Source organism: Xiphophorus hellerii, chromosome 23 (assembly GCF_003331165.1).
Source record: "Xiphophorus hellerii strain 12219 chromosome 23, Xiphophorus_hellerii-4.1, whole genome shotgun sequence".
Lineage (NCBI taxonomy): Eukaryota > Metazoa > Chordata > Actinopteri > Cyprinodontiformes > Poeciliidae > Xiphophorus > Xiphophorus hellerii.
Window position 1 is genome coordinate 16,371,453 of NC_045694.1, and position 576,716 is coordinate 16,948,168.

A 576,716-nucleotide genomic window follows, 5' to 3' on the forward strand; every position below is an offset into this window, starting at 1 on the left:
GTCTCTCGTCTCATTCTGTCATAGTTGATCAGTTGGCTGTGTTTCATTATAGATAACCAATGTCGGTAAGTTTTATTTTACTCTGTAGTTTAATTATAGTTGTCTATGTTTTTTGTCTCCACTTGTTTGGTAATATTTGTTTGTGTTTCACTTGTTCCTCATCTTCCATTTTGTAAAAGGTCGGGCTTCCTGCGCGCGCGCTCTCTCTAATTAGTGTGCGCGGACCTCTGAGTGAAGGTGGAGGTTTTTGCCCCTCGCTGCCGCGCGTCTCAGCGGCAACTTGTTCAATGGAAACTTTGAAAAACACAGGAAATATGTGCCACTTTGCACAAATGCTTTAGAGTAAATGATGCTGCCGAACTCTCCCGATGTCTGACAGGGGGGAGGAAAGCGACGGCGGCGGGAGAGCACATCTGTCGGAGTCTCCCTCGCCGCCTCTCTCTGTCAGTCTTCCCCGAGGATCTCCTTCCACTTCGCGGCCCTTGGACTTCTTCTCCTCAGCCTCTCCACTGCTTGGGGAATCGGACCCGCCTTTTCTCACCTCCTCAGAGTGTCTGAACCCGTCTCCAGGGACCCGGGAACTCGGGGGCTCCCCACATTTCACCCCGCCAAAGTTCCGCCAGCGTGCCGTGGACTCCGGGTGTACCTCTCGCTCGCGGCCGGATGTTCGGATAGATGTCGGACATGAACAGCACGATGACCCGCTTCCCATATGGAGGGGACGCGGCGCGGAGAGCACTGAGCGCCTTCAGCACCGTGGACAGAGGCTGTACAGGGCTCCGGAGCTCTCGGAGTACGGGAACCACTTCTCTGCTGAGCACATAGAGACCGAGTTCAGCTCAGACAGCCGGCAATCGTGAGTCCTGACAGTTTTATTTCTCAGTTTTAATGTAGTATTTTCGAGGCCTTGCGTAGAGCATGCATTTATGAACTTTGCGGATATTGGACAATTGCAATTTCAAGGCAAACTGCATTATGGGAATTTAATCACCGACGTCAAATCCCTCTTGTCAACAGGTACAGGTCAGGTTTGGTGAGTTTAGGATCTCCGCTGACCCAGTTGCATGAAGCATGTGAGAAGAAATGCTTTAAACACACTTCTACCTTTTAATGTGTCTCACATCAAGTGGGAAAAAGGAGGCTTTTTTTCTGTAGAAGCATCAACCTGGTTGACTAGCAATAGTTTGAGATAAATACTGTAATTGTCAGCCTCTTTTTGCGTCTCTTGGCTCTTTTAGACTCAGTTTATTAACTGTGTTTCGCCTATGTTATACCTGAAGAGACTACAATGCAATGCAGTCAGATACTTTTTTTTTTAACCAGTGACTATTATTACTGTCCTGCAATCAAACCAAGAGTTTCTACTTTTGCAACCCATTTTCACTGCTTAACTATGAGATAAAGGCTCAATATTTTCAGCTTCCAGCCACTGCTCCAGTGTGGAAGTGCTCCACAGAGATCTAGGAACATGCACAATGGCACGTAATGAAAATTTAGCAGCTTATATCCATGACTATCAGAAGTTGGCAATGGCAGGCCTCTATATTGGCTCTTTGATCCTCCCTGGTCTGCCTCTTTGATACTCCAGTGTTCAGCTTTAAAGGTCTATCATGTGGAAAGAAGCACGTTGACTTTTACTAATGCCTGTCACCAGAATGTGAGTGTTGTCCAAAATGCAAGCAAGAGAGGGTGGACTGCATGTTTTTGTCAGCATTACAATATAGTGAAAAATGCCTTAGAAAGTCTGTATTTAGGTGCATATTTAAATTAGACAAATTGATAGCTGTGCTTAATCGCTATGCTGATCTGAGCTGAAAAATTAATTTTCACACTTTTTCAGTGGTCTCCTTGCATTTGACTTGAAACCAAATTCATCTCTTCTCTTTTGCATGTCTTGTTAAACTGTAAATGATCTGGTATAAATGATTGCATGCACTGATAATAAATGACCCAGCGCTCACACCTTAGAGAGATCAGCTTTGAAAAGAAGCACATTATGAGTAATTAAGATCAGATTGTAGAGTTTTGTTCGGTAGATATAATTAAACAGGTTAAAAAAGGTGTAGTGGAAGTGATGCCTGAATAAGAATATTAAGGCAAAAGATAGTCAATAGAGATTTTTCCTTTATATTGAGACATAAAACACAATAGGATTCCTTTAACCTCAACAGATTGCTTCAGTTTAATTATACTTTTTTATATAATTTCTGAATCATAAACTTAAGTTCTTTTGAAATGGCCCCTGTTTCCTGAGTGATGGGCATTGGTTTTCTAATGTCTGTCCCTCTTGGCAATGTGTTTAGTCTAGCAATCTGCTGAAGGCCTCTGCTACATTTTGAACTAAATAACTATTATATGACATATTATAGTAATGTCTGATGTCCATTTTATTACTTGTGGTGACAGGGCAAGTAGGCTTAGTTGCTCACTGGTTTTGTGTTTTGGATTAAACTTTGACATGGACTCACATGTCATTGGTTTTCATCTAAAGTTTTAGGGGCCTAATTTATAGAAGTAATGAAGACCAAATGCTGTTTTTAAATTATGCATAAATGTTGCTTTTTAGAGGGAGAATCATCCTCAGAACAATGTTCTGTCGATTTAAGAGTCATCATTTATCTTCAGCAGAGGAGTGAAATGAAAAGAATGGATGTTTTCAGTGCAGGACTCAATAGATTGGAGTTTTTCTTCAATTTGTCAAGTGTTGCATTTATTTTCAATATATATAGAAAATTTCCTCTGCATTTCCATACAGCCTGTCTGTGATTTTGGACAAACTGTCAGAAACAGTCATTTAGCATGATCACCAAATCCTACCTGAAGGAAATGGGATTATATGAGTATCATTAAAATTTGCTTTATTAACAATCAGGCAAATATAGGAAATTTAAATGAACCTGATTGGTAAATGCATTTTCATTACTCAACCTATAAAGTAATTTGCTTAATGATTTGAAAATTCCCTCAGCTAAGTAAGTAATGGCATAGGTAATTCTCTAATATTATGGTTTATAAGTCTCCTGTATCTCGTTTGTCAAAGTTTCACATTATATGTAAGGCTGAACAGTATATTGTGCATTGTTATCACATACAATAACAGTATATGCAATATTCAGACTGCAAAGGTCTGTTTAGAGTGCAGTAATTGTTGAATAATATATCCAAATTATCCAAATCCCCCCAGGATAAATTAAGCCAAATGATTCACTTATATTTGTACATTTTGTACAAAATTGAATAAACCTTTAAAAGTTGCTTTAAGCCAGTAGTCTAGATCAACCTCTGGTTGATCTAGACAGGTTATCTGGTTTGTTTGGTTCAATATGATCCTCTTTCACATAAACTCACTTGTTTTAATCTGGTGTACAAGAATAATCATAGAATGGTGCATGAATGTTATGCATCTTGTCAACAGTTAGGCATAAAATACATTTTAGAATAATTTGATAATGTATGGTATTATGTGCTTTATTATAAAAATCACTTGGGGCTCCTGCTTCTGTGCCAGATAATCTGCCCACTTTTTTTCCAGAATGATAAAAATGATCCAATTTTAGATGCATCCTCGTGCAAAGTGTGCATGTAATCATACCATATCATAAGTAAGTAATGTAAGCAATCTTTTTCCTCTACGGAAATTTGTTTTTTGTCCCCAAAGCACACAGACAGTATCTCTCTATTGTGTGAGCTTCCTCTTGTCCACATTGCTGTAATTCAACTCTGCAATGATGCAAAAACATTCTATTTCTAGACCAAATCACAAGCAATCAAAGATGGATGGAGAAAGAAATTAAAAGAGATGGGAAAAGGCAATTTATTACTTGATTATAAGGTTATCCAAATGGGCTGGAAGGCAGACTGTTCTTCTGTTTATCAGGAATCTTCTAAATGCTTTGAAATGCAGGACGTTTTGGTGATGTTGTTAAGCTGCTAACATAAACTATAGAGTGTAACTCAAAAGCCATACACAAATGCTGATTGCCAAAGGGCTAATAATTTACATTACATGTTGCAGATAATGTATGCTATGTTGACATTATGCATGGATAGTCTGACACCTTAAATGTATGAGGAATGAAGAAGAAAAATGTCCTTCTTACAGTGATTGGCGTCCTGAGATGTTGATGGTATAAATGAAAAATTAAAACATTGCTGACCTTTAATATGGTTTAATCACACACATTTGAGAACACGCCTACACACCCTCTCTAAACTGTGTGCATGGGATTTGGCATAGGGAGCTGTCTTCATTTTCTCAGCTCCACATCCACAAAAACCCCCAGGTGAATACATCTAGCATGAACGGGTTTCCATTTTCGCCTTCTGCTTTCTGCTCACTGCACACACACCCCCACACGCACACACACACACGCAACGAGAGTCAAAAGGGAATTACAACTAACTGAAATTACAAGCCTGTAATTTAGCAGCAACACTTGTTTTCAAACTGGACCTTTAAGAAGTTGTGTAAATATTAATGTCAATAATATTGGAATTATGTCACAAGCTTTTGTGGGAAATAATAAACTTTAAAAGTGTAGCTTTATAATCATTCATGTTCATAAGTTCTGTGGGTTATTTTGCTTTTACTATCTAATTGTTTTGATTTTTTTCTGTTAATGACTGAATGACAAAGCAAGACATTGTAGGAAAGAAGTTTTTTTTCACTCTTTGATGATGGTTAAATCCCAGTTCAGCGAGCAGTGTGTTTGAAATATCACTGGATCACATATTTATTTTGTCATGCCAAAACATATTGAGCAACAAATATTGTTCTTGTTCTTAACTGGGGGCTTCGACCTTTTTAGATTTGGTAACAGATTGTTGCTTTAGTCGGGATTGGGCTTTTCTCTGAGATCTGGATAGAAGTCTGTGTTAAACACGGTCATCATCATAATCCACACAAAAAAAGAAATTACTCAATTTTGTGTTGATGTACCACAGTTCAACGTAACTGATTATACTTCTCTGACTCTTACAGCTAAATCACAAAATTGTCTGATATGTTAAACACATCTTCTCCTCCTTCATTACATGTCCTTCTAAGTATTGCTTTTACTGACTTCTGTTTTCTGTCTTTTTCTTGCTCCCAGAGTGGAAGCCATGCATCGCCGGCACACCACACTTAGGGAAAAGGGGCGTCGCCAGGCTGTGCGGGGTCCTGCCTACATGTTTAATGAGCGTGGCTCTGCTCTCACTGCAGAAGAGGAACGTTTTCTGGATGCTGCAGAGTATGGCAACATTCCTGTGGTGCGCAAAATGCTAGAAGAGTCCAAAACACTGAACTTTAACTCTGTGGACTATATGGGCCAGAATGCTCTACAGCTGGCAGTGGGCAATGAACACCTGGAAGTGACGGAGCTGCTGCTGAAAAAAGATGGCCTGGCTCGGATTGGGGACGGCCTGCTTTTGGCCATCTCCAAAGGCTATGTCAGAATAGTCGAGGCCATTCTCGGTCATCCTGCTTTTGGTGGAGGTCTCCGTCTGGCTTTGAGCCCTCTGGAGCAAGAGATGAGAGATGATGACTTTTATGCATACGACGAGGATGGAACGCGTTTTTCCCATGACATCACACCCATCATTCTGGCAGCTCATTGCCAGGAGTATGAGATTGTTCACATCCTTTTGACGAAGGGGGCCCGCATAGAAAGGCCCCACGACTACTTTTGTAAATGCTCAGAATGTGTGGAGAAGCAGAAGAAGGACTCCTTCAGTCACTCACGCTCAAGGATGAATGCGTACAAGGGCCTGGCCAGTGCAGCCTACCTGTCGCTCAGCAGTGAGGACCCTGTGCTCACAGCCCTTGAGCTCAGCAACGAACTGGCAAGGCTTGCCAACATTGAAACAGAGTTTAAGGTGAGGCGGCTAATGTGTTTATATCCTTCCTTATTTTAACTACTTTGCAAAGATATGAAGCTTCTCTTTAGAACATACAGTACCTAAAACTTTTGCACATTTTTCAAGTTACACCCACATCATGGAATTATTTGAAAAGGATTTTATGTAATCACAGAGCAGATAGTTGTGATGTGAAAAGGAAATAAATTTTCATTTTGTGTTGTATTCAGCTCCCCGATGCACCGTTGTAGATGCACTGTTCTCTCTCTGTTGTCTTTTACACTATAATGCAAAATCCTACCACGTATTTTTGTCTAGTTTTTAATGCAAATTCCTTAGTACATTTGAAATAGGACAAAACTAACTCATAAGTAACCTTTCAAGCATGTATTAGAGCAGGGGTGCCCAAAGTGGTCCTGGAGGGCCGGCATCCTGCACGTTTTAGTTCTCTCCCTGTTAGTACCAACAACCTTTTCAGCATGTCAGTGTTCTTCTTAGGCCTTCTATCGACTCATCATTTGATCCAGGTGCGTTAAACCAGGGAGAGAACTAAAACATGCAGGATGCCGGCCCTCGAGGACCAACTTTGGGCAACCCTGAATTAGAGCTTGTTTTAAGTCAATAATTTCTTAATATGGATAAAACGTGTAAGATCCACAGGCAGATTGTTTCACTTACAAGGCATTGTCCATATTTTAAGTGAAATAATTTGTCAGTGGAACTATTCAATATTAAGGAATTATTTGCCTAAAACAAGCTCCTATATCTTGCTGAAAAATTACTTGTAAGTTAGCTTTGTCTTTTTTCACGTGTACTAAGATATTTGCACTAAACACTACACAAAAATACTCAGTACGATTGCGTTTTCTTGCATTGTAGGGTTTGACTTCCTACTTAGCCAAAATAGCATCTGATTTTTAAAAAATTCTTTCTATCCATTTTTCTTTACAATATCAAAGTAAAATACATTTGAAATAGGACAAAGTTTGTGAACATCACTTTTCAAGTATTTCCACAGATTAACAATTAGATTTAGGTCTAGGCCTTTCTAACACATGAATATTCTTTGATTTTAACCACCCCACTGTAGCTGCATGATTAAGGTTATTGTCCCACTGGCAAGCCTCTATAAAGTTTAATTTTGTTCTCATCTGATCAGAGCATCTTCTTTAACCTGTTTGCTGTGTCCCTTATCTGGCTTATTTCAAACTGCAGATTGACATTTGTACCTCATCCTTGTAGAAATTGACACTGACACATACTCCCTTATCAGACTTGTGGATCTCATGTAGGAGAATGTGCCAGATCTCATTTTGCTGTAAAAATGAGCTGAATGCAAATGCATGGCCCACTTGACAGAATTTTGAGGTCTTTCTAAACAGATTTTAATTTTAAAAGGATATTCAGAGTGCTTTGCTTATTGTAGGTTATGTGCATAAAGCAGCTTTCAAGTCACATTCAACCAGACTGACCAACAGCTTCACTACTTTGGGCCGTCAGAACTGCTTACACTCACAGTCGCATACAAACAGACTTGCATAACACGCCTAAGCAATAGCCAAAAATTGACTTCATCCATCTCCTCATCAGAATTTTTAACCATTTTTATGGAAGTAACACATTTTTAAAAATCTTTCATAACTTTATCTTTTTGCTTTATGTCATTTTTTTTGTTTTTTTTAATGAGTTCTTATTTTGGCGGTGCAGGGTGGCTCAGTGGGAGCTCTCAATTTCACTGCACCTCCGGGTATAATAAAGATTATTCTATTCTTTTATTGCTTTTATAAATTTTGTAATACTCATACTGGCAAACACTCAATAAAATACTTGAATTTCATAATTGCATAAATGAAATAGGGAAAGCACTAGAAATCAGAATGGCATGTTTCTCTGTATTTTTATAGCATTATATACTGTACATAAATTACAGTTTTAGTTGAGGAGCAATATAGTGCTGAAGCAAAGATTTCTACACCACACTCAGTCTGTCATTCAACCTTCTCCTGCAATCATCAGTCTCTCATCTTTAATAGATTTTTAAGGCCTTTCTTTATTTGTAGAACTACTTATTTCCAATTCAGTATCTTTTCTCAGGTGAAACAAAACTTGTAAATTGTACCTTAACTCTTTGTAAAATTTTAAACATTAAAAATTGTCTCGATGTGTGCGTTATATTTTTGCAGTCATTGCTTGTGTGTTAGAGCCAAACTGCTCAAGTTTTTGAAAATGTTTCAATAGCATCTCAAAAATATATAGAATTTTAAAGAAAAGGAAATAAATTCTATAACCCTTTTCTGCTTTCATCTCTCCGGGAGAAAGCTCATCGGTTTGAGCTGGGAGCAGAACATGTAAGCTATAAAGCAGCTGGGCCCATTTTAAGCCAGAGCTTGAGTTACAGAGGTGCCTGAATCCATCCTGAGCCCTGATACTTTGACACATATTTTTACCTGACCCAGATAAGCAAGCATTGACATAAAAGCCACCTGGCAAATGAAATATACTCCTGGATAAAAGCTAGGATATAAACTTTCTAAAAAGATACCTTCTAGATAATTACATGTAACCATTATGATGATTGCAATTGTTTTGTTATTCTACTACGATGACTTTGAGAAAGGCAAAAACAGAAATTCACATCAGTCAAAATGCTATTTTGTGCGTTTTACATAAGCAATGAGTGAAATCATTGCTTATGTAAGCCTCCTTTCTATAAGGTTTACCATTCCTAAAATTGTTATTACAGACATAATTCTTGTCAATAAATGTATTATTTTCCAAGACTATATCACAGTCACAATTTCAAGACACTGATAAGTTGCAAAAAGGTGGACTTGATTGATTGGCCTCAGTCCACAAATTGGTTTTAGTAAACATGAACAGCAATCATCTAAATTACATATAATTAGACCAATATTAAGACTCATGCAATTAAAAGCACTCTTTGTGTTGCACCCATATCTTAGGTAAAATCAATACACAAATATGGGTTATGCTCATTCAATCAGATTGGATTTTAACTGTCTATTATTATGATTTTTTTTCAATCTCTACTTCTGTGAAGTTTAGTTCACCTATTTCTTTTTTTCCCTGAAGTCTATTAATTTATGGCTGTGCCTGCCTGTCAGTTCTCACCACTTTCTGACCACATTTGTGTTTGATATGCTGCCTTTCTGCTTGTCATTCTGTTTCCCATCTCCCAACAAATTAATGAGAGGGGCTCACCTGAGGGACCAGGGTTGTGTTAGGACTTATCTGTCTCATTACCATCTCATTACCATCCCCATGTCTTCCCTCTTTATTTATCTCCCTGTCTCCCTTCACATTATCTCCTCATTGCTTTAAAGCATCAAATAATGTCTACTCGGTTTGCTAATAGCATTAGTCAATCAACTTTACATGGGCAAATTACACATGACAAATAAACATTCATAAATAGTCTAATGAGAAACAGATTAAACTAAATGTGCATCTTTTAATGGGACTGCTGACAGAGAAATGTTTATGTCATCCTAAGTCCCCCTTTAAACCAGATTAATATCAGTCTATAAAAATGCAAATTTTTGCAACCTAAACTATCCACTTCCTGTAAAAGTTGAAACACTCACAATTTAATTATTATGTTTCTGGAATCAAAAGAGGTTGCAGGGCAAAGCTTCTCTCTGACATTGTGACAAATATAAACATATTCAATCCCCTCACAGATTTAAAGTTGAAAGTAATGTTTAAGTCTGATGATCATGTTTCTTTCCTGGAAGTAACACTTACATTTTTGAGTGTCCCACTCCGAGCCAAAGTGATGATTTGAATCCAACTGAGAATCTGAGATGGGAGCTAAAGATTAGAATAATGAAAAGGAGGCCTCCCAACCTGAAAGACATGGAACACACTGCGAAAATATGAATCACCAAATATACCAGTAGAAACATGAAAAAACATGGTCAGCTATTATAAGAAGTATTTCATTGCTTCAATTCCAATAAAACCTTTGTTGAGAAGGGTATACCTCAGCAGGCCCATGTGATTTTCATTAAAACATCAATAAAAACAAAGAAATATACAGAAAGGTTTTTAGATATTTTTGAGAGATCTACATATTTTCCTGAAAAAAAAACAAACAATCTCCTTGGTTAAATGAAAGTTATAAACCAAATCAGCCAGTATTATGAATGATTTTGTGCATTATGCTTAGAATTGCAGCAGGGGGAAGTGACACATTTCTTTGGCCTCTTAATATCCTGAATAAAGCAGTATCTTATTTTTTTACCTGTAACAAAGTATCTCTAAAAATCTGTTCTTATGTTATGTATTAGAATGAAAATAGAGGTAAAGTTTTTGTTTTACCTGTTTCCTTGAAACAAGTATGTTTGTTTGAAGTTTTTTGGCCATTTCTTTTATGGAGCGCCTTATGTTCTTTCAAATAAGTCTCAACTTATCAACCTCTCCATTTTCTGATTGTAAATGTTGTTTTTTGTGTTTGTGTGTTTTTTTTATTGGCCGGTCATTGTAAAATACGTTGAATCTGCTGGACAATGCTTTGTTGAGGTTTAGGGACTAAAGTTTCTTCTTTTTTGAGAATTTAGTATTTCTCTTGGTCATCAAATTGGCTAAGAGTTTTAGGCAAAAATAGGAAATATAACAAAAGCTACTTATAGTAAACTGAACATCCTTCCATTGTCTGTTGCTTTTTCTTAAAGGGTCGCTGTGGGCCTTGTGGCTGTCCCCAGCAGTCTTTGGGCGATAGGCAGATTAAACAAACACATGGGGGGAAATTTAGAATAATGAAATAAAATAACAGTCATGTTTTTGGACTGTGGGAGGAAGCCAGAGTACTCAGAGAGAACATATATGAGGAAAGCATTTGAACTCCATACAGGAAGATGTGAGGCCTGGATTCAAACCCAGGGCATCTGGTTGCATGGCAACAACTGCTACATCATTCAGCTTTAAACTGAACTGGTTCTCTGAAAATAACTAAGAAAAAATATAAATTTTGGTTGTTAGCCTTATGCTAATGTTTAGTTTTATATTAAAAATGTGATCGGAAATTATCTAAATAAATAAAATAAGTCCCTAAAATGACCAGAAAAAGATATACTCTTTCCATGTTGGCAGCTGGTAATTGCACATCTAAAAAAGATCTGGTACCAGGTGCTCCAAATCTCTTTGGGTGCAGCAATCAAGCTATGCCATCAGCTCCCATGTCATCTCAGAGCCACACAGATGCATAATCATAATCACGGCATACACATAACCAGCACAGCTGTCATATCTGAGATTTGAAGGACAGCTTGTGAACAGCAGCCTTTTTTGATTTGAGAATCCTCCAAATTTACATCATCACAACCCAACAATATACATTTCCTTTTGTTTATTTCTTGGGTGGGTGAAACTTTGCTTAAGTTTGAGAAATCAGAGCTTTTCTCTAGTTCATAAGTACAGAAAGCATTTACTGGCTTATTTCTAAGCAGACATGTTGACTTGAAACAAATTTGTAATAATTAGCAAGCTTGTAACTGTTTTAATTCATGTGTGAATGGTTGTTGTCAGTTGAATCTGTTAAAAAATATAAAAGAACTTAATTTTAAATGAAAGTCCGGTACCTATTCTTTGAAGAGGAAATTTCTTTTACGTCAGATGTCTGATTTGCAACACAAAGTAAATGGCCAGTCTTTCACTAATTTGTGAGAGCAGAACTGGACTTTAGCATTGTGGGGTTTGCTGTAATGACTGTCTCCTTACTCTGGTGGTTCAGCCTTTGGGTAGGAGCATGTTATTAGTATCTTGTAGAAAATAAACCTAATTTTAGTTACTGTATCCTCTGAGGTTTGTCTTCAAAAAGTCTAAAACTCAGATATTTTTATAGATTTGATCCATTGTGTGCTTTGCAGATTTCAACATGTCTGAGCTTCAAGAAATAACAAGCCTCTGTATACCTCGCAACAGTCTTCTCTGATCACTGGAAGCTCTGAGTTAATATCCTAAACATTGGGATAATATAGAATAAATGTGTGTAAAAAAATCTCAGTAATGTGTGTATCTAAAAAGAACACAACTGCGAGAGAAATTACCAACTCTATTTCCTCTGGCAAAATATCTGACGTCAAAAAATGCAGAATTTTTTTGTTCTTAAGTTGCACATTAAATGAAGATGTGAGTACAGCTACCGGCACCAGAACCTGCCATAGTGACTTGACATTTATCATCAAACATCTTACTTTTCAAGACAGGCTATCAATTTTGCATGTCAGCCTCCGGACAAAGGCACCCACATTTTTAAGAAAGCGCAGTGTGGAGGAAGTTATTTCATTTACGCAGTTCTGATTTTCTGTTTTAATTAATTTAGCTCATTTTAATGTTAAAAGAGCCAGGATGAAACACAAAGCTAATTATTGAATGAGTTTAATTCTCAGTAAAATTTGATTTTTGTTGTTCATATCCAGTTTTGTCTTGTTTATCTCTCTTGGGTTCCTCCCCATTTTGGCTGATTCACACCACATCATTCAATTTTAATCTCATGAATCTTTTGTAATCTCATATCCTGTTAAAAAAAGACATGCGTCTGACATTGATATTGGATTTTTATACGCGTATCATCTGTTAGACTAGATTTTCCCACCTTGCCGTGTAAATGTTGTTGCTTATCAATATATTGTTAGTACATGTAGCACCCTACTGTATTGTCTTGAGATTAAAATGGATTTATTTCAGCAAGCTGTCTGAAAGAAACACAGACCAAACAGATGTTACTAACAGATAGTGTAAATTATTTTCCTTTAATTGACAGACAGTGATGAGTCATCTAACCAGCGTTATCAAACGCACTTCTCTCTAGTTTTATTAATGAATCCAAGGAAATTGCACACTGCTCCAGGAGCTAACATCACTGTTTTATATTCAGCACAAATGATACAAGTTATGCTTGGAAGAACACAATCATCACAGGGGTCACACACTGAAGGAATGCAAATGAAGTTCATGATCAGTAGGTGAGCACCATACAGTTTAGATTTTTAAAAACCTGGCTGCAGAAAAAATCTAGCGAAATCAAATTTCACACACTTTTTGACCTTTCCATAGAATATGTATTTTTTTTAAACTTTTACTAAAATTTCATGAATCATTTGTTCTTGTAAAGCTTTGCAGGAAGTTCAACAGCATACAAATGTTCAATCTGACCTTTGTACTTTCTTTGTCCTGTCTTTGACCCTGTTGAGGTAATAGATAGATGAAAGGAGGGACAAATGGAAAGACAGAGATAGACGGTCATATCCAATAAATTTGAATATCACTGAAAAGCTCATTTATTTCTGCACTAAGGGAAACACACTATATAGATTAATTACACACAGAATTATGTTTTCAATCCTTAATTTCTGTTAATGATTTATGAAATGTAGCTCTTCATATTACGATGTTGGCTGAGATTTTAAGTCTTTTTTTTATTTTTCTTTCTAATGTGCCATTTATAAACCCAAATATAAAACATCAAACAGTGCTGTTTTTAAGTTATTTGGGAATTTTTCTTTCTAAATCAGACTTTTGCTGAGGAAGACACGGTTAGTCTTTTTTTTCCTTTTCTGACAAAGGTAATCTTGAATGATTCATAAGAAGAGGTCAAGAAATGGCAGGTGAACTCTTCAAATTATTTAACACATGAGTCATATTATAATTGCAAATAGCGGGGTTGTAATTTATCATGTCAAAAGCCAGGGAAGCTTTTTCAAGTATTAGTGGATAAAGGTTCAGGAACTTTAAAACAGTGTGAAGTATGAATTTCAGTTGAGAGAATAAACCAGAAATTTGTCTGAGGTGACATAAACATGCACACACCCACCCCACAGACAGAGTGTGTGTGTGCGTGTCTCACACATTCAGTGATGTGTATAATCACTCATCACGTACCAGTGTGACTTTTAACCCAAAACAATCTAAACATCTCACAGTCATGTGACATTTTTTTTTCTTTATATATACTTGTGACATTGTATGAGTTTGTGTTGACATCATTTGCAAATTGTAGAAGTGCCTGGTCAGCAACTGTGACAGAACAAGCTAATTTTAGAAAGCTTGCTTTTTGTCACTGAAGATTTCACTAATTTAATACGTAAAATAACTATCAATCACACATAAGTTGTTAGGACAAATTCATAATAAACATATTCTGATACATTTATGTTACATCAAAAAATTAAGCTGTGAAATTATCAGTTAAAATCCCATGTGACATATAAGAAATGTACAGAATTTTCACAGTGTTGTAATTAATCCACATTTTAATTTATGACAAAATAATTGAACTAACTAATCTGATTCAGCATAGAGCATGTACATGAAAGGACTGAAGATGCTTAACCCTCCCACAGTAATTTAGACCCCACAAGTTTTTTGCTTTGTGCGCAGTCCGACGCAGTCGCACTGACACTGGGTGCGCTTTTACAGGGTTTTTTTGTGTGTAGTTTCGGAAACTGACAGTCTGACGGAAAAACTCCAGCTTCCTCGCTGTCTGGCCGTGGCATTTGCCACACTCCTCTTAAGCATTGCAAAAAGACCTCAGGAGGGTTAACAGAACTGAAAAATTAACATGACGGTTTATCTTTTATCTATTTAGAAACAGTTGATGCAGGTTTCTATGTCCAACATGCAATGTAAGAAAAAAGTCATGTACAGAGACACTGACTCTAGATGGTGGAACTCAAAATCTGTTTCTCAAAATGAGATCCATAAGGTATATTTAGTTCATGCAATATATTGTACCTTATAATTATACACCTTATAATTGTTTTTTTATCATGGGTAATGAAAAAGAAAGTGGTGGAGGGTTACTAAAAACACTGCTAAATATCTGTTAAACTGCTTGCATTGTGTAAAAGTAGTTTTTGACATTATTTGTAATTCTGATATTATTAATGCTTCTAACCCCCTCTCTTCTGCAGAATGACTACCGTAAGTTGTCCATGCAGTGCAAAGACTTTGTGGTGGGTGTGCTGGACCTTTGTCGAGACACAGAAGAAGTTGAGGCCATTTTGAATGGAGATGTGGACCAATGCCCACCAAGTCCCTACAACCGGCCCTGCCTCAGTCGCGTCAAGCTGGCCATCAAATATGAAGTCAAAAAGGTACGAAGAAAGTAAAAATTTCAGAAACAGGAAATTGCTAAAGCAGATATATAGAGTGAAATATAACCAAGATTAAAACAAAGAACAAATGAAGTTTAGCTCTATTCTTGATAACATGGCACCCAAAAAAGATTAATTCATATGTTTGATATTATACAATTTTATATATTAAATCACTGATTTGAAAAATATCAAAACTCTTCATATTTTATTAGATCAATTTGCATTCTTGAATTTTTCTCTGTACCCTTGTTATGCGAGTTTAAACTTTCGATATGCTGTTTTTGATAAAGGGACAAATGAAAATGTTTTTCCACTTAAAAGGATTTTCACTCATCCTTTTAGGTGGTATCCCATTTTATTTGGAAGTTACATGTTTATAAACTAACCAGCAGAGTTATGAGATCAAGTTGCCTTCACTGCAACATAGTATATTTTAGATTGTAATGGGCCTTTAAAAGCTACAGGAAGAAATCCAATATAAAAAATACTTTCTAAGCTTAGTAAAGCCACCTGGCATAATCCAGTCATAATAGGGTTTGTTGAGGACATGTTACAGTTCAACAAAGTGTTATATAAAGAGCTTAAAATGAATGTGTTATGAATGGGTAAATAAAGCTTGCTGCCTATCACAAACTACACAGAGAGGAAAAGCCAACCAAGCATAAAATTGTTCCAAAAACAAAATTTTATTAGTGAACATCTATGCAGAATACAAAAAAAATCTTTAAAAAAATTAATTTCACCAGTACACATAATTCATCCAAATGTTGTAATCCTATAGACAACCTATTTGTAAAAAAATAAATAAATAAACAAAATAAGAATCCAGCTCATTCTGCAGGACCATATTTTGTGTAACACCATGTTGCTCTACAAATAATGAAAGTAAAAAAATGTAGCATGTTGTTTAAAAAATAAATATATAGTTCAAAGCTTTTCCCCTACCTATGACATGTTGGCTGAGCAATCACTTATATTCCCTTCAACCCACTTCGTTCTAGAAAAGCCAAACCAACAAACCAAAGTTTGAGTTTGAGGGCTACATGGAATACATGTCATGGTTTTAGGATTAAAATAGCTACTTCTGAATATTGGAAAATTTTGTAAAACCATTTGCCTCTTACGTGGTCAACTGCTTGTAACATGAAAATGAATTACTGTACGCAAGTATCAGATATATAACAATTATACCTAGAACAATGATAATGTTCTGAGTAGAAATTCATATCCAGCTATGAACATGATTGTAAAGTAGATGTCAAGCTGTCTTTGGAGATGGAGACCATGAAGATCATTCAGATTTTTTTTCCAAGTTGCATAATACAAACATATAATGAGTGTGTATAGTGAAAAGAACAATTGTTTATCCTCATTCCTAAATTAAAATTATAGAATAAATGTCAGAAAGGATTTATCAAGGGTAACATTGTTTTTTTTATGGGGGGTACTTAATATCAGCTGGATCAAATTACATTTTGGACCAAATTTAAAAATGCATACATTTTATACATATTTCAGCAAAAAATCTTACTAAATGATGTAAACGGAGTTACAGATTCATGTTTCATTTGGTGTATCTGTTAAAAAGCTTCCAACCATTTGTGGTAATGAACTCAGCATTAGCACCTGGGTCATTTAATAGCTATGTGGGTAAGCATGAAGTGTTTGTACAAAAAAAATTAAAAACTTTTGTGTTATTGTGCCTTTAGAAGATCTAAAGTAAGCAACTGACAGGCCCCTGTGGGAGAACTAATCCGCGCTGAGCAGAGGTGGCTTTAAAATGTCAAATCAAATCCCTTTCCCCCATTTCACTTCACTAAAGTCCCGTTGGCACATACTTCCATTTGGCAACAGTGCTGTATGTTTTTCTGAACCATAGCTACCCTCGTGTATGTTTATGTTAGAAGTCGTTTTCCTGCATCTTTGTTATGTGTGTGTGTTGGGCAGCAAGAAAACTGTTTGATGCCCTTTTTGTTTTTAACCAGTAAACAAGAGCATCTCCAGTAGCAAGCTGCTAATTACTGAAGTTGCAGGGATGAGACACAGTGCCGTAGGAACAAGGTGGAGCACGACTGTGTTGAGCTCACATTTCTGGACACAGGCAGAATTAAGGGTATGGGTCAGTGGCTTAAAGGACTAACTGGAAACTGACTGGAAACAATGTTATCTTTGTTTTTTAACTGAACTGCTGCACAAATACACCTTATCCATACGTCTTGCTATTGTCAGATTTGATCAGATGAATTTAACCCTACTGGGATGGAGGTGAAAACGACTGGGATGGAAACTTTTAGCTGTTATAGGTGCTTTCTCTACATCTACAACAAAGATGTAGAGAAAGAATGTATGAACCAACAGAAACTCAGCTCCTTGCAATGTTAAACATGAAGATAATAACACTTCCACATGGAATTTGATTGTTAGGTTTAGCCATTGACTGAGCATTGATTCCTTTCCATCCCACATCCTTCCTCCAGCTAAAAGAGAAGCATGTACTCCATTTGTCCCAATAATACCTTTGCTACCTTTCATTTATCTCCCTGAGTAATGTCATTAATTAATGTGTGCACTCAGTCATTGCTACTTGCTGCCCGCTTTCATTCTTTCCTTTGCAAATCCTTCATTAAAGTGATTTCAAAACCTGCTCATAGACATATTTTCAAAATTAATACAATTCAAAGTCATTTATGCAATATTTACAGCACAAATAACTGAGTTATAGATCTAGATCTTTATGATTAAATATTTATTCAAATAGAACAGATTTTCTACTTAATTTACTCAATGAATAGAGGAAACATGTTCATTCTTTACATCTATCATTTTGGTTATCTTGCACTTTTTGTTTAAGGTCAAAGTACATGTAGACACAGTTTGAAATTTACTTTTTGCTGCTTTTTGTTCAGTGCTTTCTTTTGACTGATGTCAAAGAAGCCAACATTACTCCAAATGTTGCACACACTGAACGGCAGCAAAAGAGCAAAGACCAGAAATCAACTTTCCAGACCAGTCACCCACTCTGCAGTTTAGGCATATTGAAATATAACTAACCTTCCCAAGGCTAAACAATTTAACTTTAAAACTATAGATTGTAGTTTCTTGGTACTGATAGAGTTTTTGAATAAAATAATGATGCAGCTCAATGCCTCATTGCAATCCCCCTGTTTTACAGCGTTACGAATTAACGCAGGAAATTATTAATCAGCTGACGATCGGCTACAATGGTTTGTGTCAAGCTATGACACAAACCATTGTAAACTTTTCTTCTGTTGTAGCAAAGAAAACAGTATGTAAAATTACCAGAAAGACATAAATTGGACAGGCCTGTTGCTGAAGACATTTGCATGAAATAGATACTTGTTTTCATTATTTTTTTAAATGCAATTTATTTTAGTATAGCGTGATCCTTTATTGTCCTTTGTAGCAAAATGTATTAGTATCAACATCAAATTGACAAATGGAAACACACAGCGGCACAATTAAACAAATATAGTACATTAATATAATTGAAATAGTATTCAGTATTTTTCTTGGTATCAGTATCAAGTGTTAAATTTTTGTATCATTCTACCTTAATTACAGCCTTTCATCATATTGAAAAAGTGTTATTTCCAGGAACATATTACCAAAGGCACATTGGTATCTACTTTAATTGCCTTTCATCTTGCTTTTCCACATCCCTTTGTCTATTATTTCCACATTTTTTAAATTTTCTTTTTGTTTTTTGTCTTCAGTTTGTTGCACATCCCAACTGCCAGCAGCAGCTGCTGACTATTTGGTATGAGAACCTACCAGGCCTGAGGCAGCAGTCCATCGGCGTGAAGTGCTGGACAGTCCTGGGGGTAACTGTAGGTCTCCCCTTCCTGGCTATTGCCTACTGGATAGTGCCATGTAGCAAGGTAGGACCTGACAGCAACAGCAACATCAATGTAAAACAGTGTGGAGCACTTTTGGAACTATTGTTGTTTCTATATGCAAAGTAATAGAAACATTTCTCTTGGTGTTTTATCATGTTGGTGCACCTGTAGTAAGGAAATATGCGATTGTGGACTAAAGGTTAACATTAAGGTTATCACAGCTGTCTTTCATTTGGCAGTGGTACTGTTTTTGTCTAGTTCTGACAAAAACAGAAATAGATTGCATGTATCAGTACCAACAATTTTGCATTGTGATATTTTAAAGATCTAGCATTCTTGTTCTGCTTGTATAATCTGCTGCTTTTGGAAACTGTAGTTGGTATGTTAACTGTCCAAACTTTTGACAGGAGAGGTTGGAAAAAAAGTTCAAGCAAGTGTGGCTTTTTGAAAGGATTGCAATGAGAAAGTATATCCTTAATTCAAAGACTTTTGGAGCAATGTCTGTTAGATATATGAGTCTGAAATAAAGAGTCACAGCTGTAATACACTGTATTATATTTAAGAAATCAACATACTTAGGATCTGTGCACCTTGCAGTCACTGATTCAACCATGAACTCCTTTGTATACCAAAGCATTTCAGAGTCAAATGTGAGTGTGTTTGACAGGTGGAGTTTATATGAAACCGGATCATGCAACCAGACTGTGGATTCAAACACAGCAAATTGAAACAGAATAGGTGAAAGTACTGAGACCCAAGGTGTTGCAGTGGCTCATTCAAAGCTCATATCTCAAATTAATTGAAATGCTTTGCAGGGATTTTAACAGAAAAGCTCTGCAGAAACTAATACAATTCGTGAAAACCTTAATTAGCTGGAGCTTTGTTATAAAGAAAAAAAACACCTTTATTCTGAACAGAGTGAGAGACGGAGAAAGTCAAACAGAAAATTACTACTGCAAGTTGTTGCTACTGTAGAAGTTACTACATGGTATATCATCATGGGACATTCTTGCTTTTACCTTTAATTGTAGGTACTGGATGTCACCAGCAACCAATGACAGAAAAAGAAAAGCAATATACATAGAAATGGAAATTAGTGAGGGCTGTCTTGGTGGTAGAGTTGTTTTTATTTTGTTGTTCTACAAAGAGCAAAATAAATGTGTGTGTGCGTTTGTGTTTGTGTGTTTTTAAAGTAATTTAACAGCTGGCACACTTCTACTGGTCTGGTTGGTTGAAGCTAAGCTCAAAGATAGTGATGGACTAATGGTTCTTTCAATCATCTTATTTTTTGAGAAGATTTTTCTCTTGTACACATTTAACTTTTGATATGGTTCATGGATTCACAGTTTATATACTAGAACAAAACTTCATCCAAGATGTACAGTGCTGTGAAGAAGACATGATGGTAGTCACTTTTTCATATAGGACCCGGGTGGTTTGGATAGCATTTTTCTCATTCTAAACAAAAACATAATTTGAAAACTGATATTTATCCATCCATCCATCTTCTTCTTCCACTTATCCAGGGTCAGGCCATGGAAGCAGCAGCCTAAGTAGGGAGGCCCAGACTTTCCTCTCCCCAGCTACTTGTTTCAGCTCCTCCGGGGGAATCCTAAGGCGCTCCCAGTGCAGCTGAGAAACATAGTCCCTCCAGCGTGTCCTGGGTCTTCCCCAGGTCCTCCTCCCGGTGGGAGGTGCCCGGAACACCTCACCTGAGAGGCGTCCAAGAGGCATCCTGACCAGATGTCCGAGCCACCTCAACTGCCTCCTCTCGACAAGAAGGAGCAGCACCTCTACTCTGAGTCCCTCCTGGATGACCAAGCTTCTCACCTAGTTCTCTAAGGGAGAACCCAGAAACCCTACGGAGAAAATTCATTTCGGCTGCTTGTATCCATGACCTCGTTCTTTCGGTCATGACCCAAAGCTCCTGACCATAGATGGAACGTAGATCAACCGGCAAACTGAGAGTTTCGATATTTGACTCGGCTCTCTCTTCACCACGACAGACCGGTAGAGCCCCCGCTTCACTGCAGATGCTGCGCCAATCCGCTCCATTTTTCCCTCATTCGTGAACAAGATTACTTAAACTCCTCCACTTGGGGCAGGACATGCCCCCCGAACCGGAAAAGGCACTCTACCCCTTTCCGGCTCAAGACCGTGGTCTCGGATTTGGAGGCACTGATCCTCATCCCGGCCATTTCAAACTCGGCTGCAAACTGCTCCAGTGAAAGCTGGCTGAAGCCAATAGGACCACATCATCTGCAAAAAGAAGAGATGCAATCCTAAGGCCAGAAAAATGGATCCCCTCAACACCTTGGCTGCGCCTAGAAATTCTGTCCATGACAGTAATGAACAGAATCGGTGACAAAGGGCAGCCCTGGCAGAGACTGCACGCAGTGTTGTTCTCTGATCAGCACACTAATTATTGAAACTTGTGGATGTGTTTGTTGGAGTGGAGCAACTGAGGTGAGAACATGAGTTTCCTTACAAAGTCTGAACCAGCTTTTAACAGATTAAGATGTTTGCCTTGAGGTTTAAAAATGACTGACTTCTCACTTTTTCATTACAGTGCCAAAGGCATTTTATCACACGTTCTTAATTTTCCATCAAGGAAATTATAATTTGTAGAGTGACAATATTGCAAAGGCCATGCAGGAACTCTGCAAGCAGTTATGCAAATCTGCTCATCATGCTGGATAATCCTCTACCACCTCATCATCAAGTGGGGAATGCATGCATGCGTGTGTGCGTGCGTGCCTGTGTGTAAGATTCACAGACAGTGTTGTGGACCACTGGTTCATGCCTGGTCTTTTACTGATGAGTGTGTCATTTTGCGGGGAGTGAGAGCAGTTGATGTCGAGTGTTTGAGTGAGAGGATGGCGAGTGCTATACAGCTGAGAGATTCCTCACCACTGAGACAGGGATTCAATCATGACAGACTGTCTGCATTTGATCTCACTGTGTCACAAAAACATTTGTGTACGTACGTGCGTGCGTGCGCATGTGGGTATGATTACTTTTAATTATGAATCAGCCAACCGATGAGGCTGGATCTGACAGTCTGTAATTTGTGACACTGGAAAGTGCACAAGAAGCACTGCACTAAAATGAAGTGTTGATTTAGGGATGTAGAGGCTGCTGTTTATTAGTATTAATTATATCATTCTGGTAGCTAGATTTATCAGGTTATAAAGACAAAACTACCTTAAGGGCAGAAGGACAACTACTGCAAAACAGCAATCTGGAAAATCTAGATGGCTTCTTGTACGCACTTTGAGCCTCAGGTTTTTACATAGATTTTTTAATTTGAGTTGTTTGAGTTGGCCATTCCCTCAGTTTTATTTTCTTTCTTTGAAATCATTTTCTTGGCTGACTTCAGGATTGTTGTCTTGCTGAAAAATGTACCTTTGTTCATTCTCAGATTCTTATTGTACATTTCAGTACATTTCTCCATTCATCATGTTCTCACTATCAAATTCACTGCTGGTCTTTTATTTTTAGAATGATGTTTAGTGCCTTTTGTCCTCTATTTATTGGGTTTGCAGTGACATCCAAAGTTCAATTTTGGTCCCTTCTGACAAGACCATGTTGTTCAATTATTTCAACTTGTTCAAAAGCTGTAAAGCGAACTTTAAACAAGCTTTAACTTGTTTTCCTTTCAGCAGTGGAGTCTTGTGCTGTAAGTTACTTGTTCTTGAAAATTGTACCTGCTAATTCCAAGTCTTGACAGAGATCTGCTTAATAGTCTTTTGCTCATGGACAATTCTGTTGATTATTCTTTTGAATCCACTTTTATAGATCTTACCCTATAAAATAATAATTTTTGTGATAACAATAACATTGTATTTTCTCTCAGTTTAGGCAAAGTAGTTAAGATTAGCGCACATTCATAGAGAACTGGGTTACTGTGCTGGTTTCTTGATTTCCTGCGCCTGTAGCTGCTCTATTTTTCATATGTTCTGTAATTATTCCTCTGTGTCAATGCACTGGATCACACATTCATAATTTATTGAAGTAATCTTTTTGATTTCTTTGTATGTGTGGATTACTGAAGTTATTATTAACACAGAATACTGTTTTTGTACAGGAAAGCTGATTTGCACTGTATTTTTTTCTGTATGTTAGTTGAATTTTAAAATAAGATAGCTCATTTTAAAGCAGCTTGAAGCAGTTTGAAGCCTGCTTCAATCTGCTGCAGAGAAGCTTTGATGCTTTTATATTACATTTTTGTAATGCCTTATCAAATACAGCTATCAATAATGATTTTATGGAAATTCAGCACAAATATTATTTAACATCTAAGATATAATTTTCCTTTTATTTACATTTCTATTGAATGAAGTAGGAAATTCCACATTGAGAACAGCCAAGTAAAGAGAAAAAGCGTGACTCTTATGTGAACTGGTTGAAGCCTCCAGAGATGAGTCTTAGGTGTTTTGTCAAGGATTAACTCAGTCTCTGTTTGGCTAATTAAGACAGGCTGGGTGTGTGTGAGGAAGATGGACTAAATAAAAATAGGTTCTACTGGAATTATGGGAGATTTGCTGTCCTTATCTTGGAACATAATTGCAACACAGTAATTACAGAAAGGCTCTGTTGATGGTGATTATGAAAGCAAACCAAATCAATGATATGCTAACATTTGCAAACAGTTCAACATTTGTGAACATTCATCCAATTGATTTAAAACACAAATATTTAAGTTTAATTTTGCAAAGTGAATGTTCTTACCCTTTCAATTTTGTCTGGAGAATTTAAATCACATACAATTTTCTATAAAAGTACACCTCTTATTTGGTGCAGGTGCAGGGACAAAAGCAGGACCTTCCAAAGCACAATGTAGGTGGTAGCTGATGGCGCCAGGTTCTGGGATCAAAACTAAATCAAATTTCCAACAGCATGTGTTAACTCCAGATCTGTGCTCCTAGGTAACTTGATTATTTTCAGACAGAAAAGGTAAAATACATTATGAAGTCTCGTTGTTGAAAATTACTGAACAGAAGGAAGGAGCTGAAATGAAAACAAAGGTAATTACCCCATTTAATTGTATTTTCTATCTCATGTTTTATATTCATTTTACTAGCTGGAACATACAAGATAATGAAGATAATATAGATTGCTAGCTTAATTTTTTTATTGACATTGTTATAAAAATCCTTTTCTTATAGTGCAGTTTTAGTCAAGTGCATTTGACTTTAAATACATTGCAAATGTTTTTTTAATTATTGCAGCAAAAGATAATTTTTTCCCCTATTTTTTTCCACCATTTTCCACCATATAAAAGAAACATATGTACATATACAGCATATCTTAAAATGATGCAACAGCAGCACACATTTTGCTAACATACGTTTATGACTCCTCAATGCACATCACAAATTAGAAAATACTTTATATATGTTGATTTTACAAATTCTTAAAGTTATAAAGTGCTGAGCTCTGTGCAGTGTGCATAAACAACTTAAACAACTTAAAGGTTAAGACCTTTATGTTTTAACATTACGATTAAAACATAAAGGTTTTAGCCTTTATGTTTAAAACCTAAACATAGAGGTTTATATCTCTTGATTTGACAAATACTGGAAGTTATAAAGTGCTGGGCTCTGTGCAGTGTGCATAAACAACTTAAAGGTTAAAACCTTTATGTCCCTGAGAGTAAATTTGATTTACACACAGTGCTCACACATGTACATATACCAAAATGTATTTCTGTTACAGTTAATGCCACTTGATAAGTCAGAGAGCACTAAAGCTTCATTATGGGTCTATGATTTCTCTATTCATAAAACCACATACTTTGCGGTTCTCATGCATCAAAAGAACAAAAGCCTGGTCAGAGTTGGCCGTCTTATGAGGCTGATGGTGAAGTTGGACCAGTCTCTTTAATGCATCAGCAAAGTGAAATGAAGGAGGCCAGATCTTTAGATAAAGTTTTACAAGGTTAAAAATTATCAGGCAACCTTTACCTGCTTGTTGTAGCAGTGTGTGTTGCATCCATTCACCTTCATGTGTTACTCTGCATAGAGCGGGTAGAGGTGTCCCGTAGGTAGTTAATATTGAACACAGCAGGTTATGAGACTGGCAAATGTTGAGATCCCAGAGGTCTATATGTGGCTGCGAGTGAGAGCATGTGTGTATTTATAATCGTTGACATACTGCAACCCTTGTGGTATTTTTTAACAGTTTTTGCTCAGTACCTTCCAGCCTTTCCTCCTGTCCATATGGTGCTTTTCTGTTAACTGTTGATTGTTTGGCAGTGAGTTACTCTGGCATTGTTGCTTGGAAAATGGATCATTGAATCAGAACAGCTGCTGTTTTCCTGCTAAGATGGGTTGGTAGTGATGCTTTCCATCTTTTCATCTCTGAGGACCAGAATGTGTATAACTCCTCAGAAAGGCTAAGTTACCTGAGGAAAGAAACAGATGCTGTGTTTGGCTTCAATTTTAATAGTTGAAAAAAATGTTTGAAAGGTTGACTCCTAGGTAACTCAACAATTTTAAAACATTCCTATTGTGTATTTAAGATAGTTTATTCAACAATATCAACAAACCACAGATCTAAACACAACTGAACAAACTAAATCCTGTTATTTTTGCCTCCAGCTTGGTCAGATTCTTCGCAGTCCCTTCATGAAGTTTGTGGCTCACGCCGTCTCCTTCACCCTCTTCCTCGGCCTGCTGGTCGTCAATGCTTCAGACCGCTTTGAGGGTGTGAAGAACCTGCCCAACGAGACCATCACAGACCATCCCCGACAGGTTTTCAGGGTCAAAACCACACAGTTCTCGTGGACAGAAATGTTGATCATGAAGTGGGTGTTGGGTGAGTCGAATAATGCACAAATATACTGATAATTTGACATTTAAATAAAAAATAGACTATTTCTGGGGGTTTTTTAAATACATTTATGGACCACTGTATGTATACAGTAGGTGTATGCAAAGTAAGAGTGTGCAGATACCAAACAAAGGTTTGTTTAAAACATATCCTTTGTAAATGAGTACAGGTTCTCTTCAGGGTCAGAAACGTTTTGCCCGACTTTCAGATATTGCATAATTAAAATTTCTTACAGCAACACAGTAACCAAGTGGATAAAAGACAAGGTTATAGTTGTACAACCAATTATACTCTTTCATCTTCCAAAGATCAAACAGAGGTTACTGCCAGCATGGATTCAGTCCCATTCTGACTTGCTGAAGCAGTATTCATCCTGAGTCTTAATGATGAGCCTGGAGGGAAAGTTTCAGGTTCACCCGAGATGTTGTGCTGAGGAAATATACAGAGAGCTGGAGAGAAGCAGAAATGAGGGAAAAGTTTGAAGTGGCTAAAAGAGAAAGATAAAAAAAAAAAAGAGTGCACAAGAATGAAGCCTGTGGCTCACCAAAAGACAGGCATGAGGAAACAAGAAAATAGAGGCGAATGACAAAGACAAACTCAAAGGATAAATAGCCCATGGCGATATCTGTCAGACCTCAGCTGTTTCCCATCTGCTGATATTCTTCCTCCCGTTCATTCACACATAACAACATTATAAGTGTGGTTTGTCCATGTTGGTTCTCATATGGTCCTGCTTTTATTTGCTTATGTGTAATAGCATCATTCGTCCCTCTTACATGCTCATCTTTGGCATCAGCTGTTTGTACAATTGTGTGTTACCCCAAATGTGTATGCATATGTGCTTTTGCACAGAGGCTCGTGGCTTAGTTGCTGCATAATTTCATTCGCAGCCATGCTTTTGTCATCCAGTAATTGTAAAAGAGATGGTGCCGATCAGGGTTTCCTTTTCACTAGGCAATTTTCCCCTTGTTTGGCTCCGTCTGGAGAGAGACATAATGGGTTCACAGCAAAGAATTTGGCTTTCAGACTTGTATGTCTGTTTGTATACACCTGAGCATCAAATAGCATCTCTTAAGTGGTTTTGTTTGAATGGAAAACCTTTGTTAGCAGTTTATTTAGATTTCTGACTCAGTTTATTTCTAATTTTGTGCTTTTTCATACATGTTCATCCCTAAATTAATAGATTTTCATACAGCTACCATCAAAAGCCTTATCACCCTTTAATGAGATACTGATTATAACACGTTTCTTCTCCTTTAGGTATGATTTGGTCAGAATGTAAGGAGATTTGGAGCGATGGGCCCAGGGAGTACATCATGCACCTTTGGAATGTTCTGGACTTTGGCATGTTGTCCATCTTTGTGGCGTCCTTTACGGCACGTCTCATGGCGTTCCTGAAGGCATCAAAAGCCCAGCAGTATGTAGACATGCATGTGCCAGATGAAGACCTCAGCAATGCCTCACTGCCTGACGAAGTGGCTTACTTCACCTACGGTAAACAGTTGATACACTGTGGGGGAAAAAATGGCAATAGTATAAAACAATGTTTGTTTCAACCATTTGCTAAACTTTGCTTTGGCAAAAGCTGAGTTCCCCGTGTGTGGAAACTCTTCTATTATGATGTTTAGCAATTATTTTCATATAAATGGATTATTTGACATTGTTTTAAAATCGAAAATCTTTTCTGGGTTGGTTATTTACTCTGATGCATGCATTGCTAATAAGAAGCTTCAAGTCAGATATGTAAATGTCACAAATGCAGGAATATCTCAGCTTTTGACCTGAAACATTTGCACCTGGTATTGCCATGCATATCTATGGCTCGGATTGCTTATAAACAGCTTTCTGCAGTAAAAGAGCATCTAGCAAAGTAAATAAACTCCTTTCACAGTGAAAGGCAATGCAAATGTTGCTACAGTTACAGGAAATTATTTTATCATAGAGATTTTGTCATAGCATTGATTGAATGAACATGAAGCATTTTAAAGATAGGGTCAATTCAGCTTATAGCCTCTCATGCACTGCCTGTTCTAAATGATATTGCTGCATCTTCATTATGCCTTGCCATTCTCAATATATACTACAAAGGAACTAAGCATTGAAGTTGCTTCACCCCTGAATTGGCCCTAGAGGTAATCACTTTGCCTTACAATGTTGGAGATGATACGGTGACTCAGATTTTCCTTTCTCTCCACCAGGCTTTAAGCACAGACCAGGACTTCTGGTTGATCACTGTAAATAGGCAGAGTGGAGCAACAGCAGCATAATGAGTACACCTTAGCTGCAACATTTGTTTTTGTGTAAAAATTTGGCACATAATTGATCACGTTTGATTTTTGCATTGTGGTCATACGCAGATCCAAATGATGGTTGAAATTAACAGAGTGACGAGTTACAATCTACTTTTGAGATTCTTCTAGATGTGTATTAGAAGATCTTTATAATCGCACTTCTGCAAAGCAAAATGATATGGATGTTGCTTATTAATTGATATGCAGTGCATGACGTGCCAGCTGTGGCCTGCTTGTGATTCTCTCAACAAAGTGATCGCATTCAAAGCTGTATATTATTCTATAATGTGAACAATGATTAGAAAGTATGATATTTAGTGTTACTTAAATTTACAACAAGCAAATCTGTGTGAACATTTACCAAGTAATTCATTCATTTATGGTCCCTAACATATTTATGTAGCAAAAGGACTGCAGGCTGCAGGTAATGTGCTTATCTGCACACGAAAAGAAACTTCACTAGTGCTTCCCCCTGCTGGCCGGACTTTGTCACGACAAACGACTCAGCAGATGGAGGCGATTGTTCTAAATAGATACTAACAGACACAACAAAACTATAGATTTATTATATTCAGCATTTTTAAGTTGAAGGTTAACATTTCTATTCAACACACTTCCCTTTGACTCTCAGCTTATCTTCATTGCCTTCCCTCTTGCTGCTCTCCTTCTATCCAATTTAAAAGATTTACTTTTACATTTCTGTTTAATCAATTCCTTTTCCCCCTCTCCCTTTGTTTGCTTTTTAACAACGTTTCCAAGCATTCATTTTCATTCACACCCTTTTACTGAATATTTGTCTGCTCTGCAATCAGAAACATTTGTAAAAGCAATCAACATGAGGACAATGGTAAAATGTACAGCATGTTTGATTCAATTTTAACCCTTTATCAATTTAGCTTTTCATTGTGTTTTTAAGAAACATGTATGTCTTGTGATCTTATGAAGTGATTATAATTAACTTTTTTTTTTTGCTTTTTGTAGTAATTTCTAACGCTTCTCTCTTCTTGTCCAGATCATTTTCAGAACACTTCTTTTTCCTCATTTTTTTTATTTGCCCACCTGATTTGATCTACAAAATATTCAAGCTGAAAAAAGTTTAAATAATTTTATATAACATTTTTTATATAAATAATTTTGTTAGTATATTGTTTGCTGTTTTTGATTTGATCTATTTTGTGTGCCTGCCCTTATATACTGTATGTATGAAAGCTTTAGTTGGTCTGAGTTGAAAACTAGTTCAGTATGATGTCTTGACATTACATTTTAATTTTATTTATGTGTCATAGTTTTCTTTTTATCCCTGACAGTTCTTCCTCTATTATTAACTTTTCTACCTTCCTAATTTCTAAGTGCATTACTGAATATAGTTAAGAAGAAGGAGCAAAAGTAAGAATAGAAAGTTCACAAAGCAATAGAAAACTACTCAAAAACATAAATTCAGAAGACAACAAGAAGGTTTTATTCTTGAAGAAATATCTAAAGATACTAAAGGTCAGTTTACAATCCTTAAAGTTTTTTACACAAATACATTTCTGCCTTTCTTCTTCAGCCAGGAACAAGTGGCGCCCCTCTGACCCTCAGATCATCTCAGAGGGTTTGTACGCCATTGCCGTGGTGCTGAGCTTCTCACGCATCGCCTACATCTTGCCAGCCAACGAGAGCTTCGGCCCGCTGCAGATCTCTTTGGGACGGACAGTCAAAGACATCTTCAAGTTCATGGTCATCTTCATCATGGTGTTTGTGGCCTTCATGATTGGGATGTTCAACCTCTACTCATACTACCTTGGGGCCAAATACAATCCAGCTTTCACCACGTGAGTTAAGTCTGGCAGTAAGACTAATTTGACATGTTTGAGGTTTAATTGCCTTTATTGTTACTATACTTTGAAAAAGTATTGCCCCTTACAGACTTCTTCTGGTTTTCTTTAGAGTTTTTCACACTTAAACATGTCAGGTCATTGCATTTTTAAATTGTGACTTCCTGTCACTGATGATCAGAGAATGTCCAACCAAGAAAGATTTGTAATTTTGTAAATACTTTTTGACATTGTTGTGTTCCAGAGGTATTCAATTTGTGCTCAATCTGTGTTATTGCTGCACAAGGTAAAAAATAAACTGAAATCTTAAAGTCATGGTGCTCTTATAGAGGAAACGTCTGTTTTTAATCTTTATGCATTAAAACCAGACTACTTGGTTGCATTATATAAGACCTAAAGTTACGCAATAATCTATCTAATGATATGTCTACAGGCAGCTTGGATCTTGGCTTTGTGTCACTGCTTTAGCTGCACCAGATATAATTGCCATTTAGTCATTACTTTCTGGTCTTCAAGGTTCTGCTTTATCTTAAAGTGAAAAACAAAAATGGCTGATTGGAATTGACCTCTGTGAAATAAATCAGAATAAAAAAAATTCAAAGACATAAGAAATTTCCAAGTGAACTAGAAACTTAAAAAGGTTAATATCACTTTACATCAGCCTATATTTGAACATGTGAAGGCTGTTTGAGGTGTGTTTTGGTTTAAACACCTTGGTCTTCCATCATCAATGTATTTGGTATTTGGTTTGGCATCTTTGAACCGTATTGATTACTACAATCATATCTCACGTTCTGCACAATGTCACTTTCTTCCAGCAGGTCTATGAAGTGTTTTAAACAATTTGTGGGAAAGTTGAAGTGAGGCAGGTTGTTTATTTGAGAATTTTAAATCGCAAAGAAGCTTTCAGCAACACTCATACCGAACCTTAAGAGCTTTAATCTGCTTAAGTGTCTGTTCCTCCTATGATTATTGTCTGCCATTTCAAACTGTTAAAGTGTTTACTCTTTAAAGGCAGCAATGCATAAAGCCATTTATGTTTGCATTTTTCAGACATCATCTGCAGAGGCAACATTTTTGGGGGAGAGAGTTTTCTGATAGAAAAGATGTTCTGCAAAAAATGTTTACTTTTACAAAAATTAGCTGTTCCAACATCTCCTATAACATCAGTTATTCTGCCTCTTACCTCTGCATAGTTTTTCGTGTTTCCCAAATATCCGACATCGACAATGTCGGATATTTGTTTTAAGATATCAGTGTTTGGCTGCTAACATAATGTTACTGATTATTATCACTCATATTTGACAGGAAATACCCTTTATATTTTTCCCTGCTACATATCGTACTTTATTTTCTCCAAGGAAGAAGAGACTCACCCAGACAAATTTTTTAGCACTTCTAATGAAAATGTGCCTAAAGCATTAAAATAAACATTTATCTTATCACAGCTGCAGAACTTTAAACTGTATAAGGAAAAAATAGAAATATTTTCTATCATAATCTTTTTGTGATGCTATATTCACTCCGGATACTTCTAAAAGTATTAACCATAATATAAAAAACTGATTAATAATAAAAAAATAGTACATTGTATAATATTGAAAGAATTGAGATTGAAAAATTTGTTGCATTCCTTCAATAGATTGAATTAGCACCTAAATTTACACTAACAGTAGGTTTATTGTTCAAAATGAGTAACCTCAAATGAGTTTAACAACTGGTTAACAACAAAAACACAAGTTCAGTTGGACATAAATTCAGGCATTAAGGTTTGAGACTTTTCATATATCTGGGCTGCCAACACATTTGTCCTTATTTGTATGTCTACGTTCACTTTGCAAATATGATCTTCATAGTTATGCAAATCCTCCTACTGAATGGCAAAAGCCATGTCATTGTACTACTATAATGTTTCATATCTAATTTCAACTTATCGCCTTTTTACTTTCCCTTTCTCTTTGTCAGCCAGATCAGCAAAAAAGGGTGTATACCTGTGTATTTATTCTCAACCTAGCTTTGCATGTTCACTAATACTCTTTACTTTATGTACTACATCAAGCTACTATAAAGTTCAAGCTACTTTAAAGTAGCTTATAGTAGCTTGAACTATTTTAAACAGTTATTGTTAGATCCTTTGTTTAAATTGTCAACTCAGATGTACATAGGGTCAAAATCCAAAAGTTGATTTCAAATATCATTATCCTCATATCCTTCACCTATCAGTTATGTGTATAATGCAAAAAAATACAAAAACAAGTATATGACCTCACTAATCTTTATAGTCACTTGTTATAACAGGGAGCATAAAATAAATTGTACTTTCTTGTTCTAGCTTACAGCCATAGCTGTGCTGAGTGGGTGCATGTACAGTATCTCGTCTGCAGAGTCTCTGCACCGAGTGGCTTTGTGTTCTGCTTGGCTACCTACATGGAGCCAAATATCCAGACAATGTGGCGAGCAGACAGAAAGAGCAGAGAGTTAACTGACAGCAGCACACACAGACAGGCAGAAACAAGGTCTAATGGAGTTGGAATTGAGTGTCAAAGAGATCGTGGCCACAGACCAACCATCTGACATTAATGAAGACTTCTCACAAAGCAAAGAACAAGCACAGCACAGATGTGCAGCTTTAGACAGAAAGAAGTGTAGAATCCAGTCTCTTCTCTGTTTTAGAGTTTCTTCCTCAAAGAAGGTTGTGAATTTTGCTCAAATAAGACCGTGTTAATGCATTACTGACCTTTGTGAGTGTCTATATTTCTCCTGTGTAATAAGGAGAAATAGTACACAGAAATATTGATGAATATCATCAATGAATTGATGATATTCAATGAATTGCTCAGTCTACCTGTACACACAGTAGATTTTCACTTTCGTAGAAATTGATGTTGTCTGTTTTACCACCAGGGGTCAGTCTGGTATTAAATCTTATCCAGTCGGCATGTCAGAACAAAGTATCTGGAGGCAGGCATGCAGAGAAAGAAATATAATTTTTTATATGTATATCTGTATATGTAAGACAATATATACATTTTTGTGTTGTACATCTAACTGGAAGATTTCAGAGGGGCTTTTTGATTGTTTTTAGCATAATGTTCACTAACTAGAAGAGGTAGAATAGCAGCTGAGTGTTAATAATAGTAGTGTAACAGTGTCAAATCTGTCCCTTTTGTCCTTTATTCTCTTGCAAAGAAACATGTCGCAGTGTCCTGTTTTGTAAGTGGGGGTGCGTGTGTGTGTGTGACGTCAGATATCTGAAAGGGCACGTTTGATGGAGGGATGAAGAACAGCCCAGTCTGATAGCTCTCACTCATAGAAGGGGGCGCCAGGTGTAGGAGGTAATGATACCCCAGGAGGGAAAACTCAGGCTGGATGTTGCAGTGAAGGAGGTGATGTGGAAGAAGGGAAGATTAGCATAAAAAAGTGAGGCCAAAATGCAGATTTCACTCAAATACCCTCACACTAATATAAACTCGTGCATGAACGCACAACTTGATAGAGCTTAATGAAGACTGAACCACCCTTTTACAAAACCTGGGAAAAGCTTGAAGACACTTCCAAAATGTACAGATAAGATGCTGTTATCTGTATCTTATTATGCTCTGTTAAGAGCCCATACACTAGTCGGTGCATATTTGTTCTTACTGTTCTTCAGAGTTTGTTTTGCTGAAATAGCTGCATATGTGCAAAGAATCTTCTGATGTTTACTGACAAACACTAAATCAAGAAATTGATTTAGATGGAGCTTTTACACTCTGGTCAGCTGTGCATGACTACATGACACACAAAGAAAGGTGGACAAAACAGAAGACATGTGACAATAAAAATATGGATAATCCTCTCTTTAAGTTAGACAGAAGAGATATGAGAATAAATACAGAAATACCTCTGGGTGCAAAAAAGTAAGGCGACAACGTTAATTAGGAAAAGGAGGAGAAAGATGGAGGGAAATGGAGGGGATGACAGATGAGAGGAGAACCACAGGGAGCGATGCAGAGGTGGATTTTTTTGGATTGGCTCTTTGTTCAGGCAAAATGCAGGAGACCTGCCAGAATATGTAGACAAAGGAAGAAGAAGAGCGAAGAGAGGATGAGAGAAGGTCATGCAGACTGAGCAACAGCCATACATCCTCACAGGATTAGCACAGATTTAAGCGTAAGCATTTGGAAAGGTGGGAAGACATCAGGACGCGAGCTCTCAGTATGTTTATTGCCAGCTGGCTCTCAGCGTTCATTTTATTCTGTAACATTTTATGTGACAGAAGCTGCTATTTGAATTTTGCCTTAAATATTACATGAGTTTCGTTTTAGTGAAACACGTTTAAAAACACACCGTGGATATTGATTAAAGCAGACAAGATTTAATTTATGGCAAAAAGATTTTTGCTCTCTAACCTTGTAAAGCACTTTAGTCTTACAGTGTTTACCACTTACCTGACAGACTATTGTGATAGATCACTTAAATAAGTTAGGATTTTAGCTTTTCCTTTGTAGATCTGCTATATGTTTTGGGTTATTGTTCTACTTGAAGGTGAACTGCCATCTCAGTCTCAGCTCTTTAGAAGAAAAGCTTCACGACAACAAGGTGCTGTCAGTTTCATGATGGGGAGCGGTGGAGTCAGGACGAAGTGCAATCTTAGTTTTCTGCTTCACATACCGTCTTGCAATTAGGTAAAAAAAAGCTGAGTTTTGGTGTCACTGACTACCAGCCTTATTATGTTGTCTCCTTTACATTTACAACGGTACTTCTTTCAGCTATGGGTTACTTTGTTTTGCTTATCTATGGCAAGATTTGAGGAATCTTCAACTAATAGTTGTACTCTGAGCTTTAGATCACTGCAGCTTCTCTAGATTTAATGACCTGCTTGGTTCCTTTTATGATTCATAATTCAACAGTATTTTCACCTGACCTAGTGGAGAGTAGCTTAGGTTTCATGGTGTTTGTTTACTTCGGTTCTCCTGCAAATGTCAGATAAATTTATGAAAAAGCTGTATTTTTATTGGAATAATTACAACGAGGGGGAGAATACAGCATTTACTAGATATGTGACTTCCAAGAATATGGTCGTACTAAATTTTATTTAGGGTTAACAGAATGAATGGGATTAAACACAACTGCACAACACTCCTTAATGTTTTTATTTGCAAATATCTATGAAAACCTTGAAACCTTGTCCTTCCACTTGACAATTGTTTTCTGCTCTTTGTTTATCTATCACTTTAATTTCCATTAAAATACATGAAAGTTTGAGATCGTTGCATGGCAAGTGCTATTGCAAAGCACCATGTACACAATTCAATTATCTAAATAATAATCCTACCAAACATGGATGGCAATGTGTCTGTTGGAAAAATATTTCTCAGTAAATTCCTATCTTGGAGTTTTCCAAGTAGACAATGTATTCTGCAAGCCTAACATTTTGATTCTTACTTTGACATCAGCTGTTGCCCTTGAAAACATTGGTTCCATCTCAATGAAGCACAGAATGAAAACAGGTGCCACACCGCTCCATACACATGAGGTACATAAACCTCTATGTTTTTTGTTGTGTGACTTTCTTTAGATGCTTTGTCAGTATTTATGAAAGGGAGGACGGAACTGTCAAACTGATGGACCGCTAAAGAAAATAAAATGAAAAAATAGTAGCTAACTGAATTTACTTTGAACAACGCTGACAGACGTAGACAGATTTCTCCTATTTTTTCAAAGAAGGATAAATACAGTTTGACGTTACAAAGCAGTGTCCTCACAACCCAAAGTGTAATTTGGACTTTTTTGGAAAAAAATGTAATTAAAATAAGATTATTCTTAGGAATATAATTTTATTATTTTTGGATGGATGGATGTTTTTGCCATCAACCCACTTCTCTTTCCATGCCTTAAAATCAAAGTTTAGTTTCCTCATGATGGGGAATAAAATACCAACTAACAAAGAAATCCTGACTGACTTACACTCAAAAGCAAACCAATGTTTCAGATTACATATTTGATGTCTGTGATGATTCTAGTTGACAGGAGGGTTTGCCTCTCCTCTTGTCATTTCTCCTCCCTCTTCATTATGTGTCTGTTAGTCTCTTATCTGTCTCTCTGTCTGTGTGTGTGCTCGCCCATGTGGCTTCCTGGTCCCTGATAGCTTACCTGGTGCAGCTGTTGTTCATCTCCTCATTACTGCTCTGTTTATCCTCTGTGGGCTTTTTTCACTTTTCACCATAATGTTAGGCACGCCACTGGGAGCTGAAGTCTGCTTCCAGTACTCTTCCAGTACACCCCACTGCCAATTAGCCACCATCTCTTCAGCTGCTCTTTCAGTCTTTCCGGCAGGAATCAATATTCTCTATTTTATGTTTGAGTCAAATCTTTTTAATATCCTCAAGGTAAAATGATCTCTGAGTGTACCTAGAAGAAGCAGTAGCAAAGCTCTGCCATGAATCAGTGGATCAGATGATTCAAGTCACCCTGCCTTTCTTTTTTCTGCCTTTGTAATATGTTTTACAAAATGTTATTAGTCATTTAAATTATTCTACCACAATTCATCTGAACAAGGAAGCCTCTGAATTTAAAGTCAGTCATCTGAACTTGGTCACTTTTAATCTGCTCCCACTGCTAAATGCTCTTGACTGTCATTGACCCTTTAAAATTTTATTTTATGCAGTCATTTAGCAGATAAATTTGCTTCATTGTTATATGTTACCTTAAATTGCCTCTGATACGGTGTTATTTATTGGTAAAAGCTCATCATCCTTTAAAAACAAGTTGGAGCTTTAGTTTGAGTCCTCGCTGTATGTTGTCTGTCACTGTCAGAGAAAATCCTGTCACTACAGAAAAGCCCAGACATCCAGCTGACCTCTCTGCTAGGTGTATCTTGACCTAGATGACTTTTTCTGCACCTCTCTACACCCACAAGCCATTTTTACTGTATGTATCCAGCAGGCAAACAAGTCATGAAAGAGTACATTATTGGATTTTTAGCAGCAGGCATAGCCTTATAGGCCTCTTGTCCTCTGTGGCACTACTTTCCTCTCTATTTCCTAGTAAAGCAAGACATCTCCATCCCTGTATTGATCCAAACTAAATACTAATTTCCCATCTATAAATGTTTAGTCCAACAGTCAATAGCAGCCTTAACTCATCTCTCCATCTATAAACTGCCTTTCTATGAATCATAAAGTTTAAAAAGACTCTGCTATCAGTAACTGGAAGAGAGAGGTTATAGATAGATTGCATGGTGAGGTTCAAGCTACTTCATGACAGACTGGAAAACTGTTCATAAATGAACGGCTGACATTGAATTGAGCGAATAAACTCCTCATTGTGTTTGAATCAGTCATAAAAAAAAACTCCTGTGTTTATTTAGCTCAAAGACCCTCTTTGCCCTCTGGGCTGCCTGTCAGGCTTCGGTCTCTCATTGAACTTACCAACACGGTTGACAAAGCTTTAGAAACCTTCATTTGTAAACATGGAGCTGCCTCACAGTGTGAAAGTTTATTCTTGCTTTTATGTCTGTCAACTCAGATCAGTTGCTTCTGAGTTTTTACCTTTACTCCTTCCACCCAACTAGGCCATTGATATAAGTTACTGGAGGGAGGGCTACAAGTACTTTGTAGCTTAAATTCAATCCCCTCTGAATACCTTACAACTCTCTAATTTGGGCCTTTCAACGTCATCATCCTGGAAAACAATGTGGTCACCATCCTGTCATGTATAAAGATTTATCTCTTAACTTTGTCACTATTTTTTGTTTACCCAAGTTTCTGGTTGTTATATTATCTGGCACTGTTTCTGTGTGTTCATGCACTGGTGGCTTCCTGGTACCTGACGCAGCTGTTGTTTGTTTCCTCATTACATACATGACATTGTACCTAATAACTGAGACAAAAACTGCATGGCCCAGGGATGCAAATACAAGAACTAAATGTGTTATTAGACAAAATAAATGAGAATTATTGTAATTTTTTTTCCCCAAAAGGTTTAGTGGAATATTTTTAGTTCACATAATGATTTAAGGGGTACACTGAAACAGATTAACGGGTTGATGAGTTAGGCAGGGCCCAAAGCCAGAGTTTTCAGTGTAACAACAGTGGCTTTTGTTAATCTGATTAGATCTGATGGGAATTTTAGCTGCACGCCCATTCAGCACTGAGTAGTCTCAAATCAAATGAAGTGGAAAAATACTGACTGATTTCACAAGAAAATTTCCATGAGTGATTTATGTTCTCAACAAAGAAGTAATATTACCAACCCAAACATCATACAAGTAAAGTCATTGCAGTTTTTAGAAACAGATTTTAGAAAAAAAAGAAAAAGTTCAACTTTGGTTTAAGCTGATTATAACACATTCTCCCAAAGTGTGTTTGGAGATTAAAATAAATTAGCAAAAGGCTACAAAAGAAGTCAATGCAAATTAGTCGGCAAGTAGCTTTGGGTGAAACATTGGAATGGCACATGGAATGATTGCAATGATTTGCAATGTGATAATTAACAAAAATATTTTCTGTTCTTTTTAAAGAATAATTGCTGCCTGAACAGAAAATAAATAAATAAATTTGTGTAGGGAAGCAGACAGCCTGGTCGTCCATTCTTTTCCCTGTTATTTTTTTCTAGATGTGTTTGTTTTGTACATTTCACATTTTAATTCTGTGACTTGCTTCAACATCTTGTCCTAAACCATATCTCATGAGCGTAATTTCAACTACATATGCTCGGAAACACAAAACAGAAAATATCTAAGCTAGCATTAGTCTTTAAAATTGCTCCACATCTTGTGAGGAAACAGAACAGGGCAGCTAGAGCCAAAAACAAGTCAGGCACATAAAAAGGGAACCTTAAGACATGCTTGATTCTGTAATTGCTCCTCTTTTGGCATTAAATCCTATTCTCTGCTAAATATGGTTCCTCTTACATCTTGCCTGAAGACTCACCACAACAGCCTCCCTTTGCTTTTCCTCTCTTTTAGCCTCATTTTGTATTTCCGCTGTCTATCACACATGCACACGCATGCACAAGTGCGTAAAAGAGGCAAACACATCAGCTTATGTTGTTCTTCCCTCTTGGTTGATTGGCTCACTATCAGACATACACACAGATGCACATCTCTTGGGAGCCAAATTTATTTGTTGATTAAATTGAGAAGTGGATATGACCCCACCCGTCTGGTTACCATGGTGACATCTCTCTCTCTTTTTTTCCCCACAACAGGTAGTTATCACTCAATTTAATATTTTGTCTATATTTGCCTGTCTGACTACTTGTTTGCCTTTAGAGGTGTAGAAGAGCGGTGAATTAAATGTCTTGCTAATGACAGAAGTGCAGTAAGATAATGAGCAGCGTTCCAGCTGCAGCCATTCACTGAGGGTATGTTTACATTTGCTCTATGTTATGTTAAACCCATTAGAAAAGATTTGCTGTGGATTACACAAAAATTAGAAAATAAATTAAAAGAAGAGAACATGACAGAAATAGGTAAAAGCTGTTTGGTGAAAACGATGGAGAGAGTGATATGCTAGGAGAGAAATGGGGAGAATCCTGTAAAAGCAGTGGAAATATAATGAGAAATTGGGAGCAGGACATGGCACCAAAGGGAGGCATAGAGGAGCTGGAAACATAAAGCCTGGAGAAAGAAAATAAAGGCTTGTCTCTGAGACGATGAGGTTGATTTGGGCCCATTGGTGATTAAGTTTGGTGTTCTCCCGCAGAGCTGGGGTGAGTCACCAGTCTCCCACTCACAGACGCACGCCGTGCTGCATGTGGCATGATTTTGGTAGAAAGAGAATGAGAAGCAGCATCAGTTTTTTTTTTTACTGTTAGAGTCCTGCAGGGCTGAGTGTAAGGGTTTGTATTATTCACACCCTGGGACAGAAATCTGGGAGGCTGACTTCTTTGGAGGGACAAAAGCCAACTCTCCTAAAGCAAATATGGGGGATGGTCGTTGCTTTGATTTAGGTCAGACCTCAAGGAAAATTATTTAAAATAGTCAGATTTCACATTCATGACTGTGCCTGTGTTTATGTGTGAAGCCTTCATGCTTTATGCAGCCTTTTGTTAGCTGGCAGCTGTGAAAACAAACAACAGACCATCTATTTCGGCTTCAAGATGAGTCCTATAAAATACAGACACATGCAATTTTAAAATGAATGAATCAGAATCTTAGCTTGTCAGAAACATTAATCCTCCATAATCTGAGGGATCAAGTATATCATCCGTCTCTTCTTGTAAAATACGCTCATAAATGGCTGACATTGGGCAAATTTGAATTTATAAGGGCTGTTGATCTCCAGGGATACATTTTAGATTTCCCATAATTGGACTTCCTCCCTGGGAGGCACCTCGCATAGATTTCAGTAAATTAAATAACCTGAAAACAAGATAAGCAAAACAAATGATGATACTCAGCAACGCTCCCTGCTCATGCATCAGTATATGCCAGAACGAAAGCAGAAGCTCTTTCCTCAGTTTATACCTGCATCCATATTCTATCTGCAATGTCTCAGGTTGGTGCAGAAAGAGGTGATGCGTGGAGACTTTCCCAGTTGTACTGAGATTCAGACACATTTTATTTTGTTAGATTTCCCTCCTAGGAGTTACAGGTATGAACTATTAGTACAGATTTTAAATTGGAGAAAAAACAACTATTCAGATCCAATTAATAAATGCTGCATGGTTTACAGCTCTTCAAATTGAAAAAAAAAAAAAATCTGTTTAATCAGTTGCTGGCTTTATTGCCATTATCTTTTGATCACTCAAACAAGACAAATGGTTGCATTTGATTAAAGAACGGGGAACTTCTAAGCTGTTGCTGTGAGCTACTTAGTTTAAGTTGCCTTTAAAGCAGGAGAGGGAGGATATACTCCGCTAAAAAACATAGCCATCTACTGGAAAAGTGAAACACTGCAAAGACACAACAATTCTGAAATTCATTTATTTGGTAATATTAATCTAAGATCAAACAAAACTCTAAATTTAAAAAATATATGAGAAAATTATGAATGGTACAGGGTCAGGGAGAATGTCATGTCATTGTCTGACATCACATCTGAGAATATTAAAGCCATTTATTATTGTCAAAAATAAAGTACAAAGTGTTGAAATATTTTCTTTAACCATAACATTATCTTTACTCTATTTTTAAATATTTTGTGGCATATAATTTTTTGTTAAACAGTTTTAATTCATTACCACCTTGTAGCTTATGGCCCAATCATTCATCCATCCATCCATTTTCTATCGCAGGTTATTCGAAGGTCATGGAGATGCTGGGGTTTCTTTGTCCAGCAGTCCACACAGAATCACACAAACCAATTAAAATATACATTAAAATTTAGTCAGTCACAAAAACCATTAGATGAAAAAGTTGTTCCTCCAAGAGACTGGAACCAGTTATGTCAGGTCATCGACTCATCGACCCTTCAAAGAATCATTTTATGAAGTACTGAACAGCTAACAACCAAGTTTTTTAAAAAGATTTTTTGGGATTTAATCTTACCTGAGGCCTTTCTATGTTTTGTTTGCATGTTACTCCATGTTTGAGTATTCTTCAAGTGCTCCAGTTTTTTACAACACTTCAGAAACACACACATAAGTTGATTAGACATTCTTCACTGATTTTCAAGCATCATGGCTAATGAAGAAACTACATGTGGAAGAATGGTCAAGCTACCTGTTCTCTCTTGACAAACATCACTATTTGTCATTTGCAAATTTTGCATGTGTTGCTGTAAATATGAAGATGTCTGTGATGTATCATGGAAGTCCTGCTGTGGTATTGCCCAGTATACCCCAACCACCTGGTCGGGTGGTTGGGATTTATTTTATCTTTATATTTAAAGATAAAACAAACAAAAACACTTTATAGCTGTAGTAAGACCTGCCTTAACAGCATAAAATAGTATTTTGTTGTTCATTAGCAGTCATTTATTGCAGAAGATCAGATATGAATGCTTATAAAATATGCTTATATGTGCGAAAGAGCAGAAACATCTTAACTGTCACAAAATCTAGATCTATATAAAGTGAAAACTCCAGTTTGTGTCCACATTTATTAAACGATAACACCCTCTGAGCCACTCTGCCAACGCATGAATGTCACATTTTTGCAAGTCTCCTCCTATCAAACTAACAATCTGCCCCAGCAGATGAGCAATGACTATTTATAGACTTGCCTTTTGGTGAGTGTGGAATTTTAATTGTGTTTGTTCCTGCAAATGTCTGCTTAACAACACTTTAACGTTGGCTGAAAGAAAGTTGTCTATAATTATCTCCTCTTACATTTTAGAAAAACTCCTCTATATCGGGCAAGCAGTTTCACAGGTTGGGAAGTACAGTAGGACCTTGAGACTGATTTTAAAAAAATCATTAGATTAGAAAGATAAATGGGCTATAACATAATCAAGAGCAGAAAAGTATCCCCCTTTTTGGAGTTGATTCAAAAGGCACTTTTTTTATCTTGTAAGAGAGTCTCAGTACACTGGTCTTCACAGCATGCCCTCCAAAATCACCTTCTTTATCTCCTCTGATTGCACCAAAGCCTTTTGGATTTCATTATTTAAACAGTGCTGGAGGGGAAGTACTGATGGAAACAGCCTTCCTCCCTAGTCGCTGCCAGTAAGCCACTTAAAACCCAACACGGTGGTTTGTGAAAGTTCTTTGTTTTGGACACCTTCACAGTACATGAGATTTAATTAGATGATTGTACAGCAATCTGATGTGGAGATGGCAACCATTTAATCCCTTGTTAAGTTATGTTTTTATGAATATTGCTGGCACACAAAAAAGGTACAGTGGCGCAGTTGGTAGCACTGTGAAGAAGCAAGAAGGTTCTGGGTTCAATTCCCGGACCTGGGTCTTCCTGCACGGAGTTTGCATGTTCTCCCTGTGCATGCATGGGTTCTCTCCGGGTTCTCCAGCTTCCTCCCACAGTCCAAAAACATGACTGTTAGGTAAATTGCTCTCTTTAAATTCTCCCTAGGTGTGAGTGTGTGTGTGTCTGTCTCTGTGTTGCCCTGACAGACTGGCGACCTGTCCAGGGTGTACTCCGCCTCTCGCCCAGAACATTAGCTGGAGATAGGCACCAGCACCCCTCCCAACCCCGCTAGGGACAAGGGTGTTAGAAAATGTATGGATGAATATTGCATAGAACCAATAAATGTTTGGGTAATCTCTTTGTAGGAGTTCTTCCTTTTTAACTACACTAATGTGGTGCAAACCAAAACCATTATGGCTTTTGTTTTTTTAAAAAGAGTAATCATTGTATGAATTGTATTTGTTCCCTACAAACTAGAATGCCATAACTACATAAATGTCTACATGAGGAAGACTACTGGAGATGTCTTCTCTTTTTGCTTTTGCAACAAGATCCCACTGTGTTTTATGCTGAGGGTGTAGTTCTTGATCAAAGAATCACTACTGGTGGAGCATTGCTACCAGTGGTCAAAGTCTTTAAAGTACCAGTCATTCATTGAGATCTACTTGACTCAGTCTGTACTGAAGTACATTGTAGATGTTCTGTGTCAGCTAAATATGCCAGGAAAGTAACAGGTAATAGTTTAAAGAAGAGACTGACTAGACATGCTTTCTTTAGTTGTAAATAAGGTTGAAAACCATGTTTTACTTTCCTCTGCTTTAAAATTATGTGTTGCATTTTGTTGGTAAAATTGAAACAGAATATTTCTATGTTGTGGATGTAATGCTTTGACATGGAAAAGTTAATTTTATTGTGAAAACGCTCGTGAGGCACATTAAAATCTCCCCCATCATTAGTTGTAATTTTAGTTAAGTGGTCTGCTGATGTCATACATCATTTGTTTGAGCTGAACTGTGCTAGCTAAAACTGACCACTCCACACACTCTCCAATAGCAACAAGATAATATTTCAGATTTGTTCTGCCATTCAGTGAAAATCAGACTCCAGGTAATGATTCAACTTTTATTTAACATTTATTTCTGTTACATTTGTCATTTCTCTTCTGCAATTACTCTTTAACGCTCTCTTGATGTCAACTCACTGCCACACATATAACTCCTACATGTCATCCGTGTTGCAGCCATTACAACTAATGTGCCACTGACATGACAGAGCAGTCATTACAACTAAAGCACAGCCATGGCCTCAATTACAGCAATGGCATCTCGTGGAAATAGCCATAATCACGGTTATTGTCCGTCTCCAACAGCAACAGTAGCAGTCTGCAAAAAACTGGCAATTTGAGGGGAGTGCAATGGCACAAAGAAAATATTCCTCTATAAACCTTCCTTGCATCTAACACAATTTTTTTATTGCTCAGCAGAAGCCTCTATGCACAGAGGTTTGAGTGAAAATGAAGTCGTTTCTTTTGAAGACACGAAGCATGGTTATTATCTCAAAGCTGTCTATGCACATTAATCATTAATTATACTTTTTCAACAAACTCATGAGATTCACAAAGAGCAACGACGGCATGCCAACGTTTAGAGAACATTATAGAAATTAATTTCTGCTGAACAGGCTAATTATAAATTCTTTGCCCAGAATCACAATGTTTTGGAAGATATGTGAGTAACAAAGTAACTCTAGCTGCATAGAAGAATAAAGGATTTTTTCCCCGTCTTCTTCTATGGTATAAAAGGTGAAGCACCCAGAGGATTTTCTGTTTTCAAGAGTGAGAAAGAGAAATGTGGGGGAAGTTGATGATTGTGTATGTTCCTGTCTGACAGACTCCTTTCATGCATGTGAGATGATGGTTTTTCCTCTGTGCCAACATCTAGCCTTTTTTTGTGTGCCAGTGGATGAAGTTTTTTTGGAAGACGCTCGCAGTTCCACAACCTACACATCTTTCCTTTCCTCAGTGCTCTCTTACCTCCAAGCCCTCCAGCAGTTCAACCTGGCCGCTCATTCCTCCCACTGTGCCTCCCCTCTGTCATCTCAAGCCCCGTGTTGCCTCTCATGGAATATTTTAATATACGCAGATGTACATGAAACTGGTGCTCACAGGTCATGCAGCCTTTTGCTGTTGTGCCTTGTTACTGGTTTTTCTCTTTCCAACCTTCAGGCTCAGAAACACAACTGGACACTTAACTGTGGAACTCAGAAACTTTAGATATGTCCTTTTATTTATTAAACTCTTGATTTAGCTTGAATAACAGAGGAAAAGCCAAATAGAGGTTAAGAACTGCCTGTATTTCATCCACAGGGGTAGACAATTCAGTCAAAATTCATTCAACTGATAAAAGTAATTTTGACACAGAAGATTTTTTGAAAATATGACACAAATTGGGTCCGTTTGTGACATATTTGTTAAAATGAGAAGGGTGCCATGAATGTTATGTTTTCAGTTTTTAGTTGTGAATTTGACCTGTTCTTTTTCAGGGAGGGATGATAATATAACATACATCTTCAATGAATTAAAGAAAAACAAGTAGATTCATACATTTGAATTCATGTCTATATACTGACCTGGTTTTTAGCACAGTCCACAAATATTCACTATAGTTGAGGTCAAAGCTTTCCAAATATTTGACGTTAGCCAACTTTATCTATTTCAAAACCAGTTTTGATGCATGACTTGTGTAAAAGTCTTTTTAAAATTCTCAAATATCTAGCTGTTGATTTTATTTAAGGTAAAAAACGTACAGGATGTCCTGCTTCTTTATTAATCTATCCATTTTGTAAAACATACCAGTACCACTGGTAGCAATTCAGCGCCACATGGAGATGCTGCCATCACCAGACTTCACAGTCAAAGTTCTTAAGTTTGCAACCCTCACATTGAATTCTCTTTGATGAAAAATATGTTATTGACCAAGAACCTTTGTGAAATAAAGAGCCAATGATAAAATTGTGCCGACATTGTCACTATGGAGTGCATGCTGTACTCTGCCTCAAATTACGTTTTGCTTACAAAACAGGAACCATCCAGTAGTTAAGTGGCTAAGCTAAGTCTCTCTGTCTCAATCGAACATAAAGCTTTTCTCAGTTGAACTTTAATGTGTCTAATTTGAAGTGGATGCTTCTTTAAATGGAGAGCTCGTTTATCTGCAGACAGAGCCACTGTTGGTGTTCCAGCAGAGCCCTGTTTATGATGGACTTGAGCGTTGGTGATTTCTGGCCTGTTTCTGATCCATCAAACCACTTGCCTTCATTTGAGTAACGATGTGAGTCAGATGGTTGAATGTTGGACTCAATGTGACGTGATTCTGAACCAGAACTTTGTCACAAATGTATTGACAACTACAAATAGCTTGTGGTTCTGAGCCACATGTATTAATTATCTATATATTTGGGTCTGCATGTATAGTTTGGAGTATTTGTGGAGTAGACATAATTATCTACCAGATGTGCATCCAATTCTTTTGGCTAAAATTCAAGAATGTTGTTTGTTGTATAATTATTCCATCCAGAAAAAATAATGGTCTAATTAAAGTATTAAAAGTCCTAAATTAAAAATATATATATTTCCAACCATATTCGTATGTAAGCTTTTTACAAATTTTTGTTCTGGACAAACTTTTAATATGTCTCCATTAACGTAAGGTGTCTGCTTTGCATAAAGTTTGACAAAGGGTTATAACTTGATAAACTTAGTTTGAGAAGTTAATTATCTCCTAAATGCTGCAGCTGAGTCATTGTCTGCTTTTTCATGTGTGCGCAGTTGCAGCACTTTGTGTTCGGCAGAGGCAGAAACGGGGTTGTGTGTTCAAATTGGACATGACTCATCACTCCTGCCTCACAAATCAAACATCATTAGATCATATATTGTCTGTCTTCATGTGTGTGACTCAGCAACTAGCAGCTAACAGTGTTTACCCACACCTGCACCCTCTTATGTACTGATTTCACCCCGTCTCTCTTTTCCCTCAGGGTGGAGGAGAGCTTCAAGACTCTGTTCTGGTCTATCTTTGGGCTGTCTGAAGTGATCTCTGTGGTGCTGAAATACGACCATAAGTTCATAGAGAACATCGGCTACGTGCTTTACGGAGTCTATAACGTCACCATGGTGGTGGTACTCCTCAACATGCTCATTGCCATGATCAACAACTCGTACCAGGAGATAGAGGTATGTAGCAGCTCAATAGAAAAAAGGTCAGGATGTTGTCAACAAGTCAATAAGGATCATCTGGTATCAGTGATGTGTCTACAAGAGGATTAGACTGCGACTTAAAAAATGGCATCAGCTATTGAAAATCAATCAAACAGCATCAGACTCCATCAAACATAGAAAAAATTCTAAGATTTTTTTTTTCCTCAAAGATATAAAACACAGACATGTTGTCAACAGGCAGATGTTGGGCTGTCTGCCGTTGTAGCACTGTCCTCTAGAAGTCAAAGTGCTCAAGCAAGTCATTTGTTATTCCTGTCTCTCCTGTCATCATCCATCAGCAGACTCACCCTGCGTCTGTGTTTGCTTGTCCCCGTAGGAGGATGCAGACGTGGAGTGGAAGTTTGCCCGCGCCAAGCTGTGGCTGTCCTACTTTGACGAGGGTCGGACCCTGCCTGCCCCGTTTAATTTGGTTCCCAGCCCCAAATCCTTCTACTACCTGGTCCTTCGCATCAAGTCATGCCTGATACGCCTCTGCAAGGCCAATGGCCGCCGCCGCAACAATGAGGTGGAGATGGGCATGCTCCACACACAGGCCAAGGTCAAAATTTAGCATTTTCTACTTACAGTGTCTTGCAAAAGCGTACATAGCGTACCAATAGAACTTTTACATATTTTGTCACATTAGACCAGAAACTTCAATGTATTTTGTATCAGGATTTTACAGAATAAACCTTTACAAGGTATGACATAATACCCGAGCAGAAAGAAATTATATATAGTTTTCTTTGTTAAATTTCTACAAATGAATATATGAAAAATGTGGTGTGCGTTTTTGTGTAAGCTGAATCAACACTTAGAAGTAGAAGTGTGTTTTGCAGAAACTCCAGCTGCATGTCTTTTGGGCTTTGTGTGTACCAGCTTTGCACATTTAGACTGAAGTGTGTGCCCGTTGTTTGCAAAGTAGCTCTTGCTCCATCAGATTGGATGCAGAGATTTTTTTCTTTCCTTTCAAGCCGTAATACAGATTCCCAGTAGAAGTTAGCTCTGAACTTTGGCTGCTTGAATGTCCTTTTATTTAAATCATTCCATTGTACGACTGGCTGCATGTTTGAATTTTGCCATTTTGCTGCTGAAGAAAAAGCCTTTTTTCCAGCTTCTGATAGGTTTTGAACTGGCATTGCTCTGCATTTATCATAGTTTATCTTTCCATTTACTTTTAACAGCTTTCTAGATAATACATGCCACATTTTCCAGATCTGTATTTGTTTTATTTATTTAGATGTCCTTTATATTGCTGTATATATCTTGACTATTTTCAGAAGCCTTTTATCAGTTCCCACCCTTGTGTTTCTTGGAGTTGATCTATCTCATATTACAAGTTTTAAAAACAACTCATTTAAATTTATGGTTGTAACTTAAAATATATATGAAAAAGTTCAACGTCTGTAAGTGCTTTTTTAATAGGTTTTTCATATAAAATGAGGTTAATAATCCCTCCATCAATGTTTTCCTCTGCATCTTTCATCTAAAGTCATTTTATTTCTATCTCTTGAATTAATGTTGCAGGAGATTATTAATTTAAAAGCAGCTTATTCTTTTACCTTCTCTTTCAATATAATTTTCAGACAGTTTAATCTCCATTTTATTCTCTAGTTAAACAAAACCTGCTGCAGTGACTCTCTAATTATAGACTAATTTGTGCATTTACTGTACTAAATACTTCCTGTCAAATTAACATTTTCTGATTTCCAACATAGATCTATATAACTGCCATAATTACACTGAGGGAGAATGATAGTTGCACAAACAACAAAAAAAATCATCGTTTTCCTTCTATAATTAGACATCTGTCTGTGGTTGTTTCTGAAAGTATAATCTGTATATTTAGGAAACATGCAGATTTAAGTGGAGCATCTCTCTATATCAGATCTCTATAATAAAAAGAAAGTTTGGATTTTTAATTGGAAACACCAGAGAACATTTAACATGGCATCAAACGTAGGCATTAGCCATCATCCGCAGACATTTCCTCCGCCGGCCTGCTCGGCTGGAATGGCTCACCTCACCGGAGCTATTAGTCAGCCCATTGCTTCTGCCTGCGTTTGCTGAAATGCCCAGGCAGATTTCGGATAGGGACAAGATAGGCTTCACCCTGCTGCCTCTGTGAGTGTCTAAAACCTTCTGCAGACCTGACAGTTTAACTGAGGCAGAGGCAGGAAGGTGCAGGAGGCGATCAATGGATAAGCCCACATTAGCCCACAGGAAAGCGTTGAGGATGTCAAGCGAGATTTAAGAGTGATGGGGTGGTATGTCTGAACCACTGATTCATTTTTTCTCTCTTTCAGTACTTTAATTATGATATAAGGATGCATGTGGGCATTAAACTAAAACAAATGTTTTAGCAAAAGCAGCTGTGCCAGCTGATTGCTTTAAAACTATGTGTGAAACTATAATGAAAGTCAAGGATTTGATGTGATTATATTGTGTTGGTATTTGGCTGGAAACTGCCAGCCTGGACTTTATGTGAATCTTAGTTAAACAGAGTCAGGAGAGCCCAGCAAATCGAGCTTCTAATGTTGACTAAGAACTATAGGAAATATATTTTAACATTGCCAGTTGGCTTTGGGGAGACTTCTGCATAGAAGATGCCTTCTCAGCATTCACATAAAACTGGAAATCTTGCTCTCATCTGGGTGTAGCTGCAGTAATGTGGTGAATAGATAAATAAAATGGATATTTGAGCCACTGGCTTCTGTTCCTCTGCAGAAATGCTTCTCTTAAAAATAATTTTTTTTAAAAGTTCTTGCAGTTAATAAATAATATACTCTTCATAAACACTTCATAAAGTAGCACGAAACCTTTTCTCTCTGTCTGAATTTCAGACACTTTGTTTTTTTAGGCTGATGAAATTATCAAAATGGATTTTAATTATTTATTTAAACTGTACTTTTTCCAACGTGGGATAGTCATAAAACAGTCAACTTCTTTGATTTTTAGCAGCATGTAATCTCATGGGAGTATCACGAATGTGTGGATAAAGTTGCAGAGAAACCAAACGCTTTTACTGTTGGCTACTGTTGGCAGAAATGGTTGAGCTCATTTAACTGGATTGTTTTATTTGGCCCAGTGAACTAAGCCTGTGTCACTGCACCTCTCAGCTCCTGTTTAACATAAACAGAGAGTGAATGGGCACTGGGCCAAGAAAGACACACTTTCTACAAAATCAGCACCTTCTGAAATTTGTTGCTGCCTACATGGGCCAGCCGAATTATAATGTTGATAATAATGTTGGAAAAACATTATTATCAGAGGAGGTAATGAATGAAAGGACCAGAAGTATGTCAGGGTGAGGCTTTAAATCTCATGTTTTGTCCCCGAATTTTGATCCAGACAGAAAATCACAAGAACATACAATTAAAGTTTAACCAGTTTTTTATCAAAATGAATCAACTCTGAAAAAAAAAGAAGAATTTGTAACATTCAAGTGAGACTTTTTATAAATGTATTTATTTATTGATCTTACTTTCTTGCTGATGAAGTCCTTACCGTTGGAGAGTTGACAAGAGATCTCCGGATGGCAGCAGAGACAATAAAACAGAGTAGGTGGTCGGTACAGTTGTCATTGTTTCCTTTGTGGCTTGGAGGTATGGTGAGTGGCGTGGCAGACTGAGGGTGGACAGGTAGCTATGGACTGTTTTCTCTCTCACCTGTTTTTTGACAGTGAGATGGGTGACAGATGCAGATAAGTTAGTCCAGCAGTTCTTCTCATGAAGTTAAGCTCTAGGTAGGTGACATGTAATGGTGATGTCTGGTTTGAGAGCATAGAGTACTGAGATCACACAGGCGGGAACTCAAAGACAGTGCCAGGGCTTTCCAAAGGTGCACAGAAACAGTGCAGGTTAGTGACAGGCAAGGCAAACTTGAAAATACAAGAGAGTTGGATTTCTGCAGCCATAAATAAAAATTAGGTGGCAGGATGAGAGAACGTATGATGGAAGAAGAAAAAAAAAAAACAACATTTGGAAATATGCCAAGACCTTGTTGATGGCTACCGACCTTTGTCTTCTCTGCAACTTGAAAAGTCACATTTAACCCAATGTTAGTTGGGATTAATGTAGAATTTGTAAGCTGTGTGAAACAGAAAAAAATAATCCAAAATAAATTAGATTATGTTATATGATTTGTATTCCCCTTGAAATGGTTGATTAATTAATTTAAGAAGGTCAGAATTAATGATACACAGCTGATGATGAATGCATAGAAATCTGCGACCAGAACCCAAGTGGTTCATTTGTTTCAATGTTTTCAGACATGCAGACATAGTCCTTCAGTTCATATTGTATTTCTCATTGTATTTTATGGACTAAATATTGAAAATATTTATATAAAAACCCATTTAATTCCTTAAGGATTGTATTCTGCTCTCTTATAACGTGGTTTTGGTTGAAAGGGAAAATAAAGTTACAAATAGGTTATAATCACGGCTTCAAAAGTGCTTTTTTTTTCTTGATTGTAAATCTGAAGAATGGGTAAATGTTTTTAATATAAGTTTGTAAATTCATCTTTGTGTTACATTTTCCTTTCTGGCTTTTTGATATTTTCACATTAATCAGATCTTATATTGATAGATTTTTAATGCTCTGTGGATTTAATGTTTTCAGTATATAATAGATTATTTTGTCTGTCCACACTAGAGGTACAAGTCTCACACTGCAATGTGAAACTAGCACACAAGCTACAAACCCAAGTCAAATTATCTAGCAGGTAAAACATGAGTTGATTTCAGATAAAGCACCGTTGCTGATTCTCTCATGAATACTGAACACTGTCATTTGTTTAGTTTTTAGTTTGCAGCCTTCTCCAACATCCTTCACAAGTACTTCAATTATTCTGAAGTGTCTCTACTTCTTGCTGTTGCAGGATGAACGGTTTAGGTCTCACACACGATCAGGAGAGGAGTTCATCCAGAGAAAAGCTCGAAAACACCCGACCAGATATCAGGTGAGAGATTGACAGAACTGAAAGCAGATGACAAAGTTTAGGGTGGAGTGAAGATGAGACGGAAGGGAATTGGAAATTAGATTGAATCTGGAAGAAGAATGAAATGTGAGACAAACAGGCAGAGGAATATGTAGCAGAGAGAAATCAAAGAACTGCAGCTGCACAGATTGAGGTTGGTTGGATGGACGCTGATGGCAGGATCAGAGGAAGGAAGGAAAGAAAAGGTGCGGTAGAGATGAGGAGGTGTAAGTGAGACAAAACCAAACGACAGTAATAAGGGAATGTAACAAGTTTGAAATGAAAGAGAACTTGTACAAAGAGAGAGAGAATAATGAACATGGCTGAAAATTCCTCTAATGAGATCTTTGAGAGTAATTGAGATGAAGACACTCTATGCATCAACTCAAACTACATTATTTCACAAAGTAAAAGTCAAAACTCATTTTTACCCTGCTGTGAGGAAAATCCTTACAGGTCACCTGGCTTTTTTTTTTTTTCTGAAAATATTCTAGTTTTGTACATTTTTAAGGATATCCATTGCACACACCCCAACAGCTAAACACACACAGCAGGGAATTGTCACCTGATTAGACATATGTAAGCGCTCTGTTTGGATGGTGGCAGCTATCGACCCGTATTCAGAGTGCCTACATTCAGAGACTGACTGCCTCAGGCTCAGCAGCAGCAACTGGTTACAAATCAATACTCAATATTCTACACACTGTCTGAGAGGCCGAGTGAAACTCTGTACCACAATTAGCATTGTTTTCTTTTTGTCTCGAGAATGCGATGAGTTTTCTGTCTTCATAAATGCAGAATGCGTTGTCACCTCCCGCTGCTGTGTCCTTTGTCTTTAATCCTCACCTTTTTCTTTCCTCGCTGCAGAAGATCATGAAGCGGCTCATTAAACGTTATGTGCTGAAAGCTCAAGTGGACAAAGAAAGTGATGAAGTGAATGAGGGTAAGAATCGCTTTTTCAATTCAGCACACTTCAGTTGCATCATTATCAGCTCATAATGGTATGAGTGTAGAAGTGTGGGCAGGAATTGATCAATGAGTTTCTATGTACATCTTCACATCCTTGGGTTTAATGTGATTTTTTTTTTCTTTAGCGGGCTGCATGTAATCATAAATAAAAATGTTTATTGGAGTAGTTAGCTAATCCATTTAACACAACAGACTGACTTTTATAACTCATTGATATCCAAGCAGTTTTCTCCTTGTGTTTGACATTTCCTGCCTGGGTTTGAAGAATGATCTGACTACTTGAGGTTTATTTGAACTTATTGGAAAGCCATAAAAAACACGTCATCATACTTTTGTGGTATAAAACATGTAAGCTAATGACAATAACACAGCCTCTTAAACCAGGAATCTGAATCTGCATTGCTGAATCAAAAGACCATGATACGATTGGTTGCCATTTGTGCTCCAACTACAGCATTATTTTAGCACAAAGCTCAGGATTTTATTGTCTACAGCAGATTCTGCTGGGCAACATATTTCTGAGATTAGTTGGAGGAGAAAGGATCATAAAGTGGAGTTGACTTGGACCCATGTACCACTGTCTCTTCACTCTGTATCTTATCACTACATCTCACCTGGTCATTGACCTTGTCTTATCTTTGCATCATCAAAAGAAGATATGCAGGAGAGCTTTCGACCGTTGAGTGACAATATAACCTGAATGGGGTCATCTTTACAGCAGCCATTCGCTCAAAGGAATGCTGTTTATTTTTAGTTTTCAGTTTTAACTATGTTGCTTTTTATTTTGGCACCAAAATAAAATTTATGCTTAAATTTTGTGAAAATATGAACATTCTCATGAATGAGTTTCTTTTAACTGTCAAATTGTCATCACTGCAACAATATGTGCAGTATCACAAATGCAAAAGAAAGTTTTTGAGCAATTTTGTGCGTTATCCATAGCTCCTGGGTACACTGTGATGACAAAACCAGAAGGAAAGAGTGAAGAAAATGTGACTGTACTGCAACTGTTATCATCACTGCAGTATTCAGTAATTGCACAAATTTTCCTTATATTAAAATGCACATCTCCTCCGCCAGATTGGTTTTCCTTCGGGTTTGAACTGGCCAATCTAGGTTTCCTCAGTGAAACCTGGGGATAACAAAAGCATTCTTCTAAAGTTTTAGAAGAATGCTTAAGACAGTGTTGTCAAGACAAAGTTGTAAGAAATATATTCAAAATCTTAGAGAAAAAAAGCTTCTCCAATTACTTCACAATTTCAGAGACTTTAGGGTTCAGTGAAACACCAAGTTGAACTTTATCTGTCCAAGCAATGCAGGACTGGCTTCAGGATTATGTATCAATTTCTCAACGTGCCTCGTGAGGACAGCCTGAAATCTGAGAGTGGTGCTAGACCAGGGGTGGGCAATCCTGGTCCTCGAGGGCCGGTGTCCTGCTACTCTTAGATGTCTCCCTGGTCCAACACACTTGAATCCAATAGCTGAATCACCTCCTAAGTGCAGTCAAGTTCTCCAGAGTCCTGCTAATGACCTCATTATTTGACTCAGGTGTGTTGAAGTAGAGATGCATCTAAAAGTTGCAGGAGACCGGCCCTCGAGGCCTGGAGTTGCCCACCCCTGTGCTAGACTAACATTCAGGTGGATGTAGGATAAAACTAAGCAGTGTCATATTGGCAAAAAGTGGATTTTCCCCGGGGATTTTGAAAAATAAATTAATGGGTTTTTTCCCCTGAGACTAAAGGTATTCAAATTGATCCAATTTTTTTCTAAAATGATGGTACTGCATTAAATAATAAAGTTATTTCATGACTTTTTATACATATTTCTTAATGGGGCCAATGAATGTGTCCACATCCGTAAATAAAATATTTCTTACAAAATTATCCTCCTCCTTCTATACTGTATCATCGCAGAGATTTAAACTAAACATCAAAAATAAAATGCTAAAACCTCAAAGGGTCGTGTTCATTTAGACTTTACACACTGACTCCAGTTCATGCCTGGATTTGTTCCCGTCTTGATTGGTGTTTGTTCACTTCATTCTTTCTTTTATGTGTGTGTGTTGCAGGCGAGCTGAAGGAGATCAAGCAAGACATTTCCAGCCTCCGCTATGAGCTGCTGGAGGAGAAGTCCCAGGCCGCTGGGGAGCTGGCTCTGCTCATCCAGCAACTCGGCGACAAGTTTGGCAAAAACACCATGAGACACTGACAGGCCTTGCACGACGGGGAGGGAGGAAGGAGGAGAAGGTTGGCGTAGAAAGCAGATTCGGGCCAGGTAGTTCATGACCTCAGTGGGAAGACGAGAGACAATGGAGAGGCAGGATGTTTATGTGAATGGACAGGATGAACAAAGAATAGTTAGCAGCTTAAAATATTGAAACTGTGCCGAGTTAAAATGAGCTAGCTTTAGATAAAAACCCAAGTGCTTTGGACGCAAAATGACCAATTAGAGAAGAAAAGTAGAAGACTTTTGTAACTGCAACTGACTGTGAGGTTAGGAAAATAAACTCACTTGGAAGGACTTTGTGTTGACAGCTCAATTCTAATAAGAGGGAAAGATAGAGACGAGTAAGAAGGAGAAGACAAGTGTGAGGAGATATGAAGAGACACCATGGGGATCAACAGCGATGCAGTGCAGCAATGAGGGCCCCACAACCACTGCCAGAAGATATCAGTGTATCAGCTTATCACCAATTTAGAGGAGAGAGGGGAAACCCAGCGAAGGGAAGACACTGGAACAGCAAGAGAATGAGGAGAAACTGCTAGTGCTACTCACAGCAGAGATGCCTGCTACGTACCATATTTGTAATTTGTCAGATGAAGTGCTGATGCTGGTTGAGATGATGCACACACCTTTATACACAAGGCTGTCTAATTAATGCAGTTTTAATTCACAATGCACAACCTATGACACAAGTCGAAGCAGGAACATGTATTCATTGCACTGATGTTCAACTCTTTACAGAAATGGTTTGAAGAGTAAGATGATGTTTTTGTGTCTCTTAGAAATGAATGGAATGTCCTAAACACAACCAGTTAATTAATTGATAAATGCACTAAGTCAGCATGAAAAGATAGTATGGTGATTTCAACTCAGCTGCAGACATTTTGCAAATACTGTATAAACAAGGACAAAAAAGAAACCCTTATACAGGCTGGAAAATAGGAATTGAACAACATCAACATTTTTCAGAGTAGATGTTTTTCTACTATTGGCCTGAAGTTCACCTTGTAAATAGCAACCAAAGTAACCCACACATTAAAATGAAAACAAACTGTCTTTAAAACTAAAAGGTTCTTTAATTTTCTTCCATGCGTTCTGATCTTCAATTGCCCACGTAGATTATCGTATAAACTTTTGGTCAGTTTGTTGATTCCTGCAGCTTTGTGGGGGGTTTTTTCTCTGAAACCAACTAAGAATTTCTTAACTCTTTTTGTGTGTTTGGGATTGTCTTGCTAAAAAAGAAAATCCACCGTTGTTTGATATTCAGATTCTTATCCAAAGTGATTTTGGTCTCTTATGGCCACACTATATTCTTTCACTATTTCTTTGAGTTGGCCAAATGTTCTGCCGCAAACTTTAAATGTCACCATGCTGTTCCTTCAGCAGTGGAGTCTTGTGCAGTGAATGTGCACAGCGACAACGCAGAGCAACGCAGACCTGAGTGGTCCTTGGCTCTTAATTTTTCTTTTCACTCACCTGCCAAAAATTTTTAAAAGAGCCACCAGTTATGGATGATTTATGGTGAAATTATTCTCTTCCTGTTTTTGATTATTCAAAAGTTTAACAATACATTTATAACCGGTTACATAAGCATGTTCGGCAACACCAAAGTTGGAGAAACCTTTGCTTCATGTGATACTTTGATGATAAGATATCTCTTCAGAGCTTTAGAATAGCTAATATCAATTAGCACTGACAGGAGATATGGTTACTTTCTAAACACAAACACTTTCTTTGCTTGTTGATTCAGTTTTGTTTCTTTTCTAAATTGCTTTGATTTCAAACTATGTAGAGATTGCTTGGGTTGTTACCAACATCTGATATTAATTTAATGTAAGTAAACCACTTGAAAATATAGTTACTGAGAAAAATGTTAACGTGTTCAATACTTACTTTTCTCTTCTACGTTTCCTGAAATTTACATGGCCCATTTTCAGAAAATTTTCCGAAATGTCAAAACACGTTGACAGAGTTGTGTTTGCAGCTGTAAAATCCAGGAGTCGATTTTTTTAAGGTGAAGCAGTGCATTTGGGAGATGAGAGAACCTTGCAATGTGGGAATTTATTTCCACATGCATTGATTTGGCTATAAAGGTGAGATTCTTTTACAGGAGCTGCATGGAGTCATTTTCTGGTCTATTTTTTCCTGTCCCCCGAGACTCTGCTGCACAGCGTTGAGACATGAGCAGTAACAGTCTGTAGGCAACAACTGAATTTTAGCTTTTTTGATTCCTAGTTGTTTAGTTTTGCAGAGTAATAACTTAGACTTTACCATAATAAATATTGGCATGTGGTGCCTAAGCAGCTTGAAGAAATGATCATATTTTCTGATTTATGATCTGTTCACAATTTAAAAAAAAAAAGGTAATTGACTATATTATACTAATTGCTAACAGTATACATTTTTGTGTTGACAAACCTTTGTGTAGAGATAACAATTTGACTAGCAGCAACTAAGATGTGCACTGTTATAGCACGAGGCAAAGAAAAACAATATTTGTCATATTTGCGCTCAGATTGTCATTAAATAAAAAACCCTAACAGACTTGCACCACTTTTCCAATAATCTGAGAACGTCATGTCTGAATGAGCACCCTGCTGCATTGGGTAAATCAAAATGAGACATTAATCTCCGTGGGTCAGATGTAATAATATTTATCTAACACTTTCACCATGGCACAAGTTTCAACCGTTTTCCAATAATACTTCTTTACCCTTCTTGCAGCATTTCCTACAGTTTATGACAATGGAAAACATCTTTCTTGATTTCACATACTTTTATTAAATTGTTCATGAGAAGCAAATCAGACATTTTTTCAATAGACTGAGCAAATAAAAGTAGATAATCTCAGCTGCTTACATCTACATGAGTGCACATCCTAATAATTGTGCAATTGTTATTTTTTTATGGCCACATATTTATGTTTAATCATGTAAGAAAGTAACTTAGATTATTCCTGATGAACATCTAATATTACCCTTTGCAATTACCTGAGTACAATTACCTGTTTTACTCATGAAATAAAATATCAAGAATACGTTTTCTAGCTTAGGAAAATGTTTATACTAACTTTAGTTTAGCTGACATGTTTTCTTAGAGAGCAAAGCTTTCTTCCTCGCACATATCCCACCGAAGTTGAGTTTCTTTCTGATTTTAGAGGCATACAATTTCATATAAACAGCAGCAAAGTCTTGCTGAAGGTCCCATGCTGACATTTTAGGGTTTTTGAAGATTTACCGTTTGCTTTCAGGATGAACTTGCTTAGATAACCAGACCATAGTATGTTGGAAATTACTTTGAATCTCCTTCACTTATACCCTTTGCTCTTCAACAGTCAGGAGAAGACAAAAAACTTGGTTCAAGATGGCCGGAAATTAAAATGTTTTAAACATTTCCACATGATTTGTTACAGTGTCTCACTATATTAAGTATCTGTTTGTCCAAATATGTTCGGAAAACACACAGTCTGTTAGGTATCCTGTTTTTTAAATAACTTTATCTAAAAAATGAAGACATTGCGACATTTACTATAAACTGAGTCACTTCTGCAAAGTGAAGAAGCCATTATTGTTTCCTGTGTCAGCTGCTTAAAGAATCTGACTGCATTATGGAAAGAATCTCTACAGAAATAAACTTTTTCTGTTTATGTTTCACTCCTCAGTCCAGTCTCAGTCGTCTCCTCTCTTTCAGTGCCTGCGTTATTTGTGCCGTGACGCAGGTTGTGTGCTGTTTACAAAAAAACAGAAGTCTCCCTGATTTTCATCTTCATCTTCTGCCTGATTTGCATTTTCAGCAGCTCCAAAATCCAACAAAAGTAGTCTAACAGAGCAGTGCAAACTGAGGTTGAGCACCTTCTTGATATAATTTTGAACCTGGGCACCATTATTCCAATCTTTTCAGTGCAGCTCAGTCAGTCGTAGCTCACTTTTTTGTGCACTCTGCTGCAACTCTTTAAAAGTTCGAATGAAACGCTTCCCATGCTGTTTCATGCCATTTTAGTAACAACTTGAGCAGTGAAGATTCTTAAGTTCTAACAACTTACATCTGCAATGAGTTATTTTTAATTGGGAAAATTTAAATGTTTTCTATCCTGATTAACACTGACTGTGTATGAATGAGTTCCAGGGGCTTTTCTTCCTCCTCTACAGAGTTTAAACCTTTAATCCCATGAGCAGAACCAGACTCAGAAGCACCCAGGGTTACGTTTGCCAATATCTGAGTTTTTGGGGGGGGTTTTTATCTGATCTATCTGATAGTTATTGCATCATTTTATTTTCAACCTGTAGTAAATTAATTTGTTTCACATACACAAATGCCCTTTATTTTAGACAAGAAGATAAAACTCAAAAGTCTCTTCATGTAGTAATGTTATGATGAGAGCTGCTGATTGCTCTTATTGTTTGTCTGTTTTTTTGTTGTTTTTTTCTGAATTTATGAAATCAGACAAACTATAAGATTTGGCCAAGAGAAAGTTTAATCGTTCCTATACAAATAAAGTATCTGAAATACTGTATTTTTGACTTGTATGCGAGACACACTGACCAAAATCTTGTACTGTATATTGTCATATTTTTGATCCTTGAAATAAATATGATCTAAACTGGTTGGTTTGGGATTAATGCACTTTGTGTGTCTGTGCTGGTGCAGTCTAATTGTGCTTGTCCCTGCCAGGATGATGGGTACTGGAGCGAAACCAGACAGGTGGCTGCAGAGTTGCTCCACACTTCCACAAATCACACAAACACACTCAGAAGGAACAAAGCCCACAGACGCTCTCGAAATAGAAATTTTAGCAGCATGTGGATCCCACCTTGAACAAACTGTACATACTCAAACATACTGAGATGTAGTATTTATTATACGTAATATTTTTCTTCTGTTCAACTCAATAATTTAGTTGAGCTTTTATGCTATTGAAAAACTGAGCTAAAGGAACATTACAAAACAGTTTCTAATATTTAATCTAATACTGTCATATTCAGGCTAATATAAAATTGTAATTTGATTCAGATAGTAGTAATATTCAGTAGAACCCATTGTTAAGAAAATAATCATTTAAACCAGCAGACATTTACCTTATCTTAACTTTTAGTCTATTCCATTTCAGAGTGACCAAAAGGTAACTTTTAAAGCTACAGTATATAACACTTATAAAAAAACATATGTTTTTTTACACATTGAACAAAACTGCCACTATAGTTGTCACAGTATGAGACACAGTACATGTCACAGTACATTATGAGACAAACACTGTGAAAAAATCAGGCCCCTGCCTCTCCTTTTTGGTCCTACTGCTAAATGCAGAAATGCATCGTTCCTGGTTAGAAATGACCAATCAGAGCCGGCAGGAGGGTCTTAGTGCTGTTCTTTTTTCCTGGTGCAAATGATTCACATCATTAAGAGCCCCCTCTTCCTGGCTCTGATTGGTTGTTTCTGACCAGGAGCTGTGCATCAATTTTTAATGACCTATCTCATGTTATGCTGCCCCATGTCTTGACAGTTTTATGAAATGTGTAAATGCAGCTATTAACACAGAGTAGGAAACATAAATACTGAAGGCAAGGCAATAGTAGGCGAAAAGAAGTAAAGGTATAGTGCTTGGTATTGTTTACCATCCTATGCCTATGGCAGCATAACCTACATCGATAATTGGAGTCAGTTCTAACTATAAGCATTATCAAAAATGCACATTTTCAACAATAAACCTGTAGTTAATGAGTAAGATGCACTATTGTAAAAAATTTAATCATTAGTTCTTTAAGAAAAGATGGAGCATGGTCATTAAGAGCTTTATACATGAAAGAACAAATGATTGCTGTCTTGCATGAAGAGAAGCTGAAACTGTAGAAACATGATCTTTTCATTTAATGCTTATCAGAACGCTCTGCTGTGGTTTGGTTAAACTGAAGGCTTTTTACTGAATTGCTCTGTAGGGAGTTCTTCATTTACATGCTAGGAGGTTCCATTTAATATGCAAATCATCTCCTTCAGCAGCGTTTTCAGATCAGTGCCACACGTCACATGAAATGATTCGCAGACATGTGAGGAGTAAGAGAAAAAAGTAATGACTTAGTAAGGTTTTGGGCCCCAAACCTGCAACCAGCACTGCTTATATGTACCTAGGAAAAAATTAAATCAATCTCTGCAATACAAGAAGAACAAAGCTGATCTTTTTGTCTTTGGTGTTCCACTTATGCCATCTTTAATCTGATGAGGGAGACAACATTAAACCTTGCTAACAAAAACTGACTACCTACATAAGAAAATGTTAAGATTTTCTTACTTATTGATCAGTATGTTTTTATTGTAATTTCATGACTGATGGCCAATGAGTTCACATGGCCATTTTCAGGCCATATTAATATTGTTAATCTCCTCAAAGGATTCTGTTTGTTGCAGAATATATTGCTAAAATCTTCTATATTAACAAACTGTTAAAATTTGGATGAATAGCTCTCTTCATATGAGTTCTTCTAAGAATTAAATAATAATTCACTTCAATGTAATCTGGCAGCATACAGATAAAAACTCCTTTGACTTGACTGATAAAATATTTAAACACAAAACTGATATCTTGAAGGTTCTGTTTTTGTGTCCCTCTGGAGTCTAGAGGGCCACATAAGAAGCTATGGCTGGTCCAGATTTGGCTCCAGAGCCTTAAGTTTGAAACAGTATCATTAGACTTTTGCTCTGTAGTCCAAGAATCCTCTTCTTCAAATACGCAACACTGACAGCAACCCCAGTGAGCGCTGTCCTTTTCTCAGATCCAAACACAGATGTCGCTTTACTCTGTTCCTGTTTAAACACTGAGCGCTTCATGTGCCTGAAGCCGCAGCAACTCAACAGAGAGACATCATAGTTCATTAACATACCAAAATAGCATTTTAAATCCCCATTTGTTAGATATTCTAACAAACCACATGGCATGTCAAATGACATATTGCACTTTTTTAACTTTAATAAGGACAGAAACAGAAAATAATTAGCAATGTAACATATAAAGTCATACTTATAACACCATTTGATCAGCTTTCATTGACTCATTTGGAGTTATGGAGAGGACTGGTGTCCTTGTCCAAGTTTTCCTCTAGATTCTATTCTTATATACAGTGAAAAAAAATATTTAACTGACACACAATTGTACTTAACATAACTCTGTGGGTCTTAAAGCTGCAGCTAATTGTCCTTACTCCCACCTCACTTATTTGATGTAAAGTAACTTTTAGAAGGTTTGAAAGTCAAAGAGCTAATGTGGAGTTTGAAACCTTATTTGCCTGTAAGTGTGAGTGTGTTGGGGGGGGGTGGTCTTGCACCTGAGTTGACCCCACCAAACACACTTGGCGTGAAACAGACACATCCTGAAACAGTCCCCCATAAAGCCACACTGTAAACACTGTGGTCCTACATACATCCAGATGTTTATGAGAAGTCAAACTCATCCATACCTTTCACTCAAAGCGTTCTCTGCAGTGTTTTAAGCTGTCTCTGAACCACTCAGTTTTATTATCCGGGTCTGCTTGTAGCCAAAGTGAAGCTGTCATTAAAAAAAAAAAAGAAACTTCCCTTAAATAGGCATCTTGTAAAATCCTGTCAGGTCTGCTACATCTTCCTTTTTCTTTTTCATATCTTTGACAACCTTATTTATCTTGCAGAAAACCTTCAGGAAAAAAAAATCATTCAAATGTTGGATTCTGGCAACAAGTTATGTAACCCCAGTAGATGCAATGAGAAGCCCCTCATTTCTTAAACAACCATGTCAAAAGATACATTTAGGTGTTGTGGAAAAGTTATTTGTCTAGTTTAGGTGCCACGAAATCATTGGCATGCTGAGAAAATATCTAAAAATACTGCAGAAGTTACTTAAATTGTGTTACGAACTGTCCGAACACTTTATTCAAAACTGGAAGACAATAGGAGGATCATCGTCTTTGATGTGGTCCGAAAAAATCCTGAGTGATAATAATTGGTGATCACTTAAATTAAATCAAATTTAAAAAATAATAATAATAGACAACAGAACTCGATGCTGTGTGTAATGGTGAATGTAAGAGCATTTTCACATTCATAGTGTGAAGGGGAAATGTGTAGCTATAAGACAACCACTGATTAGTGAGGCTACCTGGAAAAAAGGCTTTAATTTGCTAGGGAGCATAAAGATTGGACTCTAGAACGATGTAAGAAGGTCATGTGGTCTGATGCGTCCAGATTTACCCTCTTCCAGAGTGATGGGTGCAGAACAGAGGCAGAACAGGGTGATGCATCCATCTACTGTAGCAGTCTGTGAGGCAGCACTATGATTGCAGTTGGTCAGGTCCAGGTTCAGCAACATTATGAGATCAGCTGAGTACTAAAATGCTGAATGACCAGATTAATCCATCAATTATTTTTTTTTTTCTCTTCTGATGGCATGGGCGTATTCCAAGATGACAAAGATCAGACTCAAATTGTTAAAGAGTGGTTCAGGGAGCATGAGACATCATTTTCACACAGGGATTAGTGTGCATTTTGTGTATGTACTGTGTAGACTATTGGGTAAAATAACGCAAAAGCAGGAAAAAAAATCGGGTTAGTTTAAAAATGCTGCACAGCCTGCAGGCACAAACAACCAAGCCCCTTTGCTGTAATAAATTTAGTCTGAGGAACACGGGGTCCTGGAGGTTCACAGGAGATGTTATTATCTCACTTCCTTCACTGCTCTCCCTTACATTTCTGATATGAGTTTGAGCTTTAGGGGCCTTACTCAACTAGTTCACTCAGTGACTGTTTGTGCATCGGTGAGCATAGTTTTCTGTTTAATAAAAGACAATTATGTAGTTAGTTTAATGTATTGATGCTTTATATGTGTGAAATGCAATCTGACAATAGATTGCAAAAAATAAAAATTAAAAAAAACATCAATTCCAGCAGAGATTAGTTTGTGTCTTGATTGTTACTTTGAGCTGCATGGTATAAAGTGACATTGCTTTTCTGGTGTAATTTGTCCCTGTGGCCCGAGGTGAGGAAGAATTTTCGTCTTCTCTCCTCTTAGTGTCTCCATCTGTCTTTCTCTGTCTTCCTCTCGCTCTCTCCTGAGAGCATGGAGCCTTGTGACCCCCAGCCACTGAGAGACAGGGAATCCATGGATTTGGAGAAGAGTCTCCTCCGCTCTCTCAGGGAGATAAACTTCTGCTGCATTCACAGGTCTAAAATATGGCAATTTTCTTCACAAAAGCTTCTATTGTGGTCTCAGATGCAACCTGCAAGCCATTACATAGTCACTGGAGCGTTAACGCACAGAAACCCATGCAGATCTACACACCATACAACTTTTAGCATAGAAACAACGATCATGCAAAAGTGTGAATTTCTCTTGAACTTTTTGACATTTAAATTTTAGTGTATGCTTATTGGATTATATTTCATTGACCAAACTTAAACATCAAATAACATTGGAGTGTATCGTTTTGACCTTTTATAAATATTCCTAAAAGTGTGGTTTGTAATTATATTAATAATTGAAAAGTGGTAACGAAGACACAAGAAAGCCGTGAAAAGTCACATTTACAGTTTGCCACAGCATGTGTCAGAGGTTGCGCAGACCAGCCAGACAGACACTGGAAGTTTTCAAAATAGTTCTTAATTTAACAGAAATGTCAGCAACAAAAAAAATCTTTCAAAATGATAAGTTGGACCCAAACTTCAGGCCAAAATAATAGACTTCAATTCAGGTAGTAACACAAAGAACACAAGCTCAAACTGACCTGACAAACAAGACATGGAGGGAAACTTAAATAGCTGCTGATCAGACTGCTGCTATAAATGACCGACAAACTAACATTCAGATACTGGCCATAACATTATTAATAAGTAACCTGTAAATAAATCCAATGCTATTGGGTTACAATAAGTTGCCCAAAATATTAGAAAACTAAACAAATAACAAATTTCCCTCCTCCTTGCAATCAAATGGTATGATCCGCTTATGAGGTTGTGCCATTTAAGGAGAACTGAAGCAGATGGGACTCTCTTCTTTGTGGCTCTCCAGCAGCAGCTCCAAGGTAACATTCAGCCTCTTGTCTGATGTATGACAGCAGGAACAGATGTCACACCTTGTAGGGGTCATAGCGAGCGCCCTGGTCAGATGAGACCAAAGCATTTGGCAGGAAACTAAAGCTGTACAGGCCGCTGAAGACACCATGCCCGCAATCAAACAAAGCGGTTGCTGCTTCATACTGTGGGATGCTTTTTTCTACAAAGGACAGGAAAACTAGTCAGGGATTATTAGAAGATACATGGAAGAAAACGAGTGAGTGGCTTCAAAAGACCTGAGACTGGCCTGGGGGTTCACCTTCAATCCGGTCAACAGCCCTAAACGTGCATCCAGAGATACAATGGATTGATTTAAATCACTGCATAGCCATTCTCCAGAATGGCTCAGTCAAAGTCTAGACCTAAATTCAGGGGTTAGGGTTGAGTCTGACTAAGTAGGTAAAGACACAATGCAGTCCTCCAGCTGTAACTGCAAAATAGGATTTAACTAAGTACTGAGGAACAAATACCCCATTTTTCCAGGTTCTTATTTGTAAATATTTTGGAATCCATCTATGTTTTTCCTCTTACATTACTTTGAGATGGTCTATCACATTAAGTTCCAGTAAGATATACTGAGGTTTATGGTCGTAATTTTAAAAAGCTAAACAGTGTGTATATTTTTGCAATCAACATACCTTCTGGTCGACAAACAGAAAGATTGCAAAAATACTCCGAGGGATTTGCCAGGGAGCAGGTTTAAATTCAAATGCATCTCTGGCTCTAAAGTGGCGCATGTGCTGCATGTCATTTTTATACACATATACAGCTTATATCCAGGAGATTAATCACACCCGTAAGCTGTTTCAGCCTGTCATCTCAGTACTTTGTAAGAAGAACGCCTTCTGGAGGTGACTTTATCAACAAATTCCTGCTAAACAAGCTAAAGAACAGCCATGGAGCTGGAAGTTGTCACGAGCCTCCAATCGTATTCAAGTTTTTCCAACAGAAAAAACGTGCCTTTAGAGACGTAAGAATAATTTCTAACTTGTTCTATCTCGGTTTTACTTCTCTGGCATAACGGCTGGCAAAATGAATCCAAAGTTCATGACTGTGTGACTTCTGCTGTGAATTCCGACCAATGGCGTAACGCCAATATCTCATTTCTGGAGCAGTCAGGGAGGTGATGGAGTGGCAGAGGACAGAGCCACAGGGAGGGGCGGGAGCATCAAGATGAAAAGATTTGCTGAGTATTTACCTTCTGCTCAGAGCCGCCCTGCACCAGTTCAGGATGGATGAAGAGCCTGATAGGACAGCTTCTACTGGCTCTCCAGGTGGCTCCGCAGAGCCGCGAGGGCCATGAACCGCTGCACCGAGGGATGAGAGTGGAGGCAGCCTCGACTCGAGATAAATGTGTCACGAGAGCATCTTTGTAATTGGATGCGTTTTCTTTTTGCCCCCTCAGAGAAATATTCATCCTCCATCGTCACAAAATATTCTATTGTAGTTTGAGAATTATGTCCGCTCAGGCCCTCCAAGGTTCAAAACAGAGCTGGAATTTTTTGCAGTTGTGATCTGAAAGTCTTTTGGACGTGTATCTAATTAATCATCACAGGGACAACCTTCTGACTGCTGGCCCTGCAGCGTGCCAGAGACTCCTCAGGCAAGAAACCGCACTTCCCAGTGTCCTCTGCTTGTTGTCTGGGTTCAAGTGAGAATAAAAAGTGCTCCATGTGTAAAGCATAAATGTGTAATAAGAACCCTTATTATGAGCGAATGGATAAATAAAAGACATTTTAAAGCAGTTTGTAGAAACTAAATGAGAGCAAAAAGACGCTAACAGTGAAACTAAATCATTCTCTATGCTTCAGTCTTTGACCTCTTGATTAACCATTCATGAAGAACAATTGAATAAATTTCTGTATGACTATCAATCTGAATTCAGCCAACAAAGTCTACCTCAGTTCCTTTATTGTATTGTTCCATTTAGAGAGCACTCCACAGGTGATATTTGTTTAAGATGGATTTATCTTTTGAATAATCAGTTCTCTCTTCACCGTCTTACTCGTTGTGTGAAGTAACAAAATAAGGTGGGCTCCTTGTTCAGCTTTGATTATCAAAGCTCCAGCTGTTCTAACATTTTTCATTTTTGATCTGACTCTAGATATCTGCTGGTTTAGATGGAAAACTATTTTCTTTTCAGTCATTTCCTGACCTTTGAAGATCACACATCTATCATGTTTTTAACAAATAAAATGATCTTTTTAACATTTTGAAAGGTGGCTAAAAGAAATGAGCTGCTGTGTTTATATTTACAACCCAGAAAAACAGGAAGTAATGAATTATTGATAAAATGTTCGTACATAATCTGATCAGCTAAAGAGTAGTTTGAAAATGCTTGTTACATTTTTTCATATATGGAGGTGACATTTCTTTCTTTACTGCTGTAAAATGCTGTAAGTTATAGGTCGATTTTTTTTTCTACATTTTTCGGCGTAAGAATGTGCTGCTGATTAATTTATTTTAAGTTTATTTACAATCTCTTTGAATGGTGCCAATAAATGTGCAAGCGTTTTCTGCATGTGTTTAGCAGGAGTCCTTCATTTCTTGTTTCCCTCAGTTTTAAGATCAGAATAGTTACATAGCATTTAGGATTTTGCCGTATTTTAATCTTTAATCATTATTCAGATTTGTTGTCTTGATTTTGTTTTGGCTGTGATACGTTCCTGGAGGGAGCATCACCTGAGATAATGCTGCCATCCTGCAATTGTTCCTCTACTGCTATGAACTTTCTGCTCATACTGAGCGACCATGGTTCTGCTGGAGGTTTCTTCCTGTTAAAGACGAGTCTTTCCTCTCTACTGTCGCTACATGCATGTTCGGTATGAGGGACTGCTGCAAAGTCAACAACACAATGCAAGTGATACTAGGAGGAATGAATGCTCCAAGTCAATGACTTGAAACAATCTACTGGGTTTCCGTAAATAGAAACTTTTTAAACTAATGTGAATAATTAACTGAAATTGACTTTATTGCTTGATAACAAGGATTAATTAGAATGCATGCATGATTCAATTGATTTTCTTTTTTTTTTCTTTCTATTTTTGTAAAGTGCCTCTGGATAATTTGTTGTGAATTGGTGCTACGTAGATAAACTGAATTGAATTGAAGTGTATGGTTTCTAAATTGCCCGAATTGTAGATTAAACCTTTCAGTTGACAAATGTATTTTGTTTACTTTTCATACTTTGTTTCAGAAAAAGTCTAAAACAAAGTAGGGACAGAGCTGCTCAGTATCTGGAAATCCACTTTAAATAATATGTGAAAATATAATCTTTTAAAATGAGGATAACTACATTTATCAGATGGGGAATAGTTTTATTTGAACTTCTATTTTTAATAAAAGCTCAGAGTTCAGGAAACTATCTCATTTGGTTTGAAGTTTTATTGTGACAAATTTGCACATTTCTTTTGAGATTATAACATGGAAATTTCAGATTTTTATGTTGGCAAAAAAAAATTATTTTGAATATGAACTAAATTATTTAGTGTAGACATTAATATAATATAATGTCATTTTAACTTTATTATGTACTCTATGTCACAGGCAACCCCACATGTTCTTTGAGTGTTAAAACGAATCCACTGTAATCAGAGCACAGCTAATGAAATCTGAGCTGTTAAAGTCAGCATCAGCCATAATTGACCACCATGTTCCAATAATTCATCCTCTTATGAAATGCATCAGTCATATTGGCAGCTGCGATCGGCAGATAGGAAATGCTGTTCCAGGCCATTTCCTGAACTGCAGATTTTTACTCAGATTTTCCTTCTCTGTAAGAGAAATAACTGAAAGAAACCAGGAGGGAATTACAAAGAAAGTTATGTTCACAGTCGCAGCAACTCGGCTCGTAAATACAGCTAAATTTCCTCTCGGTTCTTTATGTACCTGCGACATAGTTTCCCTTTTATGGGCTTGCTGCAGTTTTTTTGGCCGACATTCATCTTCTGAATCACTTTTCTCCTTTTCACCCCCGTTTGGTTGTTATCAATTTTGTTCTACTTTTTCACACTTATCCTACTTCTTTGTTTTCTTTTTTCACTTTAGTTCCTTTGTGTTTTTTATTTCTCCTTGTATGTGACATTTTTTTCAACTATCTGTCACCTCCTGTTTGTTTCAGTCTGCTTTCATTTTAGTTCGTGTCACGTTTCACGTGTCTCTTCGGCTCAGGCACACATACAGTACATGCATACTTCTGGTGGGATCAGAGGCTATGTTCTATATGGAGTGCTAGTTCCGTCATTTCCCATCTGTTTGTTTCGCTGGTCTGATATCCTCTGTTCCACCCTTTTGCTGCTCAACATTTCCCTCTTTCCCCACTCCTTCTTCTTCAGCCATTTGCTTCTTTTTCCCTCCTTAGATCTCAGGCTTTTGGGATAATGTTTTGCTCCATCATGTGGCAACTGAACCGAGGACCTCCCCACACTCTGCTCACCCGGAGCAGACCCACCTTTCACTTTACAGAACTTCTTCACTGATCCCGAACGCAAACTCCACTGAATCAGTCACATTTGAAATTCAGACCAAGCAAGGCTAAAAAGATCAATGATTCTCAGCAGCTTTGCTTAGATGCTAAGAATAAACAGCATCTAAGCAAAGATTCTGTAGTTCTAAAGATTGATTACACATTACGATCCCTCCTGCTTTTGCAAAGTGAGCTTTATTTCTATAGTTGTCCTGCAATGATAAGATAAGATATTTTAAATTTAGCTGAGGAAATGTGGTGCATCAGAGAAAGAAATTATATGTTAATTAAGTAAGTAATTAAGTAAGTCTTTGCTGAGAGATTCAGATTTCTTTCACTTAATTGTAGAAATATTGAAATCTTTTTTGTATCATTTCTGTCTGAATTGTGTTGATTCTTAATGCTTCTGATTAGGTACACAACAGAAAGATTTCTTTCTTTCTTTCTTTTTGTTTGTTTTTTTAATAGGTTGTATGGGGTGGAGTGCGTGTGTGTGTTTGTGGGGGTGTTCGAAGGGTGTGTGGGATGGCAGATGGATAGGTTTGCCCAGGGCGCCAGTAACACTAGAATCGCTGTTGTTTCCACAAACATCCTTCACAGACTTCTGTCACAAAGTTTATTACTTGTTTCCACAACTTTGAAGGATCCCAAGAGGTTTATGATTGAAAGCGCTTTAATGGCCTTCCAAACCGATGATTTATGGTCATCACTTTGCAGTGCTTTCAATTATAGCATCTTCGAGGGTATCAAACAGCTCTGTTGTCTCACCCGTTGTAAAACGGCAAGCCCATATTTATACATTATGCTGTGGGAAACAATAAGCGCCTCTCCTTTTATCCCTCTCTCACAGAAAAAAATGGTCTAAGCATTTGGCGCTTTGTGAGATAATCAAGTGACTAATTGTGCAGCATCTGAGTTCTGCCATCGGGGGCATTTTAAGCACTGGCAGAAGAAAGTTGTGATTTGCCAGATGAAGAAGATGTGTTGAAGAGATTGAATGCAATTGCAGAAAATGAGAGAGAGGAGACATCTGCTTTGTTTGTTTAAGATTCACTCCCACTGAATCAGTCTTGGTGATAATTGGAGTTTATTGACATAAAAGACAAAAGAGCGCTCGCTGCCCATATAGATATTAGTCATCATGTTGTCTTTCGTGTGGTTGCCTGTTTTCTCTCTCAATCCGTCTCTCTGTCTGTGTTTATGTAAGTGTAAGCAGTGTGTGATTCAAGATTGAGATTTATAAAGGCCAGATGACGCCCATGCATGTGTTTTCATGTGCATACGCATAACCATGTACAGCAGAGTCCTTGCAATCAGTCTCTTGTGTCACTGAAAAGTCTGTCTGTGAAACTGCTATTATCTGAGGCCAATTGTAGTGTCTTGGCATGCAAACCTAGAGGATCTTGTTGTTTCGAAATATCGATCATTAGTGATTTGGGGACTTTGGCAGAACTGTTTTTATGAGCCCATCTGCCACTGAGGCAGCGTAAAGCAGAGATGGATAGACCCTATAGACACTATATTTGGGTGGCTGTTGGCATCCTGCCGGTGCGTCGGCTGACTCCTCTGCTCTGTGGGGTTCATGCTGAGGAAAGCAAGAAAATAATTTAATGGAGCAAAAAATAAACAAAACTCAGCAGACTAAAGCAATTTGCCTCAGAGGAACAAGCCGTAACGGCTGAGTAAAGCACCGCTGCGAGTGGAGATTACCTCCTCTTTTGTTGCTGCTATTAACGGTGCCCTCACTTTACTGATAATTCTAGGTGACTGAAATGTAATGATGCAAAACAGCAGAGCTGCTTGAGGAGATATTTCCTGTATTTTTGTCCTGTCAATCATTGAAAAAACTGACTGATAACAAATTAGAATAGCCAAATTGTCCAGCTAGCTGATAGAGACAGAGCGGTGTCTTTGTAGGGGCTACAAACAAAATCACTGCCGACCATTCAGGTCCGTCACTTGCTTTCTGTGTGCCACATCACTGGGAGCAAGAAGACTATTTTAAACATTTAGCTTCTACAAAATTGAATGATTGAAGCACCCAAACATTCATGTTTTTGTTGTTATTATTATTAAATCTTACTTTGAGTTGTCAGTTCTTAATGAATGAGTTTCTTTCATCCTTTTATGGGATTAAAGGTATTAAGAAACAGTAAATAATGAATAAAAATCAAGAAGGAAAACAAGAGACAAAAGGAGTTTTCCTACAAAGTGATTTTTGTGCTGTTGTTTGAGGTAAGTGTTCACTGAGCCACAGTTGTTTCTACTGCAGCCTTAAACACAAAACCCAGCCCTGATTAACTACACAAATTATAAGTATGGGCATGGATGGGTCCATGTCAGGTTGCCCCTTCACTACCTCCATTATCATTTCATATTAGAGTAATTCTCTTGGCAGTTGAGTATAATGACTCATGAAAAAAACTATTGCTCTCAAAAGCCACAGTTAGTATACTGGTGTGTTTGTGAGTAAAATAACAAGCAGCACCTTAAATCATTTCAAAATGTTTCCACATATAGGGCTATATTCATCCTGCATAACTCAAATGTAAAGCAAATCTGTTAAAAGGGAAAAAATGAAAAAGTGCAGTAATATATTTGCCATACAAAGACCAAAACAGCAAAAGGACAAAATGAAAAACAGTCAATATTGTACTTAAAAGCTCAGGTTTTATTGTCTTTCTCTTGACCTTAAGCAATTCTGTAAGAAAATCTTGGATTCGTTGTCCAGGACTTTTGTTTTCGCTACATATTCAGGAGAAAAAAGCTTTTCGAAGATGATGACTATGCTTTTGCAACATAAAACATACAGGTTATTTCATCTTTTTATTGCTATTACATAGACTCAGTGAAGTACCAATTTGGTAAGTCAAAAGCAAATCAATAAACACACTACAGTTCATCCAAAATGCAGCCACCAGGGTACTTTCAGGTACACCAAAGATAAATCTCTTTGGCTTCTCTTCAGTGGTTGATCTAAGAAATAATCTTAGATTTTTGCCGTTTACTTATAAAACTTTCAGTAGCCTGTAGCCCCTCTTTACAGAAAATGTCTAATTATCCCATAACACTCACTTGAACCCTTTGGTTGCAAAATGTTCATGTGAAAAACAGAGCTTCTTTTCCATGATCCCAGAGTGTTTCTGTCTTTGTTTTTAAATATATAGTAAAAAAAAAAAAAGTACTTGTTGAAATGAGGCTTACATCCATCGTCTGATTAATCCTTGCTTTATGCAGTACTAAATCATATTCAGTTTATTAATATTAATATGCAAATCCTTTTACTTTACTTTACAAACAAACAATATGATAACTGAATTTAATTGCGTGAAATTAAGCTGAGTTTACTTGAATTTTATTGATGCACATATATCTAAAAGGGGCCGTGTAGAAGGCCGAGTCCAACTTCCAACAAGCAGTTCAACCATTCAGAGATGCTCTGCTTTATCTATTGAAACCGACTTGACATTGTGTTTGATAGGATACCAAATGTCTTCAAAAGGGTTATTTCAGTTTAGTGGTATAAGGAAATGTTCTGCCATCATACTGTCAAAGTGTTTAGAGAATAATGCAATGGCAGTCAGTGGTAGAAGCTTGCAACTCACCTTTTTATTATTATTTCAGGACAATGTTCCGTAAAAAAGAAAACACTGAAGAGTTATTTTTTCCACCGAAATTGAAAAATGTATTATAACAATGGTGAACATTCATACAATAGAAATTTTTGCCCAATCTCTTCCTTTGGTTTGGATGAAATCCTTGCACAGGGTGAAGCAGTCTTTGTCAACATCTCCTCTTGTGTCATCGCAAGGCATCTCAGTAGGCACATCTGATGTTTTGCCAATTTATTTTCATATCTATAAGAGAGAGATCGCTCCAGACAGCTTCAGTAATGGTGAGTATGGTGGAAGGAATTCACTATACAGCAAATTTGACCTTGGTTTAGTGGAGGTCAATATTATCCCACCCGATAAATGCTTCTACTAATTAAATCTGGTCTACCTAAGCCTCCTTCTTGTTCTGCCATGAGCTCTCTGAGAAGTAATTTAAAAAAGGCTTGAAGAAAATAGATATAATACGATATAATATGATTAATGCAGTAGAAATTAAAACTCACACTCTCCTTTAGTCTCCTTTAGTCTGGACAACAATTTCCACCAAGAACATTTAGTCTATGTCTGTTTTTCTGAGCCCACTCTTGTCTAAAAAATTTGTTATAGTGTGATTTAATAACTTAGCAGGCATCACAAGCTATTTAACTCAATAACATTTATCGTTTTAGAAAATATTTGTGGCGAATAAGTCTTCTTCTTATGCAAAAAATTCCTCCTTTTGCACTATGTGGCAAAACATGTGCAATTTGCTTGGCTTAATGTGAAATCCTAATCTTCTATGAAAAATTGAGAACTGAGAGCATACTGTTTGAAACAAAAGTAATCCTCTTAAAATAAAGCTAGTCAAAAAAAATGAGAAAAACCGCAATGAAGAATATTAAAGAATAATAAAGAGATGCCGCATTAAACTGTAATCTCCTTTAAATCACAATAACTACTGTTTCAACAACGCTTCGGGCTGTTTTCTGATTTCCCAGGAGACACACTTTCTCCCAGATACTGGATGGTTGTAATCCTCTTTCTGGGTGTGCTGTAAAGCAGGTGCAGGACAGCAGGACCTCACAAAGTAGCATGCATTATTTGCTGATTTTTTTATGGTTTTTTTGTAAATCATTTTGCTTGTGTCAATATGTCATTAATGTTGGTTGCTGGTTGAGACGTGTTGTATGTACGTTTGTTTGTGCGTTTGCCCCTCTGTTCTTGTGTTCTAGGCTTACCGGTTTAATTCAGTTGAAAGAGAGCAGATGCAGATGAATATGAAACAGGGCAGTGCCTTGTATGCACACTCCATCTTTAGCACCTTCACTTAAGCATCAGATGATATCAAATGCATTTCACAGAGAAAGCAAACAAATCAGTGGGCCAAGTACTCACATCAGTTAGGACTTTGGTCAAAACTTAAATTAGCAAAAGTTTGATCATTGAGGTAACTATTGAGTTTCCTAGGAGAACTTTTTCATTGACTAAGCGATTAAAGATTAGAACATTCTTCATTCTCCCTAATCTTTCCAATCACAGCTCTGCAACATTCTCTGCTAAGTCAGTCTGCTTTGATAATATTTCTGTTTTAATGAGGGTACTATGAAATACGTTGGCCCTTGATACTGTTATGACTCCAAGGGTCCTTGTAAAATCCTGCACTGTCTTTGGGCCAAGTCTGCTGGTCATAAACACTGGTGTTGTACCTGGATTACTTAAAATAATTTCAGTTAAATCCATTTATGAGAATCCTCATCTGAACCTACAGTCGCTAATAAATTACTGACCTACGTCTAAGATTCACATTTTATCTAAAATCTGAGGGGTAAAAAGTTAAAGTATCTCTTGAATTAAAATTGAATAAAATAGTCCTTTATTGTCTCAAAAGAACAAAGTAAAATATTCTTTGTGAAAGACAAAGACTATTTATCCTAGGATTATGAATGATATCCCAAAATTAAATCTGTCAGGTTTCTGTTAGGTTATTGAGTTTCTCCATTGTTTGCATTTTTGATCACGTTTCTTGTTTATTGGTGCTTAGCCATAGTTTTTAATTATTTCTGTTTCTATCAATCATGTTTTCATTTCAATCAGTCTTCCTTAACTGCTTATCTACTTATGTTTAGATTTTACTGTGTTAGTTCATTCTTTGTGTTCAGCCTGATTCTGATAATATTCATAAATATCAGTTTGCACAAAGCACTAGATTGGCACCTGGGTAACAATAATGTTGAAATTCCCAGTTTATGCTTTTTTAGAGGGTTTTAGAGGTTTGCTCTCTCCATAGCTTCACCCTGTTTCCAATCAATCGCCTGTTCTGTGTTTGGTAATCAGGACTCCTCATTCTCTATTCAGGAGTCTCAAACTCCAGTCCTCGAGGGCCGCGGTCCTGCAACTGTTAGATGTGCCTCTGCTGCACCACACCTGATTAGAATAATTAGGTCTATTAAGGCTCTGGAGAACGTATCTACACAAGGAGGAGGTAATTAAGCCATTTCATTCCAGCGTTTTGTACCTGTGGCACATCTAAAAACTGCAGGACAGTGGCCCTTGAGGACGGGAGTTTGAGACCCATGTGTTGCATCTCTGTTCTGCCTGTTTCCCTTGTCATATGACCAGGCCTCTTTGTGAGAGCTTTGTTAGTTTATTATTCTTTATTTTTATTCAATTAAATACTCATCTCCCTGAAGATATTTTCAGCATGGGTCCTTTACAAATTGAATTACGATAAGATCATAACATTTCTCATACAGTTCTGTTGATTCCGTGAGGGATCAAATTGAAAGTTTTATGTGACAACTGATGAGTTGGACTCTTACCTGGTATTCTTCCCCCTTGGCATCCTGCAGGTATTGATGCTTGGACCTTTTTTCTTTGTATTTATTTCCCTTGGGTCACCTCCTTCAAAGATTTAGTTCATCCTACAAAGGTCACAACTTAACAGCAATGCTTTTCAGTTATTATTAACAAGATAGCTCTTAATTTCCTCCATTGAAATTACAAACAGATGTTCTAGTTTGTTTAGTCGTTTTTTTTGCACCAAAGAACATTCCCAATAATTTTGTCTGATCCATTAGAGTCAAGTGTATAATATAAAACACATGACAATTTAGATCTGTTATTTATTGTAGCTATTTTCCTCTAAGTGATAAAATAAGTACCGTCCTGCCTTATGGAAACAGTAATTCTTGCATTTATTACATTGCTCCAACATTGCTGCAACTCTGTCTATTCCTGTTTAAATAATGAGTCGGCTTCCTGCTTGCAGATGCTCTAAAACTCATCTGCAGAACTGCTTACCAACACTCCATCCATGCTCACATGATTACAGGTCTCATGTCCCTTCTCTGGCTACCAGTCGCATTCAGAATTCAATACATCCTTCTCCTCTTCCACAAAACAATCCATCACTTGGTTCCGACTTACATCTTCATTCTGGTAACATCATGGCCTCCCATTAGACCTATAAAGTCTTCCGAACTAGATCTTTTGTTTGTTCCTCAATATAGACTGAAAACGTAGTCTGTGCTTTTCAGTGGTGTCTTTGTGCTGTGGAACAATATTCCTCTGAGAAACCAGGAAAACTACCTTTTACACATTTTTGGACACATCTCTTGTGTGTTTTTTGTTTGGCTCACGTTTGATTCTGCTTTGCATCATATTTGCATTAATTTATTGTCTTGCAGTCTATTGTGTTTTTCTTACAATCTTAAGCACTTTGAAGGTTATGCTTTGAAGAAACGCACCACAAACGAAGGTAGGTCTATTCTGTAGGCTAATCATCCATTTTGAGGTAATACATGCAACCTCCAATCTCACACCTTTCCACTGCTCTCTCATCACCCCAGTGTGAGACATTCCCCATGCCGGCCCAGAAATGGACCAGAGCTGGGAATGGACTTCCTATCACCCCTCTGAAAACGAACCTTTATGAATTGAAAAAAGATAGACTGGGAAAACAGATGGAATAGATAGAGACGTGGTGTCCGGGGATGTGCGTGCCTCCTGATCTGCAATTCTCTCTCTGTTTTCCTCTCTCTCCTCCTTCTCTCTCCCCCTCTCTGTGTCACTAACATGCAGCCCAGGGAGAGGATGGAAAGCTGTTCATGACCTGGCGCGCTGGTGTGTTTTGCTATCCATTAATCCTCGCCTTTCACCTCGTTTTAGTGACACCGAATCGATGAACTCGTAAGGGCAGGCCGTCGGAATAGTATCAAATCAACACGCATCGATTCTTTACTGGATAAAAAGGGCAACCAGAAGGGCGGGCGACGGAGATCGCTTGCCGAGTCCTGTGCGCGCATGCAGGCGGTCCGCGACGCACAAGCCTGGCTACACGTGTGCGCACCGGCGCTCGTCGCTCAACTTCAAATTCCCAATTCATCTGGATATTGTTCTAGTAGAAAGTGTGGGCTGTGAAACGGGACGATTGCTAGTGAGACAATGTTTTGGTTTGGTACCGTCTCCACACGTGGATTTGGTTGCTTCCTCTTTTTGTGACGGGAGACGGCGTTACAGCAGCCACCAGGACCCACTCAGCACTCGTGGACGCCGATAAGAAGCTGTAGACGAGCGACGGAGGGGCCGATTCGTCCTTGGCGGCGCTGGATCAGAGTCGGGGACGCTAAGGAATGCGGATCCGAGATTTTGACTTCTTCAGATTACCTGCGGAACTCTTCGCAGCTCACACCAAAGTAAATTAGTTTTTTTTCCCCCTGTGGAATAATCAGTGTCATAAGACCATTATTTCCTGTTAGAACCTACTTGACTACTTTATGGTTTATTTTGCTAATATCATCTTATCTTGCTGAATACAAATGTTTTTGACGGGATATTAAAAAAATAACATTTCTACTGTGAAGCTTCTTCTTTTTTTTCCATCTGCCTTTAGTCAAACACTAGATGCCGTGTTTGAACAATTGAGATGTCAGTCAGTTGTATAATTTGTTTATTTGATTGTTTGTTTGTTTGTTTGTTTGTTTTCCTGCAGCCGACCTTCGGTGAACCCACAGGGCGTCATGTTGAGACAGATCCTCCTGAACTCCACCGACTCCCCGGACTTCGACCTGGTGCTCATGGCCCAGTCCACGACGCACTCCCCTTCCTCCCTAAATGCCTCCAACACCGGCTCGGTGAGCGTGGCCGCCCTTCTAAGACCCACCACGGGGAGGGGCGGCGGCGGAGGGGGCCTCCGGGAGGGCGAGCTGCACAAACCGGACCTGATCACCTACATCGTCATGTGCCTACTGCTTTTCCTGTTGGTCCTGCTGATTGTGTTCTTCATCAACTGTCAGCTGCGGAACTCCTTCTTCGCCTCCATGCCATATGACAGGTCACTGAGAGAGGCCCGGACCTCCTACAAATAACTCCCCACAGGGACAAAGCTCTGGCATTCATGTTGTTTAGTGAACTTCTGGTGCACATTTGCTGGATTTCTTACCTGGAGTGTTATCGGTTCCGATAGATGCTGCCTGCAGGCCTGAAACTGACATATAAAAACACTTCAGTGTTGTGACGGGTGGAAAGATAAAAGGGGGACCTCAGAATTGATTCATTAATCATAGGCCTGTACTTTCTGCTAATCTAAATAATGAAACGTGAAAAAAATCCTCTGCCATGATTCACCGGCAGCTCTCCACAAAACGGAAGCCAATTTTTTCCAGGATCCTCATTCCAGTTAGTCGTTCCAGCATTAACTCATCCAACTGCTTACAAATCTGACATGGCGCCTGCTCTTTGCACCACAGAACTGAGCTCTGGGCCTGTTTTCCTTCATGAAAACATGGCCCAGCAATGTGTCAGCATAGGAACTACTGTTCTAGTCTGTACAAAAGTATTTTGTAATACTGTAACTGGACTGTCTTGTCTTGTAAGACAATTAGGATACAATCTGAAAAGTTTTTTTTTCCAACTGTAAAATGATCAAATGACAGATTATAGTGGCTATATATTGTTGTATAAAGATACTGAAATGTCTTCTGTAGTTTTTTTTGGTTGTGCACCTGTGACCGAATAATACAGGAGAAGATGTTGCAAACTGCTGATATGACAGGCCAACTGTTTACCATTTATTACACCCACAGAGGCATTTACACCGCAGCCGCAGGACTGCAAGCCTTATCACTTTTATAATTAACTTCTCATAGACAATTTTTAGCTTCATAACCATCGTAGGGGAGGGAGACTTGTGGCAGAGTCCTGAGCGATAAAGCAGACCAAAGTGTTGTCTTTTTCAGTGCCACCAGTGATGTGCAAATCCTCTCCAATCTTGTTATTGGGAAACATCACTCACATACCACGACAGATAAAATAAGCTTGTCTTTGTGATCCTGTCTCTCTTACTGTGTGAGTGATGGAGAGAGGGAGATTAGGCGCGCTTACAAGTTTGTGTATGTCTGAGTCAAAGTTATGCAATGAATTACACCTTGTTATATCCACAAAACATACAGCAAAAATAATACCAAACACTCATTCTGTCAAAGTTTCATCTATATATTTTTAACTGATATGAAAGTCGACACATAGAATTTTTGCTTATTTTGTACCTAAGTTGAATTGCAACTTCTTTGAAAATGTATGTTTAAAAAACATACATTTTCATGTAAGCATACAACATAGAGGTTGTATGCTTTCTAAATTCAGAATCGAGATCCAGTCCTCCAATTTAGCATGTTAACACCAGCATGAATCCACTCCCTTCTCGCCTTGAAATAACTGCCGTTTACATTTTGACCACACGGTGGAGCCCCAGGTCCTATTATTTGTATGCACAGCATGGTTGCAGAGCAAAATGCAGAAGGGCTGCAACCACTGCAGGAAGGGAGGACTCACACATTGCTTCATAAAAAAAGAGTTCAGGCATTGAAACGTGTATGCTTACAGAATGGAAAGGATGGGAACTTAAAGGTGGGCCATTTCACAGGGCGATACAATATGCCTTTGATAATTTCAACACATACACACTAAGAGCACGATGGTTGATTATTCCATTTTTAAGACTTAGAAAATAAACTAAGTTGCCTTTGTATTATCAAGGAGGTTGGGACCCTAGGAGAATTAAGAGTTGTGTTTTTTTTTTGGAGCATTTAGCCTGTATTTAGCTTCTTCCATTCTCCTGTGATCAGAGTTCCTCCACATCCTTGCTGTTTCACCAACATGGCTTGTAGCAAACTTTAAACAAGCTAGCTTTAAACAAGCTAATGGCTTTCTTTCAACATTGCACTTTCTTTTTGCTACTCCTCCACAAAGACCAGATTTGTGTGGTGCACAAATATTAGTTCTTCAGTCTATTCTCCCACCACATCTGTGGATCTACCAGGTCCTTCAGATTTACAATGGACCTCTTTTCTTCTTTGTTGGATTGATGCTCTTCTTGCCATGTCTGTCACTTTAAGTGGATGCCTGGTTTCAGGATGCTTGTAGTTCTCCCATACTCTTTACATTTTCCGATTATGGAGTGCCATAGGGATGTTTAAAGTTTGGGATACAGTTGTAGAAACTATGCTTTAAATTTCTCTTTTAAAGGTGTTTGCATATCAACTGTAACCATGGAGGAAAGCACAGACAAATAAACCTGTCTGTTGACTTTCATGATGCAGTTTGTTCAATGTTCTCTCAAAAAACTCTTCACAGAACAGGAGTTATGTCAATTCAATTCAGTTTATATTTCCTATTAACAAATAGTCTCCAGACAAAAAAGAAAATCAATTTAATTCAATCACACATACATTCCAATTAATTCTAGTTATCAAACACTACAGTATGCTCAGTTAATTATTCAAAGTACTGTAGTTTAAAAAGCTTATATCTAAGGAAGTCCAGCAGACGATCCTGGGATTAAACTACAAGCAAATGAGCTCTATTTAGTAATTAGGTCCATTCTCAACTTTATGCAATGGAAGTTATTTCGAGATGTCTGATTAAAAGGGGATGAGTAAAATTTTAATAATTTATTGTTTAATTTTTTAATTTGCATTCCTTTTCTTCCATTTCACAAATGCGAAATTGTTTAAGCTGGTATGTTTCATAAAACCCTAATAATGTAACATTTTTGCTTCCAATGTGATAGAATGAAAGAAAAAACAAAAACAAAACAACAAACAAACTTTTAGCCAGGCGCTGCAGCTGCACACCTTACTCATTTAACGTTTGCGCTGATTCTTTTTTAATTGTTCTAGATACTAATTGATTTCTTTGATATTTTAAAATCTAGATTATGACACAAAGTGAAAGAGAATTCCTCTTGTTGTTCCCCTTGTTGTTTGGTGATGCTGCTTAAGCTTGATAAGATGTGATGATCAGTGTTCTTTTGCCCTGTGCAGTGATCTGTCTGTTAAATCGGCTCAGGTGAAGCTCCAGGGCGCATGCTCCGCCCACTCACCAGGACTGTCAAAGAACAGGAAGAAGTAGTCTACCGTTGAAACTACTCGCTTCTCCGTTGTCACACAGGGGTTAAAGAGTTACCTAAACTTTATTGAGCAGCCATGGAAACCAATATTAGACACGCCACCGACTCTGGTCATCTTTAACGCCGACTCCGCGTTGTTGTTACCGAAACAACGGGAGGAAGTGGACGCGTAGGCTTTTTGTTCCGTTTTAACTACTAATTACTGGAGCCCGCAGGCTAGCCCGGGCTAAAGCTAACGCTAGCTTTTTTTTGTACCACATATTTGCGGGGTTTGATGTTGTTTCTTAACTCTGTGGCTGGTGTAACCTATAGAAAGTAACAGCGTTAGGTGCTCGTTGGTATTCCACAGGCGCAACAAGTTGTTTTCGTTCTTCTTGACTCGAGTACTTCGGCTTGTGCTTTGAATTTCCCTCCTTTGGTCATACACACGGGCGGCTTTGCGAGGGGGTCGCTTGGCTGTGTACCAAATTACTAGCAGACCTGTGCTGATTGTGGCTAACTAGCTGAGATACTGCCACTGAACCTTTGGGAATACACTTTCCCACCCAAGTTAGACAACGTTGCTGGGGAGAACGCCCGCTACATGTGTCAATCTGTACGCCAAATTCAAGGAAACGGAGTAATTTACCAATATGGATCAGAACACGGGAAGTTCAGCTTCATTTGCTGGATCCAAGAAAGAGAAGGATAGGAAATCAAAGAAGAAGGACAAGGACGAGGATGGAGATGGGAAAAAGAAATTTGTGAGTATCTCACTTGACTGAACTTAACGCATTTCTATCTTTCTTAGCCATCTGTAGAGTTGGGCCCAGGTGTTGCACCAAACTCCACACACACTGCTGGTCAGGTTTTCTTCTCAAGTTTCACACCGACACCCTACTTGTAATTACGGTAACCTCTCCAGGCTATTCACCGGCTGTTACGAGCTTCAGATATTACCCTCTGTGTATACATAGCTGAGGTCATAGTTCTGGCTACATATGAGGAAGTTATTGGACGCTTCACTTTTTTAAAAAGTTCAACTCATTTCTGCATCTGAGGCTTATACATTCCTGACTGATTGCAACATGCCAACACAGGACTTAAACATTTGTCTGAGCACAGCACACACCCCTGTATGGTTGTATTCTTTTCTACAGAGACAGTGCATTCCTGTCTCTAAATAAAACAGTCCATGCAGAAGAATGTTTTTAAATGAATAAACTTTCAGTTTATAGGTGTGGCTAAAAATTTCTGCAGATTACTTAGTGTGGATTTTTCCCTGGCTGTGTCAGCTTTTATGACTCAGGGTGCTGACTGGATGGCAACACTGAAGTAAGAGTCAACACAGGTGATAAAGTTTGTCATCAGCCTGGACAAACTCTTGTGCAACTTTATCCTGTGGTCACCTCTAGCAGCAGGTGAAAGCTGATATTGATCACAAACCGTAACCATAGAGTATGTGCAGACCAACTCAACTTTTTCTCTGTCAGGGCTGAATGCACACGTTAAAAAAAAGTAAATTGTCTTTTATCATTAGGGCTTCTACAACAGCCTAAATACCAGGCAGCTGGTCCAGATAAAATTCTTGACTGTTTATCATGATTGGTTTGCGTGTCCAGAGTTGGTATGTTAGCTAAGTTTTTCACAATTTCATAATGCTGCATGAATGGTCAGCTTTTGTATGTGTTGCACTGCTCATATTATGAGATAAATATATTTTATATATAGACAAGTAGAGTTTTAAATCAGCATTCCACATAATTAGACATTTAATGCTTCTAAATGATATTCAAATTAATTACTTATTGTATACCGTCATCATTTAGCTGTAGTATCAATAAATATTTAATATACAAAATAGTTATGTATTTATCTAGCTAAAATAACACCTGCATATGAGGCTGCATCTGGGTGTGGTTTATTTAAAAAGGAGAATTATCTCTACTGGTTGCTCTGTCATTTAGTAATTTTACAAGACATTTCAAATAATGAACTTGTTAGTAGATTGAATACCTAGCAAATGTACTACTGAAACTTAAGAGGCTCAGTATATGCATATATGATTTAGTGATAACCTGCATCCATTTCTTGATATTGTTTTAAAAAAATAAATACAAGGTTAAGCAATTATATTGTGTCTGAACAGGATTGTAGTGTTATAAAATCATTTAAGGGTTGTTTCAGGTTTTCTAATTGATTTGTCACATATACGTCAATTAAAAAAACCCCAACTTATTTTACCACAGTCAATGCAACTTGGTACACAGTAATCTTTAATACAAAGTTAAAAAATTAAGACATAACTTTTTTAATTTTTTTAAATAAATTAGCCTATTAACGTATTCGAGTTCATCGCATCTAAATGGGTTGCGCAGCAGGCAGCATTCTTTGCAGCTAAGGATTTGATCCAAAGGTGTGCTTGCATTTCATGGAAATTGTATTATATTTCCATTAGCTTTTGGATTCTCAGAATTACCATAATAACCAGTCAGCACTTTTTTTAATCTCCCATTCTTTTACTGACAGCTGTGCTATCCAAGTTTCTTTTCACTGTAGAAATCCGCTGTAGTTAAATTTTTAGATAGATAGTCCACACTTAAATTTCCAGGCAGGACTTAGCTTCTGCTGTGTCTCGTTTTTTCTACCTGGCTACAGACTCATGCTCCAAGATTAGCACACTGAAGAATAGCAAAGCAGGCATTGATGCATTTCATCTTCATGTATGACAGGCTGCCTCCAGTAGCCAATCAGCATCACTTTTCCTTTTTGTTGTCTGACCTCCCTTCCCAGCATTTGTGCTTTTATTGTTCGGAAGCTGCCTGATTTTGACGTTTTGTTTCTGGCTTAGCTTGGTCAGGTTCCCTTCCCTTCACTTTCTGATAGCTGCTGTGCTAAGTTTGCAAAGGTTTTACATATTTGTCTTGTTCTTTTTTTTATTAAGGATCTGTAAATATAGAGAATGTTTGGTGTTTTTTTCTTTTTATTAGAAATATTCCCCTCATTCAAAACTGTAGGTCAATTGGCTGCTCTAAATTGCCCTCAAGTCTGTTTTTATACCTTATTTGTTTTTATGTTGTCCTGAAATGTATTTTCTTCCTTTGTGGGGTAAATCCCTCCCCTTGCCCAATGGCTGCTGGAGATTGCAGCTTCAGCATGATTTAAATATAGTTATCAAGAAAAGATAATATATAGATATGTATGTTTTTCTTTACTTTGGTCAACAGTAAACTTTTTTTTTTTCTTCAATTTGTGAAAATTAGATTTCATTATGCTCTAAAACTCTCATATTAGTACATACAGCCGATGCCTGGGTAACAATATACCCACTTGAAAATGTTCAATCTTAATGCTTAGACTTTTTTAAAGATTGTGCTCATACTTATGACTCAGAATCAGTTTTATTCACCAAGTGTGAGCAGAATAAAACAACCTTAAATCTCTGAAGTTGTTTTGATATTTGGACATTCTAGCGTATCAGTTGTATCAAAATGGTGGCTCTGCAACTCCACTGACTGGGCTGCTGCACACATGTGCTTCTGAGTTCCACCTTTTGCATTCCACATAATTAGGTCATGAATTACATCAGGAAAATCAAGTTTTGATGTTTGTTAATCAATAATTTCTCCCACCTGGCTTGTGTAGGGGCCAAAATCAGATTTAAAAACTTCAAAATAAGGGGGGTTAAAATAAAATTATTGAGGAAACTAAATAAAATGTCAGATTTTTTGGTGGTGTGTCTACATCTTTTTTAGCTACAATTTAATAAAAATATTTAAATACCAATTATTGTTGAGATTATTTTTTAAATTTACTAGTAAAATGATCATTTCATGAAAAAAGACAACCCCTCTCAACAAATATAATGTTGAGAGTATTTGGGCAAAAGACCTTTACTGAACCAATTTCTCAATATGGGTGTTGAACGTATGGTGTTGTCCTGTTGTCCTGACCTTTGATAATGTAGGTCACACTAATGAGATGATTCTTTCAAGTCAGCAGTTTCTTGATCAGTAAATAAATTCTCTTCTCCATGCCTTCCCAAGAAAGACAGCAGATCTGTTACTTAGCTTGACTATGCATGTTTATAAATTGGCTCCAAGATGTTAAACCCAATGGAGTTGTCTTTTTATTGCACCTTGTAGTTGTATAGACCTGAGATGAACTTGTTTTACAGTGTGACATCAACACTCAGCTGTTTTTCCTGTTCTACTGACTGCTCTGATTTTATCATAATTCTTCACCTCATTCAGTTGAAACCAGTAAATGGAAGAGCAATGTGTCACACCTATGTGTGTGTTTTGTCTATACAACTTATTACATGGAAACCTAATCAAAAATGATTAGGTTCCATAACCAGATAACTAATATGTTTTGTCACTGAATCAGTCTGTCACTCACTAGTCAATTTTAGCCAAAAATGTCACAAATAATCAGTTACATTATTTTATGACAGCTTGGTCTTTTTTATATGCTCATTAGCTCAGGTACAGCAGAGCTTATCAACCGATATCTGACATTAAAGATAATAACTGAAGCTGACACAGAAAAAAAACAACAAATTCTTCTCTAGAACTTGAAGATGTGCTTGATAGGAGTGATATGCATCTTCCTCCATATCTACATGTGTCAGGTATTTGGTTCGAAACCGAAAGCGAAGCTCCCTAAAGTCCCATCTATATCAGGTCCAGAGAAACAGAAGGTCAGCATACATAAATGCTGTTGATGTAAACATGCCTTCTGGCTCAAGCCAGTAGGCAGACAAAGTGGGGATTAGCCAGGGATCACTGCCTTGGACAGTTGTTTGGGATACAAGGTGAATTCTAGATCCCAGATTTTGGCCTAGAGTCTTTGTTTTTCCAGTGTCCAGCATAGTTTTCCCTGCAGATTTAGTGTCTTGTGCGACATAATGAGGTGTAAGTGTATCTCTTGTTGTTTTACACAAATGTAAAACAACAAAACAGCAGAAGTGTTTACATTTGACAACTATGGCTTTTCTTAGGGGTTGGTAACGTGCAGAATGTATTTAAAGTAGTCAGCATTCTTCAAAGTGTTTGTTAGCTGGGAGAAAGCGCAGTGACAGTGAAAGAAAGACAGCCTGATTATGTCTGAACATTCCTAGGCTGAATTTCTACGTGTTTGCAGATGAAAGAGTTGTTTAACAACTGCATAGTTACTTGAAGTCAGATGACTTTTCTTTTTCCTGTTATAATTAACGCTGCTGCTCCAGTCTCTGTCCATTTTTATTGCAGATTTGTAATAGTTGTGTGCTTGACACACGGCAAGCAACATTGCTTTCTCTCCATTCAGTTTCTATGGAACTTGTGTGATGAGGTGACAATTGCCTTCCCTCCTCCAGCCAAGCGACCAGCGAAATTTGTGCCTGTGAAATTTTGAGCTCATACACGTGCACACGCAGGCAAGCGATGCAACAAAAGAGTATCAAAATGTTCAACCTTTATCACTGCTGTTGCTTTCCGTTTGTTGGGAAGAAGTTTTGAAATGTTCAACTTCTGTTCAACTTTTATCGCTTTTGTTAAGTTTTTGCTACTGTTACGTCCTGTTTCTTGGGTTCACCCAGAATAGCGGAAAACTGTCACTTTTGTTCCGTGTATCAAGTCCATTAGGGATTGAACTCAAAATTCTTTGTACACCAGCAGATTTCAAGTAATTTTAAAAACTTTAACAAGATGTCTGTCTTGATCGGAAGCTAAGATTCCATTTAAGGGTGGCAAAGTTGGTCCCTATTTTTTTTTCATTTCTAAGGTTTTATTGGCTCTAGTGGCCTTTATATGACAGTTGCCAGACAGGAAAGTGGGTTACAAGAGAGAGGGAAGACATGCGACAAAAGTCATTAGGCCAGGACTAAAACCTGTGACGGCCATGTTGAGGAGTAAGGCCTCTATACCTGGGTTGCGATTTACCCCTAAGCCACTGCCGCGCCCATATTTCTTATCAAAAATCTGCAGATAAGAGTGATGGAGGCATTCCAACCTCAGAGATTTGGAGCCCATCACCAAAATGATCAAATAGCAGAGAAAATCTTCAAAAAGCTGTACTGTAATTATAGGAAGGTTTTGGTTTTTGGCATGGCAACAAACATTTACCCATTTCTTTAAATAAATGACACTTAGAAATTGTATGTTTTATTTGTCCATAAATTTAGGGTTCCCTTACACTGTTTAATACAGATTACTCTAATTTTTAATTGACTAATAAACTATTTATTTCTCAAAATACTGTACAAACCATTTGTTTAATGAACACCTGTCATATTGTGTTGGATGTATTTACGCCTAAAAATGTAACCTGTTGTGCTTGTTTCTGCAAGAAAACATGATGTGCTTTAAATAACTCATTCTAAGAACTTGTCACTGAAAATGGTTGTGATATTTTGATGACTGGCTCGTGTGGGCGCTCTGATAGTGTCAGCTACAGTCATTGGGTGTTTTTTTTTTTTGTGTTTGTGTGTGTGTGTGTTGGGCTGTAAATAATTTTGGTCAGTTGTTACCATTCAGCTCCTGTGTGTTATGTCAGGTGGGATTTGCAATATACCTGAACTGTGAGTTACTACTGGTTTTAAAATGTTCATCAGTTTAAAGTACTTTTTACAAATTTAGCCATACTTTTTATCCTGGACTTTTTAAAAGTAACTCCAGTTGTTCAGTTATGTAGAGAATACAGCACAGAAACACTGGTCCAGGTGTAATGTCTGTGAGAAGAACATACAGTTAATAGCAGCAATATCTGCAGATGATAATTTTAAGAGTAATAGAAGTAGTTGTATAATAATTTAGAAAAAGTTCTGAATTATTAAAATGTGCTAAGTAGTTTCCAAGTAAACATGAAGTCGAGATATTCATCTGATGCTAATGAGCAAAAGGAACTGTCCAATGAACGGTTTAAAACAGAGCAGGAAGCTGACTTTTTCCGCAGCAGATGGTAGAACATGAAGGCGATCAATTATGTTGCAGGGATGGAGAAACCATTGTATGGCAGACCACTTGTCAGATTTTATAGATTTAACAGAGACATGTTTCCACTCCGACTAATAAGCAGCAAGTAGCCTAATTAAGAGAAAAGCATGCAGGTATAACTGCGAGGATGTTTTAATATGTTCTAAAGCAGTGTTTCCCAGTTACAGTCCTCAGGGACCACTGCCTTGCATATTTTAAATGTCTACTAATTTAAATGGTTGCATGATATCCTCTACAGCCATCAAGTGCTGCATAAACCCTGCTAATCACCCAGTTATTCAAACCAGGTGTGTCGAAGAAGGGAAACATCTAAATCATGCAGGGCAGTGGTCCGTAAGGACTGAAATTGAAAAACACTGTTTTTAAAGCAATCAAACGCTAAGTTACAGAACCAAATGTTGTGTAATGTAGAAAACCAATTTATAACTGAACAACATGCTGTTGTGATCAAAAGTCATACATGCAATCTGCTGTCTCCACGAATTAATCAGATGTCTTTAACTGATGTTATGAATTTTAACTTACTCTGTGAATGAGGAAGTACTGTACATGTGTACTGTCTGTGGCTACAGATGCATTTTACACACTCACAGGATGTAAATCTAACTAATCAGCTAGTGTTTATGCATCACTGTACCAGTTTGGCTATTTGGAGTTTTACTACAAAATGCATGTAGAAAAGTTAGTATCAGTTACTGTATATGGATACTACAGAGAGTGGTAAACCAGGCAAGGGGTTCTACTGCACCGTACTATATGCTGTAAAAGCATGAAGCATAGACTAAATATTGGAAATGATGGGTCTGTTGTGGCTGTTTTCTGTGTTTATGTCCATTCTGGTGTATAAACATGGCTTTAGATGTTTTATATTCATCTTTCGACATAATAATGGGAGTTTTTCACTAATCTCTGGCTGGAGTTGATAACGTGCAATCTATGAGCATTTTTCCACTCAAGGACTGTTGCTCTCTAAAACCACACATCTTCAAAGTAATGGGATGTTGCACCCTTTTGCAAATGTTTTTAAATGTATTTTTTCTAGAGTACACAAATAGCTGTAGCTTGATATGAGTTTGAAGTGCTTTTAATCAGTAAGCATCAGCGTTATTGCAAAGTGCATCATCTTTCGAGCGTGACATCTTCTCCCTGACTGTGACTTTATGCATCAGTGTGATTACTTCCTGGGGGAACCACCTCAGCAAATGCTTATCCTTCTGTAGTGGCACAAATAAGCAGGCTAGGTCACGACTTCTCAGTCCCTCTTAAATCTGCCTCGAGTGCTCAGAGTCGAGTGGAATAGGTAAATATGTACTTGTTCTCTGATTCTCCTTGGCATCTTTTTTTAAACGTACCGACTCCTTTTGAACAACACAAACCCACATGCTGCAACAGACCTGCAACTGTTTGGTGCATCTTGGTGTAACAGGAGCATGCTCTACAGTGAATAAATGTCTTGCCAATATGAAACTAGAGTGTTGAGTAGACTGTTAATAGGAGGGGCTGCTTGGGTTAGACTGTGGTGGTTCTCTAAAGAGCAAAACTAGACTAAAACAGTTTTAGGAGAGCTGCACTAAAGAGATGATCAGAGCTATTTTTTGAAGTATAATTACTGGGTTGAATGAGAAAAAAAAAAGAATCACCCATGAGCTCATTTTGACAGCAATGTATTTCTGGCCAAGATTGAAGCACATTCATCACAACTTGAGTTGCAGACTATATATAATAGATGCGTTGAGCCATTTATTTTTTATTTTCTCATCTGAATTTTTCTTTCTGCCAAAACAGTTAGTGGTGTTTTGGGTCATGGTGTTAAAAAGGTTATAAGGGTGTGAAAAAGGTCTCACAAGCCACTACATATTGCATCAGCGTTAACGTTGATTTTATAACCTAACAAGCTTTTATACCACGAACAGTCATTCATTATTCATGAGTGGACACTACCCTGTGTGGAAATTAAAAATTAACATGCAGCATATTAAAGTGTTTTTTAAATGAAGACAACATATGACGATTTGGTGAACTGTTCTTGAAAACTTTAGTAATTGGTAGTGTGTTGGCATTACTGCAGAATTGATGTATTTTCTACATTCTAAGCATTTGTACCTCCTGTCAGTGTCTCTCACCAGGTTGCCAATATTTCTAAATCCCATGCTTCATGGGAGAAAGTCGCTGACGGCTTAAAAATTCAAATAAAGCAATGTTCTGTAATCCAGTTGGCTTTCATTTGACAGCTGGAGCTCCTTGTTGCTCCTTTGTAGAGATCCAAGTGCATGGAGTTCCCTCCAGTTGATATTGCTGTAGCAAGTGTACACTATAGCAAATATTTTTTTTCAATTAATCAAGATTAATACATTATTGAAGTAACTGTTAGCTAATTTAGTCACTGAATAAACATTAACTGAAATGTACAGCCTATAAAACATCCCATTTGTTGAAAGAACACAGTCAGAGCAGTAATTAAGCCAAAACTGTACATGAAATGTATACAATTGCATTTGAAAATCCCTCTTTGTCTAAATATATTCTACCTAGAAATCAAGTCGCATAGTTTTGTCTGGTTCAAATTTTGTAAAAAAAAAAACAAACAAAAGAAAATAAAAACTTTTGTTATCCAATTATTAATTGAAAAATTTGTCAACAACTTAGCCCTACAAGCAGAAAGAGCTGAGCTTTTTTTTTTTTTTTTTTTTTTTTACTTGCAAATGCATTGTTTGCTATAAATGATCAAGCTTGTACTAAAGGGAAGCTATGCTATTGCATTTTACGGAACACAATGGGTAACACTTTGATGGGCTGTGAATAAGACTGTCATGACACTGTCATAAACATGGCATAACACCTGTCATGAGCATGAGTAAGTCTTAATGAATATTTATGACTGTTGTTATAAAGTGTCATTTGGTAAATCATGACACTTTTGATACAAAGTTGACATTATTCAAAATGTCTTTATGACAACTTGACATTTACCAAGAAATCATGATCTGACATAAATTTATTATAAAGTATTACTGATTAAACTTTAAAAATTATGTAGCTTTATGTTATTAAAGCTCAAGTTTAATCAGTAATACTTTTATAACAAATTTATGTCAGATAATGATTTCTTGGTTAATGTCAAGTTGTCATAACGATGACATTTTGAATAATGTCAACTTTGTATTAAGTGTCATGATTTACCGAATGACACTTTATGACAACACTCATAAATATTCATGAAGACTTACTCATGTTCATGACAGGTGTTATGTCATGTTTATGACAGTGTCATGACAGTCTAATTCACAACCCAGTCAAATAAAGTGTTGCCACACAATGTTTGATTTACTAGTTAAAAATTGAGGAGTCATATGCATTTATGATATCATATAACATGAACTCGCAAGATTAACTGAAACATCTGAACATGCCAACTCTTTCATCCGGTTAATCGACAATATCAATAGCATAATCGATTCCTAAAATAATCATTAGCTGCTGCCCTAGTCTTGTTAGAAATTATAAAACTTTGCAGAGCTCAAATTAAAATCTCAGTCTTATTTAAACAATGATTTCTAACTTTAATAAAAGATCTAATTTGGAATAAAAACTGACCATCCACTTCTTCACATTAACAGCATCCCTGTAAAGAGGATCAGTGGTAAATTTAGCAAAACTCGTCATCATGGAGAATCTCAATGCTATGCAAAGCTAAAATATCCTGGTTAAACCTGACCTGAAGAAAGGGAGAATTTATTTTTTGTTTTAAAATTAAACTACAGTTTTATGGGTGGATTAGGGATGTGATTTGTGTGTTACATGTCACATAGTTATGCTAATGGCTCGTCTGAACTCCAGTAACTGCATAATAGACACCTTAGCTGAACAATGGATTAATGCAATGATTCTGCTACAGTCAAATATTTGCTGTTTTATCTGCATACCTCAGATGACATGGTATGCCATTCTGTGCGTTTATAACAAAGTTCTTTTTGCAGGCAGGTGGAAGTTGGAATGCGGAGCCACTACACCTTTTAAATACCTTACTAAGAATAGATTAAGTTCACCCCAGTGAATGTTCAAAAGTTTGGGTTAGTCTACACTGTCACTGTGGAGGTCAAACATTACAACGTGTAACTGACCAGCACCCTGTGCTACAGTAAGCTTTTTCACACATTAAGATATTTCACATTGTCAGAAACAAACAATTGTTGACATTCCTGGTCAACAACTCATATTCCTTTCGCCCGCCTTGCCTGCTCGCCTCTGTCAGGTTGCCTCAATGGCGAGTTGGTGACTACAGCGTGCTGAATGTGTGGGTGAAAGACTGAATGTAGTGTGAAGCGCTTTGGGGTCCTCTGGACTAGACAAGGCGCTATAAAAGTACAGACCATTTCAATGTGGCCACGCTTCAGAAAGCCCTAGTAGATGTTGCTGAATGCACAATAAATGATTAACCAGTCAATTAGAGACAGTTCAAGTTCAAATCCAACATTTTTCATTATGCGTTGCCATAAATTAGCCCTAGACGTTTAATGATGGCTTGCCATTTGTCATTAGTAATTCTGTCTGACTAGTGAGATTTAAAAAAAAAATATATATATATAAATATATTACCAGAAACCAGCAATCAAAGCCAAGTATCCAAATTTAAAATAAATATAATTACCAAAGAAAAATAATTGCTGGAAATCTGCAGTTATTTCAAATAGCTAAACTGTCTTCATCCAGCTGGTACTAACAAGAAGTAAATGGCCTGTACTTTTGTGAATCTATCAACATTTGATTTGTTTGTGTGCTTTGTCTAAGCTTTCCTTAGTAACAGGAAGTTTTTGCTTTTCCATTGGGAATACGTGAAATAACAAGTTAATGTGTGGTTTGGTTCTAACCCAGGTAGTGAGCTTCTCCATTATACAGTCTGTTCCTCACTATTGTTGGTGGGCCATTTGATGCCCAATCACTTCTTTCCCTTCCTCTTGTCGCAAAGTGCAGCTGTGTCACCCTTATTTTCACATCTTCCGGTACAAGTCTGCTTCTTGTAGCTCGTTGCTGTGCTTACATGTGCTTTCGCGTGCAGTGAGCCTCTGGAGAAAACAGAAGTTTCTCTTTCTGTCTGACTTTGTTTGTCTTGCAAACGGAGAGTTGTTTGAGCTGACAGTCATGCAGATTTGGTGCCCAGTATTTTTGACTTTTTAAAAAACAAATTGTTTGTTTTTCCTCATCTCGTATTAACATGTACTGATGGGTTCCTGTCGAACACAGTTATATTTCTCAAATTCAGAGGGTTGTGACAGGAAGTTGTGCAAAAATGGCAAACAGGATGCTTCCTTATTTGTACTCATTATTTCTCACTCACTCTTATCTTTCTCATTCTTTTTTCCATCAATTGTGTAAATAGGTACCAGAAGGCCAGTAATTATAATGACCCTTCTATGACTTTCTATTCTGAAGGTCTGGAAGCTTTAAAGGTCTCTGATGGTTGAATCTAGATCAGGGTCTTTGTTACTGTATGATCTCAGTTTGGGGTCTGATGTTAGTTTCACATATATTTGTTGTGCTGCTAGTTGCACATTTTACAATTAAGTGTTCATTTTCTTGTGGTTGAGCTTGCAAAGCTTTTGATTAACTTCCATTCTAAATAATTTATTATTCAGCTTCGTTTACTTGCACTTGTGAAAGTTTTTTTTGTCTAGTTTTATCAACTCAAGAGTTTTCAAAATAATTGGCATATTATGTTGCATCATTAGATAAGAAATTATTAAATTTCTTAATTTTACTTATTCACACACATCTTTTTACCAAATGCTCTGCAGTAACTTTTCCTCTCTGAAGTCACCCAATCACACAAGGTCACTAGGTCGCAGTCTCCAAGCCTAAATTTTCTTTGTAACTATAATCTTGTCATAATGCCGTTTTGCTGATCTTTATTCTGTGTCAGTAACTCGGCTTGGCGATTTAATTGAATGACGAGTCTAATCTGCTACTAAGTGTATGTGGTTATTTTTTTTTAATAGATCATATAGTTTTTTGTATTTCTGAGCTTTATATAGAACAAGTGTGTCTCTCTCATATGCTAGTAGACTAGTATAACACAGAATCTGTGTCACTGTCTTCATGTACATGAATTAATGAATGCTGATGTTTTAAGTACGCTATACTGAAAATTGCTGAATTGATTAGTTTTTGTAAGATGTAGCTTAGGCTTGCTGTGTCCTCAAAAGTGCTTGTTGGACTCTTCAATGGTTTTCTAGTAAGTGGGTAGAAATAATTAGCAAATACTGTAATAGTTTTCAAGGCTTAGGCTTTCATCTGTCATGATTGTGACTTTCTAATAACAGCAAGCCAGGTAACTAGCAGTAAATTGTTATGTAATAAAATTTATTATAATGGCAATTCTAAGTACCTAGAATAAATTAGCTGCAGGATTCTTTTTTTTTCCAACTTTTCTGCGCTACTCAAATAGCTGTTTTCTAATGGAACTTAGTTTGAGGACTGTCCCCAAACATAAGCACTTTTAATCTCCCTATTATTTTGAACAGTCAGCGGAGAGCTGGTTAGACAGAACAGCTCCTGATCCTCACAGATATGACTGGCCTCACTGCTGTGTGTTACTCGTGCCATAAAGGAGGAGCTTAGTTGGGATTACAGTGTCAGACCTTGTCTCTCTCTCTCTGTCTTCCCTTTAGTGATTACAGCTAATCTTTTGTCAGCTTTGTGTACCAACAACACTGTTTCAAGAAAAGGGAAAAAAAAGCATGATTCAGCTGCAACAAAATTGTAATTTAATAGAGTAATACTGTGAACTAGTGCATTGGTTTCCTAAACTTAAATAGGTGTAGCTCCAGGTTGTCAGGATAAGGTCACGATGGAAGTTTGACATTTGGACAAGTACATGAATTTAAGCAAGTAAATTTTATTTAGAAAGCACTGTTTGCTGAAGAAAATGACACAAAGTGCTTTTCAGTGAAACACGGAACACTAAAGGGTACATAAGACATACGTAGTTTAAGAGCATAAAACAATAAAGTAAATTGTAGGCAGTAAAACCCTCAGTAACTAGAAAAGAAATGTCATCTGCTTTTTAAAATGATCAATAGTCTAAATATTAATGAGCATCTTAAACTAATTGTGCACTATTACTTAAAAAGTGACTATCTGCTAATTAGTTCTTGATTAGGACTATCAATAGAAGATTTGAGTGTTTGCTGAATAGACAGACAATATCTGCCCTACTCTTGTTTTGATAACTGTAGAGGTCTGGAAACCCACCAGTATTATCGTAGTTAAATGCTGGAACAAGTTTAGATTAGCCTCAGTTCAGCAATGCAGTCAGGGAACAAGTCAGCCTCAGGGGGTTTGGCTTAATTGTTTTCACAACTTCAGCTAGTCCTGGAATTACCGTAAGCCAGTGAAAAGGCTTCAATGCATACTAGCTAGGTGCTGGAATCTTTAAAAACTTCACAATTCGATTCACTTACAATTGCGATGGGTTTATAAATCGATTATTTATATAACATGAATTTAATTTAATCCTACTTACCTTCTGTTGGGGGGTAAGTGTTGACATCACTAATTTGATAGTTTTCCTGTTTACGGTGGTAGGAATAATCAGCTGTTTCATTTTTATTGCCTCTGGGTTTGGTGGCACTATCTTATAAAATCTTGCACAGACATAATATTGGTAAATATTGCGATGACAATATTAGTTACGATATATGCCTGTTTTCTTTTTTTATTACTTCCTCATGTGTGCTTCTAACATAGGCCAAAATGCTACAGGTCACAATGTCATCTGTGTCCGGTATGAGCATCTGCTGTAATGAGACTCTGTTCAGTTGGACTAATTTAACATAGGCCTGTAAAATCCATGAAACTTGGAACAAATTAGCCAACACTTAATTGCTCTCCAGTCAGGCCTTTGCAAAATGAAAACTGCTTTCACTCATGTCCTCATACTATAATTATCTGCTTCTAAGTTTCACCACCTGATGTCCTCAAAATTAAGTCATACGTTTAAAATAGTCAACTTTTGATGTTCAATTCTTAATTGTTTATATCTGCATCTACAATGTATTGACTCCTCCACACCTATTGCTACACAATGCCCAAATAAGAAAAAAAAGTTTCTTAATCCATCTGGAATATTTCTCCTATAAAATTATCAGCCAAGAAATGCACACCCAACAATCTCCTTTTCAAAGGCAGTCATTAGAATAGGAAAAAATACTCAACAGTTTTGGCTTAAGACTTTTTATGATTAATTTTTGAGCAAGGGACTTTTCTGTAATGCTTCATTTCTCAGCAACATAGCCATTTTTTTTCCTCCAATGCTGCCTTTTGCTGTAGCTTTGGATTAAACAATGGTAATGGCACCATTAAGAAAGACTAACAAGAGATTTATGAACCTACACAGGGGAACCAATTGTATGTGCTTGGTAAGAAAGACCAGTAAAAACATTTCACAGAAATGAAGGGTGCTTTGTTTTTTACCATCTATGATTTTCAAAAGTCGATATCTGATGGTGGCATGTCTTAGAGTTTTTAATTGTGCAGTTTGTCCTCTTTTTTGAGACAAGAAGAGTAGAAATCTATCACCATAGAAAGAGGATAAATAAATATCAGTTCAATCCTCTTCTGTTGGGGCTTGAACCATCAGGTTGTACCAGATTTGACTGTAGAACCCTCTAAAAACGTCTTTGTTTCTTCACGGGGCCAGAAAGACAACAAAGAGCTACATATTTGCATCAATTTAAATATGTATTACAGGTTTGGTTCTGTATTTGGTTCTGTCTTTAAAACCTATGAGCATTTAGCATTCTGTAGCCACAGTGCTGGGAGCTGCTGTCCCCTCAGCAGCTATCATCAATGTTTTGTGCTAAACGTAGCATAAAAGGAAACTGAAAAACTGCAGTGTTATTGTTGGCTAGTGCAATGAGAACATCCACTGTGATTAACCTGCATTTTCCCCACTCTTCTTTCTATTCCACCCTATAATTGTTCTAACCACTGCCCTTCAAGTTCACTAAGACCTACCTTGGATCTGTATATAAAGGACAGTGAAAAATCCTCCTGCTGGAGGAGAGTTTGGAATATATTATTGGCTTGCAGAGTTTAAATGCATAGCTCATGAAATATTATAGCCTACCGAACATTGTATCCAAACAGAACAGCCCTTTGTATGTGTTATATTGCACACATAAAATTGGATCTATTGTACAGCTCTACTTCTGGTAAATATGTACTGAAGGAAACACAATGCAGATTTTTTTTAAAGCAGGGGTCATAAATGTTTGTGACAACAAAACAATGTGCAGCATTTAGGAAAGAAGCTGCATTTTAGGCTAAGTTGTCTTGTGTTGTTTTGGGCATAGAGCAACATTAATGAATGTAATCGCAAATTGTAGCAAGTTTATATTTGAACTTCAGTTTTTATTCTATATAGCCATTTTTTAACCCAACACTATTTTACTAATATTAAAATAATGTTGGTCAGAATGATCTCAGCCAAATCCTCTGGTTATTTCTAGAAAAGCAGGATTCTGATTCCAGTTTCTTGGCTGATGGTTGGTGTTGGGTGTTGGAAAAATCTCTAGTGGCCAATTGTCTGAGTGCACAGTTTATTGGCCAGCAGATTTATTGGTACTGATTTTCTTAATTTTCTGAGATCCTGAAAAGATCGGCTGACACTTGAATGTGAAGGTGATCTTATCCCTTGATCTTATCTACATCTGCAAATGTTTAAAAGTCAATCACTGTCCTCTTCTGCTCTTCCATCAGAGAGATTTGACCCACCAGGCCATGTCTCCACATTTTCAGTTAACAATAGTCACAGCACTGTTGCCAACTCAGCAACTTTCTTGCTACATTTAGCAACATTCCAGACCAAAAAAAAAAAGTGTATTGGCCAAAATCAAAGTCAGTCAGCAGAGCAGGCTTTTTACAGGTTGGTAATCGGCGATTGGCCAGAAAACTGCAGTCAGTGCACCTCTAGTCATCGGGCAAGAGGCGGGGAGTACCTTTACAGGTTGAAACCCCTCACAGGATAACACAGAGACACACAGGACAAAACGGCATGCTTGCTCCTATGGGCAACACTCATTAACATAAACGTCATGCTTTTGGACTTTGGCGTTAAGCTGGAAACCCCAGACTGGTATTGCAAAACCTTTTTTCTGAAAACTGCTTTAACCTTTCATCTGCAATGGTAATTTGCTTATTGTTTTGCTTTCCACACTTGGGATTTTCCAGAACTAATGAAAGCTCATCTTGGCAATAGCTGCCTATTAATTGCACTTCATAGCAATCTCTTTTGGCCAGTATGTCTGAAAAATGAAAAAAAAACTCTCCACAGTTAAAACAAATTAATAGTTGGTCGTTCTTGGGATTGTAGTGCGTAGAGTAAAGCTTACAGGAGAGCTGATTGTTGGTTTTTTTTTTACATTTAAAACTCATAACTTTCTAGTAGGTGGTTTAGAAAGAAGTTGTTTTTTTGCTTTGTTTTTTTTTTTTGTTGTTGCCAAAATTGCTAGCAATATGCCTGGGTGAATGGGCAGTCATGCAGCAAAAATGCCCTACTTGTTATTGCATTCAGACATAATATCTCTCACACAGTGAGTCTACTGAAAAGCACTGGATCTGTGCTCTGTAAGGCATTTAGGGACAATACCAGAATGTAGCTGTGAAAGATTGGGATTTTAAAGGATTGCTGCTCAACTCATCAGTGTAATCTTGGCCTCGTAAGGGTAGCACATTCACTCTGTTTTGGTACCATTTTTTTTTAGTGGTTTAGTTTTAAAGGGTTTTTTTTTATGCATTAGTTTGCACTTTGTGTGGGTTCTGTAGAGATGATAACAGTTTTTCTTTACTGATTGTATAGTACGTTATGTTGACAATGCTTTCAGTTTGTTAAATGCATCAGAATTTAACATTTCCTGCTTTGGTATGATGTGTATGAGGCTGTAGTGTCTGGGTGTGCCTGTCACAATACTACGGTACTTCCCTATGCACACCAAGTATGCAACCATGGCAACCCAGTTTGAACAATTACATAGAGAACATAGTACACTCGTCGCCCCAATTTTACTTCATGTTTTAAGTACTTTTTATTGTTACACAGAGTAGACATTATTTAGTATATTCATGTATTTCATTTGCAGCAAAAAATGCATCAATCAACATTAAAAAATATTTTGCCACTTTTTGTGTTTGTAATGGGTGACATATTTCAGGTGCAATAAGGTGCAGGTTGTTCCAATTAAGTCACTACTTTTCTTCACACTCTGGACTTTAGTCTTTTAGGCAAGAAAATCTTTGAGGTTTTGGTATTAAGTATGTGGAAGATTAAATAATAATGCTATTGTATTGAAATGTGATAACAGCAGCCTTTAGAAAGTTCTATTTTTTTTGCACATATTTGTAATGACAATGGCAATTCAGCATATTCTACATCTGTAGCTGAAAGAACTGAACCGTTGGGCTCTTGGAACAACAGGTTATATTTAAAGGACTAAGAGTTGCTTTCAATGTTTGCCAAAAAGTTGGTTCATCTGGCGGTCAACTATGCATCATAGCCATATCTGATGCCTTGAAATTGTCCTTTGTCTCTATAAGTAAATCCTTCCCTTTTGGAAACACTTCATTCTGCATGTCACCATAACAATGCTTCTCCATTCATTCCATTGACACCATTTACAAGTGTAAAAGAGACTTTTGGTTTGCATGATAAGCTGCGGATGCGCAGTCCTACCAGGTGTTTGCTAACTGCTGCTGCCGCTAGTCTTGTGGAACTGAGTGGAGGAGTTGTGCTCAGCTGGGGACTGAAGCTCCAAGCTGCACCTTTAGTAAATGGGCTTTGCACTGTAAATATAGGCTTTTATGCAGCCTCTAATGGTTGCCATGGGAGAATCAAACATGCATGAATGAATCAAAGCAACTCCTTAAGTATGTGTACAACACATTGTACATGACATTATAACATTATATAAAAAGTTGAAAAATGAAAGTACATTTTTCATGATGCAACCTATAGCAGAAAAATATTATTTTTTAATTGTTTGGAAGCCATGGAGCAGTTTCCCAATATTTTCACACATCACATGTTTTCTTAATATCGTTCAGGCTTACCTCGATGGTGAACACTGTCAGTGAGGCGACTGTCGTCATTGCCCAGTATTTTTTAGGACAAAGGCTATTATCTCAGGACTAGCCACTCTGCTTTGGAGGAAGCAGTGGGAAGAACACTTCCCACAGAGGGAAAGTGACAGCCCTGCCTAAGAGGAGAGTGATAAAGCTACAGAGAGGAAGTCATTCTATGCCACTATCAGTTAGTGAAAGCAGCAATACTGCTGCAGTGAGAGGATGGTGGCGTTATTCCACACTATATGCGGGAAATGATATGTGAAATATAATAGGGCCAATAACTTTAGGTTGTATTTGTTTTCACTGTTTGTAAACTTTGTTTCTTATGTAATGTCTGTGTGAGACTAGGAGGCTATTTAAGACTCTGTGAAGTCATCTCTATAGAGAAACGTTAATAGCTCACTTTATTCTCAGGTTGCTGGTTTTACATGGAGCTCATGATTTTACATGAGCTCCATGTAAAACCCATCCTTGTTTTGGGTGTTTTAATTTTGCTTATGAGTTGAAATTACACTTTCAGAACAATGATAGTAGTACATCTCTTGGTCTGTTGTATGTAAGCAGAATATATTTAGTATTTGTATATAGTGCAGCTGAGCTGTTATCCTGTGAGTGATCTGACTTTTGCACTTTTACAATATCTTCAGGGCATGTGAAATACTGTTTTAATGCTTTATTTGGTCAGTGAACAATAAGTTTGGCAGCATAGTTAAAAAGTGTACAAATCAGATATATTATCTTTATTTTTTAAATTAAGCATTTAGTTATAATATTAAGCAATTCATAGCTGTCAATTCTAAGGCTTCTTTTCTAGTAAGCTATGTTACCAGATGTTACATCAAGAGCTGTCTTGTCTCAAACATGATTTCAATTCTGCATAAATTAAGTTGTGGCTTAAAAAGCAGAACTTCATAGTTTATTTTTCTAAGTAGTTTTGAATCTTGTTCTTACCCTGAACACACTCTGTTCAGGGTAAGAACAGAGTGCGTTCAGACAGTGCATTTCCGTTGTGTGGGCACAATGCCACCACAGCTCTGGTTTTCACCTGTATGGGATTTTTCTCACATTCTGCACACGTTTATGATGTGGGTTTATCTAATGACAAGTGCTGGAGGAGAAACATCTTTCTTTTGAGGCCTTTTCCTATGAACAGAATGTCCCCACTTTCTCTTTTCGATTTCCTGCTTATGCAGGACTTACATTAATCTCCTTAGTACTTGGTACTAAATGTAAAGATGACTAATACTTAACATTAGCCTGCCTGAAACCTAAATTTGAAGTTTTTAAACCCCCATGCAGACCTAAAACATGCCTCTATGAATAATATAATCCTTGTTGAGATTATTATATTTAATATGGTCTTATCATCAGACTTCCTCACGTGTAAATAGGGTGAGTTTGTATTGTGTTTTTATACCAGAGCCTCAGACAACACTCAAACAAGCACCATACGGTGATGAACAGATTGGTAGGGAAATAGCCACTCGGTGCCTTGCCCAAGGGCGCATCAACAAGTGGTAAGCGAGGAAGCTGAAATCGAAACCAAAACTTTGAGCATGCACCTGCCTGACTGTGGCTCAGCAGGAAGAGCCCAATCACACTAATAGACACACTTGTCTGATGCTCACTTCTTGAATTATTACTCTGCAATTGGCTGGTGAAAATATTTTAATTTGAAACATATTGTTGAATTCTGCATAATTTTATTGTTAATTAACTTTACAATTTTTCCATTCTTTATATAAATACACTTTATGTTTGTGTGAAATCCTTAGAAATGTTAAAGACAATTAATCTGTCTGCTCTTTCTTCACCACTGCCTCAGCTTTAACGGCCTGATATAATATAGTTTGCTGAGGTTTCGTTTAATATAAAATGGAATAAGTTGTGGGAGTCGCTGAAATTATGTGCAATACCTACCGTCTGGCTGAAATTATTCTGTGTGGATCCGAGCACCACTTTCATTTGAGAAGAAATGTATGGAATTATGGAGTTTTAAGTGGGTTTTTTTAATTATTTTTTTAAAACTTTTCTCCCACCAGTTATTCAACTTTTATTTTCGTGAAGACCAATAAAAAAAGCCTGCAGAAACAAACTTATCATAGCAGGGTTTTTTGTTTCCAACTTTCATAAAACCTCATATCTTACATGACTGATATCAGACAATGAAACAAAATTAAGCTAAAAAATTTAAAACCTTGAAATATTTGAACCTTGCAAAGGTAAAGTAATATTTTGCTGTTAGGTTCTCATTGGTTGTAAGAATATTAAACAGAAGTATGATACTTTCTCCTAGCTGATTATTTCAGCCTGACATATTTGTTGGGGCATTTTCTAATCTGCCTTGATATCTAAAGTATTTGCAGTACCTTCAAAACCCAAAAGTTGGAAAATGCCTGCTTTTTCATTTATTTTTGCAAATATGCCTCACTTTTCAAAATGTATTTTTCATTCTTTGTGTGCTCTTGTACATTTTCCTATGTGGTGCTCTAATTCCTTTTATAATTTAATTGGAGAAGGTTAAATGGATGTGTGTAATTCATTCTTTCATTGCTTTGATCTTCCATCAGAAACATTTGGTACATACTGACATCTAGTGGCTCACATGTGCCATCTTGTTTTTGAAACTATATTAGTCAAATTTTTCCTTCCTTCCCTTTTGTTAATCAAGACTGTATTTGGTACCTTAACATAGAATGTGTTTGCACTAATATAGAACATAATTATCCTCAATTAATAACTGGATAAAGTTTTCATAGCATTTTTTTAGATTTTTCTCTGAATTGCTTATGTACTCTACATAATTTCCTGGAGCTGTTGCCTGTCATAATTTCTGTCTAATGGATTCTTTATTTTTCTCCCTCTCCTCCTTGTCGCCTCTTTTCTGTCATCTTGGCTGATATTTCCTACCCTCTCGTTCCATTTCCCCCCTTGTAATCTTTATACAATCTGCAGAATCTCAAACGGCTGATTCCAGATGAGGTAGGTCTGCTAATGTGTGTTACAGTCACCTATGCTCGACTCACCAGCTGTCTGTCAGAGTCCCAGTTAAATGTAACTAGCACTGAGTGTGTGTTTTGTCTTGCGTTGAACATGAGCTTGATATGCATAATTTAGAGAAATTCATTATACTTTCAAAGATTAGTGAATTATTATATCACATCTTTGTGCCAAGACCTTGTACACTACTGAGCTCATGTTCTTGTGTGTTTTCAGTTATTTTAATACACAGTGTATGTCTTGGCAATACTCACAATTTTAGCACAAAGACTTAACCCTAAGGATTAGACATCACCCATGTTGTTTACGTTGTGTGGTCATTGTTTTGTGCCAAAATGTCTGACACAAAACAATGACCTCATTTTGCTAAAAGTGTTCCTTTTGAAGATTTTAGCCATTTTCAGACTCTTAATTTGGAGTGTTTCTAGTCTTAATACTTTTGAGTGACTTCTAAACTTTGATAACTAAAGCTGTTCAAGTTTAATTCATGTTTAAAAAATAAATTGGTACAGTTGATGTATACAGCACCTAAAAGTTAGATGCTGCCACCATCTTTTGGAAGGAAGGCGCCATTGGCTCAGGAGGTACAGATTTGTCCTGGACGTTGCCTATTCAAATCCCCATTCTCTGTGCCAGTTGTCTTCATTGGCAAGAGACTTCAGCCACTTTGCCTGCTGGTGGTGGTCAGTAGATGACATCTGAATGGCAGCCTTGGTTCTGTCAGTCTGCCTCAGGGCTGCTGTGGCTGCAGTGGAGTTTACCACCATCACTGCATTATGAGTGAATGGTTGATTGTAGTATAATGTGCTTTGGAACCCTGGGCCTTTAAAAAGCAGACCAATGTCTAATGTGCAATGTATTCATCTAGGAAATTGGCATGAATAAATGTTCATAATACATAAGCAATTCATAAAATGTCCCTCTTCAGGTTAGGTGTAGTTCAATGAACAGGTGTGTGTGAGGTTGGAAGATTGAGATGTGATATAGGTCACATTTGTGGTTGAAGACGCACCTTTTTATTTTGGTGACTTCTATATTCCTTTCAAACATCTAGCTTGCATAGCTAGAGTCCAGTAATCTAACCATAAATAATGTTGGTAATTTAGCTCCCTTCAAATTTTCTGCAAAGAGTTTTAAGTCTGAAAACGGCTAATGTCATATCTGCAAACTAAAACAACTTATTGGCATTAAAAACCTGATGACACTGTGGGTGTGTTTTAAAGGAGAGTGGGGCTTGCATGTTTAGATATGCCCTCTCTTTGATGTGTGTGTTTCCTCTAACCCATCTTATCTTGTTCACCCTCCCAGTTGGAGCGTCTCACCAGTATGAGAACAAAAAAGGACAAGGAAAAGCCTCTCCCTCCAAATCAGCGACACTCTTCAGCTGCCAACTATGAACTCTCACCTCAAAGCGCTATGCTCCATGAACAAAGTGATGAAGATATCCTGGCACTCTTCGAAAAAATGCTGGTGAGGAAAAAAAGGTTTCTGTTGAAAATTCACCCACTAAGAAGTCAAATAAAATTCATTATCTTGAATGTGCAGTTTAGTAAATTTGTAATCCTTGGAACTACTGAACCCCTCATTGTTTAAAGAGCCTTCATGTGGGATTACCTTAATACCTTCAAAATAATTTTGACAACAGTTTTACAGAGTTAAGTTTTTTCTGAAAACAGATGTAAAGTCATTATGCGCTCCTATTTTCATGTGGTCACATCCTACAACAGATTTCAGCACAAACATGTATGTTTTCATGTTTAATAAAGACCAACTGTCATTTCAAAAGTTAGGACCTCAAAATACATTAAGCTATGTAATAATACACCTATTTTGTGTATTTTTTTTCTTTCAATCTTTTTTTTTTCCTTTGAGGATAAATAAATTAAATTCGCAAAGTGGTTTGCCCTTCACATCATTTCATTTTTTTCTATTTATTTGCGCTTCCTATTTCTCCTAAAGGTGGACATGAACCTGAATGAGGAAAAGCAGCGGCCGCTGAGGGAAAAACACATATCGATTAAACGCGAGATGGTCTCCCAATACCTCCACACCTCTAAAGCTGTAAGTACCCAAATTAAATGCCTAGTGGACGATGCCAAAATCATTGCGCAGATAAAACATTAAAATGCATAAATAGAAACTATTGTGCTAGAAATTAATTTATGTTTCAAAAGGTGTGGGGAGGATGGCAGCAGTCAAAAAAAAATTACAATAAGAAAAATTATTTCAGTTCAGTTTTTCATATAACTTTACTCTGTGCAGGAGGTTTTGTTTTAACAAAATGGCTATCCTTCTCTTACCCATTTTGATTGGAGTGGGTAAGATGCAAGACCTTCTAGTTGCTATACCGTTTATATTCCATTTTGATTCAACAGATTACTTCTACTTTGCAGCTACAGTTTAAGAAAAAAATCTTCTGCACTTGGCCTTTTAATACTTTAAAGAGCAACTAATTTAACATGGAATGCTTTTCAAAGCTGAAAGGTTTTTGATTACACAAAATCAAATCAAAACTATTGAAGCTACTGGGATTTCATTGTGAATGAATGACTCGATATAAATAAATTTGGACTTTGATCCTGGTGTGGAAAATTCAGATGTTAAAGCAGCACAAACCAATAAATTGCAGATAAAGGAATAAAATGGCACAAATAAGAATAGGATTAAGTCTAACATAATTACTAATACATTTTAAATTACAAATACTTTAAAATGTATTGTTTGATGTGTTTTTCAGGGACAAGACCAAAGGGAGAGGTCCAAGTCAGCAGTAATGTACATCCAGGAGATAAAGATGGAGTACAGAGACCCACAGCAGCTGCTTACCTGTCTGGAGTCTTTGAGAGTCTCACTCAATAACAATCCTGTCAGGTAATGCATACAAGACAAAAGGAATTTGGCCTTTTTTACCTTCAAACCAGAGGCTTCATTAAATTACATTTCAAATAAGTTAACCTATCCTACATGTGTTGGGAATCTCATCTTTAACTTGTGTGATAAAAGGATCTGAAGTGGTGAACATTTTATGTTGTCAAACACTCTTTGAATGCAGTGATGGCCTGAAGTCCTTTGTAGGTTTTCTTGGACACTTTGTGTCTTCTCTGGTCATGTCCTTTGTGTTTTGCTGCAGCTGGCATTAGTTTGAGGGGCTTTATGTTCTGTTCCTTTCTTTCTCCTAATTGGAAGCATTATGATAAATGTGACTGTTGCATTAACTTACAAACTGGCCTTTCTCTTTGTGTTAAAAGCTGCTATTTCATTCAAGCTTTTTTCAGTTAAAAATGTTCAGTGGATACACATGTTTCATTGTTATGAAATAATGCAAGCATTTGGTTACAGTTTCTGAGAATTGCCAATGGGGAAAATAACCATTATGGAGTCACAAAAGACTGATATTTTCAGTCACATTTGTGCCAAACTTTATCCGGTAGAAAGTGATATTGAAGATCATATCATAAAGATGTTTGAAATATTTTTATTAGTCACCAATAGATGCAGATTTTTAATGAAAATCTTTGGAAAGCACAAATCAATTTTGCTTTCCAAAATAAAAATGTCGGCTGAACAAAATGGTAAACGTCTTCTTGCTGCTGTTTTTTGAAAAGTTTAGCTTGCATCAAATCTAAGACGTTCTAATTTGTTCTTGGTACACTGAAGTAGGTCAGTGAAGACACTTCTAATCATGTATTTTTATTATATGACAGGATTCAAATAATTTTTTCAGATAATCTATTAGCTTAAAGTAACCTTTTTGTTATTAGTAAGGTAAACAGTAGTAAAAGTAATAATCGAAAAAATAAATGTATTTTGTTTCAAAGATCTATTGCTTTCTGGTACCTTTTTAGTCAATCCAACTCAATTAGTCTGGATTGTGTGTCATACGGTTTTTTGGATAAGTTTTTTATTTGCAGATCGAGTTTCAGAAATGTCTCAGTCTTGATACATCTGAAAACTTCAAAGGATACATACTGAAAAAGAAAATAAAAATCTAACTTTTATTCACCTTTTCACTTTAAGTTGGGTGCAGAATTTTGGAGATGAAGGCCTCATGCTGCTTTTGAATCTACTGAAACGACTTCAAGACGAGAAAGACGATAACTCGTAAGTCACAGAAATCAGTTAAGCAAAGTTGGGCCTTTTTAGTGGAATCAACTGTATTTTGTAATACATTTCTGTTTATATTCTGTTTTAGCCAATCTAGAAGTATGGGATACAAATGTCAACATGAGATCATTCGCTGTCTGAAGGCCTTTATGAATAACATGGTAAGAAAACTGTGAAGTTCATCGGTAGATTAGAGATTTTTTTTCTTCTTTAAAACCAGAGGATATTTGCTTTATTTGACATGAGTACTTGTTTTTTGTTTTCTGTTTTATTAAATGTATGTAGTATACAATTCATACCACTAGAGGGCAACATGACCACTATTTTAGGTTTCACTGATTATTTTTTGGATTTTCAAAGTAAATCTGAATTCTAATGACCTGAACATCTAAGATTGTTGTAAAAGAAACGTATGCACTCTAAAAATATTGAAGTATGTTTAAGGGATGAAATTATTGTGCAGCCCTTTTTAAGTTCTACTGTATATTCAAGATAAAGTAGTATTTCTAATAATGTTTTCAAATGAGACATGTTCTTTTTAGTATAGTTAATTTCCTGTATAACTTATATTTTCTAATGGAAAATAGCCTTGGATTATTAGAAATTTGGGAGTGCTCCTTTTTTTTTTATAAGAATGTTTTTTATTCCTCTATATCAAAGTAAATAATGCTTGATATGAGTGTTGTAGGCTGAAAACCCCATAAATCCCTTCTGAAATATGTGTTTTGTTTTTTTTTATCTTTCTGTTAGTATGGTATAAAATCCATGTTGGGGACGGAGGACGGGATTCGTCTTCTAGTCAGAGCCATGAACTACAAGGTGCCCAACATGATGGTGGATGCTGCCAAGCTGCTTTCTGCCATCTGTATTTTCCATCATCCTGACAACCTGTGAGGATAAATAAATTAAGTGATAACATGGTGTGACTGAGCTTAGTGAAGTGATAGTTATGTTAGGCTTGATTTAAATGTTCCTTCTATGATAATTTGTAGCCTAGTTTGACAGTCATTAAATCGTGCAACAACATGGGCTTGTTTTTTGGATTTCTGTGTGTATTATTTGTTATTAGATCATGAAAATAAATCTTTCTCTATTCCAAGTCACGATCGTGTTTTGGAGGCCATTACAGAGGAAGCTGAAAAACGGGACGCTGAGAGATTTCAGCCTCTTATAGATGGGATGCAGAGTAACCACATTGCTCTTAAGGTATGCAGTCTGTTTTAGAACTAAGAGAACTAAGAAGCTCTCTTTCTTAGTTACTAAGAACTAAGAAAGAGATTTATTTAATCTGTTATACTTCTGTTTGATAAAAGGTGGCATTCCTCATTAACAGTACTTGATATAGCCTGTCATGTAAAAGGCAAATGTTTTTACATTAAACGGTTTTCTTAATGTAAAGCTAACTTGAAGTGTCTTTTGCAGAGTGGATGTATGCAGCTGATCAACGCCCTAATCAGCCAGGCAGAGGAACTGGACTTTAGAATCCATATTCGTTCTGAACTCTTAAGACTGGGATTTAGAGGACTCCTGAGTGTAAGTCATTAGGAAATCTATCAGAGTGCGTTATATATACCTGTTCATATTATTACTTTTGCTGTAGAGTCACTGATGGATTCTTCTGGTTAAAGAAAAAATCTCAGCTGTCTAAGCTGAAATATGTTTCACTGTGACACACCTCCTGCCATTCTCCTTCGAGTGCTTTCATCTCTTCTTCCATCCCATCCTGTTCCCTGCAGGAGATCCGGGGGATAGAAAATGAGGAGCTACAGGTCCAACTCACTGTGTTTGATGAGCAGGCCGAAGATGACTCAGATGAGCTCAGAGGACGTCTTGAAGACGTCCGCATAGAAATGGAATATCCTTTCAATAGGCCTTTGTTGAACACACCACTCACATTACTTTACAAAAGAAAGAAAAGTAGAGTATTTTTTCCCCTATAGTATTATGATGCATTCTTTGAATTTTTCTGTTCACACAACCCTTAAAGTGCGATTAGCAAAATATATCTATATTATGAACACTTTTTGAAAGACATGCCCATAGTATGACCGACTGCATATTAGCTTATTCTTTTAAATTTGAATTTGGATTCTCTGCTATTTTCTTTATTCGATTTCTGGTTGACAACAGTTATAAAGTGAATATTTTTCATACACAACAAACACAGTCCCGTTACTCCCTCTGTTACTTTGTTTTTGTTTATTTCTGGCAAATTCAATTTTGTGAACATAATCAAATTAGCTGTGGTAATGTCACAGTCAGCAAATAACCCAACCACTGGAGTTTTCTTAAAATAGCTCTAAATTATCTCTGTATTAGTCGTACAGTCTAGCACCCCACAAGCACAATTATTTTTAAAACGTGCCTAATTTTAAATTCTCTTTCACAGCGCTGGGTAAATTAGTGCACTGCCTACAATAAACATTAACAAATGCATTACATCAAATGGAGTGTTTATGGTTGCTGTTATATAGTGCACAATTAGTTATTCTGACTGGATGACAAATTTTTATCACCATTATGCTTTTCCCCTGTATTAAATAAATGGGACAGTTGTGAGATAAATTATTACAAAGAATTAAACTAAATTTATTTCACTGCTTTTGACTTGCAGTTGCTGATTTTCAACACCAGGTGTCTCCCAGGTGTTACTGCAATTATGTCCGCTTTGCACAAAGCAGCACTGCTGGTCCCTAAACACATTTCAAATCCATTAGAACAGCGTTTCAAATGACTTTTATAATTGTGTATATATATGCGTATATAGATACCTTTATATAGCTACTTATCTGATGTAATTTTTTTATTTAATATTACTGTTTGTCTGATCATCCTACCTCAGTATTGTTCAGTTTCCAGCAATGAATATTTATTTTTACTGTACAAATATTTCTATTAGATTGTTTATTAATAATATATTCTAGGTATACATTTTATGTATTTTTTTTTTTTACATGATCCTCTGTCTGATGTATTCATTGAGCCTTGACTTGCTTCAATGATGTGAGGGAAGTGTTTGACATCCTGGTCAACACAGTGAAGGATTCCAAGGCTGAAAGTCACTTCCTGTCCGTGATGCAACACCTGCTCCTGATCCGTAACGATTATTTGGCCAGGTATTCCACACTAATATACAAAACACACCGATACACATTTATTCTGTCAAAGGTAGCTGCTGCTTGCATATTCACGTGTTACATTTGACACAATTTTGCATTTATTTACCTTTAATTTATAGTGACTCACTTTGTCATTTATTGTGTCTTTGCGTTTGGGACTGAATTGGAACAGTCAACTCTTTCCTTTGCAGACATTTTGTCGCTGTGAACTGATGAAAGAGAAAACCACCATTAAGGAAAACATTGGCTATATTTTCTTATAAATTGTCAATGACATTTTATGTGATAAACCAGCACCCACTATTGCATAATTTTGAAGAGGTAAATAAACAGCTAAAAAAATGTATATTCAGCCCTGTTGTGACAGTATTTTGTATAGCAAGCTTGGTTTCTACCAGCCTTAGCACATTAACAGAATGTTGCCCATGTTGTCAGATTGGATGAGGTGTACCTGTGTCAACGTCAACTTTCAAATATTGACACAGATTCTCAACCAGTGTCGGACACGGTGTTGGGCAGTTTTGACACACAAATATTCTTAAACTTATGCCATTACATTAGCTGTGGCTGTGTGTTTGGTGTCATCTTCTGGGAGGTGAAGATTTACTTCTGTCTCAAGTATTTTTCAGCCTATGACTGAAAACTATTATTTTACTCCAGGATTGCCTTGTATTTATCTCTGGATTCCCATAAACCTTTACTGGCTTTCCTGTCCCTGTTGAGGAAAAACAAAATGGCGCCGTGATGGTTTTCCACAGTTCTAGTTATCTAAAACATGTATTATTTTAAAGTGGGCTAAAAGGTATTTTATGTTCTCATTTTTCACAAAAGTGGGATTTGTGGAGTTCACTCTAGTAGTTGTCTTGCAGAGAGTCCTGAGCTCTTCATGTTTGCAGCTCCTCTAGAGTAAATGTGTGCCTCTTGGCCATTCCTCTGACTGCTGATGCTCTCCTTGCTCAGACCATCAGGTGGATGGCCAAGAAATCTTTTGATCATCTAAGAGTCATCTTGCTAGCTTGGCAGCTGTACCATATTCAATGTTTTCAGATGATTGAGCAGTGCTCTTAGAGCACTGGATTAAACTTCTTCACACCTTCATCTGTGGAGGTCTGCTGTGTTCCTTAGTCTTTATGAAGCTAATTGTTCAAACAAATGTCTGAGGCTTTTACAGAACTACAGTATTTGTTCTGAGATGACATCATCCTCAGGTATATAATTTTTTCCCCACTTCACAAGTATGTGCCACTTTTTGTTGATTTATTACTCAAAGCGAGTAACTAAGGTTTTTCCGTTTTGATCTGACTATCGTTGATCAGAGCTGATCAAGGGAAAATTGCCCATTTTTAATCTCTGGATGATTAACTGCTCTATCTCTATAATTGGAGCAGAAAAACTCTGTAGAGATAATAAGAATGCACAGTTCAAAAGCCTAAAAGATAATGACGGGTGTACGGTTTTAAAATAAATCAAGCATACCAGAAACTGCAGTCCTCTGCTTTTAATGTGAGCAATTTACAGATAAAAAAAATAAAATCATAACACTACACTGAGCACCAATGAAACATGGTAATATTGTTATCCCCATGTAACAAATACATGGGCCTGATTATTATGTCTTTAGGCCATAATAATCAGGAGTCTCTAGTAAATCTTTCACATCACTAGTTTGCTTATCGGCAAAAATGAACATAGCAAAAAAAACCAAAAAAAACATTGTTTTATGCCATTAGATAATGAGAACAAAGTAAGAGCAAATGCAACATTTTAGTTAATGGGTAAGGGGTTAATGTTAACATGAAAGTAAAACTTGGAGAACATTATTGCCAGTGCATTAAAATCTGATCAAAGGCAGTTTTTGCAGCAGATAACAGGACTGTTTATGGTAATTTGATAAAATGTAGAACTTTTGCTAATTGCTTTCACAGCCAATGAAATAAAAATAAAAGAAGAACAATCTCATTTTTAACCAAAGTTTATAAGAACCAAAGTGCTTCTTGTGGCCCCAGAGCTGTAGGTTGCATACACCTGCTATGGAGAAACAATGGAATATTGTCAAAGGAAGATGATAATATTCAACAGTACAAACATCAGCAGGACTATTAAAGCAACCTGGGCTTCCTTATCTCGTCAGCATAGGACAAGTTGATCATCTCTATGCCTTGCAGAAATTATGCTTTCTACATACATAAGGAACCACGAGGAAGTGTTGTATTCATGCACTGCACAATATTTTGACAGGTTATTCAGATTGGATGAGGTGTACCTGTGTCAACATCTCTAAATTGAAATAATTTTTTCAGAGAAATTGCGTTTTGGTTTGATTTTAAGCAGTAAACTATCAAAATAAACAGAAATAAGCTCTTGAAGTAAACAATCAGGTTCAATTTCTTAAAGTGAATTAGTAAAATAAATTACTTTTTGGTGAAATAATTTATAACGCACCTGGAGCCTAGTTTGCTGTCATTGCCTTTAAATTAAATGATTAACTGTTTGATTAGCATATCGGCGCATAAAGCTTAGAAAAATAACTCATCATATAGGTAATAAACAGCATGTTTTTATAGACTAAGTGAGGCTGTGGTCAACAGAAATAATCCGATGATGATGTCACCACAGCCAAGATAGAAGTCATTTCAAAAATATTTATTAATCTTATTTTGATTCTCCTCACATCTTCCTTATTTCAGCAGTTTTTCCCCATTTGCTGTTTGTTTTCTAGAGGGCCTTATCAAGACAGTGAAATTAATAAATGCAAAGAAGTCCAGTTTCATTTTAATGGAATTGAGCACCATCCACGCTTATCAGAAGAAATATGCTAATGTCTCGCCTGGTGTCCTCCAAAACCCCTCGGAGTGTGATTTAAAGGAAAGAAAGGGGAGAGAATGATTGAATGACAAAACCATTGCAGAATAATATTAATATTTACTTAGCGTTGTGTATTTGTGTGTCCCTTATTAATTAAAAAAAATGTTGGCAGCTGCATTCTTGGCATAAAAAATTATAAGTCTGCCTGCTTAAATGGTTGTCTGCCCAGTGTCTTGACTGATGTAATAATGCAGGCATTGTGGTCTATATGGTCTATTTTTATATCTTTACCAAGCAAATTTTGAAAAACATCTCACCAGCTGATGTGGGGTTTTTTTTTGGGGGGGGGGTTTTTTGTGTTTAGCAACTTTTTTTTTTTCCATCAAGCTGACACACAATGGAGGTGGTCTGTAATGGACTCCAAAGAGATATCGAAAGTAAGAGGAGGAGAAAGGGCTTCACAGGGCACAAAGTACAGCTTTGTTAATACAGAGATGAAAGGAAAATGAAGGTGGAGACTGTGAGACAATAACACAGAGAAAATTGAGAGCAGTGGTAAATTGCTACATAGAGTACCTGCTGATTTGCTCCTTTCTACAGTCGTGGTTGGTTTCAGGCTCAAGTGGTGCACAGGGAAGAGTTTAGTGGATAATTGTACTATATATGCTTTATGTAGTTTTATGCACTTAGTACATATTTGTAGTCTTTTAAAGGTTTAGTAGATGTACTTATAGAATTCAATTTGTTCTCTATATGCTCTTTATGTAGTAAAATAGATAAACCCCTGGCCCACTACAACCTCTTACTTGTCATTTGTAGTTGAAATCAATGTCCTCAGGATTATTAAGAATATAACATTTTTATGATAAAGTTTTTTTTTCTTACAACACTAGATGTCTCTCTCGCTCCACGGATAAATCTCAACTTTGGGGAGGGAAAAAAAACACCTAAAGTATAGTGAAGTAGTGAAATAAGCTTAAGACAAAAGCAAAGTGAGCGAGCAGAGTGCAGAGACAGAATAAATAGTGTTGAGTTTTTGAATCTGGCAGCGTCTAATGGGGTCGAAGAATAAGGCACCTCTGAAATTGAGTGTCTGTGTGAAGCTGGTTTGATCAGACGTTTGACGCTGGACACAAACCAGCAAGCGCTCGCACGAGCAGTTGCACACAATCAATCTTTGTGACAAGAAACTCAAACTGCCCTGCTCGCACAGACATCCAATCTCAGTTTCAAAGACAGAGTAGCGGAGGATGTGTGCTCACACATTTTTTTTTCCTGAGCAGGGTAACATCATTTGTCTTGCACAAAGTCAGAGGCTCTGTTATTGACGAGTTGAAAATCGGTGCAATTTGCTTTATTTTGCACGTCAGGTTTGAAAAAAAGAAAGTGATGCTCCAAGAGTCTTTTGAAAATGTTTCTAATGATACATTTCTTCTTGCTTCTAATAGGCCTCAGTACTACAAGCTGATAGATGAGTGTATTGCTCAGATTGTGCTACACAAGAATGGGTCAGACCCTGACTTCAAGTGCCGCAAGCTCTGTGTTGACATCGAAGGTTTGATAGGTGAGTTACTGGATCAGAACATACCAGGCTTCAAGGATTTTTTATCCTTTTAAATGCTACCTTCAAGCTTTTCCTCCTACTTCTGTACTTGAATGCACCTTCACTCTTTGAACATGAACACAGAATGCCAATAGATGAAAAGAAAAATCGGTACAAACTGTTGGCCGTATTTGACTTGAGTCATAGCAGGTTTGCATATGAAGTTGAATATATCATTAGTAAAACCACAAGGTGGAGCCAGAGAGGAAGTACTGATATAGTCAGAATGGTGCTACAGGTTTTAACAGCACAAATAAGTTGTATAAAACACATTTTTATGAAACAAAAGATTAAAAACTGCCTCTTTCATTCTGTACAACTCTAAAATCAGCTTGCTGCTGGATGGTAGCTTGAATACTCTGCTGGGGAATGCATAAATAAAACAAGCCAGCAGTGCCCATTTTCATTTGTCTGCAGGGCACACCATCTCTTGCAGCTGCAGGCATGACACACACTTATTTTCTGGGAATCAAAGTATTAGGACTGATTTATGGTGTGTCAAAACCACTTTGTAGAACTCGCTACCTTGGATGTTTTTACCAGATCCAAATAGCTATTCTGAAAGATAAACGGAAAAGCGTCTCCAGCGATGAAGGTGATGCTTTATCATTAAAGTGGGGGCATTAAGTAGTCTTCAGGGTGAAATGTATGCTGTCCCACATGGTTTACTGATTGAAAAGCTCCACAAATAGTTGAGCAACTGAAAAAAAAAACCTTAAGGTTTTAACCAGTTTTTTATGACTGACAACCTGGTCAGTCACAATATGAAGTAGGAAGAAATGACCGTCAGTTTTTAGAAGAGACAGAAATGGTTGGACACAGACCTTAATCCGCCATCAGAAAGGTGTCGGGGGAGGGGATTAAAGTCGACTTTGTGATTGCCACTGATCCGTGAGATCCGTTTCATGTCACTCTCCATTGAATACAAATATAAGATGTGGATTTCTCCCCTGTAAAATAATCATTCCTGGGAGAAGCCGTGAACACTTGTCTAAATACAGAATTTCATTTTTTCTTTCGCTTGAGTGGCAGTTGTTAAAGATCACTGCCAGCAGATGGGAAAAACAAAGCAAAATGCAGGTGCAGGCCATGTCTCATGAGTTCAATGCTCTTTATAGCAGGTCTCCGTTGCTCACTGCAGGAGACTCTAATTGCGCTGCTTCTAAATGCGTCCTGACACACGCGCAGGCTGGCTGGCCTCTTTTAAGCCTGTCAGAGTTATTATTGGTGGAAAGCAGCCCAATTCTGCCCTGCATGCATTATTTAGTGTTTTTCTTTGAACTCTGAAATTCAGCACAGTTTTTTTCCCCCCTCCACATTCTGTCTCCCTCTGCTCTCTATTCAAAGTTTGTCCCATTTAGCCTAGCCACCATAAGAGACTCGCCCCCTCCACTAAATCCATTTCACATCCAATAACCACGTAAACTCGTACACAAATACACCCTGAAATTGCATGGAGGTTGGTATATTATATATTTCTTTTTAGTTGGGGAAGGTCTTGATCTCCAGTTTTTCATTCAGTTTATCTTATTATAGAAAATCATTCTTTCCCATTTTATCTATTCCGATAGCGTTTTTCTTTTATCTCATCTCTATCTTTATGGTTCACTTTCTACTTAAGCATGCACAGATTTTTGTAATTTTCTGTGAGCTTCACACAACTTTCTGTTTGTACTTATCTGCATCGATTCCCCCCAGTGCGACCACCCCACACCCCACTCCACACCCCGGGCACCATAAGCTGCCTTTGATCTGGTGACATAGTGGCATTTATCTTCATATTAATTAGCTCCATCACCAGCTCTGAGCCACCTGTTGACCCTGCAATTATGCAGTAAAGGCATCCTGTTGGCCATTCAGTGTCCTTCTCACCCTGTCCTCTGCCAAGAAGCATATCTGATAATACATAACTCCCAGAGCAGAGATTTATTTTGCATGAAGGGAAAACAAAGGTGTGTGTGCTGAAGGCTTAAAAGGTAATGATATGTAAAAGCAGCATGCGACACAAAGCATCCTATTGTAATGAGATGCCTCTGCAATCGCCTCATGGATCTTGACTGCGAGTGTTGTGATAAGGGAAAAATAGGAAGACAGATGGCTTGTATCCTTCTGTGAATTTATGTGAGTGCACAAACCCCGTACCACAATGAGGGTTGTGCAATGGCTTCGAGGCGCGATGTGTGCAAGTGTGTTGTCAAAATACTTATTTGTGACCACTCTTCTGGTTTCTCTCCCCTCCCCTTTTGTTTCCTCTGTTTCTGTGCAAAGACAACATGGTGGACAAGACCAAAGTGGAAGTCAGTGAGGCCAAAGCAACGGATCTGGAGAAGAAGGTACACACAAATCTACTCAATAGTGAAATAAGCCTTGCAGACACGACACAAACAATTCAAGGACAAACTGATCAACTGAGAATCACGCGACCTATAACCTAAAAGACAGTAAATAAAAAAATAAATACTGCAAAAGTGTTCTTCAGTCTGACTCAGGCGTGTTTGAATTATAATGACTTTAGGTTGGCCATCGTCAGGCTGACATGAGATGACAAATTACAAAAAGTGAGAAAGAGAGGTTGACTGAAAATGAGCATCCACTCTCCTGAAAGCCACCCGACAGACAAGCGGACGCACGTGCTCACCCAGACACACAGGGGGGGTAAATGCCTTGATTGTGGCTCGTTGCCAGCCTGATGTTTCTGTCCTAGTGACAGGATAATTGCAAAGAGGAAGCTAAAAACTAGTCTTCATTCATAATACGCAGTTATATGTGGGATCATATCAATCGACGAGACACATCCACACTAGCAGGCGCGCCGTGACGTCTAATTGTCATGGACCACACATCATATTGGTGGTTGAGCATGATGGGGTAATTGCGAGCAGTCCCTTTTGGCAGGAATTAGGGATAAGGCTGTCAGGCTGCTGACAGGCAGAGTAACGGATCCGCTTTCTGCAAATTAAACAGCTGTGTTTGTGCCTGTGTCTTCATGTATTTTTCTTTTTTTTTATATCATCCTGTTTGTCAAGTGTCTGAGGGAAAATGATTTGAAAATTGTGTTAAAGTGAGAAAATTAAAAATGCTGTAAGAAGTTTCACTTAGGAGGGAGAAGGCGTTGAAAGAACACTGAGAAGGGCGCTCATTTAAAAACATTGAAGCCTCCTCACTTTATAATTGACTGCAATTTTCAGAGTAAATTATACAATAAAACAAAAAAGCACTAGACTGCAAGAAATGTTCTCACAGGCTCAACAGAAATTCTCTCAGCAGGTTTGAAATATGTAAGAACAGCTGTCTCTTCAACAAGAATCCTTAAACCTTCTGCATGAGAGCACAGTTGGCTCTTATTTGTAAAAAATAAATAAATAAAAAACAACACTAAAAAAAATAACACTTCTCAGCCATCTTTTAAATGAATTGTTTATAAAGTTAGGTTAAGTTTAAACTCTCATTGTATCCATTTAAGTACTTCAACTCCTTTGCTTTTCACATAACAAGTCGCAACGACAAACCTCAGTGTATTTTGTGGGGATTTTTGTGGTAGACCAACACCAAGTAAAACAGAGAGGTAAAATGGAAAGAAAATGATGCATGTTTTTTTTAAAATTATGAATAAAAATCTGAATCCTTTATTTTCAGCCCCCCTCCGAGTCAGTTTGTAGAACCCCTTTGTGCTGCAATTAGTGCTGCATATGTTTGGGAGGAAATACCTCCAAAAGGTTTAGGCTGAGATTTTTGCCCCTTCTTTGCAAAATACCTCGGGTCTTGCCACCGACTCTGTTTTGTTCTGGACTTTGACTTGGACATTCTATTGCCGTGGTTTAAGCTAAACCATTAATTTTCCTACTGGGATGTCAATTTCATTTAAAAGAAAAAGGCTTAAGCTATTCAGATTCCTCAACTTACACCACTTTGCTGATCTACAACACAAACTCCCTAGGAAAATGGATTAAGGTTTGTTGTTGTTACCCAACAAAGGTAAAAAGAGGTAGGAGTAGTTTTGGAAAACACTTTTGTAGTATAGTTTGTAGTGGAATGTTTTTTTCTATCGGAGTCCAATGTTTTTAGAAACAAGCATAATTACAAACATCTTTTAATTCATTAATTAATTACCCTTTTTTGATCGTGTTTTCAAGTAGCAAACACAGTCAGGATTTCTGTGCAGCTCAGGGACCTTTGTGACTTTTTCTGAGTGTCCTTGTGAAATTTAGGAGAAACAATGGCTCCCTGCTTTCTTGCTAACACCTCTGCACAATAAATACAAACAAAATACTGCTACGTTTAAGCTTTTCCCTCCTCTTTTTAAGTACACTAATTATCTGGTGTCTCTCCAATCATGACTTAAATATACATCAGCTGGATGCAGAGCTGACAGCGCGCCACGAGCTGCAGGTGGAGAAGAATAAACTGGAGAGTGATTATGACCAAAAGCTGCAGGACCTGAGCCAAGAAAAGGAACAACTGGCCTGCGCCAAACTGGAGCGAGAAAAGGAGAACCAGGGTCTGCAAGAACAGCTAGGCTCTTTGCAAAACCAGGTATACACAAACAGATAATCATGGTTGTATTTTCAATTGTCACTTTAATCACTGTTTTCAGTTTTATTGTGTGGATCATTAAACTTCCGATGCATTTATGTTTGCAGTTCATATATTAAGCTCTACTTCTGTATTTTGTTAATCATTCTAGTTATATAGTTAGATCAGCTACAACATGCTCTGGAAACATGCACAGAAAACTACATGAAGCAAAATATTTCAAGGTGCAGAAAAAATGCAATCTTTCAATTCCCTAGGTTGAAACGTTGCCTAAAATTAGTGAACGCCCACATTAAGACTGAAGCCCCTCATGCTTCTTGATTTTAGGAAATGCCACTGATGAATGGAAGAAAAATAAAAGGATATTGTGAGTGCGCCAAATTCTGCAGGGATTAGGGAATTTTATAAATAATAAAAAAGCGGGACATTCGGAGGGACTAAAAAGAGAAGGAAAAAAACAGGATGGAGTTGGGACAAACATATTTTCTAAGGCCAAGATACACATGCAGTTTGTGTGTATTTGTGTATTCACTCATGGGGAGGCAAAGATGAGGATTGTTTAGCTGTCATTGTCCTGCTGCCACACCAGCTGGACTCTGCCTCATAGTGACAAACAAACTCACAAACACATCAAGTGACCCAGAACCGTCTGCCTCTGAGCACGTGTGCTCGTTAACTTTATGAAGATGTTTTTGTGTGTGGATGTGTGTGTGTCTGTCATTTGGACAACCACCCAACTTCCAACATGAGCTTCATCCACAGAGGCTGATGCCAGCAGAGTCAACTTCTCATCAAACAAAGGCTCTAAACAAACACACACACAGACAGTTGTCCAAAGCGTCACCAGCACCACGAGCCAGGCATCAAACAAGCTTCTCATACTAAGATGGCTCACGTTCTGTGTTTGAGGCGCTGCCGATGGAAGATTTCTTCACATGTAGAGATCTCTCGGTGTCCCCTCGTATGATGCTGTGCCCAGTTCTTCATCTGCTGCTGCACTAAGAAAGCCTGCCTCCGAGGCTCCCTGCGTCTGTTACTGTCTTCTTTTCAAAGTCCGAGGAAACAACACAGACAATTTGTTACACTGGTGCATACAGACAGGGATTCACACACATACGTGCACGCACACAGTATTTTCACTACAAATACAGAAGAACACATAGAGGAAATGAGCTTTTTGGTGCGTGCTAACTCTAAATTGTGTGTGGTGTATCAATATTCAAAAGCTAGTCTGCTTTTATTAGCTGACTGACTTTAATGACTTGGACAGTCTTCTCAAAATTTGGCACCAACTGATGTAAATACTGTAATCAGTACTTCAGTATGGAAATGAAAAATTCATTACACTCTCACTTCTCATTTAGAACTTTATCCTCGTCTTTCAACACTTTTTTCTTTGAATTCCTCTGTAGACTTAATTCCCTTCTGCTATCATTTTCTGTGTACTTTAATTTGCCCTGCATTCTCTTCTCATTTCTTCCAAAACTAAATCTTTTTTAGACCGTAATCACTAGCTCACTACTTTAGTTATTTTCTTTCAGTTGGCTTCTGTTTTCCTTGGAAACACAATTTGGCAAGGGTGAAATTGAAAATGATGATTCAAGGGATTTCAGCGCGAGCGTCGACCTCTTCCAGTTCTACAAAAAAGACTGAAAATATATCTAGAAATGAGAGGTCATGACTGGATGCGTTTTAAAAAAATATTCATTTAAACCCCATCTTCATGTGGCACTTTGCCTTTGAACACTTTATAACAGGAGTGTAAACTTTTTTTTTTTTTATGTGTTTTTTTTGTTGCATGTGTTCAAGACAGCAGACTTAGAAAATCTGAACTCTGGACATGTTCCAGTTTTTTTTTCTTTTTTTTCCTGAAGTAAAGAAATGAGACCAATATGAATTGATGCACATTTTGGGTTGCACTATGGCACATCTTAACTTGGCTTTCTTGGCTCCTCTTTTCAAAAGTCTTCCAGATCTGTCAGATTGTGAGGGCATCTGCTGTGCACAGATTTTAAATTAGCTTCAGGCCTGATCTCTGATTGGGACTTTAAAAAACATCAGTCTTTTTCTGTTATGTTAAATAATATTGTAAAAAAAAAAAAAAGGACAAAATGGATCTTGAACTTGCTACACCAAAGCTGAAACCAGCAGAAATTGCACTGCATACCCGAATAACAGTCTAAAGCCAATATGTTGGGTTTACTTAAAGCTTGGACCTAAAAATTAAAGTTGGGTCCGATGGGGCTCGGACTCTGCCTGCCAGCTCAGGCTTAGTTTTGATATTTCTTTTGACGTGTTTAGACTGGATCTAAACTTGACTGTGACTAAATGTTCTTTTCCTGGTTCTTTTCATAATGATTCACCTGCAGATTGAAAAGCTGTCAAAGGATCTGGAAGAAGCCAAAACAAAGGTGGTTACGGTTACTGTTCCTGTGCCAACACCCGGTGTGCCACCTCCTCCACCCCTTCCAGGACAGTTTGGTGTTGCACCTCAAACTTTCGCCTGTACCAGCCCATGCAGCTATACCTGGTCCATTTCCTCCCCCTCCACCTCCACCTCCTTTACCTGGGATGCCAAGGACCTCCACCTCCTCCGCCTCTTCCCGGCATGCCAGGACCTCCACCTCCTCCGCCTCTTCCCGGCATGCCAAGACCTCCACCTCCTCCGCCTCTTCCCGGCATGCCAGGACCACCACCGCCTCCGCCTCTTCCCGGCATGCCAGGACCACCACCGCCTCCACCTCTTCCCGGCATGGGAGGACCACCACCTCCTCCACCCTTACCAGGTGGTCCTGGTATTCCTCCTCCACCCCCAGGACTAGGTATGCCGCCACCTCCGCCAGCAAACTGGGGTCCTCCTGCACCACCTTCACTACCCTTTGGGCTCCAGCCTAAAAAGGAATACAAGCCAGAGGTCCAGTTGAAGAGGGCTAACTGGAGTAAGGTTAGTGCTGACAAAAATTGTTAAAAATTACATTTAGAATATTTAGCAACCTGTAGGTTAATTAACATGTATTTAAGCCACAGAGACTTGTAGAAACATCATTGCATAGCGTAACATTTATTCTTATGGGTACCTCTGTACAAGTAAAATGTGAGCTGGAGCTTTTCTAGTGAAATATTCACCAAAAGTAGCTTCCATGCATACGTGTATCTCATGACTATGTGCTTCATGTTCTTCAACACCCTCTCCTCTATGATGGTTAAAACATCAAAACGTCTTTCTTTCTTTCTTTAGCCTAAAGCTACTGTTTAATGGCTAAAGCAGACTTCATCAGCATTTACTCTCTCTCTCTTTCTCAATTCTCCTTTGTTGGGGTGGTACGAGGGTTTGACAAGGATGTCAAAGAAATTGCGTTTTAATAAGCCTCCTTCTTTTAACTGCACCACTGAAAGATAATTAAAATGGTGGCTAGAAAGGATGGTATTCTTTTGTAATTTAAATTGACTTTTTTTTCTGGCTTGGGTGTCATCCTTTTTTTCCCTCCTATGCATGCTCTCTTGCTTTCTTTCTTGCTCCTTAGACTCATTGCCATATCACATTTCTTTTGCCTCACTCGCTGTCTTTTCTGTCCTACACCCATCCCTGAGGCTTTGTCCATAATGAAAGGCCTGATATCTCTAAATTTACTACCCCTACTTTCTCTTTCGTTATGGGCTTTTAATTCTCTTGATAAGAATTTTGAGAAAGTGAAGGAGAGGAAAAAAAGCATGGTTAATTTTGACTTGTGTGAAAACATGCAGATAAAACTAAGGGGGAAGGGGATTTAGAAGTAAAAAGAAGTTGGTTATTTGAAACTTAATCTGAAGTTGTTTTACACCATAATATGTACAATAATTAGAGATCATGACTACATGCGTCGTTTTCTCTCTTTCCTCTTTGTGTTTTTCATCCTCTCTACTGTCATATTTCTACCAATTTCCTTTTGTTTCTATTGACTTCTTCATCTGCGGGTCTCATTGTTTGCCAGGTGTGCAGATAACCAATTTTAGGCTATTGAGCCAATTTGATGGAAAGATTATATAACAGCTGTGATTCCTTTCCCTCCTATTCATGTCATGTTTCTCTGTCTTCCCTCTCCTGTATATTCTGACCTTTGTGCTTTTTAGATTGGAGCTGACGACCTGAGTGAGAGCAGTTTCTGGACCAAGACCAATGAGGAACAATTTCAGAGCAATGAACTGTTTGCCAAACTCACATTAGCTTTCTCATCACAAACAAAGCGTAAGTTTTTATCTAGTGTGTAATATCTCATTGCTTTTTACAGTTGCATTTCTAAATATTAAGTAATGCTCTTTTTTTGGTCTTTTTCTATGTAATTTCCACAATCCCTGATGCCTTTTCTACTTCTTTCATCAGCCAAGGGTGGTAAGTGTATTACACACTGATTTTCACACATTTTCTCTTGCGCTTCTCTCTTTCTCTTATAAGCCGATGACACAGCAGGACTCCACACTGACTTTTTCAACTGGTTGCACTAGTGTGTCTAACCTTTTCAATTAGGTGCAGCCAGATGTTCACATCTCCTTTATTAGTACCATGATATGTCTTTGAAACTCAGATTTCGGTCATTTCCAGTGCAGATCGACAGCAATGTAAATAGGAATTTAACAACATGAAGATTTTGTATCATGATACAAAGTCATCCTTTATGTATTCAATACTGAGAAAATATAATTGACTTTTATTCTCACTTTAGTATTTCTTTCATCCCCAAATTCCACAAAGTGATAACTTTTTAACACTTTTTAAAGTAGAGCCACTAATGTTAACCAAATTTACTAAAATTAGCTTGATGAAAATGTTTTTGTGTGTGTGTCTGTCATTTGGACAACTACTACCTGTCTTTGAATATATGACAGTTGAAGGACAATTGGCAGTCTTTTCATTCAGATAAAAATATTACTATGAAATGTTACCATTAATAAGAGCAAACAGAATATTGTCTCCAATCTGAGAAATTCTGGCACATCTAGTTTCTACTTTGATAGAAACTTTGTTTTTTCAGAAACATGAAATCGTTGGCAATATGCCTGGACTATGGCGCTCTGAAGTATAGAAAAATAATCTATTTTTCTGTGTGTGTTTTCTTGACATTATCAATAAAAGTTTTCAAAACTACAAACCTCAACAGAGGAGAAGAAGATATAGCCAGCAGCATAATCAGCCAAGAAATGAGTGCAAATGACAGCTGCAGACTTTCTCATATGGACATAATCAGCCATAGTTGTTAATCTGACGATATTAGCATCACTGTCCGTTGTCATGGAAACCATCCATTTTCTGTTCACCCTTTTGTCCCTAATGGGGTCGGGAGGGTTGCTGGTGCCTATCTCCAGCTACGTTCTGGGCGAGAGGCAGGGTACACCCTGGACAGGTCGCCAGTCTGTTTCAGGGCAAGTGGAAACCGTCCTGGTAAATGGACTGAACTTATACAGCGCTTTTCCAATCATTTTGACCACTCAAAGCGCTTTACACTGGAGTCACATTCACCCATTTGCACTCACAAACGCACACACATTTTTACACCGATACGCAGATTGGTGGGCAACTTGTGGTTAGGTACCCAGGGGCACATCAACATGTGACAAGAGCAAGCTGAAATCGAACCTACATTGTTCCGATCACCAGACTGCTCTACCCACAGAACCACAGTGGCCCCACTTTTAGACATGTTAGCACTTCAATCATGCTTAGTGTAACAATGCTTGTGTATTTGTCTTCAAGCACCCACTAAAGCAATTTCAAAGAACCTGAAAGCTGAGCCAGATGATCGTAATAAAACGGCAGCATCTTATTGATCATAACCTTAGATGATTGTAATAGTATTAATAATTTTAATACAATCATCCGGTACTCTTTCCGAGCAAAAGCTCAAACAGATTTGACCTACACTGGTTAAATAGTATTCTACTTACACCCTAGTATGCATGCAAGCTATTTTGTTTCTTCCTTTTTTTGTTATTGTTTTGCAAGGTGAGGGAAATGCTTTATCATTAAAGAATTTCTAAATGAAAAACACTACTACAGCTTTGTGAAAAATATATTGAAAATAAATTTCAGCTATTTTTAAAAATGTAATTTTACATATTACCTCTCCCTAAAACATGCTGAATATCTTGTGTGTCACCTTGTTTGTTTCACAGGTCTCTTATTCAGTTTTTTGCCAATTAGTATTAGCACTAGAATAAATCTAACATGCTGGTAAAAGTTAGAGATAAACTGGAGATAAACTTTAATTCTAAATAGTCTTTTTTTATTTTATTTGTGTTTTAAAATGTAATTTTGACAAAAAACATGTGTGCAGTTTGTAGCTATGTTGATTTGCAGCAAGAAGGTACCAGTCTGGGGTGTTCCTGTTTGGTGTTTGCATGAGCTCAATGCTAACTGACTTAGCTTTAGCAGCAGACAGAGGAAGTGGAGGCTGAGGCACATAACTTCAGTTTCTTTGTACAGGAAATCTTACTAGTCATACTAGAGATACAAAAGAAAAGAATTTGCAGATTCACAGATTTTTACTTACCTTTACAGGGTTGTTATTTGGAAAGGGCAAATCAAAACGATGTTAACCTCGACTTGATTACATGCCACTGAGGACCATTTTGTCATTGCACTCAGGGATTGAGCTGGGACAATCACTACTTGGGCACATTTGGAGCACACCAATGCAGGTAGACACAGACAATGGGACGGCAGTATAGGAAGGGATAAGAAGAAGGTCACTGATGTCCTTTGACGAGTCACCAGCTGTCCTGGCACAAAACGCTGACACACATACACACACCTGTCCACTCCTCTCACCTTGTCCCGGTGTCACTGAGCCTTCTGCTCCAACTCCTCCATATTCAAATTATATCCCGGACATCAGGAGCTCCCAGACAGTGTGTATGCAATTTTATCTCACCTTCAGTCTCAATACTCATCACACACACTCAGGTCATATACATAAACAGTAGTGTGCATGCACAAGACAGCTTATGCTAGCTTTTGATGTCAGTTAAATGTCAGAGCTGGCAGCTGTCCCATCTGCATCCATCTGTATATCAAATCCTTACGTCCACCTGCCACTCCATAATATGACCTCCTCTACACTCCATTTGGCCCATGCTCCCATGAATCCTTTTTTTATTGGCTGAGACAGCCGCCTGTTCCGTATGATGTCTAATAACCTTTTCCAAGCGCTGTATATAAAGACACCATGGCCTTTTCATAGCCTCACACCTGTCTGCTGGTGGGGATGAGAATGGGGTGGGTAATGGAAGTAGGGGGTGCACAGGTAGGCGTTATTGATTTTCCTCGCATATTTTTAGCATGCTGAAACTCAGTAGTTTTTATTAAAACATTCTTATGTGAAAGATCTTTTATTTTTGCAAGGCTGATTGTGTCTAAGTCTCTAAAAAGTATTTTTTGTGAATATGTCTGTATTAGTTGCTGCTGTATAAAGTATCTGAAGCACAGATGCCACTAAGCTCTCACTCTGCTCAAACCGTGTTCCTTTGCCCATCATTCTGTTAAAAACAGCTGAAGGCCTGTTATATCCCCCCTGAGCTTCCTCTCACTTCCAGAAGCTCTCTTTCACTCTTTCCATTGTGCTTGTGTTTTTTTGCTCCTTTTGTGCTGCTCATTCCCCAGTCTCCTTGAAAAGCAAACTGAGATCACACAAAGTCTTTGCTGACCCACGCTGACCCTTCCTCCTCCTCTTCATCAGTTGCCCGGTAGCTGGACGAGCAAGCGCATACAGCCACACAAAAAATAGACATGCAGCATGGGTAATATGCTCAGGGCACGGTCAGAAGTGTCGACCTCTGCTGCTTAGTTGAAGACCAGACAACTGATGGAGGGAGACACTCATCCTCTGGCTGCACAGAGCTCCTGTAGTTGCAGTTAAACAATTTCACATATAACAATTGCATGTGCCAGAATTTTTCTAAAACTATTAGCAATTTATAGCTGTAGTAATTGTGTCCATGGTAAGAATCCTCCTACACTTGAGCTTATTTCAACACCAGCCTTCATCACCATAATGATGAGCTGTTCACCTTCTGCTTCTTCAGTTAGTGAATCTCATACAGTCTGCTCCATTTTAATTGCTCCAGTCTGCCTTCCTTTGCTGTTTCTGCAAATCCCTCACCCCAGGTCTTCCTTTTTTTTTTTTTCTTTTAATTTCATCTGACCTTATCAGTGTCAAGTTTTTTTCATTGATTCGGTTCTGTTCTGCACCCTTAGCAATTATTGGAGTCGTTCAACTGGGTATAAAGTGCTGTAAGTTGTTGCTCTATTTACTAGGGGTTAGAATGATCTTTTCCACTAAGCGGTAATTTATTATTTATATACATCTAGCAGATTTATTTACAAACTTTTTATCATTACACCCATCTCTACCTTTTTTAAATATTAAAACTTCCTGCTTTTTTAATCATGTCTCTTGGAGATGCCTAATAGACCTCCAAGATTGAGCGACTATCCACATTTCCAGAATGGATTGCACTTCAATATGAGCCACACCCAATAACTTAAATTTTTCTTTACATATATAGCCTGCACTTGTCCTTAAGCCACAGGCATAACTTATGATTTTTTCTCTTTACTTTTCAGGAAATATGTGAATTATTTTTTCAAAAATAAAAATACAGTAGCCTACCAGGAAAAGTCATTGATCACATCTTCCTTTTCTTCCTCATCCGCTTTTATTTTTGCTGTTAATGTCACTTGTTTCACTCTCGAGCATTGCTGTCCTCACCACACTGGAGTCCATCCTTTAGAAACTGCTTTGTAAAATGCCATATATCAGCTGCATCGCAGTGTTCAAAATGTGTGAAAAAGTAGCGGATTGTGGTCTGGAAATTATGGCATATGAGCTTGGATTGAACAACAAGTTGTTCTGTCTTCAGCAGTTAATATTGTATTTCTGTATCTGCTGTTTACCAACACCCTATAGAGTCATTTATGCAAAAATATGTAAGGACTAAAGACACAGGAGTTTTCTGCAAGTAATTTTACTTCCAAATTGAGCAAGCAGAGAGGAAAAATGACAGCAATGAAAATAGACAGAAGATAAAAAGTGATGCAGAATTTTTTTTGTACCAACGTCTCTTTAACTTTACCTGTATGTAGTCAAAGAGACACACTTATGCCTGTTAAAGGTAGAATGTGGATGCATAACATGGATGAGTAGAGTTGTTGAATAAATCTGTACATGTGTGTATATACATATTTAAATATATACATTTGTAAAATTGTTCCTAAGACTGCATATTGAGGTTTATATGTAATGTTTGGAAATCTGATTAATAAGAAAGCTTAGTTGCTTGTTTTTTGTTTTTTTTTACAGACTAGATTTTTTTTTTTTACCATTCCTTTTGAGTAGCCATTTATTAAATAAAATCATGTTTTTTAATTCTAGTGGAATATTAATAGACGATCATCAATCGTTCTTTTATATTGTCAGACGTGCTTTTTCTCATTAGTCTAATCGTAACTGTAAACAGCCTTGTTTTGGATTTGCTCTGAGTCTATAAAGCGATTAGTGCAGCAGCAAGCTTATCCCTGTATTTCCCCTTAAGCTACTTTTTAAAAATTCCTCACTTTGAAGTGGTTTGTTTATTTATTACCTTTCAGTGTTTGTTTGCTCCTCTCTTTCATAAGAAGGAATAACACTGGCTGATCAGGATTTAAAGGTCTGTTTTCAAAAGTACAAGAGATCAGTGGCGCCATTAGAATTCATACACTGTTTTCCAGCATTTACATATTCATCCCAAACTGCTGTCCTTTTTTAAAATTTTTTTCAGACTTTGTGTTTGGTGGCAGGTGCCTTTTTAAGTTGGCACCTCGAATAGCCCAATTAGCAAAAGAATGAGAGAAAGAGCAAGTGATGGAGGAGGTGGTGGGTGAAATAAAAGCAGACTGAGCAGAGGGAAAAGGGTATGCTAGTGGGAGCAATGGTGATTAATTTGATTCAGGAGAGAAAAGAGCCAGAAGCATATACTGTATAGTTATTAATCCTTATAATGGGAGGATCATCTTTGCATCCCAATTCTCCAGCCTTTAGAGCAATCTCCTTTTCTTTGTGTTGCTGTGTTATAGCATGTTGTCCTTATTTCTTTTTCTGCTGCCAACACCATGCAACACATTTACACTGTCACCACAGCTTTCTGTGTTACATTCCCCTCCCGTGAATAACAAATTTATTGAGAATTCATCCAGGTTTGCTGGTGCGATGTCTGTATTCTGGTGTTTGTGCTTGTGAGAGTGGGTTGGTGAGCTCTGCCACATTTAGAGACCAATTATAATAAGCCTTTTGATCTCCTTGTGTTCTGACGAAATCAATTTTCCCTCTCTGTAGGTGTGATTGTGTTCTCTCTAGGCGTGTTTGGGTCTGTATGAACACATAGACCTATTTAGTGCGTCTTCTCCCCCCCCCTCGTACCTCCTCCATTGCCTCCTCACTTTAATGAGGTACCAGTCAGCATGAAAGTACCTGCTGTGTATGTGTGTATTTGCACAAGTTTGCAAGCCAATCAGTTATTAGGATCAAAGATGGAATATATTAAAAATAAAAGACCTAAACATGGAGAACTACGGTGTTGTGTTGATTAGGTCATTTGGTTCTTTTGCAGAGTACACTTGTTTTTGAAAAATTTCCATTTTAATCAAATAGCTGAGGCACTCCTCTGCTTTTCTATCACTGTTGTTTACTGCAGTCTGATTGCTGGACTGTTACAAAATGTCAGCGCTAGGACTGTGAAATGGTGTCTCTTTACCCTCTTGTCAGCACTGGCTGTCAGTTTATTTTGATGGTTTTTAACTAATTGGCATTTAAAAATGCCAAATAACTGTTTGGCAAATGTGGTTGAATAGTAGTCTTTTCCAACACAGAAAGCCAGAGTGGGCATGTATAAAGTAGTCCTCTGTTATTATTTTTAACAATCCCTGATAACCCACTCCCACATACACACAATAACCCTTTTTTTCATTTCCAGGTTGAAAACCATTTAAAATCTTAATATTTTTCTGAAATCTCAACTTCCACGTGGATGTTCGATTCAGATGGAGAGCATAGAAACTGTTTATCAAAATACCTGGGGCCACTATGGACTTATGGAAGCTATACTCTATGTACGGTACCCTCCACACCTGTTGGCACCTTTGGTAAAATAGTCGAAGTTCAAGTTCATGCCAAAACATGTTAATAAACTTTAAGCTTTTGAGTATATTTACTTATTGCTCCCACAAGAAAAACCCCACATTCAGACATGTTTGGTTTTTACAAAATGACAACTGACCTATGTAGGACTTCTTGTGCCAATTCCTTTTACAACCCCTTTTGCCAGTAGGATATTATATATAGAGGAATCTCTCTGTATAATCGCTCTCTAGATTGTCCTTAGCCCCCAGGCCCTTTTTTGTTTTTTGTCTTTAACGCTCCCTGCAGGGCTCAGGTCTGGGTAATGAGATTGCCTTGGAAGAATGTCAGTTTTATTGGGAGAACCCATTTTTTATTTTGTGCTGTGTTCTGAATTAGTTCACAGTAGAAAGACCAGTGAAGATTTCAATTTTCTGGCAGAGGCCAACAAATTATTATTTTTAGTGTCCTGGTGTTTTATAGTGTTCATGATGACATGCTTGTGTTCTCACTAAAACCAGGAAGATAAAGCACATAACACCAATTTTGAAGTTCCCACACTGGCTCCCTATAGCTCAAAGAATAGACTTTAAAATACTGTTGTTACGTAGTTTACAAATCACTGAACGGCTTAGCACCACAATACATTAAAGATCTGCTGTTGTATCAACCTTCCAGACCTCTCAAGTCTTCCGGTTCTGGTCTGCTCTGCATCTCCAGAACCAGAACCAAACGAGGAGAAGCAGCTTTCAGCATCTATGCACCACAAATTTGGAACAAACTTCCAGAAAACTATAAAACAGCTGAAACACTGACTTCCTTTAAATCTCGACTAAAAACCCACCTGTTTAGGATTGTATGTGAAACGTAATCAATTACAAATTTATTGATGGAACTTGACTTAATATCGTGTTTTGATTATTGATTCTATGTTGCATTGCGTTTCTGTGTTTTATATGATGTAAAGCACTTTAAAGTGCCTTGCTGCTGAAATGTGCTATACAAATAAAATTTTATTGATTCATTGATTGATTGATGAGTTCTAACATTCCAAGGGCTTTTGGAAGAGAAATAAGCCTACAGGATCACTGTTTTTCCACCTATACTTAATAAGGCGTGAGGTGCTTCTCCACATATTTTAGTTTACTGAGAAGCATGCACCTTGGTTAGTATTATTCAACAAAGGTGCTTGCTCAAAACTTTAAAACGCATCTTGAATTGAATTTAGCCTACTTCTTTAGAGTAGACTAAATCGTGAATGTTACCCAAGGGAAATTAGTCTGAGCATCATCATTTATCTCTTGGGAAAACAGTTTTTATATGGTAATTAAAATTTCCCAATGATTCTGATCAACTTTGCTTTTTTTAAAAAAAACAGGAAATTATACATAGATAAGATACATTTGCTTTAAATGGATTCATAGCTTTGCCAAGTAGAATGGTACTGTTTTTCCTTATATGATTTATTTTTATTTCTAATTCCTCAACCAATTAAATGCCCTTAACATTGGGTTGTTTTGAAAATTTCAGAGTGAGATTATGCTACTTCAATAAAAGTGATGTGGTTTTTGAAATGTCTTATCCAGGGCTGCCAATAAGTATGAAGGCAGCTTTGAGATGTCAAGTTTATTCAGGCACATAAGATTACCATGACGGAAAATGTAGTCCAGCAGAAATCTGGGAGACTAGGTGATAAAGAGACTATATTCTTCATCCATTTTTGAAATGTGGCTCAGGGCTTTCTGAAGAAATATCTGAGAACTCCAGAAGGAGAGATTAGTGAACATTTAATATCTGTTGGTCCCAAGCATGAATGTAAAATAGCTGTTCCATCTCACAGGAGGCTCTGGTGCCTCCCGTATATTAGAAAAATGAATTTACTGTGGCAGTTTATTTCTTTTACTATCAAATATTTCTACTAGAGTTTTCCTAGCATCTTGGCCTGGAGCCTGAATGTTACAATACAGGAGCACAGATGGTTTTATTGTTTTCTTTCTTTCTTTTTTAAGAAAAACAGCGCTCAGAAACTCTTAAGGTTCTCAGGGGAATGTTATTGGGTTCATTAGTTGACAGGAATTGATGGGTTTGAATGTCTGAAACTAAAATTCACCACATTGTTTAAATGTGAGATTAGTCCTGTATATATTAAATTGAGATAATTGTGATCACATCTAAGCACTTTGCTTTTACTTCAAATGAAAGATTTTGCTAATTTTTTCTGGTACCTGTTTCCAGACAAGCCCGGATTCTCTAGCTGCATCACATAGAGTATGCCTGAGCATGAGGGAATCTGCCACTATCTTCTGTCAGAGAATCATGGCCTGGAACTTGGTGGTAGAGGCTTTCATTATTACCGCTCCAGTAAACTGCAAACCATCCAGTGCATGCTCAAGAACCGTTTGGAAAGCTCAGGATTGCTTTTCCTTCCTGTGCTGCAGCTCAAAAACCTATCCATGAAAATCCTGTGCCTAGCATTCTAAACAGCCCTTATGTCCCATATGAAGACTAAATGTAAACCAGCTATGTTTTTATGACATGCAAATTAGAATTGGTATTTTCAGGCCTGGCCTGCTTTGTATTTGTGTATACATTTCAGTGTTTATGTTCTGCCACCGCTTAAGTTTGAATCCTAGCTATACCTCTTGAAGCCCCAGCAGTGGCGGGGCATTAGCTTGGCTTTGCTTGCTCCTTAAGCCTCAGCATGTATCCTCAGTACGGCAGTAGCTTGCGTTCCCTCATTCACCATCTCTTCATGCTTACAGAACAGCCGCAAAGCACTGTTTATTCATCAGGCCTTATCAGGTTCAAACACATCTGAGCGTGTTCACATTGGTTCTCGCTGCCAGCCGCAGCAGCGCTCATATGCTCAGAGAGCAGCGTACGTTTGCACATACACATGTAAGCATCTTCATAAACATGCACACAATCCCACACCTTCTCTTCCTTCCATTCCTCCCTTGTTGCATCTCTCTCCACTGTTTTACATGCAAATGAGCTAAGTGGGTTCATGCCGGCGCATTACCGCTGTGTGTCCCTAATCTCCTTGCAACCTATTCTCTTTCCTAAAGATTATCCTGTTTTTAGACGGAATAAGTCCTCTTCACAACCAGCCAGCCGGTCAGTTAGCCAGGCAGCTAGGCTGCCAAGGACCCAATCTCTCATTCCACTTCCAGTACCATGTAAATGTTCCTTTTGATGTGACAGCTGAAGATAGAATGATGGAATTTGTGTGTTTTAATGTGGATGCGCTTTTAGTATGTTTATAGTCTCTGAGTGCATGTTTAAGGTACTGGTTGATAAGTCCGAAAGCCTGTTAGAGATGCTAATGTATTATCAATGCTTGCAATTCTGTCTGGTTTCACCCACAGCTAGACCAAACAGAAGGAATGAGGGATGAAAGCAAATATCTATGTACACCTACAATCTATCCACCCACTCTTCTCTTGGTCACAGTCACATACTCTTTACTCTACATGTGTGCTTCTTTCATAGATGTCTGCTTTAGTCTTTGTGCACATGTCTGTAGGATGTATTGAAAGTGTCAAAGTGAGAATAGAAGTGCTTCACTTTTGATACTGATGAGCTGAGGAGCAGCAGAAGTCATTATGATGCTGTGACTATGATTAGAAAGCACGGTTATCAGGAGGAAAAGGAAAAGCGGGGGATTAGAGTCAAAAAGTAGATTGCGTTTGTCTTCTCTCACAAACGGCAGGAACTTGCACTCTGTTTACTTTATTTGCAATATAAGCTTACCTATCCCTGCGGGCAGAGAAGAACTAACGCAGGCACACATGCTTCAGACTTGGCCCACTTTGATGTCACTGATAGTGTAAGAAAGGGGAAAAAAAGCACTGGTAAAGAGCAACAACTTCAAAGATGGAGCTGACAAGATATGAGCATTAACTTGCATCTCTCATCTTCTTCTCTCTCCTGCTTTCCTCAGCTCTCCCATCACTTCTGGGTAAAGAAGCCCATATGAAATGAGACAATGAGTGAGGTCTGGATCAGAAAATACTTTTCTGAACAAAACAGGGGAAAAAAAAGTTGTAAAACAGAGAATGATGTACGACAGCAGTGGAGGCATGCGGAAATGTCATTAAGATGTCTAATTCTCCCAGCTCAGTGAAATTGTTTCACAGTAGCCTTAAGGCTGCAAGTGACTTGATGTTAGCTACATAGTGAGTTATTAGGTGCTACAAGGCCATTAGGCTATTGTGCTAATGGCTCCGACCATGTCCACAGGGTTCTAATACACCCAGACTTATTAAAACTATCAATTCCATTCACATTGCACACACTCTTAAGGTACACATTTTCTTGTTTACTTCCACATAGCCGTGCGTGTGCTTCATGCCCTGCCGGGTTCTATGTGAGCTTTGGGTGTGCTAGAAGCTTTTATTGCCACATCTGCTGGTGCAACGTGTCTGTTGCTGCAGAAGCGGTGTTCAAAATGGATAACCCAGTGGCATTTACACCAGACACCAGTGGTATTTACAAGGCTCTGTAGGCTAGGCCACGCTCCAATTTCTGACCTTAATTTCCTGCCAGTCTCCATGTGACTATGTGTAGAGCAACTGTTTAGGCCCAAGATATTTGACCTATGCATATTTCTGTGTGTAACTACATTCTGTGTAGGTATATGTGACTTAGTTGCTGTGACGTCCGTAGCTTTGTGTTTGTGTGTTGCTCCATTACTCAGCCTCTCCATTTGTCAAGTTCTGTGAGACGTGGGTTCTGCTTTGCCTGCGAGGCACCTTAATTTTTCACCATTCTGTTTGCTACACTGTGCAACACAAAACTGTACATCTACATCCTCTCCCTCTGTATTCATCTACCTCCCCTGTTTTTGTACTCCCCTGCGACAGCCGGCACCCCAACTGCTCGCCCATTACCACACGTGCTCAGCTAATCAACACGAGGAGCTCCCCAGATTAGCACTTGAGAGAACTCCCTCAAGACGTTCGTTCACTTTTTACCATTTCAGGTACCCACTTCCCTTCTCCATGTCCACCTCCTCTTCCCTAGCTTTGAATTTTTAACCTCCCCACTGAATAAGAGATGCGGCTGGCCTCATGGGGAAAGGAGAGTTGGAGGGAGGGCAGAGAAGGAAGGAAGGGAGAAGGCGGGGGAGCCAAAAGGGAAGAGGTTTTCCCTAAACACACTTTCACATTTATCCCCTAAAAACTCTACTCTGTATGCTCAATAATGCATGGCCATTCCTCATTCCCTGTTCCCATCCCTTTCCTCTCATTTCCCTCTTCCTTCATCTTCTTCTCGCTGGTTCCCAAAGCTCTCATCACTCTACCGAGCAGATTAACTACAGGGAGAAACTGAGAATGGCAAATCAGGGTGTTGGGAGCTGGCCATGAGGGGCTAGCGGTACAACAGAGAGTAGGAAAGAAAGCAGATGAGTCACTTGTCACACTTTGAAAGGAGTTAAAGCAGTGATTAGAGTGTGTGCTTTGAAGTTTTGCCATTTTAGTTGGACAGTAAAGCTTGACTGGCCTTAAGAATTTAAATTTAAGTTGAACCAAAACCACCAATATATTATCTCAACTTGAACAATGCCAGCGAAGTCTAAAACCACATTCATTTTCTAGTTCGTTCTAAGCTTGCTTTCACTCACAGTGACAGACCCATCAGTACCTAGTCCCAAAAAAATAAAAACACTGAACAGGTTTCAAAAGTGACATTTAATTTTAGATTAAGTTTCTAACTATAATTCACACATTTATGCCTTGAATTATATTATGTGCTCAAACTTTTTTGCTTTAGTAGACTGAGACATTCAGGGCTTATTGCGCATGCATATGGCATCAGCAAGCAGCCTGTCTCTGTTTGGATGAATGGAGCAGTGCAAAAAAGACATCTTAAGATTTCTGCAAGTTTTCCAAGTTTTTGAACTGTTTGCTGAGTTTGTGCTTTCAAATCTTTCCATGTTTGTTATTTTGGTTTTAAAGTTTTTTCCCCCCTCCTTCGTTGTTTTTTTTTTGTTGTTTAAAAAAATGTGCTGTAACATTGCAAGAGCATCATAAAACACATATTTAGACTGTATGCCAAAGAGGTATTATGGGATGTTAAACAATTCTTTAAAGAGGTGTGTAAAGTCTGTTTTCAAAACAATTTGTTTCCTTTAACTAAGAATGGAAAGCAAGATCACATTCTTTGTGATGCTACTTTAAAATTCAGTGTTGAACTCTAGTTATCAACAATTGTCTGGCATTTAATTTCTAATATGCAAAAACTAAGGCTTTTTTTTTAGAAAAGTTTGTGAAGTTGTTTTCTCACAGGCCAGTCGGCTAATTACAGACTGAAAAGCTTCATTGCCTGTGGAAGTTTTTAAGCAGCAGTTAAATAAAAAGTTTAATTCTTAGATGAAGCCACTTAAAAGAACCGAACCTTTACTGTGTTTGTCAGGAGGCAAGGATGAATACAGAACAAAAACATAAAGTGGAAAAGCTCCTGGTAAGGCTTCACATCTACATACTGAAAATCAAATCTGATAGAAGTCAAATGGTTTGCATTTATTGAAGGTATGAATCAAAATTGACATGCAACTCTACTGTTGCAGATGATTGCTTAGATGCCTTATTAGATAGGCTATTAGATTTCAAGCCGCATTCATTCACATTCTGTATGTCAGTAATAGTCTTTATAAAGAAGTATTTATTTGCTTTGAACTGTTTTACATTTTGCCTAGTTGCACCTACAAATACTTTCCAGAACCATCCTTTGCCTGTGAGTGTGTTGTTAATCTCTACCAGCTTTACATTCGTAAAGGATACATTTTTGCTTATTCTTCACTACACAGTAACTGAACTGTAAACAGATCCGATGGAAAGTGTCTAATCAGAAATGTTCAATTCTTGCAAAAAATTCTTAACGTTAAGATCTCACTACAAGGATTTGTGTTGAGCAAATGCTGCAGAACCCTGTTAATCAGCCACTATTTTAAGTCATGTGTGGCAGCAAGGAAAGGGCTAAATAATGTATTCCTAGATTAAATTCTGAGCTTTATTTTATTTGCCTATTTTATATTATTATATATTATCTAGAATACGATTATGGTAAAATTTAGCAAATACCAGTGGTGCCTGTAAGTATAGACTAATAAAGGTGAGATTTTTGTCAAAGATACAGGGGATTTGACACTCATCCTGGTTCAATAGACAAGACGGATGGCGTTATTTAGGATGAAGTGAATGAGAGAGAAGCCCAAAATGAATGAAGTCGAGAGAAGGACGAGTAGAGGCAGGATTGATGTGTATGCGATTGAAAAGAGCAACGAGGGAGGAAATGACAAACGATGAAAAGGTGAGCAGACTTGACGCAAACACAGTGATTGAGCAGACGGATATGAAGGTGAGGTAAAATGGGGAAAGTGAGTTAAGCTGACTGGGAGTGAATAAGGTAAAAGGTGAAATGCGTCCATAGGTTGAGTGTTCAGGGTGGTCACATTGCTCACTGGTTGTTATAATAGTTGATTGTAATTCTCTCCTAAGTAAGTTTTCTTCTAGAAATATGGCTCTTTCCTTCTTGACACAGGAGTATACATCAGTGTGTGTGTCCCTTATGCCCTTTCTGTCAGTACAACTACAGTCTGTAAGAGTCTTTGTTTCCTATTCTTGTAAAGATTTCAATCCATTGTCGTCCAGCAGTGTTTGACTTTCCACTGAATCTCTCCAGACTTTATCCATGCTTTCCTTTTTCCTGATAGGTTATTTAGGGCTCTGTACTTAACTGTACATGGTTAGCGGTCAACAAGCAAACAACACACACACACACACTATGCCTCTGAGTCTCCTTGGAGGTTATCTGGTTAATACTTCATAGCACTTAGAGGCATCAACAAGCCTTGTGGTGTTCCAGTGAAGCGGAGAACGCATGAAAGCATGTTAATCCCCCACCACAACCACAAAATCTCATTCCCTTTGTGACCTCCCCTTTCTGTCAAACTACTTCCACTTTCTGTCCATCCAAATATTCTCTGTATCCACTATCATTAGTAAGCAGAGAAAATGCAACAGTGCACTCACTGCAACAAACAAAACAAGTTAATAAGTAGCATTCATTTATTCTGTCAGTCATATTGCCCGTTATTCAAAATACTTAGGATCTATCACCAAATTATGTATTCAAGAAATTGTAAATATTCTTCCTCCACCATTCTAGTTGCTTAAAAGGCTTAAAACAAATGTTTTCCATAATTAAAAACCACCCTAACAGAATTGTTTTCTAATTTATTGAGAATATTTTTGTTGATTAATTACATCAGGAAATTTAATCAGAGAATGCTTAGATGTGAATCCAAATGCTGGAAAGAACTGGTCAACAGTTCAAATTACCATAATTAAGAACTCATTGATTTTTGTTTTATAATGGTCACAGTACAGCTTTCTGATAGTTTCCCTTACTAGTGTATCTAAATTTAAGTTGTTTTAAACAATTATTGTATTTTCCAGACTATGTCACTGTTGAGTATTTTAGATCAGTCAAAAATGCATCAAAAAAACATATATAAGACACACCTGATTATAAGTTACAGGACCAGCCAAGAAAAAAATGTGACTTGTAGTCCGGAAAAATGGTAATGTCCTGTGCAAGCAATATTAATTTATTGCTTTTTGGGAGTTTGAGAATTAGTGTCAATTTGATACAATGTTTTACTGCAAAGACTTGTATACTAAATTCAATAATGTTCTTAGAATAAATCCCGTTTATATGACGGACATTTCAGCAGCTCGACAGTCATTTGAATATCTTACAGTGACAGTCTTCTTTACAGTATTTACTGTTTCTGTGGAGCTACTCAGTGACTGAATTTCTTGTGCACCATCGACTATATTATGTTCAGCAAGCAGCCCACGATTGAGATCCCTGTATCATCTATTGCTTTTTTGTGTTCATTTGTTGTATTATCATTCAAAATGGCATGAACACACTCTTTGTTCATTTTTGCAATCAGTTTTATGTCTTGTGCATAGTCTCTGCAGTATGAGATTCACAAAACCGATGGACAAATGGTGTACTCTGTTTTTGATCAATGAAGGATCAATGCAATGTGCCATGAGGCTGAGCAATGATATTGGGTAAACCCCTAAACTCTCAAGTGTTTGTAGTAAAGCTATATGCAGCCACATCTGTTAACATACTGCAATGATGATGCAGTTTTCACCCAGCTGAGACAGCACTGAGAACTCATCTGTGTTGAGGGGAGAACATACTGTGGCTCCAGCTGCTGCAACAACCTATGACAGCCAAGATTGCTGAGTGCAGCAATAGGTTGATCATCCAAAGTGATGAATCTGTTCTGTAATACATTTTGTTTTGTCGTTGTCCCTTGGAAGCTTTTCATCTACTTGGTTTCCTCTAAGGCGTTACTTCACCTTGCTCAATTATAGCCTTGGTGAACTGGTTAAATTTAGCTTTTTAGCTCTTTCTTTGCTTCCTGAGAGTTGGCTTAACTAACTTAACTTCTAAGTTTGTAAAGTCCACTGGTTGTGTTAGATTTTATTTAAAATGTTTGAGCTACAGACAGATGGATTGCAACTCTAAGTTGTGTTATTTGTGTTAAAAATTATCTCCTGTTCATTACTTAGATTTATGTAGTTTTCATATATTCTTTTTATATTATTACTTCTATATTATCTTTTTAGTTTACTTATTCTTCTTTGTAGTATATATACTTTGTTAGGATGTTGCCTGAGCAAAAACTTAAAACTCATGTGTATAGCTCATATGTAATGATTAGTTTGTGGTCAGTCACATGCCTGTAGGGCATGTCCAAGGAGTTCCAGAATGTAAGACGTTGGTCATTCTCTGGGCTGTGTGAAAAGCCCAACCCCTTTTTCTATACATAAGAGAAATGCAAGAAAGATTGGCATAAACAAAGTGTGTTGTTGCCCAACAAACTTGTTGTTGCCCAACAATCTTGTTGTATAAACTTGTTGTTGTTGTTGGGGATTCGAGAGGAGTCTGGTATGACAATATAGGTCAGGGGTCTTCATATCTCGGTCTTAAGGGCTAGTATTCTGCAACTTTTAGATGGATTCAAGAGCTCTTGATATAGTTCGTTCAAAACGAAATGATTGGGAGCCCGAGCTGATATTTGAGATCAAATTAGATCAAGATATCCCTGATTGGCATAAAAATGTTTTCTCATTTTCAACTTCTGCTTCTAATATTCTTCTTTGGGTAGTTCTTTCCCAGAAACAAGAAGGAAAAAAGGAGTGAACACAAATTGAACTCGTTTGTCTGTGAAAGTTGTTTTTCTAAACTCATTTACAAAGAATTGGACTTAAAATGAATTCCATTAGTATTGGTGTCATTACAGTGCTCTGGTATTTCAGACAATGTAAAACGGCGCCGCGTGGGACAGTTTGTGCGGCAGCTTTCAGACTAAATGTGACAGGGGAGCACTGTCATAAACACGTCCTGTATTCCCCAGTGACTCCTTACTTTAAGTCTGTAAAGCTCAAGCTGGAAGTCCTTGCCACTTTCAGCAGTGATTCAGAAGCATTTCTAGACCTATGATCTAGGGACCTTCATTTGTGTATTTGTGTGTGCACAAGACGTACCACTTGTATGTGTGTGAAAAGCTGGATATGTCTGCAGTTGTGTCATAGGGGACCACAGACACTGTCAGCTTCATTTCCTAACATCATGTAACTGAGGACATGCAGGCCTTATGAGACCTCAAACTGAAAAACGGCAAAATGATGCCCCCCCCACTCCCGTCCACACACACACACACGCGCACACCCCGTCATCAGGGCAAAGAGTTGAATCCTGGTCTTGTCATGCTCTGTGCAATAATCCAGTTTAGGAGGATTAATTAGGAATTAAGGAGTGTAATGTTATCGGTGCGTGATCCATTCACATACGTACACACACCCCTACACACTGAAGTGTGTATGTAGGCCACATATTATTTAGAGCTAAAATAGAAACTTTTTTTAATTTTACTTTTTCCTCTTACTTTCTTTCCAATCTCCCTACTTCTTGTTGCTCATATTCCTTTCCTCAATATGAGCAGTACTTTTTTTATCTTATGTTCTTTGAATATCCATGAAATACATTTTCACTTTTTTTTCCCCCCTCACCTCTGTTTCCTGCTACATCTTTCCGTGTTCTGCCGCACCATTATCTGGTCTTTAAAGGTCCTGTGTAGGCTTTTATTCAGGCCTTTCATCCTTCTAGCCTGGCTTTGTCAAAGAGAAAAAGATGAGAGAGATTTCTATAGCTTTGCTTCCCTTTCAAGAAGGCTGCAGCATTCAGGTGTTGCCTCTCTGGATGTCCATTTTGTGTCTGGCATCCCATTTTCTTTTTCAATGGTGGGGAAGTGCGACTGGGGAGGTTCGGTACTTACAGTGGCTTTACTCAAGTCTCCATCTCTTTGCTGTATGAAGTAGCTCGGAGTTGAGTAGCTGACCTTTGTTTTTGAGACAATTCTTTTATACTTCATTTTACCTTCTCCAGCCTTTCAGATGTACCTTATAAAAAGATTCATCTTTCTTGAACTTGATGAAATGTTTTCATGTTGCAACCAAAAATCTGACTTTGTTTTGTTGGGATTTAATGTGCCTACAACTAGCTGGTACATAATTGTCGAGTGGAAGAAAAACAATACATGGTGTCTGAAAAGAAAACCGGCCTTCATTCACTTTGATGCCTCTGAATAAAATGCAGTGCAAACAGTTGGCTTCAGAAGTAAACAGAGTTCACATGTTTGTAGTTTAATCCAAATCTAGCTGTACTGTCAGGCTTCATGGGGGTTGTTGCTGGACATTGGTGCACAAAATGCATCGGGAAGACCAAGGAACACACCAGATAGTGTGTTAGGTTATTAAACATCCCAAGATGTAAAAATCTGAGGACCTTTCCATCTATCATCCACCAAAGAATATGGCATGCCTACAAGCCTACCATGAAATGGGCATTGAACATAATCAATACTCTTAAGTAAGGAGAACATTAATTGGAGAGGCATCAAAGGTGTCAGATGAGACAAAATTCAACTGTTGCTTTTGTGCAAAACATTGAATGGCTGAAAACTAAATACACATCACCCTGAATATTCAAGAAAACGTGGTGGTAGCATTATGGTGTGGAGATGCTTTTCTTCATAAGACACAGGGAAGTTCGTCAGAGATGGGAGAATAGCGGAGCTAAATAAGGGAAAATTCTAGAATAAAACCTTTTGTTCTGCAAAATACTTATGTTTGGTGCTTGTGTCTTTTTTTTCCAGTCGAGGTTCTGACTGAACTTGCAACCAAATTTACGTCTTGTATATTTTTCAGTTTCATTTAAGTTACTACAACTTCAGCGTTGTAGTAACCTTTCTAGTAAAGGTATACCTTTCTAGCAGGACATTAAATATTTCCAAATGCCTTTTACATGAACTTGAAATAGTTTGGCCTATTTCAAGTCCAAATCTACATCGGATTGAGAAATTATTGCTAATCATACGTGCTCTTGGTCAAATTCGACTGAGCTTGACCCATTTTGCAGAGAGAAATGGACACAGATAGTTTCTAGATGTGTGAATCAGGTAGCGGCATAACTGAGACTTGCAGCTGCAATTTCAGTAAAAGGTGGTTCTATAGTTGATTGAGAGGGACTAAATGCAAATGCTCACCATACTTTTCAGAAGTGTATGATGTAGATTTTGAAAAACCACACATCCTTTTCCTTCCATGTCTGAATTATGTCTGCCTTTATGTTGGTCTAAAAATGTGAATTTCCAGTAAAGTAAAATAGTTGTACATAGAAAGTGTAAAAAAGCTTAGGGGTTGTGAATACTTTTTAAACTGTTTTATCGCACTGTGCTGGAGTGATTTTAGTCAGTAACTGTAAATATAGATTTCTTTGATGAAAGGATAATAAGAGGTAGCAGAAGGGAGCCAATAAAGAGTGTAAAAATAGGAAAAGTGCATTATGAATGATTAGGATTAGTTATATCTGCCTGAGTGTTTCCTGGACTGTAATTTTCTGTGCGCCTCCCTGCAAGTACTCATGAGGTTTGTGTTTCCTGAGGCAGACGGTAATGATGTTGCTTTATTAATGCCTGTTTAATTTTTTAGCACACACTGTGCTGCTGTCAGTCATTAGTCATTTTTAATTACGAATGTCGAACGCTGCATCTCCAAATTTTCCCGAGAACAAACATTCAAGCACACAAAGGCAGTAGCTGACTAGATGTCAGTCATCCTGTTGCCACTGTTCTCTAGTACACCTGTATTTTCAAGCCTCGGGTTTTGCACGCTCTTTGTCTCTATTCTTGAACCATAATTCCTTTTTTTTTTTTTTTTTTTGTCATCTCCTCGCTGTCTGCCACCTTCCATCTCACTTGTTCCCTCTGGCACTATTGGCAGCACTGTCACTGTCAGGTGAGTGTGAGATAGCCTTCACACCAATGACTTTGAGGAGATGGGCTTTTGGATGTCTCATCCTCAATATAACTGCTTCCTTAACTCTCAGTCGCCCAGCCATGAAGAACAAGATCACTTGTTGAAACTGATCCCATTAGATTTGATTCAGGGGTTTTTGATATTTATTTGATCACATCGAATGTGCCACATTTGTCATCCTCTACAAGAAACCCACTTGTTTTTGTCACGTTTGTTTTCCTTTTGTAAGTCGTCTTTGTATAATAGTGAGCTGGCTGCAGCACCCCATGATATTCATTGCATATCAGAGCTTGTCTGATATCCCACCATGGAGAGAGAAAACAGACCATTACTGACACACAACTGAGCCTCTCGCTACATCATAGAAGCAGAGACTATTAATATTCTTGTTTTATTCTTAATTTCAGCAGTCAAACGGCATGCATAGTGTTATCTGTGATGAACGGCAAAGTTCATGCAAGTTTAAAATCTTACACAGTTAAAACAAATTCTGTACTTAATCAAAAAGTTCTCTGAACTTCGTGTCTTGTTACACTGGTGTTACCAAGGGTTTTGACTGTAATAACATGGGAATTAAATTTGGGTCATAATCCCAGTGGGCACCTGATATACATGGAGTCAGATTATATTTCAAGAAGGAATCTATTAGTCTTTGAATTTGTAGGATCACAACCTGGTGAAATAATTTTGCAATGTACATAGGTTGCAAGGTTCTGAAATAAAATGTGACATTTAATGCAATCGAGATGTAATTTTTTAAATAGCAAATGTCAGCCAGTAAAGCATTTTACTGTTGGACATCAAGATATATTTAAATTTTAATTGCCATAAATAATTAATGAAATTAAGTGCATGTTTCATTTTAAATATTTTAACTAAACCATTTTTATATGTTATGCAGCTTGTTAGGCTTACTGAAGCTCTATTAAAGTAAATTTCAGATTTTATGTGTGTGAGAGTGGGAGTCTACTGAAAAAGAGGGGGAGGGGGGAATAAAAAATACTGAGTAACAAGGCCAGCTCTGCCTGTAGGCTGTTTGGCCCCAAACTCTCATCAGCCTGCTGGTGCTGAAACGGAAAACCTTCTGCCCCTTGCCAGTTTGTAACCACACAAACACAAGCACGCATAATGAGAACCTGCATGCATTCAGAATGCATACAATCAGAGTTTGCGACAATATCATCTCCCCCATCTCCCGCTGTCATCTTTACTTGTTTTATCAGTACTTCCTGTCTTCTTTCATCCACCACCCCAATCTGTCTGGGTGTCTATCACACACTTCTACTTCCCATATTTTCCCTATGAGACAAGCTCTTTTTCTCTTAGTTCTTCCGTATCTTCTGTGCACAGCTATACATTCACCAGCTTTGGATTACTTTGCAAATGTTTCTTGCCGTTTCTCTGCGCCTCCAACCCTCTGCTTCCCCACATGTAGTTTCCTCCCTCCCTCCTTCTCCCTGTCTTCTCAGCGGTGGGTTTAATGCATTATGAAAATGGATTCGGGCTAAGAAAGCGAAACAGGACAAGTTTGCCTGTTTAATGTGACTTCTTTCACTCCTCATCTGCCTCATTGGCAGTATGAATTTGTGTGTGGCGTGAAGCTTTGCTTTCTATGTGCGCTTTTGGTAGCGCTTTGGGCACACATGAAGCCTCCCGCACCCCTCCTTTTAAACACTGAAGGCAGAATGTGTCTAACGCTACTGCTGTTTTTTTTGTTGTTTTTTTTTTTTTTTAAGTCATGCAGTGGCTTTTTCTTGCGAACATGAACCTCCAACACTAAAGCTTGCACACACTTAGGGCGAGCATTAAACTGCATTAATAATAAAACGGACAGGCAGACGGCGTGGAACACATGTTTCTCCGAGTTGTGTGTTAATGGAAAAGCATGTTAGGCCATGGATGGAGGGGTGTAGAGTTGTACCACAGACTTGGGATAAGTCTTACCCTACAGGCTGATGTGACCTGGATGCAAGCCCCCCTCCCTCCCCACTCCACTCTATTTCTTGCCTCTCTTACTTTTTCCTCTTTCCCATAATAATCTCTCCAACCCCCCCCCCCCCATCCCCACTTTGTTAATTTACGTGGAGTTAAAGCTCCTCATCTCTGGAGAGAGGAAGATCATCCTGTGGAGAGTTGACTCCATATGAGCTGATTAAATGGATAAAGATGAACTGATGGCAGATGCAGAGCGGTAGAAGCACAACTGAGCAAGGAAAAATTAGTTGCTGTGTGATGAGTTAGATTAAGATGGAGACGGTGGGTGTGGTGAGCCCACTAAGCCTTCTCGTACCTTCTAATGTCAACTTTTATGGTTTGAATAGAGTTGATAAAAATTGACTAAGTTTAATGAAGTTTTTCTTTGTTGCATGAAAGAACAGTAGCAGTGAATTAAAACAGCCTTAGTCTTGTCATTTATTTTTCTTCCCCCTTCCAGCCTCTCTGCCACCTCCTCCTTTCCTCTTGCACTTTCTCTCTGATGTTGCTGAGAAAGTGTGTGTCTGTGTGGTTGGCGGAGGATATTCTGAGCTTGGGCCATGTATGTGTGTGCATCAGAGTTTAATTACGGTGTGCATAGAAACGAGTGTAATTAGCCAGCGCTCGCTTCCCTGCCGCCCAGCTAACAACCAGCATCCCCTCTGTGCCTGCTCTTTCTCTCCCTGCCTTTCTTCTTTGTCTCTCTCCCTCCCTCCTTCCTCTTGTCTCCTGCCTGTTGCCACAACGACAAGCCCCACTCCGCCATTGTTCCCCGCTGTTCTCCAAGAACAAAGGAGAGGCTATTAGCTCCCTGAGAGAGGAGTGGTGGAAATGGAGGATAGGGATGGAGGGAAAGAGAAAGAGGATTGCTGTGAGGGTGGGATGATGAGCGTGGGGAAGAGAGAGAGAGAGAGCTGACGAACAAGTGAGGGAAGGAGAGAAACAGGCACGAAGGAAGTGCGCAAGGACACAAAGGAGATGGATAAGGGAGCAGAGTTTGGGAAATTTACAAAAAGAGGTGAAAGAATGGAGAGGGGAAAAAAAGAGCACAAGCATTAGAGGATAAATCGTTTAGAAGAGTAGAGAGGTTTATGGGGCAGTTGAGATTGCCCTTTTTTCAGAAGAAAGAATTGAGTTATGAAGTCATTATGTTTAATTTCGAGAAACATACTTTTCTCTGCAGTTTCTTCCCCTTTTTGCCCTTTTTCTGTCCATTACGGCACAAATTTGAGAACCGGTGTGTTTGTGTGTGCTTGTGGAAGTGTTGATGCGTACGCTTCTTTGTGCGCTCATGACTACGTGTCCTTGCTCGTCACTCGTCTCCGTGTGTGTGTGTGTGGTCCGTTTGAGGGTCATTAGCAGAGAGTGTAGGCGGGTAATGCCCCGTCTACAATGCTGGCCATCTGAATGTTAACAGATTGTAATTTGAGACTAGAAAGTGAATTTGGTTTCCTCGGGAAAATGGAGCAAATTACACTTTTATGGCTCTCTGCCACTGTCCTTTGCTCCTGCCATTACTCACAATGTGTAGTGTAGGGGAGATCAGGTGACTGGGAAGATGTCCTTACTGGTGAACACAGTTTAAGAGTGGTGACAAAACTGGAGTTTATGGTGTACATGTGGAAGTTTTTCAGTTAAGAGCACCTTTCTGTATGAGTTGAAAAGGACATAAAGGATGTATAGGTGATCTGATTTGTGCTTGTATAGCACCAAACTACAAAAAATAAATAAATAAAAATCTCATGCCACTTTACAAAGAGGGCCAAATCAGATATGATTGCATAGAATCCTGTTCAGTTCAAATTAATTTCAGATTAGTCCATTTAAGTCCAATATAACACAATGACGTATTCACATTAAAATCAAGTTACATGTATTTCAATTAAATTCCTATTACATGCAATACAATCAGTTGATCGTATAATGCCATCTGGTAAAAATATATCCAGGAATTGCTTCTAATATTTGACTAAAATTAGGACATTTTGGGCATTTCCTATTCCTGATTGTCCCAATCGTCAAGATTTTTCTTTTTACTTTTGAAATCTGTCCATGGTCTTTTTCAATTTTGGTTATACAGTATGTTTGTGGATTTCTCAGTTTTTCAGATAACTTAACTGAGATTCATGAAACAACAATGTAGTTTCTTTATTCTTAGAGTATAGAATTTTACTGAAAGCAAAAATCAAAGATTTGATTTATTTTCCAGAAACATAAAAAAGTTTGAATACATGTAAGCCACACCACCAAAAACATTTTCTAAATGCATAGTTTTCATAATACCAAAATAGGGCAGTATTAATTCTCAAATTTTGTAAACATCCCTATTAAAACATAAATTTAATTTCTGTGGAAAATTTTTTTTTTTTGGAAGACAAAGGGTTCTTTCTAATGAAGATCAGAAACACTAAAGTAATGTTTGTCTTAATTTGTCCAAAACTTATAAATATATTCAGGGTGGATTCTAGGTCAGCCGCCTATTTAAATACAATAAAAGTATTTAATTTATTGCAACCCAGTAAACTAAATATGCTTGTAGTGCTGGAAGTGTAGGCTCTAGATTCAATTGGGGAAGTATCCGTTTCTAAACTGTGTAAACAAGGACCTGCAAGTGTGTCACACAGTAGATGTGTCCAGTTTCAGTCTTTCTAGGAATTTTGCATCATACTTTCTTTGTCATGTAACAGAAGATTTTTTTTTAACTGGCAACAGCAGCTCACGGAGGTATATACACTGCCTGGCCAAAAAAAAAGTCGCCACCTGGATTTAACTAAGCAAATAGGTACAAGCCTCCTATTGGATAAGTACTGCATAGGCGATTATCTTTCAGCTGGCAACAAGTTATTTAACCCCAGCTGATGCAATGAGTAACTCCTCATTTCTTAAACAACCATGGCAAAAGACACATCCTGTGGTCGTGGAAAAGACGTTAGTCTATTTAAGAAGAGTCAAATCATTGGCATGCATCAAGCAGAGAAAACATCTAAGGAGATTGCAGAAACTACTAGAATTGGGTTAAGAACTGTCCAACGCATCATTAAAAACTGGAAGGATGATGGGGAACCATCGTCTTCCAGGAAGAAATGTGGTCGGAAAAAAATCCTGAATGATCGTGATCGGCGATTACTTAAACGTTTGGTCAAATCAAATCGAAGAAAAACAACAGCAGAACTCAGGAGTATGTTTAATTGTGAACGCAAAAGCATTTCCACACGCACAATGCGAAGGGAACTCAAGGGGTTGGGATTGAACAGCTGTGTAGCCGTAAGAAAACCTCTAATCAGTAAGGCTAACCAGAAAAAAAGGCTTCAGTTTGCTAGGGAGCATAAAGATTGGACTCTGGAGGAATGGAAGAGGGTCATGTGGTCTGATGAGTCCAGATTTACCCTGTTCCAGAATGATGGGCGCATCAGGGTAAGAAGAGAGGCAGGTGAAGTGATGCACCCATCATGCCTAGTGCCTACTGTACAAGCCTGTGGGGGCAGTGCTATGATCTGGGGTTGCTGCAGTTGGTCAGGTCTAGGTTCAGCAACATTGTGTGCCCAAAGAATGAGGTCAGCTGACTACCTGAATATACTGAATGACCAGGTTATTCCATCAATGGATTTTGTCTTCCCAAATGGAACGGGCATATTCCAAGATGACAATGCCAGGATTCATCGGGCTCACATTGTGAAAGAGTGGTTCAGAGAGCATGAGACATCTTTTTCACACATGGATTGGCCACCACAGAGTCCAGACCTTAACCCCATTGAGAATCTTTGGGATGTGCTGGAGAAGGCTTTGCGCAGTGGTCAGACTCTCCCATCATCAATACAAGATCTTGGTGAAAGATTAATGCAACACTGGATGGAAATAAATCTTGTGACGCTGCAGAAGCTTATTGAAACAATGCCACAGCGAATGCGGGCTGTAATCAAAGCTAAAGGCGGTCCAACAAAATATTAGAGAGTGTGACCATTTTTTGGTGGCGACTTTGTTTTTGGCCAGGCAGTGTATATATACATACTTTTTTTCAGTTCAGCTCTTCAATTCATTGAGCACTTTGGACTTACTGTGCATATTTTCTGTCAAATATCTAATTAACTATATAATTTGGCAAGGGTATTAGATTCTTATAATACACCCTCACCAAATTTTTTCTTGTAATTAAGCAGAAAGTGTAGGGGCCTTTTGTCAGCCAGCTCACTCGCAGCGCTATGTTACTCTCTGCTCCTTCGTGTTAGAGAAAACAGATCAGTCTGGCACTTTCTCAGTAAACAGCCTTTAAACTGTACAAATGAATTTAACTTTTGAAAATCTTGAAACCAGTAACTAGCCAATGGCTAGTTACTCAAACAACTTGATTAATTTGTTTAGGCAGATGAAGCGCAACTCCAAGAGCTGGCACAGCAGATTAGAACAGACTATTCTGGATTATAATATTTATAACAATAAATATGTTTATAATGAGTGGTACTGCCTCAGCGGATGTGATGCACTATAGCATCTCACTTTAGTAAATATATGGAGTTTTTACTTTTAAATGTCCTTAGGTTTTTCCCATTGACCTAAGGTTATCTGGGAAGAACTGTTTAACTCATTAAAGTTTGATTTCTTTTTAATATTCACCTCACTTATGTTCTTCTTGACATCCTGCATATATTATTTTATTCACTGCTGACTTTGGCCTGGCTTTTTGACACCATGGAGGGCTTGAAATGGGTTTCAAAGTTGAGATGCTTCTGATTCAGTATTTCTGTTATAATCTGTAGCGATATTTCCAGTAGGGAATGTAAAGGTACGCTCTGACCCTGCTCACTCTCTGCTGCTCTGTATGCAGCGGTGGGTCTCGTAAATTTTCTCAGTGCAGTACACTCTGAATCAAACAATTATTATCAGAGGGTTATTTAAATATCGACTTACTTGTGCTTGAGAAAGGAAAATTGTAGAGTGAAAAATCCACCTGGAACATTTCGGCAGTTCTGCAATTGCTGTCCATCAGCTATAATACAGCGGCAGAGTTACCCTTGAAAGCAGGGCAGACACTGTGCCCATTTATTAGACCAGGATGATTGTAGCGTTGAGTTAACTCACATGTTGAATTTGAATGAGTTTTGCAACTTCTCTGCTTGCAATGGAGTAGTCACCATGTGGATTTTTATTTGAACAGAAATGCCAAGCTTAATCTCTTTTGTCCATTTCCATGTACGTATTAATTTGAAGTAATGACTAACTCCAATGCCTTTAATACAAGAGGGGAAAAAAATCCCTGTCTTAAATGTTACATTGGACTTTTTTAGTTTTACTCAGCAAGGTTAGACTGCCATTTTTGTAAGCTGTACAGCCTTCTTTCCCATCGCTTGATTTTGAAATAGATGCTCTCTAGTAGTAGATGTGAAAATGTTATTCTCTATTAAAAACATTATTCTGTTTTTTGTACTGCATTTTATTTAGTTTTTCCCTTTTGTTTTGAGATGATGTGAATAATTTGATAATTTCAACATTATTAGTTATTATATGATTATAAAAGAAATCCTTCTAGAAAGGGTTGGCTCTTTCATTCACTATAGTTATGTGTGTGGGTTTGCTATTTTTGGTGCCTCTTTTGGATAACAAAGGATGAACTCAAAGGCTTAAGTTAAAAGGCGTACAAGAAATCAGAAAAGCATTAAGATTCTTATCTCATTTAAAAAAAAGTAACATCAAAGAAAGGAATTAGTTTTTGATTAGAAATGAATCCCCTTTTTTCTGGAACCGAGTGAAACAGCAGCCAAGGTTGACTCAAGGGCAACATTTCACAGCCAGCCAGTTGATGTTAGTGCAGCTACACACAAGTATACTCACACACGTATAACACGCTCATATGAGGATTCACCTGCCTGACCTGGCAGATCCTTTTCCCTGCAGTGGGAGATGGGGAATATTTTTTTTCCTTTCCTGGTGATGTGTTGCTTCTTAGCATCTCAAAGATTGTATTACCTCTTAGTGGGGGGAGCACCAGTGGGGAAGTGTCTCCATCAGTACAACTCAAGCTTTTGCATAGATTTTCTTTCATTTTGTACTTTATTCTATTCCTTACCTTTCTCTCCATTATTTTTTTAGCCCCTCTGTCGTCCTCTGTTCCTCTCTCAATCGCCTCCCCTTCCTGAGCTGACGTTTGCTGTCAGGCAGCCTTATTATTTTTGTTCTTCAGAGTTCTGATTAGAAATCTTCTGTTCCCTCTCTTTCTCTCTTCATCCCTCTCCTTTGCTTTGTCTCTGTCCCTCCGGCCCACCCCCACAATCAGCTCTGTCCAATATTGTTTCCCTATTGCTTTTTCTCTCACTTTTCCCCCCATTCTTTTCATCGCTACATTCAGTTTGGCATAATCGAATTCATTCCATCTCCCTCCATCCTGTCTTCGATTATATCTTTCCCATCTCAGGTTTTTTTAAGGTCAATTTTATTTTTCTGTCTCACATCCACTTTTTTTTGCTCAGTATAAAAGTTATTGCTGTAGTTACAACCAAGGCTTTGTCTCTGTTTTTTAATAATACTACTTTATCCTCACGTAAGCCTGTTTTATGCACCTCCTTACAAGAACATGGCGTACTCAGACAAGGTGAATACCATCGCAATTAGTTTCTAGATGTTAACTTATGGATCTTGAATTAAGATTATCAAATTTAAAGGATGTTAGAACTTCTTATTGCAAGTTAATTCACCAAGACTGTTAGCTGGTTTGCCAAAGTATCCAGGAGTTCACTGTGCAACCGGACAGCAAAGGAGAAAGAAGAGGGTTGTCATGGTGATATGAATCCCTTGAGGGGATATTTCTCCCCCTCATTTACTCTCTCCCCAAGTCTGCATCTTGTCCACAACATGATTTTTTCTTTTAGGTTTTCTTGCTTCTTCTGGTCTTCCTCTGCGTATCACTCTCAGCTCTCCTGTTTGTTTGTTGTCTCCACATCTCAGGCGTTTTTTTTTTTTTTTCTTTTCTCTCTCTTAATGTCTTCTTTTATTCCCATCTTTCTTCTTTTTCCTCTTTCTGTCTTCATTCTTCTGTCCCTGTGGTCCTCACCTCTTGTCCGGGCATCGAGGGAGGAGAGAAGCAGAGGAAGGAAAGGAATGCTAATTTTGTCACCACAGTGACAGAGTAGAGAAGGAGAAACTGAAATAGGAGAGAGAGGAAAATGTCACTTGTCTGAGGAAATGAGATGGCCATTGCACTCTGTTTGTGTGTGTGTGTATGTGTCTGCATGCATCTCCACTGAAAGATCAGGGTGACAGTTTGGGTGACATTGTGTGTTTTCCTCTGCTTTACCTCACTAAGTAAATGAGATGTATAATATAAATGTGTAAATTATTCTACGGTGGCCAAAGGGTTGTATATCTATGCTGTGTGTCTGCACATTTGTTGTTGTTGGTTTTTGTTTTCCATCGGTGTTTAATGTGGTTTTCTGCCCTTGTTGTTTTTCCAAGTCAATTATCAGTCTCTCACTTCTTCCCTCTTCACCTCTCAGTCATGTCGGAAGTGCTAATCACGTTCAGGGGCTGAACTGAGGCAGAGATGGGGAGGTTGATGGGAAGGAGAGGGGGGCAAGAGAGAGTTTGGAGCGAATGCTAGAAAGAGGAAGAGAAAAAGGAAGGAAAAAAAAAACATCGGTATGTGTACCCAATTACCACTCCAGCCAGCCCAAAGTCACCTTCGCAGAGAATGGACGCACGCACGCACTCTCAAAATAGCTGCTTCCATCCCGCCTCCTCTGTGCGCGCATGTATGTGTGTTTATTATAGTGGTGATGAGGCAGACTGAATAATATCATGGCCTTCCTCTCGTCCGTCAGCACAAGGCTTATTATGAGTGTGTCATCTTGTGTGTGTGGGTGTGGAAGAATGTGGGTGATTGTGTGTGTCCTGTGTCTGATTGCGCTAGCTGATTGAGTCCTGGCCCTGCAGTTTTCAGGTCCTCATCCTCTGATTAGGTGTTGCAATGTCTGAAAGAGGAAGAAATCTTGTGTGTTAGTTGAAAAGAGTAAGGAAGGAGAAACCTGAGGGCAGTGGCGTTCACCAGAGCCTGTTGCTCTGGTTCTTAGGTAAGCAGGTTCTCAGTCTTTTGTTTGGGTGAATTCTTGCATGAAAAAAACTTGACTTGTTTGCCTTGTTATGAAAAAGTTTTTAGCAAAGTGTAATGTCTTTTGCATCTCTTGTTATTGTTTGTGGCCATACATACCACCTAAACTTCTTGCAACTACAAGTATTAATGTATTTTATTGGGATTTTAGGTGATGGTGTTTTTGAAGAAAAAGATGTGTATTTAGCCCCCTTATCGCTGTACCTCTAAAGTAAAACAGTAATTTAATGTAAATACAGCTGTTCTATGAATATTTTTAGAAAACAAACATCCTCATGAAGACCAAGGAACACAACAGACAGAGCAGGGGTAAAGTTTCAGCAAGGTTTAAAGTGGGCCGAGGTCATAGAACAGCCACAGGTCACTTTTAAGGACAAGTAGAAAACTGAAAACCAATTTCTGAGGCTTAAGAAGTGCTCTTTACAGGTTGCTAAAGCAAACAAAAAAGTGCTTTGAAGAGACTGAAATGAACTTTTAGGCCTATAAGCGGAGTCCCTTGTGTTTGAAAACTAATAGTGCACATCCCTGGAATTCACATGCTGTCTGGGGAAGTATGGAAGTATATTTCAATGTTTTCTAGGAGAAATATTGAGATTCTAGACTTTAAGCTTTTTTCAATTGTTTGAATGTTGTCCTTCCTTCCACCATTCCTTTGTCCTTCTTGTCCTTTTGTCATTGCTCCCCATGTATACTTGTATATATTTTCCTGCCTTCTTTTTGCATTTTCCTTCTTCATGTCCTCCCTTCCTTCCTCATACACTTATTTGTGCCCTCCTTCTTGTACTTATTTCTTTATGTTCTTTATCAGTTTTCCTTCCTATCTTTCCTACTTCTATCCTTCTTCCCTTCCTCCCATCCTTTCATTCCTTGACTAAATTCTTCATTCTTTTGAGGCTGGAAACAAATATGTGAAAACCCTACATCCCCCAGAGCACTCAATTTCCACTTTCAGATGTGGTGGTGGCAGCATTATGCAGTAGGGAAGCTGTTCTTTTGCAGGGATAGGTAATCTCATGAAGTGGTTCAGGTGAAAGTATATTCATGAACTTAAGTGGCCTAGTCAACGTCTTGACCAAAATCCAACTGAGAATCCTTGTTAAAATTCGAAAAGTTGCTCAGATGTACTCATCTGATTGAAGTTAAGCGAAGAAGAATGAGTGAACATTATATTCTCTGAATAAATTGACTTGAAGGTGTAAATATACACATAAAACTTGTTTAATTTGTCAAAAGTTTTGTAAAGGAATAATCCTTCAAACCATCATTTATGCCCAACCTTGTGCTGGCCCTTTACATAAATCCTGATAAAATATATTGAAGTTTTTGAAAGTAATATGACTAGATGTAAGCACTGTACTGTTGCAGACAGCCGTGGGACCTCATAAGCAAACAGAGCGACCATATGTGTGTTCCCTTGTTAGCAGTGTCCTCCTTTTCTCTTGGCATTTAATTAAGAGACAATAGACCTCCTAACAGCTGCCTGCTATCCTACTGTCTAGTGAGAAAAACAAAGAACAGACCAGAACAAGGGAGGGATCAAGTTGGAAAAGCTATATGCGTAGAAAATAAGGAAGGCAAGTGCCAGAAATGTTCCACCAAAAAGAATAATAGAATAAAGAGGAAGAAAAACCAAAGAGGGATTACATGAGTTGGAATAAGTGGCTCGAGCTGATGAGGAAGAAAGCAATACAAAGCATGAAATAGTGCAGACTGATGAGGATGTAAGGTCCATACACATTTTCTATTTCCTCTGGTGAATTGAAGCCATTCATTTCCATAGCCGCCTGAACATTATGCAAGCGTGCATGTGGTTTTCAAGCGGTAATCTGCTCCGTCTTATTCTTTATTTTCCATCTGTGTAGGATCTTTCACTCCATCGCTTCCAATCTTTCGCTATCACATCTGACTGATTCCTGTGGAATGAGTGCATGTGGGGTTGTATGCGCCCCTGTCTTTGGTTAGAGAACACATCCCTGTGTATCCTGGCTGAGCATCTTTGCTGTTCTCTCACCCTCTCCTGTCAGCGTGTGGTGAGTGTTGAGATAGTGGGTTAAATTTTAATGGTGCTGCCATCTCTGAGTAGCTTCTAAAGGGGGCCAATGCAGACTGACACACTCACTGAGCCATAAGCAGAGACAAGACGGAGATAGGGACGATAGCTGGGTAGACATACACACATTCATGTGGGGCCCTGTATAAACAGGTAAATAATAAAATCCCGATTCTGTCTTTGTTTCACTATATTTTGGGCTGGGTCAGGTTGGTTTCCTACAAACCAGAGTCTAGTACTTTAGAATTTCAGCTCTGCCATGAACTTTTTAGGTAATGTTTTAAATCATCACAGTCAGTTGTAGAGAATGTGCAGTCATGCTTTGAATAAATGAAATAAATCACATGTCCTCCAGTAGGTTTAACCTTAAAGAAGATAATCCTGACATAATTTTCTGAGACCTTAGAGCTGCTGTGAGCCCTAAAACATTACCCTAAAACATTACGTTACACTTCCCTTCAATATTTTGTCATTTATAGAAAACTTTAAAAATCTCTGCATACTCGCACACTGCCTCTAGGAATGCATTAGGTGAGCACAGCAGCCAGTCTGAACTCAGTCAAGCAAACACTTGTGCTTATAAGCACATTCTCTGAGCCATATTGTGTGTTGTTCCTTGATTGTTTTCATTCGGCCAACATCACATAGCTGTCTGATTGGCAACATGTCCCCTGATGGCTCACTAAGCACATGGAGGGATTAGGTGTGTGTTTTTGTGAATCCTTTGTGATTGTTTGTGTTTTTGTCTGTCTTTTTTTTCATCTTGCCCCAACAGCAGCCAATTCCTGGGAGAGGGCAGCAGACAGATGTTCGAGGACAGAATTCACATATCTATCTCCCAGTTTAAATATCATTTTCTCCTGTGTAGTTTATTTTTGTGAGCTGCTGCTTCTTTTCCAAAGAGGTTAAATCTAATTTCACAAACTTGGAGTGGTACAGCATCCCAGTAGATTATGAAGTAAACTTTTTCTGAAGTTCTTGAGTAGAGGTACAGGTTGCCAGCTCTCATTGCTTCCAGCTTCTTAGTTTCACTGATCTTTTGGTATTGCTGAATTTCAAAACTACCTGGAGCTTTAAAACTATATGGCAAAAAGGGGAGATTCTTACTGAGGCAGGGCAATGAAGTTAAAACTGAATGATTTTGTGGAATTTATTTCAATGACAGTAAAAGTGATAATTTTGGTGTTGACAGTGACTTTGGAAAAGTAGCTTGTTTGATGGGTATTTAATGAGTCATTTTATTACCTCTGGAAAATGTAAATTTCAACTTATTTTCATTCAATCAGGAAGTTTATTTTTGATAATCATGATTGGCATTTTCCAAACATAATAAATCATGCTGTGTATATGGAAAAGTCACAGTTTCAACACAAAATTCTTCAGGTGTATTTAGAGAAAAGTACAAAAAAAGTACATAACTAATCAATTGCAACCCTTTTGCTTTATTAATCCTTGATATTTTCATGAAAAATAAATTCTAGAAAAATCACCTTTAACACATTATTGCTGAAACTGGCACATACATTTAAAAATGAAAACCAAGCCCAGAAACTATCTGGACTTCAGTTGCATTTTTTGGCTGCAAATAGATTAGTCCAGGGGTTAAATATATATGTATGGTATGTGACAAAAAGCATAGTGGTTGTAGTAACTCTGAAGTACTACGTGAACTGTGAAGTAAGTACGTCTGAAACCTCCAAGACTCTTAATAACATTGGCCTTTAAGCCAAGCTGAGTAGCAGAGCCTTGGGGCCTTGTCAAGGAGGTGACCAATATCTTGACAGTCTCTCTAAAAGCACCTATGAAGTCCTCTGCCAGAAGGTCTGCCATCTTGGCAGCACTTCAACATTAGGCTTTTAGTGGCATGATAGAAACCACTTGTGTGGGGGAGAAAAGGCTTAAATGATGCTTGAAGTTTGCCGAGTGATATTTAAAAGGATTCTGAGAGCATGAAGGAAAAGCTGTTCTGGTCTGAAGAGACAAATCTTTAACTGTTTCAAGGACAGTATCTGGCAAACCCTAGGCGCTGCTCATCGGCTTGCTAATATCTCTGCTCTAAAGAGTCATTTTGGTCCCGTCATGCTATGAGGGGCTTGTCAAAGAATGGAGTAAGCATTCAGATGCACATGTTCTCCAAGGAAAACCTGCATGAGAGTGTGCAAAATGAAACTGGATGACCTTTTGCAATCACCAGATGGCCAAGACAGAACTGGAGTGGGTTCAGGACTTGACTGTCCTTGAGTGGGCTGCCAAAAGCCCAAACATGAATCCCCTGGAGAACATCTGTGGAGAGACGTGAAGATTGCGCTTCCCAACCACTCAGAAGGTGCTCAAAGAAGTCTGCCAAAGAGAATTTTATGAAGTGGCCAAATCCAAATTTAAACGACTTGTAGGGACTAAAATTAATTGTAAGTTGGCTGAAGTGCATTTTAAAATTGCTATTTATTTAAATCTGAACAATGTTTGATTATTAATCGTAAATTAAACCACCATAGCATTATTGAAAGGCGAATCTTGGTCATAATTAAAAAGAAATTAATTTAAATATCAGTGTAAAATGCATTTGAAAGGTCTAAAACTGATGTCAGCTATGTGTGTAGAGAGTCATTTCTCTCTGTTAATCAAAGCAATTGTTGCAGTCCTCCTTAAACTAGGCTCTAATTTCTTTTTCTTTATTGGTATTAAATTGACTGAATAACCTAATCTTTATTCTTTTCCTTTTTGTTCGTATCTCCTTCAGCTCTGCCTCTTCTGCAATTTCTCGACATGGATACTTATCATTAATTCACATCTTTTTTGTCTTTTTCCTTTTTTCCACTTCTCTCATTTCCTTTGCCTCATTATATTAATATGTTCCCAGAGAACAAAAAAAAAAAAAGCTTAACGGCAACCACCAGAAACGGCTCAATCTTTTTGCCTCCAGACAGACACTCAACTCTCTGTATGTGCAAGTCCTGCGGGTGATGACTGACATTAAAAATGGCAAATTTCCCCACTTCCTCCCTCCCATCCCCTTTTCCTCTGTGTGTCTTGCTCAAGGGATAATCAGACCTGGCAAAACTGGCCTTGTCCTCCTCCTTGTCACAATTGTGTGTCGGTGGACAAATTTGTGCTTGTTCGCACAGTCTTTTTCACCATGCGGTCAAGTCACAATTGCTAATCAGGCCTCTGAGCTTTGCCTGGAGGGACCATGAGGAAAGGAAGAGGGAGGAAGGGTGGGCAAATGATTGAGTGCTTTCCTTTGTCCTCATCACTGAAGCAGAGATAAATACGAGAAAGGATGGATGGTTGCAGACGAGAGGATGGAAACTGAGGGATTAACAGGATGAGAGTGTGCACCAGCACTCTGACACGCTTTTAACTGTCCTCCATGGCATGACACCGTGTAGACCTCCATTTTTCTCTGTCCTCCTTTCATCTATATTTCTTTCCATAAGTCAGCGCTGCTTGTATTCATAGAGCTCTATCATGTATTCATCCCTCTCCCTCTTTTTTTTCTTGCTTCTTCTAGTTCCCACTCACTTTGCTATCTTTCCATAAGGTAATAACGGATATTTGAGAGCTGACAGGAGTGCTGTACCTAATCCCCTTTGCCCAGGGGCAAATGTGCCTCATGGGGTGCACTACTGTTGGTGTTCATCTAACTTTTTAATTGAGATGGAAATCCAATTTTTAAGTTTTCATTTCTACTTCTCTTCTCTTGTAAATTAGACTGCATGGTTGTGCATGTATCATACCAGCTGTTGGTAAGGATAGTATATGTTGCCAGTGGGGATATGCTACAAGGTAACTGGCCTAGGCATTGACCAGCATTTAGCTGTGCTTCCTAAGACTGACCTCAATGAATTTGGAGGCTCTAAGAGCTTCCTACACAAACAATGATGTTCTGTCCTTTATTTACAACCATTATTCTTAAGTCATTCTGATTTCCTTACATAACGCTCTGTAAGAAGTCTCATTGGTCAGTGAAATGCACACAACGTGTACAGTGCCTGTAAATGTCACTCCATAGCAAGAAACAAGGATCAGACCTGATTGATACCCAGGTTACCAGAGAGCCTGGTTTATAGCGTAATTCACTCTGTTCTCCATAGAGGGAGCACTGTGCTGTGAAGGCCAGAGAAGCATCAAGGGCATTCACACTTTGAATAACAAACACCATAGCACCACAGAAGGACACAGTCTGAGTCAGTCACTCACTCACTCACACACACACAGCTGGTTTGGGCTTCTGAACAATGAGTTTTTGTCTTTTTGTTGTTTCTGTGGACTGCATAAAAAGGCTCTGATGTTGCAGGTGGCTTCAAGGTCACTTCCTCATCATATTTGTCCTTTAAACTTCTTTCCCCTTTTATTTGCTTTCTCGTGGTCTCGGGTTTCACACCTTTATTTGCACTCGCTCCTTGTGATTTGATTTTCTTCTACACTCTGTAGCTCTCCCACACTCCCTCCCTTTCTCCTCCTTGTAATTAGCTAGTGTAATTGCTGTAGTAAATCTTTTCTGATGTCCCAAGGAGACTGGCTGATATAGGACTGATTTAATAAGCACACCATAGCGGCTCACCTCTCGCTCTGTGTTGTGTGTGTGTGTAAGTGCACACATACACCGGGGGGGTAGCTCTGTATCTTCTGTTATTTGCTTTGGGGATTTATTGGCTGTTTGTGTGGTTTCAGCAAGTGCAAATTCAAGTTCAAGGTAGTGCTGTGTCGATGTGTCAACCACAGTGTGCCTTATCAGTTATGCGGGTGGCATACTCGGGTGTGCAAGTTTGTGTGTCTCATCAGTGATGCTGCTACGTGCCATGTGTGCGTCATCACCGAAGACCTTCATGGCCAAAAGAGCACAGAGAGGTCATATTGGTCCTGGGAGAACAACACTAACAGCCTCACATCCATACAAACACAAGCCAACTGACCGAATCATGGGCCTTTCGACAGCCTCCAGGATCACCTTTGCACAAGCACTGTTGTTTAAACTTTTTCTTCCTTTTTTTTTTTGTAGTAAATGGTATGGTTAGGGATTTGTCTGCTTTTTGTTGTAGAGCAGCAGTTTAGCAGTATGACCACTAGAGGGCAATGTGACTCCACACATGAAATGTGGGCTCATTGTAAAACCCACACATTCTTCCTCCTTGTTCCATCATTTCTATTAGAAAAATTATTTTAAAAAACTTGAAACATTATTTTTTTTACCAGTTGACATTGATAAAGACAAGGTCAAATGTAATGAAGGCAAAATATTCTTTAGGATCTCTTTTGCAGATTTGTACTGTTTTGTATATATATTTTTGTGTTATTATTTTTCTTTTTCTTTTTTTTGCCAACAAAACTTACTTAAATCATTGTTACAGTTTATTAGTAGTACTATGATTGGCCATGTATAACTATTAATGTATTAAATCAGTTTACTTCTCTATACTTTTAGCATAAACAACAAAATGTATTTAAATCATTGTAAGTTCTATGTAAGAAAAAAAATATATATATATAAATACAAATATATATATATATATATATATATAATTAGCTTCTAACTAGCTAAACACTGTAAAGGATTGGGGGTAAAATTGTTTTGGTAATTTTATTTATTTATTTTTTCTTTGTTTACAGTAAAAGTTTTTGTTTCATCCAGCAGCTCAGGTTGATCAATTAGAAGGAAACTTGTCTTTTTCAGGACACAATTTATTTTTTATTTTTTGATTTATAATAAATAAAACCATAAATAAAATTTGTTTAAATTTCACCTGCAGTTGCACTTTTCATGCACCAGGGGAGCGCAAGGGAGCAAGGTCCTAGTCCCTCCCATATGCCGTCCCCCTGTGTCCTGGCCCTCCCACATCCTGCCCAGTCCCCCTCCCCACTGCCCCACCCTGCCATCTGGTGCTTTTCACACAATGGCGTGCCCGTGGACACATGCACATACGCACACACTGTCGGGAATCTTTTCTCCTCATTTCCTTTCACAGTGGAAAAACAGGATGAAGGGGCTCTTTCAGCCTTGTGGTTACCCTGGAAACTCTTTTATTCTTCTCCTGTCAAACTCTTACATCGCAACACCAACACTTCTATATAATGTGTCAGAATGGAAGTTTAAAGTTTAAAGGGACCAGAGCAACAGCTGTCGCTCTGTCTGCCATAGTTGACACAAAGAGCAGCTTTTCCCCTCATTTTTTTATGTTTCTTGTCTGTTTTCTCAGTTTTTATAGTTCTAAACTTCTAAAGTTCTAAACTAAAACCATGTGAAGTTCTTTATAAGTTTCCATGAAATATCAAAGATTTGGCACAGGATGTATGTGTGTGTTTCTTTCTTTGGATCACATTCAGAAGCCTTTTTTTTTGTTTTTTTTCCAAAGAACTTTTCAGCTCAGGAATATTGATGTTTAAACTCGACTCCCTCTTCTCAGTTTCTGTTTAGACAGCTTCCAGACCTGGAATGCAGAATGGAAAAAGTTAGGTTGGTATTATATAAAGTTAATATGAGGGTTTTCTTCCATCGTGCCACAAGGGGGCCCATGAAAAACTCTTGATGCTACAAATATACAATGAAACACATCATCTGTAAGCTTTTAGCGGGTTAAAAATAAACCACTGGGATCTACAAACAGGGAGTGGTGATGAAAGGATGAATAGGCTACATGAAAAGGCTGAAAAAGCCGTAGTGAAGAGAAAAGGTTTTGCTTTATGAAAGAGGGATGAAACTTCTTTTGAGTGCATGCTTTAGGTTCAGCTTGGAAAGATATGAAAGAGTTTTATGTTTTTAATTTCTTTGTTCATCTCTTTCTACCCCTCCTTTTCTTCCAATATTTCTTTTTCTTTTATGTTTCAACTAAGCCTGGCTACACATCACTCTCTCCACTCCACATTTTTGTCCTTTTAAGGAGTGAGGGAATGAGAATGGAAAGCTAGCTGAAATGGGGTGAAGGACACTCTCTGAGCTCACTAACTGATAAACAGACTCCTCTTTGTGCAGACGGACACACAAACACTGACACACAGTTTGTTACGTATTGACAAAATCCCCATCATGACTTGGCTCCTCGTGATTCTGCTGAAGCCCCCTCTTTTTCCTTTCCCCCCCTCCAACTTTCTGCATTTTTTTGGTCTCTCCACATAATTAAAAGCAGATGTCAGCAATAGAAGAATTTCTACCATGACACACACACAGCCCCTGCCAGTGTGCGTTCACTCACACACCCACACACGCAGACACACATGGTGCCAAGCAGCTGTCGAGGGGAGAAGAAGGTGGGGGTGTTCCAGGAAAAGAGGATTGTGTGTCCGTCTGTGTTGAAGCAAAGTTGGTTTGTTTTTGCATTAAAACCTGTTTTTTGTTGACTATAAGCAAAACGGACCATAAAAACATTTCTTTCATGTGTTTTCAGCACTCCACAATTGTTTTGTGCTGGAAATGTTCATATGTGTGTGTGTCTGGTCAGACATGTGTTCTGCCTCCATCATCTTTCTTTCCTCCCCCACTATGACTAAGTGTAACAGGATGCAATGCTCTGTAGTTGCCGCCAGAGGTGCCATCGGCTCATAAATGAAAAGCCCTTGTACATGTAGAAACCACGGAGCAGCCATTTTACAGTCTGCACACCAGACCCCATTTTATGAATCAGCTATGATGTCAACACAGCTCAGGCTGCGTCTATTGGCTAAGGCGCAGCCCGAGCTGTAGCTCTGTACATCCACACATATGCTTCAGTTCTAGGTCTGCCTCTCTCTGAGACACACACACTGACCCACTGACATGATGCTTCCACTGGGTCACCAGTCCTGCTCAGAGGGATTTTGTAGTATCCTAAATCTGTGCAATAATAAATAAGTTTATTTATTTATCACTGTCACAATAATAAAGTTTGCTGGATGATAAATTGTCCCAGAAGTTATTGCGATGGAGTATAATATTGCTGATTTGAGAGCATTTTCAAGCAACATAATGGCATAATAATGTAAGAACACATTCTCAAAGATTAATAAACGTTAAATTCAGATGAACATTTAACACTGGAACTGAAAGACATTTTTTAAAACAGAAAAAAAAAACAAATAAAATAAATTGTGAAGTCTTTGTAAACAAAATTGTCCTTAAAAACAGTGCCAATTAACACCAATGCACCAAATTGAAAACTTTTGTCATCCAATTTTGGGAGAAGAAGGGAGAAAACAGTTCAGTCGTGGAATTGGAAATTGTTGAGCCTGTTTCAATACATCGTGCGACTTATTGCTTGTTGTGAAAGGCCTAGCTGTAGTTTTTACTTTTCTTACAGATTTGCTGAAACATGGTTACTGTTGAATGTTGTACATTTTCCTATTACTGTTTGTAGAAATACTTTTTCTCCAATTTTGTGTCTTGCAGAAATGAAAATTGGTTTAGATATAGATTTTAAAAAAATCTCATCTCTCTTCCTGTAATATGTTCAGCTGTGGCTTGCTGTGGTTATGTGTTTGTGCAAAGATGTTATTTCCTTATTGATGTGTGGATTTTCCTATCCTGTGTCTATATTGGTTACCTTCCTGCCTTAGTTTCCTGCAGGGATTGTGAAAAGTATTGGATACACAATAGTGCTTTATGTGGTAACCATGCACACAGGCACAGGCTGTTTTCATAATCCCAAATATACTAAAACAATGAAAATTGTTTGTTGTTGAAAAGTTCTTATTTCTGTGAGATACGTTTCATAAAGTGGAAGCTACTGCTGAGGCAAATGATCTTAAACCCAGTGACACACTCTTCTCCCTGTGTGTATCTAAATGAGGACATGGTGTCCTCATTAGGACTATTGGCAGTTCACAGACTGTTGAACTGACTGCCGTCTCTCATTCAGACAGAGGACTCTTTGGCCGGACTTGTGGATGAATAGAGCTGTTATCCTGTGGCAATTATGTGACTATGTGGTGACTGCTGACACTTCCACTGTTTGAATCAGGCCTCTTCAATAAATTGTGCACCATGATAATAAAGAAATTAATGCATATAGGCTGTGCAACAAGCAGGTTGGGTCTTATGCTGCTAGTAACACAAGTGAAAATAGATTTGTCTGTTTGATTTCTTGTCTTTTTTTTGTACAAGGCAATACTTTGCTTTAGTAGTACTTTACATTATGGTGTAGAAGCACCATACAAGAGAGCTATAGAGTCATCCTGACCAGCAGTGCTCTAGAAGTTCTCATTTAACAAGAACTAGTTCTAAGGTCAGTTTAAAGAGCTTAAAACAGAGCTAGTACATGATCACATTTAACCACCTAAACATTCTGGCCTGAATTCAGTCCCAACATGAGATGATTTTAGCTCATGACACCGATATTCAATTTGTATTTAAATTGTGTCCTCATCTAGCATTTACATTCTGGCCATCACACTTAAAAACATCTAATTATTCCTATCTTGTTCTTTTTGTTCATCTTAATGTAGTGTGTGGTGGCAGAATTCCCCATAAAGCCGCTCTTATCTACTCACTTGGGGATAAACCAAAACTTAGATGTGAGATCAGCCATTTTTTATCATTACAGAAATCAAAATTGGTACAGAAAAGGATGGACGCTTAATAGTTTTTACTTCGAGTCCTTAAACTTTTGAGGCATTGTCAGTTCTGTGATCATAAATTAATAAGCAGTGATTGAGTAGATATTTCCTGACAGGAACAGCAGGACAGCTGTGACATCCAGAACTCTGCTGACCTTAGACCCAATGTGCCTGGAAACAGCAAGCTGTTACGTGGCCAAAGCCCACGTGACTGTTCATCTTTCACTCTTAATTTTCATCCAGTTCATATCCACCCCCACACTGACACATCCTTACAGTCACAACTCTGACCTTGTCAGAACCAGTTAATCTAAAGTGTCTCTTCTCAGTGTTTGTGTGTGCGTGCAGATGCATAAGTTTAATGCAATCTCTGAATGCCCCACAGTAAGCAGATGTCTGGCCACATTTAAAAAGCCCAAGCTCAACAGAGACGTTACCCACATTTTTAAGCCATTTCATGTTAGTTTGGTATTACCCGGGGCAGCTCAAACAAAAATCTAACACCTCAGTGACATCATACAGTTGGACGAGAGTGAAAACGGCAAAGGCCGTACCAACTCTGTCACTTTTAATATGCATCATACAGGCATTGTGATGCATATTAATCTATCGGTTTTTATCCTTCAGCAATACTTATCATACACCTATTTATGCTCCACAGTCGCCTTATGTGAATAAGAAGGTTTGAATGACCTCTTGTTTTCTTTTATTGTCTCCAGTTAAAAAAGACCAGGATGGTGGACAGGAAAAACAGACACAGAAGAAGAAGGTGAAGGAGCTAAAGGTTCTTGATTCGAAATCTTCACAAAATCTCTGTAAGTCACTTCTACAGAAATTTTTTTTTTTTATCTAGAAGTACTTTCTTTTGTTTTTGTTCATGAGGCAATGTTTTTCTTTGTGTCTTCATGTAGCAATTTTTCTGGGATCATTCCGTCTTCCTTACGAGGAGATCAAGAATGCAATCTTGCAAGTCAATGAGAAGATTCTCACAGAGTCCATGGTTCAGGTACCAAGATCATACCATTTTAGATACCATTTTATTTTATATTTGCACCCAATAAAAAAGGTTGCCTTGTCCTTTAAAAATTACATATAATAGGATGCAGTTATGTAGGAGTCTAAACTCTACATGTTTATTCGTTTAATTAATTTTCTATTTTCTCCATGTCTCAGTTTATTTTATAAATAGTCAGACATGCATTTTTAAAGTAGTAACTTCAGACATACATTATATAATCTTCTATTTTGGTCTCTGTATCACATAGAACCTGTTAAAACAGCTTCCGGGTCCTGAGCAGCTAAGTGTTCTTGGAGAGATGAAGGATGAATACGATGATCTGGCTGAGTCTGAACAGTTTGGAGTAGTGGTAAGAAATTATCATCACACACACATGCAAATAAATATAAAACACAATGAATGAAACACAAGATATGTGCATATTAAGGTATATTTGGTGTTATGAACTCTTAAAATGAGCAGATATAAACGTTTTCAGAGTTTCGTGTAATTCTGGGTTTTAGCCATTCAGAGCGGCTGTGATCCCTAACCCCCGCGAATACTGGAGTCTAATGAATTATACATAGCCGTTTTGTTTTTGTGAACAGCCTAAATGGCAACTAGTTTAAGTATCCGAATGTTCTGGACCTAATAGTTTAATTTATATGTGTATATACTGTATATGTGATGACTAAGCCCAAACATACCAGAGACATTGGTTTGACATCATCACATTTAAAATGTTGACACTGAGCACTGCCAGTGTACGGGACACAAAATATTCTCATGCCCACAAAGAAAGCTTGTATTGTTCAGCTGTCTTAGATTGACTGTTACTAATGCACATCTGTGTTAATACACTCACTCACATACTGGCAACCACTGCACCAAGAAGGGCCCTCTAATCGTCCATACTCTGGTTTCTCCAGATGTCCAGTGTGAAGCGACTGATGCCACGGCTTCAGGCCATCCAGTTCAAGTTGCAGTTTGAGGAGCAGCAAAACAACATCAAGCCAGATGTGGTGGCTGTGACGGCTGCCTGTGAAGAGCTCAGGAATAGCAACACATTTGCCAAGCTGCTGCAGATCATCCTTCTAGTTGGGAACTACATGAATTCCGGCTCTCGAAATGGAGCCGCATTCGGCTTCTCCATATCCTATTTGTGCAAGGTGAAGAATAGATATGTTATTTAGGGGGAGAAATGGATACTTATCCTCAAGAGGACTTTGATATGGAAATATTGAACAATGACCTGAATAATGGACTCTTATGCATAGTTCTTTCTTTGCAAAACTATTGATACTCCTTTTTGTCATGTTATGTTACACCCAATAGTCTCAGTGCATTTTCTTTCTGATGTCATAAACCAACACAAACCAACTGTAAAATTATTTTTTAGCAACAAAAGATCTGAAAAGTGTGGAATCAATTTATATTCAGCTACTTGTACCAGTGCTTTGCAGAACCCACTTTTATTGCACTTAAAGCCACGAGTAGCTTTGGCTTTCTCTGCCACATTTCCACATGAAATGACCCACTGAGAATTCAACACGAGAAGCATCTCCCCCTAACACGTATCCTGTACTTCCTTACCTTACGTACTGCACATTTCTTTCTGCACTTCCAAATATACATTTTCTTCCTTCCTGTACCATCACACTGCTACCTCTAACCAAGGCTAACTAGTATTTTCTACGTAACTTATTGTTAACTTTAATTTTAACTGAATTGTTATTTGTTCATTTGTAAGTTGCGTTAAATAACAGGTGTCTGCCAAATGCATAATCGTAATTTTCAATTTCTTGCCACAAATTCTCATTTGGATATAGGCCTGGGCTTGGACTAGGCCATTCTAACTCATGCATTTGCATCTAGAATAGAAATTAATAAAATAGAAATAACCTTTATTGTCCCTAACGGGGAAAATTCAAGTCTAACCGCACCTGAATTTGGGATGTTTTTTGGGTTTTTTTGACTCGTGTATTTTTCAGCAAAGTCCATCCAAAGAAACATGGACTAGAGCTAAATCTAGAGCTGGATTTAGATTTGATAATGAAGGGAGCAGAATACAAATGCATACCACACTTCTCAGATCATCACATAAGATTCAATACACTAAAGTTCTGGAGAGATGAATAGTGTTAGTCATATCTCTAACACTAATTTGGCACTAATTTCATCAGCCAAATAATTTTACACAGTTTATTGATAGTGATAGGAGGTATTTAAAATTTTAATGGAGGGTGTTAAGTAATTTATCTAGTTTCAGTGCCTACTTCCTGTTAACTTTAACACTCAAAGTCAGACTTAGGAAAACAGAAAACATGCAGGCATTTGATGTTTGATTGATTTTTTTTTTTTTTCATGTGATCCTTTTTAAAATCGATTCTGTTTTCCATTAGCTGCGCGACACCAAGTCAGCTGATCTGAAGCAGACGCTGCTCCACTTTCTTGCCGATGTTTGCACTGAGCAGTATCCTGATGTCATGAAATTTCCTGAAGAGCTTATTCATGTGGAAAAGGCCAGCAGAGGTATATAGGACACTCAGCCTTTAATCTAATCCAGTTTAAGCAATTAACTATCCACTTCACCTGGTTTTACCTACAAGACATGTATTTAAGATGGTTGAGGCTGCATTTTTCTACTGTAATCTCTATGTAATAAATGAAATATTTTGAGATTTTAAATGCCATATAACTTATAAATGATGATTCAGCTATTTATCCATAGTCAGAAATGTGTGAGAATGATTTCAATACTTAAAGCTTATTATTATTAGCATATATTGAATATTTCTAATGCAATCTGATGTGGTCATATTACAGTCTTAAAATTTTTAATTTTTTTATTTTTTGTCATGCAGTTTCTGCAGAGACGATTCAGAAGAATTTGGAGCAAATTGGGCGTCAGATCAAAAGTCTGCAGAAAGATCTGGAAACTTTCCCTCCTGCACAAAATGAAAATGACCATTTTGCGGAAAAGATGTCTATATCCTTTGTCTATCTGATATAATACCAGTATTCTTATTAGAAAAAAAACACAACAAATTTTATATTATTTCAACAACTAGCTGACTGGGATGTGAGTTTTACGTACCTTAACTGTATGATTTCACAGTTTTGTAGCCTACGCTCAAGAACAGTATGAGAAATTGGATGGGATGCATAAAAATATGGAGAAGCAATACACTGAACTTGGAGATTACTTCGTCTTTGATCCAAGAAAGATGTCAGTGGAGGAGTTCTTTGGAGACCTCCACAACTTCACAAACATGTTTCAGGTGTGTGCTTGGAAAAAATTGTTGTTTTAGTTTAAATACTGAAATCTTTACAGATGGTGTATAAAAATGGAGTTTGAAATATGTCATAGATGACAGGCAATTAAAACCAGACTTCAATCATGTCAGTTTATTCTGTGTTTTAACAGTAAATTCGCCTCTGGAACATTTTACTTGTTTTACCTGCTACAGGTTGTAACCATCATTCTGTTTTTGAAGTTTTGTTTACATTTCACATCCTCTTCAGATGCCTCTTTACTGATGATGCATAGACTTGAAATACTTCTTTCTATTCTTGCACTGTCTTAGTTATATTTGCTGTGCTTTTTTTTCTTCCTTTTACAGCAAGCGGTGAAAGAGAACCAGAAGAGGAAGGAAGCTGAAGAGAAGATCAGGAAGGCCAAGCTGGCTAGAGAAAAAGCAGAGAAGGAGAAAGAGGAGAAACTGAAAAGAAGCCAGCTTCCCGACATCAACTGCAGGTCATGATTGCAGAGTCTTTTGTTTTTACCTGTGTTTGACTGAAGCAGACTCGCACAATCCACATCTCTCAATTTGTATTTCTCTCACATTCCAGTTGGGGGCAGTCAGAGTCCACACTTCTGCGTAATATGTTTGTGTGTCAGTGTGTGAGTGTGGATGATGAAGCCTTCCATATTTATAGACCAGAGTTAATCTGATGTTGCTGACTTGTTTTGAAGCAACGAACATTGAAGCTTCAGATAAAGTGAAGACACGGAGGTGGATACAATAATGGCTTGACCCTTTTTCACGCTTCTAAAGTTTTGGGGGATTTTCTTTCATGACATAAATGTGGTTTAAAAGAGCAACTTAAATGTCTTTATCAGCAATTGCAGATTTCCAGCCTTCTATTTGATGCTATAAATGCTCTTAGCGTATTGCCCCATGTAATACAACCCACCACTCTCATCCCTTCATGCACAGAGTTAGCACTCAAATCCTGCCTTGCAGACACACATTTATGCACAGAGACTTTTCCCCCTCTTTCAGGCTGTGACCTACTTTTAGTACATTCCTCCTCTTTCTGGCTCCATTTGGGTTCTCCAGAGACTCTGCTCTTCCAGGGTCAAACTTTTTACAGCCTCAGTGCATTTCATCTAGTGACTGATTCTGTTTTGCTTTGCTCATGTGCTAAAAAGAACTTTGTTGGCTAATATGAGTGGTTTCTTTTTGTGTTTGTAGCTTAACAAAAGTTTTTTATGGAGTTTGACCTACTCCTCCATGTCCCATCTGGCATGTCATCTTTTTTTTCTGACTCCTATTTATTTTTCTGCCATTCATGTAAAGTGCACTTTAAAAGAAGCCCTACTCTGGATATTGTTTCATTCATGTTGAAAAACTTGAAACATTTGTTGCTGATAGTGATTAAATTTCATGGTCATCCTCTGGAAGCACACACTATAGTAACTTCATAGAACTTGAAAGATAAGCCCAAGTGTGAGTGAGAGATCATTTACATACAGGTGGCACTTTTGACTGCGCCTGCAGCCTGGAGTCATTCAACACCCCCTATTTGAATTCAACCATACACAAATCAGTCTGATATGTGCACACCTGCTCTTTGTTTTGCATTTGTTTATTACCCTCATACTAAGATTTAGTTGAACAAAGTGTCCTTTCAGTAGCTGGTCTTTAACACGCTGATATCTCTCTGCTTTTATTTGTTCCTCCGATTTGCTATCTCACATGCTGTCACTATATCATGATTTCACTTAATGCTTCTGTCTTTTTTTTTGGTCTCTGTGTGTAAATCCCAAATGCTTGTAAAAAACCTGGAAAGGTCAGTGTATGTTTGCAGTTTGTGGCCTTCTCATTCCTATGTGACTCAGTATGCACGTGTTTAAACACATGATGATAGTTACTATGAGCTGCTGTGAATGGCTCATTCTTCAGGGAGTCTGTGAAGGCTATAGCTCCTCACATACTTAAATTATCTAATCATGTGTTTTGACTATATCTGAAGGCCTTGGGGGTCAGAATGGTGAACAGGGTCAGGAGTTTGATGCTACACCCAAAGGTTCACATTCTCCTTCTGGACTTCAAATGTGATGTTTGCACTCACTAGATCTGACGGCTGCTGTACCATATATTTACAACTAGATGTCAGTGGTGTCCGCAAAAGGCTGTTGGAGACCTCGTGTTCTCATAAAGGGTGTGTGCTGATGTGGTTTGAACAAATTCAAGTGCTGGTATGGGAACTGCCACTGGGAGTGCTCACACTCCACACATAGAGTGAACAGAGCAGCAATGAGGGGGGAGGGGATGGAGGAGAGCAGGGCAGCAGCAGATGGTTTGCTGCGGATTAGGCTGTGTTGTCGTCGCTTTGAAAAGAGGGTAAGATGAAGGTAGGAGAAAAGCATGAGATATGAGAGGATGAAATGGGATAAGCCTGGCTTGCCTCAAACAGGGATGCTGTGAAAGAGGGATTCTGTTTTAGCACATTAGAAAAATAAAAATCCTGTCTCCATCTCTCAACTGTCGTGTTTTTCACAATATGTTATATTCTTTGTTTACAGTCTACTTCATTTAGTAAATTATGTCATTAATATTCTCATTAGCAACTGTGTGAACATCCACTAGAGGTGCTGTTGCTTCACAAAAGACACTGTGCAATGTGTATCTGAGGATACGTGTGAGTGGAGAGGAGGGAAAAGTGGGTGGGTGTATTTGTTGCACAGGAACATGCCTGTGTGTGTGTGGGTTTCAGCAGATCCGATCCAGATAGACACCTTTAAAAACTCACACTCTAATGCTATTGCACTAATTAATCCGTCTTACCATCTTAGTTGCTCTAAGTGCTGCTACTCCGTTTCATGCACTCTGCTGTTTATGTACGAGAAGCCACCTTGTTTTTGATGCTTTAGCTTTGGCCACATTGATTTAAGAAGCATTTTTCAACATCTAATCACAAAACAAATTCCTTTAAACATATATAATTATCTACATTAATCCTGACTAACTTGCCATGATCTCTCCAACGTGGCTGAATCCTGGAAAGTTTTCACACTTTACACCTTTCTTATTAACAAGTTGAACTTTGTTCAACTTTTTTTTTTTCAGTTTAAAAGATCCAATACTGTATGTTGTCAGCAATAACTGGAAAAACAAAGTGCAAGAGAGCATGGGCTCGCTACATCTTTTTTAGTTTTCTTTGGGTGTTTCCTGAGACCAAGAAAAGCATATCTAGTAAACAGCCAGTTTACTGTTTGACCTCAGAAGTGCCTCCAGTTTATTTTCACAAGTAGGTTTGTGTGTTTCTGTGCCTGCACGACTGCTTTAAGCCAACCATGTGATTAGCGTAAGTGGAAATATGCCAGATGTGTTCACCCTGAAGAGGAAAACTGCAGTCTGTTTTCTTTTTCTGCTCTTTTGGTGCAGTTCCATCTCTTGGGCATTGAGGGGTGTATGTGAACCATGTAAGACTCAGAGAGTGAGCCTTGCAGAGAGACTTTCTCAGACATGACAGGCGACACCACAGACCATCTGGTGCATGGCTTACTGCAGGATTAAACGCTGTGTGTTTGTGTGAGCTTGGCATGTGCTCTATGTTTGGGGGTTGGGAAGGTGACGGCATAAACCTTTAACCCTAAGGCCTACTGCCCCTTTTCCAGAACCCTTCGTCCCTTTTCAGAGTCGGAGAGACATAATTAAAAGCATCTGTCTGTGTGCTAAACACTGCCCCCGACTGCTGCCTATGAAGCACACACACATGCATGCACACACCGGGCACCCCATAACCAGACAAAGGTATGAAGCACTTTTGTCTGGTAATGGTCCTCAGACACAGAGACTGTGCCGAGGAACAGGATGTAAACAAACAGACAGCCCACCATCACAGATGACACAGGCAAACATCCACAAACTCCAGATTTATATTCAGTCAGTACAAATTTAAAATGTAGGCCTCAATTACAAATGCATTTTGGAGAATTTGTGGCTTTATGGGGTGTGTCTTTTTAGTTGGGGGTTTATACATTTTCAGAAGATCGCTTCCTCAGACTGAACCATGCAGCTTTTAGCAGTGACGGCTTAACTAGGTCACTGCCTATCTGGGTTAATGAAAACAACCGCATGTCAGGAACATATATCCATTTTCTAAGTATGTGTTTGCAAGTAAGAAAAATGACAACCCAGATAATTTAGCAAAAACAATTTTTTATGATCAGGAAAGAAAATGAGAAACTGGTGCTGATTTATACCAACCCTCTGATTTAGGTAGTTTTTTTGAATGCGTATAGGATAGATATTTCCATGTACATCCACTTAAGATAACTTGACATTTGTTGATGCATTTCTGAACGTGTTGTTTTCTTTTTATTTACAGAGGGTGATGAAACTGGTATCATGGATGGCCTGTTGGAGGCGCTGCAGTCAGGTGCTGCTTTCAGAAGGAAGCGAGGACCTCGACAAGCAGGTACCCATTCTCACAAAACATGGTGGTCTTTCAGCTTCCTGTCCTCCCAGACAGATGTGTATTAGACCTACTGGTGGTGTGGCACACATGCCGCATCTGAGACTTATTTGCTTATTTCCCCTCTTTTCACTGTGTGTGTCTGTGTCAACGCTCAGCAACAGATTTCTTTATCTTCCTCATCTCTGTTGCATGCCTCAGAGGCGGCACGGGTTGGTTTAATTCTTGGGATGTAGTAGCAGAGAACAAAGCCAGAGGCATCAGATGCTGGCACAACAACAAAGTAAAGCGAGGGTGCCATGAGTGGGTGTGGGCAGCAAAAAATTCACTGCGGCAAATGATAAAGGTATGGTCATAGAATAGGAAAATAGAGATTTAAAACTAGGGAAAGAACCAAACAAAATGTGAGTGGAAACTTAAATAAAAGGACATCAGGGAGTAAGAAATAAGATACACGTTATAAATGTTTGTTTTTCTTTTAAGAAGTGTTGTTATGCTTAGTATGCCAGATTGGAAAGTAATTGCTTCCTTATTTGGTGAAACTTTACTGTTCTGAAGTTAAGGGTTTTTTTGTTAATCTTTTGGAGATTAGTGGCCATTTGTAAGTTATTTTCAGTCAAACTTGCTTCCTTACAATAGATAAAATTAATCCTGTCCTACATTAGTGAAAGGTCTTTGAAAATTCATCTTGTACTTAAAAGTATTCATTCAGTGAAGGGGATTTCAAAATTTTAAAAATATATTTTTGTGAGCATTACAATTATTGACATCTCAAATATTAATGTACTTGAAGTATTTGTGTGTGTTTGTGTAGAAGTATGAGATAGAAACCAACTTGTCCTAGAGACTGCTTAAAAATGATAAATCCAGGAAAACATGTCATTCAACTAAGCCAGATCTATATTGATTTTGCAGAGCTGAATCAGCACTCTGCAGAGTCTATTTGGTCTTTCTCGGGTAATTTAGCTCTTTCAGTTATTTCAATATGAGATTGGGTCATTTTAACACTTGAAAGAGTTAAAACTACTCAATCTCTTGTTGAAATAACTCTGAAAGAGTTCAATTAATTCTGAAAAGGCCCAAATAGACTCGGCATAGTGCTGATTTACTCTGCCAAATTGGCTGTTTACTCGGAGCAATTATCCACAAATTTGTGGATTTGTGCAGCCATATGGCCTTCTGGTCACACCACGACAGTGAAATCAACAATGAACACACTTTGGACAACAACTTAACCTGATTGTTGTTTCAGGCAAGTTATGTGTTACCATACGAGTTAGATAATGTCCAGTGGCCATTAACGGAAAGCAAAGGAGATGGTGTGTGTGTTCATTCACATGCAGTTTAGTGTATGTTCTCAAATTGTAGAGGAGTGTGTGCAACCCAATCCGTCCCTCAATAGAAGCCAGATGTGCAGCTTTGTTACAACGCAGGGTAGCTTAAAGTCAGAGGGGTAGACTGCATTGCTTTTTTTCTTTTGATCTGAATTTTTTTAAAACTTCATTCTTACTTATGCTTTCATTTTAATCTGTAAATGTGTTTACATAATGTTGTTGACTTGCTCTAGCAGTTGTAAAACTCATGCTGTGGTCCAGAGTTGACCTCAGTGAGGAAATATTTGAGTGCAGAAAGCTCTGCCGTAATAAACAGCGCTGTTGCATTTCTTCCAAATTCACTGAGACAAAAGTGTGGGGCGAACTGGAGGGAGAAGAGAACGGGAAGAAAAAAAAGAAACTGGGGCCCAGTCTGGGGTTCACTCAGCCATCATAACACTGTTTGGGCACCTAACACTCCTTTACAGGAAAACCTTGATCATTTCTGTGAGAGAAAGAAGCAAATTTTCCCCCATTATTACAGGAGGATGATCTGGAAAGTTTGCGCAGTGTTAGGCTGAATGTCGCCTTTTCTACACTGTCCTTTTTTTTCTTACTCTTCCCAAGTTCAGAGTTTTCTGACTCTTTTGAAGCTGGGCTGTGGTTTATTTGCAGTCTTTGTGAGAAGTTTATATTATCCTCAGCCATGTTTAAAGGTCATGTCTTTAGTTACCCATGTTGTGTTTGGAAGGCATGAGGCCAGAAAACCGCTTCACCACCACTAGAGGATGGTATTTTGTTTTTGTGTGTGCAAGTTTTACTGGATGAGTTGAGTCAGAGGTCTTTATTTAGTGAAGCTGGATGAGATTCATCTTAATTCTCACTCTGCTGACACATACTGTATATGGCAATTTTCAATTTTTTTTATATATAGCCTTGGCTGCCTCCTCTTCAGAATGTGAGTGGATTTTGTAGATTTCAACAACTTGATATAAAAACTCTTTTGTCACAGGATTACTCTGGATTGTTTACTTAAAATCCTTTTGGAAATGATTATGAAGTTGGGACATCCTCAGCTTTGACAGCTCATAAAAGAATAATTTTCATTTGATTACTCATCCTTTCCAACCCCTGCTATTGTGACACATAATATGCATCTCTCCCCTGGGCCAACAGAACCAGTTAATGGCTTTACTGCAATCTAATTGCTTGTCCCTGCAGCTAGTTAGGTTTAATCCTTGATGGTGCAGTTTGGCATCATCAGATGTGACACAAACCATTTCCAAAGACCCAATAAGTATTTATTTAAGATGTCCTGAAGTGAAGTTGAGTGTTTCAGATATTTTTAAAATTAATTCTTGTCACTTTTTACATGTTTCAAATGATAACATTTCCAAAACTGAGGCAAACTAGTTAATGCCAAAGCTCTGTAGCCAGGAGTAAAGTGGCATCACTGATGGGCTCCAGGATTTACAACACTTTCGTCTTTGTTTCTGTTACTGAAATGAATGTTTAAGCTTTTCTAAGAAGTAGGCAGACGTCTCCACATAACATTAGACTAATATAAATATTTGACCATCTACTGCTGTCATTTCCAGGCAGAGTTGTCTTTCCCCTGGATTAAATCCTGATAATAAATTTAGATTAATCATCTTTACAGTGATTACTTTAATCACTGTAAAGAAGTACATGTCCTGACCCCCAAGTATTAAAACAACAATTCTTAATATATACATTTTTTAAAGTGTTTAGAAAATGTATTTTAAAGGAGCTGATTGTAGTTTATAGCTTATATCAATTAATCCAATAAAAGTAACCATTTGTTAAAAAACATGCAATTGTTTTTCAAACATATTGACTGGTTGTTGTGCCTCATTTGGATTGGTTGGAGGGCTTGCATCTTTATGACAATGACAACATATTTTTACTCTAAATTTATGAATCTGGACTCTGATATTTTTCATTCTGATTTTGTTTCTAATGTCTGTCGGTATGCGAAGAGTTCCCCTCCCCTTTGTATCCACCACTCACAGCTGCAGTGACTGCAAACGACACTGCTGAGCAATAAAAGACCACCGAGGGCCTATTGAGTTTGTCGTCATGCTCATTGTGTCACTGCGGTTTTACTGAATGGTGTGCCACGAGGCTGTGGAGCCAATCTGCCCACTCACCTTTGACCTGTACCCTCTGATCTGTGTTTGTGTTCATGTGGGATCCTCAGCTGCCTACCCTCCGTCTGTCTGCCACCCCCTCCTTCCTAAAGCACAAAAAGACAAAACACACACGCCAGATGCTCGCATGCCGATACAAAGACATGCAAATGAATAAAGCTAAACGCACATTAGAGGATGGACGTTTTGTATGCAAAACATCTAAGCTATCAACTTCAAATCTTTAGTTTTGAAATGTTTCTGATATTTTTATATGAATTCAAGACTAATGCAGCTCTGAAAAATCAGTTGATTTGTGTTCAGACAGGATGTCTATGCTTTTTCAGCATTGTTTAAGTCTAGATTAGTGTGGGAAAAGTTGAAAAGTACATGGATTAATACTTGCATTTAGATTCTACGTTCTATTATCTAAATGTCATCCTCCTTTTCTTTCTTATATTCTTTGTTTTTCTCCTCACTAATGCCCTTCCGTCTTTTTGTTCTACCTTGTGCCATTCCCTCTTTCCATTGTCCTTCCTTCCTGATGCCCTGCCTCTATTTATTATATTTGCCTCTGTGTCTTCCTTTTATGTTTTTCTAGTGTCTACTTCTCCTTCGCTCTTTGTGTCTCATCCTGTCCTACCTCCATTCCTTCCTTATGTCTAACCCTTATTTCCTTTCTTGCGTCTTCCTTCCCTTTATTTTTTATATTTTTATAAGCATGTGTACTCTAAGTCTTTAGAATATAAATACTAAAGTTAACTAAGAATTTATGACAAAGTAAACACAAAGAAGACTCAACTTTTTCAATTTGAGTCTGGAAAAGCTTGGCTGTTTTTCATGAGAATAAATAAGAATCCTGTTTAGGATAAATTAAGTGGAGGAATGTTGTGTCTAAACACACTATAGACCCATCTGCTGGGTCATGACCCTGAGTGCAGCATCCAATGATAGAGGTGACTTCCTGACAAAGTACCAATCACAACAGAGAGGAGGAGATACAGAGCAGAGCAACAATAGAGAGAGGCACACGCTGTCTGAGCAGTCTGAAAATCCACCACCTGATGGAATGCTTTCACAGACGCTCCCAAACACCAGCTACCATACAGACGTGCAAAGCAGGATCAGTCCAACTAGACAAAGGTCGTCCATCAAGCTGTGACTGAAAAAGCAGGTGACATCACATGTGTCTATAACCACAAACACAATGAAATGCAACCATGTGCCCCACAGGCAGAAAATGCTTAATGTTTTAGCATCAATAGTTTCCTCAACAACTTGCAGTGATGCTAGATGATGTCACTATTTCCCACAATCCTCAGCTGTAGAGCAGCAGTGTATTACCCACAGCAGCCTGAGGAGGGAGGTATGTGTCCCTGGTAAAATGAAAACCAAGCTCTATCCGTATCTGCAGATACACCATTATCTTAGCTGCATCACCATCATTATGTAGTCCTGTGTGTTTCTGGGCCATAAACAGTCTGCACGATACAGAGCCGAGGTTTAAACCACATCTTATTCCCTCGTACTTCCGAGAAGTCTGACTTACCTGTAATCTATTAAAGTGGTTTTTGTTCTTGAATTACAAAGAAGTCTGAAAAGTTTGCTTTTAAGACTTTAATAGAACATAGGGGGACAGAATTTTTAGGTTTTTTTTTTATCCTTATAAATACCTGCAATACAGAAAAGTGTCTGAAAGTCTGAAAAGTGGGGAAGTAAGACATTTTTTAAAAAAAAAAAAGCCTTAAAGATTCTGATCCTTTTTTTTATGTTTTCAGCTTCTAGCTCCTTTGGAGTTACCTAGTTGAAGCTAAAGTACAAATTTGTAAAGCAGTGTTAAAGATTGTTTTAATGTTGTTTTAGGATAGACTCAACTAAAGTGGAAAAAAGGCTGCTACTTATACAGATCCAGTGTAAAGCTCTTTTCTTTTAGTAAGTTGGCTAGATAAACACAGCACCAATTTATCCCACAAGTTGTCTGTTTTTTTGTTTTTTTTTTCTCTTTTATTTCTGCATGACTCTGCTATCAAATTTAACCGGTTCAATAAACGAAACAAACCTTTCTGAAACTACCTGAACTGAATTAGAGTGAAAAAGAAACGCTTTAAGAAAGGCTGAGGAAATGTTGCCCCAGACCGCTGTAAAAAGATTGAGAGATCTGGAAACATCATTTAAAAGTGAAGGACAAAACAATAACTTTGAGTGCTATTGCCTACCTGCACAAAGCTGCAGAGCATCTCTCATCCAGATCCTTATTTGTTAACGCAAGAATCACAACACATTGTGCAGCAGAACATTATCTCTCATCAGGTGCTCATTACATCGTCTCCTGCAGTGTAATGTGTTGCAGACTTTTTTCACTCGGCTTTTTGTGCTACAAAGCCCCCTACAGTGTGCAAACATTCATCAGTAAACAGACCATCAGCAGCCTTCATCAGCCCAACAGATCCTGCAAATATGCTGCAGACTGTGCACCGAAATACTTTCAACATATTTCAGATCATCATATTTCTCTTCTTGTATTTAAACTTCAGTTTTTTGTCTGAATGTCTGTTTCCCATCCTGCTTCCTCTTCTTCTCCTCCTCGGCTCCCAAGAGGAAGAGGAGGTTGAAAGAAGAGAAGCTGTGTTGAAGGCCTTTGAAGAACCTTTTCTCTACGGGTTTCAACATGTAGGACAAGTTCATCACACATGAAGTCAGCCACACCAGCATGTGCCGTTTCTCATGGTTTTTGGGTCATTTGCATAATTTCTAATTAGCACATTTATGAGTAGGAAGGGGTTGAATTGGCTAAAAATAATGAGAGAAGAGGGAGTGTTTATGATGGGGAGAGATCGGTTTCCCACAGGAAACAGTGGAAGGTGATTGTTGCTACATTAGCTGTTGTGCTGTTTATTTAAACTGATATATATAAAAAAGGATTACAGGCCTAAAACCTGCAGCTCTGGATTCATACATGTTTTCTCCTCTCTTTCTGTAGACTCAGTTTTGTCTCTGTCGCAGCTAGTTCTGGAAACGTGCTCGGTAAATCTGTGTGGAGTTTTTTGTGTTTTTTCTTGCATCTCGTGTTGCTTGTTAAACCGTGGTTCATTTGCATGCCTATTTTTACTTACAGGACTGATGTTTGCTTTTTGGCTTTGCATTGTCTGCGTGAGGAGTGACGACCTCTAAACATTCACCTGGTGTAAAATAATAGCCAACACACAAGAGCAATCTTCCACTGACCTATATAGCTCAAAATGGCTGCTGCTGTACAGCTGTACTCCTACGCAGAAGAGTAAAGAGAGGTAAAGAATAGGCGAAGGAGAGGAGCAATAAGGCGGCTGTTGCTACGTAAGGAGATGACTGTAAGCAGGTAGATGAATAAAAAGACAGCATCCTCAGGGTCCGATCCGTCATACTTATTCTCTTCATGAAATTTCTGTCTTATTTCTGTCAGCTCTCGTCATTCCTCTCTGCTTTTTCCCTCTCTGACTCAAGTCTCTGTAGCCATTTTCGTTTCATTTCCATTCATCCCTCTGTCTTTAATCTTCCCACAGCATGAATCATCCTGCTGTTTAACCCGCTGCCTTACCTCTTGGATTTTGCATACATCATTTCTGTTTGTTCCTCTCAACAACTCCACTTTCTCTTCTCCCACTTCTGTCTTATTCCATTTGATTCCCGTATTTTGCTTCACTATATCAAGGACAGATGGACTTTGATCTAACAATAGCACTAAGTTGTTCCAGATATTACATTGATGTGCTTCTCATACAAACCACATTGGGCTTCTGTCTGTTTTGATTAAGTTGAGTTGTGAAATTTCTTTTTGACCTGCTCTTTTAGTCATCTCTGAATACAGTGTACCAGGGTTCCTAAACGATCTGAGAAATGTTTAGGAACCCCGGGTAACATGCTTTAATGTTTTTTGGTTTTTTTTCATTTCATTTTTTATTTCATTCACTCAATAAATATGAATAGTTCATGCAATAACTAAAAGAATGAATGAATGAAAAGCAGCAGCAAGAAGTATAAACTTTTATCTGCCCCCCTATTCACGTCAAGAGAAAATTAGCTATTGAATTTGGACGACTATTAGACATATTTCAAAAGACAAAAAAAATCACAATTAAACATCAGCTGATTCGATGTCATATCACTCCATTAGGATTTTCACATTTCTTAAGTATAGATAGAGACTTAGGTTGTTTTTTCTCACTGTCAAGACTGTTGCATAAACTGATAGATTCAATTGAAGTTAAATCTGGATATACTTTTTTATCTGTTCTTTTTACATTGTATTTGTTTTCTCTTTTCACACATTTGTTTTATATATTGTTTGGTGTAAAAAAAAAAGTTTGTACTGTGTACATACAGTAGATTTTAAAATATTGTACTTTATAAATTCATTAAGTTTAACTGTGTAAATATTAGGTTTGTGTGGTCTTTTTATCCACTTATGGCTCTAAGAGCTCTCTTCTGTAAGATAATAATTTAATCTGTTTTATAAATACAACCCCAAATTTCAATACAATATGTTAGATATGGAACAGTCTGAGTAATGCAAAATATTCAAGGCCTGTTTGTATAGTAATTCCTTTGCCTTATTTAAAATACCAATAGTTTTGGGTATGATTTATACAAAATGTCCTTAACAAATGTACATCAGTGAGAACACCCAAAATCCTAATTTCTTTAGTTTTGTGTATCTCAATTCATCTTCAACATGTAATTGTGCATCAGCACAATACATATTCATTTTTTTAATCTCACTTTGTCATTTTCCTTTCTCAGCCAACCACCGGCGAGCTGGTCATGCAGTGACCAACATACTGGCCAAAGAGCTGATGCAGGAAGACACAACTTCATCCAGTAAAAGCCCCAAAAAGAAGGCAAAGTCTGAAAAGGAGGAGCCAAAACTAGAAGACGCAGAATCCTTGGAGGAGCTACTGGACCCTCTTTCCTCTCGGTCTAGTTAGGCCTCCAAGTACAGAAGTTAATTTTTTTATATATATATATAGTGGTATTGAAAACAGATTTTTATCCAATCCAGGGGCCAACAGCAACATTGTATTATTTTCCTGATCCCTTTGCTTGCTTGGATTATTTTCAGGATTTCTTTCCTGTTCTGGGTAAGAGAGAGGCAGAACCAGAGGCCCAGCCTCTCGCCTCAGCATCAGCTTCTGAATGTTTGCCAATTTCTTTCATCAGCATGCACCTAAAGGTTAAAGTTTTGATCAAAGGGTGTTCCCCAAAGACTTCGTCAGGACTGAATCACCTCCTTTTATTTCATGTCAGCAATTTCCTATCAGAAATTACGGCTTATTCCAGGATGTCTGTACAATAGAAACTTTCTCATTTTTTTCCCAACAAGGTAAAAAGTACTTCTTTGTAACATTTTGCGATACTGTGCGTCTGTAATACTTTGTCCATGTGTTTTATTGAAGTGCCAATGAGTCTCATAATTTCACTTGGAAGTGTAGTCCGGTGTAGTTCCCACTGAAGAGAGCATGTGGACCAGATCATTACGCTTCACCCGAGTTTATCTTGTAGACACGATTTATCTCAATGGTGTGCATCAAATGGTTATTTTGTACAAATAAAAATGTAGACCATAACCTACACTGTAATGGGGAGTGAATTTACATAGAAACCAAAAATATTTTTCAAAGTGTGGTTTCATACAGACATACTGTAGCCACAGTAGTTTGCATTCCTCTGTTTTTTTGTATACAAGAAAAACTTGAGTGTGAAATTATCCACTTATTTTTAGTTTTGTGTGCACAAATCTGTGTGTGTGTGTGTGTGTGTGTTTTTGCTTGCAGGTTTCTGTGTTGGCATGCACATGTGTGTTGCCATCTGTAATTACTGTACAATACCAACCGGGCTGTCATGAATGATGATCTTGTGGTCTTTCTGTTGAGAGTATAGCACACTGGAAAACAGCCCAGAAACTGCTGAGACAAGTATCTGTGTTCACTTGTTAGTCTGTCTGTTCTCCCACTGAACTGCAGCCGTCGTCTCCGGATGTCTGGCCTCGCTTCTGTTTGTATTCTGCAGTCTTCAGCAGACATGTTGCCATGATGTTTTGGTGTAAGACCTGACAGGAAGCACGCCAGGTGATGTCAGCTGCTCAATGCAGCGTCTCCTCCTATGCAAATCCTTCAGTGTAACCTGCAGCCCAGCTCTTTATAAGTCAGTCAGCGCAGCACTGATATGGTATGTTCTGTAAAAATGAATGTTTATTACTTTTTCTCTTTGTTTATTTTGGGAGAAAGTGGCACTTAAAGGTCATGGAACGGATCCCAGTGAAGCACTAGAGGTGTGGTAATGTCTGAGCCTGGATTCTAGTGCTTTATTTTAATCTTGAAACACAGGAAATATCCACCTGCACAAATCATCTCGTTGCTGTAATTAAACCGATGTAACTGCTGTGTTAATGATTTTCCGTGTTCAGGTAGGCAGCACTAGATTGTAAGCTTCCAACAATAGGAACATCAGAACACCACTGGAATAGTCTGGCTGAGTTATTTCTTCTTTTTCTGTACTTTTTTTTTGTCCTTCTATAACATATATTGTTCCAAATAAACTTTTACAATAATTTTAATGATTTACACAATAAGAAAATGCACATTCCTTCTGTAATTTTGAATTAAAATGTCTTAAATTAAAGTGTTCGCTCTGTTTTGTTTTTTTTTTTGTTTTTTTTTTTGCCTGGTGATATTTTCTACCCGTATACTTTCCTGTTTACTAAGATCTTTCTTTTGGGCTCTCAGTAAATTGATTGTGACATGTTTTTTGCAGCTCTGCTCCTCCCTCTCTTGTAAACACATTGTGCTGTAAAATACCATCCAGTCACTGCAGTCTGGCCTTTTGTAATTTTATGGCCAAAAGGCAGCACAAGAATGAATAAACAGTGAAGTTGATTATTTCTGCAGATAAATCCAAAGATTTTCCACGGCTCAAGTGTTTCCAGATAGATTTTTCCAACATTGATTGCCAGTATACAACAGGAAAGTCTCCTCTGTGTGTGTGTGTGTGTGTGTGTGCAGTGAGAGATATGGAAAATGACTCTGCAGTGTCATTGATACATGATTTTTTTATTTTTTTTCATTCATAGACATTTCTGTTTTTTTTATTTTTACTGACACAGTATTCTTGAAAGCCAAAATACTTATGTGGCTCAGTAGAGCAAAACTTTGTTCAGACCAGCAGGCTACACAGGTTTAGCTGGCTTTTATTTCTAGATGCAGCTCTCATTGTGGATAACCTTACTTTGGCTGTGACTGAAGAGATGAGGGGCAAAAACGGAAAAAACATTTTTCACACTTTTTCCATATTCAATAAATGCATCAAAACTTAAGAACTTCAACGGCTTAGTATTATAAGCATCAATCCAACAGGAGGATAAAGTTTAGTCATTTTCTGTAATACATGGATAATCTTGTAACTTCATTTTCTTTTGGTAAGACGCGAGTTTTGAAGCAAATAACCTGTAAATCGGTTTCTTGCTCGAGTTCCTTTTTTAAAAAACAAGGGAATCAAGCAAAGCCTGAGTGGTGTAACTTTAGACTCTCCAACACAACATCCTAAAGTTTTCTGTCAGCTGCACAATTTTAGACAGTTTCAGACTAGAGTCGCACTCTGCAGCTCTTTAAAAATTATTTTGTCTATTTACAAGAATTAAAGAATCTCCAAATTTAGGAGAACAATATCTTAATTCTTTAGTGGGAATATCTAGAAATAAAACTATTTCTTGAAGATTCTGCTAGTGGAGGATTGTGCATATTTTTTTTCTGTTCTGAAATAGTGGACACAAAAACGACCTTACAGGTTAAAATAATTTATTAACTTATTCCTGGAGGTTGCAGCTACTTTCTGTACATGTGCTTTCTATTCTAGATAGTTACACATAAATCCTGTTTTGTTCTAATAGATCCTGATCCCTTAAATTAGCCAGAAAAACTGAATTCAGTGTTACATTCTTTGACAGGCTTTTTCAGACCAGACTGTAAATTCTGCCGTCTTAGCGAAGCCCAGCTCGCTCGCTGATGTTTACTAGGCTGTAAATTTACAGAGAAAGCTGAGCAGAGCTCCATGTTTATGGATAGATCCGAGTCCAGTTAGAGGGTCTTAAAATCACAAAACTCTTGTTAAACTTAGAATTTGTCATTTTAGGAATGACCCATTTTATACTCACGCCAGTAATAATTTTAAAAGCATTCTTCAACAGCACATGTTTTCATGCAGTTTTTGCAACTTGCTGTGCCAGTCTTGTGCAATTGGAGTTGTGCATTTCAAAGCCGTTACAGTAAACATCCTGGAGACGTTGACTCGCGCTCTCATATCTCTCCCATGCATTCTTCAGGGACCCAAAGCTTCCTTTCACCCAATTAGCAGGACCAGTTAACACCACCAGAAAAACCACAGCTTCCTTTAATCCTTTATGACCTCCCGTTTGGCTCACAAACGTGAACGCCACAGGGCAGAAATCGTTCTGGCCCAACACTAAAGACCATTTTAAGATGATACTTAATAAATTCCTTAGTTTTAGGGTTTTTTGGTCACACTTGCTGATTATTAGAACATGCATATAGATGAATATTTTAATCTTAATCCTCATTTAAGCTAACGTGGACAGTTTTTGGTAGACATATCATGCTTTTGATGTTTAATATAAGGATTGTAACCATTATGTATTTTATGGAGGTTTATATCTGACATGGTTAAAGTCAGATATGTGAGCTTAGGTTGGAAGCATTGATGCTGAAAGTAGCGTGCAAAGTTATAAAATCAATTTTTAAAACAGTTTGCTGTTTTTTACTCTCAACTGAAATTACTCATGAATCTGACTGCAAGCTATTGTACATTTAACAGAATTTCAGTAAGTTCCATTTTTTGTTGAATCTGCGCCTCCTTCACTTGACATGAGTCCTTTCTCAGCAGCATCAGCCAGTTTCTACAACAGTTAATCCTAACAAAACCCTTTTAAAAGCGTTTTCTGTCTTTTTGAGCTCCCGTCACAGTTTTCCCAACATGTTGGAGAGTAAAGGGTGTGGCACCAAACCTTCATGCCACTTAAACTTACACACTGCCACTTTTAGACGTCTCCCCGAAACATACAGCTGATCCATGGCTTTGTTTTACAGCCCCGTCTTACAATAAAAATCTATAAATAGTCTTAATTGCTACAAATTTGAAAGCCTGAACTGTATTTTCACTTTCTAATTAAAACCAGAGGTGAGTAGTCTGGGATTATTTTTTTTTTTGTTTTAAGATTGTATTCTTTAGTTATTATTTTTGTCAAAATTATTAATATTCATATGTTCAAACATGCTAGACTTTCACAAGGCAACCTATTTTTTTCTTTAAACCAGATGGTCTTACAGGGTAAACAAGACAAATAAAAGCAACAGGTGAAAGATGGTACTGAGGAAAAAAACTATTTAGGGAGTAAAACTTAAAATACTTGGAAGTATTTATCTTGCAGCTCCATTATTATTTATCATTTTATTCTAACCGTTTTCAGATATGAGGGTTAACAGTGATCTATATAGAAGTCTCATTACTATGAGTTTCAGGTCCTCCTGATTCCCAGACTCCATCATGACATTCTGAGGAGCTAGAGGAGATTGGTATGCATGTGTCAGTCGGCGTGTGTTTGTGTGTGTTCATGGTGTTAAAAGTGTGAAGGGGGTCTACGAGAGAAAAGAGCTCCGAATAGAAGAAAAGGGGGCAGTATAATTGGCTTTGGCAGTGCCAGACGACACAATGACAAGGCATTGATAGAGGAATGAACTCTGGGGAGCAGGGGACCAATGGAGGAGCAGGAGGCTGTTTTTCACAGCCTCTGATTGGCCAAGCAGCGAGGCTGTCGGTCTCCAGGTAGCAAAGTGAATCTGCCACCCTTCCTGGAGGAGAGAGGGAGGGAGCGCCGGAAGAGCTGCGACCTCAGCTGTGGGGAAAACAATGAATTTACATAAACAGAACATGTGATGTTTTATGCTCTGCGTCATCTCTTCTCCTAGTTCCTCTTACCTACTAGACCAAACTCCCATCGGTCAGATTTCTCTTCAGCCAGTTTGGATTTCTTTGGCTGCCATTAGTGTCACCAGGCCAGGGGCTCTGAAATAAATGTTTAGTTTATCTTTAACTTGGCTGTAAACCCCTCAGTGGTTCTTTCTCTCTCAGTCTGTTTCTAGGAACTGTGTAGTTTAAGCTGGACGTCGTTCAGCATTCCTGCTGCTTGGGGGGAGAAATATACACCAGAGTGGCATTTAAACCTCAACAAAACTGACTTGTACTGACTACTAATGAAGCTAAAAAGGTTTGTTCGTAGCACATGGTTTGCATGCATCAGTGTATGTCTTATCCTTATCCCAGCTCTTCACACATCTGGAAAAATTGTCTCTTGTTGCATAAAAATGTTTCACCAAACTGTAACAGCATTTTTTCATTATTAATAGAGCAAAATGAGAGTAATTCAAGTTTTTTTTTTATTTTAGTACAGTTGTCAATCTTGGAGTAATAGTTCCGTTGAGCTACCCACATCCTCAGCTCAGCAATAATGACTTCATGGAATTTTTATGAATAAATCTGATTGTTTTAAACACAGAATCACAGGGATTCTTCTTAACGTGATTATTTCATCCCCACTAAGTCAGGCAGAACAAAATGAAACTACAGCACCGGATATTTGTTTGGACTGTCTTGACTCATTTATCCAAAATATTAGCTTCTTCCAAACCTTTGACTTGCATGTTGGAGGCCCTGCCCCAACCAAAAGAAATGTTCCTTTTGATTACTGCCCCCATTTTAGATTTGATTAACCTATACTAAATAACAGGTCAAACGTATGAAGGGAGTCTATGAGAGGCCCCTCTCTGTAATTAAACCTTTACTTAAGAAACCTTCTCTCGATCTCGATTCTCCAATTGGAATATAACTGACTGAATGTCCATACACCATATAGCCTCATATAATTCAATTCATATAAACTGAATTAAATGAATTTGAATGAGTAGATTGGTTGTTGCACTGAATTTGCCTACAAGTGAGTGGCTAACCTCCTGCCACTGCATCTTAATCTTTTCCATTTAGTCCTCCTGCATCAGCCGTTATATCTTTATGATTTCAACATGATCCGATTACTCGGTTGTTTGTAAAACATCCTCCATGTGACACACAATTAACAATGAATTAAAATGGGACCGATTGGCTGTGCCGCTGCACCTGTGAGTGACATCTCCATCGTCTCATGGCGACCGGTCGTCACCCTGAAGCAACAGGATTCAAGCCCAGAAATCTTCTCTCTGACTCATGCAGGAATCTGTCCATCTCGGTTTAGTTATAGTTGTTGAGCTGCTTCCACTATTCCTATAAACAGTAACATTTTCTCTTAATTGTGTGGCCCTTTTAAAAGTCTTCTGCTTGTCATTTAATTTCCATGTGTTTGTCCTTCGTTTCCTCATTGCTCACACGACTCCCTGAAACAAAATATTTCTGCTGAGAAAACATTCAGCTCATCCTGCATGTCAGCACAAGCATCTGCAACTGACATCATGTTGGGAAGAGGCCTTTGATCACTAGCGGAACAAGTCAGCATGGGACCGGGGGGCAGGGCAAATGACCGGACCCTATATCCAAATAATCCATGTTGGATTTGTTGTATTTTGTTTATAAAATTTAGGTTGAAAAATCAAAGTCTACAAATATAAACTGCATGTCTAAAACATTTTAAGATAAGTTGATTTTTGTTTTATTCTTGGAATATATGTCTGATTCAACTAATTAGAAACATTTTGATATTTATCGTCCACTCAATTGATTTTTTTCTATTTTATTTTATTCTATTATCTTTTTTTCTTTTATAAAAGGCTCAGTAATTTCACAGTTATATTAACAGTTCCCCAAGTATAGCAAGGTGGCAGAATAAAAGAATTAAAAAATTACATATTGATGTATTGACCCTTTGCACGTGACGTCACGCTCTTCGAAACTCTTTCGGCTCCACCATGACGGACATTAAAAAAAACTTAAATTGTAATGACTGTCATAAACACACACGGGGTAGCCCAATATCCTTTTTATTTAGCTGATTTCACTTTTAAAAAAGATGTCAAATATCGCATTGTGGCGAAGTGTCTAACTATTAGTAACCATGGAAACAATGTCATGTAGCCTAGCATATACGGAAGAAACTGGTTAGCGTCTTGTCTTCTGTACGTTTTTAAGGCTGCTCCGGTGTAAGGGGAAACGCTGTTTTATGACAAAGTGACATAAATCATCTTGTTAATTCGGGCAAAGTCGGTAATTTGATGAACATACCTGGAGAGGGTCGAGGAATGGGTCGGTTTCTAAGCTAGCTATTTCCAACTTTTGTAAATACCGTCATCTCGGGGTCCAGACCAGGTGTGTTACGTTCTAAGACAAATTAGCTCGACTTGAACAAGCAGAAGCCATGAATAAACTGGCAAAACAACTTTAGAAAACAATTTCAGACAGTCCCTTCAGTTCAATGCTTCGAATGATTAAGTGAGGTAGTTGCAAAGGATCAATATTCCTCTGATAGGTCTCTCACGTTGGGAATAATTACAAACAGTATCAAACGGATTAGATTTTCTGCTTTTTTCTTGTGAAGTTTGCTTTATTTTATTACACATTGATATCCAAAGAGAAACTTTTTTTTTAAAATATGTTAACATTCCTCTAGTCTCTCCTGTATTTTTGCTTGTCTCGCCATCCATGGATTATTTTCTCTGATACTTACTGGCTAAATAAAGGAGGAAATAGATCTTCCCTCTGCCTTCACTGGCATGATGAAACTCTGGGAAATATGACATGCAATTTTTATTTTACCTCCACCATTTTTGCTGTGCTCCTTCAAAATAACAATCGCCTCAATTTTTTTTAAGCATCTTCAGATATCATGCCACATATTAACGGAACACTTTCTCACTGTAGGTTTTAAATCATCACAAGAGCAAGAGCAAGGGTAGGGCAGCACCCATCAATACGCACCAGAGGTTACAGAGTCATGTTTATCCACATAGTGTTACTTTTTGCTGCCCTTTGATTTTCTCACAATCACACAGGCTGTCAGTGATCCCTATAGAGCCTTTACATGTGTAGCAAACAAATAATGTGGGCACTAACATCTTGTTTACTACTAAACTCAGTAAGCATTGTAGATGCAACAAACCTGACACAACTTTTCCTAAGCAAGCAACGTCCTTGACCATTCTGATTGTGTGAGTTGTGAATCATTCTGGTGGTGTGGTAAAGGGGGGAATGCTATGCAAAGTAATTTTTTAAGCTTTATATTATAATATTATTTCTTCATCAAAGAAAACACACCTGGAGTGTTGCTTTGATTCTGTCATATTTTTTGAAAAACCCTTGAATCTCACGTGGCAGCTCATCCTACAAATTACTTCTCAGTGCAACACTGGTAAAAACCGTTGTAAATGGCATCATGGGAAACATTGTTGTGATGACTTCTTGAGGGCAGATTGTCAGAAAGAGCAGAAACTTCATAAAGAGATGGGCTTAATTTCTAGCTTTAATAACATAAAGCTACATAATCTTTAAAGTTTAATCAGTAATACTTTTATAACAAATTTATGTCAGATCATGATTTCTTGGTTAATGTCAAGTTGTCATAACAAAGACATTTTGAATAATGTCAACTTTGTATTAAAAGTGTCATGATTTACTGAATGACACTATTTGACAACAGTCATAAATATTCATAAAGACTTACTCATGTTCATGACAGGTGTTATGTCATGTTTATGACCGTGTCAGGAAAGTCTTATTCACAACCCGTCAAATAAAGTGTTATCCACGTTTGTTAAAACTGTCATTATGTATGAGTATGAGACTCATTATGGAAAAAAAATTGAAATGGTTTTCCTAAAAATGGTAACTTGTTTCTCCATCTAGCAAGGTTGATTGACAGCACTACGACCTTCCACCTGGCATCTGATTAGTTAAATACCCCAGCTTTAATGTTGTCTCTGTGTTATTGGTGTTGGGTGGATGTGATTCTTTAAACTCAACTCCCAAACAATCCACCGACTTCTTATTATTTTATATTTAGCAGCAAGTGTCTGAATAGAAACTCTCAGACAGAAAGTGTGCAGACAGCGTGTAGCTGAAAATATTTGCAGTTTAAGCAGAGACAGTAATAAAAGTTGTAGTAGATATGTTTTTGCCTTCAGGGGAAACAATCACAACACTCCTCTGTCCTATTTTTAAGCACATATAGTTTTAGAGCAGAGAAGGTGACAGCAACTGAGAGAAAAGCATGATGGGACAAAGTTGAAATGATGCTAAAGTTCATGTGGAAATCCCCCTGAAGCTATTGTGTCTCCTCCAGCAGTCAGGCTGAAGTCACAAGAGTCCGACTCTTTGACCCATATGAAGAGATCTTTCTTTTATTTGCTGCATGTTTGTGCTTGCAGGCCCGGTCACATGGTACGCTGCGCCACAGAGGGTTAAATTTTGATTACACTGTGGTAGAGATCATAAAAATAAAGAGCTTTTGAATTAATTTACTATATTTGTATCTGCGTGTTTATATGCCTGCACCATTTACGTCCACACACATCATTGGAGGTCAGGAAGATGTCAGTCAATTGACCTACATCAGCAGAGTCTGCGACAGTCTGATTTCCTCGGGTGTGGTGTATCTGTGGTGCAGAGACGTGACTTGCAGGAATGTCTGCATCTAAGGAGGGTCAGCACTTAAAGAGGACTGTATCCACAGTGACATTTCAAGGTTAAAAAAGGAAAAACTGAAAAATCTTAAATGACACGTTCGTGTTCACAATCCTAAAGATGAACATGGATTATTTTCTTGAACCATTTTTTATGCTGTCTCTTTAAACGTTGACCACAGTAGTTACAAGAAAATTTCTCAATCTTTAAATTTTGCATTTTTATTATTGGGAGATTAAATGCTCACAGATAAATGTTCTTCAGGTAAAGTGAACTCAGTTTTGTCAAAACGTCAGAGTCTGTTACCTTTGTGCTGAATTTTAGCCTGTTATCAGTTGGTGTTGTTTATTAAAGCAAACCTAAAATAAATGATCTTGTAATTTCTGGCTAATTAAAATAGTAACTAATAGGTAATAGTAGGATCCAGCAGGAGATGAATAGTCTGATTTGGGCTTCATCTGCAGTTTTGCAGGCGATGCTTTGGTCATCACAGGAAGCACAGAGCTGAGGCAAACATAAAAGCTCTTGATTTAGTGGTCTGTCGACATTCAGATCCTCAAATATGGTCATGAGATTTGGATCATAGCTTAAGAGAAGGAGGTCCCAGACCGAAGCGACTGAAAAGAGCTTCCTCCATAAGATCAGCATTAGAGATATGGTGAGGAGAGGGCAGACAGGCTTCTAGGGCCGTCCAGCAGGAAGGAGACCACAGGCCGGAACAATAACTCTGTCTTCTACATACACAGGTTTTTGGACCCAAGATTTAGATCCAAAAAAGTGATCCTGGGAGGAGAAATATTAGTTTCTGTACTTTTTTTTATGTCTGAGAAAATACTGTTCATTTCAGCTTATTAATATAAAAATGTCATCTCATGGCAGTTTATAAAAAGATATAATAATAATTTAAATACAATTACACATACATTCCAATTGATGCTAGGGTTAGGGCTCAAAATACATTTAAAAATTTCTAAGAAAAATGAAGATAAATAAATTTCCTCTCCTTCTGACATCAACTGAAGTGCTGACAGTAAAGTAAGACTCCATAAAAAAGACAAAGACAATACCAAAGCACCTGGAGAACAAAAATGATGTCACTCCTTTGCTTTGTTGCCATGGTAACACTCACCTGCTGCTGTCAAACATCAGTATTTTTCGTTGCCTCCTCTGTTCTCACACCTTTTTCTGTGTGTTTGGGTTTCCAGTAGTTTTATTTCCCTTCCCCTTTGTTCTAGTGGATTTAACTTTTCTCTTCCTTCTGTTTCATATATGAATTTATTTCATTTTTAAGAGGCTCTGTTTGACTGCCTGGTAAAACGGAGGCTCAGGTGGTGGCAGAGGAGTGAGTAAAAACAAAGACGAGTGTGTATAGACACAACTGGAAGTGGCCCACATGAAAAAAGACACACTCATAGATGTAATAATATCACTACAGCTCAAAAGGGCTGGTGGTCTCTAACAAAGGGCAACTAAAAACTGGGCAGTGATGCTCAGTCAGGCAGGAATATATGACAAATTGGAAGTGATGAGAAGAAAAGATCAGGCAAGAGACCAGCAGCTAAAGTGAGATTTGCAGGCTGTTCCAGCTGGAGGTGTTTTCACTCTGAATCACAGCTTTGTGCTGGTAACATAAAGGAGAGTTGGGTCAAGAGCTCCATTTGATTTTTTTATTTTTTTTTAAGGAAGTTGCACCTCAGTGCAAAGAAGAGGATGAATGCTGCATCCTGGTCCAATTTGTTCAGACACTCAAGGAGGGAGGTGGGGGGGGGAACGAGACATGCTACAAGTCTTTGTTTAGCTGCATTATAGTAAGCAGCTTACAGTCTCGCTGCAGAGCTGCTGCTTTATACGTGCTGGGTGGGTGAGACGGGGGGCAGGCAGTGCAGAGGGGAGACAAAGAGGCGACGAAGAGGAGGAAGGAAAAAAAACAACAACCAGAAGACATGCAGTCCCATCATCTCCTGGTGATCTACTCTCTGTGATGCCAAGATCCCTCGTCTGCTCGCGACTTGTTTCCAGGGAGGTATCGGTCGCCCCTCCCTGTGCTGCCCAACAAAGGCGAGAGAGGAGGGATGGAAATGGATGGTGGGGGTTGCCATGGAAACTGAGTCTTTCGCCAGCCGACTTCATCTGCTGTTGCATGGCGAGGCGCCGCGGCAAGAAGCGGGCACATGAATATTTGATCTTTATGGACACAGACAGACGAGTGCGACACACTGCGATGTCCACTGGCTCCTCGGATGCAAATGCAGAGAGGTCACTGGAAGAGTAGGAAAAGAAGGAGGGAGGAATGGACGGTGGGGTCAGCAAGACAGACTGCCAGACCACACTGCTATCTGGAGCAGGAGTCTCTGTTATTTGGCTTAACAAAAGACAGGCAAGGGAGCGGAAGCAGGAACACGTAATAAGAGGGGATAAAATAAAAGGATTTTATGAAGCAAATTAGATTTGTGCACTGACAAAAATGCAGAGTAAAGAAAGCAAGAAGGGAGGGAGAGAACAAAGAGAGAGAGAGAGGTGGAGGGAGGGAGAGGCGGCGTACCATGAGAACAGTGAACTAGGGCACTGGAGCTGCTTTTTCCACTCAAATCTCTCCTCATTTTCCCTTAAACCATTCTGCAGTGTTTATAATGAATCATCTTAAAGGGCTGTTTTCCCTACAAGATAAACACACTGATGCAAACAAGAGATTGATGATCCAAGCAGGTTTCCAAATAAGAGTGAACAGATTTGACTGTACTGGATCAAAAGGCACAGGTTTACATCTCTGATCTGGGTCTATAGAGTCCCTCTTTTTTTTTTTTATCAGCATTTGCATTTTTATATGCGTTCTTGCATTTGAGTTCATTTCCCGCAGACTGCGCTGCTCCTGCTGATGGCTTTAACACCTGTCCCAGAGCTCTCAGCATTCAGCAGAGTCCCTGGTGTCTCATCCACACTGCTGATTTTCAAATCACTGTCAGAACATGAGCTGCAGCCCCTGAAATATTCCCACGTTCCCCTCGGTTAAGTTCATGTCTTAAAATCCAGATTATTATCCCCCAGTGTTTAACAAATATGCAACTTTCTCACGACTTCCTGTTGTGTGTCTGACTGCTACAAGTCATCTTCACTGAGGATTTACGATGTGGCTGGAAATCTGTGCATTCCACAGATGTTTGACATTTCTGTCTGCTGGCACACAGGCAAAACTGACCCTGAAAAAAGGTGTATGTCTTCATTTTAATTCAGTGCAATTGAAATGGGTGTAAGCAGCATCCACTATCCATATAATTAACCATCAGGTGAAATATAGTTGCAGTATTATGGGTAGGACCTGAGTAGGGCAGAGCGATATGGCTTAAGAATAAAATTGCTTTTTTTTTTCATACCAGGTTTTAATACTTTTTTCTTGCTTTCTTTTCTAAGAAAAAAACGACAAATGACATCCAATATTTTCAAAAAGTGACTTTTATATCAATCATCCCTTCTGTATGATGGAGGATTAGGGTCATGCTACAGGAATGTTGTAGAATTACAAGAATAGTCATGATCAGAATAACGGTACAATCCAAGGAACATACATAAAACTGATCTTGACTTCAAAGTCCGCTTGAAGCCATATTGTTTTTAACAATTGTGAACAATTTTCTAACAATTTTCAAAGGAAGACAAAATGATATACTTTAAAGATTGCATTGTAGCATTTTAAAGAGCAAATTTTTCCATTTATCTTTCATAATTTTCTCTTTTATCCATTGTATATCATTTTTAATCCTTAAATAATTTTTTAAATGAACAGATACCAAGCATGATATTGAGCCTTGTATCACAAACTTTAGACTGGACTACACACACAATAACCTTGATTGTCTTTTTTTATTTCAAGCCCCAATAATTTCAACAACTCATCTGATTGCTTTGTCAGTTTATGCATCAATGTGACTGTTTCTCAGTTGTGAGCTGCTCAAAGTTAGAAATATTCTCACTAGAAAGTTCCTACTATCCTCCAGTTATTGATTATTTGAAGTTGTAGCTGCTATTGGCCTTTATAATTTCTCTTGAGTATTTCTTCTCCAAAGAAAGTACTGCTATATGTCTGCTATTTGTTTTTTTTCCCAATAGTCAGGCGTTCTGTAATAAGCAAAGTCCATCTGGGGACTGGTTTTTACAAGGCTGACTTACTCTTTATCTTTAACAAGAAAAAGCTTAAGACAATACAGATTAGGAAAAGTCAGATATACAACAAAGCTTTTATTTGTGAAAAGGGTGTGTAGGTGGTAAAAGACCACAGACACCTGAGTTCACCTGGATACCTGACAGGACTAGAAAAATAAAACTAAAGCTGTTTGTAAAAGATAACAGCAGAGACTTCTTCAAAATACATAGACTGAGCACGTTTTCACAGCAACAAATTTGTTTTTATTTTTATAGGAAATGCTAGATAGTCAATATATTTTTCAGACTGATACTTTTACTTTGCTCCAACAAAGAGAAGCAAGAATTCAAATCAAGATATAGTAATGCTCTTATTTCAGGACTCCATAATGACCAATGCCAATGATTTGTTTATTTATTCTTCAATTGTATTTTTAAATGAATAAATTGTGATCTTACTCCAGCTGATAAATGAATTTTAATTTCACGTCTGACCTATCTCTACTTTTGCTGACTTTTCCTTTGGTGAAGCTCATATGACGACATACAAGTAAACATTTCAAAACAGATCTATCAATCCCTTTGTCCTTTGTGATGGACTGATGTGTCAGTTTTTAATACTCTATGAAGTGAAACGTCTTTTTTTAGGCAAAGCAGTCATTTTTATAACAGCAATGGGAGAAGAGTTTTGGTTTGTTCTTAAACAAACAGTATGTGTAATGACGGGCTCCCAGTTTGAGTTTGCACTTTTTCTTTCTGATTCCAGTCTGGGGTGTGCTGGCTCAGAGCTGAGAGATGGGGAGGGGAAATGGAGAGCTGTTTGATGGTCCGGGCTTATTAGCTCGAAATATCCAGTCAACAGCTGCACCATTTCCGCAGCAACACCTGTCAGCATGGCGTGGAGCTGTCGACATGCGCCTGTGTCAGTGCCTCCATGTCTGAGGGGCCTGGTGTTCACAGACCTTTGGTAACATGAACACGCTAACACTTTAACACACAGCTACTTTCTCAGTTAAAGCCCTGGCATGTTCAGCATCTAGTACATGTTGCAGAACACCTAATCTTTGATGCCAAATCGTTCACATGAACACAACTCCTCCTCCACCCCCACCTGTCTTTAAGGCTTCTTTGTCACACATTTTGGTTGACAGCTTCCTCGCAGCTTCCTGCTAATTCCCGCATCTGAAATCTGGAATTTTCCGTAACTATGACAACAGCAGCGGTGGAGGCAGTGGATTAGATGGTGCGTGCTGCTGTGGGGGGTGTGGCAGCTGCATTTGTGTGAGAGCTGTGGGCTGCTTAAATGGGGGGTGTATGATGTGTGTGGTGGGATTGGGGTTATGCTGGCATGTTGTTATTTTATGTGTGTTGGATGCAAGGTGGGGGTGAGGGACGCCCTCAGCCCACTTTACACCAGATGGAGGGTTCTGAATCTCCTGAAAACACAAATATTTATGGTACAACTCAGATTTATCATGATTCCTTGAATAGTTCACATGATTTTATTGCCACTAATTGTTGCTTTGGATGTAGTTCCGCTCTCCTCTTGCTACTTGTCAATGAATCAGTTAACCCTGTCTATTTAGTTGTCTAAATTCGCCCCTTTCTTCATCCCTCAGCTTATCATTCCTTGCTTCATTCCTGTCTCCCCAATAGCCCCCCTCTTTTTCCCCTGTCTGACTTCCATCCTCCCAGCTGAGAAAACAGGCCCCGAGAGCGCTTGGCAAAGGAGACGCGGGGAGAGACAGAAGAGAGAAGGGTCCTTTCAGATCAAGAGACTAAAAAAGAGTTTTCAGCATTCAAAGGACGCATTGTGCTCTTTTTCCACATTGCTACAGCTCCATCTCTGCGATTCAGCCGAGCCAGCAGCCAGCACATTACTGTGTCTCTTTAAATCAGGGTAGCGTTAGCCGTAGCAACGTTCAGGCTTCGGTGCTTCGGTGCTCTTCCTCGCTCCTCTGCCTGTCTGGCCTCCTTATTATCTGAGCCTGATGGGCGCATTCCTCTCAGCAGAAATGATAAACAAAAACAGACTTTATGGAAACAGGGCTTGAGGTCTGGTAACTTTAGAGTGTTTGGTAAGATCTGAAGAGTCCTGGAAAGGATACAAGCATGAGGGCAGCATGTGTTCATTCTTAATCAGAGCAGGATATTTGACGCTTGATTCTGCTGAGGACCGTCAGGGAGTATTTTTAGAGTTGGCTGAGTTTTTTATTCCTCTCCCTTTCCCTTAATTATTTTTTATTGTGACATCAAAAGAACAACGTATTTTCAGACTATGCACTGGCAAAAATCACATTCTTTTGACAAAATAAATCTTTAAAGAGGGTGTCATTCAGTTTCAGTGCTAAAGTCCATGGGTAAACTGGTCTTTGTGTTTCCACCAGTGCATATTCACAGAGCAGTGCTCTGTCCTCCAACATGTGGACACAGAGACAGCTGCAGGATGGGAGGAAGGAGGAGACTGGAGGGAGGCAGGGGGGGGACGATCAGGGAAGGAAGGAGAGAGGAAACCAGTGGTGGAGGATGGGGAACGTGGGAGCACTCCTTCCTTTCGCCTCACCTCTGAAGGGTTAAAAAAAAACACGCGGGAAACTCGCTTCCTCTCCCGCCACTAGCAGCCAAAAGCGTCACATCCTGATTTCTTTCCTTTCAGCGGAACCAATATGACCTCCTCGCATTACATAATGTTTTCTTATTCCAAGCTCAGATACTGAAACTTTTATTTTTGCTTTAGTACTATGGAAAAAATGAACATCAGAAAAAAGACAGCTTTTTGTAAAATCTGCTCCTCTTTCTTTTTTTTTATTAAAGGTGCTTCCAACTTTTTGTGACTCATGTCTGCGGAATGTGAGCAAGTTCCTGTTTAAGGAAGTTTAAATGCTTACTTAGCTGTTTTCCAGACTTTCTGACTAAATTTATGGTCGAAATCTAGCATCCAATCATCATGTGTCGATGATGTTTTCTTATTTCACAGTGAAACTTGTGAACTGTTCTTGTGCAACTATTGTAAGACAAATTATTATAAATTCAATTTAAAGTTAGTTTCATCCTTAGTTTTTCATTCTTTGCGTGTTGACTATTTGTGACTCATATTACTACAAAGCATGTTTCTCAGCTTCCTTTCCATTATAAAGGAAGGGAAGATCTCCACCGTTCTGCTTTGTGTCCGTCCTCTCTGACTGATATTGTAAAACACAGACAGGTCATTGTCTACATCCAGTCTGAAGCTCCTCTTCTTTGCTATAACTTCACTACTTTCGAAGGCCTTTACAGTATATTGGTCTGTGTCTAATGAACAAGAATGTGCTTAATTGAGTGAGCTATGGTGGTGGGGCACAAAAGGGGGCAACGCCAGAACAATCTCCTCATTCTGCCGTCTCCTCCAGGGGAAATGGGTGACCCACGGGGACACCGGGAGCCTCTGTGAGTCACAGGATGACAAACATCAGCTGACATAGTAACTCTATGTGCTAATAGTCCACGCATTATTCCCCTATGAGAATACTTCTTTAGTTTCCTTCGATTGTTGCCCCGATTTAGATCAGCTCCCGTACTACAGATCTCCAGTGAATGAAACTGAGACAAGCCCACTCTGCTTTATTGTCTCTGACTCATCGGACTTGTGCCTGTGTGTGGGGAAGTTCTCCTCCATGTTTCCTGCATAAGTCTCCCTGGGTTGCCAGGTTTGACTAATGGGTGAACATGTTTGCCTTTTTGTGGCCTGGAGCAGCGGCCAGTGATGGCCACTTCTGGGATCAGTAATGAAGACGTGTGGTGAAGAGCATAGAGTTGCTGGGGCTGACAGTTGCCATGGCAACCCTGTAATACATCTAGGGGTAGGGGGTAAATGGAGTCAGCCATTTTGGGTTTGTGAGTCTGTAGTGACTGGTGCTGGAGAAACTACAGGACTCAAATGAAGAATGAGCCTGTCAGTCAAAAACTGACGATTTTATTTCTTCAGGCAGGCAGATGTTTCACAGCTGTGCTTTTACAGGTGTTCATGAAACTCAGTCTAGAAAAAATACATTATTCACCACTGAATTGGGTGTCATGCCTTTTTAATGAACAATACCGGTCACCGCCGTCCCTCCAGCTGCTTGGTCTTTTCTTTTATTCCCCCCCAGAACATCTGCAGCAGCATGTTGCAGGCTGCTCCTTTTGTTATGCTCAGCAATGTATCATTGGCTATTTATAGGTTGTGAAGGGCACAAAGAGCCTGAGTGCTGACTGCTATGATCTCTGTTTGGTCTTCTGATTTTTACATGAATAAAAATAACATGTCACTAATTTCCCAAAAATAGGAAAAAAGAAACTTTTTTTTTTACCATTAAAATGATTTGAGAATTTGATGAATGAGCAAAATGGGACTTTGGTGGTGCCCACAGCACTGCGGTATCACTTAAAGATAGCCAAAAATGACTATTTGTCTTTATGTGAGACACTCTGGGTCACTAGAGTGAAAGCAACAGATAAAATGGAATAATGATAAATTAACATTAAGAAGCCCAAAAGGCAATCCAAGAACTCTACACTTTCAGCTATTATAAGACATCCAGACACTTTGTTCTGTGTTTCTACATTTTCTTTTTGGATTTAGTGGTTCATGTTCAGTTTCTTTACAAGAACCTGAAATCACCTCAACAATTAGAGGCTGTTAGTTTTTAGTAAGTAAATGTTTCACACAAGCTTGGTTAAGTTGCATTAAACCCTCTCATTTTGGTTTTGTTCCACTTATCTTTCATAAAATCATAAAAACAGATTCATAGAGTTACTTGCCTGCACTGTTGCATGTTAAAGCTGTAAAATGTCACAGTAGGATTAACAAATCCTACTTTGAATTTGTTCATCTACATTTACTGTAAACAGAATTAAAACAAGCAACGTACATGTAAGGTTTTTCAAATGATTTCTTTTATTTGAAATGTCAGTGTCCAAGAGAAAATAAAACAGAAATATAAATATTAGCATAAAAATAAGAGAGTAACACAGGGTTGTAGCGTGGGGAGAGGGCAAAGCATTTTATAAGAAAGATAATACAGCAGGATAGAGTAGTATTAATTCAGCAGCGGACGGACTTACACATATATAATATTTATAATCATTTGTTCATATGGACAGAAAGAGAATGAGAGGCATTATTTCACAAATGCACAAGAGAAAAATCACCGCAAAGTAACATTAAGAGGTTACAGAAGGATAGAAAGACTTCCATATTTTTTTTTTTGTCTCATTTCTTTACAGGGTGATAAAGGGTAGTAAAGAGAAAAATAAACACAAAAATATGCGCAACACATACCACAAGTTAACTAGTCTACGTGTGTCACTTTGTTTTTTACTCATCTAAAGTTATCTTTAAGTCATTTATTTACACTGAAGAGTTAGTTGGCTTCAATGGTGCTCAGTTACTACATTGCAACACAAACTGTTGAAGAACATGTCAAACGTTTTGATTATTGTTGATAAATTTTTTGTTGTTTTTTTTTTGTTGTTTTTTTTTTAAGCTGTGGTTTTTATTTTTCTTGAAAAACAAAATGCAAACACATTCCAGTAGTAAGCCGCGCCTTGTTGAGAGGGGACAGTTGGAGAAGGTCCCTGCTGTACAAATACTTGGCTCATACCATCAACCGGACTCGTGTTTATTTACAGCGGGGTGGGAGCCTCGCAGAACGAGGGGGGAGCGGACGCAGACATGTGAGAGGCTGGAGAGGGTCGTGTTTGCCACTGATTTCAAAAGTGGAGAAGATGCCCCAGAGGGGCTGTCTCCTCACCAACAGGTTTGACTGTGCTTGGCTCTGTTGACCTCTATCAGGGTCAGTGCATTGGAGAAAATTAAAAAGGGCGGGCAGGCCAGCATTGGTTCCTCTGTACATTCAGTGGGCAGAGCCAAAGGTTGTAGGTTGTATCCCACCTCAATCGGTTTAGCTCTCACCGATCCTCTTTTGCTCCCCTTTGACCCAACCTGCGAGCTGCCCTCTTTTTCATGCAGTTTTATCCTGACAGACACATATATGGCAAAGTATCTTAAAACAAACCCCTTTTATGCTATTGAATCAATATCTCCCAAAAGGAAAAAAAAGGAAAGAAAACACATCAAGAAATTTCTTTTCAGCACCTCAAGAAAGTGCCCTAGAGGCTTACAAAGTGTCTAGAAACTCCTAAGCACTTAAGTTTACCACATCTACATGTTTCCCTAAAGATTGAAGTGATTACAACCCCAACTCGGTTTCTTCTTCAGCATACGAACAGTGCATTTCTCATAGTTTGGCTCAAATTGGGGGTGAGGGAAGGACACTAGCTTGGGCGCAAGGGGGGGGAGAGGGCAGCAGGACATGTCTGTACTCGTCCTGAGGTTTTATACAGGTAACCAGGATAAATCTGAGTACGTGCCATGCCTTCACCACAGTCCTCTGCCAAACCCCTCCCTTCAACTGCGGGTGCATGCTCAGATCATAGAAAATATCAGAAGATTAAATTCTTATATCTTTTTTTTTTCCTTAAAACTATGATTACAAAAGTTATTCTCGTTTTCTGTCAAGTAAACACTACATGTGCATTACGTTGACCTGCGATAGGAGGGAGGAACAAGGATTCAGAATGTTCCTCTCTTTGCTTTTGCAATGCATAGTTTGCAACTCTAAACTAGCATATGTGGTTTGAACCTTAATGAGCATGCAGAAGAGTTTGTAATACCTGTCAAACAGCAGCCTTATGCTTTACGGCTGACCCTACAGAGGAATATAATGAATGGCAACTAGCGAACTTTACAATAGCCGGCTTTCCACTTTCGGAAAGTGCACAATAAATCCAACATGAAAGACATTAACTTTTCATCTCTGAATACATCGCTGTGTGTAGCCTTGTCATTCCAGCAAGGTTTTCTACACTGAATCTCTTTGTCCATTAATTTTTTTTTTTCATTTAAAGAAAATAATGGGGGGGAAAAAAAACCAACAGCAACCCCCCATACCCAGCCAAAAAATATCTACCCACAAAGATTACATGAACAATACTAGACCTTTAAGCACAACATGGGTTAGTAACACTAAAACCTCCAGCACATTTGGATTCTTGGAGAAAATCTTCAAAGAACCACCAACAGCGTCCATGTGACAGCAGATACCTAATGGTGGGGCATGGGGGGTTGGGTTTCTCATCACTTCATCATGCCTCCACCTCCTCTCCACCAGCATCTACTTCTTCTCCTTCTTGGTGGACTTCTTCTTGGAGGCAGGGGGTCTGGGCGGCCTTTGGAGGCTCAGCCTGTGCCGACGCCTGAGGCGGAGGCAGCGCCTGCTGCGTGGCCTGCTGGGCCGTAGCCTGCTGCTGCTGAGGGTTGGAGGTGAGGGTGGCCGTGCTCCCGGGGATATAGACGTTCTGGCGGTAGTCGGGGACATGCTGCAGGGTGAACTGGGGGCTGTAGCGGGTGCTCAAGCCCATGGTGCCGGGCCCGAGGGTGGCCGTCGCCTCACTTACTTCTGGGGAGAACAGAGATAAGAGTTTGGGGGATGACGGGGGGCAAAGACAGAGGAGGAGGAGGAGGAGAAGAAGGGTGGAACGTGTTAAAAGTGCTGGAAAGTTTTACGGCGACAGTGTTAAAAGAAGCAGTGAGTAAAAAAAAAAAACATGGCAGACAAAAAGAGCAATACCTAAGCTAAATGAATGTGATGTGAATGGAAAGTAAAAGCTGACCACTGAACAAAAGGAGAAACGGTGCAACCAGAGCAGAAGCATGCTTGTTTGTGTCAACGGGTCTGTACTGGGCATGCTCTGTGTCTTTAACTGCATGACGTAGCTGCTCTGCTCATAATTCTCCCAGAGCCCCTGCATTGCAGAGCCAGAAACACAAATGCTCCCTCCCCCATCCTGAAGCTCCTCTTACACCATATAAACCATATATACAGACAAAAAAAATTGTCAGATTTTTAGTAAAATCCTTTTCAAAGAGCAAAACTAATGCTGAAAACAAAATGATCTCCAGTCAATGCATGGAACAATAAGGTAAAGCAACGAGAGGAGAAATGACCTTCAGCGTTTATCACCAGTCGTTGTTTACCCTTTCCTCCCTGATCATTGTAACTATTCAATCTGTCCAACCTTATGCTGATATTCATCTAATCAGACTTTTCTCCTTCAGCTTGGATTTTCCTTTCAGTGGAAAATAAAATCCACACAGAATCCTCTGTGATGTCCAAGATTAGAGTGTGAGTTTCTCAAGGGAAGGAAATATGATTTGTTAAAATAACACTGGAAACAATGGACTTTAGTACGTTTTCTTATTGGTTTTCTTACTCTGCTTTCTGCAAATATGATCAATATTTTCCATGAAGTATCAAATACTTGCCAGGTCGATAATGACTCTCTACATGTGTGTGTCTCTTGTTCATTTGTACAATAGGAACAAGAAATAGAATGATAATAGTTCCTGGGTGTCCCTGGAGCTCTGCTTATGTTAAAACACTTTACGGATGTAGTAGAGTGGAAACACATCTTGGTTGTGTTTTTAAATTCAACACTGTACTGCAGAAAGGAAAACAACTACAGGTACTCATGTCCGCTCTCTGACTTTGGGTACTTATTACCACACGACCTCAAAATGGAATTTTTTTCTAATGTGGACAGAGAGGGCTTTATCAATGAATGAGCCTGGCTGGACGCTGTCCGAGCAAACAGGAAGGCACACAAACAAGCACTTCCCACGCATCCAGTGTGCGCACGAAGAGAAAAAAGGCTAGCAGGGAAGGGATAGAAAAGAGAAAGATAATAGCTGCGTTTCCATTGGCCATAGAAATGTGCCAATTGAAATTCTGAAAATAAATCTGCTTAATGGAAACTTTGAACAATTTTGAAAAAAAGTTTTTGATAAAAAAGTTTCTGCGCTATCAGAATGGATGTATTTCGCAAAACTGCAATGGAAACACTTTTTTGCGCATCATACGACTCACGTGATCAACAGTCAGATGTTGACTGGCAAAAACGACAAAGAACGCGACAGGAAGTAGTTGGAGGATGATGGTTTGTTTTTGTTTGCTCTCACAGCATCGCACAGTTCATAAGAATATGTGTGTTATTCAAATGTGTTGAATCCATACCTCTATTTTAAAATTGCCGACTACAATTTTCCCAAAACGCAGCATACGTAACCGCTCCCTTTTCCCTCCAACGCCTGAATAAGATGCCAACAATCTCCTCTGATGACTGATAGATGACTGAGCGCCATCGCCATTTCTGAGTTATGAGTATATCTCATGTAACTGTTTACATCAGTTTTTTAATGTCTTATCGCGTGAACAAGCTTATTCACGTGTGATTTTAATTCAATTTCTTATTTCCTTATTTTTTTAAACACCGCAGTTACAAAATTGTGTTGTTTTTCTTTTACATTAGCAGAATATCGACAAAATACTTGTGCACATTAGTAATGGAAACGCAGCTGGTGACAAGGTGTCGGACTCACCGTTGGCTGCTGCCATCAGTGCCTGAAGCTGCTCGGCTTCGGTGGGGGGCTGGGGCCAGGGACCAGTTCCCATGGCTACCTCAGGTCCTCCAGTTGCCCTAAAGGTAAAAAGAAAAATAACAAAAAAACAGAGAACACCTAAGTAAGAGGCTAGATAATCCTCAGCAGTTTGTGTGTTTAGCATAATGCCTTCACAGTTGGCGCTTTATCATGTAAAAGCAAAGCAGCTGATGGTGGACTCAGCAAGAATAACAAGAAGGATGTATAGTTTACAGAACAGGGCGAATCTCAAACAGTTGTGGAGGCGCGAGCAAATGCATATGCACACAGCAGCCAGCAGTGTGTTGGTGCATTCATGGTACCACACTCACTGGTATGCCAGTGAGCACTGAGCCCTCTAGTAAATCCGGCTAAATATTTAATGATTCCTTCTTTAATGAAGGAAATAGCAGTCTACATGGTGACACACGTGGCAGCCCATTGAGAGCTGAACATTTCCATATGGGCAAACTTTGTCTTCAAAGCCTGGTTTATTTACAGTCTAGAATTTGCATGTGAGGCGAACAAAGGAGAAAGCAGACATTCACCAATCTACTCCCCACATGTGCAGCAGACCAACATGCGCTCAACGGACAACTAGATCACAATACTCTAATCCTGCTTGGACTACTGCTGCTAAATAGCAAATAAAGTGTTCATATTTGGCTTTTTTTAAAGGTAGCATACATTATATAATTGTATGCAGATGACGTTCTGTTATTTGCATACAATTTGTATAACCCCGGCTTTAGAAGTGCTGGACAAATAACTCTAGGCAAAGGGACTTCCTTGTTAGCAACAAAAATAACTATCAATCAACGTGGAACATTGATTTTTTTTGGACTTTTCACTTAAGAACAGTTAGCCGAGGACCATGTTTTAAAAAAATGTTCATAATAAACAGCTAAAGCAGAAATGTATACACAGCACATTGAGAAGGCTTTAGGCACCTGAGATATCCATATATATTCTTAGGAAGCTACATGGAGCATGTTTTTGAGCATAATCAGACAACCTGCGCTATATAAAGATATTCCTACATCTGGTCATTTTGCCCCATCATCATTTCATACCCTAATTTGGTATCAGGCCAATAACACATTAAAATAAGATGCAATATAATTTTTTGAGAAATTGAGACAAAATTATGTGAAATTATACATGGGAGTTGGCCGTTTTTACGACAATTTGTGTTTACAAATAAAAATGATATATTGATGTACAATAGTTTTAAGTACATTTTTACAAAATCATATCTACAGTTATGAAAATGGAAGTGGGAAGAGACAAAATAGCAACATGTGGATATGAAATGGAAATATAAATTGAGGATGGGCAAATTGAGCAAAAGATCCCGAAAAAATGGTTTGAACTACATGCAGTCTGAATTTTGAGTTGTTTTATGCTCACATGAAGATGTTATGAGAGATTAAATCAAGATAACTGAGGTGAGGTCGGTACCGCAACTACTGAGGTGTTATAGACTATTTTAAGCAGTGTTGTAGTTGGTCTAAATTTTTTGTTATGTCATCCATCACTGACAAATTTAAAGAATTTCAAGCCTCGTTTCTAAAGTTCTCAAATGATCTTAAGTGCCTCAAACCTTGGAGAGATAAACACAAGGGATGTTTACAGGAACAAGTTTTTCCTTCTCCAAACCACCTAAAATGTCCTTATATGCTGAGATAAATTCGTTTTTTTCCCCAGGATATTCAAAAAAAGTACAAGGCAAAAATTAAAAAAAGGAATTCCAACACAAAACCTAAGGCCTTCTTAGAGAACAGGTTACCAGTTTGTACTGCAAAAAAGTGGTTCTCAGTTTGATGCCAGAGACAGAGAGAGGGAGAGAAACATCTAGGTCCTGTGCCAGGCAGACAATGCAAAACAGACAGAGCAAAAACACAGTGAAGGCGACCATTTTGTGCCTCTTCACACATTTGGAGATAAAAGGAAGGCTTGGTTCAAGCTAATTTAACATCTAGTTAGACTTATCACATCCTGTGGTTTGTTGAGCATTTCCTGTTGTAGGGATTATCACTTCCTGACCAGAGGATTGTCCTAAGTGGGCCAGAAAGGACCATCAATTTCCCTCCGCAACCTTGCATGACATGTTTTTACCTCCTCTGGCCAGCTCGTCCTTTTTCAGCACTAATATTTTGATTGTAGCAATTTAATGCAGGCTTTTGTTTCCTCTGGAAGAGGACTTCTCCAATGTTATGAAACATCCATTTTTATTATCCTCTGCTTCATCATAAATCACAGAGAAAAGCTGCATGTGGTGGTGTTGGGCTACAACATCACAGACACACATCAAAGGCAGCAAAGAAGGAGAGGAAAAAAGGAGCTCTTGGACTTAAATGACTAAATGTATAGCACACATACAAGGCACAGCAAATCTACAAAAAAAAAACACTGCACAGAAATATGTCACAGTCCTTGTTCTATGCCACAGCAGGCATTGTGGCCTATTTGCACATCGACCAACAACAAACCCCATCAAACTTTCAGGGAGGCTATCAGAAGCTATGGGTTAGGTACAACTACACACAGCACAGCACTTGACTGCAGTGCACTACCTAAAGTTTTTTCAGTCACTCTCTGCCCTTAGGAGAGGATCCAATTCTTTTTCCATTGATGGATTAGAGGGTTTAGCTGAACCCAGATCAGCTGCTAAGGACAGAAAGCGACCGCACAGAGTCTAAGTCTAAGCTGGTACCTTGTCCCATTCTTCGGCGTCCATCGTATGTGTGTACCGTACGGCATGTGGGGACTAAAAACACAACAAGTTATACAAACTGAAAGAACCACTGTGTATTTAACTGAAAGCTGGGGTTCATTTAAAAGGACATTTCTGAAACAATCTGCTGTAGATCTGACTGTGTTGCAGTAAACTCGAAGTTTCTTTCAGTTTATGTTAATTTTGGGACTGTGCAGCCAAAATCTAACACTCTTCTGTCTTGTGCTTTTCTAGCTATACAAGTTTTGCCTCAGCTGGTGTGTTTCAGGGGAATGACTTGACTTATTCAACTTATACGCAATCACTGCTAGGAAAACAGTTTTAGCCCACACAAGATGGGCTAAAACCAACATTCATGCTTAAAAAAAAAACTATACATCTGAAACAGAAAAATCTCACACCTGATCTGCTGCATTTTAACAGGAAGGCTAAAAAAAAGCTATATTTGGCTATGCGTCAGTGGAAAATGAAGATAGAGAAAAATGGATAAACACGGTATCCAACCCCTACTCCCCCAGCTCTGGTCAGTGTCGCTCATCAGCAGTACTGAGTGATGGCGCACAGGCTCGGGGAGAGCAGGGAGGAGAGACACAGCAGGGGAGGGGGAGGGGAGTGCAGGCTGTGGCAGCCATTTTATAAGGCAGCCTGGAAACAAGCAAAGATTCTCATTCTGGAGTCTGGACACATCTAGCAGAATCTTTCAGTGGAATTTGACTAAAGTTGATGCTAACGTGCAGCTCCAAGTCAGACTAAGACATTCACGCCGTCATTCAAAATCAACCCCCTACAGGCAACTTTCCTCATCCGTTTTTATTCTTTTATCTTCATGTTGAACAACGCTGGGGCTGATATTAATTAACACTTTAACTGCGGGGGGGTGCGCGCAAGTGTGTGTGTCTCAGTTAACTTACCCACTAGGTCCAGGCCTCTGTCCTTGTGTGAAGCGCCAGTCATTGTTGGGGGGCTTTTGCTGCAGAGAGAAGAGAAGATGCAACATGAAATGGACGTTTCATTGCAGCAATGGCAAAAGTGTTTCTCAGGTTTGTGTGTGTGTGCTTTGTAACTGAGACATCTGCATGTAATAAAATCTGTGTGTGTATGTGTTTGTGGAAGAGTTCCCTTTTGTGTGATTCAGAAAACATGAGGCTCAACAAAGAGCTACAGATGGCTACAAATGTGTTGACGTTCAGGCGGCCATGCTGTTCTGAAGGCTGTGAGGCACAAAGTGCAGCACAGGGAGCACATTTACACTGCAGTGCAAGGTTTATACAGACTAGGAATAAACAGCAGGTAATTCAAGAAGAAATGTAGATGATCAGTGAACCAAAAAAAAGAGATGTAAAGAGATGTAAAACTCTAAAAAGCATCAATGCAGCCAGAATATAAAACATGATGGCTAGATAACTACGTTCTCACAAAATGATTTCTAGTTGATGTAAGAGGACACAGAAAGTCCTTGGACATTCATTTAGTTTGTGTTCTGAAATCAAAACAGTCCATGTTCCTTACTAAGCCTGGATAAAGGACTCCGTGCTATTCTTTATTAATATCTTCAAGCCCACTGCACTCCTGTCCATCGCTACCCGTGTCGCCATGTCTTTCCCATCTCTCCTGCACTCTCCCTCTCTCTCAGCTTCTCTCATTGTGCAGTGATGCGATGAATAAAAAACCCTGGCTTAGCTCCAGACTCTGCCGCCTAATCGACACAAGAGCTCCCGGGAGAGAGAGTCCAGGAGCCCAATGTGCTGCATTATTAAAAGAACTGTCCTACCCGATGGAATGATTGAAAGAAACAGGGGAGCAGGGGAAAAACAAACACGGAATCCAGCAAAACATTCCTAAACAGAAGGGAAACAATATAAAACTTTTGAACATCATGACCAAGAAGAGGATAATAGTAAATAAATGTGCAAAAAAATAAGTGAATAGAAAATGAGTCATGGAATCAATGGTCGTTCAATTAAAAAAGGCCTTGAAATGCATATAGAATAAAGTGAACCAAGTTAATTTTAACTTTCTTTTGAAATGATTTCATGTATTTTGAGGAATGGTAAAAATGGTAAAGGTGCACAAATAAAGACTTACTATCCTCAAGCAATTATTAACATACAGATAGAATATCTATAACAGGACTGGGTCCATGCAAAGAAGCTAAAAACAAACTCAAAAAATGTGCAAATATGCGTGGGTGTGAGAGTCTGAGTTGTAGGAAGAGTAAAAGATGAGCACAGACCAGTGGGACAGAAAGCACACTCACTCAGAAAAATATCTGTCAGTATTAGCTTTGATCAAACCAAATGTATACCCTACTAGGATACTACACTCTGTTGCAGCTTTACGTCTCTCCATGCATTATGTTTTTCTATGTTTTCGCCTGTAGGTGTGCAAAATTCAAAATGATGCATTTCTATTTGGCACATAAAAGATTATTTCAGTATGTTTTCATTAGTAACTTGAAAACTTTTATTAGTCGCATTATTTTTTTAACAAGCTATCTGTGCGGCAGCACAGATTTCAAGGCTTCAGAGGATTATCTGTGAAATCTACTTCTTATCTAGTCTAAAAGAGAAACACACTAATTTGCATAAAGGTCTGTGTATAAAGGATAGACAAATAGGACACAATCACTCAGTTCAGAGCAAGACTAATGGAGCTGTGTGGACCGAGATTCTCACTTAACAGACAATCACACTAACCGTAAAGCCATCAGTCTTTTTCTGTACATCTTTCACTCGAGTCAAAGAGCTCTGAGGCATCTCTAGGTTAATTACAACCTGACCATGTTACACCTTAATGTCATTTGAGGACTACCATATGTAGAGCTGGATTTAGCAGTGAGTTTAAGTTAAATGCATGAGGACACGACACACCTGAATGTCGTCCGGGGTGAGGTGAGCATGTGAGTGTGAACCATGCACAATAATCCCATGTACAAGCTATCAACTTCTCTAGCCAGTTGTTCTGTTTGTATGAACCGACATACAATCAGTGCAATCCATTTTGTTCAACATCTGGAAAGAGAAACATATGCATGTACAACACATAAATGCGAGATTTATTAGATACATGTTGCGGTTTGCAATGCAATGCATTTGGCATTGCATTGCATGCCAAATGCAATGACTCTACCGGTATTGTTCTACTATTATTTCAATATCAAATAGCTTGTGAAGTTTTATAAGAGAACATCTTTTGTACAGTAATATATATATAAAAAAACAATGGATGAAAAAAAAAAAAAATCTAAGTTTGGATATGATCTTGATTGACTCTGAGGGTCAAACTCACTTAAATTGAAAAACGGTAAAACTCGGCCATGAGAAAGTTTAGGTTGTGAGAAAGATGAGTAAACTAAACTGCAGAAAATTAACTAAAGCAGCTTCATGTAAATCAGACATACAACATTAGTCACTACGAACATAGGTCTCTGACCCCTTAAAACTGACACATTATTAAACAAACTGTGCCAAAACAACACACTGTGGATCAATAAAGGACACAAAGAGGAGCAGTGGGAAGGCACTACGGCCCCCAGGGTCCTGCTAAAATTACACACGACCACAGAGCTACTTGTTATTGAAGCTTTGTACACGCAATCTCATGCACATAAACACCCCTAGTGAGGGCAACTGCTCTAAAGCCATTAGGCCTGAGCCTTCTGTCACTGTGGCACACGTGCATAAAGCCAAGCTTCCTTTTCAGTTTTCTGTCCCTTTATCTCTTTTCCACTGCTGTCCTCATTCCACACGTGTCACTAGAGCAGGGAGACAGATGGCGTCCTCCTGACCGCGGGTACAACACAACTCAGATTAGTCTTAGCAAGCTTGCATGAAAAGGAAGAATATTATACATGAAAGCAGGAGAAAAAATGTTAAAAAGGTTTTTAAAAAAGAAAAAAAAGCTCTAGCAACAGTAATGATTGTACAGGACAGACGGAGCAAGACCCGCTTCACATGTGCTGCTGATTCCTGGAACCAATCACCAGAAGTTCAGAGGACAAGAGGAAGTCAGGGTCGGGCCGATGACCCCACAAATTCCTGTTTTTCAGTGACTGCTTTATTCTTTGGCCTACACTTCCACCTATCTGGCCATTTTCCTCTTCACCCCCACCATCCCTCCTTCTGTCATCCTGTTCCTCTCTGTCTCCACTCCACTGAGTGGACTCTGCAGGACCCATTTCATCTGGATGTCTCCTCCTCCCCATCTGTTAGAAGCACTAATGTTTTCCCCTTTACTTTTCTATTTGACCGTTTGCTGAACTAGCTTCCTTCATCTTCATTTGTCTTTATCTTTCTCCTTTTTGTCTATGCAGAAAGCTCTACTTCAAACGAAGTAGCCGTGTAGATTAGGGGAACTTCAAAAATCCTCTCACAATATGAAGGAACTAATCTTCAAACTAAAGTGACACTCACATAAAATCCAGCAAAGACACATTTTGCTATACTGCCATAATTCAAAATTAAACTAAACGAAAACTGCTTTTGGAAACGTTTAAAAGACATCTAAAATGGAATGATCTACAATAAAACTCAGTAATGCTCTTATCCCAACTGTGGATGGCTTCCTCTCACCTCAATGGCTGAGTTCATGAGGTTCTTCCTGCTGAGAGTCATGTTGAGCGTGTTGTTATGACTCAGCATGGGTGTCTTCATAAATACAAAGTCACTTCGACTAGATATAGTGGAGTAGCAGGGTCGATAGGTGCGTGTGTGTGGCTCCTGGGGCCCTCCCACAACCTCCATGTATCGTATGGGTCCATCGGTGTTGAGCTGCAGGTGCAGGTCTTTGCTGGGCCTCTGATGGTAGCGGCTGGACCTGTGGCGGCCATAGCAGCAGCATTCAGAGTCTCCCAGCCCTGAGTCATGGTGCCTTAGGCAGCGCACCATGAGAACCATAAATGTGATGAAAGCTACACCCGACACACATGCAAGAGAGATTATGAGATATAAAGTGATGTTAGACATTCCGTTATGGTGATAGAAGTGGTTGTGGCGAGTGTTCACGGGAACATCGATGGCTGTGGATTTCTCCTCCACAGTTATGGTGATGTTCACCGAGCTGGACCTCGGTGGGTCACCATTGTCCTGGATGATGACCGTTATGTCATAAGTAGAGCCCACTTCCTCTTCGGCCCATTTGCGGGCTGTGCGGAGCTCCCCGGTGTGGGCCCCGATACGGAACATGCCAACATTTGGTCCAGGAGCGATTGAGTAAAACAACCACGCATTGTGCCCACTGTCTGCATCCACTGCCACCAGTTTATTTATGATGTGGCCTGGGCCAGCAGATGGGGGCACAGTGAGCTGCAGTCTTTTGTCTTTTGGGTAGGAGGGATGAACAATCACTGGTGAGTTGTCATTCACATCCACTACAAAGACATGTACAGTGACATTTGTTGCCCGTGGGGGTTCCCCTGCGTCCCGGGCCTGCACCTGAATGCGGAAAGCATTGAGCTTCTCATGGTCAAGGGAGCGCATGCTGTATATGTGGCCAGTTTCTGGGTTAATGTACACATAAGAAGAAATAGGCGAATCCTGGACCATGCTGGGAAGGATGGCATAGGAGATCCGAGCATTCTCACCCAGATCGGAGTCTGTGGCAGAAACGGCAGCGATCGGGGAGCTGGGGGAATTGTTCTCAGGGAGGTCCACAGAGTATGAAGGCTGGGAGAAAGATGGAGCATTGTCATTTACATCCAAGAGCTTCACTACAAAAGTTTTCTGAGATGAGAGGGGTGGGGAGCCAGCATCAGTCGCCTTGATAACCACTGTGTACTCTGGGACAGTTTCTCGGTCCAGGCTGCCAGCAGTTTTCAAACTATAATGGCCATCAAAGGCTAAAATAAGTTTAAATGGCAAACCTGGTGGGATGGTTAATGTAACCTTTCCATTGTCTCCAGAGTCCAGGTCTTTAGCGGTTATGACAGCAATCATTTTCTCTGGAGGCGAGTCTTCTCTGATGGAGCTGGTCGGTGACATCAGTGTCACCTCTGGGGCAGTTGTCATTCACATCGATGATGTCCACTATGACGTTACAGGAACCCTCCATGGCAGGGTATCCCCCATCTCTGGCCTGCACTGTGATGTGATAAGATGCGGCCTTCTCGTAGTCTACATCCCCCTTCACACGGATCTCCCCGCTCTTGGAGTCCACAGTGAAGAGCTGGAGAACACGTTCTGGTGTGTATTTACTAAACAGGAATGATATTTCACCGTTGCTGCCAGAATCAGCGTCAGTCGCATTTAATTTTGTAACTAAAGTGCCCTGTGCGACGTTTTCCGACAGCGTCACCTTCGTCACCGTCTCGGCAAAAACCGGAGCATTGTCATTTACATCCAGAATTTTAATGAGCAAAAGTGTTGAGCCAGACTTCTCCGGCTGACCCCCATCCACGGCAGTGAGCAACAGGCGAAAGGACGCCTGTGTCTCTCTGTCCAGAGGTTTATCCACGACAAGTTCTGGAAACTTGCTGCCGTCACTCTTAGCCTGCACATTCAGTGTAAAAAAGTCATTTGTAGCCACATGGTAAGTGCGTAAGGAGTTAGTGCCCACGTCTGGATCGTGTGCGCTTTCCAGGCGGAACCGCGTGCCCGGCGCGGCCGCCTCTGACACCTCCAGAGAAATATTGCTGGTTGAAAACTGCGGCGCGTTATCGTTCACATCCAGGATGTCCACCATGACGCGATGAATCTCCAGTGGGTCCTCCAGCATAATTTGTATTTGTTGCGAACACGTTGGACTCAGTTCGCACAGTTGTTCCCTGTCAATTTTTTGTTTAATAATTAAATCACCAGTTGCCTGTTTCACCTCGAAATACTCCACCGCTGACTCGGAGACCACCCGTAAATTCCTCTGGACGATACTCTGAGCCGTATAGCTCAGATCTTTCGCGATGTTTCCAACCACGGAGCCTGGCTTTAGTTCCTCTGATACGGAATACCTGAGCTCAGCGGACGCTGAGCACACGCAGGCCAGATAGAGGTAAATCCTCCACAGCGTCCCTCCTCCGGAGCGCTTCCTCTGCCTGGAGTCCATTGTGCTGCGCTCCCAGGATCGGGAAAGTTTCTAACTTCTTTCACCGTCACGTATCCATAACTAAGTGTTAAAACGAGCCTACGCGGCTCGATGTAAACATTTCCACTCTAAAAGCAAAGCGATGGAAAGCTTTGATATGGTCATGGCGGCCGACATTAAAGAGAAAAAAAAAAAGAAAATCACGGAGAAAACTCAAAGTTGTCCTTGGCTCCACTAAAACTCTGCTCTGTCTCCTCCGCCTCACTCTCTCCGTGGGCGGGGAGAGACCACAGAAGCCTGCCCTCTCATTGGAAGACAAAGCTGGAGCAGCGCTGTCACACTTCCAACACCCACACCAAACTTTTCAGTGACTTCTCTTTCACAGGCGAGTAAAAAACAAAACTGTAAAGTTTTAGGAGGTTTGAAAGGGCAGATGGAACAGAAAGAAAAATGCAGCAAGGATATGAAAAAGTACACTTAGCACAACAATGGGCGTTTAAGTAAATGGAAGACATTTACCTCCTGTCAGATTTGTCTCCGCACCGTCAAACTATTATTAAACAAATAACACAGAGACCTGTGCGCTCTACTTCCGCGTGGGGGCGTAGTTTCCAAAAAAACTCTTTGACTTACAATAACTTTACTTTTTATCTGGACTTAATCGGGATCATATAAAAAAAAGCAGTAACGCTCATTCTTAAAATTATTATTTTAAAAGGCCAGTTTAAGTTTGTGAGAATGACAACTGAAAAACAAAGTACAAATTATGTAAACAGTATTTAGCAATTGTATCTCATAGAATTCGATTACTTTAAATAAGGAAAAGAAAAGAGAAACTAAAATATACAACAATTTGGATTAATGCATAAAAAATTTGATTGAGACAGAACTAAAAATATGGAAAAAGAAGAACCAACAATGAAGGAATATTTTTTTTTTAAATACATTTGCTCTAAAAGATGCAATTAGAGACACACATTGTGTGGTGTTAATCTTTTTTTATTTATTTGTTGTGGGAATTATTTTCAATCTCACTCTAGGTAAAATGTTTTTAACCTATTTTTCAATTTAAGCCATGTCCTCAAAAATAGACTAACAGAACGCAAATTAAATCCATGACGCGTAACCTCAAAATAGGCACTAAGGAACAAAATAAATATAAAAATTAACCAGAAGCGAGCCAGTAAACGAATGTGTGTACACTATAGCTGCTGTTCTTTTAGCTCACCTGCTGGCTCTCAAAGGTCCAGGTGCTGTCGGGTAAAGACTGCGTCCAGAACACTGATGACTTCTTTAAAGTCTGTGGTGCTGCTGGGTTTGATCAATTGTGAAATCACTGTACTCTGACATCGGAGACATGCAGGACCTGAACGACTGACTCTGAGACATCATGTCTCCTCCCAGGACCTCCACGTATTTTATAGGTCCATCAGTGTTGAGCTGAATCTGCAGGTTTCTGTTGGGGTTCTTGTAATCATCACAGTCGCTCCTTCTCATGCAGCAGCTCCCGCTGCTTCTGCTGCCCCTGATGCATTTCACCGCCAGGATGAGAAAAGTCACCAGAGACAGCACGGACACTGAGGCCAGAGACAGAATCAAATAAAGGGTGATTCTGCCAGTTTTCTTGCTGGGCTCGGACATTTTGTGTCGGAGGTCTAAAATAGGTTCATGGAGACCGTCCTCCAGTAGGATGGACACCGTGGCGGTGGCGGACTGAACCGGTTGCCCGTCGTCCTTGATCTCTATCAGCAGCCTCTGAGAGGAGTCGTCCTGCTCGTACACAGCGCGTTTAGTCCTCACCTCTCCTGTGTACTGATTGACGGTGAACAGAGAGGCGTCTGTGGCCTCCGCTAGTCTGTATGAGATCCAGGCATTATAGCCCGAATCAGCGTCCACGGCCGTTACTTTGGTAACCAGGTGACCCGCTTTAGCGGAGCGGGGCATCCTCTGATGAGAGAGGGAGCCCAGGGCAGCGGAGGAGGGGTAAATAACAGCAGGGGTATTATCGTTCTGGTCCAGGATGAAAACATGGACAGTGGCGTTGCTGCTGAGAGAGGGAGAGCCCTGATCCTTTGCCTGAACTTGAATCTGAAACACTTTCAGCTTCTCATAGTCAAACGAGTGCATGCTGTAGATGCTCCCGTTATCTGAGTTAATGTAAACATAAGACGAGACAGAGACGTCCTGCACTTTAGAGTCCAGTATGGAGTAAGAGATCTTTGCGTTTTCACCAGAATCCAGATCAGATGCGGACACTGAATAAAGTATAGATCCCGGTAATCCATTTTCTTTTAAATACACATTGTAGGACGACTGAGAAAAACTAGGAGAGTTGTCATTTACATCAGTGATGCTGACATGAATAGTTTTCGTACTGGACAGTTGTGGAGTACCTGAATCAGTCGGCGGTTATCTCAATATTATACTCAGGAGGCGCTCTCTCTGTCTAAAGTTCCGCTGGTAACCAGCGCATAATTATTAGAAAATGAAGGCTTCAGATTAAAAGGGGGACCTTTGGCGAGATGTAGAGTCACTTTACCGTTATCACCGGAGTCAAGGTCTTTTGCGCTTATCAAAGCAACTACAGTACCAGCTTGGCGCGTCTTCGCGCACAGGTTTCGGCTGAGAAGTAAAAACAATTTCAGGGGCGTTATCATTAAAATCAGTGACGTCTACCTGGACACGACAGTGGCCTTCCATTTGAGGACTGCCTTTGTCCTTTGCGATGACATCAATGTCATATGACTTAACTGTCTCGTAGTCTAAATCCCCTTTCAGAGTTATTTCACCTGTTAAAGGGTGAATATCAAAGGCTGACAGCACAGAAGGCGGCGTACGAGGCGCAAATGAAAATTCAACTTCACCGTTTGAGCCTTCGTCTGCATCTGTCGCTCTGGGTTTATAATAACTATTCCTTTCAAACTTTTTTCACCCAAAGATATTTTGTACAAGTTTTTCTCAAACACCGGAAAATTATCATTATTATCAAGAACAGTTATAGTTATTTGTGTAGTCCCAGACCTTACAGGATTTCCTCCGTCTAACGCTGTCAGCAATATTTTATGAACAGACGTTTTCTCTCGGTCGAGAGTTTTTTCCAAAAACAGCTCCGGGGCAGCCTTGCCACCCTCAATTTCTTTGAATCTTCAGGAGAAGCAGTCGTTTTTACTGAGTGTATAAGATTTAAGTGAATTGCTCCCAACATCAGGGTCCCCTGCGCTCTCTAAAGGAAAGCGCGTACCAACAGCCGCCGATTCGGCTATATATAAAGAAATCTCGTTTGAAAGGAAATTTGGAGAATTGTCATTAATATCTCTTATTTCAACTTCAATTCGATGTAGCTGTAGAGGATCCTCGATTACAACCTGCAGAGGCAATATGCAGCTGGTGCTTTGTCCACATAAAGCCTCTCTGTCTATTCTGTCATTCACTATTAACTCGCCCTTCCCCACATCCACGCTGAAATGCTGCCCACCAGCCTCGGAGGGGACACGTAGCTTGCGCTCAAAAATGTCCGATAATCCCAAACCCAGATCTTTTGCAAGATTTCCAACCACAGAACCCCGTTTCAGCTCCTCTTGTATGCTGTAACGAGTCTGTCCATGTATTGTATTCCACAGAAGAAGGAAATGATGCCACCAAAGCACCTGCCATCTCCAGTCTCGGTGTTCTTTCCTCTTTGTCATCCTCATTCTACAAACGAACCCGTTTCCATTCCATATAAGCGCAGATCAGAGAGAAAAAAAGGAATATCCGGAGAGCGCAACATATCCAGTTGGAATGAGGGCTATTTCTGGTCAAACATTAAATAAAGACATGATGCTGAGCTCTAAATATATGAATTATTTGCTGATTGTTCTCCCACTCTGAGCGTTGTGGTGGACTGAAGCTGCAGGGGGAGGGACTAGATCTCTTTTTTACAGAGATGAACTCTATTGGTTCACAGCATCCACCACTGATTTCCAGTCAGAGTGACACTGGTAAAGACACATCTACCTGCTTTTTGATGCATGATAAGATAGCAAAGAAACAGCAAAGTCAGATATTTTAATTTACATCTGACAATATGAAAAAAAAAATAACAAATATTACTCAAGATTGTAAATATATTTTGTACAATTAAGTTATATTTTGTTTATAATAAAATAAAACATTTCGTTCATCAATTAATTGTTATTTTTAAAGAATTAAATAAAAGCGGTCCGTGTCAACATTCAGTGTATCCTCTACACTTCATGGGATTACTGTCGCTGTCCAGCAGTGCAGTGCTGAAATGCTTTGCTTTGTACTGCACTCAACATTTGATTTTTCAGATGATTTTTTAAACCTGACACCTTATTTTTCAGGGTTTTTAAAAAAAAAAAAAAAAAAAACAACAGTCAGCGGAGCACAGGTAAGGCAAGTCAGCAGAAAGCAACTACTAGATTAGTAAAGTGTTTTTTTGTTAAGATACATATAACCTTCACAAAATGTGTTTAATGTTGATGTAAATCTTTCTAAATGACAATTAAAGCGACTCTATGCTCACCTGTTGGCTTTCAAAGGTCCAGGTGCTGTCGGGTAAAGATGCGTCCAGAACACTGATGACTTCTTTAAAGTCTGTGGTGCTGCTGGGTTTGATCAATGTGAAATCACTGTACTCTGACATCGGAGACATGCAGGACCTGAACGACTGACTCTGAGACATCATGTCTCCTCCCAGGACCTCCACGTATTTTATAGGTCCATCAGTGTTGAGCTGAATCTGCAGGTTTCTGTTGGGGTTCTTGTAATCATCACAGTCGCTCCTTCTCATGCAGCAGCTCCCGCTGCTTCTGCTGCCCCTGATGCATTTCACCGCCAGGATGAGAAAAGTCACCAGAGACAGCACGGACACCGAGGCCAGAGACAGAATCAAATAAAGGGTGATTCTGCCAGTTTTCTTGCTGGGCTCGGACATTTTGTGTCTGAGGTCTAAAATGGGTTCATGGAGACCGTCCTCCAGTAGGATGGACACCGTGGCGGTGGCGGACTGAACCGGTTGCCCGTCGTCCTTGATCTCTATCAGCAGCCTCTGAGAGGAGTCGTCCTGCTCGTACACAGCGCGTTTAGTCCTCACCTCTCCTGTGTACTGATTGACGGTGAACAGAGAGGCGTCTGTGGCCTCCGCCAGTCTGTATGAGATCCAGGCATTATGGCCCGAGTCAGCGTCCACGGCCGTTACCTTGGTAACCAGGTGACCCGCTTTAGCGGAGCGGGGCATCCTCTGGTGAGAGAGGGAGCCCAGGGCAGCGGAGGAGGGGTAAATAACAGCAGGGGTATTATCGTTCTGGTCCAGGATGAAAACATGGACAGTGGCGTTGCTGCTGAGAGAGGGAGAGCCCTGGTCCTTTGCCTGAACCTGAATCTGAAACACTTTCAGCTTCTCATAGTCAAACGAGTGCATGCTGTAGATGCTCCCATTATCTGAGTTAATGTAAACATAAGACGAGACAGAGACGTCCTGCACTTTAGAGTCCAGTATGGAGTAAGAGATCTTAGCGTTTTCACCAGAATCCAGATCAGATGCTGATACTGAGTAAAGTATAGATCCCGGGACTCCATTCTCTTTTAAATACACATTATAAAAGGACTGGGTAAAAACAGGTGGGTTGTCATTTACATCAGTGATGCTGACATGAATTGTTTTCTTACTTGACAGAGGCGGGGAACCTGAATCAGTCGCTGTTATCTCAACATTATATTCTGCGGTTTTTTCTCGGTCTAAAACACCAGCAGTAATCAGGGCATAATTGTTTGAAAAAGAAGCTTTCAGACTGAAAGGAGACCGATGGGCAAGGTTTAATGCCACGTTGCCATTATTGGCTGAATCGAGATCACGTGCACTTATTAAAGCTACCACGGTACCTTTTGGTGCGTCCTCTCGTACGGGACTTGGCTTGGAAGTTAACATTATTTCTGGCACGTTATCATTGACGTCTATTACAACTATTTGTACGCGACAGTGACCCTCCATTTCTGGAAATCCTTTGTCCTTTGCAGTGATACTTATTTCAATCTTACTGCTGCTCTCATAATCTAACGCGTCCAATAAGATAATTTCGCCTGTATCTGAATTCATCTTAAAAATGGACAGCAGCGACTGGGGCGTGCTGTCAGCAAATCTGTATTCAATCTCTGCATTGACTCCCTCGTCTTCATCCGTGGCTTCAACTTGAACAAGCACAGAACCGACGGCGCTATTTTCAGGCACAGAAATATTATACAACGTCCTTTTAAACACTGGGACGTTGTCGTTATTGTCCAACACGGTCACGATGATATTTGTGGTTCCAGTTTTCACCGGGCTGCCTCCGTCTAACGCCGTCAGTAACAACTGATGCACGCTCTGTTTCTCTCGGTCTAGCGGTTTCTCCAGCACGAGCTCAGGAACATGTCGGTCACCAGACAGTTCCTTCATTTTCAAGCTAAAACATTCGCTTTTACTTAATGTATACGACTTTACCGAATTACTGCCAAAATCCTGATCCTGTGCGGTGTCCAAAGGGAAGCGTATACCGGCAGCGGTAGATTCGGCGATCTTTAGATGCCGCTCTTCTTTCATGAAAACCGGAGAGTTGTCATTTATGTCTTTTACTTCCACTTCTATCCGGTGCAGCTGTAGCGGATTCTCTGTCACAACTTGCAGTGATAGAATACAGCTGGCGCTTTGTCCACACAGAGCCTCTCTGTCTATTCTGTCATTTACCACCAGCTCGCCCTTCCCCGCGTCCACGCTGAAATACTGTTCGCCAGCCTCAGAGGCGACACGCAGCTTACGGTCCAAAATGTCTGATAATCCCAAGCCGAGGTCTTTTGCGAGATTTCCAACCACAGAACCCCGTTTCACTTCCTCCGGGATGCTGTAGCGAGTCTGTCCTTCTATTGTAATCCTCAACAGAACGAAATGATACCACCAAAGCCCAAGCCATTTCCACTCTCGATATCTCATTCTCTTTGTCATCCACGGCGGCTGCCCGGTCCTCTACAATGTTGTAGTTCCCATGAAGATATTCATCCACGTAATCCTGACTTTGAAGTCATCATTAATACGGAAATTCTTCGACAATTAGATCAATTATGACTAACAGAACACATGATAAAGTTGGATAAAGACGTAACGTACGAAATGCATCTCCTCTCCGGCTCTGAGCACAGTGAGGGTTGCTGTGAGGAGAGCGAGTGGGGGAAGGACTAGATCTCTTTGTACAATTTTGTGAGCTATTGGTCTCCATCTTCCAGCCCATCAGTCCAATCACAAGAAGCCGAGCATGCCTACGAAGCTGCAGCAGGAATCACAGCAGGCGCAACATCACATAAATGAACAAATAAAGTGGTAAATAAATGAATCCTGGATCTACATCTTAATAAAAGCTAGTTTCATTTTAAAGGTTTTGATCCAAAGAATGTTTTTTCTTTTCTATTCCTGTCTTTTCTTTCTTTCATTTTTGTTTTACAAATACATATTGTACTGCAAAAATTCAACAACAATGAAATGCACAAAAACAATAAAATAGCTTATTAAAGGCCACGAGAGACATTAAAATTTTTTTTAATAAAAATTTAATCAAAACGTTTGACAGTTATATGTTGTAACTATAAGTGTGTGGGTGCCTTTGATTCAGCTAGATTTAGAGATTTTGGTTAATATTGATGGGTTCTAGGCTTTAAATTGGAAGGGCTGATCGAGGCAAGGGAAACTTTTAGCCCTGCAAAACTTTACAGGTCCTAACGAACGTTTTTAAATTTCTTTATAAAAAGTCCTTAAACATACTTAAACAAACAACCGATTAGGCTTAAGTGAAAATAAATTACTGTTATTTAAAAATGTTACATGTTCATTCATTCATTCATTCATTCATTCATTCCATTCATTCGTTTCTTGAATAGAGGCCCCCAAACAATACCAATCCAGCCGTGCTCCAGCCGTCTTAGTAAAATAATGTCGCTGTCCAGGCCAGCAGTGCTGAAACACTGAAACGCAATCAAAACTTAAGGTTTGGCTGCGACAGATTGCAAGAAACAGTAAGAATTATTAAGTGATTAAAATACTTCTGCAACATAGTATACTTTAATGCCTGCTATGAGACGAATTGTCCAATAGAAAAAATAAAGAAATCTTCAACTATGTAAGTTTAAGTTAAAAAAAAAAAAAAAAGATCTGAAATGCTTTAGTTTTCTGGGAACAAATGGACAAATCGCCCATTAATTTTTATGCTCGTTAAACATATAGTAAAAATATAGTGGAAATATTTATGAAATCTGATTAATTTTTAGCTCACCTGCTGGCTCTCAAAGGTCCAGGTGCTGTCGGGTAAAGACGCGTCCAGAACACTGATGACTTCTTTAAAGTCTGTGGTGCTGCTGGGTTTGATCAATGTGAAATCACTGTACTCTGACATCGGAGACATGCAGGACCTGAACGACTGACTCTGAGACATCATGTCTCCTCCCAGGACCTCCACGTATTTTATAGGTCCATCAGTGTTGAGCTGAATCTGCAGGTTTCTGTTGGGGTTCTTGTAATCATCACAGTCGCTCCTTCTCATGCAGCAGCTCCCGCTGCTTCTGCTGCCCCTGATGCATTTCACCGCCAGGATGAGAAAAGTCACCAGAGACAGCACGGACACTGAGGCCAGAGACAGAATCAAATAAAGGGTGATTCTGCCAGTTTTCTTGCTGGGCTCGGACATTTTGTGTCGGAGGTCTAAAATGGGTTCATGGAGACCGTCCTCCAGTAGGATGGACACCGTGGCGGTGGCGGACTGAACCGGTTGCCCGTCGTCCTTGATCTCTATCAGCAGCCTCTGAGAGGAGTCGTCCTGCTCGTACACAGCACGTTTAGTCCTCACCTCTCCTGTGTACTGATTGACGGTGAACAGAGAGGCGTCTGTGGCCTCCGCCAGTCTATATGAGATCCAGGCATTATGGCCCGAATCAGCGTCCACGGCCGTTACTTTGGTAACCAGGTGACCCGCTTTAGCGGAGCGGGGCATCCTCTGGTGGGAGAGGGAGCCCAGGGCAGCGGAGGAGGGGTAAATAACAGCGGGGGTGTTATCGTTCTGGTCCAGGATGAAAACATGGACAGTGGCGTTGCTGCTGAGAGAGGGAGAGCCCTGGTCCTTTGCCTGAACTTGAATCTGAAACACTTTCAGCTTCTCATAGTCAAACGAGTGCATGCTGTAGATGCTCCCGTTATCTGAGTTAATGTAAACATAAGACGAGACAGAGACGTCCTGCACTTTAGAGTACAGTATGGAGTAAGAGATCTTTGCGTTTTCACCAGAATCCAGATCAGATGCTGATACTGAATAAAGTATAGATCCTGGGACTCCGTTCTCTTTTAAATACACACTATATGCGAGTTGCGTAAAAATAGGTGGATTGTCATTTACATCAGTAATATTAACGTTTATTGTCTTCTTACTGCTCATTTGTGGTGAGCCTAAGTCAGTCGCGGTTATCTCAACTTCATACTCTGAGAATTTTTCTCTGTCTAAAGGACCGTTTGTAATCACAGCATAGTTATCAGAAAATGACGCTTTTAGTTTAAAAGGAACATTTTTATTAAGATGTAGTATTACTTTACCATTATCTCCAGAGTCAACATCTCTTGCGCTAATTAAAGCCACTACAGTCCCACTCGGTGAATTCTCAGGCACAGAGTTTGGTTGAGAGGTCAGAAATATATTTGGAGGATTATCGTTAACGTCTAAGACTTCAACATGGACAGTGCAATGACCCTCCATTCTCGGACTTCCTTTATCTGTAGCGGAAATGTCTATCTCATAATTAGAGTTGGTTTCAAAATCTAAATGACCAATCAGGCGTATTTCCCCAGTTAATGGGTCAATATCAAAAACAGATCTGACGTTATCTGGTGTGTGCGCACCAAAAGCAAATTCAACCTCTCCGTTAAGACCTTCATCAGCATCTTTTGCAGCCAGTGTAAGAACTGGAGCCCCTTTCAGCGCGTTTTCACCTATGGACACTTTGTATATGCTTTTCTCAAATGCAGGAAAATTGTCGTTAATATCAAGGACATTTATCGTTATTTGACAGGTCCCAGACCTTACTGGATTTCCCCCATCTACTGCAGTGAGAGTCAGTGTATGTGTGGGTTTTTTCTCTCTGTCAATAGATTTAGCCAGCGCTAACTCTGGAACTCTCTTTCCACCAGACACTTCTTTAATTTTCAAACTAAAGAACTCATCTTTGCTCAAAGTATAAGATCTCACCGAGTTAACGCCAACATCAAGATCTTGAGCTGTTTCTAGCGGAAAATGTGTCCCCTGCCGCTGCCGACTCGGCTATTTGCAATATTTTTTCTGTCGACGGAAACGTGGGAGAATTATCATTCACATCTTGTATTTCCACTTCTACTCGGTACAGCTGTAAAGGCTTATCAATAACAATTTGCAGAGTTAAAACACAGCTGGCGCTTTGTCCACACAGAGCCTCTCGGTCTATTCTGTCATTCACCACCAGCTCGCCCTTCCCCGCATCCACGCTGAAATACTGCTCGCCAGCCTCAGAGGCGACCCGCAGCTTACGGATCAAAAATCTCAGATAATGACAAGCCCAAATCTTTGGCGAGATTTCCGACCACAGAACCCGGTTTCAGTTCCTCTGGGATGCTGTAGCGAGTCTGTGCTTCTATTGTACTCCACAGGAGAAATAACTGATTCCACCAGAGCGCTTTCCATCTCCAGTCCCGGGATCCTTTTGTCTTTGTCATCCCGGATTCTCAAGAATTATTTTCCAGTGAAATGGTCAAAAATGAAAAATATCAGTGTCGTCCATTGCAGTAAAGAATCGATCAAACGAAAGATTCCAGAATCACGACTAAAAAACATGTGTATTTTTTTTGTTTGCTTTAGCTGTGTTAGTAGCATCGCTCCGTTTCATCCATCTGCTTGCAGAGGTAGAGATTGTGACTGTGTGGCTGCATGGGGGAGGGACTAGATCTCTTTGTACAGCTCTGCATTTCATTGGTGCTCAACACCCATTTCTGCCATCCATTAAGGGAGTGAGAATTTCATATAAAGACACAGATGAGCTGAGGAGAACTAAATTCAAAGTAGAATTAATCTTACTCAAAGAGTGAGGTAACATTTTATCTGGCGGGCTGTGAATAAGACTGTCATGACACCGTCATAAACATTACATAACACCTGTCATGAACATGTGTTATGTAACACCTGTTACATAACACAGGTGTTACGTAACAGGTAACACCTGTTACCTGTTACAGAAGTCCGGGCGAAGTCCGGCCCCTCCGCCCGAACTTCGCCGCTCTCCGGGGCCGTGGAACAAAGTGCTCACTGCGCCCTCTCTCCCCCTCACCCCCGGCGCGGCTGTCGACCGGGGCAGACTGTCCTCAGTGCGCCCCGACCGCGCCGCGCCGCCAGGGCGGGGACCGGCCCACGTCAAACATAAATTATGTAGCTTTATGTTATTAAAGCGAAAGTTTAATCAGTAATACTTTTATAACAAATTTATGTCAGATCATGATTTCTTGGTTAATGTCAAGCTGTCATAACAAAGACATTTTGAATAATGTCAGCTTTATATTAAAAGTGTCATGATTTACGGAATGACACTTTATGACAACAGTCATAAATATTCATGAAGACTTACTCACGTTCATGACGGTGTCATGACAGTCTTTTTCACAACCCGTCAAATAACGTGTTACCAAGAGAGAGACTGAAATTATCCCAGCACTTAATTACAAAAATATAGATATATAAAAAGTTGTGATTTACAAAAAAGACAGATTTATAAATAACGTACCGTATGAAACTAACTCTTTATGCTATTTCAAACTACAAACCGGTTTTCAGCAGCTTAAATCTCATATCAGAAATCTTGTTGAAGTTGTCGCTATTCAAGTTTGAGGTGCTGGACAGCGACAACTTGAACTGAAAAGGTAAAATTGATACACCATAAAAAACAGATTACGTGGAACGAAGAAGTCACTATTTGGAAGCTACTGTGAGAAAGCGAGCTGAATGACGTAACAAACAGCCCCAAGATGCAAGACTAACGGCACAGAAAAAAAATCAACGTCAAAACAAGTCAGTTATAGCTTGTACTAATTCAGCATTTCAAAAAAAAAAAAAAAATAGAATAAATGCATAAAACATTTGTTTCAATAAGTAAAGATGGCTGTTCGCTTAGCTCACCTGTTGGCTCTCAAAGGTCCAGGTGCTGTCGGGTAAAGACGCGTCCAGAACACTGATGACTTCTTTAAAGTCTGTGGTGCTGCTGGGTTTGATCAATGTGAAATCACTGTACTCTGACATCGGAGACATGCAGGACCTGAACGACTGACTCTGAGACATCATGTCTCCTCCCAGGACCTCCACGTATTTTATAGGTCCATCAGTGTTGAGCTGAATCTGCAGGTTTCTGTTGGGGTTCTTGTAATCATCACAGTCGCTCCTTCTCATGCAGCAGCTCCCGCTGCTTCTGCTGCCCCTGATGCATTTCACCGCCAGGATGAGAAAAGTCACCAGAGACAGCACGGACACTGAGGCCAGAGACAGAATCAAATAAAGGGTGATTCTGCCAGTTTTCTTGCTGGGCTCGGACATTTTGTGTCGGAGGTCTAAAATGGGTTCATGGAGACCGTCCTCCAGTAGGATGGACACCGTGGCGGTGGCGGACTGAACCGGTTGCCCGTCGTCCTTGATCTCTATCAGCAGCCTCTGAGAGGAGTCGTCCTGCTCGTACACAGCGCGTTTAGTCCTCACCTCTCCTGTGTACTGATTGACGGTGAACAGAGAGGCGTCTGTGGCCTCCGCCAGTCTATATGAGATCCAGGCATTATGGCCCGAGTCAGCGTCCACGGCCGTTACCTTGGTAACCAGGTGACCCGCTTTAGCGGAGCGGGGCATTCTCTGATGAGAGAGGGAGCCCAGGGCAGCGGAGGAGGGGTAAATAACAGCGGGGGTATTATCGTTCTGGTCCAGGATGAAAACATGGACAGTGGCGTTGCTGCTGAGAGAGGGAGAGCCCTGGTCCTTTGCCTGAACCTGAATCTGAAACACTTTCAGCTTCTCATAGTCAAACGAGTGCATGCTGTAGATGCTCCCGTTATCTGAGTTAATGTAAACATAAGACGAGACAGAGACGTCCTGCACTTTAGAGTCCAGTATGGAGTAAGAGATCTTTGCGTTTTCACCAGAATCCAGATCAGATGCTGATACTGAATAAAGTATAGATCCCGGGACTCCGTTCTCTTTTAAATACACATTATAGGAGGTCTGACTGAAAATTGGAGGATTGTCATTCACATCAATAATAGTTACTGGTATAACTTTTTTACTAGAAAGTGGAGGAGAACCCGAATCACTGGCTGTTATTTCGATATTATACTCTGAGAATTTTTCTCTATCCAAAGGGCCGCTTGTAACCAGAGCATAATTATTAGAAAACGAAGGTTTAAGGGCAAAAGGAAATACTTTATTTGACTGTAGCGTAACTTTGCTATTATTACCAGAGTCAGCATCACGTGCATTAAGCAAAGCAACTACTGTACCGCTTGGTGCGTCTTCCCGCACAGGCTGAGGTTCGGAGGTGAGAACAATTTCCGGTATATTGTCATTAATGTCTAAAACGTATATCTGTAAATGACAGTAACTTTCCATTTCAGGAACTCCTTTGTCTTTCGCAGATATTTCTATTTTATAGGAGACGTCTTTCTCATAATCCAAATGTCCTTTCAAATATATTTCTCCTGTTGATGGTCTAATTTCAAATATGGATAACACGGACTCTGGGGTCCTGGAACCAAATGAAAATTCAATTTCTCCGTTAGATCCCTCATCTGCATCCGTAGCAGTAATTTTAATTATAGAGGTGTCCTTGACAGTGCTCTCCTCCAGAGAGACCGTGTAGGTATTTTTTTCAAATACAGGAAAATTGTCATTAATATCAAGAACAGTAATTACAATTTCTGAGGTACCGGACAGGGCTGGATTCCCCCCATCTACTGCTGTCAATTTTAGCTTATGAACAGCTTTTTTCTCCCGATCAAGAGCCTTTTCTAACACCAACTCAGGAACTGCTCTGCCACCATTAACATCCTTCATTTTTAGTGTGAAGCATTCGTTTCTTGTCAAAGTGTAAGACTTGACAGAATTAACCCCGACGTCTAAATCCTCCGCGGTTTCCAAAAGAAAGCGAGTTCCCACTGCTGCCGATTCTGCAATTTTCAAAGACAGTTCTTTTGCTTGAAACACGGGAGAATTATCATTAATATCTTTAATTTCAACCTCCAGTCGGTGTAAATGTAAGGGGTTTTCAATAACAAGTTGCAAAGGTAACACACAGCTGGCGCTTTGTCCACACAGAGCCTCTCGGTCTATTCTGTCATTCACCACCAGCTCGCCCTTCCCCGCATCCACGCTGAAATACTGCTCGCCAGCCTCAGAGGCGACCCGCAGCTTACGGTCAAAAATCTCAAGCTAATGACAAACCCAAATCTTTGGCGAGATTTCCGACCACAGAACCCGGACTTAGCTCCTCCGGAATGCTGTAACGTGTTTGGGCGTCTATTGTAGTCCACAGGAGAAAGAATCGCTGCCACCAAACTGCTTTCCATCTCCAGCCTCGGTATCCCATTGTCTTTGTCATTCCGGATTCTCAAGAATTATTTTCCAGTGAGGTAATCAAAATGTGGTCTGTATCAGTCGTGGTAGTAAACAATCAATCCAATGCAAGAATCCAAAGTTAAGGTTAATAAATATTTCCATCTCATTTGTTTGCTTGAGGTCTATTAGTAACATCGCTGCGTTTCATCCATCTGCTTGCTCTGGGAGAGATTGCGACTGTGTGTCTGGATGGGGGAGGGACTAGATCTCTTTGTACAGCTTTGCGTTTCATTGGTGCTCACTACACACTTCTATCACCCAGTAAAAAAAAGTGGTGAGGATTTCATTTAAAGACGTGTGTGCTGAAAAGCTCAGCAGCATCAGTGCAACGGAGGAAGAAGAGACAAATCTCCACCTAACTCAATGATAAAGACGAAGCATGGCTGATTTTAAAACGTGATGACAAAAATAAATAAATAAATAAAAAACACAATATTGACTCTGTACTTTACATCAATTTGAAACAAACTGCGAATCAAAGTTTTACTAACAAATGCATTTTCAGCAGTTTGTGTTTCTTGTCAGAAATTATGCAGTTGTCGCTGTCCAGTCTGTGGTGCTGAAAAATTATGTCTTTCATGAAAGTGTAAAGGGAAGTTTGGATCATACCAGAATATCTCGAGGTGAAAACAAATATCATATACTGAACACGACTTCAAGAAAATCAGCTAATAGACACATAAATATGCCACAAGTTACAACTGACACATAAAAAACTCAACAAGAAACAAACCGCTAAAGGATCGCTTTCACTCAATGTCAGTCACGCAATGCAACTTATATAAAGAACATATGAATATTAAACCACTGATTTTATGTATGAAGGTTGCTGCTCCCTTGACTCACCTGCTGGCTCTCAAAGGTCCAGGTGCTGTCGGGTAAAGACGCGTCCAGAACACTGATGACTTCTTTAAAGTATGTGGTGCTGCTGGGTTTGATCAAAGTGAAATCACTGTATTCTGACATCGGAGACATGCAGGACCTGAACGACTGACTCTGAGACATCATGTCTCCTCCCAGGACCTCCACGTATTTTATAGGTCCATCAGTGTTGAGCTGAATCTGCAGGTTTCTGTTGGGGTTCTTGTAATCATCACAGTCGCTCCTTCTCATGCAGCAGCTCCCGCTGCTTCTGCTGCCCCTGATGCATTTCACCGCCAGGATGAGAAAAGTCACCAGAGACAGCACGGACACTGAGGCCAGAGACAGAATCAAATAAAGGGTGATTCTGCCAGTTTTCTTGCTGGGCTCGGACATTTTGTGTCGGAGGTCTAAAATGGGTTCATGGAGACCGTCCTCCAGTAGGATGGACACCGTGGCGGTGGCGGACTGAACCGGTTGCCCGTCGTCCTTGATCTCTATCAGCAGCCTCTGAGAGGAGTCGTCCTGCTCGTACACAGCGCGTTTAGTCCTCACCTCTCCTGTGTACTGATTGACGGTGAACAGAGAGGCGTCTGTGGCCTCCGCTAGTCTATATGAGATCCAGGCATTATAGCCCGAGTCAGCGTCCACGGCCGTTACTTTGGTAACCAGGTGACCCGCTTTAGCGGAGCGGGGCATCCTCTGATGAGAGAGGGAGCCCAGGGCAGCGGAGGAGGGGTAAATAACAGCGGGGGTATTATCGTTCTGGTCCAGGATGAAAACATGGACAGTGGCGTTGCTGCTGAGAGAGGGAGAGCCCTGATCCTTTGCCTGAACCTGAATCTGAAACACTTTCAGCTTCTCATAGTCAAACGAGTGCATGCTGTAGATGCTCCCGTTATCTGAGTTAATGTAAACATAAGACGAGACAGAAACGTCCTGCACTTTAGAGTCCAGTATGGAGTAAGAGATCTTTGCGTTTTCACCAGAATCCAGATCAGATGCGGACACTGAATAAAGTATAGATCCCGGTAATCCATTTTCTTTTAAATACACATTATAGGAGGCCTGACTGAAAATTGGAGGATTGTCATTCACATCAATGATAGTTACTGGTATAACTTTTTTACTAGAAAGTGGAGGAGAACCCGAATCACTGGCTGTTATCTCGATATTATACTCTGAGAATTTTTCTCTATCCAAAGGGCCGCTTGTAACCAGCGCATAATTATTAGAAAACGAAGGTTTAAGGGCAAAAGGAAAGACTTTATTTGACTGTAGCGTAACTTTGCTATTATTACCAGAGTCAGCATCACGTGCATTAAGCAAAGCAACTACTGTACCGCTTGGTGCGTCTTCCCGCACAGGCTGAGGTTCGGAGGTGAGAACAATTTCCGGTATATTGTCATTAATATCTAAAACATCAACCTGTAGTCGACAGTGGCTCTCCATTTCAGGAACTCCTTTGTCTTTCGCAGATATTTCTATTTTATAGGAGGTGGATTTTTCGTAATCCAAATTTCCCGTTAAATAAATATCTCCAGTTAATGATTTTATTTCAAAAATGGATAACACGGACTCTGGGGTCCTCGGACCAAAAACGAACTCAATTTCTCCGTTCGGTCCCTCATCTGCGTCAGTAGCAGTAATTTTAATCACAGAGGTACCCTTCTCAGTATTTTCTGGTAAAGAAATTTTATACGTATTTTTTTCAAACACAGGAAAATTATCATTATTATCAAGCACAATAATTACAATTTGCGCTGTACCGGACAGGGCCGGATTTCCCCCATCAACTGCAGTTAGTTTTAGTTCATGAACAGCTTTCTTCTCTCTATCAAGAGTTTTTTCCAACACTAGTTCGGGGACTGCTCTGCCATCATCTACCTCCTTCATTTTTAGCGCAAAACATTCGTTTCTTGACAAACTGTATGATTTTACTGAGTTACTTCCAACATCCTGATCCTCTGCATTCTCCAATGCGAAGCGAGTTCCCACTGCCGCTGATTCTGCGATTTTTATAGACAGTTCTTTTGCTTGAAACACGGGAGAATTATCATTAATATCTTTAATTTCTACATCAAGTCGGTGTAAATGTAAGGGGTTTTCAATAACAAGTTGTAAAGGTAAAACACAGCTGGCGCTTTGTCCACACAGAGCCTCTCTGTCTATTCTCTCATTCACCACCAGCTCGCCCTTCGCCGCATCCACGCTGAAATACTGCTCGCCAGCCTCAGAGGCGACCCGCAGCTTACGGTCAAAAATCTCAGATAATGACAAACCCAAATCTTTGGCGAGATTTCCGACCACAGAACCCGGTTTTAGTTCTTCTGGGATGCTGTAGCGAGTCTGTGCTTCTATTGTACTCCACAGGATAAAGAGCTGATTCCACCAGAGCGCCTGCCATCTCCAGTCTCGGTATCCCATTTTCTTTGTCATTCCCGATCCGTTAGCTCGTAATATTTCCCATCATGAAAATTATGGCACTCATCCAGCTCCAGGAAGATTCAAACAGAATCTTAAACAATCCAAAATCATCTTCATTCATACCTTCAACTGAAAATCTATTATTTTATTCTAAGGTCCGAGTTATACGCGCCTCACACTGCAATCTAACTCATTGCATTATGAACGTGGTGCTGAAGCTGATGGAGGAGGGGGTCGATCTCTTTGTACTTTCCTTGTCTGCTATTGGAGCACAGCATGCTTCACTGTCATCCAACGGGAAGCGCTCTGAGCAGAGTTTTTGAAGATACAGCAGCGCTTATGAAAGCAGCTCGGCACGCTGTTGTACAGACTGAAGTTGTGTTACATGTACTTTAATGTACTAATGGATTAAAAATAACAATATGTAATAAATAAATAAATAAATAAATAAATAAAAATTAAAATAATTTTTGATCAAGATTTTACAGACATACACCAGCGTAAATGTTTACTTGAATGTACAATTAATTATATAACGAAGACTTTCACAAGCATCAAAATATTTTGCTTGTGAAAAATATTTTATTTCACGAATAAAATATTTGTGAACATATTTGACTACCATATTAACCTGTTTGACAAAATCTGCTTTTAATAACGAACCAAGCTGAGAACTGAGCACTCTCATCCACATCATACTGCAAAAAAGTAAATTAAAGTACGTACAACTGGCAACAGAAACTAGCAAGCAAGAATGCCCGCCATTCATTTCTTTCACTGAATTATTCAACTAATGTGATAATGCAATGCTTTGAGCTCACCTGTTGGCTCTCAAAGGTCCAGGTGCTGTCGGGTAAAGACGCGTCCAGAACACTGATGACTTCTTTAAAGTCTGTGGTGCTGCTGGGTTTGATCAATGTGAAATCACTGTACTCTGACATCGGAGACATGCAGGACCTGAACGACTGACTCTGAGACATCATGTCTCCTCCCAGGACCTCCACGTATTTTATAGGTCCATCAGTGTTGAGCTGAATCTGCAGGTTTCTGTTGGGGTTCTTGTAATCATCACAGTCGCTCCGTCTCATGCAGCAGCTCCCGCTGCTTCTGCTGCCCCTGATGCATTTCACCGCCAGGATGAGAAAAGTCACCAGAGACAGCACGGACACTGAGGCCAGAGATAGAATCAAATAAAGGGTGATTCTGCCAGTTTTCTTGCTGGGCTCGGACATTTTGTGTCGGAGGTCTAAAATGGGTTCATGGAGACCGTCCTCCAGTAGGATGGACACCGTGGCGGTGGCGGACTGAACCGGTTGCCCGTCGTCCTTGATCTCTATCAGCAGCCTCTGAGAGGAGTCGTCCTGCTCGTACACAGCGCGTTTAGTCCTCACCTCTCCTGTGTACTGATTGACGGTGAACAGAGAGGCGTCTGTGGCCTCCGCTAGTCTATACGAGATCCAGGCATTATGGCCCGAGTCAGCGTCCACGGCTGTTACCTTGGTAACCAGGTGACCCGCTTTAGCGGAGCGGGGCATTCTCTGGTGAGAGAGAGAGCCCAGGGCAGCGGAGGAGGGGTAAATAACAGCAGGGGTATTATCGTTCTGGTCCAGGATGAAAACATGGACAGTGGCGTTGCTGCTGAGAGAGGGAGAGCCCTGGTCCTTTGCCTGAACCTGAATCTGAAACACTTTCAGCTTCTCATAGTCAAACGAGTGCATGCTGTAGATGCTCCCGTTATCTGAGTTAATGTAAACATAAGACGAGACAGAAACGTCCTGCACTTTAGAGTCCAGTATGGAGTAAGAGATCTTTGCGTTTTCACCAGAATCCAGATCAGATGCGGACACTGAATAAAGTATAGATCCTGGAACCATATTTTCTTTTAGATATACATTATATGAAGGCTGACTGAAGAGAGGTGGATTGTCATTTATATCCGTGATGCTGACGGGGATAATCCTGGTACTGGACAGAGGAGGAGATCCGGCATCCGTAGCTGTTATTTCAATGTTAAACTCTGAGACTGTCTCTCTGTCTAAAGGGCCGTTTGTAATCATAGCGTAATTATTAGAAAATGAAGGTTTTAGACTAAAGGGTGAACCTTTTGGAATCTGAATCTTTACTTTACTGTTATCACCCGAATCAAGATCACGTACACTGAGTAAAGCCACCACTGTGCCGCTGTTCGAGTCTTCTGGCACTGATGTGGATTTAGAAGTGAGAACAATGTCGGGAGCGTTATCGTTACGTCTAATACATCCACCTGCACAGTGCAGTGGCCTTCCATTTTAGGAAAACCTTTGTCTTTTGCACTAATATCTATTCGATATGATGCCTTAGCTTCAAAGTCTAATGATTGTTTCAAATATATGTCTCCAGTTACAGCATCTATGTGAAATAAGGACAGAACTGATGGGGGTGTGTGTACGCCAAAAGAGTATTCAATTTCTCCATTTAGACCCTCATCTATGTCTGTTGCTTTGGTAGAAATAACAAATGAACCGTTTGCACTATTTTCTTGAACGGCAATCTTATAAAAACTTTGTTCAAACTGTGGAACATTGTCATTAATATCAAGTACATGTACGGTTATCTTTGAAATCCCGGTCTTAACGGGATTCCCTCCGTCCATAGCAGTAAGAACTAAACTATGCGTCGCCCTTTTCTCGCGGTCTAATGATTTGTTTAATACTAACTCTGGGATTTTTTTTCCATTTTCAATTTCCTTAACTTTTACCGTAAAGCATTCAGTCTTTGCTTAGCGTGTACGTTTTTAATCCGTTATTCCCAACGTCCGGATCCTCCGCCATCTCTAGGGGAAAATGAACACCTACCACGGTGGACTCAGCGATTTCGATTACATGATCACTTTTGAGAAAAGTAGGAGCATTGTCGTTTACGTCTCTTATTTCCACTTCTATCCTATGCAGCTGCAGCGGGTTTTCTACCACAACCTGCAGAGGTAACACACAGGTGGCGCTTTGTCCACATAAAGCCTCTCTGTCTATTCTGTCATTCACCACCAGCTCGCCCTTCCCCGCATCCACGCTGAAATACTGCTCGCCAGCCTCAGAGGCGACCCGCAGTTTACGATCAAAAATGTCTGATAATCCCAAGCCGAGATCTTTGGCAATATAACCAACCAGAGAGCCTCGTTCCAGCTCCTCTGGGATGTTGTAACGAGTCTGTCCGTGTATTATATTCCACAATAGCAAAACAATATGCCACCAAAGCGCCTGCCATCTCCACTCCTGGCGTCCCATTCTCTTTGTCATCCTCGCGCTCTTAAAGCCCGTTAATTCCCATCGATATCTTATAAAATAAACGGACAGATGTTGAAATCCATTAATGGCGACACGGGCAAACTCCAGAGAAATCCAAATAATAAACCCATCTTAAGATGCAAAAGTGAAGATTGCTTTCTCAGTTTTACTGCTGACGTGCGAGCTCGTCTCCGTTCATACTCAAAGCAGTACACTGGCTCCAGTGCTGAGGATGGATGGGGGAGGGAGTAGATCTCTTTGTACAAAACATGATGCTATTGGCACAGTGCATTAGCAACGACACCCAATAAGATTGGAAGAGACGCGAAAAGACAAAACAAAGCAATTTAAAATTATAAAATGCCTGAGTAACACAAATAAACAAATTGAAAAATGAAATAAAATAAATGTAAAACTGATTTTTTAAGTTTTTTTATTTTTACTTTATCGTCAAATCCTGTGGTTTACTTCAAACCACACATGATAATTCATAAAAATATATTCTAAGTGGGAGAAAGTACAGCAATTTAAAATTATTATTTTTCAGCACATAAAGATCCTTTCTAAGAAACTTTGATACTTGTTTTTAGATACTTGGTTAAGATAATTGAATTTCTGTTTTAACAAACCATCCTGTGACATCTCACGCACGGTAAGAAATTATGTTACATGATGTGAATAGCTGCACTATCATTATAAAAAGCAAAATTAATGAACTTAAGACAAACACTATGGGTTAAAAAAAATACAACAACCCGCGTTGTTCCGTCATCATCTATGTTCAAACTCATTTAGTAAGTAAAAGCGAATAAATACAGTGTATATTTGTTTATTCATATTTTTTAAAATAAATTTATAGGAGTCAAACAGCAAAACAAACAAACAAAAAAAACAAACAAAAAACTGCACTAAAACAGTCTTGATTATGACATGAACGTGCATTTTTGTTCTCTTTTTAGCTCACCTGTTGGCTCTCAAAGGTCCAGGTGCTGTCGGGTAAAGACGCGTCCAGAACACTGATGACTTCTTTAAAGTCTGTGGTGCTGCTGGGTTTGATCAATGTGAAATCACTGTACTCTGACATCGGAGACATGCAGGACCTGAACGACTGACTCTGAGACATCATGTCTCCTCCCAGGACCTCCACGTATTTTATAGGTCCATCAGTGTTGAGCTGAATCTGCAGGTTTCTGTTGGGGTTCTTGTAATCATCACAGTCGCTCCTTCTCATGCAGCAGCTCCCGCTGCTTCTGCTGCCCCTGATGCATTTCACTGCCAGGATGAGAAAAGTCACCAGAGACAGCACGGACACTGAGGCCAGAGACAGAATCAAATAAAGGGTGATTCTGCCAGTTTTCTTGCTGGGCTCGGACATTTTGTGTCTGAGGTCTAAAATGGGTTCATGGAGACCGTCCTCCAGTAGGATGGACACCGTGGCGGTGGCGGACTGAACCGGTTGCCCGTCGTCCTTGATCTCTATCAGCAGCCTCTGAGAGGAGTCGTCCTGCTCGTACACAGCGCGTTTAGTCCTCACCTCTCCTGTGTACTGATTGACGGTGAACAGAGAGGTGTCTGTGGCCTCCGCCAGTCTATATGAGATCCAGGCATTATGGCCCGAGTCAGCGTCCACGGCCGTTACCTTGGTAACCAGGTGACCCGCTTTAGCGGAGCGAGGCATTCTCTGATGAGAGAGGGAGCCCAGGGCAGCGGAGGAGGGGTAAATAACAGCAGGGGTATTATCGTTCTGGTCCAGGATGAAAACATGGACAGTGGCGTTGCTGCTGAGAGAGGGAGAGCCCTGGTCCTTTGCCTGAACCTGAATCTGAAACACTTTCAGCTTCTCATAGTCAAACGAGTGCATGCTGTAGATGCTCCCGTTATCTGAGTTAATGTAAACATAAGACGAGACAGAGACGTCCTGCACTTTAGAGTCCAGTATGGAGTAAGAGATCTTTGCGTTTTCACCAGAATCCAGATCAGATGCTGATACTGAATAAAGTATAGATCCCGGGACTCCGTTCTCTTTTAAATACACATTATAAAAGGACTGGGTAAAAACAGGCGGGTTGTCATTCACATCAATGATGCTAACAGCTATAATTGTACTACTGGATAGACGAGGAAAACCTGAATCAAAAGCTTTTAATTCGATATCAAACTGTGAAATTTTCTCACGGTCTAGCGGACCGTTGGTCAGCAGTTCATAGTTATTAGAAAACGAAGGTTTTAGGGTGAACGGAAACCTCTTTGAGAGATGTAACACCACTTTTCCGTTATCACCCGAGTCACCGTCTCGTGCGCTTATCAAAGCTACCACTGTTCCACGGGGAGCGTCCTCGCGTACGGGACTGGGTTTAGAAGTGAGCACAATCTCTGGAGCATTATCATTTATATCCTCAACATCAACTTGGACACGACAGTGTCCCTCCATTTCCGGAGTCCCTTTGTCTTTAGCACTTATATCGATAAGGTACGATTTACTTGTCTCATAATCTAGAGGACCTTTTAACAACATTTCCCCGCTTTCATCATTGATTTCAAATGTCGATAGGACAGACTGTGGAGTACGAGACCCAAATAAATAAGTCACTTCACCATTAAGACCATCATCAGCATCGATGGCTGTCAATTTGATAACAAATGTCCCTTTAGTGCTGTTCTCCTTTAAAGAAATCTTGTACTCATTTTCGCTAAAAACTGGAAAATTATCGTTATTGTCGAGAACAGTGATTGTAATTGTACAGGTTCCTGACCTAGCCGGATTTCCTCCATCTAATGCCGACAGTAACAACTGATGTACAGCATTCTTTTCTCTGTCTAATGGTTTCTCTAACATCAATTCCGGGACAGCTTGTCCATTTTTTGTTTGTTTAAACTTTAAAGAAAAATAATCATTTTTGCTCAGGGAGTATGATTTTAAAGAATTACTTCCAACGTCAGAGTCCTCAGCGCTTTCTAAAGGAAAGCGTTTTCCGACAAGCACGGACTCAGGTATTTTAAGGTTAATTTCCTGCGTAGGAAAACTCGGAGAATTGTCATTAATGTCTGTTATTTCCACTTCAATCCGATGAGACTGCAAAGGATTTTCAACAACTATCTGCAGGGGTAGAACGCAGCTGGCGCTTTGTCCACATAAAGCCTCTCTGTCTATTCTGTCTTTCACGATCAGTTCGCCCTTCCCCACATCCACGCTGAAAAACTGCTCACCAGCATCAGAGGCAAGGCGCATCTTACGGTCAAAAATGTCCGATAATCCCAACCCTAGATCTCTGGCAAGACTTCCAACCACCGATCCCTGTTTTAGTTCCTCCGGGATGCTGTAGCGATTCTGTGCATCTATTGTACTGCAAAAAAGGGAAAAATTATGCCACCAAAGAGCCAGCCATCTCCAGCCCCGATTTCCTTTTCTCTTTGTCATCCTTGATCCGCTATATGACGTAAATTTCCATCAGAGTCCGGTTTAGAGGAATACTGCCGCGATGTTTGAAGAAAATATGTCTCCCTTTGCAAAATGATACACCTTCTGATCGTGCCTTTAAGATGAATCTCATGTTTAGCTGAATGAAAAGGCTGCTTATTTCTCTCTTGTTGAGCTCAGTTCACTCTGTTACAGCGCTATGGGGGCAGGGAGTGGATTGCTTTGTACAGTTCAAAATCTTATTGGTCCACGAAATCCCTCTCCAACATCCAATGAGAAGCTGTCAGATCAACGCTCTTAAAGGGACAGCATTCAGTGCCTAACTGAGCTTCCAACTGAAGCTTCGTTTAAACCAAACAGAGCTGAACCAGCATTAAATCGATAAATGAACCACACACACAAAGTAGCATAAAATATTCTGTTAGAGAAATCACACTATACTGTCAGTTTGGAGTAAATACAATCATTTCAATGATGAAAGTGATCACGGCATCTCTTATGAACAAATATTGGTAACATAGGGAGGAACACGGTATGATTGGTTAAGGCTCAGACAGACAGAAAGAGAGACAGACAGACAGACTCGCTCCTAAAAGGGTTATGTTCAACAATGTGTCCTCCAGCGTGTCGCTGTCCACACGCTGGTGCTGAAACATCAAGTAGCTCTCACCATTTCCCCCATTTTCATGCAGGTATTATGAAGAATAAATTGTCAGCCGGTAGCACACCAAAAAGATTCATGGTTGACAAAAATATTAAGTTAGTTTCAACATTTATGATTTCAATTTTCCAATATGTTGCAATAAACTGACATGTCCTTTCTGAATTTCCAAACAGGAGTAAATATCCGTTTGACTACGTTTTGAGTTATGTTGTTATGAACCTGTCTAAGTTACCTTTAATGTCATGCTGTGCTCACCTGCTGGCTCTCAAAGGTCCAGGTGCTGTCGGGTAAAGACGCGTCCAGAACACTGATGACTTCTTTAAAGTCTGCTGGTGCTGCTGGGTTTGATCAATGTGAAATCACTGTACTCTGACATCGGAGACATGCAGGACCTGAACGACTGACTCTGAGACATCATGTCTCCTCCCAGGACCTCCACGTATTTTATAGGTCCGTCAGTGTTGAGCTGAATCTGCAGGTTTCTGTTGGGGTTCTTGTAATCATCACAGTCGCTCCTTCTCATGCAGCAGCTCCCGCTGCTTCTGCTGCCCCTGATGCATTTCACCGCCAGGATGAGAAAAGTCACCAGAGACAGCACGGACACTGAGGCCAGAGACAGAATCAAATAAAGGGTGATTCTGCCAGTTTTCTTGCTGGGCTCGGACATTTTGTGTCGGAGGTCTAAAATGGGTTCATGGAGACCGTCCTCCAGTAGGATGGACACCGTGGCGGTGGCTGGACTGAACCGGTTGCCCGTCGTCCTTGATCTCTATCAGCAGCCTCTGAGAGGAGTCGTCCTGCTCGTACACAGCGCGTTTAGTCCTCACCTCTCCTGTGTACTGATTGACGGTGAACAGAGAGGCGTCTGTGGCCTCCGCCAGTCTATATGAGATCCAGGCATTATAGCCCGAGTCAGTGTCCACGGCCGTTACCTTAGTAACCAGGTGACCCGCTTTAGCGGAGCGGGGCATTCTCTGGTGAGAGAGGGAGCCCAGGGCAGCGGAGGAGGGGTAAATAACAGCAGGGGTATTATCGTTCTGGTCCAGGATGAAAACATGGACAGTGGCGTTGCTGCTGAGAGAGGGAGAGCCCTGGTCCTTTGCCTGAACCTGAATCTGAAACACTTTCAGCTTCTCATAGTCAAACGAGTGCATGCTGTAGATGCTCCCGTTATCTGAGTTAATGTAAACATAAGACGAGACAGAGACGTCCTGCACTTTAGAGTCCAGTATGGAGTAAGAGATCTTTGCGTTTTCACCAGAATCCAGATCAGATGCTGATACTGAATAAAGTATAGATCCTGGTAATCTATTCTCCTTTATATACACATTATAGGAGGGCTGATTAAAAATAGGTGGGTTATCATTTACATCAGTGATGCTGACATGAATAGTTTTTTTGCTGGACAGTGGATTGGAGCCCATATCTGTGGCTGTTATCTCAATACTATATTCGATCTTCTTTTCTCGATCTAAAACACCATTTGTAACAAGTGCGTAGTTTTGTGAAAACGAGGGTTTCAGCGCAAAGTTACTGTTTTTAGGGAGCTGTAATTGTACTTTTCCGTTATCACCGGAGTCATGGTCCCGAGCGCTGATCAGAGCGACTACAGTGCCATTAGGCGAGTCTTCGCTCACAGGCTTTGGTCGAGACGTTAGTATTATTTCTGGAGCATTATCATTGACATCTAAAACTTCAACATGAACAATACAATGTCCCTCCATTCTTGGGCTCCCTTTATCTTTTGCACTGATGTCCAATTCAAAATTAGCATTATTTTCAAAATCTAGTTTTCCTTTAAGGAATAGTTTTCCTGACGTAGGATCGATGGAAAAAATAGAGAGCACTGTCTCTGACGTGTGAGCGCCAAATGAATATTCTATCTCTCCATTTTGATTCTCATCGGAGTCTGTTGCTTTTGTTTGTACTATTAATGCGCCCTCCGCAGCGTTTTCTGCAACGGATACTTTATACAAGTTTTTTTCAAAAGCAGGAATATTATCGTTTATGTCAAGGACTTTAATAGTTATCTGCGCAGTCCCTGTTCTTACCGGGTTACCTCCATCTAGAGCTGTCAACAGAAGCTTGTGAACAGCTTTTTTCTCTCTGTCTATCAGTTTTGACAGAATTAATTCGGGGACTTTTCTTCCTCCAGCGACCTCCTTAAGTCTTATACTAAAGCACTCGTCTTTACTCAGCGTATATGACTTCAGTGAATTAATGCCAACATCTAGATCTACCGCACTTTCTAGCGGAAAATGAGCTCCGATAATTGTGGATTCCGAAATGTCCAGTAACACATCACTTGACGGGAATCTGGGGGAATTATCGTTGATATCTTGAATTTGAATTTCTACTCGAAACAGCTGCAGTGGGTCTTCAATGACGACCTGCAGAGGCAACACACAGCTGGCGCTTTGTGCACATAAAGCCTCTCTGTCTATTCTGTCATTCACTACCAGCTCACCCTTCCCAGCATCTACGGTAAAATATTGCTTACCAGCCTCAGAGGCGACGGTGAGTTTGCGATCAAAAATATCAGCTAACGACAGACCCAAATCTTTTGCAAGATTTCCGACCACCGAACCCCGTTTCAGCTCCTCCTGTATATTGTAACGAGTCTGTCCGTCTGTTGTACTCCACAAGATAAAGAAATACTGCCACCAAAGCACCAGCCATCTCCAGTCTCTGTATCCATTTCTCTTTGTCATCCTTGGTCCGTTATAACACATCCATTCCAGTCGATGTTGTGTTCAGAAGCAATGCTAGATCAATCATCTCACCTGTCATTCTCTACTAATATTTGATTACAAGTTATTGTGTGTGGATTTAAGTCCAAACATAAAATCTTCATATTGCGAAATAAATCTCGTCCCCGTCTCTCCTCTGGCACTCTGCATTGTGAGTGTAGGACCACAGAAGCTGAAAGGGGGGAGGGACTAGATTGCTTTGTACAGTTCTGACTCCTATTGGTTCAGCGCCTCAAAACATATAATCCAATAGGAAGGAATCTAATCCACGCTACTGCGCCACAGCGTCATGACTATAAATGCTCATATGAATATTTTTGACTAATGTGGTAAATATATTACTTGTCAGACCTCATTGAATGAAAATAAAATAACTAGAAGAAAGAAAGAAAAAAATAGAAAGAACTAAAAAGAGAAAGAAGCTGAGAAAAATAGGGAAACACTTAACTTCAATACAATGAATAATAACAGACAACACAATCTCTTCAGATACGATAATTTTATGCATGTGTCTCATTAAAGTAAAAGCTTTTGAGTTTTGACTAACATAGAACAATTAACAGTTGATAAAAAATTTTTAAAATCATATTTTTCGACACAACCTGGCCAACGTTGAATTAGCTCACCTGCTGGCTCTCAAAGGTCCAGGTGCTGTCGGGTAAAGACGCGTCCAGAACACTGATGACTTCTTTAAAGTCTGTGGTGCTGCTGGGTTTGATCATTGTGAAATCACTGTACTCTGACATCGGAGACATGCAGGACCTGAACGACTGACTCTGAGACATCATGTCTCCTCCCAGGACCTCCACGTATTTTATAGGTCCAGTCAGTGTTGAGCTGAATCTGCAGGTTTCTGTTGGGGTTCTTGTAATCATCACAGTCGCTCCTTCTCATGCAGCAGCTCCCGCTGCTTCTGCTGCCCCTGATGCATTTCACCGCCAGGATGAGAAAAGTCACCAGAGACAGCACGGACACTGAGGCCAGAGACAGAATCAAATAAAGGGTGATTCTGCCAGTTTTCTTGCTGGGCTCGGACATTTTGTGTCGGAGGTCTAAAATGGGTTCATGGAGACCGTCCTCCAGTAGGATGGACACCGTGGCGGTGGCGGACTGAACCGGTTGCCCGTCGTCCTTGATCTCTATCAGCAGCCTCTGAGAGGAGTCGTCCTGCTCGTACACAGCGCGTTTAGTCCTCACCTCTCCTGTGTACTGATTGACGGTGAACAGAGAGGTGTCTGTGGCCTCCGCTAGTCTGTATGAGATCCAGGCATTATGGCCCGAGTCAGCGTCCACGGCCGTTACCTTAGTAACCAGGTGACCCGCTTTAGCGGAGCGGGGCATTCTCTGATGAGAGAGAGAGCCCAGGGCAGCGGAGGAGGGGTAAATAACCGCAGGGGGTATTATCGTTCTGGTCCAGGATGAAAACATGGACAGTGGCGTTGCTGCTGAGAGAGGGAGAGCCCTGGTCCTTTGCCTGAACCTGAATCTGAAACACTTTCAGCTTCTCATAGTCAAACGAGTGCATGCTGTAGATGCTCCCGTTATCTGAGTTAATGTAAACATAAGACGAGACAGAGACGTCCTGCACTTTAGAGTCCAGTATGGAGTAAGAGATCTTTGCGTTTTCACCAGAATCCAGATCAGACGCTGCTACCGAGCACAAAATCATCCCTGCAGCATTGTTTTCTTTAACATAAACTGTATACAATTTTTGAGAGAAAACTGGTGGATTGTCATTTACATCTAAAAGTTGAACTATTATTGTTTTTTCACTTGTTAATGGCGGTTTTCCAGAATCAGAGGCGGTTATCTTAATACTATACTGGCTGTTTTTTTCACGGTCAAGTGGACCATTTGTGACTAGTGAAAAATGTTTTGAGATCGATGGGTTTAATTTGAACAGGGATTTGGGTGACAACGTTAATGTCACTTTCCCATTGTCACCTGAGTCTGCGTCTCTTGTGCTTATGATTGCAATGACTGTTCCAATTGCAGAGTCTTCGGGAACGGGTGTTGTTAAAGAGGTAACAACTATTTCTGGATTATTGTCATTGATGTCATTTATTTTGATTTCCACTCCACAATGCCCGTCCATTTCCGGATTTCCTTTGTCTTTTGCAGTTATATCGAATCTGTGTAAAGAATTTGATTCATGGTCTAAAACCCCTTTGACAGTAATAACCCCAGTGGATGGGTTGATGTCAAATAAGGATAAAGTAATATCTGAAGTTTGCTCCGCAAACACATATTCTATTTCTCCATTCAGTCCTTCATCTGCATCTGAAGCTTTAACCTGCAGGATTTCGGTTCCAATTGCAGACCTTTCGCTGACATTTGCTTCATATACTTGTTTTTCAAATTGCGGTGCATTATCATTGATATCGAGCACTATAACTGTAATTTCTGACGTCCCTGAACGCACCGGATCTCCCCCGTCCACAGCTGTAATGACGAGGTTGTGTACAGCCTGCGTCTCTCGATCAAGAGCTTTTTCAAGCACCAGTTCGGGAATTTTTCTCCCATCTTTAAGATTTTTAACTGTCAATTTAAAATGCTCATTTTTGCTTATGAGATACGTGCGTACAGAATTAGCACCGACATCAGGATCAGTGGCACTCTCTAAGGGAAACCGCGCACCTGGATTTACTAACTCCGCGATTTTCACCACTTTCTCTTTAGTGAGAAAACTAGGGGAATGATCGTTCGTATCCTGTATTTCAATTTCAACTCTGTGCACCTGCAGCGGGTTATCTATAACCAGCTCCAAAGGCAGCAAACAGGACGGCCTTTGTCCACACAGTTCCTCCCTGTCTATTCTGTCGGTCACCAGCAGCTCTCCCTTTCCCAAGTCTACATTAAAATACTGCTTACCAGCCTCCGAGGTTATCCGCATTTTACGCCGAAGCAGTTCAGGCACAAGCAAACCCAAATCTTTGGCTATATTTCCCACCACGGATCCCCGTTTCAGCTCCTCAGGGATGCTGTAGCGAGTCTGCGCGTCTATTGTACTCCACAAGATAAAGAAATTATGCCACCACAGAAGCACCTGCCATGTTGACAATTTGTTCCACATTATTCCACGTCCCGCACGCTCCATATCGTTTCACCCCAGTCCCAACCTCTGAACTGAAGATATTGTTTGTAATCCAACGCAGACGAGGCTTGGAAATCAACAGTAAAATTCATGCTTCGTGTCTGCATCCGTCTCTTCTTGTGCAGGACATTGTAGCGCTTCTGAGCTGACGCTTCTCACTGAGACAGAGTAGATCTCTTTGTACAGCTCTTAACATCATTGGTGCACAGAGCAGAGGGATTTCCACCAATCAGGTCCACGCAAATGTGACGTATTAACACAGATAAAAAAACCCCTGTATTTAATTAATTTATTAGATGGAATAACATTCCATATTAGACGTAAGTATTACTTTAATCTCTTTTGTAATATTTATGTAATATGAATATATACACACAAGAATGTACTTCACTATTAAAACTTCAAGAGAGTAGATGCACAAATACAGTAATACGTGTACAGTTGCATTATTAATCAACATCGTTTTTATTAATCAGTCTGTCCTTTTTATTGTGTTCATCTGCAAGCTTGCACCTGCATCTGTGGAAGGCAAGGCTCTTTGTTGCCTTCCCGTGGTGACACAAAGTCAGTGCAGCCTGCATACTCCATGACGTCCTCGCAGCTCTCTGCACAGCTTAGACAAAAAAAGATCTCTGACAGCGACTGACGTAAAACACCCGTATGGAGGTTTGTAGAGCAAATGAAAAGGGAGGGGAAGAGCACACGATGCAGAAAGGGACTCACTGCGGCTCTCTCTCTATCTCTCTCTCTCTTTTCCTGCCTCTCTCTTTCTCTCCCACACACACTAACAGACATGGAGGCTGTTTAATCTGTTCTATAAAAAAACCCCCATATATTCCAGGAGCGAAGGTCCTAAATTAATCAATAAATACAAAAGAAGCAGATTGTTTAATTTCGGAATAGATTAAAAACAAAAAAAAAAAGATCAGAATAATATTTTGCTGTTTGTTCTGTTCAGACTATGTAGAAAGAGCAGAGCAGCACAGACGGAGACGTGGAGAGTCGAGTGTGAGAGGAAAGGAGACGAAGGGAGGGGTGAGCCGGAGAGTATTTCAGCACCACCGGCTGTGCGGACAGCGCCACACAGGCGGCGAAGTGATGCAGCTGCAAGATGCTGCAGACGTTACAGCCCTCACAGTCTGTCTCTGCAGGGAGGCAGAACAACAACAACACAACTCACCTATCACAGATTGCTTTTTTCTTTTCCTTTTCATCCTTTTCTTTTCCTTTCTTTTCTTTTCTCTTCTATTCTTTTATTTTCTTTTGTTCCCTTTTCCTTTCTTGCCTTTTTTTCCCCCAGTAGACGACAGCAAACCCCGAAGCTTATTTATTTACTTATATTTATTTACTTAAACACATACACATACAGACGTTTAATTAACAAAAATAGCCTGTTAACATGCCTGTAAGTGTAGTTTCTGAGCTCAAACAGGAAAAATAAGCATACAGCCTTATACCTTTAAAACTTGTGAATTGTAAAATTTGTATGTTCTGATATGGAGCAGCATGTTTGAGCGTTGCCATGACAAGTTTGGATGCCTAGTACAATCCAGCAGCCCTGTACTAAAACCCGAAAACAACATTTTCTCAATGGATTTAGAAATGTGAACATAAAAATGATACAAAAAGAACTACAAAGCATTATTTGCAAAGGTTCTTATTTTATCTTCATTTTCTTGTTATAGAAATTATTTAGTTTTGCAAAACTATTTTCCACTGTTTTCCCTGAAAGTCTTTTTCAACCTATTTAAAGTTTTTTTTTTTCAACCAATTGCCAACATTGTATTATATTGGCAACATAATACAATTGCCAACATTGTATTATGTTGGCAATTGTGCAACAAAGTTCACAATAAAATATTAACTGAAAATAAATAAAAAAAACTCTAAATGAATACTCCTTTCCAATAATCAACATAAAAATTAGACAAACTTAGAAGTTTTACTGTGGTTTATTTTTAACATGTTTATTGCTGATGAACATGTGTTTGCATTTAAGTGATCTTTGTGCTGTAGGTGTGTGTAAATAATTAGGTCAAAGCTAAGTAAACAAATAAAGAACCAACACAAAACCACAGCAAGCCAATATAATCATGCAACACTATTTCTTCAAGTACACTTACCTGGACTCACAGAAGGAAAACAAAACATATTTACCTTATTTCAGTCATGACTGAGTCTGGGTCTCAGTTTCAGTTTTAGATCAAAGTGTTTTATATTCACTGATGTTTGTGTGTTAGTTATTATATTTGTTCTATTGTTATTGTACAGGAAAACATATTTATTGTTGTACTTTCCTTTTTACTTAACCTATATACTTCACTTAGGTCATAATCTCTGGCACTTCAGCTGAACTCAAAGTACCAGAGTGTATTTACTGCTAATACTTTTCTTAAACCACATAAGCCTATTAGCAAGTAAAGCTGTCTTACAACACACAATCCAGTTTGAAACTTTTTGGTATCCTTAAATCTTGTGCATCTTTAGGTAACCTAACTGTATCTAATCTGCAGAATGAGTTACAAATATTCTTCAAATGATGACAAGTGAAGTCTCAGTGAAGCTTAAGGGACCCTCTAGTGATTATGTTGTGCTGTGAGCAGCAAGACACACTAAATATTTTACATCAGTGTTGTTAACAGTACATAGCGACTACCTGAGATATAACAGTTTCAGTTGCCATGAAAAAGTTAATTCATTTTTAAGACACAGCACTTTGCAAAAGTCTTGAAACATTCCTTTCTGAGTTTTTAATCCCATTTTAATTATTTCTATTCTACTAGAACTGGTTTTCAAAACCCTTGACAAATTTCACAGTAGTTTGTTTATTAGACCACTAAATTATGTGATCAATTAATCAATTCAAAAAAAGTTTTCTAAATCTGAGTGTTCTCACAGCATATGTGCTACACAACGTCTCAAAGCTAGCAGTCTAGTCTTAGCACATTATTATCATTCTATTACAAAAACACAGTTGGTTCCCAAATTGTGCTTCCTTTAGTCAACTCAACTGTAATAAAACACTAAAGACAGCAGATTTGCACACATGACAAACTACTTTAGGAACAACTAAAGAGCATTTAACATAGTTATGATAATCAGCTAAAGAACAATGGATTCTTTAGATCCTGTGTCAGGGCTTTGCTGGGTAATTTCCCTGTTTTATAAAGACATAATTTTCATATGTTTATTATTTATCTGGTCAAGATATTCTTAATGTGTCAATATATTCCATTTTCTATAAACACACACTTCACAACATGATAGGCTACCTCGGTCACATAAAAACGCTGACAATAATCAGTACAATATAGTAACCAAAGTGCTAAGATCAATTTCAAAAGACTGAAAGTCTAGAGAACTACTGATGAAGATCCCTTTAACCGATTATAAGAAACTTTGAATCCATGGAAGCAAGACACCAATATGATAGCGTGAAATCAAACTTTCGCAATGTCACATACTGTATGTAACATGTGTATGTCATTAGATGTGTACCTTGTGAATAAATCACACAATTGGCTTCTGTCAGAGTGAATATTGGCAGTTTGAGCACAGCTATAAAACAGTTTGTGTTTTAACTGTGTTCATGCAAGGCAAAATTAACATGACTGACTGTCAGGATGCCTATAACGATTGTGTGCAACTGCATGTGCTTTGTTGGATGTACTATGACTTATATAGATAGAAACAATTTCTTACCTTATTAGGTGAGTCAGGATTCGACACAGGTTGGGGAGGAAGCAGGACAGCCATCATGGAGAAAGAAGGACATGGAAAAGAAAAAACAGAAGAAAGGAAATCTGTTAGACTGGTGGTGGGCATACGCAGTCTGTGGGGAATGCATCATACTTACCATGCGGAGCACAACAAATAAAGTTGCAAGTTGTTTGGTGTTAAAGAGAATACTAAATTTGCTACTTTACATATTTGTATTTATGCTGTGTAGAAAATATTGAGTGCTGCTAAAAATACACTTGAAACATTTAGATTGAAAGTAAAGAGCTCATAGAAATATATATGTAAATAACTGTAGAATGTGCTTATGGAATAGGTTTGGCAGGTATTTAAAAAAAATATTAAAACATACATATATGTAAAAATGCAGTGATGAAGCCCTAGATGTGAGCTTATAATCATAAGAAAATGTGTGTAAATGTTAGATTCATGGGGTTGAAAGAGACAGAGAGGAATGATACACAAACGAAAATAAACAACAGGAATCAAGAGTGAACCCTAGTAGAAAAGAGTTATAAATTTGCTTAGAAGAGTAAGGGAAATAAAATATAAGTATAAAGAATTGCAGAACATGTAGTGTATAAATAAAAATGTATCCTTAGTATTTTGAAATATTTTCAACAGCTTTCACTATCTTTTTCTTTAAAAAACTTACACCAACCTTCTGACAACTATATACAAAGATCAACCAATACTGTCTAAAAAAGTAACAATTATCAAAGTGAAGCAAATACAAGAACCATATTACATGATCAATCTATGAATGTATCAAAAATGCTGCACTAATGCACAGAATCACTACCTTAATACCAACAGCAGAGGGCCTCAAGGCGATGGCCTGAAACAGCTCTGTGGCATATTAATGAGATTATTATCCTCCTGTTTGTCACAGCTGATGCAGGCATGACTGCTTTTGTGATGTCAAGTCTAAGCTTTTAGGACAAAACAATACACCATCTGTATTAATTAGACTTTACTGTAATCTAATGTAAAAATAAAAAACAAAACCAAAATGTTACCATTATGCAACTTTGAGACAAAGAGATCTAATAATATATGGGTTGAATCATTACATATTATGAGCTTTAGGTCTTGATAACAGGGCATCCTGCAAAGATTGGAAAATAAAATATCACCGGAAGCCATTATAACCTCCCCTCAAAGCCCTTTTTATCATCACACACCCAAGGTCTGAGAACACTGAAGCAAAACAGGGGTGATTCCTGGCCTCTCAGATTCAATACGCACATGTACTTATCATACAGTGTGGGCTGCATCGGCTGCTGACCCCCATAGATACAAAAAATGGTACAGTCTTGCCAGTGAGTCAGCTTGTTGCTATGGTACCACATCCCACCTCCCCTGCTTGCAATCTATCCTGCTCACTGCAAGCAACTGGGTTGGTAAAAAAAGAACTAAAAAAAAAAAAAGAGGCAACAACAACATGGAGATGACATATGGCACCAGACAGAGACAAGAAATGACATTTTCTGACAAATATATGTGTATATCGGTTAAACCAGAACATACATAACATCAAAATAGAGCACACTCAAATCTCTTGATTAGATGTAAAAACAGTACAAAGGACACCATTTTTTTTGGTCAAAGCATCACAAAGAAGCAACCAGAAGCCACAAATCTTTTATAGACATGATAAAAACGTCCTGCATTTACAATTTTCCTCTCCCTTTTTCTCTGTGTGCCTTTCTTTCTCTGCAGCAAAGTGGTGCAGCTGGAGAGGGGGAGGGGAGGGATGCAGAAAATGAGATCAGGAGGAAAGAGGAGCACTGTTGGAAACCAAGACAGGCAGATGAACAGCGGCTATCCAGTTTTGTCAAATTGGATATGTTTAAAACAAACCATCTGATTAAATGCTAATTTTATAAATAGCCAGTGAAGTAAATTGTTTGCATTGGTATAAAATTACAAAATAATTAAATGTAAACAAGTGTATAGGTTATCTTACTTGTGTCCAATGTTCCCTCTAATTTTTCATGTGTCTGGGCATACACACAGGCTCCCTGAGTACACTGAGGACCACTGTGAGCAACATCAGCTGTGCGCACTACTGGCCACACACCAGCATTACACCTGTTATAAATCTGGGATCATAGAAAGTTACATGGCTTATTAAAAGAATCAGATTACAGCAGCAACTTCCATTAGTTTGCTTTTAATATGAGTGATTTGCCCCACTTAAAAATGAAAAAAAAAACAAAAAACATTGCTGTTCATGAGATGCATAGTATGTTATATATAAGAGTCCTGCTTTGGCCATGGTGAGAAATGAGACAATTTCACCTTTCAGACATAACTTTTTGTTCACATTAAAACATTCACATTCTGCACAATGAAATGTGTGCTCTAGCTTGTGATAGTGTATCAATTCTTGTAACTCTTTGTCTTAAAATATTTCATTACACAGTTTTTTCACGTCTGTCTTTCTCACTTCTCCAGGGGTTGTACGCTCGAGGTAGTCCAACTTCCATTCAGTCCATTTTTCCCTCTGAAAACTCGCTTGCTACTTTGGCTTCGCTGCATGTTTTGCAGAGTAAACCTTTCTCACTCGAAAAAGAAAAAGTCTCACCCAGTTTCACCACTTGTTCTTCTTTTTGCACAAGCTCCGACAGCCATTCCATCTTAAAAGAAGCGCATTTCTGTTTTACTTTGACTTGATGAGTGGATGTCCCACTGCCCGTTCGCTTAGCCATGATAGGGTTGTAGTTTTAGCGTCTCTTAACTCCGCCGCACTTTTCCTACCTAGCAAATCTGCACGGTGCCACAGCGCAAGGCACGTACACACAATAGCATGCAATGATTGGCTACGTAGCGTAAGTGAGCCGCATCGTATCATTGGCTGGACACCTGTGACTCACCGAGTTAGATCATTATACGTTATTGGTCCATAGTTAAAACTTTTTTTTTTTGTCCATAGTTAAAACTGATGTCTGAGCTCAATGTATAGTTTACGTTGGATTTTATTTTATGCGCTGCATAGATTTTAACCTTATTTGATATTTTGAAGTTAGTGTTTTATCACCACAAAGGTGACTCTAAATCACGCTAATACATAAAGGTTGAAAACTAAGCAATGCTTTACATACCAAAAACATGCACTTCTTATGATTAAACATGTTACAACTGATTAGTGGTGTTATCTAACACCACTAATTATGTTTTTGACACTTTCACATCTTGAACAGCAGTCAATTCTGTTTTAAACATAATTTATAAGTTCCATAGAAAATGAGTTCATCCAAGTTAGATTTTCCTCTCACTGTCATCTTATTCAGCCATAACAGTAAATACATTTGAAGCAGAAAAATCCAAAAAGATAAACAGCACACCTAAAGAAAAACTAGAAAGAGAAGCAGAAGATGAGAAAATCTACTAAAATAGACTGAAGGTTAATTTCAAAATACCAACAAAGCAAACACAAAAGTGAACATAGAAAAAACAGTCTCCACTTACAAACAGTAAGTGCAGTACTCACAATACAATTAACTCTATTGTGATGTGAATACTGTCTATTCAAAATATTTAAGAAAGGTATGTCACAAGTACTGTAAGTGCATGATATCACACTCTCAAGTCCCTACAGTGCAATATTTTGCAAAAGTATCCATACCTCTTGAAGTTTTCTTATTGTTACAAGCACAAATGTTGATGTGTTTTTCAGATATTTTATTTGATGGAACAACACAAAGAAGCACATCATTAAATGAAAATAAAGTGTTGCATGGTTTAAATTTTCTATTTTTACAAATAAAATCTGTGACATACATGCATATTCAGCTCCTTTTACTTGAATGTATCTTTTGTATTTTAGCTGTAGTATAAATTTAGTGACTCTGTAAAGGTTTTGGAGGTTTGCTAGAGAACAAAGGTGAACTGTAGCAAATGTGGGACAACATTCTCTGGTCAGATGAGGACTTGTTAGCCTACATGTAAATTCCCACAGTGAAAAGTAGGTGTGGCAGTACCATGCTGTGTCGGTGGTATTCTTTAGGAAGGTAAGGGAAGTTGATAAGAACTGGTGTAAAGGTGGGAATCAATTACTAGCCAGTCACAGAAGTTAACATTTACCTAAACATACAGCCAAAGCTAAAATGAAAGGATGTACTTCCAAGCATTTCATGTAATAGAAGAATGTTTTCCAGACCCAAATTCAGTTGAGAATCTGCTGCAGGACTTTAACACTGCAGTTCACTCAATGTGATTGAGTTTAGGCTGTTTGACAAAACTGAATGGCAAAAATGTTCAGATTTTTGATGTTCAAAGCTACTGACAACCTCCTAAACTCTTATAACTGTAACGGCTTTGAAATCAGTTAAGCAAAAGAACTGACTTGGGGGGATTTATTACATTTCAATTGGTTAGATTTTAAATAAATAGAAAACCATGTGTCCTTTTCTTTCCACTTCTCTTCTATACACTATTTTGTGTTGTTCCATAACAAAAGATTTAATAAAATTAATTCCTTTGTGTGGCATAAACAAGAAACAAGAAAAAAGTTAAAATATGTGGATACTTTTCAAAGGTACTCTGTGTACAATGTGTGCTCTAACTTGTAAACACATAAAAAACGGCTCACAGCATTAACATTAACCACATCCTCAGAAGCAAAGCAGAAAGTGCTAAATAGACCCGTCGGCATAAACAAGGGCACACAGCTGCTCAACACACTTCTTTACTGGGGAGAACCGGACCATTAAAGAACTGCTTGGGTCTGTGAGAAACAGGAGCATCTGCATCTGATTAGTCAAAGGAAAGTTAACAAAATTGATTCATGGAGGTTGTGCAGCACAGAAAATAGCTGGTAATTAAAACTTCAAAGGTGGTTTTCCTACAGGAGAATCATAAAATAAGGCATTCAACTAGTGCAGCTTGACAGACAGCCTGAAGTGTTTACTTGATTGCTAAAATGTTTCAGAGAGCATTAACCCCTATGGGGTAACTGAGATCAAAGGGAATTATAACACAGACAAGATGCCCCCATCACAACTTTAAACCTGGGAAAAGAGGCTAAACTGTTTGGATAAATCTGAAACAAAAGCATTGATGTGATCTAAAAATAACAATAGAGTCTTTCAGGTAAAAATAACACAACAACGTTTCACTTTTACTTGTCATATGCACTTTTTACATCCACACTTTAAAATACACTTACAACATAACCCAGAACTGTCTCATGCAGACTATTTTATACCCTCAATGAACTCTGACTCCATTTCAGAACAGAAAAGTTATTCTCCAACTATGCCAGGATTAACTGATCTTTAGTAAATTATTAAAAAGAAAAAAAAAACGTAAAGTATTTTAAAAATAATAACTTTGACTTATTATTCTGCCACAATAATTCAAAATAAATATTACATTAAAATGTAAAGCTGTGCATTTTAGTCAATCTCTCTATTTGTATTTTCATGACCTTGCTATTTTTTTCAAACAATTTAAAAATAATCCAGGTGAATTCCTTTGTCACTGCATTTTGATCAAACTGCCTCTATCCTGATTACTGACCTTCTCTTATTTATTGTTATGTAAGCAATTTCACGCTCCCTGTCTTGCTGTATCTCATGTCAAACCTGTCATACTTTTTCAAGACAAATATCTATGTGCCTGTATCCTCCACACTGTAGGAAGTACCTGCATTCAAATATGTTTTGAAACATGTAAGACTTCCCTGTTTTCAGCTCATTTCAGCAGACAAAGCAAGCGCCAGATCAAAATGGCTGCTGTGCATCACTAGCACTGCTGCACAGGGTTGCTGAGGCTGTGCTGCCTCCTCCCCTCCCCCGCTGCCTCTCTGCATCTCACCATCACAGTGTCCCTCCCTTGTTGTCAGTCTCTCTGTGGTCATGAGTGTGCCCTCGTTTTCTCCACCACAATTTAAACGCTTGATCACAAAGATCGTGCCACTTTTTTAATGTTCTTGTGCCCAAAATGAATTTCTCCTGTTGAAAGAAAACATATGTGGTCTCCATCTTTCCTCCAATTCTTTGTACGCACAAATGAGTGCTCATGATTAGATGGTGTTATGAAGAGAAGTAGGTCACTGAAAATCTAGTGCAGCGCACAGTTTGGTATCTCTCCGTGGAAACAGTCTTTAATAAAGCTTTGGTACAAATGAAGTGTTGATTTAAAAAAAAAAACATTTTAGCTATCAGAAATATATATGCCATCTCTGTCAGGTTTTCTGATATACATTAAAAACTTAGTTATGAATCAATCCACAGATCAGGTACAAGTTTGTCTAAACATTGACAAGTATCACATGATATCAAGCTTATTATGGTGCTTTCAACCACTAAAATTATTACTTTACAAATTTAAAGCAACAATATGATTTGATGTTAAGAGTGCTAAAAATGGCAGCTATTGTCAAGGATTGATGTACCTTATAAAATGCACAGTTGAATAAATGGATGGATGGATGGATGGATGGATGGATGGATGGATGCGGACAAAATATTTTATGTAATCTAAAAAAGATAAATTCAACATCCACTGTGTTGGATGTAGAGAACATGTTTTATTGACAACTAAAAATACTAAATTTGTTAAGATTTAGCTACAAAGAAAGAAAACGATGCATGGCAGCAATCATCTCAGGGAAGCTGCGGTGATCTCACCTCTGTTAGTAAATTCTCCGACTCTGTTTTAAGCCTTGGCATTGTCCTGCTTGCGCTGCGGTCAACACTCAGAGTGCTTTCACCGAAGGGCCTCAAGTCTTTGACATCACTCCTCCTAGAATCAGTAGTGCCGTACACCTCATAGCCAAAATCCTGCTTTAAATTGCCTGTACCGTCTGCATAAAGAGGCGGGTAATATGGAATCACTGGGAGATTCCCACTAGATTTGTAAAATACTCGCTCCTGTCTCCATCTGTAGATCTTCACTGATATAATAACCACTAAACACGTGATGAAGAGGAAGGAAACCACAGCCAGAGCCAACACTAAGTAAAAAGTCAGATTATCATTGTATTCCTTATCATGTGGAAAGTCACTGAACTCCGACAACACTTCAGGGAAGCTGTCCGCCACCGCCACATTAACAATGACTGTAGCTGAACGAGAGGGCTGCCCGTTGTCCTCCACTATGACAGTCAGTCTTTGTTTCACAGCATCTTTATCAGTCACCTGACGGATAGTTCTTATTTCTCCATTCTGTAAGCCTACTTCAAACAGCGCTCTGTCTGTGGCTTTCTGTAGTTTATAGGAGAGCCAGGCATTCTGTCCAGAGTCCACATCCACAGCCACCACTTTAGTCACCAGGTAGCCCACATCTGCTGAACGAGGAACCATTTCAGCCACCATGGAGCCACCAGTCTGGACTGGGTACAGAACCTGGGGTGGATTATCATTCTGGTCCTGGATGAGGATTTTCACAGTCACGTTGCTGCTGAGCGGAGGAGAGCCTCCATCCTGTGCTTTGATACGAATGTTGAACTCTTTAAGTTGCTCGTAGTCAAAGGAGCGCACTGCCAGAATCTCTCCGCTCTCTGCATTTACCGAAAAATAAGTTAAAGCCGACATCCCATTCAGCTGGATGTCCTCTAGAAAATAAGAAATGCGCGCATTGTTTCCATCATCTTTGTCCCTGGCTTTGACAGACAGAAGACTCATACCCGGCGAATTGTTTTCAGACACAAACGCAGTGAAAGAAGGCTGTTTGAACACCGGGGCGTTATCATTTACATCTGATATTTTTAAATTAATTGTTTTGTTTGCGGAAAAAGCGGGCGAACCCTTATCCACTGCTGTTATCGTTATATTATAAACAGGATTAGTTTCACGATCCAGAGCATCATCAGACACGAGACTATAAAAATTAGGTGTTGATGATTTGATTTTGAAAGGCAGTTCTGGGTTTATAAAACAGTGAACTTGGCCATTCTTTCCTGAGTCTAAATCTTTAATATTGATCATAGCAATAACTGTATTTAACTCAGAATCTTCAGGAATGGGGTTGGAAAGTGAAATTATGCTGATTATAGGAGGATTGTCATTTATGTCAGTCACCTCAATCAGAACCTTACAGGCGTCTGTTAACCCTCCATTGTCTGTAGCTTCAATATCGATTTCATAATGCTTAACTTTTTCATAATCTAACACAGCAATTAATGTAATTTCTCCAGTTTGATGATCAATACTAAACAGGGATGACACAGTGTTAGTATGCTGTGAAAAAGAATACGTCACCTCTTGGTTTTCCCCCTTATCACTATCAGTAGCACTAACTCTGACAATAGCTGTACCTCGAGGTGCGTTTTCAGGAACGATGACTCTGTAAACAGACTGACTAAACACTGGCGCATTGTCATTAGCATCCAAGACAATCACATTTATTTTAACAGATCCGGATTTCTGAGGATTACCCCCATCTAGCGCAGTCAGGGTCAGTTTGTGCTCGTCTTGTTTCTCTCTGTCTAGCAGCGTGTGAAGAACCATTTCAATGTACTTTGTTCCGTCAGATCGAGACACGGTGTTCAATTTGAAATGGTCTGTAGGGTTTAGTTTATATGTTTGTATGGTGTTTTGAGCTACATCTGGATCTTTGGCACTCTCCAGCAAATAACGAGACCCCGAAGAGACAGATTCGATAACCTGGAAATTGTATTCTTTTTTAGAAAAAAACGGAGAATTATCGTTAACATCTGTAATCTCTACGTCTACCCTTTGCAGCTCCATTGGATTTTCTAAAATAATTTGGAAATGCAGAGAGCAGGGAGACACCTGCTTGCACAATTCTTCTCTATCAATCCTTTTAGTCACGACCAAGGTTCCTTTCTCTATATTCAGCCCGATGTACTCACTGCCGTCTTCGGTAAAAATCCTGGCACGCCCAGACTTCAGTCGTTTAATATCCAAGCCTAGATCCTGGACAATATTCCCGACGACCGAGCCAGTCGACATCTCTTCGGGGATTGAATAACGGACCTGACCGACAGCAATCTCTGCGACACAGAGGCTGAGGAGCAGCAGCCACATCGGAAAAATTCCCTCCTTGTTTAAACGCAACAAAGCAGCCATTTTGAAAAAACCACTGAAAGAACCGAATGGACAAAGTAATAGATGTTCAATACTGACGGAATATTACACTATGAGCGCATGTTGAGTTCGGAGCGAGTCTCTTTGTCGGGCAATCTGCGAATAAAACAGAGGATGGAGCGTTTCTGTCGAAGAGAAGGTTTAATTTTCCTCACATTAACCAACAGCGACCCCTCGAGATATAAGACGAAACTACAGAATTTTTACACAGTCGAAGTAAAATATGAATCGATAAAATAAGATGGACATACAGACGAACATTCAGACAGACAAACAGACATACAGACAGACAGTCACACCGATAGATATAAGGAAAATACGAAGATTTTGCTCTGTCCAAGGTGCTGATCAATTGGTGTCAGCTAAGACCGTAACTAAAAATAAATAAATAAATAAATAAATAAATAAATAAATAAATAAATAATAGTGGTGGCTTGAAACACAAATAACCAACCTCCAGAGGAGAATCGGGTTCATCCAGGATGTTCTTTTTACTCTGTATCCGCTGCAGCGTCTCTGAAGAACTGGGGTCCATTATCAACACATTCTGACTACCAGCTCCTCCTAACTTACAGTCACTTTTTCTGGAGTCAGTCGTCCTGCACACCTCGTAATTGTACACGTGTGGCAGAGTTCCTGTTCCCAAAGTGTCTGAGTAACGAGGTGGATAATATGGAATCACAGGGAGGCTGGAGTGATACAGGATGCGAGACTGTCTCCATCTGTAGATCTTCACTGATATAATAACCACTAAACACGTGATGAAGAGGAAGGAAACCACAGCCAGAGCCAACACTAAGTAAAAAGTCAGGTTGTCATTGTATTCCTTATCATGTGGAAAGTCACTGAACTCCGACAACACTTCAGGGAAGCTGTCCGCCACCGCCACGTTAACAATGACTGTAGCTGAACGAGAGGGCTGCCCGTTGTCCTCCACTATGACAGTCAGTCTTTGTTTCACAGCATCTTTATCAGTCACCTGACGGATAGTTCTTATTTCTCCATTCTGTAAGCCCACTTCAAACAGCGCTCTGTCTGTGGCTTTCTGTAGTTTATAGGAGAGCCAGGCATTCTGTCCAGAGTCCACATCCACAGCCACCACTTTAGTCACCAGGTAGCCCACATCTGCTGAACGAGGAACCATTTCAGCCACCATGGAGCCACCAGTCTGGACTGGGTACAGAACCTGAGGAGGATTATCGTTCTGATCCTGGATCAGGATTTTTACAGTCACATTGCTGCTGAGTGGAGGAGAGCCTCCATCTTGTGCTTTAATGCAGAACTGGAAATCCTTCATCTGCTCGTAATCAAGAGAACGAACTGCATGGATGACTCCACTATCAGCACTGATTGACACATATGAAGAAACTGGCAGTCCGTTAACAGAGGATTCCTCCAGTATGTAAGAAACACGAGCATTCTGGTTCCAGTCAGAATCTGTAGCTTTTACTATGAATACAGAGACACCTGGTGTGTTGTTTTCTACAATGTAGGCCTCATATGAGCTTCTCTCAAACACAGGTGCGTTGTCATTTACATCAGAGATCTGTAAGTTGAGAGTGACGCTGCTAGAGAGGGAGGGAACTCCTTCATCAGAGCAGGTCACTGTGATGTTATACTCGGATGCTATTTCTCTATCCAATTCATTTTCTGTTATTAAGCTATAAAATTCTCCTGTTGAATATTTCATCAGAAACGGAATATTTTCATTTATGTAGCAGTGAACCTTTCCATTGTCTCCTGAATCTGCGTCTTCTATGTTTATCATCGTCACAACAGTGCCGAGCGTGGCATCTTCTGATATAACGTTTGATTTGGATATAATTTGGATATTGGGTTGATTGTCATTTACGTCTATGACGTCAATCGTCACTTTGCAAGAGTCTTCTAACCCACCATCATCACTTGCACGAATATTCATTTGAAACGAATTAACTTTTTCATAATCAACATCTCTTTTCAGTGTAATTTCACCACTTTCAGCATTTACTTCAAATACACCACCCGTATTTTCAATTATACTAGATATTGAATAAGTTATTCTACCGTTGGAGCCTTCGTCTGCATCTGTCGCTGTGACTGCCATTACAACTGTTCCTACCGGGGAATCTTCTCTGATTGAAGCCTTATAAGCCGACTGTGTGAAAACAGGAGCGTTATCATTGGCGTCTAAAACAGTGATGAGGATCTGCATTGTTCCTGTCATCTGTGGCTCTCCCCCATCCAGCGCAGTCAAAACCAAAGAGATGCGTTCCTGCTTTTCCCTGTCAAGCGGATTCTCCAAAATCATCTCAACATTCTTGGTACCGTCTGCCTGGTCATGTAACTTGACCACAAAATGCTCCTTCGGTTCAAGTGTATAGGTCTTTAGTCCGTTTATGCCCACATCAAGATCAAAAGCACGATCTAAAATGAATTTAGCCCCACGGACAGCCGATTCTCTTATTTTGAATTTCACATCGCTTTTTTCAAACGAAGGAGGATTGTCATTAATATCTGTAATCTCAAGAGTAACGCTGTAAAATTCCATGGGATTTTCTAATATAATCTGGAAATGCAGCGAACAGGGCGTCGTTTGTCCACACAGCGTCTCTCTGTCTATTCGGTTTTTGATGAGAAGGACGCCTCTTTCATTATGCAGCTCAACATATTTATCACCGTCTCGACTAAATATTCGAGCCTTTCCTGTTTTTAGTCTTTTAATATCCAACCCAAAATCGTCAGCAACATTACCGACTAGAGAGCCTTTCGGCATTTCCTCGGGAATGGAGTAGCTGACCTGACCGAACACCGAGCAGACGAAATGGGCCGAAAAAAACAACAGCACTTCCCTTCTCATTGTTTGTCCGACGTGATCCACAGGCAAAGTACTAAGAACCAAAATGTCTTGTATTCCATAAAGTAAAGTATTAAAAAATTCCACGAGGACTATGAATTATTCAAAGAAAGAAAATTGTATCCAGATATCCAGGACGCTGCATTTCGCTTCTCTCTCTTTCTCTGTCTAAAATAAAGACGTGATGGGAGGCAAAACGAGTCTGCAGTGTATTTGATACAAACTAGCCAACAGCGGCACTTCGAGCTCAAAACGAAGCAGTGCACCGAGAAATCAACAACTAACACAGAATTTAGAATTCTATGTTTTAGAATTTAGAATTATATCCCAGTGTTCTTACAACCAATCAAAAATATTAAATAATAAACATGTGTCATCAACCGACTGAAAACGCTAATGTTTAAATGAAAGGAATCTTTGGTCTAAGGGATTTTTATATATAAATAGAAGGGCAATGTGAATGGAGGGGAGGGACATTCACTGGCCAGGGTACTGAAAAGAAGGCATTAAAAAATTTTTTTTTATGAAATATTCATTTCATATTTGCAATGGCATGAAATATAAAATGATAATATCATTTTTGCATTCCATTGTAGATTAGGGCGAGGAACTTATAAATACAAAAGCAGATCACTGGCCAGGGTACTGAAAACAAGGCAAATTATTTAAATGTTTCACAACCAATGAAAATCACAGCAGAAAATGCTAACCTCTAGAGCAGTGGTCCCCAACCACCGGTACCGGTCCGCGGACCAATTGGTACCGGGCCGCGCAAGAAATAATTAACTACTTCCGGATCTTTTATTTTGAAAATCCTAAACCGGATTTTACCGGTTACGTCTTGCGCGTCAAAATTGAGCCAACTTGCAGCAGAATGAGTAACAAAACAACATCGGAATACTGTAAACCCTCGCTATTTCGCGGTTCACCTTTCACGGTCTCTCTACTTCGCGGATTTGCATCGTGCATTGTGTTCTGCATTCTGATTGGCTAAACAGTCTCTCCCCTTCTTCTCTACCTGTGTGTCAATAACGTTGCGGTTTAATATGTACACGTAGCTACGTAAAACAGCTTGCCAAATTTAACATAATCGATGGTGGCATGTCAGTTTATAAGAATAATTTTGCCCAGAAGAAAAAAAGAGCGACAACAGCTACCGATAACTATGTTCTTTTCTCAAAAAAACACACCTGCACCGCGGTCTTTAGAAGAAGAAAAAAACCCCGCTACACAGCGGATTCAGGATGCAGCGGCTCAGTCAGAAGAGCAGTGAAATACACGTGAGTCACTATTTGTGCTACTGTACTTTGTTTTGTTTTTTTTCATAATCATTTTTTATTTTCTCCCGTTCTAATCCAATAACTCAGGTCGCGGTGGGGCTGATCTCCGCAATTCGGGCACAGGAATCTGCCTTCAGTTCATATTAAACTTATTATTTTACAGTACAGTAGTTATTTGTAAAAAAAAAAAAAAAATGTTTACACAGTACTTTTTATTTGTTAAACAAATGTTTGGGCCTGTAAAAAGGTTTTGTTCTTTGGTTTCAATGTATTATGGAATATTTCATTGTATAATAATTGTAAAAAAAAAAATAAGGGTTCACTGTACTGCCCGTTGTCCAGCGTCACGTTTTTTTACTAATCCAAAACGTGTTAAACATGTACATATTCCTCAAAACGAGATCAAAATTCCGACACGATATTGTTGAATCTTATAGACATCCGTGCATTTATCATTTACTGCCATGTCCAAGTCTTACGTCTTTCTAAAATGTAGAGACGAAGGGAGGTACCACTCGCTTATCGAGTGTAAAACGAGCACAGACTGGTCAACAGCGTCGCTTGGAGTTAAAAAAAAAACAAAATTGCAATGCACATGCTCCCACTGAAATTCTGATCACTGGACTAGGATAAGATGTGCAAAACCAATAAGCACTTTTGAGCATGACAGTAACAAACAAGAAGGATGAATCAGTGCAGGAAAGTGAGGGGAATGAAAAAGGCAAACACTTTCTCATGAGAAAAGTTATTTTTTTGTATTACGTTGAAGAGTACACAGTGAAAAGAGATACATTATATAGAAAGTTTGTGGTGTCTTATTAAGAAAGATACTCATAAATTAAAATACAACATTCTTTATGATGAAATGTTGACAATAAAACATAAAAGAAAAGAGAAAAGACAATATCATGTCAAATGCAATTTCTAGAAGAAAGTATGGTTTGACTCTATCCATGGTCCTGAATGCAAGTGTATTATAATGATGAGGCACACATGACTGATCACACGACACACAGACACACTCACGCATGCACACACACCCACACCCCGACTTACACCCCCCCCCCACACACACAACTATATATATATATATATATATATTGGATTCCAAAACATGTCTGAAACAACTAACCTCTAGAGGAGAATCTGGTTCATCCAGAATGTTCTTCCCACTCTGTATCCGCTGCATCGTGCCTGTAGAACTGGGATCCATTATCAACATGTTCTGACTACCAGCTCTGCCAAATTTACTTTCACTCTTTCTGGAGTCAGTCGTCCTGCACACCTCGTAATTATACACGTGTGGCAGAGTTCCTGTTCCCAAAGTGTCTGAGTAACGAGGTGGATAATATGGAATCACAGGGAGGCTGGAGTGATACAGGATGCGAGACTGTCTCCATCTGTAGATCTTCACTGATATAATAACCACTAAACACGTGATGAAGAGGAAGGAAACCACAGCCAGAGCCAACACTAAGTAAAAAGTCAGGTTGTCATTGTATTCCTTATCATGTGGAAAATCAGTGAACTCCGACAACACTTCAGGGAAACTGTCCGCCACCGCCACATTAACAATGACTGTAGCTGAACGAGAGGGCTGCCCGTTGTCCTCCACTATGACAGTCAGTCTTTGTTTCACAGCATCTTTATCAGTCACCTGACGGATAGTTCTTATTTCTCCATTCTGTAAGCCCACTTCAAACAGCGCTCTGTCTGTGGCTTTCTGTAGTTTATAGGAGAGCCAGGCATTCTGTCCAGAGTCCACATCCACAGCCACCACTTTAGTCACCAGGTAGCCCACATCTGCTGAACGAGGAACCATTTCAGCCACCATGGAGCCACCAGTCTGGACTGGGTACAGAACCTGAGGTGGATTATCATTCTGGTCCTGGATCAAAATTTTCACAGTAACGTTGCTGTTGAGTGGAGGAGAGCCTCCATCCTGCGCTTTGATGATGAACTGGAAATCTTTGATCTGCTCGTAGTCAAAAGATTTCACTGCATGGATGACTCCACTATCAGCACTAACAGATACATACATGGAGACTGGCACTCCGTTAACAGAGGAGTCCTCCAAAATGTAAGAAACACGAGAATTCTGGTTCCTGTCAGTGTCAGTAGCTTTTACTGTGAATATAGACACACCTGGTGTGTTGTTTTCTACAATGTAGGCCTCATATGAGCTTCTCTCAAACACAGGTGGGTTGTCATTTACATCAGAGATCTGTAAGGTGAGAGTGACGCTGCTGGAGAGGGAGGGAACTCCTTCATCAGAGCAGGTCACTGTGATGTTATACTCAGAGTCTCGCTCTCTATCTAATTCACCTTCTGTCACCAAACTGTAGAAATTATTTGTGGTTAATTTAAGAATAAAGGGAATGTCCTCATTTAAAAAACATTGAACATTTCCATTTTTACCTGCATCTGGATCCTGGATATTAATCATTGTAACAACTGTATTGGGATTTGCACTCTCAGATATTACAGTAGATTTGGACATAATTTTAATTACTGGCTCATTATCATTTATGTCTACAACATCAACCATCACTTTGCATGAATCTGTTAGCCCTCCATTATCTCTTGCACGAACATTGATCTGAAACAGTTTTTTCTTTTCATAATCCAAGCGCCCAATTAATGTAACTTCACCGTTTTCTTCGTTTACTTCAAAAATCTGCCTTACTTCATCCATAGTGCTTGTAATGGAATATGTGATCTTCCCATTCAAACCTTGATCAGCATCTGAGGCACTAACAGTGGTCACAACCGTGCCCTTTGCAGAATTTTCACTAACAGTGGCTTTGTATATTGGCTGCGTAAAAACAGGCGCATTGTCATTCGCGTCTAACACTGTAATGAGAATCTGCATTGTTCCAGACATCTGCGGCTCTCCTCCATCAACAGCTGTTAATACCAATGAAATGAACTCATTTTTTTCCCTGTCTAGAGGTTTCTGTAATACCATTTCTACATTCTTTGTGCCGTCAGCATGATTCTGTAGTTTCAATAAAAAATGACCACTGGGTTTAAGAACGTAACTTTGGAGAGTATTAATGCCAACATCCAAATCCACAGCTCTCTCTAAGTCAAATGTTGCTCCAACAGCTGCAGTCTCGCTAATTATGAATTTGATTTCAGCTTTTTCAAAAGTCGGAGCGTTGTCGTTGATATCTGTAATTTCAACAGTTACGCTGTAAAATTCCATGGGATTTTCCAGCACAATCTGAAAATGCAGAGCGCATGGCGTTGTGTCACCGCATAGCGCCTCTCTGTCTATTCTTTCTTTGACGAGGAGAACTCCTCTCTCAGCATTCAGCTCGACGTAATCGCTACTATCACCAGAATAAACGCGGCCGTTTCCTAAACTCAGTCGTTTAACATCTAAGCCTAAATCTTGAGCTACACTACCAACCAACGAACCTTTCGCCATTTCTTCCGGAATAGAATAGCTGACTTGACTGGATACTGCTCTAAAAAGCAGAATGGTTACAACAACAGCGCTCGCCGTCTCATTGTGTAAGGAAAATATCGGTAAGAGAACAGTGCACCCTCCTGATTGTCCGCTTCAACGAAAGAAGAAAAAAAAAACATAGAGATAAAGAATCCTCATATTTACGTGGGAAATAGATATCCTGCCGTAGTTGTAGTGTTGAAAAAAATCCCAAATGAAGACAAAGCGGTCAACGCCGTCCCCTTCAATCTTAAACATCTAAGCGGAGAGGAGGTGCTGCTGTTTAAATATTGTAACTGCGACGTAGCAGACAACAGCGGCCCACTGAGTCAAAACAAGAAAACTGCATGAAATGGATTATGTAAAGCAAAAAAGTAAGAGAAAGAAAAAAAAAAAAAAAACAGAGAAACGAAGATCTACGATTAAATCATCCACTGCAAAACTAGTTTATATAAAGCACATATGTAAGAATCAACACGAAGAAAAAAGTCTTTATCACATTGTATAGCTAATAAAAATATGATAATGTTGCTCTCCAAGGTGCTGAAGAAAATAATTTGTGCAAAAGCTTTCGCAATGATCACAACTGTGTTATTAAAAAATTATATGAAAGGGGCAGAAAAATGTCTAAGAACATGTACATTTAAAAATATGTTTTTTTTTTTAGGTTACTGAATGCTAACCTCTAGAGGAGAGTCGGGTTCATCCAGGATGTTCTTCTCATTTTGTATCCGCTGCATCGTCCCTGTTGAACTGGGGTCCATTATCAACATGTTCTGACTACCAGCTCTTCCGAACTTATTGTCGCTTTTTCTGGAGTCAGTCGTCCTGCAGACTTCGTAATTGTACACATGTGGCAGAGTTCCTGTTCCCAAAGTATCAGAGTAACGAGGTGGATAATATGGAATCACAGGGAGGCTGGAGTGATACATGATGCGAGACTGTCTCCATCTGTAGATCTTCACTGATATAATAACCACTAAACACGTGATGAAGAGGAAGGAAACCACAGCCAGAGCCAACACTAAGTAAAAAGTCAGATTATCATTGTATTCCTTATCATGTGGAAAGTCACTGAACTCCGACAACACTTCAGGGAAGCTGTCCGTCCACCGCCACATTAACAATGACTGTAGCTGAACGAGAGGGCTGCCCGTTGTCCTCCACTATGACAGTCAGTCTTTGTTTCACAGCATCTTTATCAGTCACCTGACGGATAGTTCTTATTTCTCCATTCTGTAAGCCCACTTCAAACAGCGCTCTGTCTGTGGCTTTCTGTAGTTTATAGGAGAGCCAGGCATTCTGTCCAGAGTCCACATCCACAGCCACCACTTTAGTCACCAGGTAGCCCACATCTGCTGAACGAGGCACCATTTCAGCCACCATGGAGCCACCAGTCTGGACTGGATACAGAATTTGAGGTGGATTATCGTTCTGATCCTGGATCAGGATTTTCACAGTCACGTTGCTGCTCAGTGGAGGAGAGCCTCCATCCTGCGCTTTAATGTAGAACTTGAAATCTTTGATCTGCTCGTAATCAAAAGAGCGAACTGCATGGATGACTCCACTATCAGCACTAACAGATACGTATGAAGAGACTGGCACTCCATTAACAGAGAAGTCTTCCAGTATGTAAGAAACACGAGCATTCTGGATCCAGTCAGCATCTGTAGCTTTTACTGTGGATATAGACACACCTGGTGTGTTGTTTTCTACAATGTAGGCCTCATATGAGCTTCTCTCAAATACAGGTGCGTTGTCATTTACATCAGAGATCTGTAAGTTGAGAGTGACGCTGCTAGAGAGGGAGGGAACTCCTTCATCAGAGCAGGTCACTGTGATATTATACTCAGAGGCTGTCTCTCTGTCTAACTCACTGTCTGTCACCACGCTATACAAATTACTGGATGTTGACATAATCGTAAACGGAGTATTTTTATTTATTGCACATCGGACTTTACCATTTTCTTCAGAATCAGGATCACTAACGCTCATTATGGCTACCACTGTGTTTGACTTCAAATCTGCTCCTATTGAAATAGATGACGAAATAATGTTGATAATTGGACAGTTGTCATTAATATCACCTACATCAATAATTACCTTACAAGAGTCAGAAAGACCTCCCCTGTCCACCGCCTCTACATCGATTTCATATTTTTTGGTTTTCTCATAATTTATAGGCCCATTTAAAATTAGCTCACCATCTTCATTAATGTGGAATATTTCTAAAATCGATCTCACGCTATTTCCTATTACGTAGCTTACTTCTCCATTCGAGCCTTTGTCTGCATCGGAGGCACTCACTTTGGTGATTAGTGTTCCTTTGACTGAGTTCTCCTGGACTGTAGCTTTGTAAATGGGTTGTGTGAAAACAGGAGCATTATCATTTGCGTCTAACACTGTAATATGAATCTGCATAGTGCCAGACCGCTGCGGCTCTCCGCCATCTACTGCTGTTAGCAACAATGAAATAAATTCCTCTTTTTCCCTGTCGAGAGGTTTCTGTAAAATCATTTCAGCTCTTTTTCCACCGTCGGACTGACTGTGCACTTTAAGAATAAAATTATCACTTGGCTTCAGGGAATAGCTTTGGAGACCATTTACCCCGATGTCTGGGTCTATTGCTTTCTCTAGCATGAATTTGGAGCCCACGACTGCAGATTCGCTAATTTCAAACCTTCTTTCTTCCTTTTCAAATACAGGAGCATTGTCATTTTTATCAGTGATTTCTACGGTAACGGAAAATATTTCCATCGGGTTCTCTAACGCAATCTGCAAATGCAAAGCGCAAGGCGTTGTCTGAGCACAGAGAGCTTCGCGGTCTATTTTTTCTCTGATCGTAAGGAGCCCCCTCTCCTTGTTAAGCTGAATGTACTCTGCATTGTCTCCCATATGGATGCGAGCTTTACCAGCGTTCAAACGTTTAATATCCAGTCCTAAATCCTGAGCTATGTTACCGATCAACGACCCTTTGCTCATTTCCTCCGGAATGGAATAGCTGACCTGGCCGAGCACCAAATGCAAAGCGACGGCAGAAAAGACCAACAGTACTTGCCGTTTCATTGTTATATCGGGAGCATCGGTCCAGCAAAAATACATCCGCTTATGTCAGTCAGATTTATTGAAGAAGAATATGGTTGAAAATTGGATTGGTTTGAATGAAGGATGGAAAAAACATGTTCCAGATTGATATATTCCTTTGACGATTGTTTCTTTCGGTGTGCTCCACTGAAAACCCCGATCTTACTGAGAAAAAGCATGGCGCTTTCCTTCTCTATAAACGCTATTTAAATAGCATTACGTTGATCAACAGCGGCCCAGAGAGTCCACACCACGCAACTGCACTACACGAGTAATAAAAAAAAATCTTTGCAACTCCCAATATGGTTAATGAGGAACATAACTTATGTTCCCTCTAATTTTTCATGTGTCTGGGCATACACACAGGCTCCCTGAGTACACTGAGGACCACTGTGAGCAACATCAGGTGTGCGCACTATGGCCACACACCAGTATTACACCTGTTATAAATCTGGGATCATAGAAAGTTACATGGCTTATTAAAAGAATCAGAATACAGCAGCAAATTCCATTAGTTTGCTTTTTATATAAGTGATTTGCCCCACTTAAAAATGAAAAAAACAAAAATATTGCTGTTCATGAGATGCATTTTATGTTATATATAAGAGTCCTGCTTTGGCCATGGTGAGAAATGAGACAATTTCACCTTTCACATATAACTTTTTGTTCACATTAAAACATTCACATTCTGCACAATGAAATGTGTGCTCTAGCTTGTGATAGTGTATCAATTCTTGTAACTCTTTGTCTTAAAATATTTCATTACACAGTTTTTTCAAGTCTGTCTTTCTCACTTCTCCAGTGGTTGTTCGCTCGAGGTAGTCCAACTTCCATTCAGTCCATTTTTCCCTCTGAAAACTTGCTTGCTACTTTGGCTTCGCTGCATGTTTTGCAGAGTAAACCTTTCTCACTCGAAAAAGAAAAAATCTCACCCTGTTTCACTACTTGTTCTTCTTTTTGCACAAGCTCCGACAGCCATTCCATCTTAAAAGAAGCGCGTTTCTGTTTTGCTTTGGCTTGACGAGTGGATGTCCCACTGCCCGTTCGCTTAGCCATGATAGGGTGGTAGCTTTAGCGTCTCTTAACTCCTCCGTACTTTTCCTACCTAGCAAATCTGCACGGTGCCACAGCGCAAGGCACGTACACACAATAGCATGCAATGATTGGCTACGTAGCGTAAGTGAGCTGCATCGTATCATTGGCTGGACACCTGTGACTCACCGAGTTAGATCGTTATACGTTATTGGTCCATAGATAAAACTGATTTCTGAGCTCAATGTACAGTTTATTTTGGATTTTATTTTATGAGCTGCATAGATTATTTTTGCGCTGAGAATGTGCGAGCAGTGCGCGATTGCGAAAAAGCGCAGCTTAGAGGGAACATTGAACATCAGTACTAAACAGTCAAAGTTGCCGTCTTCACAAAATAATTAAACAAAAAAAATATGAATAAACATGTGGAAAATAATTAAAACATTCAAAGATTATTGATCATGTTAAGAAAGAGAGAGGTTTAATAAAACATATGAAATAAATATGTTGCTAACCATGGTGCTGAAACCACATCGACTACAATAATAATAAAAAATTATTATTTTTATAATAATTATAAAAATATTGTTTAGTAAATATAAGTTGTATGGAGCTTTCAAACCTCTAGAGGAGAGTCAGGTTCATCCAGGATGTTCTTCTCACTTTGTATCCGCTGCATTGTCCCTGTAGTACTTGTGTCCATTATCAACATGTTTTGACTACCAGCTCTGCCAACCTTAATGTCACTTTTTCTAGAGTCAGTTGTTCTGCACACCTCGTAATTGTACACATGTGGCAGAGTTCCTGTTCCCAAAGTGTCTGAGTAACGAGGTGGATAATATGGAATCACAGGGAGGCTGGAGTGATACAGGATGTGAGACTGTCTCCATCTGTAGATCTTCACTGATATAATAACCACTAAACACGTGATGAAGAGGAAGGAAACCACAGCCAGAGCCAACACTAAGTAAAAAGTCAGGTTGTCATTGTATTCCTTATCGTGTGGAAATTCACTGAACTCCGACAACACTTCAGGGAAGCTGTCCGCCACCGCCACGTTAACAATGACTGTAGCTGAACGAGAGGGCTGCCCGTTGTCCTCCACTATGACAGTCAGTCTTTGTTTCACAGCATCTTTATCAGTCACCTGACGGATAGTTCTTATTTCTCCATTCTGTAAGCCCACTTCAAACAGCGCTCTGTCTGTGGCTTTCTGTAGTTTATAGGAGAGCCAGGCATTCTGTCCAGAGTCCACATCCACAGCCACCACTTTAGTCACCAGGTAGCCCACATCTGCTGAACGAGGAACCATTTCAGCCACCATGGAGCCACCAGTCTGGACTGGATACAGAACCTGGGGTGGATTATCGTTCTGATCCTGGATCAGGATTTTCACAGTCGCGTTACTGCTCAGTGGAGGAGAGCCTCCATCCTGCGCTTTAATGCAGAACTTGAAATCTTTGATCTGCTCGTAATCAAAAGAGCGAACTGCATGGATGACTCCTCTATCAGCACTAACAGATACGTATGAAGAGACTGGCACTCCGTTAACAGATGATTCCTCCAGTATGTACGACACACGAGCATTCTGGTTCCAGTCAGCGTCTCTAGCTTTTACTGTGGATATAGACACACCTGGTGTGTTGTTTTCTACAATGTAGGCCTCATAAGCGCTTCTCTCAAATACAGGTGCGTTGTCATTTACATCAGAGATCTGTAAGTTGAGAGTGACGCTGCTAGAGAGGGAGGGAACTCCTTCATCAGAGCAGGTCACTGTGATATTATACTCAGAGGCTGTCTCTCTGTCTAACTCACTGTCTGTCACCAAGCTATACAAATTACTGGATGTTGACATAATCGTAAACGGAGTATTTTTATTTATTGCACATCGGACTTTACCATTTTCTTCAGAATCAGGATCACTAACGCTCATTACAGCTACCACTGTGTTTGATTTCGAATTTTCTCCTATTGAAATAGATGTCGAAATAATTTTAATAATTGGACTGTTGTCATTAATATCACCTACATCAATAATTACCTTACAAGAGTCAGAAAGACCTCCCCTGTCCACCGCCTCTACATCGATTTCATATTTTTTGGTTTTCTCATAATTTATAGGCCCATTTAAAATTAGCTCACCATCTTCATTAATGTGGAATATTTCTAAAATCGATCTCACGCTATTTCCTATTACGTAGCTTACTTCTCCATTCGAGCCTTTGTCTGCATCGGAGGCACTCACTTTGGTGATTAGTGTTCCTTTGACTGAGTTCTCCTGGACTGTAGCTTTGTAAATGGGTTGTGTGAAAACAGGAGCATTATCATTTGCGTCTAACACTGTAATATGAATCTGCATAGTGCCAGACCGCTGCGGCTCTCCGCCATCTACTGCTGTTAGCAACAATGAAATAAATTCCTCTTTTTCCCTGTCGAGAGGTTTCTGTAAAATCATTTCAGCTCTTTTTCCACCGTCGGACTGACTGTGCACTTTAAGAATGAAATTATCACTTGGCTTCAAGGAATAGCTTTGGAGACCATTTAACGCGATGTCTGGGTCTATTGCTTTCTCTAGCATGAATTTGGAGCCCACGACTGCAGATTCGCTAATTTCAAACCTTCTTTCTTCCTTTTCAAATATTGGAGCATTGTCATTTTTATCAGTGATTTCTACGGTAACGGAAAATATTTCTATCGGGTTCTCTAACGCAATCTGCAAATGCAAAGCGCAAGGCGTTGTCTGAGCACAGAGAGCTTCGCGGTCTATTTTTTCTCTGATCGTAAGGAGCCCCCTCTCCTTGTTAAGCTGAATGTACTCTGCATTGTCTCCCATATGGATGCGAGCTTTACCAGCGTTCAAACGTTTAATATCCAGTCCTAAATCCTGAGCTATGTTACCGATCAACGACCCTTTGCTCATTTCCTCCGGAATGGAATAGCTGACCTGGCCGAGCACCAAATGCAAAGCGACGGCAGAAAAGACCAACAGTACTTGCCGTTTCATTGTTATATCGGGAGCATCGGTCCAGCAAAAATACATCCGCTTATGTCAGTCAGATTTATTGAAGAAGAATATGGTTGAAAATTGGATTGTTTTGAATGAAGGATGGAAAAAACATGTTCCAGATTGATATATTCCTTTGACGATTGTTTCTTTCGGTGTGCTCCACTGAAAAGCCCGATCTTACTGAGAAAAAGCATGGCGCTTTCCTTCTCTATAAACGCTATTTAAATAGCATTACGTTGATCAACAGCGGCCCAGAGAGTCCACACCACGCAACTGCACTACACGAGTAATAAAAAAAAATCTTTGCAACTCCCAATATGGTTAATGAGGAACATAAGCAATGTTCCCTCTAATTTTTCATGTGTCTGGGCATACACACAGGCTCCCTGAGTAAACTGAGGACCACTGTGAGCAACATCAGCTGTGCGCACTATGGCCACACACCAGTATTACACCTGTTATAAATCTGGGATCATAGAAAGTTACATGGCTTATTAAAAGAATCAGAATACAGCAGCAAATTCCATTAGTTTGCTTTTTATATAAGTGATTTGCCCCACTTAAAAATGAAAAAAACAAAAATATTGCTGTTCATGAGATGCATATTATGTTATATATAAGAGTCCTGCTTTGGCCATGGTGAGAAATGAGACAATTTCACCTTTCACATATAACTTTTTGTTCACATTAAAACATTCACATTCTGCACAATGAAATGTGTGCTCTAGCTTGTGATAGTGTATCAATTCTTGTAACTCTTTGTCTTAAAATATTTATTTACACAGTTTTTTCAAGTCTGTCTTTCTCACTTCTCCAGTGGTTGTTCGCTCGAGGTAGTCCAACTTCCATTCAGTCCATTTTTCCCTCTGAAAACTTGCTTGCTACTTTGGCTTCCCTGCATGTTTTGCAGAGTAAACCTTTCTCACTCGAAAAAGAAAAAATCTCACCCGGTTTCACTACTTGTTCTTCTTTTTGCACAAGCTCCGACAGCCATTCCATCTTAAAAGAAGCGCATTTCTGTTTTGCTTTGGCTTGATGAGTGGATGTCCCACTGCCCGTTCGCTTAGCCATGATAGGGTGGTAGCTTTAGCGTCTCTTAACTCCTCCGTACTTTTCCTACCTAGCAAATCTGCACGGTGCCACAGCGCAAGGCACGTACACACAATAGCATGCAATGATTGGCTACGTAGCGTAAGTGAGCTGCATCGTATCATTGGCTGGACACCTGTGACTCACCGAGTTAGATCGTTATACGTTATTGGTCCATAGTTAAAACTGATGTCTGAGCTCAATGTATAGTTTACGTTGGATTTTATTTTATGCGCTGCATAGATTTTATTGTGCGCTGAGAATGTGCGAGCAGTGCGCGATTGCGCAAAAGCGCAGCTTAGAGGGAACATTGAACATAAGTACTAAACAGTCAAAGTTGCCTTCTTCACAAAATAATTAAATAAAAAAATATGAATAACTATGTGGAAAATAATTAAAACATTCAAAGATTATTGATCATGTTAAGAAAGAGAGAGGTTTAATAAAATATGTATGTTGCTAACCATGGTGCTGAAACCACATCGACTACAATAATAATAAAAAACTGTTATTGTTTAGTAAATATAAGATGTATGGAGCATTCTAACCTCTAGAGGAGAGTCAGGTTCATCCAGGATGTTCTTCTCACTTTGTATCCGCTGCATTGTCCCTGTAGTACTTGGGTCCATTATCAACATGTTTTGACTACCAGCTTCTGCCAACCTTAATGTCACTTTTTCTGGAGTCAGTTGTCCTGCACACCTCGTAATTATACACATGTGGCAGAGTTCCTGTTCCCAAAGTGTCTGAGTAACGAGGTGGATAATATGGAATCACAGGGAGGCTGGAGTGATACAGGATGCGAGACTGTCTCCATCTGTAGATCTTCACTGATATAATAACCACTAAACACGTGATGAAGAGGAAGGAAACCACAGCCAGAGCCAACACTAAGTAAAAAGTCAGGTTGTCATTGTATTCCTTATCGTGTGGAAATTCACTGAACTCCGACAACACTTCAGGGAAGCTGTCCGCCACCGCCACGTTAACAATGACTGTAGCTGAACGAGAGGGCTGCCCGTTGTCCTCCACTATGACAGTCAGTCTTTGTTTCACAGCATCTTTATCAGTCACCTGACGGATAGTTCTTATTTCTCCATTCTGTAAGCCCACTTCAAACAGCGCTCTGTCTGTGGCTTTCTGTAGTTTATAGGAGAGCCAGGCATTCTGTCCAGAGTCCACATCCACAGCCACCACTTTAGTCACCAGGTAGCCCACATCTGCTGAACGAGGAACCATTTCAGCCACCATGGAGCCACCAGTCTGGACTGGATACAGAACCTGGGGTGGATTATCGTTCTGATCCTGGATCAGGATTTTCACAGTCACGTTGCTGCTCAGTGGAGGAGAGCCTCCATCCTGCGCTTTAATGCAGAACTGGAAATCTTTGATCTGCTCGTAGTCAAAAGAGACGAACTGCATGGATGACTCCTCTATCAGCACTAACAGATACGTATGAAGAGACTGGCACTCCGTTAACAGATGATTCCTCCAGTATGTACGACACACGAGCATTCTGGTTCCAGTCAGCGTCTCTAGCTTTTACTGTGGATATAGACACACCTGGTGTGTTGTTTTCTACAATGTAGGCCTCATATGAGCTTCTCTCAAATACAGGTGCGTTGTCATTTACATCAGAGATCTGTAAGGTGAGAGTGACGCTGCTAGAGAGGGAGGGAACTCCTTCATCAGAGCAGGTCACTGTGATATTATACTCAGAGGCTGTCTCTCTGTCTAACTCACTGTCTGTCACCAAGCTATACAAATTACTGGATGTTGACATAATCGTAAACGGAGTATTTTTATTTATTGCACATCGGACTTTACCATTTTCTTCTGAATCAGGATCACTAACGCTCATTACAGCTACCACTGTGTTTGATTTCGAATTTTCTCCTATGGAAATAGATGTCGAAATAATTTTAATAATTGGACTGTTGTCATTAATATCACCCTACATCAATAATTACCTTACAAGAGTCAGAAAGACCTCCCCTGTCCACCGCCTCTACATCAATTTCATATTTTTTGGTTTTCTCATAATTTATAGGCCCATTTAAAATTAGCTCACCATCTTCATTAATGTGGAATATTTCTAAAATCGATCTCACGCTATTTCCTATTACGTAGCTTACTTCTCCATTCGAGCCTTTGTCTGCATCGGAGGCACTCACTTTGGTGATTAGTGTTCCTTTGACTGAGTTCTCCTGGACTGTAGCTTTGTAAATGGGTTGTGTGAAAACAGGAGCATTATCATTTACGTCTAACACTGTAATATGAATCTGCATAGTGCCAGACCGCTGCGGCTCTCCGCCATCTACTGCTGTTAGCAACAATGAAATAAATTCCTCTTTTTCCCTGTCGAGAGGTTTCTGTAAAATCATTTCAGCTCTTTTTCCACCGTCGGACTGACTGTGCACTTTAAGAATAAAATTATCACTTGGCTTAAGTGAATAGCTTTGGAGACCATTTAACGCGATGTCTGGGTCTATTGCTTTCTCTAGCATGAATTTGGAGCCCACGACTGCAGATTCGCTAATTTCAAACCTTCTTTCTTCCTTTTCAAATATTGGAGCATTGTCATTTATATCAGTGATTTCTACGGTAACGGAAAATATTTCTATCGGGTTCTCTAACGCAATCTGCAAATGCAAAGCGCAAGGCGTTGTCTGAGCACAGAGAGCTTCGCGGTCTATTTTTTCTCTGATCGTAAGGAGCCCCCTCTCCTTGTTAAGCTGAATGTACTCTGCATTGTCTCCCATATGGATGCGAGCTTTACCAGCGTTCAAACGTTTAATATCCAGTCCTAAATCCTGAGCTATGTTACCGATCAACGACCCTTTGCTCATTTCCTCCGGAATGGAATAGCTGACCTGGCCGAGCACCAAATGCAAAGCGACGGCAGAAAAGACCAACAGTACTTGCCGTTTCATTGTTATATCGGGAGCATCGGTCCAGCAAAAATACATCCGCTTATGTCAGTCAGATTTATTGAAGAAGAATATGGTTGAAAATTGGATTGTTTTGAACGAAGGATGGAAAAAACATGTTCCAGATTGATATATTCCTTGACGATTGTTTCTTTCGGTGTGCTCCACTGAAAAGCCCGGTCTTACTGAGAAAAAGCATGGCGCTTTCCTTCTCTATAAACGCTATTTAAATAGCATTACGTTGATCAACAGCGGCCCAGAGAGTTCACATCACGCAACTGCAGTAAACGAAAAAATAAAAAAAATCTTTGCAACCCCCAATATGGTTAATGAGGAACATAAGCAATGTTTCCTCTAATTTTTCATGTGTCTGGGCATACACACAGGCTCCCTGAGTACACTGAGGACCACTGTGAGCAACATCAGCTGTGCGCACTATGGCCACACACCAGTATTACACCTGTTATAAATCTGGGATCATACAAAGTTACATGGCTTATTAAAAGAATCAGATTACAGCAGCAACTTCCATTAGTTTGCTTTTTATATAAGTGATTTGCCCCACTTAAAAATGAAAAAAACAAAAACATTGCTGTTCATGAGATGCATATTATGTTATATATAAGAGTCCTGCTTTGGCCATGGTGAGAAATGAGACAGTTTCACCTTTCAGACATAACTTTTTGTTCACATTAAAACATTCACACTCTGCACAATGAAATGTGTGCTCTAGCTTGTGATAGTGTATAAATTCTTGTAACTCTTTGTCTTAAAATATTTAATTACACAGTTTTTTCACGTCTGTCTTTCTCACTTCTCCAGTGGTTGTTCGCTCGAGGTAGTCCAACTTCCATTCAGTCCACATTTTTCCCTCTGAAAACTCGCTTGCTACTTTGGCTTCGCTGCATGTTTTGCAGAGTAAACCTTTCTCACTCGAAAAAGAAAAATTCTCACCCGGTTTCACTACTTGTTCTTCTTTTTGCACAAGCTCCGACAGCCATTCCATCTTAAAAGAAGCGCATTTCTGTTTTACTTTGGCTTGATGAGTGTATGTCCCACTGCCCGTTCGCTTAGCCATGATAGGGTTGTAGCTTTAGCGTCTCTTAACTCCGCCATACTTTGCCTACCTAGCAAATCTGCACGGTACCACAGCGCAAGGCACGTACACACAATAGCATGCAATGATTGGCTACGTAGCGTAAGTGAGCCGCATCGTATCATTGGCTGGACACCTGTGACTCACCGAGTTAGATCGTTATACGTTATTGGTCCATAGTTAAAACTGATGTCTGAGCTCAATGTATAGTTTACGTTGGATTTTATTTTATGCGCTGCATAGATTTTATTGTGCGCTGAGAATGTGCGAGCAGTGCGCGATTGCGCAAAAGCGCAGCTTAGAGGAAACATTGAACATTAGTACTAAACAGTCAAAGTTGCCTTCATCACAAAATAATTAAATAAAAAAATATGAATAACTATGTGGAAAATAATTAAAACATTCAAAGATTATTGATCATGTTAAGAAAGAGAGAGGTTTAATAAAATATATGAAATAAATATGTTGCTAACCATGGTGCTGAAACCACATCGACTACAATAATAATAAAAAAAAAAACAGTTATTGTTTAGTAAATATAAGATGTATGGAGCATTCTAACCTCTAGAGGAAAGTCAGGTTCATCCAGGAAGTTCTTCTCACTTTGTATCCGCTGCATTGTCCCTGTAGTACTTGGGTCCATTATCAACATGTTTTGACTACCAGTTCTGCCAACCTTAATGTCACTTTTTCTGGAGTCAGTCGTCCTGCACACCTCGTAATTGTACACGTGTGGCAGAGTTCCTGTTCCCAAAGTATCAGAGTAACGAGGTGGATAATATGGAATCACAGGGAGGCTGGAGTGATACAGGATGCGAGACTGTCTCCATCTGTAGATCTTCACTGATATAATAACCACTAAACACGTGATGAAGAGGAAGGAAACCACAGCCAGAGCCAACACTAAGTAAAAAGTCAGGTTGTCATTGTATTCCTTATCGTGTGGAAAGTCACTGAACTCCGACAACACTTCAGGGAAGCTGTCCGCCACCACCACGTTAACAATGACTGTAGCTGAACGAGAGGGCTGCCCGTTGTCCTCCACTATGACAGTCAGTCTTTGTTTCACAGCATCTTTATCAGTCACCTGACGGATAGTTCTTATTTCTCCATTCTGTAAGCCCACTTCAAACAGCGCTCTGTCTGTGGCTTTCTGTAGTTTATAGGAGAGCCAGGCATTCTGTCCAGAGTCCACATCCACAGCCACCACTTTAGTCACCAGGTAGCCCACATCTGCTGAACGAGGAACCATTTCAGCCACCATGGAGCCACCAGTCTGGACTGGGTACAGAACCTGAGGTGGATTATCGTTCTGATCCTGGATCAGGATTTTTATAGTGACGTTGCTGCTCAGCGGAGGAGAGCCTCCATCTTGCGCTTTGACACTGAACTGGAAATCTTTGATCTGCTCATAGTCAAAAGAGCGAACTGCATGGATGACTCCACTATCAGCACTGACAGATACGTATGAAGAGACTGGAACTCCGTTAACAGAGGATTCCTCCAGTATGTACGACACACGAGAATTCTGGTTCCAGTCAGCGTCTGTAGCTTTTACTGTGAATACAGAGACACCTGGTGTGTTGTTTTCAACAATGTAGGCCTCATATGAGCTCCTCTCAAAGACAGGTGCGTTGTCATTCACATCAGAGATCTGTAATGTAAGAGTGATGCTACTGGAGAGGGAGGGTACTCCTTCATCAGAGCAGGTCACTCTGATATTATACCCAGAATCCCTTTCTCGGTCTAATTCGCCGTCTGTCACTAAACTGTAGAAATTACTTGATGTAAATTTAATATTAAAAGGCACGTTTTCATTTATAACACAGGTAACCTTACCGTTATTTTCAGAGTCTGGGTCATCAACACTCATTAAAGCTATGACTGTGTTCAGTGCTGAACTTTCAGGTACTGAGTCTGAAGTGGATATCATATTAATAGTTGGGCTATTGTCGTTCACATCACTTACATCAATTATTATTTTACTCGAATCAGAGAGTCCACCTTGATCGATCGCTTCTATGTCGAGGTTAAATATTTTTTCTTTTTCATAGTCGATTGGTCCGTCCAGTATGACGTCACCATTACGAGTAATGCGAAACAATTTTGAGACTGGGTCCATGCTATTTCCTACAACATACGTCACGTTTCCATTTTGTCCGCTGTCCGCATCAGAGGCAGTCACCTTAATAACGAGCGTTCCCTTTTCTGAGTTTTCAGTGATGGCTGCTTTGTAGATAGCTTGACTAAAAACTGGCGCGTTGTCATTTACATCTAGAACTGTAACGTGAATCTGCATCGTCCCCGTCATTTGCGGTTCTCCTCCATCCTCCGCTGTCAGAATTAAAGATACATGCTCTTGTTTCTCGCGATCTAGAGGCTTCTGTAAAATCATCTCTACCTTTTTGCTTCCGTCAGACTGAGGGTGCGATTTAAGAATAAAATTATCTATAGGTTTAAGCGTGTATCTCTGCAAACCATTTATTCCAATATCAGGATCAATCGCTTTCTCTAGCATAAACTTTGAGCCGACAGCTGCCGACTCGCTTATTTCAAAAATCCTCTCCTCTTTTTGGAAAACGGGAGCATTATCATTAATGTCAGTAATTTCAACTGTTACAGGGAATAACTCCAGTGGATTCTCCAAAGTGATTTGAAAATGTAAAGCGCAGGGTGTCGTCTGTCTGCAGAGGGCTTCGCGGTCTATTTTTTCTTTTATGAGGAGAACTCCTCTTTCTTTGTTCAGCTCGATGAACTGAGCACTGTCGCCGATGTAAAGACGAGCTTTTCCGGACTTCACACGTTTCAGATCTAAACCTAAATCCTGTACAATGTTTCCGACCAAGGAGCCTCTTGCCATTTCCTCGGGAATTGAGTAGCTGACATGACCGATCACATAGTCGAAGCAGAGGACGGAGATCACCAGTACTTGCCGTATCATTGTTCTTTTTTTTGTCTCCGCTGTCACTGGAAAGCTGCCGAACTCTGGTCGTTTAAAATGTAAATCCGGTCAGACACACAAAGTATTCAAAAATATTGAACATAATCCAAGGCGTGGTAAGGAAAATTCCACTTTAAAATGTCCAGAGAAGAACGTGAACCCCAGCGTGTGCGATGTGTTTCTGACGGCTCCACAGTAATATGGTGAGAACGATGTCTTGGTGAATGTGTTATGAAAGCTAGTCTAAACCTCAACACACTGGGCAACAGCGGCCCGATGAGTACAAATGGTGAAAGTACAGAGAAGACCATAATAGTGCGACAAAAAAAAAACAACAACAACACACACATACGGTTAAGAGAAAGACTGAGAAAAATATTACAATTATTTCAACTGAAACCACTTTAAATCTAATATTTAAAATAGGAAGGCATACAAATTGATCATAAAACAAAACTAAAAATAAATTAATTAATTAAGAAGAGACGAGGTTTATTAAAAGGAAGGAAGAAAGACTGGCGCAAGAAAAGGGCACTTTCTAAAGCCAGAGTCCATTTGCCACTGTCCGGGGTGCTGAAGTACACTCAGTTATTCACTCGCCACTCGTCATATATTGACGCATCGGACGGTCCGTCCTCGTCACATATTAACGCGCAGAGCACCCCTTTCGCGTCATTATGTGACGCGAGGGGTTTTACCCTATGCCATACCGTAATTTTTGCCCTAAACTTAACCAAATTGTCAGGGTTTGGAAGGTTCGGCAGCGGTTGCGAGAACCCTTCCCGTTAATAATCCACGTAAAACATGTGACCTACCCAAATCGTCAACATGTGACGCTGAAGGACCCTGCCCAAGTCGTCAATATATGACGAGTCGGGAGTGAGAATGTGTTGGTAATTCGATTGAGCAAAGCCTGACACATTTCAAATCAAAAAAGTCAAACGAGGTTAATAAAAAAACTCAGCAAAAACAAAATTTTGATTAATATGAAAATTGGAGAGATAATGTGAAATCAAAATTACACAAGAAAAGCACGGGTATGTTTTTTTTTTTTAAATTTATATAAATATCACACGAAAAAGTGATGCCCACAATCAATAAATTGATTAAACATCAGGATGGTGGTCTAACCTCAATAGGAGAGTCGAGTTCATCCAGGATGTTCTTCTCATTCTGTATCCGCTGCATCGTCCCTGTAGAACTTGGATCCATTATCAACATATTCTGACTACCAGCTCTTCCTAACTTATTGTCACTTTTTCTGGAGTCAGTCGTCCTGCACACCTCGTAATTATACACGTGTGGCAGAGTTCCTGTTCCCAAAGTGTCTGAGTAACGAGGTGGATAATATGGAATCACAGGGAGGCTGGAGTGATACAGGATGCGAGACTGTCTCCATCTGTAGATCTTCACTGATATAATAACCACTAAACACGTGATGAAGAGAAAGGAAACCACAGCCAGAGCCAACACTAAGTAAAAAGTCAGGTTGTCATTGTATTCCTTATCGTGTGGAAATTCACTGAACTCCGACAACACTTCAGGGAAGCTGTCCGCCACCGCCACGTTAACAATGACTGTAGCTGAACGAGAGGGCTGCCCGTTGTCCTCCACTATGACAGTCAGTCTTTGTTTCACAGCATCTTTATCAGTCACCTGACGGATAGTTCTTATTTCTCCATTCTGTAAGCCCACTTCAAACAGCGCTCTGTCTGTGGCTTTCTGTAGTTTATAGGAGAGCCAGGCATTCTGTCCAGAGTCCACATCCACAGCCACCACTTTAGTCACCAGGTAGCCCACATCTGCTGAACGAGGAACCATTTCAGCCACCATGGAGCCACCAGTCTGGACTGGATACAGAACCTGGGGTGGGTTATCGTTCTGATCCTGGATCAGGATTTTCACAGTCACATTGCTGCTCAGTGGAGGAGAGCCTCCATCCTGCGCTTTAATGCAGAACTGGAAATCTTTGATCTGCTCATAGTCAAAAGAGCGAACTGCATGGATGACTCCACTATCAGCACTAACAGACACATAAGAGGAGACTGGCACCCCGTTAACAGAGGAGTCCATCAGAATGTAAGAAACACGAGCATTCTGGTTCCAATCAGCGTCTCTAGCTTTTATTGTAAATATAGAGAGACCTGGTGTGTTGTTTTCTACAATGTAGGCCTCATATGAGCTTCTCTCAAATACAGGTGCGTTGTCATTTACATCAGAGATCTGTAAGGTGAGAGTCACGCTGCTGGAGAGGGAGGGAACTCCTCCATCAGAGCAGGTCACTGTGACATTAAATTGGGCGGTTTCTTCTCTATCTAAAGCTACGCCTGTTTCTAGACTATAAAATCCGTTCTTTGAGTCCTTTATTTTGAAAGGAATCTCGTCATTAATTTTACAGTGGACCTCGCCATTTCTTTCGGAATCAGGATCATTTACGCTGAGCATGGCAATCACAGTATTCTCAGGCGCGTTTTCTAAAACAGATGCTGATTTTGAGAGTATTTTTAACTGGGGACTGTTGTCATTAATGTCAATCACATCAATAATAATCTTACTGGAATCAGAAAGCCCTCCGTTATCTGTCGCCTCGACGTCTATTTGTAAGACCTTCGCCTTTTCATAATCTATTTCTCCTGTCAAAATAACCTCCCCGGATTTTCTATCGATTTGGAAGAGCTCGGATAATCGTTGCTTGCTATTTGTAATTGTGTATGAAACCTGCCCGTTTAACCCTTCGTCTTTGTCTGAAGCTCTAACGGCAATAACACTTGTACCACGGGGAGAATTTTCCACTAATGTCGTCTTGTAGACGGATTTAGTGAAAACTGGTGCATTGTCGTTTACGTCTAACACATTAACAGTTATCTGCATTGTACCAGACATTCGCGGCTCTCCGCCGTCCACAGCAGTCAGTAGTAAAGATATTTCTCTCTCTTTCTCTCGATCTAGAGGCTTCTGCAAAATCATTTCTACCTTTTTACTCCCATCCGCTTGACTCTCTAGTTTAAGAGCAAAATTGGTTGTTGGTTCAAGCAAATAGCTTTGAAGTCCGTTCACGCCAATGTCAGCATCCAAAGCTTTTTCCAAGACAAATTTAGACCCAATAAAGGCCGACTCGCTGATTTCAAAACGTTTCGTAGTCGACGCAAAACTGGGCACATTATCGTTAATGTCGGTAATCTCTACAGTTATTCGAAATAGCTCCATCGGATTTTCCAATATCATCTGTAAATGCAAAGCACAGGGAGTCATGTCTCCACACAATGCCTCTCTGTCGATTCTCTCTTTGATAAGGAGGACACCCCTGTCTCTGCTTAGCTCGATGTATTCTCCACTGTCCCCCGAATAAAGGTGAGCATTGCCCGACTTCAGCCTTTTTAATTCTAAACCTAAATCCTGAGCAATGTTACAGACTAATGAACCTTTCACCATTTCCTCAGGAATAGAATAGCTGACCTGCCCCGAAACCACGTCCACGCAGAAAACGCAGAAGAATAGCAGCACTTCTCTCTCATTGCGTAGCCGGGATATTCCGAATCGAAATCCAGATGGAAAAAGGCGGAAAACGTCAAAAGTGTATTAAATATCCGTCCAAAAATGATGAGGAGTTTTAAGCATGAGGGAGAATAGATCCGTCCAACCAACTGCAGGCGTTTCAGGGTCTTTTTATTGTCTAAGAGATCACATGTAAAGGGGAGGAATATTTACAAGTCCTATCTAAGACTGCCACATACTGGCCAATAGCGGCGATTCCGTTAAATGCTTTGAAAAAGAAAAGATAGCAAGACGAGCAGAATGACTAATATTGCTCAATAAGCACTGAAATAAATAAATAAAAATTAAAAATGAAAATAAAAACTATAATAAAAAACTATATAATAATAATAATAATAATAATTATTATTATTAATATAAATAATATACATATATTATTAATAGATAATATTAATAATATATTATATATTAATATATAATACATATATATATTAATAATCATATATAATATTATATATAATATATAAGTCAATATTATATAATATAATATAATAATAATAATAATAATAATAATAATAATAATAATAATAATAATAATATTATTGTTATTATTTCACTGTAAATAATGCATCTCTTCATAAGAACTAGTGTCATTCACCCTTTATTATGATATAGTCATTATTATTGATTTACTGTTGATATCACTTTTTACTGATTCAACCAAATGAAAAAAAAATGTATTACTAATATGATACATGTATAGTTCACTAATTATTTTCCATTAACTGTGAGAATTAATAATCTTTGCTTTTATTGTTAAAATAAATAACAGAAACACAGAACCCGAGAGAAAAAACATTGTACAATATAGAGAGACAGTGGTAGAATTTTCAAAAAATAACACAAGAACCATATTTAAAGAGGTAAAAAAAACCATCAAAATCAGAAGTATAATATTTTGAGTATTAAAAAAAATGTAGTATTCATCATCTATATTGATGTCTAACCTCTAGTGGAGAGTCAGGTTCATCAAGGATGCTCGTCTCACTGTGGATCCGTTGCATCGTCCCTGTGGAACTGGGGTCCATTATCAACAGGTTTTGATTGACAAGCTTTGCCAAACTTATTGTCACTTTTTCTGGAGTCAGTCGTCCTGCACACCTCGTAATTGTACACGTGTGGCAGAGTTCCTGTTCCCAAAGTGTCTGAGTAACGAGGTGGATAATATGGAATCACAGGGAGGCTGGAGTGATACAGGATGCGAGACTGTCTCCATCTGTAGATCTTCACTGATATAATAACCACTAAACACGTGATGAAGAGGAAGGAAACCACAGCCAGAGCCAACACTAAGTAAAAAGTCAGGTTGTCATTGTATTCCTTATCATGTGGAAAGTCACTGAACTCCGACAACACTTCAGGGAAGCTGTCCGCCACCGCCACGTTAACAATGACTGTAGCTGAACGAGAGGGCTGCCCGTTGTCCTCCACTATGACAGTCAGTCTTTGTTTCACAGCATCTTTATCAGTCACCTGACGGATAGTTCTTATTTCTCCATTCTGTAAGCCCACTTCAAACAGCGCTCTGTCTGTGGCTTTCTGTAGTTTATAGGAGAGCCAGGCATTCTGTCCAGAGTCCACATCCACAGCCACCACTTTAGTCACCAGGTAGCCCACATCTGCTGAACGAGGAACCATTTCAGCCACCATGGAGCCACCAGTCTGGACTGGATACAAGACCTGAGGCGGATTATCGTTCTGATCCTGGATTATCATTTTCACAGTCACATTGCTGCTCATTGGAGGAGAGCCTCCATCTTGCTGCTTTAATGCAGAACTGGAAATCTTTGATCTGCTCGTAGTCAAAAGATCGCACTGCATGGATGACTCCACTATCAGCACTAACAGATACATATGAGGAGACTGGCACTCCGTTAACAGAGGAGTCCATCAGAATGTAAGAAACACGAGCATTCTGGTTCCAGTCAGCATCTGCAGCTTTTACTGTGAATATAGACACACCTGGTGTGTTGTTTTCTACAATATAGGCCTCATAATGAGCTTCCTCTCAAAGACAGGTGCGTTGTCATTCACGTCAGAGATCTGTAAGGTGAGAGTGACGCTAGCTGGAGAGGGAGGGAACTCCTTCATCAGAGCAGGTCACTGTGATATCATAATTGGGAGAAACTTCTCTATCTAAAGCTACTTCCTGTAACTAATCTATAAAACCCATTTAAAGTCGTCTGTATTTTAAAGGGAACATCATCCTGTATATAACACCCAACTTTTCCGCTACTCTCTGAGTCTGGATCACTTGTACTTAACATTGCAATTACAGTATTTTTTGGTGCAGTCCTCCATTAGATTATCTGTCTTTGAGGCAATATTTATTTGGGGGAAATTGTCATTTTCATCGATAACATCAACTATTAATTTTGTGGAATCTGACAAACCACCACTATCAACCACCTCAATATCCATTTGATAAATGGCTGACTTTTCATAATCTATTTCACCAGACAGTGTAATTTCACCAGTTTTAGGGTTAATATTAAACATATCAGTCAAATGATGTTTGCCTGGAGATATGAGATAGGACAATTCCTGATTTGATCCAATATCTTTATCGGACGCTTTTACAGTGGTTACACTGACGCCTTTTGGGGAATTTTCTGATATTTTAGCTCTGTACAGTGGTTTGTCAAATATCGGAGCATTGTCATTTGCATCTAAAACAGTGACGAATATCTGCATTGTCCCTGACATCTGCGGCTCTCCGCCATCTGTAGCTGTCAGCAGCAGTGTCATAGATTCCTGCTCTTCTCTGTCTAGCGGCTTCTGTAAAACCATCTCAACCTTTTTGCTTCCATCTGCTTGATTTTGTAGCTTTTAAAACGAAGTTATCAGTCGGAGAAAGTGTATATTCCTGCAGTCCATTCATCCCAATGTCAGAATCCATCGCTTTCTCTAATATAAATTTCGAGCCTATGGCTGCAGACTCGCTGATTTCAAAGCGCTTTTCCGCGCGTGTGAAACTAGGTGAGTTGTCATTTATGTCGGTAATCTCGACTGTGACGCGAAACAATTCCATAGGATTTTCTAAAATAAGCTGAAAATGCAAAGCACAAGGCGTCGTCTCCCCGCACAAAGCCTCTCTGTCTATCTGCTCTTGAACAACGAGGACTCCCCTCTCTTTATTTAGACGAATATATTCCATACTACCCCCTGTATATACACGAGCGTTACCTAATTTCAGCCTTTTCAAATCCAAACCCAAATCGTGAGCTATGTTTCCTAACACCGAACCTTTGGGCATTTCCTCGGGAATGATGTAACTGACCTGTCCAAGCGCGTAGCTCACACAGAGCACGGAAAGAAAGGAAAGTACTTGCCGTTTCATTGTTCTGTCAAACCTGGATCCTGTCTAAAAAAAAACACACACAAAAAACACCGATCTTTCTAAAAGAGTCCATGCAAAGAAAGGATAATAGTCGTTCCACTCTGCAAATTAAACAGAAAATGCGCATTCATAAGCAAAAATCTCTCCTTCCTAGAGATTTTAGCGAACGTGAACTGCTCGTGTCGTCTATTAAAACGCTAGGGAAACGAAGGAGTAATGCAACACAAGGAGACGAGGAGGAGAAAGAGAGAGAGACACTATAAAAATACAACCTTTCAAACAGCGACCCTTAGAGTTGAAAATATTAATTGCAGAAATGAGACGCAGACAACTTTCTTTTTCAGAGTCCGATTAAACAAAATGATACTCAAAATCAGCTTGACTGAATCATTTTTAAAATTTTAATATTTGTTTTATATTTTGTTGCAGAGACAACCCACACTGCAAACTATGTCACTGCAGAAGGCATCTGTAAGCACTAGATTGATGTATTAAAAAAGTTACACAATGAAGCATCATTCCTCTATCCAGGGTACTGAACAACAAAACGTGATACATTTGAAAAGGAGAAAAGTCAAACAAAACCTCTTGCCCTTAATGGTCCGTAATCAAAGCTGTAGATGATGAAATACATTGGGAATAACAAGCAACTTAAAAGTTTCTAACCTCTATAGGAGAGTCGGGCTCATCCAGGATGTTCTTCTCACTCTGTATCCGCTGCATCGTCCCTGCAGTACTGGAGTCCATTATCAACAAGTTGGGATTACCAGCTCCACCGAATTTACTATCACTTTTTCTTGAGTCAGTCGTCCTGCACACCTCGTAATTGTACACGTGTGGCAGAGTTCCTGTTCCCAGAGTGTCTGAGTAACGAGGTGGATAATATGGAATCACAGGGAGGCTGGAATGATACAGGATGCGAGACTGTCTCCATCTGTAGATCTTCACTGATATAATAACCACTAAACACGTGATGAAGAGGAAGGAAACCACAGCCAGAGCCAACACTAAGTAAAAAGTCAGGTTGTCATTGTATTCCTTATCATGTGGAAAGTCACTGAACTCCGACAACACTTCAGGGAAGCTGTCCGCCACCGCCACGTTAACAATGACTGTAGCTGAACGAGAGGGCTGCCCGTTGTCCTCCACTATGACAGTCAGTCTTTGTTTCACAGCATCTTTATCAGTCACCTGACGGATAGTTCTTATTTCTCCATTCTGTAAGCCCACTTCAAACAGCGCTCTGTCTGTGGCTTTCTGTAGTTTATAGGAGAGCCAGGCATTCTGTCCAGAGTCCACATCCACAGCCACCACTTTAGTCACCAGGTAGCCCACATCTGCTGAACGAGGAACCATTTCAGCCACCATGGAGCCACCAGTCTGAACTGGATACAGAACCTGAGGTGGATTATCATTCTGGTCCTGGATGAGGATTTTCACAGTCACATTGCTGCTGAGAGGAGGAGAGCCTCCATCCTGCGCTTTGACGCAGAACTTGAAGTCTTTGATCTGCTCGTAATCAAAAGAGCGAACTGCATGGATGACTCCACTATCAGCACTAACAGATACGTATGAAGAGACTGGCACTCCGTTAACAGAGGATTCCTCCAGGATATAAGAAACACGAGCATTCTGGTTCCAGTCAGCATCTGTAGCTTTAACTGTGAATATAGACACACCTGGTGTGTTGTTTTCTACAATGTAGGCCTCATATGTGCTCCTCTCAAACACAGGCGTGTTATCATTCACATCAGAGATCTGTAATGTAAGAGTGACGCTGCTGGAGAGGGAGGGAACTCCTTCATCAGAGCAGGTCACTGTAATAACATACTCTGAGTGATTTTCTCTGTCTAATTCGCTGTCTGTCACCAAACTATAGAAATTATTTGCTAATGATTTTAAACTGAAAGGCAGATTCTCATCAATGTAGCACTTTACGTTTCCGTTTTGTTCCGAGTCTTTGTCTTCGATGTTTATCATTGTGACAACTGTATTTAGGTTCGCGTCCTCTGAAATAATGGTTGACTTCGACATTATATGTATTTCTGGTACATTATCATTTGTGTCTTGTATGTCAATAATAATTTTGCAAGAATCCGTGAGTCCTCCTTCATCAGTAGCAAGTAAATCTATTTGATAACTCCTCGACTCTTCAAAATCTGTCTTTCCGATTAAAGTTACCTCGCCGTTTTCCTGGTTCACCTTAAATGTTTTTCTCACATCATCTAATGTGTTTCTAATTGAATATCTTATTTTACTGTTAGAACCCTCGTCTGCATCTGAAGCTGTAACTGCAGTGACAATTGTTCCCTGAGGAGAATTTTCAATAACGCTAGCCTTATATAACTGTTGTGTAAAAACTGGAGCATTATCATTAATGTCTAGCACTGTAATAACAACCAGCATCGTACCTGACATCTGAGGCTCTCCTCCATCTACAGCTGTTAGCACCAGATTGATCTTTTCCTGTTTTTCTCTGTCTAAAGGCTTCTGTAACACCATCTCCAAGTTTTTATTGCCATCAGGATTATTGTGAAGCTTTAAAGCAAAATTCTGTGTTGGCTTTAAAGTGTAGCTTTTGAGGTCATTAATTCCAACATCAAGATCGACAGCTCTCTCCAGAGCAAATTTAGCTCCAGTAACAGCCGATTCACTTATCCTGAAATCAATTTCATCCTTTTCAAATTTCGGCGCATTGTCATTTATATCTGTTACTTGGACGGTGACGCTATAAAATTCCATCGGATTTTCCAAAATAATCTGGAACTGCAGAGCGCACGGCGTCGTCTTTTTACAGAGCGCCTCTCTGTCAATTTTTTCTTTAACAAGGAGGACCCCTGTTTCTCTGTTGAGCTCGAAATACGCGTCGCTGTCTCGAGTAAAAATCCGTGCTTTACCCGAAGTTAGACGTTTAATTTGCAGACCTAAATCATGAGCCAAGTTCCCGATCAAAGATCCTTTGGCCATTTCCTCCGGTACAGTGTAGGACACCTGCCCGAGCACAAAGGCGAGGGAGAGGACGAATATGAACAGCGCTACTTGCCTCGTCATTGTTCTGTCCGAGTAATATTCCATTGAGAAAGCCTGATGGTAATACTCTTGGCGATGATGTTGATGTAAATTCAGCTCATAACCATTGTTTCAAAACCAGCAACATTCACGCAGCAACGATGATCCGAAAACGGTCTCAAAAACTCTAAAAGGCTTTAGCGATCCTTTCACGTCGTGTTCTTGCTTCATTATGTCGACGGTGCGGAGGAGAAGCTGCCACAAACCCACTGTTTGTTAGACACTGTGGTCGACAGCGGCCCTAAGAGTTCAAATGGAAAAACTACACAGATATAAAATAAGATGCGTCTGGCAAAGAAGAAGCAATAATAATAATAATAATAATAATACTTATTATTATTATTATTATTATTATTATTATTATTAATATAATTATATAATAATAATAAAAATATTATTATTAATTAATAATAATTAATATTATTATTAATAATAATAATGATATTATTATTATTATTATTATGATATAATTATATGTCCTAATACTCACACCCTATTTTATTATATTATTACAGAAATTATTTTCATAATTAATTTTTTTATCATTATAACACTACTATCTTATTACTAATCTTCAAGAATATAATATTATTATTATTATTATTATTATTACTACTATTATATTATGTTATATATTATAACATAATATATTATGTTATATTATTATTATAACATAATATATTATTATTATAATAAAATATAATATAATATAATATAATTATTATTATCATTATTATTATTATTATTATTATTATTATTATTATTATTATTATTATTATTACAGCAGAAAAACCTTAAAATAATCCAAACCGGTGCATTTCAAGTCGCAGAATGCTTTAAGTCATTAATACAACAATATCCTTAGACAACAGAGCAGGTTTTATAAAGAAAAAAAAAGAACTAAAAAGGAAATGCATATTAAAGGATCTGATAACTCAAAATGATAGTAAACACGTGTATGTGGTTTAATGAGACATGGAATCAAGCCCCAATCCTTGAGAGGTGACGTAACGCAACTTTTACATGCTTATTTACATCAACATACCATAATGCAAATATTAGATCTTAAACAAAAATGAAAAAGTATCTGCCTGCTTCCGTAGTAGCTGACCCATATAAATTACTGTGTGTTGAATCGGGGACACATCTAAATATTGCAGGACAAAAACCTTCGAAGATGGTTTCGCTGTCCATTGTGCTGAAATGACCGAGTCCACAATACTAATACATAATGCAGTCAAGCACGACCATGCATTGCCACTAGCAAACTAAAACAAAAGTTCACCATTTTGAGGAAAAAATTTAATTTTTCAAGACTAATCACTCATATTAAACGAACTAAAGATATAACAAGACAACTTTTTCCTTAAAGGTTATGGGATAAAAAATATATTAGTCAAGAAATATTTTTATCTGGATTTATGTGCTACAAAAATAATCACATTTTGTCAAATACCCCATAGCTTTATGCATACAAGTCAAAAACAAAACTATATAGTAAAATAGTAACTAGCGTTAAATCATTTAGTGCTTTAACAGAGCCATAAGAACCTAAAGCTCTTCACACGAGATTCAGTCATAGGAACCAACAAATGCTCAACAAAAAATGCAAACAGACAATTTTAAATTTAAATATTTCAACTTTAAAAAAGCAGGTGCAATGAGTAAAACAGCTATGAAGTTTCCTGGTTCTCTTAGAAATACACACAATGTCTCTATGCTAGAATTCAAAATAGGTAAAACAGCATAGAAAGAGTTAGAGCCTTCTAACCTCTAGAGGAGAGTCGGGTTCATCCAGGATGCTCTTCTCATTTTGTATCCGCTGCATCGTCCCTGTAGAACTGGGATCCATTAGCAACACATTCTGACTACCAGCTGCACCAAATTTAGTGTCGCTTTTTCTTGAGTCAGTTGTCCTGCACACCTCGTAATTATACATATGTGGCAGAGTTCCTGTTCCCAAAGTATCAGAGTAACGAGGTGGATAATATGGAATCACAGGGAGGCTGGAGTGATACAGGATGCGAGACTGTCTCCATCTGTAGATCTTCACTGATATAATAACCACTAAACACGTGATGAAGAGGAAGGAAACCACAGCCAGAGCCAACACTAAGTAAAAAGTCAGGTTGTCATTGTATTCCTTATCGTGTGGAAAGTCACTGAACTCCGACAACACTTCAGGGAAGCTGTCCGCCACCGCCACATTAACAATGACTGTAGCTGAACGAGAGGGCTGCCCGTTGTCCTCCACTATGACAGTCAGTCTTTGTTTCACAGCATCTTTATCAGTCACCTGACGGATAGTTCTTATTTCTCCATTCTGTAAGCCCACTTCAAACAGCGCTCTGTCTGTGGCTTTCTGTAGTTTATAGGAGAGCCAGGCATTCTGTCCAGAGTCCACATCCACAGCCACCACTTTAGTCACCAGGTAGCCCACATCTGCTGAACGAGGAACCATTTCAGCCACCATGGAGCCACCAGTCTGGACTGGGTACAGAACTTGAGGAGGATTATCGTTCTGATCCTGGATCAGGATTTTCATAGTCACGTTACTGCTGAGTGGAGGAGAGCCTCCATCCTGCGCTTTAACGCAGAACTTGAAATCTTTGATCTGCTCGTAATCAAATGAACGAACTGCATGAATGACTCCACTATCAGCACTTACGGAAACATATGAGGAGACTGGCACTCCGTTAACAGAGGATTCCTCCAGGATGTAAGAAACGCGAGAATTCTGGTTCCAGTCAGCGTCTGTAGCTTTCACAGTAAATATAGAAAGTCCTGGTGTGTTGTTTTCTACAATGTAGGCCTCATATGAGCTTCTCTCAAAGACAGGTGCGTTGTCATTTACATCAGAGATCTGTAAGTTGAGAGTGACGCTGCTAGAGAGGGAGGGAACTCCTTCATCAGAGCAGGTCACTGTGATGTTATACTCCGCTTTTGTTTCTCTGTCTAATTCGCTGTCTGTCACTAAACTGTAGAAATCATTCGCTGATGACTTTAAACTGAAAGGCGTATCCTCATTTATGAAGCATTTTACTTTTCCATTTTGCCCTGAGTCTTTGTCCTCGATGCTTATCACTGTTACTACTGTATTTAGTTTCACGTCCTCTGAAATAAGAGTAGACTTTGACATGATTTTAATTTGTGGGTTGTTATCATTTGTGTCTTGTATATCGACAAATAATTTGCAAGAATCTGTGAGACCACCTTCATCACTGGCAAGTAAATGTATCTGATAACTTCTTGACTCTTCAAAATCCGTATTTCCAATTAAAATCACTTCACCGCTTTCCTGGTTGACTTCAAATATATTTTTGACTTCATCGAAGGTGTTTGTAATTGTGTATGTAATCTTACTGTTAAAACCTTCGTCTGCGTCTGAAGCTTTAACTGTTGCAACAACTGTTCCCTTTGCTGAATTTTCAGTAACAGTAGCTTTGTATATCTGTTGTGTGAAAACCGGAGCATTATCATTGACGTCTAGCACTGTAATAACAATTTGCATCGTTCCTGACATCTGCAGCTCTCCTCCGTCAACAGCTGTTAACACCAGTTTCATATTTTGCTGTTTTTCTCGGTCTAATGGCTTCTGTAACACCATCTCTACATTTTTATTCCCATCGGGGTTGTTGTGTAGTTTTAACTCAAAATTCTCTGTCGGTTTTAAAGTGTAGCTTTTGAGGTCATTAATTCCGACATCAAGATCGACCGCTCTTTCTAAAACAAATTTAGCCCCGATCACTGCCGACTCACTAATCTTGAATTTCTTTTCTCGCTTCTCGAAAGATGGCGCATTGTCGTTAATGTCTGTGATCTGGATCGTAACGCTATAAAATTCAATTGGATTTTCTAAAATAATCTGAAAATGTAAAGAACAAGGCGTCGTCTTTTTGCAAAGGGTTTCTCTGTCGATTCTCTCCTTCACAAGGATGGCTCCCGTTTCTCTGTTTAGCTCGACGTACTCGTCGCTGTCTCGGGTGAAGATTCGCGCTTTGCCTGATGTCAGGCGTTTGATTTGCAAGCCTAAATCGTGCGCTATGTTTCCTATTAAAGATCCTTTGGCCATTTCCTCCGGAATAGAGTAAGAAACCTGCCCGAACACAAAGCCGAGGGAGAGGACAAAGATAGTCACCGTTACTTGCCTCCTCATTGTTCTATCCGTGTATTGTTCCACTGAAAAACTCTTTGGTTAAAAATCGAGTATTTTGTCTCAGTTCCAGCCGCAGACAATCTTTCAAACCAAGCACAATCCACGCAAAAGCACGTAGGTCGTCAGTCTGATATTTCTTTCCCCCTTTTTTTTTCCTTTTAAATATCTGCTGCGGTCCTTTCCTGTCGTGCTCCTTCTTCATTATGTGAACGATAGAAAGGAGGTCCTGCTGCAAACCTACTGTTCAATACACACTATGGTCAACAGCGGCCCTGTGAGTTCAAAATGAAAAACTGCAGATTAAATTGAGATTTATATGTCGAAAATTTTTTTTTAAATGAAATAAGTAAAATAAATAAATAAATAATAATCATAATCATCATATAATATTTTAAGAGAAAACTATGCACAAAAAGAGGGTCTTTTGAATTGTTATTGCTGTAACCCGGCAAATGTTTTTAAAGCTTTTGTTTTAAAATAGCAGAATAACAAATAAGCTCACAACCAATGTACCCTCTAATTTTTCATGTGCCTGGGCATACACACAGGCTCCCTGAGTACACTGAGGACCACTGTGAGCAACATCAGCTGTGCGCACTATGGCCACACACCAGTATTACACCTGTTATAAATCTGGGATCATAGAAAGTTACATGGCTTATTAAAAGAATCAGATTACAGCAGCAACTTCCATTAGTTTGCTTTTAATATAAGTGATTTACCCCACTTAAAATAAAAAAAAACAAAAACATTGCTGTTCATGAGATGCATAGTATGTTATATATAAGAGTCCTGCTTTGGCCATGGTGAGAAATGAGGGAACATTGCTCACAACTTTATTAGTTTGAATGAATGATCAAATATATGATCGTATCTGATAGTGAATCTAGTTTTTTTAACTTTATGTGAAAGCACCATCACAAGTTTTAAAAGAATGCTGTAGAAAACGCCGCTGTCCTTTGTCCTGAAATTGAGAAAATGCCTTCATACCCACATGACCTAATCGGTTATCTCGAGCTGATTGTATTCAGATGAATTCAGTTTGACATAAAAAATGTATTTTCATTATATAAAGCAAGACTGACGTTTGGCAGAACAAGCCAGCGCTATTCACGTTGATAGGTAAGCCCATGTTTTACTAAAAATGCCCTACCCTATGCTTTACCCAACTATTAATAATAAAAAAAGAGAAAATGGTTCCACAAAATTAACAAAATAGAAACTTGACTTTGACTAGCATGGAATTAATAATGACTAAAAGACGTAAGAAAAAACGCAAAAGAGGACATTTGCATTTGACTTAAAAAGTATCTATGTGCTATGAGACAAAGTAAGAACAAATAATGTTTCACTTTTTAATCCTCTTCAAATAATTGTTAAATAAAGCTTTTTTGATACCAAAGAAGAAGAATTCAATTAAAGAGGTAAATGATTTTGTTTAATCTATAAATGTTAATGTGTGAAAAACAGCGTGTAGCGTAAAGAGTTTTGGGGTCCTCTAGATAAAGTGCTACATAAGCACAGGGCATTTACAATTTCAATATATGGAAGGGATGTAAAGCATAAGAACGATCAAATAAATCAAAGTATTCTAACCTCTAGAGGAGAGTCGGGTTCATCCAGGATGCTCTTCTCATTCTGTATCCGCTGCATCGTAGAACCTGGGTCCATTATCAACAAATTCTGATTACCAGCTCCTCCGAACTTACAGTCACTCTTTCTGGAGTCAGTCGTTCTGCAAACCTCGTAATTGTACACATGTGGCAGAGTTCCTGTTCCCATAGTGTCTGAGTAACGAGGTGGATAATATGGAATCACAGGGAGGCTGGAGTGATACAGGATGCGAGACTGTCTCCATCTGTAGATCTTCACTGATATAATAACCACTAAACACGTGATGAAGAGGAAGGAAACCACAGCCAGAGCCAACACTAAGTAAAAAGTCAGGTTGTCATTGTATTCCTTATCATGTGGAAATTCACTGAACTCCGACAACACTTCAGGGAAGCTGTCCGCCACCGCCACGTTAACAATGACTGTAGCTGAACGAGAGGGCTGCCCGTTGTCCTCCACTATGACAGTCAGTCTTTGTTTCACAGCATCTTTATCAGTCACCTGACGGATAGTTCTTATTTCTCCATTCTGTAAGCCCACTTCAAACAGCGCTCTGTCTGTGGCTTTCTGTAGTTTATAGGAGAGCCAGGCATTCTGTCCAGAGTCCACATCCACAGCCACCACTTTAGTCACCAGGTAGCCCACATCTGCTGAACGAGGAACCATTTCAGCCACCATGGAGCCACCAGTCTGGACTGGGTACAGAACCTGAGGTGGATTATCGTTCTGATCCTGGATCAGGATTTTTATGGTGACGTTGCTGTTGAGTGGAGGAGAGCCTCCATCTTGCGCTTTAACAATAAACTGAAAATCTTTGATCTGCTCGTAATCAAAAGAGCGAACTGCATGGATGACTCCACTATCAGCACTAACAGATACATATGAAGAGACTGGCACTCCGTTAACAGAGGATTCCTCCAGGATATAAGAAACACGAGCATTCTGGTTCCAGTCAGCGTCTGTGGCTTTCACAGTAAATATAGACACACCTGGTGTGTTGTTTTCTACTATGTAGGCCTCATATGAGCTCCTTTCAAAGGCAGGTGTGTTATCATTCACATCAGAGATCTCCAAGGTTAGAGTAATGCCACTGGAGAGGGAGGGTACTCCTTTATCAGAGCAGGTCACTGTGATGTTATAACTAGAGGCCATCTCTCTGTCTAACTCACTGTCTGTCACTAAACTATAAAATTTCTTTGAAGTTGCTTTTATCAAAAACGGCATGTTTTCCTCAATGCTACACTCAACATTCCCGTTTTCCCCAGAGTCAGCGTCTTGAACATTAATTATCGTAACCACCGTACCTGGTTTGGAATTTTCTGTTACCGATTTTGTTTTAGACATAACATTTATAGAAGGTTCATTATCGTTTGTATCGGTAACTTCAACAATAATCTTACACGAATCTGTCAGGCCCCCGTCATCGCCAGCTTGTACGTGTATTTCATAGCGCTGCGTCTTTTCGTAATCTAAGCTTCCAATTAAAGATACAACGCCGCTTTCTTCCGCTACTTGGAATAAATTTGGCACGTCATCTAGTGTGTTTGTTATCGAATACACCACTTTTCCATTCGAACCTTCATCTGCATCTACTGCACGAACTGTACTCAGAATAGTTCCTCTCGGAGCAGTTTCCATAACAGTAACTTTATAGGTTTCTTGCGTAAAAACGGGAGCATTGTCATTTACATCTAACACGACAATTTCCACCCGCATTGTTCCTGACAGCTGAGGCTCTCCGCCGTCACTGGCAGTAAGAGTTAATGCGATGTGATCTTGCGCCTCTCTATCCAGCGGCTTTTGCAAAACCATCTCCACCTTTTTGCTGCCATCTTGTTGGCTGTTGAGCTTTAAAATGAAATTATCCGTTGGTTTAAGTGAGTAACTCTGCAGCCCGTTCACCCCCACATCTAGATCCATCGCTCTCTCTAATACAAATTTTGCTCCAATCACAGCCGACTCGCTGATCCTAAATTTCATCTCTTCCTTCTTAAACGTGGGCACATTGTCGTTTATGTCATTAATTTCGACATTAACTGAATAAAATTCAATCGGGTCTTCGAGTGTAATTTGCAGATGTAAAGCACAAGGCGTTGTCTGTCCGCACAGCGTCTCTCTGTCGATTCTTTCTTTGACTACCAGGAGACCTCTGTCTGTGTTTAGCTCGATGTATTCTGCTTTATCTTCTGTATATATTCTGGCTCTACCGGACTTCAGTCTCTTCACGTCCAACCCTAAATCATGAGCTATGTTACCAACAAGGGAGCCTTTTGACATTTCCTCTGGAATAGAGTAAGTGGCCTGCCCTGCTACACAATCGAGCGCAAAAATCACGACAAACAACAGTACTTGCCATCTCATTGTTCTCTCCAACATGGTATCCTCGTTAAATCCTAAAAAAATAAAGTTTCTTAATTCCAAAACGTGAAGTTTCCCCAAATATAAGATCGTCCAGCAGAGAATGTTGTATCTTTTATATTTTTGTTCCCAAATATATGCAGAAAGTACAGCGAGATGATTGCTGTCCCTTTTGTTGAACGCTTGTGGTCTATCTGAATAAATCTTTCGCTGTTCAGGGCATCAAAACGAGGAAAGAAATCTCTGCATGAGCCAACAGCGGCCCTGAGAGTACAAATTCGTGCACTGCAGACATCCAGTCTTTGCAGGAGCAGACCGGATGTGAGACTACAATTCACCTTAAACTGTTAAGATAAAAATACTACACGCACTTAGTAATACCGGGCATCATATTAATAAAAGGGCATTTAATCGAATCCAACTTTTAAAAAGGTTAAATTCATATTACAGCATATCATTTTCTTGGAACTATAATTATTTTTATTTTTAAATTATTGTCCGTTTACCATTTAACACTACGTATAAGGGGTTGAGGTACATTAAGCACGTTGTAGAAAATATAATACCTTGCGAAAAATTAATTAAAAAGAAAAAGAGATCTTGAGGTAGTTGATACAGTTAAGTGTTCATCTTGCATATGAATTAGAAATAGTGAAAAAGTACAATTATTTAGTTCATTCTGGCATTTTTAGATAGTATACAGACACGTAATGTATCAAAAATTACCCAGTCCGTCAAACACGGCAAGTTAATACAAGCAGTTTGAAATAACTAAACTATTTAAGAATAAATAATCCAAAATAGGTGTGGATATAAACACCAAATTGATCATTTGGTAAATAGATTATTTTTTTAAAAGAACATCTTTATTAAAAAAAAAGAAAAATAGGAGAAAAATATCTTAGTGATTGCCTTAAAATCGAAAGGTGTAAAACAAATCACATGGCTACTTTTTCAGCCGTAAAATATAGACTCCAAATTCACGCAACTGAAAATAAACACAACAGAGTTTTTAAAGCAAGGACTTGTAGTAGCACACACTAGCTTGACAAAAATGATGAAAATATATATTTTTTTTTTGTCAGGTTGTAAACTTCTCAGAACTGTCTTTTTTGTTGGTGCTTATAATTTTAATAACCTCTTTAGAGATTTATCAATGAGAAACTAAGACTAGTTATTGTTATGCCATTTTTTTTTTTTTTTTTACTAACAAAGACAGAGGTCTGTGCAGTGGTCAGCACTGAGACATTCTTGCCTTGCAGCAAGAAAATTCTGTATTCAACTTCTGCTTCAGGGTATGTATGCATAGAGTTCATCTGTTCTTCTCCATGAATATGTGGAGATTCCCTGGGTTTACCCAGTGTGTTGGGGTGTGCATGACTGTCGCCTAATGATCACTGGACATAAGAAACCCCACAACTTTGCAAAGACAAGCATGTACAGGAAATAGATGGATAAGGACAGATTAAGATTTTAAAACAAAGGAACACTTGTCTCAAATGCCCCAGGTAGAGCAGTAAGCTACACTTAAGATAGAATACTTAAAAATAATCTTTAGTATGACTAGCTTAAAAGGTCAAGCTAAATTGTGTTTGTATAAAAAGCCATATTTAGCACTGAGTTTTAGAATAAATAAGAGTTTATGAACACAGTTTGCTAGTAAGAAGAAGAAATTAAAGATGCTGATAAAACAAGGTGTCCAAAAAACAAGTCAGCATAATAAAGGAAATGATTAATGGTCATACAGTATGTATGTAAGCATAAAATATGACAAAAAGGCAGACAATTCAAGCACATGCCTTGGCTAGAAATCTGAATATTTTTAACATCTTGTCAAATATAAAAAGATATCAACACAGAACGTTGAGCTCCCACAAATGATTAGACCACATGTTGTTAGGCCTTGGCTGTTTTTATATTAATTTAAAGTGGAAAAATGTTGTCATCTTTATATCTTACATCTATATTTGCCTACTTACTAAAGCTTACTTTTTCAAACAAATATGGTGTGAATTTCACTTGAAGCTGTAGTCTTAAAAGCAATTTTTAAATAGTGAACAGTAAATTCTTATGAAAATTAAGGTATCAACACATTGTAGAGGATACTGATAATTAAAATTACTAGACATATTTACACAACAGAAATGTTTAGACAATCATTTGCCCCAACAAAACGTATCCAAAATTGTACTTAGAATAAAAGTCCATTACACTGCTGAAAATGAACTATTAACAAAGTAATTCAGGGCGAGAAAGCATGTTACTGTTACAAAACAATTTAGTTTAATGCAAACTTTGAATGAAAGTGGTTGTAAAAACTATAACATGCAGATGGCAACTGGATTTTGATAATAACATTTACAAGTAATGTGATAATGCTCTAACCTCTAGAGGAGAGTCAGGTTCATCCAGGATGATCTTCTCACTCTGTATCCGCTGCATCGTCCCTGCAGTACTGGAGTCCATTATCAACAAGTTGTGATTACCAGCTCCGCCAAATTTACTATCACTTTTTCTAGAGTCAGTCGTCCTGCACACCTCGTAATTATACACATGTGGCAGAGTTCCTGTTCTCAATAGTGTCTGAGTAACGAGGTGGATAATATGGAATCACAGGGAGGCTGGAGTGATACAGGATGCGAGACTGTCTCCATCTGTAGATCTTCACTGATATAATAACCACTAAACACGTGATGAAGAGGAAGGACACCACAGCCAGAGCCAACACTAAGTAAAAAGTCAGGTTGTCATTGTATTCCTTATCGTGTGGAAATTCACTGAACTCCGACAACACTTCAGGGAAGCTGTCTGCCACCGCCACGTTAACAATGACTGTAGCTGAACGAGAGGGCTGCCCGTTGTCCTCCACTATGACAGTCAGTCTTTGTTTCACAGCATCTTTATCAGTCACCTGACGGATAGTTCTTATTTCTCCATTCTGTAAGCCCACTTCAAACAACGCTCTGTCTGCGGCTTTCTGTAGTTTATAGGAGAGCCAGGCATTCTGTCCAGAGTCCACATCCACAGCCACCACTTTAGTCACCAGGTAGCCCACATCTGCTGAACGAGGAACCATTTCAGCCACCATGGAGCCACCAGTCTGGACTGGATACAGAACCTGAGGTGGATTATCAGTTCTGGTCCTGGATCAGGATTTTTATAGTTACATTGCTGCTCAGCGGAGGAGAGCCTCCATCCTGCGCCTTTATGTGAAAATAGAAATCTTTGATCTGCTCATAATCAAAAGAGCGAACTGCATGGATGACTCCACTATCAGCACTGACCGACACATATGATGATATTGGTACTCCATTTACAGACGTATCCTCCAGGATGTATGAAACACGGGCATTCTGGTTCCAATCAGCGTCTGTAGCTTTAACAGTAAATATAGACACACCTGGTGTGTTGTTTTCTACAATGTAGGCCTCATATGAGCTCCTCTCAAAGACAGGTGCGTTGTCATTTACATCAGAGATCTGTAAGGTGAGAGAGACGCTGCTCGAGAGGGAGGGGATTCCTCCATCAGAGCATGTTACCGTGATATTGTACTCAGAGACTGTCTCTCTGTCTAATTCACTATCTGTTATGAGGGTATAAAAGTCATTTGATGAAGTTTTAATAGCAAATGGTATATTTTCATTTATTCTGCAATTTACACGACCATTGTTACTTGAATCTGGGTCAGTAACGCTAAACATCACTATGACAGTATTATAAGGAGAGTCTTCTAGAATAAAGTCAGATTTTGACATGATACTTATAACAGGGTCATTGTCATTTACGTCAATAACATCAACAATAATTTTACTGGAGTCAGAAAGACCACCGCTGTCTGTAGCTACAATATCAATTTGGTAATTTTTTGCTCTTTCAAAGTCAATCTCCCCCTACTAAAATTACTTCACCATTTTCTTTTATTTGAAAAGTATCAGATAAACTATCAATAGAAGTCGATAATGCATACGAAATTTTTCCGTTGATTCCCTTATCTGCATCAGAAGCACTGACTGTCGTCAGTGTGGTTCCTTTCTGAGAATTTTCTGCTATAGTTGCTTTGTACACTGACTGTGTAAAAACAGGAGGATTGTCATTTACATCGAGAACAGTCACATAAATTTTCACTGTACCCGACATTTGCGGTTCTCCCCCATCTACAGCTTTTAGCAATAATGAAATCTCTTCCTCTTTCTCTCTGTCTAAAGGTTTATGTAAAATCATCTCAACCTTTTTATTTCCATCCGCCTCATTTTCTACCTTCAACACAAAATTATCTGTAGGTTTTAAGCTGTAATTCTTTACACCATTTCTGCCGATGTCTAAATCAACTGCTTTTTCTAAGACAAATTTAGAGCCCGTAACCGCAGATTCGCTGATTTCAAAGCGCTTCTCGCCAGTGTTTAAAGCTGGGACTGTTGTCGTTGATGTCGGTAATCTCGACTGTTATCCGAAAAAGCTCCATGGGTTTTTCTAAAATGACCTGCAAATGCAAAGCACAAGGCGTCGTCTGTCTGCAGAGCAACTCTCTGTCGATCTTTTCTTTCACCAGAAGGACTCCTCTTTCTCTGCTCAGCTCGATGTATTCCGCACTTTCTCCCGCAAAGATGCGCGCTTTACCCGACTGTAATCTTTTCACATCCAAACCCAAATCTATTGCTATGTTTCCCACCACAGATCCCTTTGGCATTTCTTCAGGAACAGAGTAGCTGATCTGACCTAGAGCTGAACAGACGCAGCAAAGCAAGATGGAAAACAGTACTTGCCGTCCCATTGTTCTGTCCGATGCTTTGCACTCCCGTTCAAAAAAATAGATTCAATCTCAATTTACACAAAGAAATAGAGCCAATAGAACGTGGAAGAAACAATAAAACAAAACCCATTCAAATCCAGATGATAGGAAGAACTTGCAACAAAACAGTCAACAAACGATCTGTGAGTTTTACGAAGGCAGCGCTCTCTCAATTTCCTCTCTAAAATACTGACATGGCACGGGAGGTTTGCTTTAAACCTTTTCAACAACTGCAAAAAAAATTGACCAACAGCGGCCCACAGAGTTGACAGAGCAAAACTGCAAGAGTTGTTAGGTAAATATAAAATGACTTCTGTAAAGATATCACCAAACCGCAATAAAAAAATAAAAAAAATAAATAAATCATTCAAAAAAGAATAACGGGTAACACAATTCACCAAAGGGAACCAACAATACATAATTACTGAAAATAATAATAAAAAAAAAACATTCCCAAAGTAAAGAAACAAATGTAATAGAGTATTAAGACACAAGGAGAGAGAGAGAGAGAGAGAGAGAGAGAGAGAGAGAGAGAGAAAACTGCAGCAGGAGTCTAGGTGATTATTAGCGCTTCTGTCCAGGGTGCTGAAATTTAGCATGCCTCAAAGCCTTTCTTTACCAAGTCTTATAGTGACTACAAATTAAATTAACTTAAACTAAAAAAAAAATTAAAAAAAAACATTTTAAAGTAAAATAAATAACCTTGAAACACTCGAAAAGTATAAAGAGATAAAAGAATAAGCCTCGGTAAATTATCAATAAAACGTTATTGCTTTGGAACTAAGCACAAAAAAAGAAGAAACAAAAAGTTAAAATTCAAACAAACGTGCAGAAATTCAAAAGACTGTAGCTGATTATTATAACTAACCTCAAGAGGAGAGTCGGGCTCATCCAAGATGCTCTTCTCATTTTGTATCCGCTGCATCGTTCCTGTTGTACTGGAGTCCATTATCAACACGTTCTGACTACCAGCTCCTCCGAACTTACAGTCACTTTTTCTAGAGTCAGTCGTTCTGCACACCTCGTAATTGTACACGTGTGGCAGAGTTCCTGTTCCCATAGTGTCTGAGTAACGAGGTGGATAATATGGAATCACAGGGAGGCTGGAGTGATACAGGATGCGAGACTGTCTCCATCTGTAGATCTTCACTGATATAATAACCACTAAACACGTGATGAAGAGGAAGGAAACCACAGCCAGAGCCAACACTAAGTAAAAAGTCAGATTGTCATTGTATTCCTTATCGTGTGGAAAGTCACTGAACTCCGACAACACTTCAGGGAAGCTGTCCGCCACCGCCACGTTAACAATGACTGTAGCTGAACGAGAGGGCTGCCCGTTGTCCTCCACTATGACAGTCAGTCTTTGTTTCACAGCATCTTTATCAGTCACCTGACGGATAGTTCTTATTTCTCCATTCTGTAAGCCCACTTCAAACAGCGCTCTGTCTGTGGCTTTCTGTAGTTTATAGGAGAGCCAGGCATTCTGTCCAGAGTCCACATCCACAGCCACCACTTTAGTCACCAGGTAGCCCACATCTGCTGAACGAGGAACCATTTCAGCCACCATGGAGCCACCAGTCTGGACTGGATACAGAACCTGAGGGGGATTATCGTTCTGGTCCTGGATCAGGATTTTTATAGTCACGTTACTGCTGAGAGGAGGAGAGCCTCCATCCTGCGCTTTAACGCAGAATTGGAAATCTTTGACCTGCTCGTAGTCAAAAGCGCGAACTGCATGGATGACTCCACTATCAGCACTGATGGACACATATGAGGAGACTGGCACTCCGTTAATATAGGAATCCATCAGAATGTAAGAAACACGGGCATTTTGATTCCAATCAGCGTCTTTGGCTTTCACTGTGAATACAGAGACACCTGGTGTGTTGTTTTCTACAATGTAAGCCTCATAAGCGCTTCTCTCAAATACAGGTGCGTTGTCATTTACATCAGAGATCTGTAAGGTGAGAATCACGCTGCTGGAGAGGGAGGGAACTCCTTCATCAGAGCAGGTCACTGTGATGTTAAACTCTGAGGCGCTCTCTCTGTCTAATTCACTGTCTGTCACTAAACTATAGAAATTACTCGTTGATGACTTCAGCATAAATGGTATGTTTTGACTAGTGTAACAATGCACCTTCCCATTTTCTCCTGCGTCTCTGTCCTCAATATTTATCATGGTAACAACGGTATTTAATTCAGCGTTCTCTGGAATTACGTTCGACTTTGACATTATGTTAATTTCCGGACTGTTGTCATTTGTGTCTTGAACGTCAACAATTAATTTGGACGAATCAGTGAGTCCACCATCGTCACTAGCAACAAGATTAAGTTGATAATTTCTCGACTCTTCAAAATCAAGATTACCAGTTAACATAACCTCGCCGTTTTCTTTATTTATGTCGAATATTGTACTTTCGTCGTCATTTCTAGAAGTGATGGAGTATGTTATTTTACTGTTAGAACCTTGATCTGCATCTGCTGCTGTGACGGTTACAACAACTGTTCCCTCTGGGTGAGTTTTCGGTAACAGTAGCCTTATACGTTTTTTGCGTAAAAACTGGAGCATTATCATTCACGTCTATAACTGTAATCACAATGAGCATCGTACCTGACATCTGCGGTTCTCCTCCGTCTACAGCCGTCAAGACCAGATTTATCTGCTCCTCTTTCTCTCTGTCTAGCGGCCTCTGTAACACCATCTCCACATTTTTATCTGGCTGATTATTGTAAAGCTTCAGAGCAAAATTATTCGTCGGCTGTAGTTCGTATCCATGGACACTATTAACGCCAACATCAAGATCTACAGCTTTTTCCAGAACGAATGTTGCTCCAATTGCCGCTGACTCGCTTATTTTGAAAACGACCTCCTTTTTCTTGAACATTGGTGCATTATCATTAATATCTGCAATCTGGATTGTTATTGTATAAAATTCCATGGGGTTTTCTAGTATTATTTGAAAATGCAACGCACAGGGCGTCGTCTGCTTGCAGAGCGTCTCTCTGTCGATTCTCTCCCCGACGAGGAGGAGTCCTCTTTCTCTGCTGAGCTCCACGTACTCACTGCTGTCTCGGGTATAAATCCGAGCTTTGCCCGAAATAAAACGCTGCGCCTCCAAGCCCAAATCGTGAGCTATACTACCAATCAAAGATCCTTTCGGCAATTCTTCAGAAATAGTGTAGCTGACCTGCCCGATAACCGAACCGAGAGCGAACGAAAACAGAATCAGCGTTACTTGCCTTGCCATTGTCCTGCGAAAATTCTTGTCTAAAGTGCGGTATTTTTACAATCTGTAAAACGGGCATCAAATCCAATGTGAATTGTCCCTGCGGGGTGGTAGTCCACACGAAAAATGAGTGCAAAATTCCACGGTTCTTTCCAAGACGATGTACAGAAACGGAGCGCCTCTTTCTCCTCTGTTCAGTCCTTTCTTTATCATGCGGGCGGAACAGAGGAGGTGCTGAAACAGACGTGTTGTCAGTTTTCTACACTCCGGTCAACAGCGGCCCTAAGAGTCTGTATATGAAAACTGCGGAACACAAAAAGCAATCAATCCTTTTTTTATTGGGTTCAAAGTATAAAAACCCGATGATTATTGAAAGATTGCATAGTTATTATGAATAAAGTTTTTAATATAGTCTTTCATCAGTCATCATATTTGTTTACAAGCCTTGAAGATAATTGGTAAGATTTTGGAAAAAAAATAGGCATTAACAGTATGAATGTGTTGCAGTATATCGTCTTTGTTCAACTCAGTATCCTAATTTAATGCAAGGCTACGCAGGTAGAAGGTTTCTATCACTCAAAACATCATCATGAACTTCTGGTAAAATGATATGACAACTGATAGTATGAGTATAAAACAAAACAAATAAACAAAAAAAGAAAGTCAGAAAGTACATGCTATCTAAGCTGAGACGGATAAAGAACTGACCGTGGTTCTGAAACCAGTCGTCCTCAACAGTCACTATTATTGTGACTGTTAGTTCAGTCATAAATTATAAATACTATTTTTTTAATCCAAGTATATCTGTAGAAGCGTTCAGCGTTCAGCAGACAAATAAAGACATTTAACATATAGCAGAAAATCAAAGAAACCTTTGATAATTGAAAAACTGATAACGTACACAAAAAATGGTTTACTAAATTAAAAAAAAGGCTCCTTCAAGATGATAATTCAGCAATTTATCTTAGCTGGTATTACAAGATAAAGATGTAGGAATTTTAAAATAACCTGTTCTTGAGATGGGCAAAACATTTTCACAAAGGAATAAATAAAAACAAAATAAAAGAAAAAGGAAAATCCAAGCAAATAATAATTAAAAAACTGCTACATATTATGGGAAATTGTAAACAAATAAATTAATGGGGTTATGGTGGTGTTTACGTCAACTGTTGCTGTCTGTGATTCTCATACAAACAAATTGTGGATGAATAAAAGACTGAACAATTGATTACAAGTATCAGAAATAATCAAATCCAACCTGTTTGTCTGTTTCTCTGCCTACTTAAATGCCTGCTGACTTTTCCAGGCATAAGTGGGTCATTATAGGTGTAGTTAAAACACTGTTGCAAAAATATTTGTAAAACTAAAGAGAATTGTACTGCAATGAAACAAAATATGATGTACCATAAAACATCATATAATGTAAGTGACTGTTGTTAAAAACTAAACTCGAATGAATACAGAGTGATAAGTTTTGGGGTCCTCTGGACTAGATAAAGGTGCAACACAAGAACAGGGCAATTATGATTTAAATATATTGTAGGGTAACAAGGCATAAGGAGGACCAAATAAATCAAAGCATTCTAACCTCTAGAGGAGAGTCGGGTTCATCCAGGATGTTCTTCTCATTCTGTATTCGCTGCATTGTCCCTGTAGAACTGGGATTCATTATCAACATGTTCTGATTAGCAGCTCCTCCGAACTTAATGTCACTCTTTCTGGAGTCAGTCGTCCTGCACACCTCGTAATTATACACATGTGGCAGAGTTCCTGTTCCCAAAGTGTCTGAGTAGCGAGGTGGATAATATGGAATCACAGGGAGGCTGGAGTGATACAGGATGCGAGACTGTCTCCATCTGTAGATCTTCACTGATATAATAACCACTAAACACGTGATGAAGAGGAAGGAAACCACAGCCAGAGCCAACACTAAGTAAAAAGTCAGGTTGTCATTGTATTCCTTATCGTGTGGAAAGTCACTGAACTCCGACAACACTTCAGGGAAGCTGTCCGCCACCGCCACGTTAACAATGACTGTAGCTGAACGAGAGGGCTGCCCGTTGTCCTCCACTATGACAGTCAGTCTTTGTTTCACAGCATCTTTATCAGTCACCTGACGGATAGTTCTTATTTCTCCATTCTGTAAGCCCACTTCAAACAGCGCTCTGTCTGTGGCTTTCTGTAGTTTATAGGAGAGCCAGGCATTCTGTCCAGAGTCCACATCCACAGCCACCACTTTAGTCACCAGGTAGCCCACATCTGCTGAACGAGGCACCATTTCAGCCACCATGGAGCCACCAGTCTGGACTGGGATACAGAACCTGAGGTAGGATTATCGTTCTGATCCTGGATCAGAATTTTGATAGTGACGTTGCTACTGAGTGGAGGAGAGCCTCCGTCCTGCGCTTTGACACGAAACTGGAAATCTTTGATCTGCTCGTAGTCAAAAGAACGAACTGCATGGATGACTCCACTATTAGCACTGATGGACACATATGAGGAGACTGGCACTCCGTTAACAGCAGAGTCCATCAAAATGTAAGAAACCCGCGCATTATGATTCCAGTCAGCATCTGTAGCTTTTACTGTAAATATAGACAAACCTGGTGTGTTGTTTTCTACAATAGTAGGCCTCATATGAGCTCCTGCTCAAAGACAGGTGCGTTGTCATTTACATCAGAGATCTGTAAGGTGAAAGTGATGCTGCTAGAGAGCGAGGGAACTCCTTCATCAGAGCAAATTACTGTGATATTATACTCAGAATATGTTTCTCTATCTAATTCACTGTCTGTCACTAAACTGTAGATATTATTCGTTGACATTTTCAGAACAAATGGCATATTTTCATTGATAAAGCATTTCACATTCCCGTTTTCAGCAGAGTCTGTATCCTCAATATTTATAACTGTTACAACGGTGTTAACTTCAACGTCCTCTGATATAACATTTGACTTTGACATTATACTAATTTCAGGCTTATTGTCGTTTATATCTTGCACTTCAACAATTAGCTTACAGGAATCAGTAAGTCCTCCATCATCTGTAGCTCCTATAATAATTTCAAATAACTTATTTTTTTCGAAGTCAATATTTCCAATTAGAGACACCTCGCCATTTTCCTCATTAATCTCAAATATTTTCCTAACATTTGATTGCGTACTTGTGATTGAATATGTTATTTTTCCGTTAGAACCTTGATCTGCATCTGACGCTGTGACAGAAGCAACAACAGTGCCTATCGGCGAGTTTTCAGTAAGCGCTGCCTTGTACGTTTGCTGTGTAAAACGTGGAAGCATTATCATTTGCGTCTAAAACGGTTATTACAATAACCATCGTTCCCGACATTTGCGGGTCTCCTCCGTCTTTAGCGGTCAGTACTAGATTTATCTGCTCCTCTGTCTCTCTGTCTAGAGGCTTCTGTAACACCATCTCCTACGTTTTTGCTATCATGTGGATTATTGTGCATCTTCAAAGCAAAATTATCGCTTGGTTTTAATTCGTATTTTTGAACTCCGTTGATTCCAACATCGTGATCCTCAGCCCTCTCTAAGCACAAATTCTGACTCCTGGTGTCGCTGATTCACTTATTTTAAAATGCATCTCGCTTTTCTCAAATGTCGGCGCATTATCATTAATATCTGTAATCTGGACGGTAACGGTGTAAAATTCTATAGGATTCTCCAAAATAATCTGAAAGTCTAGACTACAGACCGTAACCTCTGTGCACAGCGCCTCTCTGTCGATTTTTTCCTTTACGAGGAGCAATCCTCTTTCTCTGCTCAGCTCCACGTACTCCAAACTGTTCCTGGTATGAATCTTCGCTTTACCTGATATAAAACGTTTCGTATTCAAACCCAAGTCATGTGCGATGTTTCCCACCAGGGAGCCCTTTGGCATTTCCTCTGGAACAGAGTAGCTTATTTGTCCGATCGTCGAGTTGATGAGAAAGAGAGAGAAAAACGCCAGCAGTACTTGCCGCTTCATTGTTTGATCTGATTGTCTCCCAATGGAGCCCAGCCTCTATTTCCACACAAGCTGGTATTAATAGTCCAACATCAAATCCGAGCGCGTCTTCATGAAACTCTGACGGCGGAGAAATCCAAAATGAAAATGTGTAAACGCCAAGCTTTATCAAACAACCATCGTCCGTCAGCAATTTTCGGAGGCTTTCTTTTCGAGCTCCCGTTGCGTTATGGCGATGTTACAAAGGAGTTGCAGCAGCCTCACGCATATACTGGGTCAACAAATTTGAAGTCAACAGCGGCGCTAAGAGTCCACAGAATAAAACTGCAGAGCATAATTAGGACGTTCAGCTTTTAATGTTTCTGCATAAAAAAATAAATAAATAAAAAAAAAAACGCATAAAAAACATGAAGCTTTGACTGACCTGACACGTAAGTACAAAATATTCAGACGTAAAAGTCAAAAAATAATTTTTAAATCAAAATCCTTCACACTTTAAAATCGAAATCATTTTGCATCGGCATGTTTCAAAAATACGTAGGAATTCAAGAGAGAAGCAAGGAAGTTAGTGAACTGAAACAGGACGGTGATCATTAATGATCATTACTAGGGTGATTTTTGAAAAGGACAGATATATAGAATTATGAACGAGAACGTTGTTGGAAAGTGGAGACGAAGATAAAAATAAATAAATCACTGTCCATGGTGCTGGCGTTAACTAGCGTCGTGAATAAGTAAAATATTCTGATTGATAAAGGTGAAAGATAATTTTCTCAAATGAATTTAACAACTGAGGGCATATTTAGAAAACAATTTACTTGAAAAGGGGCAAAACCCATGATCTATGTTTATGTTATCTGAAATCTCAGGCTGTTTTTCATTTATTTCTTTTTTCAAATTCACACTGTCAACTCACAAATACACTGTACCAAGACTTATTACAATGCAGAACTTGTAATTTTTTTTTTCATGAAACTTGCAGTAATTGCATTTTAAACGCTTGATGACAGAAAAAAAGGGGGGAAAACAAACAAAAATAACTGTCTAACCTCTAGAGGAGAGTCGGGTTCATCCAGGATGCTTTTCCCACTCTGTATCCGCTGCATCGTGCCTGTAGAACTGGGATCCATTATCAACATGTTCTGATTAGCAGCTCCTCCGAACTTAATGTCACTCTTTCTGGAGTCAGTCGTCCTGCACACCTCGTAATTGTACACAGTGTGGCAGAGTTCCTGTTCCCATAGTGTCTGAGTAACGAGGTGGATAATATGGAATCACAGGGAGGCTGGAGTGATACAGGATGCGAGACTGTCTCCATCTGTAGATCTTCACTGATATAATAACCACTAAACACGTGATGAAGAGGAAGGAAACCACAGCCAGAGCCAACACTAAGTAAAAAGTCAGGTTGTCATTGTATTCCTTATTCGTGTGGAAAGTCACTGAACTCCGACAACACTTCAGGGAAGCTGTCCGCCACCGCCACGTTAACAATGACTGTAGCTGAACGAGAGGGCTGCCCGTTGTCCTCCACTACGACAGTCAGTCTTTGTTTCACAGCATCTTTATCAGTCACCTGACGGATAGTTCTTATTTCTCCATTCTGTAAGCCCACTTCAAACAGCGCTCTGTCTGTGGCTTTCTGTAGTTTATAGGAGAGCCAGGCATTCTGTCCAGAGTCCACATCCACAGCCACCACTTTAGTCACCAGGTAGCCCACATCTGCTGAACGAGGAACCATTTCAGCCACCATGGAGCCACCAGTCTGGACTGGATACAGAACCTGAGGAGGATTATCATTCTGGATCCTGGATAACGATTTTCACAGTAGGCATTACTGCTGAGTGGAGGAGAGCCTCCATCCTGTGCTTTGACAGCAGAAGCTTGAAGTCTTTGATCTGCTCATAATCAAAAGAGCGAACTGCATTGATGACTCCACTATCAGCACTGACGGAAACGTAAGAGGAGACTGGCACTCCGTTAACAGAGGATTCCTCCAGTATGTAAGATACACGAGCATTCTGGTTCCAGTCAGCATCTGTAGCCTTTACTGTGAATACAGAGACACCTGGTGTGTTGTTTTCTACAATGTAGGCCTCATATGAGCTCCTCTCAAATACAGGTGCGTTGTCATTTACATCAGAGATCTGTAAGGTGAGAGTGACGCTGCTGGAGAGGGAGGGAACTCCTTCATCAGAGCAGGTCACTGTTATATTATACGCAGATGCGCTCTCTCTATCTAAATCACTGTCTGTTACTAAACTGTAGAAATTATTTCTTGATGATTTTAAAATGAAAGGCACACTTTCTTTAACAAAGCATTTTACCTCTCCGTTTTTTTCAGAGTCTAAATCTTCTATGTTTATAATTGTAACAACAGTATCAGGTTTTGAATCCTCAGCTATTACATTTGACCTTGACATTATCCTTATTTCAGGTCTGTTATCGTTTATGTCTTGCACATCGACAATCAATTTAGAAGAATCCGTCAGTCCACCATTATCACTGGCAAGGAGATTTATTTGAAAGTGCTTTGAATTTTCGTAGTCAATATTTTCAATTCAATACAATTTGTCCGTTTTCCTCGTTTATCTGAAACACTTTTCTGACGTTATCTAACGTGTTTGTCATTGAATATGTTATTTTACTGTTAGGACCTTCGTCATGATCGGACGCCGTAACTATAGCAACAACTGTTCCTTTCGGGGAATTTTCAGTAACAGAGGCTCTGTATGTTTTCTGTGTGAAAACTGGAGCATTATCGTTAGCGTCTAAGACTGTAATATCTATTAACATCGTCCCTGATCTCTGTGGCTCTCCCCCGTCAACAGCTGTTAACACTAGATTTATCTGCTGCTCTTTCTCTCTGTCTAAGGGCTTTTCCAAAACCATCTCGACATTTTGTCGGCCATTAGCGTCACTGTGCAGATTCAATGCGAAATGGTCTGATGGTTTCAGCACGTAATCCTGGAGATCATTGATTCCGACATCATGATCCGCCGCCCGTTCTAACACAAATTTTGCTACCTTTCATTGCAGTCTCGCTAATTTTAAATTTCATCTCGCTCTTTTCAAACGTCGGTGAATTGTCATTAATGTCTGTTATCTGGATGGTAACTGTGTAAAACTCCATCGGATTCTCCAAAATAAGCTGAAAATCTAAAGCACAAACCGTGGTGTCTGTACACAGCGCCTCTCTGTCGATTCTCTCCTTGACGAGCAGGACGCCTCTGTCTCTGTTGAGCTCTACGTACTCCGCGGTGTTTCTGTTAAAAATCGTGGCTTTACCGGATACCAAACGTTTAGTGTTCAATCCTAGATCGTGAACGACATTTCCAATCAAGGATCCCTTTGGCAATTCTTCTGGAATAGAGTAGCTGGCCTGCCCGACCACCGAGTCCAGAGAAAAGAGAGCGATAACAAACAGTACCGCCCGATTCATTGTTCTGTTTTTCCCCGTTTGAGCTTCCAGTCTTTTGTATAAAAAAAAAAAAAACGACCAACAAAACAAACAATCACTAAAATCGACTTCCAGCCTCCGGTTAAGAGTTCAGTCATTTGCTGAATGAAAAAAAATGGTCGAAGTAGTACGTGTTTATCCTTTTTTTCAGCAATCCTTCCGCAGTATAACTGTCAAATGATCAACTGTGCAAATTGTAAGGATGGTGGAACCAGCAAAGACGCCCTGATCCGTCAGCATCTGGCCAACAGCGGCCCTAAGAGTCGAAACCATAAAACTGCAGAACGTCACACATAATCTCCATGTCTGGTTCTAAAGTCTGAAAACACATGTACAGCATTTAAAATAAATATTTTGTAACGATTTTCCCAAACAGCTGTGGGCAATATTTATAAAACATATTATCTATATAATTAAGATATATCAAAATATAACCAAAACTACAGTAAATTGATGAGATTTAGGAAATGTAAAATGGCCAGAGTTACAATAATAATAATAATGATAAAATAATAATAATAATACTTTTATTTCTGGTGAAAATATGTTTGGCACTTCATTATCTCCTGAAACAAAGCTCAAGAATGTTGATCTTGGTTATGTTTAATGGTTTTCTTTTATGTTTAAAATAAATGCTTGTACTGTCACTTTAAGAGAGCGCTGTAAAGTGACGTCAGCGCTTTACTAACTCTCAGTTGGCTCAATGCAAACCGAGAGGAAAGAACTGTTGACCTATGAGAGTAGAAAACTGTATGTTCTTGAGGAATTATGTTATTTTAACTTGTTCAAGCATGTGTCACTGATTTATGTCTGAAAACAAGCAGAAGAAGAAAAAAATCCAGAGGGAAAAAAACAACAACCTTGAACTAAAGTCCACAGCCTGTAGCACAAATCATTTCAAAATGCAAATTTTAAACATATTTTTAAGAGAAAAGACCATAGAGAAGAAACCTTTACATAGAACAAGCTGTTAAAAACTCAAGGCAAAAATTCAACCATGGACAGTGCATGACTCTCCCAGCTAGTGTTTCTGTCCATGGTCCTGAAGTTAAGACAATGCATTGGTCAGAAGATTACTCATTCTACCTACAGCAGGACGTAACAATAATACAATACTTTTTGCTTCATACTAGAGAACTCAATAAGCATTAATGTTATGGGCTATTACAGTGAGATGTCTGTAACAGGGACCAAAAATGTTGTAGAGGTAAGCAATATAAATATAAGAAAATATACCTCAGATGTCAAGCTACCTTTTAAACAGGGTAAGAAATGATAAAGATTATAACGCAAAAAAGCACTCTAACCTCTAGAGGAGAGTCGGGTTCATCCAGGATGTTCTTCTCATTCTGTATCCGCTGCATCGTCCCTGTAGAACTGGAGTCCATTATTAACACGTTCTGACTACCAGTTCTGCCGAACTTAATGTCACTCTTTCTGGAGTCAGTCGTCCTGCACACCTCATAATTGTACACGTGTGGCAGAGTTCCTGTTCCCAAAGTGTCTGAGTAACGAGGTGGATAATATGGAATCACAGGGAGGCTGGAGTGATACAGGATTCGAGACTGTCTCCATCTGTAGATCTTCACTGATATAATAACCACTAAACACGTGATGAAGAGGAAGGAAACCACAGCCAGAGCCAACACTAAGTAAAAAGTCAGGTTGTCATTGTATTCCTTATCGTGTGGAAATTCACTGAACTCCGACAACACTTCAGGGAAGCTGTCCGCCACGGCCACGTTAACAATGACTGTAGCTGATCGAGAGGGCTGCCCGTTGTCCTCCACTATGACAGTCAGTCTTTGTTTCACAGCATCTTTATCAGTCACCTGACGGATAGTTCTTATTTCTCCATTCTGTAAGCCCACTTCAAACAGAGCTCTGTCTGTGGCTTTCTGTAGTTTATAGGAGAGCCAGGCATTCTGTCCAGAGTCCACATCCACAGCCACCACTTTAGTCACCAGGTAGCCCACATCTGCTGAACGAGGCACCATTTCAGCCACCATGGAGCCACCAGTCTGGACTGGGTACAGAACCTGAGGGTGGATTATCAGTTCTGATCTTGGATGATGACTTTCATAGTGACGTTGCTGCTGAGAGGAGGAGAGCCTCCATCCTGCGCTTTAATGCAGAAGTGAAAATCTCTGATCTGTTCATAGTCAAAAGAGCGAACTGCATGGATGACTCCACTATCAGCACTGACAGACACATAGGAGGAGACTGGCACTCCGTTAACAGAGGATTCCTCCAAAATGTAAGAAACACGAGCATTTTGATTCCAATCAGTGTCTGTGGCTCTCACTGTATATATAGACACACCTGGCGTGTTGTTTTCTACAATGTAGGCCTCATAAGAGCTTCTCTCAAATACAGGTGCAGTTGTCATTTACATCAGAGACTTGCAAAGTGAGAGTGACGCTGCTGGAGAGTGAAGGAACTCCTTCATCAGAGCAGATAACAGTGATATTATACCCTGATCCTATTTCTCTGTCCAATCTACTTTCTGTCACAAGATTAAAGAAACCATCTGTTGCTAATTTTAATGTAAAAGGAATCTGTTCATTAATTGCACAGTGAACTTTGCCGTTTTCTCCTGAATCTAAGTCCTGAACATTTACCATGGTCACTATTGTCTCCGGTTTAGAGTCTTCTGGAATTACGTTAATCTGTGATATTATATTAATAACAGGCTTATTATCATTAATGTCAGTCACATCAACAGTTACTTTACAGGAATCTGTTAATCCTCCTTCATCACTTGCTTGTACATGTATCTGATAGTAACGCGCTTTCTCGTAATCTATACTATCAGCTAATATTAGATCGCCATTCGATTCATTCATTTTAAACAAATCTCGTATATCTGCTATTGTGGTGGAGATAGAATAAAGTATTTTGGAGTTTAATCCTTTATCCGCATCAGAAGCACTAACTCTGGTTACAACTGTACCCTTAGCGGCATTCTCTGGAATAGTAGCTTTGTAAAGTGGTTTAGTAAAAACTGGCGCATTGTCATTAGCATCAAGCACCGTGACATGGATTTTTACTGTGCCGGTTAGTTGCGGTTCTCCTCCGTCCACTGCAGTCAACACTAAAAATAGCTCCTCCTGTTTTTCTCTGTCAAGAGGTTTTTGCAAAACCATCTCAACAATCTTTTCACCGTCTGGTTGATCTTTCAACTTCAAAGCAAAATGCTCTGTTTTGGAAAGAAAATAACTCTGAAGACCGTTCGTGCCAACATCGGGATCTACGGCTCTCTCCAACAAGAATTTTGCTCCTATCACCGCCGACTCGCTTATCTTAAATGTCATGTCCGACTTTTCAAATAATGGGGCGTTGTCGTTTATATCGACAATTTCAACAGCAACCGTGTAAAACTCCATGGGGTTTTCCAGAATAACTTGAAAATGAAGGGCACAAGGCGTCGTCTGCCCGCAAAGCAGCTCCCTGTCTATTTTGTCTTTGACAATGAGGACTCCCCGTTCTCTCTTCAGATCAACGTAATCCGTGTTGTCTCCAGTAAAAATTCGAGCGTTTCCGGAAAACAGCCTTTTACTGTCCAAACCCAAATCCCGAGCGATGTTACCGATTAATGATCCTTTTGGACTTTCCTCGGGAATGGAGTAGCTGACCTGGGCAGTCACCAGAGAGGGGAAGAGGAACAAGAAAAACAACAGCGCTAGCCGCTCCATTGTTCCCTCCTTATTTTCCATTCAGAAAAAAAAAGACAAATCCCAGTTAAGTTTTTTTTTTTTTTTTTCCAAACCGTGGCTAAAAGGAAATCCTTTCCATGGTGATCACAACGCATTTAAGTTGTCCATCAGTCGCATTTATCGGACAATGAAGGGTCCAGACATTCGCTCTGCGTGTTTGATGTCCTCTGATTTAAAGAGAAAATGGATCACGGGGAAGAAACGGAGGAGAGCTGCTTCAATGCTTACACTCACTGGCCAATAGCGGCCCTTAGAGCTTAATATAATGTACTACAACAACGTCAGACAATTAAACAAGTAAAAAATTAAATTAAATAAAGAACATTGTCTGATTTATGTATAATAAAAAAGAAAGCTGTCAAAAAGGTTAAGGAGAAAATACATTTAAACATTCATGAATACATTTGAAAGAAAACTATAGCGAACGGTTAGTTGAAATCAGCTGACATCATGCAAGATAATCACATATTTTTCAAAGCAAGAGCTTATGTTTCGAAACACACGAACCAGTGTTCAACCTGAAATATGTGAAGCTATTCAACTGCTCGGTGCTAACATTGTCACACACATTGCAAGCGTCGGGTTACTTCCAAAAGCAACAACTTTGAACAAAACTCCAAAAAAAAAACAAAAAAAAAAAACATAAATAGCCATATTGAGTAATTATTTTTAAATTAATAAATTCTCACCTCTACAGGAGAGTCGGGTTCATCCAGGATACTCTTCTCACTTTGTATCCGCTGCATAGTTCCGGAGGAACTAGGATCCATAATCAATACGTTTTGAATTCCACCTCCCCCAAACTTATTATCACTTTTTCTGGAGTCAGTCGTTCTGCACAGATCGTAATTGTACACATGTGGCAGAGTTCCTGTTCCCAAAGTGTCTGAGTAACGAGGTGGATAATATGGAATCACAGGGAGGCTGGAGTGATACAGGATGCGAGACTGTCTCCATCTGTAGATCTTCACTGATATAATAACCACTAAACACGTGATGAAGAGGAAGGAAACCACAGCCAGAGCCAACACTAAGTAAAAAGTCAGGTTGTCATTGTATTCCTTATCATGTGGAAATTCACTGAACTCCGACAACACTTCAGGGAAGCTGTCTGCCACCGCCACGTTAACAATGACTGTAGCTGAACGAGAGGGCTGCCCGTTGTCCTCCACTATGACAGTCAGTCTTTGTTTCACAGCATCTTTATCAGTCACCTGACGGATAGTTCTTATTTCTCCATTCTGTAAGCCCACTTCAAACAGCGCTCTGTCTGTGGCTTTCTGTAGTTTATAGGAGAGCCAGGCATTCTGTCCAGAGTCCACATCCACAGCCACCACTTTAGTCACCAGGTAGCCCACATCTGCTGAACGAGGCACCATTTCAGCCACCATGGAGCCACCAGTCTGGACTGGGTAAAGAACCTGGGGTGGATTATCGTTCCTATCCTGGATCAGGATTTTTACAGTCGCGTTGCTACTGAGTGGAGGAGAGCCTCCGTCCTGTGCTTTGACACGAAACTGGAAATCTTTGATCTGCTCATAGTCAAAAGAGCGAACTGCATGGATGACTCCACTATCAGCACTGATGGACACATATGAGGAGACTGGCACTCCGTTAACAGCAGAGTCCATCAAAATGTAAGAAACACGAGCATTCTGGTTCCAGTCAGCATCTGTAGCTGTTATTGTAAATATAGACACACCTGGTGTGTTGTTTTCTACAATGTAGGCCTCATATGAGCTCTGTTTAAAAACAGGTGGGTTGTCATTCACATCAGAGATTTGCAAAGTGAGAGTGACGCTGCTGGATAGCGAGGGCATGCCTTCATCAGAGCAGGTCACTGTTACATTATATTCAGAAGCTTTTTCTCTGTCTAATTCCCCCTCTGTAACGACAGTAAAAAAATTATTCGTGGATGTTTGAATACTAAACGCAGAGTTTTCACTTAAAACACACATTACTTTGCCATTTTCATTAGAATCTGGATCCTGTATATTCAACATTGTTCACAACCGTTCCGGGTTTTGCATTTTCAGGCAATGCGGTCGATTTCGACATCACGTTAATGGACGGAGGATTATCATTTATGTCTGTAACATCTACTATCACTTTGCAAGCGTCGGACAATCCTCCTTGATCCGAGACCTGAATGTCTAACTCATAAATTCTTCTTTTTTCGTAGTCTATGTTTCCGTTCAGCATCAATACTCCATCTGCAGAATTAATTTGGAAGAGACTTGCAGCTGCTGATTTTGGAATTGTGTACATTATCTTTCCGTTGTTGCCTTTATCTTTGTCACTAGCCTTTACTGTGGTTATAATCGTGCCAGCAGGAGCATTTTCTGCAACACTTACTTTGTACTCCTGGTTTAGAACAAACGGGTGAATTGTCATTTGCATCTAACACCGTTATGATAATCTGCATTGTTCCGGTGAGCTGAGGTTCGCCGCCATCCAGAGCGGTTAATGTTAGTGACAAATGTTCATTTTTTTCTCGGTCTAACGGTTTCTGTAAAACCATCTCTGCGTGTTTAGTGCCATCAACTCGGCTAGTCGTCTTCAGAACAAAATTGTCGTTCGGTTTAAGGGTGTAGCTGCTTAAACCATTCACACCAACATCATCATCAATTGCTTTTTCTAGAACAAACCGAGCGCCAATAAGAGCCGATTCACTGATCTCGTATTTCATCTCCCCTCTCTCAAATGTGGGAGGATTGTCATTTATATCAGTAATCTCCACGGTCACCGTGTAAAATTCCATTGGGTTTTCAAGGATTATTTGAAAATGCAGCGCGCAGGGCATTGTTTGACCGCACAGCGTTTCTCTGTCTATTCTCTGTTTTACATTTAGCACCCCTCTTTCCCGATTCAGCTCCACGTACTCCTCAGTATTCCCAGTGTAAATTCTAGCTTTGCCAGATTTTAATCGGTCCACCCCTAAACCTAAATCGTGAGCTATTTTACCAATTACAGACCCGCTTTTCATTTCCTCGGGAACGGAGTAACTGACCTGACCGCGCAAAACACCGAGGCGGAGCAGAGAGAAGAGCAACACCATTTGCCATCTCATCTTTCCAGCCGACATAAAAAATGCTGAAAATTAGAAATCCTTCGTCCTCTTCTTATCTCTGCTATTCGGTTTTGAATAGTACAAATAATGGCGAGGTCCCCAAAGCGCGAATAAAATGCACGGTAAAACAAAGGGATCTATTTGTGCAGTCCTCCCTCCTGCTTTCTACGGAGATCCTGGTTGTTAACTCGACCACTCTCTGCCTCCCAATGCGATGTGCTGACGTACAGGAGAGCACAATATGAAAACCTCCTCAGCAACTTGATGGCAAACAGCGTCCTTCACTGTTCAACGAAATGAACTGCACTACGTCAAAACAGTTCATATCTCAGTACTTTAATAGTTCATTTTAAAGAGATCACACAATCACGGCGTCGTTTAACTACCACCCAGTGAACACATTTCAAATATGTTATCCTGTTTATACTGGAAGGCAAAACACCCCCACTAACATTCAGTTCAGGTAATTGAATTAACATGTGCAGGTGCATTTAATGACCAGTAAAAAAAAGTCCAGATTAAATCATTCCCAGGAGATATTAAATTCACCTTTATACGCTGTGACTTCTAGCTTGTGAGTGCAAGCAATGATATTAGGTAGATCACACATAGTTATAACATGGATCAGTTCTAACATTTGCAATTGCTCCAATCAGAAAGAAGTTGGAAAACATCTGACTGACTCTGCAGATTCTCAGTTTAGTTTGTAGTTCATGTAAGAAGAACTAGCAACTTGTGACAAACATTTTAAAAAAGAATGAATGTGAACATAATTTTCAGGTAAATAATATTATTTTTTGGGTGAGTAAATAATTTATGATTACATTTCCTACTTTACAGTTGAACTAGTTAAACCTCATTCGTGTTGATTCTGTTGGTGTTCACTTATTGTTAATATAAATTATTCGTCCTAATGTTTAAGCTGTTGGTTGCAAGACAAACTATTTCATCACTAGTTCATCAGCAATGTGGTAATTATAATAAACATACTTGGAGTAAGTTGTGACATTTTAATCAATGTTATAAATGAACCAAAAAACAAATTTGGTACAGGTATAAATAAAATATAGTTTATTTCAGCATCCTCAGGCCTGAGATGATAGACACTGACAGAGGTGTGCTTCTAGATATTTAAAAAAAAACATAGATAGAAAATCCAGAAAAACTCTGTCAGAACTGTAGCAAAATTCTATGCTATGTCCACACTCTATATATTCTGCAAAGCAAGAAGAAAGATAGAAGACCAGGGATCAAATTTAGTTCCTTGTGCTGGATACAATCGTAGAGAGAAGTTGTTGACTGATTAACAAGATAAGTAGTTGACAAAGTATCTTAAGGAAGATGCTAATGGACACTATTTATTGTATATATAAAAGGCTTAGCACTTAGGCTTAATGCAAGATAAGTTAGGATAAACTGATGAAATGTAATTATTATAATTAGAAACATATACTATTGGTTTATTGTGGAGGCCAGAGCAAAGGTTTTATAAAAGCTTGCAGCTATTATGCTATTAGAAATTTTAAGTTTTTAAAGTCTGAGGTTTAGCAGTGCTATTTGGCTTGCATTAAAAGATTACATAATTTATATTGAGAACTGCACTGCATTCAGTTTCTGTTAATTTCCAAATGTTGTTTTCTGAACTTTCAAAGAAGCTTTCCCTAATTTAAGACATGGTCAAAATCCTTATTTTTGAGGCTACAATTCAATCCCTATCCAATCCCAATGAGATTAATTCATTAATTTTCTGTGTGAAGTACTGATCTGCTTGCCAACATATTTAGTAGACAACACATATATCAAGTTTATATCACAGTTTGAGCTCAGAGGGTTAAAAAAGGCAGGAGTTGGAGATAAAAAAAAGATACTACATGCTACAACTATACATGGTCTCCAATAAATCACAAATAAGGTACAAAAAGAAAGGAAACAAATGATTAAAAGGGATTATGAGGAATTTGAATCTTCTTCAAACATATGCAGAAACACATTCCACATGAGGAAAGAATTTGAATCTATAAGAAAAATGAGTAGTATAAATAGATGTGCTTAATATTGTTACCAACCTCAACAGGAGAGTCAGGTTCATCCAGGATGCTCTTCTCATTTTGTATCCGCTGCATCGTCCCTGTAGAACTGGGATCCATTATCAACACATTCTGACTACCAACTCTTCCAAACTTGCAGTCACTCTTTCTGGAGTCAGTCGTTCTGCACACCTCGTAATTGTACACGTGTGGCAGAGTTCCTGTTCCCAAAGTGTCTGAGTAACGAGGTGGATAATATGGAATCACAGGGAGACTGGAGTGATACAGGATGCGAGACTGTCTCCATCTGTAGATCTTCACTGATATAATAACCACTAAACACGTGATGAAGAGGAAGGAAACCACAGCCAGAGCCAACACTAAGTAAAAAGTCAGATTATCATTGTATTCCTTATCGTGTGGGAATTCACTGAACTCCGACAACACTTCAGGGAAGCTGTCCGCCACCGCCACGTTAACAATGACTGTAGCTGAACGAGAGGGCTGCCCGTTGTCCTCCACTATGACAGCCAGTCTTTGTTTCACAGCATCTTTATCAGTCACTTGACGGATAGTTCTTATTTCTCCATTCTGTAAGCCCACTTCAAACAGCGCTCTGTCTGTGGCTTTCTGTAGTTTATAGGAGAGCCAGGCATTCTGTCCAGAGTCCACATCCACAGCCACCACTTTAGTCACCAGGTAGCCCACATCTGCTGAACGAGGAACCATTTCAGCCACCATGGAGCCACCAGTCTGGACTGGATACAGAACCTGAGGAGGATTATCGTTCTGATCCTGGATCAGGATTTTCACAGTCATGTTGCTACTTAGAGGAGGAGAGCCTCCATCCTGCGCTTTAACACAGAACTGGAAATCTTTGATCTGCTCGTAGTCAAAAGAGCGAACTGCATGGATGACTCCACTATCAGCACTGACAGACACATAGGAGGAGACTGGCACTCCGTTAACAGAGGATTCCTCTAGAATGTAAGAAACACGAGCATTCTGGTTCCAGTCAGTGTCTGTAGCTTTCACTGTGAATATAGAGAGACCTGGTGTGTTGTTTTCTACAATGTAGGCCTCATATGAGCTTCTCTCAAAGACAGGTGGGTTGTCATTTACATCAGAGATCTGTAAGGTGAGAGTCACACTGCTGGAGAGCGAGGGAACTCCTTCGTCAGAGCAGGTCACTGTTATGTTATATGCAGATTCTGTCTCTCTGTCTAATTGACTGTCTGTTACAATACTGAAAAAGTTATTTGATGTTGTAGAAATAGAAAACGGGATGTCTCTTTGAATTGTACATTGTACTTTCCCATTTTCAGCTGAATCTGGATCCAGTGTGTTTATAATTGTCACAACTGTACCAGGTTGAACGTCTTCTGTAACTACAGTTGATTTCGACATGATATTTATAGCTGGTGTGTTGTCATTTGTATCAATTATTTCTATAGTAACCTTACAAGAATCAGTTAGACCTCCTGCGTCACCTGCCTGAACATGTAATTGATATTGTCGTTTCCTCTCATAATCAGTGTTTCCAACCAACTTAATTTCACCAGTCTCTCTGTTTATTTTAAATATTTCAGACGCTTCATCAACGGAGTTTAATATTTCATATGATATATTTGCGTTAGATCCCTCGTCAGCATCCATGGCACTAACTTTAATGACAACGGTTCCTGTTGGTGAATCTTCTCTTATTGATGATTTATAGACTTTCTGTGTAAAAACCGGAGCATTATCATTGCTGTCGAGGACATTTACATGTATTTGAACTGACCCGGAAAGCTGCGGCTCACCGCCGTCTACTGCCGTCAATACAAGGGAGAGACGATCTTTTTTTTCACGATCTAGTGGCTTGTCTAATATCATTTCCACTATCTTGCCTCCGTCTACTTGATTTTGCAGTTTCAACATAAAGTTATCTGTAGGATATAACAAATAACTCTGCAGATCGTTCTTACCTACATCCAGATCAATCGCTTGCTCTAGAACAAAAGCTGTTCCTGTAACAGTCCGACTCAGAAATTTTAAATTTCATTTCACCTCTTTTAAACATCGGTGCGTTGTCATTAACGTCGGTAATTTCCACGGTGATGCTGTAAAATTCCATGGGATTTTCTAAAATAACCTGGAAATTTAGAGCGCACGGCGCCGTCTCTGCGCAGATAGCTTCTCTGTCGACCCTGTTTTTAATGAGGAGGACTCCCTTTTCTTTTTCCAGCACGATGTACTCGGCACTGTCTCCTGTATAAATGCGGGCCTTTCCCGATTTCAGTCTTTTCACATCCAAGCCTAAATCTTGCGCAATATCTCCGACGAAAGATCCCACGGGCATCTCCTCAGGAATAGAGTAGCTGACCTGTCCACTCACTAAAATGAAACACGGGAGCGTGATGAAAATCAGACCTAGTAGTCCCATTGTTCTGATCGTCGCCATCCTGTCAATCCAGTCTCCTCAAATGCCGATTCTAATTATATTTCCGTTAAGATGTAAATAACAAAAATTCGGTCACTTGTTCTATTTTAATCAGCAATTACACTGTGAGCTGCAAATCCAGAAAGAGAATCATCCAGCGAGGCGAAAATAATCCAAAACCGATAAGTTGCGTCAACCTCCTGAGCTGTTTGTTCTCTATCTACCGTTCTCTCTCTCTCTCTCTCTCTGAAATGAGAAGGGAGTTACTGAATATTGCATCTCTTTGCAAACACAGACTAGCCAACAGCGGCCCTAGGAGTTCATCAAGCTGAACTGCAGAATATTACAAAGATGGAAATAAAATTGATTCTTGATGTCAAAATGAGTCTATTTCAAAAACAATGAGTCAATGTAAAAAAAAGAGAAACCATATTACGTATCAGAAATTTAAAAAAAAGCTCTAAATGGTCATGGCGAAGAAAAGGAACGGATTATGACAGATGACATGCAATGTTGTTGCTATTTTATTTATTTAAAAGGAAAAGAAAGTTTGAAGTGAACGTTATGAAATTGTTTTTATATTATTGTACTTTGTGGCGAAATCGCACTACAAACTGAATTGAATTACTCACAAATTAAACCAAACATGTCTCTCATATATTGAATTATCATTTACAAAATGAGCTTCAGGGCAAGTTCCAGATTAATCGGTGCATTAAAATGTGTTCGAAATCTAATCCCACAAATTAGGTAAATCCTTCAAAATGGATATTTACAAATATTATAAAGACAGGTGTGGGTCCGAGTTGCTAATATGCCATGCAAACAATGCAAACTGATCATTTTATTGATAAAATTATGTACAACCCTCTCAGACACAGCCTGATACATTAGCAATAATAAATTATGACAAAAATAAGATGATGTAAATGAGAATATTTATATCCATCATAAGGACAAGGTTGATGATTGCACGTTATTAAAATTAGATATCAGAAAAACAGAAAATTAAAGATAGAGCTCTGAAATACGGCACTTGAAACGACATTAGGAGCTATCCATGGTGCTGACTTTAAAATCAAATTGCGTTTCTGAAAAGCAATTTAAAAGTAGGCATTTGTTTGCAATTCTATTGTGCAATAAAAAAAAATATGGCAACATACTTTAAGAAAGCTGTCTATGCAATGCAGATGCGACCAGGCAGATTTAATTAAAATAAATGTAAAACCTCCCAGACAAAAGTTAGAAAACAATAACTGAAGTACTAGGGTAGAGTATTTGATTCTCTCATTTAAAGATATACAATACAAATAAAATATCCAGATGATCTGAAGTGGTAATATATCATTACACTGTTGACTCTTAATAACTAACCTCCACAGGAGAGTCGGGTTCATCCAGGATGTTCTTCTCACTTTGTATCCGCTGTAATCGTTCCAGTAGAACTGGGATCCATTATCAACACGTTCTGACTTCCACCTCGGTCGTACTTAATGTCACTCCTTCTGGAGTCAGTCGTCCTGCACACCTCGTAATTGTACACATGTGGCAGAGTTCCTGTTCCCAAAGTGTCTGAGTAACGAGGTGGATAATATGGAATCACAGGGAGGCTGGAGTGATACAGGATGCGAGACTGTCTCCATCTGTAGATCTTCACTGATATAATAACCACTAAACACGTGATGAAGAGGAAGGAAACCACAGCCAGAGCCAACACTAAGTAAAAAGTCAGGTTGTCATTGTATTCCTTATCGTGTGGAAATTCACTGAACTCCGACAACACCTTCAGGGAAGCTGTCCGCCACCGCCACGTTAACAATGACTGTAGCTGAACGAGAGGGCTGCCCGTTGTCCTCCACTATGACAGTCAGTCTTTGTTTCACAGCATCTTTATCAGTCACCTGACGGATAGTTCTTATTTCTCCATTCTGTAAGCCCACTTCAAACAGCGCTCTGTCTGTGGCTTTCTGTAGTTTATAGGAGAGCCAGGCATTCTGTCCAGAGTCCACATCCACAGCCACCACTTTAGTCACCAGGTAGCCCACATCTGCTGAACGAGGAACCATTTCAGCCACCATGGAGCCACCAGTCTGGACTGGGTACAAAACCTGAGGTGGATTATCATTCTGGTCCTGGATCAGGATTTTCACAGTGACGTTGCTGCTGAGTGGAGGAGAGCCTCCATCCTGCGCTCTTACTGTAAACACAAGCTGTTTTATTTGTTCATAATCAAATGAGCGTACTGCTTGTATTACTCCGCTTTCGGAATTTATTGACACATAAGAAGAAACTGGACTACCACTAACCACAGTGTCCTCCAGAAAGTATGATATTTTTGCGTTTTGATTCCAATCTGAATCTCTTGCACTCATACTGAACACTGAAACCCCCGGGTTGTTATTTTCAATTATTACTGCCGAATAATTAGGATTTTCAAAAATGGGCGGATTGTCGTTTACATCAGAGACTTTCAAATACAAAACTGCAGACGAAGAAAGCGATGGAGATCCATGATCCATTGCGGTAATTGTTATATTATATTCAGGAGTCGTTTCTCGATCAAGTGACGCATCTAATAGTAAATTATAATAATCCGTGAGGGAGGACTGTATCTTAAATGGAAAGTTGGATTCAATAGAGCATTTTATTTGCCCGTTTCTGTCAGAATCAGCATCTTTTACATTAAAAACACCCACAGTCGTACCTGGAGGTGCGTCCTCTGAAACTGTGTTTGAGAAGGACATTATGCTAATTACTGGTGAATTATCATTAGCGTCCAAAACGTCGATTGTAACTTTTGTCGCGTCAGTGAGACTTCCCTGGTCTTTTGCGATTACTCTTAATTCATATTTCTTGTCTTTCTCATAATCAATACTATCAACCACAGTTATTCTGCCAGACAAGCTGTCAATTTTAAAAGCAAAATTTCTTTTTACATTGGAAAACGAATATGTAACTAAGCCATCAGAACCGCTGTCTGCATCTGAGGCATTTACCGTTGTTATGTATGTGCCTATGGGGGCGTTTTCCACCACAACAGCTTTGTACACTAACTGACTAAATTTAGGAGGATTGTCGTTAACATCTAGAACATTGATCTCAATATTTACTGTTCCGGAGCGCTGCGGAGTTCCTCCATCTACAGCTATCAGCTTTAAAGAGACGTGTGCGTTCAGCTCTCGGTCTAATGACTTCTGTAAAATCATGACAGGAAATTTGACTCCATCTGCGTTAGAATGCTGCTTCAAAGCAAAATGATCATTCGGTGAAAGGACGTAATTTTGCAAGCTATAAATACCCGCATCAGGGTCATAGGCGCTTTCTAAGTCAAAGTGGGATCCTATCGTCGCAGATTCGCTAATTTCTAAATTGATCGCTTTATTTTTGAAGGTCGGCGCATGATCATTCACGTCTAGTATTTCCACAGTGACTCTATGCAGTTCAATTGGATTTTCCAAAATAACTTCAAAGCTGAAACTGCACGGCGTTACCTCTCCACAGAGCTGCTCTCTGTCGATTTTCTCATTCACGACTAAAATCCCTTTGTCCGCCTTCAGCTCGGTGTACTGATTGCTCTCTCCGCTCACGATACGGGCACGGCCAGAACGCAGCCTACTCAAATCCAAACCAAGGTCTTGTGCAACATTACCGATAAGGGAACCTTTCTTCATTTCCTCTGGAATCGAATAACGGATTTGGCCGTCAACGGAGAAAGCCATCAAGAGAACAAGGAACAGTTGCCACAGAGGCGTCATGAGCCGCAGAAGCCATTTTCCACATCGATGCTGGTGGGTCTCCATCAGGAAATATGACAATACCGAATTTAGATCCACTTAAGTTAGTCAGGTATGAGCAAGCTGAACAAAAATCAAAATCCTCTGCATCTAGGTCGGACAAAAACGATCACTTCTTGTCTAACGTATCGCTCCGTATAAGCTTATTCAGTATGAGGAGGCTTTTCTCTGTCTCCTTTCTCTCCTCTTCCTCAGTTGCAAAATGTTTTCCTGGCCAACAGCGTCCCTTAGAGTCTGAACAGCGTAAAGAAAATTATATCGGAAGAAACTTTTAACCAAAAGCTGAAATAAAGGTGTATTGGATACATGACTTTAAAGTAAAGCAAAAGCCACATAAGCGCTGCAATTTCATCATATCAGTGAAATATGTTCACATAAAGAACAAGCTTCACACTATATCTAGCCAAAAGCACATGTAAAAATATGTCCAGTGCTTCTACAATATCCGAAGACAACAATCTGTCAGATGACACCGAAAAAAAAAAAAAAATATATATATATATATATATATATATATATAAATTGTTGACTTATTAAAGTAAACGAAAAATACAGGCCAAGATTTTGGAAAACACATATTTATTAATAAACAATACGAAAAAAGACATTGAGTTGAACAGGACGATTATAAATGTTAATATAAAAAAATACATCATCTTAGAAAGTAAAAGAGTGTAATAAGCGCATTATTTTTTTTCAGGAATGATGTCCTAGGAGAGCTCATCCATCTGCCTCACCCACACGAAACAAATCACACACTTATTTTCTCCAAAAACGAAGCCATTTTGCAATAAATATGCACACATACAGACAGACAGACTTGTGGCAGGTAACTTGACAGCAAGTTGCTTTTGAGGAAAAAAGCTTTCACATTCGCCACCAAAAGCAATACTAATCGCTGTCTCTGGTTCTGAAATTGAAACTCACAGCGACAAATGTAGTTTTTCTACTCATTAGTCTACTGTATATAAGAACAAAGAGGGAGAACAACTAACCTCTAAAGGGGAGTCGGGTTCATCCAGGATGCTCTTCTCACACAGAATCCGTTGCATCGTCCCTGTAGAACTTGGATCCATTATCAACACGTTCTGACTACCAGCTCCACCAAATTTAATGTCACTCTTTCTGGAGTCAGTCGTTCTGCACACCTCATAATTGTACAAATGTGGCAGAGTTCCTGTTCCCATAGTATCTGAGTAACGAGGTGGATAATATGGAATCACAGGGAGGCTGGAGTGATACAGGATGCGAGACTGTCTCCATCTGTAGATCTTCACTGATATAATAACCACCAAACACGTGATGAAGAGGAAGGAAACCACAGCCAGAGCCAACACTAAGTAAAAAGTCAAGTTATCATTGTATTCCTTATCATGTGGAAATTCACTGAACTCCGACAACACTTCAGGGAAGCTGTCCGCCACCGCCACGTTAACAATGACTGTAGCTGAACGAGAGGGCTGCCCGTTGTCCTCCACTATGACAGTCAGTCTTTGTTTCACAGCATCTTTATCAGTCACCTGACGGATAGTTCTTATTTCTCCATTCTGTAAGCCCACTTCAAACAGCGCTCTGTCTGTGGCTTTCTGTAGTTTATAGGAGAGCCAGGCATTCTGTCCAGAGTCCACATCCACAGCCACCACTTTAGTCACTAGGTAGCCCACATCTGCTGAACGAGGAACCATTTCAGCCACCATGGAGCCACCAGTCTGAACTGGGTACAGAATTTGAGGAGGATTATCGTTCTGATCGAGAATATTTAATATAACTGTTGTGTTGCTGCTTAATGGTGGCGAACCTCCATCCTGACCTTTTAGGTGAATGTTTATTTTTTTAATTTGCTCGTAGTCAAATGATCGAACTGCTTGTATAACACCGGTATCTGCGTTCACTGATACGTAGGTGGATAAGGGGCTACCATGTAAATCAGTATCAATAAGAAGATAAGACACTCTGGCATTCTGTCCTGAATCAGAGTCATGAGCTTTTAAAGAAAACACTGACAAACCCGGGGAGTTATTTTCCACGATACTAGCTTCATAAAAACCCTTTTCAAATAGAGGGGCGTTATCATTTATGTCTGATATTCTAAGCGTTATAGTCTTGTTCGTAGAAAGCGGCAGAGTTCCTTCATCCACAGCCATAAATGTGATGTTATATTCCGGTTTATGCTCTCTGTCCAGAACACCGTTTGTGACAAGAGTGTAATAGTTCTTAAGCGATGACTGTATTGCGAACGGGATATTGCCATTAACGGAGCAGTCAACCTTTCCATTTTTGCCTGAATCTAAATCTTTAACGTTTATTATAGCAACAGTGGTTCCACTAGGAGAGTTTTCAGGGATCGTATTAGAAAACGAGGTAAGCGTTATTAAAGGCGCATTGTCATTCACATCTATCACCTCAATTATTACGTTCGTGGATGTGCTTTGTCCGCCTTGATCCTTCGCTTGAACCCCAATTTCGTACAATTTATTTTCTTCATAGTCAATCTTTCCCTTAACAGTTAAATCACCGCTGTTTTCATCCAGATGGAAGATCTCGGCAATCTTATTGGACATGTGATTAAAATGATAAGTGACGTGTCCGTTCTTCCCTTCATCTGCGTCTGTTGCGCTCAAGCTCAATACTAAAGATCCTTCTGGAACATTTTCTTTTACAGAAGCCTTAAAATTATGTTGCATAAAAACGGGAGCATTGTCATTTGTGTCTAGAACAGTAACGTGTATTTTTAGGCTTCCTGATCGCTGCGGTTCGCCCCCATCAACAGCAGAGAGTGTTAAAAGTAGTTTTCCATCCTTTTCTCGATCTAGAGCATCAGAGAGATACAGCTGCGCATATTTGTGGCCATTCGGGCTGGAGAGAACTTTAATGTTGAAATGAGTCGTCGGCTGTAATGCATAACCGTGTAAAGCGTTGATGCCGACATCTCGATCTGTTGCGCTGACTTGTAATATTTCTGTTCCTGGAAGAGCTGATTCAAGGACTTCTACATGCATTTCCTTTTCATGAAATGTGGGCGCATTGTCGTTAATGTCTAGCACTTCGACCACAACGCTATGCAGCTGCATCGGATTTGTCAGAATCATTTCAAAATTCAGGCTACAGGGCGACGTCTGCCCACAGAGCTGCTCTCTGTCTATCCTGTTCCCCACGACTAGATTCCCTTTGTCTACATCAAGCTTAATGAACTCGCTGCTATCACCGCTAACAATTCGGGCACCACCTAATTTTAATCTTTGAGCGTCGACACCCAAGTCCTCAGCTACATTTCCCACATATGAGCCCTTTCTCATTTCCTCCGGGACGGAGTAGCGGATCTGGCAAACGGTGGATTCGATGAAAAAAACAAGGAGGAAGGCCTGTACTTGCCATTTAACTGCGTGTTCCGTGCTGAAAAAATGCATATTCCCGAAAGAATACGTCCAAATACGAGGGAATCTCGTCCAAAGTCTGAATTGTCACACAGTTTAGCCTCTGATTTATTTTCCTATATGATCCAGTCGGGATACACCGCACGCTTCAGTGTAGAAACTGCTGATGAAAATAAAAAGCGAACGTCCTGCCCTCCGCGGAACACTAAGTCAGGCTTCGGAGGTGTAGCTCCTTTTCATAAGCTTTATATTTGCTGCGAAGACTTACAGCGGCCCCCACAGTCTAATATGAAAATAGTAAGTGTGTCAATATAAAAATAAAATGGAAAAAGGTAAAAAAAAGAAGAAGCATTAATCTGCGCATTAGTACTATTCAACGTTTGCAGCCCTGTGCGATACAGTAGTAAAGATTTTTGCTTTCCAGTATCTAAAGAAGGAGTAAGAAGAGGGAAAAAACAGACAATGTCACCTTAACCTGGAAAAAAAGATTTGAATTCATATTCTAAACAAACCAGGTATGCACAAAATCCGTTTTGCCAAAAAAAAAAAAAAAAAAAATCTCCAATGTTTGAATTTTTGAAGTGTTAATTTGGATGTAGAAAATGAACAGAAAATTAAAAAGTGGAAGAGAGTATCAATGAATATTGTTACATTATTAATCTGAAATTTCATGGAAGCAAATACATACATCAAAAACACTTTCAAATGAACTTAACATGAATTAAATATATCTGATTTACATAAATAAACTTCACTGGCACTTGCAAGAAATGAAAAAAAAAAGCATTTTATTGCTTTTGAACAATAAAATGCTCAAAAACAAACAATCAGTTGATGAGGATAACTAACCTCCAGAGGAGAGTCAGGATCATCCAGGATGCTCTTCTCGCTCTGCATCCTCTGCAGAGTGTCTGTAGTACTGGGATCCATTATCAACACGTTCTGACTACCAGCTCTTCCGAATTTACAGTCACTCTTTCTGGAGTCAGTTGTTCTGCACACCTCGTAATTGTACACATGTGGCAGAGTTCCTGTTCCCATAGTGTCTGAGTAACGAGGTGGATAATATGGAATCACAGGGAGGCTGGAGTGATACAGGATGCGAGACTGTCTCCATCTGTAGATCTTCACTGATATAATAACCACTAAACACGTGATGAAGAGGAAGGAAACCACAGCCAGAGCCAACACTAAGTAAAAAGTCAGGTTGTCATTGTATTCCTTATCGTGTGGAAATTCACTGAACTCCGACAACACTTCAGGGAAGCTGTCCGCCACCGCCACGTTAACAACGACTGTAGCTGAACGAGAGGGCTGCCCGTTGTCCTCCACTATGACAGTCAGTCTTTGTTTCACAGCATCTTTATCAGTCACCTGACAGGATAGTTCTTATTTCTCCATTCTGTAAGCCCACTTCAAACAGCGCTCTGTCTGTGGCTTTCTGTAGTTTATAGGAGAGCCAGGCATTCTGTCCAGAGTCCACATCCACAGCCACCACTTTAGTCACTAGGTAGCCCACATCTGCTGAACGAGGAACCATTTCAGCCACCATGGAGCCACCAGTCTGGACTGGGTACAGAACCTGGGGTGGATTATCATTCTTGTCCTGAACTACTATTTTAAGTGTAGCAACTGAGCTCAGAGGAGGGGATCCAGCATCCCGAGCACTTATGTTAAACTCAAAATACTTTATCTGCTCATAATCAAATGATTTCACAGCATGTATGACACCACTATCTGAATTCACCTGATACTAAATTTGTAACCGTTATCCCATTTATCTGTCTATCCTCTAAAAAGTAAGACAACCTCGCATTTTGACCCCAATCTGCATCAGTAGCGCTGACTGTAAACACGGAGCATCCAGGGGAGTTGTTTTCTGGTATGCTCATTGTGTATTCTGATTGACTAAACTGAGGTGGGTTGTCATTCACATCAGAAACTTTTACGTTCATGTTTTTGGTACTAGAAAGAGGTGGAAAACCCTGGTCAGACACAGTCATGGTGATATTATACTCTGGGTTAGTTTCTCTGTCTAAGGTACTTTCGGTCACTATAGTGTAATATCCCGTCAGAGAGGACTCAATTTTAAAAGGTATGTCAGAGTTAATGGAACACCTGACAAGACCATTTCTTTCAGAGTCTTCATCATCCACATTAACTACAGCTATAGTTGTGCCTGGAGGAGAGTCCTCTGAAATTAAATTTGAAAATGACATGAGCTGTATTGTAGGTGCGTTGTCATTTTCATCAATTACTTGAATGATAACCTTACACGTATCTGAGTATCCCCCGTGGTCACTCGCCTGGACGTTTAGTTGAAATGTTTTAGACTTTTCAAAGTCCACCTTACCTAAAACCTTAATCTCACCTGTTGCAACATTTACATCGAAGAGCTGCTTCGCCTCTTTTCCGACATGAGGGATGGAGAACGTCACCTCGCCGTAAACTCCTTTATCTGCGTCATCTGCCTCCACTGTTGTGACCACTGTTCCTTCAGGAGAGTTCTCCCTCACCTCGGCTTTATACACTGACTGACGGCACACTGGAGCATTGTCATTAGCATCTAGCACAGTGATATGGATGCTGACTGTTCCTGATCTGCGTGGTTCGCCCCCATCAGAGGCTGTCAGCACCAGCGTGTGCGTGTCTTCCTTCTCTCGATCCAGAGCGTTTTGTAAAACAATTTCAATGAACGTGCCTCCATCGGGTTGGTTCTGCACTTCCAATTTAAAATGGTCTAAAGGTTTCAAAACATATCTTTGAATGTCGTTTATGCCAACATCCGGGTCATCTGCGCTCACCAGAGAGAAACGAGTCCCGGGCGCAACACTTTCAACGATTTTTAGGTTTATTTCTTTCTTTTGAAAGGACGGACTGTTATCATTGACATCTACCACCTCAACTGTAACCCGGTAAAGCTGAATAGGGTTTTCTAAAATTACCTCGAAGCTGAAGCTACAGGGCGTCGTCTTTCCGCACAGCTCTTCTCGGTCAATTCGCTCTTTAATGACAAGAATGCCTTTCTCTCGGTTTAAATCCACGTACTGCTGGCTGTCTTTTGTAATAATACGAGCATTACCTCCCACAAGCCTCTGCAAATCCAAGCCCAAATCCCTGGCAATGTTTCCAACAAAAGAGCCCTCTGATTGTTCCTCCGGTACAGAATACCGAGCCTGGGCCGTTACCGAGCTCATCTTTAAAAGACAAAGGAGAGCAACCAGCGCTTGCATTCGGTCTCTGGCAGCGGGTATCCACGCACAAAACATCACGAATCCAAATGCGCACAAGCAGCAATCCCTTCCGGGTTAAACGGTGTAAAGAAAATCCAGAAATTTAAAACGGGCGATGTTTTCAGGAAGGAGCATTCAGTAGAGATTAGACGATGACAATCTGGAGGTCTGTGCGTCGACTTGTGAAACACTGAATGTCAGGGAAAGGAGGTGGACTGCTGCAATCTTGATTTGCACAGGGACTTCAGTGATGTATCAACAGCGGCACTCAGAGTCCAGTGAGTGTAATAATTTATACTGAGTAGAAGGAAGATTTGTTCACCGTATTAAGAAAATAAGAAAGCTTTATGATTACAAGAGGGACCGTAGAGACATAATAAATTGCTAGAGTGTTACATATTAACGAAAATCCTTAAATTAAATAAATGCACAGTATAAATTAATGAATAATTGCAACTAGATAATAGTAATAACAACAACAATGATAAAGATGCCACCGTTATACGAGGAAATAATACAGAATTTAGACCAGTAATAGTGTGGAGATACAGTCCAAGCTGCTGTGCATTTATTTATTTATTTATTAGTTCATGCAACAGTACACTCAACAGTTTCCTTTAGATACAAGGTTCTCCTCTAAATAACACAACTTGATTTCTTAGTTTTTATTTTCTTATGTTTCATTTTTAATATATAACGTATAAAGTGAAAAAGTGATTTAAAAAAAAGCCTATTTCAGGAATAATCCTTGAGAAAATGTAATTTTGTTTTACTTCGGTGCGAGTTCAACTTTTACTCTGTTACACTAGGAAACGTGAAATGTTGTGGTAGATAAAAAAAAAATATAGAAGCCCAAGCATTTTGTAGTAATACTAACACCTGATTTAGTGCTAATTTAGAAAAAACTGAATTTAATGTGAATGACCTAAAATAAATCTACAATAAAAAAAAAAGTAGTTCAGGGATTTTTTTTTCCTAAAATTACCAACTGATTCCTGCAGCACCATGGAGAGCGACATAAGATAAAAGCCGATATTCGTGTAAATTGGGAAATTCCTATAAATAAATGGTGTTAAAAGGTTTAACACTCACCAAAGTCAGCGTCTGCAAGCTATGCTTTGTAAGATGCTCTTCCACTTGCGGTGTATCCGTTTCAAGTCCATCGACACTCACTAAGCTTTGATTCCTTGGTTGCATGTCACTTTTTCTGGAGTCAGTCGTTCTGCACACCTCGTAATTATACACGTGTGGCAGAGTTCCTGTTCCCAAAGTGTCTGAGTAACGAGGTGGATAATATGGAATCACAGGGAGGCTGGAGTGATACAGGATGCGAGACTGTCTCCATCTGTAGATCTTCACTGATATAATCACCACTAAACACGTGATGAAGAGGAAGGAAACCACAGCCAGAGCCAATACTAAGTAGAAAGTCAGGTTGTCATTGTATTCCTTATCGTGTGGAAATTCACTGAACTCCGACAACACTTCAGGGAAGCTGTCCGCCACCGCCACGTTAACAATGACTGTAGCTGAACGAGAGGGCTGCCCGTTGTCCTCCACTATGACAGTCAGTCTTTGTTTCACAGCATCTTTATCAGTCACTTGACGGATAGTTCTTATTTCTCCATTCTGTAAGCCCACTTCAAACAGAGCTCTGTCTGTGGCTTTCTGTAGTTTATAGGAGAGCCAGGCATTCTGTCCAGAGTCCACATCCACAGCCACCACTTTAGTCACCAGGTAGCCCACATCTGCTGAACGAGGCACCATTTCAGCCACCATGGAGCCACCAGTCTGGACTGGGTACAGAACCTGAGGTGGATTATCGTTCTGGTCCTGGATCAGGATTTTCACAGTCACGTTGCTGCTCAGAGGAGGAGAGCCTCCATCTTGTGCTTTCACAATAAAAACTAACTCTTTAATTTGTTCGTAATCAAATGAGCGTACCGCCTGTATGACTCCACTTTCTACATTTACAGAAACATATTCAGTTATTGGTGACCCAGCAAACGTTATGTGATCCAAAGTGTAGGATATACGAGCGTTTTGATTCTCATCCGGGTCTTTAGCTGACAGTGCAAGAACCGAGACACCGGGGAGAATTATTCTCTCCTATAAAAGCGTTGTAAGCAGTTTGTGAAAAAACTGGCGCGTTATCGTTTACATCAGACACTTTTAAATTAAAGATTCTTTTAGCTGAAAGCGGGGGTTTTCCGCTGTCAGAGGCAATGACGGTGATATTATATTCTAAAACACTTTCACGGTCTAATACAGAATCTGTTGTCAAAGTATAGTAATTTCTTAAATTAGACTTTATCCTAAAAGGAGCATTCCCTTCAATCTTGCAGCTCACTTGTCCATTATCACCCGAATCCAGATCTTTTACATTAATGATACCAACAGTTGTCCCAGGAGGAGAATCCTCTGACACGGGACTAGTAAAGGACATCACGTTTATGACAGGAGCGTTATCATTTACATCGACAACTTCAATAATCACTTTACTGGAATCGGTGAGGCCGCCTTGATCCTTTGCATCAATTCGAATTTCATACTTTTGATCCTTTTCGAAATCTATGTCTCCCGCGACAGATAACACCCCAGAATGCGGATCAATGGACAACAATTCAGCGATGTTGCTCTTTGCGTTTGAAACGGAATATGTGATGTGACCATTCGTTCCGCTGTCTGCGTCTGTAGCATTAACAGTAACAATATGAAGTGCCAGCTGCCGCATTTTCCGTGACAGTTGTCTTATACACGGACTGGTTAAAAACGGGCGCATTATCATTTACATCTAAAACCTTTATATCTATATTCACCGTACCAGATCTTTGTGGATTGCCACCGTCGAGTGCCATAAGTCTTAAAGATAAATGCGGTGCCGCTTCTCGGTCAAGTTGCTTCTGCAGAACCATCTCTGCATATTTACTCCCCTCCGGACTGACATGCTGCTTTAAAACGAAATTTTCGTTCGGGGTTAAAATATAATTTTGCAAGCCATTAACGCCAACGTCAGGATCCTCCGCGCTTGTCCAACACAAACCGCGCTCCGAGATTAGCGGACTCACTGATCTCTAACATAATGTGTGCTTTCTTAAACACGGGGCTATGATCATTCACATCCAGCACTTCAATTGTTACAGGATGCAGCTCCATCGGGTTTTCTAAAATCACTTCAAAGCTGAAACTGCACGAGGCTGCCTCTCCGCAAAGCTGCTCTCGGTCTATCCTTTCACTCACTACGAGAGTCCCTTTGTCTGCCTTCAGCTCGGTGTACTGGACGCTCTCTCCGGTCACGATGCGGGCCCGACCAGCACGGAGTCTTTTCAGGTCCAAACCTAAATCCTGCGCTATATGACCGATAAGAGAGTCCTTCTTCATCTCCTCTGGAATAGAGTAGCGGATGTGTCCAGAAACCGTATGGGATGAACAAAACAGCAAAACAGCTTGTATCCACTGAAAGCAGAAAAGAAAACGCCATTTCCGAGAGGGCTGCTGAAACGCCATTATTGTAAGATTAACTCTGAGAACAGAAGAAGGGGGAAAAAAATCGTCAAAGAAAGATTTTTCAAGCCTTTTCCAGTATCCGCTCCTTCACATTAAATCTATTTTCTTAGCAAACAAGAAAAAACAAGGAGTTGGTGTATTATTTCCCCATAAATTTCCATTTCCTGACGACTGCAGCGCTTGCAGTCATCAGCCCTGGCAGGATCTCACACAACAACACCCACAACAGAGGAAGACACACGAAACTGTTGTATTTTATCTTGTTAAACAGCGTCACCTGCAGACAAAATATGAACACTAATAACTTGACTTAGGATGAGCGATAAAAAAATGGAATAAAAGAAAAAAAAATGAAGATGAAGTTTACGATACTGAGGAGGATCATGACGAGGATTAGTGACGGTGATATTATTATTATTATTATTATTATTATTATTATTATTATTATTATTATTATTACACAATGTACAACATTGCATATAAATAACTTATAGCTTTACCTATAAGGTATTTAAAAACCGGTACTGCACACTCAGAAAACATCACTGAGTGAAAGAGGAGCTGTCCTTACTGTGGTGCTGAAAACATGTGCATTTCACTCATATGCAATTAACTACATGCAACATTTATTCATCGAGATAACATAAACGCTCATTAGTATGTAGTAATCCTCAGCTGCTCACCTCTAGAGGAGAGTCGGGTTCATCCAGGATGCTCTTCTCACTCTGTATCCTCTGCATAGTCCCGGTAGAACTGGGATCCATCATCAGTATGTTTTGACTAGCAGCTCTTCCGAACTTAATGTCACTCTTTCTAGAGTCAGTTGTTCTGCACACCTCGTAATTGTACACGTGTGGCAGAGTTCCTGTTCCCATAGTGTCTAGAGTAACGAGGTGGATAATATGGAATCACAGGGAGGCTGGAGTGATACAGGATGCGAGACTGTCTCCATCTGTAGATCTTCACTGATATAATAACCACTAAACACGTGATGAAGAGGAAGGAAACCACAGCCAGAGCCAACACTAAGTAGAAAGTCAGATTGTCATTGTATTCCTTATCGTGTGGAAATTCACTGAACTCCAACAACACTTCAGGGAAGCTGTCCGCCACCGCCACGTTAACAACTGACTGTAGCTGAACGAGAGGGCTGCCCGTTGTCCTCCACTATGACAGTCAGTCTTTGTTTCACAGCATCTTTATCAGTCACCTGACGGATAGTTCTTATTTCTCCATTCTGTAAGCCCACTTCAAACAGCGCTCTGTCTGTGGCTTTCTGTAGTTTATAGGAGAGCCAGGCATTCTGTCCAGAGTCCACATCCACAGCCACCACTTTAGTCACCAGGTAGCCCACATCTGCTGAACGAGGAACCATTTCAGCCACCATGGAGCCACCAGTCTGGACTGGATACAGAACCTGAGGGGGATTATCGTTCTGGTCCTGGATAAATAATGTCACAGTCGCGTTGCTGCTGAGTGGAGGAGAGCCTCCATCCTGCGCTTTGACAACAAAAACGATCTCTTTAATCTGTTCATAATCAAATGTGCCAATTGCCTGTACGACTCCAGTTTCTGACATTTACGGAAACATATCTAGATACTGGAGAACCGCCAATATTCGTGTCCTCTAAAATATAGGATATACGAGAATTTTGGTTCTCATCAGGATCTTTGGCTTTCAGCGTAATAAAAGGCAAACCCGGGGAGTTATTCTCTTTTATAAAGGCTCTGTAAACTGTTTGTGAAAAAACTGGAGCGTGGTCATTCACATCAGAAACTTTTAAATTAAACGTAATTTGGGCTGAGAGAGGAGGTATCCCACCATCTGTAGCAATAACACTGACGTTATATTCTGAAACTGTTTCTCGGTCTAATACAGAATCTGTTATTAGAGTGTAATATTTTCTTAGATTTGATTTCATTTTAAAAGGCGCATTCCCGTCAATTCTACAGCTCACCTGTCCATTATCACCGGAATCCAGGTCTTTTACATTAATTATACCAATAGTTGTTCCAGGAGGAGAATCCTCTGACACGGTATTAGTGAATGACATCACGCTTAGGACAGGGGCGTTATCATTTACATCAATCACTTCAATAATCACTTTACTGGAATCTGTCAATCCGCCCTGATCTTTTGCATCAATTCTTAGTTCGAACTTTTTTTCTTTTTCATAATCAATGTCACCATTTATGTAAATCATTCCAGTAATTTCATCCATCCGAAATAAATTATTTAGACCACTTTTGTGATCTGAAAAATGGTACGTGATGATACTGTTGGACCCGAAATCTGCGTCGCTAGCATTAACAGTGGTGACGTAAGTGTCTTTAGGAGACATTTCCGTCACCACAGCTTTATACACTGACTGATTGAAAACAGGCGCATTATCGTTAGCATCAAGAACAGCGACTATTAATATTTACGGTGCCAGATCTCTGAGGTGTTCCTCCGTCCACAGCGATCAGTTTCAGCGACAGATTCGGGTTTGCTTCTCTGTCTAAAGGCTTCTGAAGCACCATCTCTGCGTATTTCTTTCCGTCTGCATTTGAATGTTGCTTGAGAACAAAGTGATCATTTTCACTCAGTAAATATTCTCTCAAACCGTTCACACCCACATCGGGGTCTTCTGAACGAGTTAATGAAAAACGCGCTCCAGTTGTAGCCGACTCGCTAATGTCAAAATTGATTTGATCGGTTTCAAATATGGGCGAATGATCATTTATATCTGTAATCTCTACCGTAATCTGATGCAGCTCCATAGGATTCTCTAAAATCATCTCAAAACTGAAACTGCACGGTGTCGTGTCGCCACAAAGCTGCTCTCGGTCGATTCTCTCCTTTACTGCTAATATCCCTTTGTCCGCGTTCAGCTCGGTGTACTGGATGCTTTCTCCACTCACGATACGGGCATGACCGGAACGCAGTCTTTTCAGATCCAAACCGAGGTCTTGTGCTACATTACCGATCAGTGAGCCTTTCTTCATTTCCTCTGGGATCGAATATCTGATATGTCCGGTAACAACAGGGCTGAGGTGACACAGGAGAAAAAAATGAAATAATTTCTGTCCGAATCCATCACGCCATTTCACCCAGCCCCTATGCCGTTTTCCACAAGCCATGGCAAAAGCCGAAACAAGCAAAAATAATAAAGAATGTTGTAAAACGATAAAACAGCGTTTTTTGTGTGAAAATGAAAAAAATAATAAAAAAAAGAGTTGTAGCTTTTTAATATCCTTTCCTATTTCTTCGTTGAAGTGTCTTTAATGCTGTGATTGTCCGCACAGATGAGGGAAACTGTAGGCTCTCCTCTCATTGGCCACAGTAACAAGGGGGGAGAATGTGATGTAACATTTTAGAAGACATGCATTGACCAACAGCGTCACTTAGAGTCCACAATGAGCACCATGCGGATTAAAGTAGACATTCTTAAAGGTTAACATGGCCTATTACTTCTTTATTATTAATAAAGACAAAGACAATCACCTTCAAAAGAGCTTTTGATTAACTGAAAATGATCCTGGTAAACATGTATCCTTTAAGTTTAACTTAGGATAAAAAGTTCCACTTTTTAAATAAACAAATGCACAAAAAAAACTCACTTAAGTTTTCATTCTTTCTGGATCATTGATATGTCAGTGGAACTCCACAAAAATTAAAACTCTTCATTATATTGTTGAATTAATGTTCCACGTCATGCCTGCCTTAGACAATACAATCAAGAAAATAATGAGAGTTCTCATTTATATCAGAGGCATCCTCAAGTACTCTAAAATTAATTCACACACAAATGAATTGGATTATTTGACTGAAGTATTTTTATTTTTTATTTTTTTGCCAAAGACGAACTTTTCTTTTGTTGTTCCATGTTTTAATGAGTCATTTTTATCAAGATAGATGAATTTCTTAAATACAACAAAATCACTAATGTTGGCAATTTTAGCATAACCTGAATTGCTAAATAAATTAAAAACAACTGCATTCAAATATATTTTACATCAAGTGCCCAAAACTCCCACAAGATAAATGCAAGAACAGAGTGAGCTCATCATTTTAATTTTCACTCATAAACCCTATGAGCGTAACAAAAACCTGTCATCTTGTGATGGGACTATTAAACCACAATTTGACCTTAATTATCAGGAAATTGACAAATAAAATGATTACAAAACATTTGTTTCAGCTCCGACCCTGATATTTAGCACACTGGGATCAGAAGGAGTGGGATTATGCAATTTTGCAATCACATAAGAATATGGAAAAGGACTTGACTTTAAAGTACATCACCACAATACCTGCTGTAATATTCTTACATAATCTCTTCAGATATTCAGATAAAATTAATATCAAAGGCTGCTAAAAGTAACATTACACCAGACAGTGTTCCTCTCTGAACACTAACAAATGTAGACTCCTTGAGCCAAAAAAAAGCTTTTTTTATTTGCTAAGGAGAGTCAGCAGGGTTGGTTACTTCCTACCCTACCAACATCACTAAAAGATCTTTAGATGATAACAAAGTAGTTGGAGCAGTCTTTCTAGGTATGAAAAGAAGCCGTTGACACAATGAATCATGAGATGAACATAAACAAAATTTGAAAATGCATCTTCTCCACGAAAGCTATGAACTGGTTGAGTTAAAAAACAAAAAAGAAACAGAACGGAGCATCAGAGTTAATGGAATGCAATCAAACCTTCAAATTTGCACAATAACAATTACACAAGATTCCATATGACCTTTTCTACTTATATACATCAGTGATATATGCAGAGGCCTCCATCATGTATGTGTCTGAATCAAAATTGCATCAAAAGGATCTCAATGTGTTATACAAAATGAAGCAGTCTGTAGAAATGTCACTGTTGTGATGGACAAAATAGAAATCTTAAAATTGGTTGAGTGTAAATACATGGATGTCATTTTGGCAGGAAGGGTTGATGAAGAAAAACTAAGGACAGAACTAGCTAAAGTCACTAACCTCTAGAGGAGACTCGGGTTCATCCAGAATGCTCTTCTCATTCTTCATCCGCTGCATCGTCCCAATAGAAGTAGGGTCCATTAGCAAAACGTTCTGACTGCTAGTTGGGCCGAACTTAATGTCACTCTTTCTGGAGTCAGTCGTCCTGCACGCCTCGTAATTGTATACGTGTGGCAGAGTTCCTGTTCCCATAGTGTCTGAGTAACGAGGTGGATAATATGGAATCACAGGGAGGCTGGAGTGATACAGGATGCGAGACTGTCTCCATCTGTAGATCTTTACTGATATAATAACCACTAAACACGTGATGAAGAGGAAGGAAACCACAGCCAGAGCCAACACTAAGTAAAAAGTCAGGTTGTCATTGTATTCCTTATCGTGTGGAAATTCACTGAACTCCGACAACACTTCAGGGAAGCTGTCCGCCACCGCCACAGTTAACAATGACTGTAGCTGAACGAGAGGGCTGCCCGTTGTCCTCCACTATGACAGTCAGTCTTTGTTTCACAGCATCTTTATCAGTCACCTGACGGATAGTTCTTATTTCTCCATTCTGTAAGCCCACTTCAAACAGCGCTCTGTCTGTGGCTTTCTGTAGTTTATAGGAGAGCCAGGCATTCTGTCCAGAGTCCACATCCACAGCCACCACTTTAGTCACCAGGTAGCCCACATCTGCTGAACGAGGAACCATTTCAGCCACCATGGAGCCACCAGTCTGGACTGGATACAGAACCTGAGGTGGATTATCGTTCTGGTCCTGGATGATCAGTTTCACAGTTACATTGCTGCTGAGAGGAGGAGAGCCTCCATCTTGTGCTTTAACGACAAAAACTAGCTCTTTAAGTTGTTCATAATCAAATGAACGCACAGCCAGTACGACTCCAGTCTCTGCATTCACAGAAACATATTCAGAAACTGACGATCCTGCAATATTTTTGCCTTCTAAAATATAAGAAATGCGAGCATTCTGATTCTCATCGGGATCATTGGCTTTCAGAGTGAGGACAGAAACACCTGGGGAGTTATTCTCTGTAATAAATGCAGTATAAACTCTTTTTGGAAATACCGGAGCGTTATCATTCACATCAGACACTTTAATATTAAATATTCTTTGAGCAGAAAGAGGTGGTGCTCCACTGTCCGTTGCGACAACAGTGATATTATATTCTGAAACCATTTCACGGTCTAAGACTGAATCTGTTGTCAAGGTGTAATAGTTTCTTAGATTAGACTTGATCTTAAAAGGAGCTGTCCCTTCAATCCTACAGCTCACCTGTCCGTTATCACCTGAATCCAGGTCTTTCACATTATTATGCCAATTGTTGTTCCAGGAGGAGAATCCTCTGATACAGGACTGGTAAATGACATCACGCTTATGGCGGGAGCATTATCATTTACATCAACTACTTCAATTATCACCTTGCTTGTATCTGTAAGTACCTCCTTGATCCTTTGCGTGTATCTGAAGCTCAAACTTCTTATCTTTTTCAAAATCAATAAACCCCGTAGTTAAAACGACGCCACTTTTCTCATCAATCTTAAATAAATCTCCAAGAGAGTTAGAAAGGTCTGAAAAATAATATGTCACGACACTATTTGATCCAACATCGGCGTCACTAGCATTGACAGTCGTAACGTAAGTGCTTTTTAGGGCATTTTCTGTCACTGTAGCTTTATATAAAGTCTGATTAAATACAGGTGCGTTATCGTTAGCATCAAGAACAACAACATCAATATTTACGGTACCAGATCTCTGAGGGGTTCCACCGTCCACAGCGATCAGCTTTAGAGAGAGGCTGGGGATTGTCTCTCTGTCTAAAGGCTTCTGAAGCACCATCTCCGCGTATTTCTTTCCCTCTGCATTTGAATGTTGCTTCAGGACAAAATTATCATTATCATTCAAGATATATTCTTTCATTCCATTCACACCGACATCCAGGTCTTCTGCAGTTGCTAATGGAAAACGCGCACCCACAGAAGCAGTTTCGCTTATTTCAAAACTGCATGCTATCTCTTTTGAACGTCGGAGAGTTATCATTTATATCGGTAATCTCGACCGTAATCTGATGCAGCTCCATCGGATTCTCTAAAATCATCTCAAACGTGAAACTACACGGTGTTGTGTCACCACAAAGCTGCTCTCGGTCGATTCTCTCCTTTACTGCTAAAATCCCTTTGTCTGGCTTCAGCTCCACGTACTGGATGCTCTCTCCGCTGACAATGCGGGCCCGACCAGAACGGAGCCTTTTCAGATCCAAACCGAGGTCCTGTGCGACATTACCGATCAGTGAGCCTTTTTTCATCTCTTCTGGGATCGAATATCTCATATGTCCAGTAACAAAATGGCAGATGTAACAAAAGAACATAAGATGCAGCAATATTTGTCCGCAGCAAAAACGCCATTTTACCGATTCTGGGTACTGTTTGATTCCAAGCGACATAGCGAGGAAGGAAACAAAAATGTTTCTTAGGCTGCTATCCACACACTTAAAATATCCAAAAGTACAACAGGGAAACGAGTTTCTTTTAGGTTTCTGTTCTTGTACCGTCGCCTGAATTTACAGAGAAATCTAGTCCTCCCCTTTCTCCTACACGCAACGAGAGTACGGTAGTGAAATGCGCGGTCATATATGAGGGGATATGTTTATTGAACAACAGCGTCGCTCAGAGTTCAGAGTCAGGAAACACAAAGAGAGCTTTAAAATTGCTTTAAAATGACTGATTAAATTTCGTTGAATCAGAATAAAAGCAATGAAAATTTATTAATGTAAATCATCAAATATAAAATGATGCGACCTATGAGACGTAAACAGTGGCATCTAAATGCAATAAATCCATTTCGTTTTGAAATATATTATTACATGTAAAATAATCTAAGATATAAGTTTTGATACCCGTTGAACAATTTGCCAGTTCAGTTCAGTGGTAGGAAAATATATGTATCTACTGCAATATAATTCAAATAAGAAAGGAGAAAAGACCAAAACACATTGAAAAGAGAAACGCTAAATAGAAGAGTTGAATAAAAGCGTTGATAAAACGAGAAAAAAAAAATCAAAAATAATTTAAACATCAATAACTTAAAACACCTGCAAACCAAGTACCACTAATCAAAGACCGATAAACATTTGGAGAGGTTTCTATTCCAAACTAATGGTTGAGCAAAGGATGTTTCTCTCCAAGGTGCTGAAATAGGTTATTACTGCATTTGTGTTATTACATTGACAGGAAGTAGAAGTGAAATACAAAGTAAAGTTATGAATAACATGACATTATAAATCTCACCTCTAAAGGAGAGTCAGGTTCATCCAATATGTTCCTCTCACTCTGTATCCGCTGCATCGTTCCTGTAGAACTGGGATCCATTATCAACACGTTTTGACTTCCACCTCGGTCGAACTTAATGTCACTCTTTCTGGAGTCAGTCGTCCTGCACACCTCGTAATTGTACACGTGTGGCAGAGTTCCTGTTCCCAAAGTGTCTGAATAACGAGGTGGATAATATGGAATCACAGGGAGGCTGGAGTGATACAGGATGCGAGACTGTCTCCATCTGTAGATCTTCACTGATATAATAACCACTAAACACGTGATGAAGAGGAAGGAAACCACAGCCAAAGCCAACACTAAGTAAAAAGTCAGGTTGTCATTGTATTCCTTATCGTGTGGAAATTCACTGAACTCCGACAACACTTCAGGGAAGCTGTCCGCCACCGCCACGTTAACAATGACTGTAGCTGAACGAGAGGGCTGCCCGTTGTCCTCCACTATGACAGTCAGTCTTTGTTTCACAGCATCTTTATCAGTCACCTGACGGATAGTTCTTATTTCTCCATTCTGTAAGCCCACTTCAAACAGCGCTCTGTCTGTGGCTTTCTGTAGTTTATAGGAGAGCCAGGCATTCTGTCCAGAGTCCACATCCACAGCCACCACTTTAGTCACCAGGTAGCCCACATCTGCTGAACGAGGAACCATTTCAGCCACCATGGAGCCACCAGTCTGGACTGGGTACAGAACCTGAGGGGGATTATCGTTCTGATCCTGGATGATCAGTTTCACAGTCACGTTACTGCTGAGAGGAGGAGAGCCTCCATCTTGTGCTTTAACGACAAAAACTAGCTCTTTAAGTTGTTCATAGTCAAATGAACGCGCCGCCAGTACGACTCCAGTTTCTACATTCACAGAAACATATTCAGAAACTGACGATCCAGCAATATTTTTGCCTTCTAAAATATAGGAAATGCGAGCATTCTGACTCTCATCAGGATCGTTGGCTTTCAGAGTGAGGACAGAAACACCTGGGGAGTTATTCTCTGTAATAAATGCGCTGTAAACACTCTTTGAAAACAATGGAGCGTTGTCATTCACATCAGACACTTTAATATTAAATATTCTTTTAGCAGAAAGTGGAGGTGTTCCGTTGTCCGTTGCAACAACAGTGATATTATATTCTGATACGGTCTCACGGTCTAAGACTGAATCTGTTGTCAAGGTGTAATAGTTTCTCAGATTAGACTTGATCTTAAAAGGAGCTGTCCCTTCAATTCTACAGCTCACCTGTCCGTTATCACCTGAATCCAGGTCTTTCACATTTATTATGCCAATTGTTGTTCCAGGAGGAGAATCCTCTGATATGTGACTCGTGAATGACGTCACGCTCAAGACAGGGGCGTTGTCATTTATATCTGCTATTTCAATGATCACTTTACTGGAGTCTGTCAACCCTCCTTGATCCTTAGCATCAATTCTAAGTTCATACTTTTTGTCCTTTTCATAATCTATATCACCTTTTACGGAAATTACTCCTGTTTTTTCATCAACCGAAAATAAATCACCTAGAGCGCTGTCGAGGTCTGAAAAATAATATGTCACAATTGCGTTTGAACCAAAATCTGCGTCGCTAGCATTAACAGTGGTGACGTAAGTGTCTTTAGGAGACATTTCCGTCACCACAGCTTTATACACAGACTGATTGAAAACAGGCGCATTATCGTTAGCGTCAAGAACAGCGACATTAATATTTACAGTGCCAGATCTCTGAGGTGTTCCTCCGTCCACAGCGATCAGTTTAAGCGACAGATTTGGGTTTGCTTCTCTGTCTAATCCTTTCTGGAGAACCATCTCTGCGTATTTCTTTCCCTCTGCGTTTGAATGTTGCTTAAGAATGAAATTATCGTTCTCGCTCAAGAAATAATCTCTTAGTCCGTTCATACCAACATCCAGGTCTTCTGCGCTTATCAAAGAGAAACGAGCACCGGTGGCAGCAATTTCACTTATTTCAAAATGCATGCTATCTCTTTTGAACGTCGGAGAGTTATCAGTTTATATCTGTAATCTCTACCGTAATCTGATGCAGCTCCATAGGATTCTCTAAAATCATCTCAAAAGTGAAACTACACGGCGTTGTGTCACCACAAAGCTCCTCCCGGTCGATTCTCTCCTTTACTGCTAAAATCCCTTTGTCTGACTTCAGCTCCGCGTACTGGATGCTCTCTCCGCTGACAATGCGGGCCCGACCAGAACGGAGCCTTTTCAGATCCAAACTAAGATCCTGTGCAATATTACCGATCGGTGAGCCTTTTTTCATCTCTTCTGGGATCGAATATCTGATGTGTCCAGTCACAAAATGACAAATATAACAAAGAAAAATCAAATTGAAAAAATTCTGTCCGACGCAATAACGCCATTTTATCCATCCGGTTCTGAGCGGTATTATACGAACCATGGTTAGAAAAAAAAAAAAAAAAAACATAGACAAGAATTATATGTTTTCTATTAATCCAAATACTACTCTTCACAGAAAAAAATATATTACGACAGGTAAACGTAATCCTTAAATTTCCTTCGTATGTCTAACTAGAAATGTCTTTTTTCCCTCACAACAGCTCTGATGAAGTAAAGCGGCTCCTCTCTCCACAATGAAGGGAGGAGATGTCTGGACATGCAACTCCGTGTGTTATGTTGATCAACAGCGTCCCTTAGAGTACAAACTATGTGATACAAATGGAGGTTTGCAATGAGAAAGAAATGAGATACGTTCACTCTCTGATATTAATAACCGGTCATCAAAATATAATGAAAATAATGTTTATACTGAAATCAATTCGCTAGTGTCAATTGAAAGTCTCTGTCTTATAGGAAACAAATCAGAGTTCCAGTGGAGCATTTCATAGTAGGATTAACATTTTCGGAAAAAGACAACTTTCTTTCTCAAACATGAGCTTTTCAGATTGTTAATTAGCGTCTTCGCATATTCTGATTGCATTAGAAGTTGTACTTAAAGTTAACATCTTTATTCAACTCAAACGGCAAAAAAAACCCCAAAACAAAGCAAAAAAATAATAATAATACAATCTCAGAGAATCTCTCTCTCTGTCTGTGTATCTTATTACAGCACATAATATTAACTGAACAAATTACTGAAGGTTATCGTAATTACTTGAATAATAAGTAGCTGGTTGAATGTGAAATTACATTTTTAGAGATCACGGGCCGTGTAAACTATTACAAACACGCCATAATAGAAACATTAAACATCTACTGCATAAAGTTAAACATTTTTCACAGGGCTTTATTCCTTACACATACCAGCAATTAAACAGAAAAGCCTCAAATATGACTAACTTACAAAAAGAACTGCTGAAAATTATAGAGTTCTCAATTCAAATTCAAAACATTTAACTAAAAAAGGACTAACAAGGGAATAAATACTTAAGCCTACATTGAAATTCACTTTGTCAAAGCAGTAATGCAAAATTTTTGAGGGATTCAGATTTAGTAGCTGTCCGTGGTGCTAGAAAAGACGCTACCCTTCTACAATAATGACGCTTTATTATATAGTAGCACAAGAAAGAGAAGATTCACTTTCTAACTCACCTCCAAAGGGGAGTCAGGGTTCATCCAATATGTTCTTCTCACTCTGTATCCGCTGCATCGTCCCAGAAGAAAAGGGATCCATTATCAACACGTTCTGACTGTTTGCTTGGTCGAACTTAATGTCACTTTTTCTGGAGTCAGTCGTCCTGCACACCTCGTAATTGTACACGTGTGGCAGAGTTCCTGTTCCCATAGTGTCTGAGTAACGAGGAGGATAATATGGAATCACAGGGAGGCTGGAGTGATACAGGATGCGAGACTGTCTCCATCTGTAGATCTTCACTGATATAATAACCACCTAAACACGTGATGAAGAGGAAGGAAACCACAGCCAGAGCCAACACTAAGTAAAAAGTCAAGTTGTCATTGTATTCCTTATCGTGTGGAAAGTCACTGAACTCCGACAACACTTCAGGGAAGCTGTCCGCCACGGCCACGTTAACAATGACTGTAGCTGAACGAGAGGGCTGCCCGTTGTCCTCCACTATGACAGTCAGTCTTTGTTTCACAGCATCTTTATCAGTCACCTGACGGATAGTTCTTATTTCTCCATTCTGTAAGCCCACTTCAAACAGCGCTCTGTCTGTGGCTTTCTGTAGTTTATAGGAGAGCCAGGCATTCTGTCCAGAGTCCACATCCACAGCCACCACTTTAGTCACCAGGTAGCCCACATCTGCTGAACGAGGCACCATTTCAGCCACCATGGAGCCACCAGTCTGGACTGGGTACAGAACCTGAGGAGGATTATCGTTCTGGTCCTGGATGATCAGTTTCACAGTCACGTTACTGCTGAGAGGAGGAGAGCCTCCATCTTGTGCTTTAACGACAAAAACTAGCTCTTTAAGTTGTTCATAGTCAAATGAACGTGCCGCCAGTACGACTCCAGTTTCTGCATTCACAGAAACATATTCAGAAACTGACGATCCGGCAATATTTTTGCCTTCTAAAATATAGGAAATGCGAGCATTCTGACTCTCATCGGGATCATTGGCTTTCAGAGTGAGGACAGAAACACCTGGGGAGTTATTCTCTGTAATAAATGCGCTGTAAACACTCTTTGAAAACAATGGAGCGTTGTCATTCACATCAGACACTTTAATATTAAATATTCTTTTAGCAGAAAGTGGAGGTGTTCCGTTGTCCGTTGCAACAACAGTGATATTATATTCTGATACGGTCTCACGGTCTAAGACTGAATCTGTTGTCAAGGTGTAATAGTTTCTTAGATTAGACTTGATCTTAAAAGGAGCTGTCCCTTCAATTCTACAGCTCACCTGTCCGTTATCACCTGAATCCAGGTCTTTCACATTTATTATGCCAATTGTTGTTCCAGGAGGAGAATCCTCTGATATGTGACTCGTGAATGACGTCACGCTCAAGACAGGGGCGTTGTCATTTATATCTGCTATTTCAATGATCACCTTACTGGAGTCTGTCAACCCTCCTTGATCCTTAGCATCAATTCTAAGTTCATACTTTTTGTCCTTTTCATAATCTATATCACCTTTTACGGAAATTACTCCTGTTTTTTCATCAACCGAAAATAAATCACCTAGAGCGCTGTCGAGGTCTGAAAAATAATATGTCACAATTGCGTTTGAACCAAAATCTGCGTCGCTGGCATTAACAGTGGTGACGTAAGTGTCTTTAGGAGACATTTCCGTCACCACAGCTTTATACACAGACTGATTGAAAACAGGCGCATTATCGTTAACATCAAGAACAGCGACATTAATATTTACGGTGCCAGATCTCTGAGGTGTTCCTCCGTCCACAGCGATCAGTTTCAGCGACAGATTTGGGTTTGCTTCTCTGTCTAATGCTTTCTGGAGAACCATCTCTGCGTATCTTTTTCCCTCTGCGTTTGAATGTTGCTTAAGAATGAAATTATCGTTCTCGCTCAAGAAATAATCTCTTAGTCCGTTCATACCAACATCCAGGTCTTCTGCGCTTATCAAAGAGAAACGAGCACCGGTGGCAGCAGTTTCACTTATTTCAAAATGCATGCTATCTCTTTTGAACGTCGGAGAGTTATCGTTTATATCTGTAATCTCTACCGTAATCTGATGCAGCTCCATAGGATTCTCTAAAATCATCTCAAAAGTGAAACTACACGGCGTTGTGTCACCACAAAGCTGCTCCCGGTCGATTCTCTCCTTTACTGCTAAAATCCCTTTGTCTGACTTCAGCTCCGCGTACTGGATGCTCTCTCCGCTGACAATGCGGGCCCGACCAGAACGGAGCCTTTTCAGATCCAAACTAAGATCCTGTGCAATATTACCGATCGGTGAGCCTTTTTTCATCTCTTCTGGGATCGAATATCTGATGTGTCCAGTCACAAAATGACAAATATAACAAAGAAAAATCAAATTGAAAAAATTCTGTCCGACGCAATAACGCCATTTTATCCATCCGGTTCTGAGCGGTATTATACGAACCATGGTTAGAAGAAAAAAAAAAACATAGACAAGAATTATATGTTTTCTATTAATCCAAATACTACTCTTCCCAGAAAAAAAATTATACTACTTTAAGCAAACATAATCCTTCCTAATTTTCCTTCGTATGTAGCAATGTCTTTTTTCCCTCACAACAGCTCTGATGAAGTAAAGCGTCTCCTCTCTCCACAATGAAGGGAGGAGATGTCTGGAAATGCAACGCCGTGTGTTATGTTGATCAACAGCGTCCCTTAGAGTACAAACTATGTGATACAAATGGAGGTTTGCATTGAGAAAGGAATGAGATACGTTCACTCTCTGATATTATAACCGGTCATCAAAATATAATCAAAAGCATGTTTTTACTCAAATCAATCCGTTAGTAGCGTAAAATGAAAGCCTCTGTCTTATAGGAAACAAATCAGATTCCATAGTGGAGCATTTCATAGTAAGATTAACATTTTCGGTCAGTATCCCTTTTCTGATATGAGTCTTACATGTTTTCAATTAGCGTCTTCAGAAACACCCATTGCATGAAGAGGGAGCCTACAGTTTTACTTCTCTAATTTTTTTTATTTAGCTAAAATACAAAACAAAAACCAATAGACCTCATTCTCTCTCTTTCGCACCCTCTCTGTCTAATCAAAAGTATTTAAAGATCATGGAATGTCTGAAGTATTACACACAAACCACAGCAGAGACATTAAACTTCTGCAGCTTAAAGTCTAGAAATGTTCACAGGGCTTTATTCCTCACAACTTCCAGCAGTTATAAAGTCAAGCCTGAAATATGACCAACTTACGCAAAGAACTGCTGAAAAACTATATTCATTCATCATTTCAAATTAAAATCACTTAACTCAGATATAGACTAACAACAAAATAAATACTTAAGTCTATAATGCAATTCACTTTCTCGAAGCAGAAAAGTGAACGCAAAGTATTTGAGGGATTCAGATTTAGTAGCTGTCCGTGGTGCTAGAAATGACGCTACCCTTCAACAACAATGACGCTTTATTATATAGTAGCACCAGAAAGAGAAGATTCACTTTCAAACTCACCTCCAAAGGGGAGTCGGGTTCATCCAGGATGTTCTTCTCACTCTGAATCCGTTGCATCGTCCCTGTAGAACTGGGATCCATAATCAACACGTTCTGACTACCACCTCTGCCGAGCTTACAGTCACTCTTTCTGGAGTCAGTTGTTCTGCACACCTCGTAATTGTACACGTGTGGCAGAGTTCCTGTTCCCAAAGTGTCTGAGTAACGAGGTGGATAATATGGAATCACAGGGAGGCTGGAGTGATACAGGATGCGAGACTGTCTCCATCTGTAGATCTTCACTGATATAATAACCACTAAACACGTGATGAAGAGGAAGGAAACCACAGCCAGAGCCAACACTAAGTAAAAAGTCAGGTTGTCATTGTATTCCTTATCGTGTGGAAATTCACTGAACTCCGACAACACTTCAGGGAAGCTGTCCGCCACCGCCACGTTAACAATGACTGTAGCTGAACGAGAGGGCTGCCCGTTGTCCTCCACTATGACAGTCAGTCTTTGTTTCACAGCATCTTTATCAGTCACCTGACGGATAGTTCTTATTTCTCCATTCTGTAAGCCCACTTCAAACAGCGCTCTGTCTGTGGCTTTCTGTAGTTTATAGGAGAGCCAGGCATTCTGTCCAGAGTCCACATCCACAGCCACCACTTTAGTCACCAGGTAGCCCACATCTGCTGAACGAGGAACCATTTCAGCCACCATGGAGCCACCAGTCTGGACTGGGTACAGAACCTGAGGTGGATTATCGTTCTGATCCTGGATCAGGATTTTCACAGTCACGTTGCTGCTCAGTGGAGGAGAGCCTCCATCTTGTGCTTTGACCACAAGCTGAAACTCTTTTATTTGCTCGTAATCAAATGACCGAACCGCGCTTAGAACTCCGGTTTCAACGTTTAAAGACACGTAAACAGAGACTGGATTTCCACCAACTTGTGTGTCTTCTAAAATATATGAGATTCTGGAGTTTTGGTTCCAGTCCGAGTCCCGCGCTCTGACAGAAAATATAGAATAGCCAATTGGATTGTTTTCCATTACGTATGCAGAATAGCTACTTTTGTCAAACAATGGAGCGTTGTCGTTGACATCCGATATTGTAAGGCGCAATTCTGTTGATGATGACAGAGGAGGATAACCGAAATCAGTAGCAGTTACCGTTATGTTATACTCTGGGACAGATTCCCTATCTAAATCTTGATCTAAGACCAAATTGTAGTAGTTTGTTAAAGATGATTCAATTCTAAAAGGAAGTTTTCCAACTACAGAACATTTAATTTGACCATTTTTGTCAGAGTCAGCATCTTTAATGTTTAAAATAGCGACTGTTGTACCAGTAGGTGCATTCTCCACTATTGGACTGGAAAAAGACATCACATTTATTACTGGGGCATTGTCATTAATGTCAACTACATCAACTATAACTTTACTTGTGCCGATCAAGCCACCCTGATCTTTTGCCTCAACTCGCACCTCATATCTCCTCTGTTTCTCAAAATCTATTTCGCCAAAAACATAAACTGTGCCCGTGCTATCATCGATGCTAAAAACATCCCCGGCACTCCCCTTCATTTTAGACAAACTAAAAGAAATGAGCCCATTTGATCCGCTGTCAGCGTCTGTTGCGTTCACGGTAATAACACTTGTACCTTTAACAGTGTTTTCTACCACAGACGCTTTATAAACCGACTGATTAAATACTGGAATATTGTCATTGGCATCTAACACGGTCACATCTATATTCACTGATCCAGATCTCTGCGGAGTCCCTCCATCAACTGCGATTAGTTTCAAATGCAGATCGGGACGTTGTTCTCTGTCTAAAGCCTTCTGCAGCACCATTTCAACATTTTTACTTCCGTCTGTATTTACATGTTGCTTCAGTATAAAATTGTCGTTCGGTGATAAAACATAATCTTTCAACGCGTTTTGGCCTACATCTAAATCCTCTGCGGTCTGCAGCGGAAACTGCACCCCGACAGCAGCTAATTCGCTGACTTCAAACCTGATTGGTTTATCTTTGCTTGGAAAGACTGGAGCATGATCATTTATATCCAAAACCTCCACAGTGATTCTGTGCAGTTCCATCGGGTTTTCCAAAATCATCTCAAAGCTGAAGCTGCAAGGCGTAACATCTCCACAAAGCTGTTCTCGGTCTATTCTGTCGTTCACCAGGAGGATCCCTTTGTCTGCATTCAGCTCGGTGTATTGAACGTTTTCTCCGGTCACAATACGGGCGCGTCCCGTTCGGAGCCGTTTTACATCCAAGCCGAGATCTTGCGCCACATTACCGATGACGGAGCCCTTCTTCAGTTCCTCTGGAACAGAATAGCGAATCTGTCCATCTACCATGTGAACGAAATAAAGCAGAAAAACAAGCAGCCCCATTTGCCGTTGGGTCCCGGAAAATAGTCGCCATTTCATCCATGCGAAGGACACGCATTTTATATTCCCCGTCATTTAAAGGTGTAAGCGATAACTGTCCAAATGATTATTTACTCTGTCGCGGTTTAAAATGCTATTTGATGTTTTTCTCCAAAATATTTCGATTTTCCAAGTCTTCTTTTGTCAGTGCAGCTACTGCCTTGAATTTGCAACCAACTAAAACGAAGCGCCTCCTCTGCACTTTCTGCATGAGGACAGCCTTAGTGACGAGATGCACAGAAAATCTTTTACAGACCAACAGCGTCGCTTAGAGTTAAAAAAAAAAAAGTCAAACGAGGGCTAAAGACTGTAATACTCTTCATGAATCTGTTATATATATTATATACAACAGATTATATATATATATATATATATATATATATATATATATATATATATATATATATATATATATATATATATATATATATATCCCTCAGTGTAGGATTTAATGCTGCATTTAAAAAGAAGAGGGAGATAAAACAGATAAAAATAATAAAGCTAGAGTAAAATGAATGAATGTACAACTAAAGACAAATTGCTAACATCAAGACAGAAAACTCAGAAGCATGTAATCAAAGCTTAAATTACTTCCTGATAGCGTCAGGAAGTGATATAGCGATGACATGTCGTCTTGCTTTGACCATTATTTTTGGGGAATTAAAAAGCCAGGTGATGATTTATAACATATGATAACTGATGATTGTTCTCTTTTAACCAACACATCCAGACGCGACCACATCAGGCCAGCACATTTTCGGCAACATGGGCTTGTGGATGTTTTCAGAATTCCAATTAAGATTTTTATATTTTATATTAATGCCGAAAATAATTATGGCCTTTCTTTTCTCTCAGAAATTCCACCATTTTGTGAAAATAAAACGGCAATGCAAATCTGCAAATCTGCAAATCTATGCACGTTAGCGCCTACAATGTGTCTGCATACAAATCAGAGAGTATATTTACGCACCTGAGGGAGAATTTTAAGGACTAAAGACATACATGAGTTGACAGCACCTCACATTTTTATCCCCTACATATTTTTGTCCATTTTACGTTGTGTAGCAGCAAAGTCATCTAATGTAGAGGACTATTATTTTCAGATGTATTTTAACTCTTCTTTTCAAATGTTTTGTAAATTGACATATAACTTACAGCACAGAGGAAAGGCAGAATGACAGAACTAACCTCTAGTGGAGAGTCGAGTTCATCCAGGATGCTCTTCTCACTCTGGATCCGCTGCATTGTCCCTGTAGAACTGGGATCCATTAGCAACACGTTCTGACTACCACCTCTGCCGAGCTTACAGTCACTTTTTCTAGAGTCAGTCGTTCTGCACACCTCGTAATTGTACACATGTGGCAGAGTTCCTGTTCCCATAGTGTCTGAGTAACGAGGTGGATAATATGGAATCACAGGGAGGCTGGAGTGATACAGGATGCGAGACTGTCTCCATCTGTAGATCTTCACTGATATAATAACCACTAAACACGTGATGAAGAGGAAGGAAACCACAGCCAGAGCCAACACTAAGTAAAAAGTCAGGTTGTCATTGTATTCCTTATCATGTGGAAAGTCACTGAACTCCGACAACACTTCAGGGAAGCTGTCCGCCACCGCCACGTTAACAATGACTGTAGCTGAACGAGAGGGCTGCCCGTTGTCCTCCACTATGACAGTCAGTCTTTGTTTCACAGCATCTTTATCAGTCACCTGACGGATAGTTCTTATTTCTCCATTCTGTAAGCCCACTTCAAACAGCGCTCTGTCTGTGGCTTTCTGTAGTTTATAGGAGAGCCAGGCATTCTGTCCAGAGTCCACATCCACAGCCACCACTTTAGTCACCAGGTAGCCCACATCTGCTGAACGAGGAACCATTTCAGCCACCATGGAGCCACCAGTCTGGACTGGGTACAGAACCTGGGGTGGATTATCATTCTGATCCTTGATCAGGATTTTTACAGTCACGTTGCTGCTGAGAGGAGGAGAGCCTCCATCCTGCGCTCTGGTTACGAATACAAATTCTTTGATCTGTTCATAATCAAACGATCTAACGGCATGAACGACACCACTTTCTGAATTTACTGAAAGATATTCAGAAATTGGGGACCCACCAATCTGTTTCTCTTCTAAAATGTAGGAAACCCTAGCATTTTGGTTTTCATCGGAATCTTTAGCACACAGAGTTAATATGGAGACGCCAGGAGAATTATTTTCTTTAACTTCAGCACTGAACATGTTTTTTAAAAACACAGGGGCATTGTCATTGATATCCGAGATCTGGAGATTAAACGATTTTTTGCTTGAAAGAATAGGAGATCCTTGATCTGAGCAAACAAGAGTTATGTTGTATTCTGAAACAGTTTCTCGATCTAATTCAGCATCAATTGTTAAGGCGTAATAATTTCTGACATTGGATTTTATTTTAAAAGGAACATTCCCTTCAATCCTGCATCTCATTTGTCCGTTTTCTCCTGAATCGAGGTCTTTAACATTAATGATACCAATTGTTTTACCAATAGGTGAGTTTTCTGAGACTGGGCTGTTAAAAGACATAACGGTAATGACTGGAGCATTATCGTTCACATCAAGAACCTCAATTTCAACTTTGCTCGAGTCTGTAAGTCCTCCCTGATCTTTTGCTTCGACTCTGAACTCAATTCTTTTGTCTTTCTCAAAGTCAATTTCTTTAGTCACATATATTTTTCCCGTGGTTTCATCTATATCAAATAGATCAGTTTTCCCTGCTTTTGATTTTGAAAAATGATATGTTATTTGAGCATTTAAACCGCTGTCTATATCGCTTGCATTGACCGTGATAACATGAGTGCCTTTTGGGGCATTTTCGGTCACCGCGGCTTTATATATTGTTTGATTAAACACTGGTGCATTATCATTAACATCTAGAATTTTAATATCTATTAATACTGTACCAGATTTCTGGGGGTTTCCGCCATCCACAGCAAGCAATTTCAGAGAAAGGTGTGGCTTTTTCTCTCTATCTAAAGATTTCTGAAGCACCATTTCGGCATATTTACTTCCATCCGGATTAACATGCTGTTTCAAAACGAAATTATCGTTTGGAGTTAAAATGTAGTTCTGCAGGCCGTTCTGACCAACATCTTTGTCATCCGCGCTCTCTAAACCAAAACGGGAGCCGAGTGCTGCGGATTCGCTAATTTCAAATTCCAAGTGATTGGTCTGGAAGGTGGGAGCGTTGTCGTTCACGTCCAGGACTTCTATGGTTACAGGGTGCAGCTCCATTGGATTTTCCAATAAAATCTCAAAAGTAAAGCTGCACGGCGTGGCATCTCCACAGAGCTGCTCTCGGTCGATTCTCTCATTCACGATTAAAGTCCCTTTGTCTGCTTTCAGCTCGGTGTACTGGATGTTTTCTCCGGTCACGATGCGGGCCCGACCCGAACGGAGCCTCGTCAGATCCAAACCAAGGTCCTGCGCTACGTTGCCAACAAGAGAACCAATTTTTAGCTCCTCTGGGATCGAGTACCGGACCTGCGCATTTGCCGGATGAAGAAAGGACAGCAGAAAAACGCACACAAGCCTCAATCGCCATCTTACGCCACCTTCTCGTTGCAGGTCTTTGAACTCCATGTAAAAACTAGTCTTCGAGCAAACGCAGCCACAATCAAAAAACGGTTTAGCTCAGCGACAGGCACATTTTCTTTGAAATTATTTCTGTAGTCAAATATGAAGTCGTGTTGTGGATTAACGTCTATAGTCTGCTGATGTAAAATGCAATGACGAAGGAATAAACCAGCTCTGCCTTAATATGCTCCAAAAGTCTCCCGCATTCACCAGACAACAGCGTCACTTAGAGGAGAAAATGAAGAACTCCTAACTTAAACTCTGCTTAGTGTTGGGTAAAAGTGTCTAGCGCAACTTTCCAAAGAACTCTTGTTCTAGTGCATGATTGAATCCTACTATCATGTTCGAAATAAAAAAAAAAAACAACAAACTATTTTCTTTTAAAGTCGTCCTGTCTCAAAATCACTAAGTGAAGCATTCATGTATCTAAATAAATACATATATAGACACAGAGTTTATTGTCACGCAATTGTACGTTTAAAAACGTACAAGGTGAAAGAAATTCCGTTGCAAGGCTCCAATAATAAATAAATGATAATAAAAGTATTGATGTAAATATTTAGGTCTTCTATAGTTACAGGGTGCATATATGAGAAACATGCAAGTAAAAGACAATATTCTTAATTTATTAATGATATACTGAGCTGGGCAAAGCAACCTGAATTCAATTAACAAACATAAATCTACAGAATGAGCGTAATTGCCCAAATTTAATTTGGAACATTTCATAGCAATTTCAAGTTTAAGATTTAAATTGTCATGTTATATAAGGTCTAATAAATTAACTAATCTTAAGTAAAATATATACTTTAAAAGAAAAACAAATAAAAAAATATATAGAATGACATTTAACCAATGATTATTTTGAAACACTGTAATATTAAATATCCATAGTGAGATATAATTAGCAATCAAAAGGAAAGACTACATTAGCTGAATCTGCATCATAACTAAAGTAAAAGCTTCATCTAAAGTATCTCTATCGAAAGCACACCTCATTCCAGTGGAAGCAAAAACTTTAACTCAAAATGCCTGAAACTTTTCTCTTTATAAAAATCACCCTAAAATAATGTAATAATAAAACACATTGAATTAAAAACACCTTAAATATCACATTATAGTTGAAATGATAAGCAGCTTTTAAATTAAATTAAATAATGAGTATGGAAATTCAAGTTATTTATTACATTAGCAATGTAACATACATCCACCTTAGTCTAAATACTGTTTTATAAAACACAATTAATATGGGACATACTACTTGAGTCATGAAAGCATATTATGAACTAGAACGCTGTCCTTTACAAGCTATCTATCTACTATTGCACACAATGTAAAATTGTTCTTCAGGATTTAGTAATACAGTGAATTATTATAGAAGTGTTTTAAATTTAATGTCAAATATCGTTTTACATAACATCTTTCTTAATTAATCTGAAGAGAAAAACTAGACAGTCAGTTCAGGACCATGGAGAGCGAATTAGCTGCAGTCAGTGGTCAGTCGCGTAGACCCCATTATATGAGCTAGTGAGTAAAGAAAAACAGTAACTTCAAAGAAATAATGAATACATAAGTTATTGACATATTTTATCTTCATGTTACACTCAAACAAACCCTTAATATAATTAACACTAATGTCCAATAAATTTGAACGTTATTGGAAAAGTTAATTCATTTCTGCTTCTCAATTGACAAAGTAAAACGCATTTAAAAGATCATCTAGAACCAGCTTAAAGGACATTATCAAAAAGCACCAAGTCTCTGCACCATTCTGCAGACACTCATTGTGTAAAAGCTGAAAACCGGTTATTTTGTTGATGTTATTTTTTATAAGAAAGAGCTGCTGCAATTTCTTGAATATATTGGTGTGACGTCAGTGAGTATTCTTTCAAAAAAAATTTTACAAATGTATACAACAAAACGACAAATATATGAATGAAAAAAGGGAACTTAGCTAACCTCTACTGGAGAGTCAGTTTCATCCAGGATGCTCTTCTCACTCTGTATCCGCTGTATCGTCCCAAAAGAACTGGGATCCATTAGCAACACGTTTTGACTGTTTGCTTGTCCGAACTTAATGTCACTCTTTCTGGAATCAGTCGTCCTGCAGACCTCGTAATTGTAATTGTGTGGCAAAGTTCCTGTTCCCAGAGTGTCTGAGTAACGAGGTGGATAATATGGAATCACAGGGAGGCTGGAGTGATACAGGATGCGAGACTGTCTCCATCTGTAGATCTTCACTGATATAATAACCACTAAACATGTGATGAAGAGGAAGGAAACCACAGCCAGAGCCAACACTAAGTAAAAAGTCAGGTTGTCATTGTATTCCTTATCATGTGGAAAGTCACTGAACTCCGACAACACTTCAGGGAAGCTGTCCGCCACCGCCACGTTAACAATGACTGTAGCTGAACGAGAGGGCTGCCCGTTGTCCTCCACTATGACAGTCAGTCTTTGTTTCACAGCATCTTTATCAGTCACCTGACGGATAGTTCTTATTTCTCCATTCTGTAAGCCCACTTCAAACAGCGCTCTGTCTGTGGCTTTCTGTAGTTTATAGGAGAGCCAGGCATTCTGTCCAGAGTCCACATCCACAGCCACCACTTTAGTCACCAGGTAGCCCACATCTGCTGAACGAGGAACCATTTCAGCCACCATGGAACCACCAGTCTGGACTGGATACAGAACCTGAGGGGGATTATCATTCTGATCCTGGACGCGTATTATAACTGTCGTGTTACTGCGGAGTGAAGGAGAACCTCCATCCTGTGCTTGTACACGTATTTTATATTCTTTGAGCTGTTCATAATCAAATGAACGCAACGACTGGATGTCTCCACTTTCTGTATTAACTGAGAAATACGCAGACGCTGGATTTCCATTAATTTCGCTGTCGATAAGATAATACGAAATACGTGCGTTCTGACCAAGGTCTGGGTCCCCTGCGTGGACCTGCAGCAAGGAAACACCAGGAGGGTTATTTTCCATAACCTGAGTGATATAATTATCCTTGATAAATCCTGGGGCATTGTCATTAACATCAGTGACTTCTAGACTTAAAACCTTCGTGCTTGATAAGGCAGGAACGCCTTCATCAGTGGCAGTGAGAGTAATGTTGTATTTCGAGTGTCTCTCCCGGTCGAGGATTTTTTCCGTCGCCAGCGTATAATAGTTTCTTAGAGACGATTTAATTTTAAATGGTAAATTTTCTTCTATAGTTAAGTGCACTTGACCGTTTCTCCCCGAATCCTTATCTTGGACACTAATCAAAGCCACCACCGTACCATAGGGAGAATCTTCAGAAATCTTCCCTGAATATGAGGTCATTGTGATGACGGGGCTGTTGTCGTTTATATCTGCTACCTCAATCATTAACTTGCTGGCACCTGCTAACCCCCACGGATCTTTAGCTTGAATATTTATTTCATAACTTGGATACATTTCGAAATCTAGCTCACCAGTTAGTTTAACCTCTCCACTGACTGGATTGATCTCAAAAGGACAAGAGGAATCATCTTTTTGGTGGGTGAAAGAATATGCGATGTTGCCATTGTAACCTTGATCCGCATCTTCCGCACTGACTTTCGCTATAACCGCACCTGGTGAAACATTTTCCAAAACAGTTGCCTTATACGACGACTGCGTGAAAATCGGCGCGTTGTCGTTTGCATCTAAAACAGACACATTAATCTTTACGGTTCCTGATTTTTGCGGCTCTCCGCCGTCAACCGCTGTTAAAATCAGCGCATGCTCGCTTTGTTTTTCACGGTCCAGATTACTTTGAAGCATCATTTCAGGATATTTACTACCGTCAGCTCTAGTATGTTGCTTAAGAACAAAATGTTCATTTCCTTTTAACGAATATGTCTGCAGTGAGTTTATTCCCACGTCGGGATCAACTGCGCTATCAAGCAGAAAAACCGTGCCAGCGGACGTCGACTCACTAATTTCTAAATTAATTTCATTTTTCGGGAAAACGGGAGCGTGATCATTCACGTCTTGTATCTCAATTGTAATAGCAAACAACTCGAGTGGATCTTCCAGGACAATTTCTAGAGTAAAGCTGCAGGGCGACTTTTTTGCGCAAAGGATTTCTCTGTCAATCCTTTCATTGACCACGATGTGTCCTTTGTTCTGGTTTAGCGTGACATATTGATGCTCATCATCTATTACAAGTCGAGCCCGACCGGACACCAACCTTCTAATGTCCAATCCTAGGTCCTTTGCAACGTCTCCAACAAACAGTCCTTTCCTCATTTCCTCTGGTATAGAATAGCGAATTTGTCCGCTGACCGAAGCATGGAGGCAGAAAAGCAAAATGGAGATTTTCCAAACGAGCGCAGGGCCTCTGTGTTTCAGATTACCCATTTCGTCTCAAGGAATATTAACAATTCAGTTATCCATACAGTGATGAAAAAAATATGCCTTCGTTTTTTTATTTTTTATATAAAGTCTTCAGAATCAAGCAAAGCTACAACTCAATCCAAATGGAGTGAGTAGAAATCCAATCCTTGTCTTGTTTTCTGTCTGAGACGGGTGGAGACAGATTCATTAAACACACCAGCAGTGTGCTTAGGCAACAGCACCATCTAAAGTCACAGAACAGAACGACGTAATCTCTGTGTGTCCAAAACTATTCCACTGTTTCTGCTGTTCAGTTCATCCAGACATCATACATCCCTCTTTTCTAACCCTCCGTGTTACAGAACGTCAATAAAACAGTTTAAAATGAAGGAAAATGTGGAAAATGGATGATATAAAATATCTGAAAAATTATTCCTGGACTATTTTTTAATTATCTGTGTTTGTAACACTCTTTAACAAACTTGTCAAAATATAAATTACACTAATTTTAAATACACATAAAAATTGCCAGGCTGAGTAGAACAATAAAAGACAGCAACCACTAAACCTTCCCTTTAAATTGTAATAACAAATCACACAAAAAAGGAGAGTAACTGAAACAACCATTTAATGAGGAAAAAAAATAAAAGATTGAAAAGACTGAACGTACTAAGACAATTGGCTGGGAAGAGTAACATATAAAGAAAAGTAGGAACATATATAAATAAGTAGATTTATACTCTTCCCCCGCCCCCATGTACTCTCTTTGATGAGTGCAGTGACCTACATTTGAACAGCAGAATCAACATCTACACTGCACAACACTCTTTCACATGCATAAATCATTGTGCAATAATTTAAACAGCACAATTCTTCCCAGTCTCTGGAGGTGTATTTTTAGTTAAGTTTTAAAAGGACACACATTTGCCTTGAACCTTTTAATAGTTTTCTTGAAAATATGTTAAAAACAGAATCATATACTGTATGTCTCATTATGGTGCATAACTCAGATATAGACTAGCTAATGGAAACTTGGATAATAAATATTCAAGTGGTGGTGCAAAGTCTGGGAAAAAGAAATCCAACACTGCACACGGAAAACATAGTAATGCATCAGCCTGTGCTACAAAACTAAACTACCATTTCAGGGGTTTTTTTGTATACCTTTTAATTTTGCCCATTTTGCTCGTGGAAAGTACAATGACATTGTAAGAGTGCTGGTATTGGTGTTATGTGATAAAAGTTAATGCAAATAAGAAGGACACCAAGAAAGGAAGACATGCTTAATTTGTTTCTGATTTGTGAGCATTGTTCATGGTGATGTTGAGAATGCAATATAGAGGTGCTTGTCCATGTCTGTAGGCCAGTCTCTGTTTGTGTATGTGTGTGTGTGTGTGTGTGTGTGTGGGCATGTGCGTGGGTTTGTGGGGGTTAGTGAGAGAGAGATATATTTACGAAAAAGGAAAATGTTCTTACCTATAGGGAATGGAACAGATATTTCATCCATGATGATCACCGAGAAAGGGAAAGAGAAAACACAATGATTAGTTGCTATAAATCCTGTAGAAAATCTTAAACATGATTCCTGAAAAAAAATGGTATTTAAAAAATGAGTTAAAAGACATTTTCTTCTTTCTTTTCAAAGGGAAGGTCCAAGACAAGTAAACATTGAAATGACATTAGTTCTGGAATGAGATGATAGTGGAAAAGATCTTAAAGAGTCAGAAATTTTACTTAATTGTCATATAAAATTACTAAGAGTCAACATTTCATTGAACTAAATAGTTTCATCTAAGAAGTACAGATATTTTTTATGATTTTTATAATGTAGAACAAAGTGCAGTCTGTCTTTACTAAATAGCAGCTAAAAGTTGTATGTGTACTGAGGTTCCCTCATACAATTTAAGTAACATGACCACACAAAAATGTTTGCATTTATGAATATAGGATTAACATATTAACAAGGATCGATCTGGTGTCAATAAAGGGCTAATTTACATGCTCATTTGAGAGCATGCTCAAATTTGCTAAAACACTTAGGAAAACGAATAAAAAGAGGAAGCGATTACAAAAGGAACAATAAAGCAACCAAACATGCAACATTATTAGTGAGATAGATTTCTGATAAACAAAAGCATTTTCAAAAATGTTTGTGGGTCTAAGGATTGCTATTTGTTAATAATAATAATAATAATAATAATAACAATAATAATATGTTGTTGTTGTGAGTTGTGCTGTAATACTCTATTCATCACCTTTTAGAGCAGCACTCCTGCGACCTAGATAGGAGTAAGTAAAATTGAAGCACCGCTTTTCCTCCTCCTACCGTGGCTAAAATTAGAAACATGGATACGCCTGCAGCAATAACAAATTCAGAAATTCATATAAATTTAAAATGAGAGTCTTTTCATGACAAGTATGACCTACTTCACCACAGTGAACCAGTCAGCAAAATGCCCCAATAGGCAAACAATTCCTCTTTATATGAGAGAGAAATAAAACAACACAGATTTGTTGTTTTATAAAACGGTAAGCACAAGTTTGAGTGAAGCTCACACAAATTTAAACTGCTGTTTGTTGTTGGTATGACCTGAAGGCTGATTAATGTTTCATATTTCATTAATTAAAATGACTTTCCGATTTAGATATGAATAAAGATCTGAATCTAAAGATGTTACTAGTTTGTACTTTATGTTAATGACATAAAAATAATGTAGGGAAGAATGAAATAAATATTATGAATAATTATATGCCAAGTAAAAATATGTTTATTTTATTGGAATTGATTTAGAAATTATTTTTTTTATACATTTTTGAGTGTAATTAATTGTCAGCCAATAGTACTTATTACCTGATATAAGGGGAAAACAATGTATTTATGTTTGTTAATCTCTATTACATCGATTAAAAACATGACAAGTGAAAGTTCGACAATGTTTTGTAAGAAGCACACTGGAAAAAATGGAAAAAAAGAAGTACAATACTCTATATAAGTTTATTTTTCTTTGCGTGTGTACAGACTTTATATATTTTGTTCCATTCATGAAACTAATTTATGAAATTATGCAAAGTCTTTTGTGTCACACAAAAAGTCACATTATACTCTTTCAACCAAAATATCACTTGACATTATTTGACCTATAGTGTCTACCAAGTCACAAATGTAATACGTGGAAGAGCTCCTACACAGTGAACATTTTAAAAACAAACCAGAATAGTTACTATTCACTGGACATTAAGTCAACTACATCATACTTAAACATAAATCATGCCCTTTGTATAAAGCAAAATAAAACAAACAAAAAAGGAAAGGTTGCAAAATTAAGCAACATTACCCCTGAGTATAATTGAAATTTATAGAAGTTGATGCTCTGAGAAGGACTTATATAAATAATCTCATTTATTTTTTTTATACTTTGACAAAGAAAACTTGATGTAACATCTAACTGCCTGCTTAAAGCGGTCACACAGAAAGCAAATAAAAATATATATTTTTGGAATATATTAAAGGAATATACCAAGCTTTAAATTACTTTCAGTGTTTAAACCCAGGTTGTTTTAAAATTGTGTACAAAATCGGTGAACATGTTCATGCAAATTTATTAAAGAAAAATACAAAACAAACAAAAACATTTTACACATATGTTAAGTAATCACAAATGAAGTCCAGAGAACAATATATTCAAACGCAATCTGGGATGCAGTATCAGTATCACAGTGTTTATTCACTTATTTATTTGTTTGCCTGTTTATTTATTTAAATAAATGTTATGAATGGCATGCTCCAAAATTGCCTGAAGAATACTATACAGGTAAACTGATCCACACCACAACCCGTAAAAACATTGCATAACATTGTTATATACTGTAATCTTGGATGGAAATGCATAAACGATAAACAAATCACTTTTTTTCCCATTACAGTGACTTCACCACTAACATAAGCTATGAGGCTTCTGTTACCATCACTAAAAGTGGTTATAAGCTACTTGTTGCTGGTGGCAACACATGTTGTGCAGAACAAAATACTGACTGCCAACCGTATTGAAATTAAAATATATATCCCAAAAAAAGCAGCCCTATATTAATATGCATTAATCTGATAACCAATCAGTAACAGTAACAAAGCTTTTTACATTATTGGCAAGCTCTTGGTTTTATCGGCTTTAATTCTATTTTACTTTTTTTGCAAGTTATGACATTGACAGATGTTATTATATCATTGGTTGCTAATATGCACCTTTAACAAAAATCAATAAGAACTGTAAATTACTCGCATCATTGAGTGGCAGCACTTCCCAGAAACACCTGCACCTTTTAAATAGATGAACTGTTTTTGAACCAAACAAGCATAAAGAATTCTCAGAATGGAAATTACATAATGTATTATCTACAGTAATTTTGGACAATGAGCAAACAAGTAAAGCTTATTTGTAAGTGTTAAAAAATAAAATAAAAGCAAAGTGGGGAGCCGCGTGGTTGTAATTTGAATTGGGCCCCATAAAGACTAAATCCGCCTCTGGTAAAATGAATACATTTGTCAGAAGATGCGGCTACATTTGCCCCACTGATCTACTGTTTGATTCTCATTTTATAACGTAACAAGGATGCGTTGGCCCTGCTCTGACCTTCAAACTGGGCCTCTCTGCGCTCAGGCGCCTCAGTGTGTTCTTTTGATATGCTGCGCTTCTTTTCTTAAGCGTATCAGTATCTGTATTTGATCCGAAACGAAAATCACCTCTCCACGAGCCCGTGGTCATAAAAGGGTCGTATCTGTCATCTCTCAGCAAGGTTCCACATCGGCTAAAATCATTAAGTGTAGAGGTGCAGTATGTCGGTGGGGAAAACGGGGAGACTGCTTGTATTTGAACGATACACATAACTGCGCCGACAGAGATTAAAGTAAAATACACCGCTGATCAGCAAGATGAAAAGAAATGAAACGGTCGATAAAGCGATTATTAAATAGAGCGTTAAGTTGTCGTTAGCATTGTCCTTTGTCTCTTCAACAAATTCATAAAGTTCGCTCAAGACAGGAAGCCCGTCACTGAGCCTTATGCTGACTGTCGCAGTGGCGGAAAGTGATTCGCGCCCGTTATCAGTTACCAAAACCACAATGGTGTGTTTGGTTTCGTCTTCGTCCGTAAAGGTCCGAAGAGTTCTGATTTCACCCGTGTGCAGGTCTGCCATAAACAGATTGGACCGCGTTGCTTTGATTATTCTGTAAGAGAGCCACGCGTTATGGCCGCTATCCGGGTCAACAGCCACCACCTTAGTAATCAGGTAGCCTTTAGGCGCTTCAATTGGAACCACGTCTTCAGCAATGAACCCTGAGGTTTGGACGGGGTACAGGATAACAGGTGCGTTGTCATTTTGGTCTTGAATAAATACATTTAAGGTGCATGTGGTGGAAAACGCAGGGTCACCTCCATCTCGAGCTGCCACCTTCATTTGGAAGTGGGCGGACTGTTCATAATCAAATAAACGTGATGTGAAGAGCTCCCCTGTGTCTGGGTTAATGGTGAGAAAAGACGACACTTCCGAATGTGCGTCTCTTGATATGTGGTAAAGTATTTTAGCATTTGTTCCGTCATCGCTGTCCTGCGCTTCAAGTTTCATCACAAGTGTGCCCATTGGCTGGTTTTCTAAAATGTTGACATTGTATTGGGAGTGCGTAAATGTCGGGGGATTATCATTTACATCATTTACCAATATAGTTATAACTTTTACGCTGGAGAGAGAGGGAAAACCAGAATCGGTGGCGGTGACTGTGATGTTGTACTCTGACTGGAGTTCTCTGTCCAGCACTTCGTCAGTCACTAGCATATAATAGTTTTTGACCTCAGAAAATATTTTAAATGGAACATTGTCTGGAATTGAACAAGTGACGCGCCCGCTGCTGCCAGTGTCCATGTCATAAATATTAATCAGGGCAACCATAGTTCCTACTTTTGCGTCCTCGGCTATGTTAGCAGACACTGACTTTATTTCTATCACTGGTTCATTATCATTCAAATCAATTACATCAATTACAAGTTTACAGTGTGAGGCCTGACCGCCGCCATCTTTGGCTTGGACTCCCAGCTCATGCGAGCTCGCTTCCTCATAGTCAATAACACCTGCCACCCGAACTTCTCCAGTCAAAGGGCTGACTTCAATAAGCCCTCCCATCTTGTCGGACAGGTGACTGAGGGAGTAAGTTATTTCTCCATAGACGCCCTCATCTAAGTCCGTGGCATTCAAAGTTGTTATCAGAGTCCCTATGACGGAGTTCTCTGGCACAGATACTTTGTAAACTGTTTGGCTAAACACTGGGACATTATCATTGGCGTCCAAAACATGAATGTGGATGAAGGCAGTTCCTGATCTGATTGGTTTCCCCCCGTCAATTCCATTGATCTCCAGTAGATGTTCGGCTTCGGCTTCCCGATCCAACTGCCTTTTAAGGACTAATTCCGGATAGGTGTTACCATTTATCTGGGTGCTCATTTCTAGAGCAAAGTGATCGTTGTGGCTCAGCTTATATTCACGGATCGAGTTCGTGCCTAAATCGGGGTCATGCGCGCTCTCCAGAGGAAAGCGCCTCCCCAGAACAGTAGATTCGACTAAGTCTAGTTTTACGCTCGCTGTGGCAAACACTGGACTGTTGTCATTTATGTCTGCGATGTCCAAGACTAAGCTGAATGCTTGAAGGGGATCTTCCAGTAAAAGCTGGAACTGTAGAATGCAGATGCTGGCTTGTGCACACAACTCCTCTCGATCTATTCGTTGGCTGATCAAAAGATTGCCGGAGGCGGTGTCCAGTTCACAGAGCTGGCTGGTTCCTTCAGCAACAACGCGAGCTCGACGCGCTTGAAGCTCCGACGCCTGAAGCCCGAGATCCAACGCAACAGTTTCCGATTACCGACCCCCTCTTCATCTCCTCTGGAAGGACATAGCGGATTTCTCCATATGAAACACCGAAAATGAGAGCGCAGACGAAAAAATAAATCCGCCATTTAAAGCTGATGTTAAGATCCATCATACACCATGCCTTAGCAAAAGGATGCGCAGTCGACATTTGATTAAAATCCTCTAAATGTCATAAAGCTGCAAACGCTGCTGTAATCCAGCAGCTCTGGATTTCTCTTGCCGAGTTAATCATGCTCTATTAGGGATGCTGTCGGCTTGTGTTCCGCCCTCTCTGTTCCCATTCCACTACTTCTTTCTCTCCATCTCTCTCTCTCTCTGACTCATTCAGTCCCACTGGCACACAGCCGCGCTCTCCTCTTCTCCATCATGCACACAGGCACAAATGCGCATCCATGCACAACACCCCTCAACCCATTGCTCTAGTTCCACTGACACAGATTGGAAGAGACACAAACAGCCATGGCTCAGGCATTTATAGAAGAGCGCCATCAAGAGAGGGAAACGATTGTTGCATGTGTTTCTTTTTTTTTCTTCTATTTTTCAATATGACAGGGTTCCAGGTTTTCCAAATAATATTAAATAAGCAGTTGATGATGAAATAAATGAAACCAGCATGTACTCAGAATGGACAAAAAAGACCTTAGAGCCCTGGAAGGATAATGTAGTATGTGACCCTATCACACCTTGATATAACATATTTCAAACCGCAAGACTTATGTTTGTAACATCTCTAGTATTCGGGTCAAAGAGAACTTCATATTATTACAATTTCACTGAAATTCAAACATCTCTCTACTCCAAAGTGCTACAATCCTCGATTTTATTTCTGCATGTTAAGCATGATACAAGCCTATCCTTAAAATCTATAAACTAACCCAAAACCCTTCTTCCAGAAAATCAGTTATTTTCCTTGAACCATGTAAGAATTTCTTTCAAATCTGCATCACCTTTCAATTGTATAAGCAAATTACTTAACAGGTATTAAGTGATTCTCCACAGAGCGAAACACACAATAAAACTGTGAAACAATAAAGTGAAACTGCTGGTGCTGTTCACCACCTCCTGTACTTATTGTAAAATAAAAGATGATTCAAATGAAAAGCTTAATTTTCCAAAACGTTGACAGAGACAAGCATTGCATTTTGAAAATTGTGTAAGTTTAGAAAAGTGCAATGTAAGTTATCAACTTTTTCAACTTATATTTGAAAAGAAATTATTTTTAAAAAACAGTGAAGAAAATTTAGTTTCTTGAATTAAAAGTGTCACCAGGCACAAAACAAAACACAATTTATTTGCCATGCTTTCTCCTATGGAAAAAGGGTATGTGCTGAAATGCAAATATAAAAATGACTGTGAAAATGTCATTTTCTTCAATATTTCTTGCTGAAGAAAATGCATTTTGTAAGTTGGTAACCAAATTGACATAGAAAGAAGACATTTTCTCAAGAATTAATAGTCTCGGTTGTCTTATTTTATTAAAAAGCTAAATGGACCTTGGTACTAATTCTTTTATCAAAAGGATGAGGGCAACTAAATATTTCTTAAATCAAAATGATAAATTCACAAACACCTAAAGCATTTTAGATCAACTATAACAGTTCAGTATTTATTAGGCATATAAACTAAGGTAACAATTCTGTCATTTTTTAAAATAAACAGAACTTCAGAAGGAGAATATCACAATTGACATTAGCAATGTCCATTTCATCATTAATGATGAAGAAATGAGAGAACTGATAAAATAAAATAAAAAAGAATAAATAAATTTTGGAGGTTGCTTAGGGCCCATGCTGAACTGGGGGCGTTAATAGAACTTGGATTTGCATTGGAACAGCTGACAAATGCTCTAACGGCAAATACTCTTGTTCTGTTGACATACAGAAGAAGATCTTGAAAGTTATGTTAACAAAAATTATGCTCAAGCGAATTAACAATTAGTGCTGCAAGTCTCTGAAAAATGGAAAAAAAATGCACACTATATTTATATCAGAGTGATAATTTAATTACATTTGCTTAGAAAGATGATCCCTCTTTCTCAACTCAGTTTATTCTTCATTGGTGATGAAAAAATGCAGTATAACAAACATGAAAAGAAAAGCACAAACAACAGAAAAATAAATAAAACAAGAAAATAAGTGAGGGGGTGGGCTTAACAGTAAATGGCATTGCACATTGAATTCTATTGAAGGCATAAATATTGTGAAATGAATGTAGACATTATTTTAAATAGGAAAATGCAAGAACACATGTAAAACATATTGTGCAGAGCCAGGTTTTACAATATATTTAAGAGAAATGGTCATACCTCAGGGGAATCATTGATGTCACCAAATGCATCAACAAAATCACTCAAACTTTTCTTCAGACTCTGGTCAGCAGGCAGCGTGTTGTCATTGTAAGATGAAACAAACTTAAAGTCACTGGTTCTGGATCCTGTTGTCAGGTAGGCATCATAATTGTAGGTGCTGCGTAAAGTTCCTGTACCGTCAACATCTGAGTAATTAGGAGGAAGATAAGCTCCTGGGATGGCTACTGCTCCATCAAACATCAGTCTGGGCTTTCTCCTACGACAAAACTTCACACCCAGGATGATGATGATGAAGGTCAGAAAGAAGGTGGAAACAGAAACCAGGGCAATGATCAGATAAGAGGTCAATTTGGAGTTCTTCTCATCAAAAGAAATGTCTTTCAGTTCTGGCACTTCAGCCAAGTTATCAGAAATAAGTAAAAACATTGAACAGGTGGCAGACATAGAGGGCTGTCCATTATCTTTCACTGCAACAATCAGGTTCTGTTTCATGCTGTCAGATTCTGAAATGTCCCGCTGTGTCCTGATTTCTCCACTGTGTAGATCAATAATGAAAAGTCCAGGATCTGTGGCTTTGACTATATGATAGGACAGCCAGGCGTTCTGTCCAGAGTCTGCATCCACTGCTATCACTTTGGACACCAGAGACCCTCCATGTGCAGCTTTGGGGACCAACTCAGTCATGAAGGAGCTGCCCTCTGGTGCTGGATACAATATCTGAGGAGAGTTGTCATTCATATCTGATATGAACACACTGACAGTCACGTTGCTGCTGAGAGGAGGAGAACCATTGTCTCTGGCCATCACTTGGACTTTAAAACTCCTGAACTGTTCATAATCAAATGACCTCACAGCGTGGATCACTCCTGTGTCTCCATTAACAGATAGATAGGAGGACACTGAGGCACCGTTCACCTCACCAGGTAACAGAGAATAAATCACTGTACCGTTTTGTCTCCAGTCAGGATCTCGAGCAGAAACAGTACATAAAGAGGAGCCAGGTTTGTTATTTTCACTCACATATGCGCTGTAGGACTGTTCCTCAAACACAGGTGGGTTGTCATTGATATCAGCTACAGATAAATGAATAGTTTTAGAGGAGGACAGAGGAGGAGAGCCTTCATCAGTGGCAAAGATTGTAATGTTGTAATCAGATACTAGTTCACGGTCCAGTTGTCCTGTGGTCACCAGAGAATAATAGTTTTTAATAGAAGGAACCAACTTAAAAGGGACATTTTCCTGGATGGAGCAGCGAACCTGTCGGTTATTCTCAGAGTCTCTGTCCTGTACATTAATGATGCCCACCTCTGTACCAGCTGGAGTGTCTTCTGGTATGGGATTGGTCAGTGATTTCAGACTAACTGCAGGGGCGTTGTCATTCACATCAGTGACAGATATGATAACCTTAGCATAGGATGACAACCCCAGACCGTCTTTTGCTTTAATACGTATTTCATATGATGCAGTAACTTCATAGTCCACAGCATCAATTAAACATATTTCCCCTACTTTGCGGTCAATCATGAATTTCTTTCTCACATCTTCATTAACATTCCCAAAATCATAGGTCACGTCTCCATTCACTCCCTCATCTGCATCAGTTGCGCTCACTGTTATAACTACAGTACCAATAGGAGAGTTTTCAGGCAGACTGGCTTTATAAACGGCCTGGCTAAACACTGGGGCGTTATCATTAGCATCCAGTACAGTTACATGTATGACCACTGTACCTGATCTCTGAGGAGATCCGCCATCTAAAGCTGTAAGGAGTAAATTAATTTCCTTTTGTTTTTCTCGATCAAGTTCTTTATTTAAAACAAGCTCCACTGTGTTTCCATTAGCAGCCAGAATGAAATTTTCGTTCTTTTCAAGGCTATACTGCTGAACTGAATTTTGTCCTACATCCGCATCGCTCGCCTCCTCTATCACAAAGCGAGCTCCTCTGTCTGCCGATTCTTGAATTTCTAGACTGATCAGTTTTTCGTTGAACTGCGGAGAGTTATCATTAACATCTTGAACATTAAGGCTGATCCGATGCAGCTCTAGAGGATTCTCCAAAACGAGCTCTTGCTTTAAGATGCACGAAGCCTTTTCGCCACAAAGCTCCTCTCGGTCAATCCTCTCCGCCACAATCAGCTCGCCGCTCTTCAGGTTTATGTCACAGTAACGTTTATCACTCTCCTCGGTGTCAATGCGGGCTCTTCTGGTGGACAGCGCTCCTGTCTGCAGCCCGAGATCCTTGGCGATATTTCCAATAACTGATCCTCGTTTCATCTCCTCCGGGAAAGAATAGCTCATGTCTCCATGCGCGACACTGATCCAAAAAATTAATAAAAAATATCCCCACGACAGAGCAATGGCGAACACAGAATTCATCATTAATGATTAATTTCAGTAAGTATAAAAATGCAGTGGACGACAAAATAAACAGCTTAATCCTAAAACCAACAACCTTACAAATCTGTGATTTTCCTCATCGACTAGACTAGAGGAGTATGACGAAGACGCGCAAAACGAGTGAGGACTGAAATATCCTTATCTTGTTTTATAGCGCCACCGTGGGTTCAAGTTTAAGAAAAAATCTTCAAAACTTCAAACATGCTCAGTGTGTCCAAGAATATACAAAATATAAAGTCAATTTTTAACAATAATGAACGATCTATGGCTTAAAATAATCTCATAACATTCTACTTTTGAATCATCCAGTGTGAAGAACTCTATTCAATGTACACTTGACTTTTTTATGCATCCACAAAGTCCTTCTTTCTCAACGGTGAATATCTTCATCATTTTCAATGTTTATTCATTTATTTTTGTCAGATGTTTCATGTTCGACTTCCATAGCTACAAAAATAGTTATTTCTAATGTTTGTCCATTCATTAGATTTGATTTACTTCCAAAGAACATTAAACTTACAATTTAAGTCTTAACCGCTTGTTTTTCAGAGACATGTTGATTTTTCTGTTCACCTACATACATCAACCCCAAGCTGAAAGAAATGCAGCAGGCAAAGAAAACAGGTGGTTTATATTCCTGAAACATTTCAACTGTTATTGCAACCATGCAATATTTTCCTTGCTGGTCTTAATTACAACTGAGATAATTGTGTAGGATTTAATTGCAGTCATGCATTAAGCTCCAAAGTCAACAAAATATTTTAAAATAAATATCCAGACAAAAAGCAGGGACATATATATTCAACATAAAGCGTGTTTATTTCTACCACAAAAAGTAAGTTGAAGACTTGAATATGCACTAACTTTCCGAACTACCGAAACACCTCAAAATTCAACTCAAAAACTTTTAACAAAACTGTTTATAATGTAGTTTTGTTCCTATAAAAATCATAATTTGTACACAATATCCTACATGAAGTACATTAAATGGATTTGATGCATTCCAAATATAAACTGATTTCTTATTAAAATGATTTTTATCAATAAAAATGCAAAATAAATAAACCCTGGTGACACAGTTAACAGTAAACTATTGGAACAAAATAAATTAAGATATGAATATTAAGTTAGCACAAAACCTTGATGAATCATATCAGGACATGTTCTTTGCTGAGAGAATCCAAGATTTGACAATAAAACCACAGAAAAAAGTCAAGAAAGAAGGAGGGAAAACCACTACAGCTTACGAAACAAAAAATCCAGCAATGTCTTTGAAAACACTTGAATTCTTCAACAACATCACAAAGTGTAATAAACAAGTAGTCTGAAACGTTCAACTCATTCCCTTTGAGAAACATATATTTCTACTCTACACCATAAAACCAAGTGAATATTTCAAGAGAATAATAATTAATGATGTGACGTTTACAGAAAACCTGATTCTTCTGACGGACTTGTTGCCATAACACTGGAGTGTCTGTTAGTGAGAGCCATCCTTTGTTTTTCGCAATTCCGCTTTCTTACAATGCTCTGCACACACTGCAGTAGCTATAATTTTTCTGTTTAATTTAAAATTATGCTTATTTAATTGCCAAACAAATCAAATGCAACAAAAGATGAGCACACAGAGCGCATTCTAAATGCTCACTGTTTTCATCACATGTCCTGGTTGTGACGATGCTGCAGGCTTCATGCAGTGGAAAAGAGGATGAAGGAGATCAGAGTGTTCTCACAAACCTAAGTCTCTTCTTGCTTGTTGCTCCTTGATGAATGTTCAATGCTGAGTGTTGTTTACCATTAATGCATTGCCTTAACTGTTAAATTTAATGGTACAGAAGAAGATTTTTGTTCCTGCCAAAGCAACTCAAGTCAACATTGTTTCTCTGTAACATTTTTTTTTTTTGGTATTTTGTTCCAATATTATAAATGCCACTATGGTGTTATTAATGCACATAACAATTGTGCCACAGAATGTTATGGGTATTTGAAATTTTGTATTTTATGAAAATATACACAGATTTTTATTCTTTTATTTTGGAAGAAGACAATGTATTTTTTACTCAAAAACAGATGACTCAACTTTTAGGTGAACTTCATCATCAAAAACCTAATATAAAATTACATTAGGCATAAAATGGATTGGTTTTTTTTATGTATCATTTTGGCGGCTCTTTTGAATAAATCTTAAGTGAACAGATCTTGACGACTTGGTTCCCTTAAAAGGGTCATAAGTTCCATCACTAATAACAATAATTCTGTAATTTAGTTTAAAAAGTCAACATGTAAATACTAACCAAAAGCACTGCATTCTTACATCATTACCAGTAATGTGATTGACACTTTATTATCTTTATAAACAGGTGTAATATACCCCAGCATGCTGTGTGAATTTATCATCCAGTTTATTACACTTCTGAACACTATTTAATTCTCCTGAGAGTTAATGACAACCTGGACTATGCCTTTACAGTGAAATAGTTACACATAGTAACTGTAATTCCTCTGCTATGTACTTTCACACCACAATGAGTTGACATCAGCTTATCCTTGCTGGGTATGAAGGACCTGATAAATATCTACAGCAGTTGTTGCAGTAGAGGAATACAACCAGGAAGACTTGCTTGCATATCACAAGGAAACATAAAGACAAACTAGAAAAACAACTTTGCACATGTTGAGTGCATTTTATAGAAGACACAAATTGACGTTATATGAGGAAACTTTGACCACAGAAAACAAGCCAGATCAGAGCAGCCATGGCCAAGTACTGAACCTAGGAATGTCTTGGTACAAGTTACACTAAAAACAAGTTCAATATGCAAAAACAAATAAAACAAGTAAATTAATAAATACGAAGGTATGGGGGACAAATGCATAAAAGGCTGAAAAGTGTCATCATACCTCTGAGTATCCTTCCAGTTCTCCAAAAGGCTCAGTAAAATCACTCAAACTTTTCTTCAGAGTCTGGTCAGCAGGCAGCGTGTTGTCATTATAAGATGATACAAACTTAAAGTCACTGGTTCTGGATCCTGTTGTCAGGTAGGCATCATAATTATAGGTGCTGCGTAAAGTTCCTGTACCGTCAACATCTGAGTAATTAGGAGGTAGATAAGCTCCTGGGATGGCTACTGCTCCATCAAACAACAGTCTGGGCTTTCTCCTACGACAAAACCTCACACCCAAGATGATGATGATGAAGGTCAGAAAGAAGGTGGACACAGAAACCAGCGCAATGATCAGATAAGAGGTCAACTTGGAGTTCTTCTCATCAAAAGAAATGTCTTTCAGTTCTGGCACTTCAGCCAAGTTATCAGAAATAAGTAAAAACATTGAACAGGTGGCAGACAGAGAGGGCTGTCCATTATCTTTCACTGCAACAATCAGGTTCTGTTTCATGCTGTCAGATTCTGAAATGTCTCGCTGTGTCCTGATTTCTCCACTGTGTAGATCAATACTGAAAAGTCCAGGATCTGTGGCTTTGACTATATGATAGGACAGCCAGGCGTTCTGTCCAGAGTCTGCGTCCACTGCTATCACTTTGGACACCAGAGACCCTCCATGTGCAGCTTTGGGGACCAACTCAGTCATGAAGGAGCTGCCCTCTGGTGCTGGATACAATATCTGAGGAGAGTTGTCATTCACATCTGATATGAACACACTGACAGTCACGTTGCTGCTGAGAGGAGGAGAACCATTGTCTCTGGCCATCACTTGGACTTTAAAACTCCTGAACTGTTCATAATCAAATGACCTCACAGCGTGGATCACTCCTGTGTCTCCATTAACAGATAGATAGGAGGACACCGAGGCACCGTTCACCTCACCAGGTAACAGAGAATAAATCACTGTACCGTTTTGTCTCCAGTCAGGATCTCGAGCAGAAACAGTACATAAAGAGGAGCCAGGTTTGTTATTTTCACTCACATATGCGCTGTAGGACTGTTCCTCAAACACAGGTGGGTTGTCATTGATATCAGCTACAGATAAATGAATAGTTTTAGAGGAGGACAGAGGAGGAGAGCCTTCATCAGTGGCAAAGATTGTAATGTTGTAATCAGATACTAGTTCACGGTCCAGTTGTCCTTTGGTCACCAGAGAATAATAGTTTTTAATAGAAGGAACCAACTTAAAAGGGACATTTTCCTGGATGGAGCAGCGAACCTGTCGGTTATTCTCAGAGTCTCTGTCCTGTACATTAATGATGCCCACCTCTGTACCAGCTGGAGTGTCTTCTGGTATGGGATTGGTCAGTGATTTCAGATTAACTACAGGGGCGTTGTCATTCACATCAGTGACAGAAATGATAACCTTAGCATAGGATGACAACCCCAGACCGTCTTTTGCTTTAATACGTATTTCATATGATGCAGTAACTTCATAGTCTACAGTATCCATTACACGTATTTCCCCTACTTTGCGGTCAATCATGAATTTCTTTCTCACATCTTCATTAACATTCCCAAAATCATAGGTCACGTCTCCATTCACTCCCTCATCTGCATCAGTTGCGCTCACTGTTATAACTACAGTACCAATAGGAGAGTTTTCAGGCATACTGGCTTTATAAACGGCCTGGCTAAACACTGGGGCGTTATCATTAGCATCCAGTACAGTTACATGTATGATCACTGTACCTGATCTCTGAGGAGATCCGCCATCTAAAGCTGAAAGGAGAATATTAATTTCTTTCTGTTTTTCTCGATCAAGCTCCTTATCCAAAATAAGCTCCACTGTGTTTCCATTAGCAGCCAGAATGAAATTTTCGTTCTTTTCTAGGCTATACTGCTGAACTGAATTTTGTCCTACATCCGCATCGCTCGCCTCCTCGATCACAAAGCGAGCTCCTCTGTCTGCCGATTCTCTAATTTCAAGACTGATCAATTTTTCGTTGAACTGCGGAGAGTTATCATTAACATCTTGAACATTAAGGCTGATCCGATGCAGCTCTAGAGGATTCTCCAAAACGAGCTCTTGTTTTAAGATGCACGAAGCCTTTTCGCCACAAAGCTCCTCTCGGTCAATCCTCTCCGCCACAATCAGCTCGCCGCTCTTCAGGTTTATGTCACAGTAACGTTTATCACTCTCCTCGGTGTCAATGCGGGCTCTTCTGGTGGACAGCGCTCCTGTCTGCAGCCCGAGATCCTTGGCTATATTTCCAATAACTGATCCTCGTTTCATCTCCTCCGGGAAAGAATAGCTCATGTCTCCATGCGCGACGTTGATCCAAAGAACGAATAAAAAATATCCCCACGACAGAACATTGGCGAATATAGAATTCATCGTTGAGTAACTTCAGTCAGTATGAAGAAACAATGAATAATGAAGTAAATATTATTCAGTACAAGCAGAAAACACCAGCAACCTCACAAATCTGCGATATTCCTCCTCTACAAGACAGGAGCAGTATGTTGAAGACACGCAAAACGGTAGACGAGACTCTAAATATCCTATTCCTGTTTTATAGCGCCACCCTGGGGTCATGTTTAAGAAAAATCTCCCAAAACTTCAAACATGTTCAGTGTGTCCAAGAATATAGAAAATGTATAGTTCATCTTTACTCTTTTGTACAATAGATGGCTTGATAAAAACAACAACATATTTTCTCAACCTTGTACTTTTGAAGCAGCTGTGGTATTAAAAATTCCAATTTAATGCAGAATTGATTTTTTAATGCATGCACTAAGTCTCTTTCTTAACCATCATTATTTTCAATACAATTTTTTTTCTGTCAGAAAGTTCACATTAAACTATTGTAGGTGAAAATAAGACTGGTCAACAGTTTAATCGCATCTCGTCTGGAAAACTGCAGTTATCTTATCTTCACTTTCCCTCATACTTCCACTTGGAAACTGCATTTGTTTCCAAATGCTGCTATCTTTGTGATATCCAGAAATCCATCCACCATTTCACCTATCTTTAGCAACTTCACAGAATCAAAATCAGATTCTGCCCTGAATTTGTAGTCCTGTTTTAAATTTTAAGGTCATCCATCACCTCACTCCTTCATAATGTATTTATCTGCACCTCCTCCACATGAACTCTCCTTCTCGGTCTTTTAGTTCAGCCTCCTCTGTAAGCCTCAATATGACTCCTTCTCATCTGACATGGTGGTAAACAAGGCCTCAAAATGATTTCCCCCTCATCTCTGAAAACATTGGCACTCTCATTTTAAATTCCAGTTGAAAATTCATCTGTTCAAACAAGAAATTTCACATTAATTTCCTTTTTGTTTTCTCTAAAGATTTTCTTATACTACTTTGCTTTTTTAGAAGGTAAAATTGTGTGATCTGAAAGGTGCGTTTTAAATCGAATGCATTATTATTATTAAAAGTCTAAAGAGGCACAACATTTTATAAGACAATATTTAAGAGAACAGTATTTAAAGTTATATTTTATAGTTGACATGGCCCTCAACAACATATTAAGATGAAAAAATATATGATAGATGGTAATGGATGACTTTTGAATTTAGAAAAATGTCAACAAAGAACAGCTCACTAAAGTAATGACAAAGGTAAAAAGTACAGCATAAAACAAACTGATGTTGATCATTTAAAATGACAGATAAATTGAAATAAAAAGTGAAAAAAGGAAAAATCATTAACAATAAAACTGAAAATAAAAATGTCATATTTTTTTAGAAATTTAGGTGCAAATTATAATTCAATAACCAAAAAAACATAAGGAATGAGATAAAAACAAATTAATAAATGCATATCAATTAATCAATTTTGCATATCAGCATATCATTGCAGACCATGGGGGATGTGATGCTTATCTGCAGCGTTAGAGGAGAATACCTTAAAAAATTTGTTTGCACATCAAGTCAAACTGAAAAAACAACTTTGCACAGACTGAGTGCATTTTATAAAGGACACAACTAACCCAATTATGAACAAACAGAAACAAAACACAGTGGAGCAGACCAAAGGACAAATTTAATCTAGGACAGTTTTGGTTGAAGAAAATTATGTTAAGAACTATTTAAATTTGCTAAACAAATAAACAAATATTTAAATAATTATGAGAGTATGGAGGAGGGGGTAAATGCAAAACTGTCTGAAGAGTGTTGTCATACCTCTGAGAATCCTTCCAGTTCTCCAAAAGCCTCAGTAAAATCACTCAAACTTTTCTTCAGAGTCTGGTCAGCAGGCAGTGTGTTGTCATTGTAAGATGATACAAACTTAAAGTCACTGGTTCTGGATCCTGTTGTCAGGTAGGCATCATAATTATATGTGCTGCGTAAAGTTCCTGTACCGTCAACATCTCCATAATTAGGAGGTAGATAAGCTCCTGGGATGGCTACTGCTCCATCAAACAACAGTCTGGGCTTTCTCCTACGACAAAACCTCACACCCAGGATGATGATGATGAAGGTCAGAAAGAAGGTGGACACAGAAACCAGTGCAATGATCAGATAAGAAGTCATCTTGGAGTTCTTCTCATCGTAAGAAATGTCTTTCAGTTCTGGCACTTCAGCCAAGTTATCAGAAATAAGTAAAAACATTGAACAGGTGGCAGACAGAGAGGGCTGTCCATTATCTTTCACTGCAACAATCAGGTTCTGTTTCATGCTGTCAGATTCTGAAATGTCTCGCTGTGTCCTGATCTCTCCACTGTGCAAATCAATACTGAAAAGTCCAGAATCTGTGGCTTTGACTATATGATATGAAAGCCAGGCGTTTTGTCCAGAGTCTGCGTCCACTGCTATCACTTTAGACACCAGAGACCCTCCATGTGCAGCTTTAGGGACCAACTCAGTCATGAAGGAGCTGCCCTCTGGTGCTGGGTACAATATCTGAGGAGAGTTGTCATTCACATCTGATATGAACACACTGACAGTCACATTGCTGCTGAGTGGAGGAGAACCATTGTCTCTGGCCATCACTTGGACTTTAAAACTCCTGAACTGTTCATAATCAAATGACCTCACAGCGTGGATCACTCCTGTGTCTCCATTAACAGATAGATAGGAGGACACCGAGGCACCGTTCACCTCACCAGGTAACAGAGAATAAATCACTGTACCGTTTTGTCTCCAGTCAGGATCTCTAGCAGAAACAGTACATAAAGAGGAGCCAGGTTTGTTATTTTCACTCACATATGTGCTGTAGGACTGTTCCTCAAACACAGGTGGGTTGTCATTGATGTCAGCTACAGATAACTGAATAGTTTTAGAGGAGGACAGAGGAGGAGAGCCTTCATCAGTGGCAGTGATTGTAATATTGTAATCAGATACTAGTTCACGGTCCAGTTGTCCTGTGGTCACCAGAGAATAATAGTTTTTAATAGAAGGAACCAACTTAAAAGGGACATTTTGCTGGATGGAGCAGCGAACCTGTCGGTTATTCTCAGAGTCTCTGTCCTGTACATTAATGATGCCCACCTCTGTACCAGCTGGAGTGTCTTCTGGTATGGGATTGGTCAGTGATTTCAGACTGAATACAGGGGCGTTGTCATTCACATCAGTGATAGAAATAATGACCTTAGCATATGATGACTTCCCCAGACCATCCTTTGCTTTTACACGTATTTCATATGATGTTGTAACTTCATAGTCTACAGTATCTATTACACATATTTCCCCTACTTTGCGATCAATTGTGAATTTCTTTTTAACATCCTCATTAATGTGTGCAAAATCATAGGTCACATCTCCATTCACTCCCTCATCTGCATCAGTTGCGCTCACTGTTATCACTAAAGTACCAATAGGAGAGTTTTCAGGCAGACTGGCTTTATAAACGGCCTGGCTAAACACTGGGGCGTTATCATTAGCATCCAGTACAGTTACATGTATGACCACTGTACCTGATCTCTGAGGAGATCCGCCATCTAAAGCTGTAAGGAGTAAATTAATTTCTTTCTGTTTTTCTCGATCAAGCTCCTTATCTAAAACAAGCTCCACTGTGTTTCCATTAGCAGCCAGAATGAAATTTTCGTTCTTTTCAAGGCTATACTGCTGAACTGAATTTTGTCCTACATCCGCATCGTGCGCCTCCTCTATCACAAAGCGAGTTCCTCTTACTGCTAGCTCATGAATTTCTAGGTTGGTTAATTCCTCATCAAACTGCGGAGAGTTATCATTAACATCTTGAACATTAAGGCTGATCCGATGCAGCTCTAGAGGATTCTCCAAAACGAGCTCTTGTTTTAAGATGCACGAAGCCTTTTCGCCACAAAGCTCCTCTCGGTCAATCCTCTCCGCCACAATCAGCTCACCGCTCTTCAGGTTTATGTCACAGTAACGTTTATCACTTTCCTCGGTGTCAATGCGGGCTCTTCTGGTGGACAGCGCTCCTGTCTGCAGCCCGAGATCTTTGGCGATATTTCCAATAACTGATCCTCGTTTCATCTCCTCCGGGAAAGAATAGCTCATGTCTCCATGCGCAGTTTGCAGCAGAAAAAACGAGCAGCTCCACGACAGAAGGACAAATATGTTCAAATCCATTTTTTTAAAGAAATTGGTGTAATATAAGCAATGGTATTACATCAGTCAACGTAGGTTAGTAGCGACAAGATATGGAACAAAAGCGATCCGCAAATGATCCGCACTGTCTTTATCTGCAACAGCTCAACGGCGAATGAAATAAATCAACAAAAGAACAGACATATATTTAAGGCTGGTGCACAGCGACATCTTGAGTTCAGCTGAACGACATAAAAGGTATACAAATAGTATTTCGTCGTAATTTGGAAACGGAACGCAGGCTTATCGTGGATTTTAGTAATTTTTTTTCAGCAATAATTTAACGTCAACTGGGTTCAATTTAAAAGTATGGGTGTTTTGAAATGTATTTTTTTTCCAGATATACTTTTATATTACACGCTTACATTTTAATTATTCTGTAACCTAACAGATAAATCACTGAAAGCTATCAGAGAGTTTTGTTTTAGGCAGTTTGGCATCAGAGCACTAAGCAAATTATTTTGAGTTTTAAAGGATAATTTTGTTCTAAACCTTTTCTAATCATCAGCCGTTTTTAAACACAGGGAGTTGATAACATGTAAAATTGATACCTTGAGTTCTGATTAGATCTAGGTGCATGGGGAATTTACATCTTCTAATTATTTCAATTTTATTTGTTGTTATTGCTATCTATAGTTGTGAATAAGTGGAAAAATCCTTTCTAAAAAAACAATTGAAATGAAGGATTTTCTACAATGTGTAATGAAATCAATTTATTTAGCATATTTCAGTTTCTCTGTCCCCTCATTTCCTTCTTTAACAATTTTATAAGAACATTTTATCTCAAATTGTTTAGCTCTACAATACACTATTTCACTGTCACTGGCTTTTGTCACGCTTTTGAACACATAAAGAAATGATTAATACTAAGCACTTTATCTAATTGGTATCTAACTGACAGTCAATTGATTTATTTCTTAGAAACAAGACTTAAAGTCCAGACACGCCATGGCGCAGACATCAAGTTGATAAGCAGCTAATTATACAAAATCATATGCTTGTACCAATACAAGAAATGTCAACAGCAGACATGCTGCAGTCCCCACACTCAAATCATCATGTTTTTCTTGTTTTACTTGCTGAAAACATTTATTCACCAAGAGAAACTTTGGTGCTTCATGGTTCTGCGTGCTGCAACAAAGGTATTTGACACTCCCTTTGACTTTCTTTAATCCTGACCAGTCCTGAGTTAGACCCAAAAATGCAAGCTTAACATATGAACAGGAAATTGAAAAGTAATGAGAAGTTTTGATCTATAATATTTTGTCCAACTCCTGCTGCAGATGTTTAAGTTTTTAAGAATTTTTGAAAGCCTTTTAACATGTTAAAATTATGTCAAGCATTTAGAAACCCACACTCAATTTTGTTTAAAGCAACATGTGAGTTTTATTTGTGTCTTTCAGGAGGGTCAAAATAATTACTGGTACTTTTTTGTTTCTAGCAAGATTGCAATATAGATAAGGACAACATCCATGTGTTTGGAGAAAAATATTTGCATTGGATCACATTTCTATAAGCTCCATTGCCAAACCCTGTCCAACTAACTCTCCAGGTGCATAACATGCAATAAAAATGAATAGTCTCTCCTACTTTTCTGGTGCTTTTATTGTGGTTTTAAGATGGAGATTTCTACCAAGTTCAAATTTTCTGAATAACCACTAAGTTAGCACATTAAGTAAGCACATTTCAAATTAGCAACTTCTACTAAAATAAAGTTCAAATACAGACCACTGAGATTTATGGATACATTTAGATTAAGGAGAAATCACAGATAACCTGCTTAAACTGCAAACTTCATACAAACCCAAACTTCATAAATAATGGATATGAAAGAGTAGCTAAAAAGGTGTTTGCAACTCATGGGTAAGACATGCATTCACAACAGCATGTTTAAGTAAGCTTTTAAAATCAGACTGGTTAACAGATTACCACAAATAAGTAGTACTGAACTTGACATAAGTTTTAGAAAAACAAATAAAAAACCACTTTGTGTTTCCTTCACTGAGCCTGTGCTTAGGTGATGTTTGTATAGGTTTGCCTCACCAAATATGGACTTTTACATGTTAAGCTTACTAAAGGTTATATCTCGGTTTTAATTGTCACTGCACATCAGAATTTAAAAAACACAAGAATATGGCCTTTTATAATTTTTGCCAGGAAATATCTTTCTATTTAATGGCTTATAGGAGATGGACCAAAAGGAGCTATGCACTCACCAGGAAAAAATATGAGATGTGCTCATTGACAGAGATAAAAAAACACATTTCAAATTAAAAAAAAAAATTCAGCTGCAAACAGAAAGAAACCATAATCAACAAAGTGCATTCTCTTGAAGAACAGTAAGCCACCTCAAAAAATTGCTATCAAATTCAGGAAAAAATACCAACCCTGTGGCACAACAAAAGATCCTGGGATTTTGCTGTGAAGGATATTTCTTTGTGATATTAAAAAGTTTCAGCTGCACAGCTTTAATTAAAATCATTTATTCCGAATAAATGAAAAAGAAAACCTGAGTGCCTCTCAAGAGTGGCTTATGTGCTGAAAGGATGTAAATGTACACAAAACAGACTATAACCTGACCAAGGATGAACACCTAAACCAGTCCTTACATATCTTTTTCTATCCAATGCATCAAGATGAACCACAACAGCAACAACAAACTATTACTTAAGATTAAAGCAGACTCAAAACAAAATTCAGAGCACAACTTTTATAATTCCTTTGCCATTAAAGAAGTTGGATATTTTTAAAACCACTGTTGCAATTGCAGTGAAAGTCTTTCATACAATGAATCTGACCATGGTTAAATATTTTTTAAAAAACTAATTGGAAAAGATGTCTGAACAGCAATCATGAAGTTTTAATTAAACTACATCTCCTACAAAGTAATATCAGCATTGGCCTTAAGTACAGAAGACCCACAATTAAAACATTTCAATATTAAAAGCTTAAAAGAAGAATATTGAAATTTTAAGATTGCCATAAATAACATATTGTATAAAAAAGCATTGTATATATATTGTACTTCTTTATATGTAAGCTAAAGAAGTGGATGGGTTACACAGAATTTGAAAAAAAAAATGAATAATGCTGAGCCACTGAATACGCAATAGAATAATATTAATATAAATATCAATATGTTCAAATATGGTTAATTGTGATCACATATGACACAAAGAAACAAGATTATTCACTGCAAAAATCATCCAAATAAGAAAAAAAAAATATGCCAAAGAGAAATCATTTCTATAAATGACTTGTGTTTCAGCACCAAGGACAGAGAAGACCAGGACAAACACAAAAATGCATGAAGGCTGAGATGTAAAACAAGAGCAAAAGAAAAATGTGAATCGCTGAAAACAAGAGCAAGAAAAGTATTTGTTAATAAATTTCAAATAATATAGGTTCATACCTCTGGAAGAATCGTCAATATCTCCAAAAATAATGGCAAACTCTGTTGGACTTTTCTTCAGAGTCTGGTCAGCAGGCAGCGTGTTGTCATTGTAAGATGATACAAATTTAAAGTCACTGGTTCTGGATCCTGTTGTCATGTAGGCATCATAATTGGAAGTGCTACGCAAGGTGCCAGTGGGGTCAAAGTCTGCATAATTAGGAGGGAAATAAGGCCCAGGAACTGCAACTGCTCCATCAAACAACAGTCTGGGCTTTCTCCTACGACAAAATCTCACACCCAGGATGATGATGATGAAGGTCAGAAAGAAGGTGGATACAGAAACCAGCGCGATGATTAGATAAGAGGTCAATTTGGAGTTCTTCTCATCATAAGAAATGTCTTTCAGTTCTGGCACTTCAGCCAAGTTATCAGAAATAAGTAAATACATTGAACAGGTGGCAGACAGAGAGGGCTGTCCATTATCTTTCACTGAAACAATCAGGTTCTGTTTCATGCTGTCAGATTCTGAAATGTCTCGCTGTGTCCTGATTTCTCCACTGTGTAGATCAATACTGAAAAGTCCAGGATCTGTGGCTTTGACTATATGATATGAAAGCCAGGCGTTCTGTCCAGAGTCTGCGTCCACTGCTATCACTTTGGACACCAGAGACCCTCCATGTGCAGCTTTGGGGACCAACTCAGTCATGAAGGAGCTGCCCTCTGGTGCTGGATACAATATCTGAGGAGAGTTGTCATTCACATCAGATATGAACACACTGACAGTCACGTTGCTGCTGAGAGGAGGAGAACCATTGTCTCTGGCCATCACTTGGACTTTGAAACTCCTGAACTGTTCATAATCAAATGACCTCACAGCGTGGATCACTCCTGTGTCTCCATTAACAGATAGATAGGAGGACACCGAGGCACCGTTCACCTCACCAGGTAACAGAGAATAAATCACTGTACCGTTTTGTCTCCAGTCAGGATCTCTAGCAGAAACAGTACATAAAGAGGAGCCAGGTTTGTTATTTTCACTCACATATGCGCTGTAGGACTGTTCCTCAAACACAGGTGGGTTGTCATTGATGTCAGCTACAGATAACTGAATAGTTTTAGAGGAGGACAGAGGAGGAGAGCCTTCATCAGTGGCAGTGATTGTAATGTTGTAATCAGATACTAGTTCACGGTCCAGTTGTCCTGTGGTCACCAGAGAATAATAGTTTTTAATTGAAGGAACCAACTTAAAAGGGACATTTTGCTGAATGGAGCAGCGAACCTGTCGGTTATTCTCAGAGTCTCTGTCCTGTACATTAATTATGCCCACCTCTGTACCAGCTGGAGTGTCTTCTGGTATGGGATTGGTCAGTGATTTCAGACTAACTACAGGGGCGTTGTCATTCACATCAGTGATAGAAATGATAACTTTAGCATAGGATGAAAGTCCAAAACCATCTTTTGCTTTAATACGCATCTCATAAGATGTTGAAACTTCATGGTCAATGGCAGCACCTAAGCAAATTTCACCTTTTTTAGTATCAATGTTAAATATTTGCATTACTTCATTTTTAACATGTCCAAAATCATAGGTCACATCTCCATTCACTCCCTCATCTGCATCAGTTGCGCTCACTGTTATCACTACAGTACCAATAGGAGAGTTTTCAGGCAGACTGGCTTTATAAACGGCCTGACTAAACACTGGGGCGTTATCATTAGCATCCAGTACAGTTACATGTATGACCACTGTACCTGATCTCTGAGGAGATCCGCCATCTAAAGCTGTAAGGAGTAAATTAATTTCTTTCTGTTTTTCTCGATCAAGTTCTTTATCTAAAACAAGCTCCACTGTGTTTCCATTCGCAGCCAGAATGAAATTTTCGTTCTTTTCAAGGCTATACTGCTGAACTGAATTTTGTCCTACATCCGCATCGCTCGCCTCCTCGATCACAAAGCGAGCTCCTCTGTCTGCCGATTCATGAATTTCTGACGTTATTAAGTCATCCTTAAACTGTGGCGAGTTATCATTTATATCTTGAACATTAAGGCTGATCCGATGCAGCTCTAGAGGATTTTCCAAAACGAGCTCTTGCTTTAAAATGCACGAAGCCTTTTCGCCACAAAGCTCCTCTCGGTCAATCCTCTCCGCGACAATCAGCTCGCCGCTCTTCAGGTTTATGTCACAGTAACGTTTATCACTTTCTTCGGTGTCAATGCGGGCTCTTCTGGTGGACAGCGCTCCTGTCTGCAGCCCGAGATCCTTGGCGATATTTCCAATAACTGATCCTCGTTTCATCTCCTCCGGGAAAGAATAACTCATGTCTCCATGCGCGACGTTCAGCAGAAAAAATGCGTAGCAGCTCCACGACAAAAAAACATTTTTGTGGAAATCCATTGTCAAATATCAGGTGTAAGTCGGGCAAGTTTTCAGCTCAATCACTTTCTCATGAAGATATAAAACTAAAATCTACACCACAGCTTAGCCCCACTTCACTGTCATTGTTAACAGCTCAAAAGCGCATTGACTACGAGTCGACAAAAGAGAGAGGAGTTAGCATTTAAGACTGGTATGTAGCGACATCTTGAGTTCATACAGAAAAGGTAACCGAAATATTTTCAATTAATCTTCAGCATCTACACGTCCAAACCTTCCACAATTTTCATCTTAATTTTTTAAAGTTGCCTTACAGAAAATGTTTCCCACTTCCAGTCACACTCCACCATAGCAGATCAAATCAGATCTTTCTCCCTGTCAACTGCTCTAACTCCTGAGAAAATTACATTTGAGGTGAAGGAAAACTGTTGGACACACAAGGAGACAGATGGCCACCATATATCAAGACACTACATTGCAGCACCAAATGGCATCTACAATCACCTTATCCATCATATAGTACTTCACAAGATTGATCTGCTAACAATCTTTCTTCAGCAGCGGAGATGACAGCAGGCCTGATTCACACCAGTTATTACAACATATATTTGTCAGCTGGGTTGATAATATCTGTGGATGGAAAACTAAATCATGAACTTTAAGCTTGAATTAATACTTTCTGTTTGACACAGGAAAATGGAACTCAGTAGATTGTTATTTTTATCTATAAGCAAACTGTCTGAATTTTGTGTTTTGTGGAAAGAAGAAGTATGGACCAGATACCTGCAGAGGGTTTTTTCCTCTCAGAATAGATTACTGATGGGTAAAGTGGAAGAGAGAACTGCTGTCTATAAGAACTTTGCCTGTACTCTTAGATTTTGGTCTCAGCTGTTATGAGAGACTTCAAAACGCTGTTTCGGCCTTTTGAATATTAAATGACAAAATGCATTTTGTTGTTCTTGATTTGTTCTTAATTACAACAGTGTCTAATCTCAAATATAATTAATTAATCTCCATAACATCTCTATGACAATTTGTCATTTTCAGTCTTCTTATAGATCCACAAATGCCAGAGTAACGTGGCATCATCCAAGTAAAAAGCAGCTCAGTCCGTAAGTACAATTTTTCCACAGCAGCTCAATCATTTTATGAAATTCCCATCAAAGTTTATGTAAATTTCTAACTTTTTCCACAAGATACTAAAAATCTCAAAGCACTGCTGTGAATTTATAAATGATTTGACTCAGTTTTGTACAAAGACAAGATTTCATTTACAAATTACTGCAGGTCTTAGTACTTCATCATGAATAAAACTAGCTTACCACATCCATCAAAAAGGCATGAGTAAAGAAAGATCTGTTCTGTAGACACAAAAGCTCTGTCAAAGTAATGTTTTTTTATTAGCTCTGTTAAAGCATTATGTCTTCATTTTTGTTATAATCTGTGACTAACATTTAATTTTAGAGCTCACAAACCGAAATACAGGAAACCCAGTTTTTAAAATCCTGCTATTCAATGAAAAAGTATGTTAGCAATTACTAAATACAACACTTAACACATTCACAAATTATTGAAAGACATATTCATTACTCCCAATGTGACTTCTTGTTCAGGCTAATTATTTTAAATGAAATGTATATCTTTGAAACATGGCTGTACTTTACAGTTGAAAGAACGTGAAAAGCAACAGGTAACCATTTTAGAATGTAGTTAGAATATAGAATATAATTAGCTTAGAATATAATGCATTTCTGTGAAGGCATAATATCAGATCAAAACAACTATACTATCAAAAAAAGAAGAAAAGAATCTGATGTGACCACTGAAAGACACATAAAATATAGAATATGACTCAGTCAGACTCTGACACAACAATACGAAAAATCACTGCTAGAGGAAAAGGCCTCAAAGAATGCTCTGAAAGTAAGAGTGAGAGAAAGCCTAATCTAAACTAAAAGGAACCAGCACTTTATTTTTAAGTTCCTATGATAGCATTGAATGTAGGCATGAGCTTTTGAACTCTAAGTGAAACTTACATATAAAGTGAAAACAAAAATAAGAGAGAATATGTTAGTTTCACTTGAAAAAAAAAGACATGTGAGCCTGTTTGATCTGCTCTGATGGAATACACAAAACAAAAAGTGTATCTGACGAATTAACGCAATCCTTTTCTCACAGATGCAGCGTCTTCTAACTTGTTATCCACACAAGAAGGAAAGACAAAGTCCTAGAAGAAGACTGACATCAATGTTAACTTTAAGCTGCGCTTTTGCGCAATCGCGCACTGCTCGCACATTCTCAGCGCACAATAAAATCTATGCAGCGCATAAAATAAAATCCAACGTAAACTATACATTGAGCTCAGACATCAGTTTTAACTATGGACCAATAACGTATAACGATATAACTCGGTGAGTCTCAGGTGTCCAGCCAATGATACGATACGGCTCACTTACGCTACGTAGCCAATCATTGCATGCTATTGTGTGTACGTGCCTTGCGCTGTGGCACCGTGCAGATTTGCTAGGTAGGAAAAGTACGGAGGAGTTAAGAGACGCTAAAGCTACCACCCTATCATGGCTAAGCGAACAGTGGGCAGTGGGACATCCACTCATCAAGCCAAAGCAAAACAGAAATGCGCTTCTTTTAAGATGGAATGGCTGTCGGAGCTTGTGCAAAAAGAAGAACAAGTGGTGCAACTGGGTGATATTTCTTCTTTTTCGAGTGAGAAAGGTTTACTCTGCAAAACATGCAGCGAGGCCAAAGTAGCAAGCGAGTTTTCAGAGGGAAAAATGGACTGAATGGAAGTTGGACTACCTCGAGCGAACAACCACTGGAGAAGTGAGAAAGACAGACGTGAAAAAACTGTGTAATGAAATATTTTAAGACAAAGAGTTACAAGAATTTATACACTATCACAAGCTAGAGCACACATTTCATTGTGCAGAATGTGAATGTTTTAATGTGAACAAAAAGTTATGTCTGAAAGGTGAAATTGTCTCATTTCTCACCATGGCCAAAGCAGGACTCTTATATATAACATAATATGCATCTCATGAACAGCAATGTTTTTGTTTTTTTCATTTTAAGTGGGGCAAATCACTTATATTAAAAGCAAACTAATGGAAGTTGCTGCTGTAATCTGATTCTTTTAATAAGCCATGTAACTTTCTATGATCCCAGATTTATAACAGGTGTAATACTGGTGTGTGGCCATAGTGCGCACAGCTGATGTTGCTCACAGTGGTCCTCAGTTTACTCAGGGAGCCTGTGTGTATGCCCAGACACATGAAAAATTAGAGGAAACATTGACTGACATAGATCTTTGAGTCACTTGAATTAATTTTATATTTTTAGCGTCACTCAGTTGTGGACTGAGTGATTTGCAAAAAAAATTATGAATTATAAAGATAATGGTGATAATATTATTAAGAAGCTTTATATTGATTTTAGGCTTAAAGTATTTTAAAATTCAGTCACAAGCTCAATCATAAATATGAATGGGCACAATCCGCATTTCGAATGACTGAGAAAAGAAGGCTGATCATAAAATACCTTCACAAACATAACAGAATTAAAATAATATCTATAAATGACAAAAAGAGTTTTATGGAATAAAATAAACTAATGGAATACAGAGGAAATAAGAACAATTTTATTTCTTCTGTGAAATACTTCAGCAGAGGTGTTTCATTCATTTGTACATGTGGGGAAGAATAATTATTTCTAAATAACAACTGAAATAATGCTTTGTCACATAGATATGGAAAACGTTATTTTAAAACCAAAGTTAAATTGTGTCTGAAAACAAATCAATAGATTCATACCTCTGGGGAATCATCACAGACGCCAAACACATCGGCAAAATCTGTTGGACTTTTCTTCAGAGTCTGGTCAGCAGGCAGCGTGTTGTCATTGTAAGATGATACAAACTTAAAGTCACTGGTTCTGGATCCTGTTGTCAGGTAGGCATCATAATTATAGGTGCTGCGTAAAGTTCCTGTACCGTCAACATCTGCGTAATTTGGAGGAAGATAAGCTCCTGGGATGGCTACTGCTCCATCAAATAACAGTCTGGGCTTTCTCCTACGACAAAACCTCACACCCAAGATGATGATGATGAAGGTCAGAAAGAAGGTGGACACAGAAACCAGTGCGATGATCAGATAAGAGGTCAACTTGGAGTTCTTCTCATCAAAAGAAATGTCTTTCAGTTCTGGCACTTCAGCCAAGTTATCAGAAATAAGTAAATACATTGAACAGGTGGCAGACAGAGAGGGCTGTCCATTATCTTTCACTGCAACAATCAGGTTCTGTTTCATGCTGTCAGATTCTGAAATGTCCCGCTGTGTCCTGATTTCTCCACTGTGCAAATCAATAATGAAAAGTCCAGGATCTGTGGCTTTGACTATATGATAGGACAGCCAGGCGTTCTGTCCAGAGTCTGCGTCCACTGCTATCACTTTGGACACCAGAGACCCTCCATGTGCAGCTTTGGGGACCAACTCAGTCATGAAGGAGCTGCCCTCTGGTGCTGGGTACAAAATCTGAGGAGAGTTGTCATTGATATCTGATATGAACACACTGACAGTCACGTTGCTGCTGAGTGGAGGAGAACCATTGTCTCTGGCCATCACTTGGACTTTGAAACTCCTGAACTGTTCATAATCAAATGACCTCACAGCGTGGATCACTCCTGTGTCTCCATTAACAGATAGATAGGAGGACACCGAGGCACCGTTCACCTCACCAGGTAACAGAGAATAAATCACTGTACCGTTTTGTCTCCAGTCAGGATCTCTAGCAGAAACAGTACATAAAGTGGAGCCAGGTTTGTTATTTTCACTCACATATGCGCTGTAGGACTGTTCCTCAAACACAGGTGGGTTGTCATTGATATCAGCTACAGATAAATGAATAGTTTTAGAGGAGGACAGAGGAGGAGAGCCCTCATCAGTGGCAAAGATTGTAATGTTGTAATCAGATACTAGTTCACGGTCCAGTTGTCCTGTGGTCACCAGAGAATAATAGTTTTTAATAGAAGGAACCAACTTAAAAGGGACATTTTCCTGGATGGAGCAGCGAACCTGTCGGTTATTCTCAGAGTCTCTATCCTGTACATTAATGATGCCCACCTCTGTACCAGCTGGAGTGTCTTCTGGTATGGGATTGGTCAGTGATTTCACACTAACTACAGGGGCGTTGTCATTCACATCAGTGATAGAAATAATGACCTCAGAATAAGATGACAACCCAAAACCATCTTTTGCTTTAATACGTATTTCATATGATGTTGTAACTTCATAATCTACAGTATCTATTACAGATATTTCCCCTTTTTTACTATCAATGCTAAATATTTTCATCACTTCATCTGTAACATGTCCAAAATCATAGGTCACATCTCCATTCACTCCCTCATCTGCATCAGTTGCGCTCACTGTTATCACTACAGTACCAATAGGAGAGTTTTCAGGCAGACTGGCTTTATAAACGGCCTGGCTAAACACTGGGGCGTTATCATTAGCATCCAGTACAGTTACATGTATGACCACTGTACCTGATCTCTGAGGAGATCCGCCATCTAAAGCTGTAAGGAGTAAATTAATTTCCTTTTGTTTTTCTCGATCAAGCTCCTTATCTAAAACAAGCTCCACTGTGTTTCCATTCGCAGCCAGAATGAAATTTTCGTTCTTTTCAAGGCTATACTGCTGAACTGAATTTTGTCCTACATCCGCATCGTGAGCCTCCTCGATTAAAAAGCGAGCTCCTCTGTCAGCCGATTCCTGAATCTCTAAGCCTATTTTTACTTCCTTAAAAACTGGTGAGTTATCATTAATATCTTGAATATGAAGGCTGATCCGATGCAGCTCTAGAGGATCTTCCAAAACGAGTTCTTGTTTTAGGATACATGAAGCCTTTTTGCCACAAAGGCCTTCACGATCAATCCTCTCGGTCACCATCAGCGCTCCGTTTCTCACGTTGATGTCACAGTAACGTTTATCACTCTCCTCGGTGTCAATGCGGGCTCTTCTGGTGGACAGCGCACCTGTCTGCAGCCCGAGATCCTTCGCGATATTTCCAATAACTGATCCTCGTTTCATCTCCTCTGGAAAGGAATAACTCTGTTCTCCATGCGCGACGTGCAGAAGAAAAAAAGAGAAGCTAACCAGCGACGGAAAGATTACCATTTTTAAACCCGTTTTCGAATGTTAGTTCTGAAAGGGTTTAGGTAGTAGTTCCTTAAATATAACCGGATGACATGAAACGACGAAATGCGTCAATTCAGCGATCGTGCTTTTTAATATAGAACAGCTCCAAGGCGCAAATCCGGGAACTTAACAAAGGAAGGAGGAATGATGTTATTTTATGCTGGTATAGAGCGACATCTTGAGCTCAGCTGAGCAACATTGCTCGCCTTTAAACAATGCAAATAAATCGAACTGATAATTTTTATTTTTTTTCTTCAAAACTTTAAACAATTTTCATTTTAATAAACATGACAAATCTATTAAGCTTGGTCTAGGAATATCCTGCATCCTAATGCACTTACATCTCCCTTTACTATTCAAGTGAACAAAGCTTTAACGTCTTATATTTTAAGCAGTTACCATAAAATTCATGAAAGATTTCACAGTTTTTGTTTAACCTGTTCATACAACTAGTAACAATAATGTACTGCATAATTACAAAGTAAAATCTTTCCCAGTTAGTAAAGGAAAACTCTACAAAAGAAAGTTCTTGTTTTGTAGATTTTAAACAGATATATTATCATGTAACTCATGCATGACTGCACATGTGTATTCACCCTGTTCATAAAGTAGCACCAGTAAAATACTGCTATATTGCAAAGTAAAACACAACAAATTATCGAGTAAGTATGGGAAACGGCAACGTAAGAGAGTATTTTCTCAGATTTTAAAGAAACATTGCATGCAACTCACAGAGCTTTGTGTAGTGTTTTCAGTAAACCAGTTCATAAACTAGAAATATTCAAAATCTGCATTTTTACCAAGTAAAGCACAAAACATTAACCAGTAACGAAGGCAAAACTCTACTGTAAAGGAAATACAGCTATATATATTTTTTAATAGTTTTTATTATGTAACTCACACTGAAGTGTGTTGGGTAGAAAACTTACAAATCTTTGCTTTTTTTAGATGCATTTCTTCTAGTTAAACACAAACTGGATAGAGTTAATACACATATGCCTGCATGTCATCAGGCAACGGCTTGTTCAAGTGAACCTTATAAAAGTAAATGTCTACCTTTTTAAAACTGTACCACAAATTTAGAACAACTTACCAAGAAAGTAGAGTAATATAACTTCTCTATTTTGGCTGACACTATGTATATATGAATGTTAGAAAAAAAAAAGTGTGTTATTATGAGCCAAACTCAAATGAATTGTTCACCGACAGAAAACATGACTAGCTTACACATACATAATATCAGTAAAAAATAACACTACAATCATCAAAAGCAATGCTTCCAAAGCAGAGCAAGCCATAACAACCAGAGACATGAGACTGAGGTTGGGTAATAATAATAACAATGGGGAAAACATGAAATTCACAGTGAGGGATCTTTGTAAATGATGATTCCAGGCTTAGATTTTCTAGCAGTATTTGCAGATATATGCATAACAACCAGAGAGACATACAATATGTGGAAGTTTGATGAATTCTGTGGAAATTGAACTATAAAGATGCACATCAGCCAGACTACAGATAAAACACAATCCATTCCTCAGGATGAGCAACAGCAACCTGTTTATGCATGATACAGCAAGAAGACAGGACAACAACCAAAAGTCAGAGCCACAAACCAACTTTAGCCACCTCACATAAAAGTGAATAAATAACAAGATTCTTTTGCAGCTGATTTGGCTGCTCTGCAATACTATGCTTTTTTAGACAACAATATTATCCAGGATTTAAAAGTTTTAGAAACTTGTTAAAGTACTTTTCTGTGACCACAATTATGATTTCTGTAGAATATGGGTGAATTAATCTGCTTGTTGACTTTTCAAAGACAAGATTAAGACTCAAAGACCTGAAACAAAACTCAAAATTTCCCAGTAGAAACTGAAACATGTGACAAAAACCCACAAATACTTAAGAAAAAAAACATGATTACAATAGATAACATGGTATTCAGATTTTTGCAAAATGCCAAGTGCGGCAAAAGCAAATGTTAAAAAATTGGAGACATAAGGGATGAGGTTATGTTAAAGGTGAAAAGAAACTGAGAAAATAATAATAATAATAATAATACAATTATTTTAGAAAAAAATACCTCAGAATTCTTTTGAAGATATAAATAATACGGGAAATAGCAAAAACTCAAATACTAAAATCAAGATCTCCTGTTTAATAAACATGCACATTAATGAGTAAGTAAAGCCAATTAGTAAAACACAAATTTTGCCCTGACAACAAACTACTTCAGACCACACAAAGGTACAACTCTTTCTGAAGTGGATTTCAGGACCAAGAACAGAGAAACAAAAGAGCCAAAGAAAAACAAACAGTGGAACCATTCATGAAAAATAGCAGAAGAATAAAAATGGAAGATAAGAATGGAATAAAACGGCATGTGTAAGACTTGAGTGTAAAATCACAGCTAGCAAAGTAGAAGAAACCACCTGAAAAAATAAAGAATCACATGCAGAAGTCAAACCCAAAAATCAATATTAAAGTCAATCATGACAATGAACATGTCTAATATGCTTTGTATGCGGACATTAAGAAAAGAAAGTGGGTTATTAAAGAACTTCATGTACATAAACATACAAAAAATAATTTATCATAAATACAAATTGAGTTTCATGACCCAAAACGAGTAGTGACTGAATCCAAAAAGATCTATAGATTCATACCTCTGGGGAATCATCACAGACGCCAAACACATCAGCAAAGTCTGATGGACTTTTCTTCAGAGTCTGGTCAGCAGGCAGCGTGTTGTCATTGTAGGATGAAACAAATTTAAAGTCACTGGTTCTGGATCCTGTTGTCAGGTAGGCATCATAATTATAGGTGCTGCGTAAAGTTCCTGTTCCGTCAACATCTGCATAATTAGGAGGAAGATAAGCTCCTGGGATGGCTACTGCTCCATCAAACAACAGTCTGGGCTTTCTCCTGCGACAAAATCTCACACCCAGGATGATGATGATGAAGGTCAGAAAGAAGGTGGACACAGAAACCAGCGCTATGATCAGATAAGAGGTCAACTTGGAGTTCTTCTCATCATAAGAAATATCCTTCAGTTCAGGAACTTCAGCCAAGTTATCAGAAATAAGTAAATACATTGAACAGGTGGCAGACAGAGAGGGCTGTCCATTATCTTTCACTGCAACAATCAGGTTCTGTTTCATGCTGTCAGATTCTGAAATGTCTCGCTGTGTCCTGATTTCTCCACTGTGTAGATCAATACTGAAAAGTCCAGGATCTGTGGCTTTGGCTATATGATATGAAAGCCAGGCGTTCTGTCCAGAGTCTGCGTCCACTGCTATCACTTTGGACACCAGAGACCCTCCATGTGCAGCTTTGGGGACCAACTCAGTCATGAAGGAGCTGCCCTCTGGTGCTGGATACAATATCTGAGGAGAGTTGTCATTCGCATCAGATATGAACACACTGACAGTCACGTTGCTGCTGAGACGAGGAGAACCATTGTCTCTGGCCATCACTTGGACTTTGAAACTCCTGAACTGTTCATAATCAAATGACCTCACAGCGTGGATCACTCCTGTGTCTCCATTAACAGATAGATAGGAGGACACCGAGGCACCGTTCACCTCACCAGGTAACAGAGAATAAATCACTGTACCGTTTTGTCTCCAGTCAGGATCTCTAGCAGAAACAGTACATAAAGAGGAGCCAGGTTTGTTATTTTCACTCACATATGCGCTGTAGGACTGTTCCTCAAACACAGGTGGGTTGTCATTGATATCAGCAAGAGATAACTGAATAGTTTTAGAGGAGGACAGAGGAGGAGAGCCCTCATCAGTGGCAGTGATTGTAATGTTGTAATCAGATACTAGTTCACGGTCCAGTTGTCCTGTGGTCACCAGAGAATAATAGTTTTTAATAGAAGGAACCAACTTAAAAGGGACATTTTCCTGGATGGAGCAGCGAACCTGTCGGTTATTCTCAGAGTCTCTGTCCTGTACATTAATGATGCCCACCTCTGTACCAGCTGGAGTGTCTTCTGGTATGGGATTGGTCAGTGATTTCAAACTAACTACAGGGGCGTTGTCGTTCACATCAGTAATAGAAATGATGACCTCAGAATAAGATGACAACCCCAGACCATCTTTTGCTTTAATACGAATTTCATATGATGTTTTAACTTCATAATCTACTGCATCCATTACACGTATTTCCCCCCGTTTTACTGTCAATACTGAATATTTTCATCACTTCATCAGTAACATGTCCAAATTCATAGGTCACATCTCCATTCACTCCCTCATCTGCATCAGTTGCGCTCACTGTTATCACTACAGTACCAATAGGAGAGTTTTCAGACAGACTGGCTTTATAAACGGCCTGACTAAACACTGGGGCGTTATCATTAGCATCCAGTACAGTTACATGTATGACCACTGTACCTGATCTCTGAGGAGATCCACCATCTAAAGCTGTAAGGAGTAAATTAATTTCCTTTTGTTTTTCTCGATCAAGCTCCTTATCTAAAACAAGCTCCACTGTGTTTCCATTCGCAGCCAGAATGAAATTTTCGTTCTTTTCAAGGCTATACTGCTGAACTGAATTTTGTCCTACATCCGCATCGTGAGCCTCCTCGATTAAAAAGCGAGCTCCTCTGTCTGCCGATTCATGAATTTCTAAGTCTATTTTTACTTCCTTAAAAACTGGTGAGTTATCATTAATGTCTTGAATATGAAGGCTGATCCGATGCAGCTCCAGAGGATCTTCCAAAACGAGCTCCTGTTTTAGGATACATGAAGCCTTTTTGTCACAAAGGCCTTCACGATCAATCCTCTCGGTCACCGTCAGCGCTCCGTTTCTCACGTTGATGTCACAGTAACGTTTATCACTCTCCTCGGTGTCAATGCGGGCTCTTCTGGTGGACAGCGCACCTGTCTGCAGCCCGAGATCCTTCGCGATATTTCCCAATAACTGATCCTCGTTTCATCTCCTCTGGAAAGGAATAACTCTGTTCTCCATGCGCGACGTGCAGAAGAAAAAAAGAGAAGCTAACCAGCGACGGAAAGATTACCATTTTTAAACCCGATTTCCAATGTTAGTTCTGAAAGGGTTTAGGTAGTAGTTCCTTAAATATAACCGGATGACATGAAACGACGAAATGCGTCAATTCAGCGATCCTGCTTTTTAATATAGAACAGCTCCAAGGCGCAAATCCGGGAACTTAACAAAGGAAGGAGGAATGATGTTATTTTATGCTGGTATAGAGCGACATCTTGAGCTCAGCTGAGCAACATTACTCGCCTTTAAACAATGCAAATAAATCGAACTGACAAATAGTGTTTAATGTTTTTGAACATTTTAGAATTTAGATAATCGAAAATTAAATCAAGTCAGATATTGGAGTTTAATAAACATGAAAAATCGATCAACTTGAAACCAGGAACACCAACAGACTGCATCCTAATGCACTTCCTTCTATCTTTACTCTGCAAGTGACCATGGCGCAAAGTAATCTATTACCGTCAATATAACATGGTTTCAGGTGTGGACAGCATATTAATAAATAATAATAATAATAATAATAATGATGACACAGAATTTTGCAAGTCATAAGGCAGTCAAATTCGCTTTACAATAGAAATAAAAAACAAACAGTTTTTTAAAATGAGACACTTAATGATTTTATGTACAAAATGTCAGGTAAGTGCTGCTATTAGTTTCGAGTAGACAAAGATAAGTTTTAACTTCTGGAATTGAAAACAGTTACTAACATTTAACTCATGTAGTATTGTATGTTTGTTATCCTGTTCCTAAAGTAGCACAAATAAATTACTGCATTATTGCAAAGTAAATCACAACAAATATAGAGAAACCGTACAGTGAAATAGGAGTTTTTTTTCCCTCAGATTTTAAACTGATATTATAATGTAACTGACATTAAATTGTATATCATTTTCATCTAACCAGTTTATAAACTAGCAATACTAGAACACTGCATTATCACCAGTTAAGCCTCACAATATCACCCAGTAACATGGAGGAAATTCTAGTGTAAAAGAAAACCAGTTATGTTCTTATTTACTTATTTATTTTATTATTATTTTTAATAATTATTACCACGTAACTCACTCTGGATGAGACATCTGGACAGAAAACTCCTACAAATGTTGAACATTTTTCTGATGTGGCTGATGGAAAAAGGGTTTGTTCAGGAGGAACTTATCAAAGGGAATGTCAGCCATTAAAAAATTATCTGTACCTGAACTTTCCAAGAATGTAGAGCAATAGAATTTCCCCATTTGGTCTGAAAATATGTGTATGTGTGGATTTAAGAAAAATAAGTTTTCTATCATAAGCCAAATACAAATGAGTTATTCAATGACAGAAATTCATTAGTGAAACAAATAATTCTTCAATCATCACTAGCATTACTTTCAAAGTAGAGCAAGCCACATCAAATCTGCATACAAACAGGAAATGAGACCGAGACTAAGGTAAACTAAAAAAAAAAGAAAATACAAAAAAAACAACACTGGCCAATCTTTGAAAGTGGTGAATGCCAAGATTAAAATTCAAGCAATAATTGCACAACTTAAGCACAATAACCAGAGAAACAACTGTTAAAATTCACACTCCCAACTGTGGGAGTTGGATGTACACTGAGGAAATGGATTTATGCAACTTAGACATCAGCCTGACCATAGAACAAACACAATCCATTCTTTACTACAGCATAAGGCTTCCTGTTATCCATATCGCAGCAAGAAGTCAACACAACGACCAAAAGGAAAGGGTCACAAGGCAACTTTAAAAACCCTTCCTAAAAGCAAATGAAAAAAAATGGGCCCTATGCATCTTGAACACTGAAATACTTAAATTTAAACCTTATGTATAACAAACACACACATTAACAAGCTAATAAATCCAAAAAAAACCCCAGAAAATATTATCCTGAAAACAAATTACGTTATAACACACAATTTCAGAAGTCTTCATGAAGTTTATTTCAGGACCAAGGATAGAGAAAGAAACAGAAGCTCTGATTCCTTTAAAAAGCAAGAGGAGAAGTAGAAAATAAGCAACAAATATAAAGAAATTTTTAAGATTTGTGTTGAAAATCATGGATATAAAAGAAGAATACACCTCAAACCTATTTGAAAGTGAATGAAAAGTAAGCATGAGAAAAGGTCTGGCTTGAAAGGAGAAAGCATTTTACAGTGATCTTTCTTTATAACTAATGATTGCAAGCTCAAGCTTTGAAACATTATACAAAACATACATATGACAACAATAAAAAAGAGAAAATAGCACCACAGTCTTACTTCTAATTAATGATTGAAAGGTGAGTCTTTCCTCTGCTCATATGGATTACAAAAAAGAAACAACAAACTGATGCAATAAAGAAATGCATACAAGTTCTCACAAAAACAGCATTATATAACTTCTTATTCATCACAGCAGCAAGAGGAGAAGAACAAATTACAATTCCCTTCGAGTGCTTTCCGGTGATAGACTAAAATTAAAATTTTACCCACTTAATCTGCAGGCAGCTATGAAACAACTTGCAAAAAAACTTTTGATTAATAAAATGATAGGTATTGTTGAGAAGTCAGATCGAAAAATCCATATTAAACCCAACCATGAACTCAATAACGAAAATGAACTCGTGTAAAATGCATCTGGTAAGGAGATTTCAAGAATAGAATATGGACCATTAAATACCTTCACAAACATTAGAACATTTTAAGCAATTTATAATAAATACAAAATGAGTTTCATGAATTAAAAGAGTAGTGACTGAATCAAAAAAGATTTATAAATTCATACCTCTGGGGAATCATCACAGACTCCAAAAACATCAGCAAAGTCTGTTGGACTTTTCTTCAGAGTCTGGTCAGCAGGCAGCGTGTTGTCATTGTAAGATGATACAAACTTAAAGTCACTGGTTCTGGATCCTGTTGTCAGGTAGGCATCATAATTATAGGTGCTGCGTAAAGTTCCTGTACCGTCAACATCTGAGTAATTTGGAGGTAGATAAGCTCCTGGGATGGCTACTGCTCCATCAAACAACAGTCTGGGCTTTCTCCTACGACAAAACCTCACACCCAGGATGATGATGACGAAGGTCAGAAAGAAGGTGGACACAGAAACCAGTGCAATGATCAGATAAAGGGTCAGTTTGGAGTTCTTCTCATCATAAGAAATGTCTTTCAGTTCTGGCACTTCAGCCAAGTTATCAGAAATAAGTAAATACATTGAACAGGTGGCAGACAGAGAGGGCTGTCCATTATCTTTCACTGCAACAATCAGGTTCTGTTTCATGCTGTCAGATTCTGAAATGTCCCGCTGTGTCCTGATTTCTCCACTGTGCAAATCAATAATGAAAAGTCCAGGATCTGTGGCTTTGACTATATGATAGGACAGCCAGGCGTTCTGTCCAGAGTCTGCGTCCACTGCTATCACTTTGGACACCAGAGATCCTCCATGTGCAACTTTAGGGACCAACTCAGTCATGAAGGAGCTGCCCTCTGGTGCTGGATACAATATCTGAGGAGAGTTGTCATTGATATCTGATATGAACACACTGACAGTCACGTTGCTGCTGAGAGGAGGAGAACCATTGTCTCTGGCCATCACTTGGACTTTGAAACTCCTGAACTGTTCATAATCAAATGACCTCACAGCGTGGATCACTCCTGTGTCTCCATTAACAGATAGATAGGAGGACACCGAGGCACCGTTCACCTCACCAGGTAACAGAGAATAAATCACTGTACCGTTTTGTCTCCAGTCAGGATCTCGAGCAGAAACAGTACATAAAGAGGAGCCAGGTTTGTTATTTTCACTCACATATGCGCTGTAGGACTGTTCCTCAAACACAGGTGGGTTGTCATTGATGTCAGCTACAGATAACTGAATAATTTTAGAGGAGGACAGAGGAGGAGAGCCTTCATCAGTGGCAAAGATTGTAATGTTGTAATCAGATACTAGTTCACGGTCCAGTTGTCCTGTGGTCACCAGAGAATAATAGTTTTTAATAGAAGGAACCAACTTAAAAGGGACATTTTCCTGGATGGAGCAGCGAACCTGTCGGTTATTCTCAGAGTCTCTGTCCTGTACATTAATGATGCCCACCTCTGTACCAGCTGGAGTGTCTTCTGGTATGGGATTGGTCAGTGATTTAAGACTGACTACAGGGGCGTTGTCGTTCATATCAGTGATAGAAATGATAACCTTAGCATAAGATGATAACCCCAGACCATCTTTTGCTTTAATACGTATTTCATATGATGTTGTAACTTCATAATCTACTGCATCCATTACACGTATTTCCCCTTTTTTACTATCAATGCTGAATATTTTCATCACTTCATCTGTAACATGTCCAAAATCATAGGTCACATCTCCATTCACTCCCTCATCTGCATCAGTTGCGCTCACTGTTATCACTACAGTACCAATAGGAGAGTTTTCAGGCAGACTGGCTTTATAAACGGCCTGGCTAAACACTGGGGCGTTATCATTAGCATCCAGTACAGTTACATGTATGACCACTGTACCTGATCTCTGAGGAGATCCGCCATCTAAAGCTGTAAGGAGTAAATTAATTTCCTTTTGTTTTTCTCGATCAAGTTCCTTATCTAAAACAAGCTCCACTGTGTTTCCATTCGCAGCCAGAATAAAATTTTCGTTCTTTTCAAGGCTATATTGCTGAACTGAATTTTGTCCTACATCCGCATCGTGAGCCTCCTCGATTAAAAAGCGAGCTCCTCTGTCTGCCGATTCTCTAATTTCTAAGTCTATTTTTACGTCCTTAAATACTGGTGAGTTATCATTAATATCTTGAATATGAAGGCTGATCCGATGCAGCTCCAGAGGATCTTCCAAAACGAGCTCTTGTTTTAGGATACATGAAGCCTTTTCGCCACAAAGGCCTTCACGATCAATCCTCTCGGTCACCATCAGCGCTCCGTTTCTCACGTTGATGTCACAGTAACGTTTATCACTCTCCTCGGTGTCAATGCGGGCTCTTCTGGTGGACAGCGCACCTGTCTGCAGCCCGAGATCCTTCGCGATATTTCCAATAACTGATCCTCGTTTCATCTCCTCTGGAAAGGAATAACTCTGTTCTCCATGCGCGACGTGCAGAAGAAAAAAAGAGAAGCTAACCAGCGACGGAAAGATTACCATTTTTAAACCCGATTTCAAATGTTAGTTCTGAAAGGGTTTAGGTAGTAGTTCCTTAAATATAACCGGATGAGATAAAACGACGAAATGCGTCAATTCAGCGATCCTTCTTTTTAATATAGAACAGCTCCAAGGCGCAAATCCGGGAACTTAACAAAGGAAGGAGGAATGATGTTATTTTATGCTGGTATAGAGCGACATCTTGAGCTCAGCTGAGCAACATTACTCGCTTTTAAACAATGCAAATAAATCGAACTGTCAAATAGTGTTTAATGTTTTTGAACAGTTTTCAATATAGATAATCGAAAATTGAAATCACATCAGATATTGGAGTTTAATAAACATGAAAAATCTATCAACTTGAAACCAGGAACACCAACAGACTGCATCCTAATGCACTTCCTTCTATCTTTACTCTGCAAGTGACCATGGCGCAAAGTAATCTATTACCGTCAATATAACATGGTTTCAGGTGTGGACAGCATATTAATAAATAATAACAACAACAACAACAACAATAATAATAATAATAATAATAATAATAATAATAATAATGACACAGCATTTTGCAAGTCATAAAGCAGTCAAATTCGCTTTACAAGAGAAATAAAAAACAAACAGTTTTTTTAAATCAGACACTTAATGATTTTATGTACAAAATGTCAGGTAAGTGCTGCTATTAGATTCAAGTAGACAAAGATAAGTTTTAACTTCTGGAATTGTAAACAGTTTTTAACATTTAACTCATGTAGTATTGTATGTTTGTTATCCTGTTCCTAAAGTAGCACCAATAAATTACTGCATTATTGCAAAGTAAATCACAACAAATATAGAGAAACCGTACAGTGAAATAGGAGTTTTTTTCCCTCAGATTTTAAACTGATATTGTAATGTAATTGACATTAAATTGTATATCATTTTCATCTAACCAGTTTATAAACTAGCAATACTAGAACACTGCATTATCACCAGTTAAGCCTCAAAATATCACCCAGTAACATGGAGGAAATTCTAGTGTAAAAGAAAACCAGTTATGTTCTTATTTACTTATTTATTTTATAATTATTTTTAATAATTATTACCACGTAACTCACTCTGGATGAGACATCTGGACAGAAAACTCCTACAAATGTTCAACATTTTTCTGATGTGGCTGATGGAAAAAGGGTTTGTTCAGGAGGAACTTATCAAAGGGAATGTCAGCCATTAAAAAATTATCTGTACCTGAACTTTCCAAGAATGTAGAGCAATAGAATTTCCCCATTTGGTCTGAAAATATGTGTATGTGTGGATTTAAGAAAAATACATTTTCTATCATAAGCCAAATACAAATGAGTTATTCAATGACAGAAATTCATTAGTGAAACAAATAATTCTTCATTCATCACAAGCATTACTTTCAAAGTAGAGCAAGCCACATCAAATCTGCATACAAACAGGAAATGAGACCGAGACTAAGGTAAACTAAAAAAAAAAGAAAACACAAAAAAACAACACTGGCCAATCTTTGAAAGTGGTGAATGCAAAGCTTAAAATTCAAGCAGTAATTGCAGAACGTAAGCACAATAACCAGAGAAACAGCTGTTAAAATTCACACTTCCACCTGTGGGAGTTGGATGTACACTGAGGAAATGGATTTATGCAACCTAGACATCAGCCTGACCATAGAACAAACACAATCCATTCTTTACTACAGAATAAGGCTTCCTGTTATCCATATCGCAGCAAGAAGTCAACACAATGACAAAAAGGAAAGGGTCACAAGGCAACTTTAAAAACCCTTCCTAAAAGCAAATGAAAAAAATGGGCCCTATGCATCTTGAACACTGAAATACTTACATTAAAACCTTATGTATAACAAACACACACATTAACAAGCTAATAAATCCAAAAAACCCAGAAAATATTATCCTGAAAACAAATTACGTTATAACACACAATTTCAGAAGTCTTCATGAAGTTTATTTCAGGACCAAGGATAGAGAAAGAAACAGAAGCTCTGATTCCTTTTAAAAGCAAGAGGAGAAGTAGAAAATAAGCAACAAATATAAAGAAATTTTTAAGATTTGTGTTGAAAATCATGGATATAAAAGAAGAATACACCTCAAACCTATTTGAAAGAGAATGAAAAGTAAGCATGAGAAAAGGTCTGGTTTGAAAGGAGAAAGCATTTTACAGTGATCTTTCTTTATAACTAATGATTGCAAGCTCAAGTTTTGAAACATTATGCAAAACAAACATATGACAACAATAAAAAAGAGAAAATAGCACCACAGTCTTACTTCTAATTAATGATTGAAAGGTGAGCATTTCATCTGCTCATATGGATTACAAAAAAGAAACAACAAACTCACGCAATAAAGAAATGCATACAAGTTCTCACAAAAACAGCATCATATAACTTCTTATTCATCACAGCAGCAAGATGAAAAGAACAAATCACAACGCCCTTCGAGTGCTTTCCGGTGATAGACTAAAATTAAAATTAAACCCACTTAATCTGCAGGCAGCTATGAAACAACTTGCAAAAAAACTTTTGATTAATAAAATGATAGGTATTGTTTAGAAGTCAGATCGAAAAATCCATATTAAAGCTAACCATGAACTCAATAATGAACATGAACTTGTGTAAAATGCATTTGGTAAGGAGATTTCAAGAATAGAATATGGACCATGAAATACCTTCACAAACATATAAACATTCTAAGCAATTTATAATAAATACAAAATGAGTTTCATGAATTAAATGAGTAGTGACTGAATCCAAAAAGATTTATAAATTCATACCTCTGGGGAATCATCACAGACTCCAAAAACATCAGCAAAATCTGTTGGACTTTTCTTCAGAGTCTGGTCAGCAGGCAGCGTGTTGTCATTGTAAGATGATACAAATTTAAAGTCACTGGTTCTGGATCCTGTTGTCAGGTAGGCATCATAATTATAGGTGCTGCGTAAAGTTCCTGTACCGTCAACATCTGAGTAATTTGGAGGAAGATAAGCTCCTGGGATGGCTACTGCTCCATCAAACAACAGTCTGGGCTTTCTCCTACGACAAAACCTCACACCCAGGATGATGATGATGAAGGTCAGAAAGAAGGTGGACACAGAAACCAGCGCAATGATCAGATAAAAGGTCAGTTTGGAGTTCTTCTCATCATAAGAAATGTCTTTCAGTTCTGGCACTTCAGCCAAGTTATCAGAAATAAGTAAAAACATTGAACAGGTGGCAGACAGAGAGGGCTGTCCATTATCTTTCACTGCAACAATCAGGTTCTGTTTCATGCTGTCAGATTCTGAAATGTCCCGCTGTGTCCTGATTTCTCCACTGTGCAAATCAATAATGAAAAGTCCAGGATCTGTGGCTTTGACTATATGATAGGACAGCCAGGCGTTCTGTCCAGAGTCTGCGTCCACTGCTATCACTTTGGACACCAGAGACCCTCCATGTGCAGCTTTAGGGACCAACTCAGTCATGAAGGAGCTGCCCTCTGGTGCTGGATACAATATCTGAGGAGAGTTGTCATTCACATCAGATATGAACACACTGACAGTCACGTTGCTGCTGAGAGGAGGAGAACCATTGTCTCTGGCCATCACTTGGACTTTGAAACTCCTGAACTGTTCATAATCAAATGACCTCACAGCGTGGATCACTCCTGTGTCTCCATTAACAGATAGATAGGAGGACACCGAGGCACCGTTCACCTCACCAGGTAACAGAGAATAAATCACTGTACCGTTTTGTCTCCAGTCAGGATCTCGAGCAGAAACAGTACATAAAGAGGAGCCAGGTTTGTTATTTTCACTCACATATGCGCTGTAGGACTGTTCCTCAAACACAGGTGGGTTGTCATTGATGTCAGCTACAGATAACTGAATAGTTTTAGAGGAGGACAGAGGAGGAGAGCCTTCATCAGTGGCAATGATTGTAATGTTGTAATCAGATACTAGTTCACGGTCCAGTTGTCCTGTGGTCACCAGAGAATAATAGTTTTTAATAGAAGGAACCAACTTAAAAGGGACATTTTCCTGGATGGAGCAGCGAACCTGTCGGTTATTCTCAGAGTCTCTGTCCTGTACATTAATGATGCCCACCTCTGTACCAGCTGGAGTGTCTTCTGGTATGGGATTGGTCAGTGATTTCAGACTAACTACAGGGGCGTTGTCATTAACATCAGTGATAGAAATGATAACCTTAGCATAAGATGACAAACCCAGACCATCTTTTGCTTTAACGCGTACTTCATATGATGTTGTAACTTCATAATCTACAGCATCCATTACACGTATTTCCCCTTTCTTACTATCAATGCTGAATATTTTCATCACTTCATCTATAACATGTCCAAATTCATAGGTCACATCTCCATTCACTCCCTCATCTGCATCAGTTGCGCTCACTGTTATCACTAAAGTACCAATAGGAGAGTTTTCAGGCAGACTGGCTTTATAAACGGCCTGGCTAAACACTGGGGCGTTATCATTAGCATCCAGTACAGTTACATGTATGACCACTGTACCTGATCTCTGAGGAGATCCGCCATCTAAAGCTGCAAGGAGTAAATTAATTTCCTTTTGTTTTTCTCGATCAAGCTCCTTATCTAAAACAAGCTCCACTGTGTTTCCATTAGCAGCCAGAATGAAATTTTCGTTCTTTTCAAGGCTATACTGCTGAACTGAATTTTGTCCTACATCCGCATCGTGAGCCTCCTCGATTAAAAAGCGAGCTCCTCTTACTGCCGATTCTCTAATTTCTAAGTCTATTTTTACTTCCCTAAATACTGGTGAGTTATCATTAATATCTTGAATATGAAGGCTGATCCGATGCAGCTCCAGAGGATCTTCCAAAACGAGTTCTTGTTTTAGGATACATGAAGCCTTTTCGCCACAAAGGCCTTCACGATCAATCCTCTCGGTCACCATCAGCGCTCCGTTTCTCACGTTGATGTCACAGTAACGTTTATCACTCTCCTCGGTGTCAATGCGGGCTCTTCTGGTGGACAGCGCACCTGTCTGCAGCCCGAGATCCTTCGCGATATTTCCAATAACTGATCCTCGTTTCATCTCCTCTGGAAAGGAATAACTCTGTTCTCCATGCGCGACGTGCAGAAGAAAAAAAGAGAAGCTAACCAGCGACGGAAAGATTACCATTTTTAAACCCGTTTTCGAATGTTAGTTCTGAAAGGGTTTATGTAGTAGTTCCTTAAATACGACCGGATGACATGAAACGACGAAATGCGTCAATTCAGCGATCCTGCTTTTTAATATAGAACAGCTCCAAGGCGCAAATCCGGGAACTTAACAAAGGAAGGAGGAATGATGTTATTTTATGCTGGTATAGAGCGACATCTTGAGCTCAGCTGAGCAACATTACTCGCCTTTAAACAATGCAACCCCACGCTCCGCAAAAAACAAGTGGTGGTGTTTAATAGTTTCGAACCATTTTCCTTTCAGATCATTTAAAATTAATTCAAATCTGGGAATGGGGTTTAAGAAACATAACAAATCTATCAAGATTGATCCAGGAACATCAACACACTGCATCCTAATGCACTTCCTTCTCCCTTTAGTCTGCAACGTAATCTATTACAGTAATAAGAACATGGCTCTACGTGTGGACATAATAACAATAATAATAATAATAATAATAATAATAATAACAATAATTTATATTGCACTTATTAGTACAGCCAAAGTCACCTAACAAGAGAAAATACTAACAAAACAAAAAAAAAACATGTTCTAAGTTAGACATCTGAAGATGTACACAGAGAATATTTTAGGACTCATGGATCCTTAAAATGTACTACCAGCCCAGTACAAAATTCTGATTTTTGTACAGAACTCCAAATAAGTTTATTCAGCTCCTTTCAGGTTATGTAAATTGCCATATATTACCAGGTAAGTGATGCTATTAAATTCAAGCAAAGAGAAGCCTTAACTTCTGAAATTGTAAAAAGTTATTCCCAAGTAACTTAAGCAGTGTTGTACAGATTTCATTTTGTCCTGTTCATAAACTGCAAACAAAAAATTCTTGTGTAATTACAAAGTGAAATCTAACATACTACCTAGTTAGTAAAGGGAAAATGTACTTTGAAAAAAAAATCTTATTTTGTAAATTTTAAACAAATATTATCATGTAACTCAAGTAGAATTGTATGTCTCTATTTACCCTTTTCTTAAGGAAGCACCAGTAAATTACTGTATTAATGCAAAGTAAATCAGAAAGAAATGTTCAACAAGAGTGGGGAAAATGATGGGTAAAGTAAGAGGTTTTTCTCTGATTTTAAACAGATATTATAGTATAACTCACATTGGATTGTATATCAATTTCAATTAACCATTTCATAAACTTGCCATACTTAAACACTGCATTAACACCAAGTAAACCACAAAATATAACCCAACAAGAAAGATGAAACTCTACTGTAAAAGAAAACCAGTCATTTATTTATGTATTTATAACAATTATTAATAAGTCACTCATTCTGGATAATTCTTTTAGACAGAAAACTCTTACAAAGGTTGAAAGTTTTTCTGAGGTGGCTGATGGATAAAGGGTTTGTTCAGGTGAAAGTGAATGTCAACCAATTAAAAAAATCCTCCTTCTAAACCTTCCAAGGATGTAGCGCAATAGAATTTCCCCATTTGGTACGAGAATATTTATGAACTGAAGAAAAATAAGTATGCTGTCGTAAGATAAATTCAAATGATTTGCTCATTGACAGAAAATGTAATTAGTTTCATCCCAAAGAAATTCATTAGTAAAAAGAATGTGAAGAAAATGATTTCTTCAATCATCACAACCACTATTTACCAAAAAGAGCAAGCCACATAAAGCCAGAATTCAAAACAAGACATGAAACCGAGACTAGGGTAAACTAATAATATATTTTTTAAAAAGTGCAGTGGCGATCTTTGGGAAGTGATTAATCCCAAGTTAAGTATATGCACAATAACCAGAGAAACAGCTGCTAAAAACAATTGTGGGAGTTGGATGTACTCTGGAAAAATGGACTTAGGCCAGCTAGACATGAGCCTGACCACAGAAGAAACACAATCTGTTCCTGACAATATGCTACAGCATCCACATTTTGTTATTCATGACGCAGCGACAAGTCAAGACAATGACCAAAAGGAAAAGGTCACAAGGCAACTTTAACCAACCCTCCTAAAAACAAATGAAAAATAAGGGTCCTATGCATTATAAACAATGAATCACTTGAATTAAATCCTCATTTATTACAAACACAGGCATCAGTGAGCTAATAAATCTAAATGGTACACAGCAAATGTTACCCTGAAAACAAATTACTTTAGAAAACACAAATGCAAAAGGTTTTATAAAGTGGATTTCAGGACCAAGGATAGAGGAAGAAACAGAAGGTCTGGTTCCTTTCAACAAAAAGCAAGAGGATGATTAGAGAAACAGCAAGAAATATATAGAAATTTGTAAGATTTGTGTGAAAAGTCATAGATATAAAAGAAACCCCCTCAAAACCTACTTTGAAAATGTATCAAAAGAAAGCACAAGAGAAAGACTGGCTTGAAATGAGCCAGCATTTTACAGTAAAGATACTTTGTTAGTGATTCCAAGCTCGAGCTTTCAAACAATATGCAAAATATCAAATCAGAAAAAAGACAAAATGGCACCTTAGGCTCATTCTAAAAAGATTTAAAGGAGAGCATGTTTCATCTGCACTAATGAAGTGCAACAGAGACACAACAAACTGACCCAAAACAATAAGCAATATATTTCTCACATATATAGCATCATGCAGCTTGTTATTAATTATTACAACAAGATGATAACAAAATCCAGACTAAAACACAATGCCTTTGAAGCTCTTCTCATGAAAGCTTTAAATGTTTCATGACAAGAGCCATCTCTAAGGTCATCTCTATAGGCGATTGTGTGCAAAAGGACTTTGAAAAAATCAAGATGATGAGTACTGTTCAAAAGTCAGATTCCAAAACCAATAATAAACTTGAACTTAAACATGAACTTGTACAATCTGCGTTTTTAATGTTGACTTTAAGAAGACTAGATAAATCATGAACTACATTGAAAAACTTGAAAAATAAAATCATAATGAGGACATAAAAGAGATTCAAGAAAAAAAAGTATTGATTCAATCTGGAAAAAATCTATAGATTCATACCTCTGGAGAATCATCACAGACGCCAAACACATCAGCAAACTCTGTTGGACTTTTCTTCAGAGTCTGGTCAGCAGGCAGCGTGTTGTCATTGTAAGATGAAACAAACTTAAAGTCACTGGTTCTGGATCCTGTTGTCAGGTAGGCATCATAATTATAGGTGCTGCGTAAAGTTCCTGTACCGTCAACATCTGCATAATTAGGAGGAAGATAAGCTCCTGGGATGGCTACTGCTCCATCAAACAACAGTCTGGGCTTTCTTCTACGACAAAACCTCACACCCAGGATGATGATGATGAAGGTCAGAAAAAAGGTGGACACAGAAACCAGTGCAATGATCAGGTAAGAGGTCAACTTGGAGTTTTCATCATAAGAAATGTCTTTCAGTTCTGGCACTTCAGCCAAGTTATCAGAAATAAGTAAAAACATTGAACAGGTGGCAGACAGAGAGGGCTGTCCATTATCTTTCACTGCAACAATCAGGTTCTGTTTCATGCTGTCAGATTCTGAAATGTCCCGCTGTGTCCTGATTTCTCCACTGTGTAGATCAATACTGAAAAGTCCAGGATCTGTGGCTTTGACTATATGATATGAAAGCCAGGCATTCTGTCCAGAGTCTGCGTCCACTGCTATCACTTTGGACACCAGAGACCCTCCATGTGCAGCTTTAGGGACCAACTCAGTCATGAAGGAGCTGCCCTCTGGTGCTGGATACAATATCTGAGGAGAGTTGTCATTCACATCAGATATGAACACACTGACAGTCACGTTGCTGCTGAGAGGAGGAGAACCATTGTCTCTGGCCATCACTTGGACTTTAAAACTCCTGAACTGTTCATAATCAAATGACCTCACAGCGTGGATCACTCCTGTGTCTCCATTAACAGATAGATAGGAGGACACCGAGGCACCGTTCACCTCACCAGGTAACAGAGAATAAATCACTGTACCGTTTTGTCTCCAGTCAGGATCTCGAGCAGAAACAGTACATAAAGAGGAGCCAGGTTTGTTATTTTCAGTCATATATGCGCTGTGGCTGCCATCAGCAGCAGTTTATACAGTTTGGGTTAATTTCATGATTCTAATTTGGTGTAGATAAGTTAAAGTGTGCAAATGGTTCCGAAGCGGAACCAATGTTTAATGTGTTGTTTCATTCCGGGACATTTTATGGTGACACGCAGCACTCTGTGTAAGGCAGCATGCTTCTTTTTTGCTGTTAGTTGATGGAGAGGTTTCGGTGAGGCATTAAGGCTCGTGTAGCTGATTGCAAGAAGACGTTACACGGAGTTTTTTGTATTAACCCTTCCAGGTTGAAGCGGCCAATGAGGTACGCATTTTTTGTATTTTAATTTGTGTCTAATAGTTGTCTATTCTCTAAGTGAATGTGTTTCTGTAAATATGTATTTTGTGTTTGTACAGTTCTCACGGCATAGTTATTAAACGCCAGTAACAAAGAAGAACGCCTTGTGTCCGTGATCTGCTTGGAGGGAGTTATAGTGAGAACTCAGTCTGCTCGACATGAGGTGGCGAGACGAGGAACTGTGCCTTTCAGTCGCTGAGCAGGGGAGGATTCGTCGCACTCTAGCATCACGCAGATAAGATTGTGCAACACCAGAAACTGAAGCAGCAAGCGCTTTCAAGTTTACATTGATGTTCCAACAAGTGATACATTTAAAATAAGTTAAATGTTAGGAAGTGGATCAACTTTGTTTTAAGGAGACACTGCAAGTGTTAAAATTAAGTAATCTGGTGTTCTGCACAATTCTGTTTAAGTTCAAGGTTTTATCTAAGTTTTTGTAAACAATCATTTTACATATTTCTGTCATTTAGATGCTAAAAGTGTTGGATAATTAAGTGCTCAGTTTTTGAGTTGGTTATTGTTAAGTCATTAGTTTTGTAAAGCTATAGCTATATGTTACCAAGTAATAAGTAAACATTGCATAATGGAGCAAATGACTGACAATGAAACTAATAAGGGCGACTTATTTAAAGACAGTAATGGCGCAACTCTACAGCAGTCATCTGAACCGGAAGAGGAGCCAAGAAGAAGCCAAAGGACTAGAAAGCTTACTGAAAGGGCTCAAGAACTGCATGATACTAAATCAAAAAAAACTGCAAGATCGTTTTACCAATACTTACGATAAATGGAAAGTGACGGCAAAGCAAGCTAAAAGGGTGATAAATGGAACTCCATCTTCTGATGTTGTGCAGGAATTGATGAGTAAGATAAGTTGTGCATCTGCAGATGTGAAGCACAGTTATGAAGAACTGCGCAAATGTGTTCTTCCAGGTAATGAGATCCGTCGCAGAGTAGACACCTGTGATGCTGTATCTGAAATAATCTTGAAAAATGCATCCACTTATCTTCACAAGGAAGACCATGATGATCAGACAAAGGATGTTGTCTGGCCTGAGTCTGGTTCTGTGTTTCTATCTTCAGTCTCTAATACTACAAGTAATGGTTCTCGAAGTTTAAACTCTGCTAGCAGTTCAAGTATGAAGTCCAAACAGTCGAGCCTTTCCTCTATTAGAAGACAGGAGGCTGCTGCAGAGCTAGCTGCTACACAGGCTGCTTTAAAGGTTCTGCAAGAAATAGAAAGTGAACAGCAGGAACTTGAAAATCTTGAAGAAGAAGATAGAAGGAAGATGGCATTACAAGAGGAAGAAAATGTGGCAAGAAAGAAAGCACTGGAAGAAAAACGCAGACAAATAGAACGTCTACAGACTGTTAAGAAGTTAAGTGCGGCAAAGGCACGGCTGCAAGTTTATGAACAAGAAGCAAGTTCAGATGAAGAAGTTGCAGAGTTACTTCATAACCAGGCAGCTGAACGACATCGATCTTCTGGAGCTAAAAGAAGTTCCTATGAACATCCACACCAAGCAGCCAGTGCCACAGCTCTTGCTGAAGCAATAGCAGAGTCTATTAATGTGAGCCGTCTCCCAGTACCTGAACCTTCTGTTTTTACTGGAGACCCACTAAGATACAAGGACTGGAAGATGTCATTTCAAACACTAATAGGTAGGAAAAACATCCCTGTAAATGAAAGAGTTTATTACCTTCGTAAATACGTTGGTGGATCTGCAAGAAAGGCCATTGAAAGTTATTTCTTATTAGGAACCGATGCAGCTTATGATTCAGCATGGGTTATCCTGGAAGAAAGGTTTGGAAGCTCCTTTGTGATAGCTAAAGCTTTCAAAGATAAGCTTGCATCGTGGCCTAAAATAGGACCCAGAGACAGTGTTGAACTGAGGGATTTTTCAGACTTTCTTAGGGGTTGCCAGGCTGCAATGTCCCAAATTAAAGGTCTAGAAGTACTGAACACCTGTGATGAAAATCAAAAACTTCTCACAAAGCTTCCTGATTGGTTAGTTGCTAGTTGGAACAGAAAGGTGATTGAGCTCGAAGAAATTTGCAATAATTTTCCTACATTCAGTCAGTTTGTGGAGTTCATCACAAGGGAAGCAAAAATAGCTTGCAATCCAGTAACTTCTCTTCATGCCTTGAAATCCGGTGATGTTGAAAAAATAAAGACAACAAAGACACGAAATGTTGGCGCAAAGGTGTTTGTGAGCAACTCTGAAGAGAGTCCGGAACATAAAGGCTGCATCTTCTGTGAAAAACAAAATCATGGCATTCAGAAATGCTGGAAATTCAACGAAAAACCAGTTCAGGAACGTCTTAAGTTTGTCCAAACAAAAAAATTGTGTTTTGGATGTTTGCAACCAGGACACCACTCTAAGAACTGCAAAAGAAGAAGTCTTTGTGAAACATGTAAAGGAAAACATCCAACGTGTCTGCACGAAGATCGTGAAAGAGCAAATAGGAAAGAGAAAAGCAATGATGAGTATGCAGAGAATGTAAAAGTCTCTAAAACCACAAAATCAAAGGAAAAAACAGAGCACAATCATAATGTTGAACTCTCAGATGAAGCTACATCAAACAGAGTAGTGCAAGGCATGGACGACATGTACTCTTCTACTGTTGTTCCTGTGTGGTTATCTACGTCAAGTAACCCAGAGAATGAAATTCTCGTTTATGCTCTACTTGATAACCAAAGCGATACGACATTCATCATGCAAGATAAGGCAGATGTTCTGGAAACAAAAGGAGAACCTGTGCAGTTAAAACTCTCCACACTTTCATCCAGAAATACAATTATCCCAAGTCAGAGATTAGTTGGACTGCAGGTGAGAGGTTTTTATTCATCAAAGAAGATTTCTCTACCTGTAACCTATTCAAGAGAGTTCATTCCTGCTAATCTAAGTCACATACCGACCCCAAAAACTGCGAGAGCATGGCCTCATCTAGAGCATCTTGCAGAGGAGATTGCTCCATTGATCGAGTGTGATGTAGGACTACTCATAGGTTACAACTGTCCTCAGGCTTTGTTACCTAGAGAAGTGGTGTCGGGTAAAGATGACGAACCATTTGCTCAAAAAACTGATCTTGGATGGAGCATAGTCGGTTGCGTTAGCCCGTGTGTTGATTATGGTGATGCGATTGGAAGCAGCCATAAGATCATCATGAAGTCTGTGAAACCCCAGTCTCAGACATCTAAGAACCTCACAACTGAAGTGAAATACATTTGTAGGACTCAAGTTAAGGAGTTAATTTCTCCACCAGATGTGTTGAGGATGCTTGAGTCTGACTTCAGTGAGAGAAGAGTTGAAGATGCAAATTTATCTCAGGAAGATTTGCGGTTCCTATCTATCATGGAAGAAGGAGTCAAAATTAAAGCAGATGGTTATTGTGAAATGCCACTCCCTTTCAAGAAGGATCGACCAAATCTCCCAGATAATAAGGTGTGTGCAGTTCACAGACTCCGATGCTTGAAAAGGAGATTTGAAAGGGATAAAAAATACCAAAATGATTACGCAAACTTTATGAGTCAAATCATAGCAAATGGTGATGCAGAAAGAGTTCCAGAAGAAGAAATTAACAAAGGTTCTGTGTGGTACATTCCTCATCACGGAGTCTATCACCCACACAAGCCAGGAAAGATACGAGTCGTATTTGACTGCTCTGCAAAGTTCGAAGGTGTGTCATTAAATGATTACTTGCTCAGTGGGCCAGACTTAACGAACAGTCTGATAGGTGTTCTCTGCCGTTTTCGTAAAGGACAAGTTGGCATAATGTGCGATATTGAGCGCATGTTCCATCAATTTTATGTTAAAGCAGAGGATCAAGACTACTTGAGATTTCTCTGGTGGGATGATGGAAACATTCAGGCTCAACCATCCATCTATCGTATGCGAGTTCATCTATTTGGAGCTGTATCATCGCCAGGCTGCGCAAATTTTGGGTTGAAACATGTTGCGGCCCAAGGTCAAGGTCAGTACAGTGAAACAACCATCCAGTTCATTGAACGAAATTTTTACGTGGATGATGGACTGACAAGTGTTGCAACCAAAGATGAAGCTATAAGGTTGGTAAAGGAAGCAAGACAACTTTGTAGTTCTGGCAATCTACGACTTCACAAGTTTGTTTCCAACAACCAAGATGTACTTGCATCCATTCCAGAAGATGACTGCGCAGATTCAGTAAGAAATCGTGACATGACTCTTGGAGAGTCACACATAGAGAGAGCTTTGGGAATTAAATGGTGTGTTGTTTCGGACCAGTTCCATTTCAGAGTGATTGTGGATGAACGCCCACTTTCTAGAAGAGGTGTTTTATCAACAGTGGCATCCATCTATGACCCACTTGGGTTTGTAGCACCATTTATTCTGGTTGGGAAGCAAATACTTCAAGAGATGTGTCGAGAGAAGATTGGATGGGACGAGCCATTATCTGAAGATCTCAGACCACGATGGGAGTCTTGGCTGTTGGACTTAAAGAATCTATCCGACATAAAAATTCAAAGGTGTTATCTCCCAAAAGATTTCAAGGAAGTCGAAAGATATGAGTTGCATCATTTCTCAGATGCAAGTGTTAAAGGATACGGTGAATGTTCTTACTTGAGAGCAATCAGTATATCGAACCAAGTCTACTGTTCTTTAGTTATTGGTAAGGCCAGGGTGACCCCTACAAAGGTCACCACAGTACCCAGACTTGAGCTTTCAGCAGCTGTTATTGCTGTTCGAACAAGCAACCTGCTTAAAAAGGAGTTGGATGTTCAAGCCCAAGAATTCTTCTGGACTGATTCAAGGGTCGTTCTTGGATACATTAACAACGATGCTAGACGATTTCACATATTTGTGGCAAATCGCATTCAGCGCATACAAGAAGGTTCCAATCCGGATCAATGGAGATATGTGACCTCTGAAGATAACCCCGCGGATCATTCATCAAGAGGTCTGACAGTTAAAGGACTGGTTACTTCCAATTGGTTCACTGGTCCAGATTTTCTCTGGCATAACGAACTTCCTGCTAATAATGTTAAGGTGGGAGAATTGGAAGCTGAAAATCCAGAACTACGAAAAACTTTTGTGCATAAGACCCTAACGACAGAAGAATCTTTGCTCAGTCGTTTTTTAAGGTTCTCAAAATGGACAAGACTGGTTAAAGCCATTGCACGACTCATACGATGTGTCAAAGAGGTCAAGGGTTCACTCTCCAGAACCAACAAGGTCACCAGTCTTGAGGAGAGGACAGAGGCGGAGTTTTTCATCATAGCTACAGTCCAAAGGGCAGTATTTTCTGAAGAAATCCAAGATCTAAGCTCCAAAAGGGAGATAACAAAGAACAGTGCGAACAGGCTGCATAAACTGAATCCTTTCTTAGATGAAAAGGGTGTGCTCAGAGTAGGAGGTCGGCTGGAACGTTCTTCTTTGCACACATACATTAAACATCCAGCAATCTTGCCAAGCAAAACCCATATATCACAGTTGCTCATTGACCACTTCCATCAAAGGGTTCATCATCAGGGTCGTGGGATGACCATGAACGAGCTCCGATCAAACGGCATCTGGATATTGGGATGCAGTCACACAGTGTCTTCTTACATTTACAAGTGTGTGAAATGTAGAAAGTTCAGAAGAAATACTGAAGTACAAAGAATGGCAGATTTACCGTGTGAAAGAGTGGAAGCATCACCTCCCTTTACCTATTGTGGAGTGGATTGCTTCGGTCCATTTTACATTAAGGAGGGAAGAAAGGAACTTAAACGCTACGGTCTGTTATTCACATGCCTGTGCTCGCGTGCTGTGCACATAGAGCTACTTGATGACATGACATCTGACGCTTTTATTAATAGTCTTCGAACATTGATTGCCATACGTGGAAATGTTCGGCAGCTTTGGTCAGATCAAGGAACCAACTTTGTTGGAGCAAGACGAGAGTTCTTGGAATCCGTAAAGGAAATGGACCAAGAAAATCTAACACAATTAGGTTGTGAATTTGTCATGAACCCACCATCTGCTAGCCATATGGGTGGAGCCTGGGAAAGGCAGATTAGGACAATAAGAAGTGTGTTGACATCCATTTTGGATCATTCATCCAAAAGACTTGACATTTCATCTTTACGTACATACCTTTATGAGGTCATGGCGATCATAAATAGTAGGCCCTTAACAACTCACCTGCTCAGTGATCCCTCTGCTCCACAGCCTCTTACACCGAATCATATCCTGACCATGAAGTCTTCAGTGGTTTTACCACCACCTGGTGAGTTTGTGAAAGAAGACCTTTATCTTCGCAAAAGATGGCGTAAGGTACAATATTTGGCCAATGAATTTTGGACCAGATGGAAAAGGGAATACCTGCTGAATCTTCAGCAAAGGAACAAATGGTACAAGACACAGAGAAATGCCAAGATCAATGACATTGTGATTCTGATGGATAATAGTCTACCCAGAAATGAGTGGAGACTGGCCAAGGTCACTAAGGTGTTCCCTAGTGAAGATGGAGTCATTAGGAAACTCGAATTGTTGATGAGTGATGCAACACTTGATGACCAAGGAAAAAGAGTTAACAAGCCAGTATATCTTGAGAGACCCATCCACAAAACAGTTACTTTAGTCGAAGCTGAGTAGATCAGTACTGTGATACATGACTTGTTGGATTACAGATATTTGTTGTTTTTCTTTGTATTCAGGTGTAGTAGGAAATCATCTGTGATTTGGTGGGAGTGTGGCTGCCATCAGCAGCAGTTTATACAGTTTGGGTTAATTTCATGATTCTAATTTGGTGTAGATAAGTTAAAGTGTGCAAATGGTTCCGAAGCGGAACCAATGTTTAATGTGTTGTTTCATTCCGGGACATTTTATGGTGACACGCAGCACTCTGTGTAAGGCAGCATGCTTCTTTTTTGCTGTTAGTTGATGGAGAGGTTTCGGTGAGGCATTAAGGCTCGTGTAGCTGATTGCAAGAAGACGTTACACGGAGTTTTTTGTATTAACCCTTCCAGGTTGAAGCGGCCAATGAGGTACGCATTTTTTGTATTTTAATTTGTGTCTAATAGTTGTCTATTCTCTAAGTGAATGTGTTTCTGTAAATATGTATTTTGTGTTTGTACAGTTCTCACGGCATAGTTATTAAACGCCAGTAACAAAGAAGAACGCCTTGTGTCCGTGATCTGCTTGGAGGGAGTTATATGCGCTGTAGGACTGTTCCTCAAACACAGGTGGGTTGTCATTGATGTCAGCTACAGATAATTGAATAGTTTTAGAGGAGGACAGAGGAGGAGAGCCTTCATCAGTGGCAAAGATTGTAATGTTGTAATCAGATACTAGTTCACGGTCCAGTTGTCCTGTGGTCACCAGAGAATAATAGTTTTTAATCGAAGGAACCAACTTAAAAGGGACATTTTGCTGGATGGAGCAGCGGACATTTTGGCTGTTATCCGAATCTACATCCTGTACATTAATGATGCCCACCTCTGTGCCAGGAGACACATTTTCAGGTACTTGGTTTGCTAGAGACTTTACATATATAACAGGTGAATTGTCGTTTACATCGGTGACATGTACAGTCACTTTCGAGTAAGATGACAATCCCAAGCCATCTTTTGCTTTAATGCGTAGGTCATAAGTTGGAACCGTTTCAAAATCTATCTCGCTAATGAGTTTTAATTCTCCTGTCTTATGATCAAGGCCAAAAACTTTCTTTACATTCTCTGAAACATGTCCAAAATCATAGGTCACATCTCCATTCACTCCCTCATCTGCATCAGTTGCGCTCACTGTTATAACTACAGTACCTATAGGAGAGTTTTCAGGCAGACTGGCTTCATAAACGGCCTGGCTAAACACTGGGGCGTTATCATTAGCATCCAGTACAGTTACATGAATAAGTACAGAACCGGATCTTTGAGGAGATCCGCCATCTAAAGCTGTAAGGAGTAAATTAATATCCTTTTGTTTTTCTCGATCAAGTTCCTTATCTAAAACAAGCTCCACTGTGTTTCCATTCGCAGCCAGAATGAAATTTTCGTTGTTTTCAAGGCTATACTGCTGAACTGAATTTTGTCCTACATCCGCATCGTGAGCCTCCTCGATCACAAAGCGAGCTCCTTTTACTGCCGACTCTCTAATTTCAAATTTAAAAGACGCTTCGTTAAACTGCGGTGTATTATCATTAATATCTTGAACATGCAGACTGAAAGGATGCAATTCGAGAGGGTTCTCCAGCACGATTTCGCGCTTTATTACACAAGACAATCGTTCTCCACACAGCTCCTCTCGGTCAATCCTGTCGGAAATAATTAAATCCCCCGTGCTTCTATTGATATCACAATATCGCTTCCGATTCCCTGCAGCATCAACACGAGCATTCCTAAGCGACAATTTACCCACGTCCAGGTTCAAATCCTTCGCTATATTTCCAATAGAATATCCGCGTTTCACTTCCTCCTGCACTGAGTAGCTCACGTCTCCATTCACTCCGAACCAGAACAAAAAGAGGAGATACAAAATGCGATGCTCCATTGTGGTTGATAGTAAATGTGTTTAAAACACAACGAGGGACTCTTGGTTATATTCCTCAAAAAACAGCGGTAGAAACAACAACGCAAAAAAATTGCAGTAATTCGAGAGCTTCTCAATCTGTCTGGATTCGCAGATTGAATTGTAAGGCTTCCTTACATCTAAAACAGCGCGGGGAGGGAAGAAAAGCCTTCTCATAGAAAGGCAAATAGTGACACCTTGAGAAAAAGGAAGAAACAGCACTGTTCTCAGTATAAAAGTGTGGCCTTTGAAAAATTATTTTCTTCTTTAGCATAATTCGTACTCTAAGCGATCTTAAAGGCTAAACAATGCTGCAGAAGCATTTTTTAAAAGCAATAAGAACTCTGAATATTTTCTGATATTCACTTCATAAGTATGGTGTGTGCTAAAATCATACAAAATAAATCTGTACGGTTCATGTGTACGGAAAGTGACACAGACAAAATTTACGGAGTTTGACGGATGATGCTCATCCTGACCGTCATTAAAAACTTTCACAATAAAAACTTTTTGTCTCTTAGTAATCTATACAGTGTCTCTAAGAATAATCATTAAAGCAGTCATGTTAGTGTGTGTGTTGTTCATCACTTGAACAACAACACAAAAACTAAAGTAATAACCCTTCCTTAATTTAATAGCTAATACAAGCATGCACAAAAACAGATGTTTTATTTTTTTTTATACATTTGAAAACATATTTCATTAAGTACAACTTAAATAGACTCTGTTTAAAGGAAGAGTATTATGGTATGACCGTTGCAATTCCACTACAAATACAATAGATAACAAAAGTGTACATGAGAGATCCATTAAAAATTTTTACCACAAGAAACAGCAAAATCTGATATTGTATGTTTTTAAAGATAAAAGCAATGCAAGCACCATTGTTGGACTTTTAAAATTAGTGTCAGTGTTGTGAGAAGCTGCATACTAAATGCAATCTTCTTTCATACTTTTCTCTGTCTTTTACTGTTATGCTGGAAGATTTCAAATCTTTAAGAGAAAACATTAGATGACTGCAAATACCTGGATATGAAATCAACCATGTAAAAAATAAGATATTGCATGGAATATTCCAAAGACAAAAACTGAAGAAGTATTAGTACGTCAGACAGGTGCCTACCTCAGGAGAAATGTCACAGCTGCCAAACACATCAGCAAACTCTGATGGACTTTTCTTCAGAGTCTGGTCAGCAGGCAGTGTGTTGTCATTGTAAGATGATACAAACTTAAAGTCACTGGTTCTAGATCCTGTTGTCAGGTAGGCATCATAATTATAGGTGCTGCGTAAAGTTCCTGTTCCATCAACATCTGCGTAATTTGGAGGAAGATAAGCTCCGGGGATGGCTACTGCTCCATCAAACATCAGTCTGGGCTTTCTCCTACGACAAAACCTCACACCCAGGATGATGATGATGAAGGTCAGAAAGAAAGTGGACACAGAAACAAGGGCAATGATCAGATAAGAGGTCAGTTTGGAGTTCTTCTCATCATGAGAGATGTCTTTCAGTTCTGGCACTTCAGCCAAGTTATCAGAAATAAGTAAAAACATTGAACAGGTGGCAGACAGAGAGGGCTGTCCATTATCTTTCACTGCAACAATCAGGTTCTGTTTCATGCTGTCAGATTCTGAAATGTCTCGCTGTGTCCTGATCTCTCCACTGTGTAGATCAATACTGAAAAGTCCAGGATCTGTGGCTTTGACTATATGATATGAAAGCCAGGCGTTCTGTCCAGAGTCTGCGTCCACTGCTATCACTTTGGACACCAGAGACCCTCCATGTGCAGCTTTGGGGACCAACTCAGTCATGAAAGAGCTGCCCTCTGGTGCTGGATACAAAATCTGAGGAGAATTGTCATTCACATCAGATATGAACACACTGACAGTCACGTTGCTGCTGAGAGGAGGAGAACCATTGTCTCTGGCCATCACTTGGACTTTAAAACTCCTGAACTGTTCATAATCAAATGACCTCACAGCGTGGATCACTCCTGTGTCTCCATTAACAGATAGATAGGAGGACACCGAGGCACCGTTCACTTCACCAGGTAACAGAGAATAAATCACTGTACCGTTTTGTCTCCAGTCAGGATCTCGAGCAGAAACAGTACATAAAGAGGAGCCAGGTTTGTTATTTTCACTCACATATGCGCTGTAGGACTGTTCCTCAAACACAGGTGGGTTGTCATTGATATCAGCTACAGATAAATGAATAGATTTAGAGGAGGACAGAGGAGGAGAGCCCTCATCAGTGGCAATGATTGTTATGTTGTAATCAGATACTAGTTCACGGTCCAGTTGTCCTGTGGTCACCAGAGAATAATAGTTTTTAATAGAAGGAATCAACTTAAAAGGGACATTTTCCTGAATGGAGCAGCGAACCTGTCGGTTATTCTCAGAGTCTCTGTCCTGTACATTAATGATGCCCACCTCTGTACCAGGTGACACATTCTCAGGTATGGGGTTGGACAAGGATTTTATATTTATTAATGGGGCGTTGTCATTCACATCAGTGACATCAATAACCACTTTAGCTTCTGAAGACAGGCCGTAACCATCTTTGGCTTCAATCATCAGTTCATACTTCGATCCTTCTTCATAATCTAATTCACCTGCTACAATTATTTCTCCAGTTTTTTCATTAAGTGAAAATAGCTTTTTTGATTTGTCAGACAGTCGGCCAAACTCATAAGTCACCTCGCCGTTAACACCTTCATCTACATCGTTTGCACTTACTGCGATAACTGGAGTATTTAAAGGAGCATTTTCCGGAAAACTGGCTGTGTACACAGCCTCGGTAAACACAGGAGCATTGTCATTAGCGTCGAGCACAGTAACATGTATGACTACAGCTCCTGATCTCTGCGGAGATCCACCATCTACAGCTGTTAGCAATAATTTCAATTCTTGCTGCTCTTCTCGATCTAATTCTTTATCTAAGACTAGCTCTCCATATTTACTGCCAACACTGGTCGTTTGAATGCTAAACACAAAGTGGGGGTTTTGTTCTAGGGTGTAGCTTTGAATGGCGTTCTGGCCTATATCTGCGTCGTGCGCTGCATTAATGCGATACCTGGCTCCTTTGGCAGCAGACTCGCTGATTTCCAGCTTCACTGTATCTTTTTGAAATACTGGAGAATTGTCGTTTATGTCCTCAACCTGAAGGGACAACCTATGCAGTTCCAGGGGATTTTCTAAAAGCAGGTCAAATTTAAGAACACAGGTCGGTTTTTGTCCACAGTGCTCCTCTCTGTCTATTCTTCCGGCGACCACTAAATCTCTGGTTCTCGGGTCAACTCTGATATACTCCTTCTCGCTTCGTTCCATTTCAACACGGGCTTTACGAGCCTCGATTCCCTGCGATCCCAGTCCTAAATCCCTGGCAACATTTGCGATGACAGATCCGTGCTTCAGCTCCTCTTGGACGGAGTAGGTCAGTTCTCCCTGTGTGCAGTGTTCAACAAAAAGGACAAAGAGGAGTCCATAGATCCCGGGAAAACGTATTCCATGCGCCATCATCAGACACTTAAATAATCCAGATAAGTTTTCGGTAACGAAGTATTTTCGATTACGATTTCAGCATTCCTTGGGCTTTGCTCCAGCTTTAGAGGAAAAAGACGAAATACGTCCCAGTCCTCATGGTGGATCGTGTGCAAAACATCTTTGGGGTTAAACGCGTTGCTGGTCTTTAGTGACACCTTGAGTATAGCTAAAAAATGACAACTCAGCAAAAGCTATCAAACTCACGATCTGTATTTTGAAAAGAAAATGATTCCATTAAAATATTAAATCAATCAAATAAATGCATTCTTATTGAAGTAAAATCGGACTTTTATTTTGTGTCATTACTGCAAAGGCTCATCTAAATTTTTAAATGTTTAAAAGTGCATCATCCCCGTGTCGTTAAAACGCAAAAAGCGTTTTGAGTTTTCCAAAATAGAATCGGAAATTTCATGTGTCTTTTTCGTAGGTAATAATTGTTAAATCGCTCCGTGCAAATATAAATGCAAACACCTTTCAAGTGAACGCGATCATACACGTTTGTTTTCAGTAAAGAGAAAACGTGGAAACACTGAATGAGAAAAAAAAAAATCGTTAGGGGTCATCACCGCGTCGGCTCCGTATTTCAATGAATTAAATTTTAATTACATCTCACAAATCTTTTCACGATTGTTTTGTTTTCGTTGAGTTTTTTTCTTTTTGTGAGGACAAAGTGAAAACACCAATAACTTGATAAACGTTTTTGAAGTATTCAAAAATCCAACCATTCAACCTGATTATTAACTTATTTTTTCTTTCTTTCTGTCATGAACCTGTGGTGGTGGAAGCGGTGAGGGAAACGCAGTAGACCCAGATGAGATGAATGATGGGAGTTTAATGATGAAAATAGGCTCAAATAAATTCTAAAAGTCCAAAAACCTGGCAGCACAGTTGAGCGGAAAGCTAGGGCTCAGCACTGGTAGCAACAGGCTACACGCATGGACAAGAACACATTCACAAGGACCCGACAGAGACGCAGACATACAGGTGGCATTAAATACACAGAGTGTAATCACAGAAACGAGACACACCTGGGAATGATCAAGGGGGAGACGGGACGGTACAGAGACTCAGGGACACAGAAAACTCAAAATAAACAGATAAAAAACACATATCACGACACTTTCTTTTAAATCGGAGATCGTAGCATCCAATTATATGATCTAATAAGAAGTTATTGGCAAAACTTTGATTTAAATGTCTCTCGGCATGTAAAATAAGTGGGTTATTCATAAATTTCAACGACTAGTGTAGCAGTCAATTTCAGCACCCGGGACAGAGACATAAACTAAGCTGCTATCTCATTTGGAGAAATCGGGGAAACCCGTGAGCCAGTAACTGGGGAACATAAAGTTCCGCCGTTGTAATACAGACCATCACTTCATGTCTTAAGTTCATTTTGAGCTTTTAGCAGTAATCATGGAAAGCGAGCGTTCACATTGAAGTCGGTGAAACTATAACAATAAAAACCCCGCATTTGAATGTTAAAACACGGAACACTGACAAACGAGCAAACCGTAGGAGTTTAGAATAATTCCTGACACACGCACCAACATATGAAACGATGGTTTATAATATTTGACAGATTTCATATTATGGATGTTGAACAAATTATCACAACAAGTCACTGCTAACGAACAAGTAAGTAAAGTGCTCAAAACTACCTCAATATTTCAAATATGTTTTAGAAAACTGATGAAAAGTTATACTGTTTGAAAGAGTGAAAAAAATGCATACGCTAGTTATAGCATAGAAAAATACAACAGTTTGAAGCAAAAAAACGATAACTTATGACCTGGCAAAATCAAAGAATAAGAGAACATTGAATTGTATACGCATAATAAAATGGTTCAGTAAGAGAAGAGAGACGAATATAAGCTCAACATAAGAAAAGTGTGGGGATAAAAATTACTAAAAAGGTAGGGGAGTATCTAAATATGAACATCCTAGTACGTAAGCCATGACAGAAATTGCAAATTATTCAGAGGGATAAAAAAATGAAGAGGAGCATTAAATTAAAAGGAAAAATAGATGAGGAAGTTATTATATAAATTTTGGTGAAAATATCTCTGAAAAAAGAAAAGCGTTAAAGAACCATACTATGAGAGGTGGTATGAAAAACGAGTAAATAAATATGAAAAGGAGCGACAAGAACTTGAAGTCAATAGGCAGGTCAAACGAAACATATTTTTTTTACCTCTGGAAAGTCCTTGTTGTCTCCAAACACATCACCAAAGTCTGATGGACTTTTCTTCAGAGTCTGGTCAGCAGGCAGCGTGTTGTCATTGTAAGATGAAACAAACTTAAAGTCACTGGTTCTAGATCCTGTTGTCAAGTAGGCATCATAATTATAGGTGCTGCGTAGAGTTCCTGTGCCGTCAACATCTGAGTAATTTGGAGGAAGATAAGCTCCTGGGATGGCTACTGCTCCATCAAACAACAGTCTGGGCTTTCTCCTGCGACAAAACCTCACACCAAGGATGATGATGATGAAGGTCAGAAAGAAGGTGGACACAGAAACCAGTGCTATGATCAGATAGGAAGTGAGTTTGGAGTTATTTTCATCAAGAGAAATATCCTTCAGTTCAGGAACTTCAGCCAAGTTATCAGAAATAAGTAAATATATTGAACAGGTGGCAGACAGAGAGGGCTGTCCATTATCTTTCACTGAAACAATCAGGTTCTGTTTCATGCTGTCAGATTCTGAAATGTCCCGCTGTGTCCTGATTTCTCCACTGTGTAGATCAATACTGAAAAGTCCAGGATCTGTGGCTTTGACTATGTGATATGAAAGCCAGGCGTTCTGTCCAGAGTCTGCATCCACTGCTATCACTTTGGACACCAGAGACCCTCCATGTGCAGCTTTAGGGACCAACTCAGTCATGAAAGAGCTGCCCTCTGGTGCTGGATACAATATCTGAGGAGAGTTGTCATTTACATCAGATATGAACACACTGACAGTCACGTTGCTGCTGAGAGGAGGAGAACCATTGTCTCTGGCCATCACTTGGACTTTGAAACTCCTGAACTGTTCATAATCAAATGACCTCACAGCGTGGATCACTCCTGTGTCTCCATTAACAGATAGATAGGAGGACACCGAGGCACCGTTCACCTCACCAGGTAACAGAGAATAAATCACTGTACCGTTTTGTCTCCAGTCAGGATCTCTAGCAGAAACAGTACATAAAGAGGAGCCAGGCCTGTTATTTTCACTCACATATGCGCTGTAGGACTGTTCCTCAAACACAGGTGGGTTGTCATTGATGTCAGCTACAGATAACTGAACAGTTTTAGAGGATGACAGAGGTGGAGAGCCTTCATCAGTGGCAATTATTGTAATGTTGTAATCAGATACTAGTTCTCGGTCTAGCTGTCCTGTGGTCACTAGAGAATAATAGTTTTTAATTGAAGGGAACCAATTTAAAGGGGACATTTTGCTGGATTGTACAGCGGACCTGGCGATTATGTTCAGAGTCTCTGTCCTGTACATTAATGATGCCCACCTCTGTACCAGGTGACACATTCTCTGGTATGGGATTGGACAATGACTTTAAATGAATAAACGGGGCGTTATCAGTTTATATCAGTTACGTCAATAATTAAGGTTGCATATGAGGCCAATCCCTAAACCATCTTTAGCGCTGATCTGCATTTCGTACAGCGATTTCCTTTCATAATCAATAGTTCCACCTACTCTTACTTCACCGGTTTGTGGATTTAATATAAAAATTTGGTTTTCATCGGACACGTGATCAAATCCGTAAGTGATTTCGCCATTCACTCCCTCATCTGCATCCGTAGCAGACACTGTTAGAACAACAGAATCCATTGATGAATTTTCAGGGAGACTCGCTTTATAAACTACCTGGCTGAACACTGGGGCGTTATCATTTGCGTCCAGAACAGTGACGTGTATCACAACGGTGCCTGATTTCTGTGGAGATCCGCCGTCAAATGCAGTCAGTAAAAATGTAATCGTGTTCTTGTCCTCCCTGTCCAGCTCTTTGTCTAAGACTAACTCGCCATATTTGCGTCCAATTCCTTTTGACTTTACATTTAACTTAAAATAATCATTTTCCTGTAGTGAGTAGCCCCGCACAGCGTTGTCGCCAATGTCTGCGTCATGCGCTTCATCAAGGAGAAACGTCGCACCTCTCATCGCAGATTCTTGAATTTCTAATTTAATTGATTCCTCTTTAAACTGGGGAGAATTATCATTAATATCTTGAATGTGAATGTTAATACGGTGCAGTTCTAAAGGATTTTCAAGCACTACCTCCTGTTTTACGACGCACGACTGCCCGCTTCTCACAAAGTCCTTCCCTGTCCGATTCGTTCTTCGACAATTAGAGTTCCAGTCTTGACATTCAAGCTGCAGTATTTAACGCCGTTATCCTCTGTCTCAATACGAGCCTTTCGAACAGACAGCGTGCCCAGATCCAGTCCTAAATCCTTAGCAATATTTCCGACCACGGATCCTCGCTTCATCTCTTCTGGAATGGAGTAGCTCACGTCTCCAAAAACAAGGTGGATAAAAAGAACAATAAAAGCAAGGCCCCGGCGCACGACATCCCGAAAGATATTCATTTTTTTTTTCCTTAAGAAACGCCGACTTTAGAATGAAACTGTGAACAAAAAATTGTACTCCGTCTATCCTGCATTCAAAATGAAGAACATCAATTGTAAAGCATGCGTAATTTGTTATCTGTTCTCCAAAAGCAAATTCTGGGTATGCGGTGGCAGTTCAGGGAGGAGAAAGATTCAGACATCTCGTTTACTAGTACATACTGACACCATGAGTATTTGCTGCGATACTGACATGTCTGTATTTTCATGTTTCCTGCTTTAGCAACGACACGGATTTTAACATACACTTAAACTAATTAGAAATATGTTAATGTGTAATTTTTACTGACCAAAGAAACTAAAACCTTTGATATTACGAAGATAATGTTTAGAAGGATAATAATAATAACACTTATTGTAATAATAAGAAATGTGCCAAAATCGAAAATAAATCATATGACCCTGTTTTCAAGAGCAAGCTGAAAAGAAAAAACATAATTTTTCTATCAGCGCCAAATTCGTCACAACTTTGAAAGTAATATCAAATTAATGCACATCATTGCAAATTAGATACAATTCAGGATGCAAGAAATAAAAAACGGCAATTAAAAAAAGATGAAGCTATAAATACACAAAGATCACAAAAAAAAAAAAAAACTCAGCCAGTCACAATGCAAATAAGAAGGATGATAAAATGTTCTCTTTTTTAAGGTAGTTCTATAGAATTGACCTAACAATAAAAAAAATTCATACCTCTGGCACGGAGTCAAGCTCCCCAAAGACATCAGGAAAGTCTGATGGACTTTTCCTCAGAGTCTGGTCAGCAGGCAGCGTGTTGTCGTTGTAAGATGAAACAAATTTAAAGTCACTGGTTCTGGATCCTGTTGTCAGGTAGGAGTCATAATTATAGGTGCTGCGTAAAGTTCCTGTTCCGTCAACATCTGCGTAATTTGGAGGAAGATAAGCTCCTGGGATGGCAACTGCTCCATCAAACAACAGTCTGGGCTTTCTTCTACGACAAAACCTCACACCAAGGATGATGATGATGAAGGTCAGAAAGAAGGTGGACACAGAAACCAGCGCAATGATCAGATAAGAAGTCAACTTGGAGTTCTTCTCATCATAAGAAATGTCTTTCAGTTCTGGCACTTCAGCCAAGTTATCAGAAATAAGTAAATACATTGAACAGGTGGCAGACAAAGAGGGCTGTCCATTATCTTTCACTGCAACAATCAGGTTCTGTTTCATGCTGTCAGATTCTGAAATGTCTCGCTGTGTCCTGATTTCTCCACTGTGTAGATCAATAGTGAAAAGTCCAGGATCTGTGGCTTTGACTATATGATATGAAAGCCAGGCATTCTGTCCAGAGTCTGCGTCCACTGCTATCACTTTGGACACCAGAGACCCTCCATGTGCAGCTTTAGGGACCAACTCAGTCATGAAGGAGCTGCCCTCTGGTGCTGGATACAAAATCTGAGGAGAATTATCATTCACATCATATATGAACACACTGACAGTCACATTGCTGCTCATAGGAGGAGAACCATTGTCTCTGGCCATCACTTGGACTTTGAAACTCCTGAACTGTTCATAATCAAATGACCTCACAGCGTGGATCACTCCTGTGTCTCCATTAACAGATAGATAGGAGGACACCGAGGCACCGTTCACCTCACCAGGTAACAGAGAATAAATCACTGTACCGTTTTGTCTCCAGTCAGGATCTCTAGCAGAAACAGTACATAAAGAGGAGCCAGGTTTGTTATTTTCACTCACATATGCGCTGTAGGACTGTTCCTCAAACACAGGTGGGTTGTCATTGATATCAGCTACAGATAATTGAATAGTTTTAGAGGAGGACAGAGGTGGAGAGCCCTCATCAGTGGCAGTGATTGTAATGTTGTAACCAGACACTAGTTCACGGTCCAGTTGTCCTGTGGTCACTAGAGAATAATAGTTTTTAATAGAAGGAACCAACTTTAAAGGGACATTTTGCTGAATGGAGCAGCTGACCTGTCCATTATTCTGAGAGTCTCTGTCCTGTACATTAATGATGCCCACCTCTGTACCAGGTATTACATTCTCAGGTATGGGGTTGGACAAGGACGTTATGTCTATATCTGGTCTGTTGTCATTTACATCTAAAATATCAATGATAACCTTTGTCTCTGATGAAAGTCCGTAACCATCTTTTGCATCCAAAAAAATCTCATATCTTGTTCTGTCTTCATAATCTATGTTGCCTGTAACAGTGATCTCCCCTGTTTTAGAATCAAGAGAAAATAAAGACTGAGATTTATCAGAGAGTCGACTAAATTCGTATGTAACCTCGCCATTGATTCCTTCATCTTTATCTGATGCACTTACTGTGATAACAGGAGTTTTTAAAGCAGAGTTTTCAGGTAACCTCGCTGAATACACAGCCTCGGTAAATACGGGAGCATTGTCATTAGCGTCGAGAACAGTAACATGTATGACTACAGTCCCTGATCTCGGAGGAGATCCGCCATCTACCGCTGTTAATATAATTCTTAGTTCTTGCTGCTCTTCTCGATCTAACTCTTTATCTAAAACCAGTTCACCATATTTTCTCCCAGAGCTCGTCTGAACATTAAGCACAAAATTGGGGTTTTGCTGCAGATTGTAGCTTTGGACAGCGTTCTGGCCTATGTCTGCATCGTGCGCAGCATTAATGCGATACCTAGCTCCTTTGTCGGTTGACTCCCTGATTTCCAGCTTAATAATATCCTTTGGAAAGATCGGCTCATTGTCATTTATGTCTTGTACTTGCAGAGACAAGCGATGCAGCTCGAGAGGATTTTCCATAAGGAGGTCGTATTTGAGAATACACGTTGGGTTTTCTCCACACTGCTCCTCTCTGTCTATTCTTCCCGTGGCAAATAAATCTCCGTTTCTCAGATTAATTCCGATCATCTCTTTGTCGCTTCCTTCCACCTTAACCCGGATTTTACGAGCAGATAGTCTTCCCAGGTCCAGTTTCAGATCTTGTGCGATATTTCCAATTACAGATCCGCGTTTCAGTTCCTCCTGCACGGAATAGGTCAGATCGCAATTGGAGTATTGCACCAGAACAAAGACAAAAATAACGCCGTGCCATTCTAGATCCCGTCGTTTATGCATCATGTTCAAGTTGGTCTACAAAAGCTACGTCTTATTTTAATGAGGGTTATTGTATTTCCGAATTAGGTTCTCTACCGCGCTTGTCCACGGATTCTCATATAATAAGACAGGTCCAGCCCGAAAATGTGTGGTGTGCAAAAGCCGTTGGAGAACATTTAAATCCAAAACGGGTCTATAGTGACACCGTGAGTTTAAATGATATTACAACGTCTCATCAGAAACAGTGAATATTATTGTGAAGAGCTGTCACATATTCCAACAATATAATTTGAAACTGTAAAATCCATTCTGTGTTGCAAAAATGTTATAATTGTAGTGAAAAAAGAATTGAAATTACATGTTTTCGTTATAAACCAATTAACAGAAAGGTTTTATTTTAAATCTCGTAACGTAGTAGAAATTAAACATTTTTAACCTAAAATAATTCTCCGTATTATTTTATCTATTTATTTATTTATTAAAAGTCCGCGTTGGCACTAGCAAAACCGATTCTTCCCATCCCAGATTTATTTTCTCATTACCTGATCGTATTACTTTTTTTTTTTTTCTCGTGACCAGAAAACTAATTCTTGTTCAGCATTCCATAAATTCAGGAAAGTATCATCAAGAACATCAAACAAATTCACAACGAACGTAAAAGTGGTGTACTAGCCCTTTTAGGTGTGTGCGCATGTTTGTAACAACAATATGCAAGTCATTTCGAAACTAAAGTGAAAGAGAGGCGAAATAAATTACCATGGCGACTGTAATGTTTGATATTGGTAAGCAATTTGGGGAAAGCAGACATTGCTGAATATTCAACGTTATTCCACGCAACGCAAATTATTATGAAATGTTTCTACCGTAGAATCATGTTGTGAATGTGCGACGGTACAAATGTAAACAGCAGTGACAGCGGTTTTTTTTTGTTTTTTTTTCAGAACCAAGGACAGAGAAACACATAAAAAAAGCTTTTTTTCTACTGCAAAAATCAAAAAGCTGGCACAAATGTCCACTGCCAAAAATAAAGCAGATTACAATATGTCACTGGGTACCAAAGAGCAAAGCGCTGTCTTAATTAGCAACATGAAAGAAGGATCTTAAAGTACTCAATGTAATACAACTGTGGTGTATTTTCCCATTCCATCTGCTGTAGTTATTTTAAATCGTTCGCCAGAAAGCGGGTATGCCTAATACATATTCCACAAATCACACAGTATATTTCATAAACTTCGCTGTTAGACAGTTAAGAACATAGTAAGGTAATACTATGAGTGATGGTACTTCGTGAAAGAACAGCATTTTTAAAAATTGATTATAGTAATGAAGACAGTTCCTCTTACAATCGAGTTAAAACTAACTACAGTTGAAAATGTTCAGAAAAAAATGGCAATAGTACAATTAAAGGCCAAAGATCCTGACCAGAAGATGAGTAAAGCGAAACGGTAATTCAGCAGCAAGTGCAAAAACGTCAGTCAGAACATGAAAGCTAAACCATTTCAAGTAGAGAACTGGACAAACGCAGATGCTACAAGACATGAAAACACAAAACAGGGAAGAAATGAAAAAAAAAATAAAATAACGCATTTATTTTTTGAGTTAAAATGTAAAGAAATACTATATATTCGATGCAATATTAAACACAGCGCGTGAATCTACAAACAGCTTTAAAAACATTGTCAAACGTCTCAAGAAACAAAAAAAATATTTATCATTATCAAGTTGATTTCAAAAAGCAATCTCAAAAACATAGCGGAAAGTATTCCTACCTGAGGAGAGGAATCATTAAGTCCGAATACATCTGATAATTCTGTCGAACTTTTCTTCAGAGTCTGGTCAGCAGGCAGCGTGTTGTCATTGTAAGATGATACAAACTTAAAGTCACTGGTTCTAGGATCCTGTTGTCAGGTAGGCATCATAATTATAGGTGCTGCGTAAAGTTCCTGTACCGTCAACATCTGCGTAACTTGGAGGAAGATAAGCTCCTGGGATGGCTACTGCTCCATCAAACAATCAGTCTGGGCTTTCTCCTCCGACAAAACCTCACACCCAGGATGATGATGATGAAGGTCAGAAAGAAGGTGGACACAGAAACCAGTGCAATGATCAGGTAAGAGGTCAAATTGGAGTTTTCATCATAAGAAATGTCTTTCAGTTCTGGCACTTCAGCCAAGTTGTCAGAAATAAGTAAAAACATTGAACAGGTGGCAGACAGAGAGGGCTGTCCATTATCTTTCACTGCAACAATCAGGTTCTGTTTCATGCTGTCAGATTCGGAAATGTCCCGCTGAATCCTGAGTTCTCCACTGTGTAGATCAATACTGAAAAGTCCCGGAACTGAAGATTTAATTATATGATAGGATAGCCAGGCGTTCTGTCCAGAGTCTGCGTCCACTGCTATCACTTTGGACACCAGAGACCCTCCATGTGCAGCTTTAGGGACCAACTCAGTCATGAAGGAGTTGCTGTCTGGGGTGGGATACAATATCTGAGGAGAATTGTCATTCACATCAGATATGAACACACCGACAGTCACGTTGCTGCTGAGAGGAGGAGAACCATTGTCTCTGGCCATCACTTGGACTTTAAAACTCCTGAACTGTTCATAATCAAATGACCTCACAGCGTGGATCACTCCTGTGTCTCCATTAACAGATAGATAGGAGGACACCGAGGCACCGTTCACCTCACCAGGTAACAGAGAATAAATCACTGTACCGTTTTGTCTCCAGTCAGGATCTCGAGCAGAAACAGTACATAAAGAGGAGCCAGGTTTGTTATTTTCACTCACATATGCGCTGTAGGACTGTTCCTCAAACGCAGGTGGGTTGTCATTGATGTCAGCTACAGATAAATGAATAGTTTTAAAGGAGGACAGAGGTGGAGAGCCATCATCAGTGGCAATTATTGTAATGTTGTAATCAGATACTAGTTCACGGTCCAGTTGTCCTGTGGTCACCAGAGAATAATAGTTTTTAATAGAAGGAACCAACTTAAAAGGGACATTTTGCTGAATGGAGCAGCTGACCTGTCGATTACTTCCCAGAGTCTCTGTCCTGTACATTAATGATCCCCACTTCTGTATTAGGTGATATGTTCTCAGGTATGGGCTTGGACAATGACTTTACATATATAACTGGGGCGTTGTCATTTACATCTATAATATCAATGATAACTTTAGCCTCTGTGGAAAGTCCGTAACCATCTTTTGCCTCCACAAAAACCTCAAATCTCGGTCTGTCTTCATAATCTATGTTGCCCTGTAACAATCATCTCTCCCTGTTTTTGAATCAAGAGAAAATAAAGACTGAGATTTATCAGAGAGTCGACTAAATTCGTATGTAACCTCGCCATTGATTCCTCCATCTTTATCTGATGCACTTACTGTGATAACAGGAGTTTTTAAAGCAGAGTTTTCAGGTAACCTCGCTGAATACACAGCCTCGGTAAATACGGGAGGATTGTCATTAGCGTCGAGAACAGTAACATGTATGACTACAGTCCCTGATTTCGGAGGAGATCCGCCATCTACCGCTGTTAATATAATTCTTAGTTCTTGCTGCTCCTCTCGATCCAACTCTTTATCTAAAACCAGTTCACCATATTTTCTCCCAGGGCTCGTCTGAACATTAAGCACAAAATTGGGGTTTTGCTGCAGGTTGTAGCTTTGGACAGCGTTCTGGCCTATGTCTGCATCGTGCGCAGCATTAATGCGATATCTAGCTCCTTTGTCGGTTGACTCACTGATTTCCAGCTTAATAATATCCTTTGGAAAGATCGGCTCATTGTCATTTATGTCTTGTACCTGTAGAGACAAGCGATGCAGCTCGAGAGGATTTTCCACTGAGAAGCTCGTATACAAGAATGCAGGCTGGCTTTTCTCCACAGAGCTCCTCTCTGTCCTATTCTTCCCGTGACAAATAAATTTCCGTTCTTCAGGTTAATTCCGACATACTGCTTTTCGCTTCCTTCCATTTCAACACGAGCTTTACGTGTTGCTAGTTTCCCCACGTCCAGTCCCAGATCTTGCGCGATATTTCCGATAACAGACCCATGTTTAAGCTCCTCTTGGATGGAATAAGTCAGATCTCCGCGAGTGAAATGCATCAGAAAAAAGAAAAAATATATACCGTGTTGGATTTGAAGGCGGCGTTTATTCATCATTTCAACTCTGCTCTCCAAAAGCCACACCATTTATTAGTGAAGGTTAAAAATTGAATAGTAACGCGCTTTTGCCGCACTTGCAAAAAAGGTTCGGTTTTTCTATAGAACAGAGGTAAAACCCAGTTGCGGGTGGTGTGCAGAGCCGTGGAGCAACATTTAAATCCAAAGAAAGTCTATAGTGACACCGTGAGTTTAAATGATATTACAACACTTCAGAGATTTTTTTTTTAGTCTGACCCTATTTTGGTATCAAATCTTCTTGCAATAAAATGTTTTCCATACATCACGTTTAAATCATTTATTTTAATATTACAAGTAAGAAAAATATTTCTCACCTTGATTTGAGTTACATTGCACAGAAGTATCCAAATGAAATCATTGTCAAACGTCGCAAGTCGCAATAACTTAATGCACATTTGACATACTTAAAACCACTAAATAAATACTAAAAATATTTATTTTTGTTGGAGATATTTACCAGAAAAATGCCTTTCAGTGGATACATTTTCACACACCACGCACAAATTACCAATTGAAAGTAAAAAAAAAAATAAATAAATTGTTTTTATCTAATTGAAATATGAAATAAATGCGAAGAGACAGCAAAATTTAGACAATGGTGTCGCAAAGAAAAATCCATAATTTTCATTTCTAAGGGAATATTAAAATATCTACGTAGTGTATTTCTTACGGAATTGTAGATGAAATGCATCATCGATACTCAACCCATTCTCACTCCCTACTCGTCATGTATTGACGCAGGGGAAGGTCCGTCGGCAGTCACATATTGACGCGCAGGGTACCCCTTTCGCGTCAACGTGTGGCGCGAGGGGCTTTACTCTATGTGTTGCACACTCGAACAAAAGTGATGTCGAGACATGCGGTTGTTGTAAATTTCCTTTACTTTCCTTTTTTTCTCGAAACACGAACATCCATAATCCAACGTGCGTCACACTCAGGCTGCTATCTCCTACTCGGCTTCTTCAACACCGCAAGCACTTAGGACCCAAAGCTGCCCTAAGCGCCTATTCAAAAGTGATGCTTTTCTAAACTCCTTTCACTCTCAGCCAGAATAGTTATCAACATATATATGAATGTACAGCTTCACATGGACAATGAATCACAGTGCTTTTTAATAACAAAACAAAGCAAAATATTCATAGGAACAAGAATAGAATCATTTTAATGGAAGGGGGGGTCCTTGATCTAAAGTCCCCAGCAACTGGTCCCTCACATATGCCTTACCGTAATGTTTGCCCTAAACCTAACCAAATCGTAGGGGTTTTGAAGGTTCGGCAGCGGTTACAAGAACCCTTCGCGTCAATAATCCACGTAAAACATGTGACCTTCCCAGGTCGTCAACATGTGACGCTGAAGGATCCTTCCCAAGTCGTCACATATTGACGCGAAGGGGGTATATATATATTGACGTCCCAACTCGTCAATATATGACGAGTCGGGAGTGAGAATGTGTTGCGATACTAGTTGTTCTCATAATTTCTTTAGTATTTTTTCTACAATTCCATAAATTTGACCTGACATACCAATATACCAAATATGATTATTCTGCTTAATTTATTCAAATTGAACAGATAACGGTGGGAAAGCAAGGTGTTACCAAGAGATGCTGTTATTTCCACATTTCTCAGCAGATGCATCAATATTAGGTAAAAAAGCTGTCAGGCTTGACAACACCACAATTTATTTCAGCACCACGGACAGTTACAAAAACTGAAACACACACAGACACATGCCCATATACACCAAAAAAGGACCAACATCCACATTAAAAATATGACAGCCATGTTGTGACTCAATTGGAATTCAAAAGCGGCTGAGCATTACTGTATGATGAATTGTGAAAAATACATGTACAAAATTATAGACGTAAAAATTTTAAAATATGTTTATTATCCAAAATATATTTACTCATAAGGTAAAACTATTCCTACCTCAGGCGAAGTATTGATATCTCCAAAGACATCTTCTAATTCTGATGGATGTTTCCTCAGAGTCTGGTCAGCAGGCAGCGTGTTGTCATTGTAGGATGATACAAACTTAAAGTCACTGGTTCTGGATCCTGTTGTCAGGTAGGCATCATAATTATAGGTGCTGCGTAAAGTTCCGGTTCCGTCAACATCTGAGTAATTTGGAGGAAGATAAGCTCCTGGTATGGCTACTGCTCCATCAAACAACAGTCTGGGCTTTCTTCTGCGACAAAACCTCACACCCAGGATGATGATGATGAAGGTCAGAAAGAAGGTGGACACAGAAACCAGCGCAATGATCAGATAAGAGGTTAAGATGGAGTTCTTATCATCATAAGAAATGTCTTTTAGTTCTGGCACCTCAGCCAAGTTATCAGAAATAAGTAGATAAATGGGACAAGTGGCAGACAGAGAGGGCTGTCCATTATCTTTCACTGCAACAATCAGGTTCTGTTTCATGCTGTCAGATTCGGAAATGTCCCGCTGAATCCTGAGTTCTCCACTGTGTAGATCAATACTGAAAAGTCCCGGAACTGAAGATTTAATTATATGATAGGACAGCCAGGCGTTCTGTCCAGAGTCTGCGTCCACTGCTATCACTTTGGACACCAGAGACCCTCCATGTGCAGCTTTAGGGACCAACTCAGTCATGAAGGAGTTGCTGTCTGGGGTGGGATACAATATCTGAGGAGAATTGTCATTCACATCAGATATGAACACACCTGACAGTCACGTTGCTGCTGAGAGGAGGAGAACCATTGTCTCTGGCCATCACTTGGACTTTAAAACTCCTGAACTGTTCATAATCAAATGACCTCACAGCGTGGATCACTCCTGTGTCTCCATTAACAGATAGATAGGAGGACACCGATGCACCGTTCACCTCACCAGGTAACAGAGAATAAATCACTGTACCGTTTTGTCTCCAGTCAGGATCTCGAGCAGAAACAGTACATAAAGAGGAGCCAGGTTTGTTATTTTCACTCACATATGCACTGTAGGACTGTTCCTCAAACACAGGTGGGTTGTCATTGATATCAGCTACAGATAATTGAATCATTTTAGAGGAAGACAGAGGTGGAGAGCCCTCATCTGTGGCAAAGATTGTAACGTTGTAACCAGACACTAATTCACGGTCAAGAGTTCCTGTGGTCACTAGAGAATAATAGTTCTTAATAGAAGGAACCAACTTAAAAGGGACATTTTGCTGTATAGAGCAGCGGACCTGTCCATTATTCTCTGAATCTCTATCCTGCACGTTAATGATGGCCACCTCTGTACCAGGTGACACGTTCTCAGGTATGGGGCTGGACAGTGATTTTGTATAAATCACTGGAGCATTATCATTTACATCAGTGATATCAATTATGACCTTAGAATAGGAGGTGAGTCCTAATCCATCTTTTGCTGTCACCCTAAGTTCAAACAATGACACCGTTTCAAAATCAACTGCTCTCATCAATTTAATTTCACCTGCTTTACTGTCTATGTCAAATATATCCTTGACCTCATCAGAAATGTGTCCAAAATCATATGTAACCTCGCCATTAATTCCCACGTCTGCATCAGTTGCTCCAACTGTCAGAACAACAGTACCTACTGGAGAGTTTTCCGGCACACTGGTTTTGTAAATTGGCTGCTTGAACACAGGGACGTTGTCATTTGCATCCAAGACATTTATATGAATCATCACGCTACCTGTCCTTTGCGGTGATCCACCATCTAAAGCCGTCAAAAGAAGACTAATTTCTTTTAATTTTTCACGGTCAAGTTCTCTGCTCAAGACAAGCTCCACGGAATTAGTCCCAACACCGAGAATGAAATGTTCATTGTTCTGCAGGTTGTACGTCTGCACTGAATTTTGGCCGACGTCTGCATCATGAGCTTCCTCTATTGGAAATCGCGCACCTTTTGCTGCAGATTCACGTATGTCAATTAGGATCAATTCTTTATTAAACTGCGGAGCGTTATCGTTTATATCCTGAACATGCAGATTTAGCCGATGCAGCTCTAACGGATTCTCCAACATAAGCTCTTGTTTCAAAACGCAGGATGCTTTGTCTCCACAAAGGCCTTCTCTATCGAGCCTGTCAGAGACAACTAAATCTCCGTTACGGATGTCGATGTCAAAATAATGTTTGTCACTTCCTTCCGTATCAATACGAGCTTTTCGAGCGGACAGTTTGCTGACCTCGAGACTCAAGTCTTTGGCGATATTTCCGACCACTGATCCTCGCCGCATCTCCTCATGGAAACGAATACCTCAAATCTCCCTCTGCCAAATGTACAGAAAGAAAAAGCACGCCACAGACAAGACACTGGACTGCAGAGCTCGTGATAGCCATCATCGTTGTCTAATCCTTGTCAAAACGGAAAAAGTTAAAAGGGGAAAAAAAAAGAATTTATGCTGAAATCCTCGCAGTCCAAAATCGCATTTCTCCCTCTTCTGATCGGCTACAGAAGCCCTGCCTCACGGTCTCTGTCATAATGCTGTGACGATACTGACAGCAAAACGTATGGTGTTGGCACACAGCGACCTCTTGAGTAAGCACGATAAATTGCTACCTGGGGTTCCACCAAGACAAAACCTACATATAATTTTACTAGCCAATACAAAGTTTGAAATATCTAAAAGTGATCACTGACTGAAGAGGTCCCTCTCTCATGCATGCTAACCTGAGCACAACTTATATTTAAATGCTCGCCACAGAACTGCTTCAATTTAACTGTAACATCTGAACACGATGGAGTTGCAACATCTTCTGTCAAAAAAACAAAAAACAAAAAAAAAACACATACGTTTCCTAAATAGCTGTAAACCATTAAAACATGTTATGTGAGAAACGTCCTTCTGACATGATGAAAAAGACTATGTACCAAATGGAAAGTTTTCAGATGTCCAATAATCACTACAAAGACCATATTCAATAAAATAAATTTAAGAAGTAATGAAAAAAATCCAGTTTTTGTTTGACTGCTTTAGAAAAATTGTAATATGGTGGCACTTAAAATAAAAATTCTCACTAATATCAAACTGATCTATTTTCAACAGAGACAAAGACATATCCGAAATCCTTCCCCAAACACAAATAACTACATTTGAAATAATTAATGCATTGCATGTTATGAAGTTGAAACTACAGCAGAGGGAGCAGAAATGGGTGACTGAGGAAAGTGGAAAAAATAGAACTTAACGTGCTAAAGCAGATGTGACAAATAACAGAACTGCTTCAAATGAAATAGTCACGACACTGGTGATCATTCAGAAAGACATATATTTTCTTCAAGAGACAGGGCTCGCTATTACCAGAATAGAATAAGTTTTACTTTAGAATAGGATTGTGACAATTATTTCACTTCCGTGTTATCAAAACATCAAAACATCAAAACAACAACAATATTAATTTTAAAAAATCAACAAACAATGAATTAATCTTCCTTAAAAACAATAATAAATAGAAACTAATTGGGAACACTTACCAATAAATACATAATTTTATATTAAGCCCATGGAGATAATCAAAGTTGCTACAGCAACAAAGAAATGGATATCTCTCCTACAGTTTGTTTCTCCACAAATAACTAATCAGCAACATTCATCAAGCGATGAAAAATGTCATTTTCCAATATGACCACTGAAAAAGAAAGGAAAATTTTGCTTAAACCTTGAATACAAAGCGAGTGCAGATGTAAGAGTAAGATGTCTTTATGGTGAAAAAAACATTTAAATAAACATGTTATTAACACCAGAGAGGAATCATTATTTCCAACCATATCAGTAAACTCGGTTGAACTTTTTTCAGAGTTTGGTCAGCAGGTTGTGTGTTGTCACTGTACGACGATACAAACTTAAAGTTGTTGGGTTAAAGATCCTATTGTCACATATGCACCTTAGCTGCATTTACATCATGCAATATGATGCAAACCTCTTAAAAAAGAAAAAGCTAAATCATGAGATGCAAACCTGAAAAAGCATATCTATCATTTTAAGAAAAGCAGAAGCTTGTGGTTCAGAACACAAGTTTACTTAAAGAGACACATTTTATAGAAACATAAAAAACAAGCTGTTGAAAAGGCAGCCTAAATGGCAGACAAATAGAAGCAACATTTTATAAAATTTTACACAGACCTTCCAGCTTTGGAATATGAAAGCAAAATTAATATCCAAACATTAACACTTAAGAATTTCAAAGAACAATAGTAAAAGTGTTTTCTGAGAAAAATACATCAAGAATGATTACAGAAAACAACTAATAATACAAATGGAAAAAATGATTAAAATGTAGTTCTATCACTTGGAAAACAACAGAATATTTAGGCCTACCTCTGGAGATTCCTCTGATTGACCAAAAATATCAGCAAATTCAGTTGGACTTTTCTTCAGAGTCTGGTCAGCAGGCAGCGTGTTGTCATTGTAAGATGAAACAAACTTAAAGTCACTGGTTCTGGATCCTGTTGTCAGGTAGGCATCATAATTATAGGTGCTGCGTAAAGTTCCTGTTCCATCAACATCTGCATAATTAGGAGGTAGATAAGCTCCGGGGATGGCTACTGCTCCATCAAACAACAGTCTGGGCTTTCTCCTACGACAAAACCTCACACCCAGGATGATGATGATGAAGGTCAGAAAGAAGGTGGACACAGAAACCAGCGCTATGATCAGATAAGAGGTCAACTTGGAATTTTCATCATACGAAATATCTTTAAATTCTGGCACTTCAGCCAAGTTATCAGAAATAAGTAAATACATTGAACAGGTGGCCAGACAGAGAGGGCTGTCCATTATCTTTCACTGCAACAATCAGGTTCTGTTTCATGCTGTCAGATTCTGAAATGTCCCGCTGTGTCCTGATTTCTCCACTGTGCAAATCAATACTGAAAAGTCCAGGATCTGTGGCTTTGACTACATGATATGAAAGCCAGGCGTTCTGTCCAGAGTCTGCGTCCACTGCTATCACTTTGGACACCAGAGACCCTCCATGTGCAGCTTTAGGGACCAACTCAGTCATGAAGGAGCTGCCCTCTGGTGCTGGATACAATATCTGAGGAGAGTTGTCATTCACATCAGATATGAACACACTGACAGTCACGTTGCTGCTGAGAGGAGGAGAACCATTGTCTCTGGCCATCACTTGGACTTTGAAACTCCTGAACTGTTCATAATCAAATGACCTCACAGCGTGGATCACTCCTGTGTCTCCATTAACAGATAGATAGGAGGACACCGAGGCACCAGTTCACCTCACCAGGTAACAGAGAATAAATCACTGTAGCCGTTTTGTCTCCAGTCAGGATCTCGAGCAGAAACAGAGCATAAAGTTGAGCCAGGTTTGTTATTTTCACTCACATATGCGCTGTAGGACTGTTCCTCAAAAACAGGTGGGTTGTCATTGATATCAGCTACAGACAACTGAATAGTTTTAGAGGAGGACAGAGGTGGAGAGCCCTGATCAGTGGCAATTATTGTAATGTTGTAATCAGATACTAGTTCTCGGTCTAGCTGTCCTGTTGTCACCAGAGAATAATAGCTTTTAATAGAAGGAACTAATTTAAAAGGGATGTCTTCTTGAATGGAGCAGTGGATCTGTCCATTCTTATTAGAGTCTCTGTCCTGAACGTTAATGATGCCCACCTCTGTACCTGGTAGTGTATTTTCTGGAACAGGGGTTTTAAGCGATTTTATTAACGTTAGTGGAATGTTGTCATTGACATCCGTGACTTCAATTATTAATGTGGACGAAGAAACTAAACCAGGACCATCCTTGGCAGTGAATTTGCATTTCATAGGATGGTTTTGCTTCATAATCTAATGTTCCAGTAAGCTTAACATCTCCAGTTATTGGATCAAGAGAAAATACGTTATTGTCGTCAGAAATGTGATCAAAATCATATGTCACTTCTCCATTCACTCCATCATCGGCATCTTTTGCGGTTACTTTAACAACCACAGCATCTAATGGAGAGTTTTCAGGCAGACTAGCCCTATAAACGGCCTCGGGTGAACACCGGGGCGTTATCATTAGCAGTCCAGCACAGTAACATGAACAACAGCAGTACCTGATCTCCGAGGAGCGCCCCCGTCCGTTCCTACAAGCACAATTGCTAGCGTCTGCGTTTGTTCTCTGTCCAACTCTTTTTCCAAAACTAACTCACTGTATTTTCCTCCACCACTTTTAGAAATAACATTGAGTCTGAAGTGTTCGTTCTTCCCAATACTGTATTCCTGAACGGCGTTAATTCCGATATCTGCATCATGGGCCTCTTCCAAGCGATAACGACTTCCCTTCGCTGCGGATTCACTAATTTCAAAATGGATGTCCATCTTTTTAAATTGTGGTGAATTGTCATTAATATCTTGGATGTTAAGCATAACGCGACGGAGCTCTAATGGCTCTTCTAAAACGAGCTCTTGTGTTAAAACACACAACGACTTCTTTCCACAAAGCCCCTCTCTGTCGATCCTGTCTGCAACAATAATGTCTCCGGTGCTCAGATTAACGTCACAATACCGTTTGCCGTTTCCGTCAGCTTCTATGCGAGCCTTTCGAGCAGCCAGTTTGCTCACTTCAAGACCCATTTCTTTCGCTAAATTTCCAATAACTGAGCCTCGCTCCATCTCCTCGGGAAAAGAGTAGGACCCATCTCCAAAGGCGGCTTGCGGCACATGAAAAAATATCCCAAGAAAGGAGATCAAGAATGCTTTGTTCTCCATCGTCCATTCATTCACCTATTAATGCGAGAAGCAAAGGTTGGAAGTAAAAAAAACAACAAAGGAGAAGAAGATTTTTGTCAAAAATGTGTGGGGACCTTTCTTAAATGTGATATTTTGTGGTTTAGTCAGCGGAAGGTCTGCAGTCAGTTTGAAATGAAAGGTTGTACAGCGATAGAGGAAGGGTTTAGCAAGGAAATCTGAAGGAGAGCGACACCGTGTGTAAAATTCCAGCATTACACAAAATGTATAATTTCCTGGAAATGGAACGTAATAGCAGGTCTCATACAGACTAAAATCTAACAAGGCATGGATTTATTGCAGTCAGAAATGTCTTAATTTCACGGCAAAGTTAATGTGAGAGAGGAGTCTGAACTGGGTTCGTTTCAGCACCGCGGACAGAGGCAAAGCCACTATTTGTCAGTGCTGAAAATGTAATTTTATATACATACAGACAAAAAGAAAAAAATATTGATCAGCTTACATTGTGAATATTCTACAAGAAACCAACTCCGTTTAGTCTGCTTAATGACTGATGATAACTTATGTATAATGGTTCCTCTAAATAAAACAAAAGATAACACGTTGAATTATCTCCCAACCGTTGTCAGATAGACGTCATATATGTAAGTGCTGAGTAAAGCAGCCTTTAACATCTATGTAATTGGGGGGAGAAGTATCGCGGGGTTTGTCGACACCCCCAAAAACAAAAATCTGAAATTTCAGCTTTTTATTTTTTGTCAGGTAAATAATAATGATGCGTAAAGTCATTGGGCAATCGACAACTGCAAAATTGGAGAGGAGGAAAAGCACCGTGTAAAGCTAGAGCTCCATAAAACAACAGTCTCCGCTTTCCCTTGCGACAGAACATCACAGCCAACATGATGATGTAAAAGGTCAGAATTGAAAGGGACATAGAATGTGATCAGAAAAGGTGTCAGTTTGTAGTTCGTGTTATCATAAGCACAACTCCAAACGACGCTCATGTTATAACCTAGCAAAAATAAATTAAAATATATTCGTAAAGAACAACCCAGACATAACAAAACATCCTTAAAATTATATAGAAATATGTTATTCTGACATTTATATTCTTACCTGGGGAGAATCATCATTATCAGTCAAAGACTGGAGGAAATCTGTCGGACTTTTCTTCAGAGTCTGGTCAGCAGGCAGCGTGTTGTCATTGTAAGATGATACAAACTTAAAGTCACTGGTTCTAGATCCTGTTGTCAGGTAGGCATCATAATTATAGGTGCTGCGTAAAGTTCCTGTTCCATCAACATCTGCGTAATTTGGAGGAAGATAAGCTCCTGGGATGGCTACTGCTCCATCAAACAACAGTCTGGGCTTTCTCCTACGACAAAACCTCACACCCAGGATGATGATGATGAAGGTCAGAAAGAAGGTAGACACAGAAACCAGTGCGATGATTAGATAAGAGGTCAACTTGGAGTTCTTCTCATCATAAGAAATGTCTTTCAGTTCTGGCACTTCAGCCAAGTTATCAGAAATAAGTAAATACATTGAACAGGTGGCAGACAGAGAGGGCTGTCCATTATCTTTCACTGCAACAATCAGGTTCTGTTTCATGCTGTCAGATGCTGAAATGTCCCGCTGTGTCCTGATCTCTCCACTGTGTAGATCAATACCAAAAAGTCCAGGATCTGTGGCTTTGACTATATGATAGGACAGCCAGGCGTTCTGTCCAGAGTCTGCGTCCACTGCTATCACTTTGGACACCAGAGACCCTCCATGTGCAGCTTTGGGGACCAACTCAGTCATGAAGGAGCTGCCCTCTGGTGCTGGATACAAAATCTGAGGAGAGTTGTCATTCACATCAGATATGAACACACTGACAGTCACGTTGCTGCTGAGAGGAGGAGAACCATTGTCTCTGGCCATCACTTGGACTTTGAAATTCCTGAACTGTTCATAATCAAATGATCTCACAGTGTGGATCACTCCTGTGTCTCCATTAACAGATAGATAGGAGGACACCGAGGCACTGTTCACCTCACCAGGTAACAGAGAATAAATCACTGTGCCGTTTTGTCTCCAGTCAGGATCTCGAGCAGAAACAGTACATAAAGAGGAGCCAGGTTTGTTATTTTCACTCACATATGCGCTGTAGGACTGTTCCTCAAACACAGGTGGGTTGTCATTGATATCAGCTACAGATAAATGAATAATTTTAGAGGAGGACAGAGGTGGAGAACCCTGGTCAATAGCAGTGATTGTAATGTTGTAATCAGACACTAATTCACGGTCCAGTGACCCTGTGGTGACCAATGAATAATAGTTTTTAATCGACGGAACCAATTTAAAAGGGACGTTTTGCTCGATGGAGCAGCGGACCTGTCCATTAATATCAGAATCTCTGTCCTGTACATTAATGATTCCCACTTCTGTTCCAGGTGACACACTTTCTGTCACGGGATTCGTCAGAGATTTCACATAAATGACAGGGAAGTTGTCATTCACATCGGTAATCTCAATAATTACTTTAGAATCCGTTGAAAGTCCATAGCCATCTTTAGCATTAATGCGCATTTCATATTCAGAATTACTCTCGAAATCAAGACTCCCAATGACTTTTACTTCCCCTGTTTTGTTATTTAGTGTAAAAACCCTTTTAGCTCTTTCTGGGATGCGGCTAAATTCGTACGTAACTTCCCCATTTACACCCTCATCTGCATCGGCAGCTTTAACAGTCACTGCGACGGAGTCATGGGGCGCATTTTCAGGAAGACTTGCTCTGTAAACTGCCTGATCAAACACGGGCGCGTTATCATTAGCATCAAGAACAGTGACGTGTATATTTACTGTCCCTGACCTCCGTGGGTTTCCATCATCAACAGCAATAATGGTGAAATTCAACTCACGCTCCTTTTCACGATCTAACTCTTTGTCTAAAACTAGCTCGATGGTTCTGGATCCATCAGTATCTTCTCTAACTGATAAAACAAAATGTTCATTTGTTTGCAAGCTGTACTGTTTTACCGTATTCTGTCCGATGTCCGCGTCATGGGCTTCATTAACACGAAACCGCGCTCCCTTAACAGCTGATTCCCTTATTTCTAGTTTAACTGCATCTTTAGGAAAAACTGGGAAATTATCGTTCACGTCTTGAACGTGCAGAGAAACCCGATGCAGCTCCAAGGGGCTTTCTAAAACCAATTCATATTTCAGCAAGCATGAAGTCTTTTCGCCGCACAGCTCCTCTCTGTCAATCCTTTGCTTTATGATAAAATTTCCCGTTCTTAGATCAAGATCACAGAAATGCTGATTGGCGTCCTCAGTATCAATCCGAGCTTTTCGAGTGGACATTTTCCCCACTTCCAGTCCGAGGTCTTTAGCAATATTTCCGACAATGGAACCAGGCCTCATCTCCTCTGGAACGGAATAGCTCAGGTCTGCAGCAGAGATGTCTATGTAAGAAGCCAAACCGCACATGATACTCAAGAACAAATGTCCACTAAAGCCCATGGTTTCAATTCCACTTTGATACAAACAAAACCCGCCTTTCTTCGAAAAACCAGGATGTTTGTAAAATGCAGGAAGGTAAAGGAAGCTCTTGGAGCAATGGAGATTCTGGTTTTACATCACGTTTGCGATATTGCTAAGGGTGGAGAACAAAGGCTGTCTGCAAGCCAATAGCGACTCCATGAGTAGATATTGAACATTACAAAACGCAAGAAACCAAAATAAGTCTGAAAATCACAATTCCACTAGAAAGACTACATCAAAAATCCTCTACTTTAAATCACAATCAAAATAATTCCTCTGATATTTTCCGTCTAATATGGGAGGCATAAACATGTAATTCAGCACCACGGAAAGCAAGTTCTATACCCCCCAGCCCCTCAAACACACTCTCTCTCACTTCTGTCCACAGAAAAGGGAATAAATAAATAAATAAATAAATAAATAAATAAATAAATAAATGCTCCAAAGTCTTCACTTTAATAAAGCAAGCAGTTATTTATTATTTTTATTTGACATTAGCTTAAAATGCTTAATAATAAATTGCGTAAGGAGAACCCATTGTTTCATTGAAGGATATTTTCATTTTACATTTTTCATCCTGAGACTTGAATAAAAAACACTATCAAGTTCAAGAGATCTTTAAGTTCGTTAAAAGTCCATATTCTCAAATAATTTACGGATACTTTTGACTAAAAATTTTTAAAAACTACTACGTCTCAGAAGGGGAATGGTGAATTGTAAAATAAATAACTAGGTCCCAATTTACCTTGATGAAATCTTTAAAAAGTTTTGTGAAATCTCGTAAAATGTTTGAAAGATGTCAATTGGCGATGTTGGGTGATGGGATCACATTTGTTGATCGGCATGATGTTATATTTAGTCTGTGTTTCTCCGTTAACATGTGTTTCCTCACAGCAACACACCGCAGGTAAAGTGTGAGTAGTTCACTGTGGTGCGAGAAGTGGGCGTTGGTGTTATTTTTTTCGCAGTTTTCCCATCGGATACAGTCTATCAAGCGTCTAAAAACAGAAAACTAAATTGCTATAAACACGCAGAAAAGAAAAATCTGTGGGTGTGGAGTTTTTTAATTCAAATAAATAATCGGATAAAAAAATTCTATGAATATTGTAAAGAAACAGATAAAATGTTCTTTAAATTGTGCTTTTAAAAAAATATGTATATATATATATATATTTATGTGTATATATATATACATATATATATATATATATATATATATATATATATATATATATATATATAGCACAATTTAAACTACATAAAACATAATTAAAACATTCTTAATATCATTTTTAATAATTGTATGGCCTACCTCCAACGATTCATCTGGCCGGATAAGTACCTCAGCGAAATCTGATGGACTTTTCTTCAGAGTCTGGTCAGCAGGCAGCGTGTTGTCATTGTAAGATGAAACAAATTTAAAGTCACTGGTTCTGGATCCTGTTGTCAGGTAGGAGTCATAATTATAGGTGCTGCGTAAAGTTAGTGTTCCATCAACATCTGCATAATTTGGAGGAAGATAAGCTCCTGGAATGGCTACTGCTCCATCAAACAACAGTCTGGGCTTTCTTCTGCGACAAAATCTCACACCGAGGATGATGATAATGAAGGTCAGAAAGAAGGTGGACACAGAAACCAGCGCGATGATCAGATAAGAGGTCAACTTGGAGTTTTCATCATAAGAAATATCTTTAAATTCTGGCACCTCAGCCAAGTTATCAGAAATAAGTAAATACATTGAACAGGTGGCAGACAGAGAGGGCTGTCCATTATCTTTCACTGCAACAATCAGGTTCTGTTTCATGCTGTCAGATTCTGAAATGTCCCGCTGTGTCCTGATTTCTCCACTGTGTAGATCAATACTGAAAAGTCCAGGATCTGTGGCTTTCACTATATGATATGAAAGCCAGGCGTTCTGTCCAGAGTCTGCGTCCACTGCTATCACTTTGGACACCAGAGACCCTCCATGTGCAGCTTTGGGGACCAACTCAGTCATGAAGGAGCTGCCCTCTGGTGCTGGATACAGTATCTGAGGAGAGTTGTCATTCACATCTGATATGAACACACTGACAGTCACGTTGCTGCTGAGAGGAGGAGAACCATTGTCTCTGGCCATCACTTGGACTTTAAAACTCCTGAACTGTTCATAATCAAATGACCTCACAGCGTGGATCACTCCTGTGTCTCCATTAACAGATAGATAGGAGGACACCGAGGCACCGTTCACCTCACCAGGTAACAGAGAATAAATCACTGTACCGTTTTGTCTCCAGTCAGGATCTCTAGCAGAAACAGTACATAAAGAGGAGCCAGGTTTGTTATTTTCACTCACATATGCGCTGTAGGACTGTTCCTCAAACACAGGTGGGTTGTCATTGATGTCAGCTACAGATAACTGAATAGTTTTAGAGGAGGACAGAGGTGGAGAGCCCTCATCAGTGGCAATGATTGTTATGTTGTAATCAGATACTAGTTCACGGTCCAGATGTCCTGTGGTAACCAGAGAATAATAGTTTTCAATTGAAGGCACTAACTTAAAAGGAACTTTTTGTTGGATGGAGCAGCGGACATGTCCATTTTTATCAGAGTCCCTGTCCTGAACATTAATGATGCCCACTTCTGTACCAGATGAGACGTTCTCAGGTATTGGGTTTGACAGGGATTTCAGGTAAATTTCTGGCGCATTATCGTTCACATCATTAACATCAATTAACACTTCAACATGCGAGTTCAGTCCTAATCCATCTTTCGCTTTAACTCTTATTTCAAAGGAGTGTCTTTCTTCATAGTCGATTGCTCCCATCACAGTTATTTCTCCCGTTCTGGAATCAATCGAAAACAAATTCGCCACGTCTTCAGTCATGTGGCCAAATTGATAGGTGACATCTCCATTGACTCCTTCATCTGCATCAGTAGCGCTAACAGAAACCACTATTGTTTTTAAGGGCGCGTTTTCAGGCACAGTCGCCTTATAAACTGTCTGAGGAAACACTGGGGCGTTATCATTAGCATCCAGCACTGTTACATGTATGACCACAGTACCTGATTTCTGAGGAGATCCGCCATCTAAAGCTGTAAGAAGTAAATTGATTTCCTTTTGTTTCTCCCGATCAAGTTTATTCTCCAGCTTCAGTTCAACCTTGCTGCCATCTGCAGCAAGAATAAAATTATCATTCGTTTGAAGTATGTATCTTTGCACTCCATTTGAACCTATATCGGCATCATGGGCGTCCTCGATAGAGAAACTGTAACCTTTCTCTGCCGATTCGCTTATTTCCATTTCGATCAATTTTTCATTGAAGTGTGGCGAATTGTCGTTCACGTCTAGTATGTGAAGGCTTAAACGGTGAAGCTCCAGCGGGTTTTCCAACACCAGACCTGCTTTTAGAACACACGCAGATTTTTTGCCGCAAAGGCTTTCTCTGTCTATCCTTTCCGACAAAATCAAATCTCCGGTGTTCATTGCAAAATCACAGTAGCGCTTCCGAGTGCCTTCAAAGTCAACACGGGCTTGTCGAGACGCTAAAGTCCGCAGATCAACGCCCAGATCCTTTGCTATATTTCCAACAACAGATCCCCGTTTCATCTCTTCTGGAATAGAATAGCTCAGATCCCCACGTACCTCTTGCGGCGCTTCAAAAAATAAAGCAAAGCACAAAATCAGGCCAAGTCTTGCGAATCCTTTGTCTCTCATCTTGATTAAAAATGCGTTTTGATCGTTTTTGAAGGACACCATAGCGAATGTTTCAAAACACCGTTAAAACACGAAGTCATAAAACGCATACAGCCACCAGTAACAGTTCAACATGGCCACTATATTCTAACATTTCCTTTGTAAAATGCAAACTGAATATCCAGTCAGCAGTGGGTGGAGTGGTCCACGATAATTTTCTGACAGCCAAGAGCGACATCTCCAGTCGCCTTTTATTTTCACTCCATGTCTCCTAGCATAACCACAAACAAAATGCATATAATTTATAAAAAAAAAAAAAAAAAAACGAGATCTATTTTCTTTTTTAAGATTGAAACTAAATACGCACAGCATACCTTCAAAGGAGCCAAAAGGTACAACGGATATGTCTTTAAACTTCAGTTACTTAAAGTTTTGCTTCAGATGTATTACAGGTTTTTTCCGTGGTTAAATTAATACAAAATTCTTGATTCCTCATAAAAATAAGGTTGTTGTCAGACTGCGTTATCCATAAAAATGTAAAATAAATCTGAAATATTTAGGCTGAGAGCAACTGCTGAACGCAAAATAGACCATGTAATTTTGCTCTAAAAGACACAAAGGCAAAGGCTACCATAGATATGAACTGACATGTTGACAAATAGAGAAAGGGGTAGAGAGAGAGAGAGAAGAAGAGAGACCTGCCCATCATTTATGTTCGTTCACATCAATAAAACCAGCTTATTTGTAATGTAGCACTTTATTAAATAAAATTTTAAAAAAACATTTATTTGTAACTGTCAGCATTAAAGAGAACAATGAGTTCATTCCCTGAATGCAACAAAACGTGCTCTTAACTCTTAACATAAAAACAAACTAATATTTAAATGAAGTAGAAGCGACATTTCAACAGAAAGTCAAACAATAAAAGTTGTTCAACATGACAAAAGCGATTGAAAATGTAGAAACATGCATAAAACTGTAAATAAACACCAGTATTTATGGACAAAACCATTTGCAACGTGTTGAAAGAAATAAGAAAAATATTTTTAATGTGCACTAGTGACATAATGAATTGAAGGTTAAATAAGTCATTCTGGTCATTTCAATTCTGTTCTGAGAAATGCAAGTGACTGAGAAAAACTATAAAAATCTAAAGTAAAACAATTAATTTAGAAAGAGAAGTTTCTGGAACAATTGACCATTGTAAAGAGTCGGAGTCACTTTAGTGCACATCCTTCTCACAGGAAAACCAATAAACTTAAGCTTCCTGGCAATTAAGGTAAGCAAGGCCTGATCACACGCATGTTGCCTCATTAATAAGTCCTTTGATATCAAACTGCCTGACGTTAAACTCTTTTTTTTTCAAAGGTTGCCAAAAGCCTTAGGGATAATTATAAACTTTCCACATGATGCCTTTAAGGCCTCAGTTAATTGTGTTTTAAAACTAAAAAACAGGAATAAACAAATTGAGGATATTTGACAACATGAACATAAATTGTAGGGTTCAATAGATTTCTAAAGATTAATACAAAAAAATAATAGGAAGACATGACAAAGGGGTTCGTCTAACTACTGGGGAAAAATGCAAACCCAAATAATTGACAGTGGCAGTTAGTAATTGCCACAAGGTTAATAGAAATTTTGTGGCGAAGATGTTGAGCAACTTATTTGCCAAACGTACACAATAAATAATAGAAGAAGAAAACTAATCACTGAGTAAGACCAAAAAAGAAACTCAAAACAGATCCTCATTTGTGGAGAAAATGAAAGTCCTACCTCAACGGAGGTCTCCAGAGTTAAGAGGGGATCCTCAAAGTCTGTTGGACTTTTCTTCAGAGTCTGGTCAGCAGGCAGCGTGTTGTCATTATAAGATGATACAAACTTAAAGTCACTGGTTCTGGATCCTGTCGTCAGGTAAGCGTCGTAATTGTAAGTGCTGCGTAAAGTTCCTGTACAGTCAACATCTGAGTAATTTGGAGGAAGATAAGCTCCTGGGATGGCAACTGCTCCATCAAACATCAGTCTCGGCTTTCTCCTGCGACAAAATCTCACACCAAGGATGATGATGATGAAGGTCAGAAAGAAGGTGGACACAGAAACCAGCGCGATGATCAGGTAAGAGGTCAACTTGGAGTTCTTCTCATCAAATGAGATGTCTTTCAGTTCTGGTACTTCCGCCAAGTTGTCAGAAATCAGTAAATACATGGAACAGGTGGCAGACAGAGAGGGCTGTCCATTATCTTTCACTACAACAATCAGGTTCTGTTTCATGCTGTCAGATTCTGAAATGTCCCGCTGTGTCCTGATTTCTCCACTGTGTAGATCAATACTGAAAAGTCCAGGATCTGTTGCTTTGACGATATGATAGGACAGCCAGGCGTTCTGTCCAGAGTCCGCGTCCACTGCTATCACTTTGGACACCAGAGACCCTCCATGTGCAGCTTTAGGGACCAACTCAGTCATGAAGGAGCTGCCCTCTGGTGCTGGGTACAATATCTGAGGAGAGTTGTCATTGACATCTGATATGAACACACTGACAGTCACGTTGCTGCTGAGAGGAGGAGAACCATTGTCTCTGGCCATCACTTGGACTTTAAAACTCCTGAACTGTTCATAATCAAATGACCTCACAGCGTGGATCACTCCTGTGTCTCCATTAACAGATAGATAGGAGGACACCGAGGCACCGTTCACCTCACCAGGTAACAGAGAATAAATCACTGTACCGTTTTGTCTCCAGTCAGGATCTCGAGCAGAAACAGTACATAAAGAGGAGCCAGGTTTGTTATTTTCAGTCACATACGCGCTGTAGGATTGTTCTCCAAAAACAGGTGGGTTGTCGTTTATGTCACCTACAGATAATTGAATAGTTTTAGAGGAAGACAGAGGGGGAGAGCCCTCGTCAGTGGCAGTGATTGTAATGTTGTAATCAGATACTAATTCACGGTCCAATTGTCCTGTGGTCACCAAAGAATAATAGTTTTTAATAGAAAGAACTAATTTAAAAGGGACGTTTTGCTGTATGGAGCAGCGGATCACCCCATTATTCTCAGAGTCTCTGTCATGAACGTTAATGACGCCCACCTCTGTCCCAGGTGACACATTCTCAGGTATGAGGTTGGACAGCCATTTTAGATAAATGGCTGGTGAATTATCATTCGAATCTATAACATCTATTAACACTTTTGCATATGATGTCAGTCCTAATCCATCTTTGGCTTCAACGCTCATTTCAAAATAATTATTTTCTTCATAGTCAATAACGCCTGATAATTTAATTTGCCCTGTTTTTGGATCAATAGAAAATAAACTGACATCATCCCCAGATACGTGTCCAAACTTATATGTTACATCTCCGTTCACTCCTTCATCGGCATCAGTAGCACTAACAGTAATAACCAGCGTTTCTGGCGGCGCATTTTCAGGCACACTTGCATTATAAACGGCCTTAGAAAACACAGGGACGTTATCATTAGCATCCAGCACTGTAACATGTATAACTACAGTTCCTGATTTCTGGGGAGATCCGCCATCAATAGCCGTTAGAAGCAAACTTATTTCCTTTTGTTTCTCACGATCAAGTTTATTCTCCAGAGCCAATTCAACCTTATTGTTTTCAACAGCAAGAATAAATTTTTCGTTAGTTTGAAGGATATATCTTTGAACGTCGTTTTGACCTATATCTGCATCATGGGCGACTCCAATAGAAAAGCGGCTACCTTTCTCAGCAGACTCGTGAATTTCCATTTCAATAAAATTTTCAGTAAATCTTGGCGAGTTATCATTTACATCTACTACATGAAGACTGACGCGATGAAGCTCTAAAGGATTTTCTAACACCACGTCGATTTTCACGACGCACGAGGGTTTCTTACCGCAAAGGCTTTCTCTGTCAATTCTGTCCGACGTAATTAAATCCCCGGTGTTCATATTAATGTCACAGTACCGTTTACGAGCCCCTTCAACATCTATACGAGCCTTTCGAGAAGAAAATGTTCCGAGATTAAGTCCGAGGTCTTTGGCAATATTTCCAATAACAGAACCACGTTTCATCTCCTCTGGAAAAGAATAGCTCAGATCTCCTCGAACAAGAGGCATTGTCACAATTATGGCAACAAAGCAGATGATCAGAAATAGCGCAGAAAATCGTTTGTATCCCATCTTCCGTGCAAATAGTCTTCAGCTAAAGGCAGAAAATATACTACAGAGCGATACAAGAACACTGCATTGACAACAAGATGTTTGGATCCACTAAAAATAGGTAGAACTCTAAATAATCAAGTCTTTAACTGCTTTTGCAACAAAGCTTTATCTGCTGTCTATGCATTAACGGGTGGAGTGGCAATGGTGATATTGTTTTGGATGAGCCAACAGCGACACCGTGAGTTATTTTTAAATGTTAGAACTTTTTACACTAAGCTCTCTAATACCTTAATAATACAGCCTTTAATTATGTGGTTGATATTTTATAATGGAAAGGTTGAGAAAAGCAAAACCTTCAATGTTAGAGAAAAGTTGGAAATGAACTTCACTATTTATTGTGTTATTATTATTTAACTTTAGTATCATGATTACTAATGAAAATAAAAATCATATTGATACTACTACTACTAAATAATAATAATAATAATAATAATAATAATAATAATAATAGTAACAAATCAATAAAGATTATAATATAATCGAATACAATACAATATAATATAATATATTTTATGCTTTGAAGGTTGATGACCAAAAAACTATGTAGGTTTATCATGTTTTGAGAAAAAATTCAATAATTAAACCACACTAAACTGAATTATGTTTATTACTAAAATGATTCAGCACCACAGACTGGTACTTTGACAAAAGTCAAGATGGAAGAAATGTAGCAAATATTATGCTGACAGCAAGAATTTCAATATAAAGCAAAAAAGTACAACACAGAATGTCAAAATATGACTATATCAGCTATCAGATGTAGTCAATTCCACAACCACTCCTACCCTCCTGTGGAGTGGAAATTAAACTTCAAATGCGTTGGTGAAATTTTGTGTAACACAATATCACAAGGATTTGAGATCAAAATAAAATTAAAAAATTACTCCCAGAGGCAGCAAATATGTGTTTCAAAAATCTGATGCAATTTTTACAATAAAAATTGAAGTGTATCAGGCCAACAGGAATGTGATTAAATGTCGTCATGAAATAATTAACCGTTGCTATGTTAGTCGACAATATTGAAAACAATACTAGCAGTCAGAACAGTTTTTGCAAAACCCTAAGTGACAATGTACTGACTCAATTCAAAATTTAAGGAAAAAACAGATTCTGAATGATATGACAACACAGAAATTAAAATTAAATTAGTTTCCTACCTCTTCAGGTGTATCCAAGCCTTCAAAGGGATCAGTAAACTTTGTTGGACTTTTCCTCATAGTCTGGTCTGCAGGCAGTGTGTTGTCATTGTAAGATGATACAAACTTAAAGTCACTGGTTCTGGATCCTGTTGTCAGATAGGCATCATAATTGTAGGTGCTGCGTAAAGTCCCTGTACCGTCAACATCTGAGTAATTAGGAGGAAGATAAGCTCCTGGGATGGCTACTGCTCCATCAAACAACAGTCTGGGCTTTCTCCTACGACAAAACCTCACACCCAGGATGATGATTATGAAGGTCAGAAAGAAGGTGGACACAGAAACCAGCGCAATGATCAGATAAGAAGTCAATTTTGAGTTCTTCTCATCATAAGAAATGTCTTTCAGTTCTGGCACTTCAGCTAAGTTATCAGAAATAAGTAAAAACATGGAACAGGTGGCAGACAGAGAGGGCTGTCCATTATCTTTCACTGCAACAATCAGGTTCTGTTTCATGCTGTCAGATTCTGAAATGTCCCGCTGTGTCCTGATTTCTCCACTGTGTAGATCAATACTGAAAAGTCCAGGATCTGTGGCTTTGACTATATGATATGAAAGCCAGGCGTTCTGTCCAGAGTCTGCATCCACTGCTATCACTTTGGACACCAGAGACCCTCCATGTGCAGCTTTAGGGACCAACTCAGTCATGAAGGAGCTGCCCTCTGGTGCTGGATACAATATCTGAGGAGAGTTGTCATTCACATCAGATATGAACACACTGACAGTCACGTTGCTGCTGAGAGGAGGAGAACCATTGTCTCTGGCCATCACTTGGACTTTAAAACTCCTGAACTGTTCATAATCAAATGACCTCACAGTGTGGATCACTCCTGTGTCTCCATTAACAGATAGATAGGAGGACACCGAGGCACCGTTCACCTCACCAGGTAACAGAGAATAAATCACTGTACCGTTTTGTCTCCAGTCAGGATCTTGAGCAGAAACAGTACATAAAGAGGAGCCAGGTTTGTTATTTTCACTCACATATGCGCTGTAGGACTGTTCCTCAAACACAGGTGGGTTGTCATTGATGTCAGCTACAGATAACTGAATAGTTTTAGAGGAGGACAGAGGAGGAGAGCCTTCATCAGTGGCAATTATTGTAATGTTGTAATCAGATACTAGTTCACGGTCCAGTTGTCCTGTGGTCACCAGAGAATAATAGTTTTTAATAGAAGGAACTAATTTTAAAGGGACATTTTGCTGAATGGAGCAGCGGACTTGTCCATTTTTCTCAGAGTCTCTGTCCTGGATGTTAATAACACCCACCTCTGTACCAGGTGACACGTTTTCTGATGTGGGATTGGAAAAGGTTTTGACATAAATAGCAGGTGCATTATCATTCACATCGATAACATCTATTAATACTTTAGCATATGACGTTAATCCTAATCCATCTTTTGCTTGTATCCTTATTTCAAAAGAATTATTGTCCTCAAAGTCTATCTCTCCAGTTACTTTAATTTGTCCCAACTTTGGATCAATAGAAAATAAACTGACATCATCCCCAGATACGTGTCCAAACTGATATGTTACATCTCCGTTCACTCCTTCATCGGCATCAGTTGCACTAACAGTAATAAGCAGTGTTTCTGGTGGAGAGTTTTCAGAAACAGTTGCTTTATAAACAGCCTCAGTAAACACTGGGGCGTTATCATTAGCATCCAGCACTGTAACATGTATGACTACAGTACCTGATTTCTGGGGAGATCCGCCATCAATAGCTGTTAGAAGCAAACTGATCTCTCTTTGTTTCTCGCGATCAAGTTTATTCTCGAGGACTAATTCAACCTTATTGCTGTCAACCGCGAGAGCAAAATGATCGTTCTTTTGTAAGATGTATCTTTGTACAGTATTTTGACCTATATCTGCGTCATGGGCCTCTTCGATAGAGAAGCGATTACCTCTTTCAGCTGACTCACTTATTTCCATTTCGATTAAATTTTCTCTAAATTGTGGCGAGTTATCATTTACATCTACTACATGAAGACTGACGCGATGAAGCTCTAAAGGATTTTCTAACACCACGTCGATCGTCACTACACACGAGGGTTTCTTACCGCAAATGCTTTCTCTGTCAATTCTGTCCGACGTAATTAAATCCCCGGTGTTCATATTAATGTCACAGTACCGTTTACGAGTCCCTTCAATGTCTACACGAGCCTTTCGAGAAGAAAATGTTCCGAGATTAAGCCCGAGGTCTTTGGCAATATTTCCAATAACAGATCCACGTTTCATCTCCTCTGGAAAAGAATAGCTCAGATCTCCTCGAACAAGAGGCATTGTCACAATTATGGCAACAAAGCAGATGATCAGAAATAGCGCAGAAAATATTTTGTCTCCCATCCTCGGCATTAATGGTCCCCAGAAACAATACTACCGTGCGAAAAAGAACACTGTAATGGCAATAAGATGCCGAATACACTTAAAAGTAGACAGTACCCTAAATGTTCAAGTGTTAGCTTCTGCATCAAGGCTTTGTCTGCTTTTTATGCATTAATGGGTGGAGTGCCAAAGAATATGTTGTTTTGGATGAGCCAACAGCGACACCGTGAGCTATTTTTGAATGTTAGAATTTTTCAAAGTTTTCTCAGTCAAAAAAATAATGCGGCATTTAATGCTATTGTTTACATTGCAAATTTTAAATACATTTCAGTACATTGTTCCTTCCCCACCGAGGAGTTTGTTCATCTTAAGTGCACGTTGAAGCTTTCGTTGGGGATTACATGAAGTTGTGTTATAAATATCAAACTAGATAAATATGTTATCTGACAGTTGCTTCCCCTCTACACATCACATAAACGTCTTTCTTTCCTTGCATGTTTTTTCCCCCTTTGCTTCACCCTTGTGCCGAGTTGCTAATTCATCAGGATGAGATTCAGAGAGGCGCGCCGGCGCTGCTGCAGCTGAACCCTATTAATGCTTCGTGTGTCACACTTGAAAATTTACAAAAAGGGAACCTTAAAAGAGGGAATAACGAAATCAAATAGAAGAAATTGCCAAAATTAATAGATTTATTATAATATAATATAATATAATATAATATAATATAATATAATATAATATAATATAATATAATATAACATAATATAATATGTCTTGTGGTATGATGAAAAGAAAAACATTTTAAGAAAAACAATTTAAGAGCCTACCACACTCAGGTCTATTATGTTCCGTAAAAAAAATAATTAAATAAACAAACTAGAAATAACTTTTGGTGCTGTAGTCGGGAAACTGTTTCGGATTGTTTCAGAAACCATGGAAAGGTTAATTGACAAAAGGCAAGATTGAAGAAATGTTCCAGATTGTGGCACTAATGCGCCCCACGTCGAAAAATACCACTCAAGATATTATCTTAAAATAAGACTACCAGCTTTTTGAATTCAAATTCCACCTCATTGTGGATCGGAAATGACATTTCAACTTATTTTGTGACCGGATGTGCGAACAGTATAGAAAGATAAAACACAACTCTGAGGCACCAAAATGTGTTAAAAAAATCTAAGATGTTTTGCAAAAAAAGTGGAGATATAGGGCCTACAGGAGTGTGACTGAATAAGATCATAAAATAATTAACCGAAATTATCGACAATGCTGATTAAAACACATGCGGCACCTTAGCAAAGTACGCAAGTTACATCGCACCTATTAAATTAGAATTTATATATATATATATATATATATATATATATATATATATATATATATATATATATATATATATATATATATATATATATATATATATATAATATACATATATTATATATATATAATATAAATATATATATTCATCTTATGACTGAAATAAAAACACGAAAAAAAATCCCCAAAATAAACAGTTTCCTACCTCTTCAGGTGTCTCTAGTCCTTCAAAAGGATCGGTAAATATTGTCGGACTTTTCTTCAGAGTCTGGTCAGCAGGCAGCGTGTTGTCATTGTAAGATGATACAAACTTAAAGTCACTGGTTCTGGATCCGGTTGTCAGGTAGGCATCATAATTATATGTGCTGCGTAAAGTTCCAGTGCCATCCACATCTGCGTAATTGGGAGGAAGATAAGCTCCGGGGATTGCCACTGCGCCATCAAACAACAGTCTGGGCTTTCTCCTCCGACAAAATCTCACACCCAGGATGATGATGATGAAAGTCAGAAAAAAAGTCGATACAGAAACCAGCGCAATGATCAGATAAGAGGTCAGTTTGGAGTTCTTTTCATCATAAGAAATGTCTTTCAGTTCTGGCAGTTCAGCCAAGTTATCAGAAATAAGTAAATACATTGAACAGGTGGCAGACAGAGAGGGCTGTCCATTATCTTTCACTGCAACAATCAGGTTCTGTTTCATGCTGTCAGATTCTGAAATGTCCCGCTGTGTCCTGATCTCTCCGCTGTGTAGATCAATACTGAAAAGTCCAGGATCTGTGGCTTTGACTATATGATAGGACAGCCAGGCGTTCTGTCCAGAGTCTGCGTCCACTGCTATCACTTTGGACACCAGAGACCCTCCATGTGCAGCTTTGGGAACCAACTCAGTCATGAAGGAGCTGCCCTCTGGTGCTGGGTACAATATCTGAGGAGAGTTGTCATTCACATCAGATATGAACACACTGACAGTCACATTGCTGCTGAGAGGAGGAGAACCATTGTCTCTGGCCATCACTTGGACTTTGAAACTCCTGAACTGTTCATAATCAAATGACCTCACAGCGTGGATCACTCCTGTGTCTCCATTAACAGATAGATAGGAGGACACTGAGGCACCGTTCACCTCACCAGGTAACAGAGAATAAATCACTGTACCGTTTTGTCTCCAGTCAGGATCTCGAGCAGAAACAGTACATAAAGAGGAGCCAGGTTTGTTATTTTCACTCACATATGCACTGTAGGACTGTTCCTCAAACACAGGTGGGTTGTCATTGATGTCAGCTACAGATAACTGAATAGTTTTAGAGGAGGACAGAGATGGAGAACCCTCATCAGTGGCAATGATTGTAATGTTGTAATCAGATACTAATTCACGGTCCAGTTGTCCTGTGGTCACTAGAGAATAATAGTTTTTAATAGAAGGAACCAACTTAAAAGGGACGTTTTGCTGGATGGAGCAGCGAACCTGTCCATTATTCTCAGAGTCTCTATCTTGAACATTAATGATGCCCACCTCTGTACCAGATGGTAGGTTTTCAGGTGTGTTGGTGGACATGGAGTTTAGATAAATAGCTGGTGCATTATCATTCACATCGATAACATCTATTAACACTTTAGCATATGAGGTCAGTCCTAAGCCATCTTTGACTTCAACGCTAATGTCAAATGAAATTGTTTCTTCAAAGTCAATCACACCCGTTACTTTAATTTCTCCGGTTTTTGGATCAAGTGAAAATATATCTAGATTTTCTTCAGATACATGTCCAAAGTCATAAATCACGTGTCCGTTCACTCCTTCATCTGCATCAGTAGCACTAACAGTAATAACGAGTGTTTCTGGTAGTGCGTTTTCATGTACACTTGCTTTATAAACAGCCTGAGTAAACACAGGGGCGTTATCATTGGCATCCAGCACTGTAACATGTATGACTACAGTTCCCGATTTTTGGGGAGATCCGCCATCTATTGCTGTTAGAAGCAAATTAATTTCCTTTTGTTTCTCTCGATCGATACTATTTTCCAATTGTAGCTGAACCCTTTTACTATCCGCTGAAAGTATAAAATTATCATTCTTTTCAAGTACGTATCTCTGAACGTCGTTTTGACCCATGTCTGCATCATGGGCCTCCTCGATAGAGAAGCGGCTTCCTTTGTCTGCAGACTCTCTTATTTCCATTTCGATTAAATTCTTTTTGAATTTAGGCGGATTATCATTCACATCTTGCACATGAAGACTGACTCGATGAAGCTCCAAAGGATTTTCTAACACCAGGTCGATTTTCACGACACAAGAGGGTTTCTTACCACAAAGGCTTTCTCTGTCAATTCTGTCCGATGTGATTAAATCCCCGGTGTTCATGTTAATGTCACAGCAGCGTTTCCGACTCCCTTCAATATCCACACGGGCCTTTCGAGAAGATAATGTATTGAGATCAACTCCAAGATCCTTGGCAACATTTCCAATAATGAATCCTAGTTTCATCTCTTCTGGAAAAGAATAGCTCAGGTCTCCTTGGACGAGATGTCTTGTCACAGTAAGGGTAACAAAGAAGTGGATCAGAACGAGCACCAGAAACCGTCCGTGTCCCACCATCGTAAAACAACGCGTTTACAGGCGTTTGCAGAAACGGTTAAAAAATTGACTAAATAATCGCTCAGCAGGAAACACAATGAAAGTCACAATCTTCGTCATCTCAGTAAAGCTATACGGCAGTAGGTGGAGAAATGTGTTCCACTTGTATGTTAGCCCACAGCGGCACCGTGAGTCGGTTTCCATAATCTACATCTTAATATTTTCAATGTCAAAAACTCCATCCTCAAAACAAAACAACACAAAAGCTTTAAATGTAATGAACAAAGCAAGAAACAAACAAGATAAACAATAAAACGCAGAATGTAAAAAACTCTTTTCCGTGTGCATAGGGTCAGCTAAATGTATTAAAAATGTTTTTCAAGTTTTCAGTGAGATCGAAGTGCAAACAGTAAAAGTGACGTTTTACAAACGAGCGCGACACTTTCAGGCTTAAAAGTGGTTTCAGTACCGCGGACAGAGACAGTTAATGTTCACGTCATAGGAAGATGTCATCTCAAAGCCTAAATAACAAAAACTGAACAAAATCCCACGATAAATTAACCAAAAATATACAAACACATAAATGTGGCTGCGTTAAATATAAAATATTTAGCAAACATGCAAATGAGTGTTCTGCGTCTCAATGTCAAAATGGACTCCAGGATAAACTGAACCAATGGTCAACGAGAGCCTCATTTACAAAGACTTGGAGAAACTAGCTATTCATAAATCCAGATGTTTTTAATCCGTGTGTGCTGATGGATCCCACTCCACGTGTAATCAAGCGAACTTGTGGGATTACACAAATTCGCTTGTATAAAATGAATAAATCGTCTCGTTATACACTTCAATTTACACATAAAAATATATGTAAATAATTACTGCACAAACATCTAATGTTCTCGCGAGAAGAACGTAACAGTATTTCTAAATGCGTCGTGTAAAAAGAGCCAGCGAGCGCTTAAGTGCAAAATCAGACATTTATCAACAATGTCCTCCATCGATCGCACACACTGTTACTGTAAAGGAAGGCAGAAGTACAGCAAGGAAAGAGGGAGGCCGCAGCTTTTGAAGTTCGCATGTATGTGTTCAGAAAGCAGCTGCAAACACTGAAATCTAGGGGCGTGGCACAACGCGATGAAATGTTTAAACAAAAAAACAAAAAACAAAAAAAAAAAAAAACAATGAGCGACACTCCACTTGCAAAAAAGAGATTTCTAAACTAAGAAGTCACCGATCCCACATCGTGCCAGCTTCTACTCAGTTCCAGCCCTGCTGTAAATTATAATGGATGAGTCGCGGCAAGCCACTTCACCACAAAGTTGGCCAAAAGCATTTATCCATCGGAAAAGGCTCATCCAAATGCCAGTCCTGTTTGACGATGTAATATTATAGATATAGGACAAAAAACGAAGACAGTTACAATATTTACAAATGCACAGAAGGATTCACACATGAACAGAAGATTTGCACGTGTATTTTTAATGCAAACAAATATATCTTGATGCCTCTGGTCTGTGGACTTTGATGCACTTGTATGTGAATTTTGAGACTCCTCTGACATGGATCAAACAACTACTGTCTTTATTTTTTTTAACAGGTAATGATCTGCAACCAATTTTCATTGTTTCAGCTATTGGTGAGAATGCAGCCTGGAGAGAATACATTTAATTATGTTCTGTGTTTTGTCTTTGTTCTTAATGTGTCCTGGGAGTTGTCCTTGGCCCCAAGATAATAATAGTGATTGAAGATTTTAAATTGTCATAAAGCCCTGGTCTTAAAATGATAAATTATTATAGTAATATAATAATTCATTTGAACAGACATTTTATAAACACAGAGGGATTATTTTACACATCCTACAAGGTTGAACATGCCATCTGCCAAAATATGTCCCCATCTCCAATGTGAAAGGTTTTGATCAGTAGTACAGGGGTGGGTACATTTGAAATGTTTTTTTTTTAGTACATGGGTACAATTTCTGAGATCACTCTTCAACATTTAACAAACATTTCAGTTCTGACATACAATATCTTTATATTGTATGTCAGAATCACAACGTGCCAAGTGGAAAAACAGAGAGCAAAGAGAGCTACCCCATATATCAGGGGTGTCAAACTCCAGTCCTCAAGGGCCGGTGTCCTGTAACTTTTAGATGTTCCTCTGCTGCACCACACCTGAATAGAATAATTAGGTCATTAGTAAGGCTCTGGAGAACTTATCTACACAAGGAGGAGGTAATTAAGCCATTTCCTTCCAGTGTTTTGTACTTGTGGCACATCTAAAAACTGCAGGACAGCGGCCCTTGAGGACTGGAGTTTGACACCTGTGCCATAGATGGTGATCCGTAGTTACCTGGCCACAGCCAAACTGACACCAACAATGGTGAGGAAGACACTTACCAAAGAGACAATAAAGCAGTAAGAGCTTAAAGTGCATAGTTAAGGTTCTTGGCGTTGTAAACTCTTTTTCCTTGAAATCTATGTTTCGGTTGCAAATAGCCTCTGTATAATTAATTATTCTGAATCCCTGGTCCTAAAAGATTTTCATAGTGATGTAAAAAATTGTTCATATAATCCTTTTCATATACAAAGTAAATATTTCACTTATCCTACAAGGCTGAACATGCCATCTGGCAAAATATATGTCCCCTTCCAAAATACATGAATAGCTACGTACATGAGTCACGTGTACTGGACTAAGGAAACATCTACAAGTTCCAAGACAAAGGGCCCTTGACGCCTGGAATATTTTATCTGAGCTAGATGAGAGATACTAATAAAAAAATCTACTATAGACTACATAGTGTCTGTATAAAAAACTTCAAAAACAGGAAGTCATTCTGAAAAAAGACACATTTCTCGACAGATGTGGATAATGCTTGAGAATCAACAAGCTTCAGAAGTAATTGCTCTTTTTTTAAAGGGATATCATTTTACAAGAGGGAATGACAGCAACAAGTTGATGTCATTTGCCTCTACACAAGTCCAAATCAAGAACTTATGGACCTCAGGACCATCACCAAGTCCTGGTGAAACGTCCTGTAGGTCTGGTAGTGGCTGGGGAGCTTCAACTTGAAGAAGCAGGTGAGAGCCACTGGAGAAGCTGAAGTTACTACCTCCACACTGAGGTTTCTTGTTGGTAGTTTCCACCTGATCCAAAACTTCATCAGGTCACTCAGCACATCAGATGTCACTGTGGAAGAGAAAAATAAAAGTCAACCCACAAAAAAATTATATGGGAGTAGTTCTTTCAAAGAAATAGATAGTACCAATTTTCTCATAAGATTCTTAATTTTATTTTATTTTTTTTTAACAAATCCTGTTTAGAGCTCTTAGATAATCAAGTAATGATTACATCAGCAATGCTTACAGGTGACAAATATAAAACAGATCGAGTTGTTAAAGGTGTGCTGAACTTAAAGGGTCTTGTAACAAAAGTGAAATCCCTGTAGTCTTTTCCTCTCATAGTTTAGAATGTTCAGAGGATTTCCTTATATACTGTGAAATGTAAACAATGTATGAATTATCTTTTACAGGGTCTCTGCATTCGTGTTTTTCTTCTCTTAGTCCGAGTTGGGCTGTCCTGTTTATTTCAAACATTCACTTTCATCTCCTTTCCCTGTGCTGTTTTGAAAAACAGAGGAGAGAAGTGAGGAGGGAGAGAAACATGACCAGTTAACAAAACAGTAAAGTCCAGCTCATACTCACATGAAATGAAACAAAGACACATCAACGTGCTAAATATAAAAATATCCTGTTACTATAGTAACTAGGGCTTTTATGAGAAGATAACTGCAGGTACAATTTAAAACGAGAATAAAATATAAATACCATTTATTGCCTTCTTCTATGAATGTTCTCAAAAATCCAGTGAAGGGCAATTTTATTTTCCAATGCATTAATTTCTTGCTCCTTGTTGCTGTCACAGTTTGGTTGTGGCTATGTGGCATCTACAGGGGATGAAAGAGGAGCATATTTCATGTCAATAATGTCACTTATGTAAACTCACTTTGTGTATATTAGACATGTGATTTAATTGATTTAATACATTGCTATAATAATTTATCATTTAATGACCACAAATTTATAATTAATAATATACATAGGCTGTTATTACAAAGGCTTGTGGAGACAGACTGTAAAAACGGTTACCTTATTCACAAGAAATTCAACTACATGGAAAGGCACCAGCCTGACATAAAACAGCATGAAGAAGCGCTAGCGTAGCTTGTGTTGATAGTTGCACAAATAAACAAATTAACATTAATAATTAAAAAAAAAAAACTTTTCATAACATGGGGATAAAGATCTAAATGTTAAGTTAGATATTTTACTTACTACCACTCTGCTGTCGCTGCTAGAAGCCATGTTGAGGTCCAAACTGTCTGAACTTCAACATGGATACAACAATATTGAAATGGGTTAATATGATTGGCTTATGCATAAGTTACAGCCCCACGGGTGTGTTGTTATGATTGGCTGTAACAAGGAAGATATCCGATTGCTTGCAAATCGTTCCCTGTTAAAAATAAGAGACATTTGTGGGTTACAAAAAGACATTTGTGGGTTGAGCCAGAGTCTCAAAATTCATACACAAATGGAGTTAAGTCCACAGAACAGAAGCAGTTTAAAAATCAAGATATATTTGTGTTTGCATCAGAATTACAAATGTGAATTTTGTGTGAATCCTCCTATGCATTTGTGAATCATCCCATGCATTTGTGAATCTTGTTCTGTGCATTTGTGAATATTGAGACTGCTTTTAGCTTGATAGCTCTTACTCCATATAGTTCAAACAACATATGGGGATATTTCAAAAGCTACATAAGACAGAAGAGAGTTGTACTCTTGCAAGAAGATTTGAGCATCTAACAAACTTGGAAAGTTGTGCCTACATGAACTAGGAGGTCCCTGGCAAGAGGACCAGATCTACCGGATAGATATTGCGGAGCTAAATGAATAGGCTCACTGTTCAGAATTGCATGCTATCGTATAAACACATGTATGGATAAGGTCCACAGCTTGGAGGAGCAACATACACAAGCAATGACACCAAAAATGGGAAGTTATTGGTGTGCTGACTATTCCCACATAAAAGGACAGAGTGACTGTAGTTTCAGGGGGGACTTTTACTGGCTTTATCCCACTGATCGCAACAGGTTTGTAAATTTGGATCGCTTAATAAATATGTTTAGTTATTTAAGTCATACAGAGTCTTTTCTTATGCATTTCACAGATGGTATATTATAGACAACCCCTAAAATATACATCACCGCAAAAGTCAGGATTCATTATCCGTAGGGATGGAAGACTATAGCATCTATTACGAAGGAAATAGCTACAGATTCATTTGGGGTGAAAACTGAGGATGGGCAAATTCTTAGACTTAATTTCAGTATACAGAAAATTTCACAAGTAACTGTTGATGATATGTGACGGCTGTGAGTAGTTACAGCCTTCATCTCCAGAACAATAAAAACCGTTACACAGAGAAAACCTGTGAGAATCCAGCTCACTGTTGAGGAGAGCCACCTGAACAGTAACTGGATTGGCTGAATATAAAACTGCAACATAAAAAGTTAATTTGAATATCAGAACCAAGTTTGTGTTGACTATGTAGGCTCAAAATTGGTTTAAAGTTATGTTGCAGTGTGCTTTGTATCCTAAACATGAAATATGTCATCACTGATATGATGAAGTAATACCTTTATGGGATTATTACTTTAAATAAAGTGGAATGTGATGGTTAAATGTAATGTTCTTTGTCCACTAAGAAGCAATAACAAGAAACAATCACAGGTCTCTGTGAGTGTTTAAAGCTATGTATGAAAAAATAGAGCAAACAAACAGCGGTGACACGCAGATAAAAAGAAAAATCCTGGCGGGGCTAAAGTGCTCATATATTTCCCTTCCTAGTCCAGTATAAAGATTCAAATGAATGGTAGGAAAATTACTACAACTGTACTATATTAAATGAACTAAAATAAAAGGTTTTTTTTAATTGCTTGCAAAATATACAGTATGAAATCATGATAAAATCACCTCTTAATTAGACTCAAAACTTTGAAAAGAAAAAAAACTACTTTTTGATCATCTACAAGTTTAACTCTGAACAAAACAACCAGCTGAACTAATTGTTAATAATGATGCTGCCCTTAATGCATTTTGAGTTTCTTCTTCTGTTATAGTGTTCATGTTTGGTTGATATCATGATGTTTGTTGGGTCAGGTGGTATTTTAATGTGCTGTTGTACTGTTGACTTACTGCTGTAAGTCCTGTTTGCTGACTCAGTTCTATCAACATTTGTTTTAGATTTTTGCTGAGCTCCCAAATGTCAGATAAATCCAGAGGGACTTCTTGGTGTTGTGGTTCCAGTAGAACCTGGTTAGGACTTCTGGGTAAAAATTTTTTGTTCGTTCCTGTGATCATTTCATCCTATTTTATATCTCCAAGGCCTCTGCTGTCAGGTGTTATTCATTAGTTGATTCTTAGTTTTAGAACACAATTAGCTTTATGCTAACCGGAAGTACACGAGCATCAAATAAACCACAGCAACGTTAATAAATGACTGAAGAACAGAAGATGAACAGAAAAAGTCAAGAAAAGAGCAGTGCATTGTAGCAGCAAGAACTAATAAAACAGAAGAGGTAGCTTACCGGCCATCTGTAAAATCCTCTGCATTGTCAGGCCAGATGAAGAATCAGGTCTAGCTAGCAAGTAGCTTCCCCTCTTAACTGCTGTGGTGATCCGACTTTATCATCATCATAGCAAGGAAAACGCTCCGATATCCACTATGGCAGGGGGCAAAACGGAAGAAGTAATGCTTAGTTTGATAACTTTGTCACTTTTATCCAAACTGTTAAAAAGTGACAAATCTAAAGACTCCTGGGTTGTTAGAGATTTTGATGGCGACAACGCTCTTCGGCTGCGTCCTGAGTAAGCAGCGAGAGCTTGCTCAGCATTTCCCTCTTCCCAAGTCAGTTTGACAGCCGTCCGTCCTGCAGTAAACCGTTGGCAACAGTCAGAGCAGAGGAGAGACCTATTTCACTCCATGTCCACATTGCAAATAAATCCCACTTTTGTAAAGCTGAGTAACACTACTGATCGGTGCTTGGCAGTGATCTTCCATAGTCCCAACTCCTGACTCGCCACCTGACGGCTGTGTGTCTGAGTGACATGGTTTCATACGTGAAGGCGGGGGCTGAGTGACGTAAAGCCTTACGGCTTAAAACAAAAAGGAAATTTCAACAACTGCTTAGACACGTTTGACCAACGGAGCCAGCACTGACGCGTTCGGTCGAAATAATGCAGAGCGAAACAAATATACGTTAAAATGCCCAAATTCGCAAAGAAACATAAATATAGAACCCTTGGCTAACCTTTTTAGACACTTTATCAGTGTTGTGTAAAAACATAACGTATCTTTAAAACTTACAAAAATGATCCATGAAAAATCCTTAAATTTTAAGATGTCTTTTTTCCCCCTTTTTCCCCAAAAGTAGCCTATATGTAACAGGTAAACCTCTAAACACGTTTTATTTAGCTGGACGGAGGGGTGAGGGGTGTCTCTAGATTGTAAAATTGAAGACAGTTGATATTATAGATTATCAAAATATGTGCCATCAATTTACTGCATTTTCTGCATTTTGACTGATTTTCTGTCAAATTAGTTAAAAACAAATGAGGCAATGATTGCCGTCGCTCAGCTAAAGTTCAAAGTCCGATATTCTATGTCGAAGTTGATTTGCAAAACAAAGATATGAAAACACTGAAGAGCTTTTTGAACGGGCTTCTTGCTTTTAAAACCGATGTGCTGTGAGGTTTTAACCAGGAGATGGCGCCTTTACTCCTGACTCCTTCGGCTCTTCTGCATTTACAGCAAACGCTATAAACATAGCAGCAAATAGACGATGCAGGGCTAAATGCCCCTCAGAAACCGTCGATGTTGTCAAGCCCCGACTTACTGACCTCGTGTCCTTGTTAAACTCAGCAGCTGAAATCTCTACATTAGAGATCAAACCAGTGCGAGTATCTTGAGCCCACTGTAACAAACATGGCTGGCAAACCATGGGCTCTGTTCCAAACCCATTTCTCTGTTTTTGCTGACAGCAAGAAAAGCTCAAATAATTTTTTAATTTTATTTTATTAGAATTTTTATTTTGTTTAATAATAATAATAATAATAATAATAATAATACTACTACTACTACTAATAATAATAATAATAATAATAATAATAATAATAAAGTCACAAATGTTTCAATTCAACAAACACCTAATAATAAATAATAAATAATAATACCTGCTCTCCATAAAACTCAAGCACAGCTAAGTTGGCCAAAGTAACTCAGCTATTGAGTCATATTTATTATAGTCTTATGAACTGAATGTCTCACCATTAGGGGCGCTAGCTCAAGTCGAATGTGTTGCATGTGTTTCCCACAAGCTCATATGATTGTACACATTAATCTCACCATCTTCAGCCGAGTCACTTGATTTTGCTTCTGCCCTCCGGGGTGATGGTTTTGCTGACTCACTGCAGCTGGAAACATCACCAGTCAACTCAAGCCCTAAGACAAAAACTATTTACTATGTGTGTTTCTGTGTGAAATTACTGGAGAAAGCAGCCAAAGATATATTTATTTGTTTTAACACCTTTTAGCTACATTGAATTTAAAATGGCTGCTGCCTTAACAATTCATGATCTTTTAGTTGACTCCCTATTGTGGGAGTAAAGAATGAACTCCTGTAACCTATGTTATGTGCTGTATATTGTTTTGGATTAACCTTTGTTTTGTCTATGAATTCCCAACATATAAAATCTTTTAAAAAGTGCCAATTGCTTTGCAGCATTAGTGTGCTTATTGTACATACTCAGTAATCAGAGATTTATTTATTTTTGCTGTGAAAACAAAGCGCTGGAGGCTGCTTTCATAATGTTTGTTTCTTAACTTATTTGCATAGTACACATAAAATTCAGTAGGACCAACGCTCATTTCGTTAGTGCTTTTGGGAGTAAGTAACTGGAGGCATTTTGAATGTGTGGGCGTTATTTATTTATTTATTGATTTATTTCAGTGTTTTACTTCTGTGGATTTGCTGCTCTCACAGCCAAAACATCAAGCTATGAGTGTGAATGTTTAGTAGGAGATTAGAAGTGAACGTAATCAGTGAAGTGCTTTCTCTGCCGATTTGTCAAAGCCACACCCTTTTGACCCCATCAGCGAGCCTCACTAGCTCAGTATGCCCATGTTTGGTACATATACATGGCTGTTACTATAGAAACCATTCCCCAAATAGCTGTCGCCATGGAAACACCTTTCCTGTCTCCATCAGGGTGCAAAAAGAAAATGCAGCCTTTTTACCAGCAGTTCTGTTAACATGAACTCTTGAACCTTCTTTATTATGCTCTTCACTCTCTGGATGAAAAATGAAAGTCAAACCTGTAAGAGAGACTTATATGTCTTAATATAATTTAAGAGCAGAAGGAGTATTACATATTGGATGAAGCTTCAGGCTAAAGAAAAGCCTGAAGAGTGATTACTACTTATTTTTTTCACTTGTAGAAAGCAAATAAATCTGCTAGGTGCCATATATTCAACTTTCCTACAAGAAGCTTTTAAGCTGTATGCTAGAGTGACTAATTAAAAATATTGATTATCAAGCTTTCATTTCTCTCAAGACCATCATGAGTAATGCCTCTCTGATTTGATTAACTATTTCCTTCAAACCTACCCACTGAGACACTATAAATCTATTTAGCCACTCTATTAAATGATCGTACGTCTGGAAGCTTCGTTTTCATACGGGACTGTTTGGACCATCTGCGACAAGGCTTTCAGAAAGGAGAGGACTGAGCTGTGTAGATCATTGTGTGCGTGTGTGTTTCATCTCTGCAGGGTGATATCCTTTCTGACTGCTTGTTAGTCCACAAAAGGAAGTGTGACATGAAAGTGTGTGATAGAAGAGTGCAGCCCGGAGACAGTTTTGACAGTTTGTCAGCCTTGCTCATCAAAATAAAATGAACTCTTTCTCTGTTTAACTCATCCATTTCTTTCCTCCACTAACCCGGACCTAAATAGAAAAACAAAAGCATTCCTTCTGAAAGCCTTTCGTATATTTAATTATGTTTTTCAATATAATAAAGTCTCAGCCTAATATTCCTATAAACTGCACTTGGAAAAACCGCAGAACCATAAGACACACACACACAGTAGGACAAAACAGTCTTACGTGAACAACCCCAAAACAATAAATCCGAAGTGTACGCTTAAGAAAGAAAATTTTATTTGTGATTTTTAAACCAAACACATTACCACTGTATCCATTTAGGTAAAATAAAAAGTATGAAAAATAAATGAAATAAATGAAATTCACTACTTTTCACTGTTACAGTTGATGAGAAGGTGTACAAAAAAAGTTTCACAACATATCTCTGCTAGTCCACTCAGGACAGCACACTGCCACCATAGTTCACCACCATACATTGGGAAAGAATGACAGCATGAACACTCACTAAACACAAGAATATACTAACATATAGTCTTTTTTTTTTTACAGGATTTTTTTCTTCCATTTTTTTATAATGAGAGTGAAAGGGAAGTGATAGCTCTTCATAGAATCATACATATTTCAGTTACAATAATACAGAGTTAAATCGTCATGTCAAAGCCAGAGACAGAGTGATTTTTTTTTTTTGTTTGCTTTTTGAAGCTTTTTTTCTTTTTTTTTTTTTGCTTTGCTTTGCTTGTCTTGAAACGCAAAACCACTGTTGGAAAAAGAGAGAAAATGAACTTGCAGTTGAAAGGTATCACACTATATCATTTACAAATACCTAAAGAAGGTTAGTGGATGCCGTAAAACATCTGTGGAGTGTGAACATTGTGGTACATGGATGCTTGGGAGCGACAGCAGTACATACAGATATTTCCTGTGCGATTAATGAAGAAAAAAAAATAATAATACAAAAGAATAAAATCAGAGCAATCTATCTATCTATATATATATTTCTCTATATAGTGTTTGTTTCCGTAGAGCAGTACATGCAGCAGCCACTTAATGGAGTGACGTCATACTGAGCCGCAAAAACTTTTGGGACGTGGCAACAAGTTACAGGCAACGGGAGGGTAACCAACAGAAGCAGGTCTTGAGGCACATCAGTGCCCCTTTTCAAAAACTGTCTGTGAGAAGGTTGGTGGGATAAAGCTCAGGGAAAAAAAATCCCTGTGTGCCCAATATTTCTCAAGTTTCAAGAGCTACTGTTCAATCTATGAGAAGTCTACTATACATTTACAGCGTACATAGAAGCTAGTATGTGACTTAATGTTCCTAAACAATCAAGTTGGTGAATTTATTTACTTTTTCTTAATCGGTCCTTATTTCATCACATTTCTTCACAGTCGCTGTAATCAGCCCTATCCCACCATACCTCCTCTTGTGATTATCTACAAACAGGAAATGAACCACATACCGTAGTTTACACAAGTTAAAAAGCACTGAACCATTTTGCACTTCAGAAGCACCTGACACGGGTTCAGGGTGCAAAGCCCTGTTTGGTTCTCCCTGGGCCTCGTCCGCATTACTCCATGCTGTTCTCAGCACACCACAATGTTCAGAGCAGGCCATCAGAGCAAGGGGTCGAGTGGGTGTCTGAGGACAACAGTGAGGTGGGCGTATAAAGCATAAAGCAGTTAAAGCTATGAAGAAAAATAAACACGGGTATTATTGAATCTCTTTAAAGAACATAAAAGACATTTCACACATTATACAGGAGAAGCAGTCGACATGATGGGCAATGAGCAAAATAAAAAGTGATTTTCAGTAAAATTTGGTTTTGTGGCAGCTGGGAACAAATACAAGCAGGTGATTATCTGTAAACTCAAGGTGTCAGGTAAGGATTGGTTGCTACCAAACATTCAAAGCAGAAAGCGTTTAGCTGTTGCTGCAAAAAGGAGGAGAAAAAGTGATATCAAAATTTCTCCAAATACTCTGTAAGGTATCTTCAGAGTCCACCATATAAAGCCACCTCAGCTGCACTCAACCCTCTGTGATGCTCAGGAGAATGTGAAGCATCTCCCCATTTTCCCTCCATATCTTCCAGTGGTCTCTGTCCTCCTCAGTTGGGATTCTTGCAGAAGATAAAGCTCTTTGTGTGCTCTCCAAGCAAAGATAGAGCTATTGCAAATGGTTCTTCTTCCATCCTGAGAGAGTTGATGTACATCTGCACTCTCAGAAGTGAGTGCGCAGGGCAAAGAACTTGCAGTGTCCAGTTTTCAGCCAGTCTTTTCTCTTATATTTTCTCTCACTCGTTCTTCCCAGGCCTCAGGTGCTTCCTGTGTCAATTGTCTCATGGGTAATAAGTTGCTGTTTGCACGTTTGGATGTGTTAGTGTGCGCGCATGTGGTTTCATTGAGATTTAAGGGAACACTGTTGGTAATTACCAGTGAATCTGCAGCAGTGCCAGTTTAGCCTTTAGGGTTCAGTGACTCTTGTTTGTGCTATTTACAAGTAGAGTGTGTCCAGCTCCAGACTGCATGCATCTGTGTCAATCTTTTCACATTTTCCTCTTTTTTCCTTGGCTGGCACAGCTTTATGTTGTTTTTGTTCAATGTACTGGTCTCTCAGAGAATTCTTTACACATTGTCGTTGGGGAGGGGATAAGACAGAGGTGCCAACGTGCCCAGTGGGTTAAAGGAGAAAAGGAAGAACAACACAAGGACAAGAATTCTACTTCCATTTTCCAAAAAGATAATAAAAGTAGACTCAGGGTGCATAGGCACATTGGGGCATGGAGAGGAAGAAACAATCATTTTCTTTTTTTTTTTTTGTAATCATTAATTGTATCAAGGCAAGATAAATAATTTACATCAGTATTTAACTGAAGATAAACTATATCTTGGTAAGGCCAGAATCATAACAGAAAAAGCTTTGAAACTTTATCAGCAATAATGAATTATGGTATAAAATATTCTCTTTATACCCAGTGAACTTCGGTTGGTACCTCTGTTTTAACAGCACCCTTTTCTTCTTAGCCATTTTATGCATTTTCTGCTCTCTGTTTTACTCGTCACCATCATCCTTGCCTTTATCCTTCTTATCTTTCTTCTCCTTTTCCTTCTTCTTCTTCTTCTTTTTCTTGGCCTCCTCCTTTTTTCCGAAGGTGATGAAGTCGCTCTTGTCGTCCTCTCCTCCCTGGTTCTGTCTGATGGAAATTATGGCTGGGGAGCCAGGAATAATGAATGCCTCTGGAGGAACCTCTCCAGGCTTCAGGTGCTGTGGGGGCGCTCCGGGACCACCCGGGCCGTAACGAAAGTGCCAGCTGTTGCTGTCTACGCCGGCACCCATAGGTGGGGAAACCTCCCCTCCTTCACCATCTAAAAGAGAAACACAGAGAAATTAAAGATTAGCTTCAAATCTCTAATGAAATCAAAGACTTGACATGCATAAATTCTTCCAATTTTTATGACTGAACTGAGATGTTTGATTGCAAGTCCCTCTATTCATGCGTTTTACAAATTCAGTATAGCCTCTTGCTATTTTAAATAAGTAACAAGCTTCTCATATCGCTACATTTTTTATTTCTTCTTTGAACTGAACACAAGTTAAATCTCACTGCCTTGCTATATATGCTTGTAAGAGACAATCTCAGTGGGTCATAATTTAATCATATGCTACAAGTTAAATGAAAGTCAAAGGAGAAAAAGGCATGACACATTCATAAAATCAACGTCAACTCAATCCAACTCTAATTAAAATTCACAGATTTTCACAATCTGTAGTTCTTAGCACTTACAACGTGTACTGCTTGAGGAGGGAAAAGATTAAATGAATGGATGAAAGACTCACTTAAGTCAAAAGCTACTATTCCAATCAACTCTTTACACACACCCATCATAGGCATGAATGACATTAACTTTAAGCTTTTAATAGTTTGAATTGTTTTTTGTCAGGATGGACTAAAAATAAACAAAACTTAAGTGGATGTTGAAGTTTGATTTATTTTTAGACTTGCATCAATGTCCCTTAGCAAGAAAATCACACACACTGGGAAAAAACCCATTTAGCACTGTTAAACACTGTAGATTTTCAGCATGCCTGCAGTCAGGGCCATTTAAGAAGCTTAATGTTAGCCTGCTTTATCCATTCACAAACCAGTTTTGGTTTACGTTGTTCTGTTGGATCTCATAAATGTTCAAGAATGTTCAGTTTTCATTATTCAATCTGTCCAACTTTTGCATTGCAATAATTACCAGCAAGACACCCTATGCTCAACGTTTCACAGATGCAGACATGAATAAAAAACAGAATGTTTTAAACTATGTGTTAGAATTGTGATGATGTTCTGGGTTTGTGCAGTTCACCAAACTTCTCCTTGTTGGTAAATGAAAGGCTCAAAGAAATCCTCTAACTCTTCTGATTTCTGTTTTGGTTATTCTTTTTAGCAAACAAATTTTGCCTATAATTTATCTTGCTAAATTTTTTAAAAGAAAAAAAAGAAACAGCATTCTATTTCTGGTGAATGCATCTTGTTTATTTATAAACTTAACTGAAGGGCCACAGGAATAATATGTCTTTTCTCTTCAAGAAAATACCCCCCAAAAAACACTCACAAAACCTAAATATGTAAGTATAAAAAAATATAAAAAATCTGACAAGTCTAACGCGAGCAAGAGGTACTGCATCATTTTTAGTCATATAAGAATCTTATCGGTATTTAGAGTGAAAATACCATAACCAAAACTCAGTGTGCTTTAGCATGCAGAGTGTTGCAGCCATTTTGCTTTACTCTGCAAAGCAATGACCTACTTGCCATCGTTTCCTCACATATATTCTTTGCTTCTCTGATTCCTTTCCTGAGCTGTTACCAAAGGGGAGATTAACTGAGGACAGATCCAGTCAAGCTGAAAAAAAAATCATGTCTGGTAAAAGACAACTGGCCTCCTGCACTACTCAGAGTATACAAGCATCTGAATTGCAATTTTCCTTTATCCTTACCCACAGAGCATAATAATACAAGTGAAGATTTGCTGTATAAGTGAAACAAACATTTGAAAGGGGTATTTTTTTTATGAACTGGCAATAAACGTTGTGCATTGATTTTAATATTCCAAAAATTAAGAGTGCATACGGTACACTGATGGAATATTCACCAAAACCAGATTCTTAACATTTATATACTGTGACAGAAACAGTCACATTGTTTCTTTTTTTTTTTGGCAGAGAAAAATTTCCCATTTGACTCCTTCACTAGGCAGCTTCTCAAATTAAAAAAAAAAAAAAAAGCAAAGACCAAACAGATCAAGCCCAAAAGGAATAAAAAATACTGGTGAGCTGTTTCTCTAAAGCGTCCATTTTGTATGTTCTAAAATAACACCTGTCTAACTCAAAGTGAAAACTTGATGAGACAGTGGTGCCTATGTGCAACCTCGCACTAATAAACTTAATTACACCCCAGAGAGTGATGAGTCACGATGGAAGCAGACAGATGGAACAGGTAAGGCAGACCAGAGTAACACTGCATTGTTTTATTCTCATTCAAGTAAATAAGGAAAAATCTGAAATCTGTACAACATTCTGAATATAGTGATATGAATTGTTGTTTATGTGCATCATTTTAACAACAAATACTGACATAAAGATTGCCTTCCTTTTAGGTTTATTCAATTTATTTCTATCTCTCCTGAAGGTAATAAAATCCACTCGTCCAGCAATGTTTCAAGGCGAAGCACTTTCCTTTTTCTTGGACTGTGAGAACGGATGTTGTGCGGAACCCCTCCCTTTCCTTCTACCTCTTCTTTTCCTTGACCTTTTATCTAATCCAGCGTGAAAAACATTGTAAACTAACACCCATCCCTCTGAGTAATTGATGCAACTCTTAATTATGTCTATCAGTGTTAGTGATAACGTTAATATGATCTCGTATTAAACTGCTTGCCCATCAGCCATAACCATCAAGTACATTAGAGACACTGACAGTAACGTATTTCATAGTTATAAGGGTTACTTCTCTCTGTACATATGCTGTCTGAACATTTTAACCCTGCTGCCTAAAGAGCTGTAAAGCCCCATTACATTACTGCTTGTGATATTTTCTGCATGTCCACTCTCCTAATTTTTACTTCTGAAGTCATCAGTCAAGCTTCTTCTTGTGTCAATGTCCCTTTATTCTCTTTGTGCCTCCAGTGGGGTTTCACAGCCACTCAAATCACCCAAGCTCCATTTTGCCACATCTACTTTATTCATCCGCTTGTCTTGCCCTACCATCAGCCAGTTGGACAGTTGCACAAAGGACTGCAGCGCAGTGTTACATAACGTCCTAAGGAGGAGGAGGAAGAGGGGCCATGAGGAGCATAGATGCAGATAAAAATGGTGATGCCTAACACAAAACTAAAGCATAGAAGAGAAAAAAAAAAGATTTCCTGGATGTAATTCTTCACATGTCAATCCTGCAGAGGGACCACACCTATTTTTAGAGGGTTTATTTTAACCTGCTGTGCAGTTCATGAGTATATTCAAAGAACAAAAATAGGACATTGCTATCATCTCAATCACATGTTGTTGCATTTTACTTTATGGGGCAGTGTCTGTGTGAATTAACATGTATTCTCAAATCTGAACAGAAAAAGGAGATGTGACTGATGGCAAACATCTTCATGATAGTGTCTGGTGCTAAGGCTAAACGTGTGTGTAGAATATTAGGTGTGTTCCTGGTTAGGTTTCTTGTTAGTTTCATCATAACAACGTTATATTGCCCAGATAGCCCATATAGCAGATGGTTGATGTAAACTTTAAAAGTATAGATACTGCTCTGAAATTCTGCATCTCCATGCAGGTTTGAAAGTGTGTGTTCTGTGTACATCTCAACATTGTTGCAGTGACAAAAAAGTAGTGTGAAAAAAGGATTTATACCTTAGTGGCATAAAGGAGGTGAGAACTGGCAAGAATTTTAAAGGCAATGGCAGCAGAGAACAGAACAAAGCTAACAGCAAAAAGAAAATAACCCAGATAAAAATAGGAAGCAGATGGGCTGAAAGTATTCAAAAATAGTGAAACTATCCCAGATTGTTTCTCTTCTCTACCCCACCTTTCTGAATGAGCCAAAAGATTTCCACGTTATATCAACAATGGCTGACAGAGTACTGCAGCCCAAAAGTATCCACAATTAAATTAAATTGACTCCTCCTTTATATTCACAAAACATTCATGATGAGTTTAAGAAACTAAATGTAAAATACTGCAATAATGGATAGTCCACAAATGTAATGGCTCAGATAATAAATCTTCAAGCCTCTCAAAGTGCAAAATACAGCACGATTTTTGTCTCAGTTTCTGCTCGTCATTTGGACAGTTTTTGCCAGTCAACACCAATGAAAACTGCGTGTCTCTGCACCAGTGGTTATGGTGAATGTGTCACTATGTGTGTGTGATGCTCAAGGATGATGCAGGGAAACAGTGAACCTGCATCCATATCTGCAGTACACCACCACCCCAGTGAAAGTAGGTCACTCTACTTCTACTAACTCCTCTTCCTCTTTCAACAACTTTCACCTCAAATTAAAGAGGCAACTTTTTTAGCTTGTTTATCTCTACTCTTTCTCGTCCATTTGCTTATTCGGTCTCATCTTTCATGTAGTGCTCGGTTATTATTCCTCACGATTCCCCTTCTTGGAGATCTTCTTTTGCACCGTGCCATATGTTTGCACCCTATCTTATGCACACCCACCACTATTTCCTCCCGCCCCTGTCAATATCAGGGGCCATGAATGGTTGCCATGGAAACAATGTCTTCCTGTGAAGCAGTAGGACATTGGTAGGAGCCATGGTGACAGTGCTTATGCTGATGGAGAATAATGCTCGAAGCTTTCTCTCACTCCCTCTCACCACTGTCTGGTCTAACCACACTCCCCTAGCAACAGCAGCCTCATTCAGCCTCCCCTCTTTATTGCCGACTATGTCTCAGTCAATCAGTGTGATTTAGTCACTGTCACTCCTTCTCATTACTTATTCAATATTGCTTAAAGTGCTCTTTACTTTTAAATCATTCGCCTTGCAAGTCATCTATTTAACCCCCCCTCTTCCTTGTCTCTTCCAATCTCACAATAGAAGTTTTTCTATTTTTATTTCAGTTCTACACAAAAACCCACACGTCAGTTTGTTTTAGCAGCAGATTTGTGAATTAGAGGGACAGACAAGGTGATGACACACAAGGAGTGATGAACAGATAGGAAGGGTGACTTGAACACAAGCCCAGCCCTGGTTTTCCTAATGTGGCTGTGTTAATCTGGGCGTGGGCTGTGCACCATCTGTCACAACAGGAGCAGCACAAAGCAAGCAGACAAAACACTTGGACTCACAGGCGGTCAAATATAGGGACATACACACGAAACACAAGGCATTGAGTGCAGATTCAATGATTTGATTCAAAAACAGAAGAGCGAAAACATGGGCGTTGTCGGCTGTCTAAGTCTCACGGTGAAGAGACACCACCCCGCCACCACTGCACCCATCCTGAAACAACGGCTTCAAAGAAACAAAACCTTAAAGACAAGAGACTACCTGATAAAAGCGGGATTTAGCTATAAATAGCACTGTAACTGTGAAAGTTCAGATTAACTCAAGACACCCATTTTCCAGATATGATGAAAGAGAATTGAGATGAACTCCAGTAGATAAGTCATTCTTTTGATCATCAGAAGAGCAGAGCTAGAATTTTGTATTTCTTATTACTATCACTACAAACCCTGGAGCCTTGTTTGTCACACCCTAAAATTTATATTAAATCTAATGTAACCTTCAGTTATTTCTATTCATAGCATTGCCAACAACGAGATAAAGAGGGGGCAGGCAGCCCTTGGGTTAAAATGGTTGAAATGGCACAGGATGTCGTCTCTAACTGCGACAGCCAGATGAGACCACCTTAAGTCCGTGCAAGCTGATCTCATAGCCACTGATCTGCCCTAAGGACGTCACTGCTGTCTGTTGTGTCCTCTCCCTCTTTCTTGCTTGTCTGTGTTTGCTCTCCATTTTGTCCCTCACATTTTGAAGTGCCTGCAAGCTGTAAGTTCTCAGCTAAGGCAAGAAATCGATGGCATAGCAGAGGAGGCTGTTTGTACGCAAGTGTGGATGGGAGGAGGCAATCGCTAGCTTGTGTGATATGTCTTTTTTTAAATTTAAGTCTTAATCCTTCTTCATCACACTTATGTCTGTATTAGCAAAGATAAAAACTAAGTTTCTCTGTAAGAGAGTTAATGTATATACAACACAGCCTATTTTTCATCACAAATATTGGTAAGGAGCACTGGTTGTGTCAAAGTTTTTAGACTAAGTTACATGTGCAAGGGTATTCACAGCTGGGTGACAAATGTATATGGACTCCCCGTGTTTTCTCTGTCCTGAAGGTTAAGATGCTTCAGGACATCTTAACCTTGAGGAAGCATATCTGTTAAACTCCAGTACCAGTTGGAGTACCTCAACAAGTACTACAAACCTGTTGAGATCGACCAATAATCCCAGTAGACTTTGTGGGTACGTATAGGTTGTGGTAATGATCCATTTCTTCTTTTGGATGGCAAAGTTAAAACATTCATGTATGAAACATTTCTCTCTTGACAAATATTTTCTTTTCTAGTTGACCGCGACTCCTTGAGTCTTTCTTTTGTTAGTTACAAGGAAATCTTCATGATGTGGTTCCAAAATTGTTCCTAGCATTATTTTAAAATAATCCTATATCTGTAGTAAGTCCCTTTCTAGCCAAATTATGGTAAAATTTAAATATTCTATCTTTATCTGAATGTAAATGACAATCTTTTTGTTTTTGAGAGAAAATTCTAAAAATATATTTTTTTTTTCTGGAAATAACCAAACGTTAAGACAGAGAGCAGATGCTTCAGGTTCTGTCTGCACAATAATCAGTCCTGCCAATGCAAATTTTATACAAACTAATTATGAAAAAGGATTGAAGAAAAAAAAAACTTTTCAAAAATTGAAACGACTTCTTGTGACTCTAATTCTTTGATTTCCTGTGTGTGTATAGAACTTGAGGAACAGAAGAGGCCAACATTAAATGGAGATCGAATGTAATTATGTTATTATTCTGCTGCAATGTTTGTCCTCTGTGGCTCACTTATGATATAAACATTTTGCTGACAATCCAATCAACTGTTCTCAGTTGGTTTTCTTTCTATGCTTTGTCACTAATCCTGCAACAGAAAACAGGCAGAGCAGTGTGGAGATCCTGCAGGAGTGAGACAAGGCAAGGGCGAGTCGAGGGAATCTCAAATGAAGTATCATAGTTATTTAATTATTATTTTTAGTTTACTAAGTTATTGGATAATCTGCCGGTATGAAAAAATAATTATCTTAAACTGTTGATATGAGTTTATGGACGCACCAAACAAAAAATATTTTAATTAATCAGTGCTGCCAACATGAAGACTAGAGTAGGTCTGTGTGTGTTGTATTGTTTAACTTCACCAAACAGTTCTTCAGTGGTTTACACTCTAAGGTGAAAATAGCTTAACAGATTCTTACCAGCAGCACTCGATGCAGTGGGCCAGTTCTGTACCAGGACTCCCTGAGCTCCCTGCATGACTGCAGACTCTTCCATGTGGACTGAACTAAAAGACAAACGGCACATTAATATGTTAAAAATTAGAGAGGTGCTTGCAATACATAAACTATGCTTTATGCTTCTCAAAATTAAAGGGCATCAATAAAGAGACAGCTATCCCAAACGTAACACTGAATTATGTGAACAGAACAAAACTTTGCAAATAAAACGCTTTCTTAGTAACTAAATAAATAATCCATGCTGATGAAATTGTAAAGTCTTGATGACACTTTTTCTTTAACTCTGGGGATTATGGGTACAGATGGTCATTTTTACATTTTCACACCCAGTCTGAGTAATTTTGCACCCTCCTTCTACTGAACACACAGTCATAAAAAAGAGGGTTGCTGCAAACTAAAGCTATTTTTATCTTGACAATAATCATATCGTTTGTCTCAGATAATAAGAGTTTTAGATAATATCATTTCCTGCTTTTTCACCTGATCACTATAATCAAAACATCTAGAAATACTGTACATTGCTGGGATATTAATGTAAAACGTATATATGGTGCATAGTAATTTTCCAATGATGGAGGCTGCACTTCTATAGCAGACTCCTGATTACATTTGGTGCTATGAAATCGAACAGACAGACAGACAGACAGACAGACAGACAGACAGACAGACAGACAGACAGACAGACAGACAGACAGACAGACAGACAGACAGACAGACAGACAGACAGACAGACAGACAGACAGACAGACAGACAGATAGATAGATAGATAGATAGATAGATAGATAGATAGATAGATAGATAGATAGATAGATAGATAGATAGATAGATCTCAAAGCAAAGGGGGGTGAATACTTGCAGATGATGCTTTTCAGATTTATGTATTTCCCAAGTAAAATTAAAAACAAGAATAACTTTCTTCCTCTTCACAAATGTTTACTATACTTGGTTGATAACAAAAATACATCGACATTTGTGGTGATAACATAACCAAATGCGAGAAAGTTTCTGGTGAGTGAATATTTATATAACACATTGTACCTTTTTCCTATTTGCTAATCCCACTCTCATCAGTTTTAATCACTGATCCTGTAAATCTTACTTTTTGTCAGAGTAGTGTTAAATTGCCCTATAAATAAATTTGATCGATTTTATACAGTCTTACCCAAATACATTAAGTCTCATGAGTGTCATCAGTAATCGTAAAGGAATTTGAACAACGTTGATGCCAACATATAAACTTATAATAACCTCCCAAACCCAACAGAGGTCGCATCTAAAAATTTCCTGAATTAGGTGCAAATAGATAAACAATTTATTTGAACTGTTCTTCAATTCACACACAGAATCATCCCGTAAGATGTTCAGATTTTCAGACTGCACCACACTGTTAACACATCATAATCAAAGCACAACAACCTGGAAATGTGAGGACTATCCAAACATCCATATTTCTGAGTAAATGTTTTATATGTATGTGATTTAAGCACTACAGTAAACTCTACAGTAATCTGTTTGTAGCCAACTACCACAATGCATTTTAAACACTTACATGTGCTTTACTTATTATATGAGTGTGAGGAAGAAGTTTATTATTTAGAGTCTCTTTAAGATATCCATAAATAAATGAATATATTTAAAAGTAATTGATTTAACTATTATGAGTTTTGATATTAACATTGTTTGTAATTATTGTGCCATGATGTCAGAATGACCCTTCATTTAGTTTTCAGAGTTCTAGATGATATTTCCACCTAACAACCTGTCCTTCATGCATCACTGATCATCTCTCTGTTTGCTCTTCCCTCCTGTCACTCCTCCATCTGTGTAAGGAAACATATAGTCTGCCATTTCAAAGTGAATTTATATTTGATGTTCAAGAAAAACATTTCAAGTTATGTAACTTAAAATAAATAAATATATATATATATATATATATATATATATATAGAGAGAGAGAGAGAGAGATTAATCTTTAATTAGGTCTCAAGGTTAAAATCGTTGACTTACAGAAAAAGAAATCACTTCAGATATTTTTTTACTAATATTGCCTGTTTTTCAGAAACAGAAATCTTCATAAATATTTAACTTTAGCTATTTTATATCCTAAATGGCAAAAGCAAAGCCCCACCTTTTCTCTTAAAGTAGTCATCATAGCTGAACAAGAGCTTCAATATAGATATGTATTTAACGAAATAAAAAAAAAAGATTCACATCGCACAGTGAATAAACATGATTTGCTTGCAACCACATGAGACATTTAGGTAGAGCTGGCTACATTTATTGAAAATTTCATTATTTTGCCTTTCAGGTGCAAGAATTGGAACTGGCATGCCATTTAAATTTTTTTTTTAAGTGAAAGATTCAGCTTCAGTGTTCAGAATTTATTAAGATGTAAGAAAAGAAAACACATATACTATTATTATTAAATGAATTGCACATTTCTGCCATCGAAAACAAACCACAACAGACTGCCAAAAATTGGCAGTGGTCTTATTATTTTAAATTAAATTCTTGGTTTTACCTAAAGTTGGATGTTGTAGTCAGGTCAAAACTGTCTGAGAACACTTTTGCTTATGAACAAAAGGTTCCTAAGACTATTTATAAAAAGAGATTTGTCACCATAAAATTATCGTTTGTGGGTTTTTTTCTTTTTTGTTTTTTTGTTAGCTGTAGGATGAAACAACTCATCTATAGTTCTGTAAATTAACTTTGCATAATCTGGATAGGATATTAGTAAAACAATTTTTGAAGATTATTTAACTATATGTCTCATAACAGAGACTCTATGGTGACTTACTAAGGGTGAAAATGCAATTTTTTAAATCAAGGTCTGAACTAAACAACAGTGTTTTTACATCAGTTATGAAATTAGACTGGGACTATAATGAAAGGGGTGAATGTGAAATACTTAGAAGAAAGAAAATATTATGCTTACCTCTGCATTACACCACCTGCTCTCAGGGAGGCTGAGTATCTCCAGTCCGAGTTAGGTGCCTTGGGCTGCAAGAGAGAATGGAAGGAATTGAGTCTTAAGTACAGGCAAAAGCCAATACCATCTCATTAATAAATCATGGTGAGAGCTGCTGATGAATGTGTGCCACACACACACAATCAGGCAGTGGCAGCTTTCTTCAGCCTTTGAAAAGAAAAATGAGTAATGAGCAGAATACTGTTGGTGCACACATCTCCTCCCATTATCACATCGCCTCCCTTCTTCCATCTGTGACATTGAAAGAAAAAGAAAATGACTTTGAAAGATTTTACTTCAGCACTCAATCCAACCAGGTGTTGGGTCACAGGAAAATAAAAATAAAATATATTCATCCAGTATGCATCCTTTCAACATGGCACAACCCTTGCAACAGCATTACTGCAAATGTTTCCTGAAAATCATTTGAAGTTAGGCCAACAGAAATACACAAATACAGAAATGCACAAATCTGGCTTAAAATGTATGCAATGCAAACTTATTTGACATTAATATTTATTCATACTTGATTATTAATGCATCACATATCCAGACTTCTCTTTCTTTTCTTTGATTATTCTGCTGCATATTCCTCACCACCTTTACTCTGCTATTTGCTTTCACATCTATGCTGAACAAAACCTTAAATTTCACTCTCACAAAGTCGGCCAGAAAATGTAGTAAATGTCACCATGGAAACTATACAGAACCATGTCTATCTTTTACTTCCTGCCCACCATTCTCCTGTCATCTTAGTTTAGTGAAGGTCATAGGAAAAAGGAAGGTGAGGGGGAGGGAGATAGAGGAACAGATTTTTGGCATCATATTCAGACAGTTCTATGAAGGACAGCATGGGAAAAAAATTGGTTTGAAGCATTCTAAAATGTATCCCTTACATCTAAGAATTGTAAAAGAAGACTCTAACAAACCATGCTTAATCATGATGAAAGATTATGCTTGAAGGGAAGCAAAATAGGCTGCTAACCCAACCATATCACCAAGATGAGATTGCATTTTCTCCTTCTTCCTTCTTAACCTTCAGAAAGATAAACTGACGCCATATTTCCCCTGTTTGGCCATGCAGTTCATAGGAGACCCATTTGCAATCTCATTTCATTTCAAATTTGACAGATGTTCACTTTCTGCTACAGCCGCATTGACCCCCATGGGTCCGCAGTCCACATTCATCACACTCTGAATTCAATATTTGGTTTAATGAGAAAGGCCTGTTTTTCATCTCCTGTAGCAATTCAAAGGAGCAGAAGGTTGACAGAGACACGGGACACTGCAGGATGTCTAGATGCCAGAAACTGAAGGCAGTACGTGATTAGATGAAAACAAGTCACTGATCTTCAAGCAATCAGTGCAAGGATCAATGGTTTAGACGAGGGACCAAGATATTAGTGTGGACAATATTCACACAGTCAGAAGAAACCTTTTACATTTCCCTCCAATCACAGCAAGCAACAACAAACAACCAGTTCAAAATAGGACCAGATTGTCCGCAAAATGGGACTAAACGGCTTTGTTTGCTCTTTTGTTGCACTGAAGTGGCCAAAGGGAGATTAGTCTGTTTGGCCGTATGGTGTTTATGGGGGTAAACAGAACTGCACGAACAATAAAGCACAAACATCTGGAACATAAACATGTCTGCAGTTTACTGTACACCCAGGGGAAAACTGGAAAATTAACTCTTCACACAGGAAATCCAAACTGGAATTACTACCCAAAAAAAAGAAAGATCTGAGGGAAAATTAAATAAATAACTTATTATTTATTTAATCAATAAATAATAAATAATGATGTCCATATAAATATTTAAATAGATTCCCATGGGCCTTTGAATATTCCTATCCTTGCACTGTCTTCTATGAATTGTGTGATCAAAAACTATGAGTATTGCTAGCCTTTTTCTTGCCATCTCTTCAATTCTCGCCTCTCTGAGTGAAAGTTCCTTCCATGGATACAGAGCTCACACCTCTGCTATCAGCACTGTGTCCAATCACCTTTTATCCCCCGCCTCATCGGTTTCTAGGCAGCCAATCCTCTCACAGAGCCAACAAAACACATTGCTGCTACTTAATTACACAGCAAGTGCAAACATGACTGGCATTTAATGAGGAACAGGTCAGCGTATAGCAGCACAATAACCTTTATGCTTTCTTTATTGCTTTTAAGGTATTTCTTCTTCTCATATATCTCTTCCTCCACTGGTATAAATATTGTTTTATAATGTGTTTTGCAAAAAAAAAAAAACAATATAATGGACCGTTTTGATTCATCAATGCAATGTAAGTGCATTGAAACAAGACCTCACACTATATTTTTACATTTTTCATCAATTTCTCAAATATTTTGACTTTTCAATGGCAGAGAGCTGTATGACAGGAAGAGAAGATTTGCTACTGTGAACTGGTTGCACCGGTAGCAGCCATCGCTGTTCTATTTTCCACACTTTACAGAGAGATAATATCCAGCACCATCTAAATTCAGTTTAATATTGTTGCACAAAGCTCATTTTTTAGTTCTATAACATCTGGGGTTGAAGGTCACAATAAGCATCTATCTGAGAGATTTTCTGTCACCAAAGTAAGTAAAGCTGTGTTGAGATTACAATTGAGTAGATAAATAGATTTTCCAGTAAAATTTTCTTGACTGTGCTGAAAATGCAGTCAATTGATATTGCCCTTGAAATCACAATACATCACAAACACAAACTGTTAGTATGTGTGAAAAAACACAAAGTATGTTTTAACAGGTCTAGTTTCCAGCTTCCCAGAAAAACAACCAATCAATCCCTAAAAGATGTCTGACATACATGATCCCATATGTAAGCAGTCAAGAATCATATCTAATTTATATGGTCACATATTTGGAATAAAGTTATGTGCCCTCTGCCATATTGGTGAGCACTATGAATTAGTTTGAGAAAATACAAGGAATAAAACAAATAAAACTTAAATAGAAGAAATTAACATCTTAAAAACTCCAGAATAAATGCAAAGTCATATATAAACACATCTAAAACATCACACCAGACAACACACCTGTATGGCAGTTGCATCTGGCATACTGAGGCGGCGCACAAATATCTGGCTCTGTCCGCTGTGGCTGGTGACATAGCCCGTAGCCCCAGGTGCCACTGTGCGGCCTTCCCGTGTTGTAGAACATGAAAGTGTCACTTCCCGATGTGGCGGTCAAGCACGTCTTATAACAGTACGTTTTGGTCAAAGACCCATTTCCTCTCACTTCAATATAATGCGGCTCCACTTTGAGGTCACGGCGCAGAGCCACATTGATGTTTTGTTGCACTCCTGCAGCTCCTCCACCACCACCTGCAGCCCTTGCTCCACCACCACCTGCTGAGGTGCCACCCTCCGGCATGTTCTTCTGGGATACACAGCAAGGGGAGCAGGAGCCAGTCTGGCTACAGTAGGCATGACATCGCACAATGGCAAGAACAAAGACAGTGACTAGAAATACAAAGGTCGTGGCACACAGGGCTATGATGAGGTAGAGAGTGACGGGTGAAAGCATTAGCTGGGCTGTCAGGCCTAACAATCTGTTTCGGATCAGGGGTAAACTTCGGAGGAAGGTCCATCACGTGCACATGGATAGTGGTGGTTGAGGAAAGCGGTGGCATGCCGTGGTCTCGAACCAGGACAGTCAGAACAAAGGTAGTAGAGTTGTCTTCCATGACTCGCCTGGTGGTGCGGATCTCACCTGTGTACTCATGAACTTTAAAAAGGTCTAGGTCTTTGTTGGTCTGGTTCAAGGTATAAAACAGCCAGGCATTCTGTCCTGCATCGCCATCCCATGCAGTCACCTTGCTAACTAAGAGGCCGGCTTCAGCATTTTTCATTAGTGTTCCATTTGCAGGTGGATAGACAATCCTAGGAACATGATCGTTCTGATCCATAATGTAAACATATACTGTGGCCACACGGCTAAGGGGAGGCACGCCGTTGTCCTGGGCTTTAATCTGAAAGTGAAACTCTCTAAGCTTTTCAAAGTCAAAGGCTTGCAGGGCATAGGCCTCACCTGTGTCAGGTTTGATGCCAACATAGCTGGCTACAGGTATCCCATGATTGTTGTCATTAAGGACAGTATAAGTTATGCGTGCATTTTCTGCATCATCAGCATCCATGGCCTTAACGACACAAAGAGATGCCCCAGGAGCATTGTTCTCTGTGATATAGACAGTATATGATGTCTGCTCAAAACGAGGTGGGTTATCATTAACATCTGCAACATCTACCCTGAAGCTCATTTGAGATGATAGGGGTGGCGTGCCCTCATCCACAGCGCTGACTGTAACATTGTATGATGAGATAGTTTCCCTGTCCAGGAAAGCAGATGTGACCACAGTGTAGTGGTTTCTGAAGGATTTAATCTTAAAAGGCAAGTTGGGCATGATCTCTAGGGATACCTGTTTGTTTTGTCCAGAATCGCCATCATTAACACTAATCAAAGCCACCACTGTGTCTGCCCGTGCATCCTCACGCACAGGGCTGGAAAGTGAAGACAGTACAATCTCAGGAATGTTATCGTTGACATCCAACACTTCTACAACTACTTTACAGTGTGCTGCAACAGGAGCTGGGCCTTTGTCCATTGCTTGTATGTACATTTCATAGGATTTAGTCTCCTCATAATCTATATTATTTCTTACTCTAATCTCCCCCGTGTTTGTGTCCATAGAAAACACCTGTCTGACTCTTTCAGGAGTGTAGCTACTAAAAGAATAAAACACTTCTCCGTTTGAGCCCTCATCTGGGTCTGTTGCATTTAACTTAATCAAAAGTGTCCCATTTGGAGAGTTCTCAGGCACTTTAACTTTATACACTGAACTGTTAAACTTAGGCACATTGTCATTGGCATCAAGGATGCGGACATTGATTTTGGCCGAGCCAGTTCGCTGTGGAGTGCCTCCATCTATTGCTGTCAGAATAAGTTGATGAGAGGGCATCTGCTCCCGGTCAAAGGGCTTTTTGAGAATTAGCTCAATTTGATTATTGTTGGAGGAGGGTTTAATGGAGTCCAAAGTGAGGTGGTCGTTTGGAATAAGTCGGTACTGTTTCACGGAGTTGGACCCCCCATCTGCATCTTGAGCTCCCTCGATGTGAAACCGCGACCCGGTGAGAGCAGACTCTGACACCTCAAGCTGGTATTCATCCCGAGGGAACTGAGGTTCGTTGTCGTTTACGTCCAATATCTCCACCTCCACGTTGTGCACTTCCAGCGGGTTCTCCAACACCACCTCCAGGTTACGTGAACAGGTACCACTGAATTCACAAACTGTTTCCCGGTCAATTCGGTCACTCACCACCAGCTTTCCGGTTTTGTGGTTTATTGTGAAATATTTCCGCCCACTGTCCGACGTGATTTTGATGCGTCGAGTGGAAACTTTTTTCAGATCCAGACCCAAATCCTGGACAATGTCACCGACTGATGCCCCGTTCTCCAGCTCCTCTGGAATTGAGTATCGGATTTGTGCGTTTATAAGGCCACTTAACATGAACGTCAACACACAGAAATAGCTAAATATATTCTCCATTACTCTGTAACAGCATCGTACCGACCCAGCCATCGCAGGCGGGCAGAATTTGCAGACGGTTCGGAGAAATCTTTCCGCCTTTTCAGGTTGCTGCGGGTCCCCACCCGCCTCATCAAAAACTGAGTCCGTGCATAACTCCGACAGTGCGGGGTAAACTCCGTATCCTCTGTGATGCATGCATGAAGCAAAAAAATTTCACTGCGTCCATGTTTTCCTCGTCGGTCTAGGTAATGTTTTGAATTGCTCTATCTCTCCTGCAAGGTTGTCTCCTTTCCTCAGATATCGCTATTGGTCTCTCTCTCTCCCTCCCTCTCTGCCTTTCTCTCTCTCTTTCTCTTTCTCTCTCTCCTTATGTTTCTCTCTGCCTGGTTGTGGTGGCGATGCTGTCGGTGGGCAGAGAGGGAGGGAGCGCCACTCGTTCAAATGGTACTGGCTGCATCTCAGCATCTCCGATCAAACAGCATATAACAAGCAAAATGTTTAATTTTTTCTTTAGTTCCTCGCCTCAGTTCATGTAAATAAGAATGTAAATAGAACCGCAGTTGACACCCGCATAATGTACAAATTTTTTAAAGCAAAAATAAAGAACGTTTTTCTCTCTCCTCTTGTCAGCGCCACCGCCCTTTTTTGAGCCGAGGAAAACTGATTTATGTGCAGCCATCATCAGACTCCCTTGCTGAGGCAAATTAACAATTACTCGGGAGCAAGGCAAACGGAGCAGCAAATCATTTTAAAAACAGGTAAAAAAATATATATAAATAAATACAAAATAAGAACCTGAGCACCTTGTCAATGCAGTGTTAGTCAGAGTCTCTATGATGCCATCGTTATACAGCTCTAAATCTCTGGAAGAACAAGTCATAGCAGGTCATTTTCCTAACAGAACCATTTGTGTAATTAATTAATCTATTTTATTCTATCAGCAAGCAAAACCTCTGTTCAATAACATGCACTTCATATTTTTTACCCTTTTGTTTTCACATGCTATCAGAAAGCAGAAAACTATCTAATAATTAACTAGTGAAACAAATGTTTGTGTCCTTAAGTCACAGACAATATACTCCAGATGTGACCCCCATTGCACATCTGGCAAAAACACCACAACTGTCCTGAGAGACAACATTTACACACATTCTGTTTGCTCACATGCTAAAGTCTGCAAACATACACTAATGTATGAGGTACTTCTTAGTATGTTTTTTTTTTTTCTTACAATGCGCTATATGTCAAACAAGAATGAAATAATTGCAATTCAGAGCTTATAAGCACTAAGGAGGGGATATTTTTAGCACACTGACCAGAATCAAAAGGAATTTTTTTTTAAAAATGCAGGTTTATTGTAGGAAATTTCACAAATTCCCAATAGAATCTGAAGCTAATAACACTTCTAGATGTCTCCAACTAGTCTAATTTCAGCTAATTTTAGTTTGCATAGAATGTACCAAAGTTTAGGACTTTTTGCTTTACAGAAATGCCTTGTCCTTCTCTTTGTGAAACCATCAATCTTTTTGGTTCACCACAGCCACTGGGCTAAGATGAGAATCTATCCACCCACATTATTCCTTTTCCATGGTGTTTTGCCACTCTCACCCACGCTAAATTTGCCCACAGCGATGACAACGCTTGGCACCCAGAGACGGAGGGAACAGTGACTCACTTGGATGCAGCTAAAGGATTGGCTGACGACTTCTCTAACTCAAATGCCTTAAATTTTGGGTGGCAAAATTCATAATTAAAACAGAATCCTAATGTTCTATAGAAAAATTTCATTTCATGCACGAGCTACTTATTAAAATTAAAAAGTACATCCAGTCAGTGCCGTAGCTCCACCCATGTGCAAAAGAATCAGGCTCGGTCACTATAATTAATCATGATGATAACATATTTAGCTAAAATTAAAACATTAAATATTAAATATTAAATATATGTGAAGCATGTTAATAGATATAAAATATAACAAATGTGCTTCAGAAAAAGAAAATAAAATTCTCCAGTCTCCTCCGTGGTGTTAACAATTACTTGTTACTTGTTGTAACAATTAATTGTTTTTCTCCCCACCTCCCAGTGGTCCGTTCTATCGTGCCTCAATTTCAAGTTTGGCAGAAACGTATTTGAACATGGCCTCTAAAAGGCAGCAAAAGTTGGGACTGAAGAGCATCTGTGCTCAGAACACCCAAATACCTAGCAACGGCCCTGCATCCAGTTACATATATGTCAACATGTTATTATCAAAACTATTATAGTTTAGATAATAACGACTCTGTTCACTTAGCCTGGCCATTGCCTTCCTCTGCTATTCTGATGGATTAAAATCTTGCTTCACTGTCAGTCTGGACTTTCTCCCATTGACTTGGATTCCTCCAGTAAAATTCCAAGGAGAAGTTGTGAATGATGACAGATTTTCTGCGCTGTTTTAGAATTGTAGTCTGCCTCTAGCTTTAGCCATGGCAGCTGAGGAAATGAATGAAGCTGTTCAGTCTGTGTTGGTCACACTTCCAAATACTGAATTAACATTAATAGCCTTCTCATTTGGCTCCACACTTCTGTCTTTGCAGTGAAGGATGGTTGTTTACAGTGTAGGAAATTTCCAGTAAGTGTTATACCAGTTGAACCGGCACATTACATACATCAAGGGCAAAAGTTAGCTATGGAGTAAAATTTAAAACCTGAACCTAGTCCATGCATCCAGGAAGCAATTTTTTCACATTAGCGGAGAGCCCAGACCCTCTGTACGAAGTAAAGTGTAGAACAAGGAGCTGGTTTTTACCAGGCTACTGTTCACTTATTCTGCAAATTACTATTTAAAAGTTGAAGGCTTAACAATGTTTATCTGTATTTATCATGTTGTAATCATACACCTACGAGGTAAGGGATTATCTTCCCCTTCTTTTTAATTGCAGAAGGATATCTCAGATGGCTCCACATGCAGATCTACAGTTATAACCATGACATTTAACAGATTTTCCCAGTGGGGTAGTTAAACCTCCGTGTTTTGCTGTGATTAAAAAAAAAAAGGAGGACCAGTGACATTTATTTGGCAAACAATAAACACAGAGGTCTATTATACCTGACCTTTTCATGCGTCTCACTTTTCACGACTTCCAACTCTTTTCTAATTTATGCACATCACATACTTTTGAACAGCTCCCTAGTGCCTGTGCCTGCGTCACAAGCATCCATCTGTCCCAGCATTAATTGCACGCCTCTCAGCTGTAGATTTCATTTTTTCACTCAAGGGTGCTGCGGATAATGCCATCAAAACTATTCTACGTGCAGACAGATGCCTGTCTCGGTTCAACAGATGCTAATCTTATAGAAGATAATTGGCTCAGATAATTGGAGAGTTTGTCTCTCTCTCTTTTTTAAATTGATCCTTTTCTTAATTATCAAAACCTTCTGTGCCATTAGGCAACGCACTTGTTGTCTACTGATATGCATGTCAGTGTATTATTGTGTGTGCATCTGTGAATGTAATTATGTGGATGTGGTGTAAAGTGCGTTAAATTGGTTTAAATTGATATGACCAGAAAAAATTAATAAATTTTGTCCATTTCCCACTTGTTTTCCCAGATCTAGACTTTGCCTAGCTGCAGCACTGTGAGCCAACTGCTGTTCCAGCTGAGGGGGAAATGTCTCTAATGTCATTTGAATATTTTCAGACTGAGAAAGTGGGTGAAATACGACCAATAGCTTTGAAAATAAATTCATGTGATGGATTAAAGCCAAGATTAAAGTTGAAGCTTCCTCCATGTTCACTGTATCTACCCCAGTATGAAAGAACCCTAATTTCATCAATTATGTAGTATGTCCACTAGATTAATAACATTCTCTCCAACCTCATTAATACTGTAAGCAGACACTCTAAAAACCATTTGTATTAGTTCCCCTAGGAGATTTTTCCATGGAATCCCCCATTTTAGTGAGTCAGAGTATAAAATAAATCTGCAAAGAAACTGGTCATGAGTGGGCTATCGTGAAGCTTCACTCATTACGTCATTCCCTCAGCCACCGCATACAAACAGAAGCAGCCATGCAAACATAATGGGCATTTGTGCCTGTAGGTCTGGGTGCTCTCACACAACAGTGTAGAATGGTATCTGAGGACAAAATGATTTTGTCTGAGTAAATGTTGGGAGATAGTTTACAGTTCTCGCTGTGAATTTTAAATGCCAGGGAACCGTCTTCTCCTGCCAAGAGTTTGATGAGCAGATGGCAACAGAGAAGTGAAGCATGCATTTCCTTTTTGTAGACTGTCTAAAGAGAATGTCAGAAATAGGTGGATTTCTTATTTTCTTGTCCCCTCATTGAAAAGTGCTGTCTCCGAGATTTTAGTCTGATCCTGTTACAGTCAAAATCTAGTCTACAGGGCAAGTGTGACTGCAGAGGCGTTGTAAAAGTCAACTTTAGAATGCACCTGACAAGTTGTGTAGAAGAACAGAAATGCATCAATAAAATTATGAAATTTGCAGTACAATTTAAATGACAAGGTAGGAAGTAAATTCCCCAAAAGAGCCAAACAAAAATACTTGCAAAATAAATAGGTACAATGAAAAGGATCAAGACAAATAATAGAATAAATATTAAAAATAGAAAGTCAAATTGATAATTCCCCTTAAAAGCTTTACTTTTGTTTTGCCATTGCTTTATTGCAATGAAATAACTGCAGCAGCAAAAAACACGTCATCACAGGAAGCCTAAATCCAGCTGTGTATCAGGAGGTATGAGTCAGTAAAAAGAAAAGGTCAATGAGAACAGCTCTGAAAAGTTAATCCCTATGTCAGTCAGAGGGGCAGAGAGGTGGGAGAGACGGTGAAATTGGTCCCTCTGTTGGAAGAAATCAGTAGTGCAAAGATTTAACACGTGATTCTCTCCCTCTGCTCATCCACCCAGGCTTTTTGCATTAAGCCAAAGTACTAAAGCATAATCTCATCTATGACAGTGTGTGTTTGAGAGCGAGAAAGGGAGGCGGTTGGAGGGAGGCGAATACGTCATTCGGTCAAGTTCTTTATCTATTCTAGGGCAAGCGCCATACTGACAAAGCTGGATGAAAAAAAAAACAGGGCAATGTGTGGAGGTGAAAGCAAGGGGACGGTTAAACGTATAACATGTCTGTCTCCATTTCAAACAATGATAACACACACCACGTTCTGCATTCATCAGATAAATATTGCGCAATTAAAATTATTTAGTTGAACAAAATTGTAAAAAATGTAGAGCAAATAATAAAAAAAAGATCAAACTAAGTATTACAAAAACAAAAAGAATATACTCATATGTTACTGAAAAAAACAGCTTAAGGACAGAGTTGTGTTCTCACACCTTTTGAAGAACTGGCTCATTTAAAGCCTAATTATAACCACATTCTTGTTCAGTATGGTTTGTAAAGCAAGCACGCAGTGAAGATGTTCAATAGGGATGTTTGTTCTGATCCCACGTGTACCTTTCCTTCAAAAATAAAGGTCATGAGAACAAAAAGCTGCTTAAATCCCTCCCCATGGGAGCAAGCACTGGCTAAACAACTTCTTGCATGTCCTGATTCCGGCATGAATCAAACAAATCCTCAGTGCTGCACCAAAGAAAGCTATCAGGAAATACAGGCAGGCTTTGGATACTTTCCTCTCTGGATGGCCTGGCTTTGTATCTCTGTCGGATTGGTTAGGATGGGCCCCGTGGTGCAGAGCATGACAAAGATAATTTAATGAGGGCAAAAATATTCCAGTGCCAGTGAGAAAGAAGGCTTGGTGGAAGTAGGGGATGTATGATGAGTGCCTTTTTTAAATGTGTGACCGATTGTAAGCTTGTAATTTTTTCATTCAGCCTTAGGGCATGCATTTGATGTGTGTGTGTGTGTGTGTGTTTTTTATCCATCTCATTCTTGCAAACCCTGGTTTTCCTCACTATTTCATGCTCAAGGCTCAAATCTGTGCTGCTGTATTTGTGTCTTTCTGTGAAACATTTTCCATTCTGGAATTGTACCAATCTCACTCTCTTTCCCCCTTGTTTGATTTGCTTTCTCCTGTTTACACACCAAATAAAGAAAAAAAATCAACAACAATCTTGCCAAGGTTGCTGCAAATCTGCACCATGCACCTCTCTCATTCTCTCTCTCCTTATTTATTCCTTAAGCATCTCTTCGTAACCTGTGCGGCTTCCTTCCAGCTTGCTTCCATGTGAAACATGCTGGGATGGAAGAGAGAGTGAGAGTGGGGGTGGGTGCACCAGCAGCAGCTCCCTGGAAACAGACTGGCTCATCATCACAGCCCAGAAACAGTCTCCATGGCAACCTAACTTCACTCTCACACAAAGGACACACCCTTGTCAATGAGAAAAACAGGAAGTGGTCCATGAGATGTGCGCAGTCAGAACGGCAAATGAATCTCAAAGCTAGTTTGTTGATCTCCTGCGTTCCCCACGTGTGTAGACTTGGGGTGAGGAGACATTTATACGATGCTTTTTGTCCAGCTGTTGAACCCATCTGGGCAAATGACTTGCAGTTAAAGCCTCTGCTGCAGGAGACCAGTCCTCACACTGCGAAGCTCTTCGCTGAGAGCTCCTGCAACCATAATGTACTGTAGAATAAATAATTTAGTGCATGTTGCAGCATCAAGGGAGGCAAAGTTAGAAGCTTTTATCATATATACATTCTAGAGCTTTCATGGCTTTGTTTTTAAACAGTGTGTGCAAGTGAGACACTGAATTGCATCGTTTATGTAAAATCCGACCGTCCAGTAGCTCAATACTGCATGGATAAAAAGCCTCCTCCCTCCTACTGCCCTCTAAAACACAGGTTCAGCTGTGATCGACATTGGGTTATGTCCGGCCCCGCCCAGCCGCAGAGCCGAACAGGAGGGAGAGCTGAGGCGAACTGAGCTGATGCCTCGATCGGAACGGAAGCTCCCCACTACTGCTACTGCAAAGGGTAGCGGAAAATTACCTGCCCCTCCCCCACTTTCTACCTCAGAGACAGAGAGCCGCAGCATACAGTGCACGAGCTGGAGCATTTACGCAGAGAGGCAGATCCAGACATTGTTTCGGGAACCAGTGGATTCGGAGAGTGCGTACAACCTACATTGCGCATCGACTGTATCGGACATAGAGCCGCGCAGCAAACACAAGTTCAGTCTGATGGCGCCTGTAGCGTGCTGCCGTGGTCAAATCACTCGCTGACCCACTTAAGCGACGCTCATAACCTGATAGACTTGACTCGCAATATTCCGCGTGTGTGAGAGAGGGACGGAGCCGGGTTTCACTCTCACCAGCCAAGAACGAATAAAAAAAAATAAATAAATGACTGAAGCTTTGACAGATGATTGCATGACTGTGTGTCTTGAACCACTCCCTGAAATGAGGTCATAGCGTCTGAGTGGGTCACAACACTATCAAGCCATTGAAAAAAAAAAAAAACAAAAAAACTGAGCCACCAAACCTCACTGGGATTACCTGAACCCAAACCACCTGCAAAACGCAGAATTATATATTTTATGATTATACATGTACAAATGAATACGCGACCAGCTTCGGGACTAAAGCCCACTTGACTTGACACGGAACTGGATTCTGTAAGCACATTAAGGATAGTAATGAAAATATATTAAATCAGGTTTACAGCGCTCCGCAGCTGAGAGCATGCATGTCTGAAGAAATGGAGTTAATTTCCTGTTAGCTCCTTCAGCTGCTCCCCTTCACCAGGAGGGAGTGTGCAAGTGGGGGGAGGGGAGGAATTCATCAGGATACGCAAGAGAAAAGAGACGCCCGAGCAATGGATGTCATGATTCAGCCTTTCCTCGGAATGAAGGTTATAAGGTTTTCTGATAAAATATGCTAAAGAACTGTAAATAAAAACAATACACCAGAATGGGAGCAGCAGGGGATCAAACAGAAGACCAGACTCATTACACAGAACACCTGCAAAACTTTGCAGTCTCTAAGAATGGGCACAAATGTGTATCATGACTAAAAATGTATGGACATTTCCCTTAATAGGACTAGAATTTATATTGATGTGTTATGTAGCATCCAGGGAATAGAGAACATTATGGGTCAGGCTATGATCAACACAGATTTAAGATTCAAGCAGAATTGAACAACAATTATTACAGCAAAAGAAAGAATGAACAAATAATGAAAATGAACAATGAGAGCAAATGTTAGCTTATTGTGAAATGAGACAATCATAACATTAGTAACACATTTAATGTTCTCTTTATGTGGAAAGCGTTTGTATCTCAAAATGTTATGAACTGGTTTATATCTCGCACAGAAATGATATGTAATAAATAAAACTTGATTCTGTGTACTTGAAAAGTGCAAGTGTAAAATAAATTATTTTTGAAATATTACGTATGCCAGCTTTCATGTCAGCGTGTCTGTTTTTTCATAGTAGATATCACAACTTGCCTAGGCAGAAAAACACACATGTCAGGCTAAAAGCACTGTCAGTTACATTATGTGTCCCTACACTGCACTGCAGTGAGGTCTGCACAAATGTTGCTGAGAATTGAGATTTCATTTTTAGAAGAGCTTTTAGGATTTCCCAGGACATGGCTTGCGACCAGAGGAAACTATTTTCTCAGTTGCAGGCCTGAGGGTCTGGAAAAGTCTACATTTTTTTCAGTGAGGTCTGCTGGATCGCTAAATGATTTTAAGTCTCTCTTAAAAACTCATCTTTAAAAAGAGACTTTTCATTGCAGAGAGCAAGTCTTTGTTCTCTAACTTCATTGCCTATTCTGGCAACCTTGAATTTTGCTTAGTGTTTTGTGTCATTATTATTATTATTATTATTAATAATATTAGTATTATTAGTATTAGGTGCTTCAAAAATAAATTATGATTATGATTATGATAATGATGAAGAAGAATCTGAAACTCAGAATAAATTCAGGGTCACGTAAATGTTGTTGAGAGTTTTAAAGCTTTGAACATCTCACTGAGTACTGTTGAATTCAGCATCAATAAATAGAAAGAATAAGAATGGCACAACTTGCGAACTGACTAAGACATGCCTCTCCACCTAAATTGACAAGCCAAGAAAGTGGAGTATTATTGCACATCACAGCACACTAAACATGTATGGCCTTCATGGAAGAGTGACAAGAAGAAAGTCATTGCTAGAAGAAAACTACTAGAATGCCATAAGTTACGTTGAGGACACAGCAACAGCATGGAAGATGGTGATCAGGCCATCTTGATCACCTGACGGAGCACCTGTGATGATGAATTGAGCTAAAGAAAATGGGAAGAGTTCAGACTACGACAGAGGTTCACCTTTGTGTGGTGCAACTCCAAACATACAGGAAGAGCCACAATAGTTTACATTAAATCATCTTGATGTGTAAGATTCCAACAGTTGAGGGCCAGACCTGAACCAAATAAAACTGTGTGGCACAACTATCCAACTACTTTTCACAGCTGCTCTCCATGCAGTATGACAAAGCTTGAGCCATTCTTGAGCAAGAAAACTTTGGAAATATTTCAGTCTATAGAAACACAAACAGGTAGCCACCAGAGACATGTCCCAAAAGCCATCAGATATAATTACAGCCAAAGGTAGGTTCGACAAGTAATGACTCAATATCACTATGTAACACTTTTTACATTTCAAACAATGAAGCCATATATAGTCTTACTTTTATTTTACAGTTGTGCTTAAACTTCTATTGGCCTGTCATAAAATACACACAAGTTTGTTTCCCTATGTGAAAAAATTGCAATGTTAAAGAGGCATGAATACCCATAAATACTGTAAGGGATTGCAAATATAGATAGTACCTAGATCAGCTCAGATCCAAACTTAACAGCTACTTGTGATGCAATAGGAGAACACAACTTAGCAAGAAATACACAGAGGGGATATAAAAGAACAATGATTAGAAAAGACAACCTCTCTGCATGAAAATGGTGGCTTTGTAAGTCAGCATCAACTATTTGGCAATCATTAATTAATATTATAAAGTTTTGCAATTCCTCTTGTATGTTTAATTCCTGCTTAGAGGTTGCTATATTTTAAATACTTTTAATCTGACACACGAGACTCATCAGGATGTATATTCTAATTTATTGAATATGACTGCATATCACGTGATTGTCAGATAATTTTTTTATTTGATTTTTTTCTCTAGCTTAGTTTTGTTTGGGTTGTTAAATTATATACAACAATATTTTTGGGAGCATACATTTAAGTTTTGGGCTTTAATTTGCTGAAGAAATCAATTATTTCAAATCTGAGAGGTGTGAAGCGAATGGTTTCAGCACCAAGGACAGAGCTCAAACTTAACGCTGTCCTTGGTAAACTGGCTGGTCACAGTAGATGGAATTATAAGGCAAACAGGAGAGGACGATTTTAACGCGGGTCAGATCTTACCTTATCTGTGCTTGGTAAAGTCTGAGTTCTGGTAAAAGTATCATTCCCATTAATACTGATCAGTTCAGCATCTACAGGTGGAAACGGTGCGGGGAAAACCACTACGTCACTCTTCAGTGTGTCTGAGCTGAAACACACGTCATACTGCTGAGTAGCTTTAGAGTAAGACCAGCTCCCGTCAGGGTGGGTGGTGATCATGGGGGCGCTGTACCTGCTGAAATCACTGTCTGTCCTGTGGCATCTGACAGCTATTAAACTGATGAGACTCAGCAGAAAGATCACAGACACTGACACGATGGCGATCAGTAGATACAAGTTCAAATCAGAGAAGTTGTCCTCCTTTATAGGCACATGTCTGAACTGAGTCTGGACATCAGCTGTGCTTTCAACCACCATCACATCAATAGAAACAGTGGCTGACAGAGAAGGTTCTCCATTATCAGAAACTAACACCAACAAGTGGTGAGTTTTCAGGTCATTGTCGCTCATTCTCCTCTTAGTCCTGATTTCTCCGCTGCTGGTTCCGATCCTGAACAGGTTGTTTCCTTTGGGCTCCGACAGGTGATAAGAAAGCAGCGCGTTGTATCCAGAATCTGCGTCCACAGCCCTGATCTTTGCTACAAAGTATCCAGCTTCAGCAGAATAAGGGATGGTCTCACTGTTAACAGAGCCGTGCTCAGAATAAGGAGCTAAAATAGTTGGATTATTATCATTTTCATCGAGAATTAAAATGTTAACAGTCACGTTGCTGCTGAGCGGAGGGAACACCAGCATCTGTAGCCTGAACGATAAACTGAAATGTCTTTAACTCTTCATAGTTAAAAGACTGCAGACTGATAATTTCTCCAGTGTCTGCTTTCACGTCAACCGACTGATCCTATATCATTATGTCTTTGATTATTATTATTACTAATTACCGAAAACGTCACCTTTCCATTTCCGTCTACATCAGGATCATCCGCAGTTAAGGTATAAACCACATCGCCAACTGGTCCGTTTTCTTTCACAAAAATATTCATCACTCTTTCCTTAAAACGTGGCGCGTTGTCATTGACATCTGATACATGAACCGTAATCACGCTGGTGCTGGAAAGAGGCGGCAGTCCTTCGTCCATCGCGGTTATTGTTACATTATATTCAGAAACCTTTTCTCTGTCAAGCGCTCCATCCACCACTAAGGAGTAATGATTTTTATACGTGTTCTTAATTTTAAAGGGAACGGAATTAACTATTTTCACCTGAACGACGCCGTTTTTATCTGCATCTGGATCTTTCACTGTTAAAAGTCCAACCATTGTGTCGACAGGTGCATCCTCCCTCAGAACACTGACTAACGATGTTACAGATATTTCTGGTGGATTGTCGTTTATGTCTGTTATTTCAACGAGTACTTTACAATGTGAGGCTCTTGGGATTGAACCTTTGTCTTTTGCTTGAACTCGGAGTTCAACCGCGTTGTTCGTTTCGTGGTCTAGCTCCCCTTTTACACTGATTTCTCCCGTTAAGTGATCGATGGTAAATTTATCAACATTGTTATCATTATCCTGGTTGATTAAAGAATACTGAATTTCTCCATTGAGACCATTCATCTAAATCTCGAGCGTGCACAGAAATTACAGCTGCGCCTGACGGTGTGTTTTCTGGCACTCTGACTTTGTACAGAGGTTTGTCAAATACTGGAATATTATCATTAACGTCTTGCACATTAACATTGATAAGTAATGTCCCTGATTTAGCAGGTTTACCTCCATCTGTAGCTGTTAGGGTTAATTTTATAAGTGACTGTTTTTCTCGATCTAAAGGTTTCTGCAGAGTCATTTCAACAGACACAGTTGGATCGCCTCCGTTTTGAACATCCAGCGCAAAATGTTCATTATGGCTTAGTTTATAAGCCTTTACTGAATAAACACCAACATCTGCGTCAAATGCCTTCGGAAGAGCAATTTTTTCACCCGAAAACGCCGACTCAGACACGTTCAGATCAATCTCTGGTATCCTGAATGAGGGCGTGTTGTCGTTTATATCCACAATTTTAACCTCAAACCGATAAAGATTCAGCGGAGAATTCACAATGGCTTCCACTTCCAGGGAGCATTTGGCTTTACGAGCACAGAGCTCCTCTCGGTCTATCCTGTCTTTCACCAGAAGTGCTCCAGTCTTGATGTTCACATCAAAATACTTCTCATTGGGTCCCGAAATCTGAAAATGTCTTTTTCCCAGTTCTTGTATATCTAGCTGTAAATCCTTCGCCAGATTTCCAACAACCGTACCCGGACTCGACTCCTCCGTAATCGAATATACAATCTGTGCCTCTGCGACCATCAGGACGTGCAACACAAAAAACAAATTATAAATCCACGTCGGGTCCGTCTTTGCTCGACCCATTATGTCCCGATCTGACAAAACACACGAAATAAATAGTTATAAATCATTCCGGGGTTAACATATTTCCATGACTGTAGAGTCAGATCACAGCCCCTCAGTGCGGTGAGGACGTTACTCACGGCTTCCCAAACAAAGAGCTTGAAGCTCTCTCTTAAGGGAGGAGCATTGCACATGGATAAAATGTGTTAAAACGCCAACAGTTTGAAGTGACATCTAGTGGCGATTTGAAGTGAAATAACGTGTAAAAAAAAGTTTATTCAATTATTATTATGACTTTAAGTCATACCAGACGAAATTGATTGAATTCCTCACAGTTTTTTTAAGAGAAGGAGGTAAACAATGGGTGCTAAAGTCTAAGAGTGCCAAAGTTAAGAATTCAAAAGTTGTCACCTTCCTCAAATAATTGCCTGTATTTTTTTTTAATCAAAATTGATTTTTTTTGCCTAAATTATCTTTTAGCAAAAAGGAGGTGGTGATTTTCCTTTTGTGTCAATCATATTTTGGTAAAAATACTTTGGCTTTTATCTAATGCAGGTGATATAAGTCACATCATAATGAATGAATTGCTCATTCATTTGGAATCAAAAACACTTTCAAGAATGAAACATGAAAGAATAACTATATTTGACTGTCCAAAACAAACAAATAAAAAAAATACAAATGTAATCAAAAGTTTTAAACTCTGCTTAACAATAATTGCATAATTGCTATGTGGGGCATAGGGAATTGAAATAGTGTTTCTGAATTTCTTACCTTGTCTTTGTTTGGTAAAGTCTGAGTTCTGGTAAAAGTATCACTGCCAGTTAATACTGATCAGTTCAGCATCTACAGGTGGAAACGGTGCGGGGAAAACCACTACGTCACTCTTCAGTGTGTCTGAGCTGAAACACACGTCATACTGCTGAGTAGCTTTAGAGTAAGACCAGCTCCCGTCAGGGTGGGTGGTGATCATGGGGGCGCTGTACCTGCTGAAATCACTGTCTGTCCTGTGGCATCTGACAGCTATTAAACTGATGAGACTCAGCAGAAAGATCACAGACACTGACACGATGGCGATCAGTAGATACAAGTTCAAATCAGAGAAGTTGTCCTCCTTTATAGGCACATGTCTGAACTGAGTCTGGACATCAGCTGTGCTTTCAACCACCATCACATCAATAGAAACAGTGGCTGACAGAGAAGGTTCTCCATTATCAGAAACTAACACCAACAAGTGGTGAGTTTTCAGGTCATTGTCGCTCATTCTCCTCTTAGTCCTGATTTCTCCGCTGCTGGTTCCGATCCTGAACAGGTTGTTTCCTTTGGGCTCCGACAGGTGATAAGAAAGCAGCGCGTTGTATCCAGAATCTGCGTCCACAGCCCTGATCTTTGCTACAAAGTATCCAGATTCAGCAGAATAAGGAATGGTCTCACTGTTAACAGAGCCGTGCTCAGGAATAAGGAGCTAAAATAGTTGGATTATTATCATTTTCATCCAGGATTAAAACATTAACAGTCACATTACTACTTAGCTGAGGAACACCAGAATCATTTGCTTGAACTTTAAACTGAAATGTTTTTAACTCCTCATAGTTAAATGTCTCCAGACAGAAAATATCTCCAGTTTGAGAGTTTATGTTTAAAACTGAAGTTATTGGAATACTTTTTGAAAAGTTACCTAATAATGAATACCTTATTTTAGCATTTTCTGCCTCATCTGGGTCCTGTGCCATTATAATTCCAATATTGGTTCCAACTGCACTATTCTCTTTGACATAAACATTTATTACAGAATCTGAGAAATTAGGGGCATTATCGTTAACATCTGAAATGTGAACAGGGATAACATTAGTACTAGAAAGGGGTGGATTGCCCTCATCTATAGCATAAATTGTGACATTATAGTGAGAGACACTCTCTCTATCTAGAGGTCCATCAACTGTTAATGAATAATAATTTTTATAATTTAGCTTAAGCATAAAAGGAGCCGACCCCATGACCTGAGCTCTGGTAATACCATTTTTACCCCCATCTTTGTCAGTCACGGTCACCAGAGCAACAACAGTTCCTGTCTCAGCATCTTCTTTAACTGGACTCATCAAGGATGTGACCACAATCTCGGGTACATTGTCATTAACATCTATCACTTCCACTAACATTTTACTGTGAACACTCCTTGAAGGCGTGCCTTTATCTCTGGCTTGCAAGCGGATATCATACGCTGCAGTTTCCTCAAAGTCTATCTGTCCTATCACATTTATTTCCCCTGTGTCTGGGTTTATTGAGAATAAAGCATCAGGATTGATGTTTCCTCTTCTAATAAATGAATATAATATTTCACTGTTTATTCCCTCATCTGAATCTTCAGCACTGACAGTGAGAATGGAGGTTTGCAACGGGGTGTTTTCAAGAACCTTGACTTTATACAACGACTGACTAAACACTGGAGCATTAGTCATTAATATCCATTATATGTACAGTAATCTTTAATGTCCCCGTTTTGGCAGGTTTACCTCCGTCGAGAGCAATTAATGTTAAGTGACTTTCAGCATTTTTCTCTCTGTCTAACGACTTTTGCAGCACTAATTCGGCAGATTCACTGTGCTGGCCCCCGCTTTGTATGTCAAGCAAGAAATATTCATTGGAACTCAGCTTGTAGCTTTTTACCCCGTTATTCCCCGAATCCGCGTCGTTTGCCATCGGGAGCAAATACCTCTCTTCGGGAGAAGACGATTCTGAAATATTCAAGTTAATTTCCTTGTCAAGAAAATACGGTGCATTATCATTGATATCCGTTATCTGAACCTCTATGCGATGCAGATGCAAAGGATTGCTCAACATGGCTTCAATATTCAGGAAACATTTCTCCGAGTTTGGACAAAGCGCTTCGCGATCAATCCTGTCGCAAACATACAGCGTACCAGCTTTCAAATCCAAGTCGAAATACTTCTTAAAGTTCCCAGAGACAATTCGCAAATCCCGTCTTTCCAGCTCACTGACACTGACTTGTAAATGCTTAGCAAGATTTCCCACCACTGTTCCTTTGTCAACCTCCTCGGGAATGGAGAACGAGAGTAGGGCTGTGCACGCGCCACAGAAATAAAGCAGAACCGAAATGTTTATCCGGATTGCGCCTGTATGTCCTCCACGTCCCATTGCTGCCAAACCACGACAAAAAACCCATATAATTTTAGAACAAGTCCATTTTGCGGTAAATATCAGACGGAATCTTCTCTGCAGCGTGACCGAATGCGTTTTCTCACAAAGCAGCGGTTCACTATGTCTACACATGGAAAGGAGGAGTCTGGAGATAAAAGAAAAAAAAAAAAAAAAAAAAAACTGGAGCCACCCATAAATTTATGGTCTCCAGCGACACCAAGTGCTGCTTCTAATATATAAATAAATCATTGAAGTTTAGCTAAATAATGGCAAGATTTTTAGCGGAACATTAGATATGAAAAAAAAAAACCAATATACGCTGATTATTGCATTAATAAAGGCAGAAATATAATTATTTTTTTTCAGGTAAACCATTTTAAAGACACAAAACAGACATTGCGCTGACATCTTCAGTAATATAATGACCACACCACTTGCCACCACACCGAAAAACAACATCCAGAAATCAGCACCGTGGACAGAGTCCGCAAATAGACAACTTCAATCTGAACTTGCTTGCAGTCCTTAGTTACAAAATTGACAATTAGCAACTACTTTTAGGTTACAACAGACAAAAGAACATCCACGAGTCATTATCTTAGCCATCTGAAAGACTAATTAGCAGTCGAAAAATATAGTCAGCAAAAAATAAAGGTCGACATAATCTCGCCAACAAAAGCCTCCACGGAAAAACAAGTACAAAATAGCCAAGCTATGATCAGCAGAACTGCCCAAATATATTTGGGATATGAAAAAACTTGTTAAATTACAATAAAATATTTGAAGGTGGTTTGCCAAAAAAGAGTGAATATCACAAGCTTTCAAATAAAATAAAATACTATCATATAGAAATATTTACGTGTTTTAAACAAATGCTATTTCTGCCTTCCTTACCTTGTCTGCGTTTGGTAAAGTTTGAGTTCTGGTAAAAGTATCACTCCCATTAATACTGATCAAGTTCAGCATCTACAGGTGGAAACGGTGCCGGGAAAACCATTACGTCACTCTTCAGTGTGTCTGAGCTGAAACACACGTCATACTGCTGAGTAGCTTTAGAGTAAGACCAGCTCCCGTCAGGGTGGGTGGTGATCATGGGGGCGCTGTACCTGCTGAAATCACTGTCTGTCCTGTGGCATCTGACAGCTATTAAACTGATGAGACTCAGCAGAAAGATCACAGACACTGACACGATGGCGATCAGTAGATACAAGTTCAAATCAGAGAAGTTGTCCTCCTTTATAGGCACATGTCTGAACTGAGTCTGGACATCAGATGTGCTTTCAACCACCATCACATCAATAGAAACAGTGGCTGACAGAGAAGGTTCTCCATTATCAGAAACTAACACCAACAAGTGGTGAGTTTTCAGGTCATTGTCGCTCATTCTCCTCTTAGTCCTGATTTCTCCGGTGCTGGTTCCGATCCTGAACAGGTTGTTTCCTTTGGGCTCCGACAGGTGATAAGAAAGCAGCGCATTGTATCCAGAATCTGCGTCCACAGCCCTGATCTTTGCTACAAAGTATCCAGATTCAGCAGAATAAGGGATGGTCTCACTGTTAACAGAGCCGTGCTCAGAATAAGGAGCTAAAATAGTTGGATTATTATCATTTTCATCCAGAATGCACACATTAACAGTCACATTGCTCCTGAGTGGAGGAACACCAGAGTCTGTAGCCTGAACTTTAAACTGAAATGTCTTCAGTTCCTCATAATTAAAAGACTGCAGACTGATTATTTCTCCTGTATCCGAGTTGATGTTTATTAAAGACGTCACAGGGATATTTTTGGAATCACCTTCTAGTGAATAAGTTATTCTTGCGTTTTCATTCATATCAGGATCGACTGCGCTAATTTTAAAAATATTGGCTCCAACTGGGCTGTTTTCTTTCACGTAAATATTGATCACGGATTCCAGGAAATGAGGCGCGTTATCATTAACATCAGAAATTTGTACATTGATAACGATGGTGCTGGACAGAGATGGGACTCCATCGTCATTAGCTATAATTGTGAGATTGTAAGAAGCATGTGCTTCTCGATCAAGGGGTCCATCTACAACTAAAGAGTAATAACTCTTATAATTAGTATTTAACTTGAAAGGAGTTGAACCAACAAGCTTACATCGAGTTTCACCGTTTTTACCACCATCTTTATCCGTCACTGTAACCAAAGCTACAACGCTTCCTATTTCAGCATCTTCTTTAACTGGGTTCATCAGTGATGTTACAATAATTTCTGGGATATTATCGTTTACATCCACTACTTCTATTAAAAGCTTTGCATTTGATCTCCGAGGTGACGTACCTTTGTCTGTGACTTGAACATGTATTTCATAGGCTGACTGCGTTTCATAATCGAGTTCACTTTTAACGCTGACATCTCCTGTTTCTTCATTTATGAAAAATATATCAGATGGGTTAAAGTTTGCACGTTTGAAGAAGGAGTAAACTACTTTTCCGTTTTCCCCTTCATCTAAATCAGTGGCATTGAGCTGAATAACTTTTGATCCGATTGGCGCATTTTCGTAAACGCCAGATTTGTAAAGTGATTTGCTAAAAGACGGTGTGTTATCGTTCACATCGAGAATATTAACAATGATTTGCAGAGTTCCAGTTTTTGGAGGCCTGCCGCCATCTATTGCGGTGAGTGTCAGCTTAATACTTGCTTGTTTCTCTCGGTCTAAAGCTTTCAGCAGCACTAATTCAGCAGATGCGCTGTGTTTTCCGCCGCTCTGTACGTCGAGGGAAAAGTATTCATTCACACTGAGCTTGTACGTCTTTACAGAATTGCTGCCTGAATCCGCATCGACTGCTAAAGGCAGCAAGAAGCGCTCGCCCGCTGGTGAAGATTCAGAAATATTGAGAGAAAATGATTTCTCTGCAAAAGTAGGCGCGTTGTCGTTCACATCATTAATCACCACCTCGATGCGTTTATGCACTACAGGATCACTCAGTATGGCCTCGATATTTAATGTGCATTTAATAATGTTCAGACAAATCTCTTCACGATCTATCCTGTCATTGACATAAAGCTCTCCTGTTTTAAAATTAGCTTCGAAGTATTTCTTACTGCGTCCCGACACAATATTGAGATTCCTGGTTTGCAGGTCTCGGACGTTGACGTTTAAATCCTTTGCGAGGTTCCCGACAACAGTTCCTTTGTCCGCCTCCTCGGTGATAGAGTAGGATATCTGAGCTGCAGACCAGTCGGATGCAAATAACATGACCAGGAAAAATAAGATCCCATTATTCCTTCTTCTGCTCATCGCTGATTTAAGAGAAATGCACGATATCCTTATTGTTTCTACACTGACACCATTAGTTCGGCAAATATGTTCAAAGCAAGTGATTCCACTCCCTGCTGTTGAGCCATGGTTTCTGCTCATCAAACAAAGCACACATAGTCTGCTGTGACGCATAAAAAGAAAGGAGGAGACCAAAAATAAAGAGCTTTCAGAATCTTGTGGTCATCAGCGACCCCTCGCGCCATAATTATAAACTGTGAGAAACGTAAAAGAAATGATAGAAAACCTAATAGGGCAGATTTTGTTCAACATATGAAAGTATGACATTTTAACACAGCACACATCATTTAAGCTTATTGCTAATGGATATTAAATCATGTGAAACATGTGAATAAGTGAAACATGAATAAATTATGCAGAAATTAATGCAACTGATGAACATATACATTTAAAGACATCCTTGCAATCGATCTATAATTCTCGTACAACTGAAAAACATTAAAAAAAACAGATAAAATGCCAGCACCTTTAAGTATAAAATGTCTTTAAAACCTGCTTTGTCGAAAAGGTAAAACATTTATCGGTTTAATTTTAACAGTAGAAGTAATAATTCCCTGTTTGTAAATTGTTTGTAGAAAATATAAATACATGTATTAGAATATGGCATACAGGGGAACTCGCAATAAAATACACAATTTATCTAGCAAGTAATTTTGCACAATGTACTCAGTGACCAATATTAACTCACCTTTTCTGTGTTTGGTAAAGTCTGAGTTCTGGTAAAAGTGTCACATCCACTTATACTAATCAGTTCAGCATCTACAGGTGGAAACGGTGCGGGGAAAACCACTACGTCACTCTTCAGTGTGTCTGAGCTGAAACACACATCATACTGCTGAGTAGCTTTAGAGTAAGACCAGCTCCCGTCAGGGTGGGTGGTGATCATGGGGGCGCTGTACCTGCTGAAATCACTGTCTGTCCTGTGGCATCTGACAGCTATTAAACTGATGAGACTCAGCAGAAAGATCACAGACACTGACACGATGGCGATCAGTAGATACAAGTTCAAATCAGAGAAGTTGTCCTCCTTTATAGGCACATGTCTGAACTGAGTCTGGACATCAGCTGTGGTTTCAACCACCATCACATCAATAGAAACAGTGGCTGACAGAGAAGGTTCTCCATTATCAGAAACTAACACCAACAAGTGGTGAGTTTTCAGGTCATTGTCGCTCATTCTCCTCTTAGTCCTAATTTCTCCGGTGCTGGTTCCGATCCTGAACAGGTTGTTTCCTTTTGGCTCTGACAGGTGATAAGAAAGCAGCGCGTTGTATCCAGAATCTGCGTCCACAGCCCTGATCTTTGTTACAAAGTATCCCGCTTCAGCAGAATAAGGTATGGTCTCACTGTTAACAGAGCCGTGCTCAGAATAAGGAGCTAAAATGGTTGGATTATTATCATTTTCATCTAGAATTAAAACATTAACAGTCACATTTCTGCTCCGTGGAGGAACACCAGAGTCTGTAGCCTGAACTTTAAATTGAAATGTCTTCAGTTCCTCATAATTAAAAGACTGCAGACTGATTATTTCTCCTGTATCCGAGTGGATGTTTATAAACGACGCCACAGGGATATTTTTGGAATCACCTTCTAGTGAATAAGTTATTCTTGCGTTTTCATTCATATCAGGATCGACTGCTCTAATTTTAAAAATATTGGCTCCAACTGGGCTGTTTTCTTTCACGTAAATATTGATCACGGATTCCAGGAAATGAGGCGCGTTATCATTAACATCAGAAATTTGTACATTGATAACGGTGGTGCTGGACAGAGATGGGACTCCATCGTCATTAGCTATAATTGTGAGATTGTAAGAAGCATGTGCTTCTCGATCAAGGGGTCCATCTACAACTAAAGAGTAATAACTCTTATAATTAGTATTTAACTTGAAAGAAGTTGAACCAACAAGCTTACATCGAGTCTCACCATTTTTACCACCATCTTTATCCATCACTGTAACCAAAGCTACAACGCTTCCTATTTCAGCATCTTCTTTAACTGGGTTCATCAGTGATGTTACAACAATTTCTGGGATATTATCGTTTACATCCACTACTTCTATTAAAAGCTTTGCATTTGATCTCCGAGGTGACGTACCTTTGTCTGTGACTTGAACATGTATTTCATAGGCTGACTGCGTTTCATAATCGAGTTCACTTTTAACGCTGACATCTCCTGTTTCTTCATTTATGAAAAATATATCAGATGGGTTAAAGTTTGCACGTTTGAAGAAGGAGTAAACTACTTTTCCGTTTTCCCCTTCATCTAAATCAGTGGCATTGAGCTGAATAACTTTTGATCCGATTGGCGCATTTTCGTAAACGCCAGATTTGTAAAGTGATTTGCTAAAAGACGGTGTGTTATCGTTCACATCGAGAATATTAACAATGATTTGCAGAGTTCCAGTTTTTGGAGGCCTGCCGCCATCTATTGCGGTGAGTGTCAGTTTTATACTTGCTTGTTTCTCTCGGTCTAAAGCTTTCAGCAGCACTAATTCAGCAGATGCGCTGTGTTCTCCGCCGCTCTGTACGTCGAGGGAAAAGTATTCATTCACACTGAGCTTGTACGTCTTTACAGAATTGCTGCCTGAATCCGCATCGACTGCTAAAGGCAGCAGGAATCGCTCGCCCGCTGGTGAAGATTCAGAAATACTGACAGAGAAATATTTCTCTACAAAAGTGGGCGCGTTGTCGTTCACATCATTAATCACCACCTCGATGCGTTTATGCACTACAGGATCACTCAGTATGGCCTCGATATTTAATGTGCATTTAATAATGTTCAGACAAATCTCTTCACGATCTATCCTCTCATTGACATAAAGCTCTCCTGTTTTAAAATTAGCTTCGAAGTATTTCTTACTGCGTCCCGACACAATATTGAGATTCCTGGTTTGCAGGTCTCGGACGTTGACGTTTAAATCCTTTGCGAGGTTCCCGACAACAGTTCCTTTGTCCGCCTCCTCGGTGATAGAGTAGGATATCTGAGCTGCACACCAGTCGGATGCAAATAACATGACCAGGAAAAATAAGATCCCATTATTCCTTCTTCTGCTCATCGCTGATTTAAGAGAAATGCACGATATCCTTATTGTTTCTACACTGACACCATTAGTTCGGCAAATATGTTCAAAGCAAGTGATTCCACTCCCTGCTGTTGAGCCATGGTTTCTGCTCATCAAACAAAGCACACATAGTCTGCTGTGACGCATAAAAAAGAAAGGAGGAGACTGAAAACGGCAAGCTCACGAAACGCATGGTCATCAGCGACACCACGCGCTGTAACCATATACTATGGAAAATGTACAGAAAATATTCCTCATACAAAACAATGACACTTTCATTATGCAAAATCCCTTAAATTATTTGCGGCAAGCGGACATTTTTTTCATGTCAGTCTACTGTGATTCAAGCAAGATGAAGTAAAAAAAATGTAACGTGAACATACTGATATTAAATGCAACAAACAAAGATAGAACATTTAATAATATCAATCTGAGAAAGCCTTCATCTGTAAAGGACCGAAGAAAGCAAGAAGTGAACTATTTAATACGAAAAAGAACATAAAATCACGGCACGATGGAGAGATCCTGTCATGAATTGGTGGATGAGGTGGTGAGGCAGACGCTTGAGACTCAGGTTGAAATGAGAAGATGACGGTTTAATGGTGATAATCCAGAAAGTAACACAGTCCAAAAACAAAGTCCACAAAACCTGGCAGCACGACTGAGCGGAAGCCTGGGCTCAACGTCGGTAGCGACAGGATAAACGAGGGACATAAAGACAGACTGGTGCGACAACAACGCAGAACTGACAAGGACCCGACGAAAAACAAGGAACACAGGTGGGGTTAAATACACAGGGAGTAATCACAGAAACGAGACACACCTGGGAACAATCAAGGGGAGGACAGGACCACGAAGAGACTCAAGGACACAGAAAACAATAAATAAATACACAGAAAAACTCAGAACATGACAGATCCTTTGATCTGCGCGTATTTGACAAGGTAAATAAAATATATCTGTTTCGTTGAACAATACCTATCCTTACTTTCACAATGATTAAAAAAATACACGTACGTTTCATTAAATATAGATATAGAGATGTCAGTCATAAAATATTATTTAAAATATTTTTTTGCAAGATCCTTTTACACAAAATACTTGTGACCAAAATAAACTCACCTTGTCTGTGCTTGGTAAAGTCTGAGTTCTGGTAAAAGTGTCTGTTCCGTTAATACTGATCAGTTCAGCATCTACAGGCGGAAACGGTGCCGGGAAAACCACTACGTCACTCTTCAGTGTGTCTGAGCTGAAACACACGTCATACTGCTGAGTAGCTTTAGAGTAAGACCAGCTCCCGTCAGGGTGGGTGGTGATCATGGGGGCGCTGTACCTGCTGAAATCACTGTCTGTCCTGTGGCATCTGACAGCTATTAAACTGATGAGACTCAGCAGAAAGATCACAGACACTGACACGATGGCGATCAGTAGATACAAGTTCAAATCAGAGAAGTTGTCCTCCTTTATAGGCACATGTCTGAACTGAGTCTGGACATCAGCTGTGCTTTCAACCACCATCACATCAATAGAAACAGTGGCTGACAGAGAAGGTTCTCCATTATCAGAAACCAGTACCACCACGGAGTGAGTTTTCAGGTCATTGTCGCTCATTCTCCTCTTAGTCCTGATTTCTCCGCTGCTGGTTCCGATCCTGAACAGGTTGTTTCCTTTGGGCTCAGACAGGTGATAAGAAAGCAGCGCGTTGTATCCAGAATCTGCGTCCACAGCCCTGATCTTTGCTACAAAATATCCCGCTTCAGCTGAATAAGGAATCGGTCTCACCTGTTAACAGAACCAAGTTCAGAATATGGTGCAAGAATTGTTGGATTATTATCATTTTCGTCCAAGATTAAAACATTTACAGTCACGTTGCTGCTGAGTGGAGGAACACCAGAGTCTATGGCCTGAACTTGAAACTTAAACGTTTTCAGTTCCTCGTAGTTAAAAGACTGCAGACTTATTACGTCACCAGTGTTTGAGTTGATGCGTAATACTGAAGAAACTGGCATACTCTTTTGAAAAGCATTCGAAAATCTGTAGATAACTTTTGCATTGTCATCCGCATCCGTATCAATTGCACTTATTGTGCAAAGTTTTGAACCGACTGGGCTGTTTTCTTTGACAAAAACGTGAATCACGGGTTCGGTAAAACGAGGTGCGTTATCATTAACATCGGCAACTTGTACAGTAATTACTTTGATGCTAGACAGACATGGACTTCCCTCGTCTGAAGCCTGTAACGGTGATTTCATATGTAGAGATGTTTTCTCTATCGAGCGGTCCATCAACTACTAATGAATAGTCATTTTTATAGTTGGACTTGAGCTTAAAGGGAAGCGATCCAGCTACACTGCATCTAGTTATTCCGTTTTTCCCGCCATCTTTGTCACTCACCGTAATGAAAGCAACGACCGTCCCCTGCTCTGCATCCTCTCTTACGGGCGTCATCAAGGACGTGACAGATATTTCAGGAGAATTGTCATTAACATCAATAACCTCTATTAATAACTTGGCGTGCGCACTGCGAGGAGGGACCCCCTGATCCTTTGCCTGAACTCTGATTTCATAAGCACGTGTTTCTTCATAATCTAAGCCTTCTTTTACTGCTACTTCCCCGGTTTCTGCGTTTAAATCAAACAGGCTAGACGGATCAATAGTTCCCGTTTTTATGAAGAAATAACGAATGTCACTGTTCACACCTTCGTCCAAATCCGTCGCATTTAACTTGACAACAAACGTTCCGGGACTAACATTTTCTCTGATCTGCACCTTGTACAGAGATTTACTGAACACGGGACTGTTGTCATTCACATCTATGACGTTAACTGTCAGCTGCAATGTCCCTGATCTGGGTGGCATACCTCCATCTACAGCAGTGACAACAAGTTTAATCGCTGATTCTTTTTCTCTGTCCAAAGCTTTCTGCAGCACCAACTCGGCCAAAACGCCATGCTCTCCACCACTCTGTACATCCAGCGAGAAATGTTCATTCTGACTCAGCTTGTAGCTTTTTACTGCGTTGCTTCCTACGTCCGGATCCACCGCTGCAGGGAGAGGATATCTCTCTCCTGGTGATAATGACTCCCAGATATTTAATGTATGTGTTTGTTCAATAAACAAAGGCGAGTTATCATTCACATCAAGAACGTTTATCTCGATACGGTGCACATTCATTGGATTGCTTAAAGCCGCTTGTATTTTCATAGAGCATTTTACCGCATGTGGACAAAGCTCCTCTCTGTCTATTCTCTCAGTGACAAAGAGGTTGCCGGTCTTTAAATTCACGCCAAAATATGCCTTGCTGAAACCAGAAACAACACGTAGATCCCTGGTGTTCAGATCGTGCGCGTTCAGGTTTAGATCCTTAGCAACATTTCCCACAACAGTCCCTTTGTTCACCTCCTCGGAAACGGAATACGATAGCTGGGATATGGAGCGCTCACAAAGAGAAAGCAGCGCAGCAGAATAAATCCAAAGATGTCCGTGTTGTGTTGCCCAAAACATCCTTAATGTGGCAACAAAGCAGACCCGATTATACCATTTATATTCAAAAAAATATGCAGATCCTATTTGCAGGACAGAGTATGTTCCTTTCCACGCCGTACGACCGAATGATAGGAAGCTACAAAGGCTGATGACGGGTTTTTCTTTTCGAGATCCACGAAGGAGGGTTTATGGAAGTATAATCCAATTCATACTAATGGTCTCGAGTGACATCATGTGGTAGAAGGATATATAGACACTTATCAGAATAGCAAACTAGACAGGCGTTGTAACTGAGATACATATCACGTACTCGTGGTTTTATTGGTTTAATAAAACCAAAAAAAAAAAAAAGAAAATAAATATAATCTTCATGTAGAAGTTTAGAAATGTCAATAATAAATGCAAATATGAAAATAATTTTAAGAGTACGATGATAATTTCAAAACAAATATTATAACATGACATTTTATTTGAAATGTCCAAATAAAATGTATGAAGTTATAATCTTGTTCATTTCTTGCACAGTAGTGTGATAATCCATCTCATCTAGTATTCTTACACACATTGAAGAAACAAAGATAACTGGAGCGGAGTGAGGAGGTATTCAGATGCTGCATCTTTGACATCAGTACCATGGATAGCGCCGAAATGACTCAGCTTTTTTTTTTTCTTATTTTTTAACTGAGCAGTCTTGTTATATAAAGAAAACATATTGAGAGGACGTTCATTTCATGGTGATTGATATCCAGTGTTTCATTATGAGTCAAAAGGACTATATTACAACATGTCATAACAGTGACACATCAGAACAGTAACTAATTGAGTACATTTTTGTAACATTTTATGGTGTTTATATCTCGTAGCAGTAAATGTTTGTATTTTTAGATCAAGTAAGCACCTAAGATTAGCTAGAGTATGTGAATTTCAAACTGCATGCACTACAGTATTGCAGTGGTGTCTCAAGGAAGATATATAATATTCATTGAACAATTCAGACAAAAGTTTAAACATGTTCTTATGGGTTTGTAGAAATAAAGTTCAACCAGACAGCTTCACTTCAGCAATGACAAGAGTTGATTTTAACAAAAAAGATAAATATGACAACATAAAGTCTCACTGATGACATACCTTATCTTTGTTTGGTAAAGTCTGAGTTCTGGTAAAAGTGTCTCCTCCATTAATACTGATCAGTTCAGCATCTACAGGTGGAAACGGTGCGGGGAAAACCACTACGTCACTCTTCAGTGTGTCTGAACTGAAACACACGTCATACTGCTGAGTAGCTTTAGAGTAAGACCAGCTCCCGTCAGGGTGGGTGGTGATCATGGGGGCGCTGTACCTGCTGAAATTACTGTCTGTCCTGTGGCATCTGACAGCTATTAAACTGATGAGACTCAGCAGAAAGATCACAGACACTGACACGATGGCGATCAGTAGATACAAGTTCAAATCAGAGAAGTTGTCCTCCTTTATAGGCACATGTCTGAACTGAGTCTGGACATCAGCTGTGCTTTCAACCACCATCACATCAATAGAAACAGTGGCTGACAGAGAAGGTTCTCCATTATCAGAAACTAACACCAACAAGTGGTGAGTTTTCAGGTCATTGTCGCTCATTCTCCTCTTAGTCCTGATTTCTCCGGTGCTGGTTCCGATCCTGAACAGGCTGTTTCCTTTTGGCTCCGACAGGTGATAAGAAAGCAGCGCGTTGTATCCAGAATCTGCGTCCACAGCCCTGATCTTTGCTACAAAGTATCCCGCTTCAGCAGAATAAGGGATGGTCTCACTGTTAACAGAGCCGTGCTCAGAATAAGGAGCTAAAATGGTTGGATTATTATCATTTTCATCGAGAATTAAAACATTGACAGTCAAATTGCCGCTTAGTGGAGGAACACCAGCATCTGTAGCCTGAACTTTAAATTGAAATGTTTTCAACTCTTCATAGTTAAAAGACTTTAGACTGATTATATCTCCAGTGTCTGAGTTAATGTTTAAAACAGATGATATTGGAATATTTTCAATGGCATTATCTAACAGTTTGTAACTAAGTTTTGCATTATCATCTAGGTCTGGATCGAAGGCACGTACAGTGTAAATTTTTGAATTCAATGGCCTGTTTTCTTTGACATAAATGTACACGGCTGGTTCTACAAAATGAGGTTTGTTGTCATTTACATCTGCTACCTGCACAGTGATCACACTGATGCAGGAGAGAGGAGGGTTCCCCTCATCTGTAGCTGTTATTGTGACATTATGAGCAGAAATGTTTTCTCTGTCTAGTTGTCCATCCACCACTAAAGAATAATCATTATTGTAGTTAGACTTCAGTTTAAAGGGACCAGATCCGATAACGTTACATTTAGTAACACCATTATTCCCTCCATCTTTATCACTCACTGTAACTAAAGCAACAATGGTCCCTAATTGTGCGTCTTCTCTCACTGGTGTCATTAAAGATGTGACAGATATTTCTGGCAGCGTTGTCATTCACATCAATCACATTTATCAATAATTTCGCATATGCACTTCGAGGTGAAGTTCCCTGATCTTTTGCTTGGACTCTAATTTCATAAGCGCGTGTTTCTTCATAATCTAGATTGCCTTTCAGAGTTATTTCTCCGGTTTCTGAATGTAAGTCAAATATATTTGTCGGGTCAGTATTTCCTCTTTTAATAAAGGAGTACACAATCTTACCGTTTATGCCTTCGTCCATGTCTGTTGCATTTAATTTTATTACAGGTGTTCCAAGAGGGGCGTTTTCCTTCACACTTACTTTGTAAAGTGACTGACTGAAACTTGGTATATTGTCATTTGCATCTATAATATAAACATGTACGTTTATTGACCCTGATTTGGGAGGCTTACCTCCATCAATTGCCGTTAACAGAAGTGTTATGACCGAACGCGTCTCCCTGTCTAGAGCTTTCTGCAATACCAATTCAGCCGACACGCCATGTTCTCCGCCGCTCTGAACATCGAGAGAGAAATGTTCATTCTGACTCAGCTTATAGCTTTTCACAGCATTGCTCCCCATGTCTGCATCCACAGCCACGGGGAGGGGATACCGCTCTCCCGTTAGCGAGGATTCAGAAATATTTAGGGAATGTTTGCTCTCAACAAATGCGGGAGAATTGTCATTTATGTCTACTATATTCAGCTCTATGCGATGTGCAGTCATTGGATGACTTAGAACTGCTTGGATCTTCAGCGAACATTTGATCAGATTCGGACAAAGTTCCTCTCTGTCTATTCTCTCGTTGACAAAGAGGTTTCCGGTTCGCAAATTAACGTCAACGTATTTCTTACTGTAACTCGAAACAACATGCAGTCCCCTGTCCTCCAGGTTCTGAAGATTCAAGTTTAAATCCTTTGCGATGTTCCCCACAACCGTGCCTTTGTTCACCTCCTCCGATATGGAATAGGACAATTGCGAGAACGAGCAGCCGCACAGACAAAGAAACGCTGCAAATGTAATCCATATGTATTCCTTTCCCCGTCGTGGATGCATCATGGGATCATAAAAGATAAATCAAGTGAAGTAATCATCTATCCGGCGTAAACATGTGTTAGTTCACAAGAACGGTGCTGACGGCAATCTATTCTGCTTCTCCAAGCGATTGTTGCACGACTAACGAGCCCTGCACGCGGCTTGCTGAGTTTTTAAATATATATTCAAACTAAAATCCGCGGTCTCCAGCGACATCATGTGGTAAATAATCAGTTTGTTCCTGAAACCAAAACACTTTTATTAAAGGAAGCGGCGTTACGACGAGGCTTTACAAATAACGATATGGATATTTGGGTTGGACCTAATATACAACTGAACAATTATTCACTTGAAAAAAGTGGAGTTTTACAAGTGTCAACATGATTATAGTTACATAATGTTGGCTTTATGCTTCGCCAATGTTGAAAAAGGCACTTTTCAATAAAGCATATATAATAGCTATAAACCATGACATTTGTCAAAAAATTATATTATAGTAATTTTGAATCAAAAATTAAAGTTAAAAAGAAAAAAAACATAAAGCCATTAGATGTGTAGCGTTAAAACGACTTGCAACATAAATCCTACTAATATTTGAATACATATTATGGTATGTGGGAATATATCGCTTACCTTGTCTGTGTTTGGTAAAGTCTGAGTTCTGGTAAAAGTATCACTCCCATTAATACTGATCAGTTCAGCATCTACAGGCGGAAACGGTGCGGGGAAAACCACTACGTCACTCTTCAGTGTGTCTGAGCTGAAACACACGTCATACTGCTGAGTAGCTTTAGAGTAAGACCAGCTCCCGTCAGGGTGGGTGGTGATCATGGGGGCGCTGTACCTGCTGAAATCACTGTCTGTCCTGTGGCATCTGACAGCTATTAAACTGATGAGACTCAGCAGAAAGATCACAGACACTGACACGATGGCGATCAGTAGATACAAGTTCAAATCAGAGAAGTTGTCCTCCTTTATAGGCACATGTCTGAACTGAGTCTGGACATCAGCTGTGCTTTCAACCACCATCACATCAATAGAAACAGTGGCTGACAGAGAAGGTTCTCCGTTATCAGAAACTAACACCAACAAGTGGTGAGTTTTCAGGTCATTGTCGCTCATTCTCCTCTTAGTCCTGATTTCTCCGCTGCTGGTTCCGATCCTGAACAGGTTGTTTCCTTTGGGCTCCGACAGGTGATAAGAAAGCAGCGCGTTGTATCCAGAATCTGCGTCCACAGCCCTGATCTTTGCTACAAAGTATCCAGATTCAGCAGAATAAGGGATGGTCTCACTGTTAACAGAGCCGTGCTCAGAATAAGGGGCTAAAATAGTTGGATTATTATCATTTTCGTCGAGGATTAAAACATTAACAGTAACATTGCTGCTGAGTGGAGGAACACCAGAGTCTGTGGCCTGAACTTTAAACTGAAATGTTTTTAACTCCTCATGGTTAAAAGACTGTAAACCGATTATATCCCCAGTGTCTGAGTTGATGTTTAAGAGAGAAGATATTTGAATATTAATAAATGACATAGGTAACAATTTGTAGGTAATCTTTGCATTGTCATGTAGATCAGAATCAACTGATTTAACCGTGTAAAGTGTTGAACCAATCGGGCTGTTTTCTTTGACATAAATGTGAAGCACTGGCTCCACAAATCGAGGAGGGTTGTCATTGACATCAGCGACACTGACTGTAATGATTGTCATACTGGACAAAGGCGGACTTCCCTCATCTGTAGCTATTATGCTGATATTATGAGCAGAAATATTTTCTCTGTCCAGCTGTCCGTCAACTACTAATGAATAATCATTTTTGTAATTGGACTTTAACTTAAAAGGAACAGATCCAACCACGCCGCATTTAGTTAAACCGTTGTTCCCTCCATCTTTATCAACCACTGTTATTAAAGCAACTATCGCTCCTAATTTTGCGTCTTCTCTTATAGGTGTCACTAATGATGTCACTAATATTTCCGGAGCATTGTCATTAACATCGATCACCTCTATTAGTAATTTAGCATGCGCACTACGAGAGGAGGCTCCCTGATCCTTTGCTTGCACTCTCAACTCATAAGCAGGCGTTTTCTCAAAATCAACATTACTCTTCAAAGTAACTGTTCCAGTTTCAGAATTTAGATCGAATACATTTGTTAGATCGGAATTACCTCGTCTTAGAAAAGAATACACAATCTTACCATTCATGCCTTCGTCTAAATCAGTGGCATTTAATTTTATTAGCACATTCCCCGGTGCTGTGTCCTCATTCACTCGTACTTTATAAAGAGATCTACTGAATATCGGCGTGTTATCATTAGAAGTCTATGACATTTACATGTATCTGTAATGTACCAGATCTCCCTGGTATTCCTCCATCCATAGCGGTCAGGGATGAGTTTAAGCACTGGCTGTTTCTCTCGATCTAAAGCTTTCTGAAGCACAAGCTCAGCAGATAAACCATCTTCACCGGCGCTTTGAACATCGAGTGAAAAATGTTCGTTCTTATCCAGCTTGTAGCTTTTCACTGCGTAGCTTCCAACGTCTGCATCTTCTGCGACTGGCAGAAGAAAGCGCTCTCCCGGTGACACGGATTCAGAGATGTTTAGAAAATATAAATGCTCGTTAAAGTCGGGCGAGTTGTCATTAATATCTAAAACATTCACTTCAATGCGGTGTACAATCATCGGGATTCAGCAAAACTGCCTGTATTCGTAGAGAGCATCGTTCAGCGTTTGAACACAGCTCCTCTCTGTCGATCCTGTCGTTAACAAATATATTTCCTGTCGCTAAATTTACGTCGAAATATTTCTTACTGTCACTCGAAAGAATGCGCAAACCTCGGTCCTCCAGTTCCTGCACATTTATGTTCAGATCCTTTGCAATATTGGCCAGCAAGGCCCCTTTGTTCACCTCCTCGGAAATGGTGTAAGATAAATGCGAAGCACTGCATTCACAAAGACAAAGCAGCACAATCCAATATATCCAGGAGCATTTCTCGTTCCCCATCCTGAACAATAAACGCAGAATTTATTTTATCCCAGTTGATCCACTGTGTTGTATGTTTCCCTCGCGAGTAGAAATACCATCATCAACAGCAACTCTTTTTTTTCCACGGCACAATCAGACAGTCTCTGTAAACGAATAACCAATTGGTGTTTTCGCTCGGCTGTGCAAGGTGGAGTTTTAGACAAGACGTACAAACAGTACCGACGGTCTCGAGCGACATCTTGTGGGAGTTTGAAGTAACTCATTATACATTTTAATTCACGCGCTTCCGGACGCTTTGAGTACTTTAAAATTTAACGGAAAAATAATTACTCTTTAAATTTTGTGATTGTGTGAAGTATTCTAATCACATTGCATTGAAGCCACAGATAAATATATATGAAACTCAATTTCATGAAACAATAAAAGCATGCTTCTATTTTTTAAAGAAAATATTCGACCAGTCTAACATATTAATCTAAAGTGATCAGGTTTTATAGTTTCGATGTTTAATATCAAATACGTGACTATTTTCAGCACCATGGAGAGCTTCATACATTCATGGATATTGTGATATTCTCTGGAGTCGCCCTATTTTCAGACGATCGCATAAAAAGTCAAAATAGTTACAAATAAGAGCACATTAATGCATCCGTAAAAAAGTGAAACACGTGACAAATTACACAGCATATGCTGGATTCATGAAAAGGCAGCAAGGTGCAGCATGTTAATGGTAACGGTCTACATACCGATGTCACACAAAAATGAAACTAATTACTTACTATAAGTCAGTAAAGCACATCAAGGACAAAAGGAACTTTAAGCACCAGCTGCACACATCCACTCACTGAATTCGTAAAGTAGAGAAAATCTCACAACTAGTTGGTTGGACCATTATTTCACTCAGGCTAAACAAACAAACAAGCAAACAAACAAAAAACGACAAACGGTGCTGAACACAATATAGCATCATGATATGTTGGTGGTCCAGCAACAAGGTAAATAATCCAAATTATTGCTGTTTTGGAACTATGTATGAACTTGTTTCGTTTCAGATCTAACCGGTTCATTTTATTTATTATTAAACTAAATTTAAATTTAGTTTAAATTTTAGACTAAGATTAACTTTAAAATAAATTTTAAATTTAAACTAAAATTCAGGCGCACAAGTATTTGAGAGTATAAAAAGCTCGCTGTATTTTGCTTGAATACATATTAGAGAGAAAACCGCAAGTTTGATCATCAAAAAAGCACAAAATGTTAAAATGCATAAACCTACCTTTTCTGTGTTCGGTAAAGTCTGAGTTCTGGAATAAGTATCACTTCCCATTAATACTGATCAGTTCAGCATCTACAGGTGAAAACTGGTGCGGGGAAAACCACTACGTCACTCTTCAGTGTGTCTGAGCTGAAACACACGTCATACTGCTGAGTAGCTTTAGAGTAAGACCAGCTCCCGTCAGGGTGGGTGGTGATCATGGGGGCGCTGTACCTGCTGAAATCACTGTCTGTCCTGTGGCATCTGACAGCTATTAAACTGATGAGACTCAGCAGAAAGATCACAGACACTGACACGATGGCGATCAGTAGATACAAGTTCAAATCAGAGAAGTTGTCCTCCTTTATAGGCACATGTCTGAACTGAGTCTGGACATCAGCTGTGCTTTCAACCACCATCACATCAATAGAAACAGTGGCTGACAGAGAAGGTTCTCCATTATCAGAAACTAACACCAACAAGTGATGAGTTTTCAGGTCATTGTCGCTCATTCTCCTCTTAGTCCTGATTTCTCCGGTGCTGGTTCCAATCCTGAACACGTTGTTTCCTTTGGGCTCAGACAGGTGATAAGAAAGCAGCGCGTTGTATCCAGAATCTGCGTCCACAGCCCTGATCTTTGCTACAAAGTATCCAGATTCAGCAGAATAAGGGATGGTCTCACTGTTAACAGAGCCAGTGCTCAGAATACGGAGCTAAAATAGTTGGATTATTATCATTTTCATCCAGAATGCACACATTAACAGTCACATTGCTGCTCAGCGGAGGAACACCAGAGTCTGTAGCCTGAACTTTAAATTGAAATGTCTTCAGTTCCTCATAATTAAAAGACTGCAGACTGGTTATATCTCCTGTATCCGAGTTAATGTTTATAAACGACGTCACAGGGATATTTTTGGAATCACCTTCTAGTGAATAAGTTATTCTTGCGTTTTCATTCATATCAGGATCGACTGCGCTAATTTTAAAAATATTGGCTCCAACTGGGCTGTTTTCTTTCACGTAAATATTGATCACGGATTCCAGGAAATGAGGCGCGTTATCATTAACATCAGAAATTTGTACATTGATAACGGTGGTGCTGGACAGAGATGGGACTCCGTCGTCATTAGCTATAATTGTGAGATTGTAAGAAGCATGTGCTTCTCGATCAAGGGGTCCTTCTACAACTAAAGAGTAATAACTCTTATAATTAACATTTAACTTGAAAGGAGTTGAACCAACAAGCTTACATCGAGTCGCACCGTTTTTACCACCATCTTTATCCGTCACTGTAACCAAAGCTACAACGCTTCCTATTTCAGCATCTTCTTTAACTGGGTTCATCAGTGATGTTACAATAATTTCTGGGGTGTTATCGTTTACATCCACTACTTCTATTAAAAGCTTGCAATTCGATCGAAGAGGTGACGCACCTTTGTCTGTAACCTGAACATGAATTTCGTATGATGACTGTGCTTCATAATCTAATTCACTTTTAACGCTGATATCTCCGGTTTCTTCATTTATAAAAAAGATATCAGATGGGTTAAAGTTTGCACGTTTGACAAAAGAGTAAACTTTTTTTGCGTTTTCCCCTTCATCTAAGTCAGTTGCATTGAGCTGAATAATTTGAAATCCTACTGGGGCATTTTCAGTAACTCGAGCTTTATAAAGGGTTCTGCTAAAAGACGGCGTGTTATCATTGGCATCTAAGACATTGATAATGATCTGAACAGATCCGGATTGTGGAGGCCTTCCTCCGTCTAAAGCAGTAAGTTTTAGGTTAATAACTCCTTGTTTCTCTCGGTCTAAAGCTTTCAGCAGCACTAATTCAGCAGATGCGCTGTGTTCTCCGCCGCTCTGTACGTCGAGGGAAAAGTATTCATTTACACTGAGCTTGTACGTCTTTACAGAATCGCTGCCTGAATCCGCATCGACTGCTAAAGGCAGCAGGAAGCGCTCGCCCGCTGGTGAAGATTCAGAAATATTGACAGAGAAATATTTCTCCACAAAAGTAGGCGCGTTGTCGTTCACATCATTAATCACCACCTCGATGCGTTTATGTGCTACAGGATCACTCAGTATGGCCTCAATATTTAATGCGCATTTAATAATTTTTAGACAAATCTCTTCACGATCTATCCTCTCATTGACATACAGCTCTCCTGTTTTAAAATTAGCTTCGAAGTATTTCTTACTGCGTCCCGACACAATATTTAGATTCCTGGATTGCAGGTCTCGGACGTTGACGTTTAAATCCTTTGCGAGGTTCCCGACAACAGTTCCTTTGTCCGCCTCCTCGGTGATAGAGTAGGATATCTGAGCTGCAGACCAGTCGGATGCAAATAACATGACCAGGAAAAATAAGATCCCATTATTCCTTCTTCTGCTCATCGCTGATTTAAGAGAAACGCACGATATCCTTGTTGTTTCTACACTGACACCATTAATTCGGTAAATATGTTCAAAAGCAAGTGATTCCACTCCCTGCTGTTGAGCCATGGTTTCTGCTCATCAAACAAAGCACACATAGTCTGCTGTGACGCATAAAAAGAAAGGAGGAGACTGAAAACGGCAAGCTCACGATACGCACGGTCATCAGCGACCTCACGCGCTGTAACCATATACTATGAAAAATGTACATGAAAATATTCCTCATACAAAATAATGACACTTTTATTATGCAAAATCACTTAAATTATTTGAAACAAGCGGAAATTTTTCTATGTCAGTCTACTGTGATTCAAGCAAGATGAAGAAAAAAAATCTAACGTGAAGATACTAATAGTAAATGCAACAAAAAAAGATAGAACATGTAATGATATCAATTTGAGAAACCCTTCATCTGTAAAGGACCGACGAAGGCAAGAAGTGAACTATTTATACGAAAAAGAACATAAAATTACAGCACGATGGAAAGATCCTTAGATCGGCGGGTATTTGACACGGTAAAAAAAACTGTATCTGTTTTATTGAACAATAAAAATATATATCCTTAATTTCACAATGATTAAAAAAAATACACGTACGTTTCATTAAATATAGATATCTAGAGATGTCAGTCATAAAATATTATTTAAAATATTTTTTGTAAATTCTTTTTACACAAAATACTTGTGACCAAAATAAACTCACCTTGTCTGTGTTTGGTAAAGTCTGAGTTCTGGTAAAAGTGTCTGTTCCGTTAATACTGATCAGTTCAGCATCTACAGGCGGAAACGGTGCGGGGAAAACCACTACGTCACTCTTCAGTGTGTCTGAGCTGAAACACACGTCATACTGCTGAGTAGCTTTAGAGTAAGACCAGCTCCCGTCAGGGTGGGTGGTGATCATGGGGGCGCTGTACCTGCTGAAATCACTGTCTGTCCTGTGGCATCTGACAGCTATTAAACTGATGAGACTCAGCAGAAAGATCACAGACACTGACACGATGGCGATCAGTAGATACAAGTTCAAATCAGAGAAGTTGTCCTCCTTTATAGGCACATGTCTGAACTGAGTCTGGACATCAGCTGTGCTTTCAACCACCATCACATCAATAGAAACAGTGGCTGACAGAGAAGGTTCTCCATTATCAGAAACTAACACCAACAAGTGGTGAGTTTTCAGGTCATTGTCGCTCATTCTCCTCTTAGTCCTGATTTCTCCGGTGCTGGTTCCAATCCTGAACACGTTGTTTCCTTTGGGCTCAGACAGGTGATAAGAAAGCAGCGCGTTGTATCCAGAATCTGCGTCCACAGCCCTGATCTTTGCTACAAAGTATCCCGCTTCAGCAGAATAAGGGATGGTCTCACTGTTAACAGAGCCATGCTCAGAATACGGAGCTAAAATAGTTGGATTATTATCATTCTCGTCCAGGATTAAAACGTGTACTGTAACGTTGCTGCTAAGTGGAGGATTACCAGAATCTGTGGCCTGAATCTTAAACTGCAATGTTTTCAACTCCTCAAAGTTGAAAGATTGCAACGCAGTAATTTCACCTGTGTCTCTGTTTATATGTAAAGTAGTTGAAAGTTGTGTTTTAGCGGGACTTGTATCAATTAAGGAATAAGTAATTTTAGCATTTTCGCTTGCGTCCGCATCATGCGCTGTTGCCTTTGTGATTATTTGTCCAACTTTACTGTTCTCTTTCAGATACACATTGATATCACCTTCTGGAAATTTAGGCGCATTGTCATTTACGTCAGAAATATACACGTAGACAACAGCAGTACTAGTGAGCGCTGGGCTTCCTTCATCTACAGCAGTGATAGTCAAATTATGAACGGATACAGTCTCTCTGTCAAGAGGACCGTCAATTATTAATGAATAATAGTTTTTGTAGTTTGACGTTAATTTAAATGGGACGTCGTCTTGGATTTTACAGCTAGTGAGGCCATTCGAGCCTCCGTCTTTATCGCTCACTGTTACCAAAGCAACGACTGATCCAACTGCTGCATCTTCCTGCACATTAGTCATCATGGACGTTATCGAGATTTCTGGTGCATTGTCATTAATATCAACAACCTCGAGCAACACCTTGGCGTAACCACTCCTTGGGGACGCGCCTTGATCTGTTGCGCGCACTCTTAATTCATATACATTACTTTCCTCGTAATCCAAATCAGCTTTGACAATCATTTCGCCGCTCTCCGGAATAACACTGAATTTTCTAGAAGAGTCTGCCGTTCCCCCTCCCATTAAAAAATATGTGATGTCTGCATTCGGACCCTCGTCTAAATCAGTTGCATTTAATTTTAATATTGTTGTGCCCACCGGTATGTTTTCTCTGACACTTACTTTATAAAGCGAATTACTAAACAAAGGCGAATTATCATTAGCATCTATCACGTTTACGAGAATTTGCATGCTGCCAGACTTCAAAGGTTTTCCTCCGTCCACAGCTGTCAGGGTCAGTTTCAGTGTGGATTGCTTTTCTCTGTCTAAAGCCTTTTGCAGAACCAACTCGGCAGACACGCTGCCGCGACTGCTGCTGACATCGATCGAAAAATACTCATTTGGACTCATTTTAAAGGTTTTGACTGAATTGATGTCAGTATCTGCGTCGTGAGCTGCTGGGAGAGGATATCTTTCCCCCGTGGAGGATGATTCAGAGATATTGAACACATGAATTTTCTCTGAGAATGCCGGTGCGTTATCATTAATATCCAGGATGTTTACTTCAATGCGATATACTGTTCATGGGATCGCTCAGGATTCCCTGTATGTTTAAGGGGCACTTGGGTGTATTAGGACAAAGCTCTTCGCGGTCGATCCTGTCGCTTACAAACAACGCTCCTGTTTTTAAATTGGCTTCAAAATACGTCTTACTATATCCAGACACAATTCGAAATTCCCCGTTGCTCCAATTGCTGTGCGCTGACGTGTAAATCCTTAGCAATATTCCCGACCACTGTCCCTTTGTCCACCTCCTCGGAGACCGAGTAGGAAATCTGAGCGGAGGACCAATCCAATAAACAAAGAGTAATGGCGAGCAGCATCCATTCGGATTCTCTTTTCAGTTTCCGATTCATTATTGTACAAGACGGTCAATCCAAACTAAGCTCCTTTATTTATAAAACTGGCAAAAAAGTAAAAAATACGTCCAACATCTTCGAGTCTCGAGACCATCTTGCCCCACGACGACGTCCAAACCAACACCAAGCACCGAGTGGTTCGTACTTCAGCAAGTAAAAAGAGGAGTTTCGTAGCCATTAGGCGAGCATCAGGGAATGTATGGTCTCGGGTGACATCTTGTGTCCGATATACAGACTTTCATACATTGAAAATAATGGGAAAGAAACCCCTGACAAAATCATTCAGTGGTATTGCTTTTTTTTTTTCTTTACTGAAAAAACATCAAGAAAATATATCTTCCGGTCAGCCAAGAAATATTGACGTCAGTTGATAATTATAAACCTTTAACCACACAGTGTGAAAAGTCTTAAACATAGTGACGGCTTTAGAAGAAAATCACAAATAGGACGAGCTGGCGGAAGAGAAAAGCTACGACTGCTTGTATAATAATAATAATAATAATAATAATAATAATAATAATAATAATAATAATAATAATAATAATAATAATAATATAATATAAATATTGAAGACGGCTCTTCTAGTTATATTTACATATAATTTAACCAGTAGTCATATCGATATTGTATTACAGCACCATGGCTACCGCCATTTGCGAGGATTGGTGGACCACAAACGAACCAGTAAAAATTGTAAACTCACAGCTATGCCAGATTATACTTTCATTTAAAAGTGAATTTACTGCAAATTGACTGATGATGAACATTTGTCATCGATGTTTGTCAACTTAACAACACAAATAGAAAAACCAGCATACGTTTCATGGATTTAAACACATGAAGATATTACTTCCAACGGAAGTTGCGGCAAGGAAATCGCTATTTTTTTTTTCTTCCATTTTTAAGAAATATAGTTTTGAAGATGACTCACCTTGTCTTTGTTTGGTAAAGTCTGAGTTCTGGTAAAAGTGTCTGTTCCGTTAATACTGATCAGTTCAGCATCTACAGGCGGAAACGGTGCCGGGAAAACCACTACGTCACTCTTCAGTGTGTCTGAGCTGAAACACACGTCATACTGCTGAGTAGCTTTAGAGTAAGACCAGCTCCCGTCAGGGTGGGTGGTGATCATGGGGGCGCTGTACCTGCTGAAATCACTGTCTGTCCTGTGGCATCTGACAGCTATTAAACTGATGAGACTCAGCAGAAAGATCACAGACACTGACACGATGGCGATCAGTAGATACAAGTTCAAATCAGAGAAGTTGTCCTCCTTTATAGGCACATGTCTGAACTGAGTCTGGACATCAGCTGTGCTTTCAACCACCATCACATCAATAGAAACAGTGGCTGACAGAGAAGGTTCTCCATTATCAGAAACTAACACCAACAAGTGGTGAGTTTTCAGGTCATTGTCGCTCATTCTCCTCTTAGTCCTGATTTCTCCGGTGCTGATTCCGATTCTGAATAAGTTGTTTCCTTTTGACTCCGACAGGTGATAAGAAAGCAGCGCAGTTGTATCCAGAATCTGCGTCCACAGCCCTGATCTTTGCTACAAAGTATCCCGCTTCAGCAGAATAAGGGATGGTCTCACTGTTAACAGAGCCATGCTCAGAATAAGGAGCTAAAATAGGATGGATTATTATCATTATCATCGAGAATTAAAACATTAACAGTCACGTTGCTGCTCAGTGGCGGAACACCAGAGTCTGTAGCCTGAACTTTAAACTGAAACGATTTTAACTCCTCGTAGTTAAACGATTGCAGATTTACAATATCGCCTGTATTTGAGTTAATTGTTATCATCGAACTAATCTGCGTATTTTTGGGAGAATTAAGGAAACTGTACGTCGATTTAGCATTTTCATCCGAATCTGAATCAAACGTAGATAGTCTATGAATTGTTGTTCCAGTTTGGATGTTCTCTTTTACAAACACGTTAATTAGAGAACCAGGGAATCGAGGAGGATTGTCGTTTACATCAGAAACCTCAAGCGCAATTACTGCTGTTGTCGTAAGCTCAGGTGATCCCTCATCTGTTGCTTCAATTGATATATTATATTTAGAAATATTTTCTCTGTCGAGTGGTCCATCGACCAACAAAGAATAGTATTTTTTATAATTAGATTTGAATTTAAATGGAACAGAACCTGTTATCTTACAATTGATTTGACCATTTTTGCCTCTGTCTCTATCGGTGACCTGTTACCATCGCAACAGCCTGTGGCTATTTCAGCTGTCCTCCTTTATTGGGACTCATCAGAGATGACACCAATATTTCCTGGAGCATTGTCATTGACATCAATCACTTCGACTAAAACTTTACTATGTGCACTGCGGGGTGGACTTCCTTTATCTCGTGCTTGAACACGGATATCAAATGCTTGGTATTCCTCATAATCAATGTTGCCTTTAACTATAATCTCTCCGCTATTGTTATTTAAGAGAAAATATTTCTTCAGGATTTAAACGCGCCCCCTCTGTGAAAGAATAAACGATCTGACCATTGTACGCCTTCATCTAAATCAGTGGCACTCAGTGTTAATAAGGTTGTGCCCATATTTGCATTTTCAGTCACTTGTATTTTGTAAAGATTCTTACTAAATACGGGCGAATTGTCGTTTACGTCCAAAACATTCACTTTTATCTGTAAAGCTCCTGCTTTAGCGGGTTTGCCGCCGTCAACTGCAGTCAGAATCAGCTCGATCACAGGCTCTTTTTCGCGATCTAATGCTTTTTGCAATATTAATTCAGCAGAGACACTCTGGTCACCAGCGCTTTGTATATCTAATGAGAAATACTCATTTGTGTTTAACTTGTACGTCTTCACCGAATTAGTTCCCACATCCGCATCATGAGCGACGGGGAGTGGATGTCTCTCCCCAACATGCGAAGCTTCAGATATATCTACTGTAATCACTTCCTCGAGAAAAAAGGGAGCGTTGTCATTAATATCATTTATCAACACCTCAATTCGATGGAGGCTGCGAGGGTTGCTCAATATGGCCTCGATGTTTAAAAAACATTTAGCCAGATTCGGACAAAGCTCCTCCCGGTCTATCCTTTCGCAGACGAAAATTACTCCAGATTCACGATTTATGTCAAAATAACGCTTTCGATACCCAGACGCCATCTGGAGGTCCGTGTTCTGGAGCTGCTGCACACTGAGGTTTAAGTCCTTCGCAACGTTTCCAACCACTCTGCCTTTGTCCACCTCTTCGGAAATGGTGTATGATATCTGAGCCACGGACCGATCAACGAGACAAAAAAGGGTGAAAACCAGGCTCCACATATTATCCCGTCGTGTCCGAGCCGCCATCGCTTTTCATAAGAAGCCCTACACGTTCTGCTTTAGTGCTTAAAAAGCATGTTTTTTCTTTCATATATCCATTCTTGCAAAAGATCCTCACTCGTTACGGGCCTCGCTCATCTGTGAGGTGTTTTCACAAAGCAGCCTCTGATGATGACGTTGCTGCTTTGTCTTGAAAATGGGAGGAGTTTACAGCATATTAAACAGCTTTTTTTGCGCGGTCTCAAGCGACATCTTGTGATCACTTAATTGTGCAACAAACTAATATTATTAGATTTTGGAAAACAAAATTATTGAAAAAAAATTCTGATTGGGCAAGTGCGCAGCAGAGTATGTTCTGTTGGAATAGAGATCCTTTTATAAAGATGCTAAGTTAGTGAGTTGTGTATTTTAAAAGCCAAAAAGCAAACATGTTCCTGGTAAAACAAAACAAAACAAAAACATATCTGTTCAATGGCACGTAGAGTATTAAGTTGAACTACAGCATCAGCACCAAGAACAGCTCTTGACTCTCAACACAGACTACAGCGAAGAGGCACACATTAGTCAGAACCACGGACAGCGCATGGACAGAATTCCTGTGTCTTTCTGCCACTTATTTAACAAAGCATATTTGTTGCGTATATTTTCTTTCGTTATAGACTTTCTTAAACTATGGCTAAGTAAAGGCTTCCTGAAACTTCACCAACATCTAATTTGAACATAAATAAAAATATACAGAACAAAGCAGAACGTGTAAATGTGCAGGTTTGGATCACTTTAAAACGTCTTCATTATGGTGAAATGGTGGCTTATCATTGACATGTGATTAATTTGTTGAGTAAATCTACATTATGGCTTTATCAAAGGAAATACTCAAACCACAGGTCCAAAATATTCTGTACAGTTTGATCATGTAGCTGAAATACAGTATACACACAACACATTAGCATTAGCAAAATTAAAATTGACTCAACACATGTACACTTCTTACCTTATCTTTGTTTGGTAAAGTCTGAGTTCTGGTAAAAGTGTCTGTTCCGTTGATACTGATCAGTTCAGCATCTACAGGCGGAAACGGTGCGGGGAAAACCACTACATCACTCTTCAGTGTGTCTGAACTGAAACACACGTCATACTGCTGAGTAGCTTTAGAGTAAGACCAGCTCCCGTCAGGGTGGGTGGTGATCATGGGGGCGCTGTACCTGCTGAAATCACTGTCTGTCCTGTGGCATCTGACAGCTATTAAACTGATGAGACTCAGCAGAAAGATCACAGACACTGACACGATGGCAATCAGTAGATACAAGTTCAAATCAGAGAAGTTGTCCTCCTTTATAGGCACATGTCTGAACTGAGTCTGGACATCAGCTGTGGTTTCAACCACCATCACATCAATAGAAACAGTGGCTGACAGAGAAGGTTCTCCATTATCAGAAACTAACACCAACAAGTGGTGAGTTTTCAGGTCATTGTCGCTCATTCTCCTCTTAGTCCTGATTTCTCCGGTGCTGGTTCCGATTCTAAATAAATTGTTTCCTTTTGACTCCGACAGGTGATAAGAAAGCAGCGCGTTGTATCCAGAATCTGCGTCCACAGCCCTGATCTTTGCCACAAAGTATCCAGATTCAGCAGAATAAGGGATGGTCTCACTGTTAACAGAGCCGTGCTCAGAATAAGGAGCTAAAATAGTTGGATTATTATCATTCTCGTCCAGGATTAAAACGTTTACTGTAACGTTGCTGCTGAGTGGAGGATTACCAGAATCTGTGGCCTTAACCTTAAACTGAAAAGTTTTTACTTCCTCATAATTAAAAGACTGTAGGCTCATTATATCTCCAGATTCAGAATTAATACTAATCATTGGGGTGAAATGCTGTCCTCTACTGTTAGTTTCCAGAACCGAATAGCTCACCTGACCATTTTTGTTGATGTCAACATCGACTGCTGTCACTGTTTTTATTATTGTACCCACTTTACTGTTTTCTTTCACATATATGTTTATAACAGGTTCCTGAAAGTCCGGTGCATTGTCATTTAACATCAGAGACAAAAACAGCAACAAGGCTGGTGTTTGAGAGAGGAGGTTGCCCCTCATCTGAAGCTAATATTATTACATTGTACTGAGAAGTCACCTCTCTGTCTAAATGTCCATCAACAACCAAGCGAGTAATAGTTTTTATAGTTTTTCTCAAGTTTGAAAGGAACTGTGTTTACAATCTTACAGGTAACTTCGCCATTTTTACCACTGTCTCTGTCTAGTACCGAAACAAGAGCAATAGCCGTACCGACGGCAGCGTCTTCCTTGACTCTACTCGTAAGTGACGTCACAGTGATTTCAGGGGCATTATCATTAACATCTATGACTTCAACCAGCACTTTACTGTGAGCAGACATGGGAGGCTGGCCTTTATCTCTTGCCTCCGCACGGATCTCAAAAGCTTTCTTTTCTTCATAGTCGATTTCACCTTTCACTGAAATGACTCCCGTTACAGAGTCTATTTCGAAAATATCAAGAACGTAATCTTGATCTTTACTGCGAAGAGAGAACACTATCTCACTGTTTGATCCCTCATCAGCGTCTGTGGCATTTAAAGTCAAGATTGCAGTGCCAAATGCGACGTTTTCTAGCACGTTAATCTTGTAAAGACTACTGCTAAAAATAGGTGCGTTATCGTTTGTATCCAAGACATTTATTTCAATTTCTGATGTACCTGAATTTGCCGGAGAGCCCCCGTCGAATGCAGTTAAGAGGAGTTTTATATTTGATTTTGTCTCTCGATCTAAGTTTTTTTGCAGCACTAGTTCTGGAGATATGCTCTCTCCTCTTTTGTGTGTGACGAGACTGAAGTATTCATTTGGACTGAGCTTGTAGCCGCTAACGCCATTTTTACCTCCGTCGCCGTCGCTTGCTTCCGACAAGGCTAATTTAAACCCGGGCGAGGTATTTTCTGCGACATCCAATAGTTGGGATTGCGCATTAAAAGTGGGTGAATGATCGTTGACATCTTTAATTTCTATCTCCACGCGGTACAACTTCAACGGGTTGTTTATTACAGCCTCCAAGCTAACAATGCATTTGGACTCATCTGCACACAGCTCCTCTCGATCTATCCTCTCATTAGTGATCAAAAATCCGGTCTTTAAATCTACCTCGAAGTATTTCCTTTTAGATGTAACAATTTGAAACAAGCGGGAGTCCAAATCCTGCACGTTCAAGTTAAGGTCCTTCGCAATATTTGCTATGTTAGTGCCTGGTTTTACCTCCTCTGAAACAGAATAAAACAGCTGTGTCGTCGCCGCTTCCTGGTAACAACCCAGCAGTCCCAGCAGAAAATGTGTAAAAGCAGGTCTCCAGAAATTTGTTGATAACATAATTCCGTTTAATGTGATCAAGGTATAGTTCGCTTATATTTCATTTGCCTCAGAGAAAATCTAAAATTCAAGGCGAAATCCGTGGCTTTGTTGAAATGTATTCCATAATGTCGTCCCGTCGGTTCCCAAACCTCTTTGTGCTGAAAATCGCAGCCAGCCTCCTTTTGCTCTACGAGGAGCGTTACCACTTCAGTGTTACGGTCTATAGCGTCGCTTTGTGGTGATCTCGCAAAACCACACTCATCAGAAAGAATAATAATAAAAAATGACTAACTCGAATAAAAATAAATAAAGATTCTACTGAAGGTCACAAGTTACATTCCGATGCAGGAATGGTTTTTGAAAGGTGTTAATTATTACTAATATTATTTTACTCTTTACACAGAAAGAAAGGAAGAGGGGGCGGAATGCGTGTAAAAAATATTTATAAAGAGTTATTAAAAGCGTCACTACACGGCATAAATATTTAGCGGCAAAAAATAAATGCTTTTTACTTTATATACAAAAAACAACAAGATGTCAGGATTTAATTTCAAGGAAATTGCCGCCAACGAGACAACGTGTCAGAGTAAACAAAATCGTATAGATTATGCTTCTGAAGATTTGTTTCTTTAAATTATTTAAGATCAATTATGTGTGTAGGCCTACTTTATGATATTATACGGTATACACAATTGAACAATGCTAATTTCATCATGCGTGGATTTGACACAAAATATCTAGTCAATGTATGAGCGCAAGTAACATACATTTGAAAATAAAAAAAAATCAGCGTCTTGGAAAGTGGAGTTCAGTTCTGCAAGCAGTAACAAACATAACATTTCTGTTTTTCTTTTTGAGGATCATGCATGATCCTCATCGATGTAAGTATTACCCATAACGTTGGTAACAACAACAAAATTTGAATTTTAAAATAAATCTTACCTTATCTGTGTTTGGTAAAGTCTGAGTTCTGGTAAAAGTATCACTCCCATTAATACTGATCAGTTCAGCATCTACAGGCGGAAACGGTGCGGGAAAAACCACTACGTCACTCTTCAGTGTGTCCGAGCTGAAACACACGTCATACTGCTGAGTAGCTTTAGAGTAAGACCAGCTCCCGTCAGGGTGGGTGGTGATCATGGGGGCGCTGTACCTGCTGAAATCACTGTCTGTCCTGTGGCATCTGACAGCTATTAAACTGATGAGACTCAGCAGAAAGATCACAGACACTGACACGATGGCGATCAGTAGATACAAGTTCAAATCAGAGAAGTTGTCCTCCTTTATAGGCACATGTCTGAACTGAGTCTGGACATCAGCTGTGCTTTCAACCACCATCACATCAATAGAAACAGTGGCTGACAGAGAAGGTTCTCCATTATCAGAAACTTAACACCAACAAGTGGTGAGTTTTCAGGTCATTGTCGCTCATTCTCTCTTAGTCCTGATTTCTCCGCTGCTGGTTCCGATCCTGAACAGGTTGTTTCCTTTGGGCTCAGACAGGTGATAAGTAAGCAGCGCATTGTATCCAGAATCTGCGTCCACAGCCCTGATCTTTGCTACAAAGTATCCAGATTCAGCAGAATAAGGGATGGTCTCACTGTTAACAGAGCCGTGCTCAGAATAATGGAGCTAAAATAGTTGGATTATTATCATTTTCATCCAGGACAAAAACATTAACAGTCACGTTGCTTCTGAGCGGAGGAACACCAGAGTCTGTAGCCTGAACTTTAAACTGAAATGTTTTCATCTCTTCATAATTAAAAGTCTGCAGACTTACTATTTTTCCTGTTTCTGAGTTTACGTCAATCATTGTTGACAGCGGTACAAAGTTATTGTTACTGATTATGGAGTAGCTCACCATGCTGTTTTCACTAGCATCAGCATCAGTTGCATATACTGCTTTTAAAACCGTCCCAACTGGACTATTTTCCCTGCACATACATATTAATTACAGCCTCAGAAAACTGAGGCGCGTTATCATTTACGTCGGAAACTTGAATCGAAACAACACTTGTATTAGACAGCGTAGGGCTCCCTTCATCTGTAGCTTTAATTGTAATGTTATACTGAGAAATTATTTCTCTATCTAGAGCGTGACTTAAAACCAGAGTATAATAATTTTTGTAATTTGTCTCTAATTTAAAGGGAACGTTGTTCGGAAATCTCACATTTCACTTCACCATTTTTGCCACCGTCTCTATCGAGAACTGACACAAGTGCAACTGCAGTGCCTATTTCAGCGTCCTCTTTGACACTACGGAGCAGTGACGTGACAGTGATTTCAGGCGCATTGTCATTTACATCCACCACCTCCACCAGGACTTTACACTGAGCTGTTAGCGGAGGATTGCCTTTGTCTGCAGCCTGCACGCGAATCTCAAAAGATGGATTTAATTCAAAGTCTATATTCTCTTTAACTGTTAATACCCCCGTGTCGCTATCAATTTCAAATATTTCTAAAACGTGGTCCTGATCGTTTGAATTCAATGAATATACAATTTCTTTGTTCAATCCCTGGTCTGCATCAGTCGCAGCCACCTCGACTAAAGTCATTCCGAGGGGTGCATTTTCTGTAATGCTTGTTTTATACAGTGTTTTGATAAAAGTGGGAATATTATCGTTTATATCAAGGACACGAATAATAATTTCTGATGTACCTGATTTCACTGGTGTCCCTCCGTCTATTGCTGTTAGCGTAAGTTTAATTATTTCCTGCTTCTCACGATCTAAGGCTTTCTGAAGGACTAACTCCGCTGACACACTCTCACCTTTGTGTACTTTTAAAGAAAAATACTCGCTAGGCTTTAGCTTATAGTTGCTTATACCGTTTTTCCCCACATCGGCATCATATGCGGACAACAGAGGAAATGTTGTTCCTGGCAAAATGTTCTCCGCTATGTTGATAGTTTGAGATTTCGTACTAAAAACAGGCGCGTTATCATTTACATCTAGAACAATGACTTCAATCTGATAAAGTTTGAGTGGATTGTTAATCACAGCTTCTACATTTATGGTGCATGCTGTCGCCTTCGCACAAAGAAGTTCTCTGTCGATTCTCTCACTGACGTAAAGAAATCCTGACTTTAAATTGACATCAAAATACTTTGTCTTTGATCCGGCAACTGTCTGGAACATACGCGACTCCAAATCCTGCACATTAATGTTGAGATCCTTCGCCAAATTGCCAACTGAAGTCCCGGGGTTTACCTCTTCCTGTACAGAGTAAGAAAGCTGCCCAGACACGGCTCCACTGTTATGCTCCACGGAAACAAACAGCAGATATATTCCAAAGGAGATCACTCCTCTCAGAGGATCCATAGTTCCGCCCAGCGATAACAAAACATAGATCCGTACAAAACCCTTGATTCATATGGAGAGGGAATATTTTTACAGACGCGAAACACAAAATGTTGCTGTCTTTCACTGCGTCTAAGCCTCACAATGTACCGATAAAAATGGATGCTCTGAACATGGGAGGTGCCTTTTCAAATCAACGATCCCCGTCGGTGTTACGGTCTTGACTGTCGCCTCATGGACAGTTTGGGGGAACTGCATCAAACCAACATAACTCAGTTAAAATACTTGTTTTAAAATGCATTTACTCATATAGGTATATGAATCGAAATGAATGTTTTGCTTGTATATAATGTGAGATTTTTTTTTTACGATGTAGGAGTATGCAAACAATAATTCACCATTGTGAAAACAGCAATTAGCGAGGCGCAAGGTGACATTCATTGGCATGGGGCGAAGAGATAAGAATATTCCAATATGCTGCAAATCATACATGTATAATTATGCATCAGTAGATTGAGCCACAGTATAAAAGCAAACCACGATTTGAAGATGTTTATTGCAACACATTCTCACTCCCGACTCGTCACATATTGACTACTTGGGAAGGTCACATGTTTTACGTGAATTTTTGACGCGAAGGGTTCTGCCTAACCGCTGCCGAACCTTCAAAACCCAACCATTTGGTTAGGTTAAGGGCAAAAATTACGGTAAGGCATAGTGTAAAACCCCTCGCCTCACATATTGACTGGAAAGGTGTACCCTGCGCGTCAACATGTGACGAGGACGAACCGTCCCATGCGTAAATATATGACGAGTTGGGAGTGAGAATGGGTTGATTATTGACACTTCATATTTAACTTTTCATCAGCCTTACCGAGAAAATCAAATTCAATAAATAGGCTGCTCAGTAATGCTTTCCTTCCTAAATATAATTATAGACCAACATTTTCTTTTGTTCATAAAACGTATTTAATACCAAGCATCACACGCCAGAGATTTGAATACAAACACTAAAGTTGTAATAACGGAAATTTAAAAATACAGCTACGTTAAAAAACAACGAAAAAGCATGCAAAAAAAAACAAAAACGTGAAGATGTGAATTGATGTTATACGTACATAAGGGTGGAAGAAGGCGGTGTTATATTCTTACCTTTTCCTTATTAGGTAAAGTCTGAGTTCTGGTAAAAGTATCATTCCCATTAATACTGATCAGTTCAGCATCTACAGGTGGAAACGGTGCGGGGAAAACCACTACGTCACTCTTCAGTGTGTCTGAGCTGAAACACACGTCATACTGCTGAGTAGCTTTAGAGTAAGACCAGCTCCCGTCAGGGTGGGTGGTGATCATGGGGGCGCTGTACCTGCTGAAATCACTGTCTGTCCTGTGGCATCTGACAGCTATTAAACTGATGAGACTCAGCAGAAAGATCACAGACACTGACACGATGGCGATCAGTAGATACAAGTTCAAATCAGAGAAGTTGTCCTCCTTTATAGGCACATGTCTGAACTGAGTCTGGACATCAGCTGTGCTTTCAACCACCATCACATCAATAGAAACAGTGGCTGACAGAGAAGGTTCTCCATTATCAGAAACTAACACCAACAAGTGGTGAGTTTTCAGGTCATTGTCGCTCATTCTCCTCTTAGTCCTGATTTCTCCGGTGCTGGTTCCGATCCTGAACAGGTTGTTTCCTTTTGGCTCCGACAGGTGATAAGAAAGCAGCGCGTTGTATCCAGAATCTGCGTCCACAGCCCTGATCTTTGCTACAAAGTATCCAGATTCAGCAGAATAAGGGATGGTCTCACTGTTAACAGAGCCGTGCTCGGAATAAGGAGCTAAAATAGTTGGATTATTATCATTTTCATCGAGGATTAAAATATTAACAGTCACGTTGCTGCTGAGTGGAGGAACACCGGCAGTCTGTAGCCTGAACTTTAAACTGAAACGATTTCAACTCCTCGTAATTAAAAGACTGCAGGCTGATTATATCACCTGTTTCTGAGTTTATGTTGATCATCGATCTGAGTGGCAGCGGGTTATTATTGTCAATTAAAAGTGAGTAGCTTATTTGACCATTTTGATCAGAGTCTGCATCAACTGCTGACACTGCTTTAATAACTGCTCCAATTTGACTGTTTTCTTTTATGAAGACATTTGTAGCGGCCTCTGGGAAACTGGGTCTGTTATCATTTACATCAGAGACGTGCACAAGAATGACACTGGTGCTGGAAAGAGAAGGACTCCCCTCATCTCTAACACTGATGCAAATTTTATAGTGAGCCGCTGTTTCTCTGTCAAGCGCTCCATCAACAATTAAGGAATAGTAATTCTTATAATTAGCTTCTAATTTGAACGGAACATTATTGGAAATGTCACAGTTAACCATTCCATTCCTCCCGCTGTCTTTATCAAATACAGAAACAAGAGCTATCGCGGTGCCAACGGGCGCATCTTCTCTCACTGTATTTAAAAGCGACGTCACTGTAATTTCAGGCGCGTTGTCATTCACGTCTAAAATTTCAATCAGTAATTTTGCGTTTGATGTGAGAGGAGAGTTTGCACTATCACTGGCTTGCACTTGAATCTCAAAAGCATTGTTCTCCTCAAAGTCTATGTTGTTTTTGTTCGTTATTGTGCCATTTTGTTCGTTTATCGTAAACATGCTCGTTTGTTTACCTTCGTCTATTTCAATCAACGAATACAATATTCGGCCATTTTGTCCTGCATCTAAGTCCGTAGCATTTAGAGTAATTATTGGTGTCCCGATTTTAACGTTCTCATTCACACTGGCTTTGTAAAGTTTTTGACTAAAAACTGGGTGATTATCATTAACATCCAGCACATTTACTACAATAGTCATACTTCCTGATTTAGCTGGTGTCCCCGCATCAATGGCAGTCAGCGTGAGTCGTATTACAGACTGCTTTTCTCTATCTAGCACTTTCTGTAGGACTAGTTCGACAATCATATTCTGTCCCTTAAGCGTATTCAGAGAAAAATACTCATTTTGACTGAGCTTGTATGTATTAACAGAGTTCTTCCCTACGTCTGCATCGTGAGCCCGTTTCAGCAGGAATTTAGCGCCTGCTGCTGTGCTTTCTGTAATATTAATCGTCTGCGACAGGCTGGGAAATGATGGCGAGTTATCATTGACATCTAAAACAACAACTTCTATACGGTACAGCTTCAAAGGGTTATTTATGACTGCTTCTACTCCGAGTGAACATTTTGACTCATCACCACAGAGCTGCTCTCGGTCGATTCTTTCATTTACATAAAGAGCACCAGTCTTCACGTTTACCTCGAAGTATTTTTTCTTAGATCCAGCAACAATCTGAAACATCCGCGTTTCCAACTCTTGGATATTAATGTTCAGATCTTTGGCTATGTTTCCCAAAACAGTTCCAATGTTTGACTCCTCTGCGACGGTGTAAGTGAGCTGCCCAGATACAGCGTCCGAATAACAGTTCAGCAGCGTGAGCAAGAAATAAATCCATATCGAGCTCGGTCTATCCAATAGATGCATAATTCTAGACGTATGACAAAGCGTATGGACAAATCAGGATAACATCTTGCAGTACGGTATAAAAAAAGGACAAGATAGGAATCAGAAAGCAACTGTTCCGAATGGAAATGTCACCATGTTCGCAACAGACGACGACCGTCCTTTGTCTCGAGACCTCTTTGTAACAGAGCAAAGAGGAATCGTTCACTGAATCTGGGAGGAGTCCTGAATCAGTTCATAGAAATGCTGCGGTCTGCACTGTCCTCTGTTGGAGCCTTACTGGAAAAATCTACCCTTAAGAATTTGGTGAACAAATAGCATAAAACGGTATTTACCTGTGCAATATTTTTTTTAATTAATTAATTAATTAATTAATTAAATAATTTATTTATTTATTTATTTATTTATTTATTTATTTATTTATTTATTTATAATTCCAGATAGAAATCTATTTGGAAAATTAAAGAAAAACAATTATTAAGACAAATTAATCGATTAGACATCTTAGATGGACAACATAAACTGAAAAAAATACACTTTGTGTACTTTTAGAATAAATATGCTAGTCAACATTTCTACACATATTACGAAAAATAATGTAAAAATGAATATGTTTAATGTTTTTTTAGATAACGTGGAAAAGAGATTGTTGATGAAAATAGTTTCAGAACCATGGAGAGCGATAAAATGCATTCGTCAATTAATGTTACACGCACACACAAACAACTGACTTCTTCACAACCCTTATCTAATAAAATTTTTATGAGATTGAAAAAATAGCATCAGCTGATCTGTAAAAATATGATGCAGAAGGATTTATTGCAGCTATATAGAAAAAAGGCATACGCAAGCCAGCACATTTTCACATGTTGAATTAGAGGGTAACAAATAATTTAACAATATGCTTACCTTCTCTTTGCTTGGTAAAGTCTGAGTTCTAGTAAAAGTGTCTCCTCCGTTAATACTGATCAGCTCAGCATCTGCAGGTGGAAACGGTGCGGGGAAAACCACTACGTCACTCTTCAGTGTGTCTGAGCTGAAACACACGTCATACTGCTGAGTAGCTTTAGAGTAAGACCAGCTCCCGTCAGGGTGGGTGGTGATCATGGGGGCGCTGTACCTGCTGAAATCACTGTCTGTCCTGTGGCATCTGACAGCTATTAAACTGATGAGACTCAGCAGAAAGATCACAGACACTGACACGATGGCGATCAGTAGATACAAGTTCAAATCAGAGAAGTTGTCCTCCTTTATAGGCACATGTCTGAACTGAGTCTGGACATCAGCTGTGCTTTCAACCACCATCACATCAATAGAAACAGTGGCTGACAGAGAAGGTTCTCCGTTATCAGAAACTAACACCAACAAGTGATGAGTTTTCAGGTCATTGTCACTCATTCTCCTCTTAGTCCTGATTTCTCCGCTGCTGGTTCCGATCCTGAACAGGTTGTTTCCTTTTGGCTCTGACAGGTGATAAGAAAGCAGCGCGTTGTATCCAGAATCTGCGTCCACAGCCCTGATCTTTGCTACAAAGTATCCCGCTTCAGCAGAATAAGGGATGGTCTCACTGTTAACAGAGCCGTGCTCAGAATAAGGAGCTAAAATAGTTGGATTATTATCATTTTCATCGAGAATTAAAACATTAACAGTAACATTGCTGCTGAGTGGAGGAACACCAGAGTCTGTAGCTTGAACTTTAAACTGAAATGTTTTCAACTTCTCGTAATTAAAAGACTGCAGACTGATTATATCACCTGTTTCTGAGTTTATATTGATCATCGATCTGAGTGGCAGCTGGTTACTATTGTCAATTAAAAGTGAGTAGCTTATTTGACCATTTTGATCCGAGTCTGCATCAACTGCTGACACTGTTTTAATAACTGCCCCTACTGGACTGTTTTCTTTTATAAAGACATGTATGGCATTTTCTGTGAAATAAGGGTTATTATCATTTACATCAGAGACATTTACAAGAATGAAGCTGATGCTGGAAAGAGATGGGTTGCCTTCATCTGTGGCTCTGATGCTGATATTATAATGAGCTGCTCTTTCTCTGTCCAGAGCTCCATCAACAACTAGAGAATAGTAATTCTTATAATTTAACTCTAATTTAAAAGGGACAGTGTTTGAAATTTTACAATTAACAATGCCATTTTTACCGCTGTCCCTGTCAAATACTGAAACAAAAGCTATTGCGGTGCCAATGGATGCATCCTCCTTCACTCGATTTAACAGGGATGTCACTGTAATTTCAGGAGAATTGTCATTTACGTCAAGTACTTCTATCAGTAACTTTGCATGCGAGGTCATAGGAAATATTGCCCTATCACTGGCTTGTACTCTAATCTCAAAAGCATTATTCTCTTCAAAGTCAATATTCTTTATATTTCTGACTGTTCCAGATTTTCCGTCTATTGCAAAAAGCTCATTCAGTTTTCCTCTTCCGATAGCACTCAGAGTGTACAATACCTGCCCATTCATGCCTGCATCTAAATCTGTAGCAGTCATTGCAATTATTGACGTGCCTATTGTGACATTTTCATACACGCTGGCTTTATACAGAGTTTTACTAAATTCTGGGGCGTTGTCATTAATATCTAAAACATTTATTATCAAATCCATTGTTCCAGATCTAGCTGGCGTTCCCCCGTCCACAGCAGTTAGGCTAAGCTGGATAACATGTTTCTTTTCTCGGTCTAAAACTTTCTGAAGTACCAGTTCGGGTGTTTCACTTTCTCCCTTCTGCGTTTCCAAAGAGAAATGTTCATTTTGACTGAGCCTGTACGAGTGTATGTTGTTTTTTCCGACGTCTGCATCGTGAGCTGGATGCAGAGGAAATTTCGTGCCCACTGCTGTGTTCTCAGTGACGTTTAGCTCCACCGTCCTGCTAACAAAATCCGGGGAATTATCATTGACATCTAATATTGCTATCTCTATGCGATACAGTTTCAACGGGTTATTAATAATCACTTCAACATTAACAGCACATTTGGCCTCGTCACCGCAGAGCTTTTCTCGATCTATCCTCTCATTAACAAACAAGACTCCCGTCTTTAGATTCACCTCAAAATATTTCCTCTTTGCTCCAGCAACGATCTGGAACATACGAGGTTCCAGGTCCTGAACATTGAGGTTGAGATCTTTTGCAATGTTTCCGACAGCTGTCCCCGGATTTACCTCTTCAAACACGGAGTATGAAAGCTGTCCTGAAACCGCTTCCCAATAACAGTCCAGCAGCACAAAGACGAGGTGTATCCACACAGATCTCGATCTGGCCTTAAAATGCATTTTCCCAGTTAAAAAAAAAAAAAACGCCACCGCCAAAATGTCCTGGGTCATGTCACAACATCATCGGAAAAATCCGTTCCACAGAAAGAAAAAAAAATGGTGTTATTTTCAAGAAGAAATCGCCTATATGCGTCTTGATTCTTCACCCTGTTTCTCTCTTTGTTTCAAAACGATAGAACATCATCAAGCTTTGAAACTGGGAGGAGTTGAGAAGCCGTAGTGGAAATTTAGATGTGACGGTCTATAATGTCCCCTCCTGGACAACAACGAGAATTACAGCCAACACTGACACATAAATACCATCACCTATTGCGTACATTATTTTAAAAAATCTAAAAGAAAGTGAATTTTAATTTATTCTCGGAAACTCATAGCTCGAATTACGAATTTTTATTTTTATTTTTCTGGAATGAATTGTCAGTCCTCATATTAATACAAAGTATATTAACTTTGACTTTGAATAAAAGTTGCAGAGCTCCAACGATGTTGTTCTCAAGACGGGAAGCTCAGGTTTTGCTCTGCTTACACCAAAACTAGAGATTCCTTTCAAATGTGTTGATGGAGGAATCCTCTTGACCAGCAGCATTTTTTATTTAATATAATATTTTACGAACTTAGAAAGATAACGTAATATTTCCCGCATCCATCAGATATAATAAAGTCAAAATATATAATTCATCTAATAACTTCTATTTTAAAAAAACAAACAAATAAATATAATAATAGAGAAAGATGAAGAAAATATCTTAATTAAATTTACGTTAAAACAGATGTCCAATCGAGACTATGAAACATGACCGGAATCAGCGTACGGACAAACACGGAATTGATATACAGTGAACCCTCGCTATTTCGCGGTTCACCTTTCGCGGTCTCGCTGCTTCGCGGATTTGCATCTTGCATTGTGTTCTGCATTCTGATTGACTAAACAGTCTCTCCGCTTCTTCTCTACCTCTGTGTCAATAACTTTGCGGTTTAATATGTACACGTACGTAAAACAGCTTGCCAGATTTAACATAATCGATGGTGGAATGTCGGTTTATAAGAATAATTTTGCCCAGAAGAAAAAAGAGCGACAACAACTACCGATAACTATGTTCTTCTCTCGAAAAAAACACATCTGCACCGCGGGCTTTAGAAGACAGAAAGGCGACAGAGCGGAGTCAGGAGGAGCAGTGAAATACAGGTGAATCACTATTTGTCCAACTGCACTTTGTATTTTTTTTCATAATCATTTTTTTCCCGTTCTAATCCAATGACTCGGGTCGGGTGGGGCGGTGCTGATCTCCGCAATTTGAAGCCTTCACTTCGTATTGATGATTAAAATTATTAATTTTCAGTATAGTAGTTATTTGTAAAAAAAAAAAAAAAAAAGAATATGTATTAAGAATATAAATTTATACAGTACTTTTATTTGTTAAAAAAAATGCGTGGCCCTGTAAAAAAGGGTTTGTTCTTTGTTTTAAATGTATTATGGAGTATTTCATGGTATAATAATTGTTAAAAAAATAAAGGTTCCTACTTCGCGGATTTCGCTTATCTGTTCTAACCCCCGCGAAAAACGAGGGATCACTGTAAAGAAATAACCCAAGATAGAGAGAGAATGGCGGTGTATCACGACATGTAGACAAGATGCAGTAAAAATGTAACTGCAAGGCAGTTCTGCAGAAAATTACATAAGCAAAAGGCAAGATACAGCTACTACATTTCCGAACTTAATTGCGTACTTTTACTCCGATACATTTTCAATGTGTGGTTTAGTTACTCGTTACAAAAAAGCGAGAGAGAGAAACAAAGTGTTTTGACCCCACCTACTGATTAGCAAGTAGGCTACCGAACAAAGTCCGTAGCCTGCTTGCCTGGGCTTGTTCATCACCTCCAATAGGATACACCTGTTTCGCTTCTCCCATTGTTGGGGAAATCAGAAATCAGAACACCGTACAGCGGGTGGGAGGGACGAACACAGAAGAGTGCTGCCCGCACTGACGCGGCTCAGGGATTACGTGACACGCAGCGCCGTGCCCTATAATGCACTGTAAGCTATGTAATGTGTTTGAGGCAGTTGACCAAAATCCCGGACAATTTTTAAATTCCCCCCGGACATCTTTTTAGGTCTGAAAAGTAGGACATGTCCGGGAAAAAGAGGACGTCTGGTCACCCTAGTTCAATGGGGGACAGAAGCCATAGCGATAGCAATTTAGACTAAATTAACGAATATAGGAAAGGCATGCAAGTTCAAAAACCACAAACCATTAACATGTGCTACTCTTTAAAAAACTGGAACAATTTATTAATTTTTGGTTTAATTTGTCTGCACTTGGTGGGTACATTATTTTAAGTTTATTTGACAAGTTTACCAAAATATAAGAAATGTCATTCACACTTGCCTTGTTTTACTTTTTACTTGTACTTTTCATTACATTACTTGAGTACATCCATTTTTACAGTAATTTCCATACTTAAGTACAAGACGTTTCAGATACTTTAAGACTTTTACTCAAGTAACATTTCAGTCAGTGACTTCGACTTTTACCAAAGTCGTATTTTGGAGAGGTACTTGTACTTTTACTTGACTCTGAGATTTCAGTAATTTATACAACACTGGCTAATGGAGCCTAGGCGAAAATTCAAGCTGGGAGACAAAACACACAGCCGATCCACATCATCCACTCACCACGCCCCCGCCGCAGCCAATCAGGACCGGTGCGCTCCAGGTAATCGTCGTTCACGGATCCCTTCAAAGGACAAGCTACCCCGGATCTTCTCGCTCATCAGCCGCGCTTTGAGCTCCTCCATCTCAAGGCTCCGCTCCACTACCAGTATTCGGACCGGGGGGGAGACTACCTTGAGCTTCACCTGAACCGATCACCTGCCCTTGGTGATACTCAGCTCACAAGTCTTCTGCCGGGTTCGAGCGCCAAAGAACTTTGTATCATTAAATCTTCTAACTGCTATTCTTTCTCTGTGTGAGTTTATCCAGATTGAATTGAACTGATGAGACTCAGCAGAAAGATCACAGGCTTCAATAGCAAAACTTATTTCCACAAAATAGAAATAGACATTAATAACTCAAGATGCATTCTTACCTTGTCTTTATTTGGTAAAGTCTGAGTTCTTGTAAAAGTGTCTCCTCCATTAATACTGATCAGTTCAGCATCTACAGGTGGAAACGGTGCGGGGAAAACCACTACGTCACTCTTCAGTGTGTCTGAACTGAAACACACGTCATACTGCTGAGTAGCTTTAGAGTAAGACCAGCTCCCGTCAGGGTGGGTGGTGATCATGGGGGCGCTGTACCTGCTGAAATCACTGTCTGTCCTGTGGCATCTGACAGCTATTAAACTGATGAGACTCAGCAGAAAGATCACAGACACTGACACGATGGCGATCAGTAGATACAAGTTCAAATCAGAGAAGTTGTCCTCCTTTATAGGCACATGTCTGAACTGAGTCTGGACATCAGCTGTGCTTTCAACCACCATCACATCAATAGAAACAGTGGCTGACAGAGAAGGTTCTCCGTTATCAGAAACTAACACCAACAAGTGGTGAGTTTTCAGGTCATTGTCGCTCATTCTCCTCTTAGTCCTGATTTCTCCGGTGCTGGTTCCGATCCTGAACAGGTTGTTTCCTTTGGACTCCGACAGGTGAAAAGAAAGCAGCGCGTTGTATCCAGAATCTGCGTCCACAGCCCTGATCTTTGCTACAAAGTATCCCGCTTCAGCAGAATAAGGGATGGTCTCACTGTTAACAGAGCCGTGCTCAGAATAAGGAGCTAAAATAGTTGGATTATTATCATTTTCATCCAGGACTAAAACATTAACAGTCACATTGCTGCTTAATGGAGGAACACCGGCATCTGTGGCTTGAATTTTAAAGTGAAAGGTTTTCAGCTCCTCGTAGTTAAAAGACTGCAGACTGATTATTTCTCCTGTCTCTGAGTTGATGTTTATCATTGATCTTACAGACAGCTGGTTACTATAATCATGTAAAAGGGAATAACTAACTTGACCATTCCTGATCAATGTCTGCATCCACTGCAGACACTTTTTTAATAACTGTTTCTGCTGGACTGTTTTCTTTTATAAAGATGATTATATTATCTTCTGTGAAATGAGGTCTGTTATCATTTACATCAGAGACATGAACAAGAACCACAGTTGTGCTGGAGAGAGGTGGGCTGCCCTCATCTTTAGCTGTGATGCTAATTTCATATTGTGGCACTTTTTCTCTGTCCAGAGCTCCATCCACGATTAAAGAATAGTAATTCCTATAGTTTGACTCTAGTTTAAAAGGAACATTATTGGAAATTTTGCAGTTCACTATAGCATTTTTACTGCTATCTTTATCAAGCACTGAAACAAGAGCAATCGCTGTGCCAATGGTTGCATCCTCTTTCACTGTATTTAACAATGTGGTAACTGTAATTTCAGGAGCGTTGTCGTTCACATCTAAAACTTCAATAAGCAATTTAGCATGCGAGGTGAGAGGTGAGTAGCCTTGATCTCTGACTTGTACTCTAAGTTCAAATGCATTATTCTCTTCAAAGTCTATATTCTTTTTATTTGTCACATATCCTGTATTTTCATCTATAGCAAAGAGATCTGTCTCTTTCCCACTTACCTCGCTGAATGAATAAATTAGTTGTGCATTTTGTCCTGCATCTAAATCTGTAGCATTTAGTCTTATTATTAATGTCTCTATTTTTACATTCTCGTACACCTTTGCTTTGTATAAAGCTTGACTGAATGCTGGAGGGTTGTCATTGTTGTCCAAAACATTTATTATTATTGTCATGCTACCTGATTTAGCTGGTGTTCCTCCATCAACAGCCGTCACTATGAACCGAATCAAAGACTGTTTTTCTCTATCTAGCATTTTCTGAAGCACCAGTTCTGGAGTTATTTTTTCTCCTTTTTGTGTTAGTAGAGAGAAATGTTCATTCTGACTCAGTCTGTAGGTACTCACTGAATTTTTTCCTACGTCTGCATCATGAGCTGAATGCAACGGGAATTTAGTTCCTGCTACAATACTTTCGCTAATGTTGATCATCTGAGACGTGCTTGTGAATGTGGGTGAATTATCATTTACGTCTAAAATTGCAATGTCCATGCGGTACAATTTCAGAGGATTGTTAATAACTGCCTCTACACTCATTGAACATTTTTCCCCATCACCGCACAGTTCCTCTCGATCTATTCTCTCGTTGACATAAAGGGAACCGGTCTTTAGATTTACCTCAAAATATTTTTTGTTCGATCCTGCAACGATCTGGAACAAACGGGTTTCTAAATCCCTGACATTTAGGTTGAGATCCTTGGCAATATTCGCGATCACGGTCCCGTGGTTTACCTCCTCTGACACGGAGTAAGAGAGCTGTCCTACAGCCGCTTCCCAGCAGCAAACCAGCAGCACAAAGACGAAGTAAATCCACAAAGACGCTGTTCTCCCCGGAAAAATCCATGTTTCCACAAAAGAAAGGACACACAAATAAAAAAAGATTTTGATACGCCATGAAATAAAAACAGTAGGTATTCGGGAATCTGTTAAAGAGGAAAGGCCGAAGCTCCACAAAATCGTCCTTTCGTTGTTGTGTTTCTACCCTCCTTCTCTTTGTTTCAAACGCCAGAGAAACATCATCATCACCATCTGACTCTGGGAGGAGTCCGTGGAAATAAAAGGGAAATTCAGATGTAATGGTCTACAATGTCCCCGCGCGGACACCCGCGAAAATTACAACCAACTCCAAAAAAGCCCTATGAAGTACAAACACCAGAATTTATCTTGTAAACATCTTGTTTCTTACCTATGAATTGGAAAAACATTAAAATATGCGAAATCTCTAATAGTGTTAATCTTGCCACTTTTTCAACTCAGAAAAACCAGAAAATAATCACAAAACAGGCAAAAAATATTCAAACATTCAAACAAATGTTTGAATATTTTTTCTCAGAGAAAATTATTTTTTTCCGTTTTGTTGAAACGTTAGGAGGCTCCTTTAAGTAGGATCGATACGTACTATGTTAACGAACGTAAAAAGTAATTTGAATCCAAAAAGTCTAAACAGAAGAAAAAGTTCAATATAATTCAGTAAAAGTAATTTGGATGATCTCAGCCGTAATATGTTCAGGATTCCTGCAAGCTCGTGGAAATTTGCACCTTATAGAATCGAAGTAATAAATATACAACTGCATTCAATTTTGATTTAAAAAAAATACCATGGAGAGAAAATGTTTTTATCAGGTATGGAGACATACTTAAATTAAAAATTAAAAAAAAAAAAAATAATCAACCATAATACAGGAAATAAAATATTTCCTAACGAGAACTACGGACAGAAACCGTGCAAGCAAATAGCGAGTATTTATTTTTATTAGTACTGTTCAGTTCAGGTGAGTTTAGTTGAATTCTATTTGAAAAGTTAATCAATAGTTTATATTCAATAACATTTTTAGCTAAATTTATAATCTTTAAAAGAATCGGATGTACACAGGCGATACAACAGGAAGTAACAAGAATTTAGCAACGATCTTACCTTGTCTGTGCTTGGTAAAGTCTGAGTTCTGGTAAAAGTGTCTGCTTCCGTTAATACTGATCAGTTCAGCATCTACAGGTGGAAACGGTGCGGGGAATAACCACTACGTCACTCTTCAGTGTGTCTGAGCTGAAACACACGTCATACTGCTGAGTAGCTTTAGAGTAAGACCAGCTCCCGTCAGGGTGGGTGGTGATCATGGGGGCGCTGTACCTGCTGAAATCACTGTCTGTCCTGTGGCATCTGACAGCTATTAAACTGATGAGACTCAGCAGAAAGATCACAGACACTGACACGATGGCGATCAGTAGATACAAGTTCAAATCAGAGAAGCTTGTCCTCCTTTATAGGCACATGTCTGAACTGAGTCTGGACATCAGCTGTGCTTTCAACCACCATCACATCAATAGAAACAGTGGCTGACAGAGAAGGTTCTCCATTATCAGAAACTAACACCAACAAGTGGTGAGTTTTCAGGTCATTGTCGCTCATTCTCCTCTTAGTCCTAATTTCTCCGGCGCTGGTTCCGATCCTGAACAGGTTGTTTCCTTTTGGCTCCGACAGGTGATAGGAAAGCAGCGCGTTGTATCCAGAATCTGCGTCCACAGCCCTGATCTTTGCTACAAAGTATCCCGCTTCAGCAGAATAAGGGATGGTCTCACTGTTAACAGAGCCGTGCTCAGAATAAGGAGCTAAAATAGTTGGATTATTATCATTTTCATCGAGGACTAAAACATTAACAGTCACGTTGCTGCTGAGCGGAGGAACACCAGAGTCTGTAGCCTGAACTTTAAACTGAAACGTTTTCAACTCCTCGTAGTTAAAAGACTGCAGACTGGTTATATCTCCAGTCTGTGAGTTAATACTTAGCAAGGAACTAAGAGGACAGCGAGTTGCTGTTATCATGTAAAATTGAATAACTAATTTGACCATTTTGTTCAATGTCTGCATCCACTGCTGACACTTTTTTAATAACTTTTCCTGTTGCACCGTTTTCTTTTATGAAGATGTTTATAATGTCTTCCGTGAAATGAGGTTTGTTATCATTTACATCAGAGACGTGAACAATAATGACGCTGGTGCTTGAAAGAGGCGGGCTCCCTTCGTCTGTGGCTGTGATGCAAATATTATAGTAAGGTGCTCGTTCTCTGTCCAGAGCTCCATCCACAACTAAAGAATAGTAATTCTTATAGTTTGACTCTAGTTTAAATGGGATGTTGTCTGAAATTTTACAGTTCACCATTCCATTTTTACTGCTATCTTTATCGAATGCAGAAACAAGAGCAATCGCGGTGCCAATGGATGAATCTTCTTTCACTGTATTTAATAGAGAGGTAACTGTAATTTCAGGAGCGTTGTCGTTCACATCTAGTACTTCAATAAGTAATTTAGCGTTTGAAGTCATAGGCGAGGAAGCTCCGTCACTGGCCTGAACGCGAATCTCAAATGCATTAGTCTCTTCATAGTCTATATTCTTCTTGTTTGTCACTGTTCCGGTATATTCATTAATTTCAAAGAGCTCAGTCTGTTTACCACGACCTACTTCACTGAATGAATATGTTACGTGTCCATTTTCCCCCGCATCTAAATCGGTAGCATTTAAACTTATGATTGGCGTACCGAGCTTCACGTTCTCATACACTCTGGCTTTGTACAGAGTTTGACTGAAAACAGGGGCGTTATCATTAATATCCAACACATTTACGATAACCACCATGGAGCCTGATTTTGCAGGCGTTCCTCCGTCCAAAGCCGTCAGTAGGAGCCGAATCGCAGACAGCTTTTCTCTGTCTAACACTTTCTGAATTACAAGTTCAGGCGTTGCACTCTCTCCTTTTTGCATTGCTAGAGAAAAGTGTTCATTCTGACTAAGTCTGTAGGTTTGTACTGTATTTTTGCCAATGTCCGCATCATGGGCGGGATGCAGCGGAAATTTAGTTCCTGCTGCCGTGCTTTCACTGATGTTAATCATTTGACGACCAATAAGAAAACTGGGAGCATTATCATTTACGTCTAGAATTAGAATTTCAATGCGATGCAATTTCAGAGGATTATTAAGAACTGCTTCTACACTTATTGAGCATTTTGCTTCATCAGCCGCACAGTTCCTCTCGATCTATTCTCTCATTGACATAAAGAGCACCGGTCTTTAGATTTACCTCAAAATATTTTTTCTTCGATCCTGCAACGATCTGGAACATACGAGCTGTCCACATCCTTAACATTTAGGTTGAGATCTTTGGCAATATTTCCGATCACGGTCCCTTGGTTTACCTCCTCTGACACGGAGTAAGAGAGCTGTCCTAGAGTCGCTTCCCAGCAGCAAACCAGCAGCACAAAGACGAAGTAAATCCACACAGAGCCTTGTCCTCCCCGGAAGAATCATGTTGCCATAAATGCATGGAAAACATATATTCAAAATCCTTCTGTGAAAATGCAAAGTAATTGAGGCAATCCTCTTCGAGAATTAAATAGCAAAAACTATGTAAACACCTTGACAAAAACCCAGTGATTGCGGCAGCTGTTAGGTCTGTTATAAGCTTCTCTTCCCTTTGTTTCGAACGTAGAAGAAACGTCATCTGAGTCTGGGAGGAGTTCCGTTAAATCAGAAATGCATTTCAGATGTGACGGTCTACAATGTCCCCCTGTGGTCAAGTGCAAAACCTACACCCTGTGGCAAACATTTAATTTCAACCTTACACCATGAGGTACAAAAGTTTTTCTTAAATAATGTGACTTTCCAAACCTACTGAATAACTTTTTTTTCTAGATCCATAAGAGTTCTTTAATATGTTTCTTCTCTCTACGATCGTCTATGTTTGGAAGAGATTCTGTAATAAGGGACCTCTAATAAGCAAAGAAAATGTTGATTTACAAATTATCAAACTGAAAGAGAATCCACATTATACTATATATATATATATATATATATATATATATATATATATATATATATATATATATATATATATATATTCTTTCAAAATCAATATTAGAGAGTTCTAGACGTTTTCTTTTTTTTTAGCATGGAACGAAGTAATATATATTCATATCAATTGTATATACAAACACGTACAATGCGGAGACAAATGACTTCCCCGGCTTTCAGCACCGTGGCCAGTTCCCTGAACACACTTGCAATAGTGATTCAAGGGTGGACGTTGAACCAACACATTTTACGGAACAAGCAACTTTAATTAAACATAACAGCTCAAATGGCAACTTCTATATTTTTTGTTTTTAGCTAAAGTCAACATTTTGTCGAAATGAGGAAAAACACGCACAATCGTGAGCAATAAAACCTGCTGAAGATAAAAGTTAAGCTCGGATCTTACCTTCTCTTTGCTTGGTAAAGTCTGAGTTCTGGTAAGAGTATCATTCCCGTTGATACTGATCAGTTCATCATCTACAGGTGGAAACGGTGCGGGGAAAACCACTACAGTCACTCTTCAGTGTGTCCTGAGCTGAAACACACGTCATACTGCTGAGTAGCTTTAGAGTAAGACCAGCTCCCGTCAGGGTGGGTGGTGATCATGGGGGCGCTGTACCTGCTGAAATCACTGTCTGTCCTGTGGCATCTGACAGCTATTAAACTGATGAGACTCAGCAGAAAGATCACAGACACTGACACGATGGCGATCAGTAGATACAAGTTCAAATCAGAGAAGTTGTCCTCCTTTATAGGCACATGTCTGAACTGAGTCTGGACATCAGCTGTGCTTTCAACCACCATCACATCAATAGAAACAGTGGCTGACAGAGAAGGTTCTCCATTATCAGAAACTAACACCAACAAATGGTGAGTTTTCAGGTCATTGTCGCTCATTCTCCTCTTAGTCCTGATTTCTCCGCTGCTGGTTCCGATCCTGAACAGGTTGTTTCCTTTGGGCTCCGACAGGTGATAAGAAAGCAGCGCGTTGTATCCAGAATCTGCGTCCACAGCCCTGATCTTTGCTACAAAGTATCCAGATTCAGCAGAATAAGGGATGGTCTCACTGTTAACAGAGCCGTGCTCAGAATATGGAGCTAAAACAGTTGGATTGTTATCATTTTCATCCAAGATAAAAACATTAACAGTCACGTTGCTGCTGAGCGGAGGAACACCAGCATCTGTAGCCTGCACTTTAAACTGAAATGTTTTTAACTCCTCAAAGTTAAACGACTGTAAGCTTATAATATCTCCAGTCTCTGAATTAATATTTACCATCGACGAAAGCTGCATGTTGCCATTACTTACAGCAACTGAAAAACTCACTTGAGCATTCTGATCAATGTCCGCGTCTAATGCAGATACTCTTTTTAAAACAGTTCCTACCGGAGCGTTCTCTTTTAAATAAACATTGAACACAGAATCTGAAAATCGTGGGTAGTTGTCATTCACATCGGAAACAAAAACTGTAAAATCCTTTGTGCTCGTCAGAGTGGGTTTTCCGTCATCTGAAGCAATGATGGTCACATTGTAATATGAATCAGTCTCTCGGTCCAGCTGGCTGTCCACCACCAAAGAGTAATAATTTTTATAATTCGTTTCTAACTTGAATGGGGTTTTATTTTTTACGCTACAGTGAATTGCTCCGTTTTTACCCCCATCTTTATCTACCACCGAGACAAGCGCAATAGCTGTTCCCAATTTTGTGTCTTCTTTAACGGTGTCAATGAGAGTGGTTACAGATATTTCGGGAGCATTATCATTTAAATCGACTACTTCTATCAGCACCTTGCACTGTGAGGTCATAGGAGGAGACCCTCTGTCACTGGCCTGAACGCGTATTTCAAAAACCGGGTGCTCTTCAAAGTTAATGTTTCCTTTCACAGTTATTAAACCTGTAAGTTCATCAATTTGAAAGATGTCTAAAATGTGGTCTTGGTCTTTGCTGCCAAGTGAGAAGGAAATCGCTCCGTTGGGCCCTTCATCTTTGTCTGTCGCTATGACTGTTATCACCGACGTACCAAGTGGCGAATTTTCGGTAATACTTGATTTGTATAAAGGCTGAGCAAACATTGGTACGTTATCATTAATGTCCAAAACATGTATTACTAACTGTGATGTTCCGGATTTTACTGGTGTTCCTCCATCTACAGCAGTCAGTGTCAGACTAATAACAGACTGCTTCTCTCGGTCTAAAGGTTTCTGTAGGATGAGTTCAGCAGACACTTTCTCTCCTTTGTTCACTGATAAGGAGAAATGATCATTTGTACTCAGCTGATATGCACTGATATCATTTTGTCCTACATCTGCATCATAAGCTGACAAGACTAGAAATTTAGTCCCAGGCAGTGTGCTTTCTGCTATTTCAATATTTTGAGAAGTACTAGTAAAAGATGGAAAATTGTCGTTAACGTCTATAATATTTATCTCCAAACGATAAAGCTTCAGAGGAGAATTAATCACAGCTTCGACGCTCACTGTGCATTTCTTTGCTTTTGCACAGAGCTCCTCTCTATCGATTCTGTCGTTGACAAAGAGAACACCTGTCTTTAGATTTACCCCGAAGTGTTTTTTCTTTGCTCCATTAACAATTTGAAACATACGCGCTTCCAACTCGTGCAGACCGAGGTTTAGATCTTTGGCGATATTTCCCACTGAGGTTCCCGGATTTACCTCTTCCGATATGGAGTAAGATAACTGCCCGGACACCGAAATCCACCCGCAGCCAAGGAGAATAAATATTGTGAAAGTCAACACGGGAATCTCTTGAACTGAATTCATAATCCGACCGGGAGAAAAAACAAACAAATATATCCTTCACTGTAGATCCAGCAAAAACGAAAGCTGTGTCTCTTTCTTTTCAATCAGTCCTCAGCGTAGCTGATACGCCGTAGTCTCCCCTCTGTGTTTCTTCGTCGCTTTGTGCCGAAGCCCAAGAAAACATCACGTATTAAAAGGGACGAACTTCAGTATTCAATTCAATATGTAAAGGTCGACAGCGCCCCCTGTTGTCGTTTTGTCTTCATTACACAATAAGGCAAAAAGAAAAAATAAATCATTAAAGTATATCAAATTGAAAAAAAAAATTATATATATATATATGTGTGTGTGTGGGGGTGTGTGTGTGTGTGTGTGTGTGTGTGTGTGTGTCCTATACTGATTGATTTTTAATATATTTCTACTAAGAAAGATATGATTTCTTATAAGGAAATGAATGGTTCTATATGTGAGTTGGAACAACAACAGTGAATAGCTCCAATCACAGTTTTGCTTCAGAGGTCAGCAGCAGAACAGAACTCCCAATCAGCAACACTAGAACCGTATTGGCATGAGCACATTCAGCAAGCAAGCTTTGGTATAAAGAAATGGTACCATAAAAGAAAATAGAAATAATAATTTGAAGAGTAATAATTTTTGTTTTATTATTTATTATATTTTTTTAATATTTACACCTTTCTATGCATATTCGACTTAACTAAGTTTGCTTAAAAAATGGGAAAACTGATATACTAAATAACATGAAGAAATGTCAAATACAACTCAAGTGTAGCAGAGAGCAATCAACAACCTAACATGGTCATAGAGTGCCAAACGACAACATGGCTGAAAATTTAATCTTACCTTTTCTGTGCTTGGTAAAGTCTGAGTTCTGGAAAAAGTGTCTGTTCCATTAATACTGATCAGTTCAGCATCTACAGGTGGAAACGGTGCGGGGAAAACCACTACGTCACTCTTCAGTGTGTCTGAGCTGAAACACACGTCATACTGCTGAGTAGCTTTAGAGTAAGACCAGCTCCCGTCAGGGTGGGTGGTGATCATGGGGGCGCTGTACCTGCTGAAATCACTGTCTGTCCTGTGGCATCTGACAGCTATTAAACTGATGAGACTCAGCAGAAAGATCACAGACACTGACACGATGGCGATCAGTAGATACAAGTTCAAATCAGAGAAGTTGTCCTCCTTTATAGGCACATGTCTGAACTGAGTCTGGACATCAGCTGTGCTTTCAACCACCATCACATCAATAGAAACAGTGGCTGACAGAGAAGGTTCTCCATTATCAGAAACTAACACCAACAAGTGGTGAGTTTTCAGGTCATTGTCGCTCATTCTCCTCTTAGTCCTGATTTCTCCGGCGCTGGTTCCGATCCTGAACAGGTTGTTTCCTTTTGGCTCAGACAGGTGATAGGAAAGCAGCGCGTTGTATCCAGAATCTGCGTCCACAGCCCTGATCTTTGCTACAAAGTATCCAGATTCAGCAGAATAAGGGATGGTCTCACTGTTAACAGAGCCGTGCTCAGAATAAGGAGCTAAAATAGTTGGATTGTTATCATTTTCATCCAAGATAAAAACATTAACAGTCACGTTGCTGCTTAGCGGAGGAACACCAGAGTCTGTAGCCTGAACTTTAAACTGAAATGTTTTTAATTCCTCATAGTTGAAGGACTGCAAACAGATTATCTCTCCAGTCTCTAAATTTATGTTTATCAATGATCTGAGTGGCAGCTTGTTACTATTTTCAGTTAAAAGTGAGTAGCTTACCTGACCATTTTCATCAGTGTCTGCATCAACTGCGGACACTTTTTTCATAACTACTCCTGTTGGATTGTTTTCTTTCATAAATATGTTTATTGTGCTCTCTGTAAAAATAGGTGTGTTATCATTTACATCAGACACGCGTACAAGAATCATGCTGTTGCTGCACAGAGGTGGGCTGCCCTCATCTCTAGCAGTGATGCTGATATTGTAATGAGGCGCGTTTTCTCTGTCTAGACGTCCTCCCACAACTAAAGAATAATAATTCTTATAATTTGAGTCTAATTTGAAAGGGACATCATTAGCGATTTCACAATTAACCACGGCATTTTTACCACTGTCTCTGTCAAATACCGAGACTAGAGCAATTGCGGTGCCGATGGGCGCATCCTCTTTCACTGTACCTAACAAAGAGGTAACTGTAATTTCAGGAGCGTTGTCGTTCACATCTAAAACTTCAATCAGTAATTTAGCATGTGACGTGAGAGGTGGCGTGCCGCTGTCACTCGCTTGCACTCGAATCTCGAAAGCAGTGTTCTCTTCAAAGTCCACATTCTTCTTGTTTGTCACTGTTCCTGTTATTTTATCTATTTCAAACACGTTTGTTTGTTTCCCACGACCCATCCCACTGAACGAATAAACAACTTCTCCATTTTGTCCTGCATCCAAATCAGTTGCATTCACTGTTATTATCGACGTGCCTATCTCAGCATTTTCGTACACTCTGGCTTTGTACAGATTTTGCGTGAATACTGGCGCGTTGTCATTGTTGTCCAAAACATTCACTGTTATGATCGCGCTGCCTGACTTAGCTGGTGTTCCTCCGTCAAAGGCAATTAATGTAAGCTGAATCACAGCTTGTTTTTCTCTATCTAAGGCTTTCTGTAGCACGATTTCAGGAGTGACACTTTCTCCTTTATGTGTAACCAGAGAAAAATAGTTATTTTGACTGAGCTTGTACGTATTAACAGCGTTTTTACCAGCGTCTAAATCTTCAGCAGGATTCGTTGGGAATTTTGCCCCCGTCGCCGTGTTTTCACTGACATTCATTGATAGCAACGTATTCGGAAACGACGGAGAATTATCATTCACGTCCAGGATTGTAATTTCAAAGCGGTAGAGTTTAAGTGGATTATTAATAACTCCTTCGACATTAAGTGAACATTTATCTTCATTGCCGCAGAGTTCCTCCCGATCGATTCTCTCGTTAACGAACAGAGCGCCAGTCTTTAGGTTTACCTCAAAATATTTCCTCTTCGATCCCGCAACGATCTGAAACATGCGGGATTCCAGCTCCGGTATATTAATGTTGAGATCTTTGGCAATATTTCCAACAAAGCTTCCACGGTCCACTTCCTCGAAAACGGAGTAAGAGAGAAAACCGAAAACTGCTTCCAAGTAACAATCCACCAGCACGACGGCGAGATATATCCACGCAGATCTATCCGGTCTATGCATATTTACATTAAACTTGAAATAGATATAACTAATTACAAAAATAAAGTCGCTACTACAATCTAAACATAAGGCCTAAAAAAATTAACACCGACTGAGGTGTATTTTCAACAGAAAGAAAAAGGTCGCTGCACCGTTCCTCGTCCTTCTCTGTATTCCTTTGTCTCTGTGGTTTTTCAAACACGTACTGAGAAGGGAGGAGCCCGAGATATCATACACCCATCAGAAATGTGATGGTCTACAATGTCCCCATGTGGACACATGCAGGAAGTGTATTCACGTCAAAACCAACCCATTCTCACTCCCAACTCGTCATATATTGACGCATGGGACGGTCCGTCCTCGTCACATGTTGACGCGCAGGGTCAATATGTGACGCATGGTCAGAAATCGTCCCAACTCGTCAATATATGACGAGTCGGGAGTGAGAATGGGTTGTCGAAACATACAGAGCATCACCACGTTCTGTCCAGTAACAGAAATTATTCTGCTCTGATGAACCATTTTCGAAGCAACAGAAAATTTCATAAAATAAGGCAAAAATCTAGCTTTGTGTTCTTCCTAAATTATTCACACTAAATAAAGATCATTGTTTAAGTCCCACACCATTTCTGTGAGCTGTTAAATATTTGAATAATTATTTTATATTATTTTGTTTTATTAATGAATATTATTAGGACTAATATTATTGTCATTATTATTACTATTAATGTTATTTTTGTTTCTTTCCAGGAGAAGAAAGTTGCTTCATAATAAATGTGACGAGGTAATCTGTATTTGCTTTACCGATTCCTGCATTAAAAGGTTTATTATTATTAGTAGTATTATTATTATTGATGTCATAATAATAAGTATCAGGAAAACACATGGATTTCAATATGACTTCATTACAATTAGCTTCTATCAATTCAAAGATTTTCATTCAACACGGTTTTGCTCATGAGAACACATCTTCGTTATGCATGTGTTACTACAATCACATTCAGCACCACGGACAGCGAGAAACAATTACAAGAGAAACTGGCATCACTTCAACTATAAAAGCCGTAGTAAACACAAAACCCAGCTCTTCTGCTTAAAAGAATTGACTAAATACATGTTTCAATGAATGAATGAATGAATGAATGTACCCTAAAAAACCTCAGTAGGCATAACTATTAAGATTTCACATTCATACCAAATCTATATTTACTGACTGGTAGTGTTCTGATTCCACAAGACTAATTTCGAGCCATAGCAGTTCTTACACAATCTCCTTTCAGATTTGAAATTTCGGTCTTGGTTTTGGATGCATCCTATAAATAAATGTACACATAAAAAGGTCTTATTTGTTTAAAAAAAATTGGGAAAGTATTGATATTCTGAACTTAAGCACTTTACGTTTTTTATACTCAAGATGCTACAATCTGAAACTTTAAAAAATGTGTTACAGTTGCATATTAGTAGTCAATCAGATTTGGATTACACTTCTGAGAAAGTAGTGAAAAAATAAATTCTAAGTAGATATGTTAAAAAAGTAAACAATAACGAACGTCAAATGTCACAAAAACGGTGAAAAAAATCAGTATGGTCTTACCTTATCTGTTTTCGGTAAAGTCTGAGTTCTAGTAAAAGTGTCTGTTCCGTTAATACTGATCAGTTCAGCATCTACAGGTGGAAACGGTGCGGGGAAAACCACTACGTCACTCTTCAGTGTGTCTGAGCTGAAACACACGTCATACTGCTGAGTAGCTTTAGAGTAAGACCAGCTCCCGTCAGGGTGGGTGGTGATCATGGGGGCGCTGTACCTGCTGAAATCACTGGCTGTCCTGTGGCATCTGACAGCTATTAAACTGATGAGACTCAGCAGAAAGATCACAGACACTGACACGATGGCGATCAGTAGATACAAGTTCAAATCAGAGAAGTTGTCCTCCTTTATAGGCACATGTCTGAACTGAGTCTGGACATCAGCTGTGCTTTCAACCACCATCACATCAATAGAAACAGTGGCTGACAAAGAAGGTTCTCCATTATCAGAAACCAACACCAACAAGTGGTGAGTTTTCAGGTCATTGTCGCTCATTCTCCTCTTAGTCCTGATTTCTCCGCTGCTGGTTCCGATTCTGAACAGGTTGTTTCCTTTGGGCTCCGACAGGTGATAAGAAAGCAGCGCGTTGTATCCAGAATCTGCGTCCACAGCCCTGATCTTTGCTACAAAGTATCCCGCTTCAGCAGAATAAGGGATGGTCTCACTGTTAACAGAGCCATGCTCAGAATAAGGAGTTAAAATAGTTGGATTATTATCATTTTCATCGAGGATTAAAACATTAACAGTCACATTGCTGCTCAGCGGGGGAACACCAGAATCTGTAGCCTGAACTCTAAACTGAAACGTTTTCAACTCCTCGTAGTTAAAAGACTGCAGGCTGATTATATCTCCAGTGTCTGAATTAATATTAACAAGTTTAGATGAACTCAGTGGATCAGTGCTGGTTTGTAAAAGGGAGTAGCTCACCTTACCATTATTATCAAGGTCAGCATCAATTGCCGACACAATTTTAATAACTGTTCCCACCGGGCTATTCTCTCTCACGTAAATATTTATTAGTGGTTCAGAGAATCGTGGTGGATTATCGTTAACATCAGATACTTGGACATTAACAGTGTTTGTGCTGGAGAGAGATGGAAATCCTCCATCGATTGCAACTATAGTTATGTTGTATTCAGGATGAGTCTCTCTATTTAGTGGTTCATTAACTACTAATGAGTAATAATTTTTGTAATTCGTTTCCAATTTAAACGGGGTTTCATTCAAAATAAGAGCTTTTACTTTCCCGTTTTCCCCACCGTCTTTGTCCACCACGGACACAAGAGCAACAGCTGTACCTACTTGTGCGTCCTCTTTCACCTGGCTTTGCAGCGATGTTACGGTGATCTCAGGAGCGTTATCATTTACGTCTACTACTTCTACCAGCACTTTACAGTGAGCAGACATTGGAGGCTGACCTTTGTCACTTGCCTGAGCATGAATCTCAAAGGCAGGGTTTTCTTCATAGTCGATATTACCTTTCACAAGAAGCGCACCTGTTTTACGGTCAATATCAAATAAATCCAAAACACGATCCTGTCCTTTCTTTCTCAAAGAGTATTCTATCTCACCATTTAAACCCTCGTCTGCATCTGTTGCGTTTAGATTAGCGACTGTTGTTCCTGTTGATACATTTTCTGGAATTTGAATCTTATACAGAGACTTACTAAAAATCGGGTGGTTGTCATTGATATCTAAAACTGTGACGACTATTTCCGAGGTTCCCGACTTTGGTGGGTTTCCTCCATCCACGGCAGTCAGAATGAGTTTTATAACAGAGTCTCGCTCGCGGTCGAGTGTTTTATCCAGCACCAGCTCAGCAGACACGCTTTCTGCTCCTTTGTGAATTTCTAATGTAAAATAATCATTGCTTCCTAGTTTGTAAGTGTTAACGCTGTTTTTTCCGACATCTAAGTCTGACGCTTCTATTAGACTAAATTTGACTCCAGGTAAAGTGTTTTCAGGAACATCAATCAACTGAAAATGCTCAGAAAAAACAGGCACTGTTGTCATTTATATCTTTTATTGCTACCTCTACACGGTAGAGCTTCATCGGGTTGCTTATCACAGCTTCTATGCTCACGGTGCATTTTGCGGATTTTGCACAAAGCTCCTCTCGGTCTATTCTTTTATTAACAAACAGAATCCCTGTTTTCAAATCGAGGTCGAAATATTTCCTCTTTGCTGAATCAACGATCTGGAACATGCGAGGCTCTAAATCCTGGACGTTAATGTTCAGATCTTTCGCGATATTTCCCACTGAAGTCCCGGGGTTTACCTCCTCTGAGATGGAATACGAGAGTTGTGCGGTTGCAACTTCCCAGCTGCAACACAGCAGCACGACGGAAACGCCATTCCAAAAAGAGCTCGCTCCTCTCGAGAAATACATGATTAGATCCAGCGTAGCATGCACGAATTCAAATCCAGTGTAAACCTTTCAATAGGCATAAAAACACGGAGCAAAAACCAGTCTTGACCATGTTTCCAGTCGGGTTAATGTTCTCCTTCGCTCACGGTCTGCTTCCCTCTCTAACAAAGAACAGAAAAAAATCATAAGCCCTTGTGATTGGGAGGAGTCTTTAAACTAAAACCGAGTCTTATGGTCTTAAGGACGCTATTGCATACATGCTGTGGTCCTCAGTGCCACCTTGTGGGCATGCAAGGAAATGAAACTGACCATCTTTTACAAATCACGTTTTCCGAGAAACAGATATATTTTTTGTTTAATTTCACCTCACAATACCAAAGCTAAAGCCACTGCTGCTATTGTTACTACTAATATAATTATTACTGTTAGAATTGATGTTGTTACATAAGAATCATCAATGTAATCCTGAATATTTCGACACACTATTAAATTGTAATAACACAAAATTGTAAACTAAAACAAAACTGCAAGGACAAACTTATTTCAGGAGGATCATTTATATTCGTTTATTTTCAAATTATTTGCGGATAAAATCAAACAAATCAAAACCTTAAAAGTTCGTATTTACCCTGGCTAAAAGCAAACAAATAAAAAATATCTTAAAAATTCTCATCCTAAAAATATCAAATCCAACAATGAATGATTAATCAGTTGCCTAAAATGTATTTGGCAGGGAAAAATAAACTTCATCCTGTGATTGCAAAACAATCCCTTCACTCATAATGAAACACAACACACAACTAACAGGGACATCTTATTTCAGGACCATGGATAACGACACACATTTTCAATCATCAGTGAGTTGTGGCTAAAACAGTTACCACTGTTGGTATTTTAGTTCAGACAAAGTTGTAATCTTGACGTTAAATATCAGTAAAAATGCCGATGACAGGAAAACCACAGTTCTCCCTACAACATTAACAGCATCAGGAGATTAAATTCCATTATGAAAGAAAACAAAATAAGGAGAACCGTAAAACACAAATCTCTGTTTCCAACAGTGAAAAAAATATCTGTAGCT

The 576,716-nt window shown here is 39.2% G+C and overlaps 41 protein-coding genes, 1 long non-coding RNA gene and 14 pseudogenes across 45 annotated transcripts; 5 read left to right on the forward strand and 51 right to left on the reverse strand.

Annotated features, from left to right (window-relative positions):
- Positions 1-237: 237 nt before the first annotated feature.
- trpc7b (transient receptor potential cation channel, subfamily C, member 7b) lies at positions 238-59,588 on the forward strand. Of its 2 annotated transcripts, XM_032555751.1 has the most exons (12): positions 238-856; positions 5,094-5,856; positions 14,772-14,954; positions 18,692-18,856; positions 25,417-25,633; positions 26,909-27,142; positions 29,489-29,753; positions 46,582-46,777; positions 47,139-47,360; positions 51,683-51,763; positions 52,649-52,724; positions 54,819-59,588. In XM_032555751.1, the coding sequence occupies exons 1-12, from the start codon at positions 369-371 to the stop codon at positions 54,956-54,958; spliced, it is 3,030 nt and encodes a 1,009-aa protein (XP_032411642.1). In that variant the 5' UTR covers positions 238-368; the 3' UTR covers positions 54,959-59,588. The 2 variants fall into 2 exon arrangements, with proteins under 2 accessions (XP_032411642.1, XP_032411643.1); XM_032555752.1 differs by lacking the exon at positions 18,692-18,856.
- Positions 59,589-77,092: 17,504 nt separating this feature from the next.
- Positions 77,093-79,426, forward strand: smim32 (small integral membrane protein 32). The gene is made up of 2 exons (XM_032554175.1): positions 77,093-77,793; positions 78,090-79,426. The coding sequence occupies exon 2, from the start codon at positions 78,118-78,120 to the stop codon at positions 78,463-78,465; it is 348 nt and encodes a 115-aa protein (XP_032410066.1). The 5' UTR covers positions 77,093-77,793; positions 78,090-78,117; the 3' UTR covers positions 78,466-79,426.
- A 2,054-nt stretch (positions 79,427-81,480) lies between these two features.
- On the forward strand, positions 81,481-184,740 carry diaph1 (diaphanous related formin 1). Its single transcript, XM_032554889.1, is given in 30 exon segments — positions 81,481-82,249; positions 103,535-103,561; positions 104,888-105,049; positions 105,539-105,640; positions 106,317-106,450; positions 107,597-107,680; positions 107,772-107,844; positions 108,434-108,573; positions 108,784-108,889; positions 109,106-109,216; positions 109,420-109,538; positions 110,683-110,799; positions 115,056-115,171; positions 117,479-117,543; positions 119,564-119,743; positions 122,113-122,233; positions 122,280-122,325; positions 122,327-122,687; positions 123,854-123,968; positions 124,104-124,112; positions 166,639-166,734; positions 166,831-166,925; positions 167,185-167,286; positions 167,846-168,085; positions 169,319-169,448; positions 169,781-169,905; positions 170,033-170,197; positions 170,540-170,673; positions 174,537-174,626; positions 182,863-184,740. Coding segments are annotated over 29 exon segments (3,393 nt in total). The 5' UTR covers positions 81,481-82,138; the 3' UTR covers positions 174,544-174,626; positions 182,863-184,740.
- Positions 184,741-201,818: 17,078 nt separating this feature from the next.
- Positions 201,819-216,699, reverse strand: LOC116715038 (protocadherin gamma-C5-like; annotated as a pseudogene).
- LOC116714991 (protocadherin gamma-A12-like) lies at positions 206,452-394,654 on the reverse strand. Of its 2 annotated transcripts, XM_032555807.1 has the most exons (3): positions 391,772-394,380; positions 210,071-210,129; positions 206,452-206,481 (listed from the first exon to the last, which is right to left on the reverse strand). In XM_032555807.1, exons 1-2 carry the CDS (start codon positions 394,146-394,148, stop codon positions 210,110-210,112), a joined length of 2,397 nt encoding a protein of 798 aa, XP_032411698.1. In that variant the 5' UTR covers positions 394,149-394,380; the 3' UTR covers positions 206,452-206,481; positions 210,071-210,109. The 2 variants fall into 2 exon arrangements, with proteins under 2 accessions (XP_032411698.1, XP_032411699.1); XM_032555808.1 differs by lacking the exon at positions 206,452-206,481 and having other exon boundaries at positions 210,070-210,129; positions 391,772-394,654.
- On the reverse strand, positions 206,457-331,820 carry LOC116714994 (protocadherin gamma-A5-like). Its single transcript, XM_032555811.1, is given in 4 exon segments — positions 206,457-206,481; positions 210,071-210,129; positions 329,018-329,426; positions 329,428-331,820. Coding segments are annotated over 2 exon segments (2,388 nt in total). The 5' UTR covers positions 331,444-331,820; the 3' UTR covers positions 206,457-206,481; positions 210,071-210,129; positions 329,018-329,054.
- On the reverse strand, positions 217,393-220,233 carry LOC116714977 (protocadherin gamma-C5-like; annotated as a pseudogene).
- LOC116714979 (protocadherin gamma-C5-like) lies at positions 224,465-227,549 on the reverse strand (annotated as a pseudogene).
- LOC116714978 (protocadherin gamma-C5-like) lies at positions 228,371-231,000 on the reverse strand (annotated as a pseudogene).
- LOC116714974 (protocadherin gamma-C5-like) lies at positions 231,650-234,314 on the reverse strand. Its single transcript, XM_032555796.1, has one exon. It carries the CDS (start codon positions 234,149-234,151, stop codon positions 231,665-231,667), a length of 2,487 nt encoding a protein of 828 aa, XP_032411687.1. The 5' UTR covers positions 234,152-234,314; the 3' UTR covers positions 231,650-231,664.
- LOC116714973 (protocadherin gamma-C5-like) lies at positions 234,676-237,572 on the reverse strand (annotated as a pseudogene).
- Positions 238,356-242,175, reverse strand: LOC116714980 (protocadherin gamma-C5-like). The gene has a single exon (XM_032555800.1). The coding sequence runs from the start codon at positions 240,818-240,820 to the stop codon at positions 238,358-238,360; it is 2,463 nt and encodes an 820-aa protein (XP_032411691.1). The 5' UTR covers positions 240,821-242,175; the 3' UTR covers positions 238,356-238,357.
- Positions 244,613-249,120, reverse strand: LOC116714975 (protocadherin gamma-C5-like). Its single transcript, XM_032555797.1, is given in 3 exon segments — positions 244,613-245,058; positions 245,060-245,629; positions 245,631-249,120. Coding segments are annotated over 3 exon segments (2,478 nt in total). The 5' UTR covers positions 247,332-249,120; the 3' UTR covers positions 244,613-244,851.
- On the reverse strand, positions 272,428-275,335 carry LOC116714986 (protocadherin beta-16-like). Its single transcript, XM_032555804.1, has one exon. It carries the CDS (start codon positions 274,849-274,851, stop codon positions 272,428-272,430), a length of 2,424 nt encoding a protein of 807 aa, XP_032411695.1. The 5' UTR covers positions 274,852-275,335.
- On the reverse strand, positions 276,381-279,469 carry LOC116714982 (protocadherin beta-16-like; annotated as a pseudogene).
- On the reverse strand, positions 283,973-286,453 carry LOC116715009 (protocadherin beta-16-like; the record flags this gene model as incomplete). The annotated part of the gene is made up of 1 exon (XM_032555824.1): positions 283,973-286,453. A coding segment is annotated over one exon (2,466 nt), but the record flags the coding sequence as incomplete, so codon positions are not given.
- On the reverse strand, positions 287,341-289,785 carry LOC116715010 (protocadherin beta-16-like; annotated as a pseudogene).
- Positions 303,497-304,214, reverse strand: LOC116715034 (protocadherin gamma-A7-like). The gene has a single exon (XM_032555844.1). It carries the CDS (start codon positions 304,052-304,054, stop codon positions 303,512-303,514), a length of 543 nt encoding a protein of 180 aa, XP_032411735.1. The 5' UTR covers positions 304,055-304,214; the 3' UTR covers positions 303,497-303,511.
- On the reverse strand, positions 314,357-314,958 carry LOC116715037 (protocadherin gamma-A8-like). Its single transcript, XM_032555846.1, has one exon. It carries the CDS (start codon positions 314,699-314,701, stop codon positions 314,372-314,374), a length of 330 nt encoding a protein of 109 aa, XP_032411737.1. The 5' UTR covers positions 314,702-314,958; the 3' UTR covers positions 314,357-314,371.
- Positions 318,665-320,800, reverse strand: LOC116715015 (protocadherin beta-16-like). Its single transcript, XM_032555830.1, has one exon. It carries the CDS (start codon positions 320,122-320,124, stop codon positions 318,775-318,777), a length of 1,350 nt encoding a protein of 449 aa, XP_032411721.1. The 5' UTR covers positions 320,125-320,800; the 3' UTR covers positions 318,665-318,774.
- LOC116715022 (protocadherin beta-1-like) lies at positions 321,993-325,254 on the reverse strand (annotated as a pseudogene).
- Positions 340,951-342,215, reverse strand: LOC116715035 (protocadherin gamma-B5-like). Its single transcript, XM_032555845.1, has one exon. The coding sequence runs from the start codon at positions 341,549-341,551 to the stop codon at positions 341,057-341,059; it is 495 nt and encodes a 164-aa protein (XP_032411736.1). The 5' UTR covers positions 341,552-342,215; the 3' UTR covers positions 340,951-341,056.
- On the reverse strand, positions 342,248-346,522 carry LOC116715004 (protocadherin gamma-A11-like). The gene is given in 4 exon segments (XM_032555820.1): positions 342,248-342,676; positions 342,678-343,127; positions 343,129-343,965; positions 343,967-346,522. Coding segments are annotated over 4 exon segments (2,301 nt in total). The 5' UTR covers positions 344,675-346,522; the 3' UTR covers positions 342,248-342,370.
- Positions 347,766-349,800, reverse strand: LOC116715026 (protocadherin gamma-C3-like; annotated as a pseudogene).
- Positions 353,405-356,841, reverse strand: LOC116714984 (protocadherin gamma-A1-like). The gene is given in 2 exon segments (XM_032555803.1): positions 353,405-353,702; positions 353,704-356,841. Coding segments are annotated over 2 exon segments (2,427 nt in total). The 5' UTR covers positions 355,846-356,841; the 3' UTR covers positions 353,405-353,417.
- Positions 364,877-368,715, reverse strand: LOC116714988 (protocadherin gamma-A10-like). Its single transcript, XM_032555806.1, has one exon. It carries the CDS (start codon positions 367,295-367,297, stop codon positions 364,877-364,879), a length of 2,421 nt encoding a protein of 806 aa, XP_032411697.1. The 5' UTR covers positions 367,298-368,715.
- On the reverse strand, positions 370,250-375,799 carry LOC116714976 (protocadherin beta-15-like; annotated as a pseudogene).
- Positions 376,485-381,782, reverse strand: LOC116714995 (protocadherin gamma-A10-like). The gene has a single exon (XM_032555812.1). The coding sequence runs from the start codon at positions 378,870-378,872 to the stop codon at positions 376,485-376,487; it is 2,388 nt and encodes a 795-aa protein (XP_032411703.1). The 5' UTR covers positions 378,873-381,782.
- Positions 381,786-385,326, reverse strand: LOC116714996 (protocadherin gamma-A10-like). Its single transcript, XM_032555813.1, has one exon. The coding sequence runs from the start codon at positions 384,168-384,170 to the stop codon at positions 381,786-381,788; it is 2,385 nt and encodes a 794-aa protein (XP_032411704.1). The 5' UTR covers positions 384,171-385,326.
- LOC116714998 (protocadherin gamma-A10-like) lies at positions 385,963-391,497 on the reverse strand. The gene has a single exon (XM_032555814.1). The coding sequence runs from the start codon at positions 388,339-388,341 to the stop codon at positions 385,963-385,965; it is 2,379 nt and encodes a 792-aa protein (XP_032411705.1). The 5' UTR covers positions 388,342-391,497.
- Positions 394,655-397,948: 3,294 nt separating the features above from the next.
- On the reverse strand, positions 397,949-400,447 carry LOC116714999 (protocadherin gamma-A12-like). Its single transcript, XM_032555816.1, has one exon. The coding sequence runs from the start codon at positions 400,316-400,318 to the stop codon at positions 397,949-397,951; it is 2,370 nt and encodes a 789-aa protein (XP_032411707.1). The 5' UTR covers positions 400,319-400,447.
- A 2,555-nt stretch (positions 400,448-403,002) lies between these two features.
- On the reverse strand, positions 403,003-405,630 carry LOC116715002 (protocadherin gamma-A11-like). The gene is given in 3 exon segments (XM_032555819.1): positions 403,003-404,517; positions 404,519-405,265; positions 405,267-405,630. Coding segments are annotated over 3 exon segments (2,370 nt in total). The 5' UTR covers positions 405,375-405,630.
- A 2,491-nt stretch (positions 405,631-408,121) lies between these two features.
- LOC116715001 (protocadherin gamma-A10-like) lies at positions 408,122-410,573 on the reverse strand. Its single transcript, XM_032555818.1, has one exon. The coding sequence runs from the start codon at positions 410,489-410,491 to the stop codon at positions 408,122-408,124; it is 2,370 nt and encodes a 789-aa protein (XP_032411709.1). The 5' UTR covers positions 410,492-410,573.
- Positions 410,574-413,269: 2,696 nt separating this feature from the next.
- On the reverse strand, positions 413,270-415,866 carry LOC116715000 (protocadherin gamma-A12-like). The gene has a single exon (XM_032555817.1). It carries the CDS (start codon positions 415,637-415,639, stop codon positions 413,270-413,272), a length of 2,370 nt encoding a protein of 789 aa, XP_032411708.1. The 5' UTR covers positions 415,640-415,866.
- Positions 415,867-418,644: 2,778 nt separating this feature from the next.
- LOC116715039 (protocadherin gamma-A12-like) lies at positions 418,645-429,052 on the reverse strand. Its single transcript, XM_032555847.1, has 2 exons — positions 427,191-429,052; positions 418,645-419,681 (listed from the first exon to the last, which is right to left on the reverse strand). The coding sequence occupies exons 1-2, from the start codon at positions 428,512-428,514 to the stop codon at positions 418,645-418,647; spliced, it is 2,361 nt and encodes a 786-aa protein (XP_032411738.1). The 5' UTR covers positions 428,515-429,052.
- LOC116714971 (uncharacterized) lies at positions 419,684-427,179 on the forward strand. Of its 2 annotated transcripts, none has more exons than XR_004338152.1 (2): positions 419,684-427,013; positions 427,106-427,179. XR_004338152.1 is itself a non-coding variant. In XM_032555794.1 (2 exons), the coding sequence occupies exon 2, from the start codon at positions 420,610-420,612 to the stop codon at positions 426,619-426,621; it is 6,012 nt and encodes a 2,003-aa protein (XP_032411685.1). In that variant the 5' UTR covers positions 419,684-419,974; positions 420,067-420,609; the 3' UTR covers positions 426,622-427,146. The 2 variants fall into 2 exon arrangements, 1 of the variants encoding a protein (XP_032411685.1); XM_032555794.1 differs by having other exon boundaries at positions 419,684-419,974; positions 420,067-427,146.
- A 579-nt stretch (positions 429,053-429,631) lies between the features above and the next one.
- LOC116714889 (protocadherin gamma-A1-like) lies at positions 429,632-435,077 on the reverse strand. Its single transcript, XM_032555686.1, has 4 exons — positions 434,271-435,077; positions 431,494-431,977; positions 430,418-430,572; positions 429,632-430,375 (listed from the first exon to the last, which is right to left on the reverse strand). The coding sequence occupies exons 1-4, from the start codon at positions 435,075-435,077 to the stop codon at positions 429,632-429,634; spliced, it is 2,190 nt and encodes a 729-aa protein (XP_032411577.1).
- A 304-nt stretch (positions 435,078-435,381) lies between these two features.
- Positions 435,382-437,200, reverse strand: LOC116715029 (protocadherin gamma-B1-like; annotated as a pseudogene).
- Positions 437,201-437,389: 189 nt separating this feature from the next.
- On the reverse strand, positions 437,390-439,971 carry LOC116714992 (protocadherin gamma-A12-like). The gene has a single exon (XM_032555809.1). The coding sequence runs from the start codon at positions 439,784-439,786 to the stop codon at positions 437,390-437,392; it is 2,397 nt and encodes a 798-aa protein (XP_032411700.1). The 5' UTR covers positions 439,787-439,971.
- A 1,589-nt stretch (positions 439,972-441,560) lies between these two features.
- On the reverse strand, positions 441,561-443,146 carry LOC116715023 (protocadherin gamma-A12-like). The gene has a single exon (XM_032555836.1). The coding sequence runs from the start codon at positions 442,824-442,826 to the stop codon at positions 441,768-441,770; it is 1,059 nt and encodes a 352-aa protein (XP_032411727.1). The 5' UTR covers positions 442,827-443,146; the 3' UTR covers positions 441,561-441,767.
- Positions 443,147-451,572: 8,426 nt separating this feature from the next.
- LOC116715033 (protocadherin gamma-C3-like) lies at positions 451,573-453,021 on the reverse strand. Its single transcript, XM_032555843.1, has one exon. It carries the CDS (start codon positions 452,624-452,626, stop codon positions 451,934-451,936), a length of 693 nt encoding a protein of 230 aa, XP_032411734.1. The 5' UTR covers positions 452,627-453,021; the 3' UTR covers positions 451,573-451,933.
- Positions 453,022-481,688: 28,667 nt separating this feature from the next.
- Positions 481,689-513,403, reverse strand: LOC116714972 (protocadherin alpha-5-like; annotated as a pseudogene).
- Positions 500,703-508,834, forward strand: LOC116715040 (uncharacterized). The gene is made up of 2 exons (XR_004338154.1): positions 500,703-501,257; positions 504,088-508,834. It is a non-coding gene; the product is annotated as an uncharacterized LOC116715040 (long non-coding RNA).
- Positions 513,404-514,630: 1,227 nt separating the features above from the next.
- On the reverse strand, positions 514,631-515,724 carry LOC116715027 (protocadherin alpha-12-like). Its single transcript, XM_032555838.1, has one exon. The coding sequence runs from the start codon at positions 515,698-515,700 to the stop codon at positions 514,693-514,695; it is 1,008 nt and encodes a 335-aa protein (XP_032411729.1). The 5' UTR covers positions 515,701-515,724; the 3' UTR covers positions 514,631-514,692.
- On the reverse strand, positions 515,662-516,689 carry LOC116715031 (protocadherin gamma-A5-like). Its single transcript, XM_032555842.1, has one exon. The coding sequence runs from the start codon at positions 516,530-516,532 to the stop codon at positions 515,693-515,695; it is 840 nt and encodes a 279-aa protein (XP_032411733.1). The 5' UTR covers positions 516,533-516,689; the 3' UTR covers positions 515,662-515,692.
- An 8,166-nt stretch (positions 516,690-524,855) lies between these two features.
- Positions 524,856-527,375, reverse strand: LOC116715016 (protocadherin alpha-5-like). The gene has a single exon (XM_032555831.1). It carries the CDS (start codon positions 526,270-526,272, stop codon positions 524,971-524,973), a length of 1,302 nt encoding a protein of 433 aa, XP_032411722.1. The 5' UTR covers positions 526,273-527,375; the 3' UTR covers positions 524,856-524,970.
- Positions 527,376-528,528: 1,153 nt separating this feature from the next.
- LOC116715021 (protocadherin gamma-C3-like) lies at positions 528,529-529,904 on the reverse strand. The gene has a single exon (XM_032555835.1). It carries the CDS (start codon positions 529,763-529,765, stop codon positions 528,644-528,646), a length of 1,122 nt encoding a protein of 373 aa, XP_032411726.1. The 5' UTR covers positions 529,766-529,904; the 3' UTR covers positions 528,529-528,643.
- A 1,988-nt stretch (positions 529,905-531,892) lies between these two features.
- Positions 531,893-533,815, reverse strand: LOC116715032 (protocadherin beta-14-like; annotated as a pseudogene).
- A 738-nt stretch (positions 533,816-534,553) lies between these two features.
- LOC116715011 (protocadherin alpha-3-like) lies at positions 534,554-537,076 on the reverse strand. The gene has a single exon (XM_032555826.1). It carries the CDS (start codon positions 536,484-536,486, stop codon positions 534,669-534,671), a length of 1,818 nt encoding a protein of 605 aa, XP_032411717.1. The 5' UTR covers positions 536,487-537,076; the 3' UTR covers positions 534,554-534,668.
- A 3,595-nt stretch (positions 537,077-540,671) lies between these two features.
- Positions 540,672-543,762, reverse strand: LOC116715030 (protocadherin gamma-C3-like). The gene has a single exon (XM_032555841.1). The coding sequence runs from the start codon at positions 542,814-542,816 to the stop codon at positions 541,956-541,958; it is 861 nt and encodes a 286-aa protein (XP_032411732.1). The 5' UTR covers positions 542,817-543,762; the 3' UTR covers positions 540,672-541,955.
- A 947-nt stretch (positions 543,763-544,709) lies between these two features.
- LOC116715018 (protocadherin alpha-3-like) lies at positions 544,710-547,068 on the reverse strand. The gene has a single exon (XM_032555832.1). The coding sequence runs from the start codon at positions 546,159-546,161 to the stop codon at positions 544,941-544,943; it is 1,221 nt and encodes a 406-aa protein (XP_032411723.1). The 5' UTR covers positions 546,162-547,068; the 3' UTR covers positions 544,710-544,940.
- A 900-nt stretch (positions 547,069-547,968) lies between these two features.
- Positions 547,969-550,102, reverse strand: LOC116715019 (protocadherin gamma-C3-like). Its single transcript, XM_032555833.1, has one exon. The coding sequence runs from the start codon at positions 549,462-549,464 to the stop codon at positions 548,286-548,288; it is 1,179 nt and encodes a 392-aa protein (XP_032411724.1). The 5' UTR covers positions 549,465-550,102; the 3' UTR covers positions 547,969-548,285.
- Positions 550,103-550,583: 481 nt separating this feature from the next.
- Positions 550,584-553,246, reverse strand: LOC116714993 (protocadherin alpha-10-like; annotated as a pseudogene).
- A 6,897-nt stretch (positions 553,247-560,143) lies between these two features.
- On the reverse strand, positions 560,144-561,354 carry LOC116715024 (protocadherin alpha-10-like). Its single transcript, XM_032555837.1, has one exon. It carries the CDS (start codon positions 561,352-561,354, stop codon positions 560,245-560,247), a length of 1,110 nt encoding a protein of 369 aa, XP_032411728.1. The 3' UTR covers positions 560,144-560,244.
- A 1,394-nt stretch (positions 561,355-562,748) lies between these two features.
- On the reverse strand, positions 562,749-565,159 carry LOC116715012 (protocadherin alpha-9-like; the record flags this gene model as incomplete). Its single annotated transcript, XM_032555827.1, is given in 5 exon segments — positions 562,749-563,112; positions 563,114-563,662; positions 563,664-564,875; positions 564,877-564,981; positions 564,983-565,159. Coding segments are annotated over 5 exon segments (2,313 nt in total), but the record flags the coding sequence as incomplete, so codon positions are not given.
- Positions 565,160-568,971: 3,812 nt separating this feature from the next.
- Positions 568,972-572,080, reverse strand: LOC116714981 (protocadherin alpha-10-like). The gene has a single exon (XM_032555801.1). The coding sequence runs from the start codon at positions 571,698-571,700 to the stop codon at positions 569,247-569,249; it is 2,454 nt and encodes an 817-aa protein (XP_032411692.1). The 5' UTR covers positions 571,701-572,080; the 3' UTR covers positions 568,972-569,246.
- Between the last annotated feature and the right edge of the window lie 4,636 nt (positions 572,081-576,716).

Excerpts from the sequence above, each read along its gene's own strand:
- LOC116715033 (XM_032555843.1), bottom strand. The coding sequence starts at position 452,626 with ATGGAGAACAAAGCATTCTTGATCTCCTTTCTTGGGATATTTTTTCAT.
- LOC116715000 (XM_032555817.1), bottom strand. The coding sequence starts at position 415,639 with ATGGTAATCTTTCCGTCGCTGGTTAGCTTCTCTTTTTTTCTTCTGCAC.
- LOC116715001 (XM_032555818.1), bottom strand. The coding sequence starts at position 410,491 with ATGGTAATCTTTCCGTCGCTGGTTAGCTTCTCTTTTTTTCTTCTGCAC.
- LOC116715031 (XM_032555842.1), bottom strand. The coding sequence starts at position 516,532 with ATGTGTAGACATAGTGAACCGCTGCTTTGTGAGAAAACGCATTCGGTC.
- LOC116715024 (XM_032555837.1), bottom strand. The coding sequence starts at position 561,354 with ATGGACATTGCAATTTTAGACGTAAATGATAATTCACCCACATTCACA.
- LOC116714991 (XM_032555807.1), bottom strand. The coding sequence starts at position 394,148 with ATGGATTTCCACAAAAATGTTTTTTTGTCGTGGAGCTGCTACGCATTT. Across the intron at positions 210,130-391,771 it reads TATTGACGATTCTTCCAGAG|CAAAAGCCCCCCAACAATGA; the intron begins GTATGAACCTAT and ends TTCTCTCTGCAG.
- LOC116714971 (XM_032555794.1), top strand. The coding sequence starts at position 420,610 with ATGAAACTAATAAGGGCGACTTATTTAAAGACAGTAATGGCGCAACTC.
- smim32 (XM_032554175.1), top strand. The coding sequence starts at position 78,118 with ATGTTGAGACAGATCCTCCTGAACTCCACCGACTCCCCGGACTTCGAC.
- LOC116714996 (XM_032555813.1), bottom strand. The coding sequence starts at position 384,170 with ATGAATTCTATATTCGCCAATGTTCTGTCGTGGGGATATTTTTTATTC.
- LOC116714980 (XM_032555800.1), bottom strand. The coding sequence starts at position 240,820 with ATGACAAAGAGAAAAGGAAATCGGGGCTGGAGATGGCTGGCTCTTTGG.
- LOC116715021 (XM_032555835.1), bottom strand. The coding sequence starts at position 529,765 with ATGATGCATCCACGACGGGGAAAGGAATACATATGGATTACATTTGCA.
- LOC116714974 (XM_032555796.1), bottom strand. The coding sequence starts at position 234,151 with ATGACAAAGAAAATGGGATACCGAGACTGGAGATGGCAGGCGCTCTGG.
- LOC116715030 (XM_032555841.1), bottom strand. The coding sequence starts at position 542,816 with ATGGCGGCTCGGACACGACGGGATAATATGTGGAGCCTGGTTTTCACC.
- LOC116715018 (XM_032555832.1), bottom strand. The coding sequence starts at position 546,161 with ATGTTATCAACAAATTTCTGGAGACCTGCTTTTACACATTTTCTGCTG.
- LOC116715035 (XM_032555845.1), bottom strand. The coding sequence starts at position 341,551 with ATGGCGTTTCAGCAGCCCTCTCGGAAATGGCGTTTTCTTTTCTGCTTT.
- LOC116714986 (XM_032555804.1), bottom strand. The coding sequence starts at position 274,851 with ATGTATTTTTGCTGGACCGATGCTCCCGATATAACAATGAAACGGCAA.
- LOC116714998 (XM_032555814.1), bottom strand. The coding sequence starts at position 388,341 with ATGGATTTGAACATATTTGTCCTTCTGTCGTGGAGCTGCTCGTTTTTT.
- LOC116715015 (XM_032555830.1), bottom strand. The coding sequence starts at position 320,124 with ATGGAAAATAAGGAGGGAACAATGGAGCGGCTAGCGCTGTTGTTTTTC.
- LOC116715011 (XM_032555826.1), bottom strand. The coding sequence starts at position 536,486 with ATGGCTCAACAGCAGGGAGTGGAATCACTTGCTTTTGAACATATTTAC.
- LOC116715037 (XM_032555846.1), bottom strand. The coding sequence starts at position 314,701 with ATGGTGGCTGAAATGGTTCCTCGTTCAGCAGATGTGGGCTACCTGGTG.
- LOC116714988 (XM_032555806.1), bottom strand. The coding sequence starts at position 367,297 with ATGGGTAATCTGAAACACAGAGGCCCTGCGCTCGTTTGGAAAATCTCC.
- LOC116714999 (XM_032555816.1), bottom strand. The coding sequence starts at position 400,318 with ATGGTAATCTTTCCGTCGCTGGTTAGCTTCTCTTTTTTTCTTCTGCAC.
- LOC116715034 (XM_032555844.1), bottom strand. The coding sequence starts at position 304,054 with ATGGTGGCTGAAATGGTTCCTCGTTCAGCAGATGTGGGCTACCTGGTG.
- LOC116714889 (XM_032555686.1), bottom strand. The coding sequence starts at position 435,077 with ATGGCCAGAGACAATGGTTCTCCTCCTCTCAGCAGCAACGTGACTGTC. Across the intron at positions 431,978-434,270 it reads ACAACAAGGACTTTCCAGAG|GGAGAACTGACCTACTCCGT; the intron begins GTAAAAAAAATA and ends CACTGCACACAG. Across the intron at positions 430,376-430,417 it reads CTCTCAGCAGCAACGTGACT|ATTTTGTATCCAGCACCAGA; the intron begins GTCAGTGTGTTC and ends AATTCTCCTCAG.
- LOC116714992 (XM_032555809.1), bottom strand. The coding sequence starts at position 439,786 with ATGATGCATAAACGACGGGATCTAGAATGGCACGGCGTTATTTTTGTC.
- LOC116715039 (XM_032555847.1), bottom strand. The coding sequence starts at position 428,514 with ATGGAGCATCGCATTTTGTATCTCCTCTTTTTGTTCTGGTTCGGAGTG. Across the intron at positions 419,682-427,190 it reads TGTGTTTGAGGAACAGTCCT|ACAGCGCATATATGACTGAA; the intron begins ACAGCGCATATA and ends CTGATGGCAGCC.
- LOC116714995 (XM_032555812.1), bottom strand. The coding sequence starts at position 378,872 with ATGATGAATTCTGTGTTCGCCATTGCTCTGTCGTGGGGATATTTTTTA.
- LOC116715016 (XM_032555831.1), bottom strand. The coding sequence starts at position 526,272 with ATGTTTTGGGCAACACAACACGGACATCTTTGGATTTATTCTGCTGCG.
- LOC116715023 (XM_032555836.1), bottom strand. The coding sequence starts at position 442,826 with ATGTACAGGACAGAGACTCTGGGAAGTAATCGACAGGTCAGCTGCTCC.
- LOC116714981 (XM_032555801.1), bottom strand. The coding sequence starts at position 571,700 with ATGCATAGACCGGATAGATCTGCGTGGATATATCTCGCCGTCGTGCTG.
- trpc7b (XM_032555751.1), top strand. The coding sequence starts at position 369 with ATGTCTGACAGGGGGGAGGAAAGCGACGGCGGCGGGAGAGCACATCTG. Across the intron at positions 18,857-25,416 it reads GGATAGTGCCATGTAGCAAG|CTTGGTCAGATTCTTCGCAG; the intron begins GTAGGACCTGAC and ends TTTTGCCTCCAG. Across the intron at positions 25,634-26,908 it reads GATCATGAAGTGGGTGTTGG|GTATGATTTGGTCAGAATGT; the intron begins GTGAGTCGAATA and ends CTTCTCCTTTAG.
- LOC116715027 (XM_032555838.1), bottom strand. The coding sequence starts at position 515,700 with ATGACTAATGCTCCAGTGTTTAGTCAGTCGTTGTATAAAGTCAAGGTT.
- LOC116715019 (XM_032555833.1), bottom strand. The coding sequence starts at position 549,464 with ATGGATCCTCTGAGAGGAGTGATCTCCTTTGGAATATATCTGCTGTTT.